This window comes from Rhinoraja longicauda, chromosome 9 (genome assembly GCF_053455715.1).
Source record: "Rhinoraja longicauda isolate Sanriku21f chromosome 9, sRhiLon1.1, whole genome shotgun sequence".
Classification (NCBI taxonomy): Eukaryota; Metazoa; Chordata; class Chondrichthyes; order Rajiformes; family Arhynchobatidae; genus Rhinoraja; species Rhinoraja longicauda.
The window spans coordinates 10,071,899-10,537,868 of NC_135961.1; the positions used below are offsets into that span (position 1 = coordinate 10,071,899).

Genomic DNA, 465,970 nt, shown 5'->3' on the forward strand with positions numbered 1-465,970 from the left:
CAGGAGAAGCCATATAAAAAAAATTTTAAACATTTTTGCTGAGGGGTTTCTAACCTGAAACCTTAACTCTGTTTCTCTTTCCACTGAAGCCGCCTGACCAGTTGAGAATTTCAAGCAGTTTCTGTTTTTATTTAAGACCAACTAGTTGTTTGGTTAGTGATAAGCCAGAGATTCAACCAAGGAGGTTAATCACTGGGTTAAGTGAAATTCAGACCTGCAACATTCGAGTGCTGCAGTTGTTTAAAACAGCAGCATTTCTGGACTGCACCAGGCACTATGGCAACCTAAGAGTTTCAGCAGTTGAAAGGGTGTCTAGATTCTTTAATTTATCCAAGGAGTCTCCTTAATAATCAGAAGATTAGAATTGTTGGTGACACTGAAGGTTGGAAGCATCTTAAATCGATCATTCAGATTGTAATGAAGGTAGTGAATGTAGCAGCCAGTGGAATCACTAGATATCTACTGCATCATGCAAGGAGATCTATAATCACCTGGAAAGGATGATTAAAATTCGGCATGCTGTAGGTACGAAGACACATGTTATAAAACTGGGAAAGAATTAGCTCAGATCCTTATCACTAATTATACTGTGAATGATGTGCCAAGAATGCAATGGGATACTGTCAGAACCCAAGCTCAAATTCTACTTGGAGACACAAGAAACTGTAGATGCTGGATCTTGATCAAAAAAACCAAAGGCTAGAGAAACTTAGTGGATCAGGTAACATCTGTGGAAGGAATGATGTTTCAGGTCAAGACCCTTCTAAGGCATGATGGAATAGGGAGGAGAAAGCTGGAGAAGAGATGCAGAGTGGATAAAGCCTGGCAAGTGGTAAATCCTCGGGCTTTGCATTCAACTCTGCTTCTCTCCTGATCTGACACCCCTTTTCATCTCTAGCCTTTGTCACTTACTCGAACCATCTGCCAACCAATCCCCCTTACCTGTATCCACCTATCACTTGCTTGGGTTTACCCCACCTCCACCTCTTTTCCAGCTTTCTTCCCCCTACTTTATCAGTCTGAAGAAGGCTCTGACCTGAAATATCGTCTGTTCATTCCCTCCACAGATGCTGCCTGACCCCTTGAATTACTCCAGCCTTTGTTTATTGCTGAGATTCTACTTCTGAGATTGTGGACCAAATAGCAAATAGATAAACGACAGAGACTACTTTTTTCCTCAATATATTAATGTGTAATTATACTTCAATAGAAAATATGTGAAGGAATGTCTCTCAAATAAACATCGTTTATTCTGTAATGAATACAAGCCTCAATGAGTATACAGACACTGTGACATCCCATGTCAGCTTTTGCGAGGACAGTTGCATTCCCACTAAGACCCGGGTCTGGTTCAACAACAACAAGCCCTGGTTTGCAGCAGAACTCAGACAGCACCGCCAGTCTAAAGATGAGGCCTACAGGAGCGGGGATACAGACCTCTACAGGCAGGCCAAGTACAAGCTGAGAAGAGAAATCAGAGCTGCCAAGGAAAGGTACTCTGAGAAGCTGAGGAGCAAGTTCTCAGCTAGTGACCCTTCTTCAGTTTGGAAGGGCTTGCAAGAAATCACCAACTACAAGAGGAAAACCCCCAGCTCCTTGGACAATCATCAGCTGACCAATGACCTGAACGAGTTCTACTGCAGGTTCGATAAACAGAAACATAACACTGGGACCCCCTCCCCCCTCTCCCAATCACCATTTCGCACCTACTCACAGCCTGACTCCATTCTGCAAAGACTGGACCCTTCCCTACCCACTCCTCCCCAATCCCCACTTCAAACCTACTCACTGCCTGACTCCAGTCTTCAAAGACTGGCCCCTCGTCCACCACAAACCCCCTCCTTGCTGCCCAACATCAGTTTGGCCATTTCTCCATCACCAAAAATAGTAATTGCGGAGGTGGAGAGGTTATTCAGGAAACAGAAAAGCTGGAAATCTCCAGGACCGGACAATATTTCCCCCACTACCCTCAAGGTCTGTGCTGAACAACTGGCACCGTTCTACACAGACATTTTCAACCAGTCCCTGCAAACCTGTACTGTCCCTGCCTGCTTCAAAGTCTCCACTATTGTCCCTGTACCCAAAAAGACAAGGATCACTGGTCTTAATGACTACAGGCCTGTCGCACTGACCTCTGTCGTCATGAAGACCTTTGAAAGACTTGTGCTGGCCCTGATGAAAAATATCACAAGCCCCCTGCTGGACCCCCTGCAGTTTTCATACAGGGCCAATAGATCGGTGGATGACGCAGTCAACCTAGGCCTGCACTTCATCCTCCAGCACTTAGACCACAAAGGGACCTATGGCAGGATTCTGTTTGTGGACTTTAGCTCTGCGTTTAACACCATTGTGCCAGAGCTACTACACTACAAACTCTCCCAGTTGACTGTGCCTGAAACCCTCTGTCAGTGGATCATCAACTCCCTGATAGACAGGAAGCAGCATGTGAGGCTGGGAAAGCCCATCTCGGACCCGCAGACCCTCAGCATAGGAGCACCGCAAGGCTGCGTACTCTCCCCTCTCCTTTACTCTCTCTACACCAACGACTGCACCTCCACAGACTCCTCTGTCAAGCGTTTCAAGTTTACAGATGACACAACCCTGATTGGACTGATCCAGGATGGAGAGGAATCTGCCTACAGATGGGAAGTGACACAGCTGACATCCTGGTGCCTTCGTAACAACGTGGAGCTCAATGCTCTTAAGACAGTGGAACTGATTGTAGACTTTAGGAGAGCTCCCTCTCCCCTCCCCCCCACTCACCATCAACAACACCATAGTCACATCTGTGGAGTCATTTAAGTTCCTTGGAACCATCATCTCCAGGGACCTTAAATGGGGGGCCACCATCGACTCCACAGTCAAAAAGGCCCAACAGAGGATGTATTTCCTGCGGCAGCTGAGGAAACACAATCTGCAACAGGCAATGATGGTCCAATTCGATACTACCATCGTAGAGTCTGTCCTCACCTTCTCCATCATGGTCTGGTTTGGCTCAGCCACCAAGCACGACATCCGGAGGCTGCAACGAATCGTTCGATCAGCTGAGAAGGTTGTTGGCTGCAACCTTCCCCCCATTGACGAACTGTACACTGCAAGGGCTAGGAAGCGAGTGGGCAAGATCATCTCTGACCCCTCTTACCCAGGCCACAAACTCTTTGAAGCTCTTCCCCCTGGAAGGCGACTCCGGACTGTCAAAGCAGCCACAGCCAGACATAAAAACAGCTTTTTTTCCGCAAGTAGTAGCTCTACTCAATAACCAAAAGTCTGTAGTCTCTTTCTGCGCTGGTTTTTTTCACTCACATGTTTAAACTGTAATGTTGTATTAATGTTTTAATGTTTTGTGCTTTAATGTTTACTGTATGTTCGAGTTATTATTTGCGAGCGGAGCACCAAGGCACATTCCTTGCATGTGTGCATACTTGGCCAATAAACTTAATTCATTCATTCAAATACTGGAAACATTAAAAAAAGATAGGCAAAATCTATGGAAAGAGAAACAACGATGTTTCAGGTCGAAGACCCTTTGTGAGAGTTTAGCACGCAATTTTATTTGAGGCATTCCATCACTGATGATGTTGATGATTCCGCCCCAAGTCTCTGTCTTATTTTGTGTCTATTTACTATGGCTAGTTATATATCACTGAGGTACAAAGTCAGCTACCCAAAAACTGGACAGAATTATAGCACAAGAAATGAACAAATTCCATGAACCTGGCATTAATATTTTAACAAAAAGTTAACATTTGTCTACAGCAAAAATGTGAATATCAATCTGACTGGCACTGAGTAATGTGTTTAGGATGCCAAAAAAAGTGTGGCAGGGGAACAATTAATTTCTGCAGCCTGAAGATCAGGTATCGTATAAGCTGCCCGTCTCGACCCAAAACGTCACCTGTTCCTTTTCTCCAGAGATGTCGGCTGACCCGCTGAGTTACTCCAGCCTTTTGTGTCTGCCTGCAATCTTGCTCTATACCATGTCTTGCCATTAGCTGCATAAGACTTCATATAAAGAACCAAATGCAAATCAAGATTACTCTAACAGCTGGTGTTCCTTGTTAATTTTGGTTTAATACATGAAATAATACAATATTTTTTACTGGAATTATTTTTATATGACAGCAAATGATCAGCCTTAATATTACTTTCTCAAAGATAGGCCTATCAATTATTTCAGACCGTGGTGATTTTAATGTGATTTAACAGCCTGTGCCCCTCATTGAAGTAATCTTCAGTTTCACATGAATAATTTTATATTTTACTCAACTCCCAGAGCACATGGGCTTATTTTTAGAATAAATACATTTCTGTATCACAGCATGGTTTCATGCAGTGTGGAATGATGGGAAATTATCAGTCATGAATTGCTAACCATTTTTATTAGTTTATTTAGACCTCTGTCTGTCATAAATTACACTTCAATGGAATCTTCAAAACATAATTTGATCCAATTATTCATAAATAGATTTCATAACCATTGTAAATCAGCCTGGATAAAAATATCACATGGATGCAGTATGAAATCTTCACTTAATTGTCAAATAATTAAAAGCTTCCTCTGACAGATGGTATGAGTGTGTTGGGTAAAATTCCCTTGCCGTTTTGCACATACTGACTGCCCAAAAATAGCAGAGGAAGTAGAAAATATGTGAAGTACACTTCCACTTCTTGTGCACCATTAAATAATTGGCTTTATTTGAACAACTACTCCAAGAGATATTCAAAGGAACCCAAAGCTCTCGGTAAAATGAAGATAGTTCCGTGGGGCTGGGATGCTGTGGGGGGCGGCAGAGAAAGAGATGAGATTAGAGGCAAATGTATACAAAAGAGGATTGATATGGGCGTTGGATACAAATCAGCACAGATCCAATAAATCACAACTGAACTTCTACAAGGCAGCAACCTAGACTCATTAATTATCAGCTATGGTATTAACGTAGTCTCCGCCATCATAAGGTTAGAAATGGAGGATGACTAATGGTGGAATGGTGTTCTGGATTTTGTTTAGTTCATTAAATAATGCATACAGTAAGACTTTGACAATGTACATGTGGCCTGATACAAGTATATAAGATTATGGGAAGCATTGATAGGGTAGACAGTCAGAACAGTTTTTCCCAGGATGGAAAAGTCAAATAGTAGAGAACATGACTTTAAGGTGAGAGGGGCAAAGTTTAGAGAGATGCGGGGCAAGTTCTTTTACACAGAGGGCGGTGAATGCCTGGAACTTGCTGACAGGGTTGGTGTTGTGGCAGATACGATAGTGGCGTTTAAGAGGCCTTTGGATAGGCAAATGGATGTGCACGGAATGGAGGGATATGGATCTTGTGCAGGTAGAGGAAAATAGTTAAATTAGCATCATGTTCGGCACAAGCGATGTGGCCGAATGGCCTGTTCCTGTGCTGTATTGCTCTCTGCTCTGCATTATATGTATTAATAAAAGCAGAAATGGAAAGGATCAAACTGCATATTTCCACATTATGACAAATTGGAGGGATTTTGAGATATGGATCATGCACCAGTAGATGAGAGATGGTCTTTCCATCATGTTCGGCGTGGACATTGTGGGCCGAAGGGCCTGTTCTTATGCTGTACTGTTCTATGTATGGCCTATGTTTGTGGCATTGTAACATATGTGGCAAGTAACATTTGCACCTTCCAAGTCCCAGGCCATGGCCAATTCAAAAGAAGAATATTAAGTTGTCTTACTATTCTTAATCCATCCATGAATGTCTTGGGTATCACGACTGACCAGAACCTGAACTCGACATTAAGTACATTAATTCATGTCTATTACACCTGGATGCACAACAATTTCTCCCTTTCCCTTTCTTCCTCTCCCCTTCCAACTTTATTCTTTCCTTTCGCTTCACATTTCAAGCAACTTCTAAAGGTATCTCCTTATCTTACATTTTGTCTTTCCATCTCTGGCCTTTGCCCACCTACCTGCAAATCTACACTCCACCCCCTCTCCTCACCTATATCCACCTATCACTTACCAGGCTTTGTCTCACCCCACCTCTCTTCCAGCTTTCTCCCCCTGCACCACTATCAACAGTCTGATGAAGAGTCCTGACGAAGAGCGTTCTCTGCCTATGCTCTCCAGCGATGCTGCCTGAGCCACTGAGTTACTCCAGCACTGTGTATTTTTCTGTAAACCAGCGTCTTCAGTTCCTTGTGCCTACTTACTCTCCATGGGGCGGCACAGTGGCGCAGCGGTAGAGTTGCTGCCTTACAGCGAATTCAGCGCCGGAGACTCAGGTTCGATCCTGACTACGGGTGCTGTACTGTACGGAGTTTGCACGTTCTCCCCGTGACCTGCGTGGGTTTTCTCCGAGGTCTTCGGTTTCCTCCCACACTCCAAAAACGTACAGGTTTGTAGGTTAATTGACTGGGCAAATGTAAAAATTGTCCCTAGTGGGTGTAGGACAGTGTTAGTGTGCGGGGATCGCTGGGCGGCGCGGACCCGATGGGCCGAAGGGCCTGTTTCTGCGCTGTATCGCTAAATCTAAATCTAAATGACAAGTCTGATACCATCTCCCCCAAGCCCACAACCTCTATCACCAGGACATGCAGCAAATATGCAGCAACACCACCTCCTGCAAGGTCTCATCCTCCTTAAGTTAGTTTAGTTTAGAGATACAGCACGGAAACAGGCCATTCGGCCTACTGACCAGCAACGACCAGCGAACCCCACACATTCTTCTTCTTGCGTTTGAGGCAGTAGAAGTTATGAAGCTGCTTCTGCTGTCTCTGTTATTGTCATTCGCCTGACTGAGGGCAGTTGACAGAGCTCACCACGGGGAGCTCGACAACATGAGCCCCCCCCACACATTAACACTACCCTACACACACTCGGGACAATTTTACACGTATACCAAGCCAATTAACCTACAAACCTGTTCGCCTTTGGAGTGCGGGAGGAAACCGAAGATCTCGGAGAAAACCCACGTGGTCACGGGGAGAACGTACAAATTACGTACAGACAGCACCCGTAGTCGGGATTGAACCCGAGTCTCTGGCGCTGTAAGGCAGTAGCTCTACCGCTACACCGCCGTGCCACCCATATCGTTCCTCTTGGAAAGATATGAAAATAAGAAAATTTATAAGTAAGAGCAGGAGCAGACTACTCACCCCTGGAGCTTGCCTTTTTAATTCAACACGATCACGGCTACTCTGTCCCAGGTCTCATCTCTTTTCTGAGCCAGCTCCCTTTCACCCTCAGCTCCCACCTTTTAATTTGCAGAAGGTGTTTCTTGTAGCAATTCATGTCTTGGGTGCAGAATCTGTACTAATGCCTATCAGACACCAGGGGGCAATGTAATCTCTGCAAAGCAGTCTGATTGAAGTCAGTCAAGTTAAGTTTATTATCATTTGCACAAGAACAGTGATGTGCAGATATAATGAAAATCCTGCTTGCTACTGCAACATAGCACAGAAATACACAAAAATATAATTTATAAATAAATGATGCATAAATTACACAACATTCTGAAGGACAGCGAAAAGATAAACATGTGCAGAAAATAAGTCATTAGTGCAAAACACTAGTCGAAAAAAAAGTCATTTAAATAATTGTCCAATTTGCACAAGCAATAATATTCCTTGTTCATCAGTCTGAGATAGATCATTTATTCATTCTCAAAATCACCGATTTGCTTTACTTACTTTGGGGATTGGAATTGCTTAATTTAGCACATAAGTAAATTCAGGAAAAACATAGGTTGATTTTATTGGCCAAATTCTTAATGTCATATCATATCATATATCATATATATACAGCCGGAAACAGGCCTTTTTCGGCCCTCCAAGTCCGTGCCGCCCAGCGATCCCCGCACATTAACACTATCCTACACCCACTAGGGACAATTTGTACATTTACCCAGTCAATTAACCTACATACCTGTACGTCTTTGGAGTGTGGGAGGAAACCGAAGATCTCGGAGAAAACCCACGCAGGTCACGGGGAGAACGTACAAACTCCTTACAGTGCAGCACCCGTAGTCAGGATCGAACCTAAGTCTCCGGCGCTGCATTCGCTGTAAAGCAGCAACTCTACCGCTGCGCTACCGTGCCGCCTTGTGATGGGAGCCTTGTAAATCTACACATCCAATTAAACGATTCCAACTTCATCTCATCATTTTGTCAAGAGCCTGAGGTAATTTGAAACACACATGCATCTTCAGAAAAAGGGTCACTCACCCATGCCACCGTCTGTTTGAACTACTTCCATCTGGCAGATGTTACAAGGCCTTCTACGCCCGCACCTCCAGACTAAGAAACAGCTTCATCCCTAGAGCTGTAGCTGCTCTGAATCGGTCCTGCTGAGAGCCCACCATGATCTATCTCTGCCCCCAGGGTCATCTGGCACAACTGACCCCTGCACGTACCTTTTTTGGCACTTTACCTTGTTTCCTTTCCCCTCCCCCCTTTGTGTTTTTCGTTTTCGCCGTGATTTATTTATATATTTTATAGCATCGATATGGAAGTGGCATTCTTAATCTCGTTGTACTTGTACAATGACAATAAAGATATTGTATTGTATTGTATTGTATTGTATTGTATTGTATTGTATTGTATTGTATTGTATTGTATTGTATTGTATTGTATTGTATTGTCTCGACCCGAAACGTCACCCATTCCTTCTCTCCAGAGATGCTGCCTGTCCCGCTGAGTTATTCCAGCTTTTTATATGCATCTTCCACTCCTCAGGAATGAAGTTCTCAATCCTGAGGGACTGTTGAAGACAATAAAAGATGATTCTTCGGAAGTATTTTGTCAACTGTTCTGTGCTTTGGGACGTCGATAAAGACTTTTTCATTCGATCGGTTCTTTAAAGTTGATGCAGATATACTTCAGCCGGATGAATTCAAAGACAGTAATTGGTAACTATCTCAGGATGGTCAGACTGTGTGTGAATGTTTTCACTGCAGAGTGTCTTTGCAACCATGGCGCTGGAGCGTGTCGACTCTTTGTGTGCTCTTCCCAGGGAAGGATCCCCTATCATCTGATACAATTGCTCTAAAAATAGTCAGGATCTAGATCACCACCTGCACCCTGCATCAGTCTCCCGTTTTCAACTTTGTAAAACTTTGCCATTTCGTAAAATCTCATTTTTAGTTGAAAACAGAAGACTGATCCAAGAGATCATAATCATTTATGATCATAATTATAATCCTGTATTGTCTTTCCGCTGACTGGATAGCACGCAACAAAAGCTTTTCACTGTACCTCAGTACACGTGACAATAAACGTGACTGAAACTGAAACTGAGAAAGATCTACTAAATTCAATACAATTGCTCTACTCTTGTAAATCTTTTTCCAACATCTAAGTATTGTTCTATATCTTGCACTTCCCAGTGGAAGACCAGCAACGTGCCTGAAATTCAAGATCGTCGGGGTGGAAGTTAGTGGAGTGGCTATTACTAGGGAGAATGTGCTTGGGAAGCTGAAAGGATGTCACCTGGACTGTGATTGGACTGCACCCTAGGGTTCTAAAAGATGTGGCTTTAGAGATTGTGAAGGCATTGACAGTGATAATTCAAGAATCACTAGAGACAGGAGAGGTCCCAGATGATTGGAAAATTGCCAATATTACCCCGCTGCACAAGAAGAGAGCAAAGCAGAATAGTGGGAGCTTGAACTAAGATTTTAGAGTCCATTATAAAGGATGAGGTTATGGAGTACTTAGAAGTTCACGATGAAATAGGCCGAAGTCAGCATGGCTTTGTGAAGGGGAGGTTTTGCTTGCCAAATTTTCTGGAATTCTTTGAAGTAAATAGCAAGTCAGACAAAGGAGAGTCAGTAGATGTTGTTTACTTAGATTTTCAGATAAGGTGCCACATGTGAGGCTGCTGAGGAAGATGAGAGCCCATGGTATCAAAAGGCAGATACTAGCATGGATAGCAGGTTGGCTGGATGGCAGAAGGCAAAATGTGGCAATAAAGGGGGCTTTTTCTGGTTGCCTGCCAGTGACTAGTGGAGTACCGCAGGGGTCGGTGCTGGGGCCGCTACTCTTCACGTGGTATAATAATGATTTGGATAAGAGGATTGAAGGCTTTGTGGCCAAGTTTGCGGATGATACGAAAATAAGTGGAACGGCAGGTAGTGTAGAGAAAGCAGGGACGCTGCAGAAGGACTTGGACAAGTTGGTAGAGTGGGCAGAGAAGCAGCAGGTGGATTATAGTGTAGCAAAATGTGGAGTCATGCATTTTGGTAGCAGGAGTAAAGGCATAGACTATTTTCCAAATGGGGAGAAAATCCATAAATCGGAGGTGCAAAGGGACTTGGGAGTGCTGGTGCAGGATTCCCAGCAATTTAATCTGCAAGTCGAATCGGTAGTAAAGAAAGCAAACTCAATGTTCGCATTTATTTCAAGAGGGCGTGTATACAAAAACAGGAATTAATTCTGAGGCTTGATAAGGTGCTGTTGAGGCCGCATTTGGAATATTGTGAGCAATTTTGGGCACCATATCTGAGGAAGGATGTCTTGGTTCTGGAGAGGGTCCAGAGGAGGTTTATAAAAATAATCCCAGGAATGCTTAGGTTAATCTATGATGACCGTTTGTTGGCACTGGGCCTGTACTCACTGGAGTTTAGAAGAATGAAGGGGGACCTCATTGAAACATACAAAAAAGTGAAAGGCTTGGATAGAGTGGATGTGGAGAGGATGTTTCCACTAGTGGGAGAGTCTAGGACTAGGGGTCATAGCCTCAGAATTAAAGGACATTTTTTTAGAAAAGGAGATGAGGAGAAATCTGACTAGAGGATGGTGAATCTGTGAAATTCTTTGCCACAGAAGGCTGTGGAAGCCAAATCAGTGGATATATTTAAGGCAGAGATAGATAGGTTCTTGATTAGTTCAGGTGTCAGAGGTTATGGGGAGAAGGCAGGAGAATGGGATTAGGAGGGAGAGATAGATCAACCAATGGCGGAGTAGACATGACGGGCTGAATGCCCTAATTCTACTCCTACCACTTAGAACCTTATGACCTGATGACGCACTGAGTTACTCCAACACATCGTGTGCTTATATCTGCCACTGGCCACTAGATGGCGATAGAGAACAGTAACCTGAGCCTATTAATGCTCGTGTGTAGGAAGGAACCGCAGATGCTGGTTTAAACTGTAGATAGACACAAAATACTGGAGTAACTCAGTGGGACAGGCACCATCTCGAGAGAGAAGGAATGGGTGAAGTTTCGGGTCGAGTCCCGGGTCTGAAGAAGGGTCTAGACACGAAACGTCACCCATTCCTTTTCTCGAGAGATGCTGCCTCCCATTGAGGATGCAAGGCATTGGAATAATGGACTCTCTCGATCACACACACTCTGCATGCCTGATGTCCTCACTGGGAAACGAATGCTAGATCGAGACCTGTGCTTACATTATGACATGTAAGGTAACAGCAAACTGTACCTTGGGGAAGTCAGCATCTCGTAGAATGAGAAGGCATTTTCTTTAAGGCTGCAGGGTCGAAGCTTAAGATCAAGACTTGTTCAGTGAAGGGTGCCGTAAACTGTTGCCCTCACTGCTCTCTGCTTTACAGTGCAGGCTCCCTTCAGTTACCTGAACTCTAAAGGCCAACAGTGAACTTTGTTGCCACAGAGCATTTCTAATGGATGAGAAAAGGTCAACTCTTTATTCAGAAAGAGTCAATCCTTTCCTTTCAGTTCATTTTAAATTATTGTCATGTGACCCGAGGTGCGGTGAAAAGCTTTTGCTGCGTGCTATCCAGTCAGCAGGAAGACAATACATGATTACAGTCGAGCCATTTACAGTGTATGGATACATGATGAGGGAATAATGTTGTGTGCAAGGTAAAGCCAGTAAAATCCGATCAAAGGTAGTCCGAGGGTCTCCAAATGAGGTGGATATAAGTTCAAGACTGTTTTCTCGTTGTGGTAGGATTGGTACAATCAAGCTCTGCACAAGTAGAACAGGTGTAGGAAGGAACTGCAGATGCTGGTTTACACTGAAGATGGACACAAAATGCTGAAGTAACTCAGTGGGTCAGGCAGCAACGCGAGAAAAGAATTACAATACAATACAATACAATACAATATATCTTTATTGTCATTGTACAAGGGTACAACGAGATTGGGAATGCGCCTCCCATACGATGCAATAATTTAATTAGCTAGTCAGTATTAATTTAAACAACCCAATGATGGCGTCCTCTGTGGAACTATTTGCCCTGTATGCAAATTGATGTGGGTCCAGTGAGTCAGGGATGCTGGATTTGATGTGTGAGAGGACCAGCCTTTCAAAGCACTTCATGACTATCGGAGTTAGGGCAACCAGACGGTAGTCGTTCAGGTTGGTGATCTTTGCTTTTTTCGGCACTGGCACTATGATAGCCGACTTCAGGCACTTGGGGACCGTAGCCAGAGATAGTGACAGGTTAAAGATCCTGGTGAATCTTTAGATGACGTTTCAGGTCGAGGCCCTTCTTCAGTCTGAGTTATTCCACCATTTTGTGTCTTTCACAAGTAGAACAGATTTCCTGTTGTGTCATTTGATTCAGATTCAGTCAGAAGTCCCGGATTTATTTAATTTCCGTTTTTACTGGGCGGCCGGTTGCTCAGGGGTAGAGTTGCTGTCTCACAGAGGCAGAGACCTGGGTACAATCCTGACTATGGGTGCTGTCTGTATGGAGTTTGTACATTTTCCCATGACGACGTGGATTTTCTCTGGGTGCTCCAGTTTCCTCCCACACGGCAAAGACATGCAGGTTTGTAAGTTAAATGGCTTTGGTAAAATTGTAAATTGTCCCTAGTGTGTGTGTAGGATAGTGTTTAGATTTAGATTTAGAGATACAGCGAGGAAACAGGTCCTTCGGCCCACCGGGTCCACGCCGCCCAGCGATCCCTGCACATTAACACTATCCTACACCTACTAGGGACAATTTTTACATTTGCCCAGCCAATTAACCTAGAAACCTGTACGTCTTTGGAGTGTGGGAGGAAACCGAAGATCTCGGAGAAAACCCACGCAGGTCACGGGGAGAACGTACAAACTCCGTACAGTACAGCACCCGTAGTCAGGATCGAACCTGAGTCTCCGGCGCTGCATTCGCTGTAAGGCAGCAACTCTACCGCTGCGCCACCATGCCGCCCATGTTAGTGTGCAAGTCGCCGTGGACTCTGTGGGCCAAATTCCACACTGTTTCTCTAAACTAAACTAAACTAAACTAAACTAAACTAAACTAAAGGTGGTGCAAAGAGAAAAATACCAGAGTGCCAAATATAGTTTTACTGATTTATAGCATACTGTTACAGAGAAAATAATGCTTGGTTTTCAATCAGACTGAATTTTGTCAGAGCACGTTTTGAAAATATTGTTACCATCAAATGGTCTTCCAACAGGATATAATGTATCACCAGAAAAGAAACATTGATTGACAACCTAATAACTGCAAAGTTATTGCATATCGAAGCCACAATAGTTAGGTTAGATAAAAGGTTTATTGAAACACAATGTGACTGAGCCACTGATTAAACGATGTTGAACTATGTGGATTAATTTAAAGAGAAGCTCATCAGATGTACAAACATCATGTCACGTTTATCAATAATTGAAAGGATTTCTAATTTCCTTCTCAAAAAGCTGTGATTGCAGTGATTTTGTCGCTGAGAGCAACATAATTCACAGTCGATGCATGTTTAGGAGGAACAGAGGGATCAGCTGCACACCTTTCCCTCCTATGAAATGTGATAAATGCTCCACCAGTCAATGAACAAAACAATATAGTCTTTATCACAACATAAAATCTCAACTGTTGCCTGTTGTTCAGAACCTGGCCTGAGAGTGATGGGGTTTGCAAGCAGAACAGATTTATGTCCATTGAAATACAATGGCCTCAGACGTGGTCCTCAGGATACTGGCATCCACAGGCAAAGGCATGGGAGAGCGACTTTTAGGTCAGTCAATCATTCCACTTAACTTCCATGGTAACCGTGGAAAAAGGTGGGAAAATCAACAGAGGTTTCCCTTACTTTAGAAGAGATTTTTTAAAAATAGCGACTTGTCATAACCAATTTGTTTCAATGCTTTCTTTGTATCAGATTGTCTTAGTCATGTATATACAGCTCCTAATAAAAAGTAGACTTTGGCTGTACGCTGCTCATTGAGTATTCTCCAGATCACGCAAGGTACATAAGTGAGTCATGAACCTACATCTCAGTTTCCTGTTGTGTAATTGGATGCAGACTCAGTCAGCAAAGGAGCAAAGAGGTCCTTCTGCAGTTGTACAGGGTCTTAGTGAGACCGCACCTGCAGTACTGTGTGCAGTTTTGGTCTCCAAATTTGAGGAGGGATATTCTTGCTATTGAGGGCGTGCAGCGTAGGTTTACTAGGTTAATTCCCGGAATGGCGGGACTGTCATATGTTGAAAGACTGGAGCGACTAGGCTTGTATACACTGGAATTTAGAAGGATGAGAGTAGATCTTATCGAAACATATAAGATTATTAAGGGGTTGGACACGTTAGAGGCAGGAAACATGTTCCCAATGTTGGGGGAGTCCAGAACAAGGGGCCACAGTTTAAGAATAAGGGGTAGGCCATTTAGAACTGAGATCAGGAAAAACCTTTTCAGTCAGAGAGTTGTGAATCTGTGGAATTCTCTGCCTCAGAAGGCAGTGGAGGCCAATTCTCTGAATGCATTCAAGAGAGAGCTAGATAGAGCTCTAAAGGATAGTGGCATCAGGGTGTATGGGGAGAAGGCAGGAACGGGGTACTGATTGAGAATGATCAGCCATGTTCACATTGAATGGCGGTGCTGGCTCGAAGGGCCGAACGGCCTCCTCCTGCACTTATTGTCTATTGTCTATTGCCTATTCTCTATCCCAGGATGTGTTGGCTCTGGAGAGGGTCCAGAGGAGGCTTACAAGAATGATCCCAGGAATGAGTAGGTTAACCCATGATGAGCTTTTGTTGGCACTGGGCCTGTACTCGCTGGAATTTAGAAGAATGAAGGCGGGGCCTCATTGAAACATATAGAATAGTGAAAGGCTTGGATAGAGTGGATGTGGAAAGGATGTTTCCACTAGTGGGAGAGTCTAGGACTAGGGGTCATAGCATCAGAATTAAAGGACAGTTCTTTTAGGCAGGAGATGAGGAGAAATCTATTTTGTAAGAGGCAGGTGAATCTGTGGAATTCTTTGCCGCAGAAGGCAGTGGAGGCCAAGTCAGTGGATATTTTTAAGGCAGAGATAGATAGATTTGTGATTAGTACAGGTGTCAGATGTTATGGGGAGAAAGCAGGTGAATGGAGTTAGGTGAGATAGATCAGCCATGATTGAATGGTGGAGTAGGCTTGATGGGCCGAATGGCCTAATTCTCCTCCTAGCCTTATGACATGACAAACCGAAGATAGACACAAAAAGCTGGTGTAACTCAGTGGGACAGGCAGCATCTCTGGAGAGAAGGAATGGGTGACGTTTCAGGTTGAGAGGGCCTGGACCCAAAACGTCACCCATTCCTTCTCTCCGGAGATGCTGCCTGTGTCCCACTGAGTTATTCCAGCATTTTGTGTCCATCTTTTGAGAAGAGACTCTTGGCTTTTCTATCAAAGATGGGAATAACTCTGAGAACATACAGCTAATAAACTACAAATGTGAGGCGATCATTCATTGAACGTTTCACCTTCGTTCAAGTGAATCAAAATTAAAGGGAAACAGATTTGGCTTGGTAATAGGAGACACAAGGTGATAGTGAAAGTTTGCTTTTCATAATGTGACCATAGGAATTGGGTGCTGAATCCTTTAGTGTTGACTAAATGTATATATTAATGATATGAGAGACATTGGTGAGGCAGATGACAACAACATAATAATAATATATTCCTTTATTCGTCCCACACCGGGGAAATTTACAGTGTTATAGCAGCAAAGTGGATAGCAAGAGAGCAAGAGATCATTCATTATAAATACAAGTAAAGACAAGGATAAATTGTCATCAGTTTACTGTGTATTCTTTAACTGTTACTGTTGACTCGTCTGCTGGGAGCAGTGCTGGTTGCACAGTCTCACAGCAGCGGGAAGGAAGGACCTCCTATATCTCTCCTTCACGCACTTGGGGTGAAGGAGTCTGTCACTGAAGGAGCTACTCAGTGCAGTGACAGTGTCCTGCATGGGGTGGGAGTCGCTGTTTAGCAGCGATGTTAACTTTGCCATCATCCTCCTCTCTCCCACCGCCTGCACTGAGTCGAGGGGGCAACCCAGGACAGAGCTGGCCTTCCTGACCAACATTTGTGGTATAGTGAACAATGAAGAAGGTTGTCTGAAGTTACACTAGGATCATGATCAATGGAAAATAGGAAAGGAATTGCTTACAGAATTTAACTGAGATACAGTCAGTGCAAAATGAATATTTTGGGAAGATAATTCAAATGGGCAGGCCTTACATGTTAACAAGGTGTGATGTTGAGAGTGATGTTGAACAGTGAGGCCTTGGAGCACGAATGCATAGTTCCCTGGAAATGGCAATGTGGGATATGGTATGATTGCATTCATTGGCCAAGGCATTAAGTACAGGAGTTGGGATGCCATGTTGCATTTATACAAATCATTAGCAAGGCTGCACCTTTGTGCTTTGTATGCAGTTCAGATCACCAAACTATTGGAAAGATGTGATTAAGCTAGAACGAAAAGATTCTCAGTAATGTTGCCTCGACTGGACAGCTTGAGTTATAAGGAGAGATTGGATAAACTGGGATTGTTTTCTCTCAAACAAAGCAGGCTGAGGGATGACATTATGACATTATAGAGGTGACATTATGTAGGGACAGAGATAGGGTAAATGGTCACTATATTTTTCTCAGGGTGGGAAGTCCAAAACTAGGGGCATAGATTTAAGGAGAGAGGGAAACGATTTAAAGGGGATATGATGGGCAAGTCTTTCACATAGTGGGTGGTGGGTATATGCATTGAACTGTCAGAAAGGTGGTAGAGGAAGGTATAATTACAATAATTAAAAGACATTTGGACAGTTACATGGATAGGAAGGGTTTAGAGGAATATGGGAAATTGGAGGAAAAGGGGATTTGGGTAATCGGTATCTTGGTCGGCATGGTCAATTTGACTGAAGGGCCTGTTTCTGCGCTGCATGACTCTATGAATCTGGGGGTCAAAATAGATCTACAGCTAGTTTAAGGCACAAATCTGTCAGAAACTCCAAGACCTAAAGGACAGATGGTGGCTGTAGAGAGCACAGCCACCAGCTTGAAGAGCTTTTATCACCAAGCCCTAATCTCATTGTGTACAACTGCCGTCCAGATGATTTACAAGGAATTTCACAGGTGAAGACAGGTGATCTTCTCGCATGTTTTAGTGAACAAATCAATGATGTCTTGGAGTTTGGCCTCTGAGCATGTGCAAACATAAGCAATGTCTGCCCACTGCAGCTCAACTAGTGAGTTCTGAACGTGAATCATGAAGGAACAAGATATGTCAGTCTGGCGTGAGATATGACAAACACCTCGCTTCCCTAGGTTGGTCATAATTCAAGCACTAAAGATGTTGCTGCTTTGATTCAGTTCTGCAGATATTTATCACATTTCACTGTTCACCCTGACATATCCACTAAACACATCATAATCATTCCATTAACCTGCTGACAGCAAAAATAATTATTTTTGAAGACCATGCATTCATTCTGGTGAGTAAGCTGAGGCCGAGGTGGTTTATGATGTGTGCAACAGACATCAGTCCCAGTTTTAACCTGTACCATCCAACACGGTGGCACAGCAGTAGAACTACTGCCTTACAGCGCCTGAGAGCCGGGGTCAATCCTAACTATGGGTGCTTGTCTGAACGGAGTTTGTACGTTTATCCCCCGTGACCTTCGTGGGTTTTCTCCAAGTTCATCGGTTTCCTCCCACACTCCAAAGATGTACACATTTGTAGGTTAATTGTCTTGGTATAAACTGTAAAATTGCCCCATGTGTGTGTAGGTTCGTGTTAATGTGCAGTGATCGCTGGTCGGCATGTACTTGGTGGGCTGAAGGGCCTGTTTCAGCCCTGTAGCTCTAAACTAAACTAAAACAAGCAGTGGGACTAAATTCGCAACTGTGAAGTCAACAGTTTGTTAGTACACCTGCTCCCCTCTTCACTCTAACTCACAACGTTTTGGATCCACATTGGTGTCTGTGTTAAAACAAAGGACTATCAAGGTCATCCACACACTCCCTTCTGACAATTATTAACATAAAATCACAAGTGCATCTCTCATTCTTGTTCAGGTAGACAGCACCTCTCTTCATTTGTTCTTGTCTTATTTAATCTGTGCTGTGTTTCTTGGCATTTATTTTCTTCTATTCCAGAATGAAGGGGCAGAACTGTGTTGCGATTTGTGGAGCAGCTGCCTCACAAAGCCAGAGATCAGACCTCTATCCCCACATCGGTTCCCGTTTGTGTTGTGTTTGCATGTTCTAACTGTGACTGTGTGGGTCCATTCAGGTGTTCTAGTTTCCTCCCACATCCCAAAGATTTGCAGGTTGGTAGGTTGACTGAGCAAGTAGCTTCTAGTGTGTATCACAAAAAGCTGGAGTAACTCAGCGGGTCAGGCAGCATCTCAGGAGAGAAGGAATGGGTGACGTTTCGGGTCGAGACCCTTCTTCAGACTGATGTCAGGTATGAACGTTGACTTCTCTAACTTTAGATAGCTCCTTGGACCCTCTCTTCCCATCCCCCTTCCCAGTTCTCCCACCGTCTTCCTGTCTCCAACCATATCCTTTCTTTGTCCCTGACATCAGTCTGAAGAAGGGTCTCGACCCGAAACGTCACCCATTCCTTCTCTCCTGAGATGCTGCCTGACTCACTGAGTTACTCCAGCTTTTTGTGATACCTTTGATTTGTACTAGCTTCTAGTGTGCAGGTCAGTGGTAGAGTTTGGGGAGAGTTTATAGGAATGTGAGGAAAAAGAGAAAAATGGGATCTATGTAAACTTGTGTAAATGGTGGTTGATGGACGATGCCGACATGTGGGCTGAAGGGCCTGTTTCTGTGCTGTATCTCGCTAAGTTTCTAAAAGATTCATGTTAAAAATATTACAGGGAAAATATAAAAGAATATGAAGATATGAATATCTTCTGAATTGGTCCCGAGTTCCGAGGTTTGCTCTTGGTGTGAAAGTTGGATGAAAATAATATTCAGTTGAAAATCAGAATAAAATATAATGAAGAGCCTTATTGAAATATTGGCCAAAGAAGGCATATCAGCAAAAACTTCCTGAAATTAGAGAATGGACAAAATCATTGAAAGTTATTAGGATTAGCATTTGTACATCAAGTTTATTTTATTTACTTTGTTATCTTCAGTTATAAATGTCACATCAAAGTTTTCTAATTCCCTTTTGCTGGCTTGCTACTGACAATCTATGTTTAAAAATACTTCAAAACATTTTAATTTCGAAATCAATGTCAAACTACACTGGTACAGAATGCATCCTGCAATATACTTAAGGGCCTGTCCCACTTAGGTGATTTTTTAGACGACTGCCGGCGATTGTCAAAGTCGTAGCAGATCGCCAAAATTTTCTTTTACCCTACGACAATGACCACGACAATGCTGAGTCAGGTCGATACAAGTTACTTTTTTTGTGAAACTAGCACCTGGCTAAGAGATTACACCGTTTTCGCGAAATTCCAACGCTTACCTGACCGTCAAACTGTCGCCTCCGATCTACCTGTCAAATGTCCTGACGGTAAATAAATTGGTTAAACAAAACTATCGTCTGGTGTCTTCAAATGCCTTTTCTTAATTTAATATTACGTGCTTCTAAATGCATCTGCGACAACCTAGCAAACCTGGGGACAGCATGCGACAGACAGCGCCCGCAATAAGCTACGATACCTGGCGACAAGCCAGCTGTCGCCGAGAAATTTCTATCTGGAAAATTTCTCCGTGACGCGCCGAGATCCGCTACGATTCATTGAAGACTCCTCACAATCATGCCCGCGACACCCCGGCAAACGTTCAGCGACAGCCTAGTCGCCGGCAGTCGGCTTAAAATCGCCTGTGGGACAGGCCCTTAAAATGCAGATTATGACAATTGCTACTTTATAATCTGTGTCATATTCTGTTTCTCTGCTGTAGAAGGCACATAATATTTTTGTTGTGTTCCTGTATTTAAGAAAACTGAACAGAAACAGTCATGTTTTATAAGACTCATTTTTAACTGACCAGGTAAAATCTTTCTTTTCACGAAGTTCGCATATTAAAACTAATAGCCTGAGGGACAAAGCTGAAAATATTTTCTTAAATCCTCTAAAGAAATTAAATCTTCTGAAATCTCTGAAATATCCAAATCTCTGCTACTTTTTAAAATTGAAACCGAGACAATGTTTGGCACAGAGGACATTTCTGCTGTGGCAGCACCAGCCCCATTATATTTGATCATCACCGTCTACTTATTTTTAAAACCAACCCTTTTCCTAATCAAATATTTATCCAATAATTTTTTGATGTTCTGCAGCCCCTTGTCTGAATATAAATGACCCACTTCAATACATAACGCTTTGAGTGACTATTCTATTTCCGATAAATTGGTTAAAAAAAATTGCCCCTTCTTTTGCAATGAATATCTTACTTGTAAATAACCACAAATATCATAAGGAGTGTAGGAGAATACCAAATTATTTTGCCAGTCTCATGCAGATGGTGCTTAAAATCCTCTTTCTAAAAGTGGGAGAATTTATCTGGACCTGCAAGCATTACCATAGTTGAATAAATATTCATTAAATAGACAGACTTCAAATTGGCAGATAAATGATTTCTGACTCATATGAGAGGTCAAAGAATTGTAACTAGGCTGGCTCACATTAATGACAACAAAGATAAGCACAGTAGTCAGAACATTCAGGCACAATTGGTCAGTTACACAGTTACTTCTTACTACTTTGGTTATTGGGACACATGACTAAATTAATTTAATAACCCAATCATGGTGAAAATAGAGATCTAAGGCCAAGTTTCACTGCCCATGTTAGGTACTGAAGAGCTGTCCAGAGTGTGGGCTTCAAATGAAATGCCATTGCAGGCTATGTGTACTGTGATCCCGACTACGGGTGCTGCCTGTACGGAGTTTGTACGTTCTCCCCGTGACCGCTTGGGTTTTCTCTGAGATCTTCCGTTTACTCCCACACTCCAAAGATGTACAGGTATGTAGGTTAATTGGCTTGGTGTATGTGTAAATTGTCCCGAGTGTGTGTAGGAGAGTGTTAATGTGCGGGGATTGTTGGTCGGCGCGGACTCGGTGGGCCGAAGGGCCTGTTTCCGCGCTGTATCTCTAAACTAAACTAAACTAAAAGATAGGCACATGTAACGTTTCTTTGCAATCATTCACCTTTGTTTTCTCTCTCTTAGAGTAACCTTTAATAATCTGTTCCCTCTTCATTAATTTTTTTAAAATCTCCCATTTTTCTTACAAATGGGTAATAAAGAAACCTCTTTTCTCATGATTAGTTTTATCGGCCTTAACCTGGTTTACTTGTTTATCTTTAATCCAACTAGCTATGCCTAGCTATAACCAGTCAAAACACCTGTCTATTGCCTCTCCAAACATGGCCTTAAAGTTACCTTCACTAAGTTGGCCTCTTTTCACATCATGCTTTCCCAGCATGTACGCTCATGAGTTATGCATATTACAACCTACGTATTTTTCTTATAATTTTCCGCATTTCCTGCATTACTGATCCTGTACTGTCTCAAGTTTGTGAGTGTGTTAAGGCAAGGTTGCTGACAGAGATAGAACCAAAAACCCTCCCCTCCTGCAACCAAAGTTGAGAGTCCAGGATGTGTGCATCATAGTGGGGACGAGACTCATCAATCTCCCGCAAGGGTGGCCATTGCTTCTGCTTCAGAAATACCCAGGAGTTACAAGAAAGGTTAGTCAGGTTGCACATAATAATAATAATAATAATGCATTTTATTTATATAGCGCTTTTCATATACTCAAAGACGCTTTACAGAGATTTTGAGAACATAGGGAAATGAATAAATAGATAAATAAGTAAATAAATAAATAAATGAACAGAGAAAGGAGACAGAAGGTGAGGTGACCTTCAGTGGTTGAAGGCAGTACTGAACAGGTGAGACTTCAGCGATGTTTTGAATGTGGTGAGTGTGGAGGAGTCTCTAACGGTTTGGGGTAGTGAGTTCCATAGGGTGGGAGCAGCGATGGAGAAAGCTCAGTCCCCCCAGGATCTGAGTTTGGTCCGGATGTGGGGGGATAGGAGATTGGCAGTGGCAGAGCGGAGGGTGCAGGTGGGAGTGTGCCTGTGGAGGAGGTCGGTCAGGTAGGATGGGGCCAGGTTATGGAGGGCTTTGTAGGTTATGAGGAGGATTTTGTACTGGATTCTCTGGGGGATGGGGAGCCAGTGGAGTTTATAAAGTACGGGGGTGATATGGTCACGGATCGAGGTGTGTGTGAGTAGACGGGCAGCGGAGTTTTGAATGTATTGAAGTTTATTGATGATTTTTGAGGGTGCGCCATGGAGGAGGCTGTTGCAGTAGTCCAGACGGGAGGTGATGAAGGCGTGGATGAGGGTTTCTGCAGCTGTGGAGGAGAGGGATGGACGGAGACGGGCAATGTTTTTGAGGTGGAAGAAGGCTGTCTTTGTGATGTGTTTGATGTGTTTGTCGAAGGAGAGGGTTTGATCAAGGATGATTCCAAGATTCCGGATGTGAGGTGAGGTGGATACTGGGAGACCATCAATGTTGAGGATGAAGTTTTGGGTGGATTTGGTGAGCGTTTTTGGACCAATGATGATAATTTCAGATTTGTTGCAATTGAGTTTGAGGAAGTTTGATTGAAGCCAAGATTTTATTTCAGTGATGCAGTTTGTCAGTGTAGAGTGTGTGGTGGGGGAGATTGACTTGGTGGAGATGAGGAGCTGGATATCATCGGCGAAGCAGTGGAAGTTGAGACCATGACGGCGGATTAATTGACCAAGGGGGAACAGGTAGAGGATGAAGAGGAGGGGGCCAAGGACTGAGCCTTGGGGGACACCTTGGGGGAGGGGAGCGGTGGGGGATTTACAGTTGTTAATGGAGATGAACTGGTGTCTGTCAGAAAGGTAAGATTTGAACCAGGATAGGGCTTTTCCGGTGATGTTAAGGGAGGTTTCAAGTCGGGTGAGGAGAATGGAGTGATTTATGGTGTCAAAGGCAGCGCTGAGGTCAAGTAGGATGAGGATGTTGAGGTTGCCAGCGTCGGAGGAGAGGAGAATGTCGTTTGTGATTTTGAGGAGCGCAGTTTCAGTACAGTGATTTGAGCGGAATCCGGATTGGAAAGTTTCATACAGGTTATTGGTAGAGAGGTGGTATTTGAGTTGGGAAGCTACAGCACGTTCCAAAACTTTGGACAGAAAGGGTAGGTTGGAGATTGGTCTGAAGGTGTTTGGGGTGTCAGGGTTTAGACCAGGTTTTTTCAGAATGGGGGTGACAGCAGCGATTTTGAGGGATGGCGGGACGATGCCAGTGGACAGGGAGGAGTTTATTGTTGCAGTGATAAGTGGAGAGAGAGCAGGAAGGCAGGCCTTGACAAAGCTGGAGGGGATGGGGTCCCATACTGGAGTATGGAGTAGCCCATACACATGGAGTAGCCCATACTGGACTCTGACATTGAGAAAACTCTGACATTGAGGGCGTGCAGCGTAGGTTTACTAGGTTATTTCCCGGAATGGCGGGACTGTCGTATGTTGAAAGACTGAAGCGACTAGGCTTGTATACACTGGAATTTAGAAGGATGAGAGGGGGTCTTATCGAAACATATACGATTATTAAGGGGTTGGACACGTTAGAGGCAGGAATCATGTTCCCAATGTTGGGAGAGTCCAGAACCAGGTGCCACAGTTTAAGAATAAGGGCTAGGCCATTTAGAACTGAGATGAGGAAAAACTTTTTCAGTCAGAGAGTTGTAAATCTATGGAATTCTCTCCCTCAGAAGGCAGGAGGCCAATTCTCTGAATGCATTCAAGAGAGTGCTAGATAGAGTTCTTAAGGGTAGCGGAGTCAGGGGGTATGGGGGAAGGTAGGAACAGGGTACTGATTGAGAATGATCAGCCAAGATCACATTGAATGGTGGTGCTGGCTCAAAGGGCCGAATGGCCTACTCCTGCACCTATTGTCTATTGTCTATTGTCTAAAACATGTAGTTTTGCACCAAGTGTCAAGGAAACAGATCCCTCTGTTTACCTGTACTTCTTCACAACTTTTGGAGTGGTCTGAGCAGCCATGAAGCAAATGGCATATTGATTATTCTGAACATTTCTCAGGGCAGTTTTCCCACTGATAATTGCCACTTTTTTTAAGTGAATGGATGCGTATTTAATGAATACTTCACTATTAAGTGCAAGTGTTGGAAAGCTCAGACAAAGTTTCAGTGTCCATGAATTGCCTCAGATGTTTGTGTTGGGTGTGTGAGTTGCTTCAAGAGTGTGGAATTTGAGGATTGGCATACATCATGTAACTCACTGCTCCAGCGCATCCTTTCTCCAATGGATTAGTGGAGTGGTTCAAGGAAGAACCAGGAATACTCAATGAGGCATAAATTTAGCCAGAATGTTGGTTCCTAGATAGACACAAAATGCTGGGGTAACTCAGCGAGACAGGCAGCATCTCTGGAGAGACGAAATTGGCGATGTTTCAGGTCGAGACCCATTCCTTCTCTCCAGAGATGCTGCCTGTCCCGCTGAGTTACTCCAGCATTTTGTGTCTATCTTCGATTTAAACCAGCATCTGCAGTTCCTTCCTACATGTCTTGGTTCCTATTTGCTCACTGTATTGCACCATACTCCTCAACTGGATGAATCCTCATGGCAAGGAAATTGGAGTCAGTTTTAGACTTTATCATTCTCAATGTGAAAACTAAAATACAGAACAAACAATTGAAAATGAAAAAAGGAACATTGTAAAACTAAGGAGTACCTGTGTCAAAATATTGGTAGGTTTCAACGATTAGAATCAATAGTGGAGGACGAACACTCAGATAATGTAAAATTTAAAGTGCAAGCATTTATTAAAGCCGCGTTAAAACACCAATTATGCAATGAGAACATAGGAATAGAATGGCAATACAACCTCAATTAAAAAACAATAAAAATACAAATAAACTATGATATAAATAGCAGCAGAGAATTGCAACTAAACACTAAATCTCACACGTCCTTCTGTCTCGAAGGCTGCAACTTCAAAGGCTTGTTGGAAACTCCATAGGAAATCATTCGAAGACCTTGTGTGTCCAGGCGCTGGAAGCTCGGCCTGAGGTTAAGTCCCGTGAGCTCGTGTGTAACCAACAATTTTATACTTGAAAGCCCAAGCTTCTACCACAATCTCAGAACAACAGTTGACTATGTTTTAAAACTATTGTCTATTGTCCTTAGTGTCGGAAACAAGAGTTATTTGTTGCATCAGCTGTTGAGCTAGTCTTGAATGTCTCTGAGAAGGTAAATGTTTATCTTAGCGACCTTGAAGGTGGCCTCATGGTCCCATTTACTGGTTCTTCTAAGTTAACCCAAAACATAGTCATGTGCGAGACAGGTTGATTAAACCCAGAGACAGGATGATAAAAATTTAACACTGCCTTTGTTAAGACACTGAGAGAATGATTGTGGACAGAGATAAGCTACACAATCAGCCACAATCTTAAGAAGGTGTCTACGCGGCAGGAAAGGGTTAAAATGAGCCATGTAGATAGCTACTGCGCTTGCTTAATGAGGTGAATGAATATTGCAAATACGCCCCTGATCCTGAAACTGCTAATTACCATTTACATGCGATGTATGATCTGGGAGTTACCCTGGGCGGTACAGAAGATTGTGCACCTCAGCGCTCTGATTGGAAGGAGCCCAAAGGGGAGGGGGATCCAACGAAGGGGAGGGAAATTCAAAGAAATAATATTGTATAAAAAGAAGACACTGTCTGTGTCTCGGTGTGTCTCGATTTGGAAAAAAAAAAAAAAGAAGAAAAAAAAGAAACAAAAAGAAAAAAAAAAGTAAATAAATATTTCTTGTTACCACGACTTTGTCTCTGGCATCGTGATTGTGAGCACCAAAGTTACATCTCACAGTCACATAGAGTCATACCACATAGAAATAGACCCCCGGCCCAACTTGCCCGTGCCGACCAAGATGCCCCATCTACACCTGCCCGTGTTTGGCCCACATCCCTCCAAACATTTCCTATCCATGTCCAAGTATAACATCTAATTGTTTTTCTAAGTGTGCCTGGTTTTGTGAGTGCTGTGAACTTGGCTGAAAAGCATGCACATGGCAGTTAGCTGACAACTCCATTTTAGCTGACACACTCTGTTTAACTAACTAGCTTATGCCTACTAGCTATGCCTCCATCATAAGGAAGGGATCAATCGAGCAATTTCTGTGCACAGGACCCGGGTAAGAAAAGTGACTATCAAGTATTACTCGGGCGATTGGGTTCTGTCGGACGGGAGAGGTCGGACAGGGAGGATGGGTAATCAATGTGTTAAGCATAATGACCCAGGAGATAAAGAATGTACTAAGGAAAAGGGACCAAGGGAAGAGGGTCCTCACATTCTGCCCGATAGTCCATTGGGACGAATGTTGCAACTCTGGGGGGAAGGTAGCACTGGGGGTAAAAATAAGGAGACTATGATTAAGTTCTGTTATTTCGATTGGCCAAAGGAACCAATAAGAGGGAGTTCAGTCTGGTGGCCACGACTGGGCTCCGATGAGGATTGGGTGCGGCAGGCACTAAATGTGTTCGTTAATTCAAAAGTTTTCCCTAATCTGGAGGAAAGTTGTTATGCAGGCTGTTGGGTTCCCCAGGTACGTTTACTAAAATTGACAGACAAGCAAGAACCACATGCTCCCAAATGGAATCCTTTGGAACATTTGGCACCACCCTATACGGTCCCACCGCCTCCCCTCTCCGAGCCTATATCTGAACAACCAAGGGAAGACGGAGGGGAGACGTCAGGTGGAGGGGGACAGGGAGCGACAGAGAATCCTGAACCACCTTCCCAAGAACCCCGTAGATCCGATAGAATAAAGGAAAAGGGTACAACTACAACTGCATTTCCCTTGAGGGAGGTCCCCATGGGCAGATCAAACGGGGGATTAGGATTTGTAAATGTTCCCCTGACTAGTACGGAGGTTAGAAACTTTAAAAAGGAAATGAAGAGTCTGCTGGAAGATCCCTTGGGGTTAGCAGAACAACTCGATCAGTTCTTGGGTCCAAACATATATACCTGGTACGAGCTGATGTTCATTATGGGAAATCTGTTCGACCCCGCAGAAAGACAAATGATTAGACAGGTCGGAATTAAACTCTGGGGCCGATCCCCCGGTCATCCAGTTGTGGCGGGAGATGTGAAGTACCCGATTGCCTCTATGGCGAGTCCGAAAACTTGTTGGTTGTAGAAGAAGTTTATTGCAGCTGCAATATTCGAATACAAAGTTAAACAATAAGGTAAAGGACAACCATCAAAAACTTACTGTCTTCTTCGAAGACTTCGCCGAACTGAACATTTCGGGCGCCAAAAGCGCACATGACAACGCTGGCCAATCAGCGATGTCGCTCTCTGGACCAATCCCTACGGTCGCGCTCACACGTGACCTTGCTGGCCAATCTGAGGGTTCGACGACCCGGACCATTCTCTATGGTCGCTACATGACCCCCCCCAGAACCCGAGGTACGGAACCTAGCAGGGAGCCGGATTTCGCGACCATAACGAGTAAGGAGAGAGGCAGCCTGAACCACAGGAGCCGGGGGTTCCGGACTTGGAGGAACTGCCGGAACGGGGGGTCCTGGAGGAACTGCCGGAACGGGGGGTCTTGGACTGAGCGGAACTGACGGAGGTCGGCCTCTCCTAGGGGTTTGGCCGACCAGGACTGATTGATCCGGATCCAAGTGTGCAGGTTTGAGCTGGGACACCGAGACGAGCTCACTCCTGCCGCACATGTCTAAGGTGAAGGTAGCTGTTCCCTTACGCAAAACCTGGAACGGCCCTTGATAGACCCTCTGCAACGGGGCACGATGGGAATCTTTTCGCAGAAACACAAACTCAAAGTCCTTCAGGGAAGGCGGTTCATGTACCATGGGACACCCATGACGTGAAGTCGGAACTGGAGCCAGGGAACCCACCCGTGCCCGGAGAGATGCTAAGACTGATGGGACTGGAGGCAGCTGGTCTGAGGGGTCCGGAAACAAATCTCCGGGTACTCGAAGTGTCGAGCCATATACTAGCTCCGCGGACGACGCACCGAGATCTTGCTTAGGAGCAGTCCTGATGCCCAGAAGAACCCAGGGGAGTTGGTCTACCCAGTCCGGGCCTTCAAGCCTTGCACTGAGGGACGCCTTAAGTTGACGGTGGAACCTTTCTACAAGTCCATTTGCCTGGGGGTGATATGCAGTAGTGGGTTGTAACTTGGAACCGTACAGTTCTGCGAGCGCGGCCCAGAGGGACGAAGTGAACTGCGGCCCCCTGTCAGTGGTAATAACTGCCGGGACCCCGAAACGAGCTACCCAATGGAGGGCCAAAGTCCTGGCACAGGAGGCTGACGAAATATCAGACAATGGAAAAGCCTCTGGCCACCGGGTGAACCGATCCACCACCGTGAGGAGGTGGGTGTAGCCCCGGGAGGAAGGCAAGGGCCCGACCAAATCCACGTGGATGTGGAAAAAACGAACTGCTGGGACCTCGAACTCCTGTACGGGGGGCTGGACATGGCGCTGGACTTTAGCGGTCTGACAGGGAACGCAGGAACGCGCCCAACCCGCTACCTGTTTCCGTAGGCCATGCCAGACAAACCGAGCTGCTACTAAAGCAGAGGTGGAGCGGATGGACGGGTGCGCCAGCCCATGAATGGCATCAAAAACCCGGCGCTGAAGGGAGGGCGGTACTACCGGCCTGGGACGGGGAAGGGAAACATCACACCAGACTTTTGTGCCTTCCGACCCGCAGCCTACCTGAGCCAACTTCAATCCCGAAGTGGTGGACTGGTATGCCGAGGCGGTATCCGCTAGAAGCTGTGCCTCCGCAAGCTCCTGGGGATCCACCTCGCAGTCCACCGCCGAAATAGGGGAAAAAGCAGGTCTAGACAGGGCGTCAGCAACGGCATTAAGCTTACCCGCGACATGACGGACATCGGTGGTAAATTCGGAGATAGCAGTCAGGTGCCGCTGCTGGCGGGCCGACCATGGGTCAGACAATTTGAAAAATGCAAATGTTAATGGTTTGTGGTCCGTAAAGGCCACAAATGGGCGGCCCTCAAGGAAATACCTGAAATGACGAACAGCTAAATAGAGGGCCAGAAGCTCTCGGTCAAATGCGCTATACTTCAGCTCAGCCGAATTTAGTTGCCGGCTGAAAAACGCCAAGGGCTGCCAACGGCCACCGACTTGCTGCTCCAAGACCCCGCCCACCGCCACGTCAGAGGCGTCAACCGTCAGGGCCGTGGGGGCGGAGGGGCTCGGGTGGACCAACATGGTGGCGTCTGCTAATGCTGCCTTAGCTGCTGTAAAAGCCGACTGCGGCCGGGGACCATATCAACTACCGGTTTTCCCGCAAGGCACTGGAAGACCGGGCGCATGACCAGCGCAGCTGCCGGAACGAACCTATGGTAGAAGTTAACCATGCCTACGAACTCCTGTAGTCCTTTTACTGTGGTGGGCCTGGGAAATGCCCGGATAGCCTCCACCTTCTCGGGCAAAGGGGAGGCGCCGGCAGGGGTAATTCTGTGCCCTAAAAAATCAAGAGAAGGGAGGCCGAATTGACACTTGGAGGGTTGGATAATGAGCCCGTGGTCTTGGAGCCGCTGGAACACAGTCCGCAAGTGGACCTGGTGTTCCTGCACTGAGGGGCTGGCGACCAGGATGTCGTCTAAATAAATAAACAAAAAGGGTAAACCCCGACCCACACGGTCCATCAGTCGTTGGAAAGCCTGTGCCGCGTTCTTTAAACCGAAAGGCATACGCAACCATTCAAACAACCCGAACGGAGTAATCGTGGCAGTTTTCTGTATGTCCTCCAGACGCACCGGAATCTGGTGGTATCCTCGCACCAAATCGATTTTGGAGAACACCACCGCTCCTTCCAGCCCAGACGAAAAGTCCTGTAGGTGCGGTATGGGGTAACGATCAGCCGTGGTGACAGCATTGAGACACCGATAATCGCCACATGGTCTCCACCCCCCAGATGCCTTGGAGACCATATGCAACGGCGAGGCCCACGGGCTGTCGGACTGATGGACAATGCCCATTTCCTCCATCTTCCTAAATTCCGCCCGTGCCACCACCAGTTTGTCTGGCGGTAGTCTCCTGGCCCGAGCGAAAACGGGAGGGCCCTCGGTGCGGATGTGGTGGACCACGCCGTGCTTGGCCGACGGCGTGTCAAAACGTTGGATGAGCAGCTCTGGAAACTCCGCCAGGATCTCAGCATACGAGTCAGGGGCCGCGACGACGGCCTGGACAGTAGGGCTGGGCGGGGAGGCGATTGTCGGAGCGACGGGCTCCTCGCTGGCGGAGGGTCGGAGGTCGTTACCGCGGACATCAGGGACCAGTGAAAAAGCCCAGAGAAAATCTGCGCCTAGGATCGCTTGTCTGACGTCTGCTATGATGAATGGCCATTCGTACGTGCGGAGGCCTAACACAAGGGACATCTTCCGTATACCGAAAGTGCGAATGGGGCTGCCATTAACCGCGATGAGGGTGGGACCTGTCTTACCCGTTCTGGTTTCGAGGTCGGTCGGCGGCACTATACTGACGATGGCTCCCGTGTCTACCAAAAATTCTGTGTCCGTGAATCGATCGTGGACGTAGAGGCGTCGGTTCTGGCCAATCGCAACTGCCCCTATGTACGATCGGCCGAGGCATTTCCCGCGAAGGTACAAGGTGAGCGGCAGTTGCGGGATTCGCTACCCCATCGTAGGTGATAATAGCACCAGCCGCGCTTGTGCGGATCTTTTTGGCGGGCTTTCGGAGAACTGGCGGGAGACGCGGCGCCATCTTGATGTCGCTGTGGCGTGGTCACTGATGTCGAGACCTTGTTGATCGAACCGCTTGCCTTGTTTTTAGCCGCTATGAGCGCGTCCGCTTTCGCTGCATATGCTTCGGGGTCCTTAAAAGAACAATCCGTGAGCAGCAGTCGGACATCCTCAGGAAGCTTCTCTCGGAATGCCTGTTCGAACATAAGGCAATCCGTATGCTCACCGGCTAGCATCATCATCTCGGCCATGAGAACGGACGGCCGTCGATCTCCGAGGTCCGGTAGGTGCAGAAGTCTTGCTGCGCAATCATGCCTATTAAACCCGAAGGTTCGTAGTAACAATTTCTTCATTGCCTCTTACTTGCTTTCCGCAGGCGGATTAACGATGAACCGCATCACGCGCGTGGTCGTCTCCGGTGATAGAGCGCTGACGAGGTAGTAATACTTCGTCGAGTCGGCCGATATGTTCTTTATATGAAATTGGGCTTCGGTGTGGACAAACCAAGATTGCGGTGAATGTGTCCAAAACAACGGAAGGTGAACGCTTACCGCGCTTAACTCCGGTGTGCCAGGCGCGGCAATCAACAACGGGGCGTCGTGTTCCTGCATAGTCGGTGATCGTCTAGATCACGTCGGGGTCACCAATATGGCGAGTCCGAAAACTTGTTGGTTGTAGAAGAAGTTTATTGCAGCCGCAATATTCGAATACAAAGTTAAACAACAAGGTAAAGGACAACCATCAAAAACTTACTGTCTTCTTCGAAGACTTCGCCGTACTGAACATTTCGGGCGCCAAAAGCGCACATGACAACGCTGGCCAATCAGCAATGTCGCTCTCTGGACCAATCCCTACGGTCGTGCTCACACGTGACCTTGCTGGCCAATCTGAGGGTTCGACGACCCGGACCAATCTCTATGGTCGCTACACCTCGCCCAATTGGGACAAGCAGTCCGAAGAGGGTCAGAAAAATATGAGGGAACTCCGGGAAATAATAATAAAAGGAATAAGGGAGGCCGTGCCTAAGGGACAAAATTTTGAGCGAGCATTTGAGAACCAGCAGGCGAAGGACGAGGCCCCCAGCGCCTTCCTACAAAGGCTAAGAAAGAACATGCAGCAATATTCAGGGGTCGACCCGGAGTCAGACGCCGGGCAACAACTTTTGAGGGCGGATTTTGTGACCAAATCCTGGCCTGATGTCCGGAAGAAATTAGAAAAAATAGAGGATTGGAATGAGAAACCATTAAACCAATTATTAACAGAGGCACAGAGAGTATATGTGCGACGGGATGAGGAAATGCAGAAGGGAAAAGCCAAAATGATGATGCAGGCGGTAAAGCAAGTGGTTGAGCAAGACCGAGAAGGGGATAGACGGAAAGAGACCTATAGAGGAAGAAGAAGAGGAAGAGGAAGGATGGGAAGCGAGAGGAGAGACATGGGACGCGATGGGGCATGGAGAACAGGACCTTCCAGGTTTATCACTGTAATGAAGAAGGACATTTTAAAAGGGAGTGCCAAAAACTAAGGAGAGAAGTTCAGTCGTATACCCTGATGGAAGAGGAATAGGGGGGTCAGGGGTTCCCCTCCTTGGGGTTAACAGGACACAAACGGGAACCCCTAGTAAATTTAAAAATCGGACCCCAAGGAGAGGACACAGTGTTCATGGTGGATTCGGGAGCTGAGAGATCAAGTGTGACCAGAATACCTGAAGGGATGGCAACTGGGAAAGGGGCATGTGAAGATTTCTGGAGTAGGAGGGAAAGTGATGACGGCCCCGGAGATAGAAGGAGTAAAAGTCAAATACGAAAATAGGGACGCGGTGGAAGATTTGATTCTAGTTCCACAGGCCGGAGTAAACTTAATGGGACGGGATCTGCAGATCCAGTTGGGAATAGGAACTGCACCTGTGGAAGGGCGGATAGTGGTCCAATTATATAAACTAAAAGAAGAAGACGAACAGAGGATCAATGATCAGGTCTGGGCTAAGGAAGTAAATAGGGGTGGACTAGGATACCACCCCTCCGGATAGCCCTCCGGGAAGGGCATGACGTGGTGCGAGTCAGGCAATACCCTATCTCCATCGAGGGTCGAAAGGGACTCCAGCCGATCATAGAAAATCTATTGAAGGAGGGAGTATTGGAAAGTTGCATGTCCCCATATAATACCCCGATCCTACCCGTACGGAAGACGGATGGAACATTCCGGCTTGTACAGGACCTCCAAGAACTAAATAAGGTGGTCCGGACTAGGCATCCGGTGGTCCCCAACCCATACACGATTATGGGACGGATACCCTCCAGTCACAATTGGTTCAGTGTAGTGGATCTAAAAGATGCATTCTGGAGTTGTCCCTTGGAAGAGGGGAGCCGAGACATGTTCGCTTTTGAATGGGAAAACCCGATAACTGTAAGAAAGAAACAATATCGCTGGAAAGTACTTCCTCAGGGATTTACTGAATCTCCAAATCTGTTCGGCCAAATCTTGGAACAAGTGTTAGAGGAATACCCATGTCCCTTCCCGATCCAGCTCCTGCAGTATGTGGATGACCTCTTGGTCTCCGGAGAGGGAGAAGGGGAGGTGCGGGATGCCACTATAATATTACTAAATTTCCTGGGGAAAAAAGGGACTGAGGGTATCGAGGAATAAACTCCAGTTTGTGGAACAAGAGGTGAAGTACCTGGGCCACTTAATTAGTGGGGGAAAACGAAGAATAAATCCTGAAAGAATCGCAGGAATCACAGGCTTGCCGATGCCTCGGAATAAAAAGGAAATTAGAAAATTTCTGGGGCTAATTGGGTACTGTAGACTCTGGATCGATGACTACGCCAGGCATGTCCGGTTCTTGTATAATAAGCTAGGAGATGAGAAAGATAAGGTGGAATGCGACCCGAAAGAACGACAGGATTTCCACCAGCTGAAGAATAGCTTGATAACCGCCCCTGTCTTAGCCCTGCCGTCAATAGGCCAGCCCTACCATCTGTTTGTAAATGCGGAAAACGGAATAGCCCTCGGAGTATTGACTCAAAGGAGGGGGGGAAACCGGCAGCCCGTGGCATTTTTATCAAAAATATTGGACCCAGTGTCACGAGGATGGCCTGTCTGTATACAGGCAGTGGCAGCCACAGCGGTCCTAGTGGAGGAGAGCAGGAAATTGACCTTCGGGGGGGTTTTGGTGGTCTCCACCCCACATACGGTGAGAACCATATTGACACAGAAATCTAGTAGGTGGTTGACAGACTCGAGGATATTAAAATATGAAGCTATCCTGATGGAAAGGGACGATTTGACCCTGATTACGGACAAAAACTTAAATCCATCTCAGTTTCTGTACCCGCCCGAAGAAAAAGAGAAAGAGACAGGGAAGCCAGAACATGATTGTAGCGAAGTAATAAAACTACCGACCAAGAGTAGGGAAGACCTGGAGGAACAGCCTCTGGCCGAGGGAGGCCGATGGTTCATAGATGGGTCATCTCGGTGCATAGATGGGAAAAGACACAGTGGATATTCCATAATTGATGGGAATACGTTAAGTGATATAGAGGCTGGGCGATTACCTGGGAGTTGGTCAGCCCAGTCTTGTGAGCTCTATGCCCTGATGCGGGCATTGGAGTTACTTGAAGGCAAAGAAGGCACCATATATACTGATTCGAAATATGCCTTTGGGGTGGTGCATACCTTTGGAAAGATTTGGAAGGAAAGGGGAATGATAACGGCAAGGGGAAAAGAGTTAGCACATGAACAATTGATTGAAAAAACCTTGGAATCATTAAGAAAGCCAGAGCAAATAGCAGTAGTACATGTAGCGGGACATCAGAAGGGAAATTCTCTAGAGGCTCGGGGAAACAGAGCCGCGGACAAAGTGGCAAAACGGGCGGCTCTACAGGGGATGGTAAAGATGATGTCTCTGATACCTCTCAGGGAAGCGATAGAGAAGATACCCGTGTTCTCCGAATTCGAGATAGATAGGATGAATGAGTTGGGAGCGAAAATAACAAACGATGGACGGTGGTGGACGCCGGATGGGAAGCAACTGCTAAATAAGGAGGTTATCAGAGAATTATTAGGAAGATTACATTCCCAGTCACACTGGGGGGCTCAGGCATTATGTGATACTCTTTTACGTACGTATGCTTGTAGGGGGATATACACTCTGGCTAAACAAGCAGTCTCAAGCTGTGTCATCTGTCAGAAGATAAATAAGAAAGTGATGAGGACAACGCCGAGGGGAGGTCAACAGTTAGCCATCAGACCATTCCAGAGAGCACAGGTAGATTTTACTGAACTCCCCAGGATACAGAAATGGAAATACCTCCTCGTGGTGGTTGATCACTTTACTCGTTGGGTGGAAGCATTTCCCACAGTAAATGCCACTTCACAGGCGGTAGCCAAAATTCTATTGGAACAAATAATCCCGCGTTACGGAATCATCGAATCTCTCGATTCAGATCGAGGAACCCATTTTGCATCAAAGGTCCATTTGCTCATCTGTGATGCCCTGGGGATAAAATGGAAGTTGCATGTTCCCTGGCACCCGCAAAGTTCGGGAATGGTGGAGAGGATGAATGGCACCCTAAAGACACAAATTACCAAACTAATGGAGGAGACTAGACTACCTTGGTCTAAGTGCTTGTCGATAGCCTTGCTTAGAATTCGAACCGCCCCACGAAAAGATATAGCAGTATCCCCCCTACGAAATGTTGTTTGGGTTACCTTATTTGGGAAAGATAGAAGGAATACCCACCCTAGAGGGTGGTGATGTTTTCTTAAGGAACTATCTATTGGCAGTCTCTCGTTCTATTACAGAATTAAAAACCAAGGGGCTGCTGGCACAGAGTCCCCCACTCGACTTTCCAATCCATTCCGTGAAGGCGGGAGAGTGGGTTCTTGTGAAATCGTGGAAGGAAGAAAAATTGCAACCCCGTTGGACTGGTCCGTATTTGGTACTGTTGACCACGGAGACTGCAGTGCGGACAAAAGAAAAAGGGTGGACACACGCAGCGCGAATAAAGGGACCAGTGGAACCTCCAGCTGAGGAGGACTGGACAGTAAGGCAAGGAAGTAAACCACTGACTCTGATCTTTGAGAAAGAACAATTGAACTAGAAGATTACAATGCAGTGCGTGGCACTGGTGCTCATGATGGTCGTCACTGTAAGTAAATGTATGGACAGCTGTGATAAATGTTACCACCCCATCAGGTATGGCGGACAAACCAGAAGGTCTTTTACCTATCATTCCCATGTGCATGACTCATGTTATACCCATAGGACCAGAACCAGCTGTAAGGAGGGGGGAGTAGAATACTACTTAGTGCAGAATTTGGGATACACAGGGATGAGGATGTATAGGATCTGCCCCAAAGGACAGAGATGGCTTTGCTTATGGAAAGCCGGGCAATGGGGGATGGGGTCCCAATTGGGGAAGGAATATTTAGACAGGGAAAAGGAAATCCTAATAAACAGGCTAAAAGGAAAAGGGATAACCCAACCAGCCCCACCAGCCCCAACTAAGAGACCTCCAGTATCTGTATCCTTATACGAAGAGATACAGAAGCAGATAGAAATTCCTGAATTCGGAGGGAATCTCTTTGTGGACCTGGCTACCAGGATTGCTCAGACTCTGGGTGTCAAGGACTGCTGGGTTTGTGGAGGACCTCTTATGAGTTCTCGATGGCCTTGGAGGGGATCAACTGTCGAAGTGTGGGACCTGTTTGAGTGGAACATCACGAAAGGGAGAGATCGAGGCCCCCAGGAATGGCTTTTGACTGACACTCCAATAGGGACGGAATGTATAGCTCGACCAAGGACTCCGGGGAAAGAAGAAGTCGGCATCAGTCCTTGTCAACGCATCTTAACCTTGTGGGAGAACCAGACACGGACCTGGTGGCTTGAGGAACCTAAATGGTATCTGGCCAAAGAAGACTGGGGGAGCTGTATAAACATCACCCCAGTCAGAAACAAAACAGACAATGAAATTCGAATCTGGAACTGCACAGGGAACAACCCATATCAGGGGTTACCAATCTTACGGGACCTCTGGGAAAGTGACACGGTTAGTGGACCTGCTCCAGAGGGATTACTCTGGATCTGTGGACATAAGGCCTACTCAGTACTCCCGGGGAGGTGGAGTGGAGCGTGTTTTATTGGGTTAGTGCAGCCAGGATTCTTTTTATTGCCAGCTGAAGGAGGACGAATGCTGGGCACCCCAGTGTTTGATGACCTACACCTACAAAGAAAGAAAAGGGAGTTAGAGATAGGAACCTGGGAGGATGATGAGTGGCCTCCGGCCCGAATCATTTCATATTATGGGCCAGCCACCTGGGCTCAGGATGGTTTCTGGGGATATCGTACCCCAGTGTACATGCTAAACCGGTTAATACGCTTTCAGGCGGTATTGGAGGTGATCACTAATCGGACGGCTGCCGCACTAGAGATGTTGGCAAAGCAGCAAACTCAGATGAGAACAGCAATATACCAAAATCGATTGGCCCTGGACTACATCCTAACCGAAGAAGGAGGGGTATGTGGGAAATTCAACCTCTCTAATTGTTGCCTGAATATTGACGATAACGGACAGGCAGTAATGGACATATCTGAAGGAATCCGGAAATTGGCACATGTTCCAGTACAAAGGTGGAACTCATTTATGGGCGTTGGATGGTGGAATTCTCTTCTGGGAGGATCCTGGTGGAAAACGGTGGCACTGGTGATCTTATGTGCACTGGCTGGGCTGATCTTTATCCCCTGTTGTATACCTTGTCTTAGAGAGCTTATAACCAGGAGCATAAGCCAGATGCAGGCTGTAGCGATACCAATGGGGGCAAGAGGGGAGGTGCAGAAAATTATGATAATGCGACCAGGGGAGGTTCTGGATTCACAGAGAAAGGAAATTAGGAGAATGCTACATCAGTTGGAGAAAAAGGGGTTCGAAAATGGGGTTTAATCAAGGAAGCGTAGCAAAAGAAAAAGGGTGGTTTGTGAGAGACAGGATGATTAAACCACCAGAGACGGGATAATTAATACCTGAAGGAATGAAGGGGGGGGGGGAAACTGAGGGTTTGTGAGAGACAGGATGATTAAACCCAGAGACAGGATGATAAAAGTTTAACACTGCCTTTGTTAAGACACTGAGAGAATGATTGTGGACAGAGATAAGCTACACAATCAGCCACAATCTTAAGAAGGTGTCTACGCGGCAGGAAATGGTTAAAATGAGTCATGTAGATAGCTACTGCGCTTGCTTAATGAGGTGAATGAATATTGCAAATACGCCCCTGATCCTGAAACTGCTAATTACCATTTACATCCGATGTATGATCTGGGAGTTACCCTGTGCGGTACAGAAGATTGTGCACCTCAGCGCTCTGATTGGAAGGAGCCCGAAGGGGAGGGGGATCCAACGAAGGGGAGGGAAATTCAAAGAAATAATATTGTATAAAAAGAAGACACTGTCTGTGTCTCGGTCGGTGTGTCTCGATTTGGAGAGGCACCCGGCTCTGCAGACTCGTAAATAAATATTTCTTGTTACCACGACTTTGTCTCTGGCATCGTGATTGTGATCACCAAAGTTACATCTCACAGTCACATAGAGTCATACCACATAGAAATAGACCCCCGGCCCAACTTGCCTGTGCCGACCAAGATGCCCCAACTACACCTGCCCGTGTTTGGCCCATATCCCTCCAAACATTTCCTATCCATGTCCAAGTATAACATCTAATTGTTTTTCTAAGTGTGCCTGGTTTTGTGAGTGCTGTGAACTTGGCTGAAAAGCATGCACATGGCAGTTAGCTGACAACTCCATTTTAGCTGACACACTCTGTTTAACTAACTAGCTTATGCCTACTAGCTATGCCTCCATCATAAGGAAGGGATCAATCGAGCAATTTCTGTGCACAGGACTCTAGCTATGCCTCCATCCCTTCGAATTGTCAGTCTACAGCATCCATCTAATTATATGTAACTGTGTAGCATGATGGAGTGTTATGAATAGCTCCTCAATTTTACTCATCTACAAATCTTGTGGATAGGATAACACATATACTTTGCTAAGTTGTTGTTTAAAGATGCATCGTGAGATAACTGCATTACAATGAATTATAACAATCATGTGCAACATGACACAAATCCAGAGATCAATTTAAATTTCGACAGACGTTCGGCAGACTGTCTCTGTTTTAATTTCAAATGTATCTGAAAACATACTGGGCATGGATCTGTTAAAGGGATCCACTGCCAAGAAAATTATGTTAATTTTAGAAGATTGGAATCTTTTGTGGGCTGATCTTCTCTCTGCACATTCATTATAATAATAATAATAATAATGCATTACATTTATATAGCGCTTTTCATAATCTTTTCATGATCTTGTCTTGGTTCAATCGACTAGTATAGTTGCCAGAACAGAACAGTCACAAACATGCTGATAATGTACATGTGTCACAGTCTAACATCCATGGCTTATCTGAAAAACAAAGGAACATCTGCTTTTATTCTCAGTAAAATATCTTATTTGCGCTGACTGTCCCTGTATTAAGACCCAAAATGTATCACCTTGCCCATCTCATTGTATTCAAGAGAGAGTTAGATATAGCTCTTCGGGCTAATGGAATCAAGGGATATGGGGAGAAAACAGGAACGGGGTACTGATTCTGGATGATCAGTCATGATCATATTGAATGGCGGTGCTGGCTCATAGGGCCGAATGGCCTATTCCAGCACCTATTTTCTATGTTTCTATCCACAAGAATTTCAGCCATTTGCAGAGAGTTGTTTGGTTAGTGTACCCATACCTTGCCACCCCATTGACATTTTGGAAGCAGGAGCACATTTGGAGTAGGTATGAAATTGGTGTTGCAGGAGAAGTGAACCTACATAGTTGATCTACCAAATCTGTACACTGTTGCTCCCACGTTTAATGCATGCCATGGTCTGTTTAAACAATGGTTAATTTTTCATTCATTGATGGACTTTACCTTGAGACGCACATCCTCTAACTTTGTCAAAAGTAAGTGACAGCCCTCTCTGTTTAACCCATTCCACGGTACCTTGAATTCCCAAATGTTCTGAGGTCCCATGTGCCCATACACACAGAGGAAGCTGTTGTTCTTCAATGGTTTCCACAATTTTTAATTGCATGACCTAATTCATGGTGTTATTGAGTAGAGTCGTGTCAGTCATTTTTCATGTGAGCACCCCCATGATAGACAGTAATGGTCATACGTTGGGCTTTTCCCCAAATGTCTTACCAGACGATTTTGCCCCCAAAAAGCTTTCCTGCAATGTTCAGGACTACATCAAAATGTTACAGAATACCAGTAGGTTTCAAGGGTTCAGATCAATGGTGGAGGAAGAACAGAAAAATATGAAATTCAAAGAACAGACGCTTATTGGAGCAACATTAAAGCAACAACCAATGGGAGCATAGTCGATCAGCAGTAGAGTTGCTGCCTTACACTGCTTGCAGTGCCAGAGACCTGAGTTTGTTCCCCACTATGGGTGCAGTCTGTATGGAATTTGTACGTTCTCCCCGTGACCGCGTGGGTTTCCTCCAAGATCTCTGGTTTCCTCCAACACTCCAAAGACGTATGGGTTTGTAGGTTAATTGGCTTGGTATCAGAGTACATTGTCCCGAGTGTGTAGGTAATGTTAATGTGCGGGGATCGCTGGTCGGTGGGCCGAAGGGCCTGTTTCCGTGCTGTATCTCTAAACTAAAGTAAAACCAAGCAACAAGATGATAGTAATCCAATAGCAATGCAACTTTCAATTAAAGCAACTCAAAAAACTCAAACAAACTACGATACAAATATGCAGCAGAAAATAGCAAATAAACACTGAATCTCACCTGCACTTTGGCCTCAAAGGCTGTAAATTCAAAAGTTTGTTAGTAACTCCATTTAAACCTTGTACTGAATACCATTCAATGAAACTGTGGATCCAGGCACCACTCTGGTAGCTCAGCCCGAGGTGAAGTCCTGTGACCTCATGTGTAACAGGCATTTTTATACTTAACAGCCTGAACTCCCACCCTAATCTACCTTAGTTTGTACATGTGATAATAAAATCCCTTAGAACAACAGTTGAACAGCGGTTGACTATGTTTTAAAACTGGCTATCCTCTTTAGTGCTTGTGATGTATATGTAATGTAAATGCCAGTGCCCCCTTGAGGCCAAGAGCAGAAGCTGGCCAATGGGCTTGTGCCTTGTGACTGAGGTCAGGTGTTTTTTTGTGATGTAATTAAAGTAAAGGGGGAGATGTGATGTCAGGTAAAGCAGCAATTCTACCGCTGTGCCACCGTGCTGCAGTAGCACACCTGCCTTCTGCAATGGTCCAGCAAGGCACTAACAAGGTTCATAATCACCTGCTCAAGGGCAATACAGATTAGCCTTGCCAGTGAAGTCCACACCATGTATTTAAATAAACCAAAAATGTTTTATGCATATATTACATCTACTGTAACTATGCTTTGAACACTGGGACTGTGAGGCTTGCCCGCAGAATTGGCCTTTATGTTGTATTCACATGATATCTATTTCTATCTTTCATCTTTCATTGTCCAAATATTAAGCTTTCAATGTCCAAATATATAATCCATGAAACTTCGGGTATTTTTCAAGTGGAAGATTTGTAGTTGGTGATTATTTTAATCCGTGTGCTTTTTAGTTGCAATTCTAAACATTCTACTTGAAGTGCCGGTATACTCCTTTATTTCAAGAATGGATTCTTAGCAAATTAACATATTTTGCCACAGGAGTATTCATTTATATTTTATATGTAAGTGAAATGTTGTCTGCTCAGTGATCATCATATTACCATCAAAAGGCCAGACATCGTACCTAGAATTTCCATAAAATGTGACATTATATACAATATGCTCTGAAATATTATAGATGGTTAAGTTGATTTATAACGATTTATAACATGCTTAACAACAAATAAAGCAATACCAAAATTCTTATTCACAAGGGACAAATTATTTACTTGATGGTTTGAATGAAGCCTTCTTACAAAATATGCCCATCTAAAATGAAAAGAACAAAGCAATCATGGAGAATGTTGGTAGGTTTCTTGGAACTTACATATTACAATGTACAACCTCATAAATTTCTTTTGAAATTTAGAGAGCAGGAAAGAGTGGAATGTCTCATCTAAAAGATGACATCTCCAAAACGGCAGCACAGCCTCTATATTTCATCGTCTGTCAGTCCAGGCCAAATAGTCCAGTGACTGAAATTGAATTTAAAATCACAAGCTTTAAGCACAGAGTAAAATTGTAATGGAGCCAAGGCAAACTGCATGTACTATGGCTGAGTGCTTCTTGTATTCACAACTCACCAGAGGATAACATAATCTTCTCTGCTTTATCTTCCAGTAACTTTGTGGGTCAGTTGACCTCTGTTATTGTTCAAGTATTAATCCCTTTGCAGTAGCAAGGATCAGACAGAAAATGCCATATTAAGCACAACAAGCCATTCTATCTCATGGCGCTGATTATGCATAATATCCATTGTCTTACAGAGGCATGAGGCAGGAGCTGGCCAGAATTGACTGTAGAAGGAAGCCCTAGCAGGGAAGACGATGGAACAGCAATGGCAGATATTCCTGGGAATAATGCAGAAGTTGCAGGATCAATTTATCCCAAAGAGGGATATCTTTATCCCAAAGAGGGATATCTTATCTAAGGGGAGTAAGAGGCACCTGTGGCTGACAAGGGAAGTCAAGGACAGCATAAAAATAAAAGAGAAGAAGTACAACATAGCAAAGAAGAGTGGGAAGCCAGAGGATTGGGACTCTTTTAAAGAGCAACAGAAGATAACTAAAAAGGCAATACGGGGAGAAAGGATGAGGTACGAGGGTAAGCTAGCCAATAATATAAAGGAGGATAGTAAAAGCTTTTTTAGGTATGTGAAGAGGAAAAAAATTGTCAAGGCAAATGTGGGTCCCTTGAAGACAGAGGCAGGGGAATTTATTATGGGAACAAGGAAATGGCAGACGAGTTGAACCGGTACTTTGGATCTGTCTTCACTAAGGAAGATACAAACAATCTCCCAGATGTTCTAGTGGCCAGAGATCCTAGTGTGACGTAGGAACTGAAGGAAATCCACATTAGGCAGGAAATGGTGTTGGGTAGACTGATGGGACTGAAGGCTGATAAATCCCCAGGACCTGATGGTCTGCATCCCAGGGTACTTAAGAAGGTGGCTCTAGAAATTGTGAATGCATTGGTGATCATTTTCCAATGTTCTATAGATTCAGGATCAGTTCCTGTGGATTAGAGGGTAACTAATGTTATCCCACTTTTTAAGAAAGGAGAGAGAGAGAAAACGGGAAATTATAGACCAGTTAGTCTGACATCAGTGGTGGGGAAGATGCTGGAGTCAATTATAAAAGACGAAATTGCGGAGCATTTGGATAGCAGAAACAGGATCGTTCCGAGTCAGCATGGATTTACGAAGGGGAAATCATGCTTGACTAATCTTCTGGAATTTTTTGAGGAAGTAACTAGGAAAATGGACAGGGGAGAGCCGGTGGATGTGGTGTACCTTCGACAAGGTCCCACATAGGAGATTAGTGGGCAAAATTAGAGCACATGATATTGGGGGTAGGGTACTGACATAGATAGAAAATTGGTTGGCAGACAGAAAGCAAAGAGTGGGGATAAATGGGTCCCTTTCAGAATGGCAGGCAGTGACTAGTGGGGTATCGCAAGGCTCGGTGCTGGGACCGCAGCTATTTACAATATACATTAATGACTTGGATAAAGGGATTAAAAGTACCATTAGCAAATTTGCAGATGATACAAAGCTAGGTGGCAGTGTGAACTGTGAGGAAGATGCTATGAGGTTGCAGGGTGACTTGGACAGGTTGTGTGAGTGGGCAGATGCATGGCAGATGCAGTTTAATGTGGATAAGTGTGAGGTTATCCACTTTGGTGGTAAGAATAGGAAGGCAGATTATTATCTGAATGGTGCCAAGTTAGGAAAAGGGGACATACAACGAGATCTGGGTGTCCTTGCTCATCAGTCACTTAACGTTAGCATGCAGGTACAGCAGGCAGTGAAGAAAGCCAATGGCATGTTGGCCTTTATGACAAGTGGAGATGAGTATAGGAGCAAAGAGGTCCTTCTGCAGCCGTCTTCCGCTTCATCTGGGGGTCGAGGATGGATCGGGTGTGACGGGCCTCAATGCACAAGTCGGCAGACAAAGGGGGTAAAAACATGCCCAATGTCACCCTCATCCTGATGGCCACCTTCGTGTGTGGCTGCATCAGGCGGAGCGTAGAGCCAAGGCACGTGGGCACCAAGTCCCACTACCTGCTGAGGTTCTACCTGTCCCCAGTGTTGCGAAGGATGGGCCTGGCGCAGATGCCACGCAATGTGCCAGTCAGCTGGACATTGCCGCACCATCTGTCGATCGTGGAAAGGTTCTTCCGGACCTTTGACCACAAGTCCATCGGGCAGTGGTCAGCACGGAACGTCCTGCAGGCACTGCAGGGAAATTACTCCATGGATCCTGTGGCGTGGTTCCCAGAGCAGACTGCCCAGCTTGTCTTGCAAAATGCCTCATCGCCAGAACTCACCAACAAGCACCAAGACCTGGCTTGGCCGGCGGTGAGGGGAGCCCTCCCAGTCAGATTCTTCCTGCACCGCCGGAGCCTCACTACCAGCGCACGCTGCCCTCGGGACGGCTGCTGTGGAGAGGAGATGGTAACCCACCTCTTTGCAGAGTGTGGATTTGCAAAGAGAGTCTGACATCGAGTGCTGCTGGAAGGTCAGCAACTCGGTGAAAGACACTCTTCGGTCTGCCCGAGCTTTGTTGACCTCCTAGCGGAGGGAAATGTCCGTCGGGGAATGTTGCCGACCGGCCCGCTGCAGACTGCAGGAGTACGTGCTGAGGGACGCACTGAAGCTCAGTGCAGCCAACGCCAAGGCTCTGTGGGGGAGGACCACAGTCTAGGGTCCTTCCGCTGCTGGACATGGGGGGCAGGGTGGGGTGGAGACACTCCTCAAAATAAGGGAAGGGATTCCACGCCAGTGGGCCACATGCATGGCAAGGGTGGGGGGAAATTTTATGTAATTGGTGTATTGAATGTAGGTATTGAATGTATGTCTAGCCTCCGAGAATGTCGGATGGAGTTTTGGAAGGAACATGTTTTGTATATATTTATTTCTTGAATAAAGTATTTTTTGATAATAAAAAAAGCACACCAATGTTGCATTGCACCAATCTTTCTCACAATATGTTGCCCGTAAAATACTCCTTCTTACATAGCAGGTACTTGAATTGGCCATTAGAACCACAGCTTGTCCGTTGTAACACTGTTCCTATCCTCAGGAAATGACAAAAACAGCTCAACTTATTTGCACATTATTGAACAATTGCAAGAATGGGAGAATACTGCATATGTTAATATGGAATACATCTGATGAATGCATTAAATACTGAACTCGGGAACCTTTTAAAACGGAAATTCTGGTTTCCAATATTTCACTGTGGAAAATAGATTTTTTACAGTGTGTAAGGAAAACAAAGCCTCCGATCTCTCACATCTAAGTATAAACTGAAGATAGACACAAAAAGCTGGAGTAACTCAACGGGACAGGCAGTGTCTCTGGAGAGAAGGAATGGGAGACCCTTCTTCAAACTGAGACAGATTAAAAGTTTCTAATCTGTTTACTAAGTGGCTCCCATGAAATCAAGGACAGAAGGCAATGAAATTGCAATATAATGCACTGAAATTGCATTCTTGGTTCACTTGTGGAATTGGCCTGCATTTGGGTAGTACAAGTGGAGCAATTTGTGGAGCTGCTGCCTCACAGCTTTAGCAACCCGGTCTAATCCTCATTGCAGGTGCTGACTGTGTGGAGTTTATATTTCTGTCTGTGAGTGCCCAAACTCCTTCCAATCTTTCAGTTCCTCCTGCATCACAAATACTTTCGGATTGGAAAATTAATTGGCCGATGTAAATTGCCCCAAATGTGTGGATGAGTAATAACATCTGTATAAAGCACAAAGGCACAAACCTCCATCCAAGACTGCAAGAAATTGCAGCAAATTGTGGATGCAAAACAATCTCCCTTCTATTGACTCCATTTATACCTCACGCTGCCTCGGCAAGGTCAGCAGCAAAAATCAAGGATAAGTCGCACCCTGGCCACTCTCTTCTTCTCCCCTCACCCATCAGGCAAAAGGCATCGAAGTGTGAAAATGCATATCTCCAGATTCAGGGACAGTTTCTTCCCAGCTGTTATCAGGCTACTGTATCATCCTACCACAACCAGAGAGCAGTGCTGAACTACAATCTACCTCTTTGGTGAATCTCGGACTATCCTTGATCAGACTTTGCTGGCTTTACCTTGCACTAAACGCTATTCCCTTATCATGTATCTATACACTGTAAATTGATCGGTTGTAATCATCCAATCCAATAGAACTTTATTGTCATTCGGTACAAGTACCGAACAAAATTTCAGCAGTCACAAAACACAACAAAAAAAAGAAAAAAGTACACAGGACACACGACCCCAAGACAAACATCCATCACAGTGAGTCCAAACACCCCCTCACTGTGATGGAAGGCAACAAAACTTCCCCTCTCTTTCCCCCACGCCCACGGACAGGCAGCTCGACCCCTAACGAGGCGACCGACACGCACAGCCCCCGCAAGGGGATGGGAGGCCCCGCGGCCGAGCCGCACCGGGCACTGAAACATCCCGCGGCCGAGCCGCGCCGGCGATGTTAAGTCCAGCGGCCGAGCCGCGCTGGGCGCTACCAAGTCCCGCGGCCGAGCCGCCCCGGGCGCTGCTTATTCCCCCGGCCGAGCCGCCCCGGGCGCTGCTTATACCCCCGGCCGAGCCGCGCCGGCGATGTTAACTCCAACGGCCGAGCCGCGCCGGGCGATGGAAGGCCCCGCGGCCGAGCCGCACCGAGCGCATGTATTGTCTTTATGCTGACTGGATAGCACGCTACAAAAGCTTTTGTCTGTACCTCGGTACACGTAATAATAATAAGCTAAACTAGGATTAGGTTTAGTTGCCAATGTAGAAAGTGCAGCCACTGACCACAAAGAAAGCTGCACACAAACATTTAGTTGGCTCTGCTATTTGTAATCTTATACCTTCTATAAAGGGCCTCTGATATCCCATTACCTGAAGTCATGAAGTTACCAATAAACAATGAACTGGAACATTGATGTGAGCGTTGAACCAGAAAATAAAAACATGCTTATTTTATTCAACTACTTAAAGAATTGTGGAGAGTCAATTGAAGTTTGGGGCAAGTCGACAGGATGAAGATAAAAGATGAAATATCATGAAGATGTTGGAAAATAATTATTAGCTTAAAAATCATAGAAGTTCACAAGTTAATCTAAGGGAATAGTACTCCACATTCACGTATTTTTTTCAGGGACCAATTTTTAATTCAGTCAATGCACTGATTGTAAGAACTTTGCTCAAAATGGTGAAATCATGTATTGCACATTGATCGCATCTGCAAAAATGGCACCAGTGCTCCATGCAGAGAAACAAAGGTTCATTGACAGCAGCCTTGCAGATTTGGGTATTTAATACAGACTCCAGATATTGCCTGACAAGAGACTGCAGAAACTGGAATCTTGAACACAAAACAAAACTCTGGAGGAACTCTTTGGATCAGGCAGCATCTGCGGCGGTGATGGACAAACAAACACGCCTTGTGGAATTCTCTGCCTCAGAAGGCAGTGGGGGCCAATTCTCTGAATGCATTCAAGAGAGAGCTAGATAGAGCTCTTAAGGATAGCGGAGTCAGGGGGTATGGGGAGAAGGCAGGAACGGGGTACTGATTGAGAATGATCAGCCATGATCACATTGAACGGTGCTGGCTCGAAGGGCCGAATGGCCTCCTCCTGCACCTATTGTCTATTGTCTATTGACATGAAAAAGCTGCCCCTCAAGTTCCTATTAAATCTTTCTCCTCTCACCTAATTCCTATATGCCCTTTCTTCTTGAATTCCCTATGCTAGGAAAGGACAGTGCATTCACCCTTTCTATTCCCCTCATGATTTTATACACCTCTATAAGATCACCCTCAGCCTCCTGTGCTCCAAGGAATAAAGTCTTACCTCTCCCTATAGCTCAAGTCTTCAAGTCCTTGCAACATCCTTGAAAATCATCTCTGTACTCTTGCTAGCTTAATAGCAACTTTCCGATAGCAGGGTGATCAAAACTGAACACAATACTCCAAGTGCAGCCTCACAGTCTTGTACAACTGTGACATAATGCCCAACCTCTATGCACAATTCCCTGACTGATGAAGGCCAGCCTGCCAATAGTCTTCTTCACCACCCTCTCTACCTGCAAGGATCTATGCAGATCAAAATTGAAATATATTAGTAGCAAGTGGTTGTTACTTTATGGAGATCGTGGAAGTTTGTATATTTGTGAGGATGATGCCAATGATGGAAAACAATAAATAGTTAGGAGAAGAGACTTCAGGTACTGGAATTATTATTACTCAAATAGACAAGACTATGAGAAGATTAATGTTATTATGAGAAAATTAATAGAGTTAACAGAAAAAGACTATTATTTCTGGTTGAGTAGCAATGAAGAGTTATCAATTTAAAATGACAAAAGTAATTCAGCAAATATGTTTCACACCAGTTACACCAGATTAGATAAAGTGGATAAATATTTATAACATCGATATAGAGCAATAAAGACCAGCCTGCACAGGCGGAACGGCACGGTGGCGCAGCGGTAGAGTTGCTGCCTTACAACGAATGCAGCGCCTGAGACTCAGGTTCGATCCTGACTACGGGCGCCATCTGTACGGAGTTTGTACGTTCTCCCCGTGACCTGCGTGGGTTTTCTCCGAGATCTACGGTTTCCTCCCAAACTCCAAAGACGTACAGGTATGTAGGTTAATTGACTGGGTAAATGTAAAAATTGTCCCTAGTGTGCGTAGGATAGTGTTAATGTGCGGGGATCGCTGGGCGGCGCGGACTCGATGGGCCGAAGGGCCTGTTTCCGCTCTGTATCTCTAAATCTAAATCTAAAATCACGATGGAATTAGATTTGGATGACTCTGGCAATAAAATGGGAGGAAACATGACAAACTGTCTGACCTTGTATTGTGCTTACAATGTCATCATCAGATGTTAACCAAAGCAGTAGTGTCCCTTAACTGCCACTGGAAGTGCAATATGGATGGTCTACTATCCAGGCAACATACTTTGGTCACAGATAGCCTGATGAACACAATTTCTTTGTGCATTTCGACTGCATTACAACTCCCCCACCTGCAGCCCCTGAGTTGCTTCATGCAATGCTGTTCAATCATGCACAGGCACTTTTGTGGCAGTCCTAGTATCTGGATCTGGACATAGGTTTCTGATGTATTTGGTGCTTCTTGATCTCCCTCGCCTATTCCAATGGCCTCACACCTGCCATCTCGGGTGGCACGGCGGCGCAGCGATAGAATTGCTGCCGTGCCAGAGCCAGAAACCCGGGTTTGATCCTGACTATGGGTGCTATCTGAATGGAGTTTGTACCTTCTCCCCGTGACCGCGTGGGTTTTCTCCAGGGTGCTCCAGTTTCCTCCCACACTCCAAAGACGTACAGGTTTGTAGATTAATTGACTTTGGTAAAGGTTGTAAATTGACTCTAGTGTGTAGGATAGTGCTAGTGTTTAGGGATCGCTGGTTGGTGCAGACTCGTTGGTCCTGCAGCGCCTGTTTCTATGCTGTATCTCGTTATATTTCTAAACTAAAATAAACTAAACAAGCTGACAGCAGATAGGTCCAGCGGGAGATAATAGTGTTGGTGGCGAGGTATCTGGGGAGAAGATGGTATCTAGTTGGAAGTGGATTGTCAATGACAGAGGACGACTGATTGAGTTGGTGGTCAGGGGAGCAAGCTGTACTAGAGTGTTTAATTGGAGAAATGGTCTGATCTGTGACAGTCAGAAAACACACTGAGTAAGACTGAATATTACTCGGGGACACCGCACAGTCACGGGGAGAATGTACAAACTCTGTACAGACAGCACCCGTAGTCAGGATCGAACCCGGGTCTCTGGCGCTGTAAGGCTGCAATACCGCTGCGCCACCATGTCACTGTTGAAATGTAGAAAATAGAGCAATACATTTCTAGTCAGCAACTTCAACAGTGAACAGCTTATTAGTTTTCTGAATTTGGTCAAGGAATAAATATTAGACAACACACCACAGAAATCCTCCTCTTCCCCTTTGAAATAGTGCAATAAGTTCATGGAATCAATGAATGGAACTGATTTAATATTTTGTCTGAAAGATGGCACCTTAGTATTATATGTAACAGTCAGCACAAATAATGAACAGCATCTTAAATGGATCTTGAACTAATCAAAATTATCTTTTTTAATTAGTAATACCTAAATCCATACTGTGACACTAGTTCGTAAGTTATCATTATATCAGGGTGGCACGGTGGCACAGCATTAGAGTTGCTGCCTTACAGCGCCGGAGACCCGGGTTAGATTCCGACTACGGGTGCTGTATGTACGGAGTTTGTACGTTCACCCCGTGACCTGCATGGGTTTTCTCCGTGAATCTCTGGTTTCCTCCCATATTATTATTATTATTATTAAAATTTATTATCATATCATATCATATCATATCATATCATATCATATCATATCATATCATATATCTACAGCCGGAAACAGGCCTTTTCGGCCCTCCAAGTCCGTGCCGCCCAGTGATCCCCGTACATTAACACTATCCTACACCCACTAGGGACAATTTTTACATTTACCCAGCCAATTAACCTACATACCTGTACGTCTTTGGAGTGTGGGAGGAAACCGAAAATCTCGGAGAAAACCCACGCAGGTCACGGGGAGAACGTACAAACTCCTTACAGTGCAGCACCCGTAGTCAGGATCGAACCTGTGTCTCCGGCGCTGCATTCGCTGTAAAGCAGCAACTCTACCGCTGCGCTACCGTGCCGCCCTAAGCAGACTCATGGTCCATTAGAATACACATACAGCACACAGTATATACATATAAAATTAAATTAAATTAGAAAAGGCAACAATACCAATGTTTCCACATAGGTGACAGGTATCTCACGGCACTGAAACCAGGATTTACCAGCAGCACAATGATGGAATTCTGAGAACCATTCAATCGGCAGATAAATTTAAACATGAGATTCCTCAACAGGGCATGAAACGTATTGACTCCTGCACTACAAAACAGTTCACTTGCACTGCACCACCTTGGCTTTCTAAGCAATATGCGCATGCACTCATTATAGGCAACCTTAAGTTTATGAATGCTTGACTTATTAAACTTTATCCACAAAGATGTACAGGTTTGTAGCTTAATTGGCTTGGTATAAATGTGAATTGTCCCTAGTGTGTAGGATAGTGTTAGTGTGCGGAGGTCGCTGGTCGCAACAAACTCGGTGGGCCAAAGGGCCTGCTTCCAAGCTGTATCTCTAAACTAAACTAAATTATGATCATTCTGAACAAAAAGATTAAGAAGACATTTTACTATAACAAAAGCTTTAAAAATGAGTACCATGGGGAAAGAAAGGAAGAAATTAATTGATATTTCTTAAAAATTAGAAAATAAACAAGGATGAATCCCGGTCCAAGAGGTATGACCCACACAGACTTAACAAAATTAGGCAAAAGATATATCCATATAAATAAAATCAGTGGGGTTACAAAGCATTAGTGTTGTTCCCATTTACAAGAGGTACAATTGAACAAAACTCATGAACCAGTCAGTTTAGTGACAGTGATAAGATTGATACCAAAATATTGTAACAATAAAATAAGTGATGTATTATTTGCGATCAAGAACATAAACATAGTCAATGTGGATTCTAAGTGAAATGAAAAAGCAATAAATTTTTCTGAAGTGTTAACAGAAAGCAAGTAAGGATAATGTACCATATATCATGCATTTGCATTTTATAATGTTCCACAGAGATGAGAGCATGTGGAAATAGCAGATGATGGAAAGCAAATTGGCCTCGTAAATAGATACTGATAATAGGTAGTGGGTATTTATTAAGATTGGACTCCAACGCAATGGTTCCCACTGGAGTTGACCACAACTCTTCTTCTCTTGTGTTGAGATACTGTGAAAAACAAAGGACATATGCAAGTCATCAGAAGTATGCATCTCTCAATCCATTCAGATGATGTGACCCAGCCCCCCCCCACCCCCCCCCCCCCCCCTCCTCAAACTCTTACCACCTTCACCCATTCATAAGCCTTGCACACACACCAACATGCCACATGGTTTTAAGGCACCCTTTATGGTCCCCTTCCTTTGCTTTGTTAACCAGCAAATGGAATAATGATGAAAATTCTATCTGATGTACAGAACTCATTCAAGGCTGGCTATTCGAGTAATATGAAAGAACAGAGGCCATTCCATGTGAGAGCCACATGTGAGTGATGAAGCATGATGTTGCACCTTAAGCAAGTCCAGATATGAGTGAGTGGTGAAACAAATTCTGCCTGTGAATCTATTAACTCGATACATACAATGGACCACATCACATCACATCACATGCCTTTAATAAATATTCCTTTACAATAAACTCCCTCGCAAAAGCGGCCAGAGTAGTGATGAACCTCAGACTCAATTTGTAGATGTTGCATATTCAAGAAGAAGCTGAAAAAGAGATTGGAAAGAGTATTTCACAGAGATCGGTGCTGGCAACCTATGTCAACAATTTGTACTTGGGAACAAGAAAATCAATACAAATTGTCTTACGGTGGCAAAGCAGACGGAGAAAGGCATGACTTGCTTGGATAGAAGTTCTATATAACGCATGGTCTTTAGAGAATAAAAACACCAAAGGGAGTACAGAAGCAAAGGGATCCAGAGGAGAGGAAACCATTCGAAGATAGTTAGCAAAGCAATTAAAGAGGCTAAAAAATCCCTGGGATTTTTTCGAGGGGTATAGAATTAAAACACAGTTAAGTGATGTTAAATATACCGAGAGGCCCACTTGGAATCCTGTGCACAATTCTAATATACTTATTTAATAATGTGACATCGAACTGGAGAATGTAAATAGTATATTCTTATTAACGATGCCACAACTGAAGGATTACATCTGATAGAATTGACTGAGAAGGTTCAGCATTTTCCTTTTGAATAGCAATTACTTGGAAGAGGTCTTAGAATTAAGTAGAATTATGAATGAATTGATCAGGGTAGATGTAGGTAGGATGGTCTGTTTGTGAAAAGATCTTGAACTGGGGCCCATAAATAATAGATAATTACCAATACCTCTAAAAGAAGAGTGAGAAAGTAATTTCTCTCCTCAGTGAATTCTACTTCATACTACACGATGCAAACAAAATCATACTCAGAGGAGTGCTACCACTGGTTAAATGCATGGCAAATATTCAACAGTAATATTCAAATTATGCTTTCAAATTATGGAACAGTTTTAATACATCCAAATTTGCAAAAGTTGTCTTTCAACAAAAGCTTAAAAAGAAAACATCTCATTCGTTTCATTCCCTCATTCTCTGCATGCACTGAAAAATATTCCTCCCAGAATCAACTGACTCTATAATATACCCAAGGTAGACACAAAATGCTGGAGTAACACAATGGAACAGGCTGCCTGACCCGCTGAGTTACTAGCATTTTGTGTCTCCCTTCGATTTGAACCAGTTATTTTCCTGTAATATACCCAAGTATTTGATTTTGGATAAACATCACAGTCAGATGATAAACTTTATAGCTTTTTTTTCCTGAGATGTGTCATCTGATTCTTCCAAATCTACTATTAAATTTGAACAGAGTGCACCATTATAAAACAGCACCATTCCATTCTAATGGACCTAGGCAAAGATCCAATTAGGAGCTAAATAGATGTAGGTGTTTCCAACTCTAATGTTTAACTGTGCCACTGGAATCCAGCTCCTCCTGCAGGGGTTGCTCCTGTGCAAAAGCATCTGCACCTTAATCTCTCCCACGCACGGGTTTTTGTGCAAGTCTTAGACTGCACAACCAAGCTATCATCTTCTACGTTGGGCCAGCACCAGGTGTAGGTTTCACAGGGGTCACTGGGAAAATCATTGATTCAATCATTTTGTAAAAAACGTCTGATTTTATACAAAGTAGGCATTGGGTCATATTTCCCTGACCTTCTTGTAAAAAAAATTGGAATGGTAAATGGATCATTGAAATCTCATGAGAAAATAATTCTGTCATGGAGAAAAAATAACAAAAGTTGAAGAACATCCTTCAGAGATGCCTAATGCAATTGAAGTGGCATTATTATTCCCTTGCATAATAACAACAAAAAATCTCAAATAGCTATAAATTTGAATTGGCGGTGAATTTCTCTTCCGAATTGCCATTACCATATGATAGAAACCTTTCTTTGAAAGTCCACTCAACTGTAAAGCGGCAAGATTGAGGGAGGTGAACTAAAGCATATGTAACTGACAGGAAGGTGATACCCTAGGCTACTGAAACAATGTGTTTCTTTGTGGGTAAAGAGGCCAATCCCATGGACGGAATTGTACTCCTCTTGGTTCTTGGTTCTTGGTCCTCCAAAATATTCCAAATGGAATTTAAACTGGAGGTGGCGGAGTATGGACTTAAGCAAGTCAATTTTCAAGTCAAGTCAATTTTATTTGTATAGCACATTTAAAAACGATCCACGTTGACCAAAGTGCTGTACATCTGTTTAGGTACTAAGGAAAAAAATGAAACATACAGTAGCACACAAACATAACAGCACATACAAAACAGTTCACAGCGCCTCCTCAATGGGCCTCAAACGCTAGGGAGTAGAAATAGGTTTTGAGCCTGGACTTAAAGGAGTCGATGGAGGGGGCAGTTCTGATGGGGAGAGGGATGCTGTTCCACAGTCTTGGAGCTGCAACCGCAAAAGCGCGGTCACCCCTGAGCTTAAGCCTAGACCGCAGGATAGTGAGTAGCCCCAAGTCGGCCGACCTGAGGGACCTGGAGTTAGAGAGGTGGGTTAGAAGATTTTTGATGTAGGGGGGGGGAATGTCCATTTAGGGCTTTATATGTGAATAGGAGGAGCTTGAAGTTGATTCTGTACCGTACAGGGAGCCAGTGGAGAGAAGCCAGAATCGGGGTGATGTGGTCCCTTTTACGGGTACCCGTCAGGAGTCTCGCTGCGGCGTTTTGGACCAGTTGCAGGCGGGACAGGGATGATTGGCTGATCCTAGTGTATAGGGAGTTGCAGTAGTCTAGGCGGGAGGAAATGAAAGCGTGAATGATTTTTTCAGTGTCGTCGAATTGGAGGAAAGGTTTGATTTTAGCTATGGTACGAAGTTGGAAGAAGCTGGCTTTTACCACAGCGTTGACTTGCTTGTCAAACTTTAATGCAAGAAGGGCTTCTTGGAGAAGAGCTGCCTTAAATTCAGTTGCGTTTGGTTGAGTAACTATAGTAGGATGAAGACTATTCCATGCTTTAATTGTGCGAGGGAAGATTGAATTGCTATACACATCTGTCTTGATAGCTGGTATCTCAAATTGAATCGAATGCCCTCGTCTACTCCTGATACGTTTGGGTTTGGTGTAGGTGTGGTCATCTATGTCGAGCTGACCATTCAACATTTTGTAAAAACAGGTCAACGGTGGGCTTCACATCTGTCTGGGAGAGTGCTCCACCCCAATGAATTTAGAAGTTCGGCAACACGCTTCTCTCTCATAGGTATTTGTAACAAAACAAGCTGCCTGTCTTTGGACACGTTCGATGGAAGAAACCATTGTGACCCATTAATTGTGTATGGGTCCCATGCTGCAACTGCGTAGTCCAAATGTGGTCTAACAAGGGTGAAGTATAACTTCTCCTTGATAGAAGTTGAACAATGATAAAAGTTGCGTCTCAGAAAATTTAGGACTCTCAAAATTGTACTCACCGCGGTCACAGTGGCGCAGCGGTAGAGTTGCTGCCTTACAGCGAATGCAGTGCTGGAGACCCGGTTTCGATCCCGACTACGGGCGCTGTCTGTATGGAGTTTGTACGTTCTCCCCGTGACCTGCGTGGGTTTTCTCCGAGATCTTCGGTTTCCTCCCACACTCCAAAGATGTACTGGAATGTAGGTTAATTGCCTTGGTAAGTGTAAAAATTGTCCCTAGTGGGTGTAGGTTAGTATTAGTGTGCGGGGATCGCTGGTCGGCGCAGACCCGGTGGGCCGAAAGGGCCTGTTTCCGCGCTGTATCTCTAAACTAAACTAAAGGGGTTGGACAGGCTAGATGCAGGAAGATTGTTCCCGATGCTGGGGAAGTCCAAAACAAGGGGTCACAGTTTAAGGATAAGGGGGAAGTCTTTTAGGACCGAGATGAGAACGTTTTTTTTCACACAGAGAGTGGTGAATCTGTGGAATTCTCTGCCACAGAAGGTAGTTGAGGCCAGTTCATTGGCTATATTTAAGAGGGAGTTAGATGTGGCCCTTGTGGCTAAAGGGGTCAGGGGGTATGGAGAGAAGGCAGGTACGGGATACTGAGTTGGATGATCAGCCATGATCATATTGAATGGCGGTGCAGGCTCGAAGGGCCGAATGGCCTACTCCTGCACCTATTTTCTATGTTTCTATGTTTCTAAATAAGTCCACGCACACCGCAAAACCACAATCCAAACATCGGAAACAAACATGTCACATCTGGAGAAGGCTAATGGAAGCGTTCGATTCAGCCCATGCACTAGTCTATATTTTACATAGATTGCAGTGAAGAACTGCTGCATCATGAGAAGGAGAGAAAAAGAAATCATGAAAATGAGGAATCAGACGAACAGTAATTCACATGCTGCCTTGTCTCCTGATTGTCAACCTGGCCCAATATATTAGCAAGGGAATCAATGTCTGTCAGGGCTTTCACTAACTTCAGAACACAGAGAGTGTAAACCAAGAGGATTTCAGCTGGCAGAGACTGGATCTAAACAGAGGGATTGCCATCTGTTGATGCTGCACAGTTGCAGCACTAAGGAATAGTGGAAAAAGAATGAATAAAGTTTTGTTGTTCCAAATGGATATCTGAAAATAACGGGTTGGTATAATTTTGGTCTTTATACTGCATGTCCCTGCAATCTGGCTTTCACAATGATCCATCTTGTTCGTCCTTGATTGCTGAATGTTTAAGGGGCCTGATAAAGACAGAAGACAGAAGTCTAATGTGCTGAAGACATGAAGTGAGAAGGTCCAGAGAATAGATGTGATGAATGAATTGCAGGATTACTTTGTGCTGGTGCCATTGTTGAGAGAATGTTTCATTAATCAGGATATTCATGGCATCAGGCTGGAGTGTGAGCAATTGAAATACTTGTTTTTCCTCCTCCTCTCTCAATCATCCGAGAACAATTTGATCTCTTCATCTTGTCCCTGCGACGATTTTTAACATGCAATGGTGATTGGTTTGTATGTATGGATGGACTTCTGCAAATTACTCCAGGCAGCAGAGTCACAAAGCAGATGCTCCTGAAATCTGCGACCCGACATTGAAAGTGTGCATCAATATTATTCCAATTGAATAATTTAGCCTGATTGGCATCTTGCCTCTCGTGTAAGGCCTGGTGCTAGTTTCCTGTCATGTTGTCAAGCTCCCTGCTTTTAAACCACTAATCCATAGTCAAACTCTTGTGCCTATGGAAATTAAAACTCAGCCGTACCTGATTCTCTACAGGGACAGATTTTACAAGTTGCCCCAATCCTCAAGGGGAAGATGTTGAAAAGTTAAATTATAATTAACTCACAGGAATGTCAGGACTTCAGGAATGTCATTCCTTTGCAGTCAATGCAAACTTTGAACAATTCAGACAGAACAGAATTAGGCTCAGTCTCCTTCACACTCCAATTCCAACTTCCAGCTCTAATTATGTTACGTTTGACAACGATGAGGCGACCTAATTACAAACCGATGGTGCCAAATTGAAAGGAGGTTTATATCTTCACAAAATAAACTACATTAGGATTAATTGCAAAGTAATGGCACAGATTTGGCAGTGCTTGGTTGATTGATGCCCACCATCTTTGCAACAGTACTCAGATTTTTGCACATGTGCACCATAGGGGCACTGCTGAGAACTGGTGGGATTAATGTTTTGCAGAGAATTGATGGGGTTAATCTACAATTAATGGGATGTTTATTTAAAAAGCCGTTAACTTGCTTGGGAAGGGATCTGCTGAAGACTGTGACAAAAAACATCTTGTGAACTCAAAGTTACAACTGATAAGAACCTAAACGGTACCGTGAACAATGATCCCATCAATGGTACGAAGGTGCTAGATACATCCTGGTCACTCTATTTAGCAGTGTGTTCTATGTAAAAATTGTTAGTTGAATGTCCAGTGTTTTTTGTCTGCTAGTTATGTTCAGTCTCTGGTCTTTTAGTTGTAATTCCATAGCTTTTTTGTTTTGTTAGTTATGATATGTTCAGCTTTAGTTCAGTTCTAAGGACATTTTATTGCTTTGATCTGGTGCCGCATAATCGTTGTGCCTAAGTAAAAGGTTTTAAACGCTACTACTGGACTCAGCAAATCTTTGATAATTTCGTTATTTTACACACACCTTACTTAACATGGAGATGTTAAATGGTAGCTGCTGCTGCCAATCCTGTGCTCCTCCAGAAGCTTTATAGTTTCCGACCTTCTTTAACCGACTCCAAATTCAACATCCTTAGGATTTAGCCTCATGGTATTGCTAACTGTTGACTATAAATTCTGGGGAAAAAGGGTAGGGACTGCCCTTGAGATTCTTTCGGAAGTACATCAGCTATAAATTTCCATGTTTATTTTGCAAATTGTTTGATCCACATTAAAATATTTAAAAAAAGGTAATATTTCGAAAGGCCATGATTTAAACAGAAATTAAAGATCATTCTGTGAATTCAGAATTATCTGATTCCTGCAACTTCAGGAACAATTTGCCAGGAAAGATCAAGGAAAGATTTGCCAGGATTCCTGCTCCTGCAGAAATGAAAGATAAGGAACCATGCCAAAAAGGGAGGATACCAGGCACGGATGTAATTGTTATGAACAATCTGAATGATCCTCGGCATTTATTGCAACGTAAACAATTTAGTTGATAACCCATAATTTATCAATAGAAGAGATCAAGAAATGGTTAACAGTCTAATTCTTATACTCACTAATTTGCTATTTTAGTGAAAACTGCAATTTTTGATAGCTTCAAGCATTAATTGTCGTTTCCATTAGCAGCAGGAGTAAAAGCTTCATTCTTTTCTCCTTAATGCTCTACCAGCTAAATTAATGTACAGCTTTGGCCTTAACCCATGCAACACATTTTATTGTTAAATAGTAAAGCTCAAGGTTTAAGCAACTTCAATCAATCGTAAGGCATGGGAATTCACGTTACATAATTAAGTGTGGAAGACAATGGGCCAACTTATAGTATTTTTGCTTTTCTACCTGGTAGCAGAACCCAATAACTTAAACATCAGACTTTCTTGTCTTTGCTGTGTCCATGCACACTTGCACACTCGTCACTTTCAGGCATCTTGTCCAAATTGCTTGCAGGCCTGGCAGTGGGTCTTGGCAGTATCACATCCAGGACTAATGCTGATAACGTCAAATAATCTCTTCTTGTTGGAACCGCTAAATAATAGGCAAGAGCAAGATTCCTGGCAAATCTAACGCTTCCATTGCCCAGGAGTGTGTAGGAAGGAACTGCAGATGCTGGTTTAAACCGAAGATACGCACAAAATGCTGGAGTAACTCAGCGGGACAGGCAGCATCTCTGGAGAGAAGCTATGGGTGACGTTTCGGGTCGAGACCCTTCTGCAGACTCAATGGGTGACATTTCGTGTCGAGATCCTTCTTCAGTCTGAAGAAGGGTCTCGACCCGAAACGCCACCCATTCCTTCTCTCCAGGGATGCTGCCTGTCCCACTGAGTTACTCCAGCATTTTTTGTCTATCGTTCCTTGCCCACCCGGTAATTGTTCCTGAAGTTGCATGAATCAGATCATTCTGAATTCACAGATCAGGTCACAGAACGGATGGCAGGGGTTATGGGGAGATGGCTGGTGAATGGGGTTGGGAGGGAGAGATAGATCAGCCATGATTGAATGGTGGAGTAGAATTGATGGGCCGCATGGCCTAATTCTGCTCGCATCACATAACCTTATGAGATCTCTGTGTGGTCAGCAGCTGCAGTGACATACTATGGGTTTCCACAGCAATAGAAGGAAATTAGAAGTATATTTCAATAGAAGACACATAAAAAAAGGCAGGATAAAGATAATAATAGTCCAATTTTTAATTAATGCTACATTTATGTATGCATACATGACTGTATCGTGAGTGTAAAAAAATAACACAATTTCAAAAGTTTCCACAAAATTTACATAGCATGTTATTATTCAAAAGTTTTTTTTTGTAATTTGAACTGCACCTAAACATTGCAGGCACAAAAACTTGGATCATTATTACACTTTCAGAATTAATAGGTGTGCAAAGATTTTGGCATTCTTAAGGCCTTCACAACAGGGTAAATCAAAACGAGAAATAAATTACCGTAAATATACAGCCACATGCATGACTCCTGTAGGCTGTGTTCATCGCTGGAAGTTAAAGAAATAATTTATTCAGGAGTTAAACTGGAGTGGCTCAGCTTAACAGTCTAATTGCAAAACTGTCAAAATTGTTCGAGGAAAAGAAAATCCTCTGAATACAAAACAATAATTTGAAATTGTCTCAGGAAAGTTTTTTGGCAGGAGAACCTGTTTCAATTTTGAGTCATCTTGACAAACACAGAGTGGATGTTCTAGTATGCAATTTGGTATAAGTACCACCAATACTCCCATAGCATTGGGCAGGAGGAGACAATGTTAAAAAGACGCGGCAATACACTAGCTATCTTATTTACAGCCTCAATGAATTGCCTGAGAAAAAGCGATTCACTCAATTAAAATGAGTGAGGTCCGAATGATAAGAAGCCCAGGACATCAGTTATTTAAAAAAGCCTTTCATTTAGACAGCACCTTTTATAACCTCTGTTTGTCCAAAAGCACTTTACAACCAATGAAGTACTTTTAAGTATAACAACTGCTGTGATAGAGGAAATGTGGCAGCAAATTTGTGGTTATGAAGCTGCCATGAGCAGAAACATCATAATAACCTGTCAAACTGCTTTGTTTTCATTGACTTTGATATCAGGGCACAGCACAGTGTTACAAGAATAGTGATCCACACAAATCAGACAAACAGTATGAAGACCATTGTTCAAACCCTAACATGGCAGCCAGGTAAATTAAAATCAGTTATTTTTTTAATAGCCATTCATTTGGTTTGGTTCACTAATGCCCACCTAGATGGAGGTGGGGGAGGGGTTTGGGAAAGGTATCTTCATTCTTATCCAGTCTGGTCTTGTTGACTGGTCTAGTTTATTCTTCCATGGCAAGTCACATAATTGAATCATGACAGCCACATTGAAGCAGAGAGAGAATGAAGCCAGATGGACCGCCAAGACGGCTTTGCAAGCTCCACCTTACAAATATAGAGGATACAAACAGGAAATGCTGAAAACCACAGCAGGTCAACATGCTTGGAAAAATAAACCGTTAACGTTTTAGGTTGAAACATTAGCTATTTCTCTTTCTACAGATGCCTGGTCTGCTGAATTTTTCCAGAATTTTTAGTTTTATTTCAGATCCCCAGCACCTTAAATGATTGTCTTCTCGGGACTTGCACCTAAGCTGAGAGAGCGGTCCTCACAGCCGAGTCAAGCAACAGCTTGTCATTGTCGTCTCCACATAAAACATACCAGACTCTCCCATCATAATACATTTCTGCGACAGATTGATCAGAGGATTCATATAATAGTATGAAAGCTGCAGGGTGCAGCTTGGAATCCTCTCAAGCCCATGAAGACACATAACATCAGGGAGGACTTGGGCAAGATAACCTCCTCTCGATTACCACCTGCCATTCTCCCTAGTTTGTTGAACAACTCTTGGGAAAAACAATGAAAGGGTATAAAATCTACATTGTTTGGGGTATTTCAATGTCCATCATCAAGAAAGGTTTGTGTGGGAAGGAACTGCGGATGCTGGTTTAAACCGAAGATAGACATAAAATGCTGGAGTAACTCAGGCAGCATCTCTGGAGAGAAGGAATGGGTGAAGTTTCGGGTCGAGACCCTTCTTCAGATTGGTTAGGGGTAAGGGAAATGAGAGATATATATACGACGATGCAGAGAGATAAAGAATAATGAATGAAAGATATGCAAAAAAGTAACGATGATAAAGGAAACAGGCCATTTGTAGCTGTCTGTTGGGTGAAAATGAGAAGCTGGTGCGACTTGGGTGGGGGAGGGATAGAGAGAGAGGGAATGCTGAGGTCACTTGAAGAAACCCCATCAAGAAAGGTTTATCAGCACCCTCTGCAGCACATGCTGAAGGACACCATATGTCCATGGCAACCCAGAAAGATTCCCTTTATGCAACCCAAGCCTCCCTCACCCTCTCTGCAACTTTGTTTCTCTCTTTCTGATCTCTGACAGAGGGTCTCCAACCTAAAACATTAACTCTGTTTCTTTTTCCATAGATATTGCCTGGCTGATTACTTTCAGCATTTTCTATTGTTATTTCAGATTTTCAGCATTGGCAGGCTTTTTCATTTGATTTTCAAATTATCAACAGTGTAGATGTGGCTGTGCTCCACCAAGGTGGCTGTGCTCCACCTTGTCTACTAAAACGCCTCGTCAAATTTATTTTAAGTGAATAAGGTAACATTGCATTTTCTAAATTTTTAATTTGCAAACCCATCACTTTCTTTATTCTGGCCTTTGTCCCATCCAAATACTGTGTACAAGCTGAAGAACCTTTTAATTGTTTGTTAACATCAATAAAGCACCCCCACTAAAAAAACAGAATGGCTGGAATATGAAATGCCCCTTGTATTCTCTGGGTGATATTGCCAAACTAAAACTATGTGAAAGAAAGGCTAATTCATATTTTCTTCTTCATCTGTTAAGAATTAAAGGCAAGATGATGTCAGCAACTTTGGAATCAATTAAATAGAAAAAGAAAGTGTCATCTTCCAGTTTTCTGGGCTGATTTCAAGCATACAGTGGCACTGGTGAAATAATTCTTATGGACTTGCACACCCTCCTTGCAATCTGTCATACAGTGTATTAATTAGTTCTATGGTCTTGCATTATCCATACCCGCTTGTATATGAGATAGAACATTGAGAGTTGAAGTCCTGTTTGGAAAACGGAATGCAGGGTTCTGATCCAAAATGTTCACTATCCCTTTGCCTCCATAAATGCTGCTCAACCACCCACTGAGTTCCTTCAGTAGTTTGATTCTTGCAATCTTTTCATAAAGTGGCGAACAAAATCCAAGCTGTAATATTAAGGTCCAACTACACTATTCAAAATGCTTTCATTCAGGTAGAACATTAATCCAAGGCCCATCTTTCCTATCGTTCATGTGATCATTAAAGATATAATACCTCAATTCAAGGATGAATGGAGGAGTTATACTTAGTGCCAATGTTAACGTATACCCTTAGTCACTAAAGTCGGTCATCTAATCATGATTACCCTGTAGTTTTTGGAAGCTTACACTATGTAAACTGGCTGCCACGTTTCCCATGTAGCATTGTTCAGTACAATACAAAGATACTTCATTGGCTTTGAATGATTTTGGAATACCTTGAGGTCTTATTTTCTACAATGGCAGTATGATTTGTATATGGTCCAGACTGATGATATATGAGTCTTCTTTCTGTGTTAGTGGCCATGCAAAGTATGTTTGACTAGTCCTGATCCAAACCCCAGTGCTCACAGAATTAAAAAAAAGCACCTTAATTGAATTGACATTAGCAACATCATTCAGAGAGACCATAAAAATCATGTATAAAGCTGTGGTTAGGTTAAGGCACATTTTTGTAGCAGATTAGAATGTGTCTTCCACTGTATCGGACTGAATAACAGTTGATTCTGTAAAAATAGAAAATCCATTATTTCCATAGCTGTGATTTCCTCAGTGTTACTAGGGCAAAACTTTACAGAGGAAAAAAAACAAAATTAATATGAAGTAACTGCCAATCTTTCTTGTTGAATTTTCAAAAGAACAAATATGTTGCCCCCCAAATTTGCTTCTTATCAAATCTTGTATGAGATGCCTATTAGATGAGGCTGGTGGATTGTGACAAGTTCCTTGCATAACTTAGCGAGGAGTGAAGTTGATTAAAAAAATGTTATTAAATTACATCCCTCAAATTTAATGACAAAAATTAGGTTGGAATATCACAAACTTCATTTGAGTTATTGGTTGGGAATGACTTTAGAAATATCTCATTTTTAACATGTTTGCAATGCAGCACTTTCCAAATAGTTACTTCCACTTAAAATAATCTGACCTCAAGTTTTTGTTTCACCATTGCACCCTATTATTTACTGATGTTGAGCAAATGCATTTTGTTTCAATCAATAACATGTAAAAGCGCAAGCACAGTCTGCTACACATTCAGCCATCTTACACAGCAATTCAATAGGTTTAACATATTCACTACTACAGCTGAGTACAAATGGTCTAAAATTTCACTTAATTGTATCAGAAGAGATTGCCATTATCAAATTCTTTCAAAGAAAATTGATCTTAAAACACAAGCCTTAGCTGATGACTTGGTAGCTTGCCTTTAGGCATCTTTCACCTGCTTGGATTATGCTTCCATTTGCCCACTGACTTATCTGCAGTAGGATATCAACAATTTTATGTAACAAATGAAGTTAAAGTTTGGGGAGCTTCTTAGGGAGTGGTGAAGTGGGGGGATTTTGGAAATAGAGATGGATACCACATTTGCAGACAGATCTTAAATATCTTAGAGATCTCTCTACCCAAAGTAGTAATTTGAAGATGTAGACTGTGTTGAAACCAGAAAGTGCAGATAATTTTGTAAAGGGGAAAGTTGTGGAAATAGCTTGTGTAACCGTGGCCAATCTAGAAACCATCATAGTTCAGGAAGAAAGTTCAATGATCTCATTTTGTGACAATGTCGGTCAAGGCACTATACCAAGGCATCTCCTATATACGTTACTGAGGCTTCCCTTTATTCCATGTTCTTTCTATGCAATCAGTTGTATGTTGAGGATATTGGGTTCTGTGTAAAGCAACTTCTGAACTACTGAAACACGATGTTAGCTCACAAATACTCTTTACTCATTTATTTGAGATTCCAGCATCTTCCCTGTCTGCTAGTTACTTTGTTAACCACAAGGATTTCTGTTCATTCTGAAACAATGTTCACAAGTTACAGGAGTAGAATTTGGCTATTCGGCCTATTGAGTCCACTCCGCCATTCAACCATGGCTGATCTCTGCCTCCTATTCCCATTTTCCTCCCTTCTCCCCATAACCCATGACACCCGTTCTATTCAAGAATTTGTTTATCTCTCCCTTAAAAATATCCACTGACTTGCCCTCTGTGGCAATGAGTTCCACAGATTAACTACCCTCTGACTAAAGAAGTTCCTCCTCACCTACTTTCTAAAGGAGCGCCCTGCAGTGCTGGAGATTGCTGTTTCATTAAGGCTCCATGAGGGCATTAATGGTTCGGGAATAATAGATTATACAAGGGTCAGACTGGACACAATGCTTTTACTGAGCTTGCAAGAATCATTCTATTTGTTATGGGCTCGTATCGCAGATTCAGTGCATCGCATTATTAAACTACAAGAAGTGCATGGACATCATCACTTCCCTCAACCCTTCTCAGTTGCACAAGACTGTGTGGTGGCGCAGCGGTAGGCACGGTGGCGCAGCGGTAGAGTTGCTGCCTTACAGCAAATGCAGCGCCGGAGACTCAGGTTCGATCCTGACTACGGGCGCCATCTGTATGGAGTTTGTACGTTCTCCCCGTGACCTGCGTGGGTTTTCTCCGAGATCTTCGGTTTCCTCCCACACTCCAAAGACGTGCAGGTTTGTAGGTTAATTGACTGGGTAAATGTAAAAATTGTCCCTGGTGTGTGTAGGATAGTGTTAATGTGCGGGGATCGCTGGGCGGTGCGGACTTGGTGGGCCGAAAGGGCCTGTTTCCACTCTGTAGAATCTAAAATCTAAAAAATCTAAATCTAAAAAAGGAATCTGCCTCTTTTTCACACCATCTGAGAAATGTTGCCAAAACCTGCTGCATTCCTGAAACGGGAGTCAGCTCTTGTACAGAAATTGGCCCATTTTCCCCGCTCGACCCCATCTCATTCACAGAGCGATTTAAATGCGACAGAAAAAACCCCACTGCCTGAGCCTTTAGAGACTGAAAACTGCTAGAATTTAATTAAAATTTGCGAAGAAAGTTTGTGAGGAGGATTTTTGCTTGTCTCTGTAGATCCTCAGAGATACTACTTTGCTACTGGAATACAACTTTGGGGAAAGCTTTGGGATTAAGGAGCCAGTTAGTAAAATAGATTTAACCCTTTTATGGAGAAGGGTTGTTTTTTGCTCTAGGTGTATGCCTACAGGCAGTGCTGGCTAGTTTGAATAGAATGCCATCAATATTGGACGTTGTTCCATCGCTAATTTGGTATTTTCTTGACATTATACTCAGAGATTTCATTTTGATTTTACATGTTTGTCAACAGGAGGAGAAGGAAACTCCCATTTCCTGAAAGAAGGCCATCTTTGAATTCAGGTACGAAAGTGCAATACGAACATGTAGTCATTGCACTGACAGGTACCATTGGGAAATAATACTACAAGCCTAAATGTCCAAAGCCGGATCTCATGAGCCACAAAGGCCTTCGTTCATAATGGCCATTACATAGGAGTTTGATGAGGACTGGAATGAAAATGGTCATAACAATTCAAGCTACTCAATGTGGCTGAAAGGAAGTAAATAAATGGGTAAGTTAATTAAAATATCAGATTTAATGTTCCAGTTTTTGTTATCACAGATTCTTTCAGAATTGTAATGTTTGCAAAACCCTCCCTTTCCTATCCAAACACCAATTAAATAGTATTGAAACAAAGAAGATTTCCACAAGTAATCCTTGCTTGTTAACACACCAGCTTCATAGTGAACATGCTAAACCATCTTACAAATTGAACTTAGATATTTAAAGTCATAAGCACTCAGTCTGAGACTGCTTCAAAACGATAACACATTCAAACACACCATGTGACTAGAACAGCAGGTTACAGGTGCCTGCAAGGCCTAAAACATCTATTTATACCAAACCTGCTCAAAGTGAGCAGCAGCAGAATATATTGTCATTTATACCAACTGGTAAAGAGGAAGGCATTGCATAATAAAAAGAAAGTTTGACAAGCTAAAACAAAAATAATTAAAAAACATATCAAGATTGTACAGCTTTGTGAGTTCAAAACATAATGCTTCACAATTTGTTTTTGATTTATTTCATACCAGCATGTCACGTATGCCTTTAACCATGCACTCAGAAGCTCACACAGAATTTCATCTTGTAGGATCCCTTCTCAATGGCCCATGTAGTAAACCTAACAAGCATCAATTCATCACTCTATCTTCTTTAATGTAGCCCATTCTTATAATGAAATGCTTATACAACCGTATAATTCCCCTTAACAGACATGTGAATGGCCCAGGTAAGCATTTGCTTTTTTTGAAATTTAATTATTGCAAAAATGAAATGTAGATAATCAGAAAGAAGATCAATATTTATTTTAGATGCTTGCAATTTAAAATTTATTGCACCCTGTTTATCATGCTGATTCGTTATAGCACTCTTGGTTCTCACACTTGCCCCGCTCTACATTTGAAATAGACATCAGCTTGAGCTGTGTTCTGTTGTGCCAGGCACTTGGTGCAAACCCCCACCATTTCCTAAGCAGCGCTCTGGTGGGTTGGAAACCAGGAGCCAACTGTTGCCTTCCATTAGCACTTCTGCAGTAAACAATTGCCCAGGGTTCAGTGTGAACCAGCTGCCTGTGAGGACTTGTGTTGGATGGGCTGGGACAAGCGGTGCGGCCAGGGTTACAGGGTTGCATCCCTGGGATGCCACAGGGAGTGCAGCCACTGCTGGAGACTGGCAGTTCATGCACCATGTACGGACATGTTTCTTCCAAAGAGATGGGGATGCCACCAACTTCCATGTCCTTGCAGGGAATGTATTCTGGGTGCTAGCATATCGCTCTTTGAGGAAATTTGTTTATCTTTTTGAAGTTACGTCCAAAAATATGGTGTAAGCTGTGAAGAGCAGGAACTCTAAACATCAGAGGAGGACTATGTGTAAAGAATTTGTATAAGCCCCGAATCTCAGATTACTCAACATCTTGTGGTTTATATTCTTCAGGTACAGAAATTAACAAATGTGTGGACTTGTTTGAACATTTTCCGATGTTAGTTAAAAATGCCTTTTATTATCTTGCAATATTATTAAATTATTGTGTAGACATTCATTTTTTGGCTGTTTGTGCATATTTTCAAATCAATTAATCAAGCATTCGCTAAAATATTTCATAAAACGACCTGAATATCTATAACCCCTGTCCCACACCAACACCCTCACCTCCACAACACCCCTGCCAGATGTCAAAATAGGATGAAAATCAATAAATACCTCCAATTGAACTAACTAAACGCATCAAATAAATAATTTAAGCAATCCTACTGCACTTTGTGTTTGTTCATTTTTTATAGCAGACATCTCTAAAAAGGTATTGCTAACCTTTGACTTTATAGTTCCATTTATGTTTTCTCACATCCTTAAGAGAACATTGAACAGAAGGGGGTGGGTTCGTTCATCCTTTTATACTGTTTTGTAACTCAATTAGATCGTGTTTTAGATTGTATCATCAGAAGAAATGATTTCTAGGTATCTGCACTATTGAATCCTTTAACAATTTACACATTCCAGTTAAATTACCCCTCAATACACTGGAATTTAGAAGGATGAGGGGGGATCTTATTGAAACATATAAGATAATTAGGGGATTGGACACATTAGAGGCAGGAAACATGTTCTCAATGTTGGGGGAGTCCAGAACAAGGGGCCACAGTTTAAGAATAAGGGGTAGGCCATTTAGAACGGAGATGAGGAAGAACTTTTTCAGTCAGAGAGTGGTGAAGGTGTGGAATTCTCTGCCTCAGAAGGCAGTGGAGGCCAGTTCATTGCATGCTTTCAAGAGAGAGCTGGATAGAGCTCTTAAGGATAGCGGAGTGAGGGGGTATGGGGAGAAGGCAGGAACGGGGTACTGATTGAGAGTGATCAGCCATGATCGCATTGAATGGCGGTGCTGGCTCGAAGGGCTGAATGGCCTACTCCTGCACCTATTGTCTATTGTCTATTGTCTATTGTCAATGAGATGATTAAGAAACTAGCTAAGTTTCTTACTAAGTTTTTTTTCCCTTCATCCAGCTCACTGATGTAGTTGTGAAAAGCTAAGGGGCCTGTCCCACTTAGGCATTTTTTTTAGGCGACTGCTGGCGACTGCAATAGTCGTAGCAGTTCGACGAAAAAACGGCGACTGGACCCCCCTACGACTATTCTACGACAAGCTACAACAACCTACCACCTAGTCGACGTCAAGCTAAGGCAAGCTACCGACAACCGGCGACCCAATCGTCGTGACTTAGGACGTCTACCTACGACCGCACCTACAACAACCTAAGACCACACAGGGGGCAACCTATGACAACCGAAGTCAACCTACGTCTACCCGTGACAAGTTACGACATGCTACGACCGTGTCGGCGACAACTGAAGACAATTCACATCATTTTGGCCTCCGGTTCTGACGCCTGTACCTGTCGCCGGGTATAGGTAGTCGCCAATGGAATTCAACGACGTCAGCACCGGCGACAACCTACGTCACCTGGCGACAACCTGGCGACAACCTATGACAGCGCACAGTCAGGAGACGTCAAGCTACGCTCATTGATGTCAAACCAACAGTCGCCGAAATTTTTTTAACATTTTAAAATCCATCGGTGACCAGAAAAACGCTACGACTCTTTGGAGACTACTCACGACCATACAGGCGACACCCCGGCGACCGTGTGGCGCCAGCCTAGTCGCCTGTAGTCGCCTAAAAAATCGCCTAAGTGGGACAGGGGTTTAAGTCTCCCTTCACAGATTCCAGGGAACCCCCACTAGCTGCAACATTCAACACAATCAAAATTTATTTGTCTAGAGATGGTAATTGCATGTTGCCATGTTACCATGCAAAATCAATTACTTTTAAAATTAAGGTGTTATTGAAAATGAGAGACTCAAAGCAAAATCCACATATCATATCATATCATATATATACAGCCGGAAACAGGCCTTTTCGGCCCTCCAAGTCCGTGCCGCCCAGCGATCCCCATACATTAACACTATCCTACACCCACTAGGGACAATTTTTACATTTACCCAGCCAATTAACCTACATACCTGTACGTCTTTGGACATCTGTTATTCTTGATTGTCCCTGGGTCCAACACATTGTCTAACACATTGAGTATCCTGGAAATGTGTGGTGGTCTCCAACAATGTGCATAACACTTAGGAATTTCAAGCAGCATGTGCATAGCCCAGGTGAGTTATGGCCACGTGGGCAGCTGCAGATTTGACAAAGTTTTAAGCAGGCTCAGGACAGTGCTTGGTACCGGAATCAAGGAGGTCCTCTCTACATGGCTCTGCTGCAGACCCAGAAAGCATGTTTTCCTATAAACATTTCATCAGCTTCATAGACAACCAAGTGAAAATGCAGTTCACACCATTTCGTATACTGGAGGGATTTTTGATGATAAACGTAATAGGCTCAGCCAAAGCACATAAACTGACACGAACCAGATTGGCTCAAATGGTCAGTTTTTATGCTGTAAACTTTATGTTTAAAAAACAGGAACAAATTATAAATTAATCTTGAAATCTAGTTGATTAAGGCAGTTTAATTTTGCAGTGATAATGACAATATGAAAACTTTGAATATATATAAGAAGTGTGAAAAGGTACACCTCCAGATTTAGGGACAGTTTCTTCCCAACTTTTTATCAGGCAACTGAACCATCCTACCACAACTAGAGAGCAGTCCTGAACTAAATTCTACATCATTGGTGACCCTCGGACTATCGTTGATCGGACTTTACTGGCTTTATCTTGCACTAAGCTTTATTCCCTTATCATGTATCTATATGCTGTGAATGGCTCGATTGTAATCATGTTTTGCCTTTCCACTGACTGGTTAGCATGAAACAAAACTTCGGTCCACGTGGCAATAAACTAAACTGAACTGAACTCTATCACTGGTTTTAGGCAGCCAAGTGCAAATTTGATTTTTGATTTCCGAGTTTGATTTCAGGTTTCAGAGACCAAATGTAAACTCTGGAGAAAATAAAATCCAGCAACCTTTTTGATGCAACTCTCAAGTAATCCATAATTATTAAAACATTGCTTTAATGAAACAATAATTAACTAAATATTAACTTCATTTTTCATTGTCTGCCAAATAGAGCTTGATTGGTTTTCAGTATCTAAACTCTGTTTAGGAGCAATTTAATTGTCTCTGGAAATCATATTTAGTGATTTAATGATCATCGTCAATGATTTCAGGTGGTTTGCCCTGTGTTGGTCAACGTAGAATGTTTTATAGTTATGATTTTAAATAACTGCATCCCTTTCAGAATAACCAAAGGGAAATATCATCTACGAATGAAAATTCACTTTCCCCAATTTATCTGTATTTTGTTTTTGCCTGTGAAGAAGAAGAGCAAGATATTACTTGGATTAAAACAATCACAGCAGGAACATGTTCCATTCCATCTGAAAGCTATTACTAAAAATAGATATCCTTCTGCCAATTCCTGTAAAGGTTATTATATTATTGAGGGACTGTTTATTTTAATGGTGTTTAACTGTATTAGTCTGCATAAAACTTAACAGACTTGACTTTGTTCCATATGTAGAAATCCATCCATCCAATTAAGTACATCCATATTTTCTTGAATTCCATTCATAGCCATTTGTATACATACAATTGATGTTTTTAATTACATATATTATATGTAACAAAATAATTAGCAAACTCAATTTTTAATTTGAACTGGAAATACAAAGAGAATGTTGGTGACATACATAACTATAGTTTAAAACGGATTCCTTTTGTATCAAACTCTCTCTTTCGATATTTTGGACATTCAGGGTGAATTGTACTTGTTTGTATTAACAGATTACAGGGAAGTCTGGACAGTTAATATAATTTTGGATTTGCAGCTGTTAGCTCTGTTCTCATGAAATCGCATCTTTGTTCCTGTGTGGTTGAATATAAAGTACCAATGTGAATTACATGCATTTTGCGCTGTGGCAGGAGGAGGGAGTGGAATAGTGGCTTCTATTTTACAAATTAAAGATTTGCAAAATCAATTTAAAGCTCTCAATTTAAATTTAAAGTATTCAAGAGAGAGCTGGATGTGGCTCTTAGGGCTAACAGAATCAAGGTATATGGGGAGAAAGCAGGAACGGGGTACTAATTCTGGATGATCAGCCATGATCATATTGGCCTACTCCTGCACCTATTTTCTATGTTTCTATGTTTCTCTCTTCAGCTTCCTCCCCTCTCCGTCTACCCTTCGCCACTCTTTTTTATTCCATTTGCTTGGGACATTGAGAAATAAACCCCTTCTACATTATTCCTCTTTATGCCATAATCTGGCAGATGTCGTCTGATTTCTGGGCTTGGACCTGCTGCTTTTCTCAACCCAGCCAATCAACCTGCAAAGGGCCCAAAGAGAACAGTGGTAACTTCATCTAGTTTACTAACAGGCGAATGAAACCACTTGATACTTCCTTCAGAAGGTATGCAAATTGTGAGGAATAAAATAATCAGTAGTCAAATAATTCAGTGGTCAAAAACATATTTAAGAGAACCCGACATATGAAACGGATTGACTGCCATTTAGCCTCAATTAACTCCACTAATAATGTCTGAATGTTGACTTCAAGTTCAACCTACTTTCCATGAAAGTAATGGCTGACAAGTCAGAAAATTCCAGAAAGTACACATTTTATTAAATTTGTTTTTGTATTCTGAGTTCTTACTGGCATTTTAGATCATTTATAAATGCTATATATTACCATTATCTGTTAATGTTATCCAATAATTATAATTATATTTATAATTTATTGTGTTGTTCCATGGTTTAGAATTTTCACTTGTCTTTTCTGTCATAACAACATTCCTCATTTCTTCACATTAAAACACTGCCCTTTAGAAACAACTGTCTTGGTACATACACAAATCACTGCTTTACTGTATTACACATCAAAAACGGTGCTAACACCATTCATCCATCTTACTTCCCATCTCTACAGATTTGAATTTAACTATATCTCCCTATCTAGTATCATCATTTATTCATGTTCTTGCTAATTTAATAAAAAATCTTGAAGCTATCTCAGTTTCGCTAACAAGCTGCCTTTTAAGACAAAGGCTTGAGGATGTCTAGGCTGCTAAAACATGTTTGCTGTAAATCTTTCTGTAAAAAGGAGAATTCAGTTGTGGTCAATTGAGGTCAAGCCTTTGGACTTCAAATCTATATTGTTTTTGGCACCTGACTCATCCATAACTGGGTGTCGAAACAATGAATACAATGAGTTAAGCGGGTCACATTAAACTGAAGTGATGTGCTTGAAGCTATGATTAGACTTGCACACTTGGCCCAGCATGGGGTATACTGAGAACCATACCAAAGAGAGCTAAAGTACGTGCTGTATCTGTAACAAAACAAGAAACAACTACTTCTGCTTCTTAAATGGGCTTTACTTGTACAAAAAAATTATAGAAGTAAAACGTATTTTCTTGAATTTGTGTTCTTACTTGCTTCCTTTGCTTTCAGGGACTAAGGATCCACGATATGAGAGTTGGGCGGCAGGCACAGCAGCAGTTGAATGCTGTGGCACAATTTACTCACGTTACACATTTCCCTGACAATAGCTTTCTCTGTTTCATTCAGGTCTTTCTCCTGGTTATCTTCTTTGCCCACATTTTCATGCACTTCCGCAACCTAAATTTAAAATAGAAATAACTATTTTATTGACGGCCAGACACATTTAAAAAAGTTGAGGATATCAGGTGGTCATCACATATTTGAAGCTCCATAAGATGGACTGGTTATACAGTATTGGGGAACTAAATATATCCAAGACAGGAATAAGCAGTTCCATATTGAGAGAATAAAAATTGATAAATAAATGATTTTTAAGTTCAACTAGACCAAGTGGACCCATTGGGCCAAAACCTCTCCTGCATTGGTGCAACTCCATCACCCCCTCTCTCCCCTCTCCCCTATCCCCTCCCCTACCCCCCCCTCCCCTCTCCCCCTCCCCCTCCCTTCCTCCCTCCCTCCTCCCTCCCCCCCTCCCCCTCCGCTCCCCCTCCCCTTTCCCCTCCCCCCACTCCATCCCCCTCAACCCCCCTTATCCTCCCTCCTCCCCACTCCCTCCCTCCCCCCCTCCCTCCACCCCCATTCCTCCCCCCCCCCCTCCCTCCCTCCCCGTCCCTCCTTAGGAGATAGATTTAAATTTTACAATGTGAATGACTTTAAAAATATAACACCGATTTCAATGAAACGTCTTCCATTAGCACCAAAGGGACGACGGTGAGTAAGGTGGGCCTAAAATTGTCGTGCTATCGTGTACCATTTTGGCTGTAGTTCAGGAACAAACAAACAAACAAACGAGAGTTTTAGTATATAGATGTTGCAGGTTGCATGTATACAAAGGAATCAAGAGCAAATTGTTTCTGTGAATTGGAAGATAGCAAATGTGACCCCACTATTTAAAAAAGGAGGAAGAGAAATAAGACCGGACCTTGTAGGAAGGAACTGCAGATGCTGGTTTACACCAAAGATAGGCATAAAATGCTGCAGTAACTCAGCGGGACAGGCAGTATCTCTGGTTAGAAGGAATGGGTGACGTTTCGGGTCGAGACTCTACTTCAGACTGACGGGACCATTCACTTGAGATGAACATCAGTAGTAGTGGTGATGGAGCCGCTGCCTCACAGCGCCAGAGACCCAGGTTTGATCCTGACTCCAGGTGCTGTCTGTGCGGAGTTTGTACGTTCTCCCTGTGACCGTGTGGATTTTCTCCGTGCGCTCCGGTTTCCTCCCACATTTCAAAGTTGTGTAAGTTTGTAGGTTAATTGGCTTCCTTAAATGGTCTCTGGTACGTAGGATGCCGAACTGGGATAACGTAGAACTAGTGTACAGGTGATCGATGGTTGATGTGGACTCGGTGAGCCATGCTGTATCACTAAACTAAACGAAGTGAAGGTAAAATGCTGCAATCCTTAGAGAAAGTAGTAGTAATAGAATACCTTGAAAATAATTAAGAGGTTGAGCAGAGAAACATGGATTTATGATTTGTTTTAATTAATCTACCGGAACTCTTTGAGGACAAGACTAGTAAACTTGAGAAGAGATTTCCAGAGGATGTGGTGTATTTGTACCTTTGGATGACTTTCAATTAGATCATAGACAGTCAAAATGGGAGGTAAAGTATTTTAACGAATTGATAACTGGCTATTGGATAGAAAGCAATGAAGGAGTTCAGCAGATCATTCCCCTATGGTAATGCTGTGACCAATGAGTTACCATGGGGAAAGGTGAGTGGCCAATGAGTTACCATGGGGAAAGGTGAGAAAGGCCAACTGAATGAAGTGGCAGGCAATGACCAGGATTGCCCTGCAAGATTGAAGCCAATGAGCATTAAAACTAAGGTTGATGGGTATGAAAGCGGAGACTCATTAATGGCTAGAGTCAAACTCCACAAAAGCGAGGATGGTTACCACTATTAATCATCCCAATCCTAGGACATTACTGCACACTGACTCACGATAGTGCCTTAGGCCCCGAAATCTTCAGCTGCTTCTTCAATGACTTTCCTTCTATTGTGTGAGGGAGGTTTGCTGATGATTGCACAATATACAATTCCACTCACAACTCCTCTGTAGGTGAAGCAGGCCACATGTGCATGTACCAGGGCCTAGACGAGGCTCAGGCATTGACTATTTTGTGGCAAATAATATTATATCATGAAAGAGCCAGGCAATGATCACAGCCAGCAAGAAAGAGCTTAACCATCTAGTCGTAACATTCAATGGTGCCACCATTGCTTAGAAACACCTACGTCCCCACCTCAACCATCAACATTATGGAGTCACTCAACTGAGCCATCCACCTAAACGTCATCTATCCACGTTCTCCAGAGATGCTGCCTGACCCACTGAGTTACTCCAACATGTCGTGTCTTTTTACAGGTGGCTTTTTACAGTCACCTATGGCTAGTTTAAGAATAGGGGGTTTAAGAATAAGGGGTAGGCCATTTAGAACGGAGATGAGGAAAAACTTTTACAGAGAGTTGTAAATCTGTGGAATTCTCGGCCTCAGAAGGCAGTGGAGGCCAATTCTCTGAATGCATTCAAGGGAGAACTAGATAGAGTTCTTAAGGATAGCGGAGTCAGGGGGTATGGGGAGAAGGCAGGAACGGGGTACTGATTGAGAATGATCAGCCATGATCACATTGAATGGCGGTGCTGGCTCGAAGGGCCGAATGGCCTCCTCCTGCACCTATTGTCTAATGTCTATTGTCTAAAAGAGCTGTATGAAGATTTGTATCCCATGGTGAGTGAGGCACCTGCTGACACCACAAAGCCTTCTCACCACCTTCAAACCACATGGAGTATGGAATATCCTCTGTGATCCTTGATGACGAGAGCTCCAACAACACTCAAATAGATTGATATAATCCAGGAGAAACCAGCTCACTTGATGGGTAACCAGCCATGATTAAATCTCTCCCCCATCAGTGCGTACCATCTACAAAATGCACTGTGTAATTTGTCTATATTACTCCAACAGTATCTCCTGAACTGACAATTCCCAACACCAACAATGACATTGGCTTCATGCTAGTATCTTCCCTCTAATAAACAATAGACAATAGGTGCAGGAGGAGGCCATTCGGCCCTTCGAGCCAGCACCGCCATTCAATGTGATCATGGCTGATCATTCTCAATCAGTACCCCGTTCCTGCCTTCTCCCCATACCCCCTGACTCCACTATCCTTAAGAGCTCTATCTAGCTCTCTCTTGAATGCATTCAGAGAATTGGCCTCCATTGCCTACTGAGGCAGAGAATTCCACAGATTTCATGGGCTCTCATCTTTTTTAGCAGCCTGACGTGTGGCACCTTATCAAAGGCCTTCTGAAAATCCACTGACTCTCTGTCTATTGTGCTATTTACTTCCTCTAATATTTCCAATAGATTGGTCAGGCAAGATCTCTCCTTTGCAAAACAATGCTGACTTTGGCCTATTTTAACATGTGCTTCTACGTACTCAGAAATCTCATCCTTTATAATGGTCTCTAAAATCTTACCTACTGAAGTCAGGCTCGCTGGCCTAAAGTTTTCCCTCTTTTGTTCCCTCCCTTCTTGAACAGCGGAATAACATCTAGGACCACACCTGATTCTAGTGATTCTTCAAAGACCACTACTAATGCCTCCACAAGTTCTGAAGCTGCCTCTTTCAGAACCCTGGGGTGCACTCCATCCAGTCCAGGTGACTTCCCCACCTTCAGGCCTTTCAATTTTTCAAGCACCTTCTCCTTAGTAATAACAACTCCATTGTACCCCTGTACAATGACAATAAAGATATATTGTATTGTAACTTCTGCTCCCTGACTCGCTGGAATTTCAGGCATGTTACCAGTACTTTCTGCTGTGAAGACTGATGCAAAAAAACTATTCAATTCATCTGCCACTTATTCATTCCTTGTTACTACTTCTCCAGCATCATTTTCCAGCGGTCTAATGTCTTTTACTCTTTACATATCTTAAGAAACTTTTGCTATCCTCTTTTATATTATTGACCAGCTTACCTTCAGATTTCATCTTTTCTCCTTTTATTGCCTTTTTATTTACCTTACATCAGTTTTTAAAAGCTTCCCAATCCTCTAGCTTCCCACTAATTGTTCCAATATTGTAAGCCTTTTCTTTTAGCTTTATGCTGTCTTTGACTTCCTTCGTGAGCCAAGGTCGCCTCATTCACCCCTTAGAATGTTTCTTTCTCTTTGGGATGAAAAGATGCTGCACCTTCTGAATTACTCTCAAGAAGTCCTGGCATTGCTGCTCCACCGTCATTCCTGCTCGTGTCCCTTTCCAATCAGAAAGAAGGGGAGCTGTAAAGCCAGTGGGAGGGAAGTGGATCTAAGGGATCGGGGGAGGTGATAGAAGGGGGTATAAACGAGGCATGTGGGACAGGGATGGGGGATCACTAAGGTTGGACACAAGATGCTGGGGTAACTAGGCAGGACAGGCAGCATCTCCAGATAGAAGGAATTGGTGATGTTTCAGGTCAAGACCCTTCTTCTAAACTCGACCCGAAATGTCACCCATTCCTTCTCTCCAGAGATGCTGCCTGTCCCGCTGAGTTACTCCAGCATTTTGTGTCTATCTTCGGTTTAAACCAGCATCTGTAGTTCCTTCCTTCACAGGGTGACTGGGATGTTGGGATATGGCGGGAGAAAGGTGTGTGCACTAGGATGGGGCAGCGGAAAGAGAGAAGGGTAGGAGGGTATTATTTGAAATAGGAGAATTCAATGATCATACCCGTTGTGGCTGCAAGTGGAATATGAGGTGCTCTTCTTCCAGTTTGCATGTGAGCTCACTCTGGCAATGGAGGAAGCCCAGGACAAAAAGGTCAGTATGGGAGTGGGAAGGGAAGCTTAAATAGTTAGCAAACTGGGAGATCCAGCAGGTCTTGGCAGAACGAGTGCAAGTGATCAGCAAAACGGTTGCCTAGTCTCACTAATGTACAAGAAGCCACATCAGGAGCACTAAATGCAGCACATGAGGTTTCAAGTGGTGCATGTAAACCTCTGTCTCAGTTGAAAGGGCTGCTGGGGTCCCTGGATGGAAGAACAAAGGAGATATAGGGATGGGTATTACATCTCCTGCAGTTGTTGGGGAAAGTGATTGAGGAATGGGCAGGTAAAGTGTGAGGGGATGAGTGAACCAACTGGTAGGAGTGGTCCCCATGGACAAGCAGAAAGGAGTGGGGGTGGAAATATAAGATTGGTGGTGGGATTACATTGACAGTGGTGGAAATGATGGAGAATGATGTCTTGGAAGTGTAGACTGGTTGAAAGCTGAAAGGTGAGGACCAGGGAACTTTGTTGTTCGTCCATCTGGGAGGAGAGAGGATCAAGAGCAGAACTGTGGGATACAGCAGAGACAGGAGAGATCCCCTGGATCTCAATGCACAGTTAGAAACAAAGAGTTGATATTTTGGAGAACCATTCTATGGAGAGAAACATCCCTTAGTGCATAACATGAAATTAAATACATTGTGCATTTAATGGTATGTCGGTAAATACACCTGCCATTTGTCACACATAGCTGCACAATTTGTAAATGAGAACAATGACCAATAATCTGTTTATTGTTGGTGAACGAAGGAGGAGTTTTGGACTGCTCATAATAGGCTGTACTTTAACTTCAAGATTATTAATACATAACACTTCAATCAAAACCAATTTAATAATGGCCATATATTAAGAAAGCAGTTAATTTTTTTCATTGGTTCTACTGCTGGAATTGGCACCAGATACAATGTTTTTTTTTTCATTGTCCCATTTGTTAGATTCAGCCCCATTGAGAAGTAGAGGGTTCCCAGGCACCACAAAATGCGGATATTAACCCAGTGATTTGAATGCTTAACAATAGAAATTCAATAAAAGATCTAAAGCCATGGAATTTTTTTCATGCTCTGAAAAAAACCGGATTGTTAACAAAGATTTTTTTTTAAGTTTGCACAACAATTCACAAAGATTTATAACATTGTTAAAAAATATATATTGCTTAGCTTAGCTTACCTTACCCATGGAATTGTTGCAAGGCACATTTCACAATACTTTTGAAAAAAGTTTTATTTTGGGGTTGGCTGCATTTGTGATTTAAATTATACTCTTCAAATTCCTCAATAGTTGAATATCTGAATGGGTGTGACCAATACCTTGATAGCATGAACCACAGCCTCAGGTTTCGGAGTTAGTGAATTATATCCACATTTTCCAGCTTGTTGGCTTGGATGTGGCAAAGTCCCCTCAGCCTCGGACATCCATGCAAATGGAGCCTGTAAAGAATAATATATTTCCGAATTTTAGTGCATATTTTTAATTTAGTTTAGTTTAGAGATACAGTGTGGAAACAGGCCCTTCGGCCCACTGAGTCTGCGCCAACCAGTGCTCCCTGCACATTAACACTATTCTACTGACACGAGGGACAATTTACACATGCACCAAGCCAATTAACCTACATACCTGTACGTCTTTGTAGTGTGGGAGGAAACCGAAGATCTCGGAGAAAACGCACGCAGGTCACGGGGAGAACGTACAAACTCCGTACAGACAGCACCCATTGTCAGGATTGAACCCGGGTCTCCGGCGCTGCAAGCGTTGTATGGCAGCAACTCTACCGTTGCACCACCGTGCCACTTTACATATGTTTTACATTGGATTACTTCAGATGTTTACGATAAAGAAATAATGATATACATAGCTTGGCAACTGTACATTTTGTCATTGGAAGATACAGTATATACATAAATGAGCTGTTTTCATTTAACATGGCTGCAATAATTTGTATTTTTCTCTGTACGACGTAAACAGCTTGCTTGCTGAATATCATACAAATCTTATTGTATGTTATATATAATCATAGAAAAATGACACTCACAGGAAAATATTGACAATAGAAAAACTCCCAGCTAAATTCAATTGTATGCAGAGTAATCATGCATAATGCAAGCAGAAGAGCTTCATACACATTTGCGTAGAAGTTGATGTCTAACCTCATTTGATGCACTAAACACATGCTGACTATAATACTAACATTCACTCACTTAGGGTTAGGATTATGAAGTTAGGAGAAAGTATGTGAAAAAGACTGTAATTTTCACACCATTGCAGGTGTCGGAACAAAACCTGTGTAATTGCCATCAAACACGGTTTGCAAAACTCACAACTGACACATTGCTGACTCGCTGATAGTTGGCTAGATGGTCAGACCTTGAAAAAAGCTTCTCTTCATGGTAGCCATTGTCAAAAGTTCTGTTATAAACCAAGATAAAATATTGGAAAGAGAGATGGAGCAATCTGCCGTGATCCATTACTATTCCCCTTTGCAATATTCCCCTAATGCAATCTAATGCACGGATGACATTTTATAATGTGAGCGCCACATGTCACGGTGAGGTGTGGACTGATAATGCTGCGAGACATTACAGCACCTTATACCGAACGTGAAACAAAAGTGTGCAAACTCAGATATCTCTCATATGAACTGAACACCTGAAGAAACTCCTTCGGCCCAACTTGCCCACACCAACCAACATGTCCCGACCACACTAGTCACTGGTGATATAGCATTTGGCCCTTTTCCTTTAAACTTGTCCTATCCATTGAATTGAATTGTATTGAATTGAATTGAATACATTTTATTAGCCACGTATGTATACATACAAGGAATTTGCCTTGGTGCTTTGCTCGCAAGTACAACACGGTATACAGTAAACAATTAAGAATAAAACATAATTTAAACATGTGAAGAATGAAATAAAATACCAGAGCACAAGGAGGCTACAGACTTTTGGCTGTTGAGTAGAGCTACTGCTCGTGGGGAAACAAAGCTGTTTTTATGTCTGGCTGTGGCTGCTTTGACAATCCGGAGTCACCTTCCAGAGGGAAGTGCTTCAAAGAGTTTGTGGTCAGGGTGAGAGGGGTCAGAGATGATCTTACCCGCTCACTTCCTGGCAATATCATCCGCATAAAGCGAAATCTTATGTTCCACCCCACCCAGTATTATCGGTTTTATAAGCGCATGCCCTCTTATGCCGATTGCCAGCGGCTCAATGGCTAACGCAAAGAGGAGCAGCGAGAGGGGGCAGCCCTGTCGCGTACCCCTCTGAAGGGCAAAAGGGGATGACCTATCCTGGTTTGTGAGTATGGAAGCGGTGGGATGAGCATATATAAGACGTACCCAGGAAATAAAAGAGGCACCAAGACCAAACTCTTCCAGCACTCTGAGTAAATATCCCCACTCAACCTGATCGAAAGCTTTTTCTGCGTCTAAACACAGAATGGCTTGTTTGGAAGAACTGCCAAATTTGTGATACATAATATTCATTACTCTTCTAACATTAAAGAAAGAGAACCTATTGGGGATGAACCCGGTCTGATCCGTATGGATAATGGATTCTATACACTTATTTAGTCTAGTCGCCATTATTTTAGTAAAAATGTTGAAATCCAAATTAAGCATAGAAATTGGTCGGTATGAGGAGGGATTGGTTTCATCCCTGTCTTGTTTCAATAAGAGAGAAATATTAGCATTGTACAATGACGGTGGGAGCTTTTTCAACTCGATTGAGTGGGAGAGCATCCTGTGCAGGATCGGAGTTACCTGGTCAGCAAACTTCTTATAAAATTCGACTCCAAAACCGTCTGGCCCAGGGCTCTTGCCGTTTTGCAACGACCTAATTGCATCCATGATTTCTACAGAGGAGGGTTCTGAGTTTAAGGCCTCACAAGAGGCACTATCTAATTTTGGTATGTCCAACTTTTTTAACCATGCATTGATATCACTGTTAGCTTTGGATTTATACAGCTCTTGATAATACTCCTTAAAGCGTTCATTTATTAATTTTGGATCGGTTAAAGCAACACCCTTGCCTGATTTTTTTCCAAAGACGCACAGGCATGTAGGTTAATTAGCTGGGTAAATGTAAATGTAAAAATTGTCCCTAGTGGGTGTAGGATAGTGTTAATGTACGGGGATCACTGGGCGGCACGGACTTGGAGGGCCGAAAAGGCCTGTTTCCGGCTGTATATATATGATATGATATGATATGGCCCTACTTGCTTGTTGCTCTCTAAACTGACGGGCTAACAATGTATGCGGTTTGTCCCCTAATTCAAAATATCGCTGTTTCAGTCGCAGTAGCTGGTCACTGACTTGATTTGTTAGAATCGTGTTATACTCATATTTAAGACTGAGCATATTTTGCAGCGTTTGGGGGTTGTTTGTGCTCCTATACAACGTCTCCATTGGAGAAAGCTCCAAATCAATTTCTTGTAGACGTCTCTCTCTGGATTTCTTTAAAGACGCTTCATACGAAATAATATGACCCCTCATAACTGCCTTGAAAGCTTCCCACAAGGTGGAGTCCGAGACATCAGAAGTGCCATTGGTCTCCAAATATTCTGTAATTTTTTCAGACATGTATTTACAGAAAGTTCCATCATTAAGCAAGGAAAGGCGTAGTCGCCATTTAGCACATCGTTTAGACAGCTTAAAGTCAAAGATAATTGAGGTTGGAGCGTGATCTGAGATCAAAATGTTATGATATTTGGTATTTATTACATTAGGTATGAGTTTCGAGTCTAATAAAAAATAATCGATACGAGAGTATGAATTGTGCATTTTAGAAAAAAAAGAGTATTCTCTGTCTGTGGGATGCTGTATCCTCCAAATGTCAACTAAATTGGTGGAGGAGCTGAGATTTTTCAAAACCCTGGATGCATTCGATGGCCTACACATTTTATTTGATGACCTATCCAGGTGCCAGTCGAGGATTGTGTTATGGTCCCCTGCAACAATCACATTCGTATTAGAAAGGTCAGGTAGCTTATCAAAGATTTTGCGGAAGAAAGCTGCATCATCAATATTCGGACCATAAATGTTAAGCAGTTACATGAACAGAGTAAAGGTACCCAGTTACTATGAGAAATCAACCATTCGGGTCACTTACTGTAGAAATATGTCTGAAATCGATGTTTTTCTTAACCATAATTGCCACCCCATGGGCTTTGCTAGAAAATGTGGATTGAAATATCTGATCTGCCCATCTACAGCGCAACTGTCTCTGCCCCAATGTTCTAATGTGTGAGTTTCTTGGAGGAACACAAGGTCGGCAGATAAAGAGCTAAGATGTGAAAACACCTTAGCTCGTTTAATTGGGTGGCCCATGCCGCGGACATTCCAGCTCACCATGGTAACCCTCCCACGCACGTCATCATCCCCAGGTACCATCAGAAGGTGTAAATTGTATTACATAAGCAGCGACATAATAATTTGCCTCAAACAAAAAAACAGGAAGACCACCAACACAAAAGCACATACAAAACTCGGACTTTCCCTCCCCCCATCCCCACTCTCCCAAACAAAGTGAGAGAAAATATCCTAACATACTGTAAACGGGGGTTACTTCAACTATCTAGCCTGTTAAGCCCAAAGGCTAGCTAAAGGCTAAATTGTGAAACGGCTAGCTAGTTAACTACAAATTCAGTCGGCATCCCCTCCGATGAACAAACAAAAGTATGGATCTGTTCAACAAAGAAACGTTTCCCTTTGAAAAATTAGCAGGAACCCATCCTGTAAAATCATCCTATTCCTGAAACGAATGAAGCACATTAAACAAAGTTAAAGTTAAATCTATTGAGTCCAACGTCTACCTTTCGTGTGAATGACCATGTCCATGGCTCAGAGTTAACTCGTTCGCATGTTAGCCGACGCCCGCCGTCCACTCCGGGCCAGCGGCTTAAACATGGATAGACATGGGAGAGTCAGTGCACTTGGACAAAAGCTTGTATCCTCAGGATTTAAGCTTACCCGACAAGAGGGTGACCATGCCCCCACGTTGAGATTGGCTGAAACAGCTGGTCTGGAGACCAGCTAGTCAGTGTTAGTCTGTTAGCCGACATTAGCCCACCATTGTCACCGAGCTGTGCTGCAGGTTATCCGCAAATAGTTTGGCCTTCTCCGGGGTGCTAAATATCGACGTGTCGATACCCTGGGTAACCCGGAGGCGAGCAGGGTAGATAAATCTGGTTCGCAGGCCTGCCTCTTTGAGCTTCTTCCTCGTGGCCTCGAAAAGACAACGTTGTTTCATTATCTCTGCCGGGAGATCAGGAAAAATGTGAATTTGCTTCCCCTTGTAGTTCAGCGGGTATTGTTGTTGTGACAGTCGCATTATCCGCTCTTTCTGATGGCCGCTGTGGATCTTAACTATCATGACTGTGGGGCGTGCGAGATCGTTAGCCGGTTGTCCTCCCAGCCTATACGCCCTATCAACTTCTATGGGCATCGAGAAATGTTCTGCCCCCAACAAGTCCCGAATAAAGTTACCAATGAACTCCATGGGGCGGCCGCCTTCAATCTTTTCTGGCAGTCCGACCACTTTTAAGTTCTGGCGTCTGGAGCGCACCTCCAGATCAATAACTTTATCCTGGAGGGCCTTGTTAGCATATTCTAGCCGTAGCCACTGCTGCTCCAACTGAATTAGTCGAGTGTCGTGGTCACTGCTAGCATCTTCTACCATAGATATCCGTGCTCCATGTTCAGTCAGAGTGGCTTGGGTAACTTGGAGTGACACCTCCAGGGTATTAAATCAGTCATCCATCTTCTTGCTCATTTCATTCATAGCTGTAAGAATGATGGCTGTTTCAGGAGTTCCTTCTGCCGATAGTGTGATTAGCTCCGGCTCTCCACCACTAGGCCGCTCCTCATCCAGTGACGATGCTGGGTTTTCATTCAATTTCCTGACGGCTGGCAGCTTTCTGGACGACTTCTGCGTTGTCATTTTATGTTGGTCTGTTATTACAGCAGTAGACACAACTTAAAGTGGGAGTTGTACTATAAATAGTCTTTTATTCCTTAGTCTCGATTTATCGGAGGGGAGCTCTAGCAAAACACGTCTATTCCATCACATGCGCACTAGCGCCCCCTCAAATTGCATCTTAATGTGGAAACATTATTTGGTAATCAAAGAAATCACCACTGAAAACACGATGATGACTTTATCGAAACACAAGAAACTGCGGATGTTGGTATCTTGAGCAAACAAAACGTGCTGGAGGAACTCAGCAGGTCAGGCAGCATCAGTCAAGGGAATGGACAGAATGGAATTAGTCTGGAGAAGGGTCCCAGTCAGAAATGCCTTCGGTCCATTCCCTCCACGGATGCTACCCGAGTTCTTCCAGCAGTTTGCTTTTTTGCTGATGACTGCTTCTTCTGTGCAACTGTTGCCAGAGAAATGTCAGGCGAGTGAAGAGGCAGCACGTATGGTTGTTCCCAAGCCAATATACTGACGAATGCCAAGCAAACCCAGAAGTGCTCTGGTGCATGATCCGACCTGCAGAAATCCACTTTTATGCATAATTAATACAAACAATATACTAATCCAATTTTTGGCATCTGTTATTTTTCCAACACTTGCAGCATGGAAAATCAGACTCAATTAACGATCACTTAATGAACCAGGGTCGCTGGATGTGCACACAAGATGAGTGGTTGACTGCTGACACCACAGCTTAATATCACTACTATCTCTTTTTAAAGCCGCCCTAAACACCAGGGTAAAATTTGTGGAGAAATTTATCCCCTGACAATTGCCTCTGTCGTCACGTGATAAACAGTAAACGATGGAGGATTAATGCTGCCAAATCTGAAATTTCTCACAGCTGAGGAAACGTAAAACTTGCCGATAAAATAAAAACCTGCAAAGGAGGATATTGGCAGAGCATGTGATATGATTGATTTTATTTATTTACTGAAGTGGAAACACAGTTCTGTGGCTGGGACTGAAAGATCTGGATGGTTGAATGAGATCGATTTTAATGCTTCTACCACACACAGGAGCAAAAAAACAAAGTGCTGGAGGAACCCAGCAGGTGAGTTGGAGGGAAATGGAAAGACGATGTTTTGGGTCAAGACCCTTCTTCAGACTAATAATACTCACAGGGGTTGGAGAGGAGAAATAAGTTGGTAAATTATTTCTAACCAAACTTTCTTTACCATGGCAGAATAGAAGGTGAGGGAGTGAATATTCGCCATGCCAAAATCTAGGCATTTCTGACTCTAAAGATTATCGTGGAGTGAGGGGGTGGGGATGGTGGGGGGATGGGGAGTTGGTTGTTAAAGAGCTAGTGGCTACATTAAGGAAAGTCCACAAGGTGGAAGAATACTTAAAAGAGATTTTTCTTTCAGCTGTTGCTGTTGTTCGTACAATAAGACGGTGATGTAAATATAGTAAATGGAAACCGAAGAAACCATTGAAATTAGAAATATCCAGGAGATTTTCCTTTATCATCGGCCACTTTTCCTTTATCATTGTTACTATTTTGCATATCTTTTATTCATTTGTTCTATATCACCGTCTATATCTCTTGTTTCCCTTTCCCCTGACTCTCAGTCTGAAGAAGGGTTTCGACCTGAAACGTCACCTATTCCTTTTCTCCAGAGATGCAGTCTGACCTGCTGAGTTACTCCAGTGTTTTGTGTCCATCTTAAATTTTCAACACTGTTGTCCAACAGTTAAGGGGTGCTGTTAATGAAAAGGCAATGGCACAGAGTTATAGATGAGTGGTCAGGTGAAGAACAGGTGAGATGGAAGGCATATTTCTAATTTCTGGGAACTCTCCAATTACAAATTGATGTAATCTCTTACAGCTGCAATAGTGAGACTGAGATATATTGTTTCCTAGGTGATTTGGCTCAAACTCATCAAATATCTTTTTTTTTAATGGGGAAATTAAAAGTTGTGATTCCTGTAAGGACCTAATACGTAACTAATAGACAATAGACAATAGGTGCAGGAGTAGGCCATTCGGCCCTTCGAGCCAGCACCGCCATTCAATGTGATCATGGCTGATCATTCTCAATCAGTACCCCGTTCCTGCCTTCTCCCCATACCCCCTGACTCTGCTATCCTTAAGAGCTCTATCTAGCTCTCTCTTGAATGCATTCAGAGAATTGGCCTCCACTGCCTTCTGAGGCAGAGAATTCCACAGATTCACAACTCTCTGACTGAAAAGGTTTTTCCTCATCTCCGTTCTAAATGCCCTACCCCTTATTCTTAAACTGTGGCCCCTTGTTCTGGACTCCCCCAACATTGGGAACATGTTTCCTGCCTCTAACGTGTCCAACCCCTTAATAATCTTATACGTTTCGATAAGATCTCCTCTCATCCTTCTAAATTCCAGTGTATACAAGCCGAGTCGCTAACTAAACAGGATACAGATTGAATGTATAAAATAAAGAGCATTATCCAAAATATACAAAATGCTGGAGTAACTCAGCAGGTCGGGCAGCATCGCTGGAGAACAAGGCAGGCGATGTTTCGGGCCGGGATTCTTCTTCAGATTGGGTCCAAATTATTTGAGATTATAACCTTGGATTCGCATAGGTGACATATAATAACCTCTACTTGAATCTGGTTCTGAAGTTACACAATGAAAGGAGAAACTCTCTGGCCATGGCAACATGACGCTTTGATTATTTTCATGACGGGACATCACAGGAGGTTGCCATGAAGTGGCAATAGTGTAAGACCTGGATAGAGTGGATGTGAAGAGGATGTTTTCTCTAGTGGGAGAGTCTAGAATCAGAGGACATAGCCTCAATATTAAAGGACAAATCTTTAGAAAGAAGAGGAGGAATGTCTTAATAATAATATATATTACTTTATTCGTCCCACACCGGGGAAATTTACAGTGTTACAACAGCAAGAGAGCAAGGGATCATTCATTATAAATAAATAAAAGATACATAAATTGTCATCAGTTTTCTGTGTTTTCTTAGCTGTTATGGTTGACTCGTCTGCTGGGAGCAGTGCTGGTTGTGCAGTCTCACAGCAGCGGGAAGGAAGGACCTCCTATATCTCTCCTTCACGTACTTGGGGTGAAGGAGTCTGTCACTGAAGGAGCTACTCAGTGCAGTGACAGTGTCCTGCATGGGGTGGGAGGCGTTGTCCAGCAGCGATGTTAGCTTTGCCATCATCCTCCCCTCTCCCACCACCTGCACTGAGTCGAGGGGGCAACCCAGGACAGAGCTGGCCTTCCTGACCAGCTTGTCGAGTGTCTTCCCTTCCGCCGCTGAGATGCTGCTGCTCCAGCAGACCAAGGCAGGAGAATTGTGGCGAAAGCAGGTGAACTTAGAGCCTGGATCAGTGCTTGGCATTATAATGTTGTGGCCATTGCAGAAACATGGTTGCGAGAGGTTCATGACTGGCTGCTCAACAGTCTAGGGTTTTGATTTTTTAAATGTGATAGAGAGGGAGGGAAAAGAGGTGGAGGAGTTGCTCAGGGAGATTGCCACAGTGGCACTCAGAGAGGACATACTGGAGGGACCATTCACTGAGCCAATATGGGTAGACCTTGAAAGTAAGAAAGGTGCAACAATTATAATGGGATTGTATTATAGGCCCAATAGCAAGCAGGAGATAAACAGATACGTAGACAGATGTGTGGACAGATTATTGAACGTTGCCAAAGCACCAGGGTTGGCCTAGTGGGTGACTGTAACTTTCCCAATATTGATTGGGACTTGCTCAGTGCCAAAGACTTAACCTGGGCAGAATTTGTTTGGTGTATCATAGAGGGCTTCTTGTAACAGTATGTGAATAGTCCAACCTGAGAAGGGAACATACTGGACCTTGTGTTGGGAAATGAAGGTGAATGGTGTTTCAGCCAAAGAGCATTTTGGGGATAATGATCACATCTCCACAAGTATTTAAATTGGTTTGAATAGGGATAAGTCTGGACCTTGCAGGGAAGTGCTGTAAATTGGATGGTGGCAAATTACAAGGTTTGTTAGGCAGTAGCTCAGGAGGAAGCATTGGGAGCAATTGTTATTGGGTATGTTCACAACTGACACGTGCGAGCCATCTAAAAGCCAGTTGATTAAACTGCAGGACTGGAATGTTCCAGTAGGAAGTGCAATACGGTTGGCAAAGTAAAGGGACTGTCCCACTTTAGGCGATTTTAAGGCGACTGCCGGCGACTAGGCTGTCGTCGACAGTTCGCCGGGTGTCGCGGGCATGATCGTGAGGAGCCTTCCAAAAATCATAGTGGATCTCAGAGCATCGCTGAGAAATCATCCGGAATTAAATTTCTCAGCGACAGCTGGCTTGTCGCCAGGTATCGTTGCTTATTGCGGGCGCTGTCGCCTGCTGTCCCCAGGTTTGCTAGGTTCTCTTTGATGCATTTAGAAGCACATTATATTAAAATAAGTAAAGTTATTTCAAAATACCATAAAATGCATGTGTTTAACCAATTTATTTACCGTCAGGACATTTGACAGGTAGATTGGAGGCGACAGTTTGACGGTCAGGTAAGCGTGGGAATTTTCGCAATGTTTTTGGCCTCAGCCATTACATTTAAAGTGGGCTCCCAACCCAGATATGCAACCCAGAAACCAGATATGCATCTCCCGGTCATTTTCAAAGAATGCCCACACACTTTTCACAAAACTCCATTTAGCCACTTTTTAAATTATTTTTTTAATACAGCTATTAGTAAACTGGAAGTAAATCCAGTTTATGCCTTGTTACAGTGATGCTTGATTTCTAAGTAACCCATACAAGATGTTATAGTTCAAAACTCTCAAGTACTTACCGACTTGTCAGTGATTTCAGCGAAAATTAGGACGCCGGAGAAGCATTGACAGCTGGGAATTTCGCAAAGTTTCCGAAGACGCTGTAATCTCGACCTGATTCGGCATTGTCGTGGTCATTGTCGTCGGGTAAAAGAAAATTTCAGCGATCTGCTACGACTTTGAAAGTCACCGGCAGTCACCTTAAAATCGCCTAAAGTGGGATAGGCCCTTAAGGGAACCTTGGATGACCAAAGAGGGTGTAGATTTGTTCAAAAAGAAAAAAAAGCGCATGCAAGGTTCAAGAAGATGAAATCAGGCAGGGCCTTTGATGAATATAAAGCAAGGGAGAAAGAACTCAAGTCAGTGATTGGGAGGGCCAAAAGGAGCCAGAAAATGGTTTTGGAGTGTTGGATTAAAGAAAATACCAATGCTTTTTATATCTACATTAAAATCAAGAGGGTAACCAGGGAGAAGATGAGACCACTCAAGGATAATGGAGGAAATTTGAGCTTGGAGTCTGGGGATGTAAGCAAGGTACTTTGTACTTTGCATCTGTTTTGGAGTATATGGAGGACAGTAAAATCAGTGTGGAGAATACCAATATGTATGGGCAGTTTGAGATTAAGTTGAAGATTTTGGTTCTCTTGAAGAGCATTAAGATGGATAAATTCCAAGAGCCTGATGGGATCTATCCCAGGTTATGGAGGGAGGCAAGAGAGGAGATTGTGGGATCCTTGATGAAGATCTTTGCATCTTCTCTAGCCACCGGTGAGATCCTGGAGGACTGAAGAGTAGCTAATGTTGTTCTTTTGTTTAAGAAGGGAAGTAAAAATAGTATTTACTCCCATTTGAAAGAGATTGGGTTCATTAGGGGCAGTCACCATGGCTTTGTAAATGGCAGGTCATGTCTTACTAACTGGAGAAATGTTTTGAGGAGACGACAAAGGTGATAGATGTGGGTAGGATGGTGGATGTTGTCTACATGGATTTTAGTAAGTCACTTGATAAAGCCCCTCATGGTAGGCTGATCCAGAAGATTAAGATGCACGGGATTAACAGTGACTTGATCATATGGATTCATAACTGGCTAACTGATAGAAAACAGAGGAGTGAGGTGGAAGGGCAAAATTCAGGCTGATATCTGTGATCAGTGGAGTTCTGCGGGGATCTCTGCTGTGACCTCATGCGTTTATATATATGTATGATTTGGATGGAAGCATAAATGGACTGGCTAGTAAGTTTGCAGATATCGCCATGATTGCTGGGATTATGGACTGTGAGGAAGGTTGTCAAAGTATACAGCGAGATATTGATCAGCTACAGCAATGGGTGGAGAAATGATCTTATTGAATTTGATCTAAGATAGTGTGAGGTGTTGCACTTGCGAGGTTGAATGTCATGATTCAGCTTTAGAGGACTTTAGTTGGACTGCATTTGGAGTATTGCGTGTAGTTGAAGTCGCCCCAATACAGGAAGGATGTGGACGTTTTGGAAAGGGTGTAGAGGAAGTTCAACAGATTGATGCCGGGATTAAAGGGTATGAGCACAGGGAGAGGTTGGACAGACTTGGTTTGTGATCTATGGAACAGTGGCTTCTTCCCTACAGGCATCAGACTATTGAACTCTACAACCTCTAAATAAGCTCTGAACTACATAGACTTGGTGACATTGGTTTTGTCTATTTGAACTATTATTGTTTGCTTGTTTTTATATGTATGTGTTTGTGTGTGTGTGTTTGTGTATGTACACACACACATATAAAAAATATATTATGTGTGTGTATGTGTATAATATATATATTTATATATATATATATATTAACACATAAACATATATATATATATGTGTGTGCGTGTGTGTGCATATGTAGCTTTTTAATTTATATTAGGCATGTTGAAGGGTTCCTTTAAGTCTAATGTCTTGATTATCTTCAAACCCTCTACCACCCTACTTGAATGCCAACATCTACATTCCCTTCCTTACTTACAGTGCATTCAGAAAGTATTCAGACCCCTTCACTTTATCCACATTTTGGTATGTTACAGCCTTATTTTGAAATGGATTAAATTCTTTTTTTTCATCATCAATCTACACGCAATACCCCAGAAGAAGCGAAAACGGGTGTTTAGAAATTTTTCCAAGTAATTAAAAAGAAATAACTGAAATATCCCATTTACATAAGTATTCAGACCCTTTGCTATGACACTCAAAATTGAGCTTATGTTCATCCTGTTTCCATTGATTATCCTTGAGATGTTTCTACAACTTGATTGGAGTCCACCAGTGGTAAATTAAATTGATTGGACATGATTTGGAAAGGCACACACCTGTCTATATAAGGTCCCACAGTTGACAGTGCATGTCAGAGCAAAAACCAAGCCATGAAGGCGAAGGAATTGTCCGTAGACCTCCGAGGCAGGATTGCGTCGAGACACAGATCTGGGAAAGGGTATGAAACAATTTCTGCAGCATTGCAGGTCCCGAAGAGCACAGTGACCTCTGTCATTCTTAAATGGAAGAACTTTGGAACCACCAGGACTCTTCATAGAGCTGGCCGCCCGGCCAAACTGAGCAATCGGGGGAGAAGGGCCTTGGTCAGGGAGGTGACCAAGAACCCGATGGTCACTCTGACAGAGCTCCAGAGTTCCTCTGTGAAGATGGGAGAACCTTCCAGAAGGACAACTATATCTGCAGCACTCCACCAATCAGGCCTTTATTGTAGAGTGGCCAGACGGAAGCCACTCCTCAGTAAAAGGCACATGACAGCCCGCTTGGAGTTTGCCAAAAGGCATCTAAAGGACTCTCAGACCATGAGAAACAAGATTCTCTGGTCTGATGAAACCAAGATTGATCTCTTTGGCCTGAATGCCAAGCGGCACCGCTCATCACCTGGCCAATACCATACCTACGGTGAAGCATGGTGGTGGCAGCATCATGCTGTGGGGATGTTTTTCAGTGGCAGGAACTGGGAGACTAGTCAGGATCGAGGGAAAGATGAACGGAGCAAAGTACAGAGAGATCCTTGATGAAAACCTGCTCCAGAGTGTTCTGGACCTCAGACTGGGGCGGAGGTTCACCTTCCAACAGGACAACGACCCTAAGCACACAGCCAAGACAACGCAGGAGTGGCTTTATGACAAGTCTGTGAATGTCCTTGAGTGGCCCAGCCAGAGCCTGGACTTGAACCCGATCGAACATCTCTGGAGGGACCTGAAAATTGCTGTGCATCGACGCTCCCCATCCAACCTGACAGAGCTTGAGAGGATCTGCAGAGAAGAATGGGAGAAATTACCCAAATACAGGTGTGCCAAGCTTGTAGCATCATACCCAAAAAGACTTGAGGCTGTAATCGCTGCCAAAGGTGCCTCAACAAAGTACTGAATAAAGGGTCTGAATACTTATGTAAATGTGATATTTCAGTTATGTCTTTTTAATTACTTTGCAAAAATTTCTAAACACCTGTTTTTGCTTTTTTATTATGTGATTATTGTGTGTAGATTGATGATTAAAAAAAAAGAATTTAATCCATTTTAAACTAAGGCTGTAACGTAACAAAATGTGGAAAAAGTGAAGGGGTCTGAATACTTTCTGAATGCACTGTACTCTGCATTTTAATCTCACTCTTTAACCAAATGTCTGTTTGACATTTACTTATGTAGCTTGATGGCAATTCGAAATAATGATATTGCTATAAAGCATTTTGAGATATAATGTCATGTTGCAGGTGTTGTATACATGTGGGTTATTGTGTATGAAACATTAATTAGTCTACATTTTATAAGCTTGTAGTCCTTATGAAAATAATAATCAAGATTTATAGTCTCCTGTTTGGGTTGCAAGGGATTTATTTGTTATGCACTGCAACCCCATTATGATACATCTTGATTTATCCAGTGCAAGTAGATTCATAGTAGCATAGTCATTGCAGATATTAGTGATATTTCATAACTGGTGCAGACCCAAATTTGCAATAACATATTTTATAGTATAACTATTGAATAAAAATATATTCAAATATTTATATGCCAAGATCTACCTAATAAAATGTAAAGTGAGACTCGAGGGAAAAACTTCCATAATTCAAATTGGATATTTTGCTTAGTATTCAAATGTTAACTTCATAAAATTCAAATTATAGAGCATATTCAATATTTTTAAAATGTTGCCAATAATGTTTGTTCAAGAATAAGAATAATTTGAAGAGCATAAACTACAGAAAAACACACTGTTCCCATCCCACACAAACATCAATTAATTTCAGTACTAATCTCTTTCAAAGGTGGCCCAGTTTCCCTTAGCTCAGAACTGCAGTGTCACTGGGAAGATGGATGTGTATAACAAGCAATGGAGTCAAGTGTGTGGATGATGCACCATGCCGAATGGGACCCACAGTGCAACTTGGATGCAGGGGATGGAGTATGGTCAGGAATGGGAGCTTGATAACACAATAGACAATAGACAATAGGTGCAGGAGGAGGCCATTCGGCCCTTCGAGCCAGCACTGTCATTCAATGTGATCATGGCTGATCATCAGTACCCCATTCCTGCCTTCTCCCCATACCCCCTGACTCAGTTATCCTTAAGAGCTCTATCTAGCTCTCTCTTGAATGCATTCAGAGAATTGGCCTCCACTGCCTTCTGAGGCAGAGAATTCCACAGATTCACAACTCTCTGACTGAAAAGGTTTTTCCTCATCTCAGTTCTAAATGGCCTACCCCCTATTCTTAAACTGTGTCCCCTGGTTCTGGACTCCCCCAACATTGGGAACATGTTTCCTGCCTCTAACCCCTTCCACCTCTCCAACCCCTTAATAATCTTAATAACAACTGGGAACATGAGCTGGTATATTGTAGGAGGGGAAGGAAAAGGTCTGCGGTAGAATGTGTTGAAGTCAGAGTGCATGAGGAAAGACATGGAAATGGTTCAGAGACAGGGAGACCTTGGGTGAGCAGTCAAGAGGGGGGAACCAAGGAAGGAGGCAGTGCTCAAAGGCAGAGAGGGGGAGAGGGAGAGGGGGGAGAGAGAGAGGGAGTGGGGGAGAGAGAGAGGGAGAGGGGGAGAGAGAGGTGAGAGAGGGGGAGAGAGAGAGAGGGGAGAGAGAGAGAGGAGCGAGAGAGAGAGAGAGAGAGAGAGAGAGAGAGAGAGAGAGAGAGAGAGAGAGAGAGAGAGAGAGAGAGAGAGGAGGGAGGGGGGGAGGGAGAGGGGGGGAGGGAGAGGGGGAGAGGGGGAGAGAGGGGAGGGGGGAGAGGGGGAGAGAGAGAGGCAGAGGGGTAGAGAGAGAGGGAGAGGGGAGGGAGAGGGGGAGAGGGGGAGAGAGGGAGGCAGAGGGGGGAGAGGGAGAGAGGGGAGAGGGAGAGAGAGGGAATGAGAGAGGGAATGAGAATATGCATATAGATGTGGAATACTAAATACAGTGTTTTTCAGTTGTTAATGTGGCTCTCACATGGAAGTGGTCCCTACGTGAGAAATAGTGAATATCACTGCTCTAGAACACCGGTCTTGGGAAGTGGCTTAGTTGGTTGTCAAAGCACTTTGTGGATAGGCTGCTTTGCTGCTTTAGGTTGTGGTGCAATTTGTGGCAAGAATACCCTGTGTTGTGCAGTACCCAACCCACCATCGAGGGGCCAATTGTGGGAAGTTACCACTGAAAGATCCAAATAAATATGAAATTAAGGCGTGGGGACGCTGCCCGGAACCTCCAGGATGTTCTCAACTCTGCTTTTTAGTGTCTCTCCAATATATTTTCGTGGCCTATGATAAATGGTCTATTGTTCAACGCAATGAACTCCTATGATATTGCTTTACATTGCTACAATTGTCTCAGAATCTCGTAATTAGAATTTGAACTTCGTTTGAATTTTATTCAGGTGATATTTTCAAAAGACTTCTTTGGATTTTATAGCCAGTTCTTTACCTCCAGAAAGACAAAGGGTTGTATTCTTGAAACTCAGATTGAAGCGAGACGCCTATGCTGAGAAATGCTTAAACTACAACCAGCCCTTCTGCTCCGCCTTCTCAAGCTGTGAAATAAGTCTGATATAACTACATGCACAATCTCGCAAGTATATTTGTTCCAGATTTAATCGGTCACCAACCTGCAGAAGTTGTTCCGATTTAAATTGTTTGTCGTAGCAATTCTATTTGCAAGCTGACATCTGAAAATTCATTGAAATTCATGACAATTTGATTGTACGTACAATTTTCTACTAGGTGAGAGGCATTTTATTTAGTGGGTTCCGACCTTCAGATCATTTTTGTACATCGCACTGTATTAGCAATATCTATTTCCAGGATGAACCACAAAATGCTGGAGTAACTCAGCAGGTCAGGCTGAGAGAGAGAGAGAGAGAGAGAGGGGGGGAGAGAGAGAGAGAGAGGGAGAGGGGGAGAGGGGGAGAGGGAGAGAGAGTGAGAGGGAGGGAGAGGGGGGGGAGAGGGGGGGAGAGAGGGGGGGAGAGAGAGAGGGGGGAGAGAGAGAGGGGGGAGAGGGAGGGGGGAGAGAGGGAGGGGGGAGAGAGGGAGGGGGGGAGGGAGGGGGAGTGAGAGGGGGAGAGAGAGGGGGAGAGAGACTGAAGAAGGGTCTCGACCCGAAATGTCACCCATTCCTTCTCTCCTAGATGCTGCATGACCTGCTGAGTTACTCCAGCATTTTGTGATACCTTCGATTTGTACCAGCATCTGCAGTTATTTTCCTACTCTATTTCCAGGATGATTAAAGTGTCATTACCACAAACTGGTATGTCAGGAATTTGAGTGGATGTGCTCCATTTGATTGACAGCTGCATTTTCAAGAAAAATGTAAGCATCGTAATACCATCCTTGACAAAGTAGCTTGCTGATCACTGCTCCATCCATCACCCGAATTATTCACTGACATGAGCAGTGAAGTACTGTGGCTCAGCTTGTGCTGTACATTCCTCCTTACACCAGGCCACAGAAATGGACACTCCAAGCTTTGTCACGCAGAATATTGCCAGGGCAGGGGATATGATACTGTCCTGGTATCATTTCAGTATCATAGTAACATAGAAACATAGAAAATAGGTGCAGGAGGAGGCCATTCGGCCCTTCGAGCCTGCACCGCCATTCAATATGATCATGGCTGATCATCCAACTCAGTATCCTGTACCTGCCTTCTCTCCATACCTCCTGATCCCTTTAGCCACAAGGGCCACATCTAACTCCCTCTTAAATATAGCCAATGAACTGGCCTCAACTACCCTCTGTGGCAGAGAATTCCACAGATCCACCACTCTCTGTGTGAAAAAGAGACTGTGAGATGACAAAGAGAGACTGTGTATCCGAAAAAAAAGAAAGAGGACCACAAGACAATAGTGATTGAGAGTGATCGTGTTGAGAAGGTATGCAGACAAAATGTAACAAATTCTCCAAGAAATGACAGCCTCAAAGCGTTCCTTGAAAAACATGCAACTCCTTACTGATACTGTATGTGAGAATCTGTGAACAATGGCTGCTGAAAATGGAGAAGATGTATTGTGAACCTCAAGCCACCCCCCCCCCCCCCCCCCCCCACCCTTATGGGGAACAGAAAACACTGTAACCAGTAAAGGCAGCACAGGGGCTCCACGCTAGCCATCAGTCCACCGCACCAATCATCTGCTGCTCCACTGGAGGTAGAGTTCACTGACATCACATTGGCTATGACAACCCTGTTAATCTCAATCCTGAGATCCGGGCGGCACGGTGGCGCAGCGGTAGAGTTGCTGCCTTACAGTTGCTCCCTTCTGCTCCACGGGAGGTTTCTGTCCTCCCTGAGCTCGCCTTAGGACACCTGTGTTACGGTGTGACAGGTTCAATCCTGACTACGGGCGCCGTCTGTATGGAGTTTGTACGTTCTCCCCGTGACCTGCGTGGGTTTTCTCCGAGATCTTCGGTTTCCTCCCACACTCCAAAGACGTGCAGGTTTGTAGGTTAATTGACTGGGTAAATGTAAAAATTGTCCCTGGTGGGTGTAGGATAGTGTTAATGTGCAGGGATCACTGGGCGGCGTGGACTTGGTGGGCCGAAAGGGCCTGTTTCCGCACTGTAGAATCTAAATCTAAAAAAAATCTAAATCATCGATCATCAGATGCCAGTACCGGAGTTTAACTGGAGTCGTTTTACTGAAGGCCGAGCTTCAGCATCATAGCCTGGAAGTTACCTGTAGCCTTTTGTGCATCTGGCGCTTCCTAGCATCATGTGAATTAAACCATATTGGTTCATGATTTGCTTCTGTGAGGGGTTGGACCTTTGCACCTCAAGTGAAATTAATATGGGCATATGTGAGTGTCAAGTGAAATGAATACGTATTCAGTAGTTTTGTGGCTGAAAATGGCTGCAAATGTTTCACCTTCTCAGTCACCGCCTGCCATCTTGCTCATCCTTCTGATTTCTTGAAGAGCTTCGACACAGTGAGCAATGCTTTCAATCTTTCACCACCACTCATCCTCCATTTGGACATTCAGCCCAATCTTCATCTCATTTCTTGGACAGTTTGATACATTTTATCCGAATACCCTTTCTCAAAACGATTGCTCTCAATCGCTGTTTTATTGTGGTCCTCTCTATTTCTTTGATAAACAGTCTCTCGGTATCTTAACTTCTTCAAATGTTTTCTTTAGCTATTAATCCAGCTTGTGTTATGATGGTGTACTGTTGGAACAGTTTTTTCTTTATAACCTCTTCAATGGCTTTACTAGGCTTCTGATCAGAGAACTACTTTTTTGGCAAATCTCTCTGTTTCATCGCCAAATTGCTTTAGGGTCCTTCTTTAGCAGTTCCTCATCTGATATAGCCTGTTAGGTAGAGCCGAGAGAAGTAGCTGCTTCATAAATTCTGATTAAAGCAGCATTTGTAGAAGTGATTGTAGTATTATCCTGTTTCTATTGACCTACAGAGAAATCAAAATATTTCAGAGTCTGGTCTTGCTGTCGATGTTTAATAATGTATTTCCTACAGGACCTCATATCCCTAGCAATTCAGCTTCAATCAGCTTATTTTTCTTATACATTACACAACACTAATTTAGAAATTTTGCGATTTCATTCCAAAAAGTGAACATTGTGAACAGAGGAGTTTGTGAACAATTGATATGATGGAAAAATGAACTGGGTTACAATCTGATTTACACAATCACAGTATTTGTGATCTAATTTGATGGATTCACATTTGTTGATATTATGAAAGCAACAAGGGACAGTGCCTAGATTTCACATTTGTATCATACAAATCAAAAACAATCTGTGAAAACTGAACACAGATGATGCTCAACCCATATTATGAAAGATCACTTAATTCTGCTCAATCAGATCTTTATCTTATGGCATCCAAAAAAAACATTGACCAGAACATGCTGAAATCTCCAAAATTGTTGTGCAAGGTGAGAAGTCACTGGTGTAGTAACGACGCTCATCACGCTTACTGAAAGTAAGCATGCAGGTACAGCAGGCAGTGAAGAAAACAAATGGCATGCTGGCCTTCATAGTGAAAGGATTTGAGTATAGGACCAAGGAGGTCCTACTGCAGTTGTACGGGGCCCCTGGTGAGACCACACCTGGAGTACTGTGTGCAGTTTTGGTCTCCTAATTTGAGGAAGGACGTTCTTGCTATTGAGGGAGTGCAGCGTAGGTTCACCAGGTTAATTCCCGCGATGGCAGGACTGACATATGATGAAAGAATGGATCGACTGGGCAATTTAGAAGTATGAGAGGGGATATTATAGAAATTCTAAAGGGATTGGACAGGCTAGATGCAGGATAAATGTTCCCGATGTTGGGGAAGTCCAGGGGTCACAGTGTACGAATAAGGGGTAGGTCATTTAGGACTCAGATGAGGAAAACCTTTTTCACCCAGAGAGTTATGAATCTGTGGAATTCTGTGCCACAGAAGGCAGTGGAGGCCAATTCTGGATATTTTCAAGAGAAAGTTAGATATAACTCTTATGGCTAATGGAAACAAGGGATATGGGGAGAAAGCAGGAACAGGGTACTGATTTTGGATGATCAGCCATGATCATATTGAATGGCGGTGCTAGCTCGAAGGGCCAAATGGCCTACTCCCACACCTATTTTCTATGTTCCTATGTTTCTATTAAGCACAAAGAAAGCAGCTGACTATTTGAGGCCTGCATTTGCAGGGTTAATATGGCTCGTGTTCCTATGTTGGTTCCAACGGTGATGAAACAAACTACAGAGCGGAGGTGCAGAACCTGGCGGACTGATGCTCTGATAACAACCTGTCCCTAAATACCTCCAAGACCAAGGAGCTGATCATCAACTTCCGTAGGTCACACAACGGGGAATACGCCCCGATCCTTATCAATGGGGTCAGTGTAGAGAGAGTGTCCAGCTTCAAGTTTCTGGGCACTCACATTTCGGAGGACCTAACATGGTTCACTAACACCGCTGCGCTGGTCAAGAAGGCACAGCAACGACTGTTCTACCTGAGAACACTGAAAAAGTCTGGTCTACCCCAACAGCTGCTGACGACCTTCTACCGCTGCACCATAGAGAGCATCCTAACACATGGCATCCCTGTGCGGTATCTCAACTGCACGGAGGCAGAGAGGAAAACTCTTCAGCGGGTAGGCCATAGAGCTCAGAGGACTATCAGTACACAGCTACCAGCCTTGGAGGGCATCTACAACACACGATGCCTCAGAAAAGCCACCAGCATCCACAAAGACTCTTCACACCCCTGCAACAGTCTGTTTGAACTTCTACCATCAGGCAGACGATACAAGGCCTTCTACGCCCGCACCTCCAGACTCAGGAACAGCTTCATCCCCAGGGCCATAGCTGCTATGAACCGGTCCTGCTGAGCCGGATGGTCACATCGCACAGTGAACCGGCACAGATCTACTTGCACTTTATTCTGTTTCAAAACTGTTCTAATTTGTTTCATTGGGTTGTTTAAATTAATACTGACTAGCTAATGATTTATTGCATCGTATGGGAGGTGCATTCCCAATCTCGTTGTACCCCAGTACAATGACAATAAAGATATATTGTATTGTATTGTATTGTATTGTATGTGACAAAGGAAGAATGAAAAAATGCCACTTCAAATGTGGCTGCAGAAAGGGATCAGGGGTCTTGCTACTTGAAACACAAATGGTTACCATTCAGATACAGCCAATAATTCTGAAGGTCAATTTTATATTGGCCTTTAATGCAAGAGTATTGAACATGAAAGTAGGGGAAGTTTAGGTTCCAATTTAAAGTCACTGGCATTGTGTGTGATTTAGGAAGCCTACACTGTAGAAAAGGTTCACTACGTTGATTCCTGTGATGAAGGAGTGATGTATAAAGAGAAATTCAACAGGTCAGCCTTAAATGCTTTGTCATGGTGGCAAGATTTGGCCCCTGTGATAAATAAACTGATTTTGTAAATTTCAGCACCAGGCTACTTTTTCCTCTGAGGGAAGGTAGCGAAATAATCGAACACATTTTTCGAAAAAAGTCTTACCCTCTGCTATTAAGACCAATTAGGCTCTTGTTGGCTGTCGGCTGGGAGTGATGTGTGCTGCATTCCATTGATTGCTTTGCACAAGATGTGGTTTCACGGTACTCACCTGCTGTGCTGGTCTTTTTATTTTACAAATGAGCAGCCATGCTACTGAAGCAGCAGTCTGCACATTCAGCACAAAGCTGCTGAAAGGATTTGGGAAATACATAAATAACTGATGCATGATAATTACTCATCTCCAACATTGAACATGTTTGGTTTCAAATAAATGTATTTATTTATTGTCCATTTTGAAATTTGTTCTGATAATATGTGACTATTTGGTTTTACTTTAGTTTAGACAAATGTTTTGCAGAAACAGGCCCTTCAGCCCATCGAGTCCGACCAGCGATCCCCGCACATTAACACTATCCCACACACACACTAGGGACAATTTACAAGCTAACACCAAGGTAATTAACCTACAAACCTTTTTAGGTCTTTGGAGTGTGGGAGGAATCCGAAGATCTTGGTGGTCAAGGGGAGAACGTACAAACATCGAATAGACAGCATCCGCAGGCAGGATCGAACCCGTGTCACTAGCGCTGGAACACGGCAACTCTACCGCTGTGCGACCGTGCCGCCCAATACAAATGCAATACATATTGTATGGGAAGGACAAAGCATTTTCTTGAATAGGTCAATGGCTTTGAAGGAAAATAAAATCAATGAGACCAATGTGTTTCTATTAAAACTGATTTTCAGAAATATTGATGTGAAAGATACATCTTCGGGATGCGCTGGGACGCATCCTCAGTGATGTGACCTGGGGTCATCGGGTGTTTCGGGTCTCACAACATCAGACACCCTCGCCCAGGCGACCCAGCCGGGGTTGATCAGGCCCCGACTTGCGTCCCAGCAGCAACTGCCCACGGATCAGCCCTCATAATCCAAAGCCATCTAGTGGCTTTCTCTGCGGCTTCGCTTGCGGATTGAATGGCCCTCTTCTTTGCCAGCCCCATAATGCCCAATTGGTTGAGGACTTTGCAGAGTGAGTGTCCTGGAAAGCCTTTGCAGCCCACCTCTACGGGTTCATAGCGTGTCTTCCAGCCTCTGTCCCGGCACATCTCCACCAGCTCCTGGTACTTTGCGCGTTTCCTCTCATTTGCTTCTTCAATACGCTCTTCAATACGCCAGTGTGGAGAGAGTGTCCAGCTTTACGTTTCTGGGCACTCACATTTCGGAGGACCTAACATGGTCCAATAACACTGCTGCGCTGGTCAAGAAGGCACAGCAACGACTGTTCTACCTAAGAACACTGAAAAAGTCTGGTCTGCCCCAACAGCTGCTGTCGACCTTCTACCGCTGCACCATAGAGAGCATCCTAACGCATGGCATCCCTGTGTGGTACCTCAGCTGCACGGAGACAGAAAGGAAAGCTCTACAGCGGGTAGTCCATAGAGCTCAGAGGGCCATCGGAACACAGCTACCAGCCTTGGAGGGCATCTACAACACACGATGCCTCAGAAAAGCCACCAGCATTCACAAAGACTCTTCACACCCCTACTCTGTCTGTTCAAACTCCTTCCATCGGGCAGACGATACAAGGCCTTCTACGCCCGCCACTCCAGACTCAGGAACAGCTTCATCCCCAGGGCCATAGCTGCTATGAACCGGTCCTGCTGAGCCGGATGGTCACAACGCATAAATCAACTTGCACTTTACCCTGTCTAAAACTGTTACAATTGTTTCGTTGGGTTGCTGTTGTCTAAATTACTTAAATTATTGCATCGTATGGGAGGCGCATTCCCAATCTCGTTGTACCCCTGGGTACAATGACAATAAAGATATATTGCATTGTATTCCCAGGGCACTGTCAGCTCCAGAATGATCAGCTGTTTTGTCACTTCGGAGGTGATGATCATGTCTGACCGGAATGATGTTGCTGTGATGTGCTGCGGAAATGTCAGCTGTTTGCCCAGATCGTCGTGCAGCTGCCAGTCAGTGGCCGTGTAGAGGAGGCCCGCCCTTGTTTTTTGTTGTGGTCGAGGCTTCTCTCCAGCTTTGACAAAAGTGATTGATTTATTTGGGGCGTGGTGGTGTTGGCTGTTACTGATGGCAGTGGCTATGCTCACAGCAACCACCTGGTCATGGCGCCACCGATAGCGACCTTCGCCATGGGACTTTGGGCAGCTGCTGAGGAGATGTTCTAATGATCCCCTTCCAGTGCAAAGTGGGCAGGAAGGTGTCACGCTCTTGCCCCAGACGTGGAGGTTTGTTGGGCTTGGTAGGGCACCGTAGACAGCTTGGACAAGGAACCGGACGCGCTGGAAATCTGCCTGCATGATGTTTGACCAGGTAATCCTGCGCTGCGGTATGGTCTCCCACCTTGTCCACGCTCCCTGCTGCCTGAGCCCCACCGTCCTGCTCACACGCTCTTTCTCCACACCTGCTCGCACCTCTCCCTGGATGAGACGGTGTCTCTCCTTGCCCTGGGCCTTGCCAACCTGGGTCTTGGGGAAGTATCCCAAGCCCGCTCTGCCAGTTGCCATGACTCCCACCAATGCCTTTTGCCTTAGGCGTGACTCTGCCACCTCCACTGATTTCTCCACCCTCCATTTCCTCCCTGTTCTCACCTCGATGCCAGGCGATGACACCTTCTAGTGCTTAAGAAAATAACTGCAGACGCTGGTACAAATCGAAGGTATTTATTCACAAAATGCTGGAGTAACTCAGCAGGTCAGGCAGCATCTCAGGAGAGAAGGAATGGGTGACGTTTCGGGTCGAGACCCTTCTTCAGACCCTTCTTCAGACCCTTCTTCAGACCCTTCTAGTCCTTGGAGTCCCTATACTGTAGGGCTTCTCGTGTCCACGCCACCATAAACTCTTCAGTGAGGCCTATGAATGGGAGCTGCAAGATGTTACTGGTCCCGTACAGTGCTGCACTGTTGAGGCTGTGGGGAAGGCCAAGCCACTTGTGGAGAAAGCCACTGAGGGACTCAACTGTGGTCAATGGAACAGCGTAAACCAGCGGAGGCCACAGGATTCGGGGCAGGATGGAATGCCGATAGATCCAGGCCTTGAATCTGCCAGGCAGGCTTGTCTGCCAGACTTGTCGACTTTGCTGAGCCAGGCTTCAAGGTCTTCGATGGACTTTTTACTGGCTGCAGAGTCTTTCAGAATTGCGTCAAAAAGCTTCCCCAAACTCTTGACAGGTTTCTCAGTGATGGAGGGAATGGCAGTTCCGGATAATAAGAAGTGGAATTTGTCAGCCACCTTCCCCTTCTTCAGCACCAAGGACCTTGACTTGGTTGGCTTGAAACTCATCCAGTGTCACTGGCGTTGTAAGCGCTGTAACGCAGCAACTTTACCGCTGTGCCACCGTGCCGCCCAATACATATGCAGTACATATCGTATGGGAAGGACAAAGCATTTTCTTGAATAGGTCAATGGCTTTGAAGGAAAATAAAATCAATGAGACCAACGTGTTTCTATTAAAACTGATTTGCAGAAATATTGATCAGTGATATTGTGTCACAACAAATCTCCCATTGTGCCCATTTCCCTCCATGCGTGAATAGAAATGCCAGTCAGGTACTTGGCATGAAAATAAAAAAGCTGTCTAATTGGAGCCATTTGCCTCTGTCAGTCAGCAACATAATGGCAGGGGTCCAATATAAAGTGCATCATGAACTTTATTTGAAGCTTGAATTCTTTTGAAGAAACGTTGAACAAATAACCCATCTGTACTTCTAGGTGCATGTAAAATGTGCCACTGCACAAGTTGAACATTTAGGGCAGTCCTTCCCAATATTTATCTCACAACCAAAATTAATAGAAATCATGTTTAATAAAAAAAATCCATTTTATTTCAAACAATCAATTAAGTTTTCAGGTGCAGCAAGCTATTGAAAAGATCTTTGTGAAAGGCCTCTGGAGAAGTGAAGTCAAATTTCAATTGTGCACAATGCATAGAACAGATGTAATTTTAGCCTCTGGAGTTATATTTATAGCATCGTAGAGTCATACAGGACAGAAATAGGTCTTTTGGCCCAACTCATCCATGCAGATCAAAATTCCCCATTCCCCTACTCTAATTGACTGACATTTGCCCCATAGCCCTCAAAATCTCTCCAATCCATGTACCTATCCAAAAGTTTTTTTAAATGTGATTATTGCATCTATTGCCTCTGGCAGCTCGTTCCAGATACCAACCAGTCTCTATGTGAAAAAGTTGTTCCTCAGATTCCTATTAAATCTTAAAACTCTAAACCTCTAAACTTAAACTTGTGCCCTCTTGCTCATGATTCCTCCACTTCCTCCTTGTTTCTCTATTATTCCTGGATGTTTTGTTAAACCAATTTTTCAACCCACCCCATGACTTTCAACAAACTATACACACATACCTCCCAGATCTCTTAAGTCGTTCAGCATCACGTTATTCAGTTTACGATGTCTCTTTCCTACACAAGGGAACGCCTCACATTTCTCGGTATTTATCAGGTACCTGTCCATCTATTTCATCAGCCAGACTATATCTCTGAAATCAATGACCATCTTCTGCACATTTCATCACCCCTACCCCTTCTGATGTAATCTGAGCAAAACCTTTGACCTTTGGGGTTGACCGATTCAAGGTGAGACAGGGAGAAATATCTTGAGAAAAATGTCCTGAGAAGAAATGTGAATCTTTGAAATTTACTATAGAGGGCTGTGATTCAATAAAATCAAGATGGTTCTCTCTCTGATTTTTACAGTCCAAGACTGATGGATATTTGGATTGGAGAATCATAGAACATAATGACCAGGCATAAGAATGGACTGGATGTGGAGGATCAGATTACTTTTATTGAATGTTTGTTCACACATGCATGTTGGGTCTACTCTTGGTGTTAATTCCTATCTTAATATTTTATGAGCAATCCCTCATTGCTGTGCATGGATGTAGCTTGACAGAAATAGTCTGCTGCATTTTTTACATTAAAAACCGAGGAAGTCCTTCAGCAGTCCACTTTGGGAAAAAAACCAGAAGATATTGAAAGTTACATTATAAAAAGTTTTTTTTTAACTGAAATTCACTGCATGTTCTCATCTTAATTTAGAAAACAATTAGGTACTTTCACTTGCACAATGCTTTTATTATTCAGACAACGATATTAATATTTGCTTGTTCCGTGTAGAATCGCATTAGGATTTGCATTAGGAATATCTTTACAAAATATAAGCAAGGACTGATTAGCCTTCACTCCTTGGTGCTACTGCTGCCTCTGAAGGTTATGATACATGGGCTTTGGCCCTTGTGCATAACACTAAGATCTTAAGGAGCAAGACCAAGGGTAGTCAATTTGACCTCTTAAATTTGCTCTTCCATTCAATAAGATCACTGATGATTCACCTCGCTGTAACTCCATTTTTACCTTCGAAGGACTACAGACCAAAATGTTGTCCTTCCCCCTCTTTGCAGATATGTAATGTCCCCACCTCCAACATTTGCTGAGATAGAGAATTCCAAAAATGCATAACCCTCAACGAAGAAACACCTCATCTCCCTCTGAAATGGCAATCCCTCATTCGGAAACCACCCCTGAGAGACATTTATGACCCTGTCAAGCTCTTTCAGAATGGTAAGTATTTTAATAATTTCACCTCCTGTCTTATTAAACTCCAGTGCTCAAACATAGTCATCCCAGGAATCAACCTAGTGAATCGTTCTGATAGCGCTGCCAATACAAACTCATCCCTCCTCAAATAAGGAGAAGTTGGTGGCCATGACTGTCAAGTCAAGTCAAATTTATTTGTCACATACACATACTCGATGTGCAGTGAAATGAAAGTGGTAATGCCTGCGGGTTGTGCACCAAAAGAATTAGTTACAGCATATAGAATTAGTTACATGACTGGGCCATGATCATGATGCCTTTTAGTACACACCCATTCTGGAGCAACCATATTTTGGCTCTCTTGTTAATCAGTGCCCTGACAGCCCTCATGTGATCTTGGATGAACTCACTACATTATTCAAACAAGAGCGAGTGAATATACCTCCTCTCCTGGCATACCTAAACTAAACAATAATAACAACCTGTACGGCAGCTTGCTCTGCACATGTTCACTCAGGAGTTTCTCCAACACCAATTCTTGGTATATTTACCCATGAAAATACTCTCCGGAGGTCAACTTCAACTGTGTTTTGAAATATCGCATCCTCCGGCGTTGAGGCCACTATTCACCATAATATTGGTTCTTCAAATATTTGGACCTTCAATGAAATTTGCATATGAACATAATAGGCAGATACTTCCTGAAGTCTTCTTCTTCAGTCTCTCTAGAAGGGTTCTGACTGGAAATGTTACTCATCCATGTTATCCAGAGATGCTGAAGATAGACACAAAAAGCTGGAGTAACTCAGCGGGACAGGCAGCATCTCTGGAGAGAAAGAATGGGTGACATTTCGGGTCGAGACCCTTCTTCAGAGGTGCTGCTGCCTGTCCCGCTGAGTTACTCCAGCTTTTTGTGTCTATCTTTGCTTTAAACCAGCATCTGCAGTTCCTTCCTACACACCTTATCCAGAGATACTGCCTGACCCACTGAGTTACTTGAGCATTTTGTGCCTTTTTTTGTAAACCAGCATCTGCCGGGAAGATACCAGGGGAGATACCCGGAAGATACCGGGGAGCTCCGGCAGTGGCAGCATGTTCACCCGCCCCGAATCGCGGGGCTTGGGTCGGCCCGCCGCGGACATTTCACCGTCCGGCGCGGCCTGAAATAGGCCGCGGGATTTTTCTCTGCTCGGCGGGGGCTTCAATGTCGGGAGCCACGACCGCCCAGACGTGCAGCAGCAGCGGCAGCATCTTCACCCACCCCGGATCGCGGGGCTTGGGTCGGCCCGCTGCCGACCTTTCACCGTCCGGCGCGGCCTGGAACGTGGTAAACTCAACAGCCTGACCGCGGGAGAAGACGGCAAGGGAAGAGAAAAGACATTCTGGCCTTCCATCACAGTGAGGAGATGACTGGAGGAGACTCACTGTGATGGATGTTTCTTTTTTTTTGTTTTGTGTTGGTAGTGGTTGTGTAATTGCGTATTTTATTGCTCTTATTGTTGGACTGTGGGTGACGAAATCTCGTCCAAAAGATTTGTTTTTTGGATGACAAATAAAGGTCATTCTGAATTCTGATCTGGTGAAGGGCATCACAAGTACCTTAAAATCCAGTGCTTGCCTTCATCGCCATGGAACAAAAAGCCACAAGCTTTTCTGTCCTATCACTTCTGCCTTCATTCTCCTGTCTGCACCATTCACTGCCTTCCAAAGTTGGACTCTGAGGCCACACAATCAGTTTAATATCAGTATTGCCGAACTGTAGTTACTCTACAGTTATAGGTCATTGCAGCTCACCCCTTAGCTCTGACAGGATGACACAATTATTACTCAGTGCTGAGTTTGAACACTTTCGTTTCATGTAGGGCTGTCTTGAAGAGCATCTGGGCAAAGTCCAACCACTTCCCTTATATATTCTTTTGAATCTTGTGAGATGATAATGAGTGAAATAATAATCTACCCCTTTCCTACTTAATCGGATGTAGATTTACTCAGTAGGGATGACATTTTAACGACAGGAAGAGGCTCAGGCAAACTCATTCCAGCTGACATCCATGATGAATCTGTAGCTAAATAATTCTCATTTTGTCTGAATCTAGCTGACTCTTGGAATTCTGAAAACGTTGAATTTTTAATACGCTGGCTGCTCCAGAATCATTTATTGGGCTTGGAAGAAAGTATAGTCACAGTCAGAGTATCTGCCAATCAATTCATTGCTTATCAATTGAGTGGTTCTCGTTCTGCCATTACTGTTCAACCTGAGGGTCCCAGGCAGGAGCTGGAGAGAGAAATAAAACTCGAGTTTTTGCTGATTTCAAATACATTAAATCAGTGCAAAAGGTTGTACAATTTTGGACACGTTACTTCCAGCACAAGTGGAGTTTCAGTGACCTTTTGCATCAAAGAGCCCTGTGCAAAAAGCAGGGTCAGGTTGCGACCCCAGGATGAATTAATCATGCAACAAGTTTCAGCCTATTGTGTTCATACTCAGATTTTATTGAAGATCCAAACATGCAGCTAGTTATTCAGATTCACGGAGACCAATCGGCAAACGTTTTGAATAGTGCAGTTTCTCAATGTACAAAAAAAAGCTAACTGGGACCGGTTAAATTTGCATATTTTATGAAAACCGCATTCTGCCATCTTACTATCCCTTATTTACATCGGCGAAACCAAGCGCAGGCTCGGCGATCGCTTCGCTGAACACCTGCGCTCGGTCCGCATTGACCAAACTGATCTCCCGGTGGCCAAGCACTTCAACTCCCCCTCCCATTCCCAGTCTGACCTTTCTGTCATGGGCCTCCTCCAGTGCCATAGTGAGGCCCACCGGAAATTGGAGGAACAGCACCTCATATTTCGCCTGGGCAGCTTGCAGCCCAGTGGTATGAACATCGACTTCTCCAACTTTAGATAGTTCCTCTGTCCCTCTCTTCCCCTCCTCCTTCTCAGATCTCCCTCTATCTTCCTGTCTCCACCTATATCCTTCCTTTGTCCCGCCCCCCTGACATCAATCTGAAGAGAGGTCTCGACCCGAAATGTCACCCATTCCTTCTCTCCCGAGATGCTGCCTGTCCCGCTGAGTTACTCCAGCATTTTGTGAATAAATTACTATCTCGTCCCACACGGTTGTCGACGCTCTTAATCCTTACTTCACCACCATTAATTAGAGCTATCCCTCCATCCCTCGCTCGCATTTCGGCCAGTCTAACCATCTGTTGGCGGCGTTTTTGGCGGCTTACAGTCATTTTAGGTGAAATGTGGGGCACCAAGTAATATAGCAGTGGTCTGTGGGGGTGAAGGGTCCACTTCAGGACTACCTTGGTTCCATGGGTTGCAACACCACTTCATCCAGTCTAAATAAGTACACCTCAATCATGAGGTGAGATGAAGCTTTCTCACCCAGAGAGTTGTGAATTTGTGGAATTCTCTGCCACAGAAGGCAGTAGAGGCCAATTCACTGGATGAATTTAAAAGAGAGTTAGATAGAGCTCTAGGAGCTAGTGGAATCAAGAGATATGGGGAGAATGAAGGCACGGATTACTGATTGTGGATGATCAGCCATGATCACAATGAATGGCGGGGCTGGCTTGAAAGGCCAAATGGCCTCCTCCTGCACCTATTTTCTATGTTTCTATATTTCTATATCACTGGGAACTGGGACACAGTCTGGGTTGGTGTTGGTAAGTGAGAATCAGGGAGGCTGGTGACCACAATGGATTGGGCTTTGGGCATTAGGATGTTGGGGAAGGTTGGGTGGGGGAGGGGGGGTGGATGGTGGACGTAGAGTTGTCACACTTTCTCCAATGAAACAAAGTAATGAGGAGATCAACATATTTAATACTCCTGGAAGGTGTGCATGAGTGACCTCAGCTGACTCAGCACCATAGTTAGCTACCAAGGCTTTGGTTGCAAGTCACAATCATCTGTAAGATGGTCCAAAGAATTGTCTTGTACAAGATCAGGATCATTGCTTTAACTACTAGAGCAAATGTTCACAGAAAGGTTCAATTTAAACACCACTTAGAACTGAGTTCATAGACTCTCAGTCCAAAGGTGTATGTGGCTGCAGCACTGACAATCATTTGAACATCCAGAATCGGGTCAAGAATAGGCTAATCATCCCCTCAAACTGCACTGCCGTTTAATAAGATCAGGATTGATCTGATTGTCACCTCGGGTCCAATTTCCCACCTCTCCTCATAATATATCACCTGTTGCTTGTCAAGGATCTGCCAGCTTCTACCATAAAAACATAGCCTTAAAAAAGTAGTCTTTTATGCTGGTATGGTATGGACGCAAAAAGCTGGAGTAACTCAGCGGGACAGGCAGCATCTCTGGAGAGTGGGAAGGAATCCCCCAACCCATCTTCCCCAACATCCTAATGGCCAAAGCACAATCCACTGTGGTCATTCCTTCTCTCCAGAGATGCTGGGTTCTTGACCATGAAGACCAGGTGTTCCTGCCAGTGTTGCAGGGTCTGCCTGGCCAAGCTTGGCCATGGTGCCCTCCGCTGTTATTCCACGGCTGCAGGCCGCGTCTGGTCCAAGTGCTCGTCCTCGTGGAGCGGCGCCGGGTCCAGCCGAGCCCAAGGCTGCTGCAGGGCCTCCAGCGGCCCACTCCGCCGTCAAGCGGTACACTCCCTCCTGCAGACCGTCCGCTTACCTGCCCTCCGTCCGACTCTTTCCACTCTAAGCACTCACCCAGTAACTGCCTTGACAGGAGTAGGACAACTAGTATAAGAAAATAACTGCAGATGCTGGTACAAATCGAAGGTATTTATTCACAAAATGCTAGAGTAACTCAGCAGGTCAGGCAGCATCTCAGGAGAGAAGGAATGGGTGACGTTTCGGGTTGAGACCCTTCTTCAGACTGATTTCAGGGGGGGCGGGACAAAGAAAGGATATAGGTGGAGACAGGAAGATAGAGGGAGATCTGGGAAGGAGGAGGGGAAGAGAGGGACAGAGGAACTATCTAAAGTTGGAGAAGTCGAGTAGGACAACAGACCCATTACGTAGAGGAAGGAACTGCAGATGCTGGTTTAAACCAAAGATAGACACAATTCAGTCTGAAGAAGGGTCTCGACCCGAAACGTCACCCATTCCTTCTCTCCAGAGATGCTGCCTGACCCGCTGAGTTACTCCAGCATTTTGTGTCTATCTTCTGACCAATTATGTAATTGAACTTCATTTAAAGCCAATATTTTCTTTGAATTACAGGAGAAAATAAGCCTCAGAATATTAGCTCAATGTTGAAAATACAAATCCAGATAATCAATTGTGCACAGTAGCGCAGCGGTAGAGTTGCTGCTTTACAGCGAATGCAGCGCCGGAGACTCAGGTTCGATCCTGACTACGGGTGCTGCACTGTAAGGAGTTTGTACGTTCTCCCCGTGACCTGCGTGGGTTTTCTCCGAGATCTTCGGTTTCCTCCCACACTCCAAAGACGTACAGGTATGTAGGTTAATTGGCTGGGTAAATGTAAAAAAAAAATTTAAAAAATGTAACAATTGTCCCTAGTGGGTGTAGGATAGTGTTAATGTACGGGGATCGCTGGGCGGCACGGACTTGGTGGGCCGAAAAGGCCTGTTTCCGGCTGTATATATATGATATGATATGATGATACAAACTCAATTCATAAATCTTCTCATACATAGGGCAACTCGTGGCAAATCCACCACGAAGCAGAAGCAAGTGAAGTATCTCACGCTGCATGTATTTCCCCTGAGGTTACTTGCAACCTTTCTCAAGCAGTTTTATACTATAATGAAATAAAAGAATCGCAAGTGTCGAATTTAATGCAACAAAATAGAAATGATAAAGTAATACAACTTTAAATTATAATTTTGGTTTCCTTCAAAAATGTGATTTTGAACGATAGTATCTGATTTTGTCTTGTCTTTTATATAATCTCACTATAATGGTGGAAAACTACAGGAGTGTTAATAATTTCCCACCCTTTTAACTCTGGCTCACAACCCTAAATACTATCAGAAATAAACTAACCACCTCCTTGGGCACAATGCTTGCTGTTCATATATGTATAGAAACATAGAAACATAGAAAATAGGTGCAGGAGTAGGCCACTCGGCCCTTCGAGCCTGCACCGCCATTCAATATGATCATAGCTGATCATCCAGCTCAGTAACCTGTACCTGCCTTCTCTCCATACCCACTGATCCCTTTAGCCACAAGGGCCACATCTAACTCCCTCTTCAATATAGCCAATGAACTGGCCTCAACTACCTTCTGTGGCAGAGAATTCCACAGACTCACCACTCTCTGTGTGAAGAAATGTTTTCTCATCTCGGTCCTAAAAGACTTCCCCCTTATCCTTAAGCGGTGACCCCTGGTTCTGGACTTCCCCAACATCGGGAACAATCTTCCCGCATCTGGCCTCTCCAACCCCTTAAGAATTTTATGTGTTTCAATAAGATCCCCCCTCAGTCTTCTAAATTCCAGTGAGTATCAATCTATGTAGGATGTAAACAACAAATTGAACATTAAGGCTAAATGCCTTCCTTTTGATTGACCACTACAGTCGTTCAGATTATCACTCCTCTTGTGTTTTGAGATATGCAGCTTTTTTGAAAGAAACAACAGAATCACCAGAGAAGTTATGAATCTATTCTATAAACATTCATGTGTAGGAAGGAACTACAGATGCTGGTTCAAACCGAAGCATCTGTGGAGTATGGTCTGAAGATGTGTCTCGACCCGAAATGTCACCCATTCCTTCTCTCCAGAGATGCTGCCTGTCCCGCTGAGTTACTCCAGCTTTTTGTGTCTATTTTCGCTATAACCATTCATGATTGACCACAAGGTAGAAATTTGAAACATGAACCCAATGTCTAATGTCTATTGAATGAACAATACATATAACAATTTGAAGTTATATATCTTTTCTGCACAAATAATTTCACAGCAGTGGCCAGTCTCTTTGAAAGCTATTTTGCCAAAGGCCGGGATTGTTTTCTTTCTATTTTCTTTGATGAAAAATATCAAATAAGCCAATGGCTTACTACCAGCTCTCTCATTTGGACCGTGTAGTACAGTCATTTATTTCCATTTTCTATTTCTTTCAAGGGCCATAAAAGTGAAAAAGTGGTTGATAACATAGATTTAGAAATTTCCTTCCAGCTCATACAGAGCTCTGGCTCTTTCTCAGAAGTGGCACAATCGAAGGGTAATGCATTGGCCATTAGGCAGAATGCCAGCCACACATCAATGCAACGTGCAGCATGTGTCAGAACAAATGCCCCAGCAGCCCTGAGCCATTGAGGATGCCATTAAGATAAGCTTTGCCTCGACTGAAAATGAACGATGAGGTGCATTTACTTTTAACCTGACATCCCTTGCTTATAATAGGCTTTCCCAAGGAAATTCAATTCTTGTCAAGGTTATACATCACTCTGAGATGTTATTTGACAGAATGCTTTGGAAAATAATAGAAGCTTTGTATAGACATGTCTTAATTTTTTCGCTGTGATAAAACAAATCACCTTATTTTTGTCAGCAGATGTCATTCGTCTTTGGACTGCAATGGTCTTGAAACAATATAATTGGTATATTAATAATTGTCTATACAGAGTTTGTTTATCTTTCTTGACAGAGAAACTGAAAAGCTGTAAAGTTGTTAAACCTCTCAATCTATAATATTATTATTAATAATTTAATTATTAATATTATTATTAATTATACTCCATAGATATTCAAAGTCAGTTATTTTCTTAAATGCTGTCAATGTGGATCGCCCTGCAGTATTTATTTATGAAGATAAACACTGAAAAAATGATGTTACCAAACGTTACCTAGTTCTGGAGACACTAGCTTGAAGACTGTGGAAAATGTAGGTAACTATTAATTGGAACGTGCTTTAAGCTGCTATTATGACCATTTCCCATATAAGCACAGTTGGAAATGACCTGGAAGCCTTACAGCAGACTTGACAGACTTGAGAAAAAAAACAGTATTAATGTTGTACTGGAGGTGAAATGCAAGACTTTGATTTATATAATGCATCTCTGTCTGAATATTCCCGGAACACTTTACACCAATGAGGACTTTGTTTATGAAAGAAGATAAACAATGGGTACACACACACTGTGGATATGCAGCTGCAAAATTGCACACAGCAGTATCCACAAACCCGCGACACCTTCTAATCCTTTGAAGCACAAAGGTATTACTTTTCCATCATTGTATCATCCATTCATTCAATACAGTAGCTACTGATCCTTGTAGCGGGAAGAATGTGGTTTGGTTTGTGGACATGTGTACTTCAAGTGATATTTTAGTATTCTATAAGTTACTAAGTCCAGTAACTAAGTAGAGACGCAAGGAACTGCAGGAGCCAGAATATTGCACAATGTGCCGGAGTAACTCAGCAGGTCAGGCAACATCTCTGGAGGACAAGGATAGGTGACATTTGAGTCACAACCCTTCAGACTGCTTTAAGTAGGGGGGGAGGGGGGGGGGGAGCTGAAAGAAGGTGTGGGCAGGACTAAGCTTGGCAAGTGATAGATGGATACAGGTGAAGGGGGGTTTGATAGGCATATGGGTGGACAAAGGATAAAGATGAAAAGAGGACAAAAGGATGACAAAGAAGGAGTAATGGCGATAAAAATGGAGGCAAGGAGACAAATGAGTGTCAGATATGGAGAGAAAAGGAGTGAAATGTAAAACCAGAGGGAGGGATATAGTTGAAAGAGGTTGGGGGCGAGGGGGACGGGGTGGTGGTGAAATAGGTGCTTACCAGTGTGGGGGAGAGGGAGTAAAAGAAAGAAAGCAAGGAACAATCCCTAGTAGGTGGGTAATCAAAAAGCAGGAGTAATTCAGCAGGTCAGACAGCATCTCTGGAGAAAAGGGATAGGTGACGTTTTGGGTTGAGACCCTTCTTCAATCAACTAAAGGTAATCAATTTGAATGCTTTTAGCAATTATGCTATTCAGAATGAGAAGTGAAACAGAGATAGTCCTCTAGGAATTTTGCTTCCGAGTTAGCAGGAACCAATTAAATAAAACTCTAAACCCATTTTTCTATCCTAAATACTCATACCTTGTTTCTGTTTAAATCTGCACAATGATATTCACCGCTTAACTAACTAGTCCAATAGATCTCCTTTGGATCTAAGTGGCTGATTCGAAAGGACATCAGTAACCGGGCAGTGAAGATAAAACTCCAATTTAGTAATTCTGCCCAGATGTTAGCAGAAGACTCATCCTCTCATCTGACTTTGTCCAGTCGGAAGCTTTTCGTGATTTAAGATTGATGCTCAAATAACTATAACCTGTTTTCTTGGTCCCAAATTTTTTTTGTTTTTGTTTGGTGAAACAAAAATAGAAGTGCTAGAACTGAGCGAGACCAGCAGCATCAAGGGAAATCAATGAACCTTTTTAGTCAAAACAGAGAACTATCTGCGTGTTATTGTGCCAACTCGAAATGTCGCCTGGCCATTCCCTCCAGAGATGCTGCCTGACTTGCTGAGTTGCTCCAGCACTTTGTGTTTTACTCAAGATTCCAGCATCTGCAGTTTCTTGTGTCTCTAACCTTTCAAGTCACCGACTGCTTTAACGGCCTGTCCCAGTTACGCGATTTTCAAGGCGACTGTCAAAGTCGTAGCAGATCGCCAAAATTTTCTTTTACCCTACGACAATGACCACGACAATGCCGAGTCAGGTCGATACAAGTTACTTTTTTTGTGAAACTAGCACCTGGCTAAGAGATTACACCATCTTCGGAAACATCGCAAAATTCCCACGCTTACCTGACCATCAAACTGTCGCCTCCAATCTACCTGTCAAATGTCCTGACGGTAAATAAATTGGTTAAACAAAACTATCTTCTGGTGTCTTCAAATGCCTTTTCTTAATTTAATGAGACTCAGGTTCGATCCTGACTACGGGTGCTGCACTGTAAGGAGTTTGTACGTTCTCCCCGTGACCTGCGTGGGTTTTCTCCGAGATCTTCGGTTTCCTCCCACACTCCAAAGACGTACAGGTATGTAGGTTAATTGGCTGGGTAAATGTAAAAATTGTCCCTAGTGGGTGTAGGATAGTGTTAATGTACGGGGATCGCTGGGCGGCACGGACTTGGTGGGCTGAAAAGGCCTGTTTCCGGCTGTATATATATGAATATGAATATGAATAGCAAACCTGGGGACAGCATGCGACAGACAGCGCCCGCAATAAGCTACGGTACCTGGTGAGAATGGGCATGTTAAAGAAGGAATGGTCAGATGCTGCCTGACTAGGCGAATTCTTCCAGTATTTCTGTTTTTGCAACATCTGTAATTTTATTTGTTTTCTATTTGGTTGGTGATTATTTGAAGCACAGTCAAAAGACACATTACAACAGCTTTATATGGTTAAAATCTATTTTACTTTAGATTTAAAAAGAGAGCTTGAAAATGTGTGTGAGAGGGAGATGTAGGCCGACAAGAAAGAAAGGTTGTACTGCTGCAATCTTTCTCGGGTTTGCATTTTTAATTTTCAATTAATGTCAGAAAGCATAATAATGTTGAGAAGCAGGAAGGAGATTATCTTAGCTTGATTGATTTTGAAAGACCATAACCTTTTAATTATTACCTGACTGGGGATCATTAGACAAGGATAGACTTTGCTATTACTGATACCTGGAAACAACTGAGAGGGTCCGAGGGGGAGAGGGACTGAGATGTGAAGGAATTCATAGAGACGGTGTATCATGGAAAGGAAGTGGGAGATTTATAATCAGGGAGGCACAGAGCTGTATTTGCATGATCATAAGGTCATAAGTGATAGGAGCAGAATTAGGCCATTCAGCCCATCAAGTCTACTCCCCCATTCAAACATGGCTGATCTATCTCTCCCTCCTAAACCTATTCTCCTGCCTTCTCCCCATAACCCCTGACACCCGTACTAATCAAGGATCTATCTATCTCTGCCTTAAAAATATCCACTGACTTGGCCTCCACAGCCTTCTGTGGCAAAGAATTCCACAGATACACCCACCCTCTGACTAAAAAAAAAATCTCCTTACCTCCTTTCTAAAAGAATGTCCTTTGATTCTGAGGCTATGACCTCTGGTCCTAGACTCTCCCACTAGTGAAAACATCCTCTCCACATCCACTCTAACCATGCCATTTCTGATGATCATGATGATCCATGTTCAGAAATATTTCAAACCACAACCGCAGTGCCACAGAAGATCTGACAAAACTCTGGACATCTTCCCTCTCCAGGGAGAACATCACTTCTGATGCACAGGTCCAGCATTCCCGCTTCCGTTTTTGAAAAAGCATTTCTAGTATTTTCCATTTTCAACATCAGATTTACAAAGATCAGCTAAACATTCCAAGAGAACCTACTTTTCCCACAAGTTAATGGTTCCTACCAGAGGGCAAGTTACCCTTATACTTCGAAGTGGCGTCTGACGACCTTGATATTGCATTGTGAAACAACCACTTATTAATGAGTGTGATGGCATTCAGTGGGTGTAATGACATTGAGTAGCCGAGCCCATCGTTATTCTCACACCACAAGTCGACGTGTATTTTCCAAAGGGATTCGTGAGATAACAATGAAAATCAGCCGGAGTAAAAGCAACACGCTGCTGTCAGCACAACTGACAGGGCATAATGAGACATAGAGTGTGAACGGGGCCTTCCTGTTTGTACAAGCTGAATCTTATCTCACTGATGCAGCCACTTGGGGTTGTGTAAGGTATTCAAATGTAAAATATTTCGAACAGAAATCACAGTTGCCTCATATGTACCTACTTTCAAGAACAAACCGAAGTTCGGGTAGCTGGAAATGAGCTTGTCGTTATAATATTATTCCGATGCTGGGCACATTCATTTTAATGTCATTTTCATCGCACCACTCTAAACGACATCTGCAACAATCTGTAGCTCTCCCCGCTCCCGCAGTCGACATTTCCCCAACCACTATCAGCTCCATTTAAACCCCCTCAATCACCATCTGATGAGGGGTTTAATCCCCACCATCACCAAACGCAGTGCTAGCATTTATTTTAAGAGGGCTTGTATACAAAAACCGGGATATAAGGCCAAGACCCTTTTAGGCGCTGGTCAGGCCGCATTTGGAATATTGTGAGCAATTTTGGGCACCATTTCTGAGGAAGGATGTGCTGGCTCTGGGGAGGGTCCAGAGGAGGTTTACAAGAATGATCCCAGGAATGAGTGGGTTAACATATGATGAGCATTTGACGGCACTGGGCCTGTACTCGCTGGAATTTAGAAGAATGATGGGGGACCTCATAGCAACATACAGATTAGTGAAAGGCTCAGAATTAAAGGATGTTCTTTTAGGAAGGAGATGAGGAGAAATTTCTTTAGTCAGAGGGTGGTGAATCTGTGGAATTCTTTGCCACAGAAGGCTGTGGAGGCCGTCAGTGGATATTTTTAAGGCAGAGATAGATAGATTCTTGATTAGTATGGGTGTCAGAGGTTATGGGGAAGGCAGGAAAATGGGGTTAGGAGGGAGAGATAGATCAGCCATGATTGAATGGCGGGGTAAACGATGGGCCGAATGGCCTAATTCTGCTCCTATCACTTATGATCTTATGTATAAGAAAATAACTGCAGATGCTGGTACAAATCGATTTATTCACAAAATGCTGGAGTAACTCAGCAGGTCAGGCAGCATCTTGGGAGAGAAGGAATGGGTATGATGGCTTCCAAGTCCACAATCAGGAAACTGTCCCGAGGAAGGGTCCTGACCCCTAATGTCCACTATCGATTTCCCTCCACAGATGCTGTCTGACGTGCTGAGTTCCCTCATAAATTTTTGTTTGATTGGGAGCCCCATTTCCTTGTCATAAACTGCTCATGTAATCTGGAGTCACACTCCCTTTTCTACCCTCACCCACGATCGGCAAATTTGTACGTGATTGCAGCATCCTGCCAGCTCCCTCCTTGCACCTCACAAGCCCTCTCCTTCCATAAGCTTTTTATGTTTTGGTTGAGTGAATGAGGTATTTTGCCAAAGATGTCGAGCTTTTAAATACTTACGAATGAGAACCTCACAATGGAAAAAGGTATAAGGCAGAGATAGATAGATAGATTCTTGATTAGTACAGGTGTCAGAGGTTATGGGGAGAAGGCAGGAGAATGGGGTTAGGAGGACGAGATAGATCAGCCATGATTGAATGACAGAGTAGACTTGATGGCCTGAATGGCCTAATTCTGCTCCTATCACTTATGACATAAGATTTTTATCGGTGTACAGGTTAATCAGCCAGGAAAGCCGTGTTTTCGAGTTCCCTGAAGTCCCACTGAGGTTCGGTTCCACAGAACTCCAGACCAGGCTAAAATCTAGGCTTACATTTCAATATTACATTGGTTATTGCATCTATTGAAAAACACAGTGGTTGGCAGGAACCATCCTGACAAACTGAATGTCCCTTGCACATACATTTTACACTTACAACGGCAGAAGGATAACTGGTGAGAGGATAAGCTCTCTGAAAGACAGAGGAGGGAATTTATACCTGGAGGCAGAGAAAGTGAGTGAGATACTGAATGAATACTTTGGATCAGTATTCCCCAAGGCGAATCTTTGCCCTGCAAATGCTGACCCACCATCAATGTGTTTTGCCCATTTTATGTTTCGGCCACTGATTTCTCTTATTTTCAGTTCTTTTTTTTAATATAATATTTATTTTTTGATTTTTTTACACAGGACAACAACAAATAGTCCAGGACAGTACAAGGCATATATACCCCTCTCCCCATCCCCAAGGCTCCCCCCCCCCCAAAAAAAAATGAGTCTGTGTGTTCAAATATTACATGTTACCAAAAACAGCATACAAATATAAATAAATGATTATGACTGTGTAGACAATATTTTCAGTTAAAGGAAAAATCTTGAATAAAATCTATAAAAGGGCTCCAGTTCAGAACGAAGTTTCCGCGGGCCTTGCACCGTTTATACCTGATCTTTTCCAGAGGTAAAAAGGAGAGCACCTCCTTTAACCACTGCTAAAAGGATGGAGCTTTTTTTGACTTCCAGTTGAAAAGAATAAGCCTGCGAGCAAGCAATGAGGCGAATGCTAAAGCATTTGCTTGTAGATTTGTAAGCTTACAGTTTGGGGGCGGTATTCCAAAGATAGCTGTGTGCAAATCAGGATTTACAGTCTGTCTGCAGATATGGGAGAACACCTCAAATATATTTCCCCAGTAGCTGTTGAGAGAGGGACATGTCCAGAACATGTGTCCTACAGAGGTTGGACTATGGCCACATCTAGGGCAGCCAGGATCTGTAATAGAAAAGATTCTGGCAAGTTTGTCTCTTGAATAATGAAGATGGTGGAGCATTTTAAATTGGATCAACCCATGGCGTATACACAGCGACGAGGTGCATATACGAATTAAGCTCTCTCGCCACGCCTCACCAGAAAGCTCTACACCCATGCCGTTTTTGTTTTGTCCCAGGTAATCTGTTTTAATTCCTGTATTAATGTGTAAATTGTTGAAACACGTTTCCTGTCAAAGGGGTCCAGCTCCAGAATAGTGTCTAATAGTGGACAGATGAGGAAATGGGGGAAACACTGTTTTAGCAAAGCTACGTATTTTAAGATACCTAAAGAAATGAGATCTGGGTATATTATGGTTTTCAGCACGCGTTTCAAAGGAAGTGAATGTTCCATCAGTAAACAAGTCACAAAAATATACCAGTCCATTCCTATGCCAATATGAAAATTCAGTGTCTAGCATGGAGGGTGTAAAAAATTGATTATTTGCCACCGGAAAAAGCCTGCTGATACCTTTTAGTCCAAAATATTTCCTGAACTGTAGCCATATTTTAAGCAAGGTTTGTCGTTTGTATTTTACGATTATAAGGTAGCGAGCAGGTAATTATCGGTAGAGGATCAGATAAGAGTTCCATCCGTGCCCAGTCTGTGCTCTGTTTACCGGCACGGTAGCGCAGCGGTAGAGTTGCTGCTTTACAGCGAATGCAGCGCCGGAGACTCGGGTTCGATCCTGAGTACGGGTGCTGCACTGTAAGGAGTTTGTACGTTCTCCCCGTGACCTGCGTGGGTTTACTCCGAGATCTTCGGTTTCCTCCCACACTCCAAAGACGTACAGGTATGTAAGTTAATTGGCTGGGTAAAATGTGAAAAATTGTCCCTAGTGGGTGTAGGATAGTGTTAAAATGTACGGGGATTACTGGGCGGCACGGACTTGGAGGGCCGAAAAGGCCTGTTTCCGGCTGTATGTATATGATATGATATGATATGAATATGTCCAATGTAAAAGTTTTACAATATTTGCAGCCCAGTAGTAAAAAAATAAAGTTAGGCAGCCCAAGAACACCCGCCTTCTTAGGAACTTACAAGTATATTTTCTTCATCCTGGGATTTGAATTGTTCCAAATAAATGAAGAGATTAGTCCATCTAATTGCTGAAAAGTTGTCCTAGGTATAAATATGGGGATCATTTGAAAAAGATAAAGAAATCTAGGTAAAACCGTCATTTTAACGATATTGATGCGGCCTACTAATGAGAGTGGTAGTGTTGACCACTTTTTGAAGTCCTGTGTTGTTCGTTCTAATAATGATTTAAAGTTATGGCTGTATGAACCTCCCATAGTATGGGTGACTTTAATTCCCAGATAAGTAAATACATTTTTCTCAAGTTTAAATGGGAAGCTGGAATAGTCGCCGACAATGTGATTGATTGGGAACAGCAAGCTCTTTAAATAATTTATCTTATAACCTGACAGGCAGCCAAAAATCTCTAATATAGCAATAGCTTTGGTATGGAGTCAGTTGTATTGGATATATATACCAGCAGATGAGATTTACCACTTCGAGAGATACCTCTGATACCATCTTCTGTCCTAAAAGCTATAGCAAGTGGTTCTATTGCCAAATCAAATCAAATAAGCCTTGTCTGCAGCCCCTGTGGAGCTGGAAGTAGTCAGAGATTATATTGTTGGTCCGCACAGCTTCCATTGGCGCAAAATATAATATTTTAATCCATAACAAGAATGATGGGCTGAAGCCAAATCTTGAGAACAGCAAACAAATATTACCATTAGATACGGTTGAATGCCTTCTCGGCGTCTAAAGAAATAATTACTTCCGACTGTTCTATGGTGTGAGGTGTATACAATACATTAAGTAGGCGCCGCATGTTATAGAACGACTGCCTGCCCGGTTGGTCAGGGTTAATAACTTTGAAAACTACTGTTTCAAGACGGTGGCTAAAATTTTTGTGAGGATTTTATAATCACAATTCAACAAGCTTATAGGGCGGTATGAACCACACAATAGTGGGTCTTTATCTTTTTTAAGTAGGACTGATAAGGTTGCCTGCGATTTATTCACAAAATGCTGGAGTAACTCAGCAGGTCAGGCAGCATCTCGGGAGAGAAGGAATGGGTGACGTTTCAGGTCGAGACTCTTCTTCAGACTTTGTTTGAGGTAGTTTCTGTTGGCTAAAAATTTCCTGATACAACAATTTAAGTATTGGAGCCAGTTTGATTGCAAATTCTTTGTATATTTCAATTAGGAAACCATCTGATCCTGAGGCTTTGATGCTCTGCATCGATTTAATTGCTTGTAATATTTCTTCAGTTGATATTTCCCTGTCAATTTGTGTTTGGTCCTTTGTAGTAATTTCTGGGATGTGTAAGCTGTCTAAGAAGGCAGGAATACCTGGTAGATCACTGGGTGGTTCTGAAGCATAGAGGGGAAAATAAAACTGGTCATTGATGGCGCTTGGATCAGTAGTCTTTACCCCCGGCGATGTTAAAATTTCAGGAATAGTACTGGCAGCTGTGGACTGTCTAACCTGGTGAGCTAAAGGTTTTCCTGCCTTTTCTCCGTGTTCATAGAAAATCTGCTTTGATTTGAAGATTAGTTGCTCTGTTTGTCTAGTGGATAAGTTCCGTTTTAAGTAATATCTAATTCCGTGTTAAGTAATAATTTCTCCTTGTAGAGTTCAGGTGTTGGCAAATTGGCATACAAACGATCTATGTCCGCTATACTGTGGGACAATTCTGTCAGACGTTGTTTATATTTCTTCCTCTTATATGCTGTATATGAGATTATCTGGCCTCGAAGGTAGGCTTTAAGAGCCTCCCAGATCGTCGCTAAGTACATGTCCGGAGTATTATTAATTTCCATAAAGATGTCTATTTGTTGAGAAATAAATCTTTTGAAGGACTCCCTAGATAGCATCAGAGGATCAAACTGCCAAGTGCGTCGAGGTCTAGGGCAGTCTAGGAAGCCTATATCTAGTTGCACAAGGCTGTGGTCAGAAATAACAATACTGTTATACTGGCTCCCCTTGACCATGGAAAGGGTCCTACTATCTACAAGAAAAAAATCAATTCTTGAATAAGAATGGTGTACTGGGGAAAAAAAAGAATATTGTTTTGTTTTTGGGTTATTTTTTCTCCAGGGGGGCCAAAAGAGTATAGGATTATATAAATGAATTGATAACAGCGCCAGAATTTGAGATTTTACTATTAGGTATCGGGTTTTGGATCTGTCCAGATAGGAATGTAATACACAGTTAGAATCGCCTCCTAATATCAGTTGGTGGTCATTGAGATTTGGGAGGGATGCTATGAAGCTAGAGAAGAATGATGGGTTGTCCCAATTAAGTCCATATACATTGGCTAATGCCACCTGTGTGCCATACAGATTGCCTGTTACAACTACATACCCTCCCCTGGAGTCGGTGATGGTCGACCATAGGGTAAATGGAATCCCCTACCTGATTACAATAGCTGTACCTCGTGATCTAAACTCATTTTTGGAGCAGAATATTTGACCTATCCAGGCTTTTTTCAGTTTCACATGTTCATATGATCGGAGGTGAGTTTCCTGAAGGAAATTAATATCAGATTTCAGAGATTTTAAGTGTGCAAAGACCCTGCTGGGTTATTACTGGATTATTAATTCCCTTCATATTCCAACTCAAGAAACGGATGTAGTCCTTATTTTTGTTGTCATCCATTTTTTTACAAGAAGGTAAGAAAGCAAAAAAAAAAAAAAAAACCCGAAAAACCCCCAATAAAGTCCCTACCTACAAACAAAAAGCAGAGCCTTAAAAACCCCTGCTGATCCACCAGTCCCCTAGAGATCCCATCCCCCACTACCAGTGTAACATAGCAAATAACAATATAGGAAAAAAAACTTCTAACAATGAGCCCTAAACAGGGCGAACCATAATCTTATAAAAATTATATTACAATGAACTTACAATATTTCTAATTGGAAAATATGTGCATTAACCTCTGTACAACAGTTATCATAGCAGTCCCCTTATAAGTCCATAGATCTCGGTCATCTGGATAATTTCCAACGCTAAGTGTCATTATAAAATATCAAAGAATTATTTTTCAGATGGGTTAGCCATTATTAAAACACTTCTGTATTAAACAGTAAAGGCAATATTACATGTGAATTTGGGAATATGACTGTTGAATACTGAAATAAGGTCAAACTAGAACCGTAACTTTACAATAGACAATAGACAATAGGTGCAGGAGTAGGCCATTCGGCCCTTCGAGCCAGCACCGCCATTCAATGTTATCATGGCTGATCATTCTCAATCAGTACCCCGTTCCTGCCTTCTCCCCATACCCCCTGACTCCGCTAACCTTAAGAGCTCTATCTAGCACGCTCTTGAAAGCATTCAGAGAATTGGCCTCCACTACCTTCTGAGGCAGAGAATTCCACAGATTCACAACTCTCTGACTGAAAAAGTTTTTCCTCATCTCTGTTCTAAATGGCCTACCCCTTATTCTTAAACTGTGGCCCCTGGTTCTGGACTCCCCAACATTTGGAACATGTTTCCTGCCTCTAACGTGTCGAACCCTTTAATAATCTTATATGTTTCGATAAGATCCCCTCTCATCCTTCTAGATTCCAGTGTATACAAACCATATAACTCGACTCCTTGCCAGTTCGCTGCACTAGCTGCCGGCACTTGGCCATCAATGTCGGTTAGCCCCAGTTAGCCATTAATACGAGTATGTCGATATCTCAATCTTAGGGCTTAAGATTGTTCCTGATGTAGTCCACCGCCTCCGACGGGTCTCCAAACCGCTTATCTTGGCCGTTCGACAACGAAATACGGAGAGTCGCAGGGTACAGAATTCCAAACTTTATGCCCTGGCAGGTCTGGAGTAGCCTCTTAGCTTCGGAGAAGGCCGCTCTCTTTTTAGCCACCGCTGCGGTGTAGTCTGGGGAAATGCTCACTCGCTTATCATTTAGTGTCAGCGGGGGCCGAGCGGGCAGCTTTTCGGAGGACTTCCCTTGTCTCTTGGCAGTAATGAAACTTTACCGCGATGACCTTCGGAGATTCTCCTGCGTTGGGTGGCGGCCGTAGGCTACGGTGGGCTCGGTCTAGAGTCGGAGTGAAGTCGAGGCTCAGAAGCTCCCGTAACATCTTAGCGATAGCATCTGTAGGCCGCTGGACTCTGCCGGTCTCGAGTCCCTCTTTTATCCCGACGATACGCGCATTGCACCGGCGTTGTCGTCCCTCCACGTCGTTTAGTTTTAAGCGTAGCATGGCGACTTCTGACTTTAGTTGGTCCGTTTCCCCCTCAAGTTTCGTCATCTTGTCGGAGTATGTATTCAGACCGCCCTCCAGCTCTATCAAACGGGTATCTTGTTTTGCCATGTCGTTCCTTATAAAGTCTATTTTAGCATTCAAGTCTTTGGTACTTGTATAAGAAAATAACTGCAGATGCTGGTACAAATCAAAGGTATTTATTCACAAAATGCTGGAGTAACTCAGCAGGACAGGCAGCATCTCGGGAGAGAAGGAATGGGTGACGTTTCGGGTCGAGACCCTTCTTCAGACTGAAGAAGATTCAAGTACCAAAGACTTCACAAAATGCTGGAGTAACTCAGCAGGTCAGGCAGCATCTCGGGAGAGAAGGAATGGGTGACGTTTCGGGTCGAGACCCTTCTTCAGACTGAAGAAGATTCAAGTACCAAAGACTTCACAAAATGCTGGAGTAACTCAGCAGGTCAGGCAGCATCTCGGGAGAGAAGGAATGGGTGACGTTTCGGGTCGAGACCCTTCTTCAGAAAAGCACGTCCCTACATGTCACTGCTCACTAGCGCCCCCTCAGTTCTTTTTTCTTGTAGTTTGTAGTTTGCAGTGTGTGTCTTAAAGAAACGCTCTCTTGGAACAGAAGAGAATGGTTCAGTTGAGATGCTGAAATCATGACAATGAACTCTGTGCACTGCTTTCTTTGGAGTCCCGCCAGCCATCATTGTGTTATTGCAGTGTATTCTTCCCTCCCAGAAAGAGGATGGTGATTCATGACTAAATTAAAGAAAAATGTATTGGACAAAAGGGAGCAGATATTGGGACGACAGATGTTAAACAGGAAAAGAAGCAAACACAAAGAGGAGATGATGAATGGGGAGCAGGAGAGTTGTGTGTGGAATGGGGAAACAGCCTTGAGAGAAGCTGATGATTACACAAAGCCCAACAAGTGGAAAGGCAAAGCTACGGTTATTTTCTTTGAAAGGAGCAAAACATGTGATGGAAGAGGGGAATTGTTTTAAGTCGGGAGATGGAAGGAAGGGGCTGCTGAGATATGAAGATGCATCATTACCTGCTGCCCTTGCAGCTGCGGCTTACCTGCAGTCCGTCTGTCTTTGTGTTTTTATGTTGTTTTTTTGTCTTGATTGTGGTGTAAATGTGATGTAGTTTTTTGGGGTTGTGTCCTGGGGGGGGGGGAGGTGGGGGTAATGGGAACAGTGAGGAGGTGACTGGAGGAGACTCACTGTGATGGATATTTCTTTTTGTTTGGTGTTGGTTTATGATTGTGTGTGTTATTGCTTATTTTTATTGCTCTTATTGTTGGACTGTGGGTAATCTTCCATTTCACTGCAGATTTATGTGTATGTGACAAATAAACTTGACTGTTGACTACCGCAGAGAAGTTACTGAAAGACTCCAAGAATGGGCCTACATCCTGGAGAGATGATGGTCCTGCAGATGACAATCTCTGTAAAGTCACTCCACCCTGGTGAATGCGATGCTAACATCTGTAGGTTTTAGCAACATGTCTGTTACCAATCAGTTAAACATTCATCTCTTAGTTTAGTTTGGAGATACAGCGTCTAAACAGGCCCTTCGGCCCACCGAGTCCACACCGACCAGCAATCCCAGCACACTCACACTATACTGCGCACGCTAAGGACAACTTACATTTTTACCAAGCCAATTAACCTACATACGTCTGTACGTCTTTGGAGTGTGGGAGGAAACCGAAGATCTCGGAAAAAAAACCCATGCAGGTCACAGGGAGAACGTGCACACACTCCACACAGACAAGCACCCGTAGTCAGGCTTGAACCCGATTTGTAAGGCAATCTGTTTCTGTAAGGCGGTAGTTCTACCGCTACGCCACCATGCCGCCATAAATCTGTTAAATGTGGGGATTGTCTGGGATTTGAACCCAGGACCTCTTGCATGCTCAGCTGTTTAATTCCCAAAGCAAGGGAAACCCTAACCCAATGAGCCAACCGCCTCTATCTTTTGCATCAACAGTAGGATGTAAGGCAATTAGCGCCTTCCCTCTTTTAAAAGTCTTCTTACAGATTATTTTGTGTTCCTGTTCAGAAACATTGTTCGTGAGACCTGAGAAATTAGGACCAGATTTACCTGTGAGGTTCAGGAGCTAAGATATCCCTAGTCTGTCATCATCGACAAAGGTGATCTTCATATTCTATTCCTCAAATATTTGGAATGAAATATTTAGTTGATAAGGTTTGAAACAAAGATATGAAAAATGATCAGTACATAAATTCAATACAAAGTAGAAAATTGAGCATCTTTTCATCTTCTCAGTATGACAATAATGATCTTGGATCTTAATTAGAGATAATTAATCCTCCTTCCAGCACCAGTTTTTTTTCCAAGTTACATAATAAATGGAGATGCAAAGAGAGGAGATAGCAATCCCAGTACAATTCTTTTATCAGAAGTGTGCAATAAACATAAAAGCCTACTTTGTACTAGCAGCCAATCTAGTATTTAACTCACGATTGCCACTGAAACACAATCCTGAGTGCCACCTTTCGAAAATAGTCAGAGACTGATAGAATTTGATGAAAAACATTTCCAACATATACACTGAAATTGGAAAGGCATCTTTCACAATCAATGCATTTCATTTCAGCCTTAAGGAATACAACGGCAAGTGTGCGGAGTGGCAAGTCATGTGCTCACCACATTGTCAGAGATAACCAGCTGCAGCCAAAGATAGGCTGAGTGAGTGATGTATGCAAAGAATTCTGTTGGAAAGTTTGTGACTAAATACATGACATGCACCAAAAGAGGTGTTCTTTATTGATGAAAAGTGTCTGATTTTTTCCAAATTCAATATTTCCAGGTACAATATTGACAAAGGGTCATTCCTTCTCTCCAGAAATGCCACCTGTCCCGCTGAGATACTCCAGCTTTTTGTGTCTACCTTCGGTTTAAACCAGCATCTGCAGGTCCTTCCTATACAATACTTAATACTGTCAGCCAAGGTCAGATGGAGAAAGGAATGAAAAATAGACAGTGAAAGGTGCACCTGGACCATAAAACTCCACACAGCTTTTCACATGAATCTTTCAGTCAACCTTTTAAGATCTAAAGTAAAATTTCTTGCCCGTGCTTTCACCTAGGCATGAACACAAAAATAAAGCAATATCTACATCCAACCACCAATTTACACTGGCAGACTCCAAATAAGTCAAAGGATATGACTCAAATGAAAAGGAAGAATGACTGATTGAGGGAGGGAGGGTGGGAGGGGGAGGGGGAGGTTAGGGGAGGGGGGTGGAGGGAGGGGAAGGGGAGGGGGGAGGGAGGGGGAGGGGGGAAGGGGAGGGAAGGGAGGGGGAGGGGGAAAGGATAAGGGGAGGGGGGAGGAGAGGGTGCTGCACCAATGCAGGAGAGGTTTGCGCCCAACTTGGTCTAGTTTTCTGTAAAATAAAGATAAGTTTACTGACAGGAAGTATTTTCAATGACTATCGGTTCTTTCACCCCATAAATCTGTTTACATTTACATTTTAAAATATTGTTGTGCACAATGGCTTCCACATGTTCGTATGATTCAAAGAATAAATATTTATTAGTCCTTCAATTATACTTATATTGACAGTCCTCTGGTGAAATGACAAGGAAATGACTTTCGAGTTACACATTTCCCTTTCTCAGAGTTAAACAATTTTAATTCTGAAGCAAAAACTTTTGCTCCAACTTTTGATGTTATAAAATGGGATGGATGTGATAATTCGGTCTGTAGTCACATCATTCCACTCATAGATCTGTAAGCTATCAAGATCTGTAAGACCTGTAAGCCCCCCCCCCAGCCCCCCCTCCTCCCCTCTAATGCAAAAAAAAAAGCAAAAATAAAAATAACGATTACAGATTTTGAAGCTTTCATTTTTGAAGCTTTCATTTTGGGCACATTGGCATCTCTGTTAGGACAGTTAGTGTATTGCATCAAAACCACATGAATATAATATGGTCCCCAAAGATCAACCAGTTTGCTGTACCCAAATCTTTCTTCCACTTTTGCTTAAATTCTTCGCTTCCTCTTTCTGTTTTATTGCACTAGATCTCCATTTGGATCACACTCATTTCTTGCTCAATGACACCCTTAATTTCTCTCCTGTTGGGTGGTTTACAATTCTTGTCCGCAAATGTTCAATGAAGCAGTAGTTTGATCTGTTTCCTGTATCAGTAATGGGATTCTGGAGCAGTTTATAAAGCATTTCCTGTCACAACAGCAAAGCTCAGAGTGATTAGCAACAGTAGTAAAAGGGAATAATAAGAACATTATGTATGCTAAATTACTCTACAACAGAGCATATGAAATGTTGGTGATCTATGTCCTTCTACACTCTAATAATGTCGCCTTACTAAGTTACAATTTACCTGGTAATGAAAGGGAAACTTCTCACCAAAAGCTATTTCTCATACAATACTGTTCATGGATGCAATGGCTACACTATGCATATTGAATTCATATATGTCCATTTGCAATATACATTAATTATTTAGACAAAATTAATGTGTCCTGGTCAGTGGATGTCATGAAGCTGAGTGAAAGGAAAGCCTTGAAATTTTTTTAGAGAATCTCCAGGTTGATTTCCACACTAGGGCAGAAGCAATATAATGTGGACAAATGTGACATTACTATCCATTTTGATGGGATTAACCTGAGGGCAGGTTATTAATTGTTTGGGAAAGGGGCTTTTAGAGCTGTGTGTCTACACTAATTGCTGAAAGTAAGTAAGCAGGTCCATCAGGTGATTTAAAAGGCCAATGATGCGTTGGCCTTTGCAGTGAGAGGATTCACGAGCAAGAGTGGCTTGCTGCAAATGTGTAGGGTCGCAGTGAGACCCCATCTTGAGCATTGTATGAAATGTTGCCGTTTCTTCATGAGAAAGGATGGAGGGAATTCAGCAGAAGTTCACGAGATTCATTCTTGATAAGGCAGGAATGAAGTATGAAGAGAGATTGGTTTAATTAAATGTGTATTTACTTATGCTTAGAAGTTTGAGAGGGAGTGGTATAGAATCCTGTAAAATTCTAACAGGACCAGACAGATTCAATGCATGAAGGATGTCCTTGATGGTCATAGAGTCTACAACCACAAGGCTACACTCTAAGGATAAGCTCTGAGCCTTTTAGAGTGAGGTATATATATATTTTTTTCCCAATGAATGGTTAATTCCTGGAATTTTCTACCACAGAGAGCAGTTCAAAGACAAATTATTAAATATAAAGTGTGGCATATTTTTCTTAGGGATTGAGGAATCAAGGGATATGAGGGAAAAGATGGAACAGGGAACTAAATTTGAATGATCACACATGATCACTTTGAATGGTGACGCAGGCTTGAATGGTTGACTGGCCCACTCCTGCTACATTTTCGTGTGCTATTTTAGTTTAGAGACAGAGCGGCCCCCACACACTAACACTATCCTACACACACTGAGAATTTACACGTATGCCAAGTCAATTAGCCTACAAACCTGTAGGTCTTTGGTGCGGGAGGATGGATATCCCAGAGAAAACCCACGCAGGTCACGGGGAGAACGTACAAACTCCGTACAAACAAGCACATGTAGTCAGGATTGAACCCGGGTCTCCAGCGCTGAAAGGCAGCAACTTTACCCCTGCACCACCGTGCTGCAATTTATTTTTCCATAAGTAAACGTAAAATATCTTTGGTAAATTAATTGAAGGCTTAATTGGCACGGTGGCGCAGCGGTAGAGTTGCTGCCTCACAGCGAATGCAGCGCCGGAGACTCAGGTTCGATCCTGACTACGCCCACTGTAATGTACGGAGTTTGCACGTTCTCCCCGTGACCTGCGTGGATTTTCTCCGAGATCTTCGGTTTCCTCCCACACTCCAAAGACGTACAGGTTTGTAGGTTAATTGGCTGGGCAAATGTAAAAATTGTCCCTAGTGGGTGTAGGATAGTGTTAATGTGCGGGGATCGCTGGGCGGCGCGGACCCGGTGGACTGAAGGGCCTGTTTCTGCGCTGTATCTCTAAATCTAAAAATCTAAATCTAAAAAATCTTCCTGCACGGAGAGCAACATCAGAAAAGTTGTCATCTCTCCATATTTCCTTCCACAGAGACCATTTATTACATTAACTACATACTGGTTCTCAGAACAATCCCATCAATCTCATTCCCCCACTCACCTCTCTGTAACTATGCTCTCTCATGCGTCCAACACCTCCGCCCTGAACCACCTGCCACCCACCTACATCAGGGGGAAACTACTGTAGCCACCGAACCTACCAACACGTCTTTGAGATGTGAGTGGTAACTAGGGCAAATCCACATGGAGAATGTGTAAATCGCACATTGGCAGCACCAGAGATGGATCGAACATAGGTTGCTGGAGTTGTGAGGCAGCAGCACTATTTTGATGCTCTTCTTATTTATCTATCTGAAGTTATTAAATTCATGCCCATGCTAAATATCCGAGCAGAGGTTGACAGCCAAGTGCAGGACTGAATCAGAGCTGTATTGTTGGAAGTGCTTTCCCTTCACACGAGATGTTAAACAGAGATGTCCATGTCTGTGTTTTCAGGCGACTCCCCAGTATTTCAAAGAACAAAGAAGTTCTCTCCTATAACAATAGGAGTTGCCATGGTGGCACAGTGGTAGAGTTGCTGACTTACAGCGCTTGCAGCGCCAGAGACCCGGATCCTGACTACAGGTGCTGTGTGTACGGAGCTTGTACCTTCTCCCCGTGACCTGCGTGGGATTTCTCCGAGATCTTCGGTTTCCTCCCACACTCCAAAGACGTACAAGTTTGTAGGTTAATTGGCTTGGTGTATGTGTAAATTGGCCCTAGTGTGTGTAGGATAGTGTTAATGTGTGGGGATCGCTGGGCGGCGCGGACTCGGTGGGCCGAAGAGGCTCTTTCCACACTCTATCTCTAAACTAAGCAAAATACCTATCCTCAAAAAATATCATAACAACTAGATTATCTGTTTAGCAATTAAAAGCAGGATATCATGTGTCGTTGATGGGCCCTGCTGTGCACATATTGACACTAACATTTCTTATATTATAAACGTGCCCTCACATCTAAAGTGAATGTGAAATTCTCTGGGCCATCCCGGGGATACTGAAACCATCATTTAAGTGCATGGTTCACTTGAGTAGCTTGAGTATCTCTGCGGGATATCTGTTTTCCCACTATGCCTTGGGTCATCTTTGGGGCAAACATTGAGTCAAATAAAAATTGACATTATGAGAGAGAATCAGAAATATTAAGGCCCCAGCTGATTTTTCATTCCAGCTGTTGCACTCCTGGCTACCTGGATTACTCTTGGGTTATACCATTTCCTCTGACCTACAGTGATAAATGCCAAGAAGATATTCTCAAATATTCTTAAAACCAGAGGGATGCTCTGAGTATGTCCATCATCAGTAAAATCATTGATGCTTAGAAATTTTAATCTTTTGAAACAGGCATTGAAATTCTGTTGGGCTTTCTTTCAATGTACATCTTTGGCGAAGAGCTAGGCTGATGTCTGAAATATTTTATTTTGTTGATCTTCCATTGCAGAGAGTTATATTTGTGGTTTATATGTACAAATATTAACCATGTGCAAGAAAATGCAGATTAGATAGAGATTGAAAATACATTTCCACCAGTTCAGAATGCATCCCTATGCCCATTCTCAACTAATTAAGCCTGTACTTTGACTCTTTGCTTTTAGATTAGGATGCATCTGAGATTACTGCAAGATGCTGTCTGTGCGGCTTGTAGTTTGAGGTGGTTATTAGGAATATATTTGTGCAAAGCAAAGAATTCAGAAGCTGAAATGCAAAACAATTCCATGCCTACAAATTTAATGCTGATATTGTTTTATATTCTAGTGAATGAGGGTCTGAAAATATGAAAAATAAACCAAGTAGCATCTTCAGTCATTGCTAATTTCTGTTGGAAGTACTCCAAGCACCTGCTTACACTCATAAATCAATTTAGGAGCAGTAATGGGCAGTACAATTAACGCCATTTCCATCACAGGCATTCTGCCACCTGCATTCGGATGTTGAACTCAAAGCCTCAGCAAATTTGTCCACTGAATCCGCATCAGGTTCCACTCTGTGCAGAAGTAACTGGCTCATTAACACTATCCTACACACACCAGGGGCAATTTACAATTATACAATTTACAATTATAACAGGCCAATTAACCTACAAACCTGTACGCTTTTGGGAGGAAACTGGAGATCCTGGAGAAAACCCACGCAGGTCACGGGGAGAACGGACAAAGTCCGTACAGACTGCACTCGTAGTCGGGATCGAACCTGGGTGTCTGGTGCTGTCAGGCAGCAACTCTACCGCTGTGCCACCATGCTGCCACCAATATTTCATTTGTGAGTGGAATGGATTGTCTGTGTTTGTTTTGAGTGGGAGGGGGGTAGAGGGAGATACATATAAAGCTATACAAAATTATGAAGTATAAATGGCAGGAATAGAAATAAATTCGCCTCATAATTATATTCCACCGGGTGGCGCCACATAGGCAGCATCGCCTATAGTCTGTCTGTCTTTTTCATCTTTTTTTTGATATTTTTAGTGTGTTTTAAAAGTATGTGTTAATGTTCTCTGGTTTGTTTTATGTGGGGGTGGGCAGGCGGGTCAGGGGAAACTTTTTTTCAATCTCTTACCTTGCCGGAGATGCTATTGCTTTCCGGATCGTATCTCCAGTCGCTCTGCGGCCTAACATCATGAAGCTGGAGGCCTTGCTCGGGATGGACTTGAGGGCCATGGACTAGCCATCAGAGCCTGCGATCCCTTGACTGGGATCGACACTCCAACCGCAGCCTGCGGATTTTACCATCGAGGAGCTCACAGTCTCAGGAGAGACCGATGTCGGGAAGCTCCAAGCTGCCGAAGGTTCGAGTAGCCCTGACCCGAGGTCGACTGCTCGGCGCGGAGGAGCTGAGATTCCCTCCCGATGCAGCAGCTTGATCGCCCCGACGAGGAAGGCCCGACCTCCGGCTACGGGAGTCAAGATCGTCCCATCAACGGAAGGCTCAAGGCCCCCGACCATGGGAGGACAAAGAAGGGAAGAGATTAACTTTTTTTTGCCTTCCATCACAGTGAGGAATGTGGGGGAGTCACTGTGGTGGATGTTCATGTTAAAATGTATTTTGTGTGTTCTGTTGCTTTTTATTGGTATGACTATATGGCAAATGAAATTCCTCGTATGTTGCAAAACATACTTGGCTTGTAAAGTATGATTATGATTGTGATTATGATAGCAATGACAACTCAAACCAGAGAGCATAAATTTAAGGTGAGGCGTGGGAGGGTTGGGATTAAAGTGAAAGGCAAAATTTAAAGATGTTTAGGGCAAGTGTTTTAGAGTGGTGGGTACCTGAAACGTACTGCCAGGGATGGTGGTGGAGGTAGATATGGCTGTGGTATTTAAGAGGCTTTTGGAAAGGCACATGGATATGCAGGGAACGGAGAGATATGAATCACATGCAGGCAGATTGTGGGCTGAAGGGCTTGCTCCTGTGCTTTACTGTTCTATATTCTATGTTTGAGGGTATCTGAGGAATTTATTTTTCATCCAGAACTTGGTTGCAATCTGGAAAGTACTGTCGGAGAAGATGGTGGAGGCAGGTACCCTCACAACATTTAAAAAGTATCTGGATGAGCCCTTGAATGGGCAATGCATAGACCGCTCTCTGGCATGCACATGAAGGGCCAAATGCCTCCCTGACTCTATGATTCTAAAAAAGTAAAGAGCCTTAAGGTTGGTAGTTTCGTATTCAGGAAAAGTGGACTAAGAGATTGATTAAGAAAACAAAAATAGAGTATGAGAGTAGACTTGCATGGAATACAAAAGTTAGACTGCTTATGCTTTAGCAAGCACAGAAAACAGATTAGTGAAAACAGATGTAGCTCCCCTACAATCAGGAACAGGGAAAATTCTAATGGCAACCAAAGAATGGCCAAACAAACAAACAAATACTTTGACTCTGCCTTTCTAGAAGATGACACAAATAACTTCTCAGAATGTCCAGGGAGCCAAGTGCCCAATAAAAAGGAGCAGCTGGAATTATTGAAGAACGCAGGAGAAATTCTGGAGCAGTATTGTCCCTACTAAGAGCAGTATGGTGACCCACCATTCTGCTTTAGTTAAACATTTTGTTCAAGATGGCCGCGCCGTTGTGTTTGGCTGCCTGCCACTGTATGTTGTTTCTTTTTTTTTTTTTCCTAATCAGATGTGCAGCACTTTGGTCAACGTGGGTTGTTTTTAAATGTGCTATACAAATAAAATTGACTTGACTTGACACAGTGTTTTTCTTCCTTTCTCACAACTCCAGAGATTAGGATTTGATCTTGACCTCCATAGCCATTGTTGTGGAGTTTGCATGTTTTCCCCATAATATACGGGTTTCCAGTGGGCATTTATATTTCCTCCAACATCCCAAAGATGTACTGGTATATTATTTGGCTACTGTAAATTATTCCGTAGTGTAGTTATGTAGCAAAAGAATCAAAAAGGCAGTTGATGATCCTGGGAGAGAGAATATCTTGTAGGGCTATGGCAAAATAAGGCTGAATGGGACTGGTGGGATTGCTTTGTTGTGAGCAGGCATGGACTTGATGGGCCTTGAAGGCTAAATGGCCTTCTTTTGTGTCTTAGCGATTAAGTAATTGAATTGCACTAAACACTGATAAATTCCCTAGAAACTGATAACTACATCCCCAAATACTAACAAAAAGATATCCATGGGAAGAATGAATGTGGCCATCTTCCAAAATTCCATAGGCTATGGAATAGTTCCTACAGATTGGTGGTGGGGGGGGGGGGGGGGGTGTACACAAATGTAACTGCAATATTTTAAAAAAACAAGGATGGGCGGCACGGTAGCGCAGCGGTAGAGTTGCTGCTTTACAGCGAATGCAGCGCCGGAGACACAGGTTCGATCCTGACTACGGGTGCTGCACTGTAAGGAGTTTGTACGTTCTCCCCGTGACCTGCATGGGTTTTCTCCGAGATCTTCGGTTTCCTCCCACACTCCAAAGACGTACAGGTATGTAGGTTAATTGGCTGGGTAAATGTAAAAATTGTCCCTAGTGGGTGTAGGATAGTGTTAATGTACGGGGATCACTGGGCGGCACGGACTTGGAGGGCCGAAAAGGCCTGTTTCCGGCTGTAGATATATGATATGATATGATAAAAAACAAAGAATTACAGGCATCAGTCTAACATGGTAGTAGGGTGAATGCTAGAATCCATTTATAAAGGAATGTGTCAACAGAAAATATTGACAACATGGATTTATTAGAGAAAAATCACTATAAATAAATCTACTGTGTTTTAAGGATGGAACAAATTCATTGGAGGTGGAGAATTTGGATTTTCAGAAAATCTTTGAAGAAGTCCCACATAAAATGCTAATGTGCAAAAGTAAAGCATAGTATTAGATCAAATATATAGTGGCATGTATTGAAAATTTGCTGACAGAAAGGAATAAGAATAAATGAATCGTTTTCAGGCAATCTAAAAAAAATGTTCGTGATCTCAGTATATGGGATTCAACACAGAGGATCAAGAAGATGAAATATTTCTTTACAATCACAGATGGTGGTAGAGACCAACTCACTGAGTATATTTTAGAAGGAACTAAATTGATTCATAGACACAAAATATATTAAGAGGTATGGAGAGGGTGCAAGAATGTGGTGTTGAGATTAATGATCAATTATGACTATATTAATTGGTAGAGATGATCAAAGAGTCCTGATCCAATAGTTTTCCTTTGCGTTCCTATCATTATTACATTTGTTAATCCATTGAAGAATGTTTTTGAAGTCACTGTTCATTCAAACTTTTCACTGTCTTTCTACTGAGTGTTTATTGCCATTTGGAGTCATATATTCTCATATAGAGTCATAGAGTCATAGAGCCAGGGAACAGGCCGCTCAGGCCATGCCGACCAAGATGCTCCATCGATACCTGTCTCACTCAGGTTACTCCTCAGTCTCCTGCGCTCCAAGGAAGAAAGTACTAGCTTGCCCACCCTCTCCCTATACATCAGGCCCTTGAGTCCTGGCGACATCCTGGTAAATCTTCTCTACACACTTTCCAGCTTAATGGCATCCTTTCTATAGCAGGATGACTAAGACTGAATACTGTAAATGCGGCCTCGTCTTGTACAACTGTAACATAACATCCCAACTTCTTTACTCAATACCCTGACTAATGAAGGTCAATATACCAAAATCCCTCAAGAACACCCTATGTAGAACTTACAGGGAACTATGTACCTGCACTCTTAGATCCCATTGTTCTACAACACTCTCCAGGGTCCTAAATACACTGTGAAGGTCCAGCCCTGGTTTCACTTCCCAAAGTGCAACACCTCGCACTTATCTGCATTAAACTTCATTAATCATTCCTTAGCCCACTTGTACAGCGGAACAAGATGCTGCTGTAATTTATGATAACCGTCTTCGCTATGTATGATACCACCCACTTTAATGTCATCTGCAAATGTACTAATGATGTCTTCTACATTCTCATTCCAAATAATTGATACAAACCACAAACACCAATGGGCCAAGCACTGATCCCTGAGGCACTCCACAAGTCACAGGCCTCCAGTCCGAAAACAATCTTCTATCATCAATCTCTGCTTCTTCCATGAAGCCCATTCTCTATCCAGTCAGCTAGCTCTCCCTGATACCATTGCGATCGAACCTTCCAGAACAGAACCTTGCCGAATGCCCTGCTGAAGTCCTTTGACTTTGGCCTCATTGACTTTTTTGGTTACGTCTTCAAAAAGCTAAATCGGATTCATAAGACACGATTTTCCACTTACAAAACCAGGCTGACTATCCCTAATCAGCGCCCTTCTATCCAAGTGCATATATATCTCATCCCTCAGAATCCTCTCCAACCACTTGCCGACCATAGATGTTAGGCTCATTGACCTGTTGTTCCCAGGCCTTTCCTTGCAGCCCTTCTTAAATACAGGCACAACATTAGCCACCCTCCAGTTCCCCAGCGCCTCACTCATGTCCAACATTCATACATCTCAGCCAGGGCTCCTGCAATTTCCACTCTAGCTTCCCATGATGTCCATGAGTATATCTGGGATCGGGCCCGGGAGATTTACCTCCATACACCTGAGGACATCCAGCACCTTCTTGACAGGAATATAGACTGTCCTCAAGACATCTGTCCCAAATTCCCCTGTCTTCATGTCTTTCTCCAACAAAGGAGAAATACTCATTGAGAACCTTCCCCATCTCCTGTGGATTAATACAGAGATGACTATTTTGGTTCCCGAGGGGCCCTATTCTCTCGTTAGTTACCTCCTTTCCCTTAATGTACATAAAATCTCTGTGAATTGTTCTTAATAAATCTGCTAGAGCTATCTCCTACCTGCATTTTACCCTCCTATGTTCCTCAATTCCCAAAAGTCTTCCATGGATACAGTTGATCGCAGCTGCCTACACCTGTCACATATTTCCATGTCTCAACCTGAAACGGTTCAGGTCGAGACGTGGAAATATGTGATATATTTCTCCAGAGATACTGCCTGACCCGCTGAGTTACTCCAGCTTTTTGTGTCTATCTTCGCTGTTCCTTACTCCCATCTGTCTTGATCTTCACTCTAACTAGCACACGTATGCCATGAACTCTTGTCATCACACATTTAAGAGCATCCCACTTTCTGGATCTTCCTTTCAAAGTTTGACTTTAACTACAGTTTAACTTTCTCGCAACCATAGAACATGAAAGATTTCACATAAATACACATGGCGATGTTGATGTTGTTGTGAGCCTTTATCTGCCTATCCTATTTAATTTTAAGTAGAATTATAAACGTGTCTTCTTCTTTGCTGATCACTATCTCATATTGCTGTATGTGACATTGATTGCATTTACGGTAACATTATGGCTCTTTTTAATGTTTTGGAATTGCCACTAGTGCTTTCTCCAACTTCTTCTTCATTTAGTCAAATTTAACCTGACTTGCTGCTGGTTGTTGTCAAGTGGTCAGCCATGCAAGTTCTGTAAACAATACTAGAGAGTGATAGTAAGAAGTCCAGACATTATAACGGAGCAACAGAAGAAGGGGTTATAGGACAGTGATAGCAGTGAGCAATGATGAATGTGAACTGGCAAGGATGGCACACAAAATAAATTATATGTTTATCAGTAAAGAAACCTTTCACTCCAACTTAGAATTATGTTCTAAATGTTGTATCAAATGCTGCAGGCAACAGAACAAGATAGATTGCAAGGGAAGTTAATTCAAAATCCTTGTGGTGTGCTTAAACAAATATGCACATTTGGACAACATTAAATTTCCAGCTGGGACTGGAGAACAGAGTAGGATTCTTCCTCTGCACCAGGGTCTTGTGACATGAATTGTAGGAAACATCTAGCAAGAAATCAGGCCCCAAAAAAAAACAACCTTGGAAACAGTTTTTCAGCCAAAGATGTTTCTGACTCTGCGACCTGGTGAAAAATATTGCAGATGTACAATGCTTGCATCACTGAACAGAAATGACAGAACGTCTATAAGGAGAAGACAGATCCATTCCTTTGACTGACTTTTCAGGTTTGAGAAATTGATTCCAAGCGTTGTGCCTCCTAGTTATCTCCTATCAGGACCACAGACTGCAATAACTCACTCATTGCAGTCCGTCCCAGTACTTTACCCTGCACATTGTGTTTACACCATCTTCAATTTAACTACTTATTATCTTCCAAAATTACTGCAAGTATAAATAAGCCCAGTCAGACAGAGAGTGAGCTGGATGAAGCAGCAGGTAGAACCCTCAATTAAACCTAACCTAATAAAGATCACTTTGCAGATTTGGCACATAGCCAACAGCAAAGAACAAACCGCACTTTTTTCAAAATCAGCTTGAAATAAGGGAAACAATTCTCTCAAATAGAAATACCAGCAGCAATAAACTAATTCATTAACATGTGAGGGGCACAAACTAACTCTTATCGGCTGGATAATTATAGATCCTTGGATAATGGAATCTCAGTTCTCAAAGGACGCAAGCAAATTAATTGTCCAATTATTATTTTTCTAAATAAAATAGGGTCTGCTATTTTTAGCATGTTTGTTGCAAATGTCTGAAGAAGCAATTTAGCGTGTATTTAGTTGTTGCAATTCCAGAATTAGAATAATTGGGACTTTGGTGATCTGCTGCTATTGATTTGCTTGAGAAAATGCTTTGTTTTTGCAAAGTGGATCTTGATATCTGCGGAGGCCAAATCATCAGACTCCAAATTACCCAGGTATGACATTATGGTGTTCAATTGGTTTTAATAAGTGATTAATTAAACTATCGTCATTGTAATTCAACATGATCAGTTTCCAAGTTATTGTCCGAGGTTTGAAACTACACCTCTGTGCAATGAATAAATGCTAGACAATAATATTAATAGAAGATAGTGGACAAGAGAGAAGCCGTGCTGGCATTTTATTCATGTGCTCACAGTGAAACTTCATCACTGTGGCACATTCAGATGTAGGCTTCAACAGAAGGTTATCAATATGTACATGGTGAATTACTGTAACCTTCCATTTCTACAAATAAAATTCTTCATGTTACTCAGTCATAAAAGTCATGCATTGCTTGAATCTGTATGTCAATGAATGAACCCAATGGCGTAAAATCCCCAAACTGTATTCATTTAATACCAAGTGCAGAAAAAGTGTTCCTGCTTGTGAGACGATAAAACTGTGAAAAGGCAGGGCTGCCCGTACAGATAATTGGCTCTCATGGGAAGACATATCACCAATGTGGGAGGACAGTTATTCATTCCTTTTGCCAGCATTTTCTTGAAAGACAGTTCGTGCCAGCAACAACACAGACCTGCTCAGCTCGAGATTAACCATTTTCAGTCGGCAACTCTACATTTTTTGAACTGGGTCTTGGATTTACTGGACATGAAAATAGTTCCCCTCCCAAAGTTGGGATATCTCTCCATAATGTATAATTTTGCAAAAACATAAATTTCAATCACTACCATATTTTTGCTGTCCATAATTTACAAAGTTTTGAACCTTTTTCTTCCATGTTCTGGAGAAAATCCCTAACTCCTTGGAGAGTTTAGAGACGATGATTGGTGCCTTTCAGGGGTCCATTTGTGCTTTATCTAAGCCTGAGTCAAATCACTATATTTAGTTTAGTTTAGAGAATCAGCGTGGAAACAGGCCCTTCGGCCCACTGGGTCCATGCCCACCAGAGATCCCCACATATTAACACTATCCTACACACACCAGGGACAATTTTTACATTTACCAAGCCAATTAACCTACAAACCTATACGTCTTTGGAGTGTGGGAGGAAACCGAAGATCTTGGAGAAAACCCACACAGGTTACGGGGAGAACGTACAAACTCCGTACAGACAGCACGCGTAGTCAGGATCGAACCTGAGTCTCCAGCGCTGCATTCCCATGCCTCCGTGCCTTAGCTGCAGAGCGTTATAAGCATTGCTATCCATAAAATGCTGGAGTAACTCAGCAGGACAGGCAGCATCTCTGGAGAGAAGGAATGTGTAATGATTTGGGTCTCAACCAGAAATGTCACACATTCCTTCTCTACAGAAATGCTTGCTGTCCCGCTGAGTTACTCCAGAATTTTGTGTCTATCTTCGGTGTAAACCAGCATCTGCAGTTCCTTCCCACACCTATTTTTCCTTTGTTTATGATCAACACACCAGTACATTTAGCTTCAATTAAAATAATTTCCTGCTGTAAGCAATCCATCTCAATCAGTCAAGATAATAATTTCTTTGTATTCAAATCATTAGAACAGAAAATAAGTTAAACTTCATTACAGATCGATCTTTTCAAAGACTGAAATCCGTTTTCAGCCGATGATATTTTGAATTGGGCTTTTAGTCGTATTCATCTTAAAATCTAGGTAAGTGTAGGGAGGAACTGCAGATGCTGGTTTAAACCGAAGATACACACAAAATGCTGGAGTAACTCAGCGGGACAGGCAACAGAACAAAATAGATTGCAAGGGAAGTTAATTCAAAATCCTTGTGGTCTGCTTAAACAAATACACACATTTGGAGAACATTAAATTTCCAGCTGGGACTGGAGAACAGTATAGGGTCTTCCTCTGCACCTTTGGAGAGAAGGGATAGGTGACGTTTTGGGACCTTAACATCTAGATTCACTACAAAATTTGTAAATAGCTTTTGTTAATTATCACTCTTGCGTCAGGATTCCTTTGGTGTGATACTTGTCATGGAGATTCAAGATGGTGGACAATCTCAGCAGAAGCTCCAATTATTACTAATTGTATAACTTGGCACAGTATGCAAGCAAAGAACTTCACTGTGACTTGCCACATGTGACAATAAAGTATTCAATTCAATTCAATAATACCGAAGGAACCTAAGTGAGGAGCAAAGCTCAGTGACATAAGTCACCTCTTGTACATAAAACACAGCCACCACGTCTATCAAGATTGTCTTTGCCCACTCTTGTTAATTCTGAAGTCCAATTAGAAGCATCAGTTTTCAACAATGCACACTTGTTCCTGTTCAACAGCATGTGGATCTTTGTAACCTGCTGAGTACTTCTCAAGGAGCCCCATCAAGCATTCCTGTTCATTCTCTGTGCCCATGAAATTTCAGCTTGATTCCACAGATGTACCCGAGTCCCTTGCAGCATTTTATACTCTGCAGACTGAAAGATCTCAGGGACCAACCTAACCCCATGTGGCAACATGTTACAGGCATACAACCGGTGACTCATCAACCAACCGTGCGCAGATGCAGGCATTTTCCAGCTTATTAAAATATATTTAAAAACATCGATTCCTTGAATGAACGTTGTGAGATGGACAGAACTAATGGTCATCATGAACTGTTCTGTTCAGGGTAATATTGTCATACCCACACAATTATAGTTTTGTCACCCTTGAGGCCAATCACAATGGGGTTGCACTAATGTGTAGGGTGGAAGTGCAGATGCTGGTTTAAACCAAAGATAGACACAAAAAGCTGGAGTAACTCAACGGGACAGGCAGCATCTCTGGAGTAAAGGAATGGGTGAGACCATTCTTGCACAAATATTCTGTTAGACCTTCGCCAAACCCAAGTTTTGTCATTGTGCGTCATCATCCAGCCCAACACTCCATAGTCCCCCTTTTTACCCCGATTCCAGTACCCATCTACATACCATCCCTACCTCTGGTAATACATTTCACTCCTCATCCTCCTTTCTTCCCAGATTCCACCATCTGCAAACCTTCTTATCTACACTTATCGCCTCCAGCCTTTGAGTATATCTCCATCTCCACCTCCCTCACCTGACTCATCTGTCTATCAGCCCTCCTCACTTGTCATCTCTTGCCCCACTCTCCATCTTGAAGAATGGTCCCTACCAAGGGTCCATTTTGCCCCACAGATGCTGCCTGACGTGCTGAGTACCAGCATCTGCAATAACCATATAACCATATAACAATTACAGCACGGAAACAGGCCCGTTCGGCCCTACCAGTCCATGCCGACCACTTTCTCTGACCTAGTCTCATCTACCTGCTCTCAGACCATAACCCTCCAATCCCCTCCCATCCATATACCTATCCAATTTACTCTTAAATAATAAAATCGAGCCTGCCTCCACCACTTCCACCGGAAGCTCATTCTATACAGCCACCACCCTCTGAATAAAGAAGTTACCCCTCATGTTACCCCTAAACTTTTGTCCCTTAATTCTGAAGTTATGTCCCCTTGTTGGAATCTCCCGTGTTTCTAATCTCTCCTCCTTTCTTGGCTGTCAGTGGGGTGAGACTGAAGTGTTTGGGCTTGAGTACAGACAGCATCGAAGAATCCATGTAGTTTGCAATTATTAGCTCGCTGCAGTATAACCTGTGCTCTTTGGACTTAGCTTTGTTTAGAGCTGGTATTTAATCTTTGAGGTACAACAGTGATAAATCACAAGCAACGAGACAAACCTAGTTGTGCCACAGAGAGTCTCCCTTCAGTCGACCACAGGGAAAATCATTACAAGGATTCTCTTCAACTGTTTACACTGAACTGTTGAAGAGCCTGACTCATGGTGTGGATTTGTTGATTCATCCATCAAGGCAGAAGGGACATGACTTTCACTGTGCGGCAGCTCCAGGGAAGCAGCAGGGAGCAGAATCTGTAACTGTGCATGGTCTTTTCCGACCTTACAAAAGCCTTTGAATCTGTCAACTAGAGGAACTGCGGAGGATTCTTTTCAAGTTTGGTTACCCTCAGAAAACCTTTACTATTACACATGCGCGGCACAGTGGCGCAGCAGTAGAGTTGCTGCCTTACAGCGAATGCAGCGCCGGACACTCGGGTTCGATCCTGACTACGGGTGCTGTACTGTACGGAGTTTGTGCGTTCTCCCCGTGACCTGCGTGGGTTTTCTCCGAGATCTTCGGTTTCCTCCCACACTCCAAAGACATACAGATTTGTAGGTTAATTGGCTGGGCAAATGTTTTTTTTTAATTGTCCCTAGTGGGTGTAGGATAGTGTTAATGTGCGGGGATCGCTGGGCGGCGCAGACCCGGTGGGCCGAAGGGCCTGTTTCTGCGCTGTATCTTTAAATCGAAATCTAAAAATCTAAATCTGCTAAATCTGCTACACGAAGACATCCAAGCCATGATAATACAAGAAGTTCGCCACAGAAACAATCTAAGTTGTGCAATTGCTCCAACTCTTTCCTCAATCTTGATACGGTTTAGCTTATCCCTGCTGTACAGCATTGTTCCCACAACTAAAGTCCATGACACGACCCGGCAAAGCATGGACCACCTACATATCTTGGGATTCAATTCGCAAAGGCAAACTACAACAATGAAATTTACCACCACTCCCATTTGCCCTCTTCAGCAATTATTCAATTTTTTCTTTTGCAGTGTGAAATTTCCGGGATATTTTTCCATAAAAAGGGTGAATAAAAACATTTATATTCAAATAAGATTTTAAACAAATCTGACATGACAATACTCTCGCAGAATTGCATTCCAATCAGCAAATCTTCAGCTTGTATTTTGAATTGTTAATCTTATAGTATTCCGTGTATTCCTGGTGGCGAACAGATGATTCTGCATAAAGAGAGCATAGATCCTGAGCGGCACGGTGGCGCAGCGGTAGAGTTGCTGCCTTACAACGAATGCAGCGCCTGAGACTCAGGTTCGATCCTGACTACGGGCGCCGTCTGTACGGAGTTTGTACGTTCTCCCCGTGACCTGCGTGGGTTTTCTCCGAGATCTTCGGTTTCCTCCCACACTCCAAAGACGTACAGGTATGTAGGTTAATTGACTGGGTAAAATGTAAAAATTGTCCCTAGTGTGTGTAGGATAGTGTTAATATGCGGGGATCGCTGGGCGGAGCGGACTCGGTGGGCCGAAGGGCCTGTTTCCACGCTGTATCTCTAAATCTAAATCTAAATCTAAACCCCACATGGGAGGGTCATGGTGTTTGCTCCAACTAAGAGATTTGAAATACTGCAGAAATCTGTCTTGTTTAAGGCAGATATATTGACCCAATGATGTGAGGAAGTCTGAATGGTCTGCTTGGTATTCGTCAAATGTTCTCATTCAATTGAGTGATACAATTCGTGATCACTGCTCAGTAAGGTTATTCACTTCTTGTCACCTCTCATCTTTTACCAGGTGCTTGTTTGGTCTACCTGCAGAGGCATTTGGAAGTGACACTGTGAAATGTACCAATATGTACTTTAGCATTTGTATTGTTACACACTTTTAACTATGCTTTTGTTCAAGAAGCTTTGTCAGCATGGACAAAGTGTGATACATGGCCTATTTCCCTACCGTGTAGGTCGATGTTTCTATCAATATATGAATAAATAAGGTATTGTACGTCGAAAGAAGGAACTAGAGATGCTTGTTTACAAAAAGGATACAGAGTATGAATATTGTACGTCCACTGCTAAGTCACGACCTCTGTCATATCACTTACAGGAATGGGGTGTGGGCGTAGGAGTAAAAAAGTAAGGCCTCTGCTCAGAAAGAGGGAGGTCAGGAAGGATGGTGGAAGGAAGCTCAGGGGAGGCACTGTGGGGGTGTGATCAGGCTTGGAGGGAAGGGGGAGGTGAGGGGTTGGGGGATAGGAGAAGTAGCATGGTTGTATAGGTGTAAGGGCAGCAGAACCAAGTAGTGCCATTGTTGAGCTTCCCCGTTAGAAGAGGGGAGCAGTAGGACCCAGAGAGTCAGTCCACGTGGAGCAGTTGGAGACGACAGCGTGGAGGTCCCTGGGCTTGAAATGGGTGTGGAGATCGGTGAGTCGATGAGGGGACAGTGACCACAACCCGTGGGTGGCCAGAGTGCAGGTAGGGGTCGCCGATGGTGTTGACATCGCGGATCCACCCTAGGTGTGGCCGGGGATGCGGTGAAGGTCGGGGGGGCCTGCCTTGGGAGCGGTCCGTGGTGGCGTTGGCATTGGTAAGCCCAGCCCTGACACAGCTGGGGATGTGGAGAAGTTTGGAGATGGTAGGCCGGGCCTGTGAGTGTCCCAGGATGTGCTGAGGGCTGGCAGGCGTCCACAGATTCTGCATGTTCATAAATCAGCGGGAATCACTGAGGGGGAGCAGTGAGGCCGGGGACTCATGGATCTCCTGTTGGAGAGAGGAGGAGAACTTTTTCAAAGTAGGCACATCTTAAGCATATTTTGCAGTAGAGCAGTAAAATGTGGAAGCACGGAACTGCAGAAGCTGGTTTACAACAACAAAAAATGCACAAAGAGCTGGTGTAACTCAACGGGTTAGGCAGTGTCTCTAGAGAACATGAATAAGTGACACTAGAGGTCAGGACTCTTCTTCAGACTGTAGAACCGATGCTTGGCCGCCAGCTTTTCACCAGCAAAATCAAGGACTTGCCGAGGGGACAAAACATCACGTTTTCAAGTGCACTAAACTAGGTGGGTAATGCAAAAGCAGGAGAATGTAAACATGCCTCTAGGGGAGATGGAGAAGATGAGTGAGTGTTGAGAACCTGTCATGCCGACTATACTTTAGCATACAAGACAAAACGTTCTTCTTAAAAAATGAGATCGGATGGCGTTGAAGTTCAATGAGACGTCGATGTGTTATACATTAGTCGTTAAAGGCCAACAGGCAGGTCAGGCAAGTGATTAAGTGTATATTGATCATTATTATAAGACGATTTGAAAACAGGGGTGAAGTAGTCAGACATAGCTTGCAATGTTTAGGGAAGCATACAATGTAAAACAAAGTACATTTCCACCCCATGAATAAATTAGGCATGGTCTGTACAACAGAGTTTGAGATGGGAGAAGGCAAGAGAATAGGGAGAGATAGATCAGCCATGATTGAATGGCAGAGTAGAATTGAAGGGCCGAATGGCCTAATTTTACTCCTATCCCTTATGAAATAAAGGAGACTAGGACACCCCCTCCCCCCCCCCCCACCCCCCAACCCATGAAAAGTGTTAATTGGAGATAACAGGCCTAGTACAAATACCTTCAGTATGGTAACAACGAGCATATAGGAACAAAGGGACACTATAGACAAGAAACCAACATATCTTGATGCAAGGCATGGGTCCCAGCACAAGATGACCATGCGGGGAACATGACATCTGAGGTGACTGATTGTGCATTTCTCATCTTGGCTTGGTCAAGGGATGGAAAAGTACCTACGCATAGGTGAAGGTATGTTACTTTATCTCTGAATATTCATAAAATGGCCATACTTTATTCCCACATTGCTAAGGTGAATGGACACCTCTCTCTCCCTCCCTAAGGATGAGGAAGATCAATAGAGTACATTTCCTTTGGACCGGAGAAAAGCTGTTCTCCTCTGACAGGAGTAAGGAAGTCTTATTGAAATTATAAAGAGTCTTTGCGAGATTGCACCAAGTATTTGTTTGCTTCTGCATAGGAACACACATGCTGTGGAGTATAAAGAGGGAGTGGAGCAAAGGTTGATTAGAATACTACTACCACGTTTGCTTCATGAAGAGAGATTGAATAGACTTAAACTATATTTTTAGAGTTCAGAAGAATAGGAGGAGATCTAATCAAAACATACAATATTCTTAAGATAGACACAAAAAGCAGGAGTAACTCCTTGTTTCCTTTATCATCAAATTTACAGGGCTTTCTCCATCGCTGCTCCCACCCTATGGAACTCACTACCTCAAACCGTCAGAGACTCCTCCACACTCACCACATTCAAAACATCAGTGAAGTCTCACCTATTCAGTACTGCCTTCAACCACTGAAGGTCACCCCACCTTCTGTCTCCTTTCTCTGTTCGTTTACTTATTTATCTATTTATTCTCTAAATCCCTGTAAAGCGTCTTTGAGTATATGAAAAGCGCTATATAAATGTAATGTATTATTATTATTATTATTATTATCGTCACTTTTTTGCATATCTTTCATGTATTTGTTCTATATCTCTCTACATCACTGTCTCTTGCTTCACTTTCCCCTGACTCTCAGTCTGACGAAGGTTGTCGATCCGAAACATCCCCTATTCCTATTCTCCAGAGATGCTGCCTGACCCGCTGAGTTACTCCAGCTTTTTGTGTCTATCTTCAGTTTAAACCAGCATCTGCAGTTCCTTCCTACACATACAATATGCTTCAAGGGCTTGACTGACTGGAGGCTGGGAGGACAGTTCCCCTGGCTGGGATCTGGGGCACATCCTCAGTGTAAGGGAGAGGCTGTTCAGGACTGAGATCATAAGGTCATAAGGTTATAGGTGATAGGAGCAGAATTAGGCCACTCAGCCCATCAGATCGACTCCACCATTCAATCATGGCTGATCTATCTCTCCCTCCTAACCCCATTCTCCTGCCTTCTCCCGGCACGGTAGCGCAGCGGTAGAGTTGCTGCTTTACAGCGAATGCAGCGCCGGAGACTCAGGTTCGATCCTGACTACGGGTGCTGCACTGTAAGGAGTTTGTACGTTCTCCCCGTGACCTGCGTGGGTTTTCTCCGAGATCTTCGGTTTCCTCCCACACTCCAAAGACGTACAGGTATGTAGGTTAATTGGCTGGGTTAATGTAAAAATGTAAAAATTGTCCCTAGTGGGTGTAGGATAGTGTTAATGTACGGGGATCGCTGAGCGGCACGGACTTGGAGGGCCGAAGGGGCCTGTTTCCGGCTGTATATATATGATATGATAACCCCTGACACCCATACTAATCAAGAATATATCTATCTCTGCCTTATTAACAATATCCGTGCATGGTCTCCACAGCCTTCTGTGACAAAGAATTCCTCAGATTCACCACCCTTTGGGGATCACTGGTCGGCGTGGACTCGGTGGGCCGAAGGGCCTGTTTCTGCACCATATCTCTAAACTAAACTAAACCTTTGGAGGTGAGGAGAAATGTTTTCACTCAAAAGGCGATGAACATTTGGAATTTCCACCCTGGAGAGCTGTGGAGGCTCACTCTTTGCTTTCATTCATAACAGAGATCAATGTATTTCTGGGCAGTGATCATTACATTCCTGAGAATCAGGGGATATGCTGATAGTGCTGGAAAATTGGCACTCAGGCAAAAGATTTTAGTCTGACTATATCTAAACATTCATCTTAGTGGTTTAGTTTAGACTAGTTTAGAAATACAGCGCGGGAACGGGCCCTTCGGCCCATTGAATCTGTGCCGTCCAACGATCCCAACACATTAACACTACCCTACACACACTAGGGACAATTTTACATTTATACAATTACACCAACCCAATTAACCTACAAGCCTGTACGTCTTTGGAGTGTGGGTGGAAACCGAAGGTCTTGGAGAAAACCTACGCAGGTCAAGGGGAGAATGCACAAACTCTGTACAGACAGCACCCGTAGTCAGGATCGAACCGGTGTCTCTGGCGCTGTAAGCCAGTAGATCTACCGCTACGCCACCGTGCCACCCTAGTAGTACTAGAAGAATTATTGCCTGTGAAATACAAAAGATGATTTTGGCTTATTGCTATTCAATCTCAAAACAAGATTTGAGGATGAATAGCAATAAACTGGAAAACGTTAAATATTTGATGAAATAAGGGACTAGGAAGTCACATCCAATATGAACATCCTGTATCTTCATTACACCAATGGGAATGCATTAATCAAAGGGTGTCATTAATCAAAGACATGTAAATGTATCCATTTGTTCCTTTCCCTCCATGATACACCCCGCATCCAATCAGCTCCAACATGGAGATTTAAAGAGCAAAAGTCACCCAGAAAGAAAATATCTCCAGATTGGTAATAATTTATAACTAGAAATAGCTTGTGTTAAATTATATCAGAAGATCCCAGCATAGATAACATATAAAAACTATCAAACAGAGGAATGTATAATAGTTCAAAGAGCGACAAATGCTGCCTAATCTGAGGAAAGACGTTCTTGCCTTAGAGGGAGTACAGAGAAGGTTCTCTAGATTGATCCCTGGGATGGCGGGACTTTCATATGAAGAAAGACTGGATAGACTAGGCTTGTACTCGCTGGAATTTAGAAGACTGAGGGGGGATCTTATAGAAATATATAAAATTCTTAAGGGGTTGGAGAGGCTAGATGCGGGAAGATTGTTCCCGATGTTGGGGAAGTCCAGAACCAGGGGTCACAGCTTAAGGATAAAGGGGAAGTCTTTTAGGACCGAGATGAGAAAACATTTATTCACACACAGAGTGGTGAGTCTGTGGAATTCTCTGCCACAGAAGGTAGTTGAGGCCAGTTCATTGGCTATATTTAAGAGGGAGTTAGATGTGGCCCTTTTTGCTAAAGGGATCAGGGGGTATGGAGAGAAGGCAGGTACAGGTTACTGAGCTGGATGATCAGCCATGATCATATTGAATGGCGGTGCAGGCTCGAAGGGCCGAATGGCCTACTCCTGCACCTATTTTCTATGTTTCTATGTTAAACAGCAAATATTGAAACTAACTAAGTATTTCCAAAACGTGCCTGAATAAAGCCTGTCCAGATGTAACAAATACCTCCTGTTAAACCAACATTAAATGCATTGATTTTTTGAAAATCCCCTGATAGACAATAATATTTGAGGGACATAAATTTGGAAAGCAAATTTAACAGAAAAATGAAGTTTCATTACACAAAGTGACATTTTATGTGCCTGGCAGAGCACTTATTTGATAAAGGGAAACAAATAGTAGCCACATCTAGGGGAAAGACCCTCACAGCAAGGGCAGTTTCCCTACACAGACCAACATTTTGAAATCTGGTTATCTATTCAATCACTGCTTCAACACAACAGAGATCAGATTTCATTTCATTATCAATTTAAAGAATCGTTCATTTCCTCTGCCTTGCAGGACCAATATTTGTTGAAGGACTGAGAATCATATCATATCATATATATACAGCCGGAAACAGGCCTTTTCGGCCCTCCAAGTCCGTGCCGCCCAGTGATCCCCGTACATTAACACTATCCTACACCCACTAGGGACAATTTTTACATTTACCCAGCCAATTAACCTACATACCTGTACGTCTTTGGAGTGTGGGAGGAAACCGAAGATCTCGGAGAAAACCCACGCAGGTCACGGGGAGAACGTACAAACTCCTTACAGTGCAGCACCCGTAGTCAGGATCGAACCTGAGTCTCCGGCGCTGCATTCGCTGTAAAGCAGCAACTCTACCGCTGCGCTACCGTGCCGCCCACAAATATTTTGTTCTATTCAAACAATTAAACCCAATGATAAATTAATACTTGATATTTTGTCAAAAAACCTGTGATTTATAAAGAGGTATACTTCTACAACATGTAAATATGTGAGGTGCCAACACCACAAAATACACCATCTTTTTCAATGGATAGTTAATGTCAAGCACAAGACAATGATTAGACACACAGCAATATTCTTTCTGCATTAGATTAATCCAGTCTCAGAGGAATCAGCTTGCTTTCCCCGAATAACAGTATTATTTCTCACACCAGTTAACATAATAAAACCTGGAGATTATCAATCCAAATTTAATATTAATTACTTCCAAATTAAGGACACTTTTGTTCAGCAGAATTACATCAATTGGGTAATGTGGTCAAACAGCCCATTCTGAAATCTTAAAATGAGAAAAGGGGGAGAGTTTCAAGTTGGCCAGTAAGACTTGATTCCATCCATATCTAAACATGAAAGGGGCGGCACGGTAGCGCAGCGGTAGAGTTGCTGCTTTACAGCAAATGCAGCGCCGGAGACTCAGGTTCGATCCTGACTATGGGTGCTGCACTGTAAGGAGTTTGTACGTTCTCCCCGTGACCTGCGTGGGTTTTCTCCGAGATCTTCGGTTTCCTCCCACACTCCAAAGACGTACAGGTATGTAGGTTAATTGGCTGGGTAAATGTAAAAATTGTCCCTAGTGGGTGTAGGATAGTGTTAATGTGCGGGGATCGCTGGGCGGCACGGACTTGGTGGGCCGAAAAGGCCTGTTTCCGGCTGTATATATATGATATGATATGATGATATGATTTAATTTGCACTGCCACTTCATCTTCAAAAAACATTGCTTGCCCATTGCTGTTATTGCTTTTCACCTTGGCTGTGACATTTGGGCAGAAAATCCTGCAGAACTAACCAGCCTCTGCAACCAAGCCCCTGATATCCGTTCATGACACAGAATGTTCCAAATCAGGATTATGAATTGACCTCCTATTATAGTTTTCAAAGAACAATCATAAGATATATCAGGTTAAAATGATGCTGTGGCCAAATAATAGTACAAACCATTTTATTTTCCACAATTGCTTCCACAACAATCTCATTGTATAATGAACGTTTGTTCAGTAATCATACCGAGGTGTCATTTTTGAAGGTTGTTATAAAAATTAATTTACTATATAAAGTATAGTGCTAACATTGGACATAGTACAGTACAGCACAGAAAAGGGTCCTTTAAACTGCCATCTCTGTGCCGAACATGATGCCAAACTAATTCTATCTGCCTACACATGTTCCACATCCCTCTATTCCCTGCTCTGATAACAACCTGTCCCTAAATACCACCAAGACCAAGGAGCTGATCATCAACTTCCGTAGGCCACACAACGGGGAATACGCCCCGATCTTTATCAACGGTGACAGTGTGGAGAGAGTATCCAGCTTCAAGTTTCTGGGCACTCACATTTCGGAGGACCTAACAAGATCCACTAACACTGCTGCGCTGGTCAAGAAGGCACAGCAAAGACTGTTCTACCTAAGAACACTGAAAAGGTCTGGTCTACCCCAACAGCTGCTGATGACCTTCTACCGCTGCACCATAGAGAGCATCCTAACACATGGCATCCCTGTGTGGTATCTCAGTTGCACGGAGGCAGAGAGGAAAGCTCTTCAGCGGGTAGTCCATAGAGCTCAGAGGACTATCGGAACACAGCTACCAGCCTTGGAGGGCATCTACAACACACGATGCCTCAGAAAAGCCACCGGCATCCACAAAGACTCTTCACACCCCTGCAACAGTCTGTTCGAACTTCTACCATCAGGCAGACGATACAAGGTCTTCTACGCCCGCACCTCCAGACTCAGGAACAACTTCATCCCCAGGGCCATAGCTGCCATGAACCGGTCCTGCTGAGCCAGATGGTCACATCGCACATTGAACTGGCACAGATCTACTTGCACTTTATTCTGTTTTAAAACTGTTCTAATTTGTTTCATTGGGTTGTTTAAATTAATACTGACTAGCTAATTATTTTATTGCATCGTATGGGAGGCGCATTCCCAATCTCGTTGTACCCCTGTACAATGACAATAAAGATATATTGTATTGTATTGTATTGTATTGTATTGTATTGTATTGTATTGTATTGTATTGTATTGTATTGTATTGTATTGGGGGTAGAGCACATGGTATTGGGGGTAGGGTACTGACATGGATAGAAAATTGGTTGACAGACAGAAAGCAAAGAGTGGGGATAAATGGGTCCCTTTCGGAATGGCAGGCAGTGACCAGTGGGGTACCGCAAGGTTCGGTGCTGGGACCCCAGTTATTTACGATATACATTGATGACTTAGATGAAGGGATTAAAAGTACCATTAGCAAATTTGCAGATGATACTAAGCTGGGGGGTAGTGTGAATTGTGAGGAAGATGCAATAAGGCTGCAGGGTGACTTGGACAGGTTGTGTGAATGGGCGGATACATGGCAGATGCAGTTTAATGTAGATAAGTGTGAGGTTATTCACTTTGGAAGTAAGAATAGAAAGGCAGATTATTATCTGAATGGTGTCAAGTTAGGAAGAGGGGATGTTCAACGAGATCTGGGTGTCCTAGTGCATCAGTCACTGAAAGGAAGCATGCAGGTACAGCAGGCAGTGAAGAAAGCCAATGGAATGTTGGCCTTCGTAACAAGAGGAGTTGAGTATAGGAGCAAAGAGGTCCTTCTACAGTTGTACCGGGCCCTGGTGAGACCGCACCTGGAGTACTGTGTGCAGTTTTGGTCTCCAAATTTGAGGAAGGATATTCTTGCTATTGAGGGCGTGCAGCGTAGGTTCACTAGGTTTATTCCCGGAATAGCGGGACTGTCGTATGTTGAAAGGCTGGAGCAATTAGGCTTGTATACACTGGAATTTAGAAGGATGAGGGGGGATCTTATTGAAACCTATAAGATAATTAGGGGATTGGACACATTGGAGGCAGGAAACATGTTCCCAATGTTGGGGGAGTCCAGAACAAGGGGCCACAGTTTAAGAATAAGGGGTAGGCCATTTAGAACGGAGATAAGGAAGAACTTTTTCAGTCAGAGAGTGGTGAAGGTGTGGAATTCTCTGCCTCAGAAGGCAGTGGAGGCCAGTTCGTTGGATGCTTTCAAGAGAGAGCTGGATAGAGCTCTTAAGGATAGCGGAGTGAGGGGGTATGGGGAGAGGGCAGGAACGGGGTACTGATTGAGAGTGATCAGCCATGATCGCATTGAATGGCGGTGCTGGCTTGAAGGGCTGAATGGCCTACTCCTGCACCTATTGTCTATTATCTATTGTCTATTGTATTGTAAATGCATTTTAAACATCACTGCCATACCTCTTGCTACTACCCTCCCCGTCAACTTTCCAATTACTTTTCCAATCACTTTCTACTTCACTCTTGTGTGAAAAAATATCCAATTTGACTCCAAATATCTCCTTCAACCCATTTGGTTTCATTCTATCACCTTGGTGCCTCCAGGAATTTCTGCTTTTATTATTGACTCATTGGTGTTAGTATCACTTCATTTATTTCATAGTACCCTAAACTTCTGAAGGACTAAATAATGTTGGAGGTGTTCATCTAATGTTCTCCACTTAATACTCTGAGGTAAATTGCCATTTACCTGTTGTCTTCACCTTAAACACACAACATGGATGCTAATACCCATGCAGTTGCTAGGGCAGGCAGGTGATTGCATTTACATTGCATTTCCAAGACAACAACTTCAGAGATGCCAAAGTTATCTTATCAGCAGAACTGACTCTCTTTATCGTGGTGATATCCTGGTCCAATTCAATATCATTCATTCATATCTATTCATTGTTTCAACATTAAAAAAAGCTTTTATTTTGCTTACAAAGCATAAGCTTCAACTCCTGAACATGTGTTACTTTGTGATTTCAGTCCCCTACTTCCTTCTAATCTTATCCCTTCCCCATGACTTGCTCTTACCCCAAACAATCTATTCTCAGCGGGGATTGGTATTTTTATGGAATTTGTGTCAATGGGAATAAGTGAATGTTTCCTGTTCTGCCTAATTCCTAGGCTGGAGCAATTAGGCTTGTATACACTGGAATTTAGAAGGATGAGGGGGGATCTTATTGAAACATATAAGATAATTAGGGGATTGGACACATTAGAGGCAGGAAACATGTTCCCAATGTTGGGGGAGTCCAGAACAAGGGGCCACAGTTAAAGAATAAGGGGTAGGCCATTTAGAACGGAGATGAGGAAGAACTTTTTCAGTCAGAGAGTGGTGAAGGTGTGGAATTCTCTGCCTCAGAAGGCAGTGGAGGCCAGTCCGTTGGATGCTTACAAGAGAGAGCTGGATAGAGCTCTTAAGGATAGGGGGTATGTGAGGGGGTATGGGGAGAAGGCAGGAACGGGGTACTGATTGAGAGTGATCAGCCATGATCGCATTGAATGGCGGTGCTGGCTCGAAGGGCTGAATGGCCTACTCCTGCACCTATTTTCTATTGTCTATTGACCATTTTTCTGTGATGGTGTTGATTCTGTTGATGGTGTTTCTTTGTTTCGGGAATAAAAAAATACTGGGAATAATTTCTCCTTTAAATCTTCGAAGATATGAAAAAATAAAAATAAGAGCCAAAACGAAGACCAAAGATACCTTGGGACATTTCATCTAGTTAAGAACCATCAGATTACAGGTAGACACAAAATGCTGGAGTAACTCAACGGGTCAGGCAGCATCTCAGGAGAGAAGAAATGGGTGACGTTTCGGGTCGAGCCCCTTCTTCAGACTGATGACAGGGGAGGGGGCGGGACAAAGATAGGATATAGTAGGAGACAGGAAAACAGTGGGAGAACTGGGAAGAAGGAGGGGAAAGAGAGGGACAGAGGAACTATCTAAAGTTAGAGAAGTCAATGTTCATACCGCTGGGGTGTAAGCTGCCCAAACAAAATATGAGGTGCTGTTCCTCCAATTTGCGCTGGTCCTTACTATGACAATGGAGGAGGCCCATGACAGAAAGGTTAGACTGGGAGTGCGAGGGGGAGTTGAAGTGCTGAGCCACCGGGAGATCAGGTTGGTTAAGGCGGACTGAGCGAAGGTGTTGAGCGAAACGATCACCGAGCCTGCGTTTGGTCTCGCCAATGTAGAGAAGTTGACACCTGGAACAGCGGATACAATAGATGAGGTTGGAGGAGGTGCAGGTGAACCTCTGCCTCACCTGGAAAGACTGTTTGGGTCCTTGGATGGAGTCTAGGGGGGAGGTAAACGGACAGGTGTTGCATCTCCTGCGCTTGCAGGGGAAAGCACCTGGGGACGGGGTGGTTTGGGTGGGAAGGGACGGGTGGACCAGGGAGTTATGGAGGGAACAGTCTCTGCGGAAAGCAGAAAGGGGTGGAGATGGGAAGATGTGGCCAGTAGTGGGATCCCGTTGGAGGGGACGGAAATGTTGGAGGATAATTTGTTGTATACGACGGCTGGTGGGGTGGAAGGTGAGGACAAGGGGGACTCCATCAGATTACACATCAAATCACATGCTATTATGACTGAAAAATATCATCCTTCAACGTCACTGCATCTAAATCTTGAAATTCACAGTGATGGCACCTTGACTAAAAAACTCTAGGGTTCACTTGAGACACTCTCCAGCAACAACTTGAGGCAGTTTAAGGATAATTCAATCTAAAGACACCTAAAACATTCAAACAAATTAAAGTGTTGCTGGCTGTGCTAGAGAATTAATAAGGCAATCATGAAATTTATAGAACATCTTATTAATCAAAGGATCTAGACCAATTTATCACAATTTTATTGATTACTCTTGAGGATTTAGTTGTATGACAAAAATAGTCCTGTTTTTGAAACTCATTAATGTAATTAGGCATTCATAAATTCAAAGGTTTCTTTGCTGTTAACTTGCTGAAATGTTCACACATAATTTGCATTATAATTAAAGTACACCGAACAAAATCATCTTGTTCCTGAGAAATGATGACTGTAGAGTTTTCAGTAAATCGATTTGAAGTTGTTTCTCTTAAATTCCGTGACACAATTTACATGTCATTCAATAGACAATAGACAATAGGTGCAGGAGTAGGCCATTCGGCCCTTCGAGCCAGCACCGCTATTCAATGTGATCATGGCTGATCATTCACAATCAGTACCCCGTTCTTGCCCTCTCCCCATACCCCCTGACTCTGCTATCATCAAGAGCTCTATCTAACTCTCTCTTGAAAGCATCCAGATAATCGGCCTCCACTGCCTTCTGAGGTCTTTTGATGTATTTTTTAATTCCTCATTAGAAATGGATAGATTTGAAAAAGTAACTATTTGGGAATTGCTAGAGCAAGCAATACTTTCTATGACCACAAGCATTTCTGAAGCTGGCTGACTTGTCAGGATCAGTGTAGTTTAGCATGGAGTGCACCTGAAAGTCACGTGTTTGGGTGCTCTGGGATGCTAGGAGTGAATAGCCGTGTTATGTGTCTCGCACTCCCACCTCACAAGTGATAGGAAGTGCATTATATGATGAATTCCTGCCAATGATAAATTTGCCACCTCTCACGATAGACCCATATGTTAAGCACATACATTTTGGCAATCCGCTGCTGCTGGCGTAGGTGTCATCTCAGTCCTAAGCAGCATGCTGCAAGTTTTGTGCGGCATCGAAGGGGGATAGGATAAGCTCCACTCTCATCACAGATGTAAACAGCTTTGGGACATAGGTTAAACCATAACTAATTGGGCAGCACAGTGGTGCAACAGTAGAGTAGCTGCTTACAGCATCAGAGACCCAGGTTCGATCCTGACTATGGGCGCTGTCTGTACGGAGTTTGTATGTTCGCCCTGTGACTGCATGGCTTTTCTCCGGGTGCTCTGGTTCCCTCCCACATTCCAAAGACGTGCAGGTGTGTAGGTTATGTGGCTTTGGTAAGTTGTAAAATTGTCCCTAGTGTTAGTGTTGGTTAGTCTGCAGGGTGATCGCTGGTCGGCAAGGACTTGGTGGATCGAAGGGCCTTTTTCCACTCTCTATCTCTAAAGCCTAAAGTCTAACTGCTGGGTTAATCAATAGTCAAGCCCATCCAGACCTTAAATAAATCTAGATGTCCCTGATATTTAGAAACATTCCACAATTAAGCAACATTTAAACAAATTTAAAAAAATTAACACTGAAACACAAAATTGTCCTGCAGTCTTTGCAATCCATTGAATCCAGCAGGCAGATTTCCCAATGTAACAATAGGGGTTTGTTCAACATCAGTGCCCAGACAAAAATTCACCAGTGTAAATTTGACAGCACATGCAGAATTTCCAAACTTGATAGCACCCATGTGGAAAAATGCTGTCAGTTCAGTGCAAATTATTAATATTTCCCATTGTTCAACCCCTCATGTTCACTCACATCAGATCAAAGATGCTTTGTACTCAATGTCATTGAGTACCAAGATGTATTAGCTAACATGAAGGTAGACACAAAATGCTAGAGTAACTCAGCGGGACAGGCAGCATCTCTGGAGAGAAGGAATGGGTGACGTTTCCAAAATCCAAAATCCAAAATAGCTTCATTTGTCATTCGTTCAGAACGAGATTACTTAGCCAGCAGTACAAAAACACAAGACACAACCCCAACACAAACATCCATCACAGTGACTCCAAACACCCCCTCACTGTGATGGAGACCAAAAACTTCCCCTCTCTCTTCCCCCATGCCCCTCCCACGTACAGACAACTCGACCCCTACCGAGGCGACCGACCCGCACAGCCCCCGGCAAGGAGATGGAAAGTTCCGCGGCCGCGCCGCGCTGGAAAGTCCCGCAGCCGAGCCGCGCCGGGCGCTGTACAGTCCCGCGGCTGCGCCGCACCGGGCGATAGAAGGCCCCGCGGCCAAGCCGCACCGGGCGATAGGAGTCCCCGCGGCCACACCGGGCGATGTTCAGTCCCGTGGCTGCGCCGCACCGGGCGATGGAAGGTCCCGCGGCCACGCCGCACCGGCCACTGTTCAGTCCCGCGGCCGCGCCGCACCGGGCGATGGAAGGCCCCGCGGCCGCGCCGCACCGGCCACTGTTCAGTCCCGCGGCCGAGCCGCACTGGGCGATGGAAGGCCCCGCGGCCGAGCCGCACTGGGCACTGTTCAGTCCCGTGGCCGCGCCGCACCGGGCGATGGAAGGCCCCGAGGAAGAGACCTAAAAAAAGAAAAATTCCCCCCCCCCACATACACCCCCCCCACACATACACCCCCCCCCCCCACATACACCCCCCCCCCCCCCCACACATACACAACCAAAACAAAACACCCCAACACCAACACACAAACAAAAAAGGACAAAGGACAAACAGACTGCCAGCGAGCCGCAGCCGTTAGGCGCCGCCGCCGCAATCGGGGTGAGACCCTTCTTCAGACTGGGGTCTCAACCCGAAACGTCACCCATTCCTTCTCTCCAGTGATGCTGCCTGTCCCGCTGAGTTACTCCAGCTTTTTGTGTCTATCTTTGGTTTAAACCAGCATCTGCAGTTCCTTCCTACATAACTCTACCACTGTGTCACTGTGGTGCCCAGAATAGGTGAATCACCCTAAAAGGTGAATGGAAGTTCAGAGAGCATTTGGGGCAGAACAAACATCCACATTCTGTTTCAGTGGCAAAAGGGATGAAGTACAAATACAAAAGAAAATCCTAGCTACTGCTAAAATAATAGTGGATGAGCAACTAGTGAACTTTATTCCTAATGTTGGGGGAGTCCAGAACAAGGGGCCACAGTTTAAGAATAAGGGGTAGGCCATTTAGTACGGAGATGAGGAAAAACTTTTTCAGTCAGAGAGTTGTGAATCTGTGGAATTCTCTGCCTCAGAAGGCAGTGGAGGCCAATTCTCTGAATGCATTCAAGAGAGAGCTAGATAGAGCTCTTAAGGATAGCGGAGTCAGGGGGTATGGGGAGAAGGCAGGAACGGGGTACTGATTGAGAATGATCAGCCATGATCACATTGAATGATGGTGCTGGCTCGAAGGGCCGAATGGCCTCCTCCTGCACCTATTGTCTATTGAAATATTCAACTATATTTCAGTAAATGTCTAAAACTTTCAAATTTTAGTTTAGTCCTGATTTCACTTATAGCAGCGAGACTAACACCCTAAAAATATTATCGCTGTCAGGAATAGTAATTTCTAGCATTGCAATTGGATTTTAGATTTTTAGCTATGTTCAGATTCTTATTGCCTGCTCAGAGACAGACGCTGATCCAGTTTTTGATTTTTAGCTCTTAAATTGTTAAGATATTCTCTAAATATCAAAGAGTTGATGCAAGCTTCAAATTAACCAATATGTCGATTTGCCAGAGCTATTTTCAATTTTGTGTCTCCTCAATTTCGAGGAATGAAAAATCATCACCCATCACATCTGCAGCCATGTTCTAATCAACTACAGACTTAAGAGGACAACAAAAGTATTCTACACAGAAGAGGGAGTCGCTTTTTGCAAAGTATGGAGTTAGTTATGTCCACCCTAATTTCCACTAAATTGAGATATTTGCTCGCAGGTAAAACTGAAGCGGTACGACTGAGAGACCAGTGGATGTTGCATTGGTACTTTTCCAAGGTCGAGATTAATTATCAATATGGACCATGAAAAAAATACAGAAAAGGAGAATGGTTCAAGAAAATATATTGACATCTCTATTAAGAATAAAAGGTGAAAATTGAAGTTACAGGTGAAAGATATTACTTTGAACTTCCATCTGCAGTTTTCTTCAATTATTTAATTTGCAGAACTAGCCCAATGAGCCCAATAATCAAAATGACCACTGGTACTAATGTTAAATTTCAGGTTCTTTGATTATTTTGGAACAAAATAACCCTGTGCAAAACCATACTGAATTTCCCTTATCAAACTCTGTTTTTCCAAATAGATGTATATTTTACCCCAGAATCTCCTCTAATAACTTTACTAACAAGTGTTATGGCTCAGTAGTCAACAGTTTCTGTTTTTTCATTACATTTTCTCCTGTTCACCTCACCAACGATAATTTATCTATCTCTGTCAGGACTCTCGCATTTCTTCTCTAGCTTCTCACAGTGTTCTTGGATATATCTAACCAGGCCCCGAGATTTTTCTATCTTCAAGCATCTTAGGGCATCCAGCATCTCTTCGACTGTAATATCGACCGTCCTCAATGCATCTCCATTGACTTTCCCAAGTTTCCCAGTCTCCTTGTCTTTGTCCACGGTTAAAACAGAGGAGAATTGACACATTGAGGACCTTGCCTATATCTTGACGTTCCACACATAGATGGGCCACTTTGGTTTCTGAAGAGCCCTAATCTTTTGCTAAGGTAGACACAAAATGCTGGAGTAACTCAGCGGTCAGGCAGCATCTCTGGAACGAAGGAATGGGTGACGTTTCGGGTCGAGACCCTTCTTCAGAAAAGTATTTTTCTAGTTGTTCTATCCATAATATATAATATATAATGTCTTTATATTTTTCTTAATCTTATCTGCCAGAGCTATCTCATGCCTCCCTTTTTGCCCCCTTTCTTAAGTATGCTCCTCAATCCCTCATACTCCTCCGGGGATACACTTGATCCTTGCCTCCTTTTTCCTGACTAGAGTCTCAATTTCTCTTGTCATCCAGTGTTCTTACTCCAACCTTCTTTGCCCTTCACTCCAACAGGAACATAGAAACCCTGAACTCTTACCATTTCACTTGGGCAGTTTACACCCCAGCGATATGAACATTGACTTCTCCAACTTCAGATAGTTCAATTTGAACCAGCATCTGCAGTTATTTTCCTACACACCGCATTTTTAATAGCACCCCACTTTCCAGACACCCCTTTTCCTGCAAACAACCTACTCCTACCAAGTTCTTGTCTACTACCATCAAAGTTTGCCTTGCTCCAATTGAGAACCACTGAGTTTAGTTTGATTTATGATGATTTATGTTTTTTAAGCACCCTAGACTGAGATTTCCCATTTGGAGGCGGAGAACCTTTCCCAGGATTCCTGCCTCCTTTTGAGGCTATTGAGTAGAGTGTGTTGAGGGGTGGTTTGGGAGGTGGTGGGAGGACATTTAATTTGAATTTAAAATACCAGATGAAACAGATGCTTTGGGCAAACAATTGGATGAAGGCAGAAGATAGTATTATTATAACTCATACTTCCTACCCGGTGACTGATATGAAAACCCCGAAGACATCTTAACTTAGTCATTTACTGGCGTGGCTGTGGATAGAATGCCACATCCTAGGGCCATGAAGCGTCACCAAGGTATCTATGAAATCATCTATAAAATCAAGAAATTGACAAGCTGTGGTCTTGCCTTTTTTCTTGTCCATCCGTCCTTCTGCATGTTGTGGAGGCCACAATAAAAGCTGGGATGAGCGCGAGGATTCATCTTATCCAAAGGAAATTCCATAGATTCCTGGAAGGGGGGGAGGGGAGAGATTATAAATTGAGGACCAAATTGTGGGATTGGATTTAACTCACTTTGGAAGAATCAGGAGTGACCTCCTCAATGCAGACCCGAGCCAAGGGCTCAATGAGTAGATGTTGAGAGATTGCTTGCTTAGGTCACAATGTCAGGAATGGATGATGGTAACAGGTCATCCAGGTAAGATGGATAGGAGGTCAATTTATTTTACTCTGAGGATTGTGATTCTTTGTAGTTCCCTGGAGCTGAGGCCCACAGATGGTCAACCAATGGGGTCTGAGGTCTCGTGGTTTCACAGAGATCCATCGCCAGTGAGTGGCATGGACATGACATGTGTTGGATTTGTATGGATCCTCAGCTGAAGGCAGAAATCCATGACTAACTGAAGAGCCAGGTGCTGCCCCATCTCACCTCCCATTCTATTCCAGAACTCACTATTATTTGTCAGTATTTTAACACAATTGATAAAAAAGATTAATATGGTGTTCTTGGGGAGAGGGGCTTCAGCATTCTGCCTCCCTGTGGCTTCACACATTTAAGGCTAGATACAACGATCGCAACACTAGTCGCATCTTCCCATCTCCACCCCTTTCCGCCTTCCGCAGAGACCGTTCCCTCCGCAACTCCCTGGTTAACTCATCCCTCCCCACACAAACCACCCCCTCCCCAGGTACCTTCCCCTGCAACCGCAGGAGATGCAACAGCTGTCCTTATACCTCCTCCCACGACTCTGTCCAGGTACCCCAACAGTCCTTTCAGGTTAGGCAAAGGTTCACTTGCACCTCCTCCAACCTCATCTACTGTATCTGTTGTTCCTGATGTGAACTCTTATACATCAGCGATACCAAACGTAGACTGGGCGATCATTTTGTTGAACATGATCCCTCAGTCCGCCTGGACCTACCTGATCTCCCAGTTGTCGGACACTTTAATTCTCCTTCCCATTCCCATACTGACCTTTCTGTCCTAGGTCTCCTCCATTGTCAGAGTGAGGCTAAATGCAAATTTGGAGGAACAGCATCTCATATTTCGCTTGGGCAGGTTACAGCCCAGTGGTATGAATATTGATTTCTCTAACCAAGTAACCCCGGCATTCTCTCTCTTTCCCACACAAGTCACACCAGCTTCTCATTTTTATCCAACAAACAGCTAACAATGGCCTGTTTTCTTTATCATCGTTTCTTTTTTGCGTATCTTTCATTCATTGTTCTTTATCTCTCCACATCATCATCTATATCTCTAGTTTCCCTTTACCCTGAGTAGTTTGAAGACGGGTCTCGAACCAAAACGTCACCCATTCCTTCTCTCCAGAGATGCTGCCTGTCCCGCTGAGTTACTCCAGCTTTTTGTGTCTATCTTCAGTTTAAACCAGCATCTGCAGTTCCTTCCGACACACATTTAAAGCTCGTTTGCTTCTACCTTGATTTCAATAAGTTAATAACTCAATGACCTGCATATTGGCTAATTGCATTGCAATTGTAATATGATTATTTTATTTTTCAGAATTAACTAATTACACGCAAGCCATTTATATAGCAATGCCACTTACATTCTTGAAGAAATGTTGGCAGAATATTATGTAATTCATTCCCTCCATAGCGTGTGTTGTGGGTTAATGGAAAGATGGTAATAGTGTGACTCACACAAGAATGCTGACATTTAGTTTATTTTAATGATCGTGACAAGACACTGTAATTAGCTTCAATTACCATTGTTTAGGTGTTAACAAATGGCCTCACAATATGAAAGAAGAGATACAATGGGAGGATTCTGCCATGGATGACAGACACCATTAGAAACCAATATGGAGTAAATTCAACATTAATGGTGTAATAATCTCGATCATGCTGTACCAGAAGATATATTTATCCATAAACTCACAAAAGTATATGATGATTGCTTCACAGGATGCGTAGCATTCCCTTGGTCTACCTGAATATTAGTTTAGTTTAGTTTAGTTTAGAGATACAGGTCAGAAACAGGCCCTTCAACCCATCGGGTCCGCATAGACCTGCAATATCCACACATTAACGCTATCCTACACACACTAGGGACAATTTTACATTTATATCAAGCCAATTAACCTACAAACCTGTACGTCTTTGGAGTGTGGGAGAAAACCCACACGTTCACAGGGAAACCATTGTAAGGCAGCAGCTCTACTGCTATGCCACCGTGCTGCCCAAAATGTAGTGAGTTGAGATCTATAGCTCGGAAGGAACTAGATTCGTTTGCAAGGATTATATTGCTGTGGTAAATTGTACAGCCAGTGAGTTTTGCTTCACATATGAAAGTGTGAACATGTATATTTTAATAGAAAGGATTATGATGTACGTTCTTGCCTATGGCATTGAACACCCAAATGAGAAAAGTTTCCTTCCCACACGTATTCTGACGCCATCTTTATTATCGCCGCATTACTTCCACATTCAGGCTGCTGCCTCATGCACATTGAATTCAGTTGGGATACTGAATGCTTTATCACCAAATGATGCACGTGTCAAAGCTTCAAAGAAATGTTATCTGAGGGAAATTACAAATGAAGGGAGATGAAACAAATTGCTCCAGAGAAACTGAAAAAATGTATTGTAATTATAAAAGTGTAATGTAAGCAGATCGCTATCTCAAAGAGAACTAACTAAAGGGAACTTAAAGAGAACTCTTAAATTGTTTTTTGAAAAAAATTGCTCTTATTTAATCCACACGGTGGCGCAGCGGTAGAGTTGCTGCCTTACAGCGAATGCAGCGCCTGAGACTCAGGTTCGATCCTGACTACGGGCGCCGTCTGTACAGAGTTTGTACGTTCTCCCTGTGACCTGCGTGGGTTTTCTCCGAGATCTTCGGTTTCCTCCCACACTCCAAAGACGTGTTAATTGACTGGGTAAATGTAAAAATTGTCCCTAGTGTGTGTAGGATAGTGTTAATGTGCGGAGATCGCTGGGCGGCGCGGACTCGGTGGGCCGAAGGGCCTGTTTCTGCGCTGTATCTCTCTAAATATTTTTTAAAAGCCCAAGCTAGAAACAAAAAGCCGGAGGGATCCCTAACCGGTCTGAGGAAGGGTCTGGATCCGAAACGTCACCCATTCCTTCTCTCCAAATGCTGCCTGTCCCGCTAAATTACTCCAGCTTTTTGTGTCTATCTTCGGTTTAAACCAACAACTGCAGTTCCCTCTTACATATTACAAAAGCCCAACTGTGTTCCAGCATTGGACTCCACATGGAGCCCTGTGACAAAGCAGAGAGACAGTTGGGCTGCCAGCTGCCATGTTGCAAAGTACCATATGATTCACTTACCCAGGTCTGGTTAAACACCAGGACAGCACTATTCAGTTCATGGTATTTTTCAAGAGCTTTGCTCTTCATAACCCAGGTACAGATATGTAGGTTAATTGGCTTGGTGTAAGCGTAAATTGTCCCTGGTGTGTGTAGGATAGTATTGATGATCACTGATCGGCGTGGACTCGGTGGGCCTGTATCTCTAAACTAAACTAAACCCACATAGAGATTATATTTTTGGTCTCCACTCTTCAGTTTAAAATGGCATTTTTAATTTTAGAATACATGCAAACCTTAGTATTACATCTGACCATACAGTCACGACTGGCATTTTAGAAAAGATAAAATCCGTTCACAAAAATAATGAAAGCAATTAAAGCGGATTGGAGCTGAACCTTTGTGGATGTCACAAGCAATTAAAATTCTTTGATGTCATCCCCATTAAGTGAGATCACAAAGTGAGAAAATAATGCAAAGAAATATAGTACGGGGAGGTTAACGAGGCAACATATCACCAACACTGTGCCATTCATTTTATTCAACTCATAAAGCACTTCCCTAAACTAGAGGCCATAGCCTCAGAATTAAAGGACGTTCCTTTCGGAAGGAGATGAGGAGAAATTGCTTTAGTCAGAGGAAGGTGAATCTGTGAAATTCTTTGCCACAGAAGGCTATTTGCCACAGAAGGCTATTCTTTGCCACAGAAGGCCACAGTGGATATTTTTAAGGCAGAGATAGGTAGATTCTTGATTGGTATGGGTGTCAGAGGTTATAGGGAGCAGGCAGGAGAATGGGGTTAGGAGGGAGAGATAAATCAGCCATGATTGAATGGTGGAGTAAACTTGATGGGCCGAATGGCCTAATTCTACTCCTATCACTTATGACCTTATAACCTTATAAACAGACCTCTTAACTTTCATGTGTAATATGCCATAACTGACTGCACCATTTTACTGAACATAACAAAGGCTCCTTCAGTAGAGATGTCAGAGCTCCTGAATAACTGTTCCACCATTCTGTCATACGTAATTATATCTTCTAGGAGTTTAATGTTTAATGTTTCTATGTTTCTATGTTTCTATGTCTAATGCTAAATAAATAATGCAACAAAATTGGGCAAAATGGCAAAAATGTAATTAATGAATTGCTGGGAGCAATTGATTCCATCAAATATTTTCTTTTGTCTCTGGACCCAGATTTCAATCCAATTGTTGCATGGGTAATGAAAAAAATAATGTAAAACTTGTGTATTAAATAAATATACAATATTATTTTGTACAAAAGTCAAATTATTTTCTCATAACCCATGCACCAAAATTATTTTGCTTAATTATTTAATGATATAACACCAAATGATGCCATAATTTGGTGAAATCTTAACAAACACCACTTGAGTGTCTGTAAAATAGAGCAGTAACAAAACGAATTGAAAATATAGACCAAAGTTCGCTTAAGAGATTTCTTTCAAAGAAGATTTTCAGAAAACATTCTGTACTTAAAGCATACTTCTGTTCTTTAAAGGGCCTGTCCCACTCAGGTGATTTTAAGGCGACTGCCGGCGACTAGGCTGTCGCCGAACGTTTGCCGGGGTGTCTTCAATGAATCGTAGCGGATCTCGGCGCGTCGTGGAAAACATTCCAGATAGAAATTTCTCGGCGACAGCTGGCTTGTCGCCAGGTATCGTAGCTTATTGCGGGCGCTGTCGCACGCTGTCCCCAGGTTTGCTAGGTTGTCGCAGTTGCATTTAGAAGCACGTAATATTAAATTAAGAAAAGGCATTTGAAGATACCAGATAGTTTTGTTTAACCAATTTATTTACCGTCAGGACATTTGGCAGGTAGATTGGAGGCGACAGTTTGACGGTCAGGTGAGCGTGGGAATTTCGCAATGTTTCCGAAGACGGTGTAATCTCTTAGCCAGGTGCTAGTTTCACAAAAAAAGTAACTTGTATCGACCTGACTAGGCATTTTCGTTGTCATTGTCGGAGGGTAAAAGAAAATTTTGGCGATCTGCTACGACTTTGACAGTCGCCTTACAAATCGCGTAACTGGGACAGGCCCTTAACTTGTCCTTCATAATCATGGGAATTGTCTCATGCAAAGCATTATGCTCAAAATATCCACTTTCTCAGGGACTAACTGTACAGTCCAGTTATTAATTACTGACCATGAAACTCAAAATAATCTTATAATTACAGTGAAAACTGTTCTAGCAGTTTGCAATCAGTTTCAAGGTCCCACCAAGTCTGCAATAACAAGGCTGTTACTCAAAATCTACCCACGCTCAGGTAAATCATTAAAGTCAAGTCAAGTCAATTGTATTTGTATAGCACATTTAAAAACAACCCACGTTGACCAAAGTGCTGTACATCTGATTAGGTACTAAAGATACTAAGATAATCCTTGCACAATGGTATAATAATAATAATAATAATGCATTTTATTTATATAGCGCTTTTCATATACTCAAAGACGCTTTACAGAGATTTTGAGAACATAGGGAAATGAATAAATAGATAAATTAGTAAATAAATAAATGAACAGAGAAAGGAGACAGAAGGTGAGGTGACCTTCAGTGGTTGAAGGCAGTACTGAACAGGTGAGACTTCAGCGATGTTTTGAATGTGGTGAGTGTGGAGGAGTCTCTAACGGTTTGGGGTAGTGAGTTCCATAGGGTGGGAGCAGCGATGGAGAAAGCCCTGTCCCCCCAGGATCTGAGTTTGGTCCGGATGTGGGGGGATAGGAGATTGGCAGCGGCAGAGCGGAGGGTGCAGGTGGGAGTGTGCCTGTGGAGGAGGTCGGTCAGGTAGGATGGGGCCAGGTTATGGAGGGCTTTGTAGGTTATGAGGAGGATTTTGTACTGGATTCTCTGGGGGATGGGGAGCCAGTGGAGTTTATAAAGTACGGGGGTGATATGGTCACGGATCGAGGTGTGTGTGAGTAGACGGGCAGCGGAGTTTTGAATGTATTGAAGTTTATTGATGATTTTTGAGGGTGCGCCATAGAGGAGGCTGTTGCAGTAGTCCAGACGGGAGGTGATGAAGGCGTGGATGAGGGTTTCTGCAGCTGTGGAGGAGAGGGATGGACGGAGACGGGCAATGTTTTTGAGGTGGAAGAAGGCTGTCTTTGTGATGTGTTTGTCGAAGGAGAGGGTTTGATCAAGGATGATTCCAAGATTCCGGATGTGAGGTGAGGTGGATACTGGGAGACCATCAATGTTGAGGATGAAGTTTTGGGTGGATTTGGTGAGCGTTTTTGGACCAATGATGATGATTTCAGATTTGTTGCAATTGAGTTTGAGGAAGTTTGATTGAAGCCAAGATTTTATTTCAGTGATGCAGTTTGTCAGTGTAGAGTGTGTGGTGGGGGAGATTGACTTGGTGGAGATGAGGAGCTGGATATCATCGGCGAAGCAGTGGAAGTTGAGACCATGACGGCGGATTAATTGACCAAGGGGGAACAGGTAGAGGATGAAGAGGAGGGGGCCAAGGACTGAGCCTTGGGGGACACCTTGGGGGAGGGGAGCGGTGGGGGATTTACAGTTGTTAATGGAGATGAACTGGTGTCTGTCAGAGAGGTAAGATTTGAACCAGGATAGGGCTTTTCCGTTGATGTTAAGGGAGGTTTCAAGTCGGGTGAGGAGAATGGAGTGATTTATGGTGTCAAAGACGGCGCTGAGGTCAAGTAGGATGAGGATGTTGAAGTTGCCAGCGTCGGAGGAGAGGAGAATGTCGTTTGTGATTTTGGACAAATAATGTACAACCATTCACACACAGGCAGTGGGGCAGCACAATGGTAACACTGCTGCCTTCGAGCGCAAGAGACGCACATTCGATCCTGACTACGGGTGCTGTGTGTATGGAGTTTGTATCAATTTCATACATGGTAATCGCTGATAAACCATAATGTATCAATGAGAAGAAAGTCTATTCTCCAAATATTTTTTTATTACCAGAAATTCCTTAATTTCATCTCCTCTATTTCCTCTGCTCTCTCCCTGAACAAAATAAGCAGAGTTCCTGAAATGTTTTGTCCCTCAGACTAAGATAACTGTTCCCTGACCTTGCTCATATTATGTTCTAGGTCATGTCATGGCTGGCCTGTGATCTATCCCTGTATCAATTGTCTTTTTCTGGTTTCCTTCCCAATTACTCTGGTTTAAACCCTGGATATTATTCCCACTAAACAACTGTTTACCCACATGTTTTGCATGTCTCCATTGCCAACTATCATATCCTCAGGAATTGTCTCTTTCAAGACTCTCATCGTGAACTGCTGACTCATAAAACTTATTCTCAGCTCAAATCCCCTTGCAAAATGCATCACTAAATCTTCTCCAACTCTCTTCTGTCCTTGGCTAACTCGGCGTTATCTAAATTTATGTTTATTATTCCTCCACAGTAACTCTGTGCCTAAATCATGTTTAAATCCCTCAAGCAAATATTAACCACTGAACATACCTTCTGTGACTATGCCAAAAGGCAGCAGAGAGGTTGAGAAGGATGATGAGAGATAAGTCACCATTTGAACGCGTCAATTTCCCATAATACCCTTTCTGCTGCAGTTCAACTCGGCAAAAATGCCCCATGTGGTCCTAACCTCAACTATTCAATTATTACCAGTGCACCTCTGTTGCAGCCCCTTGCTTCCCTTTGGGCCTCTTCCAAGATTCTGTTTATAGACCTTTCATTTACCTCAAAAATATTCCATCATTAATGATGGCATCCCAGACACAGAGCCATGACTCCTAATCGGCAATATCTCGTGCCCGTATCTGGCTCTGGTTTGTCACATGCTTGACCAAAGTTATATATTTTTTGGCTAATCATTAGCTAACCAAAGGCATCTTCACTGCCAACCATAAACCTTTACCATTAAATCCACCTCCGTGTATGTTTTGGTTCCAGTTAGGCTTTATGCTTCCATTGGAATTCAAGCTGAGCTTCTGACCTCTGTAATAACCCCCATTTTAACCTGTGTCTCAATTGCAGAAACTTCATTAATCATGATGAGTTCACTACTCGTCTGTTCTATCTCTCAGTCACAGGCTCCATAGTTTCAGCACTTCCAAATATTTTTTGCTCAAGATCTGCCCTACACTGTTCCACTCTGCTTCTAAGTATTTGTGGGAGTTGGCAGTTTTCAGATGGTAGAATGAATGAATGAATGAATGAATGAATGAATGAATGAATGAATGAATGAATGAATGAATGAATGAATGAATGAATGAATGAATGATACTTTATTGTTATACAACCAAAACTGGGATGTAACTGAAATAATTCTACGGTAAAAAAAGATTCTAAATCTGGTCTCTCAAGAAAACTCGAAGTAGGAATTTCATTTGATTGGCCGGTGCATCGAAGCTTTGCATTGAGGAGAGCAAGATAATATTTTGCACTATGTGAAAAGTCTGCAGAGCAAGACCGAGACAAAATCAATTTATGTGACATTAATATTCACAGTTTCAGTCTCTGGCCATGCAGGACGAACATCATGTACATTTATGAATCCACGTGTCAGTTCCTGACAGTATACAGTGGCTTATGTAATACATGGAAATGAGCAGCATTACCATGCCACGTCACAACTGCAGTATCTCTGCAATATTTCCAAATGTCGCCTACACATTGCTTAGTGCTTACTTTAAGATTCATTGAACGATCACACTCAGAAAAATTGGGTAATTATTCTACTCAGCTTAACACAAATTTTCACTTTGCAGCTGATGTTCAATAAAAACAAATAGCCTGATTAGGGTCACTCAGAGGTTTTTTTGCACATCATTATGTATGATTTAGAATTATTACTTTCTCAGTTTGAAGGAAAGGTGTCATGTATTGATAGCCTTCTACTTGTTTCAGAAGTGGGGGATGAGATAAAGAATACTAACGCATAGTACACTGGTATGAATCCACTTCATTATCTTTCCACTGACATCCTTACAGGGGGTAAATTTAATTTTTTTTAAACACTCTGGCTTTAGAGTCAAAGCTAACCAAAATTACATCTGAGTCGCTCTTCAGGTGAGCTGTTTCTTCCCTGAAAGTTCAAATAAGCTTTCCAATGAAATGTGTGACAAACTGCTCCATAATGTGCATCTCCTTTTCCTGCCTTATAGACAATAGACAATGGACAATAGGTGCAGGAGGAAGCCATTCGGCCCTTTGTGCCAGCACTGCCATTCAATGTGATCATGGCTGATCATTCTCAATCAGTACCCCGTTCCTGCCTTCTCCCCATACCCCCTGACTCCACTATCCTTAAGAGCTCTATCTAGCTCTCTCTTGAATGCATTCAGAGAATTGGCCTCCACTGCCTTCTGAGGCAGAGAATTCCACAGATTCACAACTCTCTGACTGAAAAAGTTTTTCCTCATCTCAGTTCTAAATGGCCTACCCCTTATTCTTAAACTGTGGCCCCTTGTTCTGGACTCCCCCAACATTGGGAACATGTTTCCTGCCTCTAATGTGTCCAACCCCTTAATAATCTTATACGTTTTGATAAGATCTCCTCTCATCCTTCTAAATTCCAGTGTATACAAGCCTAGTCGCTCCAGTCTTTCAACATATGACAGTCATGAAAATGTCTTCCAAGAAAATGACCTGCAAGTCATTGCAACGCGATTGTGGGCACTGCTTGATTTTGGCATCTTTACAGCATTGCCCCAATCTGTATAGTAACGAGTGGAATTCTGTAATTCACTGGAATTTTACATTGGTCATCATTTTTAAATAATATAATCCAAAACCGATCATTATCAAGTCAACTTCAGGAAGAGCGAAGGTGGGAGACTGTGAGAAAGGGGAGTAAACATGGAGTGCAGGAGACCCCCGGTGGCTGTGCCTAACGTAAACAGGTACACCCTCTTAGCAGCTGTCGGGGCAGAGGACGCTTCCAGTCCGTGCGGCAGGCAGGTCGGTGGCTCCAATCCTGGCAATGAGACTCGACCGGTGAGACCAACGTCGGGCAGAGCCATAGTGGTGGGTGAAACCTTAACTGGAGAGGGACCAGCGTTCTGGCAGGCAGGTTTGCTTGTGCTACACGTGTGGGTTTAAACTAAATAGAGGTGGGGGGGGATTGACAAAGTGGGAATATAAAGATAGAGCAAAAGGGGAAGTGAATACAGGAAAAGTTGCAAAAGACTACCGAATTAATGAGAAGAAAAGTTCAAGAGGGATAAGAGAGTAAGGTCAGGGCAAATAGTGCCTGGTGTGAGAGGGGAGGTGAATACTGGGGTTAAAGTGTTGTATTTGAATGCGCGAAGTATAAAAAATAAAGCGGATGAGCTTGAGGCCCAGTTAGATATTGGCAAGTATGATGTTGTGGGAATTACAGAGACATGGCTGCAAGAGGATCAGGGCTGGGAGATGAATATTCAGGGGTATACGTCCTATCGAAAAGACAGACAGATTAGCAGAGGGGCTGGGGTCGCTCTGTTGGTAAGGAATGATATTCAGTCCCTTGCAAGGGGTGACAGAATCAGGAGATGCAGAGTCAGTATGGACAGAACTGGGGAATTGTAAAGGTAAAAAGACCCGAATGGGAGTTATCTACAGGCCCATAAACAGTAGCCTGGACAGAAGGTGCAAGTTGAATCAAGAGTTAAAATTGGCATGTCGCAAATGTAATGCTACGGTGGTTATAGGAGATTTCAACATGCAGGTAGACTGGGAAAATCAGGTTGGTACTGGACCCCAGGAAAGGGAGTTTGTGGAGTGCCTCCGAGATGGATTTTTAGAGCAGCTTCAAGTCAAGTCAAGTCAAATTTATTTGTCACATACACATACTCGATGTGCAGTGAAATGAAAGTGGCAATGCCTGCGGGTTGTGCACAAAAAGAATTACAGTTACAGCATATAAATAAAGTTAATAAGTTACTAAACATAGCACAAAAAGTGTCAACAAAAATTTAGTCTCTGGGGTTATAAAAGTTGACAGTCCTGATGGCCTGTGGGAAGAAGCTCCGTCTCATCCTCTCCGTTTTCGCAGCGTGACAGCGGAGGCGTTTGCCTGATCGTAACATCTGGAACAGTCCGTTACTGGGGTGGCAGGGGTCCCTCATGATCTTGCTTGCTCTGGATCTGCACCTCTTGATGTATAGGTCCTGCAGGGGGACGAGTGTAGTTCCCATGGTGCGTTCTGCCGAACGCACTACTCTCTGCAGGGCCATCCTGTCCTGGGCAGAGCTGTTCCCAAACCAGACTGTAATGTTGCCGGACAGGATGCTCTCTACAGCCCCAGAGTAGAAGCAATGAAGGATCCTCAGCGACACTCTGAATTTCCTCAGTTGTCTAAGGTGGTAAAGGCGCTGCTTAGCCTTACCCACCAGTGCGGCAATGTGCGTTGCCCACGTCAGATCCTCTGCGATGCGGACTCCCAAGTATTTGAAACTGCTCACCCTATCCACAATAGACCCATTTATCTCCAGTGGCGTGTACGTCCTTGGATGTTTAGCCCTTCTGAAGTCCACAATCAGCTCCTTTGTTTTAGTGACATTCAAGAGGAGGCTATTGTCCTGACACCAGAGTGCCAGATCAGCCACCTCCTCCCGGTAGGCCTTCTCATCGTTGTTGGAGATCTGGCCCACCATCACAGTGTCATCAGCAAACTTGATGATGGAGTTTGAGCTGAACCTGGCCCCACAGTCATGTGTGTACAGGGAGTACAGTAGTGAGAAAGTCCAGGACCTAGGCACACAGAGGGGTGCTAAGCCCCAGTTCCAGCAGCTTCTCAACCAGTCTGCTGGGGACTATTGTGTTGAATGCTGATTTTCCAAAAGGAGGGAGAGAAACGGCCTTGTAGCCTTTCCTGAACGGCGTGTAGCAGTGGTCCAAAGTTCTTTCCCCCCTGGTGAATCACGTGATGTGTTGGTAGAAGTTGGGCATGACCTTTTTGAGATTTCCCCTATTGAAGTCTCCAGCCACCAGTACAGCTGGGTTCTTGTTTTGGTCTTGACACAACACATCGTGTAGGGTGGACAGTGCCACGTCGGTGTCCGCATGCGGTGGGATATAGACGGCTGTGATGAACTCCCGGGGTAGGTAGAATGGTCGGCATAAGATAGTTAGATGTTCCAGGTCCGGCGAGCAGGAACAAGAAAGCGTCTTAATATTCCCAGGATTACACCAGTTATTATTGGTCAAGAAGCAGACTCCTCCGCCCTTGGATTTCCCGGATTCTTCCGTTCTGTCCGCCCGGAAAACAGTGAAGGACTCGGATGGGCAGATCACCTGGTCAGGCACCAGCGGGGTCAGCCATGTTTCAGTCAGACAAAGGATGTTACAGTTCTTTATGTCCCTCTGGAATCTGATCCTTGCCCTCAGGTCATCCAGCTTGTTCTCCAGGGACTGGACGTTGGCCAGAAGTATGCTGGGCAGAGGTGGACGTAAGGCTTGGGTTCTCAGCCTGTTCCGAATCCCCCCTCGCTTCCCTCGGTGTTTTTTCCGACTTTCCCACTGACCTGCGCTCCCACTGCTGCTGCCGCGGTGCGCTCCTTTGATGATCTCTATCGGTATATCGGTGAGTAGTTTTCTGTTTAATAGTGCTCCTGTAGCGCTCGAGTTTAATTTTACGAGCGTTTCCCGGTCGTACATTGGTTAATGCTAAGTGCTAACACACGCTAGAGCACTTAGGGATAATTTTAAAGTAAACATACCAGTTTAAAACGCACAGTTCCCGCAGAGCTACCACGACGGCGACTGGACTGGACCGCGCCATCAATGTCGGAGCCTACCAGGGAGAAGGAAATTCTGGATTTAAGGGCCTGTCCCACTTAGGCGATTCTTTAGGCGACTGCAGGCGACTGTCAAAGTCGTAGCAGATCGCCAAAATTTTCTTTTAACCTACGACAATGACCACGACAATGCCGAGTCAGGTCGATACAAGTTACTTTTTTTGTTAAACTAGCACCTGGCTAAAAGATTACACCGTCTTCGGAAACATCGCGAAATTCCTACGCTTATCAATGCTTCTCCGGCGTCCTAATTTTCGCTGAAATCACTGACAAGTCTGTAATTACTTGAGAGTTTTGAAATATAACATCTTGCCCGGGTTACTTGAAAACTAAGCTTCACGGTAACAAGGCATAAACTGGATTGACTTCCGGTTTACTAATAGCAGTATTAAGAAATTTAATTTTAAACGTGGTTAAATGGATTTTTGTGCGGAATGTGGGCATTCTTTAAAAATGTACAGGAGATGCATATCTGGTTTCTGGGTTGCATAATCTGGGTTGGGAGCCTACTTTAAAAGTAATCGCTGATGGCCATAAACATCGCGAAATTCCCACGCTTACCTGACCGTCAAACTGTCGCCTCCAATCTACCTGTCAAATGTCCTGATGGTAAATAAATTGGTTAAACACAAGTATTTTATGGTATCTTCAAATGACTTTACTTAATTTAATATTACGTGCTTCTAAATGCATCTGCGACAACCTAGCAAACCTGGGGACAGCATGCGACAGCGCCCGCAATAAGCTACGATACCTGGCGACAAACCAGCTGTCGCCGAGAAATTTCAGTACGGTTAATTTCTCAGTGACGCGCCGAGATCCACTACGATTCTTTGAAGACTCCTCATGATCATGCCCGCGACACCCCGGCGAACTGTTGGCGACAGCCTAGTTGCCGGCAGTCGCTGAGTGGGACAGGCCCTTTAGTGTTGTGCAATGAACTGGATTTGATAAGGGAATTCAAGGTAAAGGAACCATTAGGAGGTAGTGATCATAATATGATAAGTTTTAATCTACAATTTGAGAGGGAGAAGGGAAAATCAGAAGTGTCAGTATTACTGTTGAGCAAAGGGGACTATGGAGACATGAGAGAGAAGCTGGTCAGAGTTGACAGGAAAGAGGCCCTAGCAGGGAAGACGGTGGAACAACAATGGCAGGTATTTCTGAGAATAATACAGAAGGTGCAGGATCAGTTCATCCCAAAGAGGACGAAAGATTCTAAGGGGAGTAAGAGGCGACCGTGGCTGACAAGGGAAGTCAAGGACAGTATAAAAATAAAGGAGAAGAAGTATAGCATAGCAAAGATGAACGGGAAGCCAGAGGATTGGGACTCTTTTAAAGAGCAACAGGAGATAACTAAAAAGCCAATACGGGGAGAAAAGGTGAGGTACAAAGGTAAGCTAGCAAAAAATATAAAGGAGGATAGTAAAAGCTTCTTTAGGTATGTGAAGAGGAAAAAAATAGTTAAGGCAAATGTGGGTCCCGTGAAGACATAAGACAGAATTTATTATGGGGAACAAGGAAATGGCAGATGAGTAAAACCGGTACTTTGGATCTGTCTTCACTAAGGAAGCCACAAACAATCTACCAGATGTTCTCATGGCCAGAGATCCTAGGGTGACGGAGGAACTGAAGGAAATTCACATTAGGCAGGAAATAGTGTTGGGTAGACTGATGGGACTGAAGGCTGATAAATCCCCAGGGCCTGATGGTCTGCATCCCAGGGTACTTAAGGAGGTGGCTCTAGAAATCGAGGACACATTGGTGATCATTTTCCAATGTTCTATAGATTCAGGATCAGTTCTTGTGGATTGGAGGGTACCTAATGTTAACACACTTTTTAAGAAAGGAGGGAGAGAGAAAACAGGAAATTATAGACCAGTTAGTCTGACATCGATGGTGGGGAAGATGCTGGAGTCAATTATAAAAGAAGAAATTGCGGAGCATTTGGATAAGAGTAACAGGATCATTCCGAGCCAGCATGGATTTATGAAGGGGAAATCATGCTTGACTAATCTTCTGGAATTTTTTGAGGATGTAACTAGGGAAATGGACAAGAGAGAGCCAGTGGATGTGGTGTACCTTGACTTTCAGAAAGCCTTCGACAAAGTCCCACGCAGGAGATTAGTGGGCAAAATTAGAGCACATGGTATTGGGGGTAGGGTACTGACATGGATAGAAAATTGGTTGGCACGCAGGAAACAAAGAGTAGGGATAAATGGGTCCCTTTCAGAATGGAAGGCAGTGACCAGTGGGGTACCGCAAGGCTCGGTGCTGGGATCGCAGCTATTTACAATATTCATTAATGACTTGGATGAAGGGATTAAAAGTAACATTATCAAATTTGCGGATGACACAAAGCTGGGTGACAGTGTGAACTGTGAGGGGGATGCTATGAGGTTGCAGGGTGACTTGGACAGGTTGTGTGAGTGGGCAGATGCATGACAGATTCAGTTTAATGTGGATAAATGTAAGGTTATCCACTTTGGTGGTAGGAAAAGGAAGGCAGATTATTATCTGAATGGTGTCAAGTTAGGAAAAGGGGAAGTACAACGAGATCTGGGTATCCTAGTTCATCAGTCACTGAAAGGAAGCATGCAGGTACAGCAGGCAGTGAAGAAAGCCAATGGAACCTTGGCCTTCATAACAAGAGGAGTTGAGTGTAGGAGCAAAGAGGTCCTTCTGCAGTTATACAGGGCCCTAGTGAGACCACACCTGGGCCCTGTGTGCAGTTGTGTGCAGTTTTGGTCTCCAAATTTGAGGAAGGGCATTTTTGCTATTGAGGGAGTGCAGTGTAGGTTCACAAGGTTAATTCCCGGAATGGTGGGACTGTCGTACATTGAAAGACTGGAGCGACTGGGCTTGTATACTCTGGAATTTAGAAGGATGACAGGGGATCTTATTGAAACATATAAGATTATTAAGGGATCGGACACGCTAGAGGCAGGAAGCATGTTCCCAATGTTGGGGGAGTACTGAACCAAGGGCCACAGATTAAGAATAAGGGGTAGGCCATTTAGAACGGAAATGAGGAAAATCTTTTTGACTCAGAGAATTATGAAGCTGTGGAATTCTCTGCCTCAGAAGGCAGTGGAGGCCAATTCTCTGGATGCTTTCAAGAAAGAGTTAGACAGAGCTCTTAATGATAGCGGAGTCAAGGGATATGGGGAGAAGGCAGGAATGGGGTACTGATTGTGAATGATCAGCCAAGATCATGGTGAATGGCGGTGCTGGCTCAAAGGGCCGAATGGCCTACTCCTGCACCTATTGTCTATTGTCTATTGTCAAATGAACAAGAAATCCAACACTGTCATTCAAAAGAAACTTCTTTACCAAAGAATGGTGAAAATGTAGATCTTGCTAACACTGAGATTAGTTGATGTAATTAGTGCAGATGTATTTAAGAGGATGTACAAGTAATCAAAAAAAACGGATTAAATTTATACCATCCCATTACTACTTAGTGGCACCTTTGCTCAGTCTGCCTGGACCTACCTGGTCTCCCGGTTGCCGAACACTTTCATTCCCCTTCCCATTCCCACACTGACCTTTCTGTCCTGGGCCTCCGAACACAAATTGGGGCAACAACACCTCATATTTCACTTGGGCAGCTTACAATGCAGTGGTATGATAATTGATTTCTCTAACTTCAGGTAACCCTTGCATCCCCTCTCCCTCCACCCCTCCCCCACCCAACTAGCTTCAGTCGTTTTGTTGAGTCTCATTATCTGTAACTCGTTTTCACCTAGCCCACAGCAATCAATGGCCTGTTTTCTTTCTCATCGTTACTTTTTTGCATATCTTTCATTCATTTGTTCTGTATCTCTCTAGATAACCATCTATATCTCTTGTTTCCTTTTCCCCTCTACTTTCAGTCTAAAGAATGCTCTCGACCTGAAACGTCATCTATTCCTTTTCTCCAGAGATGATGTCTGACACGCTGAGTTACTCCAGCTTTTTGTGTCTATAGTATTATTTCAATGAGACCCAATGCAATCTTGAAGAACAACACCTTATCTTCTGTCTGAGCATGATGCAGTCTTCTGAACAACATCAACTTCTCCAGGGATAGGTAGCTTACTGTTTCTTGTATAGGCATTGGCCATTTCTACCTGTCATCAATTTGTTTGCAATTTTATTTTTATTTTTCTATTAGTATAGTTTGGGCTGCTGAGCATGTTTATATTAGTCAAATAAACTTAATGTATTTCCCCAATTAAACCATTTGGACTCACCCTATCAGAGATATTAATTTTGTTATCACTATCCCTCTCCATTGTCACTCCAACTGAAAACAAACTTGTTTTTCTCTCTTTCCCAGTTCTTATGAAGGATTCTAGAACTGAAACGTTAGATATATCTCTTTCCAGAGATGCTGCCTCAGTGTCCTCAATGCTTTTTGGTTTTATTATTGATTTACACTGATGAACCTTGATGAGAAAAATGGAACATGATTGGCAGATAGGACTGTTTTGATTACTTACATGCTATGAAATTCTATGTAATTGTGAGCAGCAAAATAATTCAAAGAATGATTAGTTCAGTACAGTTTTGTTATTATTTATGTTGATAACATGAACAAGCAAACATTAGTTGGTCAGGTTCATTCTGATGTGGAATGACCTTCACCAACTGCAAGAACCATTAGTGTGGCAGGAAATCTGCCAAATATTTTGCACCTTGCACAAACCTTTCCTGTGCAATGTTTGATGGAACACATGAAGGAGATGAAAATATGAATATTTACAGCCGGCCTTATCTTAAATCGCTCAATGTGAAATGCTGCAATTCAAATTTGAGGACTTAAAAGGTTGTCATTCCTCTAATGAATCAGGATTTGTTTGGTCAACAGCAGAACTGATTTCTGTCCTTGCAATCGATCATAACATAGTGGAAGTGTTTATTTAGCTCTGGCTTGTCTGTCACAAATCCTTTCCCATCAGAGCAGTCTATTCATCAACAGGCTTTTGGCTAGTTCAGTCATTTAAAGCTAGCAGGCAGAGACCGCTTTAACAATCATTATGCATCATTACAGAAATGGAACCAGGACAGCAAAACACATTTTCATTAAACAGCTGTTATCTTTTTTTGGTGTTGAAAATTAAATACTAGCTTCAATTTTGATTATGTTTATGGTTGGCAAATGAATGATCTGTGTTATTATAAATAGGTACTATTTGCAGGGATGTAAATTAATGCATTTTACAGGTCCAGTTCATTTAGCACACAGTCTGAACTCTGCACGGATGCACTGCATTCACTTTATGCAAGTGTATGTAAAACAGAATTGCAATTACATGAAACATGCAGCACATTTCAGAATCCCAAAGGCACTGGCAGATCTTTCAAATACAAATACTGTTGAAAAATAGATTACTGTACCGGTCAATTTACATATAAGAAAATCTGAAAAAACATCATATTGTACAAATAGATAATGGGCCAGATTTTGCAGTAGCAGGCATCTGTTGTTGGTTTCCCGGTTGCCAGACACTTTAATTCTCCTTCCCATTCCTACACAGACCTTTCTGTCCTAGGTCTCCTCCATTGTCAGAGTGAGGAGGAAAGTGGAGGAACAGCAAATCATACTTTGCCTGGACAGCTTACAGCCCAATGGTATGAATATTGATTTCTCTCACTTCAGGTAGCCCCGGCATTCCCTCTCTCTATCCCTCCACCAACCAAGTCACACTAGCTTCTCGTTTTCACCCTACAAACAGCTAACAATGGCCTGTTTCCTTTATCGCCGTTACTTTTTTGCATATCTTTCATTTATTGTTCTATATCTCTCAACATCATCATCTCTATCTCTCGTTTCCCTTATCCCCAACTAGTCTGAAGAAGGGTCTCGACCCGAAACATCACCCATTCCTTCTCTCCAGAGATGCTGCCTGACCCGCTGAGTTACTCCAGCTTTTTATGTCTATCTTCAGCATCTGTTGTTAGTTAGATCTACCCTTGCATTGTGCAGTCCTATAAAAGCAATGTCCTTTGTTGCTGGAAGTATGAACTGACAATGATTCAGCAGGTCACGGCAGATACCTGGAACCGCAGGGAACAGGACACCAAATGAAATTGTCCACAACAAATACGAATGGGAAATAGAGTCGATGAATGGAGAAGAAAAACAGTGGTTGAATTCACCTAGAAATTAGTTATTGAAGAGAAATAAAATGAAAGATTGGATTAATAGAGAGCAAAATAAAGAAAGTAGTGAAAGGAAGAAAATTTAATATAAAATTCACATTGTTTTAAAAAACTCCAACAAATATTCAAAACAATTATTCATACTCATGATCGCTGATCAGGAACACTAACTGGTGATAATTGATATTTTTCATGCAATAAAATAACACATAATATCTATATACTAAAAGTCTCGTTTGTTATCTTGTTTGTGACTGAACTTCAGCCAAAACGGTACACGATAGCGCGACAATTTTAGGCCCACCTTACTCACCATTGTCACTTTAGTGATAATGTAAGTAGTTTTATTGAAATCGGTGTTATATTTTTAAAGTTATTCACATTTTAAAGTTTAAAAGGAGGGGAGGGGGAGGGGAGGAGGGAGGAGGGAGGGGGGAGGGGGGGGAGTGGGGGAAAAGCGAGAGGGGAGGGGGGATTGAGGAGAGAGGGGAGGGGGGGGAGGACAGGTTGCTGCACCAATGCAGGAGAGGTTTGGGCCCAACGGGTTCACTTTGTCTAGTTAGTTACTAATCCTAAGCAACTGCAACAAGCTTAGTTCATTTCTACCACATCAAAACAACTTCATGACATACAAAAGATAGACACAATGCTGGAGTAACTAAATGGAACACGCAGCACCTCTGGATAGAAGGAATGAGATGACGTTTCAGGTCGAGATCCTTCTTCATACAATCTGTCTATTCAGTCTGAAGAAGGGTTCCGACCCAAAACATCAACTGATCTTTTTCTCTGGAGATGCTGCCTAACCCGCAGAATTACTTCAGCTTTTTGTGTCTTTATTCAAGATATTCAATGCATGTCAATGGTGAACACGTAGCAAATTGCTGCTTTCGTAAGATAAAGCTTGGAGAAGCACAATTTTGTGGTGACCTCTAGACAATGGCACATAAAATATATCTCCTACTTGCCCGAAGCTGCTGAACCATTTGCACATAAATAATAACAAACAATAAGCCACTGCCGTAAATGTTATGGTCACAAGCACCTGCAATGTTTGGCAGTCAAATCATTCAGCAATCTTCTCTTAATCGCAGAACTCCAGTCCAAACGTCAATGGGACTGTACAGCTTCAACTCCAAACATAGTTGCAGCACAGGACTGACTCTTAGGGCTACTTGTTAACAATGCAATTTCAATGAATTTCTATATTGCTCCTCCAGTTTCAGATTACCCCCAATCTCAGTTTACAACCCCTCCCCCCCCCCCCCCCCCCCCCCCCCCCCCCCCAATTCATGGGCACTCTCATGGATATTGAAATATGCATGAAGCCACAAGCAAGGATGCTCAACAGTACAGGTTCAACCTTTATCAAGGGAAGGATGTCGTCTGATCGAATGTTCAAGAATGAGAGGAATAGATCAGGTAGATGCACAGAGTCTCTTGCCCAGAGTAGGTGAATTGATGACCAGGGGACGTAGGTTTAAGGTGAAGGGGAAAAGATTTAATTGGAATCTAAAGGGTAACTTTTTCACACAAAGGGTGGTGGGTGTATGCAACAAGCTGCCAGAGGAGGTAGTTGATGCTGGGACTATCCCAAACTTTAAGAAACAGTTAGACGGGTACATGGATAGGACAGGTTTGGAGGGATATGGACCAAATGCGGGCAGGTGGGACTAGTGTAACTGGGACATGTTGGCCGGTGTGGGCAAGTTGGGCTGAAGGGCTGTTTCTATACTTTATCTCTCTATGACTCTAATGCTTCCAAACAAAGTTATCAGCTCCTGCCAATGACAGTTTCTATCTGACTGTGAGGCCATAGAATATTCATCAAACATTTAAACTCTGAGCATCTCTCTACATTTACCAGTTGTGTGCCATAACCTTAGGATTCCTACAGAACCAGGAGACTCGGCTATGGAAGGCTTTGATTATTTCTGGAAATTCCCACCATACTGCAACAGACTGAGACACCATCTTCTTTGCAACAGCAAATGATAGACTGAGGTTTGTAGCTAAGTAATAAACGAGTAAGCAGACCAAGGATGGAAACCTGTTGTAACAAGACAAGTAGCACGCTGTTTGAGTTGAGACTTTGTGGATGTCAAAAAGTATATCAGGAAACTCAGTAGGGTGGTGCTTGTTGCAGTGACTGGGCTGTGCTCACCCAGAACTGTAATGAATCCCAACTCTACTTCATTCTACGCCAGATCCACGCCCTCAACAAACGCTTCCTTGCATACTTGCACTCTACCTAGGACTCACTGTCTATATCTCTCGTTTCTATTTCCCCTGACTCCAGTCTGAAGAAGGGTCTCGACCCAAAACGTCACCCATTCCTTCTCTCCAGAGATGCTGCCTGTCCCTTCGGTTTAATTCAGCATCTGCAGTCCCTCCCTACAGAGGTTTTATTGTTTGGATAGCATTTGGCCCATGCTAACCGCACAAGCTCTAAAGTGAGTCGGCGTTGGGTCCCACCAGCAGAAACGATTCCCATGGACATCTGTGGAATTTAGGGGCCTTTATGTCTAAAATGAATGGCAGTGAATACTTTCTGCCTTCCTCTTATGAAGCAATCTCTTAAGTTTTCTGCTTTTCCAATTTTCCAAAGAAAAAGGCCTCCCAAGATTTGCAGTCAATGAAAAACAAACATTATGTATTATTCAATACCAAATAACCTAATAATAACCTTAAAAAATCCACATTGGAAAGGAGGAACAGAGCAGAATTATATTACTGTTCCAAAACAAAGGTTTTTAAAAGGAAAGATAGACACAAAAAGCTGGAGTATCTCAGCAGGACAGGCAGCATCCCTGGAGAGAAGGAATAGGTGGCGTTTCGGGTCGAGACCCTTCTTCGGACCCAACCCGGCTCGACCTGAAACCCATTCCTTCTCCCAGAGAGGCTGCCTGTCCCGTTGAGTTACTCCAGCTTTTTTTTTGTCTATCTTCGGTTTAAACCAGAATCTGCAGTTCCTTCCTACACATTTTTAGAAGCAAATCCTAGATTGCTCTGCAGTGAAGTACTCACTGCCTGATTCCTTAATCTACAAACTGAGGGAAAACTAATTACTGTACGATTTTCACAACATTCCCCTGCCGGTCAGCATTAAGTGACCTCTAGTTGCTATGAGCTCTCAGCACTATTACAATGGATTTTTACATGTGGGAAACCGACGGATTGTGCAGTGGAACAATGTGCTATATTACAACATTGCGCTTCATTTAGCTTTACAGTCCACTTCAGGAGAAATGGCTTCACTTTTCTATTTCAAATGATGTGAAAGAAGCAACAAAACTATATAAATAAATAAACCGTATTAAATCTGCACATTTTCGTGAGCGCCTTGGTCTGGAGACGTGCATCATGGACGACACCTTATAGGTCCACACCAATTTATCGATAATAACCACAAAATGAAGATAAATTATTGCTGAAAAACCGAGGGAATCTCTGCCAGAAATCAATCACATTTACATCACAAATCATTAATCAAACAGCGACTCTTCTGTCACCAGTTTCCAAAATGAATTTTTTAGCTCTTCATCATTCTGTTCACAGGCCTCTGGTTCATTGCGAGAGTACAGTTCTAGACACCTAAAATGCATGACTAACAAAACCCTGCCATTTAGCTTCTTACCCTGTCAGGAAAGATTTAACTTTCACCTCTCATTTATCAAGTCTGATTCCAAAAGGGCAGCCATGGTACATCACTGATGGGTTTGCAAGGTTCCTTAATACAGAGAGACACTCTGCTGTCAATAGTAATCAGTAGCAAATACATAATGTGTGGGAGCAAGATTGGAAAGAATGTTAATGGAAATAACTCACATGGATTATGCAAATACACTCAGAGCACTGCATTAGAAAATCGTAAAAACATGCTGTTACTATTTGGTAAAACTATAATTAATCTTACATTAGACATTTTATAATATCCATTGTAATATCTGTAGAGACTAAGTGGGTAAGTCAATGACTTTTGTAAATGAGGTTATATATTATCACATCCATCAAAAAGACATCTCGTGATTTCTTGCACACAGAAAGCAGAAACATACCAAACTGATATCCCTTGGTATAATTTTATCACTCAAAATCAAATATTCCTTGAGGCAGAGGATTACCAAGATCAGAATTTTGCAGTTTTCCCTCTAGATTTTTAATCTGCTTTTGCCCTGTTTGTCGGTTTTGCGATTAAGTAACTCATCACGGAAGTGAAAGCACTCAGTTCAAAATGTGCCTGCCCAACCTTGTGCTTTCACACCAGTAAATACAGAGATGGAGTGTGAGAGAGTGGGAGTGTGGGAGAGGGGGAGAGTGGAGAGAGGGGGAGAGTGGGAGAGGGGGAGAGTGGAGAGTGGAGACAGTGGGAGAGGGGGAGAGGGAGAGAGTGGGAGAGTGGAGAGAGGGGGAGAGTGGAGACAGTGGGAGAGGGAGAGAGTGGGAGAGAGGGGGAGAGGGGGAGAGTGGGAGAAGGGGAGAGTGGAGACAGTGGAGAGAGGGGGAGAGTGGGAGAGGGGGAGAGTGGGAGAGTGGAGACAGTGGGAGAGGGGGAGAGTGGGAGAGGGGGAGAGTGGGAGTGTGGGAGAGGGGGAGAGTGGGAGTGGGGGAGAGAGGGAGTGTGGGAGAGGGGGAGAGTGAAGACAGTGGGAGAGGGAGAGAGTGGGAGAGGGAGAGAGTAGGAGAGGGAGAGAGTAGGAGAGGGGGAGAGAGAGGGAGAGGGAGGGAGTGGAGAGAGAGGGAGAGTGGGAGAGTGGGGAGAGTGGGAGAGTGGGAGAGTGGGAGAGGGGGAGAGTGGGAGAGGGGGAGAGTGGGAGGGGGGGGAGTGGAGACAGTGGGAGAGGGGGAGAGTGGGAGGGGGAGAGTGGGAGAGGGGGAGAGTGGAGACAGTGGGAGAGTGGGAGAGGGAGGGAGTGGGAGTGGGAGAGGGAGGGAGTGGGAGTGGGAGTGGGAGAGGGAGAGGGAGAGGGAGAGGGAGAGGGAGAGGGAGAGGGAGAGGGAGAGGGAGAGGGAGAGGGAGAGGGAGAGGGAGAGGGAGAGGGAGAGGGAGAGGGAGAGGGAGAGGGAGAGGGGGGGGAGGGGGGGGGAGAGGGGGGGAGAGGGGGGGAGAGGGGGGGAGAGGGGGGGGAGAGGGGGGGAGGGAGGGGGGAGAGAGGGGGGAAGAGGGGGGGGAGAGGGCCACTATTAATTTTTAACTAACAAAAGGAGCTTTGATTTTATACTTATCATTTATTTATTCACCACGTGAGTACACTGCATATTAGTGTAATCTGTGCTCAGGATCTTCAGATCTTTAAAAAAAGCAATGAATTGCTGTTCAAAGAGTTAGCCCTGTGTCTGTCTCCTTCGTGAAAAATGTAAAGGTTGTATAGACAATGGCAGGTGTGTAGACAATGGCAGGTGTATAGACAATGGCCGTTATCCTTTATATGTGAAGCTCCATTTGTCAGCCCAACTGGTGAAGGACATTCGGGACACTTCAGACCTTGTGTTACATAACAAGGGTTGAAGGGCAGGGAGTTAGGGAAACATGATTGATTTTTCTAATTCTAGTTGTTTAAATTTAGTGCTGGAATTCTGAGATCGATTTTGACTGGCAGTATTCATTACAGGTTTATTATGTATCCCTTTACTAGTGAAAATTCAGATAAACAATACCAAAGTGCTCATGAAATAATTACATTTGTTGATGGGTTTACTTCTGGAAACTTATTCCACATGGTTTTAATTCATCAATGCTGTAAATGTTTTCAGATGATGCAAACAGACACGGTAACGCAACGGTAGTGTTGCTGCCTTACAGCACTTACAGTGCCGGTGACCCAGGTTCGATCCTCACTACAGGTGCTGCCTATATGGAGTTTATATGCTCTCCCTGTGACCACGTGCATTTTTTCCGAGATCTTCGGTATCCTCCCACGCTCCAAAGACATACATATTTGAAGGTTAATTGGCTTGGTATAAATGTAAAATTGTTCCTAGTGTGTGAAGGATGGCGTTAATGTGCGGGGATCACTTTTCAGTGCGGACTTGGTGGGCTGAAGGGCCTGTTTCTGCACTGTATCTTTAAACTAAACTATGTCTAAAGAAAGGTCTCGACCCGAAACGTCACCCATTCCTTCTCTCCAGAGATGCTGCCTGTCCCGCTGAGTTACTCCAGCATGTTGTGTTGACCTAAAGAATAAACATTCTCTTCTATTCAACATAAGTGCTTGGTGTTTTCAGTGAAAATGGAAACTGATATATTGTGAACAAGACTTGCTGATAATAAATATGTACAAATATTAAAGATCCAAGCATAATGGATTAAAATGATGATAAAATCTAGGTTAAAAATGTGAGCTGCAATTAAAAGTGATGTTAGACACAAAAAGTATCTCAGCGGGACAGGCAGTAGCTTCTCATTTTCACCCTACAAACAGCTAACAATGGCCTGTTTCCTTTATCATTGTTACATTTTTGCATATCATTCATTCTTTGTTCTTTATTTCTCCACATCACTGTCTATATCTCTCGTTTCCCTTATCCCTAACCAGTCTGAAGAAGGGTCTCGACCCAAAACGTCATCCATTCCTTCTCTCCAGAGATGCTGCCTATCCCACTGAGTTACTCCTGCTTTTTGTATCTATCCTTGGTTTAAACCACCATCTGCAGTTCCTTCCTACACATTAAAAGTGATGCAAGTTATTTCCCTTGCAAACAGAGAAAGAACAATAGTTTAGTTGACCTACAGTTCTGAATCCTCCAACTCCTCCAACTTCTCCAACTTTAGATAGTTCCTCTGTCTCTCTCTTCCCCTCCCCTTCCCAGATCTCCCTCTATCTTCCTGTCTCCACCTATATCCTTCCTTTGTCCAGCCCCCCTGACATCAGTCTGAAGAAGGGTCTCGACCCGAAACATCGCCCATTCCTTCTCTTCCGAGATGCTGCCTGACCTGCTGAGTTACTCCAGCATTTTGTGAATAAATACCTTCGATTTGTACCAGCATCTGCAGTTATTTTCTTATACTACAGTTCTGAGTCATATCAGTAAACTCTCCACATTCCCATATATATTATATATCAGCACACAGCAGCAGACAAAAGAAAGATTGACAATAACAGTTATTTAAATATCAATAATAACTTTCAATGGAAATTGATACTTCCAATATTTTGAAAAGGTTGGCAGCTGCAGGTTTGTACATGAATGAATAAAACTGGAATATGTATATAGTCTTTTCTCAAAGTAGTATTTCAATAAAAGGATGTTGAAATGTTGATTTTGCAAGGCATAGAAAACCAGGGATGTCTGGGAAACATTCAAGCTGTCTGACTCTTCACAATCTGAACAGTTGCAGGTAATAGACAATAGACAATAGACAATAGACAATAGACAATAGACAATAGGTGTAGGAGGAGGCCATTCGGCCCTTCGAGCCAGCACCGCCATTCAATGTGATCATGGCTGATCATTCTCAATCAGTACCCCGTTCCTGCCTTCTCTCCATACCCCCTGACTCCGCTGTCCTTAAGGTACAAGGCCTGAAGCCCGTGTATTGGAAACATACACAGAATACGAAGAATAAAATGAGCTTGTGTGCAGAATCAAAGGCCTCATTGCCACTACAGTCTACATTTATGCGTAGGAAGGAACTGCAGATGCTGGTTTAAACCGAAGATAGACACAAAATGTTGGAGGAACTCAGCGGGACAGGCAGCATCTCTGCTGAGAAGGAATGGGTGACAACCCGAAGCATCACCCATTCCTTCTCTCCAGTGATGCTGCCTGTCCTGCAGAGTTACTCCAGGATCTTGTGTCTATCTTCAGTCTACTTTTATGCTGGGCAGGAGCCACAGCTGTGAAAGGGAGCCCTGTGCTTACGGACATTCTCACTGCAAACCCATGCAATCACAGAATGATGCAGCACCACCAGACATCACACTGACCAGAATGCTTGAGTACCAGTCACAGGCTCCATCCCCCAAGCCTTGAACATTTGCACCTGTTCTGACAAATGACAATAAAATCATCATTGAATTAATAACTTTGGGAGGTTTTAGCATTTATGCATGACTCTATTTTAGATTCATAAGGGTCTCCAAGTGGGTAGTGGATGGCGAGCGGCTGAAGTCTGGAGTCCGTCTACCACCCATCAGGGCCTACATGGATGACATGACAACCATAACAACAACAGCACCTTGCACCAGGTGCCTTTTAGGGAAGCTTCAAGAGAACATCACTGGGGTCAGAATTAAATTCAAGCCATCCAAATCAAGGAGCATCTCTATAATCAAAGGCAAACTGACAGATCAAAGGTTCTTCATTGATCAAGAACCTATCCCAACTATGTCAGAGAAGCCAATCAAAAGTCTGGGTAGATGGTATGACTCTAAACTGAAGGACACTGATCAGGCAAACGAGCTTAGGCAAGAAATCATCAAAGGCCTGCTGAACATCGACCGATCCATGCTGCCTGGAAAGCTGAAAATCTGGTGCCTGCAGTTTGGGTTACTACCTTGCCTTATGTGGCCCCTAACCATGTATGACATCACCCTCACAAGAGTCGAGAAGATGGAAAGAACAATCAGCTCTTTCGTGAGAAAGTGGTTCGGTGTTCCTCGATGCCTGAGCAGCGAAGGCCTGTACGGTCTGGGGCTACTTCAGCTGCCTCTCTCTAGCCTCACAGAGGAGTTCAAGTGCACTAAAGTCAGACTAGAGATGACCCTGGCTGAATCGAGGGACACTGTCATCCGAGCTGCTGCCCCAACCCTGGCAACAGGAAAGAAGTGGACGGCTAAGAATGCGACACAGCAGGCAAAATCTGCTCTCCACCATGGCGACATCGTAGGCCAAGTCCAACACTTGGGGCTTGGCGGAAAACGACCTTGCTGGAACAAGGCATCCTCACTGGAGTGCCGGAAGTTGGTCGCGGATGAAGTCAGCCGACAAGAGGAGTCGAGTAGGTGTGCCAAGGCTGTGTTGCAAACTAAACACGGCCAGTGGATTAGATGGGAGACTTGGGGCTACTGACTGTCCGGCGGTCTAGGCTTAAGCTCGAGGTGACCGCGCTTTTGCAGTTGCAGCTCCTAGACTGTGGAACAGTATCCCTCTCCCCATCAGAACTGCCCCCTCCATCGACTCCTTTACGTCCAAACCTACTTCTATTCCCTAGCGTTTGAGGCCCTCTGAGGGGGCGCTGTAAACTGTTTATGTATGTGCTGTTATGTTTGTGTGCCATTGCATGTTCGTTCTTAGTACCTGAACTGATGTACAGCACTTTGGTCAACGTGGGTTGTGTTTAAATATGCTATACAAATAAAATTGACTTGAATTGACTTGACTTCCTGAGCTATTCTATTTTCCATGATATAGTTTTAAATAAATGAGTTGTGCAGCGACTGTTTCACGGCGCCAGAGACTCGGGTTCAGTTTGGTTTATTGTCACGTGCATCACGGTGCTGTGAAAAGCTTTCGATGCTTGCCGGGTTCGATCCAAACAACGGGTGCTGTCTGTACAGAGTTTGTACGTTCTCTCCGTGGGTTTCCTCTGAGATCTTTGGTTTCCTCCCACACTCCAAAAGATGTACAGGTTTGTAGGTTAATTGGCTTGGTATGAATGCAAAATTGTCCCCAGTGTGTGTGTAGGATAGGGGATCGCTGGTCAGTGTGGACTCGGTGGGCCAAAGAGCCTGTCTCTGCGCTGTACCTCTAAACTAAACTAAACTGTCCTATTGCTGGAGGATGCCTGTAAGCCATCGTAGGTCCAGAGAGTCAGAAATGAAGAAAGAGCTGGAAGTGGTGTGATGCACAGAGATGCAGGTCCTTCAATATCTGTCAGGATCAAGCACCGTCCCTGAGGTGTCTGCACTGAAAACTGCTCCTTTAAAAATCAAATTCACCCGACCCCAAAGAGAGGTGATTCCCATCTGCCTACCAAGTTCACTGCAATCAAAATGGTGCAGGTATCACCCTGAATGCAAGAGACTTCTGTCTCACAAACTGAAGGCTCATCAGTGAAAAGCAACATTCGAAAAGTCAGACAAATGTCAGTGAACTACCAACCATTGTGTGATATATCAGATTTAAGCAGCAGTTTGATATATATGAATATACAGTTCATTCACAGGGAAATTGCCAGTTAGCTAACCATATACACTTTTCAGTGACAGGGAAGAAGTCAGGAAGAAAGATTAATCTAATGTTATGTTTAAGCTGACATCCTTGGTGAATTTAGTGGTTATTTTATAGTTATCATTTCTTGGTGTAGATTCTCCAGTAAGTGGATTTTATTGCTGCATCCAATTTATCAATTTGTTCACGAAGATCTTTGTCACTTCATCTCTTTAATCTTCTTATTTCTAGAATGACATCCCCAAGCCTATTCAGTCTTTCATGATATTTTTAAACTTTTGGCTCTGGTATCATCCTCGTGATCTTTTCTAGACCCTTGGTTGTGCTTTAATTTTTCAGAGTCATAGAGCTCTACAGCAAGGCCCTTTGGCCCATCTTCTCCATGTCAACCAAGGTGCCTTCCTGAGTTATTTCCAGGGCTGCATTTGGCCCATATCCACCAGAACCTTTCTTATCCACGAACCCGTCAAAATGTCTTTCAAGCATTGTAATTCTACTTGCCTCCTCCACATTCTCTGGCATCTCGTTCATATACCCACTACTCTTGATGTGAAAAACCTGCCCCTCAGGTGAGCTTTAAATCTTTTCTCTCTCACCTTAAACATATGCTCTCCAGATCTGGTTTCCCCGCCCTGGGGAAAACACTGGCCATCCATCAAAAGACTATGCCCCTTATGAATTTATACACCTATAAAGTCACCTACTGCTTCCTCGGCTCCGGGGGAAACAGTCCCAGTATTACCATGCCCTTCAGTCCTGGCAACATCTTGGTGAATCTTTTCTGCACCTTCCATAACTTTATCACATCCTTCCAAACGTACGGCGACCAGAACTACAAACAATATTCTCACAAATGTCTTGTACAGGTATAACATGATGTTCCAACGCTTGCCCAATGAAGGCAAACAAATTAAAGTTACTTCATCACCCTGTCTACCTGTGTCGCCACTTTCACCTGTGTACTTATGCCCCTTGGTCTCTCCCTGTTCTGCAACACCTCCCAGAGCCATCTCATTCACTGCGCATGTCCTACTCTGGTTTAATTTCCTTAAACTCATCACTTCTCACAGGTTTGAGTTCAATTCCATCTGCTCCTTCCTTGGTCCACTTTCCCATTTGATTATTCCACAAGGGGTCACCGCACGATGGCTGCCTCGCCTACAGTCTGTCAGTCCTTTTCAAACTTTGTTTTGTTATTTTTGGTAAGTTTTAAAAGTTTGTGTTAATGTTCTCTAGTTTGTTTTATGTGGGGGGATGGGGGAGGGGGTCAGGGGAAACTTTTTTTCAATCTCTTACCTTGCCGGAGATGCGATTGTTTTCCGGATCATATCTCCTGTCACTGCGGCCTAACAACATAGTGCTGGAGGCCTTGCCTGGGACTGACTTTGAGCCCCACCGCGGGGCCGTGGACTTACCATCTGAGCGTGCGATTCCTTGGCTGGATCGATGTTCCAACTGCGGCCTGCAGACTTTAACATCAAGGAGCTCAGTCTCGAGTTGAGACCGGTCGGGAAGCTCCAAAGCCACATGAGGTTCGTCTAGTCAAGACCCGGGGTAGATCGCCTGGCGCAGGGGAGCTGAAATCCCCCCCCCCCCCCAGATACAGGAGCTTCATCGCCCCGACGAGGAAGGCGTGCCGCCGGCTATGGGAGTCAAGATCGTTCCGTCAACGGAAGGTTAGAGGCCCCCGACTGCTGGAGGACGAGAAGGGGGAGATTGAACTTTTTTTTGCCTTCCATCACAGTGAGGAATGTGAAGGAGTCACTGTGGTGGATGTTCATGTTAAAATGTACTTTGTGTGTCCTGTTGCTTTTTTATTGTTATGACAGTACGGCAAATGACATTCCTCGTATGTTGCAAAACATGCTTAGCTAATAAATAATAGACAATAGGTGGAGGAGTAGGCCATTCGGCCCTTCGAGCCAACACCGCCATTCACCGCGATTATGGCTGATCATCCACAATCAGTACCCCATTCCTACCTTCTCCCCATATCCCTTGACTCTGCTATCATTTAAGTCCCTGTCCCAGTTAGGCGTTTTTTAAGGCGACTGCCGGCAACTGTTAGAGTCATAGCAGGTCGCCGAAAAACTGGCGACTGGACCCCCCTGACGACAATGTCTATGAGAAGCTACAACAACCTACCACCTAGTCAATGTCAAGCTACGGCAAGCTACCGAAAACCGGCGACCCACTCGTCGCAAGTAGAACGTCCACCTACGACCGTACCTACGACAACCTACCACCACAAAGGTGACAAGCTACGACAACCAAAATGGTCTGATGAAACCAAGAGTGAACTCTTTGGCCTGAATGCCAAGCGGCACTGCTCATCACCTGGCCAATACCATACCTACGGTGAAGCATGGTGGTGGCAGCATCATGCTGTGGGGATGTTTTTCAATGGCACGCCTTCCACGGAGACTAGGAGACTGGGAGACTAGTCAGGATTGAGGGAAATATGAACGGAGCAACGTACAGAGATCCTTGATGAAAACCTGCTCCAGAGCGTTCTGGACCTCAGACTGGGGCGGAGGTTCACCTTCCAACAGGACAATGACCCTAAGCACACAGCCAAGACAACGCAGGAATAGCTTTGTGACAAGTCTGTGAATGTCCTTGAGTGGCCCAGCCAGAGCCTGGACTTGAACCCGATCGAACATCTCTGGAGGGACCTGAAAATAGCTGTGCATCAACACTCCCCATCCAACCTGACAGAGCTTGAGTGGATCTGCAGAAAAGCATGGGAGAAATTACCCAAATACAGGTGTGCCAAGCTTGTAGCATCATACCCAAGAAGACTTGAGGCTGTAATCGCTGCCAAAGGTGCCTCAACAAAGTACTGAGTAAAGGGTCTGAATACTTATGTAAATGTGATATTTCAGTTATTTATTTTTAAATACTTTACAAAAATTTCAAAACTCCTGTTTTTGCTTTTTTATCATGGGGTATTGTGTGTAGATTGATGATAAAAAAAAAAAGAATTTAATCAATTTTAAAATAAGGCTGTAACGTAGCAAAATGTGGAAAAAGTGAAGGGGTCTGAATACTTTCTGGATGCACCGTATGTAGATTCTTGATTGGTATAGGTGTCAGAGCTAATGGAGAGAAGGCAGGAGAACGGGGTGAGGAGGGAGAGATAGATCAGCTATAATTGAATGGCGGAGTAGACTTGATAGGCCGATTGGCCTAATTCTACTCCTGCTCCTTATGACCTTATGACCTTATGACCAGGCCCTGCAGCACACCAATGATAACAGGCTTGAAATCTGAAAAACAACTTTCACTGTCACACCCTCTGACTCCTTCCAACAAGCCAGTTGGCTAACATACCTTGCATCTCGTGTGGTACCACCTTCCAGAGGTCTACTATGAGTGTCACTGTCAAAAGCCTTGGTGAAGTCTGTGGAAACAATGTCTACAACCCTACCCTCATCAATCCCCTCTTGATCACCTTCAAAAACTCATTCATATTTGTTGGACACACACGTGCATGCTGACTATCCCTGATCACCCCTTGCCTTTGCAAATCCATGTAGATCCTACCTGTCAGAATCCCCTACAGTAAAATTCCCATCTCTAATGATTGGCTCACCATCCGTAGTCCCCTGTCTTATCCTTGCAACTCTTCTTAAATAAAGGCACAGTAATACCCTCTAGTCTTTCTTTTCAATGTAGATAACCTGAGACAGGAACAGTACTCAGAGTAAATTCCTACATGTTCAACACAACATCTTGGCTTCTCATTCCTGCATTCAGTAATCAACTCGTATTGTCCAATTTATGTTATTTGGATGGAATTTAGAATTTGGGAAGAGGTTGATCACTTTAATGGGGTTATATTACAGGCCTTCCAATAGTCAGTGGGAATTATAGGAGTAAACATTTGGGGGAGATTATGGATAGCTATAATAACATGGCGGTAATAGGAGGTAATTTTAACTTCCCTCATGTTCACTGGGAATCCTACAGCATAAAGGGCTTGGATGGGGTGGAATTTCTTAAGTGTGTCTGGAAAAATCTTCTTAAACAATACAAAGAGGGCCCAACTAGAGAGGGTGTTACTCCTATTAAGGAATGAGGCTTGGTAGGTGACTAAAATGTCAGCAGGGGAACACTTTGGGGCCAGTGACCACGATTTTATTATTTTTTTAATAGTTAGGAAAATAAAGAGGACTGATCCACAAGTTACCTCCTAAATATGGACAAGGACAATTTTGAAGGCGTAAGATAGAAACCTTTCAACGGTTGGTGAGAAGATGCTGTTGAGAGGTAAATGGGAGGCTTTTAAAGGTGAGATTGGGAGAGTTCAAGGTCGGCATATCCCTGTTAGAGTAAAGGGCAAGGCTGCCAGGTTGAGGGAACCCTGGTTAACGAGGGATATAGAGGCTCTCGGCAGAGAATAGGAGGGATATGTCAACCTTCACGTCTGACATCCCTCCTTTGTGATTCCTCCTATGTCATATCCTGTGACAGGATATGTACTCGGTGTTGCACCACGGCTTAAATCGGCAGCTCGAATGCCCAAGAGCGAAGGAGATTACAGAAGTGGTGAACACTGCCCAGTCAGGGGGCAAAGGGTAGTGCATAAATGGATTGAGCTGCAAGAGAATAGCGGTGTTTAAAGACATTTTGACAGATACAAGGATAGGAAATGTTTAGAGGGATTATGGGCAAAAAAAACACAATTGAAGAGACTAGCTCAGCCATAGAACCTGGTTGTACAGTTTTGGTCTCCTAATCTGAGGAAAGACATTCTTGCCATAGAGGGAGTACGGAAAAGGTTCACCAGATTGATTCCTGGGATGGCAGGACTTTCATATGAAGAAAGACTGGATAGACTCGGCTTGTACTCGCTGGAATTTAGAAGATTGAGGGGGGATCTTATAGAAACGTACAAAATTCTTAAGGGGTTGGACAGGCTAGATGCAGGAAGATTGTTTCCGATGTTGGGGAAGTCCAGAACAAGGGGTCACAGTTTAAGGATAAGAGGGAAGTCTTTTAGGACCGAGATGAGAAAGTTTTTTTTTCACACAGAGAGTGGTGAATCTGTGGAATTTTCTGCCACAGAAGGTAGTTGAGGCCAGTTCATTGGCTATATTTAAGAGGGAGTTAGATGTGGCCCTTGTGACTAAAGGGATCAGGGGGTATGGAGAGAAGGCAGGTACGGGATACTGAGTTGGATGATCAGCCACGATCATATTGAATGGCGGTGCAGGCTCGAAGGGCCGAATGGCCTACTCCTGCTTCTATGTTTCTATGTTTCTATGTTGGCATGAATGAATTGGTCTGAAGGATTTGGTTCAATGCACGCCACATGCCACATTTAGTCATTTATCAACGTTGCAATAATGCTTTGGATTTGTGAATACATTTTAATGCCAATTACATGGGTATATCAAAGTTTTGCTTTTTCCCAAATTGTTTGTGAAAAAAAAAAAAAACAAGAAAGATTAAGTGAAATTAATAGAAAACCTAAATAAGTTTTGGAATGCAAATATATATCCATGCTCTAAAGCTACATCCTCAATTATGATTGTCAGTTGTGATAGTTTTGTAGAACAGGTTAAACAGCGCAACATTCTCTCTTATATCCACAACAAGCATCCTTTGTACTGAAGATAGATACAAAATGCTGGAGTAATTCAGCGGGAGAGGCAGCATCTCTGGAGAGAAGGAATTGGTGACGTTATGGGTCGAGACACTTCTTCAGATTGAAACCCAAAGCATCACCCATTCCTTCTCTCCAGAGATGCTGCCTGTCCCGCTGGGTTATTCCAGCATTTTGTGTCTATCTTCGGTGTAAACCAGTTACTTCCTACATCCTTTGTTCTGATCTTAGTTAGCTCTCCCACTGAAATGGACAGACAGGAGAGTACGTCTGCATTACAAATGTAAATCTAAAGCCAGACTCAGCTAAATCTTACAAATTCTCTGATGGCGCCACTGCATTAAATTGTACTGGTTGCAGCATTACTCAAAATCTATTCTTCAAAAGAAAAGACATTGCCACTGTGCAATTTTATTGAATGATTCTTAGCTTTTTGCAGTTTCTGTTACACAATATCTCTGCCATGTAAATGACAACCAAGAATACCTTACCTCTGCTTTCACACCTTTGCAGGAGATAGGGTAATGCAGGGGAAACATTTTCCAACAGCATTAAGGGCTTGTCCCACTTAGGCGATTTTAAGGCGACTGCCGGCGACTAGGCTGTCGCCGACAGTTCGCCGGGATGTCGCGGGCATGGTCGTGAGGAGTCTTCCAAAGATCGTAGTGGATCTCGGCGCGTCGCTGAGAAATCAAACGGTTTGAAATCTCTTGGCGACAGCTGGCTTGTCGCCAGGTATCGTTGTTTATTGCTGGCGCTGTCGCATGCTGTCCCCAAGTTTGATAGGTTCTCTTAGATGCATTTAGAAGCACATAATATTAAAATAAGTAAAGTCATTTCAAAATACCATAAAATGCTTGTGTTTAACCAATTTATTTACCGTCAAGACATTTGACAGGTAGATTGGAGGCGACAGTTTGACGGTCAGGTAAGCGTGGGAATTTTCGCGATGTTTTTGGCCTCAGCCATTACATTTAAAGTGAGCTCCAAACCCAGATATGCAACCCAGAAACCAGATATACATCTCCTTTACATTTCAAAGAATGCCCACACACTTTTCACAAAAAATCCACTTAACCACTTAAAAAAAATAAAAATTAATACAGCTATTAGTAAACTGGAAGTAAATCCTGTTTATTCTTTGTTACAAAGCTTGGTTTTTAAGTAACCTATACAAGGTGTTATAGTTCAAAACTCTCAAGTACTTACCAACTTGTCAGTGATTTCAGCGAAAACCAGGACGCCGGAGAAGCATTGACAGCGTGGGAATTTTCGCGATGTTTCAGAAGACGGTGTAATCTCGACCTTACTCGGCATTGTCGGGGTCATTGTCGTCGGGTAAAAGAAAAGTTTGGCGATCTGCTACGACTTTGACAGTCGCCGGCAGTCGCCAAAAAGATCGCCTAAGTGGGACAGGCCCTTTAATTCATTTCATGGCAGTTATCTACTGACAGCAGCTGGAGAGGTCTTATGAAACGTTACCATCTCTCTTCCAATTTTGTGTTTGAAGCAATACCATGAGATTTTGAAACAAACTATTAATTTTCTTCACCTTGGAAGATTTTGTAAGGAAAATAGTTTAAATGGAAAAGGAAAATAGTTCCCTTTCCGACATCAACATCCATCAGCATTGAAGATACTACTCGTGCACCAGGCAATGCTTTTCAATCCCATTCCAGGCTACCCATGGAGCGACATGACAGTCAGAGGTGGGTCCCTTTCTGAGACAAACTGCCATCTCAACCACATTATAGATAGACACAAAAAAGCTGGAGTAACTCAGTCAGACAGCATCTTTGGAAAGAAGGAATAGGTGCCGGGCGGCACGGTAGCGCAGCGGTAGAGTTGCTGCTTTACAGCGAATGCAGCGCCGGAGACTCAGGTTCGATCCTGACTACGGGTGCTGCACTGTAAGGAGTTTGTACGTTCTCCCCGTGACCTGCGTGGGTTTTCTCCGAGATCTTCGGTTTCCTCCCACACTCCAAAGACGTACAGGTTTGTAGGTTAATTGGCTGGGTAAATGTAAAAATTGTCCCTAGTGGGTGTAGGATAGTGTAAATGTATGGGGATCGCTGGGCGGCACGGACTTGGAGGGCCGAAAAGGCCTGTTTCCGGCTGTATATATATGATGATGATGATGATGTGACACCGAACCGCTGAGTTACTCCAGCTTTTTTGTGTCTATCTTCGATTTAAACCAGTATCTGCAGTTCCTTCCTGCACACCTCAACCACACTGCTGCATGAAGGCATCAAGCACAGACTGAGAACATTTTCACAGGGAAAATAGATGGTTGTTCCAACAAATCCACTCTTGGCAAGTGGATTCAGTAATCTTTGGCAAACTCTTGTGAATCACCTTTCACTTCATTCTGGATTTGCCTTGACTCCAAAACAAATGGGATGGATAAAATAACTAATAAAAAGTGAAATTGTACTTGTAAATGTTTATCTTTGGAGCTAATAATAAAGCTTTTTAGTGGTAAATGCAATATTTTGTTTTTTTTCAATTTTCCTAAAAATGTCTGCCTGATCCCTTCAATTTTACAGTCAGAGCCATAGAATTATACAGCACAGAAACCAGTCTTTGGGTCCAACTCATCCATGCCAACCAAGTTGCCTACCTGAGCTAGTACCATTTGACTGTGTTTGGTTCATAATCTCGTAAACATTTCCTGTCCCATGTACCAGTAGAAATGTACTTTAAACATTGTACTTGGAACCAGCTCTATAATTTCCTTTGGCAGCTCATTGCAAACACCCACCACCCTCTGTGTGAAAAGGTTGCTCCACAGGACCCTTGCATATCTTTCCCCTCTCACCTTAAATCTATGCCTTTTAGTCTTAGATTTCCCTGTTCTGAGAAGATGACTGTAATCATTCACCTTATCTACGCCCTTTAAAATTTTATATACCCCTGTAGGGTCACATCTCAGCCTCCTTTGTTCAAGAGACACATAGAAAATAGGTACAGGAGTAGGCCATTTGACCCTTCAAGCCAGCACTGCCATTCAATATGATCATGGCTAATCATCCAGAATCAGTACCCTGTTCCTGTTTTCTCCCCATATCCCTTGATTCCGTTAGCCCCAAGAGCTATATCTAACTCTCTCTTGAATACATCCAGTGAATTGGCCTCCACTGCCTTGTGTGGCAGAGAACTCCGCAGATTCACAACTCTCTGGGTGAAAGGGTTTTTCCTCATCTCAGTCCTAAATGGCCAACCGCTTATTCTTAAACTGTGGCCCCTGGTTCTGGACTCCCCCAACATTGGTAACATTTTTCCTACATCTAGCCTGTCCAATCCCTTAAGAATTTTATATGTTTCTATATGATCCCCTCTTCTAAATTCCATTGAATATAAGCCCAGTCGATCCATTCTTTCATCATATGTCAGTCCCGCCATCCCAGGAATTAAGCTGGTGAACCTACGCTGCACTCCCTCAATAGCAAGAATGACCATCCTCAAATTAGGAGGCCAAAACTGCACACAATACTTCAGGTGTGGTCTCACCAGGGCCCTGTACAACTACAGTAGGACCTCCTTGCTCCTGTGCTCAAATCTTCTCGCTATGAAGGCCAACAAGCCATTAGCTGTCTTCACTGCCTGCTGTTGTACCTGCGTGCTTACTTTCAGTGACTGATATACAAGAAAACCTAGGTCTCGTTGCACCTCCCATTTTCCTAATCTGACACCATTCAGATAATAATCTGCCGTCTTGTTATTGCCCTCAAAGTGGATAACTTAACATTTATCCACATTGTACTGCATCTGCCATGCATCTACCCACTCACCCAACCTATCCAAGTCACCCTGCAGCCTCATAGCATCCTCCACGCAGCTCACACTGCCACCCAGCATTGTGTCATCCACAAACTTGGAGATGTCACATTTAATTCCTTTGTCTAAATCTTTAATATATATTGTAAATAACTGAGGTCCCAGCATTGAGCCTTGCGGCACCCCACTAGTCACTGCCTGCCGTTCAGAAAAGGACCCGTTAATTCCTACTCTTTCCTTCCTGTCTGCCAACCAGTTTCTCTCCATGTCAATACCCTACCCCCAATACAATGTACTCTAATTTTGCACACTAATCTCTTGTGTGGGACCTTGTCAAAGGCTTTATGAAAGTCCAGATACACCACATCCACTGGCTCTCCCTTATCTATTTTACTTGTTAAATCCTCCAAAAATTCCAGAAGATTAGTCAAGCATGATTTCCCCTTCATGAATCCATGCTGACTTTCACTGATCCTGTCACTGCTTTCCAAATGCACTGCTATTACATCTTTAATAATCGACTCAGGCATCTTCCCCAATACCGATGTCAAGATAACTGGTCTATAATTCCCTGTTTTCTCTCTCCCTCCTTTCTTAAAAAGTGGGGTTGCATTAGCTACCCTCCAGTCCACAGGAACTGATCCAGACTCTATAGAACATTGGAAAATGATCACCAATGCATCCACGATTTCTAGGGCCACCTCCTTGAGGGCTCTGGGATGCAGACCATCAGGCCCTGGGGATTTATCTGCCTTCAGTCCCAACAGCTTATCCAACACCATTTCATGACTAATGTGAATTTCCTTCAGTTCCTCCATCCCGCTGGATCCTCGGTCCCCTAGTATTTCTGGGAGAATGTTTGGGTCTTTCTTAGTGAAGACAGAATCAAAGTAATTGTTTAACTGTTCTGCCATTTCCTTGTTTCCCCTTATAAATTCATCTGTTTCTTCCTGTAAGGGACCTACATTTGTCTTCACTAATCTTTTCCTCTTTACATATCTAAAGAAGCTTTTACAGTCAGTTTTATATTCCCTGCGAGCTTTCTTTCATGCTCTATTTTCCCCTCTTAATTAACCCCTGTCCTCCTCTGTTGAATTCTAAATTTCTCCCAGTCCAGTTTGCAGCTTCCTCTGACCAATTTATATGCCTATTTCTTAGATTTAACACTATCCCTAATTTTCCTTGTTAGCCACAGTTGAGCCACCTTCCCTGTTTTATTTTTACACCAAACAGGGATGAACAATTGTTGTAATTCATCCATGTGATCGTTAAGTCTTTGCCATTGCAATATCCACCGTCAACCCTTTAAGTATCATTTGCCAGTGTATCCTAGCCAATTCCCGTCTCATACCATCAATGTTACCTTTCTTTAAGTTCAAGACCCTCACCTCTAAATTAACTGTGTCACTCTCCATCTTAATGCAGAATTCCACCATATTATGGTTACTGTTGCCCAAGGGGCTTTGCACAACAAGATAGCTAACTAATCCTTCCTCATTACACAATACCCAGTTGGCCTGTCCTCTAGTTGGTTCCTCTACATATTGGCTTAGAAAACCATCCCATATACACTCCAGGAAATCCTCCTCCTCAATGTTGTTACCAATTTGGTTGGCCCAATCTATATGCAGATTAAAGTCACCCATTATAACTGCTGTACCTTTGCCACACACATCACTAATTTCCTGTTTGATACTATCTCCAACCTCATTACTGCTGTTTGGTGGTCTGTACACAATTCCCAGCCTATCCAGCCTCTCCTTATAACTCAAGCCCTCTGGTCCTAGTATTATCCTTGTAGTCTCACACACAATATATTGTTGCGAACATTACTAACCATGCTGCGCAACACTCATGCAATTTAACTTTTATCTGTGATTAAAACATTCAGGGCTAAATGTTATAGTCCCAGTAAACACAATTACCTGTGTCTGATGATTGTTTGCAGACAGTGAGGAGGAACTTCTTTAGTCAGAGGGTAGTTAATCTGTGAAACTCATTGCCACAGGGGGCTTTGGAGGCCAAGTCAGTGGATGTTTTTAAGGCAGAGATAGACAAATTCTTGATTAGAACGGGTGTCAGGGGTTATGGGGAGAAGGCAGGAAAATGGGTTTAGCGATCAGCCAGGATTGAATGGCGGAGTGGACTCGATGGGCCGAATGGCCTAATTTTACTCCTATAACTTGTGAATCTGTGATGGGCATCATTGACATTACAGTCATCATGAGGACTGAAATACTTGATGAAGATGGTATCCCCAAGGTTAATTTCTCATGTCTCAATGTACTCTTCTGCCATATTCCCTTCAGATACTAGCTAATGATGGCAATAGTTCATGCACCCACTGCATTCCCGAAACATTTATATTCCGTAACACATTGAGGGGTTGTTCCCAGGACTTCTCTTATTTCATTTGTGTGATTTCCACAGAAACTCATTTGCACTGCGTAAATGGGGTTTCTGCCAATCATCCACCAACTATAACAGCTAATCAGGGGAACTACAAGATGGAAAACAAGGCATTACCAAGTGAAAGGACAATCTGTTACTGATTCCTCACACACCAGACCTTGGTATCTAAATAAAAGATCTGGTATCTAAATAAAAACATTAAAGTGAAGACCTGCTCACTTGACTATCCTTTTGAAGACATGTGGGTGGGATTAACCTGTTTCAATGGGTACTTAGCAAAGTAAGGATGCACCCTTCATTTTAATAGCTGGAAACATCAAAAGATTCAGAACCCAAATGATGGAATCTTCATATAATATCTGGTGAAATCCTGGTTATGCAAAAATAATTTATTTTACAACCTAAAGATATGATCATTTCAATTATAACTGGCACAATTAATACTATGTTAAACTGTACGTCCTTCTATGTTAAAACTACAATGATTTACTTTGCCAGTGGCTGAATGGGAATGGGAATAATCGTGGATGCAATAGACAATGCTAACTACTTCCCTGATACAAATTAAATTTCATCTGTTACCACTCAGGGGAGATTAATGATACCTTTGTTAAAAATGCTGCTGAAACTTCTCTCCACACAAAAGAAATCCCCATCGCATGTTGGAGCCAACTAGGATATATTAATTAATTACTGACCTCGAGAACGCACAAATGTAACTGCCTCAGAAATATTTCTACAGTGCATGAAAATGGATTTTTCATTACTTTAGAAAGCTCGTGCCCAAAATGCCTCCTGTATTATCTGTAAAATGTTGTTTGAAGATATCAAGCTTAATCATTTGGTGCAGATTTCAAGGTCCAGGATCTTGGACTGGAGCCAAGAGCTCCTGGGATTTCTCCTTCTATGTAACAGATCTGTAAATTCAGGACACCAAAGCTATGGGCTGATCTTCCTGTTGCCAGAAAAGACCTGGAGTGCTGAATGCCGCTCCAGGTCTTGTTAAAAACGGTATGAAAGGCGCATTCTTTTGGGCAGTTCTTTGAATTTTGTTGTCTCGTCTTAAAAGTCTATAAAAACTAAAAAGCTGTTTGCCAGCATGATTATTTCTCTTGCAGAGAATAATTTGGCACAATCAAATTACAGGGAAAGCAGGGCATGGAGATTCCCAGTGCCCTTCATGCTTTTGATCGCTAAATTCATCACTGCTGAGCAAGGTTGGCAACAGGCGATCAGCCCTACTTATATGTTATTTGCACTCTCAGGGAAATTATCACCACAAGAATTAACAAGTTTGTTATTTGCTGCCTTAATATTTACACATTAGGTGTACAGTGAGTTTAAGCAACAGCCCACTTTTAAAGGGCAGTTGGTGCGGTAATGGTGAGGCCTGGCAGAGTTCAACTCAGGACATCAGTATCATTATTTTCTTTTGCCTCTCATCATTCAGCCAGACAGATAAACCGGACCTATACCAGTCTGAAGAAAGGTCTCATCCCGAAACGTCATCTATTCCTTCTCTCCAGAGATGCTGCCTGAAAATGCTAAGTTACTCCAGCATTTTGTGCCTATCTTCAGTTTAAACCAGCATCTGCAGTTCCTTTCTACACCGGGACCGGGTGCTCCATTTCCAACCCAGCGTCCTGCCATCCACCCATATCCGTTTAATTGACCCTTTATCGACAAATAAATTGCTTGATCAAATAATCAGGGGTATTTGCCATGCTCTGTTGTGAACATCACCAGATAGATTTATTAAAGCCTACATGACAAGCCACGTCAGCGTCTGTAGTTTTGAACAAGTGTCTAATTATTCCTAGATTCATTGCTGTAAATTAATCCTGAGCCTCAAGCAAAATCATGCACCAACATGCCGGAATGGAGGGACTGTCATATGTTGAAAGACTGGAGCGGCTAGGCTTGTATACACTGGAATTTAGAAGGATGAGAGGGGATCTTATCGAAACGTATAAGATTATTAAGGGGCTGGACACGTTAGAGGCAGGAAACATGTTCCCAATGTTGGGGGAGTCCAGAACCAGGGGCCACAGTTTAAGAATAAGGGGTCGGCCATTTAGAACGGAGATGAGGAAAAACTTTTTCACTCAGAGAGTTGTGAATCTGTAGAATTCTCTGCCTCAGAAGGCAGTGGAGGCCAATTCTCTGAATGCATTCAAGAGAGAGCTAGATAGAGCTCTTAAGGATAGCGGAGTCAGGGGGTATGGGGAGAAGGCAGGAACGGGCTGATTGAGAATGATCAGCCATGATCACATTGAATGGCAGTGCTGGCACAAAGGGCGAATGGCCTACTCCTGCACCTATTGTCTATTGTCTATGCCACCTTTGGATGGCTTTGTGTTCTTTGTGTTCTTTATCTTGGGCAATACTTGAAAACATTACAGTGCCACGAAATGCTCATTTCATCCATCAAACACAGGTATAGCATGTCAGCAATATATAGATCACACTGAAATAGCTCCTTGATTTGTAAAATATACAGTCCATATAATTATAAAAATGCAGTGAATTCAGTTCAATACGCTTGAAGCTTGGCGATTGAGAAGATGGTAATCCCTGAAGTTTCATTCCAATCTCATTCGACTTGGCATTTACTGTGATAATATGTAACCGCTACATTCAGCACTGAAAAAAATCAATTTTTGGTACACATAGGTTATGGCTCATTACTTCTTCTTCTTATCGTGTCCACACATGCTAGATATTGTGTTTCAGCCAAAACGGAACACAACTCTGAGCAATATCATTGTTCTCTGTGAGGTCCTCAGCTTTGCATTTGTGCTCCAATAGAGGACATCTCAATCAGGGCCGTCTTTACAGCATTATGGGCCCCGGGCAAAGCAGTGTACTGGGGCCCCAACCCCCACCCTTGCTGTCCCCCTCCCCAGTCCCACTCTGCCTCCTCCCACCCCCACTCTCTCCTCCTCCCACCCCGTCGCCCCCACCGTTACTCTCCCCCACCCCCCTTTCCCTACCAGCCCCCCCCGTCGTGCCGGCGAAAAGCACTTACTGAAAAGCACTTAGCGATGGACTTAGGGTGCTACATTGTTGCGAAAAGCACTTACAGATCGCTGTGAGAAGCACAGGGATGGAAAAGCAAAGCACTTAGGGAGCTAATTGTTGTGAAACAGATCGCTGTGAGAAGCACTTAGGGTTGGAAAATGTTGCGAAAAAAACACTTAGGGACCGAAAATGTTGCGAAAAAAGCACTTATTGAACCTACATTTTTAAAGTAGTATTTATTTATTGCAAGTCACTTAACATACACAGATCAGCATGGGGCCCCTATGCTCTTGGGCCACCGGGCAAGTGCCCATCAGGCCCATGCGTTAAGACGGCCCTGATCTCAATAGGTGCTCCATAGAAGTGCCACATATGCAGATGACGTCTTCAGTATCTATATAACCCCACTTCTTGAGAGTCGCTTTACAATGACCAGTCACAGCTCTCAGTCTGTTGAGACATTTCTATCCAGCCCAGCTTGATTCGGCCCCAGTAGGAAGTTCTTCTTTGGCACTTATGGACACGGATGTCGTTGGTGGGAGATTGGCTAATCTCTCTTCCCATAATGCAACTCTGGTACCTTCAGCTTCAGCATTTGGTTCAGCTTTGTCGAGGAAGCGTTTCCTGGACTTTAGCCGACTCTTTGCGGGTTCATGGCCGAATAGGGGATGTGGTACATCTGTGGTCTGGCGATGGGGTTCTCTACTGGTTGCTGCACTGCGACAAATCTCTGGTGGCGCTATACCAGATAGTACGTGTAGGCTGTCAGTTGATGTTGGTCAAAGACATCCAGGTGGCAGGTTGTATTGATGGCTGGATCAATCATCTTAGCATGGGCTGATCTTTCCCAGACTGGGCAAGCATACTCTGCTGTTGAGTAGCAAAGGGCCAAGGCAGTTGATCGTAGAGTGTCAGGAATTGCGCCCCATCTTGTTCCAGTAAGTTTGCCGACAATGTTGTTTCTTGCACAGACTTTAGCATTTGTCTTCTCAACATGGGTCTTGAAGGAGAGACAACGATCTGAGGTGACTCGCAGTTTTCAAGAGGAGTACCAGCCCAGGTGACGTTCAGTCAGCGTTTGGCTTCTCGGTTGCGCAGATGGAATGCACACACCTGTGTCTTTGATGGATTTGTACGGAGGTGGCTCTCTTCATAGTAAGGTGTTAGTTTGTTGAGGGCATTTGAGAGTCGTTCTTCAACAGCACTGAAGTCACTGTCTTGGGCAGCTACACCAAGGTCGTCTGCGTAGATAAAGCGACATATACCTTCACTTCTAGGTTGGTCGTTAGTGTAGATGTTGAAGACTATTGGTGCAAGCACTCTTCCCTGTTGAAGTCGGTTCTTGAGTTTCCGCCGTCTGCTCTTCTTACTACCCAGTTCAACAAAGAAATACCTGTTGTCGAGCATCCTTTCAATCAATTCTGTTAGACAGATGTCCTTGGTAAGCTCCAGGATCTTGTGGAGAAGGCCTCTACGGTTAACAGTGTCGTAAGCAGCTAAGAGGTCGACAAACACAACACAACCAGGTTACTTTCCCTTCCTCAAAACCATCTTCAATGTGCTGAGTAGGGTTGAGCACTTGGCTTGTCGTAGACTTGCCGGGGCGGAAACCAGCTTGCTCTGGGATGAGGATATCATCAACAACAGGTCCAACTCTGTCAAGTATCAGGCTCATTACTGGTGTTTGACAATCTCTGACAAAGTGACTAAAGAGCCAAAATTGGACATAATGTGTACTGGTATGGATGACAAAACCGTCCTTTTAGCATGGAATAACTTTGACGGAAAACACAGACACCAATATAAGAAACATCAGTTGTAGAGACCTTCAGCCCATTGAATCTAGGCTGACATTCAAGCACCTATTTACCCATCGCACACTCTTTATCCTACAACTCAATCCATGTACATAAAAGATAGACACAAAATGCTGGAAAAACTCAGCGGGTCAAGCAGCATCTCTGGAGAAAAGGAATAGATGTTTCAGGTTGACACACTTCATCACACTGTATGTGTATTTATGATATATATATATATGCGCGCGCACACACACACACACACACACACACACACATATATATACAGCACACGCATTCTGTACATATACACATACACACATATATATACATATACATACATATATTATATATATATATATATATATTATGTACACATGCACACACACACATATATGTACATATATATGGATAGAGAGTTAGATATAGTCTATCCAAATACTTTTCCTGATGTCAAACCGTTTTGTCTGTGAATCAAAGACAGAATCTAGACTAACCTTCAAATGAAGGAGAAATATTCCACAATCCAGAGTGCGATTAAAAATGCAAACAAGGAGACCACAAAGCACAGTTAGCGTTGCCCGATCACCCACAGATGGATTCCAGTTCAGCTGCTCCAATTATTTTCAGGTCTTTCACTGTCAGATAATGCATTGATTTATGTTGCTATAAACTCTATCATTAAGTTTTGACAGTTGAACATCGATTTCAACTGAATGTCAATGGGCAATATTCAATTAACATTTCCATTACACAGCAAATCTTCCATATTTGTCCTTGAACAAGCTTCAATGGCCTGATGCACCCATGAACAGTTCTCTGATTGTTCATATTACAATAAGAGCTTTTCCATTACTTCCAAGATTGTCTGCAATCTTCTTTTCACCTGTTCATCATTGTTTCACAAACAGGGCAAGAAAATTGTAACTCCAAACATTCATATTCAAGGTGGGTACCCAGTGATAAACCACTCATCTACTTCTGAGGTTTATCGACACTTTAAAATTAATCTTTAGTTTAGTTTAGAGATACAGCACGGAAACAGGCCCTTCAGCCCACCGAGTCCACGCCGACCAACGATCCCTGTACACTAACACTATCCTAAACACTAGGGACACTTTTGCAATTTTACCAAAGGCAATTAACTTACAAACCTTTACGTCTTAAGTGTGGGAGAAAACCAGAGATCCCGGAGAAAACCCACGCAGGTCACAGGGAGAACGTACAAACTCCGTACAGACAACACCATAATCAGGATAGAACCCGGGTCTCTGGGCTGTAACTATACCGCTGCGCCACCATGCCACCCCTATCTAGACAATTATTTGCACGTTCATATTTCAATGTGCAGTTTCAACATGCTTATGCTTCATAAAAAATATTTCTCATGTTCAAAAGGTCTTTATATAGTGAATTATATTATGGTTAATATTCCAATCAAATTTATATTTCAAAAAGCACCGAAAGAAGTAAAATACAATTTGCACGATGATTGCTTTGATCACAAAGCCTTTACACTATAGATAGTTAAAACTCTAGCTTCAGATAATAAATCTGGAACGGTGACACAATTTCAACTACGTGAACATTGTTTTCACTTTTCCATGTGACACAAAACGTATCTCAAATGAGATTTTGAATACTAAATTGTTAATACACATCCACTGGGAGTCTTGTACTTCACTTTGAAGAAGTATCGCGTCTCCAAAGACGTACAGGTATGTAGGTTAATTGGCTGGGTAAATGTAAAAATTGTCCCTAGTGTGTGTAGGATAGTGTTAGTGTACGGGGATCACTGGGCGGCACGGACTTGGTGGGCCGAAAAGGCCTGTTTCCGGCTGTATATATGATATGATATGATATGATATCGGAAGCTCGCAGGCCCCTGGGTGGGGGTCGACATCGGGAACTCCGGCAGCGGCAGCGTCTTCGCCCGCCCCAAATCGCGGGACTTGAGTCGGCCCGCTGCGGACCTTTCACCGTCCGGCATGGCCTGTTCCAGGCCATGGGATTTTCTCCGCCCGGCGGGGGCTTCAATGTCGGGAGCCCCGACCGCCCCGACCGCCCCGACCGCCCCGACGTGGCAACCTCAACAGCCTGACTGCGGGAGAAGACGGCAGGGGAAGAGAAAATACATTCTGGCCTTCCATCACAGTGAGGAGGTGACTGGAGGAGACTCACTGTGATGGATGTTTCTGTTTTTGTTTTGTGTTGGTTTGTGATTGTGTGTGTTATTGCTTATTTTTACTGCTCTTATTGTTGGACTGTGGGTAACAGAATTTAGTCCAAAAGACTTGTTTTTTTGGATGACAATAAAGGTTATTCTGATTCTGATAGAGGCCCATTTTGTTTAGCACTCCAATCTGTTGGACGTTATGACATTTACCATGCCTATATGATCCAATGTGGCTGGGCAGAAACCCAAGCAATCCTCTCCTTTTAGGGTTAATTTTACCCAGCAGAAAGATTGGGCGCATGGATATAGTAGGAATTGAGGATGAAAACTTTGGTTAGCTGGAGGCTTATCTCCCAGTCTCATTAAATGCCATGTTCCACTCCATCTACTGCTAAACTTGTGGATTAAAATGACTGAAACAAAGCAGTTATGAATTATCAATGTTTTTAATCCCCTATCCTTCGAAATTCTGAGAAACAATCTTCTCAAATACCAGGAAGCAGTAAAGTCTGCTAGAGCACAATACTTCTCCGACCTTATCTCCAAAAACTCTCATAACTCCAAGGTCCTATTTAGCACTATTACATCTGTCATATGTCCCGCCCCCAGTACCAGCTTAGTTGGGTCCCCTGCTATGTGCGAAGAATTCGCTAAATTTTTCACCAGCAAAGTTGAGAACATCAGAATGAACATTTCCTCTCCCACCCGTGACCTAGCTGTCTCACTAGTCTGTTAATCTAAATTGGACTGTTTCCAACCCGTCACTCTATCCTCCCTTGCAAAGCTTGTCTCCGCTATGAAACCTGCAACCTGCCCCCTTGATCGTGCCCCCACTGCCCTTCTGAAGGATGTCATTGCAATAGCCGGTCCCAGCATCCTCTCTATTATCAACAGTTCTCTGGCCACTGGCACTGTTCCAACCTGTTTCAAGCACGCGGTGGTCCAGCCCCTACTGAAAAAACCTAACCTAGACCCCACCTTGCCTAGCAACTACAGACCCATTTCCAAACTGCCATTCCTGTCAAAAGTCCTTGAAAAAGCAATTCTAAACCAATTAGTGCCCTACCTACACCAATACACCATCCTGGAAAGTTTCCAGTCAGGTTTCAGAGACCACCACAGCACAGAGTATGCCTTGTTGAAGGTACACAACGACCTGCTTCTCGCCATCGACACCGGCGACTGTGCAATTCTGCTCCTTCTCGACCTCAGCGCAGCGTTCGATACAGTGGACCACACCATCCTTATTGACCGCCTCCGGTACGCGGTTGGCATTGATGGCACTGCCCTGAGCTGGTTTGTTTCCTATCTCAAAGATAGGAGTTTCGCCATCAACATAGGCAGTTATTCCTCTTCTCCAGCTAGCCTCTCCTGCGGAGTTCCACAAGGCTCCATCCTAGGCCCCATTCTCTTCTCTCTATACATGCTCCCCCTTGGCCAAATCATTCAAAGGCACGGCATTTCTTTCCACTGCTATGCCGATGAAACACAGCTTTACCTCCCCCTGAAACCCAACAACCGGTCAAATTTAAACAGCCTCTTACACTGCCTTGAGGACATAAAATGTTGGATGGCACAGAACTTCCTCCAATTAAACGAGAGCAAGTCTGAGGTCATCCTATTCGGCCCCCCCGACTCCATCAAATGGATAACAGGCAGTCTTGGAAGCCTATCCTGCCTAGTCAAACCGCATGTCAAAAACCTCGGCGTGATATTTGACTCTGGATTAAAGTTTGATAAGCAAGTCAACGCTGTGGTAAAAGCCAGCTTCTTCCAACTTCGAACCATAGCTAAAATCAAACCTTTCCTCCAATTCGACGACTGAAAAAATCATTCACGCTTTCATTTCCTCCCGCCTAGACTACTGCAACTCCCTATACACTGGGATCAGCCAATCATCCCTGTCCCGCCTGCAACTGGTCCAAAACGCCGCAGCGAGACTCCTGACGGGTACCCGTAAAAGGGACCACATCACGCCGATTCTGGCCTCTCTCCACTGGCTCCCTGTACGGTACAGAATCAACTTCAAGCTCCTCCTATTCACATATAAAGCCCTAAATGGACATTCCCCCCCCTACATCAAAAATCTTCTAACCCACCTCTCTAACTCCAGGTCCCTCAGGTCGGCCGACTTGGGGCTACTCACTATCCCGCGGTCTAGGCTTAAGTTCAGGGGTGACCGCGCTTTTGCGGTTGCAGCTCCTAGACTGTGGAACAGCATCCCTCTCCCCATCAGAACTGCCCCCTCCATCGACTCCTTTAAGTCCAGGCTCAAAACCTATTTCTACTCCCTAGCGTTTGAGGCTCATTGAGGAGGCGCTGTGAACTGTTTTGTATGTGCTGTTATGTTTGTGTGCTACTGTATGTTTCATTTTTTTTTTCCTTAGTACCTAAACAGATGTACAGCACTTTGGTCAACGTGGGTTGTTTTTAAATGTGCTACACAAATAAAATTGACTTGACTTGACTTGAATATCTCTTCCATTTCTATCCAAATGGGTATTAAAAATATCCCACTACCTTTACTTAGAATAGCCTTCCCACAATCCAATCTGAAAGAAAAAAGAGGATGTATCTAATGCCTTTTCACATCCTTGCAGGAGCATCTAAAATGCTTTACACTTCTTGATGTGTAGTTGATGTTGAAATGTAGGAACATGGTCAGCCAGTTTGTACACTGCTAGGTCTCACACACAGCATTCTGTTTTGAGAGCTGTGACATCAAAATCTATATTGGCTAGGAAAGTAAATGTTCTGCTTCGGAATGGTACAGCGGGAACTTTCACATCCAGCTGAGAGAGCCGATCTTGGCTCTGATCTCATCCCTCTCCCCTCCGACTGTCGAGCAGCCAGCAGTCCTGCATTGGATAGCCAGCCTAACCTGAGCAGCCTCCGAAATAGGACTTGAAGCCGCAAATCTCCATCACACAAATGTGAGACTGATGTCAACTAATCCACAGTCACATGAGAGGTGACGGTTAAAAGAACTACACCAGGTTAATTCCCGGGATGGCGGGACTGACATATGATGAAAGAATGGGTCGACTGGGCTTATATTCACTGGAATTTAGAAGGATGAGAGGGGATAGAAACACATACAATTCTTAAGGGATAGACAATAGACAATAGACAATAGGCCCATAGGCCCATTCGGCCCTTCGAGCCAGCACCGCCATTCAATGTGATCATGGCTGATCATTCTCAATCAGTACCCCGTTCCTGCCTTCTCCCCTTGGGCGGCATGGTGGCGCAACGGTAGAGTTGCTGCTTTACAGCGAACGCAGCGCCGGAGACTCAGGTTCGATCCTGACTACGGGTGCTGTGCTGTAAGGAGTTTGTACGTTCTCCCCGTGACCTGCGTGGGTTTTCTCCGAGATCTTCGGTTTCCTCCCACACTCCAAAGACGTACAGGTATGTAGGTTAATTGACTGGGTAAATGTAAAAATTGTCCCTAGTGGGTGTAGGATAGTGTTAATGTGCGGGGATCGCTGGGAGGCACGGACTTGGTGGGCCGAAAAGGCCTGTTTCCGCGCTGTATCTGAAATATGAAAAAAAATACCCCCTGACTCCGCTATCCTTAAGAGCTCTATCTGGCTCTCTCTTGAATGCATTCAGAGAATTGGCCTCCACTGCCTTCTGAGGCAGAGAATTCCACAGATTCACAACTCTGTGACTGAAAAAGTTTTTCCTCATCTCCGTTCTAAATGGCCTACCCCTTATTCTTAAACTGTGGCCCCTAGTTCTGGACTCCCCCAACATTGGGAACATGTTTCCTGCCTCTAACGCGTCCAACCCCTTAATAATCTTATAGGATGCAGTTGAAATTTACGAGGATGTTGTCAGGGTTGGACAAAAAAAAGCTGCTCTGAATATGAAGGTAAACGTCGGCTTCTGATAGATTGAAAGCACTCTTATTTTCAGTTGTGCCTTACTTTCTTTATAAGAAATTAACTCTTCACGGGTTAATGTGCATGTGGAAACATAGCATCCAATTTGGCTAATTCAGCATGATAAAAGAGAGAAATCTCGATTCACCAATATGCCAACAGATAATTGGAGATTCCACTTGTATTTTTGTGGCATGGTTTTGTGACTGAGAGAAAAAAGTCACACAATGAAAATAACACTTTTCAATCTAAAGATTAGATTTATACTAACAATTATGGATTACAATTATTCGAGTCTTTAACACGATTCTAAAATCCTTCCACCATTATAGATCAGTACTCATTTTTTTGTAATTAATAGATATCTAAAAGCAAAATTCTTGTCCGTCAATTTGAGAAGACAGGAGAGCTGATTTCCTCATTCATACGTCTCACTCCTAATAATATAAAGGTCTCTCTTAATGGAACGCATTCAAACAAATGCTATAATCTTGGCGGCAGGTGGTTAATTACTGCAGTTAAGCTTTATGTCATGTGATGACATTTATACTATTTAAAGATCTGCGGCATTTCTCAGCTCATTGCTACTAAAATTTAAATGAGTGAAAATTAATTAGATTGATTTAATAACTTTTTGTCAAATGCTTAGGTCAAGATCACCACTGAGACCTAGTTCATCGGATACTGAGTCATTAAAAGTTATTGTCAAGTAACCACAAGCTCGGCCAATTATGTCTCATCATGAAGAGGGAAAAGGAATTAACTGCATTGAACCAAGAAATATGGCACCACTTCATAATGAAAAAGATTTATAAATCTTTCCAAATTTCTTCAGTTATTTTAAAGAAAATATGCATATCCCATCTTCAGTGACAGGATCATGTTCTCTAAATGTGAACAATTTCAATTAGCCAGTGTTTTGCAGGGTAAAGACAGTGTTTCTAACGTAAGCGTCTGTGTTTTCCTGCTTACATGCCACCCTATCCAAGATACATGCAGTTGAGCACCCAAGCATGAGAGTCATGAATATGCTGGCTACAGACACAAAATGCTGGAGTAACTCAGCGGGACAGGCAGCAACTCTGGAGAGAAGGAATGGGTGACATTTCAGGTCGAGACCCTTCTTCAGACTGAGAGAGATGCGCCTGTACCTCCTTGCTGGACTCCATCCAGGCCTCCCAACAGTTCTTTCAGGTTAGACAGAGGTTCACATGTACCTCCTCTAACATCATCTAGTGTTCCCAATGTGGGCTCCTGTACATGGGCGAGACCAAACGTAGACTCGGTGACTGTTTCGCTGAACACTTACTCTTGGTCCGCCTAGGCCTACCTGATTTCCCGATTGCCGACCATTTGAACTTCCTTTCCCATTCCCATACTGACGTTCTTGTCCTACGCATTCTCCATTGCCAGAGTGACATGCAAATTGGAGGAAGATCACCTCATATTTTGTTTGGGTAGCTGACAACCCAATGGTATGAATATTGAATTGTCTAATTTTAAGTAACTTCTACTTACATACTTCTCCCCTCCCCTTCCCTCCGTTCCCCTTCCCCCACCCTGGTCATTTTCACAGTTCCACAGTTCTCCACATTGTTTCCCTCTTGGGATCACACCTTCTCTAGCCAACAATGAACCTACCAGGCACCGCCCTGCCTGAGGTCATTTATGGCGAACCCTGATCGGTTCTGGGCTTTTCTTGCCTCCAGCTTTTCACCCCCCACCCCTCTCACCACCACCTCACTATTTTCAATCTGAAGAAAGGTCCCGACCCGAAACATCACCCATCCTTTTTCTCCAGGGACGCTGCCTGACCTGCTGAGTTACTCCAGCACTTTGTGTCTATCAAGGGCTGTGATCTGTGTGTTGGTATGTTGGTTTTGTATAAATGTCTGCAGAGATGCTTATTATCTAAATCACCTCATGCCCTGCAGTCATTCACAGTCTGCATTTTGAGTCACCATTTACAGATGGAGGTCAGTACTCACATGCACTGAGATGCCCTTATTTGACCTCTCCACCTCACAGTCCTGTCAGACACTGGGATGACCAATGACTTTGGGCTGTTTAATAATTTTTCTACTTTGACATTATTTCTATCTCCTCACCATCTATCACCTTAGATGCTCAGACCTCAGCACTTTTGGTGGACACTGTTCTAACAAAGACTTTGCAATAGTAAAGACACAATATACATGAACATTTGGTGCTCCTTTCGTAAACAATGTAAAATTTCGGACCAATACAGCTTTGGGCTGAAAGTGGATATTTTTTCATTAAATATAAATCTCACACTGTCAGAAAATGAAAGGTGCTGCAACGTGCCATTTTACTGGGATGATATTAAAATAGTGATTTCAATACTGATAAAGCTCAAGATCAGAATGAACTTTCTTTCAACCTGACACAGAGACCGTTAATAAAGTGCAGCACTGGGGGCTGGGCTAACTCACTGACAATGTTTCGTGGCATTCAACTGAAAATCAGGGAATTATCATTGCATTGATAATTTTCAATATATGATTTTGTGGAGGGCATCTGCTAATTAAGCACTGCCAATGGATATGATATGGAAGCTTACGGAAATGAGTTGAAAGGTTGTTTCAGAGGAATTTTGTTACTAATTACATGAACAGAAGATTAATTTGATCTCAATGGTATTATGCTAGTGATTTACGATTTAGTCACTAAATAAACAATTACAGATTTTCAAAATGAATATCTAGTTTCTCACCAATGATGGCCCCTATTCTCCACCAGAACAATTAATCCATGACAGATTTTAAAATATTGGTGCACTGGGTTTAAGAAGCTATACTAATACAGACATTAAGAATAAGATCTGTGTTATACTAATCTCATTTATCCACTATTCAGCTTGCATTATGTCCACCGAAAGGGCCTATAATTTTCATGCAATTTCAAACTAATTTGTAAAGTACCTGAGGATGTTTTATTACATTAAAATTAACATATAAATCCAACCATCCATAACTCCAGCACAACACCTTTTAGAGTCATAGAGTCACAGAGTGATACAGCGTGGAAACAGGCCCATCGGCCAAACTTGCCACACCGGCCAACATTTCCCAGGAGGGGAGGGGAGGGGAGGGGAGGGGAGGGGGGGGGGAGGGGAGGGGAGGGGAAGTTGTAACTAGGTGGTGGGATCGGGTTAAAGCTGGCAGAAATATCAAAGAATGATAGGTGTAGGAAGGAACTGCAGATGCTGGTTTAAACCGAAGATAGGCACAAAAAGCTGGAGTAACAGTGGGACAAGCAGCACCTCTGGAGAGAAGGAATTGGTGACGTTTTGGGTCAAGTCCCTTCTTCAGACTGGTTAGGGATAAGGAAAAACGAGAGATATAGACGATGATGTGGAGATAAAGAAGAATGAAACATAGAAACATAGAAAGATAGAAAATAGGTGCAGGAGGAGGCCATTCGGCCCTTCGAGCCAGCACCGCCATTCATTGTGATCATGGTTGATCGTCCCCAATCAATAACCCGTGCCTGCCTTCTCCCCATATCCCTTGATTCCACTAGCCCCTAGAGCTCTATCTAACTCTCTTTTAAGTCCATCCAGTGATTTGGCTTCCACTGCCCTCTGTGGCAGAGAATTCCACAAATTCACAACTCTCTGGGTGAAAAAGTTTCTTCTCACCTCAGTTTTAAATGGCCTTCCCTTATTCAGTGAATAAAAGATCTGCAAAAAAAGTAACTTCAGGTGGCCCCGGCATTCCCCGGCATTCCCCGGCATTCCCCGGCATTCCCCGGCATTCCCCGGCATTCCCCGGCATTCCCCGGCATTCCCCAGCATTCCCTCTCTCTCTATCCCTTCCCCACCCAAGTCACACTAGCTTCTCGTTTTCACCCTACAAACAGCTAACAATGGCCCGTTTTCTTCATCATCGTTACTTTTTTGCGTATCTTCTTTCCCTTGCTCTGACATGCAATGATCATTGAGCACTATCAAAACAACAAAGCTTGGTGTAGAGGTTTCATCAGCATAGACATAGAAACATAGAAACATAGAAAATAGGTGCAGGAGAAGGCCATTCGGCCCTTCGAGCCTGCACCGCCATTCAATATGATCATGGCTGATCATCCAGCTCAGTAACCCGTACCTGCCTTCTCTCCATACCCCCTGATCCCTTTAGCCACAAGGGCCACATCTAACTCCCTCTTAAATATAGCCAATGAACTGGCCTCAACTACCTTCTGTGGCAGAGAATTCCGCAGACTCACCACTCTCTGTGTGAAGAAATGTTTTCTCATCTCGGTCCTAAAAGACTTCCCCCTTATCCTTAAGCTGTGACCCCTGGTTCTGGACTTCCCCAACATCGGGAACAATCTTCCCGCATCTACCCTCTCCAACCCCTTAAGAATTTTATATGTTTCAATAAAATCCACCCTCAGTCTTCTAAATTCCAGCGAGTATAAGCCTAGTCTATCCAGTCTTTCTTCATATGAAAGTCCTGCCATCCCAGGGATCAATCTGGTGAACCTTCTCTGTACTCCCTCTAAGACTAGAATGTCACAGCCAGGACTGCAAACCCACTCTAACAACCCCTGACACTGTTCTGGAGAACAATGCCCGCTTCAATACGCTTCGTATATCTGGCCTCATCTCTCGAATCCCTCTACCAGGATCCCCATTGTCAGGCTGCACAACAAACAATTAACCTGCCTTTTCTGGGGCCATTGAATCTCTCAGGTATTAGTTTGTTCATTAACTTTTGTGGCCATGTGTGCAATTCATGTTGTAAGGACCCAGTTGTTCTCCAAGGGGGCGGGAGCCATGATGTATTTTGAGGGTCATCTTCTGTCATTCTTTTGAGGTTTGGTAAATGTCATCTTGCTTGATGTCTGTGAGGCCTGTATTCGCAGAAGTGTGCACTCAACAAGCTGGAAGAATAGAAACAAACTTTCTGAAGGACAAAACGGAGCCTCCGCACTTTTGTTTTTTTGAGGTGTAACCTAGTGGTGATAACCTCACCTATCATGAACACCTGAAGAGGGTGGCTGATAAACTGAAAGCAAGCGTCAACATCATCAGGAAACTTGCAGGCAACAGCTGGGGATCCAATGAACACGCCCTCCGTACCGCAAGCTTAGTCCTAGTCTACTCAACAGCCGAGTTTTGCTCAACAGTTTGGGCTAATAGCTGCCACACCAAACGAGTCGACACTGTCCTTAACTCTGCAATGTGGGTTATCACAGGGACGCTTAAGCCAACACCTTTGCAGTGGCTCCCTGTCCTCTCTCACATCGCCCCTCCCAGCATACGCAGAAGGGAGAGGATGTTGAAAGATTGGAGCACCATCGAGGCTAACCCTGACCTTCCCATCCACGCTGACTTGAACAATCTGCCCAACATGCCCCTGAAGTCCCGGAAACCCTTCTGGTCTTCAGCCAAATCGCTGGAAGACTTTGACCCCAAGACTGAGTGGCGCAGAGCCTGGAAAGAAGCCAACACCAACAACGGAGAGGTGATCACAGATGCCACAGTGAAACCACCGGGATTTGACCTCCATCGCAAGCAATGGCTAACCCTGAACAGGATTCGCACCCTCCATGCAAGAACAGCCCACCACCAGCTCAAGTGGGGGAATGATAGACAGCCCTGCTTGCGACTGCGGATATCCAGACCAGACCATCACACACATCGTGAATGATTGCTTACTGAGGCTTTTCCCTGGTGGCATCAAGGCCATCCGCCCAGCAACTGATGCTGCCCTGGCCTGGATGTCTACCCCTGACCTACAACGTTAGGCTGTGCACGCCATACGCAAGAAGAAGAAGACTGGTGACAAAATAAATTGTGCCTGAAATCAAGTAGGATGGAAAAACACATTTTCAAAACAAAAAACAGTAAGGAAAGTCTAACAAGCCTTTAGCTTTTTTAAAAAAGAAAATATTAAGAAAAACAAAATGGCCACAACAATTGCAGCATTTGAATCTGAAATCCAAACGGGGGAGAAACATTAAATATTATTGCAATTCTTTGCTGCAAACAACATTGATGCTGAGAATATAAATAAGGATGTCCTAATTAGTGTGATGGATGTCCATGCATACAGTTTAATGAGATATCTACTGAGCTCAGAAAAATCCCGTAATACACATATTTAAAGTATTTGTGAACTTTTTTGAAGATTCACTCTGATCCAAAGCTCAGCTAGACCATGCAAAGGTTTAGGTTCGATTATCTGTTAAGTAAAAATAATTGAGGCAGTGGCCTAGGTTGTAGCTAAATTGCGGAAGTTATCGCAAGGCTATAATTATGTTAACACACTCTCTGAAGAGCTAAGAAACGTTAGCGTGTGCAATTAATGATGACTGGAGTCAGTCACAGTTGTTATCACAAGTGAATCTGACCTTTAAGAATGCACTGAAAATTGCCCAAGTGATGAACTTTTCAATGAAAACATGCAGAGCTTGCAAGTAAGATTGGCTGTTCCATGTGCCAAATGCCAGTATGGAGGGAGTATATGCCATCTGAATGGGAGCTCAGACAAGTATTACATACTCATCCTCTAGAGGTGGTGACAGGGTTCCATTCCAGAGAACTGTTTACAACTCAAACAATGGACAGCGAGTTAACCTTACAATGCCTCAGTTGGTGCTGTGTTGTCTTACCAAATAGAGCTGGTTTTGAAATGCCCATTATTAATGTCCAGAAGGCTATCAACAACAGAGAAAACGTTGTCTCAGCCAGATAAAGAGGTTTAACCATCGTTTTGAATGCAGTTTTGCATCAGTACATTTATGGACCATTTCTACAGGAGAAAAACCGTGATTTCCTGATCCATAATCTGGTGGAGGTGTATAAATTCATGAGAGGAATAGATTGGGTCGATGCACAGAGTCTCGTGCAAGGAGTAGGTGAATCGAGGACCAGACATAGGTTTAACGTGAAGGGGAAAAGAATTAAAAGGAATCTGAGGGGTAACTTTATCCCACAAAGGGTGGTGGGTGTATGGAACGAGCTGCCAGAGGAGGTAATTGAGGCTGGGACTATCCCAACGTTTAAGAGACAGCTACACAGATAGGATGGGTTTGGAGGGATATGGGGCAAAAGCAGGCAGGTGGGACTAGTGTAGTTGGGACACGTTGGCCGGTGTGCGCAAGTTTCCACACTGTATGACTCTATGAGGCTTGTATACACTGGAATTTAGAAGGATGAGAGGAGATCTTATCGAAACGTATAAGATTATTAAGGGGTTGGACACGTTAGAGGCAGGAAACGTGTTCCCAATGTTGGGGGAGTCCAGAACAAGGGGCCACAGTTTAAGAATAAGGGGTAGGCAATTTAGAACTGAGATGAGGAAGAACTTTTTCAGTCAGAGAGTTGTGAATCTGTGGAATTCTCTGCCTCAGAAGGCAGTGGAGGCCAATTCTCTGAATGCATTCAAGAGAGAGCTAGATAGAGCTCTTAAGGATAGTGGAGTCAGGGGGTATGGGGAGAAGGCAGGAACGGGGTACTGATTGAGAATGATCAGCCATGATCACATTGAATGGCGGTGCTGGCTCGAAGGGCCGAATGGCCTCCTCCTGCACCTATTGTCTATTGTCTATAACTATATGAATAGATGCAAATGCTTAAAATGATTTCTCCATGAGTGCAAACATACATAGCCTTTAACCTTGAAAGCATATAAATATGTGAAGCTGGGAAATGTCATGTAAAATGCAGGCATTCTCAATTGCTTTCTGGTGCTAGAGATGACCACTGATAAAAGAACACCAGGTCTAGTGCTGTTGATGGATCATTCAGACACTATGCCTTTGAGGACTGTGCAAATCAGGCAGTGGCCAGCAAAGGATCCTATGCTGTCTCAAGTGGAGATCAGATGCTTCACCAGACAGAGATCTCCCATATAATTCAACAATTTTGCTCAATAATGTTGAAAAAACTCGATGTGCTGGATGGTAAGAGAAGTTGTATGTATATTATTTATGTAGTAATGTATAGAATTAAAAGGTAGGTAGTTAATAATTATTCTCAGAGCTCGCCATTGGTGCTTTTGGGGTTATATTTTGCTTCTTTGCTTTCATCTTTGGCAGATCATTTTGGTTCATTTTCCAAGGACTGTGTTTGCAAAGCTTTAAAAGTCAAGTCAAGTCAAGTCAATTTATTTGTATAGCACATTTAAAAACAACCCACGTTGACCAAAGTGCTGCACATCTGACCAGGAAAAAAAGAAACATACAGTGGCAGGCAGCCAAACACAACGGCGCGGCCATCTTGAACAAAATGTTAATTCAATCACCCACAGTCCAACAATAAAAGCACTAAACAGGCACCCAAATTACCCAACCCCAAAAACCCCCCAATACTCATTCTCTACCTTTCTTGTACATTAAGATATAACACTTTAAAAAAAAAGTAATTGTGAAATTTCCAACTCGTTTTCCTTACAACAATTCTGCTGGAGGTCTGTCCAAGGTTACATTAGATGTTTCATGGTCTCTTAATCTGCCAGAGTGCATCAACTGTAAATTGACAAATCTGCCAGTTTTGGCCCCATTAAGATAAAGACTAGAAAGATGCTAAAGAATAGGTACTTAATAGAAATGAGATGGGCGTGGGGGAGGATCCATTCCAGTGGGTTACTAGATTGAAAAATTGGGGTCCGAAAAGGCTTTTGGAACTGGCAATGTATTTAATTGATAATAATTTGTACCAACGATAGACATAAAATGCTGGTATTTATTTCACAAAATGCTGGACTAACTCAGCAGGTCAGGCAGCATCTCAGGAGAGAAGGAATGAAAAGACCCAATCATTACACATTCCTTCTCTCCTGAGAAGCTGCCTGACCTGCTGAGTTACTCCAGCATTTTGTGAAATAAATACCTTCGATCTGTACCAGCATCTGCAGTTATTTTCTTACATAAAATGCTGGAGTAACTCAGCGGGACAGGCAGCATCTTTGGAGAGAAGGAATGGGTGATGATTTGGGTCTCGACCAGAAATGTCACACATTCCTTCTCTCCAAAGATGCTGCCTGTCCCGCTGAGTTACTCCAGCATTTTGTGTTTATCTTCGGTGTAAACCAGCATCTGCAGTTCCTTCCTACACATAATGATTTGTACCATATAGTTTAGGACATGAATAATGCCACAGAAATCTGACCATTTCTAACCTGGAGCACAGAAATTTAATTGGACTCAGTGGTTTTCCTCATTCTCCCCGCTTTTCTCATCTTTCTTTTATTGAAATTGACTCATGTTGCCCTTTGTGTTCTTGAATATCATTATAGCCCTGAACTTAATAAATATACTCCCTTGTGATTGAGAATGGGAACATATCTTTCTACCCCTCTGACACTGGTCTGAGCTGCCGTAAGACAAGGCCATGTTTAATACATGTGTAGGAAGGAACTGCAGATGCTGGTTTAAACCGAAGATAAACATAAAAAGCTGGAGTAACACAGCGGGACAGGCAGCACCTCTGGAGAGAAGGAATGGGTGACGTTTCGGGTCGAGACCCTTCTTCAGATTGATTAGGGATAAGGGAAACGAGAGATATGGACGATGATGTAGAGAGATAAAGAACAATGAATGAAAGATATACAAAAAAATCACTAGAGTTACTCCAGCTTTTTGTGTCGATACATGTTTAATGCATCCTTGCTTTCATTCACAGAAAGATGAATGAACATACAATGAAACAATTCTGATTTAGCTCACTTATTTCAATCAGCACAGGTTGTCTGGACAATAATGTGAGAATAATGAAAGCACAATTCAGTAGATCATCTTGTTTGGCTTAAAGTTAATTTTCTACTTCATCTCTCCTGTGTTCCATCTTTCTCACAATCCTGAGCACCATAACTGTCATTGGAGTTAGCTGCCCCTGGGTATTAGCTTTCAGTCAGTGAGAGCACTCCCTGCCTCCAATATTCACTGGTGCTGACCTTTAATGAACCGAGCTTCATTGATAAAGCTCTATGTTATTTGTAGATTGAATGGTAGATGGAAATGAGCTTTTAATGATGCATTACTGATAACTTGATAATACAAAATGAATCAGAACTTTTTTTATCTTTGGCAACAAGCCCGAAATCATATACCTGAAGAAACTAATGAGATAACCGGAGAAAGGTCTATGACCTCACAAAATGTATTGGGTAAATTGATATGCCTAACCATGGCCAAACAAAAGGGCTGCATATATGAACAGAAAACTACAGACCTGAATCAAATTACAAGCAGACATATTTGTATCAATCTAATGCAGTCAGCCTGATGATCCAAGAACCTCCTACAATTGTAACATAAGAAGCAGTATTCAGTGTCATGAGGAACTAGCAAAGCAAGATCTTGCATTTCTTTAATACTTTTTACATACAGGACGTTATCTCGAAGCACTTCATGTTAATGAGGGCAAAATAGTGGATCCATGCAAATTAGTAACTGAACTACTTGAAACCTGCATCATTGCCCTTAGATGTGGTGATCTTTTGATCAAATTCTATTTGTCATATTTCTGACGTTTGCTTCCCGCAGTCTAATGCATTCGCCCCCATGGACAGCGCAGTGGCGTAGCGGTAGAGTTGCTGCCTTACAGCGCTTGCAGCGCCGGAGACCCGGATTCGATCCCGACTGCGGGCGCTGTCTGTACGGAGTTTGTACATTCTCCCCGTGACCGCATGGGTTTTCTCCGAGATCTTTGGTTTCCAAAGATGTGCAGGTTTGAAGGTTAATTGGCTTGATTATAAGTGTAAATTGTACCCAGTGGATGAAGGATACTGTTAATGTGTGGGGGTCGCTGGTCGGTGCGGACTCGGTGGGCCGAAGGGCCTGTTTCCGCGCTGTATCTCTAAACTAAACTAAACTCATGGTCACTTACACACAGCCTTATCCTCTATATTCAGGGGATTGAAGAATTTGCAGCAACCCCGACTTGGTTATCAAACCCAACAACAAGGGAGGTGCTGTGGTAGTCTGGCGCGCTGACCTCTACCGCACTGAGGCCAGGCGTCAACCCTCAGACACCTCCTACTTATCCTTGGACCATGACCCCCAAGGACAAGCACCAGGCCTTAATCTCAAACACCATTACTGATCTCATCACTTCTGGTTCTCTGCCCTCTAAAGCCTCCAACCTTATCGTTCCCCAGCCCCACACGGCCCGATTTTATCTTCTCCCCAAAATCCACAAACAGAACTGTCCTGGCAGACCCATTGTTTCTGCCTGTTCATGTCCCACCAAATTAATTTCCACCTACCTCGACTCCATCCTATCCCCTCAGTCCAATCCCTTCCTACCTATGTCCAAGACACCTCCCATGCTCTCCGTCTCCTCAGTAACTTCTGTTTTCCAGGCCCCCACTCCCTCATCTTTACCATGGATGTCCAGTCACTCTACACCTCCATCCCCAACCAGGAGGGTCTTAAAGCCCTTTGTCTCTTCCTTGACCGCAGAACCAGCCAATCCCCATCTACTAACACTCTCCTCCGCCTAGCAGAGCTGGTCCTTACCCTCAACAACTTTTCCTTCGACTCCTCCCACTTCCTCCAAATCCAAGGCGTAGCTATGGGCACTTGCATGGGCCCCAGCTGTGCCTGTCTCTTTGTAGGGTACGTCGAACAATCCCTGTTCCAGGGGTACACTTGCCCCATCCCCGAACTCTACCTCTGCTACATTGATGACTGCATTGGTGCTACCTCCTGCACCCATGCAGAACTCACTGACTTCATCAATTTCACCACTAATTTCCATCCTGCTCTTAAATTTACTTGGACCATCTCCGACATCCCCCTACCATTTCTGGATCTCACCATCTCCATCACAGGAGACAGACTTGTGACCGACATCTACTACAAACCTACTGACTCCCACAGCTATCTTGACTACACTTCTTCCCACACTGTTTCCTGTAAAAAGTCTATCCCCTACTCCAAATTCCTCCGTCTACGCCGCATCTGCGTCCAGGATGAGGTGTTCCACACTAGGGCATCAGAGATGTCCTCATTCTTTTGGGAACGGGGGTTCTCCTCTTCCGTTATAGACAAGGCTCTCACTAAGGTCTCCTCAATATCCCACAGCTCCACTCTTGCTCCCCCTCCCCCTATTTGTAACAAGGATACAGTCCCCCTTGTCCTCACCTTCCACCCCATCAGCCAACGTATCCAACAAATTATCCTCCAACATTTTCGTCACCTCCAACGGGATCCCACTACTGGCCACATCTTCCCATCTCCACCCCTTTCTGCTTTCCACAGAGATTGTTCCCTCCGTAACTCCCTGGTCCACTCGTCCCTTCCAACCCAAACCACCCCCTCCCCAGGTACTTTTCCCTGCAACCGCAGGAGATGCAACACCTGTCCCTTTACCTCCTCCCTCGACTCCATCCAAGGACCCAAACAGTCTTTCCAGGTGAGGCAGAGGTTCACCTGCACCTCCTCCAACCTCATCTACTGTATCCGCTGTTCCAGGTTTCAACTTCTCTACATCGGCGAGACCAAACGCAGGCTCGGCGATCGTTTTCACTCAACACCTTCGCTCAGTCCTCCTTAACCAACCTGATCTCCCAGTGGCTCAGCGCTTTAACTCCCCCTCCCGTTCCCAATCGGACCTTTCTGTCCTGGGCCTCCTCCTCCAGAGTGAGGCCCAGCGCAAATTGGAGGAACAACACTTCATATTTCGCTTGGGAGGTTTACATCCCAATGGCATCAACATTGACCTCTAACCAGATAGTCCCTGCTTTCCCTTTCTGTCCCCTCCCCCTTCCCAGTTCTCCCACCAGTCTTCCTGTCTCCTACTACATCCTGTCTTTGTCCCGCCCCATCCCCTGACATGGTCTCGACCCGAAACGTCACCCATTCATTCTCTCCAGAGATGCTGCCTGTCCCGCTGAGTTACTCCAGCATTTTGTGTCTACCCTGAAGAATTTGTTGGATAAAAGGAAGTTTAAAAAAAGCACCCAATGAAGACATGTGCATTGGTTACTCAATCTCCTGCCAGCTCCCTGATGTTTTACAGGTAGTCTCAGGTGCGTGTTTGTCAGAGGTGAATGAAATCTGAAATGACCAGAATAGGAGAAAGAGAAAAACTGAACATTGGAAATATGAAATGCATTCTTTTCAGGAGAAGCAGGAATTTATTCCAATTTAGTGTATTTCCACTCAATGGTCATGATAGCTTTCTCCTTTAACTGGGGGAAACCAAAATTAGCTAGGATGACTACTTTCCAGAACACGTACTTTCAGTCTGCCAGGCTTACGCTAAACTTCCAGTGCCTGTCACATTAATTGTCTATCCCGCTCGCATTCTGACCTGTCTAACATTGACCTCACACATCGTCCCTGTGAACTTCGATGCAAGTTTAAAGAACAACCATTTACCTTCCGGCATGCCACAACCTTAACATTGAATTAAATTATTTTAGATAATCAGCCTTTATAATCTTGTATCTCACATTTCCGGCATCATGTTTGAAGGGTTTCAACCTAAAACCTTGATGGTCCCTCTGCAGATGCTGCCTGACTCACTGGGCTCATTCAGCAGTTTGCTTATGGTTCCAGACTACAGCATCTACAGCTTTTTGTGTCTCTATTTACACCTTAAGTATTGGTGAACACATTGCAGAAAAGTTGATTTAAAGAAGTTCCTGGGAGTGGACAATTGTAGCCTGGGGGGGGGGGGGGGGGGGGGGGGGGGGGGAGATTGCTTATGCTTGTCTGTGCCACAGAGGAAGGTGTAGGAGAACTTAACAAGGTATATAAATTACAAGGGACCTACATAGAGGAAGTAGGATCTGCTTATTTCCCTTAACACAGATGTCAAAATCCTGTGAATACAGATTGACAGTAATTGGTGGAAAGATTGGGGGAGGCCGCGAACACCCAGAGGATGGCAGGGGTCATAATTTATTGCCTGAAAACATATTGTAAAAGCAGAAAGCTTCTTCAGACTTTAAAATGTACTTGGATGGAGGCTCTAAGTGCTATGACTTGATTTCTGTCTTGTCTTAACTGTCCCTCACCACATTCTCTGGCAACGTTGAGCTTTTACTTTAATAGCTACTTGTTCCAGTTCTGATGATAGGTTATCAGATAGTTCAAATACTACAGGAGTGTTGAATTATTTGCAGCATTTTCTATTTTAGAAATAGAACCTGCTCTCTTTTACCTTGGTTCCCGGGTTCGATCATGACTACGGGTGCTTGTCTGTACAGAGTTTGTACGTTCTCCCCATGGCCTGCGTGGGTTTTCTAATAGATCTTCGGTTTCCACTCACACCCCAAAGGCGCACAGGTTTGTAGGTTAATTGGCTTGGTTATAAATGTAAAATTGCCCCTAGTGTGCGTAGGGTAATGTTAATGTTCGGGGATCACTGGTCGGTGCAGACTCGGTGGGCCGAAGAGCCTGTTTCTGTGCTCTATGAATAAACTAAACAAAACACAGAGAAGGAACTAATCATCAAGAAGACCATATCCCAAATGAAAACCTAATAAAGCCTCAGAAGCAGATGGTGACCTGCTGAAATCATACGATTTGGCATTGAAAAGATTTAGTCATAAATTACAGCTTCATTGCCCACATCTGTAAACAGGAAGATACCAGGGAGCACTGGACGTACAGTAACTGTTACCATTCTGAAGAAAGAAGACAACTGCGGAGAGGTCTCCCGGCCATCTGTGACAAGACAAATGATCACTCCTTCAGGCAGTGATCACGCATGCCCTTCACAATCTCCTCAATCCAATGGCTAAAGAACTGCTCCCTGAGGCAATGACCTGATATTCATTGTGGGCCAATTCCAAGAAATAAACAGACAGATACTTTTTTTTTTTTTTACTTCACCAAAGCCTGTGTGTCAATCAATTGGGGAACACCCTCCTTAACAGGATCTCCATCTTAACTTGCTCCATGATGACATGCAAACCTTGATATTAATAAGTAGACCTGCAACAGAACTGTTCTCAGTCAAAACTGTTATTGGCCCCAACACTTCTCCCAGTGTTCAACAAACTACCCATCGGAGTGAATCTAATCTTCAGATCCAAAAGGAAATTGTTCAATCTATGATAACTGCACTCCAGGAGCAACATCCCCGTAGTGTGCAGATGATATGCTTGCACTCGAGCATCTCAGAGGCCATGCTCCATTCTATTGTTGACATGAAGTATGTGAGAGGCTGGGCCTTACGTTCAACATTCACACGCACACGATTCTGTTACACCACAGCGCCCACTAACAAGAAAGGTTCACAGCAAAACACTGAAACATATGGACCACTTCCACTTCACGACAAAGGCAGATATCAATGATGAAATTTTCCACCACCCATCATCCAATTGATTGAGGAAAATGGGAAAATGTTATTTGAAGATCAAGATCTTCAATCTGACACAAAACTCAATCTACCAGACAGTAAGGTTACCTGCCCTCCTTATCCTACTGAGACCAGGGCTAACTACAGCAGGCACCTCAACATTGGAAAATACTACCAACAAGCTCTGCAAAAGGCTGGAGCGATTGGGCTTGTATATACTGGAATTTAGAAGGATGAGGGGGGATCTTATTGAAACATATAAGATAATTAGGGGATTGGACACATTAGAGGCAGGAAACATGTTCCCAATGTTGGGGGAGTCCAGAACAAGGGGCCACAGTTTAAGAATAAGTGGTAGGCCATTTAGAACGGAGATGAGGAAGAACTTTTTCAGTCAGAGAGTGGTGAAGGTGTGGAATTCTCTGCCTCAGAAGGCAGTGGAGGCCAGTTCGTTGGATGCTTTCAAGAGAGAGCTGGATAGAGCTCTTAAGGATAGCGGAGTGAGGGGGTATGGGGAGAAGGCAGGAACGGGGTACTGATTGAGAGTGATCAGCCATGATCACATTGAATGGCGGTGCTGGCTCGAAGGGCTGAATGGCCTACTCCTGCACCTATTGTCTATTGTCTATTGTCTAAAATCTTCCAAATTCACGACAAAAGCCAAATGAGCCAATATTCAAGTCCTTTCTTCAGCCCACGTCTCCAGAACCGTGGCTGTAATTATACATCGGCGGGCCATATTGTTTACACGCCCAACGTCACATTTCTGAATAAGATATTCTATATCATGCTCTGTCAGGGAAGAAGTCTAGAAGGTGGACTGATGAAAGGTTTAAAAGATGTACATTAAACCTTCAAAAAATGCGACATCTTCCCTGGGAATGATTGGCTTACAACCACTCAATGTGAAGGAGGTGCACTCAGGATGGCATCAAGAACTTCAAATGCATTGGAAGCTCATAGAGGCCCTGTGCATATTGTAGGAGGTACAGGGCACCTCACAAATACCCACTAGCCCATTCTATCTAAGCAAGGCTCTGTGGTTCCTGTATTGATTGCGTGACCCACCTCAGAATCCACAACACTAGACGGCACCTAAAAACTGCTGAGGAAGATTAGGATCATGTCCTGTGGCTTCTGAGAAAGGCACGTCTTGCAAATCTGGTTGAAACTTTTATGGGATGGCTAGATTCATAGTTGCCCAGTAGACTTAACATTCTTTGAAGTCCACCAAATATTTGAATCTCACAATAGCTTACCACATTGGGGGAATTTGTTTGGCATTTCCTTGGTTGGACCAAAAGATGATGGTCATTTCATAGATCAAGTTACTTCTTATTGGTAGTGGACACCATCAATTATTAGAATTGAAATTATGACCAGAATGAAGGAGATGTTAAAACAATCTCAAAGTTCAAGATCAGTCTGAAGAAGGGTCTCGACCTGAAACGTCACCCATTCCTTCTCTCCTGAGATGCTGCCTGACCCGCTGAGTTACTCCAGCATTTTGTGATACCTTCAAAGTTCAAGATGTTTACTTTATTTCCAAAAATATCAATAATGCCCCACTTTTAGTAATCTGCCTGAATTATGTAACAAATTCTGTTTTTCAGTAATGCTGCAAATGTGGAATATAGCAAGGGTTTCCCATTGTCAGAAGTAAACGTTTACCATTCTGTTTATGCCACATCAGGAAAAAATATTGTTTGGTTTACATGGCTCCACATTTTTAACTGCACTGAACCTGGAGGGCATAAGATGGCATCGGAAATGTGGCAAATTTTGTGTACTGCCTCAGTGTAATCTACTATCTTTTGGGTCTGTCCCACTTTGGCGATTTTTAAGGCGACTACAGGCGACTAGGCTGTCGCCTCACTGTCGCCAGTGTGTCGCGGGAATGGTCGTGTGTAGTCGCCAAAAGGTCGTAGCTTTTTTCTGGTTGCCGCGGAATTTTCTCCCTGCTCGAAAACTGCTCGGCGACAGCTGGCTTGATGCCAATGATCGTAGCTTGTCGTCTCCTGTCGTGGGCGCTGTCGTAGGTTGTCGCCAGGTTGTCGCCGGTGCTGATCCACCTTTTATAAGAATTTTGTTTGTTTGAATAAAGTAAATTTTGGACATTTTGACCAAAGATTGATGTTTGAAGTTATTATATTTCAGAGTAATTTCTCATGGCGTCTCTTTCAAATATTTTAATTTCATTTATTTTGACCAATAAAACAAACCCGGTCCCCTGCAAAAAGTCTATCCCCTACTCCCAGTTCCTCCGTCTACGCCGCATCTGCGCCCGGGATAAGGTGTTTCAGACTAGGGCTTCCGAGATGTCCTCGTTTTTCAGAAAACGGGGCTTCCCCTCCTCCATTATAGATGAGGCTCTCACTAGGGTCTCTTCTACATCCCGCAGCTCCACTCTTGCTCCCCCTCCCCCCACTCGCAACAAGGACAGGATCCCCCTCGTTCTCACCTTCCACCCCACCAGCCAGCGGATCCAACATATCATCCACCAACATTTCCGTCACCTACAACAGGACCCCACCACTGGCCATATCTTCCCATCCCCTCCCCTCTCTGCGTTCCGCAGAGACCGTTCCCTCCGCAACTCCCTGGTCCACTCGTCCCTTCCTACCCAAACCACCCTAACCCCGGGCACTTTCCCTTGCAACCGCACGAGATGCAACACCTGTCCCTTTACCTCCCCCATCAACTCCATCAAAGGACCCAAACAGTCTTTCCAGGTGAGACAGAGGTTCACCTGCACCTCCTCCAACCTCATCTATTGCATCCGCTGCTCTAGATGTCAACTTATTTACATCGGCGAAACCAAGCGCAGGCTCGGCGATCGCTTCGCTGAACACCTGCGCTCGGTCCGCATTAACGCAACTGATCTCCCGGTGGCCCAGCACTTTAATTCCCCCTCCCATTCCCAGTCTGACCTCTCTGTCATGGGCCTCCTCCAGTGCCATAGTGAGGCCCGCCGGAAATTGGAGGAGCAGCACCTCATATTTCGCCTGGGCAGTTTGCGGCCCGGTGGTATGAACGTTGACTTCTCCAACTTCAGATAGCTCCTCTGTCCCTCCCTTCCCCTCCTCCTTCCCAGATCTCCCTCTATCTTCCTGTCTCCACCTATATCCTTCCTTTGTCCCACCCCCGACATCAGTCTGAAGAAGGGTCTCGACCCGGAACGTCACCCATTCCTTCTCTCCCGAGATGCTGCCTGACCTGCTGAGTTACTCCAGCATTTTGTGAATAAATCGATTTGTACCAGCATCTGCAGTTATTTTCTTAAACACAAACATAAGCATTGCACTGCATTGAAAAGCAAATACTTTTCATTTATTTTGACATTGCACTGCATTGGGTCTCTTCAGGGCCAAGGGCTTCAACCACACAGACCTCTTCTTGGGCTGCTTCTTCTTCCCCGTTCTTCTTGTCCTTGTGTCTTGCAGAATTTTAAGTATGAGGGCCGCTGCAAGCAGTCGGGCTTGCATTTGATGTAAGAGCAATGCCATCATATGTTGCTTCCTGGCAGTCATGATGCAGAACGATCGGAGACCCTACCCACACGCCTTTGGTGCCAAAATTACGTGAAACGGCTACCGTTGTCATCAGTTGTGACCTGACAGGGTCGTAGCTTGTCAAGGGTGGAGGTAGGTTGACTTCGGTTGTCGTAGTCGCGGCCGTAGGTGGACGTCCTAGGTCGCGACGACTGGGTCGCCGGTTGTCGGTAGCTTGCCCTCGACTAGGTGGTAGGTTGTCGTAGCTTGTCATAGACATTGTCATAGACATTGTCGTAGGGGGGGAAAATCGCCGGCTTTTCGGCGATCTGCTACGACTTTGACAGTCGCCTTAAAAATCGCCAAAGTGGGACAGGCCCTTAAGACTCTTGTAGTTAAAGGTATGCTTGTGTTGATATACTACAGTAGGATTTTTACTGAACTGTATGCAACAAAAGGAATTTCACTGTACAATAAAGTACCATTGAACGCATTAAAATTTGACAATTTCCTCTATTTTAGTTTTGTTTAAAAAAATCTCCTTGTTTTGCTTGAAAGGAAACATATCCACTATTGAGCAATGGATTTGATCTTGCTGGGCAATTATAAACTGTTAGCTTGCCTATCTTTATCATTAGTGGACAGCGAATCACTGCGGGCTTCGGATGATGAATGGTAAATTGCTGCCAAAATACAAATGCTGTTGTATCAATTAGCACATTGATCTTAAGGACACTACCAGGAATTGCACTTCAATGATGTTCTTACTTTTGTTTCACAGTGCAGAGTTCACAGATTACAGCTGAGTGCACAGTGATTCTAAATGCTGCACATTGTCCTCCAAAATGGTTGTTCCTTTGCTTAAAGTTTAGTGGAAAAATAATTTTATTTTAATACGCCACCTCAATTAATTCCACATTCAACATCTGCCTTCAGATGGAATTAATATTTATAGATTATTCAAAAAATAGAAGTGCTTACATTTAATTAATCAAAATTTCGACCATGATTTTAACAAGCCGCATACTACAACATCAGCTGTTTCTACAATATCATACTTTTTTTGCTTGGATATTTAATTACTTTCCCAGCATCTCTCACCAACCTTTTGGTAGAGTTTTATTAAATTCAAAATTTCGACAATTCTTCATATAATAATATATTCATGTGACAATTGATGTATTTTGGCTATATTAAAGTCCCAAAACTAAGACCTTAATAATACTGAATATTAAAAGCCAAAATAATTATTTCAGTGGGTGTTAATGCAATCATGTGCAGTCTTTGAATTGCCAAAATGTTCTTACACCAAGACTAATATCTTCAGGGAACATCACTTCTATCTCAGTGTCTGTTTTGACAGGAAGCACAAAGATTATGCTGTATTTAACACATTACTAGGGTCTTCCAAGTCCATGCAGAAATAGCAGGGAGGCATAATTTAAGGCAGGATCACATCTTAGAACTAAATTTGCTAATTACTGACCTATCATACCTGGAGTATGATTTCCCAACCCTATTTCACTGCTGTTGAACATTTTTTTAAATTAATATGCTCTTTCTCTGTAATGTTAAGCTATCATTATATTTCTGCACTTCAGTAGTTTTCACCTGTTGCTTTTGCATATGGCTTGATTGTACTTAAATACTGTACGCTTTGACTAGATAGGGCACAAACAAAGGTATTTCACTTTATCTTGCTACATGTAACAATAATTATAAACCAACTAACTGCTGCTTCCTCCTCAAGAATGTTGGACTGAAGATGAGCCCTGGAACTTAGGGCAGAGACATGGGTTGTCAGCATCTGATAATTGCCATTAGACCAGCATTACAAAAATCAGGGGAATGGTGGTGGAAATACTTCAGTCTGGAAAAGTGTCCTGACCCAAAACATTGGCTATCCATTCCCTCCACAGATGCTGCTTGACCCAGTGAGGTACTCCAGCACTTTCTATTTTGGTCAAGCTTCCAGCATCTGCAGTTCCTTGTTGTAGAGTCGTAGAATCATACAGCGTGGAATCAGGCCATTCGGCCCAACTTGCCCACACCGGCCAACACTTGTCCCACCTGCCTGCATCTGGCTGATGTCCCTCCAAACCTGTCCTATCCATGTACCTGTCTAGCATGCCTGCATTAGGGTCAGCAGGCTACCAAACACAAGCAGCTGGCTGCAACTCCTTCCTAAAGCTAGGTTGCTGGGAAAGGACAGCGACTTCCACTTATTAGAACTGAAGTGGAAGCAAGCTATTCACCACCCTAGGTGACTGCCTAATGCAGAAACCTTGGCCCTCAAGGATATCGACAGATCTTTCTTTACTAGCCCTCAGGGTGCATCGCAAGAGTAGATTAAAAATAGATACCATTTAAGTGACCAAAACTTCTATCCCACTTGCACTACGGAATAGTTTTTTTTATTTCATGGAGATTGCCATAATACAGAATCATGTGATAAGTCTATGTCAATCTTCGCCCACTGATGCCGATGTAGCTCTACATTTTAATACAAAGTTTTGGCTCATTATTTAGGCTGCCTAGTAGTCAACCGAAAGTTATGTACTGCCTAATGGGTGAGAAACAAGTTAAACACCATTGGTTTCCTCAGAAAGGCCCTTTAGATCCCTCAGTTAATAATACAGAAACATTTCCTGGCCAATTACCTTGTAATTGTTTGAATGATATCTTGTGTGCAAACGGACAACAGCATTGTCTTGAATTACAACAGTGACTAAAATACTTCAAAATAAATTTCACGGCTGTAAAACCGTATGAAAGAGCTAACATTGTGAAATTACTGCACCATGAATTTTATTCATTCATTTAATGAAAAATTAAGACTATGGGCACAAAGATGCTAAAGAACACAAGGAAATAGGTTCATGCCTCCTTGTCATTTAATGTGATTACATGTGATCATGATTGATCGCTGCTGACCTCAATTCTTCCTTTGTGCTGTTTCTCCATACCCCTCTATTCTTCGATCCGCCTCCTCTTTAAATACTTCCAATGATCCAACTTCCATCATCCACTGGGGCAGAGAATTCCCGACCCCTCACATCCTGCAGGTAGACCATACCAGTGCTCCAAATGCTGGTCTCAAAAGGCTCGCCCACTGACACTTCAGTCACTTGCCCTGTCCATTTCCCTCACTGGAGGTCAAGCTTTGCTTTCCCCCCTTGTAGGGGGTTCTCTATGTATTTCCGGAGGAAACTTTCTTAAACACCCCTGACAAATTCCACCCTAGCTAAGGCCTTAACGCTATGGCAGTACCAGTCTATTTGGGAAAGTTAAAATCCCCTGCTATAACTACCCAATAAATCTTGCAGCTTAGATTAGTTTAGTTTATAGATACAGTGCGGAAACAGGCCCTTCGGTCCACTGAGTCCGCACTGACCAGCATTCCCCGCACATTGACACTATTCTACACACACTAGGGACAATTTCCATTTATACAAAGCCAATAAAATGACAAACCTGTAAATCCAAAGATCTCGGAGAAAGCCCACGCGCGCAGCATATTTGTACCTCTGATTCCCATCGACTACTTGAGGGTCCATAGTACATTCCAATAAAGTGATCATCCCTTTTGTTTATTTCTCAGCTCCACCCATATTCCCTTGCAGGATGACCCATAAGTAATGTCATCTTGGACTATTGCTGTGATATTCTCCAGATGCTGCTTGATCCACTGAGTTACTTCAGCACTTTGTGTCTCTGTTTGTAAACCAACCTCGTGTGTCGCCAAGCAAATCCCCCTCTTCTATATCTCCCCTGTAGTAACTGTACCCTGGAACGTTATGTTGCCAGTCCTGTTCCCTCCTTTAGCCACATTACTGCAACAGCTACAGCATGCGAGTCGCGGTTACCTATCCATGCCCTGAGTTCATCTGTTTTACCTACGAGGCCTCCGGCATAGAAATAAATTCAATTCAATCCAACCATCTTTCCTCACTCTCTGCCGTGCTCCTGCCTACCCCGTCGACTGAATTTGTTGTGCTTGGCTTTCTATACCGACTTCCAGCCTCCTATCTGCCTCAATCTGTGGAATTCTCTGCCTCAGAAGGCAGTGGAGGCCAATTCTCTGAATGCATTCAAGAGAGAGCTAGATAGAGCTCTTAAGGATAGCGGAGTCAGGGGGTATGGGGAGAAGGCAGGAACGGGGTACTGATTGAGAATGATCAGCCATGATCACATTGAATGGCGGTGCTGGCTCGAAGAGCCGAATGGCCTCCTCCTGCACCTATTGTCTATTGTCTATTGTCAATACTGCAATGGATCCCGTTTCCCTGCCAATCTGTTTAAATCCTGCCAAGTAGCACTGGCAAACCTGCCTGCCAGGATATTGGTCCCCCTCCAGTTCAGGTGCTAGTCATCACTATTGTACATGTCACCTCTGGCCCAGAAGAAATTCCAAATCTGAATACGTGCTCCCGGCACCAACTCCTCAGCCATGCATTCATCTGTTCCAAAGATGGACACAAAATGCTGTAGTAACTCAGCGGGTCAGGCAGCATCTCTGGAGAGAAGGAATGGGTGATGTTTCTGGTCAAGACCCTTCTTCAGACTGCTGGGATAGTTGGAACCAGAGTTGGAATCCCCGAGATGGAAGATGGAACTCCGAGAAAACACACGTGGCTGTGGTAGCGAGTCAGGGTTATAACGTTGTGGTAGAGTCGGAGAACAGGTAGAATCACTGAGGGGGACCAGCGAGAGAGGATGTTCCAGAACTCGTCGGAGAGAGGAGGGGAACTTCTTAAAAGTAGACATACCTCGAGGAGATTTCACAGTGGAGCAGATGGAGTGTGTAGGAAGGAACGGCAGATGCTGGTTTAAACTGAAAATAGACACAATATGCTGGAGTAGCCAGGCGGGACAGGCAGCATCTTTGGAGAGAAGGAATGGGTAATGTTTCGGGTTGAGACCCTTCTTCAGACTTGTTCCATCTTTCCATTCTCAGCCTCACTGGCACATGGTACCAGGAGTAATCCAGAGATTATTCCCTTGAGAAGTTGGTTTGTAACCTTTTTCCTAACTCTTTATATTCACTCTGTAGGACCTCATCCCTTGTCCTACCTCTGTGATTTGCGTCACTGGGCACAACTACATCTGGCTGTCCAACGTCCCCTATGAGAATGTTCTGCAGCCGTTCCAAGCCACGGGAAGGTTACACGCTACCCTGGAGTTCCATCTGCTGCCACAGAATCTCCTGTATGTCTCACAAGCTAATGAGTCCCCTTTCACTATATGCACTTTACCGTATTCCACTGTGGCTCAAAGCCAGACCTGATGCTACAGACCTGACTACTGCTGCTGCTCTCCTCTGAACATTCATTTCTCCAATGGTATCCAAAAGTGTACACTTGTTTTAGAGGGGATTGGCCACTGGAGATCCTGCACTGTGCCCACTTCCTTTCCGAGTGGTAACCCATCTACTTTGTGCCTTCATCTTGGTTGTGACCACCTCAACATAACTCATTCCTGTTTCACTCCCATACTCCTGATGTACCTGATGTTGTCCAGCCACAGCTCCAGTTCCATCCAGTGAGGAGAAGCTGCTGGAAGCACTTGCCACCGGTGTGGTCCTCAGGAGTGTGGTAGTTTTTCAGACTCCTCGCATCCTGCAGGGGGAGCATACCAGTGCTCCAAATGCCAACCTTACTACACGAAGACCAATGAAGAGTTACAAAACAGGAAAACTGACCTTATCCTATTCTGCCATCACCCTACAATCAACCTCCTCACTGAAGGTTCACAAGCCAAAGCCTCTGCACTTATCATCAGGCACAGCACTCAACGCAAGGGCTCTCCTAAAAATGGCCGCTCCCAATAGGCCGCTCTTCTAGCTAGACAGTCATGCCTGCTTTTTAAATCTCCCCCTCTGCATCTCGCAGCTGCCCACCCGCTGCCTGCAAAATAGTCTTTCATGTGTGATATTCTGCAACAGTTTCAGTGAATTGCCTGTGTCCAGCCTACTTTGCCTACTATTGATGATCATTCTGATGGAGCAGTCCTAGTACTAGTATTAGGACTAATACTAGTACTAATTAGTCTTAGTACTTTTAATACTGATATTAAAAGTATTGCTTTTTTAATACTTTAAAAAGTATTAAACTACTTTTTAATAGTAATGCACCTTTACAGTTCTTCAAATTCTGAGAGAGATCATTATAAACTGCTGCAAGAGGCATGTCTAGCCACCAAGAGCCAACTGCTCACTTGGCTAGTTTCCTTGCGGACTTCCAGGAAAGCACATCTGACATTTCCGTGAAGGATTTTTTTTGCATGTGAGATGCAATATGGTCTTTAAGCAAATGTTATCTCTTTATGCGGAGAAAATGGAAGGCTCACAACAGTATTATCTGACGCTATCTTTGCCCACTCTCCATCTTACTGCATTAGAAACTAAATGACCCCAACACCTGCTGGATAAATTACTCAATTCTTATGAAAGAAACGTTGGTGTTGTGAGACCACATGCCCAGTCAGCTCTTTGCACGTGGCAAATAATTCTGTAAAATGCATGTATAGTTAGTGCACTCAACCCCTTCAGCGTCATGGGCAAGAGTGGTGGACCAGGCGGCTAATCATATCAAAGTAAAGCTCCTCCACTGTTGTTTTGATGAATTACAAAACTCGCCATGACCTTCTGTAATTCCATTCCGGTCTGACTCTTCTTGTTGCCTGTGTTACTGTTATCCATTCTGCCCATGTTTATTTCTGTCTTTCTATTTCAATTATTAATCCGACAATCGCTGCCATTTGCGTGCTCCTTTCTCCATAATTTATAAGCTCTGTTCCGCTCCTGAAATGAACAGGAGATGAGATGAAACCCACCAAGACTCCGGGTGGAAAAAGAGAGAATAGTCATTTACTGGCCTCAAAACATGCTCCTCGTGAAGGAAAGAGCGATAGTCCAGGAATGACAGAGGCAAACTTGGCAAGTTGCGGGGGGGAGAGAAGAAGAGGATGTGGAGCAAGGTGTGCAGGAGGAAGCCATGGCACCTTGGTGGTCAAGGATTAATTCCCCTATCCAAATCTCACAGAACAACAACATGGGAGTTGCTGGAGCTTCAGGAAGAACACCATAACTGAAATCGGTAACAGCTGTGAACACAATGTACCTGAAGTAGGGTCTCGCCCCTATAAACCTGAGAACCATATCTCGGCCATATCTTGGCAACACGGATTCATACTAGAAGTCCAGATACGATCTTTATTAGGCCATGAGAAAGGCTCAAGCGACTTTTGCTCTCAACTGGGGAATGAGGTGGATGTTCTGTATCTGTGACAGGATGTCTATGTTATCACTTCCTACAAGATGAAACAGGGCGAAACTATAGCGACAGTAAAGCATCACTCCCAGACGAGCTGGATCCATCTTCAATAGGGGGAATAAGAAAATAACTGCAGATGCTGGTACAAATCGAAGGTATTTATTCACAAAATGCTGGAGTAACTCAGCAGGTCAGGCAGCATCTCGGGAGAGAAGGAATGGGTGATGTTTTGGGTCGAGACCCTTCTTCAATAGGGAGAACATGGATGTGCCTTCCTGAGCTCCCATAGCCCTCTATGGTATTACAATCTCAGTCACAGAGGCCATAGTCAGAAGATCCTTCAGGAGGGTCAACCCCCTGAAAGCATCAGGACCTATTGCCATACCTGGTCACATTCTCAAAACTTGGCTGGAGTTTTTACGGACACCTTTAACCTTTCATTATTGAGGTCTTAGTTTCCCACCTGCTGTAAAAGGGGCATCAATAATACAAGAAGCGCAAGGTGCATCAATGATTAGCAACTGATGGCACTAACATCTGTGGTGATGAAGTGCTTTGAGAGGTTGGTTATGGTGCATAACATCTTCTACCTCAACAAGAACCTGAACCCACTACAATTTGCCTCCCGCCACCACAGGTCAACGGAGGATTCAATCTCACTGGCTCTCCACTCCGCACTGGACCACTTGGACAATAAAAACACATACTTCATGTTGTAGTTCATAGACCAGCTCAGTGTAGAACTTGACTATCTCCTCAAAACTGGTAGAAAAGCTCAAGGAAATGGGTTCCTGCACATTCCTCTGCAACTGGATCTTCAACATCCTCATCAACAGAACACAATCAGTACGAATTGGCAGCAACACTTCCTGATCAATAACCATCAGTACAGGAGCACCTCAAGTCTATGTCCTCAGTTCCTGCTCTACTCACTATATACCCATGACAGTGTAGCCGCACACAGTTCTAACTCCAAATTTGCCGAAGACACTACAATTGTTGGACAAAATACTGATGGTGACGAGTCAGAGTATATGAGGGAGATCGATCGACTGACCGAATGGTGCCAGTATAACAAATGTGCTCTCAACGTCAGTAAAACCAAGGAACTGATTGTTGACATTCGAAGAGGAAGGCCAAGGATCCCCAAACCTGTCTTCATTGACGGGACGGTAGTGGAGAGAGTCAAAAGCTGCAAATTCCTGAGCGTGTATATCTCTGTAGATCTGCCCTGGACACAGCACATTGATGCAATCATGAAGAAAGCCCATCAACACCTCAACTACCTGAGAAGACTGAGGAGTCTCGATATGTCGACAAATAGTCTCTTGAAAGTCTACAGGTGTGTAGTATGAACATATTGACTGGTTGCATCATGGCCTAGTTCAGCAACTTGAACGCCCTGGAATGAAGAAGACTGCAAAAAGTGGCAAACACTGTCCAGTCCATCACGGGCACTGACCTCCCCACCATCGAAGGGATCTACAGGAGTCGCTGCCTCAAAAGGGCAGCCAGCATCATCAGAGACCCCCACCACCCTGGCCACGCTCTCATTTCACTCCTGCCATCAGGAAGCAGGTATAAAACTGTACAGTCCAGGTTCAGTAGCAGCTTCTTCCCAAGAACTATCAGGCTATTAAACACTATGACTTCCAACTAAACTCTGAACTACATAGACTATGGGACATTGCCTTATCTTTGCACTAATATTATTAATGTGAAATACTATACGATGCCTTTGTCAATCAAAGGTACTGTGTATGTTCAAATAGCTGTCATTATTTCAGTTGTGTATTTTTTCACATTAAAAGTTGGACGGTGTAGAGGAAACAACAATCTTAAAAATAAAATGTCAGTTATATAAATGCTTGGACCACTGTTGATTCTATCAAGGGCTTAACAATGAATCTTCTAATCAGCTGAACGGGCTGCTGGCTAAGTAATAACTCATACGTGGTTATTTCTGCACACATAATGGTTCACAAGGACATGCAGTTAACTATTGAACTGAGTTGCCAGCACACTAAAAATACATTCACAACACGTCAATCAATTACCCATTTTAGTGCATCAGCACCAATGGAGAGTTCTGCATGACTGAAACCAGGCAGCAATTTTCAAAGTTTCTGAGAACCGTAAAAGCCTGGTAATACCTGAAACATCAGCAGCCACTGCAATCAAGGTAACAATAATGGGTTCTGCTGGTCCTCTGACTCAAAAATCAAGGTCAATCAAAGCACTGAAGCTGCAGATTAACCTGTCCGTGTCAGTTCTGCAATTTATTTTCAATGCACAAGCCACTTGAACAAGGGGAAGGAGCACTTCTTGTTTAATAAGTCTGTATTTTTTAGGAGAGAGACAAAAAACTCTGGTTTATTTATAAGATTGCATTGCACAATAAGATACCTGGTTATTTTGATAACAAAGATGTAGAAGAATGCTTTTCCTTTTTTTCTCTGCTCTTTGGTGATAAATATCTGGAATATGCTAAAGTCGATTTCAAATCAGCCTGGCAGCTGCTCAGGAGCTGCCTAATCCCAAAGACCAAGCAACATATTGGGAATGCAGATTTCTAACCTTCTTGGATAAGTGACTTGGTAACCCATTGTCGATTATTAGCCTTGATTTCCACTGAAACTTGAATCCAGTCTAGGCTTGTAAACAAATAAATGCACAAATACCTAAAATGCAGGAATAGTTTTAAGCAGTTTAATTTAGTAATCTGGTGCATTTCTTAATTAGGTGAATCTTTTGGAAAACCTTGGTTCGAGTCAGCAAATCCATCCCATTATTCAATCAACTAAATACGCATGAAACATCGGAATGGTAAAATGATTTGTGTGAATTTTACACTCATAAGATTAATGGATGTATTTGCGATAGGGTTCTTCATTTCTTAGTGCTCTTTTTGTCCTTTCCTTCTATTGCTTGAGGTTTCATTCAAAGGTCTATAAATTATATTGTGCAATGCCACGTTTTAACCTGCTGCAAGGCAGAATTCTGCCTTAATCCCCAGTCATTAATCTCAACTGGGCACTATATGTGTGTTGTGTTCTTCTGTAATTGGCAGTGTAGTCATCCAAGCATGTCATTCCTAGTGCTTGGAGGCCACTGTGTACCTGCAACGGCATCAGTCAGCATATTAAGCACAATGTTTCACTGGGAATTTACAACTAACAATGGCACAGGATTTGCCTGAAAGCCAGAGGGTTTTCCTGTAGGGGTAAAAAACTCCTGCCGGCCCTGTATTCTATGTAAGCTTTTCCAGGAGTCCAGCAGTGAGGAGTATTGCCTGATAGCTTATTCATAGAAACATAGGAAATAAGTGCAAGAGTAGGCCATTCGGCCCCATCGAGCCAGCATCACCATTCAATATGACCATGGCTGATCATCCAAAATCAGTACCCCCTTCCTGCTTTCTCCCCATATCCCATGATTCCGTTAGCCCGAAGAGCTATATCTAACTCTCTCTTGAAAACATCCCATGAATTGGCCTCCACTGTCTTCTGTGACAGAGAATTCCACAGATTCACAACTCTTAGGTGAAAATGTTTTTTCTCACCTCAGTCCAAATGGCCTACCCCTTATTCTTAAACTGTGATTCCAGTTTCTGGACTCCCCCAATATCGGGAACATTTTTCCTGCATCTAGCCTGTCCAATCCCTTAAGAATTTTATATTCAGCCTGAAGGCGTCACTTTTGCCTCGAGGGTTATAGCCTTGCTTTTGCACTCATGACCAGATTCCAATCCCTTCCGATGTTTTCAACATGCCCTCAAATCTCTCCACAGCTCCAACTCATTTCTTATCTGCCTCAATCCCCTCACTCATTTCCTTGTACAATCCCATAATCTTCCCCAATTACCCTAATCTCTCTTCACCCACTGACCTTCTCCCAAAACCTCTCCTCAGTCCCTCTAACTTTCCTCCCAATCCGTGTTGATCCATGGTCCACTCTAATGTCCACTCCAATCACAGGCAATCCTTTTCATTGCCATGACCTTCTTGCTATCCCCCAGCAACCTCTACCTTCAACTGCATCCCCTACTTCAATGCTCTCCTCATCCTTTCCATCTTCCTTACATTGATCTTCACCTCTCGTTCTTCACCCAACTCTGCAGATCTTCATCTATCTTCCAGCTTACCCCACACTGTCCACCACACAACTGTCATGATGGAACATGGTGGGTGAAAGGCTTGGCAGGCACTTTGCGCAGGCAGAACCACAAAGTGCCATTTCTTATCTATAATTGCTTCGGCATCCCATGCATTTTTAAAATTATTTTGTGTCATCACACAACTGTTTGCCAATAGTGAGCAAATTTTAGGGCCACGTCGTTGGCCTCTGCAAGATCCTTTACAGTGCGTGTGTCATGCAGCATGTCACAGCTCAGGAGATGTACCATAGTCTGGAGGCCCCGTCCGCACTCGCAGTCTGCCGCATCTTCAGTAATTCCCCACTTCAGCACACCACACACTGTACCCATCACATGCTGATAGTGTGTCAAAGTCTTGTATCAAACCAGTGTTGGACCCGCCCACAGCACTTCATCAACATGGGTGTCAGGGGTTATGGTATGGGGAGACGGCAGGAGAATGGGGTTAGGAGGGAGAGAGAGATCAGACTTGTTGGGCCAAATGGTCTAATTCTGCTCCTATCACTTATGAATCTTCTGACCTTAACACGTGAAAGAATATTGATAGTTTTCCAGATCCAGATCCCCAACCTCTCAGCATGACTATGTGAGTCTGATTAGGGTTTGACATACTTAAACAATTGCAGATACAGTAAATCCTCCTTATAATGGACCATAGTGGGTGGGGGGTGGAGGGGTGGTGTCCGTTATTGCCAAATGTCCGCTATAATTGTAAGGTATCATTGTATTAGTAAAGAACTGCAGATGCTGGCTAACACACCAAAGGACACAAAGTGCTGGAGTAACTAAGTGGGTCAGGCAGCATCTCTGAAGAACATGGATAGAAGATGTCAGGACCCTTCTTCAGACAGATTCAGTCTCCAGAACTTTGTGTTGTTTCATCTTAACCTGTTGACTGCCAAGTTTTTTTCTTCACTTTTGGCCATGACCCAAGTATAGGCAGGGGTGGCACTGAACATAGAAACATAGAAAATAGGTGCAGGAGTAGGCCATTCGGCCCTTCGAGCCTGCACCGCCATTCAATATGATCATGGCTGATCATCTAGCTCAGTAACCTGTACCTGCCTTCTCTCCATACCCCCTGATCCCTTTAGCCACAAGGGCCACAACTAACACCCTCTTAAATATAGCCAATGAACTAGCCTCAACTACCTTCTGCGGCAGAGAAATCCACAGACTCACCACTCTCTGTGTGAAGAAATGTTTTCTCACCTCGGTCCTAAAAGACTTCCCCCTTATCCTTAAGCTGTGACCCCTGGTTCTGGACTTCCCCAACATCGGGAACAATCTTCCTGCATCTAGCTTCTCCAACCCCTTAAGAATTTTATATGTTTCAATAAGATCCCCCCTCAGTCTTCTAAATTCCAGCGAGTACAAGCCTAGTCTATCCAGTCTTTCTTCATATGAAAGTCCTGCCATCCCAGGGATCAATCTGGTGAACCATCTCTGTACTCCCTCTAAGGCTAGAATGTCTTTCCTCAGATTAGGAGACCAAAACTGTACACAATACTCCAGGTGCGGTCTCACCAAGGCCCTGTACAACTGCAGCAGAACCTCCCTGCTCCTATACTCTAATCCTCTTGCTATGAATGCCAACATACCATTCGCTTTCTTCACTGCCTGCTGCACCTGCACGCTTGCTTTCAATGACTGGTGCACCATGACACCCAGGTCACGTTGCATCTCCCCTTATCCTAATTGGCCACCATTCAGGTAATAGTCTGCTTTCCTGTTCTTGCCGCCAAAGTGGATAACCTCACATTTATGAACAGGTTAAAACTCTGCGCCGATGCCTTTGGTCAGCACCACCGAGCCCTTCGTCACCAGCTACCGCATAGTCCAGTTGAAGCAGCTTTTGCTGAGGTTCAGGTTGTAGCCCCTGGCCAGCAGAGCTTTCTCCAGGCCGCTCGAATGACAAGATGCCCTCGGTCACCATGGGGCACATTCCCCTCTCACAGGTGCCACTTCTTCTTTCACTTTGTCCGCTCACCGCTTCACTGCCACCTCCTCCTCCTTCTCCCATTGATGCATGTACTCCGCCACTCCCCTCTCCACCGCCACCTCCTTCTCCTCCTGCTCGAAGTCACCGGCATTTTCCATGGTGGAGTGTGTCGGCAACTCCAACGGAGAGGGAGGATGAGGCGATGGGGGGGGGGGGGGAGGTTGGAATTGGCCGAGTGGACAGAGCAATGGGAGAAGGAAGAGGAGGGGACAGTGGAGTGGGGAGCGGACAAAGCAATGGCCAACAGAAAGAAGCAGCAGCTAGTGAGAGTGGAGGGAGCCCCACCTTGACCCAGCGCGTCCTGTAGATGGCGGCGCCCCAAAGAAAGCACTGTCTCCAGGAGCTACAACGTGAGCCACAACAATAGCCGCATCAACCGGACCGTGCAGTGGGTGAAGAAGGGCAGGGGTGGCGTCAGAAGCTGAGGCTGTAGGCAGAGGGGAGGCAGTGCGAGCCAGGGGTGGCATCGGCCGGTCCGATCGCTACAAACAAAATCCATTATGAAGGGGGTTTACTCCATCTCTAGCAACAATTTCCAGTGTTCAAAGCATTGCTCGCGATATAGCGCCTAGTATCGAAAATCAAAAAAACTGCAAATGGTAGAAACCTTAAATGAAAACAGAAAATGTAGAAACACTCAGCAGGTCGGATACCATCAATGGAAAGAGAAACAGTTAATGCTTCAGGTCCAGCATCCATCAGCTTTACTTTTATGATATATAGTCTGGGCTGCTGAGTATTTACCACAGGCACAGACAAAGAAACGTAATCTCATCTTAAACTGCTACTTAACTGCTGCAGTAAAGCAGTCTCACTCCATCAAAAATATTCTCCTTTGTTCCAGCCATCCCCCCCCCCCATCCTTCTTTGCTCCTGAAAACTAACTGTCTGACTTGCGGTGTTGCCAATATTTTCTATTTTTAATTTCTGTGCTTAGCATATCTCCCATGGGAACTACAGTAACAGCTTCAACAATCTTTGACCAAAGAGAACATTTCTATGAAACAGACACGAAAATTGTTGGTGTCTTTGAAGAATAACCACAAACCTCAGGCTAGCCTGCAGGATCACCGTTCATAATTCTGGGGCCTCTCTATCAGAAATGTATATGTGCAGTCTTTAGTTTAGTTTAATTTAGTTTAGAGATACAGCACGGAATCAGGCCCTTCAGCCCACCGAGCCTGCACCGACCAGCGATCCCCGCACATTAACACTATCCTACTACACACTAGGGACAATTTACACATACACCAAACCAATTAACCTACATACCTGTACGTCTTGAGTGTGGGAGGAAACCAAAGATCTCGGAGAAAACCCACGTGGTCACGGGGAGAACGTACAAACTCCGTGCAGTCGGGATCGAATCCGGGTCTCAAGCACTGTAAGGCAGCAACTCTACTGCTGTGCCACAACTCTACTGCTGTGTCTTAGATTAATTTCCTTTCATCAATGTATTCAAGTGAATGTAATCACAAATCCTTTGTACACTACCTAGTTTCTTCATTGGAAATTGTCAAGATTACCTTTAATATTTGTACTAATAGGTAATTCTCATATTACCAAGGCAAGGCAAATAGTCTTCATGTGATGTCTACTCATTCAATAGATCCCAATTATCTCACTTAAAGCATTCCAGTTTCTTGATTTGAATGCAATAACTGTGAATGTGCAAGTTACAAGCTCACTACTCAGTGCTCATGGTACATATTTCTGGATACTTTCTGCGATTGTTATGGTGCATATTTTGGTTCAGATCACATTTACAGTGCTCCATAGCTGACATAAAATGTAAAAACCTAATGTGACCAATGCTGCCTTGGTCAATTATACTTTGCCCAAAATAGCCACAGACTACACACTATCAAACAGGAGCAGAGTGGAAGGTGCTTTGTATGTATTGAACACAGAAGATGTAAAAGTAAATATATTTCACATCTTGGTGATCCAGTCAGAAAGGAGAACAAAGCAGGTGGATATTATCAAGATTTACAGATTCATGAATGCATTGTTGCAGAAAATTAGTAACAGTCATGGAACCAAATTGGAAGCATTTAAACTATTTACAGAGAAAATGAAACAAAAATGTATGTACTAAATACAAATATCAATTTATTTGCACAAAACAAGATCCATATTTAACCCTCAAGAAGCTGCTATAACTAAAGTAATAAATATTGCATTCATGGAACTTCTGCTTAAAAGGCAGAAGCTAATCTTGTGTCTACTTCACCTTGGGTAACGAATGTTCTGCTTTTGTTTCTTGCTCACTCTGCACCTAAAGACAGAAAAAGCAAATATCAGATTGGATTTTTCTCCAAGCGAAGGAAAAGAAATGAAAACAAAGTCGAGTTTATGATGCATACTACCAATATGAAGGGCACAGAAAAATATTTAATTCTTGAATTTAATCCATTCAAAAAGACAAACTCTCACATTGTGAAAACAGTTACTAAAATCTACTGTACATTCAAAACAGAGAACATTTCTGTGACGTTTGGTGGACCGTGTGGGGTGGGAGGACCCGTTGCTCCTCCCGTGCAACAGGTGGCGCTGCACAGGACAAAGGGAGATGTTTTGTACATGGTTATCTCTGTCTGTACACAGTGTGTGAGTGTTCAGTCAGATCGTGTGGTTGCAGCCATTTTAGTTGTCTTGCTGCCAGCATTGAGTTAATGTAATAAAGACTTCTGTTGTACGTTGAAGACTCTAAATTTTTATACAGACATAGAAGAAGAACACGGAAATTTCCTTGCTTGAATAACCTCACTTTGTGTTTAAAAAAGTCTAAAGAATATAAATGAAAATACAGAAACCATTAAATTGCAATCGCTGCAGAGAGCTGGGCAGAATGCTTGTATACATTAGTTCGATAAATGTCAAACTGATATTTCTCTCTACGAGCACTTGAGAAAGATAGCTAATGGGTCAAAGTGCAATTAAAAAAGTTGAACAAAAATAAAATGGTAGATCAAACTTTGTGTGCAATTTATGATGAATGTAAACAGAGTTATAATTCGCTAAACAGTTTATTATGGGTGACACAGATGACATGCTAATTGCTACTCATGATACTGTGAAATCAGTAACTCCCAAACTGGCTCTGCACTGAGGAAGCAAGTTAGCAATGTAGCTGTGGAAATTATGGAGCTGAACACAGGAAAGACATTGAAAAATCTGTATTTCTCATAGGGTCTTAAGGTGATAAATGGTGGGAGCAGAATTAGGCCAGTTGGCCCATCAAGTCTACTATCATATCATATCATATATATACAGCCGGAAACAGGCCTTTTCGGCCCACCAAGTCCGTGCCGCCCAGTGATCCCCGTACATTAACACTATCCTACACCCACTAGGGACAATTTTTACATTTACCCAGCCAATTAACCTACATACCTATACGTCTTTGGACTGGCTGATATATCTCTTCCTCCCAACCCCATTCTCCTGCCTTCTCCCCATAACCCCTGGCACCCATACTAATCAAGATCTATCTATCTCTGCCTTAAAAATATCCATTGACTTGGTCTCCTGTGGCAAAGAATTCCACTGATTCACCGCCCTCTGACTAAAGAAATTGCTCATCATCATCTTCCTCAAGGAACGTCCTTTAATTCTGAGGCTATGACCTCGAGTTCTCGACTCTCCCATCCACTCCATCCAACCCTTTCACTACTTCTCTGGGGGTTCCATTAACCAAAGGTATATATCTGATAACTGGTTCCATCAACACTGAACAGAATATATTGTTGCTAAAGATTGTCCAATGATACCTTGATCTTCCAGCATTTTTGCCTTTGGCACAGTTAGCTTTACTAATCAACACTCCAGGTTGGACTACATATTAGGATAATGGAATTTATCAACAAAGCTCTTCTTCCTCACCAATCCGTTAAGATTGATGAGTATTTGTTTCAATTCGATGAGCTGGGTAGTGGCTGCTGAGGCCATTGTGGAAACCCCATCTTCCACAGAAGGGGCAGGTAATGCCTGACAAGCGTGCATTCCTGACGTATCATTTTGACATTCTCATAGCATCCCATCACTTCTCCATTTTGACTGGCCTGGGTTTACCAGAAGTCGATGGGCATGTTGACACTCTTTAAGATTGCTTGAGTATATTGTTGAATTATTTTCTCTCTTGGCAATCTCAGCGATAATGGGATGGAATGTGTGTCTGAGAGTCTGGCATCAGCATAGGATTGATGTGGCCTGCCCCCTGTAGCCTAATGAGTGTAACCAGGGCACCAGGGCTCCAGGGCCAAGGCAGAACAAGGATGCTGATGCATGTTTGCTTATCCTTACTGTGACCTTGGAGAATATTGTAGAGATGACAATGGTGGAATATCTGTGGTGGTCTGAGATGCCTGACGTAGTCAGCCTAAGGCTTGGAAGCTTACTAAAAGGAAGGGATCACTTCTGCCCAGTAGACTCCAAGTTTTGTTCTGTAGTGCAAACAATCATTCATTTCATAGCACAATAATTGATGACATTTTTAAACCTTTATCCAGCTTTTTGAGGATCATTTCAAAAATGTTCACGTTCATATCAAATTGAAATTTGTTATTTAGTTCCGAATAAAATAACTTCACCTTTCGTTTTTTGTGATCTGTTAAACTCTCTCCAACGTGGTCTTATTCATGTTACTTAATTTAGATCTCCAGTGTCTTTTTCACCCACATCTACAAAGCTATATACCACCGAAGTTCCCTTAGCATTTCTGGCTGAAAGCATGCGGTAAATTTCCAAAAATACACCAATAAAACCTAACTGTATATTTCTGTAGAGTGTGTACACTCTACTCAGGCAACTCAGGCTGCGGTGGCTGGGCCATGTCCACCGCATGGAGGATGGCCGTATTCCAAAAGACATCCTCTATGGAGAGCAAACATCTGGGAGGAGAACCATCGGCCGCCCCCAGCTACGTTACAAGGATGTCTGCAAGGGAGATTTGAAGGGGCTCGACATCGATGTGGAGTCCTGGGAGAGCCTTGCAGCTGTCCGTACAAGGTGGAGAGGTACCCTGAACCAACATCTCAAAACGGGGGAAGAGAAACTGATGAACGCAGCGGCAGAAAAGCGGGCACGCAGAAAGGAGCGCAGCAACTTCAACAGACCAGAGACCGCACACAAATGTGGCCTTTGCGACAGAGACTGTCACTCCCGCATTGGTCTCTTCCGCCACAAGCGACGCTGCTCCAGCCGAGGTGTGGAGCAAGCAGCCAACTAGGATGCATCACCCATGGTCAGCCATGACCGAGGGGGCCTAAGAAGAAGAATATTTCATTCTTCATTCCCCATACCATGTCCATTGCTGTGCTAGCTGATGACTAGACTGAGATTGGGTTTATATTCAGCCAGAAGTTGCCATTGCACAATGCAGTAATCCTCATGTTACATACGAGGGATAGTGATTTCAATTTTCCGTATATAGACTGGGAATCGCATTCTGTTAAAGGGCTGGATGGTTTGGAGTTTGTAAAATGTGTGCAGGATAGTTTTTTGCAGCAATACGTAGAGGTGCCTACCAGAGAAGGGGCAGTGTTGGACCTCCTGTTAGGAAATGAGATGGGTCAGGTGACGGAGGTATGTGTTGAGGAGCACTTTGGGTCTAGTGATCACAATGCCATTAGTTTTAATATCATTATGGAGAAGGTCAAATCTGGACCAAGGGTTGAGATTTTGGATTGGAGAAAGGCTAATTTTGAGGAGATGAGAAAGGATTTAAAAGGAGTGAAATGGAAATTTTTGTTTTATGAAAAGGATATAATAGAGAAATGGAGGATATTTAAAGGTGAAATTTTGAGAGTACAGAGTCTTTATGTCCCTGTTCGGTGGAAAGGAAAGAATAATAATTTGAAAGAGCCGTGGTTTTCCAGGGAAATTGGACACTTGGTTCGGAAAAAGAGGGAGATATACAATAAATATAAGCGGCAGGGAGTAAATGAGGTTCTTGAGGAATATAAAGAATGTAAAAGGAATCTTAAGAAGGAAATTAGAAAAGCGAAAAAGAGATATGAGGCTGCTTTGGCAAGTAATGTAAAAGTAAACCCCAAGGGGTTCTACAGATATGTCAATAGCAAAAGGATAGTGAGGGATAAAATTGGTCCATTAGAGAGTCAGAGTGGTCAGCTATGTGCTGAGCCGGAAGAAATGGGGGAGATATTAAACAATTTCTTTTCTTCGGTATTTACCGAGGAGAAGGATATTGAATTATGTGAGGTAAACGAAACAAGTAGAGTAGTGATGGAAATTAGGAGGATTAAAGAAGAGGAGGTACGGACACTTTTGAAAAATATAAAAGTGGATAAGTCTCCAGGTCCTGATAGGATATTCCCTAGGACATTGAGGGAAGTTAGTGCAGAAATAGCAGGGGCTATGACGGAAATATTTCAAACGTCATTAGAAACGGGGATGGTGCCGGAAGATTGGCGCATTGCGCATGTTGTGCCCTTGTTTAAAAAAAGTTCTAAAAGTAAACCTAGCAATTATAGACCTATTAGTTTGACGTCTGTGGTGGGAAAATTAATGGAAAAGATACTTAGGGACAATATATATAATTATTTGGATAATCAAGGCCTGATTAGAAACAGTCAACATGGATTTGTGCCTGGAAGGTCATGTTTGACTAATCTTCTTGAATTTTTTGAAGAGGTTACCAGGGAAATTGATAAGGGCAAGGCTGTGGATGTTGTCTATATGGACTTCAGTAAGGCATTTGACAAGGTTCCACATGGAAGGTTGATTAAGAAGGTTAAATCGTTGGGTATTAATAGTGAGGTTGCAAGATGGATTCAACAATGGCTGAATGGGAGATACCAGAGGGTAACGGTTGACAATTGTATGTCAGGTTGGAGGCCAGTGTCTAGTGGAGTACCCCAAGGATCTGTGTTGGGTCCACTGTTGTTTGTCATTTACATTAATGATCTGGATGATGGTGTGGCAAATTGGATTAGTAAATATGCAGATGATACTAAGATAGGTGGAGTAGTTGATAGTGAGGGAGATTTTCAAAGTCTACAGAGAGACTTGGGCCTTTTAGAAGGGTGGGCTGAAAGATGGCAGATGGAGTTTAATGCTGATAAGTGTGAGGTGCTGCATTTTGGTAGGACAAATCAAAATAGGACGTACAGGGTAAATGGTAGGGAATTGAGGAATGCAGTGGAACAGAGGGATCTGGGAATAACTGTGCATTGTTCCCTGAAGGTGGAATCTCATGTGGATAGGTTGGTGAAGAAGGCGTTTGGTATGCTTGCCTTTATAAATCAGAGCATCGAGTCTAGAAGTTGGGATGTAATGTTAAAATTGTACAGGGCATTGGTGAGGCCGAATCTGGAGTATGGTGTGCAGTTCTGGTCGCCAAATTATAGGAAGGATGTCGACAAAATGGAGAGGGTACAGAGGAGATTTACTAGAATGTTGCCTGGGTTTCAGCACTTAGGCTACAGAGAGAGGTTGAACAGGTTGGGTCTTTATTCTTTGGAGCGTAGAAGGTTGAGGGGGGACTTGATAGAGGTTTTTAAAATTTTGAGAGGGACGGACAGAGTTGACGTGGGTAGGCTTTTCCCTTTGAGAGTGGGGAAGATTCCAACAAGGGGACATAGCTTCAGAATTGAGGGACAAAGGTTTAGGGGTAACATGAGGGGGAACTTCTTTTCTCAGAGGGTGGTGGCTGTATGGAATGGGCTTCCGGTGGAAGTGGTGGAGGCTGGCTCGATTTTATTATTTAAGAGTAAATTGGATAGGTATATGGATAGGAGGGGATTAGAGGGTTATGGTCTGAGTGCAGGTAGATGAGACTAGGTCAGGGAGAATGGTCGGCGTGGACTGGTAGGGCCGGACAGGCCTGTTTCCATGCGGTAGTTGTTATATGTTATATATGTTATATATACCTGAAACCTAGTGCCACAACTGTCAATTTTATTATTGTACCCGACTGAGCCCATGGACATGCAGCCAGGTTGCCCCAGCTAACCAAGGCTAAATCTCAAACCTCTTCAGTTTCAGAGTCTCAGAGTCACGGACAATATTTCTATTTCCTAACATGTTCCACCACATTTTCTCTGTTACTCAGCCATACTAGCTTCAACTAAAGCATCGTTTCCTTAAAGCCGTTTGCATGCACAGATCTTGTACACAAACTGTAACTTATTCAGGAGTCTGAATCCCTTTTCATCCCCTGCATTTGTCCTTCCTTGTCCTTGTTGACGGGCAGTTCTTCTTAATATGATTCTTGTTTGGTACGGGTGTCAGGAGGTATGGGGAGAAGGCAGGAGAACGGGTTTAGGAGGGAGAGATAGATCAGCCTTGATTGAATGGCAGAGTAGACTTGATGGGCCGAATGACCTAATTCTGCTCCTATCACTTATGACCTTATAATATGTAAAGTTTGGTCTGCTGATCTTCCAATCCAGTCCTCTCTCCTACCGGCCAGTTACATTTGAATTTGTGTTGAAAATCAACTCAAATCTCCATCACAAAGGCAACAACCATAAAAGCCACAGACAAACAATTAACATCTGTTAATTTTATTTTGTGAAGGCACACAAAGTCTCTTCCCCAACCTCATGTTTTTAGCATTCGATGGTGCTAACCTCACCCACTGTCGCTGGCCTTGGATCACATCACTATGAGACCCCATCCCTATTTTCCAACAGCTAGCATTACCTGAAGCCACCCTTATGGCTAAGAGTAAGCAATCTCTTCAAACCTCCTGACCACATTTTTGGAAGATAGGAGGGAGGTGCTATTTCTATAGAAGGCCAGGCAACCCTTCGAAAGGAAAGTTAAGGGCCTGTCCCACAGGCGATTTTGAGCCGACTACCGGCGACTAGGCTGTCGTCGATCGTTGGCCGGGGTGTCGCGGGCATGATCGTGAGGAGTCTTCAATGAATCGTAGCGGATCTCGGCGCATCGCGGAAATTTTTTCCAGATAGAAATTTCTCGGCGACATCTGGCTTGTCGCCAGGTATCGTAGCTTATTGCGGGCGCTGTCTGTCGCATGCTGTCCCCAGGTTTGCTAGGTTGTCGCAGATGCATTTAGAAGCACGTAATATTAAATTAAGAAAAGGCATTTGAAGATACCAGAAGATAGTTTTGTTTAACCAATTTATTTACCGTCAGGACATTTGACGGGTAGATTGGAGGCGACAGTTTGACGGTCAGGTAAGCGTGGGAATTTCGCGATGTTTCCGAAGATAGTGTAATCTCTTAGCCAGGTGCTAGTTTCACAAAAAAAGTGACTTGTGTCGACCCTGACTCGGCATTGTCGTGGTCATTGTCGTGGTCATTGTCGTAGGGTAAAAGAAAGTTCTGGCGATCTGCTACGACTTTGACAGTCGCCAGCAGTCGTCTTAAAAATCGCGTAGCTGGGACAGGCCCTTTATGCAGCAGGGAAGAGTGGTTGGGGAATGAGATTTTTAATGAATTCAACGCAAAGAGCAAGCATTGATACATGAATGTCATGGTGCATGCAATGTAGTGACCCTACACACATGGGTAAAGTCCATAGCTACGTCGGCAAATATCATCTCCAAACTGGCGCACCGATAGCCTGGTGCACTGCATGGTGCAATGCAGCGGCATCGTATGTGACAGCAATCCCTACCAACCGGAGCTCGAATCAATCATTTGAATGCTCATCTGCACCCGCTGGCAATTCAAAGCTCACATCCACATCTCACAAGTCCCACACAACCTCTGCTGATCAAACGCACACTGACACTCGCAAACACGCTCCCACCTCGCTTGCAGAGTAAGCTGCTGCCTAAATGGTGAGTTTGCAGCTTTGTGGGCCCCAGCCTGGAGGGGAGAGCATTAGCCATTATGGAAGCAGCCATCAGAGTGTTCCCGTACGCTGGCGGTGAAGCAACTATTAAATGTCATGGTTTATTTTTGTAACACAGACCCCACCATCCACAATCTCTCGATTTAAAAGCTGCAGCAGGTTTTATTTCCCTTCCACACTTCCTGCAATTAAAGCTTATCACGTGCCTTCTATTTGCAGATGCCAAGAACTTCTCACCTGACCAATTAGTCATTGAACAGCAAGAGAGCAAAGATGAGATTTGACTCGGTCTGATGCTTGCCGCCGCCAGCTCAGATACTTGACAATTATTTCACGGGCAGGGGAAGAATGTGGTGCATCACTGATCACAAGGGCACTGCAGCCAGACTGGGGGGGGGGGGGGGAAGGACGGCCCAGGTGCCAGCTCCAGAAGGTGAGGTCTTACCAGAGTTCAGTCCAGAGGTCCTAGATGAGTGATCCCACAGACCTGTCTTATTATTTACATATATTTTCAGGATGAGAATTTCTAGCATTTATTACCCATCCCTAACTGCCCATGAGAAGATGCTTCTACTGCTGCAAGTACTGCAGGACAGACAGTTCCAGGATTTTGCTTCAGTGAGGATGAAGGACCAAATCAGAATTGTGTGGAACGTGGATGGAGACCTGCAGAAGGTGGTCTACTCATGCAACCGTTGCTCTTATCTTCCTCGGTGATACAGGCTGCAGGTTAGCTCAGGGTACTCTGAGGGCACGTGTCTTCCTGCCCCTCCTGCTCTGCAGCTGCGAGCAAGCACGTGCTGAGGCTGCAGGATGCAGCCTGTGATGGAATCCTTCCTCACTCACTGTAATGCAAAACCAGTGAGGTTCAGACAGCGGGACTTCTGTTCAAGCAATACGACACCCACCATTCTGTTGGCAGTATATTTCATTGTAGGTGAAACATCTTTGGAGTATTTTCCCTCCTTTGACAAATGCAAATGACCTGCTCCTGACTAATTCTGCTTCCAACTAATAGGCTATGAAATTGAATAACAAAGCAACATGCCCTTCGGCCCACCATTTTATGCTGACTAGTGCACTTATCTATACTCGTTCCTTTTAGCCTCTGTGAATTTGCAAAACAAGCGGATGCTGGATGCTTCCTGTGGGAACATCTGCGGCACGGTGGCGCAGCGGTAGAGTTGCTGCCTTACAGCGAATGCAGCGCCGGAGACTCAGGTTCGATCCTGACTGCGGGCGCCGTCTGTACGGAGTTTGTACATTCTCCCCGTGACCTGCGTGGGTTTTCTCCGAGATCTTCGGTTTCCTCCCACACTCCAAAGACGTGCAGGTATGTAGGTTAATTGGCTGGGCAAATGTAAAAATTGTCCCTAGTGGGTGTAGGATAGTGTTAGTGTGCGGGGATCGCTGGGCGGCGCGGACCCGGTGGGCCGAAGGGCCTGTTTCTGCGCTGCATCTCTAAATCTAAAAAATCTAAATCTAAAATCACCACTTCCTCAGTGTGTCCGATTCCAACCACTGTCATATGGAACAAAAAATGCCAGTTAGGTCCTCTCCTAAACCTCTTTACCTCTCACTTTAAAGCAATGTCTACTTACAGCCACCATGCACCAGAGCAATGCTGGGGCCTTCTTTAGGGCAATTAGGGGTAGTTAATAAATCCTAGAATTGATACCTAAAATGAATATTAAAAATTCTAAATCTCATATTTTGCCATCACTTGCCCCACTAACAGAGAATGTTGCTGTGGGCCAGTATTCATTGCCTTTGTCTTGTTGGTGAGCTTTTTTCTTGAACGGTTATAATCTTTCTGGCAAGGATACCTCTCCAGTACATTTGAGCTTGTAGTTCTAGCATTAAGATCAGTAACTAGAAAGGACCCGGTGAGATCGTTTTATGTCAAGACTAGACCAAGTGGACCCGTTGGGCCCAAACCTCTCCTGCATTGGTACAGCACCCTCTCCTCCCCTCCCCCCCCCCCACCTTCCCCCCTCCCCCTACCCTCCCCCCCCCACTTCACCCCCCTCAACCCCCCTTATCCTCCTTCCTCCCCCCTCCCTCCCTAGATTTAAACTTTAAAATGTGAATAACTTTAAAAATATAATACCGATTTCAATGAAACTTCTTCCATTAGCACCAAAGGGACGGCGGTGAGTAAGGTGGGCCTAAAATTGTCGCGCTATCGTGTACTGTTTTGGCTGTAGTTCAGGAACAAACAAACAAACAAACGTTTTAGTATATAGATGGTGCATGACTTAGAGGGGAACCTGCTGGTGATGGTAATCCCATGCACCCACCAGAGAAAACCATACCGACTGTCTCTAATTAGGCCAGACTGTTCCAAAGACGTACAGGTATGTAGGTTAATTGGCTGGGTGAATTTTTTTTTTTTAATTGTCCCTAGTGGGTGTAGGATAGTGTTAATGTACGGGGATCACTGGGCGGCACGGACTTGGAGGGCCGAAAAGGCCTGTTTCCAGCTGAATATATATGATATGATATGATAAGTTACTCCTATCCCTAACAATCTTCTCCAAGAGCTTCACTACCAGTGATGTGATGTTCACCAGTTTATAATTTCCTAGGCTATTCTTATTTGTCTACTTACACAAATTATCAACGTTGGTGACTCTCCATCCCTCTAGCACCTTGCCTGTGCCTAGAGAGGATACAAGAGGATACAAATGGCGTGCGATAGAGCTACTGCCTTACAACCATTCTACCAACACTCTCCTCCGCCTAGCAGAGCTGGTTCTTACCCTCAACAACTTCTCCTTTGACTCCTCCCACTTCCTCCAAACCAGAGGCGTAGCTATGGGCACTCGCATGGGCCCTAGCTACGCCTGCCTCTTTATCGGGTACGTCGAACAATCCCTGTTCCGGGCGTACACCGGCCCCATCCCCGAACTCTACCTCCGCTACATCGACGACTGCATTGGTGCTACCTCTTGTACCCATGCAGAACTCACTGACTTCATACACTTCACCTCCAATTTCCATCCTGCCCTTAAATATACCTGGACTATCTCCGACATCTCCCTCCTGTTTCTGGACCTCACCATCTCCATCACAGGAGACAGACTAGTGATGGACATTTACTATAAACCCACTGACTCGCACAGCTATCTGGACTACACTTCTTCCCACCCGGTCCCCTGCAAAAAGTCTATCCCCTACTCCCAATTCCTCCGTCTAGGCCGCATCTGCGCCCAGGATGAGGTGTTTCACACTAGGGCTTCAGAGATGTCCTCGTTCTTCAGGAAACGGGGCTTCCCCTCCTCCATTATAAATGAGGCTCTCACTAGGGTCTCTTCTACATCCCACAGCTCCACTCTTGCTCCCCCTCCCCCAACTCGCAACAAGGACAGAATCCCCCTTGTTCTCACCTTCCACCCCACCAGCCAGCGGATCCAAAAAATCATCCATCAACATTTCCGTCACCTATAACGGAGACCGTTCCCTCCGTAACTCTCTGGTCCACTCGTCCCTTCCTACCCAAACCACCCCAACCCCGGGCACTTTCCCATGCAACCGCACGAGATGCAACACCTGTCCCTTTACCTCCCCCCTCAACTCCATCCAAGGACCCAAACAGTCTTTCCAGGTGAGACAAAGGTTCACCTGCACCTCCTCCAACCTCATCTATTGTATCCGCTGCTCTAGATGTCAACTTATTTACATCGGCGAAACCAAGCGCAGGCTCGGCGATCGCTTCGCTGAACACCTGCGCTCGGTCCGCATTAACCAAACTGATCTCCCGGTGGCCGAGCACTTCAACTCCCCCTCCCATTCCCAGTCTGACCTTTCTGTCATGGGCCTCCTCCAGTGCCATAGTGAGGCCCACCGGAAATTGTAGGAACAGCACCTCATATTTCGCCTGGGCAGTTTGCAGCCCAGTGGTATGAACATCGACTTCTCCAACTTTAGATAGTTCCTCTGTCCCTCTCTTCCCCTCCCCTTCCCAGATCTCCCTCTATCTTCCTGTCTCCACCTATATCCTTCCTTTGTCCCGCCCCCCTGACATCAGTCTGAAGAAGGGTCTCAACCCGAAACGTCACCCATTCCTTCTCTCCTGAGATGCTGCCTGACCTGCTGAGTTACTCCAGCATTTTGTGAATTAATACTGCCTTACAGCGCCAGGGACCCAGGTATGATCCTGACTACAGGTATTATCTGTACGGGCTTTGTACGTTCATCCAGTGACCAGCGTGGGTTTTCTCCAAGATCTTCAGTTTCCTCCCACACTACAAAGACGTACAGGTTTGTCGGTTAATTGGCTTGGTGCAAATGTAGAATTGGTCCTAGTGTGTGTAGGGTAGTGTTAATGTGAGGGGATCGTTGGTCGGTGCGGACTCAGTGGGCCGAAGGGCCTGTTTCCGCGCTGTATCACTAAACTACAAAATGTCTGTATCACAGTCCCAGCAATCTCCTCGCTTGCCTCTCTCAATAATGTGGCATTCATCCCCAAAACACCTTGGTAATATATTCACCTTAACCCTCTTCAAGAAACATTAACATCATCTCCAGAATGATCTCAATATGCCCTCGCATATGAGTGAGTATATACCCACTGAAATTAAAAATTCTATTTCATGCCCACCAGCCACACTCTGTACATGGACTTACCAACATATATTTGAATGATAGATGTGCCATGTAGGAAAGGCATGTAAAATTATGAATCCAAGAAACAGAAGCATTGCTACGAAAACCGAAACTAGCTGTGAAACGCATGAACCTCGATGAGCTGCTACATTAAATAAAAGGCTCCAACTAACTAACCATTTTAAGAGGCCCATATATAGGTTTGCAGGTTTACAGCCATATATGTGACATTCAGCCTTAACAGAAAATATCTGCTGTGCCAACAGCTTCAGTTCAAACTCATCAGGCTGGAAAATTGCTTTGAGAGTAAGATGCACTGTGAAGCAGCTATAAGGTCACTCATCACGAGAGTAAGTTTCTATTTTATTTGGTTTTGCTGTTGAGGAGGGAGTATGCATCAGGACATGTTGGGCTGTGAAATGCCTGTGTTTCTCAAAGGAATGGACAATCACTTGCTGTCAAAGATTTTATAAATGGCACCTAGCTAAGCAAACTGGTTAGAGTCAGAAGTTTAGATTTAGATTTTAGATTTTTTAGATTTAGAGATACAGCGCAGAAACAGGCCCTTCGGCCCACCGGGTCCACGCCGCCCAGCGATCCCCGCACATTAACACTATCCTACACCCACTCGGGACAATTTTTACATTTGCCCAGCCAATTAACCTACAAACCTGTACGTCTTTGGAGTGTGGGAGGAAACCGAAGATCTTGGAGAAAACCCACGCAGGTCACGGGGAGAACGTACAAACTCCGTACAGACGGCCAAGTTGTTCAATGCCTGTGACCTTTGCTTTCAATTTCACACGTGGAAACCCGTATCTGCCTTTTTACAAAATCAATAAACTGGGATATTTTTCAAAATTATTGTAGCTTTTATTAAATGTTAATATTGTTTAGAGGTTACATGAACAGAAAAGAAACTTGCTGCAGAAAGTAAATCCTCCCATTGCTGCAGTAAAACATCACCAATGTTATCTACAGGAACAAGGTCCCTCAGTGGCTAGGTAGATCAGATGCAAGTGGAGTTCAGTCTGAAGAAGGGTTTCGAGCCAAAACGGCACCCATTCCTCCTCTCCAGAGCTGCTGCTTGTCCCGCTGAGTTACTTCAGCATTTTGTGTCTATCTTCAATTTAAATCAGCATCTGCAGTTCCTTCCTACACAATCATGCATTTAAGATACTTTCTCAGATACTATAAAAGTATGTTCAGATACTATAAAAGATGCTGCCTGTCCCGCCGAGTTACTCCAGCTTTTTGTGTCTATTAGGTAGGATGCAGAATTGTCTTGGCCATAAAAGACTGTGCTCCTATCCCTGCTATCACCTCTTGAATCAGACTGTCCGTTATGGCAGCCAGCAGACCCCCAGCCATTCATACTGCTCCTGTCTCATGTCAGTTCAAGCTGCAGCATTGTATTCATCTACTGGCATTATGAAAACAAGACCCAGTGCTCACTGTCAATCAGGCTGCTATCAGAAATCCTACTGATATTGTCTACTTCTTTGTTCTCAGGATATGGACATCAGGATTTGTCCGTCCATATTAGCTCCTTACCTGACCAGGCCTTTAAGTGCAATTTGACCCAATTTCTCGATCAACAGCTCAGAACTGGCTGCAAGTAGTGAAAGGCCTGGATAGAATGGATGTGGAGAGGATGTTTGCACTTGTGGGAGAGTCTAGGACGAGAGATCATAGTCTCAGAATTAAAGGACGTTCCTTTCGGAAGGAGATGAGGAGGGATTTCTTTAGTCAGAGGGTGGTGAATCTGTGAAATTCTTTGCCACAGACCGCTGTGGAGGCCAAGTCAATGGATCTGTTTAAGGCAGAAGTAAATAGATTCTTGATTAGTGCGGGTGTCAGGGGTAATGAGGAGCAGGCAGCAGAATGGGGCTCGGAGGGAGAGATAGATCAGCCATAATTGAATGGTGGCGTAGACTTGATAGGCCGAATGGCCTAATTCTGCTCCTATCACTTATGACCTTATGACGGACCAATAAAATCACCGCAAAATTATCACATCTTCACCAACACAATAGCTCATAATTTGTCATCCTTTATTTAATGCTGCTTCAGTTTCATACAAGGTATATTTTAATGTTAATTAATTACTTCTGCGGTCAGCTGAAATGGCCAATTTCACCCCTGTCCATTGAGAAATTAGAAACATAAAAAATATGTGCAGGAGTAGACCATTCGATCCTTCGAGCCAGCACTGCCATTCAACATGATCATGGTTGATCACCAAAATCGGTATCCATTCCCGCTTTTTCCCCATGTCCCTTGATTCCGTTAGCCCCGAGAGCTAAATCTAATTCTCCCTTGAAAACATCCAGTGAATTGGCCTCCACTGCCTTCTGTGGCAGCGAATTTAACAGATTCACAACTCTCTGGGTAAAAAAAGCTTTTCGTCATCTCAGTCCTAATTGGTGGGAGAGGGGCTTCACTAAACACCTTGACAATTTTAGTCTGTAAAGTCAGTCTAGAGTGCAAAACCAGAAATTTATAGGAAGTAAAAGGTTTAAAAAAAAACACCCTAAAAGATTTGAATTACCAATAAGTCAGAGGGGGAAAGATTGAGGGGAAAAATGTCAAGACAATCAATTTCTTTCTTCATTCTATTTTTTCATTAAAAATATATTCCCGCATTAATACAAGAATTATTTGACAGCTTTACTGCAGTTCCCTACATAATTTTAATGATAAATCCTGATATGATACGACTGAGGAGATATTAAAAAATAACAAATGTTGGACTAAACCATCACATTGCCAGTACTTGAGCATTAGTTCATTTATAGCCAAAAATGAGTAATCAACAATAAAGGTTCAGATATTTTGGTGATGTGGGTCACAATAGTGCAAAAGTATATCTTTTAAGCAGGATGGTCCTTTATTTTAGTTCAAGTTTAGTTCAGGTGGATGAATTCTCATCTAACTGTTATAAAAAATGCAAAACTAACACAAATCAATAACCATTTGATTTACTAATTTATTTATTTATTTTTCAGGTCCCAGCAAGGCCAGTATTCATTGCCCAATGTTAATTGCCCAATCCTACTACCCACTCATAGTTCTACAATCTCTCTGGTGAAAGCACTCGCAACATACTGCACGGGAATTCTGGTATTTCGACCCAGCAGCATATTTTCAAGTTGGGATGGCAGATGGCTTGGAGGGTAATGCGAGCAGGGTAGTGTTTCCATCGTGGGGCTCGCGGTCCCTTGGTTAGGGATCGACTTCGGGAGCTCCAACCGCGGGAGCTTCGACCGCCCCAACGCGGGAGCTTCAATTGTCGGCTGCAGGAGGTTCGATCGCCCCGACTGGGGATGGGTCGACTGTCCCTGACCACGGGAGAAAAGGAGGGAAGAAGATGATGCATTATTGCCTTCCATCACAGTGCGCTGTGCTGGATGTTTATGTAAATTTTTATACAAATTCCTTGTATATTTTGACATACTTGGCTAATAAATTAATTACAATACAATCTACCTGCTGTCCATATTCCCAGTGGCAGTAATCACAGTAATTGCTCCGGGTGGGAATGTGCTGGGAGATCCCTCTGCCCTTTAGTCATTCAATTGTCTACTACCATTCACAATAATAGTCATTGAATCACACAGCATGGAAACAGGCCCCTTCAGCCCACAGACACCGTGCCCACCATCGACATTGCAAAATTGCAGAGCTTTGATCTGATCAAATGATTGAGAGATTCTTCGAGATTCTTCGAGTCGACTGTTAGGAACACGCACAGTCCTGTGTTGCAGTCAGGCTGGCACCTCAGTTTTTAGTCATGCCTGTTATTGCTCTTATTTACTCCTCACTCAATCCCTTTTGATCATAGTAGTGGAGTGAATTTACAGATTTTGCTAATTTACCTTTCTGCAGTTGCTTTTTGGTCCACAGACCATGTGGCATTTAAGAGTCAAACACACTTGTGGATCTAGAATCACCGATAGGCTGGACATGATATGACTGATACATTTCCTTGCCTAATGGGCTCCTGGATGGGCTTCAACAAGATAACAGCTCCATGATCATGGTGCCCAAATGAAACATTATTAAATGAATTTTATTTCCACAGTTGCCGTGGTAGGATTTGAACTCTGGCCTCTGCATTGTTCGTCCTGTCACTGTACCACCATTACCATCCCATATGGCACCACTCAAACTGGACAGGCAAATAAACACTGTTTTGTGTCAGTTTAACAGCCCTCATTAGTCATCAATATATAATTCTTCCTTGTGTGCAAGGCAGATTTCAAGCAGAATCATTCCCAGGTATTCCATGTTTTCAGTTATTTCATTGTTATTTTACACTTCAGAAGTTTAAGTATTTTATTTGCATTTACGGTGCCAAAATAGAAAGGAAATAAGTGATATAAGAAAATAACTGCAGATGCTGGTACAAATCGATTTATTCACAAAATGCTGGAGTAACTCAGCAGGTCAGGCAGCATCTCGGGAGAGAAGGAATGGGTGACGTTTCGGGTCGAGACCCTTCTTCAGACTGATGTCAGGGGGGCAGGACAAAGGAAGGATATAGGTGGAGACAGGAAGATAGAGGGAGATCTGGGAAGGGGGAAGGGAAGGGAGGGACAGAGGGACTATCTAAAGTTGGAGAAGTCGACGTTCATACCACTGGGCTGCAAACTGCCCAGGCGAAATATGAGGTGCCGTTCCTCCAATTTCCGGTGGACCTCACTATGGCACTGGAGGAGGCACATGACAGAAAGGTCAGACTGGGAATGGGAGGGGGAGTTGAAGTGCTCGGCCACCGGGAGATCAGTTTTGTTAATGCGGACCGAGCGCAGGTGTTCAGCGAAGCGATCGCCGAGCCTGCGCTTGGTTTCGCTGATGTAAATAAGTTGACATCTAGTGAAACAGTAATGTGAGCTGAATGCACTGAATACATTGGCCGTCACACGACATTAACACTTGAATTGGGCCCTTCTGTCATAGCCCCTCAACTCCCAACTTTAACGACATGCTGTCCTTGGACAAGAATTATATATAATCGTATGATATCTGGCAGCAAATATGGAACAGAATACAAAATTATTCACTCCACTGGAAGAAATCACCGAGCAATCATTTAGCATGTTAAGGTTGGGGGTTACTTGGTGGAAAATGTTCAAAACTTCCTTTTCAAGGTTAAAGCCTCTGTACAAAGTATTCTCGAGAGATTTAATGCTTTGGATTTGGTGGTGTGCAGAGAGCTTGGAAGAATTAATTTACATTTATACAGCTCTTCGTTACATTTCCAAGAAATCCTTGCTTGCAAAATAGAATATTTACTATTTTTGGACATACAATCATTATCATTAGACAGGGAATGAAATGAGGATTGTTTATTAACTAACCTTTCAGATTAAAGTGAGCCCGAGTTGGATTTTAACTCCTTTAAACATGGCTTGAGCTTCTTCCCAATACAATGATCCACATTATACAGCTTCTATAAATTCATCTTAGACCTCCACCAAAACCACATTACTATCTTTTCTCTTGATCACAGACCAAACATTTCTCATCCCTTCAGACATCAAAGGTGAATCGAGACTGTTTGAAAACACATGCTGCTGTAGGGACAAGCTAAAATATGAAACCTCCCGACCTGTTGCCATAGTTTCCAGCTTCGCTGATGAAATGTTACAAAAGAAGGAAATAAAAAAAAGGTACATTCATTCTACCAGATTAATGCCCACATGGTGAAGATGGGAATTTGCAAAAAAGCTGTAATGCTACTGATCTTTCGTCAGTCATTATCACTAAATAGTTATGTATTCATTCTGAGCTACAGATTCTCACTCACCGAAAAACTAGCTTCGAAAAATTTACCTTTCCTTGACCTTACATTAAATTCTCCTTCTGATGAAACTACGTGGACATAAAAATTACAGCCAAAATATAATTTTAATGTTCACTAATAATAATCTATATATATCTATATACATGTATATATTACTAAAACTCTCAGCTTGTATATTTGTGGGTTTGTGGATAGATTTGTTCTCGAAATACAGCCAAAACGCTACACGAGAGCACGATAATTTTAGGCCCACCATACTCACCATTGTCCTGTGGTTCAAATGGTTGTTATGTTTTAAGTTATTCATTTTTTAAACTTTAAAAATCACTTTTTAAACTTTAAAAAATCCCTTTTCCGCTTGCCCTACTCATCAGCCACTTTCAACGTCACAATGGGACCCGCCCGAGTGACGGGAGTGGCGACCAATGAGGGGGCGGGGTGCCCAAGATGGCCTTTGGGGCCAGGAACTGCCCGAGTGATGGGAGTGGCAGCCAATGAGGAGGGAGTGCCCAAGATGGCCGCCGGGGCAGGACCTGCCCGAGTGACAGGAGTGGTGGCCAATGAGGGGGGGTGCCCAAGATGGCAGCCGGGGGCAGGACCCGCCTGAGTGACAGGAGTGGCGGCCAATGATGGTGGGGTGGGGGGGGGGGGCTCCCCAAGATAGCTGGCAGGGGCAGGACCCGCCCGATTGACGGCACGGGTAGCACGGTGGCGCAGCAGTAGAGTTGCTGCCTTACAGCGCCAGAAACCCAGGTCCGATCCTGACTGCGGATGCTGTCGGTACGGAGTTTGTACGTTCTCCCCGTGACCATGTGGGTTTTCTCCGGGATCTCCCACACTCCAAAGACGTACAGGTTTGTAGGTTAAATGGCTTGGTAAAATTTGTAAATTGTCCCTAGTGTGTGTGGGATAGTGTGAGTGTGCGGGGATCGCTGGTCGGCACAGACTCAGTGGGCCAAAGGGTCTGTTTCCGTGCAGTATCTCTAAACTAAACAATTTTCTGCCATTCAGTATCATCAAAACATATTATGTGGTCTTTACCTCGAGATTGTGCGCGAATTGATTGCTCAATTTCTGAAGTCACAATAGTAAATTGCAATCGCACTTGACACGATTGGCTGCAGAATGTGATAAACTGTGAAAAACATATTTTCTTTAATTGCTCAGATTCCAGAGCGAGAATGTGCAAATTTAGGGGACCACAGTCGAAAAAATAGTTGTAGCTTGCACACTCCTATGCGGACTGAGGGCTTCAACGACTTGCACAATAGGCTTCTGGAATTCATTTCAAAGCAGAGATCTACTATGACAAGGAGCCTAGAATAACGAATGAAAACAACACAAAGACGGTGCTTCAAGGTGTTCCTGCAACGTAGTCAAACGACAAACTTACTCCAGGGTGTATAAAGCACTACAATAATTCTAAACCACTAAATTGTGGTAGTTTTGGTAAATATACCTAAACTAAGCAGTGGTTAAAATATAACACCATTTCCACAGACTCTCTCTCTCTCGAAGAAGAAGAAGTAGAGCTGAAAGCATTAGACTTTACAGGCTGCAATGAACTAAGACAAGGCTCACCTGGGGTGACATTCGGTTTTCTTCCTCGAGCTGCTTCACTCTAGTCTCCAGCTGTTTGACATAGGTAAGCACTGGCTCTGAAACAAAGTAAACAGTCACATTTCATTAATCCAGAGCAGTCCTCAGGAGACGACCACTTCTTTTCAGCATCTTCCAAAAACACTAAATTCCAAGATCACACAGCATTAATAAACATCTGATCATAACCAAGACATCTGGCGTCGCTGGAGTTCACATCAATATTCAAACAGGTTTAACTCAATGTAAGTAATGCCTGCTCAGAATATCACACAGCAAACCTTCATTATAACGGACCTTAGTGGGAATGGTGTCCGTTATTGACGTGAATGTCTGGTGTAACTGAGTAAGGGTTTTTCCCCCATTGACATCACTGCCCGGGAGCTGGGTCAGAATGCTGGAGCGCCGTCACTGAGAGCCCAGTGGGACCTCCCTCACCACAAGGAGTAGATCGGCCCAAGATGGCCGCTCAACACCACCTTGTCCAGCGCAGCTGGGGAACGGCAATAACCACTGCCCCTTCCGCTGATCCCCGCATTCAGAGCAAAACGGGAGGTCTGGGCCATTGAGGCAATGGGTGAGGGAACCTCTAACTGAGATTTCCATGACCAACTGCACACCCGGAGTCGAGAGTGAAAGGACATCGACCTTAAACGTTAACTCCATTTCTCTTTCCAAAGACACTAACCTGCTGAGTGTACAAATTTCGTTTTAACAGCTAGAAATATATTTTTGTTACTGCAAGCTTAAATTGCTGAAGGCTTTTTGTTTTATTGTTTAATAGGGTTAAGCGCAACAAAAGCTTTTCACTGTACCTCGGTACACGTGACAAAACACTAAACTGATGTGTAACGGGCAAAGTGCCAATCAAAGCATTTGCTTGTCAATTTCAATGTCTTGTCAATGCTAAAAGCCTTCCCTGTGGATCAAGAAGCCTAGGTTCGCTCAACCAAAATCCATTATAAAGAGGTCAGTAGAAAAACGAGGGTTTACTCCAGTTACAAAGATCAGGGACAATGTAGATTTTTTAACATTTTGCAACTCTAAAGCCATGAACTGTAGCCATATATCCATTAAGTCTGACAAACTTCATCAATATTTATGGGGCTGGAGAGCTCTACGATAAAGGCAGCTAGAGGTTCATGAAGCCAGACATTGACCAAAATTTAATTTTCCAAGATACTATGAGAAAGCCAATGGCCCTTTAAACATACAACACACGAGGGGAGAAGAGCGTGTGTGGCGTGTGCGTGCGCGTGCGTCTGCACTGCGTCTGCACGTGTGTGTGTCTGCATTTGCATCTGCGTATGTGCGTGCGTGTGTGTGTCTGTGTGCCAAAGTGTTTCTGAGGGAGAGAGAAAGAGAGACAGACCAACAGACAGTCACAGAGACAGACAGATCTATTTTCTAACATTAACTATCCTTTTTCTCCGATTCCTCTGTGACTTTTGACAATTCACAAAACTGGAAAATTCAAAAGATAGTAAAAACTAGGAAACTTGGGAAAGGATCTTGTATAGTGTTCGGATACTTCGGAAAGTGTAAGAAAATAACTGCAGATGCTGGTACAAATCGAAGGTATTTATTCACAAAATGCTGGAGTAACTCAGCAGGTCAGGCAGCATCTCAGGAGAGAAGGAATGGGCGTCGTTTCGGGACCTGAAACGTCGCCCGTTCCTTCTCTCCTGAGATGCTGCCTGACCTGCTGAGTTACTCCAGAATTTTGTGAATGGATACTTTGGAAAGGTCACAGGTTGTTCAGTTTAAAACTATAAGAAGTTCAGTTTAGTTTATTGTCACGTGTACTGAGGTACAGTGAAAAGCTTTTGTTGCGTGCGAACCAATCAGCAGAAAGTGAATACATGATTACAAGTGATCCATTTACAGTGTAAAGACACATGATAAGGGAATAACATTGAGTGCAAGGTAAAGCCAGCAAAGTCCGATCAAGGATAGTCCGACGGTCATCAAAGAGGTAGATAGCAGTTCTGCACTGCTCTCAGGTTGTGGTAGGATGATTCAGTTGCCTGATAACAGCTGGGAAGCAACTGTCCCTGAAGAGCCACTTCAGTTGTTCAAACAAAAAGTGAACAGCAATCAGCATAGAAGTCTGATCCGTTCTCATTATAACACTGAATCGGACTTTCAGAATCTATGCGTAGGGCAACACCACCCCATCACATTCAAGGAAAGGAAGTAGCGATTTCAAACAGAAAACACATTCATGCTTATTCCAGAAGGGGTTTTCAAATCCTTCTATTGCTTTGTTCGTCCCTGCTGCTGCAATCACTTTCATCTTTGAGACATTTGCATTGTCTGTGCTTCTCCAACTGCGAGTTTGTTCATCCCTGATCCACTGAAGGCCAAGCTCCATGCTCTGGAGGAGACTCACTGTGATGGATGTTTCTTTTTGTTTGATTGTGTGTGTTATTGCTTATTTTTATTGCTCTTATTGTTGGACTGTGGGTAATCTTTCATTTCACTGCACATTTATGCGTATGTGACAAATAAACTTGACTTGACTCTTCCCTTAATTTTCCGACCTTGCCTTCCTCCTGCAAGATGGCTTCTGAAAACAACACTCTAGCTGAATTTCTTTCAATTTCTCCAAATGGGACTTTATCAATTTCTTATAATGCTCACGTAAAAAAAGCACTTCGGAAATATGTAGATGTCTCAAATTCTTTGCTCGCACCTGAGCAGAATTGCATTAATTCCACAAAACATTGACCTTCATAGGAAGAGAGTAATTTATTTTCAGTCAATTGCTGTATCACCCTGCTTAATAGAAAGTCATATTTGCTGTGCAAAGAATTTTGGATGTGTTATCTTTCAGGACTATACAGGTTTAAATTAGTTACAACACAGTAGGATACAAGAATAAATCAAGTAAAGGCAGATCAAGCAGAATATCAACTATTGCCGATAGCTGACGCAGGATCTTGACCTGAAACGTCGAACACCCTTTGGCTCTTGACCTCCTGAGGGCTTCCATTCATTTATTTTTGCTCCAGACTCCAGCATTGCAGTATTTTGGGCTTCTGAGCAGCTATTCATGTGTAAAGAATTACATTGAAACAAATCCAGAATAAATTGCTGGAATACATCAGTTCATTTGGAATTTGGAAGTAGTTAAAATAAAACCATGGCTGTACTGTCGAGCAGCCCTGTGATGCAAACAAATTGCAACACTTCAGCGAAAGGTTAAAACTGTTCTGTGAATGGTTGGTGATGGAATAATGCTGACTAACAGCTGATAATTCCAAAGGGAATTGCCTGCTATCAGCTGCTCATGTGCCAGCATTGAGCCCAGAGGCAGCAACAGAAGAGCGACTCACTGCACAGAGCCAAGGTGCACTTTACATAAATCCCATTAGCTTTACCTCAGAGTTTAGTTTAGAGATACAGAGATACAGTGCGGAAACAGGCCCCTCATCCCACCGGGTCCGCGCCGACCAGCAATCCCCGCACATTAACACTACCCTACACACCCACTAGGGACAATTTTACATTTACCAAGCCAATTAACCTACAAACCTGTACGTCTTTGGAGTGTGGGAGGAAATCGAAGATCTCGGAGAAAACCCACGCAGGTCACAGGGAGAACGTACAAACTCCGTACAGGCAGCACCCGTGGTTAGGATTCGCAGTAAGGCAGCACCACCGTGACCGCCCGAGGCCGAGCATATTTTCTCTAAAACATTTAAAAACAATTGACGACTTTTAACAAATTATTTATATCAACATGAATAGTATTTAAATGTCCCTTGACTATTAGATATGTGTGGAATCTGCAAGCTGTGCGGTTGATAACATGGATTCAGTGACTTACGTGAGTGATGAGTTTGCTGACTAAATCCTTCACAATTCAACTTGTCAACATGCTTTAGTGTGGTTGCTCCCCACCTGGGAAAAGGAAATACCAGCAACAAGACCTGGCAGCCTAGGTTTGGGTTGCTCCAGCCCTTCATATTTGTTCTTTATTTTCACTCACACCCATTGCTTCGCGCTATCCTTAACACATATTTTTCCAACTTCCAGTTAGTTAATGGATGAAAAGTAAATGAAACACAACCTTTACTCATATGATACCTAAACACTGCTTCACAACTAAGGAACAAATATACCTTCTGGTACCATCCTCTCACTTTTATTCTGCATTACAAATATTCCAAGGCCTTCTTTCTGAAGTAATAAATTCAGACAATATGCCAGTCAAAGAAAGGTGCTTTAAATTTAAACATAATGAGCACCTAATTTGTTACTAGGGTGAAACCAGGCAACAGTAGGAAATTGTAATTGCTAGCCCAAACTTCCTTATTTCACCTTCCCAATGGAAATCTCAGAACTGGCGGCATGGTGGCGCAGCGGTAGAGTTGCTGCCTGTCAGCGCTTGCAGTGCCAGAGACTGGGGTCCTATCCCGACTGCAGGTGCTGTCTGTTTGTACATTCTCCCTGTGACCTTTGTGGGTTTTCTCAGAGATCTTCAGATTCCTCCAACACTTCAAAGACGTACAGGTTTGTAGGTTAATTGGCTTGGCAAATGTAAAAATTCTCCCTAGTGGGTGTGTAGGGTAGTGTTAATGTCAAGTCAAGTCAAGTTTATTTGTCACATACACATACAAGATGTGCAGTGAAATGAAAGTGGCAACGCCTGCGGATTGTGCACAAAATTACAATTACAGCATAAAAATTAACATTAATACAGAAAAGAATTTAGTCCCTGGAGATATAATAGTTAACAGTCCTGATGGCCTGTGGGAAGAAACTCCGTCTCATCCTCTCCGTTTTTACAGCATGACAGCGGAGGCATTTGCCTGACCGTAGCAGCTGGAATAGTCCATTGCTGGGGTGGCAGGGGTCCCCCATAATCTTGCTTGCTCTGGATCTGCACCTCCTGATGTATAGGTCCTGCAGGGGGGCGAGTGTAGTTCCCATGGTGCGTTCAGCCGAACGCACTACTCTCTGCAGGGCCTTCCTGTCCTGGGCAGAGCTGTTCCCAAACCAGACTGTAATGTTGCCAGACAGGATGCTCTCTACAGCCCCAGAGTAGAAGCATTGAAGGATCCTCAGAGACACTCTGACTTTCCTCAGCTGTCTGAGGTGATAAAGGCGCTGCCTTGCCTTACCCACCAGTGCGGCAATGTGTGTTGTCCATGTCAGATCCTCTTTGATGTGGACTCCCAGGTATTTAAAGCTGCTCACCCTTTCCACAGTAGACCCATTTATCTCCAGTGGCGTGTACGCCCTTCCCAATGGAAATCTCTGGTGCTGGGATCGCTGGTCGGCGCGGACCCAGTGACCCAAAGGGCCTGTTTCCGAACTGTATCTCTAAACTAAACTAAACAATAGGCAACAAAATGCTGCCCCTCGAGTCCAGGCCAGCTCTCAGAACAATCCCATCAGTCCCATTCGGTCTTGTAAATTGAGGCACCTATTTTGAGTTATTAATAAGAACTAAAAGAAAGGATAATAATAATAATAATAATAAACATTTATTTTATATAGCGCTTTTCCAAGTGCTCAAAGACGCTTTACAAAACGGTCAAGACATAAAAACAAACAGACGAACTGTCCTGACGGAGAAGCGGCGAACAAATAGCGCCAGCGTCCTCTCACGTCAGGGTCCGGCAGTAGACAATAAAGAACACAAGACACACAGTTACAATTTTAACACAAACAGCCATCACAGTGGTTGCTCCAGGCACACCCTTACTGTGATGGAAGGCAAAGAAAAGTCTTATCTCCTCCTCATTCTTCTCCCGTGGTGCCACGAGGCGATCGAGGCTCCCGACTTTTGAAGCACCCACCGGGCGATGGAAAGTCCCAGGGCCGAGCCGAGCAGGCCGATGAAGGTCCTGAGCCCCCACCGGGTGATGGAAAGTGCCGCGGCCAGGCCACACAGGGCGATGAAGGGCCTGCGAGCGGGTCAATCAAACCTCGCGCTTCGGGGCGGTCGAAGCTGCTACGACTGGAGCTCCCGAAAGCCGGTCGCCAGCCAGGGACCTGCGAACTCCAGATGTTGCGGTCTGCAGGGCCCACGGCCGAAGCCTCCGAGATGGTAAGTCCAGGCCCTGCGACCGGAGTCTTCAAGGTCGATCCCAGCTGGAGGCCGCCGACTCCACGGTAAAGGTCGCATCTCCGTTGAGGAGGAGATTGGAAAAAAGGTTTCCCCCACCCCCCCACCACCCCCCACATAAACAGAGTTAAAAATAGATCAAAACGTACATTTAAACGATGACAATAGACAAAAACTAAAAAAAGACAGAGAGACTGCCGGATGGTGGATTTGTGTTCTTTGCATCTCCTCTCAGACTTTGTCGAGCAATGCACAATTATTAAAGTCCACAGAGATGAAAAGTAATGCAAATCAAGGAAGAGAGCAAACTATTCAGCCTATGAATTGTGTCCTTCTCGAAACCGCACTCCCTCTTAACTGAATACAGACGCACAAAGATGAATACAGCTGCAAAGGCCGGGTTTGATCCTGTACTCAGATGCTGCCGTTGTGGAGTTTTATGTTCTCCATGTGACCCCATGGGTTTTCCCTGGATGCTCCGGTTTCTTTTCACTTCCCAGTGATGAATAAGGTTGACAGATTAATTGGCGACTGTAAATTGCCTGTCTTGTGCAGGTGGTTGCAGGAATCCTTGGGGAGTTGAGGGGTATGTGGGGAAAATAAAATGGCTTTAGTTTCGGATTGGTGTAAATTGGTGTTTTCATCTGTGTGACTACATGTCAAAGCATTCTATATGTTTATCACACAGAGTAAAAAAACAGCGCGTGATGCATAACAAATTCCACCCACTGCTTTCACTCAATTCCTGCGAAAATGTTCCAAGTTGTAAACCTTTTTAATCATTCAAAAGACCTCGACAAAAAAAAAAGTACTTTTGGCCCAATGTTTCACATAAGGAGCTTGGGAACTGAACACTAACTTTGACACCTTTAGGCAATGTAGTTCTAATCACTGCGAAAAAACTCAAGTGAATTTATACTAGCAAGTGATAACATAAGCTTTTACTGTAAAAACTCAGCCTCAGCAGTTTAAATTTTTCTAAAGGCTTTAGTAAGACAGTGTTAAATTGTGTTTTTCTTTCTCCTGATAGAGCTTGTACTGAGTTCTGAAGTTATTTCTGTTGACAGTAACAGTGGGTGACAAGGCCATGGTTGAACAGACTGTCAAGGATTGGGGAAATTCACTAACCTACGAAGAAACAAAAATCTACAGACTGAATACATTGTTGCTGAGATTGTCCAGTGTTGGTGATTATTAACAATGATATCTTAAGGCATTTGAGGCATGGCAGCGAAGGGAAAGATGTGTGAGCATTACTTTAATTGAATCCAGATATCAATAAATAAACTTAGAGTTTGGATGACAGTCTCAGAATATTAAACTAGGAACAACTATAAAACAAGTTATAAGACAAGTTATTTCACCTCAATCTACTAAAAGTCACTGTTTTTGCATATTTATTTTGCCATCAAGATTCCCAACAATTTTAAGATTCAGAAATACTTATCTAGAGTAAGTAGAACTCTCGAATCGTACATGCTGAATGTGATGTTAACCTAATATTATTTACCTGCATTTGACCCATATTCCTTCAGTCTTTAGAGTTGGGAGATAAAGGGCAGAAACAGGCCCTTCGGTCCACCAAGTCGGCGCCGGCCAGCGATCACATTTTTTAACAATTTTACCAAAGCCAATTAACCCACACACCTGTACGTCTTTGGAGTGTGGGAGGAAACTGGAGCACCCGGAGAAACCCAACGCCATCATAGGGAGAATATACAAACTCCTTACAGACACCACCCATAGGCAGGATTAAACCCGGGTCTCTGGTGCGGTAAGGCAGCAACTCTGCCGCTGCGCCATTGTACTGTCCTACAGCTTTACACACCTCTACAATGCCTCTGCACCTTGCTTATCCAAGTGGGTTACCCTAAGGCCTGTTAAACATTGCAATTGTATCTGTCTCTTCATCCTCCTCTGGCAGTTCACTCCAGATAGCCACCACCCTCTCAAATTCCAATCCTCAAATTTCCTTTAAATTTTCCCCCATCTCACTTCAAATCTCTGAACTCTTGGTCTAGTCTTCCTTGCTCTGTCTAGTTCCCCTTTAACCTTATAAACTTTCATGAGGTTACCGCTTAGCCTCCTACTTTCTAGAGAAATTACACCCAGATAATCTAATCTCTTTATAACTGCAGCTCTCCATTCCAGGGATCATCTGAGATTCATCAGGAATCTTTTTTACATTCTCTCTATTGCAACTGCATCCTCCTGAGAGACAAATGTCAACCAGAACTGTACCCAATACACTAAATGTATTCTATCCAATGTTGTACCAGAATTTGAGTTCCAAAGTGAATGAAGTTCACACTTGTCTGGATTAAATTCCATCTTCACCCAACTTTCCATTTGTTCTATATCCTGCTGTATCAGGTGACCTTTTTCGCTATGGTCAATTCCACAAATGTTTGCGTTATCTGCAAGCTAACTGATCAGACCATCTACATTCTTATCCAAGTCATTTACATTTAGTACAAACAGCAAAGGCTCCAGCACTGATTATTATTATGTACTGCACTGGATACAGATTTCCAGTCAGATAAACCCTTATCCACACTACCCTATGCCTCCAACCACCAAGTTAATTAAAGGGCCTCAACCTGAAACGTCATCCATTCCTTCTCTCCAGATATGCTGCCTGTCCCGCTGAGTTACTCCAGCATTTTGTGTCTATCTTCGGTCCAAACCAGCAATTCCAGTTCCTTCCTACACAAGTTAATTTTGAATCCAGTTTTCCAACAAACCTTGGATCCATTGTTCATTAACCATCTGAATTAGCCCACTATGCAGGTTTTACCAAAACCATCTAACCGTCTTAACCGCAGTGATTTAAAACAGAAAATACTGAAAAATATAAACGCTGCCTACAGGGCTATTACCATCTATTTTCTTAGTTCCCCCTCAAAAATCTCAAAATTCAACCTATTTTGAGCTACTAACCACTCAGTTTAAAATGCAAATCAATTGCCAAGTTTTTTTGTTTTTCTGTTTATTTATTCATTACAGGATAAGAATGTCGTTGGTAACCAATATTTATTTTATTTTCTTAAAGAGACTGATGTAAGGTTATCACAAGGGAAAATATTGAAGATATTGAAAATTAGCATGAAATCCTAAAAGTGGAATAAAATTCTTGATTATAAGTTCAATTTGTGAGACTTTCCCAGCAATGTCCATTTTATTCCAGGGAGAAATCAAGGTTATTTTGTACCACTCAGTTTGAAAAAAGGGTCTTGGTCCATAACAATGTCTGTCCATTTTCTTCCATGGATTCTACCTGGCCTGCTGAGTTCCTCCAGCACTTTGTTTTTGAACTCTATTCCAAGTTCTGCTTTGTGAAGACAATACCAGTTGGCCAGAGGAACAGATTCATGGATGAGCTCAATTGCTATATCCCTACCGACTCCTGAGAATCTCAGACTCATGGCTACTCAAAATGAAGAAAAAGCAAGCGGGATTTTTAAAAGATTTTTTTAGATTTAGAGATACAGCGCGGAAACAGGCCCTTCGGCCCACCGAGTCCGCGCCGCACAGCGATCCCCGCACATTAACACTATCCTACACATTTACCCAGTCAATTAACCTACATACCTGTACGTCTTTGGAGTGTGGGAGGAAACCGAAGATCTCGGAGAAAACCCACGCAGGTCACGGGGAGAACGTACAAACTCCGTACAGATGGCGCCCGTAGTCAGGATCGAACCCGAGTCTCTGGCGCTGCACTCGCTGTAAGGCAGCAACTCTACCGCTGCGCCACCGTGCCGCACAGTATTGAGTACCTCAAGGCCATGCATAGGGAGCCCACAGCAGCACGGTAGCTGTGGTGGAAGGACTCTACCACCTCACCCATCAGCCACCAATTGCCCCATCTATGGAAAAGTCCATAGTTACCATACGAACTTCGTATGGTAGCTTTATTAAAGCTGAAAATACATACAAGAAGCAAATCAGCCTCAATTCCGAGGCATGTCCAAGCAGAAGGAAGTCATCATCCTATCTTGGAAATACTTGGAAAGAAATAGGCATGTTTATTTTTCATCAAATTCACAGCCAGGGGCTAACATTCCAGAAGATTGGGGATCTAGCTCCTAATATGCTTTCAAGATTTAGTTGTGGCAAATAGTAGGTCAAACAAATGAATGTGCATCAGGTTAGAATGTTTTGTTATAGGTTAGAATACTTTTCCCTTTCCCCTGACTCTCAGTCTGAAGAAGAGTCTCGACCCAAAACGTCACCTATTTCTTTTCTCCAGAGATGCTCTCTGACTCGCTGAGTTATTCCAGCTGTTTGTGTCTATCTTAGGTTAGAATAAGGGTTCATCTGAAAGGATAAATGCCTTTGCTTAATGTGTTGTGAGACTCATAAACAACTTGAGGACTGTGGTCCGAGCAATCCCTGCCATCAACATAGCAGTTATCAGGTTTTCTCACAGAAGTGGCATATACCCATCTGAACTGTCTTTCCACCAGTGAGAAGCCAAGGGGTATATTTAATAACTATCCAAAAATAACTTATAGGTTATGTATCAAATTGGAGGAACAGCACTTTACATTTCGCTTGGGCAGCTTAAACCCCAATGATATGAACATTGACTTCTCGAACTTCAAGTAACCCTTGCTTTCCCTCTCTCTCCATCCCTCCCCCTTCCCAGTTCTCTGGCCAGTCTGACTGCCTCCAACTACATTTTATCTCTGTTTGCTTTATTACTTTCTCCCAGCTATCAATTATCCATTCTACATTTTCCTTGATATCCATCCCTTCTGTTCTGTTTTCCCTCTGTTTTCCCTCTCCCCTGATATCAGTTTGAAGAAAGGTCTCGACCCAAAACGTCACCCATTCCTTCTCTCCAGAGTTGCTGCCTGTCCTGCATTTTGTGTCAATCTTCAGTTTAAACCAGCATATGCAGTTCTTTCCTTATAGGTTCCTTCCTTATAGGTTATGTACGTCCTGCACACCTTCACAAAAAGGCCACATGCAAGTCCTCTGCCTATAGACAACTATAGAGAAGTCATCATTATCTGCAATCCAGATGTGAACACTTGGAATGTGAGCCAAAGAATATCATGACCATTGCTATCATTTAAATATGTCACTTAAAAACATGTTTGGCATTAGAAAGAAGTAGCTACCTACCCAGTGGAAATAGAAATATATGTCTCCTGCAGTCACTCAGCCCGAATGTGGGATGAATCCAGACACAAAATAAAATGAGCAGTGAAGCAGAAGTGGCAGTACTGAAGTGGGACATGGGAAGAGAAACTTTCTCAGATCCCCACTCAGCCACTATTGCCAATGCCTTATTAAAATATATCCATTAACTCAAAATGTTAGCAGCAAAACCAAATTTTTGCCAAAACATCTTTTTATAAATAAATGCTGTCATATTAAATTTCTTACCAAAAAGCATAATTGTTCAGGTAAATAATCAAGTTCTGTATTGGCCTTGGGGACTAGATGTGAAAAAGTGATTTATTACTATCATGACATGGCAAAGCATATCTCTCATATTCATTGCCTGCCAATTGTTTTACTAGGTGCTCCGTACAGCTTAATGATCATGTTGTCTGCTTAAACTGGTAATGGTATTGCATGGGACCTGTGAGCTACAAATCAATATACAAATCAAAGCTTGACTTCATGTCATTTTCGATTCATGGCTGCACCCATTCAATTAATCCTGAAATTCGTCCTGCGTGGGTATGGCTGCAAATTTCATGGCAGTAACTGCCATTTTTGGTATAGCTCCTATTAAAAGCAGCAAATAATGAATACCACATGTTGGAGAAAGCATTAATTAAAAAGTGACCATGAAAACAGAGAGTAGTTGAACAAGCAAGAAATCTATCCTGCTGCATTCTGCCAGCTAATGCAAACCATTAGAAATCCAGCGCACTACCACAGTTTATGATGAAATTATTTCCAGATTTTTTCCCATTAAATAAGTCCCATTTCATGCTCATTAATTAAGTTACAATATCTGATAGATATACCAGTTTAACTAAATTTTAAAAAATTACTAATCTTTGCAAAATTAATTTTATTAATTCACAATTAATTTTAGTTTGAAAAATTCATAGGAATTTTGAATGTGCTATTTTACATTCAGAACCATTTTAATAAACAGGCTGTTTTAGGTTTCAGAACTTGTATTAAACCAAAGCACTGGACATTTGTCAAGGATATGAAAAGTTGTATTTTTATCAAACATAATGAATGGTTTTCTATATTAAATGATTGAATACAGAAACCAATAACATTTTATGAACATCGGCATGAAACATTAAGGAAATAAATCAGCTTTACACCAGAAGAAAAATAATGAAAATATGATAAATAAATTGCATATAAAAGTTAGAAGATCTAGATGATTAAGTGAATTAAATCTCAGTGCACAATAGGGCACAACGTGCTGGAGTAGCTGGGTAGGTCAGGCAGCATCCTTGGAGAACATGGATAGGTGACGTTTTAGGTCGGGACACTTCTTCAGACAGAATTTCTAAATCTCAGTGTATATGAGCACTCCATATGACAAGGGTGAGACCATCTATGGTTTGGTGGTAGAGACAAATAGCTGGAGTATCTCAGCGGGACAGGCAGCATCTCTTGAGGAAAGGAATAGATGTAGCTTCAAGTCGAAACCGTTCTTCAGAATGAAACGACTCGACCTAAAATGTCACCTATTCCTTTTCTCCAGAAAAGATGCCTCACCCACTGAGTTACTCCAGTGTTTTGTGTCTATCTTCGGTTTAAACAAGCATCTGCAGTTCCTCCCTACACACATGGTTTGGTGGTTCCCAGAATGCAGCTGGCTCAAGTCATGGAATTCAAGGGCCCATCAAAAATCCTCAGGTACTAGAAATTGGAAGAAAAAAAACAAATAAAAACACTGGAAATACTGAAGTTAGGAAATGTCAGAGAGGAAAGAAACAAAACTGTTGCCAAAGACTATTTTTCAGAACAAGGAAATTAGACAAAGTGGGGAGGCTTTGGACAAAGATACTAGAGGAACAATAGACAATAGGTGCAGGAGGAGGCCATTCGGCCCTTCGAGGCAGCACCGCCATTCAATGTGATCATGGCTGATCATTCTCAATGTACCCCGTTCCTGCCTTCTCCCCATACCCCCTGACTCCACTATCCTTAAAAGCTCTATCCAGCTCTCTCTTGGACCACTCCGTTGAAATCGCGTATACTGAAGTGTAGTACGCAAAGGAGCCATTTTAGTAGGCAAAACCCGCCGTTCGCTATGCCTCTCGCAGTTTTGGGGGAACAGTATGTGTGATGATACCATTAAAATGCAGAATATGATCTTCGGTTTCCTCCCACACTCCAAAGACGTACAGGTATGTAGGTTAATTGGCTGGGTAAATGTAAAAATTGTCCCTAGGCAGTGTAGGATAGTGTTAATGTGCGGGGATCACTGGGCGGCACGGACTTGGAGGGCCGAAAAGGCCTGTTTCCGGCTGTATATATATGATATGATGATGATGATATCTCATCTATCAATTCACAGATTTTAGTTATTTTTCTTTTTAAATGTTTCTGCAAGTTTCCGCCTACTAAAATGGCGCCATGACGTACTACAGTTTTTTGGGTCGAGTAGTCTATCTTGTTCCTCTAGTATCTTTGGCTTTGGCTGTGAGGGACTCTGGAGAGACACAGGAATTGGAGGAGGGAAATGGCGGTGGTGCCTGTAGTGAGAGGGTGCTAATTGCAGCTGATGTTTCTGGAGAGGATGCAAATAGAAGGATGCAAGGACAGAGAGAGAAATTAAAATAATGCTGGAACTGTAAGGTACCAAACATAACAATTACTGGAGATCTGAATTACTTCAGATTTATTTCAGTCTTCTGGTAATTGCAGGGTTTTGTTTCTCATAGTTCCAGCATGATTTTAATTCAAGGTAATGAATAAATCAAAGTATTTTTTTGTTGCTTAATTTTACATCTTTTCAAAGCATGCTAGAAGACTCTTTAATTTGGTTTCTATTTAAAATATTTCCAGACTTCAAACAGAAAATAAATATCTATTTGAATAGAGAGCATATATTAATGATGCCCAGGTTCAAGTTGTTTAGGAAAAATAAAAACTGCAGATGCTGGGCGGCACGGTAGCGCAGCGGTAGAGTTGCTGCTTTACAGCGAATGCAGCGCCGGAGACACAGGTTCGATCCTGACTACGGGTGCTGCACTGTAAGGAGTTTGTACGTTCTCCCCGTGACCTGCGTGGGTTTTCTCCGAGATCTTCGGTTTCCTCCCACACTCCAAAGACGTACAGGTATGTAGGTTAATTGGCTGGGTAAATGTAAAAATTGTCCCTAGTGGGTGTAGGATAGTGTTAATGTACGGGGATCACTGGGCGGCACGGACTTGGAGGGCCGAAAAGGCCTGTTTCCGGCTGTATATATATGATATGAACTCTGGAGCGAAGGAATGGGTCACAAAATGCTGGAGTAACTCAGCGGGTCCCAGTTGGTGATCATTGCACACATTGTTATTGATATTGAATTAAAGTGTACAGGAAAATATTGGTGGTCTGCAGATCCATCAGTTAGTCTGCATTGCATCACTACACTCTAATATGAACACAGACCAGCGGATGGGGATTCATGGGCAAGCAAGGACCAACACTATGTGTGGGAGACAATTCCATCACAAATAAACCTTTCAACATGGAGCTGCCATGTTGAACTTATCAGAACTCTCTTAACATGGCAGACATTCAGGAACTAGGCATTTCTCTCTGAAATCACCCAACACACCATCTCACAAGAAGTATCCATACTAAATCAACTTTGTAAGAGAGAATATCATAAAGCAATCTTGCAAACAATGTTCAAAACAGGAAGGGCACGAGGCCATGCACTGAATATTAATTATATCCTCCCAAAGCAATCAAGTCAATGAATGTACATAAGTCTATCAAATATTTTTAAATGGTAAAGTTTCCCACTAGAATTACCATGTAGACACAACAATTGTGGCAAGGCTTGCATGGAAATAACTAGCTGCAAAACAAAGTGGAGCAGTATCTCTGTCAAAAATGCATCCTTTCTCAAGAGCTTAATATTTTCTATGCTCACTTTGAACAGGTGGTCAATGTAAAGATGTCACCAGCCCCAACACCCTCAGGTACACAACAGATCGGCCTTCCTGGGAGTGATCACACAGAGAGTACAGGCCCGGAGAGTACAGGCCCTCAGAACCTGCGTAGACCAACTGGCAAGAGTATTCATGGACATCTTCAGCCTCTCCTTACACTAATCAATGGTTCTCAGCAGCTTTAAGAAGTCCACGATCATCCGGATGACCAAGAGAAATAGGTAGTGTGCTTTATTAACTTTTGATAGGAGGCCGATGAGAGAGGCTGGTCATGGTGCACATCAACTCCAGCCTCCCAGACAGTCTAGATCCACTGCATTTCATCTACTGTCACAACAGGTCCATTGCAGATGCCATCTCCCTGGCCCAAACTCATTCCTGAAATATATGGATAACAATGACACCTAGGTTAGATTCCTACCTTAGATTCCTATTTATTGACTCTTATTTATTCAGTTACACAGTTACTTGAAAGTGGTGTCACAGATAGGGTGGTGAAGCAGCTTTTGGCACTCTGAACTTCATCAGGCAGGGGAATGAGTATGGGAGTTGAAACGTTAGGTGCCAGCTGTGCGGACATTGGTGAGGCCACACGGAACATTGTGTAGGAAAGAACTGCAGATGCTGGTTTAAATCAAAGGTAGATCCCCAAAATGCTGGAGTAACTCAGTGGGGACAGGCAGCATCTCTGGGGAGAAGGAGTGGGTGACATTTCGGGTCAAGACCCTTCTCTGAAGAAGGGTCCATTCTCTGATGAAGGGTCTCGAACCGAAATGTTACCCATTCCTTCTCTCCAGAGATGCTGCCTGTCCCGCTGAGTTACTCCAGCATTTTGTATCTACCTTGGAACATCGTGTTCAGTTTTGATCATCCTGCAATGGGAAAGATGCCATTAATCTGGAAAGAGTGCAGAGAGGACTCAGGAGGATGTTACCAGGATTTAGGGCCTGAACTATGGGGAGAAATTGGGCAGGCTAGGACTATATTCCTTGGCGTGCAGGAGGTTGAGGGGTGATCTTACTGAGGTGCATAAAATCATGATGGGAACAGATAGGGTGAATGCACATGGTTTTTTTTCCCAGGATAGGGGAATTAAGAACTAGAGGGCATAGGTTTTAGGTGAGTGGATATTTAATAGGAACCCGAGGGACAAGCTTTTTTACTGAAAGGGTGGTGGCTATTTGGACTGAGCTGCCATAAGTAGTAGTTGAGCAGGCAGAATAACACAAGACATTGGAATAGGAAAGGATTAGAAGGACATGAGCCAAACGTGGGCAGTTTGTTTTTTGCTCACTTTTCCATTAAGGAAACATCACTGGATGTTGTGTAGATTGTATTTTATATATCACTTGAAATAAGAATATCATTAGACAGTTCCCACTTACTGCAATCAGTGACGTAACTAGTGAAGAATCTGACAATAGAAGAGGCCAAGGATTGAAAGGTTGGTGTGGGAAGGGGTAACAATGATGAGCTGAGACAGTTGTCCTGTCAGAAGTGACTGAAGAAGTTGGATTTGTATTCTTTGAAGTTTAAAAGAATGAGGGGTAGTCTTATTAAAATATACAATATCCTAAGATCATTCTCAAAGCATCCCCAGTGGGGCAGAGTGTGTGATGATAGATGTTTTTTAGTGGGAGAATAATGTGAGAAGGGGGTGAAGGTTAAAAGATTATTGGTGCTCATTTAAACCTGAGATGAGTAGGAATATTTCTCAGATTGTGGTGAATCTTTGGAATCCTCTGCCCCAGGGGTTTGTCATGGCTAGATTACTAGAGGTATTTACAAAGAGGGTAGAAATATTTTTGAACGTTCGGGGGATTGAGAGTTTAGTGGAAATGGCGGAGATGATGCTGAAACTAGATCGCAGTGATTGGCGTTGCAGGCCTGAGGGCTCGTGGACTCTTCCTGTCTCTACTTTCTTGTGCATAGACCAAAGTCGTGCTGTCAGTTCACTGATATCTTTCATCAAGGCAAGGTCCTCTAAAGTTCTCCGCAAAGGAAAGGAAATGTTGGCACACACTCTGCAGGCTGCAGCACATTGACTCTACAAACCAAGAGGAAGTTAGAAGTCTGGTTCTACACTCGTGCAGCCTTAGGCTATAGATTGTTTTCAGATTTTATATTAGGTTCGTTTTGATCTTAACTCTCATGAAAAGTCAAATATTAACTTTGTTTCTCTCTCCACAAAACTTCAAGTATTTCCTTTTAATATCTAGTATAGAGTCATCGAGCCAAACAGCATGGAAATAGGATCTTCTATCCAACTTGCCCATGCCAACCAAGATGCACTATCTACACCACATGCCTGTGTTTTGCCCATATCCCTCTAAACCATTCCTTTGCATGTACCTGTCCAAATGTATTTTTAACATTGATACGCTGTCTGCCTCAATCTCTTCCCCTGGCAGCTTGTTCCATGTACCCACCATGTTCTGTATGAAAAAGTTGCCCCTCAGGTTCCTATTAAATTTTCCCCTCTCACATTAAACCTATGTCCTCTGGTTTTTGATTCCCCTAACCTGGGTGAAAGGGTGTATTCAATCTCCCCATCTTCCTGCGCTCCAAGGAATATAGTTTTAGCCTGTCCAACATCTCCCTGCAGCTTAGCCAAGACCTCGTAACATCCTTGTAAATCTTCTTTGCATTCTTTCCAGCTTAACAACATCCTTCCTGTAGCAGGGTGAACAAAACCAAACACAATACTCCAAATGTGACCTCACCAACGTCTTGTACAATTGTAACACAACAGTCCAAATTCTATACTGAATACCAATAGACAATAGGTGCAGGAGGAGGCCATTTGGCTCTTCAAGCCAGCACCACCATTCAATGTGATCATGGCTGATCATTCTCAATCAGTACCCCGTTCCTGCCTTCTCCCCATACCCCCTGACTCCGCTATCCTTAAGAGCTCTATCTAGCTCTCTCTTGAAAGCATTCAGAGAATTGGCCTCCACTGCCTTCTGAAGCAGAGAATTCCACAGATTCACAACTCTCTGACTGAAAATGTTTTTCCTCATCTCCGTTCTAAATGGCCTACTCCTTATTCTTAAACTGTGGCCCCTGGTTCTGGACTCCCCCAACATTGGGAACATGTTTCCTGCCTCTAATGTGTCCAACCCCTTAATAATCTTATATGTTTCGATAAGATCCCCTCTCATTTTCTAAATTCCAGTGTATACAAGCCTAGTCGCTCCAGTCTTTCAACATATGACAGTCCCGCCATTTCGAGAATTGACCTAGTAAACCTACGCTGTACGCCCTCAATAGCAAGAATATCCTTCCTCAAATTTGGAGACCAAAACTGCACACAGTACTCCAGGTGTGGTCTCACTAGGGCCCTGTACAACTGCAGAAGGACCTCTTTGCTCCTATACTCAACTCCTCTTGTTATGAAGGCCAACATTCCATTGGCTTTCTTCACTGCCTGCTGTACCTGCATGCTTCCTTTCAGTGACTGATGCACTAAGACACCCAGATCTCGTTGTACGTCCCCTTTTCCTAACTTGACACCATTCAGATAATAATCTGCCTTCCTATTCTTACCACTAAAGTGGATAACCTCGCACATCCACATTAAACTGCATCTGCCATGCATCCGCCCACTCACACAACCTGTCCAAGTCACCCTGCACCCTGTGGACCAAGCATTGTGAACAACAGAAGGCAAATAATAGCTGCACAGCATATCAGACAACACTCTCTGGTTGGTACTAGCATGGGAATCCAAAGCTTAATCTGTGTAACAACCTGTGCTCAAACAGCCTGAAGCAAAACTTATTTTGTTCTGTGCAATAAGAATGATTTTCTTTCAAGTCTACGTATTTGCACGCTACACTCCAAACCCAATTGCTATTTTGAACGTTCTTCACCATCTAAAGTAAACTTCCTTCAGTACTGTAAACTTATATCAGTCTGACATTCTAGCCTTAGAGGGAGTACAGAGAAGGTTCACCAGATTGATCCCTGGGATGGCAGGACTTTCATATGAAGAAAGACTGGATAGACTAGGCTTATACTCGCTGGAATTTAGAAGACTGAGGGGGGATCTTATAGAAACATATAAAATTCTTAAGGGGTTGGAGAGGCTAGATGCGGGAAGATTGTTCCCGATGTTGGGGAAGTCCAGAACCAGGGGTCACAGCTTAAGGATAAGGGGGAAGACTTTTAGGACCGAGATGAGAACTTTTTTTTTCACACAGAGTGGTGAATCTGTGGAATTCTCTGCCACAGAAGGTAGTTGAGGCCAGTTCATTGGCTGTATTTAAGAGGGAGTTAGATGTGGCCCTTGTGGCTAAAGGGATCAGGGGGTATGGAGAGAAGGCAGGTACAGGTTACTGAGCTGGATGATCAGCCATGATCATATTGAATGGCGGTGCAGGCTCGAAGGGCCGAATGGCCTCCTCCTGCACGTATTTTCTATGTTTCTATGTTTCTATGTCTGAAGAAGGGTCTCGACCCGAAACGTCACCCATTCCTTTTCTCCTGAGATGCTGCCTGACCTGCTGAGTTACTCCAGCATTTTGTGAAATAAATACCTTCGATTTGTACCAGCATCTGCAGTTATTTTCTTAAACGTATATCAAGGTTATCTTCCCCAAATTAAAAGGTAACACATAAAAGATTTTGATTCTTCCACAACTATAATTGATAATATATAAAGAATTTCACAAATAACCACTTAACAAAATACATTTCTCTAAATAAGAAATATATGCTCGTATTGGTTTGCACCTGTTCTTGGTGTGCGAAAAAATTACTGCACTTTACAATTAGTCCAAAATTGAGCCCACTCAAAAACCTGTAAAGCTTGGTTTAAAAAATTGGAATAAGTATTAGGGTGAGTTACACATTGAAAGATGATCTGAAATGAGGCTCTTAATGGGTTTTGGCTCAATTGTACACAGCTGCCAAAGATTTACTCTGTATCATTAAGAGAAGAGCATCAACTATTAAAGGCGCACTCCCCAAGGAAGCTGGACTCAAGCTGTACACAATTACACAGACTGCTCCCTTATACATTTGCCCAGATGCATACCACTCTCACAGTTTTCATAACTCAAACATTGCTCTATTCATTACCTCCTTCCCTGCACACACACACAATTTATTGCATAATTTATTGTACCATTGTTCATTGTACATTTATTTGTTGTGTTGTAACATGAACGCACCTGCAAAGCTGTAGCAAGTAAGAATTTCATGGTTCTATTCCCGGAGCATATGATTCTCGATCTTGACACATGCACAGGTCAAACCTCAACATTTTCCGTCTCCGACATGTTGAGAAAGCCAACAGGAGATGAGAAGAGACGTGACTTACTTGGGGGAAGAGCCTTCATGAGTTCACTGTTCCACCAGGCTGAAAGTAACCATCCTCCTCCTTATTGCCAAAATTGCCACAGAATCTCAAATAATTTAAAGAGCAAGGACTATACACACCTACCACGTAAACTTACCTACAATGTTTAATTATGATTTCTACACCTTTGATTTGATTTACCATACTCACACTAATAAACATCTGTGGTACTGTACCATCTTAAAATATTTTTGTTGTGGCATCTACCTCCTCTTCTAACTCACTGGGATATCAGAAGTAACCCCTCGTTGCTTCCTCCCAAAAACATGATTAAAACATGCAGGAACAGTTGATGGGATCACGGGAAAGAGCATGATGATTGAAGAGTGGCACAATGCATCATTGTGCCTGACTTCTCAGGAACTAATATAGGGGGATGAGCAGGTTGGATTTGAGGATCATGAGCCATTGTGAGGTATAGTGGACATGACAAGCTGATGTCAAATGCAATGGAGGCCACACTCAGCCTTTTTTTGCTTCAATGCAGTTTTATCCTGATCCATCTGGAGGTCTTTGATCTTGGATGTACAGAAATGACGGAGCAGTAAAGGAAGGGTAATAAATCATCTGTGAACAGCTTTATGTCCTCACTGAGCAGACAGATGCCTCTCATGAGCGGATCATTGCTTATCGACAGATGCCACTAGTGAGCAGATTGCTGCCCATGATCAGCTCACTGGTCTTCATGAACAGGGAGACGCTGCACATCAGCAGATTGCTCTCGTGCATGAGCAGATGCCGGGTGGGATGCTGCTTTCTACAAACATGTTGCAGAGACAGATCCGATTAGAAGAAAACTGCATTAAAACCGTGGACGTACTGAAAGAGACCGAGCAAGCAAAAATACATTGTGTAGACTCTTTTTGTGTCTCCACGGCAGTCGAAATGATGGAGTGTAACCTATTGACATCTGCTATTGGTATAAAGCTGGTTGGTATTATGGGTTTGGAGGAGGACACTGTGATGCTTCAAGAGATACACGGACCAAATGAATGAGCAACGACATGGGTGGAAAAATGTGATATCATCCACTCTGGTAGAAAAATTAACGGTGGAACATTTTTTTAAATGGTGGGAAATAATATTTTAAAATAGAATATAAAATCAGAAGTAAATTATTCAGCCCTTCAGGTCTGCTCTGCTATTTGGTTCAGGCAGATTATCCAAACTGTAAGCTATTGGTGTTCAAGCGAACCCAAGTGTCATTTTGCATATATTAGAGGAATATTATTAATATTAATATTAATATTAATATTAATATAGCAACATATTATGTTGCTTCTGCAGCAATTAGGAAGTTAAAAGGTGTTAGTCTTTATTGTATGTGTAGGTGTGGAGATGTCTATTATAGTTATATACTGTCCCGATGAGATGGCATCTGGACTATTGTAAATTGGTCTAGTTTCCCAACACAAGGAAGGATTTCTATAGAGGTGGTGCAGCAAAGGTTCACCAGATTATTTCCTAGGTTTGTCAAATATGGAAATATTGTGCAGACTTGGCCTAATCTCTCCTGAATTTGGAAGAATGAGAGGAGATCTTTTTGAAGCATACAAACTGTGTCTTCTGCTTTGCTCTATCTATTGTACTTGAGTCTGTCGCTTGTATGTATGTGTAGTATTATCTAATCTGATTTGATAACTTGCAAGATAAAGCTTTTCACTATGCCTCGGTATGGGTGACAAGAAACTTCAAGGATTGATGTGGAGTTTAGGTGTAGATTTGGATTTAGTATTGTCACCTGTACCGAGGTGTGCAGTTTTGGTCTCCTAATCCGAGGAAAGACATTCTAGCCTTAGAGGGAGTACAGAGAAGGTTCACTAGATTGATCCCTGGGATGGCGGGACTTTCATATGAAGAAAGACTGGATAGACTAGGCTTGTACTCGCTGGAATTTAGAAGACTGAGGGGGGATCTTATAGAAACATATAAAATTCTTAAGGGGTTGGAGAGGCTAGATGCGGGAAGATTGCTCCCGATGTTGGGGGAGTCCAGAACCAGGGGTCACAGCTTAAGGATAAGGGGGAAGTCTTTTAGGACCGAGATGAGAAAACATTTCTTCACACAGAGAGTGGTGAGTCTGTGGAATTCTCTGCCACAGAAGGTAGTTGAGGCCAGTTCATTGGCTATATTTAAGAGGGAGTTAGATGTGGCCCATTTTGCTAAAGGGATCAGGGGGTTTGGAGAGAAGGCAGGTACAGGTTACTGAGCTGGATGATCAGCCATGATCATATTGAATGGCGGTGCGTACAGGCTCGAAGGGCCGAATGGCCTCCTCCTGCACCTATTCTCTATGTTTCTATGGATATTGCTCTCAGCATTGTAATGCATCAGTTCCATAGACAAAGTCCAATGTCCTCGGATAGTACCCTCACTTATGGAAGGACTGTTCAAAAGCCTGACAACAGAGGGGAAGAAGCTGTTCCTGAATCTAGAGGCACACGCTTTCAAGCTTCTGTACCTTCTGCTGAATAGGAGCAGGAAGAAGTGTTGGACAAGTCGTTGATTATGTTGGCTGCTTTACTCCCACCTTAAGCCTACGCCCTCTATTTTATAATCCTCAGCCCTGCGTGAAACACCGCGAGTGGTCACTTTATCCATGCCTCTCATGATCTTGTACACCTCAATAAGGTCACCCGTCAGCTTCCTTCGATCCAAAGGAAAAGGTCCCAGCCTATCCAATATCTCACTATAACTCCTGCCCGCTAGCCCAGGTAACACCCTGGTGAACTCAAAGCCACAAGACCTGATCTGCACATATAGTGGGTGGCCAGGAATGCACATGGCACTCCATGTGTGGTATCACCAACAATTTCTACAGCTACATCATTGATTGAGAATGATCAGCCATGATCACATTGAATGGCAGTGCTGGCTTGAAGGGCCGAATGGCCTCCTCCTGCACCTATTGTCTATTGTCTATCCCAACTTTTATACTCAATATCCTTTCCCATGAAGGCAAATGTGCCAAACGCCTTCCTCACCACACATCCCATGACTCGCTACTTTCAAGAAACCAAACACCTGTATTCACAAGTCTCCCTGTTCTGCAACACTATCCAGTGCTAGACCATTCTGTTTTGCTAAAAGTCACAATGGCAGAACAACCAGCCCAAGATGAGGATAGGATTCAAACCCACACATGCAAAGCACAATAGGTTGGTAGACCATCACATCAACTTCTTTGCCTCCTTGCCTTGATTGACTTAACATCCAAAACCCAATCAGACAATAGACAATAGACAATAGGTGCAGGAGGAGGCCATTCGGCCCTGCGAGCCAGCACCGCCATTCAATGTGATCATGGCTGATCATTCTCAATCAGTACCCCGTTCCTGCCTTCCCATACCATCTGACTCCGCTATCCTTAAGAGCTCTATCTAGCTCTCTCTTGAATGCATTCAGAGAATTGGCCTCCACTGCCTTCTGAGGCAGTGAATTCCACAGATTTACAACTCTCTGACTGAAAAAGTTTTTTCTCATCTCCGTTCTAAATGACCTACCCCTTATTCTTAAACTGTGGCCCCTGGTTCTGGACTCCCCCAACATTGGGAACATGTTTCCTGCCTCTAACGTGTCCAATCCCTTAATAATCTTATATGTTCCAATAAGATCCCCTCTCACCCTTCTAAATTCCAGTGTATACAAGCCCAGCCGCTCCAGTCTTTCAACATATGACAGTCCCGCCATTCCGGGAATGAATCAATTGACAGCAGGGAAAAACGAAGAACTTGAAAGAACATTTTAATCTGATGCTGTCAGCGCTTTGAGATCGCCGGATTGTGCTTGTTAAAGCAGTGACCAAAGGAAACAGTTGGCTGAAGACGCCTGCAAAGTGGGTGCAATCTCCACTATCATACTCTGGGTGTAATGAGATTGCTTTGTGTCCAGCTAGGCCGATGAAAGAGCTCAAATGTTGAGGTCTTATTGTTGAAGGGAACAAATAGTGTGGGCACTGAAGGAAGGATGTGAGGTCCTTTGGATTGGGGTGCAGATTTGTGGTGGAGCTTGCAAGTCGGGGCTCTAAATGCCAAGGGAGACGGTGGGAGCCAGGGATGGGTCGGCAGGTCATTCCATTCACATTCAGTTTACATTTTACATTTGTTTTAGTTATGACCATGGTGCTTTAGAGACACGGGAAGGGAGTCATTAGCGGGCCAGGGGTGCACTGTCAATTCATTATCACGTGATCTTTGTTGGCCCGGTAAAATGGATAATCCGGAAAGGCTACGGATCCAAAGGTACCGGAAAATCGGTGTTCAACCCGTACCAGTTGTTAGACAAAAAATCTGAGCATTCCCTGAACCGTTGGTCGGTGGTATTTCCACTTACGTATAGGATTAACCACCAGCTGAGATTGCGGAAGTTTGCAATTAGCGGACATGGCTAATCTTCGAAGGCCATATGGAGGAAAAGAAGCCAAAAGGTGAGGCACAAATCATAGGGCAAGAGAAATGATCTCAAACAGGAGGCATTGTGAGAGTGGAGAGTGTTACAGCCATCCTGTGATGAAGGATTGGCAAGGTCCTTGTGAAATGCTCTGGGGAGATTAAGGAAATGCTGAGAGTCAGGCACTATATACAGAAAATGTGCAACAGAAGTCAAATGGCTCATGTAGACTTATTTGAATTACAGAATTGATTCCATGACACAATAATCAATGGGCAGACAGACGGAAGGACGAGAAACCCAAAATACTGTAGATGACAATCAGACAATAATAGAAGATAATCAAATTCTCCAGATAGATGTTGCCAGTCCTGCTGTGTTACTCCAGCATTTTGTGTCTATCTTTGGTGTAAACCAGCATCTGCAGTTCCTTCCTACATGGGCAGCGGTAGAGCTGCTGTGGTGGCGCAGCGGTAGAGTTGCTGAATACGGGCGCCGTCTGTACGGAGTTTGTACGTTCTCCCCGTGACCTGCGTGGGTTTTCTCCGAGATCTTCGGTTTCCTCCCACACTCCAAAGACGTACAGGTATGTAGGTTAATTGACTGGGTAAAAATGTAAAAATTGTCTCTAGTGTGTGTAGGATAGTGTTAATATGCGGGGATCACTGGGCGGTGCGGACTCGGTGGGCCGAAGGGCCTGTTTCCGCGCTGTATATATATGAAATATGAAATATGAAAGGTAATCCAATTGACAGCACCTGGTGTGAAACGTCGGGGCAGACACGGGAAAGGACAATTATTTGAAGGAGTCTGCAAAGCAAGATGATCAAAAGCCGAGATAGGACTTGCAAATCAGGACATGGGTTTCACTTTTAGTACTCCCCCACAGTGCACCCATCTGGTGCTGCCTGTCGACTGGAAAACACATTCATCTAAAATAAAATGTGCTAGTTCATGAACCGCTGTGCCAACAGTATTTATTGCTTCGTGGATACAATTCACTGCTCCAGAGGAAACAAATTGAACATATATACAATTTGGGAAACATGAAAAATTGTGCAAAGCCAGCAAATATGAGGCACATTTGCGATAAATCTTCTAAGATGCCTGCTCAATAAGCAGCCATTACACTAAATGAGCCTGAAATGGCAGAGAGGTTACAAGGCTCACTGGTTTTGAATACAGTACAAATCAGTGTGTCAACATGAGGGGAGATATTAATATAGCAATTATCATAACTACCAAGGTAGACACAAAATGCTGGAGTAACTCAGCGGGACAGGCCCTATCTCTGGAGAGAAGGAATGGGTGACGTCTCGGGTCGAGACCCTTCTTCATAAATATGACTTAAGCCTACAGGAATGCAACAAAAGTAAAAGGGAAATTTGCAAAGAATCGGTGGTTACATTTCTTTAGAATAAAGCAGCTACTTCAAGTGCAATCAACCGTGAAAAGACCAACAACGGTCAGTTAAAGAAGTCAATAATAAAAATCATGCACAAGCAGATTAACCAAAAAAACAAAAAACAAGTTTGCATCTTTTTGACCTGCAGCTAAATAACTTTACAAACATCACATAATTGGCAACACAGTATAATTGAGGAACTGAAGTAAAACAACTTAACTACAACATGAGAGTTCTCTTACTCTTTTCAAAACAGGAATCCTGGTAAAAAGGAGGAAATGGATGTTTCAATGTTTCAAGTCTTTTTTCTCTCATTGTAGTTACAGTCAGGGTCATACAGCTTCAGCCTAATTTGTCCATGCTGAACAAGATGCCCCATCTAAGCTGGTCCATTTGTCCACATTTGGCCCAAAACACTCTGAATCTCTGCCCAAACACCTTTTCAATTTTGTCATTGTATCTGCTTCAACTACAGAATTGGCTTCAAGGTAGGAACTAGACGATGGTGGTGAAAAGTTCATTTTTGGGCACATTGCTGTTTGTTATCTATCAAAAATTTGGATGTGGATGTATAAGGCATGATTAGAAAGTTTGCAGATGATACAAAAAAAACAGATGGTATCGGAGACAATGAAGATGAATATCATGAATTCCAGTGGGATTTAGGAAGTCAAACCAGGACAGGATCTTCATAATGACAGGCCAGGTCCTGGGGAGAGAGGTTGGGCAGGCTAGAAGGTTATTCCTTGAAGCATAGGAGGCTGATGAGGTGATTTCATAGAGGTGTATAAAATCATGAGGGGAATAGATAGAGTGAATGCATAGAATCTTCTTCCCAGGGGTAGGGTAATCAAAATCTAGAGGGCATAGGTTCAAGGTGAGAGGAGAAAATTTTTAAAGGAATTTACTAATCGTTAATAACTTTTAACAGATGGACTAAATTGTAATTCATTCATGTTTATATGCTTACCACAAGGATAACAAGGATAAGAAGCTCAGAGAATAATGAAATATGCTCACAGTTTAATAGCAGAGGCGACAACAACTAATTTAACAGTTATCAAAATACAACAATTCAATCTAGTTTTAAGCAAAATCAAATACTTGACAATCACAAATATACTGCAGTTGTGAGTTATCCTTGTTTTATGCAGCATTTTACAAATTGCTCATATATCTAAATTACAAGCTTATATCCTTTTTGTAGTAAATATCTCAAAACAGATTGGGCGGTGCAGTGGTCCAGCGGTAAAGTTACTGCCTTAGAGTGCCAGAGACCCAGCTTTGGTAAAGTTGTCAATTGTTCCTGGCATGTAGGATAGTGCTAGTGTACGGGGTGATCGCTGGTCGGTGTGGACTCAGTGGGCCGAAGGGCCAATTTCCGCACTGTCTAAAGATTTTGACTCATTTTAAACTTTTTAGAAACAGAGAAACATAGAAAATAGGTGCAGGAGAAGGCCATTCAGCCCTTCGAGCCAGCACCGCCATTCATTGTGATCATGGCTTTTATTTCACAAAATGCTGGGTAACTCAGAAGGTCAGGCAGCATCTCAGGAGAAAAGGAATGGGTGACGTTTCGGGTCGAGGGCGAACTGGGAAGGGGGAGGGGAAGAGTGATCATGGCTGATCGTCCACAATCAATAACCCCGTGCCTGCCTTCTCCTCGTATCCCTTGATTCCATTGATTGATTTTGTGTTTTTGCATATTATTAAGCAAAAGCCTGTGAATGATTTAGAAAGTACTGAATGGAAATTCATAGCATATACTGAGTGGAATCCATAATCTCATCAATGCAAGCACTTTGTATCAAACCAATGCAATCCAGACTTCTCAACGTTGAGACTCAACACAATGTGCCACCCATTCAGTGCTCTTGCTGCCAAATATTGGTTGTGATAATTTAAGGAGGTATCAGGTTTCCAATAAGAACAAACAGGCTCTGTGTTCATTGACATTAAAGATATCTATTGTCTTAATTTAGTTTAGTTTAGAGATACTGCATGGAAACAGGCCCTTCGGCCCACTGAGTCCGCACCGACCAGTGATCCCCGCACACTAACACTATCCTACACACACTAGGGACAATTTACACTTATACCAAGTCAATTAACCGACAAACCTGTACGTATTTGGAGTGTGGGAGCAAGCTGAAGATCTCGGAAAAAACCCACGTGGCCACGGGGAGAACGTACAAACTCCGTACAGACTTTACCCGTGGTCGGGATCGAACCCATGTCTCCGGCGCTGCAACCGCTGTAAGGCAGCAACCCTACCGCTGTGCCACCGTGCCGCCGAAGTAAGAACTGTTAAACTGCATTAACTCCTGTGGTGACACCATTCCTGCCTCAGATTGTACAATATATCCAGGACTGCAACTGAGCTCAGTGAATTATAAACCTTTGCGCCTCACTACTCGAGAAAAAGGGCATGGGGCAGCAGAAACAGATTGCTTACCATTTGTTTCAGTCAGTCTAGTCACTCATCCCCAATCTTCAATTGCCACTCGTTAAAATTATTTCACCAATATCTTACCAGCACAATATGGAATTGTAATGCTAACAGTTAAACACCATCCAAAATATCTGACATTGGTCAATTATTATTAGCGATGTGAAATGCCCCAGAAATATTTAAGTGTGACAAGCATATTTTGTTTTTTAGAGATACAGCGCAGAAACAGGCCCTGAGTCCCACTGGGTCCACGCCGCCCAGCGATCCCCGCACACTAACACTAGGGACAATTTTTTACATTTGCCCAGCCAATTAACCTACAAACCTGTACGTCTTTGGAGTGTGGGAGGAAACCGAAGATCTCGGAGAAAACCCACGCAGGTCACGGGGAGAACGTACAAACTCCGTACAGACGGCGCCCGTAGTCAGGATCGAACCTGAGTCTCCGGCGCTGCATTCACTGTAAGGCAGCAACTCTACCGCTGCGCCACCGTGCCGAACACATAGAACTTCACGTTTTTTATTCTTGAAAAAACATGAGGGGAACATCATTTATCAGCTCAAATCAACCATGCTTTCTTGCATACCGAAGAGCTGCCAGTTGGGAGAGATTTTCACAATGAATTGTGCCTGCAAGTATTTATAGTTCTCAGACTGCATCCCATGTGGCAGACAGAAGCACAGCATTAACAGCCCGTTTCTCGGCGTGAACAATGCCCAGCAGGAGATCCATGTACCTCCAGGATACCACAGACAAATTGATGTCCACAGAGATTGTGACTCTCAGGATACGACCCTCAGAGATTTTTAGCACCAGAATTGGCTGATGTTGCCATGGCAACAAGTAAACCAGCACTGCAGCTAGGCGTGAGTAAGTTGAATGAAATCCGAATTACAAGGTACTACATCAGAATAGTCTTTGTTAGTTTGAAAACAGATATGAAATTCAGCTAAAGGTAAGGTAGGGCATTTTGCTTCACAAATAACAATCACCTGATGCCAGATAACTGCAATCAATTATAGGATTGCTTTGGGTAAGGCATTATCTGGACATATCTAGTTGAAATAGGCAACACACTCACATGTTGTGGTATTGCAAGGACTACTTTGTTGTATCACAAGGACTATTTTGTTTGCCTGTGTAGTAACATGTATATAAGAGAATGAGGTGATTTGGTGGTCACTCTGGTTCCAGGTGGCCGTGGAATAAACAGCCTGGATTTAAGCTCCAGTCTTTAAACCTTATAAACACGTGTACTTGTGGTCCGTCCAGGGTCATAACAAAGGTATAACAGATACCGGACCACGACGTACAACATCACACATCTTTTAGTTTAGTTTAGTTTAGAGATACCGCGTGAAAACAGGCCCTTTGGCCCACCGAGTCCACGCCGACCAGCAACCTCCGCACATTAACACTATCCTACAAACACTAGGGACAATTTACATTTATACCAAGCCAATTAACCTACAAACCTGTACGTATTTGGAGTGTGGAGGGAAACCGAAGATCTCGGAGAAAACCCATGGGGTCACAGGGACAACGTACAAACTACGTGCAGACAGCACCCGCAGTCGGGATCGAACCTGGAACTATGGCGCTGCAAGTGCTGTAAGGCAGCAATATACTGCTATGCCACCGTGTTACCCAGCTACCCACCGTGCCCATTAAACTCATGCATTGATGTGCAACAAAAGATGTAACAAGCCTTTTCTCTTCTCATAGTCATAGAGTAATACAACGTCAAAACAGATCTTTCAGCCCAACCTTTTGGTGTGTTGCACCATAAGATGATGACAGATCTTCCGCTGCTGCCCATTTTAACTCGTCTTCGCTTCCCTTACCAACTGTTCTGTCCTAGGCCTCCTCCACTGCGGGACTGAGGCCACGCAAACTGGAGGAACAGCACCTCATATTCTGCTTGGGCAACTTACAACCCAATGGTATGAACATTGAAATCTACAATGTTAGGTAACAACCCACTCCACCAACCCCCCAATTGCTATGCACATCTGTTTTGGCAACTGGTATCTCAAATTGAATCGATTGCCCTCGTCTGCTCCTGATATGTTTAGGTTTGGTGTAGATTTGTGTCCATATCCCTTCAGACCTGTCCTATCCATGTACCTGTCTAACTGTTTCTTAAACGATGGAATAGTCCCAGCCTCAACTACCTCCTCAGGCAGCTTGTTCCATACACCGACTACCCTTTGTGTGAAAAAGTTACCCCTCGGATTCCCATTAAATCTTTTCCCCTTCACCTTGAACCTATGTCCTCTGGTTCTCAATTCCCCAACTCTGGGCAAAAGACTGTGCATCTACCCGATCTATTCCTCTCATGATTTTATACACCTCTATAAGATCTCCTCTCATCCTCCTGCGCTCCATGGAATAGAGACCCAGCCTACTCAACCTCTCTCTATAGCTCACACCCTCTATTCCTGGCAACATCCTCATAAATCTTTCCTGAACCCTTTCAAGCTTGACAATATCTTTCCTATAACATGGTGACCAGATTCTAAATACGGTCTCACCAACGTCTTATACAACTGCAACATGACCTCCCAACTTCTATACTCAATACTCTAACTGATGAAGGCCAAAGTGCCAAAAGCCTTTTTGACCACCTTATCTACCTGCGACTCGACCTTCAAGGAATCATGCACCTGTACTCCTAGATCCCTCCGTCCTACAATGCTACCCAGAGGCCTACCATTTACTGTATAGGTCCTGCCCTTGTTAGACGTCCCAAAATGCTACACCTCACACTTCTCTGTATTAAATTCCATCAACCATTCCTCCGCCCACCTGGTCAATCGATCCAGATCCTGCTGCAATCGTTCACAACCATCTTCACAATCTGCAAAACCACTAACTTTTGTATAGGAAAATAACTGCAGATGCTGGTACAAATCGAAGGTATCACAAAATGCTGGAGTAACTCAGCGGGTCAGGCAGCATCTCTGGAGAGAAGGAATGGGAGACATTTCGGGTCGAGACCCTTCTTCAGACTGACTTTTGTATCATCAGCAAACTTGCTAATCTTGCCCTGTATGTTCTCATCCAAATTATTGGATGATTTGGTCCTCACAAACTCCTGGGGATCTTTTTCCAAGCTACTCAAAGTGGAATTGGAGTATTTAGGATGCTAGTCAGAACCTTGAAGACATACATTGGGAAGATACAATAGCCGTGTGCAAGTTAATGGAGAGCAAAGATACTAGAGGAGCAAGATAGACCACTCGACTCTGAAAACCGTAGTAGGGCATGGGTAAATTTCAGTGCCATTTTAGTAAGCAGATTCTGTGTGCTAGACAGGGCAGTGTTCACAACTCTCTGCGATTTCTTCGTATATAAAATGTTTGCAAACAATTTTTTTTGTTCAACTTCTTGCATAAGTTGACAGTTGACATTTCTAACTATTTCTTGAAGAGTTGCTGCTTCGTGAACTTTAAACTTTGGATGTACCAGATTGAATATTTGCCCTAGAGATCCACTCTGTCTGTATCAGGCCAATTGATCATATTTAATGAACTGTTCTTCTTTGCTTTCTCTGTTAATTTTAATTTCACCTCCACGAGTTGTATCTCTTTTTGTTTTATTTTAAAAAGTCATGGAAGCAGAGATTAGGCATTTGCAAACAATAGAATACTGTATTCACAATATAATTGAAAAGACATTTAACTTTATACTTAGAGCCAAGAAAATTTGAATTGGTGAATTGATTAGTTCAAAATCCTTGACAGCCACTAAAATGTCCAATGCTGCCTGACGTGGTACAGAAGCATGAATCCAATTCAAATAGACACATTGGTGGAGTAAATCACTGGGTCAGGCAGCATCTCTGGAGAAAAAGGATGGGTGATTTTTCAGGCTAGGACCCTTCTTCAGACAAGGGGGGGAAGGTGAAGAGCTCGTATAAATCAGGACCTGATTGTTTCATTGGTTAGCTGATATGCGAAACAGTGCAACCCTGTATATCTCACACACAAAATGATGTAAACCTTACCATGAATGACAGAAATAAAAAGTGTTATCCTTGTTTATGAAGTTCATTTTTGAATGATGTAAAATTGAAGGGGGTTGGTGCAATATACTGCTAACCCACAAATGTGTCGTTATGAGATATTCACATTTGAAAAATCCATAAATCACAAAAAAAACAATAAGGTGCCGATGTTATTTGACCAACTTATCGGTTGAATTTAAATATGATTTTTTTACAGGTTATAGGGTAGTGAGTAAGGATCGTGTTAATGCATGTAACTCATTTTTCACAAAAGTGAGGATTAGCACTATATTGCACCGACCCCCTCAATTATATGTTAAATTTAAAACTAAACTCTGGTAACAATGTATATTATTCATGTCTAAAGCTTGCACTTTAGTATCAGTGTAGGTATGTATGCATTGCATTTTATTACACTGATATAGAATGAAAAGAATGAAAAAATACCTTGACATGTGTTCATAGTTATTTTATGCACAATATTAGGATTTCTGGAAATAAGTTTGATGTCGCTGATTGCAAATGTGTAGGGGTAGGCCCTAATGAAATATATGTGAGAGAACAGTGCTCATGATAGGGAGAACCATGTGCTGAGAAGTGTGTGCATGATCCATGCATGATCGATCCGTGCATGATCCATCCATGATCCATCCATGATCCATCCATGATGCATCCATGATCCATCCATCCATCCATCCATCCATCCATCCATCCATCCATCCATCCATCCATCCATCCATCCATATATATACATAATAAGTTACATTTGTGCAAAATATGCGTTTGAGCAATACAAGGGAGACTGTACAAAAGAGGGGGCTGGGGAGGAAGGATGGGAGCAAAATGGGCAGAAACAGTAAGAAAGAATAAAATCTGAGAAATTAAGCAGGGGGAAAACATTTTTAAATAAAAATGACAAAAGAAATGTGAGTTGATAGATGAGATATTTTCTGCATTTTAATGATATCATCACACATACTGTTCCCCCACAACACTGATTACACTGCGAGAGGCAGAATGGATTTTGCCTACTAAAATGGCGGATGTTCCGCTCCTTTGCGCACTGCACTTCAGAGTACGCGATTTCGACGGAGTGGTCCACCTTGCTCCTCTAGTGTCTTTGGTGGAGAGATCCAGATCCACGTCAAAAATATTCACTCATCTAATTGCTCCTCTTTCCACCTCCTGCCCCATGTGTGGAAGGCTCTGCAGTTCCCGCATTGGCCTCAGTATCTACTGTAAATGTGAATTTCCTCAACTTACAGTAGGGTTACGTTCTGAGAAACCCATCGGAAACCGAAAATATCATAAGTTGAAATGCATTGAATACACGTGATCACGTGGCCGGAACCGAGCTGCGCCTTGCTAATGGGTCGCTGCCGTTTGCACCATCACAAAGTCAAAATATCGTAAGTCGAAACATCATAAGAAGATAACTGCAGATGCTGGTACAAATCAAAGGTATTTATTCACAAAATGCTGGAGTAACTCAGCAGGTCAGGCAGCATCTCAGGAGAGAGGGAATGGGTGACGTTTCGGGTCGAGACCCTTCTTCAGACTGATGTCAGGGGGGCGGGACAAAGGAAGGATATAGGTGGAGACAGGAAGATAGAGGGAGATCTGGGAAGGAGGAGGGGACGGGAGGGACAGAGGAACATCATAAGGCATCTGTATATATCATAAAAATGAGTGCAATGCAGATCAAAGTGAATTATTCAGCATTGCCCAGATTTTTATAACATCTTCATATGGTTAAATAGCTTGGAATGGTTATTATTCAAGCTCAAAACCAAATGTTACATAAAACACACAGCTATGATGCGGAAAATAAAAAGTTCTGCATGGAACTGCCAGCATTGCATCTTAGAAGTGTCATTAAACTTGAGCTGCCTGGTCACGAGCTTACAAACACAGAACCTTGATCTTGTTGGCAGCTCATTGCCAACAATTTTCAGGTGCGCATTGGTATTGGACTCTTCATGGAATGCAATGACAGAGTGCCACACAGTGACAACTTCCGCATTGTGTTAGAGTCAGGAACAGTGGCTCCATTGATCCGAGTGGAGAGACAAGGCTGTGAAAAACCAAACTAAGTTTTTTTAACAGTTGTAATTTTTTTAAATGTTTTCAATTGAAGTTTTGCTTTTACCTTTTCTCAAATGTTAACATTTTTAAAACTAGCTTGAATATTTGTTAAAACCTCAGGAAAGTTTTGAGATGTTTCTGTAAGGCCTGGATGGTCACAGTACTTTTCACCATTTCCATGTGAAAAGACATACATACAATACAATACAATATATCTTTATTGTCATTGTACAGGGTACAACGAGATTGGGAATGCGCCTCCCATACGATGCAATAAATTAATTAGCTAATCAGCTAAGTAGCTAATCAGTATTAATTTAAACAACCCAATGAAACAAATTAGAACAGTTTTAAAACAGAATTAAAGTGCAAGTAGATCTGTGCCGGATCACTGTGCGATGTGACCATCCGGCAGCTATGGCCCTGGGGATGAAGCTGTTCCCGAGTCTGGAGGTGCGGGCATAGAAGGCCTTGTATCATCTGCCCGATGGTAGAAGTTCGAACAGACTGTTGTAGGGGTGTGAAGAGTCTTTGTGGATGCTGGTGGATTTTCTGAGGCATCGTGTGTTGTAGATGCCCTCCAAGGCTGGTAGATGTGTTCCGATAGTCCTCTGAGCTCTATGGACTACCCGCTGAAGAGCTTTCCTCTCTGCCTCCGTGCAGCTGAGGTACCACACACTGATGCCATGCGTTAGGATGCTCTCTATGGTGCAGCGGTAGAAGGTCGTCAGCAGCTGTTGGATCTGGTAGGATCTGCTGCTGCACAAGAGGTCTTGTTGATCTGCTGTTGCTGCTGCTGCATCCTATTAAGTATGGAGCATGCGACATGCAACTATTTGGCCTTCAGAGATCTGGTTCTCTATAAATATGGCTATATCTTATTGGTCAGTGGTTCATCTTACTGCTCACTATAAAATGTAGGGCAATCGGATCTTCCAGGTAAAACTACCAACTGCTACAATAAAATAAGAAATAGCATGAGAAAGTCATTCAGCCATTCATACCAACTCCACAATTCAATAAAATGACATCTGATCCTTTACCAACATCACTTTCCTGCATCAACCCAATATTTTTTTAATTTCTTTAATATCCAAAAATTGTTGTCATTGTCTCTGAGCTTTACTGCTCATTCAATATATTTTCATACTCAAGATTTCCCCCCAAATTTATTCATGTTTCTCACTTGCTTTTAAACACCAAAGATCAGAATTATTTCTACTCAAATGGATCGATAGAATAAAGGAGGTTAGCTGAGCAATGTGGCACTCAGGTAAAAGATCAGCAATGATCCTATTGAATGGTAAGGCAGGGAGGAGTAGCCGAATGGCCATCTCCTGCTTCCACGCTCTGCAGCTTGTAGTTCAGAAGATCAGGTCATAAGTGATAGGAGCAGAATTAGGCCATTTGGCCCATCAAGTCTACTCCGCCATTCAATCATGGCTGATCTATCTTCTCCTCCTAACCGCATTCTCATGCCTTCTCCCCATAACCTCTGACACCTGAACTAATCAAGAATCTATCTATCTCTGCCTTAAATATATCCACTGACTCGGCCTCCACAGCCTTCTGTGGCAAAGAATTCCACATATTCACCATCCTCTGACTAAAGAAATTCCTCCTCATCTCCTTCCTAAAAGAACGTCTTTTAATTCTGAGGCCATGACCTCTTGTCCTGGACTCTCCCACCAATGGAAACATCCTCTCCACATCAACTCTATCCACTTCTCTAGATGGAGAACCAACCCGAGACAGCTTTCTTCACACATACCCAAAGCGCTGGCAAAGTATGCAAGTTCTATCGGACCCACTCAAACAGTGACTTCGTGTTTTGATAAAAACAGTCTTCTTATCTTCTACCAGGCAATCCTGGCAACTAGCCAATTAAATTACAACAAAGGATTACAACAGTAATATTGCTTCCTTTATGGGCTAGTCATTAAAACATAATGGCTACTTCAGGAAAAGCACTGAATTAATTCAATTCAAATGTACAAATTATTGATGCAATCATGAAGGCAGAAAATACATTTAAACATTTTTAAACCTACAGAAAAAAACCTCAGGTCAGCATTGGGGGAGATGATGACATAAATCCAGTCCCAATAAAAGGACACACTATAATTTATTTTGCAAAATTTAAAAAGGCTTATGGCAGTAAGAGAAATAATATTTATAAGTTGGTATATCATATACTCTATTTATTCACAAAATGCTGGAGTAACTCAGCAGGTCAGGCATCATCTCGGGAGAGAAGGAATGGGTGACGTTTCGGGTCGAGACCCTTCTTCAGACTGATCTCATATATATATGATATATATATCATATATATATCATATATATATATATATATATATATATATTTTATACTCTATGTTGATAGACACAAAAAGCTGGAGGAACTCAACAGGATAGGCAGCATCTCTGGAGAGAAGGAATAGGTGACGTTTCGGGGGGAGAGGGGAGAGGGGAGGGGGAGGGGAGGGGAGGGGAGGGGGAGGGGAGGGGGAGGGGAGGGCAGGGGAGGGGAGGGCAGGGGAGGGGAGGGGGGGAGGAGAGGGTGCTGCACCAATGCAGGAGAGGTTTGGGCCCAACGAGTCCACTTGGTCTTGTACTCCATATATGCTTGGACACTTATATGACACATATTCCTTTAGCTCCGATTATCTTTCTAGGTTTGCCACTGGGTTGTAGGGAAACTGGCATAAAAAGAAACACTTGCTAACAATAAAGCACTGTCAAGCCACACTCATTCATTGTGCTTCTATCCTGAGTTATAGTGGCCCATTGCTCTTATCATTATGAACATGCTGCCTTAGGGGAAAGAAATAACCATTCATACTTATTTAATATTATGTCATCTCCCTGCAAAGTAAAACTCACACTCAAAGAACTTCAAGGGGAGGAGACACACCAGTTTCTGATGATTTTTTTTTTTTTAGGTCTCTATATGTCAAAGGTTTTTAGTACTGGAACTTTAGTCACGGGAATTGCAATCCTTCATGGCTTAATGAATCTGATACAAAAGACAATGAAAGTGTAGCTTCTGAGGTGATTCTGACAGAGTGGCCAGAGAGTTGTGGTTGGACACAAAATGCTGGAGTAACTCAGCGGGACAGGCAACATCTCTGGAGAGAAGGAATGGGTGACATTTCGGGTCGAGACCCTTTTTCAGAATGAAAGTCACGGGAAAGGGGAAGGGGAGATATAAATGATGATGTAGAGAGATATAGAACAAATGAATGAAAGATATGCAAAAAAGTAAGAATGATAAAGGAAACAAGTCATTGTTAGCTGGAGCTAGGCGATAACGAGAAGCTGGCGAGACTTGGGTGGGGGAGGGTTGGAGAGAGAGGGAATGCAGAGGTTACTTGAAGTTAGAGAAATCAATATTCATACCCCTGGGCTGTAAGCTGCCGAATAGAAATATGAGATGGTGTTCCCCCAATTTGCGTTTAGCCTCACTCTGACAATGGGGACAATGGTTGGAACTGGTTCATGCTGGTCACAGGACCTCTATGTGAATGGAAGTATCCTCAGCAAGGCAACTATCCTATAACCCTCCAGACTGGAACAAGCAGGATGTACTTAAAGAAAATGAGGGCACGAGCTGTTTAGACGATGTAACGTGAGAGGTTATATAACATAACCTCTCATGTAAGCATGATCCTAAAATATGACCAAGATGGCTAAATATAGCAAACATGTACGACATGACTCGATTGTGGTGCTAAATACAAATTAAATATTCTGTTAATTTTACATATTCATTGATTCATCATTGCAAAAGATAAGGATGTCTATAACGATATTTGTACTGTAGTTCAGAAAGCATTTTTGTCCAAAGACTCCTCTGGTAGTTACCTTTGCTTTAAGAGATACAGTGCGGAAACACACGCTGACCAGTTATCCACGCACACTAACACTATCCTACGCACACTAGGGACAATTTACAATTTTACCAAAGCCAATTGACCTACAAACCTGTACGTCTTTGGAGTGTGGGAGGAAACCGGAGCACCCAGAGAAAACCCACGCGGTCACAGGGAGAACGTACAAACACCGTACAAACAGCATCCTTGGTCATGATCTCTGATGCTGTAAGGCAGCAAATCTACCACTGTGTCGCCTTGTAATACAGTTTTCCAAAGCCAATACACGTGGATTACTTACCTCCTTCAAAAGTTTTTTTTAGCTAAATTGTTGTGCATAGCTCAAAATCATCCTAAAAAAAACAGCTCCAAGCAGAATCAAATATTGCAGGCAGACAGGCTTTCAACAAAATAACATAATTGCAACAATGTATAATATTAATTATATTTAAAAATCTACAAATATATTTTCTTCTTACTTCCCACTTAACTCTTATGGGGAGCACAATGGTATTATGATAGTTTGTGGTTAGCACTGTTCTTTCATCCCTGAGGTATGAAATTGAATCTAACCCAGGCTTCCAACTAGTTTTGGCAATTTAAATCTAATTCCCAGTGTGTGTGAGTCGGCAGAACAAAACCATGTGCAATTCATTGCAACACTGACTGCCGTGTGCTTTATTGATATGATTCACAAGAGTATAAATTCTCAATTTGAGGAGTATAAATTCTCACTCATATTTCAATCACCTTATTGCCTGAAGGAAATGTTGCCAATGGTTTGGAAAATCCCATGGGCTGAAAGTGCTAGTCTTAGAAAGATGATGCATCTACACTTCTTATGTTTGAGCAAAAATCGTATTTTCATTTTCTTTCAAGCTCATCCTGCCTTTATGAATTCCCAACGCCACAACTGTGTTCATTGGTAGCATTCTCTGCTCCAAAACAGACTGTTATGAGTACAAGTCCAACCTCGAGACGGGTCTTAAGGCCAACTCAACAATGCAACTAATATTTAATTGAAAAGTCAATCTTACTGCCTCTGGTGAATGTAAAAAGAACCTTATAAGACTATTAGAAGGAAATTAAAAATCTTCCATTATTCTGGTCAACATTTATTCTTCAATCAGCACCACTCCCTGACCTGCTATCCAACTTGGCCGTATTTATTCACAAAATGCTGGAGTAACTCAGCAGGTCAGGCAGCATCTCAGGAGAGAAGGAATGGGTGATGTTTCGGGTCGAGACCCTTCTTCAGTCTGAAGAAGGGTCTCGACCCGAAACGTCACCCATTCCGTCTCTCCTGAGATTCTGCCAGCATTACTCCAGCATTTTGTGAATAAATACCTTCGATTTGTACCAGCATCTGCAGTTATTTTCTTACATTATTTATCCAACTTGGCCGATGTGATCTCCCAGTTGCGAAACATTTTTACTCCCCTTCCCATACTGATCTTTATGTCCTGGGCCGCCTCCACTATCAGAGTGAGGCCATATGCAGATAGGAGGAACAGCTTACAACCCAGTAGTGTTGATTTCTCTCATTTCAAGTAACCCTTGCATTCCCCCTCTCTCCATCCCTCCCCCACCTTAGTCACCCTGATAGTTTCACTGTTTGCATCCATATATCCCATCATTATGATCTCTTCCACAGCCAACAATGGACCTTTGTGCTCTACACCTTTCCATGGTCATTAGTACTGACTGATTTGTACTGAACCTTTTCATGCCTCCAGTTTCCCTCCCTCCTGGCTTTCAGTCTGAAGAAGGGTCTCGACCCAAAACGTCACCTATCCCTTTTCTTCAGAGATGCCACCTGACCCGATGAGTTAGTCCAGTATTTTGTGTCTCCCACTAAAATAAATCTTTGTGCCACTTTGCTGTTGTATTTTCTTACATAAACAATGATGACTTTTTAATTTTAAAAAAGCTTAGTGGCTGTAAAGCCATTTGAGATAATCTACATAAAGGAGGTAAACTGTTTACATTGCTTTTTCACCAAGAGCAAAAAACATTCCCTGACCAGTTCAATTATTCGTGAGGATCAGTCCACAAAGCAAAATACAGGGTACATGCAGTATACTGTGGATAACTGAGAAATTGTCCATTTTGGTGGCAATAATAGAAAACAGAATATTGTCAGAATGGAGACAGATTGAGAACAGGAGAAGTGCAATAAGATCTGGGTATCCTTCCACATCAGACACAGCAGGTAAGCAGAAGATAGACACAAAATGCTGGAGTAACTTAGTGGGACTAGGAGCATCTCTGGAGAGAAGAAATGGGTGACGTTTCAGGTCGAGACCCTTCTTCAGACTCGACCCGAAAAGTCACCCATTCCTTCTCTCCAGAGATGCTGCTTGTCCTGCTGAATTACTCCAGCATTTTGTGTTTATCTTCGGTTTAGACCATCACCGCAGTCCCTTCCTGCACTTCAGGTGAGCGTGCAGGTACAGCAAGTGATTAACAAGACAAAACGTATGGAGGCCTTCATAGCAAGATGATTCAATGTAGGACAAGGGATTTCTAGATTCAATTGTACAGGGCCTTTGTGAGATTGGACCTTGAAGATTATGTGCAGTTTGGTCTCTATATCAGAAGATGGTTGTTCTTGTTGTTGGAGGGAGGAGTGAAGGTTCACCAGACTAATTCCCAGCGAGGCCAGGTCTTTCTATGAAGAAAGATTGAAACAATTAGGCTTATATTCACTAGAATTTAGAAGAATGAGAGGAGAATTCACGAAAACTTACAAAAAGCCAACAGAAGTGGACAGATTAACTGCAGGAATGATGTTCCTGGTGTGAGTGAGTCCAGCACAAGTGGCCACATTCTAAGGCTAAATTTTACATCATTTAAGATTGAGATGAGAGAAAGATTCTTCTCCCATAGTGTGGAACCAAAGACTACAGTTGAAGCCAATTAACTAAACGTAATCAAGAAGGAGTTTGACATTGTTGTTAGGCCCAAGGGATCAAGGGACATGGTAAGAAAGCTCAAACTGGGTACTGATGAACTGGAACAGGATGATCAGCCTTGATCGTATTGAATGGCGGAGCTGGCTCATGTGGTCAACTGGTCTACTCTCTTCTATTTTCCATGTTATAATACTAAGACTACACACAACTCCTTTTGACACTGGCTGTAGTGTGCTCTTTTGGCATGATTCTAATTGATTTGTATAAAATCACACTTCAGTGCACATGAGGCTATTCAATTAAAGTCCCTGACGTGAAGCATGTTACTGATGAGGAATAGTTGAGTGGGTTAGGCCTAGGCCCATTGGATTTCAGAAGAATGAAAGGTCATCTTATCAAAACATTTATTATTCTGGAGGGACGAAAAAACAGTGGCTGAGATATAAAGATAGATATCATACAGTTTCAAACCGATGTTGTAGTGCTTCAGCTGTGTGTTTAAAGGACTTGTTTTCTTAAACATTAAATATCATGTCAATGTTTTGTTATCAAAAATGGAGAAGCAGATGGAACAGTTTTCATGTATGTATTTTCCCATTTAAGATGCAAATCCATTGTGAATACTTCATTTAATTGAAACTGGTTATTCACTTGAAACACCATTAAAGTGAAATGGATCCCAGTGTAACCACAGTACAATGATTCTAATTATGCTTGGCGACAGAAACGCAATTCAAAATTGTGGCTCTGTAGCATATTTACAGTAAATTGTATCAAACAATTTGCACAGGCCAGGAAGAGAGCTCTGAAGGCAAGAGGTAAAATTGATTGTTAAATTGATGGAGAAGCTTTGGTAAAAAGATAAGGTAAAGAAGAATCCTACGAGAATCTTAAGTATATTAAGAGCAATACGGTAGTCAACGTAGTCATGGGAGATGGGTGCTGTCTCAAATGGTTACTTCTTGCCATTATTTAGAAACATAGAAACATAGAAAATAGGTGCAGGAGTCGTCCATTTGGCTCTTCGGGAAAGCACCGCCATTCATTATCATCATGGCTGTTCATCTACAATCAGTAACCTGTGCCTGCCTTCTCCCCATATCCCTTGATTCCACTAGCCCCCTAGAGCTCTATCTAACTCTCTTTTAAATTCATCCAATGAATTGGCTTCCACTGCCTTCTGTGGCAGAGAATTCCACAAATTCACAACTCTCTGGGTGAAAAAGTTTCTTCTCACCTCAGTTTTAAATGGCCTCCCCTTTATTCTTAGACTGTGGCCCCTGGTTCTGGACTCCCCCAACATTGGGATTTTTTTCCTGCATCTAGCTTGTCAAGTCCTTTTATAATTTTATACGTCTCTATAAGATCCCCTCTCATCCTTCTAAACTCCAGTGAAAACAATCCTAGTCTTTTCAATCTTTCCTCATCCCGCCATCCCAGGGATTAACCTTCTGAACCTATGCTGCACTGCCTCAATAGCAAGGACGTTATTCCTCAAATTAGACCAAAACTGCACAGAATACACCAGTTGTGGTCTCACCAGGGCCCTATACAACTGCAGAAAAATGTCTTTGCACCTGTCCTCAAATCCTCTCATTATGAAGGCCAACATGCCATTAGCTTTCTTCACTGCCTGCTGTACCTGCATGCTTACTTTCAGTGACTGGTGTACAAGGACACCAAGGTCACGTTGCACTTCCCCTTTACCTAATCTGACACCATTGAGATAATAATTTGCCTCCTTATTTTTGCTGCCAAAGTAGATAACCTCACATTTATCTATGTTATACTGCATCTGCCATGCATCTGCCCACTCACTCAACCTGTCCAAGTCACCCTGCAACCCGCTAACATCCTCTTCGCAGTTCACACTGCCACCCAGCTTTGTGTCATCCACAAACTTGCTAGTGTTACTTCTAATTCCATCATCCAAATCATTAATATATATTGTAAATAGTTGCGGCCCCAGCTCCGAGCCTTGCAGCACTCCACTCGCCATTGCCTACCATTCTGAAAAGGACCCGTTTATTCCTACTCTTTGCTTCCTGTCTGCCAACCAATTCTCTATCCTTGTCAATACCCTACCCCCAATACCATGCACTCTAATTTTGCTCACCAACCTCCCGTGTGGTACCTTATCAAAGACTTTCTGAAAGTCTAGATACACTACATCCACTGGCTCTCCTTCATCCATTTTACCTGTCACATCCTCAAAAAATTCCAGAAGATTAGTCAAGCTGGATTTCCCCTTCATAAATCCATGCTGACTTGGACCAATCATGTTACCGCTATCCAAATGCGCCATTATTACCTCTTTAATAATTGACTCCAGCATCTTCCCCACCACTGATGTCAGGCTAACTGGTCTATAATTCCCCATTTTCTCTCTTGCTCTTTCCTTGAAAAGTGGGATAACATTATAGCTAATGTTATCCCACTTTTCAAGGAAAGAGCTACCCTCCAATCCACAGGAACTTATCCTGAATCTATTGAACATTGGAAAATGATCACCAATGTGTCCACGATTTCTTGAGCCACCTTCTTGAGTACCCTGGGATGTAGACCATCAGGCCCTGGGGATTTATTAGCCTTCAGTCCCATCAGTCTACCCAATACTATTTCTCGCCTAATACAAATTTCTTTCAGTTCCTCTGTCTCCCTTGAACCTCTGTCCACTAGTACATCTGGTAGATTGTTTGTGTCTTCCTTAATGAGATCTGAAGTACCTGTTCAACTCTTCCGCCATTTCCTTGTTACCCATAATAAATTCACCCATTTCTGGCTTCAAGGGACCCACATTTGTCTTTACTAATCTTTTTCTCTTCCATTATAGATGAGGCTCTCACTAGGGTCTCTTCTACATCCCACAGCTCCGCTCTTGCTCCCCCTCCCCCCACTCATAACAAGGACAGAATCCCCCTCGTTCTCATCTTCCACCCCACCAGCCAGCGGATCCAACAAATCATCCGCCAACATTTCCGTCACCTACAACGGGACCCCACCACTGGCCATATCTTCCCATCCCCTCCCCTCTCTGCATTCCGCAGAGACCGTTCCCTCCATAACTCCCTGGTCCACTCGTCCCTTCCTACCCAAACCACCCCATCCCCGGGCACTTTCCCCTGCAACCGCACGAGATGCAACACTTGTCCCTTTACCTCCCCCCTCAACTCCATCCAAGGACCCAAACAGTCTTTCCAGGTGAGACAGAGGTTCACCTGCACCTCCTCCAACCTCATCTATTGCATCCGCTGCTCCAGATGTCAACTTATTTACATCGGCGAAACCAAGCGCAGGCTCGGCGATCGCTTCGCTCAACACCTGCGCTACCTCCGCGTTGGCCAAACTGATCTCCCGGTGGCCGAGCACTTCAACTCCCCCTCCCATTCCCAGTCTGACCTTTCTGTCATGGGCCTCCTCCATTGCTATAGTGAGGCCCACCGGAAATTGGAGGAACAGCACCTCATATTTCGCCTGGGCAGCTTGCAGCCCAGTGGTATGAACATCGACTTCTCCAACTTTAGATAGTTCCCCTGTCCCTCTCTTCCCCTCCCCCTTCCCAGATCTCCCTCAATCTTTCTCCACCTATATCCTTCCTTTGTCCCGCCTTCCTGACATCAGTCTGAAGAAGGGTCTCAACCCGAAACGTCACCCATTCGTTCTCTCCCGAGATGCTGCCTGACCTGCTGAGTTACTCCAGCATTTTGTGAGTAAATACCATCGATTTGTACCAGTATCTGCAGTTATTTTCTTATACTTCCTTCAAAGAAAGATAGTTTTGTACTGTAATGGACTGGACCACTCAATGACACATTTCATTTCCAATTACACTATTAACGTGTTTTCTCTGCACTAATATTGATAATTTGAAGTTTTTCCCTCGTATCCTCATGTAGAGAATACGAAAAATCAAAATGCTTCTCACAAGCATTCTTACTCTTCTTCTTGCCGAAAAGTATTCATGAATGAATGTATTAAGATTTATTTTTAAACATCTCAGCTATTTTCAAACCAAGTAGATACAGTAGATGTAAATTATTGCAAATTGTACTTGAAACAATGAAAACGAATCTCTGTCATCTTTACCTGAAGCATAGATAGATTTATACTTATTTCTTTACCGGTTGCAAGGCTCTGATTTAGTAATGTGCAATTTCATACATCAGCTCACCCAATACACTGCTGTGCATCTTTGAACTGAAACTCAAGTCTTAGCTGCTAGGTTGCCTTGCAGAGAAAGGGTTGAATTATCATATCATATCATATATATACAGCCGGAAACAGGCCTTTTCGGCCCTCCAAGTCCGTGCCGCCCAGTGATCCCCATACATTAACACTATCCTACACCCACTAGGGACAATTTTTACATTTACCCAGCCAATTAACCTGTACGTCTTTGGAGTGTGGGAGGAAACCGAAGATCTCGGAGAAAACCCACGCAGGTCACGGGGAGAACGTACAAACTCCTTACAGTGCAGCACCCGTAGTCAGGATCGAACCTGAGTCTCCGGCGCTGCATTCGCTGTAAAGCAGCAACTCTACCGCTGCGCTACCGTGCTTTTTTTTTAAAGAGGCGAAGAGAACAAAGGGCATATAATATTTGGAATTAGCAAAATATTCAAATAGTTCCCTGCAGTACATTGCAAACAATTGAAATGAAATTAAGTCTATTATAATCAACCTGGTGCTAACTGTAGGCTGATTTTAACATTTGGCACATCTTATTAGCAACATCTGAAGCTTTAATTATTGTTACATGTTGGTCAACATGTTCTAATCTTCAACTCTCAGCGGATTTCTTCCTCGCTGCAGTTTATGACATGGCAGAAAACTGATGTCAGCTGACGCTGAGGTAACAGTTTAACATCAAAGATCTTCATCCCCCCTGGCAATGTTATAGAAAGCACAAATTACAATGCGAGTCGGGGTGGTTATTTTAAGCAGTACAAAATTAGCAACCAGAGGTATATCTTCCTCAGGTATTAAACAAATTCCGGGTCCTTAAAAGCGCACGTTTAAAAGAACAGATGGGAAAACGAATTAGAAACTCATGAATAATGTGTTTTATATTTGTATTTTTTTTAAATAATTCATGTATTCTTTATTCCATACTATAAACATTCATTAGTTACTGACTAAAATTGGCAATTTTATCACTATGAACAAGGAGTGCATCTATTATAATTATTTTGCAATAATGCATGAATCTTTTGGTAACCACTGATAGATATCACCACTATAATTCATATAAACCTAAATTTATAAATTCATATAAATTTAATATCTGCCGAAATGACTCTTCCTAGCTAGACCTTGTAACATTTATTAGCAAGGTACAACTTGCACACTTCCCATGCACAATATTTAACAGAAGGTTAAAGCAGTGCATGTTCAGTAAGCCAGAAAACAAGAGAATGGTAACCATTTTAACTACCCCTCATGTTCCCATACTGACCTTTCTGTCCCAGGCATCCTCCTTTGCCATAGTGAGTCCACATACAAATTGGAGGAACAGCACCTCATATTCTGCTTGGATTGTTTACAACCTAACAGAATGAACATTGAATTCTCCAGTTTTAGGTAACACCACTTTAGTCTTTTTTTTTTTCCTTTTTCCCCCCACCCCTTTCCCATCCTAGTGCACACCCACTTTCCCACTATCTGATCCCTCTTCCATCGTTCCCTTCCACCTATATTGTCACCATGGGAGAACACTGGTGCCTATCCATGCTCCCAGAGCCCCCTATGGTATTACAATCTCAGTTAAAGAGGCCAACGTCAGAAGATCGTTCAGAAGGATGAATCCTCTGAAAGTATCTACTTCTGAGGTCTTGAAGCCTGTGTGGATCAACTGGCTAGAGTTTTTCAAATCTCATTGCTGAGGTCTGAGGTTCCCACCTGCTTTCAAAGGGCATCAGTAATACCGGTGCCCAAGAAGAGTAAGGTGATGTTTCTCAACGGCTATCGACCAGTGGCACCAATGTCTGTGGTGATGAAGTGCTTTGAGAGGTTAGTTATGGTGCATATCAACTCCCACCTCAACAACAACCTGGACCTACTATAATTTGCCTACCACCACAACAGGTCCAATAGAAGATGCAATCTCACTGGGTCTCTATTGGACCACTTGGATAATAAAAACACATACGCGAGGCTGTTGTTTATGGACTACAGCTCTGCGTTCAACACCATTATGCCCTCCAAGCAGGTTACCAAGCTCACGGAACTGGGTCTCTGGGCATCGCTCTGTAACTGGATCCCATCTTCCTCATGAACAGAACACAATCGGTCTGAATTATAGACAATAGACAATAGACAATAGGTGCAGGAGTAGGCCATTTAGCCCTTCGAGCCAGCACCGCCATTCAATGCGATCATGGCTGATCACTCTCAATCAGTACCCCGTTCCCGCCTTCTCCCCATACCCCCTCACTCCGCTATCCTTAAGAGCTCTATCCAGCTCTCTCTTGAAAGCATCCAACGAACTGGCCTCCACTGCCTTCTGAGGCAGAGAATTCCACACCTTCACCACTCTCTGACAGCATTGTAGAATTGACAGAATTGACAGCAACACTTCCTGCTTGATAACCATCAGTTATCTCAAGCTCAAGGCTGTGTGCTCAGCCCCTGCTCTACTCACTCTACACCCATGACAGTGTAGCCGCACATATTTCCAACTCCATCTTCAAATTCGCTGACGACACCACTGTTGCTGGACAAATTACAGATGATGATGAGTCAGAGTATATGAGGGAGATCGATCGACTGACCGAATGGTGCTAGAATAACAACCTTGTTCTCAACGTCGGTAAAACTAAGGAACTGATTATTGACTTTAGAAGAGGAAGGCCAACGATCCACAAAGCAGTCTTCATCGACAGGACGGTGGTGGACAGACTCATAACTTTAAATCTCTTGGCGTGCATATCTTTGAAGATCTATCCTGGACCCAGCACATTGATGCAATCGTAAAGAAAGCCCATCAATTCCTCTAATTTCTTAGAAGATTGAGAAAATTTGGTATGTCGATGAATACTCTCTTGAACATCTATGGGTGTGCAGTAGAGCGCATTTTGATTGGTTGCATCACGGCCTGGTTCGGCAACTCGAACGCCCAGAAACAAAGGAGATTGCAAAAGGTGGTGAACACTGCCCAGTCCATCAGGGATTCTGACTGCTCCACCATCAAAGGGATCTTATGGGGCTCTGCCTCAAAAAGGCAACCAGCATTATCAGAGAGCCACACCACTCTGGCCACACTCTCATTTCACTCCTGCTGGTGGGAAGAAGTAGCAAGAGCCTGAAAACGGTAACGTGCAGGTTTAGGAACAGCCTCTTCCCAACAACTTTTTCAGTCAGAGTTGTCAATCTGTGAAATTCTCTGCCACAGAAGGCAGTGGAGGCCAGTTCTCTGGATGCTTTCAAGAGAGAGCTAGATAGAGCTCTTAAAGATAAGCGGTATAAGAAAATAACTGCAGATGCTGGTACAAATCGAAGGTATTTATTCACAAAATGCTGGAGTAACTCAGCAGGTCAGGCAGCATCTCAGGAGAGAAGGAATGGGTGACGTTTCGGGTCGAGACCCTTCTTCAGACCCTTCTTAAAGATAAGCGGAGTCAGGGGGTATGGGGAGAAGACAGGAACGGGGTACTGATTGTGAATGATCAGCCATGATCATCACATTGAATGGCAGTGCTGGCTCGAAGGGCCGAATGGCCTACTCCTGAACCTATTGTCTATAACTGTCAGGTATTAAATTACATTTCAACCAACTGAATTATAGTAAATAAAAGATTTTATTTTATTTCCCCAACAGCCGTTCCTGCCATCGACTTCAATGGGATTACTGTAGTTGCCCCAGGTTTAATTTGCCACAAGCTGAGGCTGAGAGCCGAAACATCAGCAGAGGTTCACACTGTCCCATTACACTCCAGCCAGTGCAAGCAGTGGCAGGCAGCAACATTGACAGCATCAGGGAGATAGTGCTGCAGGCATTATCCCACAGACCGTTCCCTCCGTAACTCCCTGGTCCACTCGTCCCTTCCTACCCAAACCACCCCATCCCCGGGCACTTTCCTCTGCAACCGCACCAGATGCAACACCTGTCCCTTTACCTCCCCCCTCAACTCCATCCAAGGACCCAAACAGTCTTTCCAGGTGAGACAGAGGTTCACCTGCACCTCCTCCAACCTCATCTATTGCATCCGCTGCTCCAGATGTCAACTTATTTACATCGGCGAAACCAAACGCAGGCTCGGCGATCGCTTCGCTCAACACCTGCGCTCGGTGTTGACCAAACTGATCTCCCGGTGGCCGAGCACTTCAACTCCCCCTCCCATTCCCAGTCTGACCTTTCTGTCATGGGCCTCCTCCAGTGCCATAGAGAGGCCCACCAGAAATTGGAGGAACAGCACCTCATATTTCGCCTGGGCAGCTTGCAGCCCAGTGGTATGAACATCGACCTCTCCAACTTTGGATAGTTCCTCTGTTCCTCTCTTCCCCTCCTCCTTTCCAGATCTCCCTCTATCTTCCTGTCTCCACCTATATAAATATTGAAAGATATATATATATATATATCTATCTTTAAATATACGTACATTTTACCCTGACATCAGTCTGAAGAAGGGTCTCGACCCGAAACGTCACCCATTTCTTCTCTCCCGAGATGCTGCCTGACCTGCTGAGTTACTCCAGCATTTTGTGAATAAATACCTTCGATTTGTACCAGCATCTGCAGTTATTTTCTTATTCTACAAAAACGACATAGGTTCAACAGAACCAATTGAACCTGTGCACAAGATTCATCCAATTATTTTCAGTTGTTCTATTCACGTGAAAATATACTCTTATATTTGCTCAGTTTCATCACTTAGAAAGTCAATCACAAAAAGATGGCGGGTACAAATCTGTATGAATCTGCATTTTAATTTAAACACAACTTCTGAATAATGAAGGATCACAAACACTTTTTTCTTTAGAAGAGACCAAAGCAAAACAGAGGCCCTTTTTTCTAGTTATTACGAATGCTTTCAAAAAACTGACATTTATTTTCCAACAATAATCTTGACTAATAATGTTTCATTGCATCGATTCTGACAAATTAACATGTACGACCTCCAGATGAATCAAATGTATTCTCGTCACTGAAATGTCTATTCTGGGAAGACAAGTAGCAAAAGCAGCAAAAGCAAGGAAGTACTGATTGTGCGTCTCGAAAGGATCATGAACACATTGCAGGAAACAACATCTGAAAGAAAAAAGTGGGCTAATGTTCCTCGAAAATGTTTATAGAGCATAGAACATAGAACAGCACAGCAAAGAAACAGGCCCGTTACCCCAGAATGACAGTGCCAAACATGATCCCTACTTGGACTAATCCCTTTTGCCCGCACATGCACCATATTCGGCCATTCCCTGAATATTCATGTATCTACTTAAAAGCCTCTTCAGTGCCACTATCATATCTACTACGACTGCCAGCCCTGGCTGCACCAACCACTCTCAATGGAAACATTTGCCATGTGCATCTCCTTTAAACTTTCCCCATGTTCCAGTCACCACTACCCTCTGTGTAAATCCCCTTTCAACTTTCCCCATCTGACCTTAAGCTATGCCCTCCAATCTTTGGCATTTAAACCCTAGGAAAAAGGTTATGACTGTTAATCGTATCTGTGCCCCTCATAGTTTTATTTACATCGATCAAGCCTCATCTCAACCTCCAATGCACCAGTTAAAACAGTCCCAGCTTGTCCTCTCTCTCCTTCCACCTGACAGCCTACAATCAAGGCCACATCCTGTTGAACCTCTTCTGCATCCTTTCCAAAGCTTCCTTCTGTGATGGGGTGACCAGAACTGCACGCAATACTCCATATGCAACTGAACCAAAGTGTCACACAGCTGCAACATGACTTCCTGACTTTTATACTTAATGCCCCAATTGATGAAGGCAAACATGTCCCAATGCTTCTTTACCACTATCTATTTGTGTTGCTGCTTTCAGGGAGTTGTGGACGTGGACCTCATAATCCCTCGGTATATAAAAATTGTTAAGGTTCCTACCATTAACTATAGACTTTCCACTCACATTTGACCTCCCAAAGTGCAACACCTCACACTTGCCAGGTTAAACTCCATCTGCCATTTCTCCATCCACATCTGTAACTGATCGATGTCCCGCCATGTCCTTTGACAGATATTTTTATTGATTTACTGATCTGTGTTTTGCTTCTGGCTTCCAGCATTTAGAAGCATTCAATGATGTTGCGAAGCACAGAGTTAAAAAAAGATTTGGCAACTCAAAACTGGGCATCCATGGGGTGCAGTGAACTACCAGCGGTAACACAAATATTCACCATGACAATTTGACCCTCACAACCCAGCATATCCCTCATTCTATCAAGTAAGGGGAATCAACTATGGTTCAATAAGGAGAGCAGAGGGCATGCTAGCGCACACGGACGGGTAAGGGGGCAAATGAGATGGAGGAGAACCATTTGTTTGCTTACCTTCGTAAGCCAAGGCATTGAGTGTAAGAATTTGAATATCGCGTTATAGCCATGAAAAACATTGAAGCAGTGTGTACAGTTCTGGCCAACGTGCTATAGCAACGATGTGGCAACAATAGAGCAAATGCAGAAGATATTCACTAGGATCTTGCCTGGAATGAACTGCTATTTACACACAGGGATACTGAATAGGCTGGGTTTATTCTAATTAAAATATAGGTGGCTGAGGGGTGGATTTATATAGATTTAATTAAACATTATGAGAGGCATAGACAGGATATGACTCTTGGCCGTCGATGGATGTTCAAATTCTTAACTCCCAGGGCAGGAGAGTCTGGAACTAGAGGACACAGATTTAAGGTGAGAGAATTTTTTTTTAAAGCAGATCTGAGGAGGTTTTCCACACAGAAGGTGGATGTTATTTGGAACCAGCTGGTGGATGAGGTGGTGGAGGCAGATACAATTACAACATCCGAGAAGTCACCTTGGACCAGAAACCCAATTGGACTACCACATCAGTCTGAAGGAGGGTCTCAACCCAAAACATCACCCATTCCTTCTCTCCAGAGAAGCTGCCTGACCCGCTGAGTTACTCCAGCATTCTGTGTCTATATTGGACTACCACATTAATACCATGGCTGCAATGTCAGGTCAGAAATTGTGTTGCTTGCAGCAAATAGCTTACCTCCAGACACCTTAAAGCCTTGACCTCCATCATCTGCAAGCCATAAATTGGGAATGTGATGGAATATTCTCTACCATCCTGGAGAATGTGGCTTTAATAATTCTCATGTAGCGTGATACAATCTAGGACAAGCACTTAATTGGCATCGCACTGACTATCCTAAACGTTAATTCCCTTAAACACCAGCAGTTTCTCAAATTGACTGCTCCAAAATCATCTTCCAAAATTGGAACCACTACTACCAAGGCATCAGGTGCCATGAGAACACCATTGCCTGCCGGTTGCCCCAAGTCAAGCACCATCCTGGTTTGGTGATATATAGCTTGTTCTTCATCATCATTGGGGCTAAATTATGACGCCAAGTCTCCAACAGCACAATGGAAGCACTTTCTCCTGAAAGACTGCAGCACTTCATTAAAGCAGCTCACTGCCATTTTCTCAAAAGGAATGGGCAATACATTTTGAATTTGACTGGATAACACAGATCATAAGAAATGAAAACAGAAACAAATTCTATCCTGGAGTGAGAATATTGTCAAACAATCTCGGGTGATGTGCAAACCCAAGGCTTAGGTTTGCCATCAATTATTTTGTTTTTAAGACGCAGCATGGAAACAGGCCTTTCGGCCCATCAAGTCCACGCCGACCAGCGATCCCTGTACACCAGTTCTATACGACAGATTAGGGACTATTTACAGAAGACAATTACCCTACAAACGTGCATGTCTTTGGAGTGTGGGAGGAAACCGAGCACCCAGAGAAAACCCACGTGGTCACAGGGAGAACGGACTAACTCCGTACAGACAGCACCCTTAGTCAGGATCAAAGCAAGGTCTCTGGCACTGTAATGGCAGCAACTCTACCGCTGTGCCACCCTAAATCCAAATTTAAATACAAGTGTTTTTTTCTCCCCAGTTGTGTGGGTAAAACAAAGAAACACTTTTCAAATTATTTTATTCAAATGATTTCTAAATGCACATTGCTAGAAATTACAGTTGGTCAAGTTCTACTTCAAGTCAATCCTGAGTTGAAATATGACAATTCATTTTGATGCATAAGTAAAGAATTACAAAATACATTCAGTTTCTGACATGGTACATCCTGCAAAAAATACTACATGACTCATTTAAAAAATGTACTCAAAAGCTCAAACAAAATGTCTTTTGCATCTCCAAGCCAACAGAGAAGATAAACAAGTTTGATACTCACATTGACCTCCTCTACAAGCCAAACAAAAATATTTGATATTTAAAATAATTCATTTATTTTACGATATGACCAGAACTCAATGTCTAGAACGTTATGCACGGGACTGTAGATATAGTCGAAAGTAATTGCTCGCAAAGCAAAACTCTAAGTTGGCCCACCCAGTTTGGATTTAAGTAGGATGATGAGACTTTAGAAGGATGAGAGGAGATCTTAACAAAACATACAAGATTATTAAGGGGTTGGACACGTTAGAGGCAGGAAACATGTTCCCAATGTTGGGAGAGTCCAGAACAAGGGGCCACAGTTTAAGAATAAGGGGTAGGCCATTTAGAACTGAGATGAGGAAAAACTTTTTCAGTCAGAGAGTTGTGAATCTGTGGAATTCTCTGCCTCAGAAGGCAGTGGAGGCCAATTCTCCGAATGCATTCAAGAGAGCTAGATAGAGCTCTAAAGGATAGCGGAGTCAGGGGGTATGGGGAGAAGGCAGGAACGGGGTACTGATTGAGAATGATCAGCCATGATCACATTGAATGACGGTGCTGGCTCGAAGGGCCGAATGGCCTCCTCCTGCACCTATTGTCTAAGTTTGGCAAGTCTACATTTCATAGAGTAATACAACATAGAAACAGGCCCATCTGCTGACCAAGCAGATCCATCTCATCCATGCTGACCAAGATGTCCCATCTAAGCTAGTCCTACGTGCCTCCAAATATTTCCTATCCATGTACCTGTCCAAATGTCTGAAATATTGCTATTGTGCATGCCTCAACTATTTCCTCTTGTAGCTCATTCCATATACTCACCACCCCTTGTGCAAAGAGTTTGCCCCTCGGGTTCCTATTAAACCTTTCCCCTATCACTTAAACCTAGGCCCTCTAGTTCTTGATTCCCCTACTGTGGGGGGGAAAACACTCAACTATGTATTCACCCTATGTATAAGAGTGATTGCAGCTAAATTGCAGGAAAATGTCCACAAATATAAATGACAACTGAAGCATCCTATTCTGTGTTTTTCCTGAACATTACCTTTTTTTTCTGGTATATTCTGAACATGTAGGTCTGAAATTGCTTTCTCAACCATTTATAACTTTTATTTAATTTCCAGATTCTTTTTTTTTTGGATGGTTATAATTCTCACTTACATATCATTTTCTTGCACAAACAGGGTATGAAGGGGCAACCGACTTCTCCAGAGAAAATGGTGTGAAAGAAGACCTTAACACAAATTGGTTTCACGTTCTTTAAAGTTGGATCATGCCTGCTATATCTCTAAGGACTAACCTAGCCTCTCCAAAGTCAGCTTAGTCAACTTAGAGGATGGTACTGGAATCCTTATCACATCTTCAACAGCTTAATTTAGGTTGCTGTTTTCATGGGAAGAGGAGCCGCAGTTGCCAACGTCTTGGTCAAGAAACTTTTTGCAATATCCTGACTCCTCTAAAGCAATTATTCATTTGCAACAACTTCAGTTGTTGCACAAGAATTAACACTGTGTGATGGTTTGCTGAGACTTTGGGTCTCACCAGATACTGTAGATAAATAAAATTAACACATTGCACCTGATGCGAGATATCAAGAAATCAAGCTAGATTAATTATTGGCTGACATAATTATTTCATTTCATACTTTACCCTTTGGTTGGCAAACAGTATTCAAGAGAAAACATTTTAAATGGAAAATTGGCATAAGTATGTGAGCAAATAGTCCAATTAATTTAGATACAAAGTGCATTTATTGTTGCTTAAGGTCCCCAAAAAATTCATAAATTACTATGTACTGAGCCATAATTCACTGATCATTGAGATGAAAGAGGCAGTTGTACATTGAGGACAGGGTTTGATATTAGCAGTTAGTAATAGTTAGCCTGAGCAAATGGCATATTCAAAACATTTAAGATAATCAGCCACCATGAATATCCCTCTCTGTGTGATATATTTTTATACCATAAGACATTAAAAAATGACAGGTAAATTTTATGCACATAGATGTAACGGTTATTAAATTCAATTAGGAGTCTCATTATGGGAAAATAAGTTAATCACATAAATCTTCATCTGGATTTGAACTCAGTAAAAGGCATTAATCAATAATAGAAAATTGTAACAGGGATTTTTAAAAATGTAGATACCATGAGTCAACGCTCAGGCTGTGCTCCACACTTAAACGTACAAAGGAACATGATAGTTCTTATTTCTGGCATCGATACTTGTTTTTAAATCATGAAGTGTGTGCCAGACCCGTTGGAATTGACAGAAAATCTCATCTCTGGGCAGGAACCTGTCAATAGACAATAGACAATAGGTGCAGGAGTAGGCCATTCGGCCCTTCGAGCCAGCACCACCATTCAATGTGATCATGGCTGATCATTCTCAATCAGTGCCCCGTTCCTGCCTTCTCCCCATACCCCCTGACTCCGCTATCCTTAAGAGCTCTATCTAGCTCTCTCTTGAATGCATTCAGAGAATTGGCCTCCACTGCCTTCTGAGGCAGTGAATTCCACAGATTTACAACTCTCTGTCATTGCCATCCCCATAACAGCACAGACCAATGAACTAATGGAGGATCATTGAAACTTTGATGTCTGTGTAACTGGAGTCAGCAAGCTGGAGACTGGAGCTGCGATGAGCTACCCCCTTGGTGAACCATAGCAACAGAACAAAAAGCCCAGTATGCCAGAAGCAGTTCCATTCTTAGGGCTATTGGGAGGGCCTCCACATTTCCAGGGTTCTATCAAATAACCCAAATTTCAAAACAGGAGACAAAAACATGTTCAGTCAATAGGGAGATGCAGTGATAGGTAGTGGAGGCGGGCATGTTTACTTTGAACTTTATTAAAACAGAATATGCTTTAATGTTCATGAATGTTATTTTGAACATTAGATTATTTTTGACACCAGAACCAGAAGTATTATAATTCCCAATGGGCACAATATTAAAGGACAATTGTGGAGAATTAAGAGGACTATCAAAGCATATGGTGGGATGTAGATTAGCTACAGAAATGGGCACAAAATGGCAGATGGAGTTTAACGTGAGCATGGGCGAGGTGTGACACTTTGGGAGATTGACAATAAGGGGAGAGTATACACCTAATGGCCAGACCTTTAACAACATTGATGTACCGAGGGATCTTGGAATCTAAGTCCATAACTCACTGGAAGTGGCAACATAAGTAGATAGAGTAGTAAAGAAGGCATAGGGTATGCTTGCCTTCATTGGGCAGGGCATTGTGTACAAAGTCAGTAAGTTTTGTTGCAGCTTTATAGGACTTTGGTTCGGCTGCATTTGGACTTCCAGTCACCACAGTCCAGGAAGGATGTGGAGGCTTTGGAAAGGTGTAGAAGAGGTTAACCAGCGTGCATCTGGATTAAAGGGTGTTAGCTACAAAAGTAGGTAGTTATTCTTGCAGCTAAGAATAGCTTGTGGATTGGGAATAAATGTGGATTGACGGGTGAAATATATACAATTATGAGAACCATAGGTAGGATAAACTATCAGAACCTTTATCCCCACGATTGAAATGTTGAAGAATCGATGTAATTAAGGTGAGAGGGGCAAAATTTAAAGGAAATGTGCAGGGCATTTTTGTTTTATGTAGAGTGATGTCTGGAAAGCATTGCCAGAGTGGTGATGGAGGCACATGGATATGCAGAGAATGGAGAATATGGATCACCTGCAGGCAGAGGAGATTAGTTTTCCTTGGCATCATGTTTGGCATTGACATTGTAGGCCAAAGGGCCTGTTCCTGTGCTGTACTGTTCTATGCTCTATGTTCTAATTCCATTATAGGTAGAGTGAAGGTTTTGTTTGAAACATAGAATTCCATAGAGCTTGATGATTCAGAGATTGATTATGTAGGGGGAAAAAACTGCAGATGCTGGTTTAGATCGAAGGTAGACCAAAATGGTGGAGTAACTCAGCGGGTCAGGCAGCATCTCTGGGGAGAAGGAATTGGTGACGTTTCGGGTTGAAACTTTTCTTCAGTCTGAAGAAGGGTCTCGACTCGAAACGTCACCCATTCCTTCTCTCCAGTGATGCTGCCTGACCCGCTGATTTACTCCAGCATTTTGTGTCTACCAGAGATTGATTATGCTCTGGTAGCTCTTTTAAATAGTCACAATGATTGAGTGGCAATTTGGCCAGCTCTTCCAATCATGTGGTAAAATTTGTTTGGGCTAGTTCTGCAGAAATGCTCAAGTAAATGCCTTTTTACAAGTTATATTTGTGCAGTGCTTGGTAAAGTAGACTTGGGTAATGTCTGTCAAGCAACCGAAATTAGGTTGTAAAGCCTATTCTAATCTATCAGGCCAACAAAAATCCTCTCAATTAACATTTCGGTTAAGGCAAATATGTTGTTCTGGTGCTATTGTTTGCGTCAGGAGTGCTTTTGGAAAATTGACTTTATCTAGGCATGATATATTCTGAGGATATGGGGAGAAAAAGCAATGGTATGTCGAAAACAACATGGCGGGAAAGGCCAACAATATGTTACAACTGCATGCCCGAGGCCATCAACTGCAGAACATTGTTTTCAATAAATATCTTAGGGAGGACCGATAAGAGTTATTGTGAAATGAATGTCATTTTGGAAAGGGTCACGCAGTTTCAGCGTACAAAGGGAACTATAATTGGGAATTTTTGAACTGCAAGACATAATCATTGTGAACATTCAGAGATGATAGACAACAATACAATCATTGTCATTTGGATATAATAATTAATGGTGAATGAGAAACATCTAAATTAAATAATTAATGGTTTTCGAGTATAGAATTTAATGATTACAATAAACATAAATCGATAATATAAAAAAACAATTCTCTCTCTCTATGTATATAGATAGACACATTTAAAGAGATATATACATATATACACACAATCATAGGTATATGTATCCACACACATGTGTGTGTGGGTGGATACATATCTGTTAGTATATTTAAGAAGTGTAAGAAAATAACTGCAGATGCTGGTACAAATTGAAGGTATTTATTCACAAAATGCTGGAGTAACTCAGCAGGTCAGGCAGCATCTCAGGAGAGAAGGAATGGGTGACGTTTCGGGTCGAGACCCTTCTTCAGACTGATGTCAGGGTAAAATGTACGTATATTTAAAGATAGATATATATATATATATATATCTTTAAATATTTACCCAGAGACCATAAAAATACAACTACGTTTTCCTCAAAGCCAAGATCATGATAGTGCTGAAATGGAATTTAAAAGCTTCCATTTCCTCATAGGTTTGAGGAGATTCAGCATATCGCCAAATACTCTTGTCAAACTGCTACACAGAGGAGAACATACAGACTAGTTCTATCACAGCCTGGTTCGATAACTCAAATGCCTAAGAAGAAAGAATGCATTGCCCAGTCCATCACAGGTATTGACCTCCCCACCATCGAAGGGATTTACAAGGCAGCTGATATCATCAAAGACTCAAACCACCCAGGCCACCCTCTCACCTTGCTGCCACCATCAGGAAGAAGGTACAGAAGCTTGAGAACCACTACCTCCAGGTATAAGAACAACTTCTACACATCAACCATCAGACTCTTGAACCACCCTGTACAACCCTTATCACAGCCCTACCTCAGCACCAAACCTCGATGGATATGTAAGTTTGTACTATGTACGTCAACTCGCACTATTATGGTCTGGTTACCTAGTATATCTGATGATTTATTATATTATAGTTTGTTGTATATTTATTTGTTGCGTTGTTGTATTACTGTGCCTGTAAAGCTTCAGCAAGTAAAGAAAATGTGGTTCCTGTCCCAATGCCTATGACAATTAGGCAGCCTTGATTCTTGCCGTTGTGGGGAGGCACATACCATAAATCACCAGATGTACTTGCAGGAAACCTCCAGCTAGTGGACATTTATTTAACTCATGCTAAACCAACATTAACTAAAAATAGTTGAAATGTTTGAGAGAGGGGGTTGAGTGCATTAATCAAATTGTCATGGGTGTCTGCTTTGCGACTAATAACATAAGATGAATTCAGGGCAAGCTGCAGTAAGCTGAGCAGAGATATGGGTAGGCTTGATGCCCTGTACCCATGGGAACAGGATCCTACAAGAGATCACTAGAATGAGTTATATTCAAAATCAACTTGAATTAAAGAGAATATGCGAGCGCTATTAAAAGTTCAAGGGAACGTGTAAAAAGACTTGTGAGAGAGATCGTCTGTACAGATAGGGTCTGAAGAAGGGTCGCTAACCCTAGTTGTCACCCGTTCCTTTTCTCCAGAAATGCCGTCTAACCCGCTGAGTTACACCAGCTTTTTGTGCCTATCTTCAAATAGGGACGTGCTCATATTAACCGATTCACATCACACTAAATGTTACGTCTGGGCCAAATTTTATTAATTGCTGTCTAACTTTCTTGCATTTGGATTTTTCCATAATCTTGTAGTGTGTGGTCTGTTAGGACAAAGACAAAAAATAACTCTTCAGAACATGTTGTATCAAAATATTTGTTCCTATCTTTGGTTTTCTGTTATCAGTTAGTGGCAAGCAAGGAAGATGCAAACTAAACATCCATTTCAACCAACATGTAACCATGCTTAAATTTAATGCTTCACTAGGGAGATTTCCAAATCACGTCCAACCCAAAATGGAAGGAATTGAATTGCTAAAACCAATTCATTTTTGAAAGTTAATCTCTTTGTAAGCCATATTAAGCAGTTACAAGGTTAAAACAGTAGGTCAAGGGTTTAAGACAGAATCAAGATTTTTAAGTGAAAACTCAGAAACAACACTACATCTATTTGCAAAACAACATGTAAAAAAAGATCGTTAGTTGGCACACTTAATTTGAATCAAGAAAATTTCAGTTTTGAAGAAAAGTTTTGGTGTTTTCCCAATTTATTTTAGCAGCAAAATGTTTATGCATGTTTCTATTATGTTACTTCGATGTCGGCAGAATTAGGTTGGCTGCCAACCTCTGCTCAATAATTCAAAGGTAAATGTGAAATAAGTCTACTCTGAAATCTGCCACAAAAGTCAGGGATAGTGGCAAGTAAGAGGTTTTTAGATAAGTACATGGATATGCACAAAATGGAGGACTGTGGATCACATGCAAACAAAGGAGATTAGTTTAACGTGGCACCTAGAGGTCATAGCCTCAGAATTAAAGGATGTTCTCTTAGGAAGGAGATGAGGAGAAATTTCTTTGGTCAGAGGGTGGTGAATCTGTGGAATTCTTTGCCACAGTGGGCCGTAGAGGCCAAGTCAGTGGATATTCTTAAGGCAAAGATAGACAGATTTTTGATTAGTACAGGTGTCAGCGGTTATGGGGAGAAGGCAGAAGAATGGGGTGAGGAGGGAGAGATAGATCAGCCATGATTCAATGGCGGAGTAGACTTGATGGGCCGAATGGCCTAATTCTGCTATCACTTATGACCTTATGTTCAGCACATGTACGGTGGGCCGGGGGCCTGTTCCCAAGATGTATTTAAAGAATCTGTAATAGACTTAAATATATTCATATGATGTGCACAATTTGACTTACAAGTTTAAGATTGATATGCTGATGTGCAAGATCTTTTATATATTTTTCTCCATATTTTTGTACAATATTTTTCTGTTTTCTTTTAAAAGTAGAGACTAATTGCCATTAACCATAAATAATCCCATTCTTTGGATGATTATAATATAGCTTGATGTCTGCCCTATTGGATAAGGGTGTTGATTTCTAACTTTAGCAACATTTATTTTCAAATTTGTGCAATCATAAATTCCATTTCAATAAATGCTACAAATACAAGATTGAACAGAGAGCAAACTGCTTGCATTCTTGGCAGGAATCATACTTTGTTCCAAATCAAAACAACAATTTACCATTAAATCTCAAATCAGGTCTCGACCCAAAACGTCACCCATTCCTTCTATCCAGATATGCTGCCTGTTCTGCCGAGTTACTCCAGCATTTTGTGTCTATCTTTGGTGTAAACCAGCACCTGCAGTTCCTTCCACACACACTATTCTCTGCATTTGTACAATTGTGGTCATCATACAAGGGTAACGTATTGTTCATGTAAAATTTCTTTATGTCTATTTACAAGTCTATGTCTGCTCATTATCAAATAAGAAATATTTTTTTCAGTAGTCTTCTTATTGTTGCAAAGTTCTGCATCTCTGACTGGTTGCAGCTTTTCTACAACCACTCCTGAATATTCATTACATTATGATGCCAATAATTTTCGGTACCTTCCAAAAATCCTATTCCAGAAGCATTATAAACCAGTCAGGCTGCAGAAGGGTCCCAACCTGAAACGTCACATACCCATTTCCTCCATAGATTCTACCTGACCCACTGTTTTTCCAGCATTTTGTGCCCATCTTTGATATAAACCAGCATCTGCAGTTCCTTTTTATTGCATTGTAAACCAACTTCATATTCTCCTTCTCCAATTAACTTCACCATCGCTGCTATTTAATGGATCAGTTGCAATGAATCTTAAATTACATTTATCTTTTAATTCATCAGCATAGTCCACAACAAATTGTTGCACATTGAAGTATAAACTTTGGAACTGCAACCAAGCTGCAGCAGTGGAAAAATATAATGGAACTACTCTCAAACTCTATTGAATGATATATACAAGGAGTGCAAAATAATTAGATGTGGCAGGTCACAAAATGACAGGGACTGAAGTATTTCCAGCAGAGATTTCAAAAAATCCTGGAGCTTCCTTCAAGATTAAGGTCTTGACTATTTTACTCATTCTGTTAACGCACACGTCAAGATTCACATGTATTGTTGATTGTTGGAATTGCTCCCTGCAGGTGGCATTGAATGAACAATATACTGGCACACTGGTGCGACAACTGCCAGCTAAGATGAATCTGAACCAAACATTAATGCTATAGGGTAGCATCTTGATATGTTGAAGCACATAGATAAGCAGACTAAAAAATAATCCAAGATTTACATAAAGCCTTTCAGGATCAGAGGATGTCATAAGACACTTTAGACTTTAGAGATACAATGTGGAAACAGGCCCTTCGGCCCACCGAGTACGTGCCATCCAGTGATCATCCATACATTAACACTATCCTATGCCCGAGGGACAATTTACAATTTTACAGAAGCCAATTAACCTGCAAACCTACATGTCTTTGGAATGTGCGTGGGAACCGGAGCACCCCCAGAGAAAACCAAAGCGGTCACAGGAAGAACGTGCAAACTCCCTACAGACAGTGCCTGCAGTCACGATCAAACTCGGGTCTCTGGTGCTGTAAGGCAGCAACTCTACACAGTGCCACTGAGCCCTTGGTAACTATCAAGCCTCTATGAAGTGTGGTATTTGCTCTCATCTTTCCTCCTTATAGTGTGAATTACCAATTTACAAATCGGTGAGCCATTGTCTGGCGTCAGCACTCGGTATGTGGACTGTGAATTGCACAGGGGCCTTTGTGATCTGAATGTTTCAGTGCATTGCTCATGGTAACAGATTATGACCGGGCATCTTTAATCTTAAACTAAGGATGCTGATCGCACGCGAGCACACAGAATAATAAAGATCCACACGCTCGGCTTTACTGACACAATTGATTTACAGATGAACCTGGGGTTAGAGCGATTTCAAATTTACTGAGTTTGAATTACAAATACATCATGTATGAAAGGCAGAGTTATTTGGAATAATCCTCCGAAATAAACCTACAAATCTCGTGCAACTAATCCAGGATTTATGAACTACTGCTGAAGGTATTCTACGACAGGAAAGTTCAAATTCAAAACCCACATGCCACAGAAATTAAAAAGTGATGACAAAACAAGTATGAAGAAACAGCATCTCTTTGTCACCGGCCTGCGTCAGTCCACTGATGCTCAAGAATCAACAGCTGTTGATGAAAAACAGAGCTATTCCATTATAAATAGTCTAAAGTTCAAATGTAGATTGATTAACTATGAAAGGCTTCGAGTTTTTCTGACAGCCATTAGATGCTCATATTTCAAGGTCGAAGATTGCGGTTTAAAACTGTAGAACTACCTGGAATGAGACATTTCCAGCAGGGATTCAAAAGGCATTCCTAGCATGTCCTTCAGGATTATCTGGTTCCTGTGAGTCGCTCATTCATTTAGTCAGTACACCATTAGCCCTCACAGGATCTGTTACTGTCATTTTCACCTGCTGTGTGACATCTTCAGAGATTTCATTCATCTCAGAGTTCCCCTTCATGACCCTTATACATCAGCAGAGACCATTCTGCTGTTATATAAAGCATGTCTCCAGCTTGTCTGTGCAAACCAATCCTTTCTTTTTTCAGTAAATCAGTCCACTGAGAATATAACATGTGGATGTATTTATATTCCTTTAAGCTAACCATCTCCTGCTTGTCACTTGCTAAAGATCAGAATATTTCAGGTAATTTTTTTAAAAGGTATTGTTTCAACTGATAGGGGAATAGGAATTCATGGCAACTATTTTTGTTTAAAATATGCTCTGCATTTTTAAAATGTAATTATTCTTGAGTGGACAGTTGTAACCAATCCTGTATCCTAAAATTAAATCAGCATTTTAATACATTTCTATGTCATTTTAAACATGCTGAAGGCGTGGATTTGCAAGAGGTTTTCCCAAGTCAATCCTTGTAACTTTGGGTGAAGAGCTACAGAAACTGTACACCTTTGACATGGATCTTCCACTGAGAAGAATGAGCTTGAGAAACCACAGATAAATTCAGTCCTGAACAGATTAACAGATCAGACGTTTAAAAACGTTAGGGTGTCAGGGGTTATGGGGAGAAAGCAGTAGAATGGGGATAGGAGGGAGCCATGATTGAATGGCGGAGTAGACATGATGGGCTGAATGACCTAATTCTGCTCCTATCACATGATCTTATGAAAGTAAATTGGTAGGTAGCAAATGAACATTGGAAGAATAGGCAGAAATGAACCTAACGCATGCAGTACAAAGTGAATCGCAATACATAAACTCCCAATCCATTCCTACTGTATTTGCCCAAATTCTGCTAGTAGTATTGAATGGTTTTGTTCACTGAAATATTGAATTCTAAGTTTGTTCAGATTGCTTAATTGTATGAAAATAGAAAACAAGAGAAAACATTGGTTATGTCATTTATCTCCAAAGTGTGCGGGTTAAAATTAAAGTTATTTACAAACTGGCCAAAGCCACAATTCTGAAAAGCAACCCCATCAAAGTTTGCAAAGCAAGTTGTCTAAAAGATTACACATTCTGTCCACACAAAGTTTAAGAAGTGCCCAAAGTTAGGAGTTCAGAAAACAGAGATTGTCATGTGCACCTGCTCTATGTCATTGGATAGGTTCATGAGAAGGTTAAATTAAGTTAATCGTAATCGTAATTTATTAGCCAAGTATGTTTTGCAACATACGAGGAATTTGGTTTGCCATACAGTCATACTAAAAAAGCAACAAGGCACACAACTACATTAAAAAAATGGACATAAACATCCACCACAGCGGCTCCTCCACTGTGAAGGAAGGCAATAGAGTCTTATCTTCTTTCCTCCTTTCCTCCCACGGTCGGGGGAGTCAGACCATCCGCAGCCGGCGATTGAGCTCCCACGTCGGGGCGGTCAAAGTTCCCGCATCGGGGCGGTTGAAACGCCTGTGGTTTGTAGTCCCCGAAGTCAGTCCCTAACCAGGGGCCGCCAGCTCCACGATGTTAAAGTCCGCAGCTCCCGCAGGTTGGAGCACCTGGCAAAGGGATCGCCCGCTCCAAGATGGTAAAATCCATAGGCTCCGCGGTTTTGGAGCTCTAGAAGTCCCAAACACGAGGCCACCAACTCCACGGTGTTAGGCCGCAGTGCAGATGGAGATACGACATGGAAAAAGTCGCATCATGATTGATAATAGAGCCGGGCATAGTATTTAGAAGACAGGGATTCAGAGGGAGTGGTAAGAGAAGACAATCTGATAGCAAGTGAGTGAAGGTGTGGGTTCTTCTGGGACAACAAGCTATTGCGTGACTCAATGTTCAGCTGCAGAAAACAAATAGCAGAATAAATCGCTGAATGAATTGTCCAAAAGTGACTGCCCAGAACAGTGTTCCAGTTCCATCAGCACTCTGCCAACTTCATTTACTGATTTGTAACAGTGACTTCTCAATAAACCAATAAAACATTAAACCAACGGGGCTTTTTCAAAAGTTTGTTTAACATTAATATGCAACGAAAGCCAAATAGATCTGGCATGTTTTCAGGTTGAAAAAATAATATGATTACTTTTTACTATGGTATATATAAGACCCAATGTAGGCTCCTGGTCAAACACAACTGCATAACATAGCACTGGGGTAGGCAAACCAAGCAAATCACTCTTCTGCAGTGATTGAATAGGCGATGGTATAGACTTGCAAGTGACTTCATTTTCTTTCAGCTTCTTGAATATCTCGTCAATCAATTACAAAGAGGTGTGTGCATCAATAATGTCTGTGCTTACTTCTTTCAACATGCTCTTTTTCGACTTCAACCTCTTTCTCCTCTGAATGCCTTGATTCCTGCTGTGGTATGTTGCTGATGGTAAACTTCATGTATCTGGGCTCAGCGAGCATTCTTCTTTGACAGAGGTCACCAGCACCCCCCTTCTAATCCAACACCTGAAGCAGGCAAGAAATACTATGGCGTAGTATGGAGATACTAAGGCACTAGAATTAATCATGGCTCCTCTAGTTGGAGGAGATAATTAGTCATGGTTTTCATTCCTAATCACCTGCACAAGTAACATACAAGAATATAATCTCCCCTGGTTTATGATAATTCTCAAATGTTGGATAACCCTGCGGGCATTCATTGCCTTAACTCAAATGTAAAGAATCAGGAATCAATGATCCACTGAATTGAATCAAATAACTGATTTACTTAGAGAATGTACTCAGAAATATGAGTTTCAAACAGCATTTTAAAAATCTGCCATGCGTGTTTGAAAGGCTAATTTTTCTTGTAATTCAGGGGATATGGATGCAAAGAGAATTTAAGTTGTAATATCATGGGTAAATTCCATATTTTTCACTCATCCCTTGCAACCGAGAGAAAATCCACAGAAAGCTCTCCCGATAGACATCAGTAAAATAAAATCTTCAATTATCTATTGGGATGAATCTGCCAAGAAAAATTGCCGAGACAAAAATATAATGAAGTAGAAACTCATCTGTGTGTGAAAATAAGTGCAAAATGGCTCTGGGTTGGAAACTGGTGCCAGTTTTTACAGATGTCATTGGAGCAATATTTTCAATTATATATTTGGCGCAAAGCTAATTGCATGCAACTGCCTCAATTGGTGGATATTTCCATGGAACCACACATTAACATGTAAATTCACAGGCACATATCTGGGATGGCAGGTTGGCTGGATAGCAGAAGGCAAAAAGTGGCAATAAAGTGGTCTTTTTCTGGTTGGCTCCAGTGACTAGTGGAGTTCTGTAGGGCTCGGCGCTGGGGCCGCTGCTCTTTATGTTTTACATAAATGATTTGGATGAGGGGATCGAAGGCTTTGTGGCCAAGTTTGTGGATGATACGAAAATAGGTCGAGGGGCAGGTAGTGTAGAGAAAGCAGGGACTCTGCGGAAGACTTGGATAGGTTGAGAGAGTGGGCAGAGAAGTGGCAGATGGAATATAATGTAGCAAAATGTGGAGTCATGCATTTTGGTAGTAGGAATAAAGGCATAGATTATTTTCTAAATGGGGAGAGAACCCAGAAATCAGAAGTGAAAGAGACTTGGGAGTGCTGGTGCAGGATTCCCAAAAAGTTCATCTGCAAGTCAAATCAGTGGTAAAGAAAGCAAATGCAATGCTTTCATTTATTCCAAAAGTGTTCAAAAACAAGGATGTAATGCTAAGTCTCTGCTCTATAAGGCGCTGGTCAGGCCGCATTTGGAATATTGTGAGCAATTTTGGTCATCTGAGGAAGGATGTGCTGGCTCTGGAGAGGGTCCAGAGGAGGTTTACAAGAATTATCCCAGGAATGAGTAGTTAACATATGATGAGCCTTTGAAGGCACTGGGCTTGTACTCACTGAAGTTTAGAAGAATGAGGAGGGGACCTCGTTGAAACATATAGAATAGTGAAAGGCTTGTTTAGAGTGGATGTGGAGAGGATGTTTCCACTAGTAGGAGAGTCTAGGACTGGAGGTTATAGCCTCAGAATTAAAGGACGTTCTTTTAGGAAGGAGATGAGGAGGAATTTCTTTAGTCAGAGGGTGGTGAATCTGTGGAAGCCAAGTCAGAGGATATTGTTAAGGCAGAGATAGATAGATTCTTGATTAGTACGGGTGTCAGAGGTTCTGGAGAGAAGGCAGGAGAATGGGGTTAGGAGGGAGAGATAGATCAGCCATAATAGAATGGTGGAGTAGACTTGATGGGCTGAATGGCCTAATTCTGCTCCTGTCATTTATTACCTTATGAAATCCCGGGTTTGCCTAAAGTAGAGGTGCTGATCTCCAACAACTGTTGTCTGCCACTCAACAGCCTGGTGTGAATGCTGTAGAAGGATGAGGAGCATTGGCACAGTAATGGCGGCCCCAGTTCTCCTGCAATGGCTTTCTGATCATAATGGGAAAGGTGAACCCTTAAATAAAGCCCTGATTAAGTCACAGCCCCCCAAAAAGGAAACGTTTCACATAAATAAAAGCCTCAATGTCCTGAGGTTTCGCATTTGTGGAGCTGCTTGCTTCGTTTAAGGCCAGTTTTTTTTTCCCCTGGTGGCCTGCCTTGTTTCTTTGTTTTATGTGCAGGGATGAATATGACAGCAGCAATATCAAACTTATATTGTGCAGGACTGATTTTAGTAGCTGTGTCTCGAGGCACATGTTCATTATGCACACAATCAAAAGATTCATCCTGAGCAGCACACTGTAAATTACACCAATCACGTTTTGCAACAAATTTCCACCAGCTTAAACATCATCATGTGGTCAGCCTCCAGAAGGAATTGCCTGTGGTTTTTCCCCACTGAGGATCATCATCAGATTCCGATTAGCACATTAGAATTAGCAGCCATTGGTTTTGGCTGGAGCCTTAAAAGCACAATGATACGGACGGAATCACGAATGCCCTCTCAGGTGTATTAGCTCGCAGACAGAGCAACAAAGTTCATCCTAGATTCCACCCTTTCCACATAAACCTCAGTCTTCTTCATTCGATTAAAAACCCATACTTCAATTGTCCTCAACTGCCCGATCCAGGCTGTTTATTCTACATGTTGCTGCAGCCACTGTGTAAAAGGAAAGATTTTCTTCATATCACATTTAGGTTCTTTATTAATCACCCTCCTGCTGTATCCTTCTTCTCCGCCTTTCAACCAATGCAATCAGCTGCTCTTTGTCTCTTTTGCTGAGGCTCCTTATTCTTTTTTAACTGCTCATCCATCTGCTATATCATGTTCAAAGATTTATGCACTGAAACAAGCCAAATCTGTCTCTTCCAGCACTCTTGTTAGAACTAAATCCTTTAATTATGCTTTTCTTTATCCTTCCGAACTGCCAATCTATCACTTTACACATTGTACGAGTTAAATTTCACCAATATGGCCAGCTTGTATAAATCACCATTGTTCTTCCCATTCTTCTCCGAAAATGTTTGTATCATTTGCAGATTTTGAAATGGCCCCAGAGACACATATCCACATCACTGAATGTGTAAGAAAATAACTGCAGATGCTGGTACAAATCGAAGGTATTTATTTCACAAAATGCTGGAGTAACTCAGCAGGTCAGGCAGCATCTCAGGAGAGAAGGAATGGGTGACGTTTCGGGTCGAGACCCTTCTCCAGACTGATGTCGGGGGGGCGGGACAAAGGAAGGATATAGGTGGAGACAGGAAGATAGAGGGAGAACTGGGAAGGGGGAGGGGAAGAGAGGGAGAGAGGAACTATCTGAATGTGCGAGTAAGGTGTTCCACACCTTATCCACATCACTGAATGTGTGAGTTAGGTGTTTCCTCCATCAATCTCTGGGGAATGCCACAGGTTACCTTCCTCCAGTCCAAATCTCAACCAGTGGGGTTCAGTAACTACTCCACCCCAGCGACCATCAACACAGCTGTCCCTCAAGGAAATATGCTTAGCCAACTGCTCTATTGTCTTTACACCCATGACTAAGCACGGCTCCAATGCTATCTACAAATTTGCTGACGTCACCACCGTGTTGGCTGGATATCACATGGTGATGAGTCAGCTTATAGGAGAGAGGCAGAACACCAGGTAGAGTGGTGCCACAATAACGACCTCACAATGTCGACAAACTAGGGAACTAATCGTTAACTTCAGAAAGGGGAAGCCAGGAGACCACGTGCCACTTTTCTTTGTTGGGTCAGTGGTGAAGAGTGTTAGCTGCTTCGAATTCCTCAGCATTGACATCTTAGATGATCTGTCCTTTACCAGCATATAGATGTCATCAGATGGAAACCATGCCTGTACCATATAAAATATCCTACACCATGGCATGGTACGGCAATCCATAGGAAAGCAGGAGGCTGCCGAGAGTGAATGAATATAACTGACTGAATGAATATAACTTTATTGTCATTCAAAACTATACAGACGAGTGCCTATTTGGGTGAAATTCCGTTGCAACTGGCTTCAATGTAACACCAAATAATAAAAATTGATTAGAGAAAAATAAATAAATAACTCGCACATAAAATAATGGCGGCGGATCATTGTGAATTCAAGAGTCTGATGGCTCGGGGGAAGAAGCTATTGCAGAAGCTGGCTGTTCTGCTCCGTATGCTGCAGTACCTTTGACCAGAGGGCATTAGGGTGGACTCAGCTCAATCCATCCCAGGCACAGCCCTCCCAACCTTCAAAGCATCCACAGGAGACACTGTCTCAAGAAACCGGCATCTATTTTCAAGGATATCCTTCATGCCCTCTTTTCACGACTGCCATCAGGCAGTTGAACCTCAAGCAGAAGCCTGAAGTCCCACACCACCAGATTTAGGAGCAGCTACTTGCCTACAACATCAGGTTCTGCAGCCAACCTGCACAATCTTAACCCTACCTAAGCAATGGAACACAACAGTCCACTTCTTGCACCACCACGGACTTGTGTTTTGCACCAACGTCTTGTCATTAATGTGATATGAAGAAAACCTTTCATTTTAGGCTGTGGCTTCAGCAGCATGTAAAACAAACAGCCAGTTGAGGACATGGGTTTTTAAATGTATTGGATCAGTATGCATAAAAAGACAGATTTATGTGGAAAGAGTTGGATCTTGGATGAACTTAGTGGCTCTTCCTGCGAGCTGATACATGTGAAAATGCTGCAAACAACATTTTCAAGTCACTTGTTCCATGGTGGCACTTTTCTCATTTTATCTAAATTAGATAAACCAGACTTCTGAGTTTACTTTATCTTGTTCACTCGTTAAAGTTAGCACTAGCTGGGACACAAAGTTCTTCTGGTCTTAACATTCAGCAATAGCTTAAAATATGCAATTGACTTATCCTGCTATTCAGTTCACGTAACCTCAGGTTCCCGAGAACACGTTCTACTGAAATATTTTCCATTCCTGAAATATTATTTCATGAATATTTCTCATAAGATTTAAAGAGAAATTCCAGGAGAGTATACTTAGAAACATAGAAAATAGGTGAAGGAGGAGGCCATTTGGCCCCTCGAGCCAGCACCGCCATTCATTGTGATCATGGCTGATCATCCATAATCAGTAACCTGTCCCTGCCTTCTCCCCATATCCCTTGATTCCGTTAGCTCCAAGAGCTCTATCTCTCTTTTAAATTCATCCAGTGAATTGGCCTCCACTGCCTTCTGTGGCAGAGAAATCCACAAATTCACAATTCCCTGGGTGAAAAAGTTTCTTCTCACCTCAGTTTTAAATGTCCTCCCCTTTATTCTTAGACTGTGGCCCCTGGTTCAACATTGGGAACGATTTTCCTGCATCTAGCTTGTCCAGTCCTTTTATAATAAGATACAGCAGGCAGTGAAGAAAGCCAATGAATGGAATGGCCTTCATGACAAGGGGAGTTGAGTATAGGAGCAAAGAGGTCCTTCTGCAGTTGTACAGGGTCCTATTGAGACCACACTTGGAGTATTGTGTGCAGTTTTGGTCTCCAAACTTGAGGAAGGACATTTGTGCTATTGAAAGAGTGCAGCATAGGTTCACAAGGTTAATTCCCGGAATGGCGGGACTGTCATATATGTTGGAGCAACTGGCCTTGTATACTCTGGAATTTAGAAGAATGAGAGGGGATCGTATTGAAACATATAAGATCATTAAGGGATTGGACATGCTAGAGGTAAGAAACATGTTCCCAATGTTGGGGGAGTCCCGAACCAGGGGTCACAGTTTAAGAATAAGGGGTAGGCCATTTAGAACAGAGATGAGGAAGAACTTTTTCAGTCAGAAAGTTGTAAATCTGTGGAATTCTCTGCCTCAGAAGGCAGTGGAGGCCAATTCTCTGGATGCTTTCAAGAGAGAGTTAGATAGAGCTCTTAATGATAGCGGAGTCAAGGGATATGGGGAGAAGGCAGGAAAGGGGTACTGATTGTGCATGATCAGCCATAATCACGGTGAATGGCGGTGCTGGCTCGAAGGGCCAAATGGCCTACTCCTGCACCTATTGTCTACGTCTCTATAAGATCTATCTCATCCTTCTAAACTCCAGTGAATACAAGCCCAGTCTTTCCAATCTTTCCTCATATGGCAGTCCCGACATCCCAGGGATTAACCTCGTGAACCTACGCTGCACTGCCTCAATAGCAAGGACATCCTTCCTCAAATTAGGAGACTAAAACGACACACAATACTCCAGATGTGGTCTCACCAGGGCCCTATACAACTGCAGGAGGACTTCTTTGCTCCTATACTCAAATCCTCTCGTTATGAAGGCCAACATGCCATTAGCTTTCTTCACTGCCTGCTGCACCTGCACGCTTACTTTCAGTGACTGGTTTACAAGGACACCCAGGTCTCGTTGCACTTCCTCTTTACCTAATCTGACACCATTGAGATAATAATCTGCCTCTTTGTTTTTGCCACCAAAGTGGATAACCTCACATTTATCTACATTATACTACATCTGCCATGCATCTGCCCATTCACTCAACCTGTCCAAGTCACCCTGCAACCTCCTAATATCCTCTTCACAGTTCACACTGCCATCCAGCTTTGTGTCATCTGCAAACTTGCTAGTGTTACTTCTAATTCCATCATCCAAATCATTAAAATATATTGTACATAGTTGCAGCCCCAGCACCGAGCCTTAACCAAAACATGCACCAAAACATCTCACGTTGTGATTATTCTGCCATGGCAAGATTTCCAAACACTTGCCACTCTCGAGATGAAGTCTACAATTCGACAACAAACGCCACACCCTGATCACTCAAGGTCATGACAGAGCATGCAAGCGAATCTCAGAAAACCACTAAGGAGGTCTGACTGAAGCAGGTATGAAGATACCAAGGGACACACCACTAATTCTGCAGAACAAGAACTCTGTGGCTGAACAAAAGGCTTCAGAAGAACCTCAACCAACTACAACCAGATTGTAGTGAACAGTCTATCTCAACTCTTTGTGCCAAAGTAGATCAAACAGTTATATGGATTATTTTTCTTTAGTCTTTCATTATTAAAAGTATGCACCACGCGTCTGAGCAAACAATTGACCAAAGACAAATGGTTTTTTAAAAATTGTGTTTCCTTTTAAGAATTGCTTCATACGACTAAATGACTGTTTGGTGCTACAAAAGGCTTTGGTAATGCAAGCTGTAGAAAATGATTTTAAAGAGAGCATCTTCAATGATAATTGCTGATTTAGTAAAGTCAATTCATGAATAATGTATCTTTGTTGATAGTTTAAATCACCAACTGTCTCCAGTACCCAAGACTGAGAGAAATGTCACTGAAATGGGACTTGCGCACCCAATTCCTGCCATTCCTCATTTCTGTACTCTGGAAGTTCGCAATGAATGCCAAGAATGTGGGATTCAGTATATTCTTATCTTTATAAGAAATGAAGTAATCAATTGAGTTTAAACAATTTCATCTGTCTTCCTGCACATGGCCTTTTTAACGCATGGATTTTATGCACATTTAATACAACTCACAACCTAGGAATTTAAATGACCAAAATACAATTCTTGTAATTATAAATGAAAACATACAATATTAGTACACAACAGGCCTGTCAGCAACTATAAAAGTGAGAATCTTAACTTTCTTCACAAATCCAAAATGTTAGTGTGCCTTATCTACTTGCCCATCCTTGTGTATTTCCAGCAATTTTTGTTTTTAATTACTTCAGTCAAGATAGTACTGCATAAATATATATGCCTGTTAATGTATTCACTTGTCAGCAATTGGCTTGCATTTAAAGAATTAATGATTATGAATTATTTTATCAGTGGAATGTCAGTGGTGCAGAAAATACACTTTCAATCCAGGGGGCTATCCGAAAGGAAATAAATTCTCTGAGCTGTGGAGTAGGACTCTGAAATGGAATGAGCTACTTTGGTGTCCCATGTGCCAGTAAAGACTCAACTGGCCTAATATCCTGCTTCTGTGCAGTAACCTTTCCAGGTTTCTGCTCATGGTCTGTTAAATCATACTGCCTGGATGGTATTTAGGAATTTTGGAACTGAACACATTTCTGGAAATTTGGCCACATGGCTGTGGTCAGAGATTTTTGGAGTATTAGAGATGGGGGTCTGGTATCGCCGAATGAGAACATTTTTGAACTTGATGCTGCAATCAGAGGAAGAATCGAGAGGTTTGCTCAAATAAATGTGGGGGCAGTTATTATTGCACTATGACTGCAGGTAAAAGAAATAGGAGCATTGAGAGATTATTTCAGACATCAACCTTGCATACACAAAGACCATTGAAAAGCCATTTGTTGCAGCACTGGTTTGACAATTCATAGTCATATATTTAAAACAGATGATAGACTCATCTAATACGGTTATTATGGGACTAACATAACAAATGTATCCCCTTGTTGAAACTGATCAAAGTCTTCATGGCCTAATCAAAATCTAGAATCTGCAAAGTATAGAGTTACCTCTTATTCATGAAGAAAGTAATGCTACTCTCGGTAACAGCAGCAAAGATACTAGAGGAGCAAGATGAATCACTCCGTTGAAATGGCCTATATTGAAGTGTAGTACTCAAAGGAGCGTAACATCCGCCATTTTAGTAAGCAAAACCCGCCGTTCGCTATGCCTCTCGCAGTGTAATCAGTGTTTTGGGGGAACAGTATGTTTGATGATACCATAAAAATGCAGAATATATCTCATCTATCAATTCACAGATTTTTGTTATTTTTCTTTTTAAATGTTTCTGCAAGTTTCTGCCTACTAAAATGGCACCATGACATACTACAGTTTGTAGGGTCGAGTGGTCTATCTTGCTCTGCTCTATTATCTTTGAACAGCAGTGAGGTATCGCATTGGTGCTTTTTCAGAAGAAGGCTGCAGAGACCAGTCACTTATTTAAACGGGGAATAGAATGCACAGCATGACATAGCAAATTGGTATCTGTGACATGAAATGTAAGAAAATGCGGCTGGAATCATGCAAAACTCAACAAGGTTATAGATTATTAACCATTGCTACTGGGTAAGTTGTTGGAGGGGATTCTTAGAGAACTTACTTGCATTTTAGATTTAATAGGACACATATGGGACATATGTAAAGCACATATGAGACATTTGGATGGCACAGTGATGCAGCTGGTAAAACTGCTGCCTCACTGTGCCAGAGATCCTGGTTCGATCCTGACCTTGGGTGTGGAGTTTGCACGTTCTCCCCGTGACTGTGTGGGTTGCCTTTGGGTGCTCTGGTTTCCTCCCACATCCCAAGATGTCTGGGTAAATTGGCCTCTGTAATTTGCCCCCTGGTGTGTTGGGAGCGGATGCAAATGTGCCACAACATGGAACTACTGTGAATGGGTGATTAATGGTTGGCATGGACTTGGTGGGCCGAAGGACTTGTTTCCATGCTGTGCATCTAAACCAAATTAAATATCAGTGCCTCCATGCACAATCAGGTTATTTGTTCTGTTCCAACATTTTTTTAAATATATACTATCATATATATTAACAAGCTCAAAATGCAGTATCTTTATTTGAAATTAAATTCTGAAGGACTTCCTTCCTCTATGCATTAATTTTGGAGCTAAATTTTATATTCATTAGCTTGCAACCAGTCACGTGAATCTTAATTGCCACCACAAAATAAACTTAAGTATTTTAAGTAAAATTAAGTCATAGTCATAGAACCTTCAGGCCCTTCAGCCCCTTTTATCTATTCTGACTAAATTGGCATTCTGGGCTAGTCCAGCATTTGGGATGAAGCCTTCTTAGCCATTCCTATCCATATATCTGCTCCGATAGCTTCTCGGGCAGCTCATTCCAGGCACCAACTACCCATTGTGAAAAAAAGGTTCTTCTGAGCTCCCTCTGAAATATTTACCCTCCAACCCTAAGCCAATGCCCTCTAGTTTTAGAATCCTTGACCTTGGGGGGAAAAGGTCTGACAGTGTTCACTTCATCCATGTCCCTCGTGATCTTGTACACCTCATTAAGGTTTGAGGAGAAGCTTCTACACACCAAAGAAAGGTGTCCCAGCCTATCGAACCACTCCCTATAATTCAAGCCCGCAAGCCCAGGTTACATTCTGGTAGATCTCCTAAGCACCCTGTTCATTTAATGACATCTTTCCTAGAGTCGGGTGACCTGAACTGCACACAGTACTCAAAGTGTGGTCTCACCTTTGACATGTACAGCTGACACATGTCCCAACTTTTGTACTCAAAATGCTTTCCAATGAAGGCAAGCATGCTAAATGCCTTCTTTAACATCCGAGTTCCTGCAAACACTACCCATTATTTCTACAACTATCTGCGATCTCCGTACACATCTGCTTCTCTAACTTACACCGACTCTTGGGAAGCCTGTAATACAGTCCCATCAATATAATCATTTTCATATTCCCTTCATAGTTCTAAGTTGTACCCATGTATCCTCACTAGACAATCCTTCAAGAATATATTCTCAGAGCACTGTACCTCCTTGCTAAAACACACACCCCCTCCTCTCTTACCTGCTCTCTATGTCACCCTTAGCATCTATACGCTGGAGTATTGAGCTGCCAGTCCTGCCCTCCCCTTAGTCATGTTTCTGTCATGGCAATAATATACTAATCCCCCAAGCCAATACACCTCCTGAATTCACCCACCTTTCCTGTTTAGCCTTGAGCATTGAAATTATTAGTTTAGGCCACTGATCATTCCTTTCTCTTTACCCCAACCACTCATCTACCTTCCATCTGCTCTGGGATCCTCCTCGCTACCAATCAAATTTATATGCTTCCAAGTTACACTAACAAATCTCCCCCCCCCCCCCCCAAAACACACACGCACACACTCCAGCTCTTGTAGAGGAAGACTCAGTGTTGATGATTAAGGTCTGGTGCTCTTTGGTGGGGTCATGGTCAAAGGATAAGTAGGAGGTTATCACTGATCTCACCAATTCCAGTGCTCTGCTCTCTAATGCCTCCAACCTTATCGTTCCCCAGCCCAGCCCTGCCCGATTTTACCTTCTCCCTAAAATCCATGAACAGAACTGTCCTGGCAGATCCATTGTTTCTGCCTGTTCATGTCCCACCGAACTAATTTCCACCTATCTCGACTCCATCCTATCCCCCTGGTAACAAATCCCTCCCCACCTATGTCCAAGACACCTCACTTGCTCTCCCTCTCCTCAATAACTTCAGGTTTCCAGGCCCCCACTCCCTCATCTTTACCATAGATGTCCAGTCACTCTACACCTCCATCCCCACAAGAATGGTCTTGAAGCCCTCCGTTTCTTCCTCGGCCGTAGAACCAGCCAATCTCCATCTACTAACACTCCTCCACCTAGCAGAGCTGGTTCTTACCCTTAACAACTTATCCTTTGACTCCTCCCACTTCCTCCAAACCTGAGGCGTAGTCATGGGCACTCGCATGGGCCCTAGCTATGCCTGCCTCTGTCGGGTATGTCAAACAATCCCTGTTCCGGACGTACACCGGCCCTATGCCCGAAGTGTACTTCTGCTACATTGATGACTGCATTGGCTACCTCTTGCACCCATGCAGAACTCACTGACTTCATACATTTCACCACTAATTTCCATCCTGCTCTGAAATATACTTGGACCATCTCTGACATCTCCCTACCGTTTCTGGACCTCACCATCTCCATCACAGGAGTCAGACTAGTGACTGACATCCACTATAAACCCACCGACTCCCACAGCTATCTGGACTACACTTCTTCCCACCCTGTCTCCTGCAAAAAGTCTATCCCCTACTCCCAATTCCTCCGTCTACGCCGCATCTGCGCCCAGGATGAGGTGTTTCACACTAGGGCATCAGAGATGTCCTCATTCTTTAGGAAATGGGGCTCCCCCTCTTCCATTATAGATGAGGCTCTCACTAGGGCACCTATAACCCACAGCTCCGCTCTTGCTCCCCCTACCCCATTCATAACAAGGACAGAATCCCCCTTGTCCTCACCTTCCACCCCATCAGCCAGCATATCCAACAAATTATCCTCCAATATTTCCGTCACCTCCAACGGGATCCCAGTACTGGCTACATCTTCCCATCTCCTCCCCTTTCTGCGTTCCGCAGAGACCGTTCCCTTCGTAACTCCCTGGTCCACTCGTCCCTTCCCACCCAAACCACCCCCTCCCCAGGCACTTTCCCCTGCAACCGCAGGAGATGCAACACTTGTCCCTTTACCTTCCCCCCTCGACTCCATCCAAGGACCCAAACAGTCTTTCCAGGTGAGGCAGAGGTTTACCTGCACCTCCTCCAACCTCATCTATTGTATCCGCTGTTCCAGATGTCAATTTCTCTACATTGGCAAGACCAAACGCAGGCTCGGTGATCATTTTGCTCAACACCTTCGCTCAGTCCGCCTTAACCAACCTGATCTCCCAGTGGCTGAGCACTTCAACTCCCCCTCGCACTCCCAGTCTGACCTTTCTGTCATGGGCCTCCTCGAGGGTCATAGTGAGGCCCACCGGAAATTGCAGGAACAGCACCTCATATTTCGCTTGGGCAGCTTAGAGCCCAGCAGTATGAACATTGACTTCCCTAAGTTTAGATAGTTCCTCTGTCCCTCTCTTCCCCTCCCCCTTCCCAGTTCTCCCACTGTCTTCCTGTCTCCACCTATATCCTTTCTTTGTCCCGCCCCCCTGACATCAGTCTGAAGAAGGGTCTCGACCCGAAACGTCACCCATTCCTTTTCTCCAAGATGCTGCCTGACCTGCTGAGTTACTCCAGCATTTTGTGATACCAGTTCTTGTAGAGGTCTTCTCTGCCACAGAAGAGAACCCAATTATCGAAAAACATGAACCCCTGCCACATATTCATCTGGCCCGTCCTTCTATTCATGCCCTCACTCGCATGGGGTACTGGAGTAGTCCTGAGATTACCACCCTTCAGGTATTGCCTATTAACCTTTTTTCCTACCTCCCTATATTCACCCTGCAGGATTTCATCCCTTTTCCTAGTTTTGTCATTGGTACCAATGTGCACAACAACCTCAAGCTGCTCACCCTCTCTTGAAGATTCTCTGTCGTCACTCCGAGACATCCCTGGCACCAGAGAGGCAATGCACCATTCTGGTGTCCCATTTGAGGCCACGGAATCACCTTTCAGCCCTCCTAACTACAGAGTGTTTTCCTATCATTATAGCCCTGTTTGATTTCACCCTACGCTACTGTGCCTCAGAGACAGATCTGGTGGTCCCATTATTTGGTGGTCCCATCTTCATAAACAATCACTCAGAATTCAGGGACTCAAGAAACTGCAATGCTGGAATCTTGAGCAAAAATAGTCCCAACCCAAAACGTCACCTATCCGTTCCTTCCACAGATGCTGCTGAGTTTCTCCAGTACTTTGTGTTTTACTCAGATTTTAGGATGACTTGCTTCCACTCCGTTTCTGAGAAGTGCAAGATGCGTATTAATGAATTCTTCTATCACAGCTTGTGTCTTTTACACACAAGCTATCAGACAGACTTGGAGTAAGAACCTGTTCCTGAAACATGAAATGTTCTCAGATAATTGGAGGCCAAGCTCTGTTGTACATACTTATCCCGTACCCTTTTCCACAAAGATCTCTCTCTTGCATCCCAACACCCTAATCCACAACTGCCTTTTGTCTTTGTTTCCTTTCAAGACCATGAAAAAGGAAAAATATATATTTATTTTCAGCCACTGAAACCTAGTCATGGCCCAAGTCCACTTCACTGCGCTCTGCTTATAAGCCATGACTCTTCCTTATCCAATATACGTTTATCTCAGCCATACATATACGCAACAACACCGCCAAATACCCTACCCCAACTCTGTGACAGGGAGTTCCAAAGGCATTCAATCCTCAGAGAGAAGAAACGCTTTCTCACCTTGGCCTTAAATGAGCGCACCCTTATCCTGATAGCCCTCTTATTCTCATCCTGATACCATGACTCTCCCATGAGATGAAACGTCCTCCTAAAATGTATGCTGCTGTCTTTCTATGAATCGCATATGTTTCAATAAGATCACCCCCCCCTAAATTCCACTGAGTAAATTCCACTGAGTAACCTGTGTAAATTTTCCTTGTAGAACAATCACTTAATACCTCACAAAATCTTACTGCACCTTCTCGGAACCAAATCCAATGAAATACCATCTTTCCATGAAAAAGGAGACTAAAATTGGTCAGAGTGCCAAGTACATATCAATAATACTTCTCTACTTTTAGACTACAACCCCTATAATTAAGAGGAACAATTTATTGTGCCTTTAAACTGCTGAATTCTGTGATGATTTTCTCCGTTTCATGCACAAGAACCTTTCCCCTGATACAGCTTTCTGCAGCTTTTCTCCATTTAAATAATACTACATTTTCCCACATTATACTCAACCTGCCAACTTGTGCCCATTTAGTTATCCCATCAATATCTCTCTAGGCTGTAAGTATCCTTTTCATTACTCACCCTTGGTAGTAGTAATGACAAGACCATCACCATGTCATCCTTATTCCACTGAACTAACATCATTAGGATTTTCACATGCAAGATTTAAGGCAGAAATACTGATATCGCTGGTAGTGATTCATTATACGGGCGGCACGGTAGAGTTGCTGCCTTACAGCGAATGCAGCGCCGGAGACTCAGGTTCGATCCTGACTATGGGTGCTGTACTGTACGGATTTTGTACGTTCTCCCCGTGACCTGCGCGGGTTTTCTCCGAGATCTTCGGTTTCCTCCCACACTCCAAAGACGTGTAGGTTTGTAGGTTAATTGGCTGGGCAAATGTAAAAAAATTGTCCCTAATGAGTGTAGGATAGTGTTAATGTGCGGGGATCGCTGGGCGGCGCGGACCCGGTGGGCCGAAGGGCCTGTTTCTGCACTGTATCTCTAAATTTAAATCTAAAATTATACACATGCTCCACAGTTTACAGTCTTCTACACGATCAAACTAAGATCAATTGTATTATTGCACATACAGGCAGATTTTAGTGCTTGCACTATAACATGTAATGAAAATCTTACGCTTAGAAACAAGGTCTAAGTGACTTTGTATCGAATGAAGAATCATAATTACTGTTTGGCAAACGATATGGTCCTAAAAGTCAATTTAATGTCCATTGTAATTTCTTGCCATGAATACTTCAAAATAAGGGAATAAATGTAATCTTTAAAAAAGTATGATATTTCAGAATTTTGTGCATGTTCCAATCTTTATTTTAAATGTTAATCAAAATGCCTAGCAGGTTTCTTGAGTGTGACCTTTTTGTAAATGGTTTCTCAGCCAATTTGATGGCCTCATTACTGAATGCCAGTAATTCCGATCCACAGATCCCTGACCATATCATCTGTGCAACAGACTCAGAAACATAGAAAATAGGTGCACGCGGAGGCCATTCGGCCCTTCGAGCCAGCACCGCCATTCAATATGATCGTGGCTGATCATCCAAAATCAGTACCCCGTTCCGGCTTTCTCCCCATCTCCCTTGAATCCTTTAGCCCTAACAGCTAAATCTAACTCTCTCTTGAAAATATCCAGTGAATTGGCCTCCACTGCCTTCAGTGGCAGAGAATTTCACAGATTCACAACTCCCTGGGTGAAAATGTTTTTCTCATCTAAGTCCTAAATGGCCTACCCCTTATTCTTAATCTGTGACCCCTGGTTCTGGACCCCAACATCGGGAATATTTTTTCTGCTTCTAGCCTGTCAATCATTTAAGAATTTTATATGTTTCTATAAGATCCCCTCTCATCCTCCTAAATTCCAGTGAATACAAGCCCAGTCGACCCATTCTTTCATCATATGTCAGTCCCGCCATCCCAGGAATTAACCTTGTGAACCTACGCTGTACTCCTTCAATAGCAAGAATGTCCTTCCTCAAATTAGGAGACCAAAACTACACACAATACTCCAGGTGCATTCTCACCAGGGCCCTGTACAACTGCAGTAGGACCTCCGTGCTCATATACTCAAATCCTTTCGCTATGAAGGCCAACATGCCATTTGCTTTCTTCACTGCCTGCTGTACCTGCATGCTTACTTTCAGTGACTGATGTACAAGGACACCCAAGCATCATTGCACCTACCCTTTTCCTAATCGGCCACCATTCAGATAATAATCTGCTTTCTTGTATTTGCCACCAAAGTGGATAACCTCACATTTATCCACATTATACTGCATCTGCCATGCATCTGCCCACTCACCAAATCTATCCAAGTCACCCGGCAGCCTCATAGCATCCTCCTCGCAGTTCACACTGCCATCCAGCTTTGGGTCATCTGCAAACTTGGTGATGTTACATTTAATTCCCTCATCTAAATCATTAATATATATTGCAAAAGACTGGGATCCCAGCACTGAGCCTTGCGGCACCCCACTGAAGGCATCACAAAATGCTGGAGTAACTCAGCGGGTCAGGCAGCATCTCAGGAGAGAAGGAATGGGCGACGTTTTGGGTCGAGACGTCACCCATTCCTTCTCTCCTGAGATGCTGCCTGACCTGCGGAGTCACTCCAGCATTTTGTGATACCTTCGATTTGTACCAGCATCTGCAGTTATTTTCCTACACAACTTGCGGCACCCCACTGGTCTCCACAGATTCCCAACCGTATCATCTGTGCAGCAGAGAGAGAGAAGGGTCTCGACCCGAAACGTCACCCATTCCTTCTCTCAACAAGAAGGGTCTCGACCCGAAACGTCACCCATTCCTTCTCTCAAAAAGAAGGGTCTCGACCCGAAACGTCACCCATTCCTTCTCTCAAGAAGAAGGGTCTCGACCCGAAACGTCACCCATTCCTTCTCTTAATAAGAAGGGTCTTGACCCGAAACGTCACCCATTCCTTCTCTCAAAGAAGGGTCTCGACCCAAAAGGTCACCCATTCCTTTTCTCCAAGAAGGGTCACGACCCAAAAAGTCACCCATTCCTTCTCTCCGGAAGAAGGGTCTCGACCCGAAACGTCACCCATTCCTTCTCTCCTGAGATGCTGCCTGACCTGCTGAGTTACTCCCGCATTTTGTGAATAAATCTGTGCAGCAGAGACTTTTACTACTATGATTTTGCATCAACAGGTAGTAATGACACTTCATTGTTGGCTGCAAATTCTGAATTATACTGTCATTCTAATATTCTTCTGAACAGATGAGAATGCAAACTTTTTACTATGACAGAATCATTGCCGATGGAAATAGCTCAAAAACTGTGCAATTTGTGATTTATGAACTCATACTTAATGTAATACAGCCAGCATGATAAAAAAAATGTAAGATGTTGTTGGCTTGTCGAGAGGAAATTAATGTCACAATAGTTCACATTGCAGACTCATGTTGTATCTACAATCATGTTACAGATTAATACAGCACAGAAACAGCCCCTTCGACCTGCTCATGCCGACGGAGGTGCCTATCTAGGCTGATTCTGTTTTCCTGTATTTGGCCCATGTCCCTCTATTCATTTCCTATCCATGACCCCGTCCAAATAGTTATTAAACACTGTGACCATACCTGCCTCTACCACTTACTCTGGCAGCGTGTTCCATATACCCACCATCCTGTGAGCAATAAAGGTGCCCCTCAGGTCCCTGTGCAATATTTCCCCTCTCACCTAAAACCCAAGTTTTTTAATTTCCTAATCCACGTAACACCAACCAACATGGTCGACAAAAATTATTCTGTTTTGTTACAGCTTAAGTATTTTAAAAATGAATATTAATGGTGTGTTTCCATTGCTTACAATGTTTGGAAGCCATTCAACAATGTTCAAGAAACAATGCACATATCCTCCCAGATCTCTGTTCCTCCAAAAGAAGAACAATGCGGCAAATGTGCACAGCTAGTCGAGCAATAGACAATAGACAATAGACAATAGGTGCAGGAGGAGGCCATTCGGCCCTTCGAGCCAGCACCGCCATTCAATGTGATCATGGCTGATCATTCTCAATCAGTACCCCGTTCCTGCCTTCTCCCCATACCCCCTGACTCCGCTATCCTTAAGAGCTCTATCTAGCTCTCTCTTGAATGCAGTCGTCTCACAGAGCCAGATACATGGGTTCAATCCTAACATTGTCTTTTTTCAATCTTAACATCGTCCGAGAAGAATCCTCAGGTTCTTCCAGCGACTGCCTGAGTTTCTTCCGGCTGTTCTGATGTCCTCCCATATGTCAAGGGAGTTACAGATTTGAACGTCTTGAACATTGTTGTAATAGGGCTCAAGTGGAGAGTATTCAGTCACACTCCTAACTTATGCCTTCCAGATAGTGGAAAGATGTGGGATGCGAGACGGTGATAGTCATTGTACAGACGTGGTTAGTGCTGCTAAGTTTCTGGCCAATGATGATCCCCAGGCCGTCGATGGTGGAGGACCTTGCAAAGGTAATGCCAATGGAACATCAAAGGAACCCTTTTCTTATTATGTTCATGGCTGCAAATGTTACTTGCTACCTGTCAGACAGCCCGTGCCTAAATGTTGCGTAGGTTTTTCTGCATGCAACTATGGTCTGCATCATCTGCTGAGGTGTTGCTAATGGAATGAACATTGTGGTGAATAATAACTATTCTGTGATTTTTGTCATGGCAGTAGTTGTGTTGTAACTTGCATAAGCAACAAAAAAAAAGCTCACATGAAACTATCAATGGAAAGATAATGAAGGCAGTAACTCAACTAATTGTAATATCTGATACAACATTATGCTAAAATTGAAACTGCAGCGTAGGCTCAGTTCCTACAGATACAAACTTATCCTTGCACAAATCATACCTTTAGAGTTTAAGATGCCTGGATGTTTCAGGTATGCTAAAGCTAATTCAAGCAATTACAAATTAGGTTTAAAATCAGAGCATAAATAAAACATATTCTCCAATAGGATAAACTGAAAAAATACAACCAGTGCAATATTATGATTGAAACTACTTACTTGAGGCCTTCTTAAGTGGAATCTTTATTAATAATGATATAATCAATATAAAATCCATATATGTCATGTTTCTGTTTCAATTGCATGTGTCCCATTTGAAACGCCAATGATAAATGCAAATCTGGATCATGAGCTTAAACATTTTCTTTTAAAGGTGGGAAGAAGTGCAGTCTAAATAGCTGTTGAAGTCAATAGGTTTATAATAGATGTCCGTCAATAGTCTATCTCCTGTGATGGAGACGGCAAGATCAAGAAACGGAAGGGAGATATTGGAGATGGCCCAAGTGAATTTGAGTGCAGGATGGAAATCGGTAGTGAAGTTGAAGAAGTTTGAGAGTTCTGCATGTTTGCAGGCAGTAGCCCCAATGCAGTCGTCAGTGCAATTGAATGCAATGAATCATTAAAACAGGGGTGGTGTGCTATCCTGGACTAGCCTCACTTTGGAATTCTGCTTCAACAACTTCCATTTAGCTCTTTGCTCAATGTTTTATCCATTTATAAGATGGGAGCATGACTAGAAAGTCATACATTACCCATTCCTGTATTTATTTTAATATGGTGATTTTGATTGTGCTCTGAAAGGGCAGTTAAGAATCAAGCACATTGCTTTGGATTTGGAGATGCATACAGTATGCATACAGACCAGGAAGGGCAAAGCAAGACCATTTCTTCTCCTACAGACATGCAATCCAATAGTTTCATACTACAATTACAGAGACTATTTTATTTCAAATTCCAGATTAATTATCATCATCTAACTTTAAATTCTCTAACTGACAATGATGGGTTTTATCTCCAAATTTTTAGTTTGGGTTTTGGGATTAATAGTCTTGTAATTTAACCACTAAAACCATTTCCACCATTTCCACCATTTCCTGGAGCACAACATAATCTTTCAATTAATTAATTGTCTTCTTAACTAAACTCAACCCAACATGACTGAGGAGGTACTTAAGAATCCACTGAAGCGATAGGTCTGGAATCAGTTATAAACTAGTTGGGTAATGATAGCAAATTTCCTTCACTAATGGACATCGGTGAAGCAGATAGATATGACAACAATCCAGTAGTTTCATGGCTACCATTACTGAGAACTGATTTAATTGCTCGTTTATTTAATTTTTTGAATTTAAATCCCCCATGGTGATATTCAACCCGTGTTTCTGGTTGAATGGTCTGGAACCCTGGCTAGTCAAGTAGCTTAGTCAAAACAGCACCTACCTCTAGTTATATAAGAAAATAACTGCAGATGCTGGTACAAATCGAAGGTATTTATTCACAAAATGCTGGAGTAACTCAGCAGGTCAGGCAGCATCTCGGGAGAGAAGGAATGGGTGACGTTTCGGGTCGAGACCCTTCTTCAGTCTGAAGCAGAATTAGGCCATTCGGTCCATCACCTCTACTCCTACATTCAATCATGGCTGATCTATAGTTCCCCGAACTCCATTTTCCGGCTTTCTTCCCATAACCCCTGACACCTGTACTAATCAAGAACCTTCCAATCTCCACAAAAATATCCATTGACTTGGCCTCCACAGCTTTCTGTGGCAATGCATTCCACAGATTCATCACCCTCTGACTAAAGAAGTTCCTCCTCATCTCCTTTCTAAAAGTATGTTGTTTTATTCTGAGACTATGGTCTTTGGTCCTAGACTCTCGCACTGGTTGAAACATCCTCTCCACATCCACTCAATCCAAGCCTTTCATTATTCGGTAAGCATCAATGAGGTCCCGCCTCATCCTTCTAAATTCCAGCGAGTATAGGCCCAGTGTCGTCAAATGCTCATCATATTAACCCAATCATCCCTGGGTTCATTGTCGTGAAACCTCTCTGGACCCTCTCCAATGCCAGCACATCTTTCCTCATATATGGGGCCCAAAACTGCTCACAGTACTTCAAAGGTGATCTGGCCGGTTTTTATATTCTAGTTCTCTTGAAATAAATGCTAGTTCTATCTGCCGCTTTTATGCTGACTCTTCAGCTAACCGTAGTATTGTCAACAAATTTGCAAAACATAGAACAATGCAGCACTGGAAAGGGATCTTCAGCCCAGAATGTCTGTGGTGAAATTAATTAGTCTTTAAGGATATTCCAGAATTTGGAACCTAGATAGAATATTTCTATGAAAGCATGGTTGTCAATGGTAGAGCATGGTGAGGTGTAGCTTACAGATATGTGGGTCCTGGAGGAGGACAAAAAGTGAGAGAGGGGAAAAACAATAGAGGGACTTGAATATGGGAATGGAAGTATTCACAATCAGTGCTGCTGTACCTCGACAGGTAGAAGGATGATGAACAGGTAGGATTTGGTGCAGAATCGGGATCCAGGCAACAAAAATTGAGAAGAACTCAAATTTAGAGGATAGTAAATGGAACACCATTCAGTTGATAAAGAGGCAAAAATGGGCACATGCAAATTACAAATGGAGAAGATGTACAGTCGAAACACCTCTCTTATTCCAATGGGATACCAAGTTTGTAAATAATCTGGATCAGGCTGAAATAGACCCAGCATGGAAAATAGAATCAGTGGATAGGAAAGGGAATTGGTGGTGTTGTACAAAGCGAGGGAGGTTGTCTAAGGCCAGAGCTGCAGAAAAATCAGATGGAAAGTTGGACGAAACGTTGGCAAATTTAATTTAGCCTTGGGAAGTTAAATCAGGTTGTGACGTGGATTTTCTCCTAGTGCTCCGGTTTCCTCCCACACTCCCAAGACATACAGGTTTGTAGGTTAATTGGCGTCTATAAATTGTAAATCTTTTCGATTGTGTAGGATAGTGTTAGTGTATGGGATGATCGCTGGCTGGCGTGGACCCGGTGGGCCTGTTTTCACACTGTGTCTCTACTGTTTGAAGAGGATATAGGTTTAAGGTGAACAAAGTGCTTTAAGGGTGTTTTGAAGGATTTTATTTTAAACATAGTGGTTGATAGTTGGGACAACAGCAGAGGAGGTGGTGGAATCAGATAATCATTACATTTAAGGTATCACAAAATGCTGGAGTAACTCAGCAGGTCAGGCAGCATCTAGGAGAGAGGGAATGGGTGACGTTTCGGGTCGAGACCCTTCTTCAGTCTGAAGAAGAGTCTCGACCCGAAACGTCACCCATTCCCTCTCTCCCAGATGCTGCCTGACCTGCTGAGTTACTCCAGCATTTTGTGATACCTTCGATTTGTACCAGCATCTGCAGTTATTTTCCTATGCATCAATACATTTAAGAGACATTCAGACAGGCACTTGAATAGGCAAGGCATAATAGGTTATTGGCCTAACGCAGATAAATGGAATTAGTATGGATCGGCAAAAAGGTTGATATGGACATAAAACACATCTTTCTGCTGCACTTCTATGATTCCATGTATTCAGATGTCACTAAGGGGGGATGAGTTATACATGATAAGTATGTAGTAGTCAATGTAGACAGATAATATGAAAAGCTGCAGACAAATTGTACCAGAGTTAAAATATGTACCTTGACAGCATGATTAAATGTATCTGGTGAAAATTACTGTTCAACATGACATCTCTGGGAATGAAACCATAGCCTGAGGAAATAATAAAATAATGCAATTTTCCTCATAATAAACTATTGATATTTATCACCATAAATAAACTTGTACATGTTTGCGAATAAGCAAAGGGTAGGTTTTTTTCACAGGTATTATTTGGCGCAATTAATACTTACTAGACCAAGTGGACCCGTTGGGCCCAAACCTCTCCTGCATTGGTGCAGCACCCTGTCCTCTCCCCTCTCTCCTCAACCCCCCCCCCCCCCCCATCTCCCTTCTCTCCCACTCCCCCCTGCCCCCCTTCCCCCCCTCCCCTTCTTAAACCAGGAAGAAAAATAAATGTTATTTAATTTGTGAAACATATTACAAGAAACAAAAAAAATGGAACATGCACATGAATAATATAAACACCAAAGCCAATTCTAAATTTATAAAAGATAATTGACCAGAAACGGTATTGCTAGAAGGCTTGTATGTGTCACATACCTGAATTTTATTTGAAAACCACAGCTCAATCCAATTGTCAACACAGCGCTTAAATTTGCCCTCTGAAATCAATGGTGCCCCTCCATTTTTTCTGCACATCCACTGAAGCAATCAGATATATTGCAGAGGCATAATTAGCATACAATGTCCCAATGTTACAGTATGAATTTGTGCTTCATGAAAAAAAAAAGGCCTGGACTGCAGTTCAGAACACTGATGTTCAAGAAGCAACCTGATAGATCTTGGTAGATGGCCCAGAGGTATTGTTGAGAGGCTGTGAGCACCAAAATGCTTGAACCAAATAGTTAATCACCCATCTATCATCGGAGTCACATTTTGCCTAATGTCCAGTACCTACCACCATCTGTAGGTGAATCTCAAGAGTACCCCTTAGTTGAAATGGCAACTCTCATTTTAACCATTGCCTGAAAGGTCTCGACCCGAAACGTCACCCATTCTTTCTATCCAGAGATGCTACCAGTTCTGCTGTTACTCCAGCATTTTGTGTCTATCCATGACTATAGACGAGGAGAAACAAAGAGTGAAAAGAAATGACGACATGCCTTCTAGAGATGCTGCCTGACCCGTTGAGTACTCCAGCACTTTGTATCTTTTGTTCCTTTGTAATGCTCTTATAGTTATTCAGTGGTCACATGAAGGAGGAAAGTATTTTCTATTATAGATATGGAGTTTTTTCCTCTTCCACAACTTCAACCAAGCAAATTGTGCAGAGTAGAATTTCATCCCAGCTTTTCATTTTAAAATTAATTGAAATTCATTATATTTTTAAATATTTGTAAAGGAATTACAACCATTTTTTTCCTCAGTATCCACAGAAGTCCCAAAGCTGCTGCCAGGCCCCTGGTGTGAGGACGGTTAATGCTAACATCCTTTGTTACCACCACAAAATCCAGACATGTATTTTCACCCTGTTCTGAATCATGCTCCAGCATTTCACTTTGAGACAGTTTTACCTGTTAGAAATATGCTATATAATTGCAAGTTGTTAAGGAATAGTTCTCGGTCTAATCGCATTCGAGCCTCACAACTATTGATTTACCCAATTAATATTCTGGCTGGTTCTTCAATGACATGGACTAACATTGACCTTGCTTTCATGTGTAAATTCTGAGCATCAAAGCAGCATGCCAAGCATCAGAATATTCTAAGCTTGGAGGTAAAATTATAACTCCACTGACTGCAGCTCTTTCCCATTCTCAGGATTATCGTGGTTAAAGATGATGATCCAATCCAACTAGCCTTGGAGCATGAACCCATTGTCTCTTTTGGAGGTACAGGTTAAGGTTTTAACATGTCTATATTCAAAATATATTGCAGCAGAATGTTTTCCATTTTCCTTGCAGCCACTGGAAAATTAATGTAAGTGCACCCTGCTTACCATTTCAAAGATTAACAAAAGACAAAATTTGACCTCCACTAAATTAACATGAAGGTATAATAATAAATATTAAACAAATTATGTGAATTGATCATGTTATAGTATCTTTATATAAAAGAGTTTAGCCATCTTCAGTAAGATAAGAAACTCATGACAGAAATATTAAGATTTAGATTTTTTAGATTTAGAGATACAGCGCAGAAACAGGCCCTTCGGCCCACCGGGTCGGCGCCGCCCAGCGATCCCCGCACATTAACCTATCCTACACCCACTAGGGACAATTTTTACATTTGCCAAGACAATTAACCTACAAACCTGTACGTCTTTGGAATGTGGGAGGAAACCAAAGATCTCGGAGAAAACCCATGCAGGTCACGGGGAGAACGTACAAACTCCATACAGTACAGCACCCGTAGTCAGGATCGAACCTGAATCTCCGTCGCTGCATTCGCTGTAAGGCAGCAACTCTACCGCTGCGCCACCAGTGGTGGCGCTGCGCCCATTCAGTTATTCAGTTTATAAAATTTGCCCTTTAAATCGGATAACTGTACAAGTGCATATTTTCAACAGTCTTTTCCATATGTATTTGGTACTTCAGGAAAACTTAAATATTCTTGCCAACATGGGGATTCACAATGAAATTTCTCCTCTCCCTTCAAACTAGTGGCATGATCAACAGGAAAAAATGCATGCACTAAAAGGTGTCCAAAAAACCTATTTGGACATGAACATAAACTAGCATGAAATCTCTGAGAGGGGTATTGTTAGACAGATAATACTGAGTTGACAGTATTGAGAGACTTTCAGACCCACTGCAAACTTGGAGATATTCATTTCATAGAATTGAAGGAAATTGGACCACTTGAAATGATTGAAAACTATAGAAATAAATGTTTTTTAGTTGAGAGATGCAGCAGGGAAACAGGGCCCTCAGCTCACTGAGTCCATGCCGAACACGATCACCCGTTCACACCACTTTCTCATACACACCCTACAAAGTAGGGGCATTTTTGATTAAGAGGCCAATTAAACCTACAAACCTACAAAATGATTTGGGCGAGGAGATTGAAGGCTTTGTGGCCAAGTTTGCAGATTACACGAAAATAGGTCTTGTAGAGAAAGCAGGGACTCTGCAGAAGGACTTGGATAGGCTGGGAGAGTGGGCAAAGACGTGGCAGATAGAATATAGTGTAACATAGCGTGGAGTCATGCATTTTGGTAGTTGGAATAAAGGCATAGATTATTTTCAAAATGGGGAGAGAATGCAGAAACCGGAGGTGCAAAGGACTTGCTAGTGCTGGTGCAGGATTCCTAAAATGTTAATCTGCAAGTCGAATCAGTAAAGAAAGCAAACATAATGCGAGCAATTATTTTGAGAGAGCTTATATACAAAAACAGGGATATAATGCTGAGGCTCTATAAGGTGCTGGTCAGGCCGCATTTGGAACACTGAGAGCAATTTTGGGCACCATATTTGAGGAAGGATGTGCTGGCTTTGGAGAGGGTCCAATGGAGGTTTACAAGAATAATCCCAGGACTGAGTAGGTTAACATATGATGAGCATTTGACGGCACTGGGTCTATATTCGCTGGAGTTCAGAAGAATGAGGAGAGACCTCATTGAAACGTACAAAATAGTGAAAGGCTCGGATAGAGTGGATGTGGAGAGGATGTTTCCACTAGTGGGAGAGTCTAGGACTAGAGGTCATAGCCTCAGAATTAAAGGACGTAGATGAGGAGGAATTTCTTTAGTCAGAGGATGGTAAATCTATGGAATTCTTTGCCACAGAAGGCTGTGGAGGCAAAGTCAGTGGATCAATCAATAGTCATTTATTTGTCACATACACATAAATGTGCAGTGAAATGAAAAATTGATATAATCAAGGCAGAGATAACTAGATTCTTGATTAGTATGGGTATCATAGGGTTAGGGGAGAAGGCAGGAGAATGGGGTTAGGAGGGAGAGATCGATCAGACATGATTGAATGGCGGAGTTGACTTGACCTAATTCTTGGCCTAATTCTATTTATGCACACCTGTAAGATGTGGGAGGAAACCCACATTTTCACAGAAGGAATGTGCAAACTCCACATAGTTAGCACCCAAGGTGAGGATCGAACCCAGATCTCTGGTGTTGTAAGATAACCAGCTGCATGACGGAGCCGCTTGGTTGAGGTTGATTTACGTGGATGCAATCATTTGCTCGTTTGAGACCAACATTTTCCCAAGGGGGAGAAAAAGAAATCAACATTGAAAACCTGTGCCATTATTTAGCATAGTTTGTAGATACAGCTCTGTAACAGGCCCTTCGGCCCACCGAGTCTACATTGACCAGCGATCCCTACACACGAACACTATCCTACAAAGACTAGGGACAATTTCCATTTATACCAAGCCAATTAATCTTCAAACCTGTTTGTCTTTGGAGTGTGGGAGGAAACGGAATATTTCGAAGAAAACCCACGGAGGTCACGGGGAGAACGTACAAACTCCAATCTTCAAATTCAAGCTGAAATTGTAATATCCCTGACTTACCTTTCCAATATCAACATTAACATGTGAAAGTAACAGCTTTTATCCACTAGACCGAAATTGATCATCTGCTTTCGAGAACAATTTAATGTCTCTATAAAATGGAGTAAAATCAATACAAAAGGCAAGTGATTCAGGAAGGTGAGAGAACCAAGCAGAGTTTCAATCTGTTCTTAATAACATCTTGTGCAAAATAGTCCCATTTCTCATTTACAATTAATGGCCTATTTTAACAGTGGCTCAAAACTCACATATTGAAGCACATTGTTAAACTAAAAGCAAAGAAAAATCAAAGCAAACATCGCTTCCATTTACTTAAAACCACCTTTCTGCCAATCTAAAATAACATTCTTTTAATATATTCGAAGCTCAAATCAAAAGCAATGGGTTACTTTGCCACCTAAACCACAATATATGGGTATTCCTATGACAGGAAAATAATTATTTTAAATTTCAATTTTATAATGCTACAAACTCCAAAATAATAAACAAGATTAGAACTTGTATCAATGCACAAATAAATAACAAATATGCACTCCTCCAGGACCCACATCAGCAATGCATCCCGTTGGGCTTTGAAGGTTTATGACACTTGAATAAATAAAAATTAGCTTTAATTACAAGGTCAACTACTACTTGGTTGCATTTTGAAACAAATGAAAGTGCAATATTTTGCTTCAGAGAGAGTATTGCAAGATTTATTTTGATACACAATAGATTTTATGTCAAATTAATTCATAGCAGCTGGAAAGTACAACTTAATCCAGGTTCTGGAAATTGTGAGCAATTTATCCCTTATAGTCCAAACATAACATTCATTTTAATCCCATGTCTGCACAATGTTGATGTTTTCTCAGATAATAAAATCCATATCAAAGTAAATGAAGCACTTTCGCATTTCAGTGTTTTGATCATTGATTCTCCAAATTGAAAAGCACGCATTAAATAATGTTTCTAAACATCACCTATTTACTGCTATTTTAGAGTTAGGGTTAGGCATCAGCATATAGACATAACTGTACATTATATTTCACTCAATAATTGTCAAAATAATACTGTTCAATAGGGCGCACCATTAAATTAGTTTAGAGTTAGAGCTGAACAGAATGCACAATGTATTCAACATTTGTCTGGTCTTTGAACATTGCTGTCTGCAATAGTTTGTTACCTTTATGGAACTATGAACCCAGTTCTGTTTCTAGAAAACAACAGTATGCAACCCAAGCGTTCTCCTTGGGTAACTTAAGTGACATCCCACATATTGTTGTCCTTTCATACAATATATTAAGATTTAATCTTTAGCCAACTTGTTATTCATCTATATACTAAAACTCTCGTTTGTTTGTTCCTGAACTACAGACAAAACGGTACACGATTGCGCGACAATTTTAGGCCCATCTTACACACTGTCATTGGTGCTAATGGAAGAAGTTTCATTGAAATCGGTTATATTTTTAAAGTTATTCACATTTTAAAGTTTAAATTAGTCTCCTAGGGAGGGGGGGTGGAAGGGAGGGAGAGGGGAGGAGGGAGGATAAGGGGGGTTCAGGGGGATGGAGCGGGGGGGAGGGGAAGCGCGGGGGGAGGGGAAGTGGGGGGGAGGGGAAGCGGGGGGGAGGGGAAGGGGAGGGGGAGGGAGGAGGGAGGGGGAGGAGAGAGGATGCTGCACCAATGCAGGAGAGATTTGGGCCCAACGGGTCCACTTGGTCTAGTACATACTGAACATGAACTACATTAGCACTGGTATCAAAATATTATTAATTTTTTGCAGTTTATTAATTTATTTGTAGTTTGTTAAGTTATACAATATCCAGCCAAGTAAACAGGAATATAATGGTTATTTGATCCTACTTCCGTTGGTGGGCTGTCAGCTATAGGCTCACTGGGATAAATGCCAAAATATCCTTGCTTTGAATCAAATTCTTCAACAGTCTGGTAAGAAGTGTGTTTGAATCCTTTGGTGTTACAAAACCTGCAGGAGCAAGATGAATATCAAGAGAGGGAGTTTGGCAAGATAGAGAAATGGGTCCTTCAATCTTGGACCTGAAAGATTTGTCTCCTTGCCAATGAGGATGTTTGTATGAAGGATTGATCATCTATCACGTACCATTTCAGTCTACTTAAAGATAGAGCTTCACTGTAAAGATATGCCATTGCACACTTTGTGCTGACAGAAAGATCTTGCATTGTGATCAAATTGTAACGGTGAAACTTACTGAAAGGAGCATTTGTTCAAGTTCTTCGCTGTTGTGGTTCAAGGAAGTACATCTCTGCAATTAAAAGTCCAGGAACATCAATCGTTGTGGTGTTTAAACTTCTTCAATTGCCATGTCACTGGGGATAGTGTCTACTTGACTCATCTTATGAATTAGAAGGATTTAGATTCAAGTCACAGCAATTGAACACAACCTATCCTGACGTACTGGTACACCACTGAAGAAAGATAATATTATTGCTCTCTCGATTTTAGCCATGATGTTGTAGAAAAGTTTCTATTTATCAATGAAGCAGAGCGTAATGCCGTCTGGAATCCAGCACTCCAGCGAAGATTCCAGAGAGCGACTCAACTTTGATCTCGACAGGAAAGCAAACAGATGAAGAGGGTTCATTTCTCAGTAAAATATGATGGTAGATGAAAACAGCAATAGAGAACAAATCTCTGATTGTCTTAATGGACCCTTGCCACAGGATTCAGATTAGATTTCTGCCAGGATCACATAGCTGCTGGTGTGTAACAGCTTCCCAAAGCTAAAAGGAAGATAAGGCAGGCTTCTCTCGTGCCACCCATGGCCAAGTCTTCCTTTGATCAATGTAAACAATATCCATCCACAAATCTGCCTTGAAGATTATGATCACAAGTCATCATGGGGACAAGAAGCTACCCTGGATCTGAATAAGGATCTTCAAGGCAAATTTGATTTGATTTTATTATCAGTCTTTATTTTGTACGCACTAAATCCTTAATCTCTACATGTTCACTATTTTTCTTTGAAAGAAGTATGTGGTATATGTACATTGGTTTATGCCTTAGATAGACACACAATGCTGGAATAACTCAGTGGGACAGGCAGCATCTCTGGAGAGAAGGAATGGGTGATGCTTCGGGTCAAGTTCCTTCTTCAGACCTTATGTTTATTAGGTGTTAAGTGCAGCAAATGCTTTGAATCTGTTGGGCTCACAAATGACTTAAGAACTCGCATCACATGGTTGATAATTGCAACTTTACACATACCATGCTTTACATTAAGTTAACTGTTGACTGCTGCAATGAACTGACACATTTCCATTGATACTTGTGGTTGCAATTTAGTTATGAAGTACTCCACAGTCCAGGAAGAATTGAACATTGCATTGTCAATTAGACTTATGGATCATTTCTCGTCTCCTTCCAAATGACGTTGGGAACATGGGCGAGCTCTAATGTGGGGTCCATGGGGGAGCTCCGACATGGGGAGCACGGGCGAGCTCCAACGTGAGGTCCATGGGGGAGCTCTGATGAAGGCACCACAGGGGGGAGCTCCGCCGTGGAACCATGGGAGAATTCCGACACAGAGACCACAGAGGAAATCTGACACGGAGACCACAGGGGAAGCTCCAATGTGGAAACCAGGAGGGAGCTCCGACACAGAGACCACATGGGTATCAGTGGGCTTAAAGAATTGTTTACATAAGTGCGTGTTTACACAAGTCGGGGAGTGCCTGCATAGTATTGACTGTTAAATAACAAAATGCTAAAATATTTATAGCACTGGAGAGGAGTTCAGCCCAGTATCTTTGCTAGTCAGAGTTATACAACTTATTCCCATCTTCCAGCAATCGATCCACAGCCCAGCAAACCAGAGTTATTCAAGCACACATCCAAACACATTTTAAATATGGTCAGGGTTTCAACCACTTCAGGAAGCAAGTTCACACAACCTCATCTTCTCTCAAATGCAACCACCAATTAATTTAACTGAGATATTAGCAACTAGTGAAGGCCCAGTTCTTAACCTTGAAGCATTCAACATGAATGTCTTCATTAGATATTCTTGGGAACTATAATCAACAAGACTCAATATTAATTTTGAAGGTTCGTTAAATGTGCAGAAACTAGTAAGTTACTTGCAATTAATAGGTTTAATTTGGCACGTTGTGTCAATTCTCAGCTATTGCAGGACAACCTAATAACCAATAATAACTAATATCCTCAAATAAAACTTAAATTTTACTATAAGAAATACATGATTTTTAATTTGTTAAATTTATAGTTGTTCAGTAAACATATAATAAATGTTACTACAGTCATCATTAAACTGATCGATTTGCACAATCCCAGCTGGACTATAAACTCTTTCATACTAAAGATATCATGGAAAGTTTGGATTCAGTGGAAGTGCACATGGTCCTTTGATTTCAAGTACAATGAAATATTTGAATTGCAATAAATAGAGTTGCTCCTGCAATAGGTTGTAGAGCACTGAGGTCATCTTGGTTCTGTGTTGATAACAATCTTTCAGGCAAGCTCACAATGCACTCGATGGTTCATTCAACACATCTGCTTTCGATTATTGGGGCCACAACCTGGCTCCTGGACGGTGAAGAATGCAGGGGGATTAAGCATCACAGACAAAGCGTGCAGATTTTAAATTTGATATTCTAATAAATATTCTCCGCCTGGTCTCTGTCCCATGCACCATAAACAGAATTGTCAGACACTATCTTAACACCGTCGCTTACACAGGGCAGCAAAATAAACCAGACCAAGTTTATTGCATGCCTCCCACCAAGAATTGCACTGGCTGGCTTTTCTCTTTAAAATTTGGCATTGGAATGTTATTGTCAGCCATTAAAGAAAAAGTCATACAAATTCCACAAAACTTTCCAGATCTCCTAAATGCCCTGCTTTTTAAATTAAGACTTCCTACGTTTTAAGGAGATTTTCAAACCTAATCCAATTTTAGAATTAAACTCTGGATTTCAGAATATTCAATGAATCAAAACCTAGGTCCTGCAAGTTTCATTTTGGAATCATAGATTATAGGATAAAGAAACGTCTAGAAATTCAACGTAGCACCCATTTCTTAATGTGTTGTATGATATACTTTAAACTGAAACTAAGATGATAAAACTCAATCTATAATATTTCATGCACATGATGTGTTTACGTACAAAGGCTGCTGGGTGCACAGTTGTGACATCAATCAATAAGCAGCACACTTTCACAGTAAAGCACATGCACACTTCAGAAGCCATTTATATGGTTTTTGATTTGGAAAATAAAGCCTTGATGACAGGGAGAGGGTATGCTTGAATGCAAGGTTGAAGTGGCTGCTTTTTTCCTGAGCTGCTGTCAGGAGACTGCCACTGACAACCAACATAGATCCCTCTCCAACATATGTCCAATGTTAGCAGAGTGACCTTCTGTTTTGGCAATGGTGAAGAATGATGACCATTAACCATTTCAATGATCCCTATGGAGGTCTAACTCTGAAGGAGGGTCTCGACCCGAATCGTCACCCATTCCTTCTCTCCAGAGGTGCTGCCTGTCCCACTGAGTTACTCCAGCATTTTGTGTCCATCTTCAGTTTCAACCAGCATCCACAGTTCCTTCCTACACCTTTGGAGATCTAGCACATCCTCATTCCCAGGAGGAAAAGCAATTTAGGGCTGTCACTTGAACCAGTGATGCAACCAATGTTTTAAGACCTTCTGCCATAATGGAGATGGTGCAGCCAAAAGTGTGCTCCTCCTAGACATCTAAAACAATTAGATTTGTGTAAAAGTGCTGAAAAACTCACAATTCACAATGTTGGCATCCAAAACTGTTGTTATGTCTACTATTCCATGTAGGCCTTACAAGAAAACAAGGCGAGTTCCTACCAGCACCATTTTAATATGTGTTTCTAAGTGCTTTAGGTTTCTCAGGCCAATTTGTTTATATTTTCCTCATGTATACGTTTTTTATTGTTACTTGATGGGAAAGATTTTAACTTCTGGCAGCCTGCTAATGACAGCAGAGAAAACCTGCCTCAGGCCCTGCAGAGAAGGAGGCACACAGCATTCTGAGGGAAAAATCTACCTCCCATAATGTTGCTTTAGTACAATACCAATAAAATGCTGACTGTTAACCTTTTTTTTAAGACTTTTAGAGTGCAGAAACAGGCCATTTGGCCCACCTGGAACGTGTAGGCCAGTGATCACCCCATACATTAGCACTATCCTGCACACTAGGAAAAATTTACAATTTTTGTTTACTGAAGCCAATTAACCTACAAGCCAAAGGTATTTATTCACAAAATGCTGGAGTAACTCAGCAGGTCAGGCAGCATCTCAGGAGAGAAGGAATGGGTGACGTTTCGGGTCGAGACCCTTCTTCAGACTGAATTCAGTCTGAAGAAGGGTCTCGACCCGAAACGTCGCCCATTCCTTCTCTCCTGAGATGCTGCCTGACCTGCTGAGTTACTCCAGCATTTTGTGAATAAATACCTTCGCTTTGTACCAGCATCGGCAGTTATTTTCTTACTTAACCTACAAGCCGATACGTGTTTGTCGTGCGGATGGAAACCGGAGCACCTGGAGAAAACCAATTTGGTCGCAGGGAGAACGTACAAACCCAGTAATCACTCATAGTCAAGATTGAACCCGGGTCACTAGCACTGTAAGACAGCAATTCTGCCACCGCATCTCTGTACCACCCCCATAACCAGGTTATACAAGATGGCAGAAGTAAAGTTAAAAGAATAAATACATTACTTCCATAATCAAATAGTAGCAATCAAGATGTTAAAGGTGGGGAACAACAACAAAAAAAAGCAAAAGGAATAGTAGATACCTTCAACATCATAATCCCACCCAAACTCATCTCTGCTACTGCATCCTCGAAGATCTCATCGACAGACCACAATCAGTTAGCATAGGTGGCAAAACATCCTCCACAATCATTCTCAACACTGGTGCAAGGATCCATTCTCAGTCCCCTAATGTACCCCCTGTGCACTCACGACTGTGCGGCCAACTCCAGCTCTAACTCCAGCTACAAGTTTGCAGGAGACACCACTGCGGTGGACATGAGCAATGACAAGACGGAGCACAGGAAGGTTATGGAGAACCTAATAACACAGTGTCTGGACAACAACCTCTCCTTAAATGTCAGCAAGACAAAGGAGCTAGTTATTGACTTCAGAAAACATGGGGGTGCTTGCGAGCCAGCGCTGCCCTCGCAGCTGCAGCTTGCCTGCAGTCCGTTTGTCTTTTGTGTTTTTTGTTGTTTTTGTCTGAATTGTAGCTTAAATATGGTGTAGTGTTGGTGGTTGTATGTTATGTGGGGGGGGTGGGAACTGTAACATTGTCTCTCCCAAACGGAGACCCGACCTTTGTTTCTGTGTCGTGTCTCCGTTCCCACTGCGGCCTACCACCGGCCATGCACCTGGAGCTGGCGGGCTCCGGCTGGGACCACCTGGGCTCTGGTTCGCAGAGCCCGTGGCCCGGACTCACCATCTGCGGCGCTGGCTGCCTTCGGATGCTGCGGGAGCGGCTGCGACTCGTCTCCGAAGGCTTCACCGCGGGCCGTCTGGACGTCGGAAGCCCGCAGGCACCTGGATGGGGGCCGACATCGGGAGCTCCGGCAGCGGCAGCGTCTTCGCCCGCCCCGAATCGCGGGGCTTGGGTCGGCCCGCCGCGGACCTTTCACCGTCCGGCGCGGCTTGAAATAGGCCGCGGGATTTTCTCCGCCGGCGGGGGCTTCAATGTCGCGAGCCACGACTGCCCCGACGTGGCAACTTCAACAGCCTGACCGCGGGAGAAGACGGCAGGGGAAGAGAAAAGACATTCTGGCCTTCCATCACAGTGAGGAGGTGACTGGAGGAGACTCACTGTGATGGATGTTTCTTTTGTTTGGTGTTAGTTTATGATTGTATGTGTTATTGCATTTTTATTGATTATTCTTATTGGTCTTATTGTTGAACTGCGGGTAATTTTTCATTTCACTGCACATTTGTGTGTATGTAACAAATAAATGACTATTGATTGATTATTGAACATCAATGGTACTGAGATTGTTGAGAGCAGCAAGGTCCTTGGAGTAAATATTACCAATGATCTGTCGTGAAATGACAGCCATCAATACCTCTACTGCTTCAGGAAAATTAGGAAATTCAGTATATCTTCAACAACTCAAACTTCTACAGATGCACCATAGAAACCAAACTGTTGCATCAGAGTTTGTTTCTGGAACAGCTCTTCCAAAGACTAAAAAATTGCAGAGGGTTGTGGATGTAGCTCGGTCCATTGCACGGACCAATGATATATGTAAACTCGAGAAGAAGGGTGGAAGCTACTCAAGTGCAACTAATTACTGGCTTTGGCCTGATATATTGAGACATCTTGCTTGTCAACATTTGACCTACCAGTTCAAGGTGATGGAATCGCCACACCCATTGTGGGTAGTATGATTATTGTGAATGATTACCTCAAGATATTTGCTTACCCTTAAATCATCATCAGACAGTTTCACAGAACATGGAAAATGCCTAAAATTCCAGAGAAAAATAAATAAATAGACTCTTGACTCCAGGAGCTCATTCCAATTCCATTGGGAGCAAGTGTGAAGTTGATGGGTATGTGGAGTCCATTTGCCAATGGCAATTATGGTATGCAAACGGGTTTTCTACGCTTCACAGGAGCCTTCCACATATGGCACATGGAGTCTGATGTAGAGGGTTCTGATCAGCACAATACTATATTTGGTATTGAGTTCTTTGAGGTCATGCATACATTATTGCCAGAACTAGTGAGTCCCACACTATAAACAATCACATGTAATCTTCAAGCTTTTTTGTTGTACATATAGTCTTAGAGTTATTGGGCTTAATTTTTCACAAACTGTCTGAACAGACTAACGAATTGCAATCTGAAAATACTTTCTAATAGCTTTTCTTTCTCAAGGAAGAATTATTCTGTTATATTTTGCTTACAATGGTATCATTTAATTCAGATTCAAGAAGACCCAGTCACGACATCGGCAATGCTAAAATCATGCTCTCTTGTCTTGCCTCCATCTATCCAAAATCCACACGATCCTACAGTTTAAAAATGACTGATGCCCCAATATCCAGTGTATTTTTGGTCAGTGCTCAGCTCATATTTAAATTATTCCTCTTAGTTATCACTGAATGCTTTGTTCAGATGCACATTAAATGACCTGTGTACAAATATATATTTTCAAATAGTAATCATGTTCATCATCGCACAAAGCAAATTGATGCACAACACCAAAGGATTTCAGCTTAGTTATGAGATACGGTGTGGAAACAGGCCCTTCTGCCTACCGAGTCCGCTCCGACCAAACACTAACACTAACACTATCTACACACACTGGGGACAATTTACAATTTTACCAAGCCAATTAGCCTACAAACCTGTACGTCTTTGGAGAGCGGGAAGAAACCGGAGATCCCGTAGGAAACCCACGCAGGAGATGAGTTCAGAGAGCACACAGACAGCACCCGTAATCAGAATCGAACCTGGGTCTCTGATACTGTAAGGCAGCAACTCTACCACTGCGCCACCATGCTGCCCTAGATGGCAGATGCTCAAACAGATCGGCAATAAAAACTTGCACCAGATTATTTCCATTTGGTAAAATCAGATACAGACAGAACACCAAATTCATGCTGTCCACTTATTTACATGAAAGTTAAGTGCAGTCTAAACCACGTAAACTGTTGAGCAGTCTACTGCCTCAAGTAGAAGGTCACTTTCAAGAATGATCAGGATCCACTAAAGCCAGCCTGCATGCCCAAGGAGATATAGCTGTTGCCTGTGGGTGGAATTGAAGTTTCAGGAACACAGCAGCACTGGTAGACTGAAAGGATGAGAGGTATCCTATATTCTCACGCACAAGATCAAAATGTATCCTGGTGAGACATTCATTGGGGTGGGAGAGATGGCTGGGCCAGCCGGTGCAGAGGTCAACTTCTGAAGAGTCAGGTGTGGTGTTGCAAAACGGTCATTCTTGTTCATTAAATAAAGCCATCGTATGCAACGTCTGAAACCTCATTCACCAAAGGTACCTTTAACCTCAGGCACCAGACTGCCAATGCTAACCTCCTGATAAATTATTAATCACAAACCCTTATCTGATCATGAATCAGATCTGATATTTATATAATTCATCACACTTCTTTTTTTCACATCACAAGGCTTCCAACCAACTCTTAACGCTGGCTCACAATAACAGTATAACAGAACTTTATTGTCATTCGGTATAAATACCGAACAAAATTTCAGCAGTCACAAGACACAGCAAAAAAGAAAAGAACACCGGACACACGACCCCAACACAAACATCCATCACAGTGACTCCAAACACCCCCTCACTGTGATGGAAGGCAACAAAACTTCCACTCTCTTCCCCCCGCACCCACGGACATGCCAGATATACAACTAAGAAACATCAATGACGCACACTGCGTGACACTCATATTGCACGTTTATTCCTTGACCCAGATCAAAGTTAAAAAAATTAAAAGAGGCAGTTTAGCTGATTTGCATCCATGGTGAAGACTGTGTCTACCATAACTGAATCAGCTGAATTTAGTGGCCAGCAGTCTATTAGAAACTGTAATGTCTGTGTATAACTCAGTTGTGACTAGCACAATAAAGAGATGTCCGATACCGATGAGATCAGCAAATAGTCCCGCCTATTTAATGAAAGCCTGGCCTCCAGGGGGCCACGTTGATGACGAATACAAACGTTGCACAAATAACATCTCCCCTTCAACTTTGGGGTTTCATACAAGTGCACGTCCAAGGCATATAAAGTGTACCGTCATCATGAAATCATTGACATATGTCTGTATACATATAAAGGACTTGCGAATAGAACATAGTCATTCATTCCTGCTAGACTTATAGCTAATGAATAATGATGTGCACAGGATATCATTCTTATCTTTGCTGTATTCAACCATAATTAACACCGTGCTCTTTATACTTCGAACGTCACACTACAAACTACAAAATTAGAAACTATTTTACATAACAAGCAGAGTTGGGGGTGTTTAAAATCGCCCACGTCTCGTGCGAGTCGTATTTCCGACTCGTTCTGTGCTGTATTTCTGTTGTGAGTGTGGCTTGGCTCACTGCGAGCGGGTTCCCCCATTGCATTACCTTGCAATGCGGGCTGTGATTGCTGTTTTTGCGCTCTTCTGCTGCGTGTTGCCAGGGCGTGGCTCAGCTGCTTCGTGCGCGGGTCGTATGTCCTGTTTCTGCAGTACTCAGTCCCGCTCCGTGTGGAGATGGTAGCTTCGAGGGGCCAGGTCTTTGCGCACAATCTGGCCACGTTGTCACTCGGTTGGTTTGGTGCGAAACCACACCTGTTGTTGTCGCTCCAGGCGCGGCAGCGGCTCGGCGCTGGCCTTCTCGTTGAAGTACCCTGCCTGTTTTTCTTGCCGGACAGCTAGTTGCGGTCCCATGGGAGGGACAGGATGGGCCTGCAGGAGCGATGAAGGCGATGGAAGTTTGCTTCTTATCCGTCTACTGTTCAGTAGCTGTGAGGGGGCATAATGGCACGTCCCGTCAAAGGGGGTGTTGCTGTATTCGAGGATGGCGTACATGGGGTCACGATCACTGCGTTTGGCTTTCATGACGGCACGGTAGCGCAGCGGTAGAGTTGCTGCTTTACAGCGAATGCAGCGCCGGAGACTCAGGTTCGATCCTGACTACGGGTACTGCACTGTAAGGAGTTTGTACGTTCTCCCCGTGACCTGCGTGGGTTTACTCCGAGATCTTCGGTTTCCTCCCACACTCCAAAGACGTACAGGTGTGTAGGTAAATTGGCTGGGTAAATGTAAAAATTGTCCCTAGTGGGTGTAGGATAGTGTTAATGTACGGGGATCGCTGGGCGGCACGGACTTGGAGGGCCGAAAAGGCCTGTTTCCGGCTGTATGTATATGATATGATATGATATGATATGATATTTTTCATGGTTTTCACACAGCACTCCACCTGCCTGTTGCTCTATGAATAAATAGGACTTGAGGTGACACGGGCAAATTCCCATTCACCCTTGAACTTGCGAAACTCAGCACAGTCAAATTGTCTCATGTTGTCTGACATCAACAAGTCAGGAATGCCATTCCGGGCAGACATGTCTTTCATCTCACTTATCACTGAATGCGACGTCATGTCTGGCAGTTGGGCTCTTTCTGGGTAATAGTCCACTACTAGCAAATGGTCAACTCCATCCAGATGGAAGATGTCTGCCCCGACTTTAGACCAAGGTCTGCTGGGGATGAAGTGCGGTTGTAGCGGCTCGTTTGCTTGTGCTTTCCTATTCGCCTGGTATATCGAGCACGTTCCCACTGTGTCCTCGATTTGTGCATTCATTCATGGCCACTCAAACAAATTGCAGGCTCGTTGTTTCAATTTCACCCCTCCCAGATGTGATTCATGGAGCGCGTTCAGCATCTGCCGGCATATGCTTTGGGGGACTACGATTCGGTTTTCCCTTAAGACTAATCAGTCTTCTTCAACCAGCTCGTCATGCTATGCATGAAACGGAATCAATTCCGAGGGCAGATCATGCCTGTTACTAGGCCAATCCTTTCTTATGTAATCGCGCAGCAGTGTTAGGGTTTGATCTTTTTCAGTTTCCGCTTTGAACTGCGCAAGGCGCTCCTCTGACATGTGTAGGATGCCCTCTGCAGCATGTATCACGTTCGGCCATGTGATGCACTCTTCAGTAGGCGCATTTGCACTGGGCAGCCGGCTCAGGGCGTCAGGGACAAACATTTCATGTCCCGGCTTCCACCGTATCTCCAGGTCGTACCGTAGCAGGTGCATTCGCATGCAGTGGGGCTTAGTTTGTGTGGCGGCTTAGCGAGCAAGCCTACTAATGGCTTGTGGTCAGTAAGGATTAATGTGCATTGACCTACAATGAAGTCATGAAACCTTCTGCATGCGTACAATATGGCGCACAGCTCCTTCTCTATAGACGCAAAGTTGCGCTCAGCAGCGTTCATAACGTCGTGATTGCCTCTCATCTTGCAATAGGACCGCTCCAAATCCGCTGTTGGAAGCGTCTGTGGCTATTGAAACAGGTGCGTTCACATCGTACAGTTTGAGCATGGGTGGCAATGTGAGAAGACGCTTCAGCTTGTCTATTGCCTGTCTGTGTTTCTGCTCAAATGCCACACTACACCTGTTTCTGTTAGCTGTCTAAGTGGGGCGGTGATCTCTGAAAGGTTCGAGATCGTCATCTGTGAGATGCTGTGTCCCACATATTCAATCTTGTTTGCGCTCATTACCGACTTTTTGGGATTGAGCTTTAGGCCGGTCTCTTTCACACGCGCGAATAGGGCTTTCCCCAAGCGTCATGCTGGGCTGTGTTCTTACCCCAAACGAGAATGTCGTCAATGACTATCTCCACCCCTTCCAAATCACCAAACTCTTCCTGCACCACCCGCTGCCAAATCTCACTTGCGGAAGAGATTCCAAACGAGAGCACGAGGTATCGGTATCTCCCAAAAGGAGTATTAAATGTGGTCAGGCATGAGCTGTCACCGCTCAGTGGGAACAGCCAAAACCCACTTGCAGCGTCATATTTCGAGAACCATTTTGCCTTCGGCAAGCGGGCTGCAATGTTCCCGAAGGTCGTCTTTGGCAAATGCTTCCTGCGAATGGCCGCATTGAGGTCACGCGGGTCAAGGCTTATGCGGACTTCGTCATTTGGCTTGCTAACAACAGTCATTGAATTTACCCAATCTGTTGGTTCGCTCATGGGCTTTATGACTCCCAAGCTTACCATGCGCTCTAATTCGGCTTTGACCTCATCCCCGAGCTTTTATGGGATAGTGCGGGGTGGATTTTGCTTGGGTTGCGCGTTCTCTTGCAGCACTATATTGTACCCAGTCCTTATAATTCTTGGCTAAGTTCCCTTGCATGGAGACTGGTCCCGGTGGCTTGAGTCCCGCCATTCTGACACCATGTAATGTCTGTGTATAACACAGTGGTGACTAGCATAATATAGAGACGTCCGACACCCATGAGATCGGTGAGTAGTCCCGCCTATTTAATGAAAGCCTGGCCTCCAGAGGGCGCTCACATTTACATGTTGATGATGAATAATCGTTGCATACATAACAGAACTATAGGTATTACAGTGTGTTTATATCTGATCCACTCTTCCATGTACTCATCATCCCACAATGTGAACATTTTTTTAAAACACCCTTTATACCTTTTACGTTACACCCCTTCTGTACACCACAATGGGCTTTCCCTTCAGACTACCATAAAGTGAAACTTTTCCAGGTGATGCAAGAGACAGAAAGTATTAAAGTGAAGACACACATCACTCGATTGATACGCCAGCCTCCAGTTTAGATTCTGCTACTCTACGCGACCTAGACCTTAGGATTCAGGATGTGCTGCACTTACAAGCAGAAATGGCCTGCAGCATGGTCAGGCAGTAAAGATGCACCACACTTCAGGAAGACGACCATTTTTTGTTGCAAAGGACTGAAGACTTTGAACATACAACAACAGAAGAACATTGCCGAGTGCTTTGGCAGGCCTGCCTGGGTTGTGTGACAAGAAGTACTTTGTATGAAATATCAACAGGACTTGAGGTAAATAAAGATCTGGCAATGGATGCATCCAATCCTAAAGGAAGCACAGCATCAATTCTAGAAGTACATTAAATGAAAACAAAATGACGAGCCCGGGCTAGTACTCTGGAATGAAAAGTTAAAATAGATTATAAAACTATTTTAAGATAGATTATAAATATCTATCTATAAATATCTATAAAGTCTCTTGCCCAGAGTAGGGGAATCGAAAACCAGAGGGCATAGGTTTAAGGTGAAGGGGGAAAGAGTTTATACGAATCTGAGGGGTAACATTTTCACACAAAGGGCGGTGGCAATATGGAACGTGTTGACAGAGGAAGGAGTTGAGGCAGGGACTATTGCAATGTTTAGGAAACAATTAGACAGGTTAATGGATAAGATAAATTTGGAGGGATAATAATAATAATAATAATAAGCATTTATTTTATATAGCGCCTTATCAGGTGCTCAAAGCGCTTTACAGAAACAATCATAACATAAAAACAAACAGACAAACTATCCTAACGGAAAAGCGGCGAATAAACAACGCCAGCGTCCTCTCACGTCAGGGTCCGGCAGTAGACAACAAAAAGCACAGGACACACAGATACAATTTTTATACAAACAGCCATCACAGTGATTGCTCAAGGCACACCCTCGCTGTGATGGAAGGCAAATAAAAGTCTTATCTCCTCCTCATTCTTCTCCCGTGGTGCCACGAGGTGATCAAGGCTCCCAACTTTTTGAAGCCCCCACCGGGCGATGGAAAGTCCCAGGGCCGAGCCGAGCAGGCCGATGAAAGTCCTGAGCCCCCACTGGGCGATGGAAAGTCCCAGGGCCGAGCCGAGCAGGCCGATGAAAGTCCTGAGCCCCCACCGGGCGATGGAAAGTGCCACGGCCAGGCCACGCAGGGCGATGAAGGGCCTGCGAGCGGGTCGATCGTACCTCGCGCTTCGGGGCGGTCGAAGCTGCTACGGCTGGAGCTCCCAAAAACCGGTCGCCAGCCAGGGACCTGCGAACTCCCGATGTTGCGGTCTGCAGGGCCCACGGCCGAAGCCTCCGAGATGGTAAGTCCAGGCCCTGCGACCGGAGTCTTCAAGGTCGATCCCAGCTGGAGGCCGCCGACTCCACGATGTTAGGCCGTAGCGTGAACGGAGATACGACACGATAAAGGTCGCATCTCCGTTGAGGAAGAGATTAGAAAAAAGGTTTCCCCCACCCCCCCACCACCCCCCCCCCCCCCCCCCCCCCACATACACAGAGTTAAAAATAGAACAAAACGTACATTAAACGATGACAATAGACAAAAAAAAAAAAAAAGACAGAGAGACTGCCGGTGAGCCGCAGCTGCAGAACACAGCCACGCCCTTTATCGTTAATATGGGATATGGGCCAAACACAGGCAGGTGGGACTCGTGAAGATGGGATATGTTGATCGATGTGGGTAAGTTGGCCCAGAGGGCATGTTTCCATGCTGCAAGACTCTATGACTCTTAATAAAAACAACTAAAAAAATTATCCCAGTTAGATACCAAACCACTTCTGAAGTTAAGATCGCCACAGCAGAAAAATAGTGAAATCAATGTAGAAACAGTAAAACTATTTGATCTATTAATATAATCATTTCATAGTGACATTTTATGCAGGGGTCTGACAAGGTGTAAAACCCTTCTGCCATTAAACACTCAAGCTCCGAGCACTGACACACAGATTGGTTCTTAAATCAGTGACGTACTTTACATCCCATTACTTTCTTTTAAAGAGCTTGAAATTATTCTTGGAAAATTATAAATCGGAGAAATTATTTATTTGAATGGCTTCCAGCTGACAGATATAGACTTTATCAGGGTTCATAAAAGCTCCTTCAACTCTGGAAAAGGTATAGATGAAATGCTCGTTCAATTAATTTATTGCATCGTATGGAAGGCGCATTCCCAATCTTGTTGTACCCCTGTACAATGACAATAAAGATATATTGTATTGTATATTGTATTGTTCACAACGTACAGTGTCTTGTTATGTAAAGCATTTAACATTTCCATAATTTGATGACATAGGAGGAGACTATATTATTGGATAACATTTACTATAATGTGATGCTAGATGTTTGATGGTATAGTGAGTTAGCACTATTAAGATGTCCCCAAAAAATTGCCTAATCAATGAACTGCCAGTTAAACTGGGAATTAGTTCAATGGATATTCAACAGATATTCATTGTCACATATGCAATTGAACAATACAGAGTGAAATTCATTTTGCATTTTATAGAAGACATTCTGATGAAAATTGTATGATACAAGTCAACTGCACAAGCAAATAAGTTTCACAACCGTGTGTGAGCATTACTAAAGAACCAGGGAACTGCACAAAACATCTGAACTACATGGGTGATCTATGCACAGACCTCTGGGTTCTTGCTACCAGCATTGAGCCAATGCTCAGGCACCAAGTTCACTGTGCTGAACTCCGCAGATGCCGAATTCTTGAATCCTCAAACCCAATATGTTCAACTTAGTCCAAAATCATTTGTGGGGAAACACTATCTACTGAAGGCTTATCTCGAGAAAATAGACAGAAATAGCAGAGGCTGGGAAGAACTAGACACCAACACATCCCAACAGTACAAAAATCCCCAACAAATTGGAAACTACTTCAAAAATAAACACTCGTCCTTTAAAGTCTTTTCTCCTTTCATCCAGAGTTACAAGTGCTCTTGGAGAACCATAAAATCATACAGATTATGAAAGGCCCTTGCAGCCCAAAGTGAGTTATCTTGCACTGTTCTGGAATTAATTCCATCCGTCATCTCTCTACCGAAATTTCCAGCTGATCTCTCTCTGCCCACCAGTATATTTAAACAACCTTCTTTGTTATCCACAACTCCGACTATTGTTATCTACAACTTAACCAATAAGGCAAGGTACAGTCCACTCACCGAAAAATATGCTTGAATGCGTTTTTTAAATTCATTCTCATGTAAGCAGCGTTTGCATCAATTTGGTCGTTCTTCAGTTTCCCTACTAAAGGTTAGAAGAAACACAGGGCAACCACATTTGAAGTTTACGAAATCTTGCCAGGATTGGACAGACCAGAAGCAGGAAGGAAGAAATTGATGTTCAGGGTGTTCAAAACCAGTAGTCACAAATGAAGAATTCAGGTAAACCATTTGGAAAAGAGATAATGGAAAGATGTTTTCATCCAAAGAGTGGTGAAGCTGTGCAATTCATGATCACAGAAGCCAGTCAAGGCCAAATCAATCAAAACAATCAAAAGGGAGTTAGATGCATTATGACAAAAAAAATCAAGTGTTTTAGATAAGCAACCATGAACATGTTGAATGATGAAGAAAATTTGAAGGGCAAATGCCTACTTCTACTTCCCACACACCTGACCTGATATTTAATGACCAGTCAGGGCATTCCAACACTCGTGCCAAAATAAAGCTTCCTAACTTAGCCGCGGATCCCGGAATCTTCTTGTCAGTCCGTTATTTTGGGCCCCTCGTTGTCAGCAGGTCTGGATATTTCCGTCCCTCCCCTCCCTCCCTCCCTCACGCTCCCGCCCCCTCTACTGGGAAACCATCTCCGTAATGGACCGTAACCTAATCCGCCTGCCACCGTTTCAGTTCCCCCCCAAACCCCCCCCCCCCCCCCCATCTCAGTCCCCTACTACTGAGTCACAGATCACTCATCGTACAGCGGTTCAACACAGGAACAGGCCCTTCGGCCCACAAAGCCCTTTGCTGGACACCACGCCAAGCTAAACTGATCTTTAAGAAACATCTTCAATTCTTAAAGGATTGGACAGGCTAGAATTTGGACAGGTTCTATGCGAATTAAACTTTTGATATTTAATCTATTACATTTTTATCTCAGTCCACCTCTCGCATTGGGGATCAACACTTATTCTTCTTTTTAGTTCATAGAATGTATTCTTTGAAATTACATTCGCAGGACAATGATGTAGGAATGCATTGGGATACAAAAATGTAAATGATAAGTTGATAATTTTGGTTAGAGTTACCGTTGAATGAAAGAATCAATTAAAAAAATTATTGAACTGCATTATCATAAAAATGTTACCAGTGTTTATTCTAATTTCTTAGGATATTAGTTTTGTTGGATTCCAAAGCAATTCAAGTTACATAGAGGCAGAGAGAGAGATGCAGCCTGGAAATCGATTCTTCAGCCCACTGAATCCACACTGACCAGTTACCATATTTAGAGTAATCTTCCATTAATGGCAATTATTTTATTCTCACCACATCTGTTACTACTCCCAGATTCCATCGCCGGTCTACACCAGAGACAATTTACAGCAGTCAATTAGCTTACTAGCGTGCAAGTCTTTGGGGGTGTGGGAGGAAACTGAAGCACCGAAGGAAACTCACAGTCACGGGGAGAACATGCAAACTCCACACAAACAGAATCTGAGGTTAGGATTGAAGCCGGTTCTCTGGCTCTGCAAAGCACCAGGTCTCCTAACTGCCAAACCGTGCTGCCTAAAAGTATGCTCATATTAAAATAAAAATTATGCTCAGCAAATTATCCTTCCTAATTCCACATTTTCCCTTGGTTCTTTACACCAAGGTACAAAATATTTGCAGACAAAGTTCTACCAATGTGATAACGTCAATAGTGTTACACTTCTTGCTGTCAGAACTAATAACAGTGCAGAGTAGAATACAAAGGGAATTCTTCAGATAAATTCTTGTAAATTATCATGTTATGAAGGGACAGATCAAGTGCAGGGAGAACCAGAGGTGCTGAAGATTGTGATACCACACTGTAATTCATCACTTTAGGATACTGCTAGAAGATTCTGCGAAACTCTGTGCTAGTTCTGCTTAAAAATGTCCCCTTACTGAGTGTGCAAATATAAAAATATTAATTTTATTTTGAGACAAGATGGTTAATTATAAGGAAAGATTCATATGACTTTTAAGAGTGTACAAAAACAACTGCAGATGCTGGTACAAATCGAAGGTATTTATTTCACCAAATGCTGGAGTAACTCAGCAGGTCAGGCAGCATCCCAGGAGAGAAGGAATGGGTGACGTTTCGGGTCGAGACCCTTCTTCAGACTGATGTCAGGGGGGCGGGACAAAGGAAGGATATAGGTGGAGACAGGAAGATAGAGGGAGAACTGGGAAGAGGGAGGGGCAGAGAAGGACATCTATTAAGAGTGGCATCTTAAGCATCTTTTGTCTTAAAGAGAAGCAAATGAAAATCATGAGTTTTCCATGAGTATATCACCTAAAAATTAGGTTTTATATATGAGATACAAAATCTCGTAAGTGCATAACAGGATTACAGTGAGGACCTTTGGGTTCCATGCTATAAGGTTATGCAAGAAAGATTGTAACTTCACCAAAAGGTTGTCTCATACGAGGACACAAACAAAAATACTGCAAACTCCAGGTTGTAGTAACAATTTACTACTGCGGTACAGTGGTGGAGCAGCAATGCTGCTGCCTCATGGTGCCAGAGACCCAGGTTCAATCCTGACTAAGGGTGCTGTCCATGTGGAGCTTGTATATTCTCCCTGTGACCACGAGTTTATTCTGGGTATTCTGGTTTCCTCCCACTGCCCAGAGACATGCAGATTTGTAGGTTCATTGGTTTCTGTAAATTCCCCCTCGTGTGTAGGATTTGAAAGTGTGCTAACATAGAACTAGTGTGAATGGGTGATGGATGGTCGACGTGGACTCGGTGTGTCAAAGGGTCTGTTTCTATGCTGCATCTATAAACTAAACTAAAATAATTTGATGATTGGCTTGAAAGTAATGAAGCGAAGGGGCAATAGATTTAAGGTCAGATTTAAAAATAGCACAGAGGCACTGGGTAAGGACAAACATAATAGGAAACAATTATTGTAGAAACAGATATTTGCAGGTAAACTATTTTGTACTAAGTCTAGTGCTCTACATCTATTCTTGATCTTCTGTTGCAAATTGACATCAAATCAACTGCCCACAAAATCAATGTCTATTATTATCATCTCTTTCAGGTGACCTCTTCTGAAATGACAAAGGAGTTTTATGGTTTACAAACTATTCTGAAAGGATATCTCCTCTTTTGATTAAGACAAATCTTCCAAGCCTTCCCTTTTGTTTCGTCCCCCTTCTCTTTTCCTTTCATTGTAAATGACCAATGCAAGACTGCCCAGTGAATCCAATAGGTAAGACTTTAGTGTCAGATTTGTGGGGAGAAAAAACTAAATGTGGTTAACCCATCTGAAAGATACTTTATAGGTTTTTATCTTAGTTTCATGTCAGGTTTTTTTTTTTCAATCAAAATCAATATTTCCAATAATGGTTTTGATTATAATGAGGCCGTGGAATCAACTGTTTCCTGGTTTGACAGGTAACATACTCCTCTTTTATGAAATAAAATGCTGATGCAAGGGGAGCAAGGGGAGCATTTCTGGGAAGGCATCTTTCGTTCAATATCCAGTCAGTTAATCCATCTTTCCAATTCAGTAACCTTTACTGTTTCTTTATAGATACTTCTTGACTCCTGCCTTTTTTAACCAAGCTTTGGTTCAATCCGTACCATGTGTCTCTGGTTTATTGCTCATTAAAGGTTGCCATTGCGGATGCTTAATGTACCTTTGAGGTATTTTTTACAGTAAAACCTACATAAATTAAAATTGCCACCATTTAGGAACACATTACTTAAAAGGAGAATACATCTTCTGCCAGCACCCAACACAAAATGCATTTTAGAACTAGTACTGACTATGCCTAGAATTTATTGAAAATATTTAGCTTTATTTAAATATTGTGTGTATCTATTGTTAACATTTCGCCACCCAGATTTAAAAAAATTTAAATATAGGAATACTTCCAGAACTGAGACAGTGGAAAGACCCTTCCCACCATCTGCACGGTACGTGTCTGGAAAATAATCAAATATTCCATTCCTACTTGGATCTGTGTTGCCATAACTGTCCATGAGACTCAACACCACCCAGAACAAAGTAGTTCACTTAATTGGCTCCTTCCATCAGAGTACTGGTACTGCATCTATATACTAAAACTTTTGTTTGTTCGCTTGTTCCTGAACTACAGCCAAAACGGTACATGATAGCACGACAATTTATAGGCCCACCTTACTCACTGTCGTCCCGTGGTCCTATGGAAGAAGTTTCATTGAAATCGGTGTTATATTTTAAAAGTTATTCACATTTTAAAGTTTTTAAAAAATGCATGTGCAGTTGGGGCTCCGTTGATCTGGTACTTACGTAAGATGGCCGCCGCATCCGCGCATGCACAGGACAAACGTGACCGCGCCTGCGCAGTTGGGGCTCGTTGAGCAGGGCTCGGCCATCTGCCTCTTAGGGGCGGGAGGAAGGGAGCTGGGGAGCAGCCTCTATTTATAACAGTACCACTAATAATATAAGATGCCAGGTGCTTCATAGGACAGATTGCCAAAATGACTGAAACAAAACCAGAATACAGCAGCGACGTAGAGAGAAAAAAGATCAAATATCTCATATCATTGATACCATCAGAATAGCAACTTATGGACATCGGGGAAGGAAATGGTAAAGGAGATCATTTTAAGCAGTGAATTGGTGGAAGAAAGAGGCAAAAGTGTTTGTGGAAAGGGAATTCAAGGGTTTACATCATCATTATTTGTTCTGTTTCTGCATTAATGGGCTTGCAAAGCTGCAGCAAGAATGAATCTCATTGTTTAATTCCAGGTGCATATGACAATTGACCCATTTAGCTTGCAATGGTGAGTGCGAAAGAGGGAGGGAAATTCTCCTGATGTGTGCAATTCGAGCTAACATAATAGTTTGAGTGGCTTAAATGTAAAGGGGGAGAGGAGAAAGGGCAAGAGAGCATAGGCGAGAGAAGATTCTATAGTTAGAGGAGCAGATTAGCATTTCTGTGATTGCAGATATTATCTTTCCAAGACGACAGCATTAGGACTATCAATGGGCGACTTGGAAAACTCTAAAGGGAGATGGTAATGGTCAATATTTGTACCAATAATGTTGTGGAAGAGAAACGACAGATTTAATGGAATTGTGAAAGAAATTAAGCAGAACCTCATGAAGGTGGTAAATTCAGGATAATATTTTTTAGTTAATATATTTCTTTATTCGTCCCACACCGGGGAAATTTACAGTGTTACAGCAGCAAAGTGGATAGCAAGAGAGCAAGAGATCATTCATTATAAATAAAAGATACATAAATTGTCATCAGTTTTCTGTGTGTTCTTAGCAGTTATTGATGACTCGTCTGCTGGGAGCAGTGCTGGTTGTGCAGTCTCACAGCAGCGGGAAGGAAGGACCTCCTATATCTCTCCTTCACGCACTTGGGGTGAAGGAGTCTGTCGCTGAAGGAGCTACTCTGTGCAGTGACAGTGTCCTGCATGGGGTGGGGGTCGTTGTCCAGCAGCAAAGTCAGCTTTGCCATCATCCTCCTCTCTCCCACCACCTGCATTGTCGAGGGGGCAACCCAGGACAGAGCTGGCCTTCCTGACCAGCTTGTCAAGTCTCTTCCCTTCCACCTCTGAGATGCTGCTGCTCCAGCAGACCACTCCATAGAAGATGGCCGATGCAATCACCGTGTTGTAGAAGGTCCTTAGGAGTGCCCCCTGCACTCCAAAGGACCCGAGTCTCCTTAATTACCTGTGGCAAGAATCGTGCACAAAGGAGTAGAAAGATAACGTAGATAAATTCATGAGATTGCGCAGAAGCACAGGCTTTCAATTCTTGCAGAATTAGGACCAATGCCGGAGAAGTGACACTGTACATGATGGATAGATGACATCAAACCAGAGCTGGGATCAAAGTCCTCCCAGGGAGATTTATTTACAATGTGGTGGGTACAAAATTTTAACTTATTTGGCACAGAATAAATACAGGATTATAGCACAGAAAATGAGAAAAGTACTCAAAAAAGATCGTAAAAAATAAATAGCTTGAGTAGAAGGACGAGGTAGCTTTTAGATAGATTCAGAGATAATAATGTCTAAAATGTGTTTGTGGAGAAGCGCTATAAAACTAAATGACATATTAAAAAATGTTCTAAGTCCTGAAATCACAATTAACCACATAGGATGATATGTTGTGGGAGTAACAAAGATCGAACCTGCGAAAGGGCAGGAATGAATTCTAAATGTAATGTGTTCAAAGTTCCCGTGCAGTTCCCATGTAGCATAAGGTGGGAATGACATGGATTTGATGTGTCCTGTTAAGCCTACATTTATTGGATTCACTCAAAATTAACAGAACAATTAAATGCATAAAACATGAATTAATAACAATCTGTTGAGAGTTAAGAAACTAAAAAGGTGCAATCTTACATCAGAGGGGTTATTTTGCACGTCATACAAACGATAGTGAAGAAAAGATTCACAGAGAAATTATATTTAACAACCATAGAGCTGTGATAAAGGACTTCATCTATCCATGTATAAGAAAGGCATTTGTGAACTACTTGCAAGAGAACATTCTTGGCAAGTCATATTGTTGACCAGAGGAAGGCTGCATTTCTGGACTTGGTTCACAGAAATAACCCAGTGAATATAGGGGTGCATCTAGGAAAAAGCGAGCATAGTTTCACAAGTCAATGGTTCATTGCTACTTTATTGTTTCTTGTACCTAGGTACAGTTACATTTCTTATTTGCATACAGTTCAGTAAGACTAGAGGGTGTGAGCTATAGGGAGAGGTTGAGTAGGTTGGGTCTCCATTCCATGGAGCGCAGGAGGATGAGGGGTGATCTTTTAGAGTTGTATAAAATCGTGAGAGGAATAGATCGAGTAGATGCACAGAGTCTCTTTCCAAAGTAGGGGAATCGAGGACCGGAGGACATAGGTTCAAGATGAAGGGGAAAAGATTTAATAGGAATCTAAGGGGTAATTTTTTTCACACAAACAGTGGTGGGTGTATGGAACAAGCTGCTGGAAAAGATAGTTGAGGCTGGGACTATAACATCGTTTAAAAAACAGTTAGTACATGGATAGGATAGGTTTGGAAGGATATGGACCAAGCGCAGGCAGGCAGGACTAGTGTAGCTGGGTCATGTTGGCTGGTGTGGGCAAGTTGGGCCGAAAGACCTGTATCCACACTGTATCACTCAATAACTCTAATAATAGAGTCAGCATACACGAGTCACCTTATTTCTGATGCCATCTTGTACCCTTCAAGCTCAATGTTGTTAAAGATTTAGAATTACAATAAGAGAAGGGACTAGACCTTGATCAAAAAAGGATGCAGGATTAAACCCAGTAATTGCAAATCAATGAGCTTGCTGGTGGGGCAAGATTTTGAAATAATCATCAGAAATCCTTTTTTTTTAATTTACAAAAAGGCAGCTTCCCGAGAGGCCAAAGAGGTTGCTAAACTTTGGATGCAACAAACACCACATGCAACAAAAGCATAGCATTCTCACGCATCCTTCAACAGTGTGAATATTTCTTCATATATTGTCCTCATCAGTTCATAGATTTCTTGGGTATACCCCGGAGAAGGCTAAACAACAACTGCCCCTGTAAAAGAGGATGCAAAAACTGACATTGGCCAGTTTTCAAACTATACACTTCCATACTCCAAATGTTACTGCCAAATTCCCTCCGTACTTTTTGTATGGAGTACAATCCCATCAGTATGTACTGATATCATCACTGTTATTTCTCATTAGATATTTCAGGTTATCATAAATTTGACAACCTTCACTTTTATTAGATCGATATTCTTTTGATTTAAGATGAAGTTTGCAACTTCTACTTTCACAAAATATTTCCATAGGTGTCCATCTGAAGAAGGGTCTCGACCCGAAATATCACCCATTCCTTCTCTCCAGGGATGCTGCCCAAGTTCCTGCAGCATTTTGTGTCTACCTTCGGTTTAAACCAGCATCTGCAGTTCTTTCCTACACAGCTACTTTTATCTATCTATTTTCATATGTCTATACAGAGAATAGCTAACAACCTCAGTTTTCTACATCTGAAGAAGGGTTCCAACACGAAACATCATCTGTCCACTCCCTCCAAAGATGCCCTCTGACCTGCTGTGTTCCATCAGCAATCTTTGCTCAAGATTCCAGCATCTGCAGTCTCAGGTCTCTACGTTTTTCTACTTTCTAATCAAATACTGTTGTAACTAACATAAATTATGAAGAATGGTGGCCCAATATTAGACAACAAACAATAGACCATAGGTGCAGAAATAGGCCATTCGACCCTTCGAGCCAGTACCACCATTCACCGTGATCATGGCTGATCATCCACAATCAGTACCCCGTTCCTGCCTTCTCCCCATATCCCTTTGCTATCATTAAGAGCTCTGTCTAACTCTCTCTTGAAAACATTCAGGGAATTGGCCTCCACTGCCTTCTGAGGCAGAGCCACAGATTCACAACTCTAAGTGAAAAAGTTTTTCCTCATCTCCATTCTAAATGGCCTACCCCTTATTCTTAAACTGTGGCCCCTGGTTCGGGACTTCCCCAACATCGGGAACATGTTTCCTGCCTCTCGTGTGCCCAATCCCTTAATAATCTTAAATGTTTCAATAAGATCCCCTTTCATCCAGAGTATACAAGCCCAGTCGCTCCAGTCTTTCAACATACGACAGTCCCGCCATTCCGGGAATTAACCTTGTGAACCTACGCTGTACTCCCTCAAATAGTACGAATGTCCTTCCTCAAATTTGGAGACCAAAACTGCACACAATACTCTTGGTTTTACCTCAGAGGCATACCCCTTCCTGCAGCTTTGCAAGCTGCTTATGGTTTCAATTTTGCTTTTTGCATTTGGTTTTGATTTTTCAGTTCTGATGAAGGATATCCAAACTGATACATTGCCTCTGTGAATCTTCCTATAAACGTGGCCTCACCTGCTGCAACCGACATTGGAACATGCGATGAAGGGGTGCAATACTTCCCTTCAATGGCCCTGTGCCTGGTATAAAATAATATGATAGAAGATATTGCTCACCATTATTTTGATTTTTTTTTCCTAATTTAAATAACATGAGAAATACAAGATTTGTAGAATTTATTAAAACTCACAATGTATTTTTCAGAAAACTAATTGTGATGAACAAGCTTTAAAATTATCCACTTGCTCACTTTGGTCATTGTGTTTGTGTGCGTTCAAATAATTCTCTACACCAGGGCCCCAAACAGCTGCGTCCTCATATTAGATCTCCAATAACTCATGACTGTGTGGCCAAATTCTGCTCTAACTCCATTTATAAGTTTGCAGACGACACTACTGGAGTGAGCTAGATCTCAAACAATGACGAGACAAAGTACAGAAAAGAGATGGAGAGCTTAGTAACGTGATGTCAAGACAACAATTCCTCCCTTCATGTCAGCAAAATGAAGGAGCTGGTCACCAACTTCACCCCAGTCTGCATCGGTGGTGTTGAAGTGCGGATGACTGAGGACTTTAAGTTCCTCACTGCAAATAACATCCGCAATTTGACTTGGTCCAACTACATCACACCAACATCTTTACTTCATCAGAAGGCTAAGCAAATTTGGGGCACGGCTCACCAATTTCTGCAGATGCACCGTCTTAGGATGCATCTTAGCTTGGTATTGCAACCACTCTGTCTAAGACCGCAAGAAATTGCAGCTAAGTCATTCATGCAAACCAACTACCCCCTGCCATCCCTCAACCCTCCACACTGACCTCACCTACACATCATGCTGCCTCGCCAAAGCCACCAACACAAGCAAGGACTACTCAGATTCCAAAACAGCTTTTCCCTTGTTGCTATCAGACTATTGAATAAACCTCATATGCTCAGGAAGTATTCCCAATCTTCCAATCTACCTCATTATGATCCTTGCACTTTTTTAACCTGCACTTTCATTGTAGCTGTCCCATTATATTCTGCACTCAGTATCCTTTTTCTCTTTGAACAATTTGTTGTACTCATGTGATGGTATGATCTGCCCAAAGCAAAGTTTATCAACTGCATCATGGTACACATGACAACAATAAACCGAGAACGAGACAAATTGATGTGCTCCAGTGTAGACTTGGGTTGTGCAAGAGCAGCAACAAAAATGACAGTTCCTTGAAAGTCAAAGGTATATGTCAGATTTTTACAAGTTTACATGACTATTGAATGCAAGCCAAATGGAACCTCCGTAAAACCAGCCAAGAGTTATTTTCAATGACAAATACTGGGTTCTATGCCAATGCTTTCTTTGGACTATGAGGCTGGAAAAGATCAGATTTTGCAATGGTTCAGATTTCATCGACATTCCACGGGTGTCTACTTTCTTATTACTACTAATTAAAAGATAATGATCTATTAGTCAGCCATAGCTCAATGGATAGCTTTCTTGTTTCCAAGTGAAGAGGGTTTGGATTCAACCAGTGATTGAGCTTAAGCACAAACTGACACTCCAGCACAAAACTGAGTAAGTGCAGCAAGACCAAAGATATTGTCTTTCTGAAAGACAGAGGGACAACTTGCCCTGTGTTTTAAATGTAAAAGATCCCATGGCATTATTTTGAAAATAAGCTCTGGAGACGTCCCAGAGTCCTGGCCTATAATTAATACTCTATAAAGAAAAATACATTAAAAACAGATTATGTACGTATAAACATAATGCTGTTTGAGAAGAATGTACTATCCACAGACAATAATTTTGCTTTGAAAATTACTTCGTTTTGTGATGTTCTAAGGTCATGTAAGATACAGCATAAATGTACATCTTATTTGGTGAAAGCACACCTGTGTTATGAGCATTTTCAAGAAGCATAGCCCCTCACATAAATAATTGATGGATGTAAAGTTTGGTTCAATGGAACCTTTTTGCTTGGGGATTTTGGACGCATGTTTGTTTTGAATCATCTCTGCGATGCATGCATGAACATTTGCAATGCAACTTGTGCCATCTGTGATATTGCAAAAGAAGGTAGGCATGCAATGTTCACATAGTTTAAAATTAAACTAGGCAGATTGATTTCAATCCTACTGCAGTTCCAGCAATTTGAACAATAATAATGAGCTAATGTCCAGTATTAAATCGATATGGCAAAGCAAGGTTTTAGAGTTGGCATATTATCTAGAGTTGGCAACCCTTGTGGCTTCACATCTACACTATTTAAAGGGATCTTCAATTCCTTATTGATGAGCAAATGGCTGAGAGCAATATTGACTTTCAATAAGCATGGTTTTATAATTTTTAATGTTACCGTGTTGACTACACGTATGATATACTTAATTGACTGTGAAGCACTTGGAAGCATTCAAGTTGCATGAAAGGTGCTAAACAATCTTAATATACAATCTTTTTATAATGACCTTGTTCTCTGAACCACAGTAGTTCTTATTTTGCTTGGGCACCAAAGGCGATCTGGGGGATATATGCAAGACTTTTAAGTGTAGCAGAGCAATTTGAGATAGTGGTTTTAAAAATGTGGAACCATCAACTTGAAAAATACAGACCCAGAGCATAAGAGCAAAGAAGTACTGATGATCCTTAAAAAATAAAACACTGGTTCAGCTACAAACAGAATATTTGCTGAGTTCTAACTCCACGTTAGGAAAAGGTGCAGAAGTGATTTACCAAAATATTCAGAGATGAGGGACTTTAGATCCTCGTAAATTGGATCGATTTGGAGAAGTTAGGATTGTTCTCGTTGGAACATCAGATATTGGAGATCTGACAAAGGTATTTAAGATTATAAAAGATGTGGACAGAATTAGTTCAATGATACAATTCCCATTGCCAGCATGGTCAAAACGCAGAGGACATATAACACGAATTGGTAAAAGAACCAAAAGAAAATATATGAGGGTAGCACAGTAGACATGGTCAACGTGGACTTTAACAAGCTTTTGATAATGTCATACGTGATATGCTGGTCCTGAAGTTATTCAAGGTGTGCTGGAAAACTGGATCCAAAATTGTCTTGGTTTTACAAAGCAGAGGTTTTTGGTCAAGAGGTGTTTGGCAGACTAAAAATTGTAACAAGTTGTGTATCACATGGATCCAGTAGGTGAACTGAGTAGTAAGTTTGCTGACGACAAATAAATTGGTAGGATAGAAGATAGCGAAGAAATTTGTGATACAATACAGAGAAACATAGGTCAGTTCAAAAGTCAGGGAGAGTGGTGGCAGGTGGAATTTAATCCAGGCAAGTTTGAGGCAATACATTTTTGGACTTCAAATAGATAAAAATGATATATATAGTAATTATGAGGGACGTCAACAGTGTTGATGTACAGAGGTACCAAGTTCATTACTCTCTGAAATGGCAACATGTTGGTAGGCTAGAGAAGGTGACAGTTGGCACATTTGTCTTCTTAGGCAGGGGCATTAAGTATAAGAGTTGAGATGTCGCGATGCAACTATACAAAACATTGCTCTTGGAATATCGTACACAGCACTGGAAATTCTGGAAGGATACGATAGCTTTAGAAAGAGTGTGGGAGAGGTTCATCAAGATGCTGCCTGGAATGGAGGACTTTAATTATGAGATTGGATAAACTGGGTTCATTCTCATCAAAATGCAGGATGCTGAAGGTAACCATATTGTAGTTAATAAACATATGAGGTGCATTGATAACGTAAATAGTCAGAGTCTTTATCCTTGAGTGGGAGAGTCTAAAACGAAAGGCCATATGTTTAAGGTGAGAGGGGAAAAATTTGAAAGAGACCTAAAGGGTGAATTTTTCATACAGAATGTGGTGGTTATATGGAAGATACTGCCAGAAAACGTGGGAGGGGCAGATACTATTATGATATTTAAGACATTTGGACAGGTACTTGAATTGCGAAGGCGTAGAGGGTTATTGGCCTAATGCAGGCAAATGGGATTAGCGTAGATTGGCATCACAGTCGGCATAGACAAGTTGGGCTGCTAAAACTCGATGACTCGAGTGAGATGAGGATTTATTTTATTATTAAACTTGAAAGAACGTGATCTATGTAACACGCTAATAGTTGCAGAAGCAGATACAGATTCCCCTGTGGCAGTCAAAAGTGATTTGAATAGGTGTCTGAAAGAAAGGTGGAGAGATACGGGGAGCAGGCAGCGGAATGAGACTGGATTACCCTGGGGCAGGTTAAACTCAGGCAGCACAATGTCCTTGCCAGTGTTATTGAAGAGGATTTAAATTAGAATGATGTGGTGTGGGAACCCGAGCAAGGAGATTAAGGAGGAGGAAAGGATATAAATGAAACACTGGGGGAAAAAAAAGACAAAAAGGGAAAGTCATAGAAATTGAGGGTGAAACAAACAAGCGGAGGTACCAAATAAGATGCGACTAAGAACATAAAGAGGTCAAGACTAAAGGTGCTGTGTCTTGATGGGCACAGTATTTGCAGTAAGGTCAGTGAATTAACCTCACAGATGGATAATATAACTGCAACTATGGAGCCATAGCTAAAGCTACAGGGTAGCTGTATCCAAAACTACAGGGTATCCAAATATAGGTACAATATGAATCGAAAAGGTGGAGGTCAGAAAAAGAAGAAATCAATACAATAGTGAGGAAAGATAGTAGTAAATCCTGATTTGAAGTGGCTGAAGCCAAGGAACACCAAAGAAATGTTGTTGGTATGACACTGGGGCTTGTATTTGGCCCCCCAAAAGCAATGGTAACATAAGAGATGGCATGAGTCAAACATTTAGAGCTGCATGCAATGGGCGTGCACCTGTAATTATAGGTAACTTAAATCTACTTATTGATTAGGCAAACTAAATGAACAATAATGCAGTACAAGAACAATTCCTGGAGTGTGCTTGCTATGTTCCTTTAAACCAATAGGTTGAGGAACCAACTAAAGAACAGGCTATTCTGGACAGAGTATTGTGTAATGACATCAGATTAAAACTGGCATTAATTTATTTAAATGGGTGTTAATGGACAGTCAAACATAGACACTTAAAGAGTGAATAGATAAATTAACACACATAAAAATAAAACCGAAACGGTGATTCAATTGTGGCAAACAAAATTAATTACTTGTGGTAGATCTAAGGACGAGAAATTCAACATGACCCAATAAAGCAGCAAACCTGAAGAATGAAAGCAGTTTAGAGTTCAACATAAGAGAAAAGAGATTAAGGTGGCAGTAAGCTTGCAGAAAGCATTAAAGCGGATGAAGTGAGAAAAATATTCGTGACTTTTCTTTTCAGAATTGGGGGAATTTATAGTGAGGGATAAAGAAATAGCAGACCAATTGGAAACATAAGTTGGATCTGACATTGTGCGATAGCCAAGAAAGCACATCAAGGCCTCTTCTGCCTCAGAAGTCCAAGGACATTCGGCATGTCTCCAATGACTCTTAACATTTTCAGCAGATGCACCATAGAAAGCATCCTATCCCAATGTATCACAGCTTGGCATGATAATAGCACTGCTCAAGACCACAGGACATTTTAAAGAGTTGAAATGCAGGCCAGTTCATCAGGTAAATCAATCTCTTCCCCCACCCCCTCCAATTACTTCATCTACACTTCATGGAAAATCATCCAACATAATCACGGACTACTCACATTCCAGTTATTCAAATTTATCCCCTCTCCTGTCAGGCAGAAGGGACAAAATCTTGTTCATAAGTCATAGGAGCAGAATTAGGCCATTCGGCCCCATCAAGTTCACTCCGCCATTGAATCACAGCTGGTCTATCTTTCCAACTCAACCCCATTAACCTGCCTTCTTCTCATACCCTTTGACATCCTTACTAATCAAGAATCTGTCAATCTTCGCTTTAAAATACCCAATGACACGGCCGCCACAACCATCTGTGGCAATGAATTCCACAAGTTCACCAATTTCTGGCCAAAGAAATTCTTGAGAACGAGAGCATGGCCAAGGTACCGTGGGTCCTTGATGGTTGTTGGCTGTTTTCCGGAGGCAGCACCTCCAGTGGATCCCTTCGTGGTGGGAAGAACAGTAACCATGATGGACAAGGCGGTGTCCGCCACTTTTTGCACCACGCCATAATGCAACCAGTCAATATGTTCTCTATCACACACCCTTAAGTTCAAGAGAGTATTTGTTGATATTCCCAAATGCTTCAATCTTCTAGAGAAGTGGAGATGTTGACAGGCTTTCTTTATGATTGCATCAATGTGCTGGGCCCAGGACAGATCTTTAGAGATATGCACGCCCATGAACTTGGTTGTTGATTCGCTCTACTGCCAACCCGTCAATGAAGTCAGGTTCATGGACCCTAGGCCTTCTTCAAAGGCTCCTTCATCTTACTGACATTGAGAGTAAGGTTGGCATTCCGGCACTATTTAATCAGACGATCAATCTCCCTCCTAAACTCTGACTCACCATTATCCGTAATTCGTCCATCAATGGTGGTGACATCACCAAATTTAAAGATGTCTGACCAAACAGTCATGGAGAGAGCGAGTAGAGCAGGAGACGATCCATGTAGCCTTGCTGTACTGATGGTTATCGAGGAGGAAGTGCTGCTGCCAATTCGTACCAATTGTATTCAATTGATGACAAAATTGAGGACCCAGTTCCATATGAATGAGACCTAATTCCCTGAGCTTAGTAAAAGGTTTGGACGGGATGACAATATTGAACGCCAAGCTGTAGTCGATGAACAACAGCCTGACGTATACGTTCCTATTGCCCAAGTGGTCCAAAGCAGAGGGGAGAGGCAGCGAGATTTCATTTCCCGTTGATCTGTTCTGGCTGTAGGCAAATTGTAGTGGGTCCAGTTTCTTGCACAGGTAGGAGTTGATATGTTCCATAACCAACCACTCAAAGGACTTCTGGTGACCTGGTCTGATTTTTCCGAGAGAAGACCCAACGATGGGCACTTTCAAAACAATATGTTTCAAGTTCCTCCATAACATCCCAACTGGTTCTTACATGGAGAATGATATCGTCCAATAAAGTGAAAATCACATTAGTGATGCACGGGTGGCTTAGCCCATGTTACAAAACCTTGAATGCAAGTTATGTAAGTTATACAAGTTGCGTGCAAATAAGCCTTATATGAAAAGTTACAAATAATGTTCTGAGATTGTCATTAAATGATCTAATAAAGTAGTTGGCCATTTTAGTAACTAATATAAAAATCAAGTTTTCAGGGAATATGATCTTGTGAGGAGCCTACAAGGTAAACCAAATTCCTCGTAAGATTTACATACTCGTTTTATTTTCATACTTGGCTAATAAAATCAATTACAATATATCTGGTGGTATATTTTCACTTGCTATCTCTCAAGCATTATCTCAGTACTGAATATTTCTAAATTTTCTAGGAGTGAAATAACAGTTCATGAAAAATAGGATTACATTGCTTTTTCTCTACGCAATGCGAGATTCAAATGAAATCATGTGCTTCAGAAATAGCACGTCTCAAAGGCCAATGCTTCTGTAATTTTGCTGCATTAATCCTTAATTATAGATCTGTACCACGCTTTTTAAACAAGATTATAACTCTACATATTAATTCTAATAGCTTGACATTTACATTGTTTCAGCACAATACTCCAACGTTTCATACAGCTTTACATAAATTTATTTTTAATACTATTTGAAGAATAATAATTTCATCACAAGACATCAATAACACATGTAAGTTTAAGAGCCACTATAACCATTTGCACCAAAGTAAGATTTTCTTCATATTTTCAAGCCACACACCCAATGGATCTGGCCTAGTGTCATGTCTCCTGCCTATAAATAATTTCTTATAGAATGTAGTACGACATTTTGCACTTTGATACGCTTAAATGATGAAATCAGCAATATAATTCATCTACCTTCAGAAACAGCACTACCAAATCCTGGAGCTGGAGTGAGTATAAGCAAAACTCTTGGCACACAAAGGACTGGATGGAGTATTGGGTAGTTTACTCCAGAATAAAGTCACTCTTGATTGCAAATCAGCAGATGGATGAAGAATAGTATGCCTGTCGAGATTTTGTCAAATTATTCCAGCTTATTCTCATCCCAAAGATGTATTGCTTGATTGATTGGCTACTCCAAGTTGGCCCCGAGTGTAGATAGTTTGCGGAAGCAAGGGAAGTTGATGGGCATGCAAGAGAGAAAAGGTTGCAACGAAATAAGTGGGAAAAAGGGGCTGGTGGAAAAGCTCTGAGAATCAGCATTGACTCAATGGAATGAATTGATTCCTTCAAAGAAAACAAATGATGTGCAGAAATTCAGCAGAGGATGCAGCAACTCACAGGCACTGGCATTAATAATGGGGAAAGGGATTGTTCTGAACTTGAACATGCAGGAATCAGGATTCTCGAAAATCAAGTAACTAGAGAGGGAAGCAGGGCTTTAAACTAAATAAAGCAGATGGGGAGAGAGGCTTGGAGAATCCCGATGAAGAGCAATCTTAGAATGTTAAAGAGGAAAAAGTAAAGAAGCAGTGATTGGGTTAAGGATGGCCATGTTCTGTTGGGAAATTACACAAAACGGCACGGTGGCGCAGCCTTACAGCGAAAGCAGCGCCGGAGACTCAGGTTCGATCCTGACTACGGGCGCCGACTGTACGGAGTTTGTACGTTCTCCCCGTGACCTGCGTGGGTTTTCGCCGAGATCTTTGGTTTCCTCCCACACTCCAAAGACGTACAGGTATGTAGGTTAATTGACTGGGTAAATATAAAAATTGTCCCTAGTGGGTAGGATAGTGTTAATGTGCGGGGATCGCTGGGCGGCGCGGACTCGGTGGGCCGAAGTGCGGTGGGCCGCGCTGTATCTCTAAATCAAAAAAAAATCAAACATACAAACACAAAGTTTGGGTAAAAGGAAAATGCTAATGAGAAAGACATACAATTAAGGCTGCTATAAAATAAATTAAGATATCTAATATTAAGACAAAACTGAAAGTGTTGTATTTCAATGTGTGAAGTATTCATAATGAGGTAGACAAATGAACCAAACAAATATCCATGAACCAATACAAAATACAGTCAGAAATATGTAAATGAATAATGCAGAACAAAGATACAGCAGAGTAATTAAACAAATATTCTGGTTCCACCTTCACAAAAAAGGCCACAAATAACAGGAAAGCTATGAAACCAAAATCTAATGAAAAGGAAGAATTAATGGAAGTTAATGTCAGTAAGAAAATAGTGCAGAAGAAATCAGTGGCACTGAAACCATCAATTCCCCAGTCCCTGCGAATCTGCATTGCAGCAAACTGAAAAAGGTACCAATGGAAATAATGATTGCTTTGCTTGCCATCTTACAAAATGCTATGGATTATGGAACATTTCCTGCAGATTGGTGTAAGTGAAATATCAGCCCACTATTTAGAAAGGGAAAGTAAGCAGGAAACTATTGTCTGGTACTATCTACAGTCCTATCATTACTGGTACTGTAGATGATATCTAACCACAGTACTTTCATCGATGATGGGGAAAGTGCCAGAACCCACTATGAAGGATGGGATAATGGGACACTTAGAAAATGTCAACGTGACTAGACAGGCAGCATGGATATATGCAAGGAAAATTGTTTTTAATAAACCTACTGGAAGTCTTCAAAGGTGTAACTGATCAAATAGATAATGAAAAAGCAATGGATGTTGTCTACGATTTTCAGAAGTCTATGATAAAGGCATACATAAGATGTTAGTGTGCAGAATTAAAGCACATGGGAATGGGGAATACTTGTTCATCATGTTCACATTGTCCTTGCCAGAAACAAAAATCAGCACAAGAGTTCTCTTAATTTTAATCTCTTAATTTTCTGAAAGCTATGTACTAATACGCTTTATAGTTTGTCAAATAAATGCTAACACTTCCGATTTAACCTTCTTCCTCTCAAATTGCAGATTAAAACTAATCATATTATGATCACTACCTCCAAGCAGTTCCTTTACCTCAAGTACTCTTATCAAATCTGGTTCATTGGACAACACTAAATCCACGATTGCCTTTTCCCTGGCAGGCTCCAGTGCAAGCTGCTCTAAGAAACCATCTCGGAGTCACTCTAAAGTTACCTTTGACACTCTTTCTAATCAAGAACCTGTCAATCTCTGCTTTAAAAATACCCAAAGACTTGGCCTCCGCAGCCATCTGTGGCAATGAATTCCACAGATTCACCGTCCTCTGGCTAAAATAAAATCCTCCTCATCTCCTTGCTAGAGGTATGTTTTTTAAATTCTGGTGCTAGACCCTCCCACAAGTGGATACATCCTCTTCATGTCCACTCTAATCAGACCTTTCAGTATTCAGTAAGTTTCAATGAGATCCCCCCCAATTTCCCCGTATTTAATATATGGTATAATGTATTGAACAGCGGATATGTTTGTTGTCATACAAATGATAATTTAAACAAAAGAATATATTTATGGAAAGGTGTGACTGATCATGTCTGAAGTCTGAAGGGTTTCGACCCAAATGTCACCCATTCCTTCTCTCCAGAGATGCTGCCTGACCCACTGAGTTACTCCAGCATTTTGTGTCGACCTCTGACTGATCATCTATTGATAAGTGCAGGACAGGAGACTAAAGTTTTAATCTGCAATTTGAGAAGGAGAAGGTTAAATCGGAAGTGTCAGTGTTGTAGTTGAACAAAGGGGACTATGAAGGCATGAGAGAGGAGCTGGCCAAGGTAGACTGGAAAGGGATCCTAGCAGGAATGACGGTGGAACAGCAATGGCAGCAATGTCTGGGCATAATCCGGAAGACACAGGATCATTTCATTCCAAAGAGGAACCGTGGCTGACAAGGGAAGTTAGGGATGGAATAAAACTAAAAGAAAAGATATAACACTGCAAAGAGTACCGGGAAGCCAGAGGATTGGGAAACTTTCATAGGACAACAAAAGGTAACAAAACGGGCAATACAGGCTGCAAAGATGACGTACGAGGGGAAGCTGGCCAAGAATATAAAGAAGGATAGTAAAAGCTTCTTTAGATATGTTAAGAGAAAAAGAGTAGCAAAGTCAAATGTGGGTCCCTTGAAGGCAGACACGGGTGAAATTATTTTGGGTAACAAGGAAATGGCAGAAGAGTTGAACAGGTACTTCGGATCTGTCTTCACTGAGACACAAACAATCTCCCAGATGTACTAGAGGACAGAGGATCTAGGGGGCTAGAGGAACTGAAAGAAATTTGCATTAGGCGAGAAATAGTATTGGGTAGACTAATGGGACTGAAGGATGATAAATCCCCTGGGACTGATGGTCTGCATCCCAGGGTCCTCAGGGAGGTGGCTCTAGAAATAGTGGACGCATTGGTGATCATTTTCCAATGTACAATAGATTCAGGGTCAGTTCCTGTGGATTGGAGGATAGCTAATCTTATCCCACATTTCAAGAAAGGAGCTAGAGAGAAAACGGGGAATTACAGACCAGTTAGCCTGACTTCGGTGGTGGGAAAGATGCTGGAGTCAATTATTAAAGAGGTATTAATGGTGAATTTGGCTAGCAGTAAAAATATAAGTCCAAGTCAGCATGGATTTATGAAAGGGAAATCATGCTTGACTAATCTTCTGGAATTTTTTGAGGATGTGTCAAGTAAAATGGATGAAGGGGAGCCAGTGGAAGTAGTGTATTTCTAGACTTTCCGAAAGCCCTTGTGATAAGGTCCCACACGGGAGATTGGTGAGTAAAATTAGAGCACATGGTATTGGGATGTAGGGTGTTGACATGGATAGAAAATTGGTTGGCAGACAGGAAGCAAAGAGTAGGAGTAAACGGGTCCTTTGCAAAATGGCAGGCAGTGGCGAGTGGAGTGCCGCAAGGCTCGGTGTTGGGGCCTCAACTGTTTACCATATATATTAATGATTTGGAAGAGGGAATTAGAAGCAACACTAGCAAGTTTGCAGATGATACAAAGCTGGGTGGCAGTGTGAACTATGAAGAGGATGTTAGGAGGTTGCAGGGTGACCTGGACAGGTTGAGTGAGTGGGCAGATACGTGGCAGATGCAGTATAATATAGATAAATGTGAGGTTATCGACTTTGGTGGCAAAAACAAGGAGGCAGATTATTATCTCAATGGTGTTAGGTTAGGTAAGGGGGAGGTGCAGCGAGACCTGGGTGTCCTTGTACACCAGTCACTGAAAGTTGGCGTGCAGGTACAGCAGGCAGTGAAGAAAGCTAATGGCATGTTGGCCTTCATAACAAGGATTTCAGTATAGGAGAAAAGAGCTTCTTCTGCAGTTGTATAGGGCCCTGGTAAAACCACATCTGGAGTATTGTATATAGTTTTGGTCTCCTAATTTGAGGAAGGACATCCTTGTAATTGAGGAAGTGCAGCGTAGGTTCACGAGATTGATCCCTTGGATGGCGGGACTGTCATATGAGGAAAGATTGAAAAGACTAGGCTTGTATTCACTGGAGTTTAGAAGGATGAGAGGGGATCTTATAGAAACATATAAAATTATAAAAGGACTGGACAAGCTAGATGCAGGGAAAATGTTCCCAATGTTGGGGGAGTCCAGAACCAGGGGCCACAGTCTTAGAATAAAGGGGAGGCCATTTAAAACTGAGGTGAGAAGGAACTTTTTCACCCAGAGAGTTGTGAATTTGTGGAATTCTCTGCTACAGAGGGCAGTGGAAGCCAAATCACTGGATGGATTTAAGAGAGAGTTAGATATAGCTCTAGGCATTCGCCTTCCTTACTTCCGATTCAACTTGCAAATTAACTTTAGGAATCCTTCACCAGCACTCCCAAGTTCCTTTGCACCTCCGATTTCTGAATTCTCTCCCTATTTGGAAAATAATCTACGCCTTTATTCCTACAACCCAAATGCATGACTCCGCTCTTTTCTACGCTGCATTCCATCTGCCACTTCTCAGCCCACTCTCCCAACCTGTCCAAATCCTTCTGCAGAGTCCCTGCTTTCTCTACACTACGTGACCCTCCACCTATTATCTGTTTTAATTCTGGTTTTAGATCGAGGATCCCAATGAACCCCACAATATTAAGAGGTATTGCCACCTTCACATCTACACCTATAAGAGGTGAATATGAAGCATACGTATAATTTGCCATTTAATAAGATGAGCTTTAAACCAGCAGAGGTATAGTATTCATCCTTTCACCTCGCCCTCGATCACAATCCATGGAACCTTGCAGTCCTGCCAGGTGCAGTAGTAATTCATTTGCACTTCTTCCAATCTAGTGTTCTATATTCAGTTTTCACAGTTAGTTGTACATTGGAGAACTGAAACACAGACTGGATGGTTGCTTTGCCAAATACTTCTATTTAGTCTGCAAGAAGCCAGGGATTCCAGTCACATATTTAATTCTCCATCTCATGCTCACTCTGACATCTTCAACCTTGGTTTCCCACATTATTTCAACAATGCTCCTGGAGCAGCACCTCATCTTCCACCTGAGCACAATGCAGCCCTCTCACCTTAACAAGAATTCAACAATTTCATCTTATCTTTATTTCGGAACTCTTCAGTTCTAATGTAGAATCCAGTTGCGTAATTTCCCAATTTTCTTTCTCGAACCTGGGTTGCTGCCTGTTCTGGGAGGAGTGCAACGTAGGTTCACCAGGTTAATTCCCGGAATGGTGGGACTGTCGTATGTTGAAAGACTGGAGCGACTGGGCTTGTATACACTGGAATTTAGGATGAGAGGGGATCTTATTGAAACATATAAGATTATTAAAGGATTGGACAGCTAGAGGCAGGAAACATGTTCCCAATGTTGGGGGAGTCCAGAACCAGGGGCCACCATTTAAGAATAAGGGGTAGGCCATTTAGAATGGAGATGAGGAAAAGCTTTTTAAGTGCGAGTTGTGAAGCTGTGGAATTCTCTGCCTCAGAAGGCAGTGGAGGCCAATTCCCTGAATGTTTTCAAGAGAGAGTTAGACAGAGCTCTTAATGATAGCGGAGTCAGGGGGTATGGGGAGAGGGCAGGAACGGGGTACTGATTGTGGATGATCAGCCATGATCACATTGAATGGCGGTGCTGACACAAAGGGCCGAATGGCCTATTCCCGCACCTATTGTCTATTGTCTAAATAGGTCAATTATGCTGAGTCAACCTGCCATGATTTTATGAGAAAACAGACTGGGGAAAAAACTATTTTGCTATCATTCAAGGCAGTTGGTAACACTGGGAATTGCGATAGATATAACTAAAGGGATAGAACATTTGAATAAATGGTTCAAGTAAAAGGAGACTTGATGGTGCATAATGGTCTACATGAGTCTGCGTTGTAATCTCTTATTTAATAAATTAACAAATGGCAGCTTGCACAATGAAAGACTGCAGGACATAGTTAGGCTAATGGAGAGAAACCCAAGTATTGCTTAAATGATGGATTTCAATGTAAGTGCAAAGCAAGCAAAGGACATGCTGGCGAGATAAACGGGGCACTCAAGCCTGTTTTACTGTCTAATTTTACTGAAACAGAGGAGAGCCACCAATGTGATGTTGCTAAACTTGCAGAAAAACATTGTTACCTGAAAATAAACCAACATTAAAGGGCAAGGCAGCTGCACTGTTCAGGCAGACGTGCGGCCTTTACACATAGAATTTATTTTGTAGCATGTCACAAGAAACCAAAGGAATGTTTGTTAACTTTTAAAATAGACAGCTGAAATGGGTAACCTGTTTTTTTCTCAAATCCCTGTGGTCTGCTTGTTCATAAGAAAAAAAAAATCCACAGGGAATTAATAGTCATTGTTGCAATAAATCTGGATTCATCCCAACAGTCTCTTTACATGTTAATGCTCAAATCATCGATACATTGAAATTTATCATTCATCAAGTTGTTCAGATAGCAATCTCAGAACTTTTTCCATAAGAAAATCTTTGTATAACAAAAATCAATATATCAAAAAGGATGACCTCTTTAGCTAACCTCTACAAGAACGATGTAAAGGCTTAAGAGAAGGTGTTCAGTGGAATGATCCCAGGCCCTGGGCCAGGGATAAAGGACTTCAGTTTGTGTGGAAATATGACAGAACTATTCAAAAATATGAGAGGTCAGAAACCATGTCAGAAAGTTTAAGATGAAATACCAAAGGAAACATGGAGGAAAAACATTTACCAAATAGCAATTAGGGTCTGTAATTGTTCATTGTCTGAAAGCTTTTGTGGAAGCACACTCAACAGGGACTTTGGTGGATTTGGTGATGTCATGTAGTTTAATGTGATAATTCTATTTCCCTGGACAACAGAAGAAATGTATGAGGTGGTAGATGTAAAGTAGAAGTATTTTTATTACTTTGTCTACATTTTGAGATTCTTCCACAGTATGCACCAAGGATGGCAGCTTTGTGCCGCACAGAATAAGCAGCCCACCATATCCTTGAAATGCCATAACTACAGTATGTAGCACAAAGACATGCAACAAATAGAAAACTGATCATTTATGTCAGGTGAAGAGAACTTCCATAATATGAGGCAACTTTGATATTGAGCGTGGGAGGGAGACACAAAGCGTGTAACAGTTTTATGTTTGCAAAGTGTACTTCCTCCAATCATTCACCCTCAATGCATGATTGAATTACAATTAAGCGACTTGCTTGAAACAAAAGTACAGTAGACTAAATCAGAAATTAAATAGTACCATTGGCCACACTGGTGCTTGGGTTTATAAAAATGAACTTTTAATCAATCTTTCAAGAAAAACTTTAAATAAAACTTTCAGATGCTTGGGAACAATGCTCCTATCCCCACAAAATATTTAAAGAAAAGGATTGCAACTGCTTTTGTGTGATCTTTCTTCCCCTCAGATCGCCTCTGACCACTCATTTCAAACACAAGCCTTCTTGTATTAGGCGTCATCATTGTGTGGAAACGTTTCCCACCATTGATTCTATCTGTGTCCCCTCATAGTTTTATAGACCTCCATCAAGTGCCTCCTCCTCTCCATGGAAAACAAACCCACCCTATCCAGTCTGTCCTCATAAATGAAACATTCCCTCTGTCCTCACACTTCACTACATTCACATCTTTTGTTTAGTGGGATGCAAGTGCAGTTATGGCATTAGGAAAATATGTTGCTTTTTTTTTCGAAACACATTGTCTGAGAAGGTGATGGAACCAGAAGGCAGACTAGACTCTCACACCATTTTCAAAGTTTCTTGATAACCACTTGGATTGCCAGGCATAGAAGACTATAGACTAAGTGTTGACACATGGATATTGATGGTCTTCATGGCCTTGTTTCTGTTCTGTATGATTCCAGGACACTGAATTTCAAAAGCTCATCCAGTCATTGTGGCGTTTGTATCAAACAATGTTACAGGTACAGGAGGTATAGAAATATATTTTTAAATGTTTTAGAGCAGCAAGAAAATACATATTTGAAATAAATCACCCCAAACCTGATTCTTCTTTTCAAAATAATTGGCTGGAAAATGTCTGGATCTGATGGTGTACCTGGCCACTTTCTCAAAACCAGTGCAGGCTACCTGGCAGGAGTTTTCAGATATCTTCAACCTCTCATTACTCAGGTCTGAGGTTTTCACCTGCTTTAAAAGGACATCAATTATACTTGTATCATGCCCCAATGACACAAGTATTATTGGTGTCATGCATCAATGATTACTGACTGGTAGCACTAATCTCGGTTGTAATGAAGTACTTTGTGAAATTAGGTATTAATTAGAAATTAATACCTCAGCAAGAATCTGGACCCACTACAACTTGCCTACTGCCATAATAGAGCAATAGAGGATATGATCTTACTGGTTCTCCTCTCTTCACTGGACCACTTGCACACTAAAAGCACATACATCAGGTTGTTGTTCATTGACTACAGTTCGGCATTCAACAGCATCACCCCTCCAAACTTGTTATCAGGCTCAGAGAGCTGGCTCCTGTGCATCCATATGCAGCTGGACCTTTAACTTCCTCATCAATAAACCACAATTAGAACAAATTAGCAATTACGCTCCCTCCTCAATAATGATGAGCACAGCTATTTTCAATTTGGCATCAACTATGTACGAACTTAATAGTAAATTAGATACTTTTTAATAAAAATTTAGTAATTCCGTTTGTCAGGTCAAAAAATAAATAGTTACTTCACATAAAAATGCTTTGGAAATAAGTGTGCTAATCTGATTCACATGCAGATTTCAATGTCTCGTTATGCTTATAAAAACACAGAATTGAAAAGTACAGCAACAAGATAAAGAAATGAAATGCCATGATTTAAAAAGAAATCAAAACAATTGGATAGGGTACCACAGATCAGTGGCAAATTACAGGATGATAAGAGAGTATGACCACATAGATGGAATAAAATGTAAGGCATTCTCAGGCTGGACAGTATGTTGTGGTGGGCAAAGACCACACAGCCCTGCACAGGAATTCCGTGATGAAGCTTCTCGTCATAGGGTCACAAGGAATAGGAGTAAAATTAGGCCATTCAGCCCATCAAGTCTACTCTGCCATTCAATCATGGCTGATCTATCTCTCCCTCCTAACCCCATTCTCCTGCCTTCTCCCCATAACCTCTGACGCCTGTACTAATCAAGAAAACAGAAGGTTAGAAATCGCAGAGTAACTTGTCCAATTCACAGATCATTTGAAAATGAAGCAACCCATGAGAACTCTGAGTAGAACAATGATCTTCAAAGGCTTTCTGACACTTACAAAATAAAGGTGATGAATGAAATTAAGAATTTATTATTCAGCTGAATGCCTATCATCATTCAGGAGAGTACTGTGCTCACATGGTTGAATAACCACCTCTCCAACCACAGTTGCTCCAAAGTTATTTACAGAATTTAGTGCATCAAACTAACACGGCCACTCTCTTAACACCTCTACCAGTTTAATAATTTGTAAAATGGACATTTTAAGACTAATGGGGAACCTTGCATTGTGGCCCGTTAGCATATCCTCTCGTGGCTGAGTGACAAAATATATTTTAAAGTGATTCTTACACAACTGCAATTGGTTTAAATTGCTTAATTGCAACAATTGTTTTTACTCCACGTTAAGCTACAGTCAGTGCTGTTTTACTCATTATTTGAATACGTTTGGCAGTGTTGGTTAGATAAATGATGATGAAGGAAAATAAAAACTAATCAGGACGTGCACAGGATAAGTGCTGCTTTCATTTCTTGACATTTCCATGTTCCTTCTCTGGAATTGCAGATTAGCATGGTTGATCAAAGCAAAGTTGAATTTAATTGAGTTAGGCTTTTGCACAAGTATCAGTTATGTCAAAGCACAGTCAAAATGGCCACAAATGGTTCTTCAAAATCTTTCAACAGCTCAATTGAATAAGGGGATTAAATAAGTAGAAAGGAGTGAACAGTTTCTCACTGCAAATGATATTACAGAAAGTAAGATGTCATCTATCTTACTCTCACCTGAAGGTGCACAGTCATGCAATTTATTAAAAATGTACTGGCTCCAACTAAAATGGAAACAAAATGTCTGAAGGTCTTGCGCACCTTGTTGAACAGCATGAATGTCCCTAATCCTATTAGTCAACGATAGGTTTAAATGCCAAATCAGCATCCCCAGATGAAAGCATTGTGGATAATTTTGCTAATTTCAGCCTGATCCCTGAATACTAAGTACTACATGTATGAAAGTACTCTGGCAAAATCCTCTGGCAAGGGGGACTGTCAGTGAGAAGAGACTGCATTTTGTACAGGCGCGTGATATCGCCTTAGGACTGTCAGCGGTGGTCAAGCAAGCGTGGCATATACAGTATCGCCCAGTAAAAGCTCAGTTAACAAGCCGAGATGGAACTCTGCAGAATCATCTGCAAAGTCGAAGAACTACCTAAAGCACCAATGCCATCATAATGTCAGTGCACAATATTGGGCTAATGAGTGTGTAGATTTAAACAAAAGTCTGGTTGTCATGATTTGGTTTGTCAACAGTTTGCTTAAAAGAACAGCATAATCTTAGCAATTAGCCTAACAATGATAAGGCTATTGAGAAGAAATGTATTCATGGATAAGGTGAAGCTGGCAATGACCAAGACTGTTTGTATAAACTGTTCACTCCGTTTCAAACACCTTCTGAATCTTTTCATGTCAACATGCATTGAAGGGGAAACAAGGGCTGCTCCCCAAGGCTGCAGCTCCCATGATGATGAATCCATGACATGCACTTTTTACTCGATACTCAGATGGGTGCCATTATGATAAACACTGAGAAGATGGAGGCAGGCAAACTAGTCAACAAGTTAAATATCAGCTTTCTTGGGAATTGCCATTTCTTACTTGCCACATAAAAGATATCTTGGAATTTCTTAAAATCCAACATTTTGAGAACTGCAAGAGCAAATGGTTTCCAAAGGTTAAAGTAGGCAACCCTAAACCATCTTCATAGGCAGTTATGCACAAGAAAAAACAAAAACACAGACTTGCTAGGTTTAAGAACAGAGAAGTGCACTTCAAACCTGAACAATAGATTCAATAACAGAGCACCTTCTATAATACATCAAAACTACAATTTGACCTGTGTGCTAAAAACTGGCAGTGAGCCAAGAACACAACACCAATGGTGCTGGGCTGAGACATGCATGATTCAAGAATAAAAGGAATGAAATTTCAACATCACATAAAATTAAATTATTCTCAAGATTATGCTGCAACTAAGAAAGACAACAGAGACTACCAAGAAGAATATACTTCGGGTATCCAAGCGAAAGAATGTTGAAGAATGCAGTCAGAATTATTAAGGGGTATCAATGCAAAGGTTTAGTTATAGTAGACAAATTCTTCCTCAGCAGAAAAAATTGAGATCCAATAAAATGAATGCAAAAAGTGAAACCCCTTGTAAAACCTAATAAAACATTCAGACAAATAAATTTGAAAAATAAAGGGTCTGTCCCACTTAGGCGATTTTAAGGCGACTGCCGGCGACTAGGCTGGCGCCAACAGTTCGCCGGGGTGTCGTGGGCATGATCGTGAGGAGTCTTCAACGAATTGTAGTAGATCTCAGCGCGTCGCTGAGAAACCAACCAATATGAAATTTCTCGCCGACAGCTGGCTTGTCGCCAGGTATCGTTGCTTATTGCGGGCGCTGTCGCATGCTGTTCCCAGGTTTGCTAGATGCATTTAGAAGCACATTGTATTAAATTAAGTAAAGTCGTTGGGTAATACCATAAAATACTTGTGTTTAACCAATTTATTTACCGTCAGGACATTTGACAGGTAGATTGGAGGCGACAGTTTAACGGTCAGGTAAGCGTTGGAATTTTCACCATGTTTATGCCCATCAGCGATTACATTTAAAGTAGGCTCCCAACCCAGATATGCAACCCAGAAACCAGATATGCATCTCCCGTACATTTTCAAAGAATGCCCACACTCCGCACAAAAATCCATTTAACCACTTTTAAAATTAAATTTCTTAATACTGCTATTAGTAAACTGGAAGAAAATCCAGTTTATGCCCTGTTACCGTGAAGCTTGGTTTTCAAGTAACCCGGGCAAGATGTTATATTTCAAAACTCTCAAGTATTTACCGACTTGTCAGTGATTTCACGAAAATTAGGTGTAATCTCGACCTGACTCGGCATTGTCGTGGTCATTGTTGTCGGTTAAAAGAAAATTTTGCCGATCTGCTACGACTTTGACAATCGCCGGCAGTCACCTAAAAAATCGCCTAAGGGGGACAGACCCTCAAGAATACACTCCAAATACTTAAGGAAAGATAGCAGGAATCCAAATATGATTCAGCGAGGTATAGAAGTTGTAGCTGATGATTCAAAGAGCGATTCTTATAATCCTTATACTTAAAATGGAACCAGGTATAAACAGTCAATTGACAGACTAGCAATGTAATAATTGAAAAAAAATCTAGACATTGTTTATATTTAGTCAATACTAGACCAAATGGACCAGTTGGGCCCAAACCCCTCCTGCATTGGTGCAGCACCCTCTCCTCCCTCCTCCCTCCTCCCCCCTCCCTCCCTCCCTCCCGTTGCCCCCCCCCCACTCCATCCCCCTCAACCCCCCTTATCCTCCCCCCTCCCCCCTCCCTAGGAGATAGTGAATCTTTAAAATGTGAATAACTTAAAAAATATAACACCAATTTCAATTAAACTACTTCCATTAGCACCAAAGGGACGACAGTGAGTAAGGTGGGCCTAAAATTGTCACGCTATCATGTACCATTTTGGCTGTAGTTCAGGAACAAACAAACAAACAAAAGTTTTAGTCTAGGTCTAGTATTGACTAAATATAAACAATGTCTGGATTTTTTTTCAATTATTACATTGCTAGTCTGTCAATTGACTGTTTATACCTGGTTCCATTTTAAGTATAAGGATTATAAGAATCACTCTTTGAATCATCAGCTACAACTTCTATACCTCTGAATCATATTTGGATTCCTGCTATCTTTCCTTAAGTATTTGGAGTGTATTCTTGATTACAGAAGCACCAACATTTAGCAACAATGATTTTAGAAATTAAAGCTCAAGAATTATTTCAATATTTGAATTTTTCACAATTAATCCACAGAAACGACCCATGAAATATAGCTTTCTTTCTTAGTGTTTGGAAGCATAATGGAATATTGACAAGGTCGACAAAAAATGGTGAAAATGCAAGTAAGCTTGTTTCAAATGTTATTTCTGAGTGATGAGCAATCTGAGGCTTAAATCTATAATTTATAAAATGCTCCAACCCAGGATATGGGAGAGCAGTTGATTTTATTTCTCTGAGTGATCAGGAGGTAAAACAAAATATTAAGTGAATAAATTAAATGTGATTATGTATTTATGTAAAATGTAAGTGAAAGTTGAGGCAAAAAAAGTATACGGGTAAAAACAGAAGGTGCTGGAAATACCCACGGTCAGGCAGTATCTGAAGAGCAAAACAGGGTTGATGTTTCAGGTCATCGGAACTGGAAATGGGAGAAAACAAGTATGGAAAATTCTGAAAACATTCAGCAGGTAAGGTGGTATCTGTGGAAAGAGAAACGTTTAACATTTCAGGTCTGGGATCCTTCATTAAAATGGAAATAGAAACCAGTTAGTTTTCAGTAGCAGAGAAAGTGAGGGGTGAATGAGAAGATCAAAGGAATGATCCTTGATAGGGCAAGATCTCAACAAGTAAAAATTGCTGTTAAGTAGCAGGTAAGATCAAATTTATCTTATTATCCTGTGTAATGTCTTGCCATCACTGAGGCTGCAGAACATGCCAAAAATGACAAGGCTATACGAATAGAGAGAAAAAAAATTGAGGCAACATGTAGAAAAGGCCAATTGTGATAGGCACAGAAAGTACAACAAACCTAAAGTTGAAGAATTTAGCATCAAATCTTGAAGACTAGAATGTACCCAGATGGGGTATGAAGATGAGATGTTGTTGCATACGCTAGCCTTGGGCATTGTTGCAACAGTGCGCAAAGCCAGTGGCGGAACGATCAGTGAGAGCGAGATGGTGAATTGCAATGGTCGGCAACCAAAAGCTCAGGGTCACCAGTGCAGGCAGCACAGGTGCTGCACAAAGCAATCATTCATTCTGCATTTGATTTCTACAATGTAGAGGAGGCCACGTCGTGAAGACCAAATGCAGTGCACTATATTGGAAGAAATGCAAATAAATCACTGCTTTTGGTACCCTGGAAAGGAAAGGAAAAAGTTGATAGACAGGTATTATATCTCCTGTGCTTGCTTGATAAAGTGCCATAAAAGTTGGACTAGTAGGTGGGGACAGAAGAGCACATCAGGGAGTCATGAAGGGAGTGATCCCTTTGAAATGCTGAAAGGGGGATGGAAATATTTGTCTGGTGGCACAACCTTATTGGGACTGGTAGAAATTTCAAAAAACGATAATGCAAAGGCTGAGAGGTCAGAACGGGAGTGATATTCCCGGTGTGGGATGAATTTCCCCGGTGTGGGACGAATAAAGGAATATATTATTATTATTACCCATATGGGAATTGAAGTGACAGTCAAAAGAATACTCAGGGTTGCCCTCTAGACTGTCTGAGGTGTTCTGCAAAGAGATCAACCAGTCACCATTTGATTTCCCCAAAATGGAAAAAACTATAGAGTGAGCAACAATTACAAGATGCTGGATTGAAAGAAGCGCAAATTTGATCCCCGCTTCACTTAGAAGGACTGGATGAGGTAAAATGTTAAGTTTTGTCTCTCCTGTGGTTGCATGAAAAAGTGTCATGAGAAGGGCAGTGTTGGTGGACATGGAAGATTGAATTCCAGCATCTGCAGTTTTGCATTTCATTAAGCATGAAACATAGAAACATAGAAAATAGGTGCAGGAGTAGGCCATTCGGCCCTTCGAGCCTGCACCGCCATTCAATATGATCATGGCTGATCATCCAACTCAGTATCCTGTACCTGCCTTCTCTCCATACCCCCTGATCCCTTTAGCCACAAGGGCCACACCTAGCTCCTTCTTAAATATAGCCAATGAACTGGCCTCAACTACCTTCTGTGGCAGAGAATTCCACAGATTCACCACTCTCTGTGTGAAAAAAAACTTTCTCATCTCGGTCCTAAAAGACTTCCCCCTTATCCTTAAACTGTGACCCCTTGTTCTGGACTTCCCCAACATCGGGAACAATCTTCCTGCATCTAGCCTGTCCAACCCCTTAAGAATTTTGTAAGTTTCTATAAGATCCCCCCTCAATCTTCTAAATTCCAGCGAGTACAAACCGAGTCTATCCAGTCTTTCTTCATATGAAAGTCCTGCCATCCCAGGAATCAATCTGGTGAACCTTCTCTGTACTCCCTCAATGGCAAGAATGTCTTTCCTCAGATTAGGAGACCAAAACTGTACGCAATACTCCAGGTGTGGTCTCACCAATGCCCTGTACAACTGCAGCAGAACCTCTCTGCTCCTATACTCAAATCCCCTCGCTATGAATGCCAACATACCATTCGCTTTCTTCACTGCCTGCTGCACCTGCATGCCTACTTTCAATGACTGGTGTACCACGACACCCAGGTCTCGTTGTATCTCCTCTTCTCCCCTTCTCCTAATCGGCCACCATTCAGGTAATAGTCTGCTTTCCTGTTCTTGCCACCAAAGTGGATAACCTCACATTTGCCACCAAAGTGGATAACCTCACATTTATCCACATTATACTGCATCTGCCATGCCTTTGCCCACTCACCTAACCTATCCAAGTCACGTTGCAGCCTCCTAGCATCCTCCTCACAGCTAACACTGCCCCCCAGCTTCGTGTCATCCGCAAAGTTGGAGATGTTGCATTCAATTCCCTCGTCCAAATCATTAATATATATTGTAAATAGCTGGGGTCCCAGCACTGAGCCTTGCGGTACCCCACTAGTCACTGCCTGCCATTCTGAAAAGGACCCGTTTATTCCTACTCTTTGCTTCCTGTCTGCCAGCCAGTTCTCTATCCACATCAATACTGAACCCACAATACCGTGTGCTTTAAGTTGCTTACTAATCTCTTATGTGGGACCTTGTCGAAAGTCTTCTGGAAGTCCAGATATAACACATCCACTGGTTCTCCCTTATCCACTCTACTAGTTACATCCTCGAAAAATTCTATAAGATTCGTCAGACATGATTTACCTTTCACAAATCCATGCTGACTTTGTCCAATGATTTCACCACTTTCCAAATGTGCTGCTATCCCATCTTTAATAACTGACTCTAGCATTTTCCCCACTACCGATGTTAGACTAACTGGTCTGTAATTCCCCGTTTTCTCTCTCCCTCCCTTTTTGAAAAGTGGGGTTACATTAGCTACCCTCCAATCCACAGGAACTACTCAAGAATCCAAAAAGTTTTGAAAAATTATCACTTTGAAAAGGGAGGACACAGAAGGTCTGTTTCAGTCGAGCAAGATATGAGCAAAATACAAAGCACTGCAGGAACTCAGCGCATCAGGCAGCATTTGTGGAGGAAATGGACACATTGCGTCTTGGGTTGGAACCCTTCTTCAGACTTATTGGAGTTTGGGGGAGGGGAAGCTGGAAAAGAGAGGTGGGGATGGGACAATGTTTGACAAGGGATAGGTAAAACAAGGAACTACAGATGTTGGTTTACACAAAAGCATCTAAAGTGCTGGAGTAACTCAGCATGTCAGGCGGCATTTCTGGAGAGAAGGAATGGGTGACATTTCGGGTCGAGACTCTTCTTCTTACTCATAGAAAGGTGACCAAAATGTCACCTATTCATGGTCTTCAGAGATGCTGCCGGACCTGCTAAGTTACTCCTGCACTTTGCGCCCTGAAGTGATAGGTGAATACAGGTGAGGAGGGGTGATTGGCAGATGAGTAACTGCCAAAGGCGAAAAGTAGACAAAAGGGTGTCAGATAAGGAGAGGAGTGAAATATAAAACAGAACAGAGACATGGATGGAAAGGGACAGGGGCAAAGGGAAAGGGGGACGAAAGGGGAAATATGTGGATAGATGAGCATACGGAGGAGGGGAAGGCGCAGGGTGACTGGGGGGTGGGAGATGGTGGGGGAAATGTGTGCAGGATATTACTTGAAATTGAAGAATTCAACATTCATTTCATTGGGCTATAAGAAACCCAAGGAGTACAAGGTTCTTTCAATCGGCATATGACCCCACTCTGGCAAGGACAGAAAGATAGGTATGTGAATGGGAATGAAATTAAAATGGTTAGCAACCAGGCGCTCCAGCAAGCATTGGCAGACAAAGTGCAACTGATCCAAGATATCACATGGCTATTGGATTACTTGCAGGAGATCATATGACACTAAAATATACTGATTAAATTAGTAAACCTGATCATGACCAGTGTTCCACATATTCAATTTCTTGTGGAGAAGACCTGCCTTTGGATACAAATCAAGACTCATTTTACCCAGCATTTACTTGGTTTTCCTTCGGCGATATTAAGCATATATCTTTGGGGGAAAAAAGTCTCACAGCAATAAATAGTATACAAATAGGTGAAAACCATTGAGAGTCAATCTTTAAAAAGAAAGGATGCTCAGTATTCTTTGGAAATGTTAGGATACCATTGAACCAAATAAAGCACATCTGATATATATATATATATATAGCATTGCTTTCTTCTATTTCTTTAAAAACTGTAATTGGGATGTAATGCAGTGGTACTGTAAAGCTTTTATTATAAATGAAATATCAATTCATTTTTTCAGTTGAGTTCATTGAAATGACCAAATAAATCAATTAATTATTTTCTCTGTTCCTTAGCTTTAAATAATTCCATTATGTTAACCCCATTTCAGAACACAGGGTGTAAGGTATTCACTGATAATATGTTGTTGCAATCTTCATTCATATTCCACTTAGTGTCAGTTTGGAGATCAAATTACTGAATGACAGAATATGAGGCCATTTGCTCTAGAGTATCTGCAGATGATCTACCCCATTCTGAGCACCCTATCATAGTCTTTTAACCCCAAGTACATATTTTCCATTTACCCGTTTGGTATGTGGTTACACTTTTCCACAATTTCTACTGAAAATATCTCCACTGATTCCTGATACTGATGCTATCTGGCAAGGTAAAAACTGAGATATATTTTGAACATTTGTGATTTATACAGTACAGTCTTTGAAACAGTTAATATCTACTTTTAGCCTAAAGATCACAATTGATGAAAGGTTTCATGAACCATAGATATGCTTACATGCTTTCAGCTAATTATATTTCAATACATTAATATACAACAGACAAATAAATGCACTGCCACTTATAACCATTTTTAGAGTATATATATTAACTGGAAATATGTTTGAGAAGTTGTACAAATTTATCATGCATGCGTACACAAATCCAGTAATATTCCCTTTGAAGCTGTTCCTTGCAATATTTCTTCCATCACAGGCTTTTTTGAACTGCTTGGTTCCCAGCATCCACAAGCCCCTCCATTACATCCCACAATGTGCAGCAGCCCATCAGCAGAGAATGTGCCCCAGGCAACATAACCTTTACCTTGCCCTCAGACACCCCTGGTGGCCTTCTGATAGCTATTTCAATTGTTTTGTCAAATGGCTATTTACTGGAAACAGTAGTTAAAAATACATTTATTTTATTTGATGGACAGTACAAAGTTTTAATGAAGATCACTAATCCTATCCAAACAACAGAATAAATCTTGGTGGCCACTCAACTCAGAACAAACTGGAACGTCCCCTGAACTCAGTGCACAAGGAGTTCATAATATCAACATAAGACCTCCTGCAGGTTCAATGCTTGCACACTGGAATACATGGCTAGGTGTATTGATGGACATCATTAACATCCCCCAGGAATAACATCATTAACAATTCTCTTACAAACCATTAGCCAAAAGAATATTAAATCTAGCCCATTAGCAATGGCTGGAAAATCAGAAACAATAAGAATCTTCCACCCTGTTTCGAAAGGAAGCCAAATCTCAGACTGTTGCTCTTTAATGCATAAAGTCAAAAAAAAAAATTTAAATGTAACTATTGGCAAAACCTTCTATGCTAGCTGATGAATATTGGTTATTTTATGTGCAGGAAAGAACTGCAGATGCTGGTTTATACCGAAGATAGACACAAAATGCTGGACTAACTTATCGGGTCAGGCAGCATCTCCAGAGAAAAGGAATAGGTAATGTTTCGGGTCAGAACCCTTCTTCACACTAAAAGATAGAAGGTCAGAACAAAACAGGGCTGGCAGCAGATGACCTCAGAAAGGGTGGAGTCCATAATGGCCCGTTGTTGGCTGGGGAAGATGTGCTAACAACAGGTAATGTAGGATGCGAACAGTGGAAAGATAGTAGGACGACTAGGGTGGAGGAATGCAGGAGTTACTTGAAATTAGAGAAATCAACGTTCATACCGCTGGATAGACACAAAAAGCTGGAGTAACTCAGGGTTGGGTTACCGCTGGGTTGTAAACTGCCCAAGTGAAATATGAGGTGCTGTTCCTCCAATTTGCATGTGGCCTCACTATTGACTGTGGATGAGGCCCGGGTTAGAAAGGTTAGTGCAGCATTGGGAAGGCGAGTTATAATGTTTGACAAATGGGATTTCACGTAGGCCGAGGCAGACAAAGCATAAATTTTAAGCGAAAAGATCGCCAAGTCTATGCTTGGTCTGCCGATATGTATGCTCTTTTATCACAGTGGCCTGCATTGGACTATGATGTGGTGGTGAAAATAGTGGTGTTAAAATTTGAAAGAATTAACTGAGCACAGGATATCAAGGAGAAATTTGGAAGGAATGAGTGTGCTTTACATGATCAGTTAGGGAGAATGTTGCAGTGTTAAAGAGAAAGGGTGTTTTTAAAGTGGGACAGAGTGATGATCAAGGAGATAATCTCGAGATAGAGTTAAGAAATGGTAAGTGTGTCATTTCACAATTTAATCTATTTTCCACCAACAATGACATGAAGATAGCAATGGAAATCTAAACAGAGATCACAGAAAGGTGTGAGAACAATGAAGTAATGATAGCATGAGATTTTAACTCTTTCCTTAGAGATTAAAGAATTGCTTAAAGGGCAAAGAGAGGAAGAATTTACAAAGCATGTTCAGGAGAGCTTTCTCTGGTCCTGCGTGTCCAGTCTTAAAAAAGGGGGTATTAATGGAATCCAGGGTTTAGGAGAAAGATAAATCAAGCCAGAATTTTTCTCCTCAAGGCACAGAAAAGGAGGTGATTTGATAGAAGTGTTCAAAATCATCAGTGGTCTAAAGACCATAAAGTGGAATAGCAGTTTTCATTGCTGGAGGTGTTGAGAACTTTTTTAGTTTAGTTTAGAGATACAGAGCGGATATGGGCCCTTTCAGCCCACTGGGTCCGCGCCGACCAGCAATCCCTGCATATTAACACTATCCTACTCCTTCTAGGGACAATCTTTTTTTACATTTACCAAGCCAATTAACCTACACACCTGCAAGTCTTTGGAGTGTGGGAGGAAATCGAAGATCTCGGAGAAAACCCACGCAGGTCACGGGGAAAACATACAAACTCCATACAGACAGTCCCCGTAGTCAGGATCGAACCCGGGTCTCCGGCGCTGTAAGGCAGCAACTCTACCGCTGTGCCCAAAGTAGTTGTAGATCTTCGGTTTCCTCCCACACTCCAAAGCTTTGTAGGTAAATTGGCTTGGTAAATGTAAAAATTGTCCCTAGTGGGTGTAGGATAGTGTTAATGTGCTGAGATCACTGGTCGGCACAGACCCAGTGGGTCGAAGGGCCTGTTTCCGCACTGTATCTCTAAACTAAACTAAACTTGAGGAGATAGATTTAAGGTGAGTGGCACAACTACCAGGGATGACATGAAAGCATTTTCATCCAGAATAGTCAGAAGTTAGAATCCACTGTCAGACTTCAGTGAAAACAGATTAAATTGTCATTCACCTTAGGCAATCACTTAGATACTTAAGAGAAAGCTTATATCCCTGTGGGGAAGAATTGGTAGGATTGCTTTTACAAAGATAAGAGATTAACTCAATAGTTTAAATGACCTCATTCCTTCCACAATGATTCTATAATCCATGAGACTTCATAGTCGAGCAACCATCTAGTTATTTTTATATAAATATAAATATGTCTCAAGGACTTGTGTTATAAATGTCAAGTTGCGGCAATAAATATATCAAAATAAAGCATGTCAAGAATAATTTCTTAACTTAATGTCAAGGGAGAACATATTTTTATGTTTGTGAGTGGGATATAAACAGAGAATATATTCTAAATCATTATTAACAAATTCCCTTTATTAAAATAAGGGGTTATCCTAATTTAACTGGGAAATAATGTTTTTATAAAGGTGTCATTTAAAATTACCCTAAATTAATTAATGAACCGACACTGATTTAAACCCTTTAAATTTGGTATAAACCCATTTTCAGTATATTACACAAAATGGCATTTCTAAACATTTTTTTTTTAAATTAACATATTTAAAAATGCTGCCCAATTGCACCAGTGTTCCTGATTTTTCATTCAATGATGGGCAAATAAAATTGACCAGAAACTCTGGATGGAGGGGATAGCAGTGAGAAGAATGGAGAGAACAGCTTCATTGAAAAAAACATTATTTTAAAATATTTTTTCGGGCAGATCAGTGGAGCAGCTGGTAGAGCTGCTGTCTCATAGAGCCAGAATTCAATCCTGACTGGGAGCCATCTGTGTGCAATTTTCACATTCTTCCTGTAATCACATGGGTTTCCTCCGGATGCTTCAGTTTCCTCCCACATCCTGAAGACGAGCAAGTTTGTAGGTCAATTGGCCTCTATATATTGCCCCTAATGTGTGGGAAGTATATGAGAAATTGGGATAACATAGACCAACAGATGATCAATGGTCAGCGTGGACTTGGTGGTCCAAAGGGCCTATTTCTTTGCTATAATCTCTAAACAAAAAGTAATTATAGCAGAAAAAATAATTACACCAATATAGATTCTTTATTGGATTTCCAAGGTCTTGATGCTTCCAGCAGTTATTTTCTCAAGAGTATTTAGAATTGGACTTGCCCAAACTGGTTTGAGTATTTATATCAATTACATCCTTTAAAGTATTGCAGTACCTTGTGGGAGAAAATCTTTCATGACTATCATGGGATGTTTTGTCAATGCTGGTGTTGTAACAATTCATAATTTAACATGCCCTAGTATGTTGAATCTAAGGGAATCAATCAATGTTTAAGTTCAGAAGACGTTTCTGTTAAAAAAAAAATCTGTTGGCTCTGACCAAGCAAAACCCATTATCTCAGAATAAGATAAAAGTGGGCTTTACATTTTTGGATAAACACAGAAGACTAGTCACAGAAAGAAAGGAATATCATACATTATAACAATCTTTTGATAAGAAAATATAGTATAGATCTTACGTCCACTATACAAGAATATTTATCTAGATCAAGTTTTTTTTATACCAATCACAGCAAAACAAATCTTCAGAGTTTAATTTATATGATTGTAAATAATGGGTAAAATGCATACTGTGACCTGCAATAAAATGATTGCCTGATAATGTCCAAACTACAACTACTGTCACAGAAAAATAAAGTACTATTACATGACCACGTATACTGGTGAAACACGGGCAAGTAAAATTAGCTTAGATGGGCATATTAGTCGGCATGCACAAGTGGGGCAAAATGGCCTGTTTCTACGCTGTACGACTATGTTGCATTGTCTCTTTGAGCCACACTATCGATGTATTTTCTAAGAATCAGGACATTGGTATATGTATTCAAGAGAAAGTGTCAGATTATCCATGAATGAAAATTAGATTATTATCGGAGTTTTTAAACTGTTGCTTGTAGCACCTAAAGGCTATGCGTGATATTTGTAAATTGTTGTTAAAAATGGATGAATTTCCCAGTTTTGAGGAAGCAATGCAACCTACAAGCTACCGTTGACCTTCACATACACAAGCAATGCAAAAATGATTGTATAGAACGTATAGAAAAGACAGACGGGTGGGCAGAAGGGGTGGGGTTGCTCTGCTGGTAAGGAATGATATTCATTCCCTTGCAAGGGGTGACATAGAATCAGGAGATGTTGAATCAGTATGGATAGAAATGAGGAATTGTAAGGGTAAAAAGACCCTAATGGGAGTTATCTATAGGCCCCCAAACAGTAGCCTCGACATAGGGTGCAAGTTGAATCAGGAGATAAAATTGGCGTGTCACAAATGTAATGCTACGGTGGTTATGGGAGATTTCAACATGCAGGTAGACTGGGAAAATCAGGTTGGAAATGGACCCCAGGAAAGAGAGTTTGTCGAGTGCCTTCGAGATGGATTCTTAGAACAGCTTGTACTGGAGCCTACCAGGGAGAAGGCAATTCTGGATTTAGTGTTGTGTAATGATCCTGATCTGATAAGGGGACTAGAGGTAAAAGAGCCATTAGGAGGCAGTGATCACAACATGATAAGTTTTACTCTGCAAATGGAAAGGCAGAAGGGAAAATCGGAAGTGTCAGTATTACAGTATAGCAAAGGGGATTACAGAGGCATGAAGCAGGAGCTGGCCAAAATTGACTGGAAGGAGGCCCTAGCAGGGAAGATGGTTGAACAGCAATGGCAGGTATTCCTGGGAATAATGCAGAGGTTGCAGGATCAATTTATCCCAAAGAGGCGGAAAGACTCTAAGGGGAGTAAGAGACACCTGTGGCTGACAAGGGAAGTCAAGGACAGCATAAAAATTAAGGAGAGGAAGTATAACATAGCAAAGAAGAGTGGGAAGACAGAGGATTGGGACTCTTTTAAAGAGCAACAAAAGTTAACTAAAAAGGCAATACGGGGAGAAAAGATGAGGTACGAGGGTAAACTAGCCAATAATATAAAGGAGGATAGCAAAAGTTTTTTTAAGTACGTGAAGAGGAAAAAAATAGTCAAGGCAAATGTGGGTCCCTTGAAGACAGAAGCAGGGGAATTTATTATGGGGAACAAAGAAATGGCAGACGAGTTAAACCGTTACTTTGGATCTGTCTTCACTGAGGAAGATACACACAATCTCCCAAATGTTCTAGGGGCCGGAGAACCTAGGGTGATGGAGGAACTGAAGGAAATCCACATTAGGCAGGAAATGGTTTTGGGTAGACTGATGGGACTGAAGACTGATAAATCCCCAGGGCCTGGTGGTCTGCATCCCAGGGTACTTAAGGAGGTGGCTCTAGAAATAGTGGAAGCATTGGAGATCATTTTTCAATGTTCTATAGATTCAGGATCATTTCCTGTGGATTGGAGGATAGTAAATGTTATCCCACATTTTAAGAAAGGAGGGAGAGAGAAAACGGGTAATTATAGACCAGTTAGTCTGACATCAGTGGTGGGGAAGATGCTGGAGTCAATTATAAAAGACGAAATTGCTGAGCATTTGGATAGCAGTAACAGGATCATTCCGAGTCAGCATGGATTTAAGAAGGGGAAATCATGCTTGACAAATCTACTGGAATTTTTTGAGGATGTAACTAGGAAAATTGACAGGGGAGAGTCAGTGGATGTGGTGTACCTCGACTTTCAGAAAGCCTTCGACAAGGTCCCACATAGGAGATTAGTGGGCAAAATTAGAGCACATGGTATTGGGGGTAGGGTACTGACATGGATAGAAAATTGGTTGACAGACAGAAAGCAAAGAGTGGGGATAAATGGGTCCCTTTCGGAATGGCAGGCAGTGACCAGTGGGGTACCGCAAGGTTCGGTGCTGGGACCCCAGCTATTTACGATATACATTAATGACTTCGATGAAGGGATTAAAAGTACCATTAGCAAATTTGCAGATGATACTAAGCTGGGGGGTAGTGTGAATTGTGAGGAAGATGCAATAAGGCTGCAGGGTGACTTGGACAGGTTGTGTGAGTGGGCGGATACATGGCAGATGCAGTTTAATGTAGATAAGTGTGAGGTTATTCACTTTGGAAGTAAGAATAGAAAGGCAGATTATTATCTGAATGGTGTCAAGTTAGGAAGAGGGGATGTTCAATGAGATCTGGGTGACCTAGTGCATCAGTCACTGAAAGGAAGCATGCAGGTACAGCAGGCAGTGAAGAAAGCCAATGGAATGTTGGCCTTCATAACAAGAGGAGTTGAGTATAGGAGCAAAGAGGTCCTTCTACAGTTGTACCGGGCCCTGGTGAGACCGCACCTGGAGTACTGTGTGCAGTTTTGGTCTCCAAATTTGAGGAAGGATATTCTTGCTATTGAGGGCGTGCAGCGTAGGTTCACTAGGTTAATTCCCGGAATGGCGGGACTGTCGTATGTTGAAAGGCTGGAGCAATTAGGCTTGTATACACTGGAATTTAGAAGGATGAGGGGGGATCTTATTGAAACATATAAGATAATTAGGGGATTGGACACATTAGAGGCAGGAAACATGTTCCCAATGTTGGGGGAGTCCAGAACAAGGGGCCACAGTTTAAGAATAAGGGGTAGGCCATTTAGAACGGAGATGAGGAAGAACTTTTTCAGTCAGAGAGTGGTGAAGGTGTGGAATTCTCTGCCTCAGAAGGCAGTGGAGGCCAGTTCGTTGGATGCTTTCAAGAGAGAGCTGGATAGAGCTCTTAAGGATAGCGGAGTGAGGGGGTATGGGGAGAAGGCAGGAACGGGGTACTGATTGAGAATGATCAGCCATGATCGCATTGAATGGCGGTGCTGGCTCGAAGGGCTGAATGGCCTACTGCACCTATTGTCGATTGTCTATTGTCTATTGTCTAAAATACATCATTTCCCATTCAGCGAGACATGAAATTTAAAAAAACTTGCAATAAGTTTTCTGCCTCCCAGAAATATAATCTACCAAACATTTTTCTGAGCTACACAAAGGCCTTGCACTAACCAGCTGTTAGAATAGTTAAAGTGTGATTATAAAACTTTAGAAAACATTTTTATTTTCACCCAAGTAGTATTCAGGCATCTTTGTATTGCATCAGTAAATTACATACATTACCAATTTTGTTTATATTTAATATGTTCTTTTAAAACCAAGATTAACTTTAAACACTGATTACAGAATTAAATATTTGCCATTCCCCAATGTGTAATAAGTATTTTTACACTATGTTGAAACGTTAACATCAGCAATAAGAATTTCTATACAAAATTTGATTTGAAACAGTAGCTATGCAGCATTTGCTAAGTTCTAACAAAGCTGACATGCTGTATATGTGGGAAATCTTGTATTAAATGTATCATTAACAATTAACTTGTATGATTCAGAGGACAAATACTTAGAGGAATAATTATTTGCAACCAGATACACATGTTCAACATTTATTCAAAATATATTAATTCACAATACAGCTATATTAAATTCCACAGAATTTGAGGTCCACCTTAGGGGTTTACTTCAATGTGCATTAACTTCATGAATATCAATAATTGATAGGTATTAATTTTTTTAAATATAAAATCACCTTAGCTAGGAAACAGTTTTGACTATGCTGTTCCATCAACTATGATGTAATTGCCAAATTAAAACTTGCATAAATATAGCACATTACTTCGGGAGGATTCAAAGTGCTTTCCAACTGGTGAAGTAATTTTGAAGTATAGTCATTGTTGTAACACAGAAAACACAGCAATCAGTTTGCACAAAATATGCACCCATAAAAGTATTATTATACTTGCCACATAAAGTTCTTATGTGCTGGCTATAGAACAGATATTATGCCACTACACAGATGACTGCTATCCTTCAAAATAGTGCCAAGAGATCTCTTGCATCCGCTTGAGGCAAAAATCTGGCCATCAGTTTAATTTCTCTTCCAAAATGCAACACTGACTGAAAAGGACTGCAGTATCAGCTGAAAAGAGTGTTCAAATCTCTGTGCTGAAATTTGAATCGACTAATTTCTTCTTCTCAGATGAAGGTCATGCCCATTATGCAAAAGCTAAATGGAGGCGGAGTCTGCAATGTTATAGATACCTGAAACTCATGAAAACTGCACACTTGACAGCTAATTAGTTATAATGGTTTTGATATAGTTTGTCTTGTAATATAGCCAGAGCTATACAGTATGTAATCAGGCCCTTCAGCCCAACTTGTCCATGCAGACCAAATTACTGAAATCTGTTAGTCCCACTTCCATGTGCCTGGCCCGCACCCCTCTAAACCTTTCCTACCTATGTAGCTGCCCAAGCGTCTTTTAAATATCATAATTGTACAAGGCACTACCATTTTCTCTGGCAGTTTATTCCATATACATTCCCCCGCCCCACCAACTCCATGAAAAAGGTTATCCCACGTCCCGTTTGTAATCTTTCCCCTCTAAATTAAACGTGTCCCCTCTAGTTTGAGATTCCCGACCTTGGGAAAAGACTGCAGCTATTCACTCTACCTATGCCCCTCATGATTTTATAAACCTCTATAAGGTCACTCCTCACCCTCATGCAACATCCTTGTCAGACCCAACAACATCCTTGTAAATCTCCTCTGCACTCTTTCCAGTTTAATGACACCATTCCTACAGCAGGGTGACCAGAACTGTACCAGAACAGAATGGTACTCAAAATGTGGCTTTACAAGCATCTTGTATGTTCAGACTCTTGCATTTAATACATTGACTGACACGAGCAAAGGTACCAAATGCCTTCTCCACAACCCAGTCTACAGGTGTTCCCACTTTTATGAAACTAAATACCTGCATCCTAGGGTCTCATGGTTCTACAACACTCCACTATTCAACAACTTGGATTGTTTTCTCTGGAATGCTGAAGATTGAGGGGAAGCCTGAGAGCAGCACATAAAATTCTGAGAGCCATAGAATTTTGAGAGGCATAGAGTAGACAGTCAAAATCTTTTTTCCAGGGTGGAAATGTTAAACACTAGCTTTAAGGTCCATCATGATTTCCAGAATTTTCTTCTGTATTTTACTTTGATGGTAACTGATTCAAATCTCCCCAAAGATAGCAAAGAAAATACTTAATGGGAGTCCATTGCATCCGAACTTTCAGGTGTAAGATCAACGTTTAAGAATGAATGGACTAAGATATGGCATCTTTCTGCTGTGCTTGGAAAGATTGGTAATTGTCCAAAAGTAGCAAACACCAAAAACTTGGAAACAAGCCCTGTTTTACTTCTCAGGCAGTCTTGAAATATTCTTGCTGAACGAGGAAAGATAAATAATTTACCTCCAATTCTGATTTTCTACCAACATCATAACTTTTTTGAAAAGTTATCTCAGCATGCAAAAATTGGCTACTGTATTTGCTACATCAAAATAGGGAAAACACTTCCAACTGGCTGTAAAAAAAATAGGTACCCACCACTTTATGAAAGGCATGTTTGAGTTATAATTTTTTTTTTCAAACCCTGCTTTACCTAACTTTGCAGGAAGAAATTATTATTTTATGACTTAATTCTTTTACATTTCAGAGAATCATTTTATTCAAATAATAGTTTATATCAAGAAAAATACACTCAGACTTTTTCTATATTTATCTTCTGAACCCTTTTAATGTACAAAACATTCTTTCAAGTGGAAGAATGCACTCTGCAACTATTTATTTGCATGGTTATCATAATTTACAAATAGTTTTATAGTTCTTAAAATATGGGAATCTAAACTGTCTCTGTTTTTTGTTTCTTTTTAATCAGAATTAAGCCATTCAGACCTACAACTAAACTGGATCAGATGTCTCGACTCTTAGCTCTATTAATCATGGATGTGCAATCCTTTATAATCCTGCCTAACATAATTCTCGGTTTTGAAATGCATGACGTTGCCTCGATAGCCTCAACATATTGAGGAAGCATGTTCTAGATGTCTATTACCGCGAGTGAAGAGGTGCTTTCTGACAATCATATCACTGAATGAACCAACTCTAATTTTAATATTATGTCACCTTGGTCTTATCTACCTCACCAAAGAATTTGTTATTTTTTTAGGATTACAACAGATCCATAACATTTTAATCCCTGCATTCCATAGGTGAATATGCTTTCCCCCAGACACACTCCTACAAGTCTAAGCTTCTCTGAATGCAGTATATTTGAAAACAACATTTTTTTTCCCCAAAGTGTAATGCAATTAATGCATCTTCCGTGGTCAAATCACACCCCTGCAGAAATGTAACCAGGCCCTTCACCACTGCATACACAATTCCGACACCAGTCACTCATGGAATTATATTAATCTCTATACAAATCTCCTTTCGGGTTTTTTTGGGAAGTTAGACCAAGCTGAACAGTAGCAATAAATTCCAGGACAATTTGGTCTTCACAGCACTGCTCTGATTTTGGGCCATAAATCTTCATAAAGCACTTGATGGTTCCAAATGAAAAAGCCAACGCTTCAATTATTATTTCATATACTTTTAGATCATTACGCTTTTGGCAGTCGTCTTTAGAAGATCTGTGTGAGGCTTTTATTTTACTATCACAGGGAACTGGTCATTGCAACGGGTTGATTGCATAACAATTATGAACATCAATTTAATCAATGATGACATCGCCCCAAGTGACTTTTATTCATTGATTAAATCCATATTCATCTATGTTAAATACAGCTTCTTGTTCATGTTCATGGATTTTGAACTTTCACCATTTTTTTCAGGACGACTGACTGCTAACTCATTTGTGGGCTTATACTTGATAAATCTTAAGTTTTAATGGTTTAAGTTTTGATGAAATGGTCTGACAAATTTCTGTAACTGGTTACCATTTTTCAGCCAGGAAACATATCTTGCAGTTATAAATCATCCCTCGACTTTGATCAAGCTTTGCTCCAGAGAAAGTTAGATATAGAGTATGTGACCTAAATCCATATGGTATGCAATAGGGCATTCTCAGATCATTTTCTTCCATTCTCTCAATATTTAGTTAATGCGCAGAATTGCAGTATGTGCTTTAATTGGCCATTTGAGATGGCTTTCCCTTTAAAAGATTGTGAACTCTCCTCCTTTGTGACATGAGCAGAGTTTAGAATGACCATTTTAAAACATTACTTTCTTCACTAAATTTAGATTGAGCACAAGGGAAAATTCTGCTCATGATTCTGCAGCTATGTAATTCAATCTCTGTGCATATCCATCATCTATTTTATGCTAACAGTTATCAATTACGATTAAATTTTAATTTGTAGCAGAAAGTAGCCTTTGGGGGCATGAAGCAGAATGTCAATTGCACCCATGGCACATAAGCCAAGGATATTTTAGTCCTACAGTAGAGGTTAAATGTCTCTCTCATCTAAATCTACATTAAATTGGAAGCAAACAAGAATTGGAGCAGGAACTGGACGTCACAGGGAATCCTACAGAATGTTCACGGTGTCAAGTGAGTGGTCAGGTAGGTGTAGTGTCCATCCTTCTCAATTAGCTGACAGTCCAGCTGATGGAAGGCCAAAGGACGGTAGTTTAATGTTGTAAGACTGGGAGGAATGCAAGTATATTTCTACACTCCATAAAATCAGCCTATACCATTGCTATAGAAATCAGTGCCCTTTCCTCCATCCAACCCTCCTGAACCAGTCATTCTCAGTCAGTTGATATTGCAATTCCTTAGATTCTGATGTTCTTTTCATTTTCAAACAGAGTCCCTTGACCTAATACAAATCACATCCTGCACCTCAAAGTGAACCCAGCAATCAAGCTTCCTGCCCACCCCCACAACTGACCCCCCCCCCCCCCCCCCCACCCCACACACACTTCTTACTAGTATGGAGACACAATAAAATTGCAAATGCTGGAATCTTGAGCAAAGCACAATGTGCTGGAGGATCTCAGCAGGTCAGGCAGCATCTCTGGATTTAATTGACAGACAACATTTCAGATTAGGACACTTCTTCAAACTCTGAAGAGTCTGACGAATTCAAGTCTGAAAAATGGACCCAACCTGAAACAAAGTGGGGATATACATTGATGAGCACAATATTAAATTCTACTTGTAACTCAACAAATGAAGCTATTCATGCCTGAATACAGAAAGTCATAGATAACATTCAGACACAGGCAAATAAATGACAAGCAACATTTGCACCATGAAAAAACTATTTTGAGCAAAAATGTTTCACCACAGATCTTTGACTGTACCATAGACAACCAGACTATCAAAATCCTGAGGTCACCAAAGTCAAGAAACTCATCTGGATTAACCACACAAATACTGTAGCTATAGGATCAGGTCAGATACTGAGTATCCCAAGTAAACACCTCAAGTCTTTCCACCATCTACAAGCACAAGCCAAGCCTGTGATGGAATACTCCCCAGTTATCTTGATGAGTGTAACACCAACAATTGTTGCTCGACACAGCCTCACAACAAAACAACCTATTTGACTGGCACCCATCAACTACCTTAAATCCTTCACCACCATTGTAGTGACTGCAGCGCACACCACTGCAATTCTTCATCCAGACTACATTGCCAACATGTTCCAAACCCACTACCAATATCACCAATGGGGCAGGATGTGGAAGGGAATGCCACCACTTTCAAGTTCCTCGCCAAGCACATCATACCGACCGAAAATAAATTGCCAGCTCTTCATCATCACTGGGTCTAATTCTTGGAACTTTCTCTTCAATAGCACTCTGGAAAATCTTAACCAAATAGATTGCAGCAGTTCAACATGACCTTTCACACCAACCTTCTCATGGGCAATGAATGATGGAAAATAAATGTTCAGATCCCCAAAATGATTTTTTTTTTTAAATCAGTGCTCCAGATTTTTCAAAAACTGATATTATCAAAGAGCAAATTGGTGCTGCTTTCCTGGAACTCCATCTATGAATTTCTGCAACCAAGTTTGTTATTTAGTATTAAGTACATGAGAGAACAACTAGGAGATAAGTGATAATGGAAATAACCCTAAACGTAATTACATAGGACACAGCCTACAATATCAGCAAGGTTTATTCTTCTTCCTTAATGTCTCTGGGATCGACCACACAATTCTCTTCCACTGCCTCTTTTCCATTGCAAGGTTACAGAAGAAAAGTAATTGGTTGGCTTTTATACAACCTGGAATTTCTGAAAAGCTCTAACAAATGCCACCGTCTTGTTTTTAATCAACCATCTGAACAATGCATTTTAGTAATAAATCAGGATGGGGTTTTTCCATACCATATTCCTCTAAACAAATTACAAGCTATGTCACTGTTCCTTCATCCAGTCAAAAACCTGTACTATTTGCTTAGCAGTATAATCAAGTTACCTTTGCCATATGGACTATGCAATTTGAAATAGTGGCTCAATGCTATCTTCTCAGCCAATTAGGAATGGACAATAAATATTCACCTTGGCAGCAATGTACACATCTTAGGATGGAATAAAGAATAACAAAACAAATTCTAGCAATTCAATCCAAAGATCCAAAGCTGATCCTCATAAGAAAGAATCGTAGGTTGAGGCGTTAGGGACAAGGGAACAGAACTTATTGGGGAGCCTTTCAAACTTCTGGGACAAATATGAGAATCTATGTGGCAGCCTCCAGCAGTGTACAATTTAGCACAATTCACTCTGTTTCTACCCGTGTTTATTTGTCATCTACCTTTCCCTCCTGTTTTTGGAAAGGGTGTTTTTGGTACATATTTTTCAGGTACGTCCAAATCCAACACAACACCTGCAAGAATCTGTTGCATGGCATATATAAATCTCTGAAGGTTAAGTGCATCAAATGTTAGATACTATCTTCTATGTTTATGTTGAGCATCAAGAACAAAGACTTTGGTTATTCAACTTAGTAAGTGTACTAATTTCACCCAGAGAAATATTAAGTATTTTTTCTATAAATCTATCCCTCGTTATTTTCATCAGGATATACTATTTTGATAAATTATTTTTTAATTTCTAAGAACGTTTAAAAAATAAATCATCTAACTTCAGTGTCATATATTTCCCCAAATTTAAACATAGGCCACTTAAAAAGTCTATATGTATATCTTTGCTGGGAAAATCTAACAAGGAACTGGTGAAAAGATAAATTTGAGTTTTGTTATATTTTAATAAGGATTCATTCTGAATTTCCTAGATTAAGTTCTGCAAAGAACACACTTCCGTAATGGCATGTGGAAGCGTGAACAACATATCAGGAGAAATCACTGTTCTAAGCTTTTCCCCAAAGGCTGCATGCTTAATATCAGAAATATTTTGAGATTGTTAAAACACTTTTTTGCACTGTAAGGGAAATGTCAAACTTAGAATGGGGAAGCCATTCATCATTTGCATACAAGATGAATGTAATGTCAGCTTCTCTATAAATATTCATCAGAAGATATATTTCCTAATGTTCCTTAAAGTTCCAAATTCAATTCCAAATATTTTACTTTGCAACTTAATCTTGGCTGGAGTTGTTTTGACACACTTCTGTTTTCCTTGGAATACTATCAATATTGCTTGGCTTGAGAGAAAAATAATAACAAGGATCCAGTTGTTGTCTAAAAAACAAAATGCAAGGGGAACTCAGCTAGTCAGGCAGCATCAGTGGAGGAAAATGGAAGGATAGCATTTCAGGTTAGGATCCTTTTTCAGACTGATGGAGGAGTCCACGTCTGAAAAAGGATCCTGCCCGAAATGTCATCACCGAGTTCCTCTAGCAGTTTGTTTTTTGCTCAAACTTCCAGCAGCTGCAGTCTCTTATGTCTTCAGCTGCTATCTATTGTCCACAAAACACGTTAATGTTCAAATAAACTTCCAGAAGATCTGGTTTGGCTCTAATTACCATTCCATGGAACCTCAGTTCTTTGGACAGTGATAAAGGCCATCAAAGGATATAGAAAAATATAGATTGGTTGTAGAAATGGGCGGAGAAATAGCAGACGGAGTTTAATTCGAGTAAGTGTGAGGTGTTGCAGTTTGGGAGGTTGAAGGTTAGGGAAAGTATAGAGTTAATAGCATACCTCTTAAGACCGTTGATGTACATAAGGATCTTGGGGATCAAGTCCATAGCTCACTGAAAGTGGCAACACAAGTAGATAGATTGGTAAAGAAGGCGTATGGCATGCTTGCCTCCATCGGTCGGGGTACTGAGTACAAGAGTCATGTTGTAGCTTTACAAAACTTTAGTCGGCCCACATTCGCAGTATTGTGTGCAGGACAGAAGAGGTTTACCAGATACTTCCTGGATTACAAGATATTCGCAATAAGAAAGGGTTGGACAAACCTGGACTGTTTTCTCCAGAGCATTGAAGGTGACGGGAGAACTGAAAGTTGTATATAAAATTATGAGGGGAATAGATATAATAGACAGTCAGAACCTTTTCCCCCAGGGTAGAAATATCAAACACTAGAGGGCACAGTTTTAAGGTAAGAGGGGAAAAGTTTCAATATGATGTGTGGGGCAAGTCTTTTTTATACAGAGTGATTGGTGCCTGGAGCATGCTACTAGGGTGATGGTGGAAGCAGATATGATGGTGGCGGAAGCAGTGGCATTTAAAATACCTTAGAAAGGCACATTGATTTGCAGGGATCTGAAGGATATGGATCGCATCCAGGAAGAGTAGATTAATTTTACGGCTCCATGCAAGTACAGACATTGTAGGCCGAAGGGCCGGTTCCTCTGCTGTGCTGCTCTATGTTCTGTGAATGTCTGAAAAATAACTGATGAGGTACTGTTGTGGAAAAAGGTGAAAGGGAGATCCTGAACATCTCCTGGCCAATCACTCCAAAGTTAGTGGTGGGCAATTTATTGAAAATATTTTGAATAGCAGCAATCAGCATTTAGAGAAGCATAGATTAATCAAAAACAGTGCAGCTGAATTTGCTAAGGTCATGTCGGTAATGAAGAGGGTCAATGACATATTTGAAACGCTCCACTTCAAATTTGGCAGGCAAGACTTTGAAAACAAAAATTGCATACGATGGTTCATCAAGAAAGTGAAATCTCAGGATTTTCAAAGGGGATAAAAACTATGTTGAATACTGGTTGAATGGAGAACAGGAGTTTTAGTAGGGATGATAGTTGTAGTTTAATCTTACAAGGCACATAACAAGGATCTATCATTTCTAGTGCACCCGAAAGATGAACTAGAGCGGTGTAAATGTAGTGGCACAATAGCCATTTCAATCTATGCCCAATTGCATCAAAGTTCAAATGCAAAAATGCTGGAAATACACAACAGGTCTTGCAGCATCACCGGAGAGAGAAATGAAGTGAACGTCTCTGGCCAATGACATAAGATAATGAAAGGTCTTGGGTCTACAACATTAATTCTGGGTCTGATTGTGTCCAAATGAGCCGGAGGTTTCACTTCACCAATCATCCTATGAGGCCGAGCAATTCATGAGCAACAACAGGTCTCAGGAGCACATAGAATTAATGGCAAATGCAAATAAAACGCAAAACATTGGAAGTACTCAGTAGTTCATGCAACATCTCTGGAGAAACAGTGTGAGAAATGTTATTTTGTATGCAAGATCAACAGGCTTTTTCTTCTTTACACGCCAGTGCATTCCTGATTTCCATACCAGTGCGTAGCAGCTCAGAAGACAGGAATGCACCATAAGTCTGATGATGGCACATGTCAGTTCCCGTTCCACTAGATGCGCTTTGTGCCTGGCCTCTCAACTTTAAACCAGTCATGGCTGAGGTGTCTAGGGTGACTCCTGTCATTTGAATGCTGTTGCTGACCTAGATAGAAAAAAGTGAAGGTAAATGGTTTGTGTATTTTATAAATTTATACTAATTTAAATTAATTTTTATCAGCTAAAAGTTTAGATTTACGCCAGTAAGATGTATCTCAAATATTTTAAGTGTCTCTAGTATTCAAAGATATCTGGTATTTTTTTAATAGATCTGTTGGCAGCTTGTGATCTAGGGAGAGGGCCTCAGGATTTACTACTCAGGCTTGGTCAGAATTTGCAAATAACTCTGCCTTGCAACGCAATGGAGGGAATAACGCATTGCTCAATTGGAGACAATCCAACTCACTAGTAATGTTTTAGATCAATGACCTTTTCCTTATCTTATCATCTTCAACCAGAGACATAAATTCTGTTTCTCTGTGATGCTGCATGTAACTTCTATTGCATCCAATGCCCAGTTCTAACTGCTGGTTCTCCTCTCCCAACGCGAGTTTGGTGGAAGTAGGAGGCAGCTGCACTGTGATCATCCATCTGCTTCTTGTTTATATCAGTAACCTCCGGCATAATTTCGAGGGGATAGTTCAGAGGCCAGGAATTTAATTGAGGGGATTGAAGGATTTCTCATCTAAATCATTCCAGCATACCTTTACAATGCAGACATACTGTATCTAGGTCATGAATATGTTGGTGGAGGTAAATTTACTGGGGTGTGACCGAATTTAAGTATTTTACCTATCTGCGAACAATCGAGACAATGACCATCTCTGATAAGAAAGATTTTAACCACCCAATGTCAATGGCATTATCATTACCTGACCACTATCAAGATCCTATTTGTCAAAGGCTGGGTATCCTGCAGTGCATGACTCATTTCCCAATGCCTGCAAGCAGTTTACCATCTACAGTTTCACATCAGAAGTAGTTTCCTGGATTAGTGTAGTTCCAAAAAAACACAAACCTCTTGATACTATCAAGCCAAAGCAAGCCACATGACTGGCACCTTATCCACCACACTAAACATTTATCCCTTCTATCATCAGTACAAAGTGAATGCAGTGCACAGAATCAATAATATGCACTGAAGCCAGCCAGCCCGAGAACTCCAACAACATGTCCCTCATCACTAAGGAGGACAAGAACATCGGTTCCAATGGGAACATGACTATCTGCATGTCCCCATACCCGTCCTGAAGACATGACCTGGAAACAAATTGGCCATTCTTTCACCACTGGATCAAAACTGTGACATTTATTTTGCAACCGAACGAGAAAAACGGCAGTGGTTCAAAATAGAATTTCAGAACCACCCTCTCAAGAGTAGTTACAGAAGAGCAATAACTGCTGGCCTTGTCAGCAATGCCCATACACCGAAAATTGAATGTTAAAAAAATAACCTCCTGAAACCATATTTACACTCCAGAAATTGATTACAAACAGAACAGAAACTGCCCAACCAAACAGCTCAAGAAGAATGAATATAGAACATAGAAAAGTACAGCACAGGAACAGGCCCTTCGGTCCTCAATGTCTGACCTGAACATGATGCCAAGATTAACTAATCGCATCTGCCTGGACACGATCCATGTTCCTTCATTCCCTGCATATCTCTGTGCCAATCTAAAAGACTCTTAAATGCCCCTATCATATCTGCCTCAACCACTACCACTGACAGGCGGCACGGTAGCGCAGCGGTAGAGTTGCTGCTTTACAGCGAATGCAGCGCCGGAGACTCAGGTTCGATCCTGACTACGGGTGCTGCACTGTAAGGAGTTTGTACGTTCTCCCCGTGACCTGCGTGGGTTTTCTCCGAGATCTTCGGTTTCCTCCCACACTCCAAAGACGTACAGGTATGTAGGTTAATTGGCTGGGTAAATGTAAAAATTGTCCCTAGTGGGTGTAGGATAGTGTTAATGTACGGGGATCACTGGGCGGCACGGACTTGGAGGGCCGAAAAGGCCTGTTTCCGGCTGTATATATATGATATGATATGACAGCACATTTCAGGCACCCACCACCCTCTGTTTAAAAAACCTATCCTGCACATCTCCTTTAAACTTTACCACTCTTACTTTAAGGCTATGCCCTCTAATCTTTAACATTTCCACCATAGGATAAAGGTTCTGTCCAACCTATCTATGTCTCTCATAACTTTATACACTTCTATCAGGTCTCACTTCAGCCTCCAGCACTCCAAAGTAAATATTCTAACTTTGTCCAACCTCTCCTTGCAGCTAATACTACCCAATCTAGGCAGCATCCAGGTCATCCTCCTGCACCCTTTCCAAAGTGTCCACATCTTTCCAACAATGGGACAACCAAGACTGCACACAACACTCCAAATGCATCATACAGTCTTACAATGCTGCATCATGACTTCCTGACCTTTACACAAAATGTCCTGATCAATGAAGTTGAGCATGCTATATATGTTCTTTACCACTCTATCTATTCGTGTTGCCTCCTTCGGGGCGTTATGAATCTTGTCCCCAAATCCCTTTGCACGTCAATGCTGTTAAGCGTCTTGCCATCACCATATATCTTCCCCGACATTCGACCTCCCAAAGTGCAACACCTCATACTTGTTAATAAACTCCAAATTGGTGTCTTTTTAGTTCAATAGGTCTAAAATAATGAAAACTCAGAAATCTCCGCCAAAAAAATGCATACATTAAAAATAATCCTCACTGATTATTGATTGATTTCTTTGAAACAAGAAATTGAAAGACATATCTGATCTTGTTCTTGCCTGTTAACAACTGAATTTGGAACCTTTTGTTCTGGGCGATTGTTTCCCAGGGCACATTTTCGCAAAAGAGTCTACACTTCTTGCAAGGGTAGTGATCCTAAGGCCATCATGACATTCAAGGGCTATTATTGTTTTTGCATCTGCATCAATGAAAGATTTGTTCCAAGATAACACAGGTTTAACAGGTCTATTTTCTCCCACAAGATAAAAAAGCAGGTTGGTGAAAACATCACTCAATTGTTCGGACCTTAACAACTAGGTTTATCCTAAACACATCTTGAACATTTCAATGCACTACCCAACACTGCCTTCCAGTTCCATTATACATAAAATCATTATGATTATTGGAATATCCTGAGCAACACAGCAGAAAAATACATTGACACTAAAGGGATAGAGACTGGGATTAACTGTGCAAATGAACATCATTCTATATGGGATTACTCCTCCAAATCCTCTCAAATTCAGTTCTTATTGTGCTCAGACTGACAGCTCACAGATTACATTTCAGAAAACCTATTTTGGAAACAAACACCCGTACTCACAGAGAAAGCATTTCTGCTTATGGATGCCAATTCATCTCTGGGGTTATTCATCAATATTGGAGCACCAAGAATCTTGTCCAGAATTTTTACAATGTCTTTGGAGAAGATACTGTTACTAGTTAACCCTTCATAAAGAATGTAATTTCACAAAACCTTTTGTTCCTATCATGGCATTTCAGTTATCAGAATTTCTCTCTTTTAAGAATGGCTTGAAATAAATAATGCTATGGTCACATTATTAAATTAGAATAAAACTCAGCTCAAGCAAGAATTTCGATAACAAAATCTCAATGCCATTTACCTTTAATTTATTGTAAGATAGATGATTAATGTTATCAAGCATTTAGTATAGATGCATTTTAATGTATTGCTATCACCTCTTTTCTAAGATTTCCAATCTTATTTCATTTTCTGAAATTGCCATTGTCGTCTGGGCCAAAAGAAAATCTACTATGTCTACTGAAATTAAGGAAAATATCTTCAAGATTAATTAATTTAGCTCAAACTTTAAAAATATATAATTAGAACAATATACATTTTAATCACTTAAGATATACAAAGAAACATAAAATATCAGCAGCACTTTCACACCGTCCTACAAAGACTCAGAATAAAAGACGCTTAACTAGCTGTTGATATAAAGCACACAGTTTCATGATACTTGCTGGAAGCAAACTAATGGGTTTTTCTTAAACGGCAAGAGAAATATCACTGGGTCTATTAATATGGAAAGGAATGCAAACCAAATGAAACTGAAATGGCTACCCATTCTACAGCCCATTGATTTTCATTGTGATTGAGTGACAGAAAGTAAAATCAGGTGATCATGAGGTTCAATTGCTATTGTCCAACATATTAACTATGTTTCACCTATTCATCCAAACCAAATTCACCTGGTAACCATAATGACCAAAAATCTGTTTCTGAAAAATGAACCAAGTAACATTTTGTTTTAAATTAAAAGGCACTTCCACATCAATGCGATTAACTGCTCTGTAATTGTTGCACATGCCCTTTAGAACTCTTTTTGAATAATGTCATTACATTTGCCATTTCTCTGGCATCTCTCCTATATTAAGCGAGAATTGCAAGTTTATGGCAAACCCTTCTATGATCTCCACCCACAATAACCAGGATGCATTCCGTTTGGTCCAGGTGACTTGATTCTTTAGGAACAGCCCAATAATTTTCTTTATTGAATTTTGCTTCATTTATTAACTCTCCTTCTATTGACATTTTGGCAGCATTATTTTCTTTAATAAAATTGGGTATAAATACCCACAGTTTCAGCTATGCCCTCCGCGTGTACACGCTGGTTGCTTAATGAATTGCATCCTTCCCCTTACTACCTGCTTAATTAACATGCCAAAAGAATATACTTGGGTTCCCTTTTACATTGCCTGTTACTCCCTTGCTCTCCCTAAACCAGTCTAATTTTCAGTTTCTTAATTCACTTGGTCCACCTCATTTCTCAAATTTCTCAATGACTCCTTCCTCACAGGGCTGAAAAACAGGCTGATCAAAAATACATTTCAGAAATTCATTTTCCTTGTCCTATTTTACCTATCAATGTTCAGGTAATAGAAGTTCCTCTTTATGTTTACTCTGCAGTTCTTTCAGCTTTCCATAACTTCTCTCCAGATTGATTTCTTAATTTCCTATTCACTATTTGCTGGTTTACAGAATAGTGTCAGTGGCATGTCAGCCCCCTTCTCGTGACTTAACTATAACATATTGTATTCTATCCCGGCTTCAAGAACATGCTCTTTTGTACTCCATAATATCTTGGCTTTTTCTTTCCTTCTACCTATTTGCTGAATAACATCTATCCAGGAGTATTAAGTACTCAGCTCCGTCCTCTTTTGAGCAACTTTTCAGTCATTCTCACCATCTCATTTTATTTGTCTGTGCTGGTCAGCAGCCTAATTAAGCAGACAATGCATCGTTTCATTTGATTTAATAATCTTTTAAAATGTCCTTCCTTTTCTGATACTGCCTAGCATGCAGCACTATTCCAAAGTTAAGCAGAAGCTTCCAAGAACAAACTCTTTTATGTCCAAACCAATGTAATGATAGCCACATGCATGCCCACATAAAGTTTAACAGAAAATGAGACAACTACGAGAAACGGGAACCATAGCTGAGTTTCTAGGCTTTTTTCTTCTCCTCTTAAACAAACAGACTGATTATCAACTCTTCAACTGCCAAAGCACAGAAGTTATAGAACATAAAAAAGTACAGAATAGGAAGAGGCCCTTCGGCCCCTAATGTCTGTGCAAAAAATGATGCCAAGATAAACTAATCTCACCTATTTATTTATGAATCACGTTCAAATTTTCAAACTTTGTTAAATAATGAAATGCATTCTATTAAAATAAGCATATCTTGGTAAATGTAAAAATGGCAGAAAGTGCAAAAGCATGCAGCACATTTTTCTGAACAAATTCATTCAACTTAAAATAGAATTATGAATCATGTCTGGGACTAATCAACAGTGCAAATTTCTTATGATACGTTAAATATCAGCTTTAAATCCTGACAATTGAAAAACTTTACATTATTTTCTACATAACCACAAGTATTCAAAACAGTTACAATTTATAAGATTTTGTTGGACATTAAGTATTTTTGCACATCGAGAGTATTAGCTGTAGCATTACGAAGGTATTTATTCACAAAATGCTGGAGAAACTCAGCAGGTCAGGCAGCATCTCAGGAGAGAAGGAATGGGTGACGTTTCGGGTCGAGACCCTTCTTCAGACTGATGTCAGGGGGGCGGGACAAAGGAAGGATATAGGTGGAGACAGGAAGATAGAGGGAGATCTGGGAAGGGGAGGAGAGGGACAGAGGAACTATCTAAAGTTGGAGAAGTCGATGTTCATACCACTGGGCTGCAAGCTGCCCAGGCGAAATATGAGGTGCTGTTCCTCCAATTTCCGGTGGGCCTCACTATAGCAATGGAGGAGGCCCATGACAGAAAGGTCAGACTGGGAATGGGAGGGGGAGTTGAAGTGCTCGGCCACCGGGAGATCAGTTTGGCCAACGCGGACCGAGTGCAGGTGTTGAGCGAAGCGATCGCCGAGCCTGCGTTTGGTTTCGCCGATGTAAATAAGTTGACATCAGGAGCAGCGGATGCAATAGATGAGGTTGGAGGAGGTGCAGGTGAACCTCTGTCTCACCTGGAAAGACTGTTTGGGTCCTTGGATGGAGTTGAGGGGGGAGGTAAAGGGACAGGTGTTGCATCTCGTGTGGTTGCAGGGGAAAGTGCCCGGGGATGGGGTGGTTTGGACCAGAGTGTTACGGAGGGAACGGTCTCTGCGGAACGCAGAGAGGGGAGGGGATGGGAAGATATGGCCAGTGGTGGGGTCCCATTGTAGGTGACGGAATTGTTGGCGGATGATTTGTTGGATCCGCTGGCTGGTGGGGTGGAAGGTGAGAACGAGGGGGATTCTGCCCTTGTTACGAGTGGGGGGAGGGGGAGCAAGAGCGGAGCTGCGGGATGTAGAAGAGACCCTAGTGAGAGCCTCATCTATAATGGAAGAGGGGAAGCCCCGTTTCCTGAAGAATGAGGACATCTCTGACCCCGTAGTGTGAAACACCTCATCCCGGGCGCAGATGCGGCGTAGACGGAGGAATTAGGAGTAGGGGATAGACTTTTATTGCTGTAGCATTACAATCTCTGACCCCGTAGTGTGAAACACCTCATCCCGGGCGCAGATGCGGCGTAGACGGAGGAATTAGGAGTAGGGGATAGACTTTTATTGCTGTAGCATTACAATCTCTTTTTCATTGGGTACAGAAATTACATTTGCGCATAAATTATCATTAGTTTCATACCTTTTACCTTCCCTGTTATCAACTGTGGAAATTTAGTCCACAATTACCAGTATCAATTATTTGAGTATTATTTTGAAAATTTAAAAGATACTTCCCAAGGTTCCAGCTCCTGACAAATGCAGAATTTTAACCCGTTAATATCCACTGCCCCTAAAACAGATTAGCCTTACTTTGAACCTCCGTGGGGACCAGCTAGACTTATTTTTTAATGGCTCCAATAAATGTCATGTTTCTTTTAAGAAATTATTTTATTTTAAAAAGGGACCTTGCTAATACTGTAATAATGACAGAAAAACAGTGTAGGCTAGTTTCTCAGCTATCATCCTGATTTTTAATCTCAATTCCTGCTTCCATCAGGAAAAAAATATGAAGAAGATAGTTTAAAATGCATGATTGCCACGCATAACTACAAGTTTATAGATGATTCTAACATTGTGGACTGAATCTCAATGTTGAGAGAGTTCAGAGAGGTGATAGAGAGCTTAGCAATGTGGTATCCAGTGTGTAAATATTACCAATAATTTATCCTAGTCCATCCACACAAACGAACCTCCCCTCACTCATCACCCAAATCAACTACATCTACACTTCATGCTGCCTTAGTAAAACTGCTAATATAATCAAGGACCACTTCCACCCTGGCCATTCCCTCATCTCGCCTCGGGCAGAGAATATAAAAGGTTAAAAGCACGTACCATCAGATTCAGAAACAACTTTTCCCTACTGTTATCAGACAATTGAATGAACCTCTTATAAGCCAATAGTGATGTCCCAATCTCCGAACTTACCTCATTGTTGTCCTTGCTTTTTAAAAAATATGCATTTTCTCTGTTGCTGTAATACTGTGATACTGCATTACAATATTCTGTACTCTGGTTATTTTAATTTTTGCACTATTATACTTGTGCATGATTTGATTTTACGCATGCATGTTATTTTTTAATTGGATGGCAAACAAAACATAGATTTCACTGTATCTTAGTCCACATGACAATTACAAACTAAAACCAACAGCAGTATTGCCACTACCAAAAACATGAAAAATTAAGAAAATTATTTTTATGTTTTTACATTTTTAACATGCAAAAAAAAATTCACTGAAAAATAAACAATTGTGGGTATGCTCAGGACAATTCTTTTTTGTCACCAGCACACCACTGAAAGTTAGTCAATTCAAGGTCTTTAGCGATTCCCTTATTGGTTCTGTTGGCAATTCTGTGACATTTACAATGCCGTCCATCATGTTTGGGACAAAGACCCTCATTTATTTATTTGCTGCTGGACTCCACAATTTGTGATTTGTAATAGAAAAAAAAAATGAGATGTGGTGAAAGTGCACATTGTCAGATTTTAATAAAGGCCATTTTTATACATTTTGGTTTCACCATGTAGAAATGACAGCAGTGTTTATACATAGTCCCCCCCATTTCAGGGCACCATAATGTTTGGGACACAGCAATGTCATGGAAATGAAAGTAGTCTTGTTTAGTATTTTGTTGTATATCCTGCATGCAATGACTGCTTGAAGTCTGCGATTCATGAACATCAAGTTGCTGGCTGTCTTCTCTGGTGATGCTCTGCCAGGCCTGTATTGCAGCCATCTTTAGCTTACGCTTGTTTTGGGGGATAGTCCCCTTCAGTTTTCTCTTCAGCATATAAAAGGCATGCTTAATTGGGTTCAGATCAGGTGATTGACTTGGCCACTCAAGAATTGACCATTTTTTAGCTTTGAAAAACTGTTGGTTTAGCAGTATGTTTGGTCTTGCTGTAGAATGAACCGCCGGCCAATGAGCTTCGAGGCATTTGTTTGAACTTGAGCAGATAGGTTGTGTTTATACACTTCAGAATTCATTATGCTATTACCATCAGCAGTTGTATCATCAATGAAAATAAGTGAGCCAGTACCTTCATCAGAAACACATGCCCAGGCCATAACACCCCCACCACCCATGTTTCACAGATGAGGTGGTATGCTTTGGATCTTGGGCAGCTTCCTCTCTCCTCCATACTTTGCTCTTGCCATCACTCTAATATAAGCGAATCTTCGTCTCATCTGTCCACAAGACCTTTTCCAAGAACTGTGGTTGCTCTTTGAAGTACTTTTTGGCAAACTGTAACCTGGCCATCCTATTTTTGCAGCTAACTAGTGGTTTGCATCTTGCAGTGTAGCCTCTGTATTTCTGTTCATGAAGTCTTCTGCGGACAGTGATCATTGACAAATCCACACCCAACTCCTAAAGAGTGTTTCTGATCTGGCGGACAGATGTTTGGGGATTTTTCTTTATTGTGGAGAGAATTCTTCTGTCACCAGCTGTGGAGGTCTTCCTTGGCCTTCCAGTCCCTTTGTGATTGTGAAGTACAAAGCAAATAAATAAATGATGGGTCTTTGTCCCAAACATTATGGAGGGCACTGTATTTGAGTTATTAGCCATGAGTTAGAGTTATGTGCAGTCTGAGCATCTTTTTACAATTAACTGCAATTACTCAACATTTAATTCAGTTCCCAATACTACGGATTGTTTGCATCCCAATGAGCTCACCTGTGCTCTCTTTCTTCTGAATGATGTTCCAAACAGTTGATTTTGGTAAGCCAAGTTTTGGCTGATGTCTCTAACAGTTTTATTCTTGTTTCTCAGTCTCATAATAACTTCTTTGACTTTCATTGTCACAACTTTGGTCCTCATGTTGATAAACAGCAATAAAAGTTTCCAAAGGTGATGGAAAGACTGGAGGAAAGACTAGGTGCTGAGAGCTCTCTTATACCTGCATTAAGGAGGGAACACACCTGAGCAATTACAAACACCTGTGAAGCCATGTGTGCCAAACATTATGGTGCCCTGAAATGGGGGGACTATGTATAAACATTGCTGTAATTTCTACATGGTGAAACCAAAATGTATAAAAATGGCCTTTAATAAAATCTGACAATGTGCACTTTAACCACATGTGATTTTTTTCCATTACAAATCTCAAATTGTGAAGTACAAGGCAAATAAATAAATGATGGGTCTGTCCCAAACATTATGGAGGGCACTGTATTTGAGTTATTAGCCATGAGTTAGAGTTATGTGCAGTCTGAGCATCTTTTTACAATTAACTGCAATTACTCAACATTTAATTCAGTTCCCGACACTACGGATTGTTTGCATCCCAATTCAGTTCATGATTTTCCCCAAAGTAGAGCCTTGTTTGGTTTAAATACAAAATATTCTTAACCAATTGCTTTCTAAATTGGGTTCCTATGATTAATTGATTTGTGATTTCAGAGTCAGTTATACATGATGGCAAAAGACCTTTTGTCCCACTGAGTTCATGCCAACCATCAATTATAACAATCACATTATGCCCAAATTTCCATCAACACCCTCCAGATTCTACAACTAACCTGCAGCTTAGGGGCTATTTGAGGTGGCCAACTAACAACCAGTACATCCTTGCAACATTGCATTACGTAACAAATACAAATTATATTTCAAGAGATTCAAAAATGTTTACGTGTCATTTGCACTGGGAATGGAACAAAAAAAATCTCAATTGCTGCAGCTTTATATGCACATTAACACACAAAAAACACAATAATCAATAATACCATGAATTATCAATATACAATAAATGATCAGTAATATTAAGTAACCAGACCATTGCAGTGCAACCTAAACAAAAACCCGAAACTATTGCTGAGATAGGGTTGTGGTTAGGGTTGTGTAGTTTGTCTCAAAAACCTGAATTTTGATGGGAGGAAGTTATTCTTGACTCGAGAGATCAAAGTTCCCAGGTGCCTGTACCTTCCTCATAATGGTAGCAGCAAGATGAGAGCGTGGCAAGAGTGATGAGGTTCTTAGCTCACTTTGAGTCAACTCCTCACGTAGATTCCTTCGACAATGTGGAGGTCAATACCCGTGATCGACTGGGCAATGTCCGTCACTTTCTCCAGCCTCCTTCCGTCTTGGACAGTCAAGTTACTGAACCAGGACATGATGCAATCAGTCAGTCTGCACTCAACCATTCACCTTCAAAAGGTCAATAGAGCATTCAACTACAGCATGCCGAATCTTCTCAATCTTTTATGGAAGATCTTTATGATTACATCAATGTGCTGGGCCCAGGACAGATCTTCAGAGATGTATACGTCCAGGAACAGAGCTGTTGACTCTACTCCACCATCCAGTCAGAAAAGACAGGTTCATGGATCCTCAGCTTTCCCTTCCTTGAGTCAACAATCGGTGTTGTTGTTCTGGCACCGTTCAATCAATTATTGATCTCCTTCCAATACTCTGAATCATTGTTACCCATTATTCGTCCCAGTGATATCATCAGCAAATTTAAAGCTGACTTTGGAACTGTGCCTAGTCACACAGCCATGGGTACAGAGAGCAGAGTAGGGAACTGGGGACACAGCCTTGAGGTGCCCTGTGCTGATGGTCATTGAGGAGGTACTGTTGTTGCCAATTAGTACTGATTGAAATTTGCCCATATAGAAGTCATGTATCCAATTGCAAAGGAACGAGCGGAGAGACCCATTTCTCCGTTTGATGTTTAGAGGGGACTAGACCGAGTGGACCCGTTGGGCCCAAACCTCTCCTGCATTGGTGCAGCACCCTCCCCTCCTCTCCTCTTCTCTTCTCTCCCCTCCCTTATCCTCCCTCCTCCCCCCCTCCCTAGGAGATAGATTTAAACGTTAAAATGTGAATAACTTAAAAAATATAACTCCGATTTCAATGAAACTTCTTCCATTAGCACCAAAGGGATGACCGTAAGGTGGACCTAAAATTGTCACGCTATCGTGTATTGTTTTGGCTGAAGTTCAGGAACAAACAAACAAGAGTTTTAGTATATAGATATATAGATAGATGATGGTGTTGAATGCTAAGTTGTAATCAATGAATGTAGCCTGATGGATGTGTTTTTATTTTCCAAGTGGTCCAGTGCAGATAGGAGAGCCAGCAAGAACAATCTACTGCTGATATGTTGAGGTGGCAAGCCTCTTTTAGTGGTTCTGGGTCCTTATTAAGGCAGGATTTGAAATGCATCATAACCAACCAATCAGAGCATTTCATTATATTGAACATGTATGCCACTAGTCAGTGGTTATGGAGGCATGTCACCTTGCTCTTCTTGGACACCAGTTTAAGGTTATCCTTTTAAAGCAAGTGGGGACTGTAATACTGAGAGGTTGAAGGTATCCATGAAAACTTCAGCCAGTTGGCCTGCACAGGTTTTAAGAATGTGACCATGTATACGCAAGTTTTACAAGAATTTACCTCGTGAAAGATCTGACATAGACCTCAGAGCCTGAGATCACAGTGTCGTCAGGGATTGTGGTTATCTGTTTCTATAACATATTTGCATCACAGCTTTTCAAAGACTATTTTAAAGCTGACATTGATTTTGTCATTTTTAGAACACTCCAAACTATAATCTTCCTGAGTTAGCACTTCAGAAAGAAAATGTTGTGATAAGTGCCAGCAGCTGAAGAATGAATGACCTTTTGACATGGAAACTATCAAGAATTGGCCAGCAAAGATCATCAATGAAAAAACATCAACTAATATTTATATTACTGACAAAGTGCATCCAATTGAAGTTAAAATATTGTAAAGTTGCTGAACAATTCCAGTAATCATTGAACGAGAGACAATCTACAATATAACATGAAGGTAGTAGTAAAACAAAAGCCTCACTGATCTTCTTTGCAACAGTTGTGAAGAATTGTATCCAAGAATTCCAACGTCATTATACTGACTCAGCAGTGGTATATCACAATGCGTTGGTATTGATTTTATTCAATACAGCATGGTTTTACTTTATGTTCACAGGCGAGTAATTTAATATCATCAGACTTGTTTTCTCTGCATGTTCATCAGTTCAGATGTGCATGTTAATTGATAAACACAGACTCGATTAAGTGCTTCAAAGAAATTTTTAATCTAACATTACGAGCAGAAGAGTCTTCTTTTTAATCTTGAGTTGAACCAATAAAGAAAATTAGGTTAGCTCCTTTGACTCCTCCTATCTCAATTTTCCCCATTTATGTCAAAACAAAGAATAGCAAAAATATGCCCCTATTTCCATCTAATCAAGGTGAATATTCAGAGTTTACACTTCCATTTCCAACCCATTTTGTTTTAGGTTATAATTGTGGCATCAAGCCCACATAGCACCTATGAAATGTAGTCTGCTTAGATGTGTGCAATAAAGTCCATGAAAAAAAACTACTTCGGGAAGAAAATTGGCTTTGTGTAAATGAATGCAGACAAAACATTTTGTAAACCTATTCATCAAAATTCATAAATTGGAAAATTTGTTACTTTGGCCTAAACTCTGAAATTTAAAGGATCGACACAGCTAATTATAATCCAATGTATTTCAACTTTGTCTTAATATGGCTTTTTTTTCTAAAGTGGTTCATCTTGATAGATTTTAGTGTGATATGTAAACAGTAGGATTATTTGACAATTTATATGCTGACAGATGTATTTCATCTTGTACAATTTGACGTGTTACCAGACTTGATTTTTTAAAGTTTCAACTTTAAACACCATGATTGCATTACAGCATCACCTTTGTCTTCATTGATAAAACAGCAAAAGCATCCTTCCTTGAGGAAGGCATTTAATTTTTCTCCCACTAAAATCTACAACAATTACCATCTCAGCCTTCCATGATTCTCAGTCCTTACTCAGTAATTAAAATGTTTTACCTTTTTCAGAATTCAAATATGAATGGTTAAAGTTTATTGAACCGTGTTTTCACGTAACCTATGAATATTCTAGAAATCACAAGTTCAATCAAACTTTTAATACACTGTTGTTAAACCGGCAGAGATTTCCCCAATACATTTCTCACATTGGTTGACGGGAAATAATAATCCTATAACATGATCAATGATTTGTATCTTATTGCTAATCTTTTGCCCTTCATTATAATATTTGTGACCTTCTATCTATCAGTATTACTACAACAGTAAATAGTACTCTGAAACATCTTCCTTTTTCAAAGCTGTAATAAGCATCGTCCATGCTTAACTCCCTTATATTATGCAAATCAAGGCCATTGCACACTACAGCTCCCGCGCCCCAACACACTACCCATCTCTCAGATGATTTCATAACTACTAACTTCACGTTTTCCTTCCTTTTAAGTAACCTTGGTTTCAAAGCCCATGTCTAATGTTTTTTTATGTAAAATTCAGATAAACATTTACTGTATAAATTTCAATTTTTGAGTGGGATCACATTCTTTTCTCAGGAATTTACATTATTATATTAAAACAACCAATAAACAGCTTCTCTAATCATGTGTTAATCAAGTGAAAAGTTAAATTATTCAGGTGATTTTATTCAGAGAATCTGAAAAGTCAACAAAGATCTATGATCACAAGCACAATCCTGTACCAACTGCTTTAAAATGCACATCTGTGTAGATGATACCTCACTAGGTATGTCCCCAGTTGACTGACACATGGTGCACTAACAAAGAATAGCAAACTGGTTCAAGTACTGAAGGCAAACCTTCAAGTACTGAAGGCAAACCTTCAAAATCATGCCACAATCGGAAGGCAACATCTTCCAAAGAGAATAGAGTGAAAAGAGACAGATGCAGGAAATATTTCACTGGGATATCCAGTTCAGAGTGTAACAACTAAAGTAAACGTTCTCTGGAAATTCACTTAAGCAGTTTTAGAAGGCAAATAATAATAATTGCTATAAAAGTGCAATTTTGAAAAGAAAGTAAAAGACATATTCTGAAATCTTTGATGGATCAATGTTTAATTCACTGCAAAATATATAATTCAACCAAGATATAACGATGTAATCCACACTCTCTGTTGAATTATATTATTTCCACTAAGTAAAATAACACTATTTCAATTGGATTCAATGGTTTTCAGTAAGGGAAAGCATTAAAATTAACCCAAGGTTCAAACTTCCAATAATTTCACAGCTCCAAGGTGGATTTGTATGGCCTTCAAGTTAAATCATGTACAGACTTACTGACGATGTCATACATTTAGAATAATTTGAATAATAGTCATTGCCAGGCTTATAGATGCAGACTGCCCTTGCTGGTACCAAAGATATGCCAACAATGTCTTTTTTTTTAGGATGGAAATATGGGGCAAAAAAAATGAACTCCCTAAGGATTATTCCTCAATTCAAAATTACTGAAATGTCTACTACACCGAACAGTATAACAAAGATTCCAAAGGCAAAAATGTCTTGAAAAATAAAAGAATAAGATAAACTACTGAAGTTCAAGAGAATACAGAGAATTAGACTTAATCAGAATAACTGCAGTCAACACACCACCAAGCCGATTTTCAGATAAGGACGTTTACTTACATTTCACATTTACTTACTGGACAGACATATTTTTTGAGATTCTGTTGTAACGAACAATGAGGTACAGTATTTAGACAACCATTGACCATTAATACAGACAGAACTCATCAATACAAACTCAAATATTTCTTAAATGGAACACATTAATAATGATGTAGCAGCTCTTCTTACACTTAGGATTTACTTTACCTGTACTTCTACCCAACTCTCATAAAAATTGGCTTGTATTTATTACTCACGCAAAACATGTAAAAAATGTTATTTGCTAAATCATACTCTATTAAACAAAAGAACATAAAACGGTCACTGAAGTGAATTATTTACCTCATTTTGCATTTCATACAGTTGGAGATTAAGACCACTACTAAATTCACACAATGTCCTCAAAATGAAAAGAAAGCATTTTTGCATTTTATAAGTTTATCTGTAGTTTGAAGAAAATTATGAAGGTCACATTAATCAAAGCAATGGATCAAGTTGAACGAGCAGCTTCTGTATGCATAATGTTTGCCCAATTTGGTTCAAATTTGCTTCAAAACACTTATGTTAAAATGGTAATATCCATCAGCTTGTCAAAGGAGAAAGAAGATTGATTCCATCTATACCCCCAATGTATGATTTTAGTATGTTCACATATCTATTGACCAATAATTTTCAAAAACAAATAAGTGGTAAGCTCAGTTTTATTCCTGATGAGGGAATTATTTCTGGATGTTTGCAACATTTCTGGTGCTTTCCAAAAACAAACAATATTTGTGATTCCCATACCAAATTACGTTTCAAATTTAGGCAAAGACGACTGGAATTTGAAACTAATACCATGTCATGAATCCATATTTTTGCAATTCTTTGTTGAACAAAAGTATACTTTTCCTCAACAGGATTACAAACATTATTCTCACAATGCATTTTAGGGACTTGTAGCAGACAGATGATGTGTACTGGAACTCTCATCTTTGTGTCACTCATAAACAAGTCATCTAAATACTGAACTTTTTTCTAATTGTAAATACAAATCATACCTTTTTAAATGCAATTTGCTTCCCTTTCTTAAGTGTCATCCTTTAAATGAAGCATTTAACCAAGGTTGCAATCTGCTCTCACATGGATATTAAAGTTTCCAGATGAGGAAGAAGCAAATGCCCAAATTCCTGGCCAATATTTATTTCTCATCCAGCATCACAAAAATGGACCATCTAATTATCAGCACTGCTACTCCTGGGAGACTGTCGTGCACAAATTGGCCTTCATGCATACAATATTATAACAGAGATTAAAGTTCAGAAAATGTAATTTGACTGTGAAGCACTTCAGAATTTCCCAAAAATAACATGAAAGGCTTTAGATAAACGCAATTTCACAGGAACAAGGGCAGATTGAGGTTTATTGCACTGTTTTGATATAATTTTCACAATATATTGCCAGAAGTGACTATAGAATTACCTGCAATATTAATAATCTAAAGAATAAATTGAAAAACAACATAAAATGAAAATAGAGAGGGGCAAGAAAATGGATCTAGAAAACAAAAGGATAAGCTGAATGGCCACTTTTGGCACCGAATATTTCATTACGAACACAGATGGTTCTTGATCTGCTTGCCGTTGAGTTTCCAAATCTGTCTTCTTTATGATTTCTCTTTCACTTACAGTATGTCCTGGCATTAAGTACTGTAGTTCATACCGGTTGTTCCATGGTATTTACAACATAATCAATTAGTTCCCAAAATTCCCATTCCAATCAGCCTTGTGTGAATTTCCATTTACTCACCCATGCATTGGAAATAAAGGATCTAGCTGCAGCCAAGCAGGTGCTAGTTTGGATTGCACATACCATACTATAGTCAAAATTTAGTTCCAATTTGATTTACTCAAGAGGTTCTACTTCCATAACATAAATAGGTACTTTGATGCTCCTGTGCTAATTTAAGGCTTCGTGGGTATTGACAGCTATGTCACGCCAGTCTAGCATGAAAGCAAATCATCAATAGTTTGGATTACACAGAAGAGATTCAACAATAATGCTCACAATAATACGGCTTAATTCTGATATCAATTATCTAATTTCCAGCTTTGTTTAATTTTGTACTGGACATTTTTATGTGGATTGACATCCATCTGGAATCAACCAAAACAGGCATTTTTCTTGGATCTCAAAAGGGAAATATCCATACCCAATTGAATACCAAACATTAAACAATATTTATTTAGTTGATGTAATTTTTGCATATTATTTCAGCTATCTGAAGACACCATCATCACCAGTGTAAACAATTTACAGGTTACCAATAAACTGTAATTGGACACAACTCAAAGCATGGTTTGTTGTCATTGTGAAAACCCAAAGAGTTTTGGGTGAGTCACTCATCTCCAACACTGCAGTCAATCAAACCAGAGTGTAACTGACCACACAGTTACAGGGTACATCTCAACAATTTTAGAACTGGACAAGATCACTGTGTCTCAAATCTATACCAATATTAAAAAATCCCAAATCAATCTATGTCCTGCTCCGGGCATCAAATTTTAAAAGTTTTGGAACTGAATGAATAATCTATGGCTTGAATTCGGAAGGAATCTCCATTTCAAGTGAGCCAAGATTGGAACAATATTTACAGTAAACCAATATTTACCAGTAAATAGCCACAACACACTTGACCTCATATTTCTCTGACTGCTTTATAATCAGGATATTTTAGTTACATACTGGTTTTAAACTTATCACTTCCTTTCATGTCTTCCTTCAAATAGAACAAATAACTAACAAACATTAATCCCCCAAAATTACAGATATATGAATTATGTTTCATGAATAAACAGGAAGATATATCAATAAAGCCTGGTATTACCTTTTCAAAGAAACAGTGCAATATTGAGCCTGAAATAGTTTGTTTTGAAGTTTTACTATCACGCAAGTATATTCATTAAATTTTATTTACTTGATCCAACAAGTTAGATGCCTCCGGAATTTTAGAATATTCTCACTTTAATCCCACTCAACAACAAAATCCAGTTTGAGTGGAAGTCTATAAAATGTGTTTACAACTAAACGTATTTTATATTACAATTTGTTAATTTAAACAAAATTTAATATGAAATGCAGGTATTTATATCAATAATGATGGCGGTTTATTTTATATATTTATATGCAGAAAGGCAAAAACCAGTTCAAAGAATAAAATCAATGTTTCCTAAATGTTCTGCAATTCAACAAATTGCATGTACTCTAATAAATTACTTTTATTATTGGAAAAACAATGTCATTTTTTAATCCCAATGGTTTTAGTGTGCACACAGCTCCAAAGATCCCAAACCCCAATAAGATTTACATATTTCCATTGAAAATTTACTATGTAATTTAATATTGATATTAACGCATTTATCAGTAAAACTGGTACATTAATAGATTTACCCAATGTATGCACTTTCTTTCTAATGTACTGGGGCATACCAGGGGCAATAATTTGCCATGCAATGGAAATGTTTTTATTTAGGGGGGAAAATAAATATGTCATTTATTAAGAGCGCATAAGAAATTTGAGATAAGAAATCATGTGCATCTAAAATTTAATTAGAAATGTCACGACTTATCACCAACCAAAAGCGCTACTCTTTTACTACCTGAAAACATTTTGCATTTTTAGTCTCGATGGGAGTTAGGACATAGTTAGGGCTTGTATAACATATTATAATGTGAATGCATCGATTTCATGCATTAATTGTGGTGCTACAATAAAAACTGCAATTTAGTCTTACCAGTTCGTTTTTACATTAACAAGTTATGGATGTTATAGGTATGAACATTATATGGATGTTATAGGTATAGCAAATGAACGTATCGGTGAGCTTCGTGCCGTTATTAAACACGCGTTATTGGCTTATGTGGCCAAACAACGCATTTTATCAATGCCCTAAAATAAATGCACTGAACTCCGAGTGAATCAGATATTGTGGCTATGCGTTTGTAGTCTCTGCAAAAACACCTGTGGTTTCAGTAGGTCTACCAACCCACCATTCATCCCATTGTATACACTTCTGTGATGAGGCGAAAGCTCGTCCGCTGCTGCCGCCGATGGTCTCCGCAGAGTTCCTTCCCTGCTGCTGCTGCCCAGGTGTTTAAAGTGCTCAGAATTGCCTCCGTAGTGTTGCTTAAGGCGCTCAGGGCTGCCGCCCCGGTGCTGCTGCAGATGCTCCGGAGTCGGGGTGCCAATGATAACGTGCTTTGGGTGCTCGGGACTGGAGCTGATCATGTGCCTGGGGAGGTGCTCGGCGCTGCCGCTCATGTGCTTGGGCAGGAGCTCTGGGCTGCCGGTGTTCAGGCTGTGTTTCTGGTGCTCGGGGCTGCTTCCTCGGTGCTTTTGCAGGTGCTCGGGACTGCCTCCGCCGGCCGCCCGGTGTTTCTGGAGGTGCTCGGGGCTGCTGCCCGTCAGCTGGCCGTGGTGCTCGGGGCTGTCGGTGCTGCCGGCGCTGGAGGTGCTGCTGCCATCGCCCACGTCCCTTGAACCACTTGTGGCGCTCAGGTGCAGCAGGCTGGACTGACTGTCTATGGAGCAGCGGCTGCCCACACCCCTCTCCTCGTCCAGCATCAGGCATATCTCCTTCAGCTCCGAGTTCTCCCTCACCACCTCGTCCTGCTTGGACTCCAGCTCCTTCATTTTCTGCAAGTACAGGGCAACTTCTTTGCGCATCACTCCCGCAGTGTACCTGCCGAGCCGCTGCCACTCCCGCGACACCTTCTTGCCTTTCTGCCGGTCGTCGTCCAGGAAGCAGCAGAGATCCCTGAGCTCCTGGTTGTCCTCCTGCAGCTTCTGGTTGATGTCTTTCAGCCCCCGTATCTCAGTCAGGTGCACCTGCAGCCGACGGTTCACCTCCTTGATCAGGTTGCTGTGATCGATCATGACCGTCATCTTCTCGGCATCGGTTCTCCGAAGTCTCCTCACCAGCTCCTCCTTACTCCACTTCATCAGCTCTTCGTCCGCAATTTTAGACAGGTCCTCCCGCGAGCCTTCCGCGTTTTTACTCATTTTAAAAACAAAAAATAATCTCGGATAACAGCTTATAAAAAAAATATATATAGATAAAAGTAGTAGTTTTTGTTTCAATGATTTGACGCGCAGATCATTGCTGCTGCTGCTGCCGCCACCGCTCGGCGCGGGGCATGGCCGTACCCACGCGCGCTCCGCAGCCTCGCCGCCACCAACTGGCAAGTCGCGAGACGCAGCAGCAGCCGCCGCGGCGCGAGCCCGGTGCCCGCGCTTCCCCACAGCCCAGGGAGGGCACTGCGCATGCCCCGCGCAATGCCATCTGGTACTTGTAGGCTCGACATCGCGTCATGTTGCAGCTGGGAATGCACAGGGGGGGGAAGTAGAATACTGCGCATGCCCCCGCGCAATGCCAGCTGGCACTTGTAGGCTCAACATGGCGTCACGTTGCAGTTGGGAATGCACAGGGGGGAGAAAAGCAGAATACTGCGCATGCCTCCGCGCAATGCCAGCTGGTACTTGTAGGCGCGACATCGCGTCACTTCACAGCTGGGAATGCACAGCACAGGGAGAGAGGGAAAGAAAAAGAAAAAAAAGAAACAAAAGCAGAATAAGGCTGAAGAAGGGGCTCGACCCGAAACGTCACCCATTCCTTCTCTCCAGAGATGCTGCCTATCCCGCCTAGTTACTCCAGCACCTTCGATTTAAAAGCAGACTACTGCGGACGCTGGATGTCTTGACATTAAAATTGGCAGCAACGCCGTACTGTGGAGACTTAGTAGGTAGGTGTGGAGAGAAGCGGTCAGTGTTCTGGAAACGACACAGATCGGGGTTTTTTTAAATTGCCGTTGGAAAGACTGGACCAGCCACCTTTATCTCACTGCGAAAGCAGGCTGCCCATCCTGCAGTGAGTGAGTCACCTACTTACTCCCGAAAGCCAAGGTTCTCCAGCTTCCTTTGCAGATTTCACCTTGAATCCCAGCAGAGTTTCTATTTATTTAAAGTCTTCGGGTGTGTCAGTGCGCGTCAAAACCAATTAAACACTTGTGAAGTGAAATCACGCTTGTAATTAAAGAAACATAGTAATCACATTACACACAGGAAATCTCACAAACAACCATGTGATAAATGATATATCTCAGAAAAAAATACTTCCCAAAGCCCTTCTGTCATCCACAAGGCACAATACTGGCGTGAAAGAATATCGTCCATTTATTCCAATGAGTGCAGTTGCAAAAATACTCAACACTTTCCAGAATGCAGGTTCTCATACTTCTTAAATGCTGTGAGACTACCTGCCTCTATTTCATCTTCAGACAATGTGTTCCTGATTGCAACCATCTCCCCTGATATCAGTCTGAAAAAGGTTCTCATCCCGAAACGTCACCCATTCCTTCTCTCCGAGATGCTGCTTGACCCGCTGAGTTATTCCAGCATTTTGTGTCTCCCTTAGGCATAGACAAGTTTGGGATAAAAGCCCCTTTTCTGTGCTGTACAAATATAATTCCATGAATCGTGATTCTATTGCTATTGTCAAAACTGATGACCACGAACCATGTCAGCACTCCTCTTCTTCTAAGGTGATCTCTCAGGATTTATTTCTACTCTAGTTCCTTGGGTTCTGAGGTGACCAATGTTGCATTGCCAGACTCTACCACAGATGGGGTAGGAGGTGCCTAACAGAATGGATGGTGGATAGTTTGTCAGGCCGTGTGCTTATTCCACCATTTACACTCAGCCTCTGTATGCACCTGATGCGTTGACTCAAGGCTCCCAGTGCCATTCCAAATGCTCCTTCTTCACGTTGAGCAATTGTGCACCAAGGATTTGCATGGGTCAGTGAGACTGTTGCATTTTTGCTTAGGAAACTTTGAGGGCATCTTCATATCTTTCCCTCTAGCCTCAGTGAGTTCTTCCCATGACAATATTCAGAACAGTCTCTGATTTGGAGATCTGGTGTTGGATACATAAATGGCCTGTCCCAGAGCTGACCGAGTGTAATTACAGGCTGAATGTTTGGGTTTGTGACTTGAGAGAAGTTGATGACATTTGGTTCATTTATCATTCTGATGGATTTGGAGATTTTGTAAGGTTTACAAAATTCATATTATCCTTCTCATTCCCAGTTTCTCAGTAGTTTATCTGTTGAATTGATCACTGGGCTTCAATTCCTGGTGAATACAGCATGTGTAGTATTAGAGTGAATGTGTCCAAACTGGATATCGGAAAGGCTCATTTTTATGAGGTTATCCAGGTGAGAGGATGTTTGCTTTTGGATTTCCCATTGGTTGCAAAGGATACATGCCTTGAAATGTACAGTTCTGATGTCCCCCTTGCTCAATATAGCTTTCCCAAGGCTCCTTACCAAGATTGGGCAATTTCTGCATTATTTTGTTCTTTCAATGGCTTTCAAGTTGTGTTGCAGAATTTTTATGAAAAGATCATTCACCAGTTTATGAAGCTTCAGGTTTTAGATAAACTATTTGCTAGCTTTTATCTTCTCTCTATAACAATCAGAAAATATAATTAATGATATCTCTTTGCTCTTTCCCTCTCTGTCTTTTGATCAGTTCTGCACAGGGGAATGCTTATTTTTCAATTATCGGTATTGCAAAATGAATGACACATCAAATATATGATGTTACGATAGAACTTTATTAATTCCAGGAGGGAAATTGATCTGCCAACAGTCATAAAAACACAACAACACAAAATACATGAAACATGAAATTAAAATAACAAGTGGAAAGGATTTGGGATGTGCAAAAATTGGGGAGTCAATCGCAGCCTCAGTCTACCCCATGACAGAAGGGGGAGTATTTGTAGTTTGTTAGCCACAGGGAAGAAGGATCTCCTGTGGCATTCTGTCCTTCATCTTGGCGGAACCAGTCTGTTGCTGAAGGTACTCCTCAGGTTAACCAGTGTGTCATGGAGGGGGTGAGCTGTGTTGTCCAGGATACTCTGCAGTTTGAGGAGTATTCTCCTCTCCAAGACCACCTCCCATGAATCCAACTCTGTCCCCAGGACGGAGCTAGACTTCTTGATGAATTTGTTAATTCTATTGGCGTCCACGGCCTTCACCCTGCCCCAGCACACGGCAGCGAAGAAGATGGCTCAGGCTACCACCGATTGGTAGAACATCTGCAGCATCTAACTACAGACGTTGAAGGAGCAGAGCCTTTCAAAAAGTACAGCCGGCTCAGTCCCTTCTTGTACAGGACCTCATCGTTCCTGGACCAGTCCAGTTTACTGTCCAGGTACACTCCAAAGTATTTGTACTCCCTGGTAAACTGCACATCCACACCATTGATGGAGACAGGGAACGGGTGTTCCTCTCCTCCTAAAGTCCACCATTAACTCCTTAGTCTTGTCGGTGTTGAGCTGCAAGTGATTCAGCCCACACCACTCAACAAAGTCGTTGACTACAGTTTTTTTGGTTAACTTTGCTGTTTGATCTTCAGCGTTTTTCCAGCACTTTATATTTTTGGTGTAATATTGTTCGTATTCCTTGCATGTCCCACTTTCCACTACTTTTGTGAAACAGAATGAAAAATCCCCAGAACATAAATTTTTCACTTGACACTAAAGCAATAAATATTCACGTTCTACCATAGGGATGAAATAATAAAGGATACCTAATGTAGAACTAGATTTTGTGTTACCTTAGGTTATCCATTTTCAGGATTAAAACATTTCAAACTTCTCATAAGGAATTGTATTCTGCTCGATCAGGATGGTCGCTTGCACTCACTGGCCTGTGCCATTCCCGCAGTTACCATTAATTCTTTTATCTTCAACACCCACACCAACCCCCTCCCAATTCAATCAATTTCAAAGACTTTCTGCTGTGGCCACCTGTAAAGCAGAGTGGTCAAAGGCCTCTGACCTATTTTTGAATATGTCGGAGATGAGCAAAAACAGTTCTAAAGGATTTGAAAATAGGTACTCAAAAACCCAATTACTAATATGAATAAATTAAAAATATTAAGCCAAGTCACACTGGGAATCACCAACTAACTACAGTGCATGCATCAATATGTTCCAGACTCCTACACCAGTGCGTTGCAATGCAGAAGTCAGGAAGGAGATGGATATCCTGTCAAATCCAGATCAAACCTATTGCTCGGATCCAGACTCATCATTAAATTCATGGTGTTATATATTGTCCGAGGTTGGACTGTAGGTACACTTGGTATCTGGTGTCTCAGCTTTATGGCAGCTTTTGCTGATGTAACAATAGCCCTGAAGCCAATGACAGCTTGTACTACTATCAAATGTCTGTCCAATGCTTGTAATTGCCTTTCATAATCAGAATGCTTCAAATTAATTGAAATTGACAAATTATTTTTTTAATTAAAACATGTGTTTAAATACGTAATAAACTACTGGTAATTTGTAGCATAGAATAAAATAATGAAAAATGATTGAAAATTTCCTGTGGATTGGAGGGTAGCTAATGTTATCCCACTTTTCAAGAAAGGAGGGAGAGAGAAAACAGGAAATTATAGACCAGTTAGCCTGACATCAGTGGTGGGGAAGATGCTGGAGTCAATCATAAAAGAAGAAATTGCGGAACATTTGGATAGCAGTAGCAGGATCAGCATGGATTTACGAAGGGGAAATCATGCTTGACTAATCTTCTGGAATTTTATGAGGATGTAACTAGGAAAATGGACAAGGGAGAGCCAGTGGATGTAGTGTACCTGGACTTTCAGAAAGCCTTTGATAAGGTCCCACATAGGAGATTAGTGGGCAAGATTAGAGCACATGGTATTGGGGGTAGGGTGCTGACATGGATAGAAAATTGGTTGGCAGACAGGAAACAAAGAGTAGGGATTAACGGGTCCCCTTCAGAATGGCAGGCAGTGACCGCAAGGCTCGGTGCTGGGACATAGCTATTTACAATATACATTAATGACTTAGATGAAGGGATTAAAAGTAACATTAGCAAATTTGCAGATGACACAAAGCTGGGTGGCAGTGTGAACTGAGGAGGATGCTATTAGGATGGGTGACTTGGACAGGTTGAGTGAGTGAGCAGATGCAGTTTAATGTGGATAAATGTGAGGTTATAAGTCTTGGTGATAAGAACAGAAAGGCAGATTATTATCTGAATGGTGTCAAGTTAGGAAATGGGGAAGTACAGAGATTTAGGTGTCCTTGTTCATCAGTCACTTAATGTTAGCATGCAGGTACAGCAGGCAGTGAAGAAAGCATGTTGGCCTTTATGACAAGAAGAGTTGAGTATAGGAGCAAAGAGATCCTTCTGCAGTTGTACAGAGCCCTAGTGAGGCCGCACCTGGAGTACTGTGTGCAGTTTTGGTCTCCAGACTTGAGGAAGGATATTCTTGCTATTGAGGGAGTGCAGCGTAGGTTCACTAGGTTAATTCCCGGAATGGCGGGACTGTCGTATGTTGAAAGACTGGAGCAACTAGGCTTGTATACACTGGAATTTAGAAGGATGAGAGGGGATCTTATTGAAACATACAAGATTAAGGGATTTAACACATTAGAGGCAGGAAACATCTTCCCAATGTTGGGAGAGTCCAGAACCAGGGGCCACAGTTTAAGAATAACGGGTAGGCCATTTAGAACTGAGATGAGGAAAAACTTTTTCAATCATAGAGTTGTAAATCTGTGGAATTCTCTGCCTCAGAAGGCAGTGGAGGCCAATTCTCTGGATGCATTCAAGAGATAGCTAGATAGAGCTCTTAATGATAGCGGCGTCAGGGGGTATGGGGAGAAGGCAGGAACGGGGTACTGATTGTGAATGATCAGCCATGATCACATTGAATGGCGGTGCTGGTTCAAAGGGCCGAATGGGCTACTCCTGCACCTATTGTCTATAATAAATGTGGTTGACACAATGGTGTAGCCAGCGAAGCGGCCACCTCACAGCTCCAGTGATCTGCATTCAATGCTAACATTTAGGGCCATCTGGTGACCACATGGGTTTCCTCAGGATGCTCTGGTTTCCTTCCACATCACAAACATGTGCAAATGGTAGGTTAATTGGCACCTCTAAATTGGCCCTAGTGTGTAGGTGAATGTGGAGTGTTTCACTGACCTTTATTGTAACACTATGTTCATCCAAGTTATTTTATTATAGACTTTTATGGCACTGAAGGAGCCCTATAACACACTGTCTGAGCCAACTATCAACCTCCACTAATCTTATGTTTATTCTTCCCTCATTCCCATTCATTCTATTATACATTAGGGGCAATTTACAGTGGCAACCCACACTTAAGAAAAAAACTGGAGTGTAAACCCATATGGTTACCAGGTGAATGTTGAAAATTCATGCAGACAAAATCTGAGGGTAGGATTGAGCCCAGATCGCTGGAGTTGCAAGGCAGTAGTTCTACTGGCAGCGCTGATGTGCTGCCCAAACTCATTTTTACGTAATTTTTTGTTCTGAACTAATTAACAAGAATTTATTGTGTTTTCAACCAAATTAATTCTGTTTTAACTTTAAAAAAATAATTTAATTTAAGTCAATTGCAACTCTTTTGAATTATCTCTGACGATCAAAGACATTTTAAAGCAGTCCGGCAGATATTTGGTAGCACAGGCTGATATAGAATGTTGGGGCAAGGCTTCATGAAGGCAAGGTCTGAAGATACTGCACCATGTCAAAATGTAGAAACAAGGAACTGCAAATGCTGGTTTACACAAAAGGACAGAAAGTGCTGGAGTAACTCAGAGGGTCAGGCAGCTTCTCTGGAGAACACGGACAGTTGACATTTCAGTTTGGGGCCCTTCTTTAGACTGTAGGGGTGGGGGGGAGGGAGCCATGTCACCTCGTGACCATATTTAGCCTTTTAATACCAAATAAATAAAAACTTACTTGCACTAACATTTTCTATTAAGATATTAATGGGTGGGGTACATAAGGCAGTCATCCTTGAGATAAAGCCATGAGCAGGATGAAACAAGATATTTGTGCTTTGCCCCAGGTTCAGGGTGGAATGGGCAGTGAACTGTGCTGTCTGAAGAAGGGTCTCGACCCAGAACGTCACCCATTCTCTCCAGAGATGCAGCCTGTCCCGCTGAGTTACTCCAGCGTTTTGTGTCTATCTTCGGTTTAAACCAGCATCTGCAGTTCCTTCTTACACATGACATCTGATACCCTTGACTTCCACATTACAGTACACAGATGCAGGTTTCTGGAACAAGTTGACCAAGCATTGCAGCTAACCATCAGTTCTCTGCAAAAGCACTGACTGGTGAGCAGCATAACCCCACCTGTTGTATGTGAGGATCCTAATTAGATTATTGTCTCATTAATCATTTATAAATAAGCGTACAACACCGAACAAATACCAGAAAATGCAGGGAAGGGCAGAGAATGAGGTCTGATAACACCAGCACAATGGCCTACACAAGCCAAATCCGGGCTATGAACAGGTTCCGTGTGTACAGACATCAATTACGTCCATAAATTGGAATATGTGCAATAATCACTGGGTATAGTAACTACACCACCACATAAGATTGATAAGGTAAAATAATTACTAAAAGGGGAAGGAGAAGGGAGAGAAGTTCTGTCATTCGTAGGAACAAACATATGTACCTCTGACTATTGAATTTATTATTATGGGAGCTCCTTTGTGTCCATAGGTCAGGTATTATTACCCAGAGAAAACCTGTACTGTAATTTTTTTGATTTGCCCATTATTGTCCAAACATCAGCACTTGTGGTTCAATATATGTGGAGAATCTCATTGGATTCTTTTTTTAGCTACATCTATACTTCAAAATTGTCAAGGTGGGATCATTTCAACTATTTATTTCTATATGTTTGTTGCCAAAATGTGCCCATATTAGGTAGTGTAGCAGGTATAAAGTTCACTTGTGCTGCTCAGAAAACCGTATCAGTCTGCAACAAGCAGGAGTGCACACCGACAGTGTCCTCAGGTGGCCCAAATGAAAATGGCAATCTTTGCAGAGATTCAGCAGCGCTTCTCAGTTTTTAATTATTATTTTGCAAAGTTAGAAGGTAAACTTGATTAAAAAAACATTTTTATTTAAAAAATACCTTGTAAGTTGGTATTGATAAAATGCCAGTTCCATGACAAGAAGACAATTTGCATCTTCATCGCCCTTTCGATATCACAAGGACACCTGAAAATTCTTCACACATCAGAAAATGAAACAACCAGGTCGGGGGTAAAGAAAAACTGGAGAAGTCTGAAGGTAAAAGCGTGTTCAGTTTTTAAAACATTGAGGATAAAGAAATAGAACAGGAATTGCTATTGGGCGTTCCAATGGAAATCACTATGGGGTTTGAAAGAACAACTGCCAATGGTAGAGCAAAGTAAGGCAGAAAATAGATTATCATATCATATCATATCATATATATACAGCCGGAAACAGGCCTTTTCGGCCCTCCAAGTCCGTGCCGCCCAGCGATCCCTGTACATTAACACTATCCTACACCCACTAGGAACAATTTTTTTTACATTTACCCAGTCAATTAACCTACATACCTGTACGTCTTTGGAGTGTGGGAGGAAACCGAAGATCTCGGAGAAAACCCACGCAGGTCACGGGGAGAACGTACAAACTCCTTACAGTGCAGCACCCGTAGTCAGGATCGAACTTGAGTCTCCGGCGCTGCATTCGCTGTAAAGCAGCAACTCTACCGCTGCGCTACCGTGCCGCCCTTAGATTAGTTTATTGTCATATAGACTAGAATGTAATGAAATTGCTTGTAGACATGAAGCTGACACAGTGAACAGGAGACTCAGAGCAATGATCAATACAACCATGAGAGCAAAACAGCAGAATGGTGCAACTCTAGTGTAAAATCCAAGTTGTGCAAAAGAATATCAAAGTACAATAACTGAATGAAGTAAAGTTAAGCTTAAGAGTACATGGCATCGCCTCTGGGAATAGATGTGAAAGAGGTCATTGGTTCAGGAGTCAAATAGTAGTGAGGATGAATCTGTTTTTAGATCTGGTTGTCAGAGCTTTCAAGCTTCTGTATCTTCTCCCAGAAGGTAGAAGCGAGAAAAGGGAAAGCCAAGGATAAGGAATTTAAAAATCTCAACGAATGGGATCTAATAGCCTACGTGGCATAATCGCCCAGCTGGTAGAACTGCTGCCTCACAGCGCCTGAGACTTGATTTTAATCCTGACCTTGGGTCCTGTCTGTGTGGAGTTTGCACATTCTTCCCGTGACCACATGGGTTTCATCTGTATACTTCAGTTTCCTCCCACATCCCAGGCATGTGGGTTTGTAGGTTAAATATCCTCTATAAATTGTGTTGGGAGTAGGTGTGAAAGTGGGACAATATAGAACTCGTGTGAAGGTGTACTCGATGGTCAGCACGGACTCGGTGGGCCTTCGGGCCAGTTTCTATGATGAATCTCTAAACTGGAAGTCAGGCGATGAAACATCAGGTCCTCAATGAATAAGGATGTCACAATCATGGAGTTTCAGCTTGTAGAATGAAGCAAATGGGTGGTAAGCTTCAATCTAATAAAGACTTGACATAGAATATCAACAGCAAAGGAAAGAGATTAGCTGTAGTGTTAGAAAGCTGGAGAAAAGTAGAGTGGTAGGAAAGAACCACTGTTCCTTTAGAATGAAGTCATTTAATTTAAATCAAACATATTAAATAGAGAAAGAGCATGGAAATGATGTTACAATATAAGCGTGTACTACTTGAATAAAACAATGATTTTTGCCTGGTTTGTACTAATAAACATCAGTGTGATGGATGTACACAATTGTGTGAAGTTTTGTTATGATCATTATCGCCCAGTGAGAATTGGTACATGGAATAGAGTTAATACAGTTCTTCATTGAAACAGTGTGAGGATGAGACATAATTGGATTATATATTCATACATAATTCAGCTCCCATTTTAATGCCATTTTTTTGAAGTGTGATCTCCCATGGTGCTCACTGGGAATTAAGACTAAATGCAAACTTCAGATGTCACAGAAAAGGGGGTCAAGGATAATGAACGAGGCATGCAGAAAATTCTTAAAATCATAAATTAAGCTGCCATATTCTGATTAAATTTTATATTACATTTTAAAACAATTTATAATGGAACAGTTTATAATGGAAATGGTCTTTTACCTTTTTGCCAGTAATCACATCGCACCACCTCCGCAGAAAGAAAGCCCACCAATGCCTTGACTTCCTCAGAAGTTTGAGGAGATTCAGCAGTTCGCCAAATATTCTATAGAATTTCTATTGGTTTATGAAGGTGATTCCACTAACTGGCTGCATGGCCTGGTTCGGTAATTCAAAGAAGGAAGGGGCTGAAAAAAGTGGTGGACATTCCCCAGTCCATCACGGATATTGACATCCCCACCATCGAAAGTATCCACAGGCCAAGCAAGTCTCAACAAGGCAGCTAATGTCATCAAAGACCCACACCACGCTGGTCATGCTCTCTTCTCCTCACTGTAATCATCAGGAAGAGGCTTTAGGAGCCTGAGAACCGTAACGTCCAGTTTCAAGAACTATTTCTTCTCATCAATTATCACATAACCGTAAACCTACCTCAGCGCCAAACTACCACTGCCTTAGTACTACAAAAATCACACTATTTCATAGAGCGATAGAGTGCGGAAACAGGCCCTTCGGCCCAACTCGTCCACACCGGCCAACAATGTCCCAGCTACACTACCGTCGAGTCTCGTGTGCCGGCGTCTTGTGTGCCGGAGTCTCGTGTGGTGTCCCATGCACAGCGTCTCGTGTTGTGTCTCGTGCGCGGCGTCTCGTGTTGTGTCTCGTGCTGCGTCGTGTGCC

The 465,970-nt window shown here is 42.6% G+C and overlaps 1 protein-coding gene across 3 annotated transcripts; it reads right to left on the reverse strand.

Moving 5' to 3' along the window:
* Nucleotides 1-60,220: 60,220 nt before the first annotated feature.
* On the reverse strand, nucleotides 60,221-455,433 carry ccdc85a (coiled-coil domain containing 85A). 3 transcript variants are annotated; one of them, XM_078404772.1, is made up of 7 exons: nucleotides 454,226-455,433; nucleotides 270,944-271,020; nucleotides 251,392-251,436; nucleotides 164,883-164,984; nucleotides 79,945-80,064; nucleotides 73,748-73,934; nucleotides 60,221-71,626 (listed from the first exon to the last, which is right to left on the reverse strand). In XM_078404772.1, the coding sequence occupies exons 1-6, from the start codon at nucleotides 455,235-455,237 to the stop codon at nucleotides 73,770-73,772; spliced, it is 1,521 nt and encodes a 506-aa protein (XP_078260898.1). In that variant the 5' UTR covers nucleotides 455,238-455,433; the 3' UTR covers nucleotides 60,221-71,626; nucleotides 73,748-73,769. The 3 variants fall into 3 exon arrangements, with proteins under 3 accessions (XP_078260898.1, XP_078260897.1, XP_078260899.1); XM_078404771.1 differs by having other exon boundaries at nucleotides 60,221-73,934; XM_078404773.1 differs by lacking the exon at nucleotides 164,883-164,984 and having other exon boundaries at nucleotides 60,221-73,934.
* Between the last annotated feature and the right edge of the window lie 10,537 nt (nucleotides 455,434-465,970).

Excerpts from the sequence above, each read along its gene's own strand:
- ccdc85a (XM_078404772.1), bottom strand. The coding sequence starts at position 455,237 with ATGAGTAAAAACGCGGAAGGCTCGCGGGAGGACCTGTCTAAAATTGCG. Across the intron at positions 80,065-164,882 it reads ACGGATGGACAAGAAAAAAG|GCTCCATTTGCATGGATGTC; the intron begins GCAAGACCACAG and ends TATTCTTTACAG. Across the intron at positions 73,935-79,944 it reads CTGTGGTTCATGCTATCAAG|GTTGCGGAAGTGCATGAAAA; the intron begins GTATTGGTCACA and ends TTTTAAATTTAG.